Below are 576,716 nucleotides of genomic sequence, written 5' to 3'. Positions count from 1 at the left end.
ATTGTGATGGTGCCACTCAAGTGGCAATTGATATCAGTGCTGCCTTAGGTTTCCACAGCATGATAAATGTGGAGCAGTGCCAACATGTGAGTTGTTTGACGGTAGAATAGCTGATGCAATTCACATAGCTGAGCTATTCCTTGGTGATTATTATGTGTGAAGGATCTATGTTTTGTTGTCAACCTGTGGACACATGTAGTGGTTTGAGCCCAGCTTTTGTATTCAAAGGGACATTGCTCCACCTGTTCGTCATGTAATGTGTCAGTCAGGTAGTGTCAAGGACTTCTAGATGTGGGCATATGTGAGGGTGATGTGCATTGAATGAGATGAAGTGTGACATGTGGCATATGTGTTGTAGTCTATACACCTGTGTTTCCTTGTCCATGTGTGTTTAGTGTGGTGTATATATTGCTTATACTACATGTTTGGTGTGTTGTCTGTGTTTTGATTTGTATGCTGTCTTACCTACAAAGTAGGCCATTGCCAGACTGTCCATCCTGGAATTGTTGGTTGATAGTTGAGTGTCTGAAGTTATAAGCATCATGAACGCTGCCAGGATATTTTGCAAGGATGCTGAAGATTATTCCACAGTGGTCCACAATGGCCTGAACATTGATAGAGTGGGTATGTTTGTGGTTCCTGTAGATGTGTTGGGTTGCAGCAGGAGGGACAAGTTGGACATGGGTGTAGTCTAGTGCACCCAGCACATGCAGGAAGCCAGTTATTGCTTGGTCTCCTGCTGCAGTTGCTGGGTGTGGGGAAACCAGATGTGGTGGGGTGTGAGGGGGTGAGGCTGATGATGGAACCCACGACCTTCAGAAGGAAGGTAGTGAGGGATGGTTGGGTGATACTACCGACTAGAGAAGCAGTGGTCTGGAATGATCCTGAGGCCAGCGTGTGAAGGGCAGCCAGGAGTTTGGTCATGGGTGGAATTGTTGAGTGACTTTCCACTCTTGCTGTGATGTCTGGTGCAATGTGGTGGAACTGATGTACAATGGACTCCCGCTTCAGATGGTAGAGTATGATCACCTCTTCTTCCCTGAGGGCAAAGATGGTTGCGTGCTGGAGAAATATCCTCTCCCGCCTTCTGCACTGCCTTTGGTTTTGCTGCAGTGGTGCTGGTGGCACTTGGCGTTGTCACTGTTGTCTACTCGGGGTGCCGAGCTGCATCAGTAACAGTTCCATGTTGTCCAGTTGCTTGCCATTGTTTCTTCTGTGTGTTTCCTTATGTAGTAGTGAGTCGCCCTCATTTCAACACCAGATCAGACCAGGCGTTAAAATTGTGCTGCTAATCAGACTTAGCATCAGTTGTTTAGACCCGGTCCTTTGCATGTGTCATTTTTCCGTCATGTTGTAAATATGGCGCTAGCGAGCTTGCGTCATTTTTTGGGAGAGAACACCTACCTTGCATATCATTGTCGTAAAACAATGCAAGGTAAGGTGGCGCTTCCAAAAAATGACACAAAGTCTGAAATTTTGTCGCTAGACAGCTTTAGTGACAAAATCTAAATATGGCGCTGGGTTAGCCCTGCTTTTGCATCAAAAAATGGCACAAAGGTGATGCTAACTTTTCCTAAATCTGGGCCTAAATCTTATTTTAAATCTTTATCAAGGTTATGTGTTTTATTTGGGAAATAAGGTGGTTAGTATATATATATATATATATATATATATATATATATATATACGTATATATATATTACCTACTGGGGGTCACCAATAGATAGTTATTGTTAGGATCTAGTTTCTTTTGAAAAAGTGTTTTTTTTTTACTTGCCAATACCTTTGGCTGCGGTTGATGAATCTTCATGAAAGTTTTCCCAGAAAATTGATGCTTACTTCAGCTGCTGTCTGGAAAGTTTTAGAGTGATCTAACAAGCAGGGGCTGAGAAAAAGGGGGGTGTCCCAAAGCACATTTTCCCCATGTTAATTTCAATAGAAATTTTACCATGACTACAGCACGTACAGCTGGATGAATTTACACCGAATTTGGCAGAAAGATAGCACTTGGTCCAGAAAGTGCCTTTTTTTGTGATTTAATGTAAATCTGTTTATTAGTTTTCTAGTTATTAAATGAAAACCAAATTTATGTATTTAGGGACGCGGACCCTCTTCAGATCTTCTGCAGATTCAGAAGAATAGCAAGGCCCTGATTGACTGGCCGCAACCTGACAGAAGAGTTTTGGCCACCATTTTATTTCTTACATTGCCTGGGAGGTGGGAAAAAAACAGTGTGAAAACATATAAGGGGTCAGGATACAGGCATCCTGACCAACTAGGAAATGTGGAGGATGGGCAAAGAAATTGCCTTTTTTTGGCTGATCCGCGGATCCTTGAGTCCTCCTTGAATCCTTCAGGGATCCTCCTCGAATCCAGGAGAAAAACAAGGCCCTGATTGGCTGGCCCCAACCTGACAGAAATATTATTAATGTGTACATTATAAAAAAAACACAGAAATTCACTGAAAAAAACAAAGGTTACAGGGATGTTATAGTTAGGTTAATGTTTTACCCACAAACAAAGCAATAGGAATTCTGCAGTTATAGTTATACTTACAGTTATACTTATCTGAAGTAACTATAACTCATGACAGAAAGTAACTTTGGGCAAAGAGTTATAGTTTCTTAACATAAGTATTACTATAACAGCTGAATTTCTATGGTTTTGTATGTGTAGCTCTTGGTCTGCAGATGAGCTTTCTTCTTATTCGGTTTAAATCTATTCAGTAGTTCAGGAGAAATTAAAAGAAATCCAAATTTGTATATATATATATATATATATATATATATACACATATATATATATATAAATATATATATATATAGGGTTGTGATGACTTCACAAATACCAACGATCTAGTAAGAAACACCCTGCAACACCAGCGACACTTTAGATTTGCTCCCCTCAAATGTCTGCACAATGCATAATGCTACACTTAAAAACTTTGCTAGAAAAATAGACATTTGAGGTGAGCAAATCTAGAGTGTCGCTGGTATTGGATGGTGCTCCTTATTGGAGCTCCTCTCCACCTAAACCTGGGAACTACCTCGAGTTCTCTCTTCTGTTTTGCATAATTTATGCATCATTCTAACCTTGAAAGGGTGTTGTTTTTGGGCATATTGGGCAAACATAGGGGGTCATTACGACCCTGGCGGCCGGCGGTAAGGTGGCGGTAACACTGCTAACAGGCTGGCGGTGTTCCGCCAGCAATTTTGACCGTGGCGGAATTGCCACGGCCATACCACCGGCCCCTCCAATATCCCGCCAGGATTCCGCATGGCGGTCATAATCCCCAGGGGGGATTAGGTATCCCCGACCGCCAGCCTGTCTGTGGCGGTAAACACCGCCATTGAAAGGCCGGCGGGAAGGGGGTGCCCCTGGGGGCCCCTGCACTGCCCATGCACTTGGCATGGGCAGTGCAGGGGCCCCCAGGCATAGCCCCGTCGCGCATTTCACTGCCCGAATTTCAGGCAGTGAAATGCGCGACGGGTGCTACTGCACCCTCTGCACATCAGCATTGCCGCCGGCTCTATTACGAGCCGGCAGCAATGTTGATGTGACATTTCCGCTGGGCCAACGGACGGTAACACTGTTACCGTCCGCTGGCCCAGCGAAAATGTCATAATAGGGAGCCAGGAATACCGTCGGCAATGGCGGTATACTGTCTCCTGCGGCCTCCGCGGTCTTTTTGCAAGACCACTGAGGTCGTAATGACCCCCATAGTATTAGTGGGCTTACATATTAAAAGTCCATACCAATGGAAGGTCGGAGGAAAGCTAGTCGCAGATTAGTCTTTCCCTGGAATTTTTCATGAGGGGGAACAAAGGGAAAGGATTAGAGGGTGGTGGGTGGGGACGTAATCACGATCATAGCGACACTTAAGGAGTCAAGAGAAGATCTGACATCTTATTCTGACTCCACATCGCCACCTGGGGCACTGTCTAAGTTTGGGCGGTGTAGCAGGCCTAGCAAGGCAGATATGACTGGGTGGGGAGAAGCAGACACTGTGTACATGTCCCTGCACACTTTGGATGCAGTGGGGCGTGCCGACATGCTCAGGCCTGGGGTTATAGACCAGGCCTTGGTTGGGATGGTGCAGCCGACATGTGCCACATCGAGTGCCGTTGTGGCCACTGTGGCGGTCTGCGCAGAACAGGAAGGCAAACATAAAGGGAAGGGAGGGGCAGGAGTGCTTCCCCCATGGCGATGACAAAGAAGGTTGCAGCGAGGCGCAAGAGCCTCCCTGTCAGCTGCAGCCTTTAGGCCTCAGGCAGTAGTGTGCCCCTTGTTCAGGAGACAGATGGTGTAGGGCCTAGTATGCAGCAGCCCATTGGGGGTGACTCCTGTGGTGCAGGGGCCCCGGAGACAACCGGGCGCCTTATTCATGATGAACCATTGGACCTTTCTGTGATGCAATGAGTTTTAACAAAGTTGAGTATGGCACCTGGAGGCATTGCACTATTTGGATGACTTCTTGTTTATGGGGAGGGCAGGGTCAGGAGAGTGTTACAAAGTGTTGAGACAATTTGAGGGCATGGCAGATAACCTGGGGGGTTCCCCTGGCACCAGAGAAGACAGAAGGTTCCAGTGAGGTGTTGACCTTTTTGGGTATTGAACTGGGCACGGTTTACATGATTGAAACATTTCTACGAAGGAAGGTGCAAGAGATGCAGAGTTTTGTTTGGAAGAAGAGATGGAGGAAAGATGTTTGGAGCTTCGGAAGGTTTCAAAAATTGTTGGGATTTTTAAATTTTGCTTGCAGAGTAGAGCAAGGAGAATCAAACTTTTTATAGAAGACTGGGCCTGGCTATGTCTGGTGCTACCCTACCCCAACACAGGATAAGGATTTCCATGTCAGTGACGTGTCAATATTGTTTCAGGAGGAAAGAATGGTGTGGCAGGTGCAAATCTTTTCTGATGCTGTCTGTGCTTATGGTTTTGGCTCATTCTGAGACATGCAATGGTGTGCAGAGAACTGGCCTCTCAATGGTTACATCAAGGATTGAGCATAGCATTTTTAGAGTTTTTACCTTTGCTTGTGGCATTGGTGGTGTGTGGAGATGAGTTGACGAACAGGACAGTGAAGTTCTACATGGACAACATGACAGTGGTTGAGTTGGTGAACAGACAGAGGGCACGGGATTTGAGAAAGTTGAGGTTATTACATCAATTTATTTTGTTATGCCTGTGAGAAATAGTGTCTTCAAAACTAATCATGTGATGGAAGTGAACAATGCTGATTCATTGTCTAGTTCACAGTAGCACCACTTTTGCAGTCTGGCACTCGGAGTGGAGTAAGACAACACACTGGTCCCTACAGAATTCTGGGAATGGGGGGCATGAGAGTGCTTAGGCTAGTGGAGATGTCTTTAGCGAAGTATACCAGGAGGAGTTATCTGCTCACCAGGAGTGAAATTCAGGCATTTGAACAGAAAGCCAGGAGGCCTTTGAGTCAGGACCACAGTGATAGGGAAGGAATAGTGATACCTTTTTCTGGCTTTGTTTGATAAAGGGTTGTCATCCACGCCGATTGTAGGCAACCTGGCTGGTTTGTCTTATTATGACAAGCTATATTGCGGGTTGACCCACCGGGGATGAGATTTTGGCCAAGGTGCTCAAGGGTTGGGGTAGGGAAAGAGGCACGAAGGGAAGGGGGCTGCGGGGAGCCATAACTGCTGATTGAGAATTTACGATGCTGTTATGATGTTTTTGAAGTGGCTTTGTTCCATTTGTGCTTGATATGGATGTTTTAGGGCATTTGGGGTGTCTGAGCTAGTGGGGGTAGGACGTGAGGAAGGGGTGAGGCATGATGAACTCCACCTGCAACTGGGGTAGATGGGCATCTGGATGAGAAAACCCAAAACGGATCAAGCCAGGAAGGGAAAATTGGTATGACTGCTAAGTTTAGGGCGTTATCATGCCAATTTTGGACTACTCATTCCGGATTGCAGCAGCGTCTGCATTTATGAGATGGAGTGATTGCCTAGCAGCAGGCACAAGTTGCTATGGTGGGAGAAGAGTGGCATGAGATGGGGCAGTTTATTGCTGTTCCTAGCTACCATGAAACCAAAATGGGGATTCCGGATATGCTGGTGTTACACTTGGGAGAGAATGATCTGGTCCAACTATCAGGACTGACATTACTGCACAACATGCAGAGGGACTTGAAAGTATTGAAACAAAAACTGGTGGGGACCTGTTTCATATGGATGGAATTTGTGCCTTGTATGAAATGGAGAGGAGCGGCCAAGCATGCGGCCATTGACAAGGCCCAGGGAAAGCACAAATGAGCGATGAGGATTTTTTTGTTTGGAGGAAGACATTAAGGTGGTGTTACATGGGGGCATCAATGAAGAAGAAAGGGGGCTTTTCTGTTCTGATGGGGTGCATCTTTCCAATCTAGGCTATGCCTATGATATGGTGGAGCTTAGGGATTTGCTGGGAGTCTTCTGGAATGAACGCATTTGGTGTGGTGGGGCTGATTGCTGAGTGGATGTGTTGCAGTAAACTGGGGGGGGCAGTAAAACATCCTCCAGGTTTTTCTGGGTGGCAGTATTTCAGGAGGTGGAGAGACACATGTGGGTAGATCCACCCTTCTGGAGTTGAATAAAGGAGCACAGGTGAAGGAAGATATTTGTGTAGGATGCCTGGGACAGAAGAAGAAGGCTGTGTTTTGAGGATGTTTAGGAAATGAAGGGGCAGATTTAAGAGCCCCTAGCATGTCCTTGTGCCACATTAGCACCATTTTCTTAATGGCTAATGTGGCTCCAGATTTACAAAGTGGCAAAATGCAGGTATTGCGCCACTTTGTAACCCCTTGACCCACATTATGCCTGCTCCAGGCATAAGGTATGCAAGGAGGATTATCATCAACATTTTTTACACTAATCCTAAAAAGCTTAGAACTAGCGTCACAAATTCTGGCGCAAGTTCCCTTACTACCACCATGATGCGCCCTATCTTAGATACTGCACACACATGGTGGCGTTAGAGGGATGCTAAGGGGGCAAGAAAAGTGCTGCCACTTTTCTTAAATCAGGCCCAAAGTAAGGAAGACATTGGGAATGGAAGGAGGTGATTGGGTGTAAGGTGGAAGAAATGGTTGAAGCATTAACATGAGAGAATGGTGGGGTGGACAAGGGGGGATCACGTTTAATATGTTAAATTTGACCATAAATGTTGATTTGGTTACATGTATCAATGTTTATGCAATTCTGTCCTAATAAATGGCCTTTTGCACAAATCATTGGTGTTCAGAATGTGATTGACTCACGATGCACATGCACTCTCTCCATGGTTTGGGGAGATGTGCAGTCCTAGGTGAAGAAATCCAACCATTTTAGGCTGGAAAAAGCTGTTTATTCCAGAGCAGAGATGCAACAAACGAAATCCAACACATTTCAGAGTGAACATGCCATGATCACAGGTGAGCCAGCAGTATACCTGGCACCATTTAAAATTCAAAAGTGCGAGTGAAAATAGAAGGGGTATTAGGAGCATACCCAATAGTGCATCCACTGTCGGCCATATTGTGACATGTTTTGTGCCACAGTGTTTGTATGTAGGAAAGCTAATGGCATACAATTTAACATGAAATAAGAGCTTGTGCAGGGCCAAATATAAGAATTGTTACATCCTTAGCAATTTAGCTTATTAATATATACATAAGCATACAACAAAATAAAAATATTTTTCAAATCAGTGTGCCAGAATGTGAGCAATTAATGAAAATAAAAATGAATTTAAAACAAAACAAAACAATGTGGTTTTACAGTAGTATCAATATGTACAAAAGGGCTGTGTCAACAGCAGAGCCCACAGATGTTTTTAGCCCAGAGATCTTTTGAGACCAGAGATTTTGCATCATAATAGACACTCTCGACATTGCGCCCAAGTGGGCTTAAAACTCATTAGGAGCTGAGGATACGTATTTGTATGTGTAGGTAGCATCATCTTTCCTGAGTGACATACATTAATTGTGTGGACACACTTTGATTATTGACAAAATCACAAGTTTCATATTCACAAACATTCTCCACATTGAGCCCATGTGGGCTACATACCAATTGACAACAGGGGATATGCATTTGTAGGTGTACATTGCACCATCATTCCCGAATGCTGAAATATTGATTGCATAGACATAGGTTAATTTAACAACCCATTTGTAATTGTGCAACTGCTTCCTTTATCCAAAAGGCAGGTTCCCACAGAGTGATGCAATTTAAATATACTGCAAAATTACTCATGACACAGTCAAATGAAAAGTGCACCGTGTTGAATTAAACAATGCTGGTCAACTGATCAAAAATAGAGTCAATGCACCTAGATACAGTCGACCCTGAAAATTATATTGATTCTCTATCATACTGGTACCAATTTAATGTCGTCATCCCAAGCATGCAATCAGTACTGAAATAAAGTGCTCGGTGTTTGATAAATAATCAATCACTGTAAACTTGAGTTCCTATTTAAGCACCATCTTAAACAGTCAATCAATAACATATCCAATGTCAATGCACTGTGCAAAACCAAATCATCATAAAACAGCCACTATTGAGCAATTTAGAAATGTAACAGTTCATATCAAAATCGCAAATCATGGACATAGAAATCACATTTGAATTCAAGCAAAATGCACCCTACTAATACCATATGACATGGAGAGGATGGTGATCTTTCTAATGGGACTCTGAAGCACACAAAACTGTGAGAGAAATTATCAAAAATTGATTAAAAGCTAAACAAATTGTGTGAAGAAGCCTAGATGTCAAAATTCATTAAATGTTAATATGCGAAAGTATGAATACAGCAGCAAAACATCCTTTGGGAAAAACCTTAATCAAATCCAAGAACCCACACAAGGGACAATACAAAGTCAGAATCAAGATGTTCACAGCTCAATGGCCACATAGGGTCTCATCATCATTAGATTAGCTACATATGAGCGTGCAGTTCTGCATCTAAATTGTGTCCCCATGGCCTTTCTGTCCCCAAAAACAAAATCGTATTGGATTAAATTCTCCCTAACTTTAAGTCACAATTTCCCTGTTTGCTGCCAAAAAAAGGTTAAGCTGCTTAGGTCTACCCCATGAACTTCCCAATAGTGCTTGGCAATCGGATAAGCTCTATTGTGATGTTTAATGACCCTCAAATGTTGTAAAAAGGGGTCCTTGAGCTTTAGGATGGTACTCCCCACAGATATCCTTTTGCACCCACACTGAAGCACGTATATCACAAAGTCAGTTTCACCGGTGAATCTCTCATGAATGGCACATGTTTTACCCTCCAGAGTTTCAAATGTTTGAGTCCTAGTCCCATATTAGCAGGCCTTGCAGTATCCACACCACCAGAGACCCAAACTTTTTTTGGGCCAGCGACATGGACTTATCATCCTTCACGAACATGCTCCTTGTTAAAATATCACTGAGTGATTTGGCCTTATGAAAAATAATCTGAGGGAGTGGGCCAATCTTGCCCTCAATGTGTTCATCTTGTTGTAAAAAGTGTCAGTTGTGGGTGAGGATAGTTCTAATCTGCTGGTGTTCCTGATTATATTCTAGAAAATAATCTAATGAGAGACAACTCAGTAGATTGTTCCCTTTCATCCTTTTTGGCACCCTGTAGTAGGCTATGTCTTCCCCTATTTTTGGCCCTTGTCTATGCATCACTGAGGACTTGAAGGGGATAACCTTGTTCCTGGAATCTATCCATCATCATTGTGACTTCCTTCTCAAACATCACTTTGCTGGAGCAAATCCTGTGCACTTCCAATAATTGGCTATAGGGTATACTCAATTTGGGCGACTTATGGTGTCCACTATTTCCATGTAGAATGGAGAGGCAAGCTGTTGGTTTGTGAAAGATACATGTGGCAAGTTTATCTTGGTTCACTACTAAGTGAACATTGAGAAAGTCAATGTGTTTTTTGCTCCAAGCTGCTGTCAACTGTATGTTGAAGTCATTATAGTTTAGCAGCCAGACAAATTCTTGAAGTTCGTTCTCCTCTCCATCCCATCAAATAAATAAATCATCTATAAAGCACACCCAAATGCTCAATATGCCTGTCAGCCCATGCTATCTCTTTTTCACACCAGCCCCTGTTTAAGTTGGTGTACATGGGCGCGAAGGAAGCCCCCATAGAAATTCCTTGTTTCTGAATGAAAAATGTGTTGTTGAATAGAAATACATTGTGGGTTAAACAAAACCGTATGATGGATATGCATCTCAAGGTGTGTTGCAAATATTTAATGGGCTGAGCTCTCAAAAAGTGTTGGCACGCCTGTAAACCAAAATTGTGTTTAATGAACATATAAAGAGAGGTCACAGCCAGAGTAACCATAATATACAAGTTTTGCTAGGGGATGTCATTGATCTTGCACAAGAAATCATCGGTGTCTTGTAGATAGGAAGGTAATTTGGTTACATATTGGCATATGAATAAGTTGAGAAACTTAGATGTGTTTTCTAATAGTGAGTCCATCATGCTCACTATGGGTCTCCCTGGAGGATTGCACCTGTCTTTATGTATCTTGGGAAGAAAATATATGACAGAGATCTTGGGATGATGAATCTTCAAATATGAATATTCCTCAAATTCCAATAGCCCCTGGTTGAGCCATTCACCCAGCATACTGTGATTCTGCTCAAGATGGTTCCCATTGTTTCTAGCCTTTCATAGTGGTTTCTATTGTCTAACTGTTTGTGGGCTTCCTTAATGTATTGTGCAGTGTCCATAATAACAATATTAACCCCCTTGTCTGAAGGCTTAATAATGATCAGTTTATTATTCCTCAATGCGTTTATCTCACACCAGTCTTTTGTGGTGAAATTGCTCTTTCTATTCCTCCAAGAGGACATCCATAATCTGTTCATATCTTCTACCACCAACTCATGGAAGACATATATCAAATTTCCACTAGGTAGGTGGGGAACCTACTGGTTGGTTTTAGGTTGCTTCACTTGGTATATCAATGGAGAACCCCATCGATATCAATTGGGTGGTGGCCGTGCTTTCCTGTGCAATTGATGGTTCCATTCCTACCTTATTCAGGGCATCCAATTGATTAATAGCTAACAGCTCAGGAACATTATCAATCGTGAGCTCAGAAGGCCTTACATCAATCATCCTCTGCTTCTCCCCCGAACGAGGAGTTTTGGTGGCATAATACTTGCAGAGCTTAAGGTTCCTCATAAAACGTATATGTTTCAATATGTAAATTCACAAAATTTTTATTATTGGTGGGGCAAAAGCTGAGGCCCAGATTGAGAATTTTTTCCTGGTCATGGGTCAGTTTGATTTTAGAGATGTTCACCATTCTAGTGTTTAAAACTGCCCCCACCGAGTAGAATCTACTAGGCCTTGACATCTTTCTCTTTTTCCTTTTCCTTTGCACCTCCTTGTCTTGTGCCGTGACTTACCTGACCTTTCCCTCGTGTTTGCTGTGGTGTGGCCATTCTCATCAACTTAAGTGCTCCCTGAAAATCCAATTTTTCACCTGCGGCTTCACCAGCTGAAGATAATGGATCCGAACTCACCTCAGTATCACTTGGAGCAGTATTAGTTTATATATATATATATATATATATATATATATATATATATATATATATATATATATATATATATCTGCACTGTTTAATCCAAAAATGACATTCACTCAAGGAAGTGGAATTACTAGTTTGTGGCTTTACAAACATGACTCGTTTTGCCCGACATGCGGGCTTGTTCACATAAATTCCACCATGTTGCCACCCCTTTTTAAACAAAGAACTGTGAACATAAACAAAGGACTTTCCCCATTCCCTCTTAATGGCAGACATCTTTGAATATATAGTCACTCCATTCCTAAACATGTAAAGTTATACCATAACCACATGTTTGGCTGCAGAATAACACAATGTAATTGACTATATGCACCATAAATATAATTTCTTAAGTTTTCATTTTCTTATAAATTTGAAAAGATAAATTCAAGTTTCGGCATAGTTAAAATGTCTTGTCGGGCAGAAGGATAGTCCTAAACACAATGGGGGTCATTCTGATCCTGGCGGTAAATACCGCCAGGGCGGAGGTTGGCGGTAGCACCACCAACAGGCTGGCGGTGCTCCGCCGGGCATTCTGACCGCGGCGGTACAGCCGCGGCCAGAAGCGGAAAGCCGGCAGTGTACCGCCGACTTTCCGCTGCCCATGGGAATCCGCCATGGCGGCGCAGCAAGCTGCGCCGCCATGGGGATTCTGACACCCCATACCGCCAGCCTGTTCCTGGCGGTTCGCCCGCCAGGAACAGGATGGCGGTATGGGGTGTCGTGGGGCCCCTGGGGGCCTCTGCAGTGCCCATGCCAATGGCATGGGCACTGCAGGGGCCCCCGTAAGAGGGCCCCACAAAGAATTTCAGTGTCTGCTTTGCAGACACTGAAATTCGCGACGGGTGCAACTGCACCCGTCGCACCTTCCCACTCCGCCGGCTCTATTCTGAGCCGGCTTCCTCGTGGGAAGGGTGTTTCCCGCTGGGCTGGCGGGCGGACTTTCGCCGGTCGCCCGCCAGCCCAGTGGGAAACCCAGAATGACCGCCGCAGTCTTTTGACCGCGGTACGGTCTTCTGGCGGGTCCCGCTTGGCGGGCAGCTACCGCCACCCGCCAAGCTTAGAATCAGGGCCAATGTTCTCTTTTCAAGGTCAGCAAGTGTTCTGTTACTTAAATTTAAATCGTCTAATCTACCATTTCCATGTCCATCTCCGTCATTCTTGATCTGAAGTCAGGATCCTCCTGTTGGTTCCCATGCGCCCTCTTTTTCTTCCTTTTTTCGACCCTTTGTTTGAGTCTCCACCTTTCTGTTGTGTAACATGTTGCAGACTATGCGGCTATTTATGGTGCATTTACTTAATTACATTTAGGAATCATGTTCGCTAGTAGTCTCGATGAGGAACGTGTATAGTAGAAACAGATTACAATGGGTATTATTTATTTATAACTCATTAGTATCAATTGTTTGAAATTCCGCGACTAAATATGTAAATATGGTATAACTTTACATGTTTAGTATGTAATACATTGCGCCCTAGGTGAATATTTATGGTGCTTCTCATCAATTACATTCTGTAATTCTGCGACCAAACATGTAGTTATGGTATAACTTTACATGTTTAGGAATGGAGTGGCTATATATTCACCAAAACGTTTCAGCCTGAGCCTTCATCACAATCAGTGGTCAATAGTTTTACAAACTTTTTAAGTACTCAAATAATAAAATAAAGAAAGCACAACTACTTTACATATAACAACAGCCACTATCTTGAAATATATATTAATAACGTGCAAATGCATCAAACGGGCATTTTATCAGATATTTATCTATATTTTTTTTAGTACTCCAAACCATTTTACTACTCATCATAACAATTTTTACTAATATTAAACCTAATGGATAAATTAATATTTGCTATTAGGATCACAATACAATTCAAATATATACCAACATGGCTGCCAAAATAGTCTATGCACTTCTAGATCGTTGTCCAATAGATCGTTATATTGATACTTTGTCCGAAAGAAGTATATACTGTTATGATTTTTTAAAAGGCATATAAGAAAAGCCATTCCAACATCAATAATATAAATATATATATCAGATATATATGTATATATATATTTATATTCCAAACTTTCTCCAACAATTATTTTGATGAATGCTCGAACACAGAATGAAGTCCAAAAAGATTATAAATTTAAATACAAAATGTCTCCTCAGATACAATGCGTTTCAGCCATAGCCTTGTTCATGTACAGACTGGTGCTTCACTACACATGTTAAATGTCCTTACCAAACGATTAACACAAACAAAGGACTACACAACGCAATACCTGGCAATCCACAGATACCATGGTCGCCATATTTGAACGTCCAAGTATATATCTTATAGTGTGTGTCACTCATATCTAAACAATATCATAATACTATTTCTCTTTGTATTTGACAATGCAATTGATTACATTTATAACACTCTACCCATGATGTAAAATATGGTAAAATGATTTCAATCAAATCTTCACACTATAACTACTGACTTAATCGCCAAATACCAGCACCTAATTTTATGATTCTGTGATGCCTATACAAATATTACTAAACAGACACAACCTTATACTGTGCTACCCATATTCCATATTGACATGTGTGCTGCCCCAGACCCACAAATAAGCATATATAAATACCCAATGTAAAAATCTTGAACAAATACTAAGTACAGAATACAAAATATTGCCAGCACCTAATTTTTATCCCAAATGTACATTCATTTCCTCACTAGAATTGAGGCCCACAGGGCTCAGGGTGTTGAGTCTGATTATCATCCTGGGTTCCAAGATCCTCATTTTTCCTTCTCAATCTCCACCTCGTGCAGTAGGCTTCATCTGGTCAATGACCACGAAACTTAGCAGCCGCTCATCCCCATTGTGTTTCTCATGGAAATGTCTTGCTACCGGATAATTGGGATCGTGATTACGAATGGCTCTAATGTGCTCCAGAACCCTTTTCCTTGCTCTATGTATTGTACTGCCCACATACAATTTCTTGCACGGGCATCTCAAACAATATACACAAAAGTCTGTATTGCAATTATAATGACCTCTAATTTGATATTTCAAATGTCCATTATCACCAATTACTTGAAAACTGTTGTCACTGTATCTGCAAGCTTTAAGCTTTACATTGTTTACAACACAAGACCCATGCATGATTTTTTGTTAACAGTGCACCACAGGTACATTTTGAAGCATTGGATGTTTTCGATAAGGGTATATTAAGGTAATTGAAGAGATTAAGATGTAAGGAACACATTGTAGGCCGGTATAATTTAACTTTAAGAAGCCCTGGCCAAATAAAAAAATTACCCCGTAATTGTTATTAAAGAATCAGATATAGGTGGCAATGTAGTGTTGTCAAAGGATGAATACATAGCAGAGGCCCTTAGACAATTAAATGATGGTTCGTGTTATGAACTATCAGATTTTCAAACAATGCAGCATGCTAACTAACAATATGGAGAGATGTTCTCAGATAGGAGGGGCGGGGTTTCTTAGAATGGGATGAATATAGTTTTCTAAAATGTGATCACCCTAGAACACCTGTGATGTACGTCTTACCCAAGCTAAATTATATAAACTGATACAGGGTGTGGCGATAGGCACTTGCTTCGCCCCCAGCTATGGGAACTTGTTTGTGGGCTTGTGGAATCATGTAATGTTGTGGCCGCACTATATAGATGATATTTTTATCATCTGGAAAGGGGACATAGATTCTACAGAGGATTTCATCAGAGAATTGAATTGTAATCAAGTCAATTTACATTTCACAGGCATGATTAATAAATTAAGAATATAATTTTGGGATGTGGAAGCTTATTGAAGAATGCTAAAATCAACACCAAATTACACCTTAAACCTACTGCCATTAACAGTTTGTTAATTGCCACTAGTGCACATCATAGCTTAGGGCTAGAAGAATTTATAATACCAAGATGGATTTTGAACAAGAGAAACAGATCATGATTGAGAGATTTAGAGAAAGAGGTTACAGCCCAAAAACAATGCATCAGGCCATTAAGTGGGTAGACTCTTTGGACAGAACATGATTACTTTGTCCACAGTCCTCTCCTCCTTTGAAAAAGAGGACACTATCAGATTTATTACTACATTTTGTGGCCAGGCCCCCCCCCCAGATACGTAAAATATGTAACAAATACTGGGAAGTACTTAAGACGGATGATCACATATCCAGATTTGTGCATAATACACCTCAAATCACTTTTCGAAAGACTATATCAATATGTAACAAGCTGAGTAGAAATTGAGTTTCAATTCAGAATAAAAAGAACAATAGATCCCAGGGTTTAGGAGATTTTTACTGCTGCATGAAACGTAAGGCATGTATACAAAATAACAACTGCAATAAGCTGTGGATCTCCATTATTCAGAAATAACATTACATTAACAAGCCATATACATGCAATACGGAATATGTTTTGTATTGTTTAATATACCTGTGTGACAAACAAGATGTGGGAAGTACGATTCACAAGGCCAAAAAGAGAGCAATGCCCAGACGTGGGTCCCGTGCCCACTGTGCCACTGGATTCAAGCTAGCCTGGCTGATGCAGGGTGACACCCTGAAACCGGTCCCAGGATGCTTGTTTCCGGTCCAGGGAGGACCTGGCCTGGCAGATTGGGCTGGAGTGTTTCTCATGAGGAACAGGGTCAAGACTGATTTGCATATGGCTGGGTTCAAACTGGGGTGGCATGGTGAGCAAAAGAACGATGGTTTAAACTCAGATTTGTGACTGAGGGTGAGTATTTGCATTGTTCAGCACTCTGTCCATCATCCTTTTGTGTTGCTATTAAAAACAATAACAGACAATATTTGTTTGCTAGACATTTTGAAGAAACCCATGGTGGTAATGCAAAGCTGTTGAGATTTGTGATAATTGACGATGTGGGACAACATAGAGGAGGCGACAGTGAACACAGATTGCGCATTCTGAAATCTAAATATATCATAGACTTTTATATTTTCCTTTCCTGGGGTTAGAACTCAAGTGGGTAACTATCAGTTTATTTATATTTATATTTCCTACAAATATGTGTTGTATGCTTAGGTACACAGATATTATTTATCCACTCCCTCATTTTTGTTTATCCTTTCCTGTTCCTCTTTTGTTTTCTTCGTACATTTCTTCTTCTTAGTTTTCCTTTGATCTTTTCCTTTAACTTGTTCTTATCATTTACGTTCTCCTCTTTTGTAACGTACATTATATGTTTGAGGTCTAGTTCTAATTAAACTTATTATGTCTGTTTTTATATTTTATCCAGGTACCCTCTCCAAGAAACATAGTAGAATCACAATTTTAGATAATTCAGTGCTAATGGGGTAGGGCCCACATGGGAACTTTTTGTTTCTTTAGGTTAAGTAGGGAGTTGTTTCAGTCCTAGATTAATATTTTGTGATATTTTGGACTTTATTATTGTATTGTAATATCTTGTATCTTATATTGTTCATGTTATTTAGAAATTGTTGAGGGACAAGCATAGGCCCACATGGGCCAGATCCTACTTATGTATTTAGAGAAATGTTCCCCCATATCCACATGTATAAATATCATATACAGTTGGATTGAATTTCCCTACATATTTTAATATTGTATGCTTCCTTTGGGCAGAATACATAGGTTACAATAGGTTTGACAATGATTTGTAACTAACAGGCCTTTAGGATGGCCTATAATGGTAAAAGGGATATAAACTTTGAGGTTATGCGTCAAAAAGTATGAATATGGGCCTTAGTCTATTCAGCATTAATGAGGAAGGCCTCATTTGGGACCTCTTGTTTGCTTATTTAGATCATGTAGGGAGTTGTGAACTGTTTGGGCGATATATATTAGTCCACATGGATAGGAACGTGTGCATATATTTTGAAAAATATTCTCCTATTTTATATACATATTTTGTAAATCTATCTTATATATATTATATATGTTGGAATGGCTTTTCTTATATGCCTTGCAAAAAATCATAACAGTATATGCTTCCTTTGGACAAAGTATCAATACAACGATCTATTGGGCAATGATCTAAAAGTGCATAGTCTATTTTGCCAGCCATGTTGGTATACATTTGAATTGCATTGTGATCCTAATAGCAAACATTAATGTATCCATTAGGTTTAATATGAGTAAAAATTGTATGGATGAGTTGTATAATGGTTTTGAGTAGCAAACAAATATAGATAAATATCCGATAAAGTGCCCATTTGCTGCATTTGCACGTTATTAATAGATATTTCAAGATGGTGCTTGTTGTTATATATAACGTAGTTGTCCTTTCTTTATGTTATTGTTTGAGTACTTAAAAAGTTTGTAAAATTATTGAGCACCAACCGTGACCAAGGCTCAGGCCGAAAGGCGTTAGTGAAGCCACTGTAAATAAACTATTTCCACGTATTTCCCGCACTTTGGAGTTTGTGCTTTCTCTTTTCCCTGGGTGAGGACTTTGTTTTGGATATTTGGGTAGCTAGCACCCAGCACGGACTGCTGCGTTAGTGGCCCTTCCACTTGCTGGTGGTATTTTGTACTATCGATATCTATATATAAGTATCAGCAGAAAGTCTTCATGCAATCCCCAAAAATATGATTTAATTTTTAGTAGTTATAAATGTAATTATATAATAATGTTTTATAAAAATACAAAATGTATAATACAAAAATGTATTCTAACTAAAAAATTGAATTTACAAAGGGTTATTTTTATTACATGAAAATTAATAGATTTTGGACTTTAGTGCTCAACAATATATAATTAAATATTTAAAAATATAATTGTAAAAAAAATCATAAATTTTAGATGTAATACTTTATATAAATACTGAAAAGTGTAATTTATAAAAGTCAGTAGAATGTAATAATTATTGAAATATACATGTTTAGATTTTTTATGTTAAGGAATTACTGAGTATGTGAGAACTAACAATAGTTACATTTGCCTTTATTTTAGTAGAGTATGAGTTGCAGTAGGAAAAAGTTTTCATACCTATTTGCATACATTTAAAAAAATATTTTTATAACTGGAGTTATACTGGAGAATACATTATCTGTCACCTCCTAATTGTATAAGGTACCCCAATTTGGGTGGATTGGTGTTAGAATAGTAAATCTGCCCCACCTACAATTTATACATTGTACAATGGGAATATAGTTGGGATTGTTAATATGGCATTCTCAATTTTTCATATTTGTCCTAATCTTAGCGGAACTGGAGTTAGAAAAATAAACTTAACACCAAAAATGAATGTGTTTACCACAATAGTAGTGGGTTGGGGTTTACAATGGTAAATCTTTCCATCCCAAAGTGGATTTCCACAATTTTTGAGTGTTTGGAATTAGACCTCTCCAATTTTTTGCATTGCCCCTAGATTTTGTGGGGCTGGAGTTAAAATGTAAAATCTTGTTCTGCTCTTTTCTTTTGTATTTTAGGGGTTGAAGTTTGTATATTAAATAAGTCTTCCCAATTTGTATTCACTTTCCCCAGTGTTTGTGGGATTGGAGTTAACATACTAGATTTGAGTCCAGACCGTTTTCAACACTTGCTCGCTAGGTTTAAAAGAGTGGAGGTAGAATAGAAAAACTGTTCAATCCATTACTATGCACTTACCCCAATGTTTGTGGACCTGAAGTTAGAACTGTGAATCCTTTCAGCCATGATCACTCAGAGGTTTGTTGCAGGAAGCCATCCAGCACCTTGGGTGGCCATGGTATGGGCAGTCAACCAGCACTGTGCACTGCCATTGGCTATGAACAGCAGGGATTGGCCACTGGGCTTTGCCTTTGGCCAGGCAATGTGCCTAGCCTGCCAAAAGCAGCCACCACCTTTGTGGTCAAATTTTAGCCATGCACAGCATAGGTTGGCTGCTGGATGTTCCCTCTGTCCAGGCCATTAACAAACCGACTACATGCAGCCCAGTCTCGCCATGGGAAGCCAAACCCCACTGTGCACAGCAGTTGACTGTCAGCAGAAGGGTTTGGCCTCTGGCCATGCCCTGCACCTAACCTGCCAAAGGCAGCCATGTCCAGCTCCTTGTAGGGATTGAACAATAAAGCTTGGGCCTCTAGTTGGGTTCTTTGCTCAAATCTGACATGGGCAGCCTTGGACAGACAACCCCATTGCGAACAGCCCAGCCCTGAGGTGGGTGACCCTGTGCTGAGTGCTGTGTTTGTATGTTACAGGGTTGAGCCTCTGGCTAGGCCCAGCAACTGACCATCCAAGGGTCACTGTCCCTTGATGGCCGTAGGGCTTGGACCACATAGCGTGGCCTTTGGACAGTCAATGCTATTGTTTTACCTTTTTTCGGGACCACGGATCATTATTTGGTTATGCAGATCCAGAACAGATTTAATAGCTTCAAACATCGGTGAGACTTAATTTGGACTTGCTGTACCAGTCCATGATACTTAACCTGGAATTGTGCTTCTTTTTTGGATCCAGATCCGCGGTTCCCCTGCACCTCCACTGATATTTGGGGTATGGTGTACCTTTGCTGATGCTGCTGACCCTGGCCATTATTTTAGGTATAGAGGATCCACAGTTATTAAAAAGATACTCCTCATATGGTGATATGTAAACTTGAAAAGCAATTTAAAGTGTAACCCAGCTTAATAGTTAACAGACACAAATTATTTACAAAGGTACAGGGTCAAGACAAATCTGTAGACAGGTACGTTTCTGATTGCGCATTCTTGCTGCCGAATATGATTTTAATAAGTATACATCTTGATTCATCAGGGATCAAATAGTGGTGGTTGTTGGGATAAAAATGTCCAGGAAAAGTTGTTGACATTGAAGAATCCACTCATTGAAACCATAGTGTTGGACTTGGCCCTTTTTGCAGGTTCATCCCTAAACTTTTTGCCTCCTTTCTCCTATTTGTCATACCTGTTTTTGTTGGCTTTAGGACTCTGGGCACTTTACCACTGCTAACCAGTGCTAAAGTGCACATGCTCTCTCTGTAAATTGTATTGGTGATTGGTTTACCCCTGATTAGCATATCTGATTTACTAATAAGTCCCTAGTAAAGTGCACTAGAGGTGCCCAGGGTTTGTAAATCAAATGCTACTAGTTAGCCTGCAGCACTGGTTGCGCCACCCACATGAGTAGCCCTGTAATCATGGATCAGACCTGCAACTACAGTGTCTGTGTGTGCAGTTCTAAACTGCTAATTCGACTTGGCAATTGTACCCATTTGCCAGGCCTAAACCTTCCCTTATTATAATATGAGGCACCTCTAGGAAGGCCGTAGGTAGCCCCATGGGCAGGGTGCAGTGTATGTCAAAGGTGGGACATGTACTGATGTGTGTTATATGTCCTAACAGTGAAATACTGCTAAATTCAGAATCCACTGTTGCAAGACCTATCTCTCTTACAGGTTAACATGGGGGCTGCCTTTAAATAACTTTAAAGTGCAGATTTCCTTTGAGAACAGATAGAGATTTGGAGTGTGGGGTCTCTGAACTCACAATTCAAAAGTACATCTTTTAGTGAAGTTGGTTTTTAGATTGTTGATTTGAAAAAGCCACTTTTAGAAAGTAGCCATTTTCTTGCTTAAACCATTCTGTGACTCTACCTGTTTGTGGATTGCCTTTCTGGTTCAGTTTGACAGTTGGGCTGTTTGTGAATCCCCTCTAGACAGTGAGACAAAGGGAGCTGGCTTGTAGTCTGCATATCCAGATGAGCCATCTCTGCTAGAGTGGAGGGAGGAGTGCTCACTTGCACCTGAATCGGCTATGCCTGCCCTCTTACAATGCAGTCTCCAACCCCCGGTATGTGTCTGGGGCCTTGCTTGGGCAAGGCAGGACATTGTGAACAACAGAGACTTTCCTTTGATGTTTGCCTACTTCGAAGGCAGAACTGGGTATCAGTAGTGGACTTAAAACCCCAGACTTTAGGTTATTTCTGGAACCAAGAGGAACCTCTGCCAAGGAGAAGAGCTGGAGGAGGATTACTGCCCCATTGCCTGTGACTGTGCTTTGCTGGGTTGACCTGCTATAGCTGCTTCTGCCTGACTTTTGTGTGACTTCCCACTGGTGAAGAATAAGCTTACCTCCTGTTGTTGAAGTCTCAGGGGCATCAAAGGCTTCTCTCTGCCAGCATCTGCACTCTCCACTAAGACTCCTGCTCTGCCAAGTGGTACCCTAACCTGTCTCTGGGCCCTTGAAAGGTGAAGCTGGTAGAAAAGGACAGAAATCCACACAAAGACCGTCGTGTGGGGGACATTTTTAACACACCATCTGCAACGTGGCTGATAAACGACACACTGCCGGCCTCGCGGCTAAAATCGACACTCCACCTGCATTGTGGCTGGGAGATCGACGCATCTCAGCTGGAGAAACAACATGCAACACCCACTTGCTGCTGGTGGGAATGACGCAAGCCCCACGCAGCGTGGTTTCCTGGCACTGTGTGACCGGATTTCAAACGCTACATCACTGGGCATTCAAAAATCAACCCAAAGCCTGTCTGGACCCGAGGTGCCTGTCTAGGAATTGATGCATCGCACTCTTGCGGGAGAGGAAAACAACCCACACTGACCCGACAGGAGAAGGAACGACGCACGGTCTTGCTTGCGAGTGAGAAATCAATGCATCGCTGGCCTTCAACGCACCTATGTGGCTTTCTTTTTGTTGCTAACCAGGTACTTTGTGTAACAACAGCATTCTCACTGTGTTCTATGGATTAAGACTCTTATTCTTTTAAAATTCATATCTTGACTTGTGTATGTTAGATTTTTGTCATTTTGGTCGTGTTTGCTTTAGGTAAATAGTACCTATTTTTCTAAACTGGTGTGGTGTCCATTTTGTAGTGTTTTCACTGTATTACTGTGTGTGTTGGTACAAATACTTTACTCCTTGTAAAGCCTTGTAAAACCTGCCTGCTCATGTCAAGCTAACCAGGGGGTGAGCGGGGGTTAACTGAAAGTGATTCTCCTTTACCCTGACTAGAGTGAGGGTTCTTGCTTGGATGGGGGTAACCTGACTGCCAACCAAAGATCCCATTTCTAACACATTGATATTGATAAAAGTATAGAGTTATCTCACAAGTCATGGAAGGAATTGACATAAAAGGAATGGTACAAGCTGGGTGCAGTTAAAGAAATGAGTACTACTAAATAAATAAATCTAGGTCAAGTGAACACATTCACTAAAAAGAAGGAACTCAAAGAGAGGATTTTCAACCATAAGAATATTTGTTTTAGATGTGGTTACCCCATACATATGAACAACTGTGGTATTTGTCCAGTGAAAAATGTTAAATATAGAACATGTGGGAAAATTGGGCACTTTGCTAAAATATGTCAGTCACAAAAAGATAAGGTAAATGCAATTTCTGATATGCTTCCATGTGATGGACCTGAAGATGAGTTATACAGAAACAGTGATGTGGTACTGGTGGTTCAGGGTGGTGAGTCAAAGTGCTGCTGAATACTATAGTTTATGGTAAAGAGCTGAGGCTTCTGATTGATTCGGGAGATAGGATGAAAATGACTTCAGATGATTTGTATCATCATGTATGGGATGAAAGAAATCTTTTGCCCCCAGACAGAAACCCAGGTACTTATGAAGGCAGAAAAATAGAACTCATAGGTTATTTTGAATGTCCCATTACGCTCAACGTCAGACAAATAGTTGGTAGGCTGTACGTGGCCATGAAGGGTTTGTACATTTTAGGTTGGTATCATCAGGGCCTTTTTGGAATGACGTCAAGACCAGGGAAGAAGGTTCAAGTATCAGCAGTTGCCAACACTGAACACAACGACCAGTTAAAAGACTTCAATTGTGACTGGATCAAATAATACAAAACAGTATTTAGCAATAAACTGGGCAGTGTCAGAAGTTTTAAACACAAGATAAAAGTGCAAACTGAGGTGTCTCCTGTTAACATAAGCTTAGAAACGTGCCTTTCGGTATTCGTGAAGAGTTAGCTGAAACTCAAGAAAATATGTGAAGAGGGTATCATAGAGCCTATAGATTCATCTTTATCATTATTACCCTTAGTAATAGCAAAGAAAAAAATAGTCAACGGAAGGATTGCATAGATTTGAGGGATCTCAATGAAATAATAAGGGGTAGATTCTCACCCACTTCCTTCTATAGACAACATTATCAAAACGATTTCTGGAAAGAAAATATCTAGCTAAATTGACCCAGCGTCTACCTACAATAGGGTAGACTTGGATGAATCAATGAAACATTTGACAGCATTTGTGTCTCCTAAGGGTACAATTTACATTTAGGAGGATGCCATTTGGATTGGCATCCACCACTTCTGAATTCCAACAGGTGTTAGAGGACGTTTTGAAAGACATCAAGGGAGTGGTGATGTTCCAAGACAATATCTTAGTAGCAGGGGAGGATCTCCAAAGTCACAGTAGAATAATGCACAAAGTATTCAAGAGATTGACAAAATACAGAATTGTTGCCATGTTAAAAAATGTGTTTTTGCAAAAGAGAGCATTGAATGTTTAGGGCATGTGATTTCTCACAAAGACCTCAGCCCAGACCATTGCTAGTAGAAGATATCACCAATGCTCCCTGTCCCATGAACAAAGAACAAGTTGCATTGTTTCTGGGTTTGTGTGAAGTTTATGCCAAATTCATACACAATTTCTCAACCAAAACAGCACATTTGAGAGAGCTTTTTAAAACGTTTTTCAGCTTAGTGCCCAAAATAATTTACTGTGTTGAAAAATGACATTGTGTAGGCTAGAGTACTGCCACCATTTGACCCTATTTAAGAAAATATTATTACAGTGGATGCAAGAAATTAGGGTTTAGGGGCATTGTTGGTTCAGAAAGATTACAATGAACATGAATTTACTGTGGGTTTTGCATCCAGATCTTTGAAAGAGAATGAAAAAATGATTTGTGTCATAGAAAAAGAATTGCTGGCTTGGTGTGGGCAGTGGGAAGATTCAAGTGTTTTATATGGGGCAGAAAGTTCATGCTTAAAATGGATCACGAACCATAAGTAGACATACTGAGTGGATCAGTAATTGAGGCTCACATTCCTAGGTTAGCAAGACAGAGTTCACAACTACTATGAAATAATTTCAACATACAATACATTTCCGGGAGGAAGAATATTAGAGCTGACTTTCTATCTCGTTCCGGAGTGTTTGTTTCAAACAGTGTACAGATGAAGATGAAGAGAATGAGGAATGTCTGATTGCAGCCCATGTTTTTGGTCAGGGAAATGCATTCAGGGAGAATGAATGGATGAATGAAATGTTGAAAGATGAACAGTCGAAAACTCTGAAAGAATAGGTAATCCAGGGGTGGCCAAAAGAGAAAGTCCTGCCTGTCGATATTCAGCCGTATGACAAAGTTGCTGGTGAATTGTCTATTGAAAAAATGGAATGTTAATGCGAGGTGAAAAACTAATTCCCCAGAAGTATTGAAAGATAAAATAATTTACTATGGTCATGAAGGACATTTGGGCGAGATGATAACTGAACATAAAATCAGAGAAATATATTGGTGGCCCAGTATGGACACAGAAATGATTGCCAAGGTGAAAGCATGTGTGGTATGTGCTACAAGTGACAAAGGAATGAAAACTAAGGCCCTCATTACAACATTGGCGGTATATCCCGCTTACCGCCGTGCAGAAGACCACCAACACACTGCAGCGGCGGCGGAATTCTGCTACAGCTATTACGACCCACAGCTCAGAATCCGCCAAAATCTAGACACCCACACAAGTCCGCCACACCAAAGGTCAGTGCTAAACTGTTGATAACAAAACCTGCACCGTCACGCCAACAGGAATACGCCCACACTATCATGACCTACGAATCCACGCAGCTGTCTTTCATCCATTGGCGGTACACACCGCCGCGTTCAAAATACACAATTTACAAAACACCACCACATTGGACAAATCGAAATACACACACCTGATACACATACACACACCACTCCCACACACCCAATACAATATAAAACACACACCCACATCACGCACAAACCCCTATGACAAAAATTGAGAACGAAGCACAGAGAGAGACACCACCATCAACAAACTAGCATCCACAGGCACACAACAACATCACTCACACAACATCCATGCACCTCACACAACACACACAAACACATCCCCTCACACATCACAACACACATCACCTCACACATCACCCACACTACCCCATGGCACCACAAAGACACCCCAGGTTCTCTGAGGAGGAGCTCAGGGTCATGGTGGAGGAGATCATCTGGGTAGAGCCACAGCTATTCGGATCACAGGTGCAGCACAGCTTAATTGCTAGGAAGATTGAGCTATGGCGCAGAATCGTGGACAGGGTCAATGCAGTGGGACAGCATCCAAGAACTAGGGATGACATCAGGAAGAGGTGGAACGACCTATGGGGGAAGGTGCATTCCGTGTTCTCAAGACACCAAATTGCTGTTCAGAGGACTGGCGGCGGACCCCCACCTCCTCCCCCACAACTAACAACATGGGAGGAGCAGGTCTTGGCTATACTGCATCCTGAGGGCCTCGCAGGAGTAGCAGAAGGAATGGGCTCTGGTAAGTCAAATCTTAACTATTACATCCCCCACCCTACCTGCATGCTATCACATACCCCCACCCGCACCCTCAGCCCCATCACTCCAGCACCTCACATATGTCCCACTATCACAAACCACCCAACCCAACACCAAGCCCTGCATGCAACACCAAAGCATGGATACCCATCACCAAAGCATGTCCACTACAGATACCCACACAGGTCCCCAAACCAAATATCACACAAGGTCCTAGACAAGAATGTAAGCACTGGTGTACAGGGTCACCCACCCATTGCACACAATGGCACACACAGATGCAATAATCATGCCTTTACACCCCTGCAGGACCCCTACCCAACGTCTCCGGACAGGAGGTTCCAGACATGTCCACCTCCCCACAGAACAGGCCCACAGTGATGACAGCAGCTCTGTCCAACTGGATCTAGATGACCAGCCCGGCCCATCTGGGACCTCGCGACAGTCGGTTCCCCACACACTGGCACATGCCACCACAGAGCCTCCCCCCTCAGGAAACACCAGCACAGCACCCACCCAGCGGGCCCATACCTCTGTCCCCAGGACATGTCAAGCAGCAGTGTGTCCACCACTACAGGGAACCCAGGCAAACCCACAGACCCAAGAACATCAGGGACCTGGGGGCAGTGGGAACACGGTTCAGGGGACAGAGGCACAGGAAAACAGGGGAACTGGGAGGACTGCTGTGCAACAGGGGGAGGACAGGCCCAGGGAACCCACTATCCATGAGGCTCTCTCCAACATCATGAGAGCGTACCATCATTCCCAGGAGATGATGGCAACGGTACTGGCCAAGTTTCAGGAGACCCAGCGGCTGCAGGAGGAACAGTATTTGGGGATCAGGGAGGAACTCAAGTCCATCAACACCACCCTGGTCACCATTGTAGGGGTGCTGAAGGACCTTGTCAACACCAGGAGGGACACTGTGGCACAAAAAGGGGCCCCTGACACTAGCCTCAATGATGAACTGCCCACCACCTCCACCGGCGCTAGTGGGCAGGACCACCGCCACAGGACCACGACACCAGCACCCCACCCCAGGCAGATGGAGAACCACCCCGCAAACGGTCCCTGAAATCCAGGACAAAGACAGAGAACAATGCCAAGACCCCCGCCAAGAAATGAGACCACCCTGAATGTCATCCTTCTGTCCCAATTCGTCACCCTGTCCATCCTTAAACTGCCCTAGCTCCACTTCCTATGCCCCTTTGGACAATGCACCTGTGAGACAAATAACTGGACTCTGCCATGGACATTCCTCCACCATCACTCCTGACCATTTTACAGCCCCCTCCACTAATTTGCACTTAAATAAACACCCTTGAATCACAAAACAATCTGGAGTCAGTCTGTGCTTTCACAAATGTGTATTTGCAATAACTGAGGAAAATAGCAATGTCCACTGTATTGTCAACATACCTATGTCACACAGCTCTAGTCCATGAGGTAACATAGCAGAGGTCACACAGTGGGACCCATATCTGTGAAATGGAAAAGCAAAGAAAAGGTCAGGGTCCATACACTGGGTGAAAGTGACAGACATTTGATAGGTCTAACAATTGTATCAGATGTAGGAGGCAGTGATGTCTTCTTACCTGTGTCTCACTGAAAGTATTGCTGGATCATGTTGTTTCTGTTGTTGATATCCTCTTCTTCTGCCTCCTCTTCTTCACTGTCCACAGGCTCCACAGCTGCCACAAGACCTCCTTCTGGACAATCCGCCTGCAGAAAAGGCACCTGTTGTCGCAAAGCCAAGTTGTGCAGCATACAGCAGGCCATGATGAACTGGCGCACCTTCTTTGGTGAGTAGTACAGAGAACCACCTGTCATATGGAGGCACCAGAACCTGGCCTTCAGGAGGCCGAAGGTTCTTTCTATAATCCTCCTAGTTCGCCCATGTGCCTCATTGTAGCGTTCCTCTGCCGTTGTCCTGGGATTTCTCACTGGGGTCAGTAGCCATGACAGGTTGGGGTACCCAGAGTCACCTGCAAATGTCGAGGGACAACTGTTAGACACACACTAACCCGTAGGGACAACCCCAGACCCAGACAACTATTAAAGGGTATAGGGTCCTTGTCCTCACCTATTAGCCACACACAGTGCCTCTGGAGTTGCCCCATCACATAAGGGATGCTGCTATTCCTCAGAATGTAACCGTCATGCGCTGAGCCAGGAAACTTGTCGTTCACATGGAAGATGTACTGGTCGGCCAAACACACCATCTGCACATTCATTGAATGATAGCTCTTCCGGTTTCTGTACACCTGTTCACTCCTGCGGGGGGTACCAAGGCCACATGTGTCCAATCAATGGCACCTATGATGCTGGGGATATGTCCCAGGGCATAGAAGTCACCTTTCACTGTGGGCAAATCCTCCACCTGAGGGAAAACAATGTATCTGCGCATGTGTTTCAGCAGGGCAGACAACACTCTGGACAACACGATTGAGAACATAGGCTGGGTCATCCCTGGTGCAATGGCCACTGTTGTTTGAAAAGACCCACTTGCCAGGAAATGGAGTACGACAGTACCTGCACTAGAGGGGGGGTTCCTGTGGGATAGCGGATAGCTGACATCAGGTCTGGCTCCAACTGGGCACACAGTTCCTGGATTGTGGCACGATCAAGTCTGTAGGTGACTATTACATGTCTCTCTTCCATTGTCGACAGGTCCACCAGCGGTCTGTACACCGGAGGATGCCGCTATCTCCTCACCTGCCCCAGAGGACGTGTCCTATGGACGAGAACAGCAAGCACAGAGTCAGCCAACACTGAGATAGTAAACAAAGAATTTATTGCACACATTTGTCAATCTGCTATGTGCTTGTCTCTGTGTGCATGCAAGGCCTAGATATGTGTGACGCATTTAAAAATAATGACATGTGGCCCCCTGAAATGGCGGCTGCCTGACCTGTAATGTGGGATAAGGGGATATGAGGTAACTGCGCTGGCGTTGTACACCGTCGCGGTAGGCGGCCGAAGACTGCGGCACAATCCTGCATTGGTTAACATTGGGCCCTATGGGTCCCAGGAGCCAATGACGATGTACGCTGGCGGTGACGGTACGCACCGCCACGGACGTGACCACCATTTTCTGTCTGTTCACTCACTTGATACCTGACCTTCGACAGGAGAGGACCTACACTGCCTGTGTCTGGAAGTAAAGAGACTCATGTGTCTGGGGAAAGGGCCCCTCCCTTCACTTCGGAGGAGTTGGAGAAGTTAGTGGATGGGGTCCTCCCCCAGTACACGCTACTCTATGGTCCTCCAGACAAACAGGTGAGTACACTGTGAGCGTGCTGTATGGGCAATGCCTATTTGGAGTGGTGTGGATGGAAGATACGGGGGGACTGAGACCTGCATGAGCGGACAGTGAGTGTATGTTGCGTCAGGGCAAGGGTGGGAACGTGGGACAATGACTGTCACGGTCCGGACGGTTAAAGTTTTTCCTTTTCCCCTGTACTATTCCTCTAGGTCAGCGCCCACCAGAAGAAGGATATTTGGCGTGCCATCGCCAAGGACGTCCGGACCCTGGGGGTCCACCACAGACGGAACACCCACTGCCGTAAAAGATGGGAGGACATTTGCCGCTGGAGCAAGAAGACAGCGGAGGCCCAGCTGGGGATGGCCTCCCAATGTGGGAGGGGTTCCCGTCGCTCCATGACCCCCCTGATGTTCCACATCCTGGCGGTGGCGTATCCGGAGTTGGATCAGCGCTTGAGGGCATCACAGCAGCCCAAGGGGGTGAGTACCGTCACATCCATCTGACTGCGTGCATTACGAGGTGTCTGGTTGGGGGAGGTGGGCAGTGGCTTACCCTAGGCCAGGGCGAGCTTTGTAGGCAAGGACCCTTTGTGAGGCAGGCTATGTGGCACCCCAACCCCACCAGTGGTAAGAGCCATCTACACCTAGTCAGGCTCCTGTGACTTCCATGTGGGCAGCAATCGGGCATAGGCCTTGTACCCCATGTCCCTGTGATTAATTAGGGAACTCTAAGTGCATGACGTAGTGCAGAGGGCTGCTGTGTCTGTAGTGTCCGCCAACGGTAGTGGTATTGTATGCACTGAACATGTCTCTCAGTGGGGCTGGGGCTTCTAAATGATACTATACAGGGAATTGAGTTGGCTGGAGGACATACATTTTTTTAATTATCTACAGGGATTGATGAACCAGTTAGATTACCACAGAACACAACAGATATGGCTATAATTAAGGGGTCTTGGATAATGTCCCAGCAAAGTAATTAATTTTTATCCTTGATTAGCTGGAACATTGCTGGTCTCCGTTCTAAAGTTGAAAATCTAGAATGATTGGAGTTTGTATCCACTTTTGATATCATCTGTCTTCAAGAAACTTGGCATACTGCACCTTTTTTATTTAGATGGCTATTATTCAGTGTCCCAGCCAGCTCTTCCATCCAGAGCTGGCAGAGCAAGTGGTGGGCTTCTGGTACTTGTGTCATTATTACTTCCAAAAATCAAGGTTTCTTTGATCTGGTCCTCTGCCTTTTTCTTGGTGGTTTTACTATCAATGACCGGGCGGAAAGACATCTTACTTTTAAACTTTTATAACAATATTCCGAGCACTGCCCTCCCAGGACGCCTCGAAGGGCTCACAGATTATTTAGACTCTGCTGGAAAACTCCAGGACAGGGAATTTGACATGATTTGGGTTGGAGATGTTACAATTGTGCAATCATGAATCACCCCACTTGTGCGGCGCTTCCACAGAAGGTAGAGAGCTATTCACCCATTTTATCCACTCTAATTTAGGTAACGCCTTGAACACCCTTATTTTTAAATTTGATCTCACCTTTGCAAGGGATATGACAAATAGCCGGTCAAGGGAAATACCCACCTACACAGGGAGCACGAATGGTAGTACTATTGATTTTATCCTTATTTGTCCTTCACTTTCATGTTCAATGGTGGATTTTAAAATTAAATCTCATTGTGCCAGTGACCATAATCCCTTGACTATAAAATTAGCTCTTAAAACTAGGGAAATTTTACCTAGAATAGTACATAAAGGTAAAGAGGCTCTTAAAAGAAATTCTGGCCCCCGTATGAGATGGGAGAGAGTAAACCCAAACACTCTTCACGAGGCTCTCATAACTCAAAATAAGGACCACATTAATACTTGTTTGTCCTTGCAATCCACCTGTGACCATCTTATAATTGCTTTCGAGTCTTTAAGCTGTGCTATTTCTGAGGCACTGAAGTGTGCCCAACACTCCAAAGGCGTACAACCCCAACGGTGGTTCAATCCGGCCTGTACAGCTGCCCATAGAGACTTAAAGACAGCTATTAAAACTATTCCAGTTAGCCGCGATTTAGTTAAACAGGCTTGGGGCCGATACAAGTTAGTTCTTGAGGAAAGAAAGAATGAAATACGCACTAGCGCCTGGGAAGATCTCATGGCAGCCACAGAATTGCGGGATCCCTCTCAGTTTTGGAAGGTGGTTAATCACCCATATTTTTCAGGGCAGGCAAATAGGGAGGATGACTGTCTGATACCAGAAGGGGTCTGGGTAGCACATTTCTCAGCCGTATTTCAGTCTGTAAATAACCCTATTTATGGTATGGAGGTATGCGTCCTTCCACGCTCGCCCACTTCCATTCCAATTAAGAGTAGTATTTTATTTGAGGCATATGAGATCAGTGCAGCAATAAATAAAATGAAAATAAGGAAGGCCCCCGGCCCTGATGGGATTCCAGTGGACCTATTTAAATCTTTACCTGATTTGTGGGTTCCGCTAATTACAAATGTTTTGAACAGTGCTATTCAAAGCGCTATCCCTTCCTCATGGCTAACGGCAATACTTGTCCCGATATTTAAAAAGGGTAATAGGCTTGACCCCTTCTGCTATAGACCCATTTCCCTCATTGACTCCACGGCTAAGATTATGGGGAGTGTTAGAAAATGGGTTATTGGTAAGGGCAGGTAGGTACCTACACCTAGCAACAAGCCACTAACCTCCACCTAGGTACAGTTAGGTCTCAGTAAATTAATCCCAGCTCAACCCTTGGTAGCTTGGCAACGAGCGCCAAGGCTTATCTTAGGAGACAAAGTGTAAAGCATTCAAATATCACAAAACAGTAATCAAATAAAACACAGGAAACAGTTTAAAAGTCCAAAACCAATTTATAAAAATAGTTTATATTTTTATCTTTAAAATAACACAAAAACGATTAAAATCGGTTCAGGGGAACCGGAGATATGAATTTTTAAAGAATTATTATTTTTCTAGCGCTTAGAAACAAAAAGCGCCAATCGGGTCATCTGGTTGCACCAGGACCGGGGCAAAGTCAAAGTTTCAGGCCGACCGCGATGGAGCCCTGCTCGGCTACAAGTTGCGGGAGGCCTCGGTTAAAAAGTTACCTTCTGACTTAGTCTTTATTTTGAAGTTTTTCTTCACCGGGACGAACCTGCCAGTTGAATCCGACCTCCTGGAGCCCTTGTCCGGATATGCGATGTGGGTTTCCTCGGTGGTGATTTTTACCTTCGGACTTAGTCGTTTTTTCGAGATGAAAATCCTTCGACCGGGGTAAACCTGGATCTTGATCCGACGTCCGTGGAGCCCTTCTCGGATACGATGGCTGGGAGGTCCCGGTCAACTTTTTACATTCGGACTTAGTCTCTTTTTCGGATGTTTTTCTTTACCGGGACGAACCACGAAGTCAGGCCGGGTCGCGGTTGAGGCAAGCAGGCTAGAATTTCCGCGGCTGGTCGGTCCCTCTCTGGAGCTTTTTTACAAAATTTTTCAAATCTTCTCCAAACTTCTGGGGCTTCACCCAGATGTTCTTTTAAGGTTCTTTTGGGGTCCACAGCTCACCCCAAGGGTCCAGAAGTTCTGTGATGGTCCTTGGGGGGTGCGGACTTCAACTCCCAGAATGCACCTGGCGCAAACTCCTTGTTGGCCACTGGACAGTGGTCAGCTGGTCGCTTTCATCAGGAGTTGGTGCAGGGGACTCTGGTTAGCAATTTTTCACCTGTAGCAAACAGGGAGTCCCTCCTTGAACCAGTTAAAGCCAGGCAAAGTCCTTCTTGTGGTGAAGCCCAAGTGTGCAGCTGGTGCAGTCCTTCTGAGTGCAGGTTCCAGGTGCAGGCCAGGGGTCCAGCAGGGCAGTCCTTCTTCTCCTTTAGTTCTTTTCTTGTTGAAATCTGGTAGGGATCTGAGGTGTGGGGGCAGGTCTGCCAGTTTTATCCTTGCTCCTGGGTGAAAAGCAGAGGGGCCCTGGTTCTCCAATCAGGGACAGGGTTGTCCCCCTGTGATGACCACTTCCTGGGAAGTGTGGCAAAAATCCATCCCAGAAGGCAACAGTCTCTAAAAATCCAACATGGATGAATCAGATTTTTGGAGGTTACATCTGGCTGAGCCCACCCACTGGTGTGGCTAAAAATCATAAACACACCCCTCTCCTGCCCTCTCCTAATCTAATCAAGGGGGCACCTAATTGTCTGGGGTTGCAGGATGTGGGGGTGTTGCTGGGTGCTCCAAATGTCCTTCTCTGCCTTTGAAGACCAGTTTGGCAGCCCTCCCCCTTCCTGCCTCACCATCTGCTGAGGGGAGATTCTCTCCCCCAAGCACATTCCTTTGTGTAAAGCCAGGCCACTTCACACCTCATCAAGGCAGCCTGGCAGAAGCTGCTGCAGGCTGGCCAATCAGAGCACAGCAGCAAAAACAATGCAGAGCTGAAATTGGCAACTTTTTAGGTAAAGTCTAAACTTTTTACCTGAACAAGTTATATTAAATCCAACAACTGGAAGTTGTGGGATTTATTACAACAATTAATTTGATACCAAATTCTTGGTATGTAACATTTAAGGAGACTTTAAAATTTAAAATAAAGTCTGCCCATTCTAGCCTATGAAGGCCATTTACTTCAATGAGGGAAAAACGAATTTGGCTGTTTTTACCTCACCAGGGCTTATAAATCTATTTTTATAAAGTCCCTGCTTATAGTTACATGGCACCCAGCCCTAGGGGCACATAGGGCACACCTTAGGGGTGACTTATATGTAAAAATAAGGTAGTTTAAGACTTTGGAAGTACCTTTAATTCCAAAGTCGAATTTGCATATAACTTTAATTTAAAAGCAGCCAGCAAGGCAGGCTTGCTTTTAAAATGACACTGGGCACCTCAGCAGTGCACCTAGGTGTGCACCACCTATGCTGTGGTCCCTAAACCTACATGCCCTACCATATACTAGGGACTTATAGGTAGGTTAACTTAGCCAATTATTATTAGCCTAATTTGCATATCCATTTTACACAGAGCACAGGCCCTGGGACTGGTTAGCAGTACCCAGGGCACCATCAAAGTCAGGAAAACACCAGCAAAAAGAGGAAAATGGGGGCAAAAAGTTATGGGGCCTCTGCAATCAGCCCTGTTTTCTCACACAACCCCCCCTCCAGCCCACACGCCCAGGAGACTCAGCCTAACCCTGGGAGAGTCTTCCTGGCTTGTTAGGCGAGGAAGACAGTGAAGAAAACTGGCTGTCCCTTTGCAGGGCCTACTCTGCCTTATATCCTCCTGTCAGGGTCACTCCCTATGGGTAGTGAAGCCATCCCAACAGTAAATGGACCCAACTCAAACTGAAACTTTCCTCTAGGGGGGTCTTCCTCCTTTCTCTCTGCCAACTTGGGTAGTGAGGTGCCCACCTCCCCTACTCCAAACTTTGCTAGGGCAACACCTAGCTTACCCGAAGAGGTCACCCAACACTTGAGCAACCCCACCATGACCAATAGGGTCAGGGGGCCTACTTTGCTATTGGCCCTGGGGTCTGCCTCCCAGGCCAAGTACATTGCTGCCAGGAAGGCTAGCACCCAGCAGAGGCTACTGACAGCTGTCAGTACCCAGAACCACACCCTAAGCTCTCCACTGACAGGTGGCTGAGCTGCTTTAGGGGCTTCTTTGGGGTCCTGGCACCCCTCTTGCTGTCTAGAGTGGGGGGCTACCACCTCCTGTGGCAGACACCCTCCTTCCACTCTCCCTTCTGTCAGTGCAGGGGCAACACCTTGCATCTGGACAGCTGCCTGACTACTCAGGACTTCCTTGGGGTCAGGTGAGGCCTCACCAGTGCCAACTCTGGGCTCCCCCCTTACTGGGGCAGAAGGCCCTTGGCTCCCTGGAACTCTCTTTAAGAGTGGCCTACCCTTCCTTTTCTTCTTTCCTTTTCTTGGGGACCCCTGTCTCCTAACTGTAGGGACTGACTCCCCAGGACTTTGGGTTGGGGGGGGCGCCCTGGGCGACCACCCCATCTGTGACCAGACTCACCTCTGGGAGGTCATTGCCCAGGATACAATCTAGGGGAAGGTCAGCACTGACTACCACCCTAATCCAGTCAAGGATACCCTCCCTCTCTAGGGGCACTATGGCTACAGGTTTGGAGGTGACCTCCCCTGTGGCTATCCTGACTTTCTTTGTCTTTCCTGGGACATACATGTCTGGGGTCACTAAGCGGTCACTCACTATAGTGTGACTGGCACAGGTGTCTCTCAGGCCAGTGGTAGGGATCCCATTCACCTGAATGGGGTGGAAGTGCCTACTTCCACCCTCAGGGATCACCAGCTTACCATCTGGTCCTGTCTCCCAGCTCAATGCTAGGAGGACATACTCATCTGAGGAATCCTCCTCTATGGCTACACTGGACAGCCCAGTGCTAACCACCTTCTTTGGACAGGCTGCATCTCCTCTGAAGTGACCTGTCTGCTGACAGTCAAAGCAAGCCCTACTGTCCAAGAGCTTTTTTAACCCTGGGTCTAACTGTTTCTGCTGGTCAGAGTGGGATTTACTCTCCTCCTTCTTAGGGTTCTGGGGTACAGAGGGAGTCTCTGTGGTGGGCTTACCACCTCCCTCCTTAGGTTTTTGGGGACCTGTCCCCCCCTTCTTGGAGTCTCCCCCCTGGGACATGACACCCACCCTGGTTCTCAACCACTCATCAGCTGCCTCCCCTAGCTCTCTAGGGTTGGTCTGCTTAGAGTCCACTAGATGCTGGCGTAACCTTTCTTGGGTACAATTGGTCAAGATGTGCTCTCTCATGATCAGATTGTATAACCCCTTATAAGTATCTACTTTGTTACCAATAATCCAGCCCTCTAGTGCCTTTAGTGAAATGTCCACAAAGTCAACCCAAGACTGGTTACTGACCTTTTGGGTGTCACTGAACTTCATTCTATATTGCTCTGGGGTCAGACCAAACTTCTTGGCTAAGCACCTCTTCATACTAGGGTATGAATCTGCCTCCTCCCCCCTTAAGGTCAGAAGCCTATCCCTCCCTGAGTTGGGGACCAACTCCCACAAAAGGGAACCCCAGTATTGAGGCCTAACCCTTCTCATTTGGAGTGCCCTCTCAAAGGCCCCCAGCCACTTATCTATGTCATCCCCCTCTACATAAGCAGGAACCACCCCCTTGGGTAATCTGGGGCAAACTCCCCCACCCATGGACACCTCATCTTCTTTATCACTGCCTCCATCTCTTTTCTCTTTGTATGCCCACTTTTTCTTTTCTAGGGCCAGCTTCTCTGCTTCCAAAGCTATGTATGCTAGCTGGGCCTCCAGCTCTCTTTCTCTGATAGATGGGTTCTCTCCTCCTGAAAGGACCCCCTTCCCACCACTAGCTTTGGATCTGCCCCTAGTGACTGTATTTACTGAGGACCGTTCTTCCTCATCCTCACTTGGGCTCAGATGCCTTCCCTCCCCTGAGTGGTTAGAGCTTGCATCCTCGCTTCTTTCTCCCTCCTCTGGAGCTTCTTCTGACTCTACCTCTTGGGCCTCAGCCCATGCTGTCAGGGATGTGATCAGGATTTGCTTCCTGAGATCAGTGGTTGCAGGCAACCCTCTTTCAATACACAACCCCCTAAGCTGGACTACTGTCAGTGTGGGTAGGCTAGCCAGATCAAGCTCCATGGTTCCCTAGTTTTGTGTCAACAAAAACTTTTTGCAAAAATTGGAAACAAGAAATTAGAAAAATTACAAAAATTCAATAATTGAAATTAATCCAGATTAAAAATTAAAAACAATTTTTGCACTAGGACAATTTAAAGGATTTTTAATTTGTTTTACCTAAAACTGTAACGTGATATTGAACACAAGTACAGGATCCCGTCGCTGCTTCCAATTATGTTGGAAAATGGGTTATTGGTAAGGGCAGGTAGGTACCTACACCTAGCAACAAGCCACTAACCTCCACCTAGGTACAGTTAGGTCTCAGTAAATTAATCCCAGCTCAACCCTTGGTAGCTTGGCAACGAGCGTCAAGGCTTAATTTAGGAGACAAAGTGTAAAGCATTCAAATATCACAAAACAGTAATCAAATAAAACACAGGAAACAGTTTAAAAATCCAAAACCAATTTATAAAAATAGTTTATATTTTTATCTTTAAAATGACACAAAAACGATTAAAATCGGTTCAGGGGAACCGGAGATATGAATTTTTAAAGAATTATTATTTTTCTAGCGCTTAGATACAAAAAGCGCCAATCGGGTCATCTGGTTGCACCAGGACCGGGGCAAAGTCAAAGTTTCAGGCCGACCGCGATGGAGCCCTGCTCGGCTACAAGTCGCGGGAGGCCTCGGTTAAAAAGTTACCTTCTGACTTAGTCTTTATTTTGACGTTTTTCTTCACCGGGACGAACCTGCCAGTTGAATCCGACCTCCTGGAGCCCTTGTCCGGATACGCGATGTGGGTTTCCTCGGTGGTGATTTTTACCTTCGGACTTAGTCGTTTTTTCGAGATGAAAATCCTTCGACCGGGGTAAACCTGGATCTTGATCCGACGTCCGTGGAGCCCTTCTCGGATACGATGGCTGGGAGGTCCCGGTCAACTTTTTACCTTCAGACTTAGGGGGTCATTCTGACCCTGGCGGCCGGTGGCCGCCAGGGCCACCGACCACGGGAGCACCGCCAACAGGCTGGCGGTGCTCCCACGAGCATTCTGACCGCAGCGGTTCAGCCGCGGTCAGAAGCGGCAAGTCGGCGGGCTCCCGCCGACTTACCGCTGCTCGGGGGAATCCTTCATGGCGGCGGAGCGCGCTCCGCCGCCATGAGGATTCTGACCCCCCCTACCGCCATCCTGTTCATGGTGGGAAAGCCGCCATGAACAGGATGGCGGTAGGGGGGGTCGCGGGGCCCCCGTAAGAGGGCCCCGCAAAGTATTTCAGTGTCTGCCTTGCAGACACTGAAATACGCGACGGGTGCCACTGCACCCGTCGCACCTTCCCACTCCGCCGGCTCGATTACGAGCCGGCATCCTCATGGGAAGGGAGTTTTTCCCTGGGCTGGCGGGCGGTCTTTTGGAGACCGCCCGCCAGCCCAGGGAAAAACTCATAATACCCTCCGCGGTCTTCTGACCGCGGAGCGGTATAATGGGGGCGGAATTCTGGCGGGCGGCCTCCGCCGCCCGCCAGAATCAGAATCACCCCCTTAGTCTCTTTTTCGGATGTTTTTCTTTACCGGGACGAACCACGAAGTCAGGCCGGGTCGCGGTTGAGGCAAGCCGGCTAGAATTTCCGCGGCGGGTCGGTCCCTCTCTGGAGCTTTTTTACAAAATTTGTCAAATCTTCTCCAAACTTCTGGGGCTTCACCCAGATGTTCTTTTAAGGTTCTTTTGGGGTCCACAGCTCACCCCAAGGGTCCAGAAGTTCTGTGATGGTCCTTGGGGGGTGCGGACTTCAACTCCCAGAATGCACCTGGCGCAAACTCCTTTTTGGCCACTGGACAGTGGTCAGCTGGTCGCTTTCATCAGGAGTTGGTGCAGGGGACTCTGGTTAGCAATTTTTCACCTGTAGCAAACAGGGAGTCCCTCCTTGAACCAGTTAAAGCCAGGCAAAGTCCTTCTTGTGGTGAAGCCCAAGTGTGCAGCTGGTGCAGTCCTTCTGAGTGCAGGTTCCAGGTGCAGGCCAGGGGTCCAGCAGGGCAGTCCTTCTTCTCCTTTAGTTCTTTTCTTGTTGAAATCTGGTAGGGATCTGAGGTGTGGGGGCAGGTCTGCCAGTTTTATCCTTGCTCCTGGGTGAAAAGCAGGGGGGCCCTGGTTCTCCAATCAGGGACAGGGTCGTCCCCCTGTGATGACCACTTCCTGGGAAGTGTGGCAAAAATCCATCCCAGAAGGCAACAGTCTCTAAAAATCCAACATGGATGAATCTGATTTTTGGAGGTTACATCTGGCTGAGCCCACCCACTGGTGTGGCTAAAAATCATAAACACACCCCTCTCCTGCCCTCTCCTAATCTAATCAAGGGGGCACCTAATTGTCTGGGGTTGCAGGATGTGGGGGTGTTGCTGGGTGCTCCAAATGTCCTTCTCTGCCTTTGAAGACCAGTTTGGCAGCCCTCCCCCTTCCTGCCTCACCATCTGCTGAGGGGAGATTCTCTCCCCCAAGCACATTCCTTTGTGTGAAGCCAGGCCACTTCACACCTCATCAAGGCAGCCTGGCAGAAGCTGCTGCAGGCTGGCCAATCAGAGCACAGCAGCAAAAACAATGCAGAGCTGAAATTGGCAACTTTTTAGGTAAAGTCTAAACTTTTTACCTGAACAAGTTATATTAAATCCAACAACTGGAAGTTGTGGGATTTTTTACAACAATTAATTTGATACCAAATTCTTGGTATGTAACATTTAAGGAGACTTTAAAATTTAAAATAAAGTCTGCCCATTCTAGCCTATGAAGGCCATTTACTTCAATGAGGGAAAAACAAATTTGGCTGTTTTTACCTCACCAGGGCTTATAAATCTATTTTTATAAAGTCCCTGCTTATAGTTACATGGCACCCAGCCCTAGGGGCACATAGGGCACGCCTTAGGGGTGACTTATATGTAAAAATAAGGTAGTTTAAGACTTTGGAAGTACCTTTAATTCCAAAGTCGAATTTGCATATAACTTTAATTTAAAAGCAGCCAGCAAGGCAGGCTTGCTTTTAAAATGACACTGGGCACCTCAGCAGTGCACCTAGGTGTGCACCACCTATGCTGTGGTCCCTAAACCTACATGCCCTACCATATACTAGGGACTTATAGGTAGGTTAACTTAGCCAATTATAATTAGCCTAATTTGCATATCCATTTTACACAGAGCACAGGCCCTGGGACTGGTTAGCAGTACCCAGGGCACCATCAAAGTCAGGAAAACACCAGCAAAAAGAGGAAAATGGGGACAAAAAGTTATGGGGCCTCTGCAATCAGCCCTGTTTTATCACAGGGAGTATCATTTTAACTCGGCTGGAGGAGTGGGCTGCAGGGAAAAACATTCTATCGCCAATTCAATATGGGTTTAGGCCTGGATTAGGCACAGTGGATCAGGCCCTAAATTTACATCTTATTCTTAGCAAATATGTTATTGCAAAAAGGGAATCTATCCACCTAGCCTTTATAGATCTGTCCAGTGCATTTGATATGGTGAACAGAGTAAAACTGTGGGAAATAATGGACACAATGGGGATCGAGCATGATCTGTTGGATTTGATTAAGCGTTTATATTCTGATCTTACTATTATAATTCAGTTTGGACAACATGGCGAAAGATCCCATCCTCTTGCATCCAACCGGGGTGTCAGACAGGGCTGCACTTTGGCACCTTTTTTATTTCTGTTGTATATAAATGGTTTGTATAGTTATTTAGCTCAAAATGGCAAGGATTTCCCAAAGATGAGTTTTAGACAATTGCCGATTTTATTATACGTCGACAATGCCGTTTTAATTGCCCGCACGGCTAATGGCCTACAATCCCTTTTGGACCTTTTTTTAACACACATACAAGAGCTCGATCTGAAAGTTAATTTTAAAAAATCACATGTTATGATTTGCGGCCCTAAAAACACATGCACTAAATGTTTTATAATGGGGGGAAACGTTTTAACAAAGGTAAAAGATTTCTGTTATCTAGGTCTGTATTTAAGTACCACTTTGTCATGGAAATTTCATCTGAATTTTAAGCTCCAACAACTGGAAAGAAATGTTGAAGCAATTTTTCGCTTTGCCCGTAGATTAGGGCATAGACCGGTTCATCAGATCAGTACGCTCTATAAATCTAAATGTGTTTCGGCAGCGATTTATGGGAGTGGCCTCTGGGTATATAGCAGTTCAAGCTTATTACAACTGGTAGAGAATACATTTCTCCATTGGCTACTTATGGTGCCCAAGAACGTGGCAAATATCATATGCCATGAGGAGTTGGGAATCCGTTACATTACAGACCTGATAGATATTGCCTCACTGCTGTTATGGATAAATGTATGGTCAAATCCGGCGGCCATTTTAACACATGACTGCATAAAAGACTGTATTTTGTTAGCAAATTTTTATAAAATTCCATGGTTAAATTCTGTTCGCAATGGTTTTCGAAACTTGGATTTGGAGTATATGTATCTCTAACCAGAGCTTTTGTCTGCCAGTGCGAAAGAAATTGTTAAACTCCGACATAAAGAGCATGCCATGAACCTTAGATATCAAGTGACAGAGAAACTGAGTTCTTTTAATTCGTATGTACAAATTTAATCTTTAGATTCGTTGGAACCCTATTTTGTTTGGTTCCCGATTCCCTCCTTATACTCTTTACTTGTACTTTTTAGATTTAACCTGATTCATTTTAGAGTGGCGTTTCCGACAAAATGTTTGTGGGAAAAAATATTACCACCATGTCCTTGTGATAATTTTTCAAAACAAAGCACTTGCCATTTTATCTTATTTTGTACACTTTTCTCAGTTCCTAGGAAAACATTTTTATTACCTATCTTGCGTAATTTGCATACCCTTTCCTATAAAGAAGGATTGAATGGCATCCAAAGCCTTTCTTCCAAACAAATGTGCAGCTCTATTTTAAGTTTGATCAAATCCGCTACCACCATTAGGAACCGATATGAATCAGTAATGTGATTATTAATTAAGGAAATTTAGATATTGCTTTATTGTTGTAACACGATTTTATAAATATTTTATTTTATATTGATTTGTAGGTTTAAGTGGTAAACCTAGATTTTATAGACTTGCAGATTTAATATATTTGTCTTTGAATTATACAAATAAGTACTGTATACCATGATGATTTTTATGTATGTATGTGAAATTTTATGGTAGTATGCCGAATAAAGTTATTTTGACTGACTGACTGAACATGTCTCTCTTCTTTCTTTCCCCCCCCTTTTTGTGGTCTCCCTGTTCTTGTGTGCATTAGCATCAACAGGCGGAGGAGCAGTGCCACTGGAGCAGGAGGGAGCTAAATCCCACATGGCCCTGGAGGGCGAGACAACGGAGTCTGAAGTCACCAGTCGGACGGAGGGTGAGGGGAGCGCCACGGCGGGGACAGGAGCAGAGACCAGCAACACCGACTCCTCCTCTGATGGGAGCTCCCTTGCGGTGGCGGGCCCCTCTGTGCCCACCGCATCTACAGGTACAGCTGCCACCCCCCTATCAGCACCGCCCTTCCAGCAGCCCCTCAGCATGTGTCCCGTGGCCCGCTCACCCAGGAGGGTGGGCATATCCTTTGCCCCAGGCACCTCAGGCCCTGCCCTAGTCAGCCCTGCTGCTCTCAGTGAGGAGGCCATTGACCTCCTGAGATCCTTCACTGTTGGGCAGTCTACCATTCTGAATGACATCCAGGGTGTAGAGAGGCAGTTGCAGCAAACAAATGCATACCTGGAGGGCATTCATTCTGGCCAGGCAGCCCAACAGCGAGCATTTCAGGCTCTGGCCTCTGCACTGATGGCAGCCATTGTCCCTGTGTCCAGCCTACCCCCCTCCAACTTCCTCCACCCTGACCCAATCCTCTGTACCTCAGCCTATCCCAAGCACACCATCAGACCAGCATGCACACACATCAACACACAAGGGTGGCTCAGGCAAACATAAGCACCACACATCCCACAGGCAATCACACAAGCATCATACCCATGCACACATACCAACATCCACTGCCTCCACTGTGTCCCCCTCCTCCACGTCTCCCTCCGCCCTCCCTGTCACGTCTCCACTCCCACCTGCATGCACAACATCTTCAGCCACTACCTCCCTCACCAGCACGCCCATCACCACACACCGCTCATGTGCACTCACCACCCCCACTACCATTCACACATCCCCTGTGTCCTCTCCCAGTGTGTCTATGAGCCCTCTTCAAAAAGTACACAAACGCAGTCACACACCCACCCAACAGCCATCCACCTCACAACAGTCTACAGCCCATGCACATTCACCCAAAGTCACCAAACAAACACCTCCTACAACCACTACCTCTTCCTGTACTCCATAATCCCCTCCATCTACCCGTCCAAGTATGTCTAAAAAGCTTTTCCTATCTAATGTTGACCTCTTCCCTACACCTCCCCCCCTCGTCTGTTCCCTAGGGCCTGCTTTTCCAGGTCCCAACCTAGCACCTCAGCCACCACATCACCGGGCACAGTGGTGCAAGCAATAGCGGGATTTTGGAGTGCGCCAAGCAACAGGACTGCCAGTGTCCCAAGGAGCGAGGGGAAGGACATTCCGCCACCTTCAAAACTGAAAAAGTTGCCCACATCCTGGAGGGAGAAGGCAAAAACACCTGCCACCAAGGGCTCAGGCAAGACAAAAGTTGAAAGTGGCAAGACAGCTGCTCCACCATCCAAGGTGGGGAAGGGCCTGAAAATCAAAGGCAGGTCCACGTTGATGCCAACCTGCACGGCGGACAAGACCGCCACCGGCACCGCCACCTGCACCGCCGCCACAGACACCGCGGTCAGCACCCCAGACACTAAGCCGTTCACCAGCACCGCAGACACTGTGCCCTTCACCAGCACCACAGTCAGTGAGCCCGCCACCAGCACCGCCGCTACTGACACCGCCGCCAGCACCGCAGTCAGTGAGCCCACCGCAAGCACCGCCGCTACTGACACTGCCGCCAGCACTGCAGTCATTGAGACTGCCACCAGCACCGCAATCAATGAAGCCGCCACCAGCACCGCCATCACAAAGACCGCCGCCAGCGGCCCGCAACATCCTGAGCCAGTGGCACCACCGCAGACAAGGCTGCCATCCCCAGTGGTCAGTCGTACAAGGCTGGTGTTCAGTTCCAGGAGCCTGGGCTGCTTGCATGTTGCACCACCGTCAGTGGAGTGTCACATCCACTACCTCAGTCCTTGGCAGGATGAAGCACTCTGGGCACAAAGCCCACTCCAGAACCAGTGGAGAGATACATCCACTACCTGAGTCCTTGGCAGGATGAAGCACTCTGGGCACAAAGCCCCCTCCAGAACCACTGGAGTATCACATCCACTACCTCAGTCCTTGGCAGGATGAAGCACTCTGGGCACAAAGCCGCCTCCAGAACAAGTGGAGAAAGGCATCCACTACCTGAGTCCTTGGCAGGATGAAGCACTCCGGGCACAAAGCCCCCTCCAGAACCAGTGGAGTATCACAACCACTACCTCAGTCCTTGGCAGGATGAAGCACTCCGGGCACAAAGCCCCCTCCAGAACCAGTGGAGTATCACATCCACTACCTCAGTCCTTGGCAGGATGAAGCACTCCGGGCACAAAGCCCCCTCCAGAACCAGTGGAGTATCACATCCACTCCCTTAGTACTTTGCAGGATGAAGCACTCTGGGCACAAAGCCCCCTCCAGAACCAGTGGAGTATCACATCCACTACCTCAGTCCTTGGCAGGTCGAAGCACTCTGGGCACAAAGCCCCCTCCAGAAACAGTGGAGTATCACATCCACTACCTCAGTCCTTGGCCGGTTGAAGCACTCTGGGCACAATGCTCCCTCCAGAACCAGTGGAGTATGACATCCACTACCTAAGTCCTTGGCAGGATGAAGCACTCTGGGCACCAAGCCCCCTCCAGAAGCAGTGGAGTATCACATCCACTACCTCAGTCCTTGGCAGGATGAAGCACTCTGGGCACAAAGCCCCCTCCAGAACCAGTGGAGACTGTTATCCACTTGAGAGACTGTGGCTTTGCACTCCCCAGGATAAAGCAGTGGGCACCCCACCCACTGAAAAGACTTGAGAGACGGTGGCTTTGCACTCTCCAGGATAAAGCAGTGGGCAACCCACCCACTGAAAAGACTTGAGAGACGGTGGCTTTGCACTCCCTAGGATAAAGCAGTGGGCAACCCACCCACTGAAAAGACTTGAGAGACTGTGGCTTTGCATTCCCCAGGATACATCAATGGGCACGGAGCCCCCTCGTGGAGCTGGTGTCGTGCACTCATCCAGCTGAGATGCCCCCCTTCCCCCTGAGGTGCCTGTTTCATTTCAATCTGATGCCCCAGCAGTGTTCTCTCCGTTTCGAGTCTGGTATCGAGTGTAGGCCTCGCCCATGCATTTTTGGCCCAGTGGTCCACGGACTATGAATGGTGCACTACCCAGACTTGAATAGTTGGTGTAAATAATTGTTTATACTGTATTTAAGGTTTTGACTAATGGATTTTTATTGATTACAATTGTTACAATCATTTCCTTTTGTCATTGTGTTCTTCCAGGGGGGGTTGGGGGGGTGTAAGTGTAATGTTGCAGCATGTATTTGTGTGTATATTGTTGTGGGTGAGGGTGGGGGTGTTGCATGTTGCGTGTGTGTGTCACTCTCTTTTCCCTCCCCCCTCCCCTGTGTTGTAGGTGCAGTACTCACCATGGTCGTCACCGCCGTCTTCCGTGCTCTTGGTAGAGGAGCAGGAATACTATTGCAGGGAGTATTTGGAGTTCTGGCTCCATGGCATCCTGGTTCCTCGTGGGTTGTGTAGAGGTGAGTGTTTCCCCTTCCAAGTCCTGTTTCCGCTGTGTTTTTGTTCGAGTTGAATCCACCCCGGAAAAGGTGGCGGATTGGCCTCTCATAATAGTGTGGGCGGTACATTGACTTCCGCCTGTCTGTTGGCGGTGACCGCCATGCTGTTTGTTTGGACCGCTGTGGCGGTCGGAGTGTTAAAGTGGCTGTCTATGTTGGCGGTTTCCGCCATGGTCGTAATTCCATTTTTTTTAACGCCGGCCTGTTGGCGGTCTTACCGCCGCTTTAAAACCGACCGCCAGGGTTGTATTGAGGGCCTAAGTCAGTACCCTTGCAACCTTGTATGCTACCCAAAGGTCCATGGGTTAAACTTACTATAGATTTCATTGGACCGTTCAAAATCTTACCTCAAAAATGTAAATATGCCATGCTAGTGGTTGACTACTGTAGTAAGTGGTGGGGGGGTAAACTTTATGGAAGGACCCAACACTGATTTGGTCATAAAAGATTTGGAAAGATTGTTTTTGAAGGAAGGTTTTCTTAAAGAAATAGTATCTGACAATGGAGTTCAATTTATTTCCAAAGAAATGAGTGAGTTTTTAGAAAACAATGCCATTGCACATAGGTGTATAACATTATATCAGCCTCAAGCCAATGGTTTGGTAGAGAAGATGAATCGCACTGTGACGGGTTGTATGTAGTGGGCTGTCCAAAATAAATATGACATAGTCAAGGCATTAAACAGTATATTATGGTCTCACCACCCATTTCCTAATGGGACCATGGAGATATTCCCTTTTGAAATTATGAGAGTACTGGTACCATCATCAGCATTAAACCCAAGTTGGTTAAGGAACCATCAGAGTAAAACTAGACATGTGGAGACAGTTGACAGGATCGTATGACCCAAAGTTGAAGCCGCTCAGTGGAAAACTAAAAGTGATTATGACAAAAGACATAGGCCTCATTATGATTTGGCAGTCTGACGGTAAGACCGCTGTGGTGGTGGCCACCAAAAGAATGCCAAGTTGGCAATCAAACAACTCCCGTATTATGAGTCACACTATGAACTCTGCCAAAAAACAGACACATTGCAGAAACAGCCAAGACACTGGAGGACGGAAAAGAGGTGGTCCCACCACCAGCACCGCCAGCCTGACAAAAATTCTCCCATCATATTCCAATCCACAAATCACAACAGCAGTACTTCCACGGCAGAAAACCATTGGCGGTGTGAACCGCGGCAGGCTCAACTCCCTTCAGTCAGAACACAACACTCAATTGGATAGTTTGAGTACTCCACACCTGACACACATCCACACACCCAACACACCTACTCATTGCACTATAAAACATACCTCTACACAACCCGCAATCCTTTGCATCCAGAATGCCATTCACATACACCGAGAAGTAAAAAAAGATAGATTTGCTATTTTATACCGTAGGCACACATATACATTTCACTCCGCACTCACCCCACATCAGTACAACATTTACAGAGCACACATCACTAGCACACAATCCACTATAACTGTTGCCCACTCACATCACAGCACCTATACCTCACCAGTTACCAAACACTGCACCCTTCCATTTACACCACCCCCATACACTCTCTATACAACCACTACCATGTTCCCACAAAAACAGCCACGTTTCATTGATGGTGAGTTGAGAGTCATGGTGGATGAAATTGTAAGGGTTTGAGCCACACCTGGTCGGAACACAGGTCCAACAAACATCTATTGCCCGGAAAATGGAATTGTGACAAAGAATAGTCAACATGGTCAATTCAGTAGGCAGTCATCCATGCACAGGAGAGGACATCAGGAAGAAGTGGAACAACCTCGGGGCAAGGTGTGTTCCATGTCATCCAGGCACCATCTAGCCGTACAGAAGATTGGCAGTGCCCCCCACCCCCTCCTCCCCTTCTTTCACATCATGGGAGGAGGTCTTGAACATCCTGCATCCTGAGGGCCTGACAGGAATATCTAGGTGGATGGAGTCTGGCAAGTCCCCACAACATTCATGTCACACAATTCTCCTGTCCTGCATGCTCCTTCACCACCTAAACCCACTCCAATTAACATACACCCACTACACCTCTGTCCAAATCACCTAATGCCCCTCTCTGGAACCTCACAACCTTTGGAAATGGCATGTGAAGTACTGGCTAATCATCTCATTTCAATTCCCAGATTGCACTATTCCATCATTTGCAAAACCTGGAATATGCACAAAATATCACATGCATGTTCAACTAATTTAGCATCTACACCATCTTGATTGTTAACAGTACATGACAATGACAGCAATGCTATGGCTCACTCACACTTGCATCCCAGGCAATACATAGCTATAGGTAACAGAGATGAACCGTCATGTCTATATTCAGACAATACCAGATGGCATCACCGGTACAATCACTACCAACCTAGTCTAACAACTCTTTGTATGGAGTATGGAAATCAAGTCACAGAGTTGTATGTACAACTAAGGTATGCTGTGCAGCAGCTCTCAATGTCATTGCGGGGAATCATGTTAAGGCACTGTCTGCATCTCACACAAATGCAACAAAATACCGATCTTAACCTGAACTCTGTGTCTCACTCCCTCTACAGGTAACCTTGCAATTGCCACCATGGAGAAGGTACCAGAGACTGTCACTATGCCTCTGGGTGAAGGCCCCAGTGAGAACAACACCCATGGATGTCTGGACACTGACGAACAACCTGGCCCATCTCGGACACCTGGTCATTCAACGACTCTCAGCCTCACCCTGCCCAAATCAACTCCTCCCAGCCATGTTGCATCAACATCACAGGCAACCATTCACCCCCAAACCTGTGTTCCAAGGACTGTTTCATCTAATGTGCGCCCCACAGTGCAGGTATCTGAGTCTAACCTTGTCACCCCTGACAATGATGGGCCTGCAACCACTGGGAGTAGGCACACTGTGCCAGGGGTATAGGCACGTGGGGTAGAGTGTGTGGGAGGGATGCTGTGAGCCAGAGGATGGGGCCTCAAAGGCACACAACTGACCAGGAAACCCCTCTTTCAATTCTTTGGAGCCTACCAAAGTTCCCAAAGCATGATGGGCCAAGTCATCACCTTGTTGGGGGAATTTCAAACGCTGAAGAGGGACCATCACCAGGAAGTCATGGTGCAGTGGCAGGTACAAATGCCCGCCTGGCTTCCATTGCAGGGGTGCTGCGGGACCTGAATATCACCCTGATTAGGTTTTGCATACAACATCTGGCCCCTTCCACTAGCAAATAAATGTTAGCCCCTTCCACATATGCAGCTGCTAGTGGAAGGAGGCCCTCCCAGGGTAAGGGCATGCCTCAGACACCCCTCCCTCTGTAGCTGAAGAATCCCCCGCAAACATGAATGTCCAGCCAGACATCCAGCAGGAGCAGACGCCAAGATCAAACCTACTGCCAGGGAATGCCAGGGAGTGAACCTCCCCTGATTTGTTCCTCTTGTGTGCCGCAGATACACCCTGTTGACTGTTCTGAGACCTAACTCCATTTTCCCATGGTGCAAGGACACTGGGCTTGTGTGTCCAACTGGTGTTGCAGCTACCCTGATAATTTCATCCACCATGACTTCACCCATTACATTGTTTTCATTAATTTCCTTTTATAGTCACAGACAATCTTTTGATTTGCACAATAAATCACACTTAAACACAGGTCCTGTGTATGTGTTTTTTATCATCCATGTACAATAGTTATACATGCCAACTCTGGATTATGTCCCTCTGTATTGTACACCCATGGATATGGGCATCAAATAGGACTCAATCACCAAGAGACTCATTGCAACAAAAATCTAACAGGACAGAATTCCAATAAGTTGAAATCTACTTCTACACTCATTTATAGGTACAATTGCAAACATCACATAGAGCAAGACTGAGAGTAGGTTCAGGATGTATGCTAAGGTGTCACACTAATCAAAAACACAAGATACATAAGTCAGGGTCATGGTATAATCCTACAAGGCAGGAGGCACACTGATAGGTCCTCTTTATCACCTGGTATAACCTTATCGCATACCCATACCATGGCTTCACATTCACACATCCCATGGGACATACAAAGATTATTACTGAAGTACCCAGTCCTTGAACCTTTCACTTGCATTGGTCCCATACTTGTAGGCTTGCCAGTCACCTATGTCAGGCTACAGTGACATGCACCTTCGTGTGCAGAGTATGAACACACTGACAGCTAGGTCCATTGTAGCTCACAAACAACTAAACTTATTGTGATGCGAGAGCCTATGATCCAACATTTACACATCAGACAGACACACCTCCAGACACAAAATACACCATTTGACAACCTCCTGTACCCAATAGGTGAAATATAGGTGAGAATACGTTTCCATTCCAGTGTCCTGTATAACAATCTCAGTTGCACCCCACTTAAACAACACTAATATCACCTGGTTTCAGTATTGTCCACTTCTCATATCTGTCAGCAGTTCCCATCTGCTTCTGACACTGTCTTACATTAGCCAAGATTGTTGATCCACACAGACTCTAGGGCAATCTGTGAGTGAAAAGGGAAAAAGGATACGACATAGCAGAATACAATCCTCACATTAGACAAGGTGTGTCCAGAAGTGTAAGTTTGCATCTGCTGTTACAATACATGATACTGTTGACCACTCTCTCCTGTACACAATGCGAAATTTCAGTCTGCATTTACAAGTCACTCATATGCACTGGAGCTCACTACACCCCCACAGATGATGCAAGTAAGTAGGTGGCATGCTTGCCATCAACAGCTGGTAGCACAATCACATCACAACAATAGGTCAACTTCACATACCTATTAGTCAGTTGAAGTAATGATTGATGAGATCTGCCCTAGAGTCTCCTGCTTCATCTTCCTCTGGCCCTTCATCACTTGGCATTTCTGCATTTCCACCCACAGGTTCTGCTGCCTCCCCGTCATCACGAATTAATGGTATCTGATGTCTCAGGGCAAGATTATGGAGCAGGCACAGGTAACTATTATCTGACATACCTTGGTGGGTGAGTAAAGGAGGGCTCTTCCGTCCAAACACCCAAATCTTACCTTAAGGAGACCAAAGGTCTGCTCAACTACACGCCTTGTCCTCCCATGGGCCTCAATGTAGAGGACTTCCCCTGGTCGTGGTTGGGTACCTCACTGGTGTCAACAGCCAAGGACGGTTTGGATAGCCAGAGTCATCTGTGAACAAAATGGTTGAACAACACAAACATGTATGTAGTCCATGCATCTTTGTGATGGCAGGAGACATACATTGCAAACACACATTTATATTGAAACTTACCAACCAACCAGGCCCTCCATGTGTAGACCGTATGTCTGAATACAATGTCTTTCCTCCATGGTGTGCAGGTCTACTAGTAGTCGGTCCACTGGTGGTCATCTTCCACTCCTCATGGAAGGGTAACTATTTGAAAACATGTAAAGATCGTATGTGACATGCAGCATGTATATACCTCAGGTACACTTAATGAAATTACTCATACATAACAGCTGTTGAGGACAGTTATCACCTTTGACATATACAGCACAGCACATAGCTATGCATTCAATGACACCCACCTTGGTGCACATTGCCTCAACTACATATTCAATTACACTTAATAATTCACCTATTGCTGGACATGTTTGTTAGACTAATCATTTAGACATGTCACACATATTTTAGGACATAATCCATATTATTGAAACACATAGGAGCCTCAGAGTAGTTGTACATTGCAGTCACCACATGTCCTCCAACAACACTGCAATTACATCACAGATGCACAAAATGTCACCTAAATATGAGGGTAGTACTAACAGATGTACAGCACAATATGGGATATAGTTAATGATGCAGATTAATATACACTTCCACACATGAAATGTGTTCAAAATGGCAGCAGCGTGGCCTACTGTACTGGACATGTGGAAGTGACCTAAGTCTGCCGGCGGAAGTTGTCATGGTGGTAGGCGGTCACAACCACTGTGTAATTTGCCATTGGAACACATTGCTGCCTTTGGTGGGCTTGGGCCAATGGCAATGTCTGCCAGCAGTGATGGTTGTGTACGTGGTGGGAGTGACCACCATCTTCTGCAGTATTGCTCACTTGACTCCTGACACTGCTGCCAGCAAGACCTCCATGACCTGAGCTATTGTGTTCTGTTTCTGGGAGCTATCATGCTATGTCCTGCAGGTGATAGGGCCCCTGCCTTCACTCCTGAAGAGCTGGAGAAGCTAGTGGAGGAGGTCCTACCCCTGTATGAACAGCTATATGGTGCACCAGAGGAACAGGTGAATCCAATCTCATGCCAAAGTGTTATAGGTGTGGTGTATGAAGGTGTACCGTTAATGTAAATTAGTGAAGGTGTTGATATATGCACATGGTATGTTGTGATGGAGTGTGAGCTGAAAGGATAGGAATGTGTGTCTATTTGCGGTTACTGATGTGTTCTGTCCACTACTATTGGTGTGGTCCATGTGGACATGACTTTTTCCTTTTGTCTGTGGCATCCATGCAGTTCAACGCCCATCAGAAGAAGGGAATCTGACGTGCCATCAACAAGCAAGTGCAGACCCTGGGAGTCCACAGCCTGCGGAGCACCCACTGCAGGACGTGGTTGGGAGGACCTGAGACGCTGGGCCTGGAAGTCCTCAGTGGCTCAGCTGAGGATGTCCTTTCAATGGGGGAGGGGTGCCTGTGGGACCTTGACCCCCCCAATTGGCCCGCATTTTGGCAGTGGTATACCCAGAGGTGGATGGACATTTGAGGGCAGCACAGCAGCCACAAGGAGGTAAGTACTGACAGAACCCATGTACTTTGGTCTGATAGTTTATTGTATGTTGTCTACGTATTGCAGCTGTGACGATGTTGTAGGTGCTACAGGTATGTTGACTACTGGGAGTTCATGGTAATTGAGTTGCCAATATGCAGACACAGATGTGGCCACTGTAATGTCCATGGAAACATGTTGATTACCTGTATGTAGCAAATAGTATGACTGCATGTGAAGATGCACATGTGACTGAGTCATATGTGTGACTTTACTCAGCCATATATACTTCTTCCCTGCTGCGTCATCCTTCCCACCTAATGTCCCCAAGGACATTCATCCAAATGGTGAGTCATGTAGCTCTAAGGTGTCTGACTAGTCCTATTTCACAGGGTCTGACAGATGAGTTACAGGGCCAAGTAATCCTATGTCCTGAAATATTTGTACACTTCATGTGAGGCTGCCATCCAAATCTGGCTTTTGTTATGGCCAACTTAGTACTGTCCCTATGAGGTTTCAGGAGGTGTCCCCATTTTCATGTCATATTCATACAATGGGAAATATGAAGTTTGATAAGGATGGCCATCCTATAATGTGGAACGCATGTAGTCCATTAGACCTTCACATTTCATGATATTTCAGTGACATGTTTAAAAAAAATAAAAAAAAATAACTTATCTCCCAATGTGTTTGTTGCATAGAAGGCAAGTGGCTTGGCTGCTTAACCCTTAGCCTTTGTGTATTGTCCATTCTAGATAGGACAATGCCATACCTATATGAGTGCAATACATGCTATTTTCTGCCTACATTATGTGTCAATTGGTACTTTTTCTCTGATTATATTTTGCTGCTAAATTTTTCCCAGACTTAGTTTAGCTGATCTGAGGCGTTTTGGACAGTTATGGTTATGCTAATTTCTGCCTGACTTAATGGTGTAGCAGGTGTTCCATATTGCATACAGCTGTTGGTGTTTGTGGGATATGTTGTAAATAAAATAGCTTTCTTCTACGTGCATGTGTCATTCATGGGTACACTGGTAATCGGTTGTGTAAGTGTTAACTCTGTACTTAGGTAGTGAGGATCACGTCAGGACAGTTGTTAGTGATGTAGGTGTTCCTATGTTTTCATGTAGAGGCTTCTATTCAGCATGTCAGGTAGGATGGTATAAGCCCTTCAAGCACAATGTATGGTGTCAATAGTTTTGTTGGTGTAACTATACATGCTGTGGTTGTCTGTGGATGTATCCTGTGTGCTAGGTAGCTCCCAATAGCAGTACATACAGTTGTCGTCTATGTGACATTGCATCTGATTAGTGGGTGTAGAAACTCCTGATGAAACTATAACTAGTATTTAGATAGATGTTTCCCAGACCTGTAATGTGAATTAGTGATGCCCACTGTATGGAAATGGCACATGTAGTGTATTCCTCAGAAATGTATGCCATTGAGTAAGTAATGTACAGAATGATCAGTTAGGCATGTGATTGGAAGGCAAGATGCTGTGTCATATCTGAAGTGTGATGACTTACCTTTCATGGAACATGACTGCTGGTGATGGACTGGGTAGGTGTGGAGTCGGAGTAGGCATGATAATGTGTTATCAGTCTGATTTTATGATGGACTGATTTCATGATTGACAGTGATAAGCTGTATGGGGATACATGTTTTGGTTTAGCCAATCCATATAGTGCATGATACTTTTGAGTAATAGGTGTTTTGATGGGATGGTCAAGTAGTGGTCAGATGGCTGGCTTATGTTGTCGGTGAGACTGTTGTCAAGTGGGAAAGTTGGAAGTATCTTGTTGTGACATGATGTAGGCTATGGAGGGTATTTGACTGGGCCTTTCCTAGTAGGAGATGTATAGTTATTGTTGTGCATGTTGTAATGTTTGTGTGTGTGAAGAATTTGATGATCCTCTCCCTCTCTCTCTGTTTGTGTGCATCAGCATCATCAGGTGAAGGAGACGGGACACAGGTGAGTGGGGAAGCTGACGGCCATGGGACCTGGAGTTCTGAGACCACCGACAGCGAGGGACCCAGTAGCCCGGAGGGCGAAGGGAGTGCCACGGGGGAGACAGGATCAACATCATAATCTTCGGAATCGTCCTCTAGTATACACTTCCTGACGGTGGCAGACCCAACTGGGACCACCCCAACACCATCTGTGTCCACCACCACAGCCCTTCCTATAGCTCCCCACCCAGTTGACTGTGCCCGCTCATCCAAGAGGGTGAGTGTCTCCTTTGCTGCAGGCACCTATGCCCCTGTCAGCCCTGCTGCCCTCAACAAGAAGGCTATTGACCTCATGAGGTCGATCTCTGTCGGTCAGTCCACCATCGTGAATGCCATCCAAGGACTTGCAACTCAAGTCCAACAGAGTAATGTGTTCCTGGTGGAGAATTCACGGCTCACTGGCTGGCCTACAGAGATCCTTTCAGGCTCTGGCCTCCACACTGATGGCAGCTAGTCACCCTTTGTCTTCCATCCCCCCTCCACCTTCCTTTTCCCAATCCCAAGCTCCTCCTCCCCAACCCAGCCGAAGCACACAGACAGACAAGCATGTATCCACTTCAACATCCAAAGGTAGCTCTGACCAACTCAAGCACCACAAGACACACCACCAGCATGCACAAACAACAGACACCTGCAGACACAGCAACAGTTACAACCTGCCCTGACACCCCCACCACCCCAGCATCACAGACAGTACACCAGACACACGTGCAGACACCAAAACAACATTCATAGTTCCACAACACCTATCTTACCCACAGGCAGTACAACAGTGGACCCTCAGACATCTACCCTAGCCACCACATCCACAGACACCACAGACATGCCTTCATGCAGCACATCCACTGTACCTGCAATCACCACCCCAACCGACACTCATCCACCCACCCCGGCATCTCCCAACATCTCCACCCCCTCCTCCCAAAAGACATAAACCCCCACCCTTACCCACCCAACAGACACCCACAAGTATACCTTGCACAAATATGCACCCAAGACATCCACACCAACAACTCTTACAACCACTCCCTCTCCCTCCACACCCAGACCCCCAAGTCCAGCCCTTCCACCTATAAGAGCTCTCCTGCCCCCCTACAAGTACCCATGCCCCTCCCCCACCAAGAAGTCTACCCCTCCCAAGAGTACCCAACCCTCTCCTTTGGCAAGGGCCGCTCCTCAAGGGGCAATTAATTTTTGGGCCTTTCCTCTCAGATTCCAGCACTTTGCAACACCGAAATGTGAGGAAAAGGTGTTGTTTTGCCACATTTTAAGGTTTGCTAAGGATTCTGGGTAACAGAACCTGATGAGAGCACTACAAATTAACCCATCGTGGTTTTCCCTAAGTGTGGTTTGGTAGGTTTTCCTAGGTGCCGGCTGAGCTAGAGACCAAAATCCATAGCAAGGCACTGTACAAAAAACAGGTTGGTTTTCTTTCAGAAAATGTGATGTGTCCACTTTGTGTTTTGGGGGCATTTCCTGTTGCGGGCAGTAAGCCTACCCACACAAATGAGGTTCCATTTTTATTGAGAGACTTGGGGGAATGCTGGGTGGTAGGAAATCTGTGGCTCCTCTCAGATGTCAGAACTTTCTATCACCGAAATGTGAAGAAAAGGTGTTTTTTTGCCAAATTTTGAGGTTTGCAAAGGATTCTGGGTAACAAAGCCCGGTGAGAACCCAACAAGTCACCCCATCTTGGATTCCCCTAGGTGTCTAGTTTTTAAAAACGCAGAGGTTTAATAGGGTTCCCTAGGTGACGGCTGAGCTAGAGGCCAAAATCCACAGCTGGGTACTTTGCAAAAAAACAGGTCTGTTTTCTTTGGGAAAATGTGATGTATCCATGTTGTGTATTGGGGCATTTCCTGTTGTGGGCACTAGGCCTACCCACACAAGTGAGGTACCATTTTTATTGCAAGACTTGGGCTCCCCTAGGTGTCTAGTTTTAAAGAATGCACAGGTTTGGTAGATTTCCCTAGGTGCCGGCTGAGCTAGAGGCCAAAATCCACAACTAGACACTTTCCCAAAAAACACTTCAGATTTCAATGTAAAAATGTGATGTGCGCATGTTGCATTTCCTGTCGCGGGCATTAGGCCTACCCACACAACTGAGGTACTGTTTTTATCGGGAGATTTGGGGGAACACAGAATAGCAGAACAAGTGTTATTGTCCCTTATCTTTCTCTACATTTTTTCCTTCCAAATGTAAGACAGTGGGGGTTATTCTAACTTTGGAGGAGTGTTAATCCGTCCCAAAAGTGACGGTAAAGTGACGGATATACCACCAGCCGTATTACGAGTTCCATAGGATATAATGGACTCGTAATACGGCTGGTGGTAAATGCGTCACTTTTCCGTCACTTTTGGGACGGATTAACACCTCCTCCAAAGTTAGAATAACCCCCAGTGTGTTAAAAAGACGTTTATTTGAGAAATGCCTTGTAATTCACATGCTAGAATGGGGACCCAGGAATTCAGAGATGGCCAAATAACCACTGCTTCTCAACACCTTATCTTGTGCCCATTTTTGAAATACAAATGTTTTCTTGATACCTATTTTTCACTCATTATATTTTACCAAATGAATTGCTGCATACCCGGTATTCAATGAAAACCTGTTGCAAGGTGCAGCTCATTTATTGGCTCTGGGTACCTGGATTTCTTGATGAACCTACAAGCCCTATATAACCCTGCAACCAGAAGAGTCCAGCAGAAGTAACGGTATATTGTTTTTGAAAATCTGACATTGCAGGAAAAAGTTACAGAGTAAAATGTGGAGAAAAATTGCTGTTTTTTCCACCGTGATTTCAATATTTTTTTATTTCAGCTATTATTTTCTGTAGGAAAACCTTATAGGATCTACACAAATGACCCCTTGCTGAATTATGAATTTTGTCTATGTTTTAGAAATGTTTAGCTGTCTGCGATCCAGCATTGGTTTCCCACCCACTTTTGTCACTAACTGGAAGGAGTCTAAAAGCACAAAAATAGTAAAAATGTGGTATGTCCCAGTAAAATGGCAAAATTGTTTGGAAAAAATGTGGTTTTGTGATTCACGTCTTCCTGTTCCTGAAAGCTGTGAAGATGGTGATTTTATCACTGCAAACACTTTATTGATGCCATTTACATGGAAGAAACCACAAGCCTTCTTCTGCAGCCCTTTGTTTCCATTTTTTTTTTTTTTTTTTACATTTTCTCTGTATATTGGCTAATTTCTTGGTGTCCTCCAGGGGAACCCACAAACTCTGGGTACCTCTAGACTCCCTAAGATGTTGGGAAAAAAGGATGCAAATTTGGCGTGGGTAGCTTATATGGACAAAAGGTATGAGGGTCTAAGCGCGAACTGCTCCATATGGACAAAAAAAGGCCTCACTCCTGACAGGGAAAACGCATGGCAGCGAAGGGGTTAAGTGTGGAGTTTTCTGATTATGAATCACGTTATAAAATTCATATGTACAGTAAAGCTAACAATATTTTTTTTTACCCCAATTAGGAAAAGCAATGTTTATGTATAAAGAAATTGTTTTAACTTTGTGAAAGTCAACACATTTGCCATCTGTCAAGAGTTTTATTGTTAGGCTTGATGTATTTGAGAACTGAACTGGAGCACTCACATATTTTCTATATCTGTGATCAAAGCTATATCATGTGATCCATTACGTTGGTCATTCACTTTAAATATGGTTATTTGGGAAGAACAAGGGATCAGATTTAAGAGGGTCTAGCGCCTCCTTGCGCTACATTAGCAGCATTTTTTATTACGCTAATGTGGACCATCAAAGCCAAATTCATAGCGCCATATTAACAAAGTGATGCAATACATGCATTGCACCATTTTGTAACCCCTTGCACCACATTATGCCTGGTGCAGGCATAATGTATGCAAGGTGGACGTCTTCCCATTAGGGAAACTGAAAAGATGGTGCAGTGGAGTCTAAGAGATTCCACTGCGCCATTTTTAGTGGCTTCTTTTAACACTGCATAGGGCAGCCGTTAAAAGGGGGCATGGGCCCCTATGTACTCTGCAAGATTAGCGGCAACATTTTGGCAGTAATCCTGCACAGCACATCTATAACGTCAAACATTTTGACGCTATTGCCCCTACCCTGCACCATGGTGCCTGTTATATTAAATACAGCGCAACCATGCTGGCGCTATTTGACTTAAATCTTGCCCAAGGTTATTGAAGACAAAATGTCGATCTATCTCTTGTTAATAAACACACTTAGGGCAAGTGCTTCCTGTACAGTATAGTAATGAGCAGAGGTTGAAGTGGGCCAGATTCATGGGGAATGATATGCCCACAATTTTCCCAAAACCTTTCCTGTACTATTTGCTAAAAAAACATTCATCCTTGGACTGCTAATGACGACTTTGAGAAGTCTCCAGATCAAAGTGATGGGAAATGGGTCTCCTTTGGTATGAAGTCGACGGAGGGATAGAGAGCTGGAGAAGAAACAAGCAGAGTCTGACTGGACAACCAAAAACAACCCATGCAAAAATACTCACACCAGCCTGGCTCCCTGTATCTTCTCACACACTCACAATCTCTCTTTCCATCTGTTCTTCCACTCACCTCTCTCTCTTTTCTGCCTCTTCACCCTATCTGATTGCATTCTGTTTGCCCTCACTCTCTTTCTCGCTTTCTTGAAGCCCCCACCTGCTGTAATTAACCTCAGTGAGCTGGGAAAAGTCATAGAGACATCAGCAATGGCCCATTTATTTCAAACCCAGCCTCAAAGTGCTTTGAAATAAGCAGTCTCACCAGGGTACCTGCTACTTGAAAGAAATGTAAATGTGTATAATTGGTTAATCAGTGAATGTCTGCTTGGTAGCCAGTATGGTGCTTTTATTAAGGGAGTCACTTGGTGGCAAAGACACATTCGTTTTGAGAGGTAATGTAATGGTCTTACCAGCATAGTTTTAGAGAGCATCTTTTTAGCTGTCACTTGTAGATAGAAATGTTTGCACTAGACACAGTCTGCATGTTTCTAAAATGTATTTTGAAATGACTTGTTTTATCTTAAACACTACAGGGCATACTTACAAGAATATGGAGCATCAGTGCTGATGTGCCAATTTTCTTGCATCGCCTCTGCCCCACCTAACGACACCATAGATGCGCCGTATTTACAATACACTGCACCATGGAGCACGTTAGGTCAATATCATCAAAAGTTTTGATGCTATTGTGGCGCTATGCTACACTAGTGTCAAAAATGTTGACGCTAGTGCCGCAAAGTGCAAGGAAGCCCATTCATTAAAATTGGTGCATCGCTTTATTGACTGCTTTGAGCAGGCTTTAAAAATAATGCCAAAAATGGTGCAGTGAAATCTTGTAACTTTCACTGCGCCATTTTTGCAGGCCTCCTAACCCCGGAACGCTCAATGCACCCCTTTGTAAATATGGTGCGGTGATAATTGCCTCCTTGTGCCACATTAGTGCAAAAAACAATGAGTCTAGTGAGGCGCAAGGAGGTGCAAGGGACTTGTAGTTCTGGCCCTACATCTTTTTCAGATTTTGCAGAAACCTATCTTATACGGTGTGTAATTCAATTTTTAAATAATGACTTACTTGTTCAAAGTGCTGTCACAGACTGGGACCCGGTAGCACAAAATGTATACAAGTTACCGTACCCCACTGCGCCAATGAGAATTCATTTCTATGACTGGTTACATGTACAGACATCTGTGTTGTGTTGCGCTAGTCATGTAACTGGCTCAAGGGGTGAAGACAATTGTCGTAACCCACAGGTGTGGTATAAAATGTTCAGCAGCACAAAAGTATGATGGACGGAGTGCTGAAACTTTTCAAACACTCAACCCCAGTCACAGATCCGTGTTTTATCCATTGTTCTTTTGTTCATCATGCCACCCAGTTTGGACCCAGCCATATGCAAATCAGTCTTGACCTTGTTCCCCATGGGGGTAGCCCAGCCCAAACTGCCAGGCCAGGTCCTCCCCAGACCAGAAACAAGCATCCTGGGACCTGTATCAGGGTATCACCCTTCATCAGTCAGGCTAGCTTGAATCCAGGGGCACAGTGAGCACAGGACCCACATCTGGGCAAACCCTTCCATCATAGAGTGACTTCAGCAGCACAAAAGTATGAGGGACAGAGTGCTGAAACTTTTCAAACACTCACCCCAATCACAGATCTGGGTTTTATTCATAATTCTTTTACTCAGCATGCCACCCCACTTTGGACCCGGCCATACACAAATCAGTCTTGACCCGGGTCTCCATAGGAACAGTCCAGCCTGAACTGCAAAGTCAGTTCCTCCCTCCATCGCAAACAAGCATCATGAGGCCATTTTCAGAGTATCACCCTTGATCAGCTAGGCTAGTTTGAATAAAGTGGCACAGTGAGCACAGAACCCATGTCTGGTCATACCCTTCCCACTTATGGTGACTTCAACAGCACAAAAGTATGCTGGACGGAGTGCTAAAACTTTTCAAACCCTCACTCCCAATCACAGATCTGGCTTTATACATTGTTCTTTTGCTCACCATGCCACCCCAGTTTTGACACACCCATATGCAAATCAGTCTTGACCTTGTTCCCCATGGGAACAGTCCAGCTGGAATTGCCAGGCCAGGTCCTCCCTGGACCAGAAACAAGAATCCTGGTATGGTTTCAGGATATCACCCTTCATCAGCCAGGCTAGCTTGAATCCAGTGGTACACTGAGCACGGGGAAATGTTCCCTGCTTCGAAGGTCCTAATGGCGAGCCCTAGTGATCACATGGGTTAAATAATAAAAGTTCCATCCGAACGGACGTGGTGCAGTTAGACCCACCGTCGGACGGAGTAACCATAATCAAGCGTGGGTGTGTGAGATTACTGAGGGGGGAGGCAGGCCTCATTCAGGGAACATGGCCACCACCTCCGCTAGCAAGTGGTGCAGAGCGCAACACCATGTCCCATCCTCAGTACCGACACTACAATCCGCAGTGATCGCATTAACCATATGAGGTTTCATAATGAAAAAGAGGACATTTTCTACCGATTAGTTTAATTTCCATTTCTCATTTAGGATGTGTGCGTTGTTTTACATGCAGTTACCTGAAGGTAAAAGACTAGCAAAACAGTTACAGAATATTTTCTTTGCTATAGCCACGAGTTCTACTCCGCCTCCACACTCACTCACTCACGTTGCATCCCTGCCTTGAGAGAGGATCACAGATTCCTATACATTTTTAATGCACTTTCACCACTGGTAACGAGGAATGTTTAATCCATTGATGAAAGATAGATAAGTGGTCCCTAGGTAGCTAAGCTACCAGCCCGAAAGTAATTTAAAATAATTTATAACCAAACCATATGTTAAACATGATTTCAGAACCGATTTCCTCTTTATGTTGTGGCTTGATATAACAATTGTAACATATGCTAAAACAAATATGTCAGTCGGTTTCTGTATTTAATTAAGAGCAATAATGTTGGGTGCAGATCCCCCCTTTTTACAAGGGTGCACACGTTCTGTAGCATGGGTCCTGAGGCTAACAATTGCAGTCCCCACAAATTAACAGGCGTGAGCTTCGCAGGTACGACTAGTCAGGACATGTATGTGAGCTGAACTTTCCTTTTCTCTCCCCTCCAGGACCGCTAAGGAGAAAGGCGGCTACGTCACTGAAGACGGTCCTATTAAAATAATATATTGCATCGTAGAGCCAGGTTTTGATAAAACGCTTCCATTAGCTGTTTGCGAAAATCCTGCAAACATGGTCAGAAAAGTTTGCCATTTGAAACATGAGCGTCAAAAACCAGTGCAAATGCACGAGTGTTGTCAGTCTGGTATTTTTGGCTCCGTCTCGGGAGCGAACTAGGGTATCACTCTCCTTGGGCTATTTATACTCCTCAGCATATTTAACCATGCTTTTTTGTTCTTCCTTGTTCGGCGCTGATGTCATTGTAACCAAGATCTTGGATAGAACAAGGCACCACTTCATTATAACACCATCAAAGGATTTGCAAACACAAAACCACAAGTAGTTAATATTACTACAATAAATTCATAGCCCGGGGAGAGCAGGAACTCACGTTAAACACCTCTGCTGCCGTGAATTGTGTGAATTATATGCTGCCTTTTTCTTTTCAAACTGAGACAAATTATTTTCTGAAGAAAGCTCCAAATTCTTCATTTTTTGTCTGACTGCCCACGTCTTAACGTATCATGAACGTTCATCCTGCACGATCGCCCACGGTTTTATGAATGAATGCAAAGCTTTAATCTAAAGCAGAAAACATATTTCATGCAACAAACTAATCATGTTCTTCCTTATTCTACTGAATACATTGAAGTAAAAGAGAAAATTACCAGGGTAAAAATTGTGGTTCAGTGGGTAAGGTGTCCTGCACTGTCAGTAGAACTGAAATAGGGTATTCTTGGTAGTTGCTTTTACAGGCTAAATTGAAGCTATTGACCACATGGTGTCAACAGATTAACAATTTACTGTTCTGCAAAAGGGGTGACTTTTCCTTACCATAGGAAAGTGTTGCAAAATGGAACTGTCAAATTGATCAACTTTATTTTCTACAGGTTGACTCATTTCACCCATCTCTTTATCCTCAAGTGGTCTCCCCTGATGAAACCAGTGTTTTTGATTTCATATTTGTAGGCTATCCTGTTTTAGGTTTCAACCCATAATAAGTGATAAAACCGGACAGAAAGGGAAACAACTCTCATCAGATTAAACATTTAAGCACTGGTAAACACCTGCAAAACCACAATTTAAAATGCCTTTCAAAGAAACGAGAGTAGTGAATACGTTATTTGATTTATTTCAGAAGGGGCCAACACAATGTTACTTTGTTATACAAGGTAGTAGCAAAAACAACTGGTCTAAGATTATTCTGCTTAAGTTTAGGAATGTCACTAAAATATGTTTATTATTCCTTTTGTTTCCTCCAGTAGCCTGCACTTGGATTAAGGTTGCAAGGTTTAGAAGCATGTTTTACGTCTGCACTAACTATGTTATACTCTATAGAGAATCTAGGAATTTTCCAATCTTGTTTCATCTTTTGGCAGTATTTCATTTAGTTCTTTCACTCATTGTGAAAAAGGTTGATTCATAGGAATTTATACAATCACATTTACCAGCAGACACAGACAAGTAAAACTCCATGGTACATCAGCTCCTTGCAAAACATCTCAAGCTTTGAACACTCAATGTAAGGTGTGATGACAGGTTTCTGTGAAAAGAGCGCTGTCACATTGCACATGGAATAGTGGTGCAATCATGACAAAAGATAGTTGATAGTTGGAAGGTGTCCAGTTGTTATGTGTGATACCTTCTGCTAATCCTGGCCTTTGACCCCACTGCACTTTACTGCTGAGATTTTGGAACCCATACTTACATTGTTAACAGCAAACCTTCAAGTCCTATAATACAATGTGAGGTCTGTTAAAATGTCAAGACTGACGTTTGTAATAGAGACACTTAACAGCTATGAAGGTCCACACAATAGCTGCACCACCTTAATTTAGTCAAGCAAATTGCACAGAAAGCCACTGGAGAGCATTCTTAAAGTGTTAGGTTTCGGGTACGTTGGAATACAGCACTACAAATTATTTTGGTGTAATTCAACGTTTTAAAGGTTTCACAAGGTATTATGGGGTTGTCATGGTTGACTGCCCTACAATGTTGTAATGTTCACTAATGAGTAGGTCAGGATTCTGTTTATTAAACTGTTTGAATATAACACTCATGTTTTTTCAATCCATTAATAGTCTCGTAAAACAGACTAAATCCTGACATAGTGCATGTGAGAGATAATGAGATGTGAGAGAGGTTAAATGGGCGTGAGGGCAATACACAGACTTTCTATGCTCAAGATAGTCTACGATAAGTCTATTGGACACACTGCCAGTGGGAAGACACTACTTATCCTACATTAATTCTCCTTTAAATTAAATGTGTGCTTTATTACAATCACTGCAAAAGAGCATGTTTTGTTAACAATTGAAAGCACAGTTTCTGTCTATTTTGGGGGGAAGGCAGCTCAATAAACACTGATAGGCACTGATCTCAAAAGGATTGGAAAACACTGAGAAAACACCACTGAACTACACCAAAAATAAACACTGCAAACAGGACAGCCTACATATATGGAAATCTGCTGGTGCTACAGTAGTGACTTGGTTCCTGATATCTAGGCAATCGGTCTCCTTATCACTAGAAAAGGTATTACATGTGCCCCACACCTGTTGGCCCATGTCCTGTCCTGAAATCAGCTTGTGCCAAGCACCGAGCGCCCCACTTCAGTTGAGATTCTCACTCCATGAGGCCGCACCACACAAAATTGTGCCGATATGGTCTCTAAAAATGCCACCACAGCTGCTATGCATTGGGGCACATGTGGGACTGGCCCAGAATAGACAGAAAACAGAAGACGAGAAGCAGCAACAGTAGAACAAGAGGATGAGGAATATGGTTGTAAATATATATTATGGATGCCCTGCAGGACCACTTGCCAGTTACTAACAGAATACAGTATTGATATTGATGGTAACCACAATTTATAGACATATTTTACGAAGTCTTCTGTCTTGTGACAAAGATAGCAACTTCTGTATCACCACTGCTGAAATTGCTGCATGTTATGCATTATTGTGCCACAGGTGCAATCAGCATATTTCCACTTTGCCTCATGGCATATGGCTTGCAATTAAGTGCTTTACTGGCAAAAAGAAGATATTAATTTGCTACTTTGAATGAATAATTGTTATTTAAACATGCATAACGATGACATTAAATACATAAATTAAATATTTATCCTGTAGCATGAGCATTAACAGCTTTTCGGCCCAACAAGGGCTAAAGGCAGCCTTCCTCAGGACGAACACTTCTGACACTCCAGACACACATACCATAGCATTCAAATGCACATGCTAATGGAGTGAGTGGGGAATCTGTAAATCAGTTCTCGATTGGCTTCAGTAATTTACTCAAAACCACAGGAAAAGTTAGTTGAGTCTCTCACTCAGAACGTTAACGTCTTATCCATTAAGGAACCAACCTTCTCCACTCTCCTGTTTAGTGACTATGGGCCAGATGTAGGTAGGTTTAATTTTGCGAGTTGCAAATTGCGAGTACTAGTGACTCACAATTTGCAACTCGCAAAATGAAATGCAGAAAGGTGTCTCAGACACCTTCTGCGACTCGCTATGGGGTCGCAAAGACCCACCTCATGAATATTAATGAGGTGGGTCGGAGTTTACGACGCCATAGCGAGTCTAGGCACTCACAGGGATGGTGGCCTTCTGGAGACAGCAGACCACCATGTCTGTGACTGCTTTTAAATAAAGCATTTTTTTTTTTTTTTTTTTTGCAGCCCGTTTTCCTTAAAGGAAAACGAGATGAAAAAAGAAAAAATACCGAAACCATTTAGTTTCGTTTTTTTCAGAATAGGCAGTGGTCCATAGGACCTCTGCCTGCTCTGAAAAATACTTTTTTGTGGCATTCACAAAGGGGACAGGGTCCCATGGGGACCCCTTCCCTTTTGCGAATGAGTTACCATCCACTTCAAGTGGACGGTAACTGCGAGTTGGTTTGCGACCGCTTTCGCGGTCACAAAGCAACTCAACATCGCGATGCGGTCGCAAATAGGAAGGGAACACCCCTTCCTATTTGCGAGTCGGAATCACATTTTGCGAGTCGGTACCGGCTCGCAAAATGTGACTCTGCATTGCGTAAGGCCTTTTGCGCCTCGCAAACTGCGTTTTTCGCCATTTGCGAGGCGTAAAAGGCTTCCTACATCTGGCCCTTAATGATTTCACTAACATAAGGGATCAAATCACATTCCTTTCAATTCCAAACTTATGCTGACAAAACTCAGATACATATATTAATCAGAAAGATGTGTCATCAATTTTACATCAGAATCTCAAATGACTGCAGTAGTACACATCATTGAATCCAGAACTCAGCAGCCAGGCTTTGCCTCAGACAAGGCCACGTCATACTTGCACTCAAATCCCTCCATTGGCTCCTGCTGGAGGCAAAGATAAGAACCAATGTGCAATGAAAAAAGCTTATTGGAATAAGGGCATAGGTTATTGTCAGAGCGTAGCTACTCATCATATACCAAAAAGCGCCCTTAAACGTTCAAACTCACACAAGATTACCTATCCCAGATTAAACCCTTTAGTCAAATAAAGGTGTGGTATTCAGAATTAAGGACCACAATACTGGAACACTCAAGATTTGTCTTTAAGAGCTGAATGTAACCTCCTCAAACTCAAAAAATTCTTTAAGGCAAAATTATAAGAGAGTCATTACAATAATATAAGTACAGGCCTCTATATTTCCTATGACAGATGGAGCATCAGCCCACATTCCCATTCACTGTAGAAGACTCCTTGAAAGAAGTCCCACACCTACATGAATCTTAGTGACTGAAAAAGGCCAAAATAAGACTCACTCAGTCTCTGGTCTGAACTCTGTCTCATAGCATTGTCCAAAGAATACTCCACCCGTAAGCTACCTTTGTACCTTCATTAAGGTTCATCTCCCCCAACCAATTTTTCTTACTTCTATCTGAAGACAATACAATAACTACATGATGCATTTTCTATGGGATGAATCACCATGCAGCACTTAGATATAACTTTTGTTCACTGGAGAGCTTAGATGTGCCATAAAGGCAACACAACAGTGTTTTATAAACTACTTTAAATAAACTATTGTATTCGCATTTTAGTTTTTCAGTCAAAGCTTTTACATTGTATGCAAATAGCACAATACCTAACACAATGAATACTTCCTGATGCTGAAATTCTAATTATGGTTGATCAGCATTACTGCTGGATTGAGCATCAGGTTTCAAACATCAAGAGATATAGATCCCTATGATGTCAGAGCAGCAAAAATCATATATTTGAGATATGTGAACCCTGAATTATTTTAAACTGCAGCATGGTAATCCGGAAAACAGCCAAAAAAGTGAACATATTGAGCAGGGAGATGATTTGTTGCAATTCACCGAATATTATCACTGTACACTGATATGATTGCATGAAATATTTGAGCACCAAGTTATTGCTTTTTTTGTGCACAGTATTTCAAACTGGTGTTTTGACTCCAGAATGGAGAACAGTGTTTCAGGTAGGCTCTCCTCCTATGGCCCAGAACGGTTTTCTCTGTGGATCCATTGTTTCAAGCAGGCACATATGAGTGTATGAACGACACATAACCGTACATGTTGTAAAATGGTTTGAAGGCAGGGCTCTGTTCACCAGTCATAATTGTGAAAACTGTTCTTAAAGGTCAATGTTGAACAAACCTCTGTAAATCTGCCCATGGCTGCTTGAGGCACCTGTTGCTCCTGCTATGCCACAGAAGGGACAAACTGGTTATGACCCATTGTTCAATTAGACTACTATTGGTGCTTCAGAGGTCATCAAGCTTTAACCCTGTACTGCTGCCAGATTATAATGATAATAATATTCCTTTTCATGATAACTATGTGTTAGAAATGGGGTCTTTGGTTGACAGTTAGGTTATCCCCTGTTCAAGCAAGGACCCTCACTCTAGTCAGGGTAAAAGAGAATCACCCTCAGCTAACCCCTGCTTACCCCCTTGGTAGCTTGGCAGAGCAGTAGGCTTAACTTCAGAGTGCTAGGTGTAAAGTATTTGTACCAACACACAAAGAAATTCAATGGAAACACTGCAAAATGACAAAATACCAGTTTAGAAAAATAGGAAATCTTTATCTAAACAAAACAAGACCAAAACGACAAAAATCCAACATACACAAGTCAAGTTATGAATTGTTTTAAAGATTAAACTAAAAAATAGCGCTTAGAAACAAAAATGCTTCGATGAGGTGTTAACTCGGCGTCGTGACGGAGTTGTTCCCAACAAGCCGACACCAGCGGCACCGGACACGGAGTCGCGTAGACCCCCAAGTACAGTACCTTTGGTGAAGAGTGTAAACAAGCCGATGCGTGAAGTCGGGGATCGCGGTGTTTGTGCGAAATGTTGAATCCGCGCACTTCGAGCGCGTCGGTCACGACGTGGTGCGGCGACTTCCACGGAGTCGTGGATTTCAGCGAGGCTGCAGCGGCGTCGGGCCTGCGAAGAGCGTCGCGTTCCAGCGAAGGTCACGGCGTCGGGTGCAGGCGGTGTCACCAGATTCAGCAGCGGCGTCGGTCTGAAGTCGTCCGAAGTCGATTTCCTTGGATTTCCACCAGCTTTCCTTTCAATGGCCCAAGGACTGGATAGGGCATTTATCAGAGCAGGAGTCTCTCCAGAGAATCCAGGTTCTGGCAGAGAGAAGTCTTTGCTGTCCCTGAGACTTCAAACAACAGGAGGCAAGCTCTAAATCAAGCCCTTGGAGATTTCTTCACAAGATGGAAGGCACACAAAGTCCAGTCTTTGCCCTCTTACTCTGGCAGAAGCAGCACTGCAGGAAAGCTCCACAAAGCACAGTCATAGGCAGGGCAGCACTTCTTCCTCAGCTATTCAGCTCTTCTCCAGGCAGAGGTTCCTCTTGGTTCCAGAAGTGTTTCTAAATTCTGTGGTTTCTCCTCAATTTCTCCTTTGAAGTAGGCCTACTTCAAAGTAAAGTCTCTTTGGAATGTGAAATACTGCCTTGCCCAGGCCAGGCCCAAGACACTCACCAAGGGGTTGGAGACTGCATTGTGTGAGGGCAGGCACAGCCCTTTCAGGTGTGAATGACCACTCCTCCCCTCCCTTCTAACACAGATGACTCATCAGGATATGCAGGCTACACCCCAGCTCCCTTTGTGTCACTGTCTAGTGAGAGGTGCAACCAGCCCAACTGTCAAACTGACCCAGACCGGGAATCCACAAACAGGCAGAGTCACAGAAATGGTATAAGCAAGAAAATGCTCACTTTCTAAAAGTGGCATTTTCAAACGCACAATCTTAAAATCAACTTTACTAAAAGATGTATTTTTAAATTGTGAGCTCAGAGACCGCAAACTCCACATGTCCATCCGCTCCCAAAGGGAATCTACACTTTAATCAGATTTAAAGGTAGCCCCCATGTTAACCTATGAGAGGGACATGCCTTGCAACAGCGAAAAACGAATTTAGCAATATTTCACTGTCAGGACATATAAAACACATTACTATATGTCCTACCTTAACCATACACTGCACCGTGCCCTTGGGCTACCTAGGGCCTACCTTAGGGGTGTCTTACATGTAAGAAAAGGGAAGGTTTAGGCCTGGCAAGTGGGTACACTTGCCAAGTCGAATTGACAGATAAAACTGCACACACAGACACTGCAGTGGTTGGACTGAGACATGATTACAGAGCTACTTATGTGGGTGGCACAACCAGTGCTGCAGGCCCATTAGTAGCATTCGATTTACAGGCCGTGGGCACCTTTAGTGCACTGTACTAGGGACTCACTAATAAATCAAATATGCCAATCATGGATAAACCAAACACATACACATTTTGTAAAGGAGCACTTGCACTTTAGCACTGGTTAGCAGTGGTAAAGTGCCCAGAGTAACAAAAACTGTAAAATCAGAGTCCAGCACTCATCAACAACCTGGGGAACAGAGGCAAAAAGTTAAGGGAGACCACACCAAGGATGAAAAGTCTAACACTATGTATAATTACAAATAGTTAGAATACCCATATATCAAACAGCATAATAAATGTCTATATTGAAAAACAGTACTATGTTATTAACTATTAATTGAAATCCGGCTAATAAAAACAACACAATTACCTTGTTGCACTTTTGGCTATTGCAGTAGTTGTGGGTCTTTTTCTGCTGTGATCCAATTTACAGCCTTACCTGTTCATGTTATCTAAGACTGTCCAAGCCACTTAGTGTCAGTTCTAGTAGTCAACTTTGGTTTCTTTAGTTAAAGAGTAGCTGATATTTTGTGCTCTCTCGTGATTATATAATGAAGCATGACCAGAAGAGTCTCCAGTCCTGCATCCTTTGATATTAAAGTGAGGCAGACATAGTGTAGGATATGCCTCTGGACCCACTTCTTCACTATCTTCCATAGATTCAGACTTCAAAAGTCTCCTTTAAGCCTGCTTGGTAACAATTGTCCATCATGGCGAAGGTGATTGATTCAATAAAGCTGTAAGTTAGAGGGCTACATTTGAGGTGAAAAGTGAGGCTCTACATACACGTTTGGCAGAGAAAAATTAACACATTTTAATTGTTAATTTTGTGCTGCTTAATTATAACTTGTTAGGTTTTTTAGAAAACCTGATAGGATTTATTTAGGAAGTAATACTTGCTGGAATATTCACCTGAGGCTTTGGCTGCTGCAGCATCCAAATCTCAGTTCACATGTTTTGTCCTTCAGTGAGAACATCTGCTGGAAAAAGATTCTGCTTTTCTATCCTCGACTACTCCACCCATTTCTCCCCACCCACCACCTCTCCTGATATGGCACTGAGTCTTCAACTAAATCTGTTGCCTCTTTATTCTAGTGGGAAAGTCATCTGCCATCAGTGATAATGCTTGAGTTAGCCATGGGTAAGAATGTGAGTTATTAATTGGGGTTACTGTGAGTTCACCCCAAGACATAACACCACAAACCTGTCAGGGTAAAACACAGTTTCAATAATTTAAACTTGGGCTCGCTCCCCTAGTTGATATTACACAGAGTAGACAGGCTTAACTTAGGAAAATGTGAAAGAATATAGCATCAACAAAACAGTTCAAACGTCGAACAACACAAATAAAATCCCACAATCAATTCAGAATGATAGTGAAAAATGCAATGAGCATAATGGCACCAACATGACAAAAATTCCATAAGGGGGAACAAGATCTATGAATTTGAAAAGCTTTAAGACAAATAGTAGCAAGAATAAATGCAGTGCCAATCAGACGTTACTATTTGAGGTTGTCTGGGACCTAGGCACAATTTCAGGCCCACAATAGTTGCAGGATATCCCTGAAAAAGATTTTCCTTTGTCTCTGAACTAGAAGTCACATTTCTCCAATGGGTCAATGTTGCAGGCAGTACCCACCAAAGTCCACTCAAAGTCAGAAACCTATCAAACGAGGTTCCCTTGAAGCAGTTGGTGTTGGCAGGAAAAGCTCTGAGGAAGGCCCTAAAGCTCCTAGTGCAAGGTACATAGTTTTTACAAAGTTGGGCATGTAGGTGTAAGGTCTTTATGTCTTAATAGTGAAAAACTCCTAAAGTAATTTTTCACTATTGTAAGGCCTATCACTCCCTTAGTCTAACATTAGGTTACCTTTTGCACTTTATAAGTATGGGAACAGGTAGGGACATTATGTTTACACTTCAGTGAATTGTAATTTAAAATTGTTGGCATTTTCTGTGCCTAAACCAGTGTGCCTTTCTGTTGGTGTTCTGGGTCACATGAGGGTGAATGGCTCTCCTGATATGGGATGTGCATTCCCCCCAGACATAGGAACAAAACGGGCTGAGTTTTGACAGGATGGGTCATACTGGCAGGACGTCTAGGAGAGCAGTTGTTCACAGTCCAAAATTGCACTTTAAAAGACTTTGACTGCAGCACACACAAAGGACCTGACACTAGCCTTATGTCACACCAGTCATTTGGGAGCTACACACAGGAAGGGCAGGGTAGAAGCCAGCTGTTGCCTTCCACGCAAATGATGGTACTGGTCATAAAAGCTGGCACTCTCAGACCCCAAATCAGATCTCTCATGGACCTGTGAAAGATCCAGAAGAAGTATTGCATTGCTGCCCCCTGCTGATGGAAGGACTGGCCTTCTTCCCTGCTGCTGAAAGGACTGCACTGCTGCCCTGCTGCCTGAGGAAGGATGACTGGACTGCCTCCTTGAACCCAGGGCCACCAGAGTGACTTCAAGAGCTAGGTGGATAGTCTCTTGTGTAAGCTACAGGAATTCAGCAAGCTCCAGAGACATTGAATCCTGCCTGCCTGCTGAAGCTGGTCTCTGCTAAAGTTATTCCTATCACCCCCCATTGGTGCCCACCCCAGGTCCTAGACCTTGGTTTGGTGCTAAAGTGGCCTTCTACCAAAAACGAAAACTTGGGACTTAAAAATGTTTTCCAGACAAAACTACTCTGAGAGGAGACAGTGACCTACCTGCAAGCAGATCCAACAAAGGTGAATCACTGGGGGGATTGACTTCACCACAGTTCCCGTTATGTTCTTCTCACAATAAAAAATTATCTTCAGCTGGACCACTGAACGACAGTATCTGGCCTCATGCAGCCCTCTTTAACTACAGCCGGAAGCTTCGTACTGCTGGAGGAATCTGAGCTAAATCAAACTTCTAAAACCAAAGGGAGGAATCTTCACGAGCGTTGATGAAGAGCAGCTCCCCATTGATGATGCCAACATCCTGGGCATAGATTCTGAACTTCTACTACTCTGACCTTTTCCCACCCACATTTATGGGTTTACTGAGTCCTCGTCCAATGGCTCTCCACCATTGATGACTTCTCCTAGGATACCACTTGGTGCCTTGGCCCTCTGAGACTCTACTTTCTCAAAAAAGTTTCTGAAATGTCATCTAGGTCCAAAGGTAAGCTGATATGGGCCCAATCCTACTGTTGTACCTACACTCCTTCATGGTCAGCCTTAACTTTTGACTTTGACCTGGTCTTGTGCAACCAGATACCCTTGGATGGAGCTTTGTTCTTTTTGACCCTGTATTTCACGAAAAACTTAAAAAATGCATACCTCTGGTTCTACTAATTGCATTTTGTTTATTTTGGTGTCCATTTAATTATTTAAATGTATTCTCTTTTTCTAAATTTGGGTTTTTCTTGTGTTGTGTTTTCACTTTATTGCTGTTTCTGTGCTGCATGATTAATTTACATTTTGCCTCTAAGGTAAGTCTTACTGCTTTTGTGCCAAGTTACAAGAGAGTTATGCACAGCTTAATTTAGCAGTATTTTGAAGGTCACCCTGACGAGAATTATTTTATTTGAGTGTGTATTCCACTCCTCTCAATTTATAATCTAATCTCTTACCACTGGCCATAGAACATAATTTCTCTCCCCTCTTTCTGACAGAGCTGTACACAAATTGGTGGTAAAGAAATGTATCAAATGAAATTATAGTAGGAGCTGTATCATGATGGGCTGCATTATAGTAGAGCCTGTTTTGATGCACCTGGGTGCGTAAGGGGAATTCATTTAGCACTATGGGCCAGATTTACAAGGCCGTAGCACTACCGGAGCATCACTTTTAGTGATGTTCCAGTGGCGAAGTGCAGTGCACCAAATTTACAAAGTGGCGCTAAGCCACTTTTTGTGGCTTAGCGCAGCCTTGTAAATGTGTGGCTTCTGTGGTGCAGAGTTCTGCATCAAGAGTGTGAACAATGGGTGCAATGCTGTCGGCGTTCCAGGGCAACATCCCTTGCTTTTGTCACTGCCACAGATTACTAGAAGGCGTTAATCTCTGGCAGTGCCCAGCCCAGGGATGGCGTTAGCATGGCACAAAGAGGAGGAATACTTGTATTCCTCCATGTTTTTGGCTTTTTTCGTGTGCGCTGCATTGTGCAGCACACATAGAAAGAGCAAAAGGGCATGAATGGTTGTTTATGTGCTGGAAGATCTCCCTTCCTGCACGTAAACAATCATTCAAAAAATGACGATTTGGTACTTCTATGTGTGCTGCAAAATGCAGCACACATAGAAGTGCCAAATCGCTATTGTAGATTGTTGATGTGCAGGAAGGGACACCTTCCTGCATATAAACAATCACTCCTCTCAATGCAGACACCCTTGCGCTATGGTGCAAGAATGCCTGCGTTGGTGCAGGAAGGTTAATTTAGCACCGATGCAGAGGGAAATGCAGGGGTGCGCCATATTCTTGTAAATACAGCACATCCCTGCATTTCAAAACTGGCACAGCGCACTGCTGCTATTTTGTGCATAGCACCGCGCTAGTTTGTTCCAGATCTAGCCTTATACTTCTCCGAGTTAGTGTTTGATTTTCTGACCCTACAATTCAGAAACAGAGAAAGGGATTTGCCATTTTCTGTTTGTGATCTCTGCTATCTAAAATAATGCACTTCCTTGGAGAAATATCGGGGTAAATGATTTACCTTCACACAATGAAGGTACATGAAGTGCTCGGCTCGGCTCTGCGCAGAACCAGAACAGCCGATCATGATACAGCCCCGGGTGTTATAAATGCCTATTCTTTCCTAGAGGTGGGAAGGTGAGCAGGCGGTTCAGGAAAGCGGTTTCCATTGTAAAACAACCGAATTTATGCTGAATTAGAACATGGTTGATCAGTAGTAATCAGTAGTAAATCATACTTTCTCCTTGTCTTTCTGAAAAATATCCACCGAATAGTAACTCCGTTTACAGCTACTGTAAGAAGCGCAAAAGTTGATCCTAAGAAAATTGACCTTATTTGTCTTACTTTTCTAAACGTAACTTTTCAAAATGTGCTAAAAGCCATATCTTCCTAAGACAGGTCATTCTTTTTTCATTTTACTATTGTACAAAGTTTAAAAGCACTACTAATCAGGCTGCCTCTTAAAGCTGTGTTAATTTTTTCCTAATTATGAATTTCAAATATTTATGCATCGCACTGTACCATTGCACTTACATTACAATCCTGGCTTTAACCCAGTCGGTCTTTTACCAAATAGGCTTTTTCCATTAGCATGAAATCAATGGCGTTCTTCGTGTTTCTTTCAGGGCTCCTCCAAGACGACCTTCTCGAGTCATCGTGTTTTAAATGCGCTCATCGTTTGCAGGTTTGTATCTCCTGTCCATTTCTAAAGTCTCCTGCATCTTCGGTGGCACCGTATAGAATAGGTTGGGGTTCATCTTGAAATGTACTTTCCAAAGAAAATAAAGCAAATAATATTCCTATAACATAGTAACAAATCCGCTGCAGCCTTTTGAGCATTGTTGTCTCATATTTACTGCTCAGATTTAGCAACATAACTGACAATGTCATTCAGTCCTTTTCCCTCTGATATGAAAGTGATTGTTCAATAATTAAATTTATATGAATAATTTAAGCAAAAACTGAAAATACAGATATCTTTTTAATACAATTTGTGAGAGGGAATAAGGGGCTCTTGTTAAAAAAGACAGAGTAAAGCATTTGTGGAGTAATGCGTTTGTATAAAAACCAGAAGTGAAGCAGAAAGGAGCTTAGAAGTTTGAAAAAGGGAGTAAAGCAGGAGAGGGAGTAGTAGGTTTATAAAAATGCAGGTGTAGAGCGTGGGGAGAGTGAGTGGTTTCTAAAAAGGGAATAAACAATGAGAGGATGAAGGGGCTTGTAAACATGGAGAGCGTAGGAGAGAGTAAGGGTTTTGAAAATGGGAAGAACTCAGGAACGGTATACCGCGCAAGAAGCCGCGACTGTCAGGAATAAATTGCACTGTTCACACACATAGTTCCCGGTGAAGCCATACATACCATTAGGGTCATGATTTTCCTGTCTTGGGACTTAGATTTTAAAAATTATTGTTTTCTGTTATGTTAGCCCATGTGGTTCAGCTGAAATAAACCTAGACCAAAACTCCCAGAATACATTACATTGTTAAAGTAAAAGCGAGGGCTGGAAAACGGCATTCCTGTTGACATGTCAGCTGGTTATCATAACAGTGATTCAAAGTTTAAAGAACTTCTTCTAAGGGGCTTTAATCTACAGCCCTACTGGGCACCAACTCAATTTTATCAATGTCCTCCTAGAATCACTCCCCCCCCCCCCCCATATACTGAAATACACAGATTTTACTGTCTAGGGTGACATAAATATGCACTTTAATGAGCCCATGCACAAGGACAGTTACCCTCAAAGTCTCTGTATCAGCCACAAGAATCAGTGATTGGCTAACTAACACAATTGATCACATTGCCCCTCCTAAGCCAGTTGGTGGCTACCATGCGCTTCCACCTACCCAGTGGTATAATGAAAAATTAAAGATGGAAAAAGCCATTGCAAAAAATTGGAACAACTCTGGCGCAGTAACTATTCCCCTGAGGATAAATTAAGATAAAATCTAGCCCTAAAAGACATCAGAAACTATTACACACAACTAAGATGTACTTCAAAACGTGTAAAATTGAATCATCATGCAACCCTGCTAGGGATATCTTTTCTGTTGATAAGAGTTTTCTGCATCCGGAGGTGTGGAACAATAGCACACCCCCTTTCCCGGAAATTTGGTCAAACCTGTCATCTTTCTTCACTAAAAAAACGATCACAGTTCTTCAAATAACTGCCCCCCAACCCACCATTGATTTCACTCTTCTCTGCTTCAGCACAGACTAACCCTTCTTGACCTAGTATCCAGGCCAGCCTCTCACTCCTCATTAATGAGGAGCTACATTTAATCATGTCTTCAATCAAATCAGGTTCAGTAAGTGATCAGTGTCCACCTCACATATTTGTATTAGCCACTGAGATCCTCCTGCCACTACTTACTGAGCTGGGCATTTCCTCTGTTACCTTGGCAATTGTACCAGACATATGGAAGCAGGCCTATATTATACTGCTGGTAAAAAAAAACTTCAGCAGACTCCACCATGCTCAGTAACTACTGACCAATCTTTTTGCTCCCTTCCCTCCAAAAGCTGCAGAGAAGGTCATTAATAGGCAGATCTTTTCTTACTTAAAATGCAAGATTGCAGATCCATCACAATCTGGATTCATTCCACTCCACAGCACAGAAATACCCTTGGTGGCAGCCACAGATGATATTAGAATGAAACTCAATCAAGGTCACTTGGCTGCCTTTATCTTACTTGATTTATCATCAGCCTTAGACACTGTTTCTCATTCAACCTTACTACACAGTCTTTTTGGATTCGGTATCTGTAGAAATGCACTCAAATGGTCTTTCTTCTGTTCTCACTTTTAAAAAGGTCTCCCAATCCCAGTTACACCAGAGTGAACAACACATAAATGTGGTGTCCCACAGGGCTCCTCCATAAGCCCTATATTGTTCAACATTTGCCTACTCCAATTACCCTCTCTGGTCTGTTCTTTTGGGTCTGAGTTAATATCATAAGCTGATACACAAATCATTATATAATTTTCTTTAGAACAATCCCAGGCCAAATCTAGTTTCTGTTCTAGTATGAGTGCAGTTACTTCATGGATGAACACAAAGGGGCATATTTATACTCTGTTTGCGCTGGAATTGCGTCGTTTTTTTGACGCAATTCCAACGCAAAACTAACTCCATATTTATACTTTGCCGTTAGACGCGTCTAGCGCCAAAGTCCATGGTGTTTGCGTCATTTTTTAGTGTGGACACCTACTTTGCGTTAATGATATGCAAGGTAGGCGTTCCCGTCTAAAAAAATTGACTCCGAGGCATGTGCGCCGTATTTACACTCCCGGGCAAAATTCACGCTCGGGAGTGGGCGGGTCAAAAAAAATGACGTCCGTCCGCTTTTGCGCCGTTTTTTAGCGCCTGGTCAGGGCAGGCGTTAAGGGACCTGTGGGCTCGGAAGGAGCCCAGATGTGCCCTCCCAAGCCCCCAGGGACACCCCCTGCCACCCTTGCCCACCCCAGGAGGACACCCAAGGCTGGAGGGACCCATCCCAGGGACATTAAGGTAAGTTCAGGTAAGTTTTTTTTTTTTTTTTGTGGCATAGGGGGGCCTGATTTGTGCCCCCCTACATGCCACTATGCCCAATGACCATGCCCAGGGGACATAAGTCCCCTGGGCATGGCCATTGGGCAAGGGGGCATGACTCCTGTCTTTGCTAAGACAGGAGTCATTTCAATGGGGGTGGGGAGTCAAAAAAAATGGCGCAAATCGGGTTGAGGCGAAAAATTTGCCTCAACCTGACTTGCCCCATTTTCTGGCGCCCAAGCTCCATATCCCCCTACGCCGGCGCTGCCTGGTGTACGCCGTTTTTTTTCACGCACACTAGGCAGCGCCGGCGGCTAACGCCGGCTAACGTCATTGAATAAATACGGCGCCCACATGGCGCTTCAGAATGGCGTTAGCCGGCGCTAATTTTTTTTACGCAAAACTGCGTTAGCGCAGTTTTAAGTCAAAAAGTATAAATATGGCCCAAACTGTCTTATGTCAATGGCGAAAAAACTGAGATCTTACTCTTTGATCAGCAAGTCATCCCCTGGTCATCGGAATGGTGGTCAGAAGAGCTTGGATCCACCACAGTCCAGTGATATCAGAAATAAATCTTGGTGCTGTTGAAGCCTACTCATTTTCAGCTCAGGAAACAAAAGCCAAAGACCAGCCTGCTCTCAAGGTAAAGACAAAATAGTTTATTATGTGTACACAGAGACTGACAACTTGAGAAGCCAAGTCCGAGCAGTCTGCCAAAAGGTAGTAATACATAACATTTTATTCCAGAAAACCACAAGGAGTGTTCTCACATTTCATTGGTTCTAGAGAATGAGGTATGGTCATTTCTTGAACACTGAAGGAGATGTCACTGTCAATTCTTCAACACGAACCATATACAATAAGATAAAGCATAGACCAGGAAATTACAGAATATGTCCTACGTGACTAACATTGCGCTCTACAATTTTCCACCGAACTGTGAACTGCACGTAAATAGGATGGTACATTTCTAAAGAAAGATTGCTTCAGCTATTAGGCAATGGTACTTTCATGGAGTCTGGTCTGATAACAAGCCTTGTAACATAAAGCGTTCGAAGCAACTAAGAAAATATCAGTAAACATAATTCACATAGATCATTAGTCGTTCAACAAAACAAGCCTTTCTTGTCATTGGGTATCATAGGGCCTATCAGACCCAAAATGGATTCCAGCAACATGTGATTCCACAATACCTTGCTGGACACAATTCTATCTTCTAAGAACCAGGTGAATTAGGAAGGCAGCACACGCTTTTCAGTACTGTGTATGATTAATAAAAATGTTTCACTTTATTCCCAGACTCAGTGAGGCATCTAGTTGTACACTCTCAAATAATGTCACATTTGAACAACAGCAATTCACTATATTTGGGCTTATCTCATTATCTCACACACTCATTTCAAGTAGTCGAAAATGCAGCAGCATGTCTCATTCTGAAACTCCCTGCCTCCTTTTTTGTTTCTATGCATCTGCAAACTTTCTTTTTGCCCCTATAAAGAAATACACAACTTTTTAAGCTCTTTGCCGTGCACATAGAGCAATCCATAGAAGAGGACCTAACTACCTCACAAATATCTCCAACCTTTACCATCCAGCCTGTAATCTCAGATCAGCATCTCAAAAACCTCTAGAGATGCCAATACGTGGAGTAAAGATGGGTGGCCACTCCTTTTCTTATCTTATAGCCTCACTATGAAACAAGGTCTCCCTGGACCTCAAAGGCTTATCCAGTTATTTCCTATTCAGCAAGAGACTCTAAACCTCGTTCTCCTAACTTCCCTCAAGGCAGCTACCCTCCTCTTACGTGTCTAGTGCCAGAACACCCCTGAGTAATTGTGCGCTCTGCAAAACACAAATAAATACATTTAGTGCCTTGTTTGACAAATCCCTGTGCTGGTTTGTCTAATAGCAGATGCGGTCCTGCTTACATAAGAAAGAGTTGTCCTTGAGAAAAATACAGCAGTCTCGTACCTCAGGGGACGAAGAAACCCATATGAAATTTTGCAAGAGGAATCAAACATTCACTTACGCTGGCCTCCCCATAAATATACACAAATTTTGGACAAATATGGGGAGGATCCTGGCACGGTGGTGGTTATTGAACTTTGAAAGAGGAGAAACATGGGCCTCACCTCACAGAATACTCTCCTGAGAAAGCACAGTCCACATCAACGATGTTTTGCGGGATGTGTGCCAGTCCAGAAAGAGGATAGAAAAAATATAGATCTAGCAGTGCATTTTAAATTACAGTTTTAAAATACGTTGACTATAAAATCCTAAGTTTAATAGCAGTTGCATAGGAGCACTGGTTAAATATTTCAGTCCTTTCATGGCATGCCAAGCAAACTTGACCCTTTCCATGGATATTTGGGGTGCCCTCTCCATCCCTTGAAGCTTTGCAACAATTGAGGATAACAATATAATTTTTAGTATAATATCCCTAGAAGTGGTTTAAAAGCCATATAATTCCAGGTGGTTCATTTAACCTTGATATGTAATTTAAAATCATATTAATTATAAATTGCCATGTTAACAATGAAAAGCGTATTTTAGTGGTATAAATAATAAAGAGCCAGGGGTTCAGATGGGATGTACAATTGCTATCTTTTCATCTAAACAACCAAGTCTTACCTTTAACTGGAAGTCTTAAATGATTTGGTTCAGTATTCTATGGAAACTGCATAGGATTTCACAGTTTTGAGCTCTATACTCTAAACAGCCTCCTACCAAGTTGTTTATGTCTGTATTTCATCTTAGAGACGCATCACAATTTGTCAGAGGGCACATTTTTAGATTATGCGGTTCCCAGAAATGGAGAACATGAGTGATAGAAGATTTAACGTAATAGACAGAGCAGCTTAAAGATGATCCTTTTTTTTTCAAAGCAATCAAAAAAGCTTTCTAAGCTTGGCTAAAATATAGATACATTTACTGTTCCTCAAGAGTGCACATGAAGCTGCATTCTAGATAGTTGAAGTCTTGTAGATTTTTCTGGGATGTCAGTAACCCATAAAGCAGAAGTCATCCATGAATGTACTAAAGCATTCACCATCATCACTGTTTGGGGTGAAAATCAGAAAGGACATGACTGTGTCAAATTCTCAAACCAGAAAAGCAGACATTTGAGACTTAAGCAGTTTTAGTGGAGTAGGAGAACTGAGAGCATGACAAATGTAGACTACACACTTGAATCCCATATTTCAGAAGAAGTACATGTCTGAAAAATCTCATTCTTCCCCGAATGAATTTCAAACAGTTTGACCTCCTTCATCAAGGCACTGCTAGTGAAACGGACAATAGCCTCTGAAGGAACTCTCCACACTTCTAAATGGCCTCCTCTCTCTTACTTCCCCATCCTGCATGATCCAAGAGGAATTTAGTGATAAACCATTGAGTGATAATCTACCAGAAAGGGGACATATGGCACAATTAAAGTTTTCCATCAGGTTATGCATGTTTAAGTCTCTGTAATTAGGGTGTAAATCTCATACCAAAGAAAAAAGTTTCACAATTCACTATGTTTCACAGTCTCATTGGTTTTAATTAATTCTCACAGAGATGTGCCACACTTCTCTGTCAAAAAATTGCTACTGCTCCAAACCCGTTAATTTCCCAGTTGTGGATCTTTGATCCATGTCAGTGAGCATCCTGCTCTCCCTACTCCTTCCTGTAGCCACGCTTCCCTTTAAGCCTTCAAATTATTTAACAATGCTGAACCGTTAGTAATCTTTCTCATGTGTAAGGTGTGAGTAAATGCCACATGTAGCAGGCTCCTTCAGCATTACACAATTATTGCTGTAACGAATTGAGCTGACGTACACTCTGTCAGTGTACATGTTTGTGCCCAAAACCATGCACACATTATTAGATTGGTTGACTTATCTGCATCTGCATCTGTCCTTTGCCAACAGTATGCCTGTTCTATTGACAATCACCTAGGACCCTCTCAAAGAACAGAGTGCACCAGAGTAAATTACAAAAGTATGGTCCTGTCACTCTTGCTTGGATCAGTGCTAATGACTCTGCTAAAAGACTGCCTTTAGCTACAGATAGCCTAAGAATGCATCTCTGTGAAGAGGCTAAGTTTGGCTTTTGACCATATCTCAGTGACCTCCCAGTGGTGCAGGGCAAAATGTCCTCTAACCCTCGGGTTATGAAAATTCTGCACATTTCTCAGGTGGCTCATCTGCTATGATGAATATTCTGTAATTGTATTGCATTGTATCACAACATTTATGTAGTGTTTGGTGTCCCTGTGTGGGTTAGGGAAGCCCCAACTACATTGGCAGCATGTTACGTGATGTGGAATGTGTGGTTGGAAGATGGTTATCTTTGTTTTTGATCATATGTGGGAAGTGTTTGCATGTAACATATGCAGGTATTGTGTTATGGGTTAAAGCACTTATTAGTGCGTCAGATGTATAAATGTGAGCTATTGGTGCACAGTTTATGGTTTTCAGTAAGGTGGCAGGTTTGGGCAGCTTTGAAGGCCCTTTTAAGGTATTTTCTCTTTCTCTTATCATAAACTACTTAGCTGTTTACTGCACATGGTTGTCCATGTTGAGGTTTTGACTTAAAGCTTATGGTCTGAAGCAGGCATGGTTGGAGGGAGAAGTGGTGGATGAGCTCATTAAACATACCTTGTTATGGTCATCTCATACTGGATTGTAATTGTGAGATGAAAAGAAGTGGCTAGAGTATGTAGCTAGTTGTGACCTACAGTGGTGGCCTAGATTAGAGTCCTCCAATTGATCAGCTGTGTGTGGCAGATCTCTTCAGTTATTCTATACCTGTTCAGTTTATGATGGCTCATTTATGGGCTAGTATAGTACAATGTGATGAACAAGACCCGTAGCAGATCTGTCTTATGTGAGTGTTAGAAGATTAGGCAGTATAAGGGAGTTATTATACAGCCTGTATGAACTGCAGCCAGCTGCTGACTGCTGAGTATTATGGTATTAGTATTAGTGTGAGCCAGAAGGGTTATATATGAATTCACATTACAATACATTTCCCAGGCTAGCCATTATTCGGCCCCTCATAGCTCACCTGGATATAGAAAGCAGTGTGCTCACTCATCTCTTCCATATCTATGGGCTATTAGCTGTAGAATGTATTTGAAAGTGCAATTATTATTCTGTGTTTATCCCAGGGTTGTGGGATGAAGTAGTTACCTTGGGAATAGCTATGTTTTCAACCATTTTCTGAAGTATATATCCTCCTGAATACTTTGCATCTTGATTAGTAGTAAGTTCCAGATTATGGTGGCTTCTACTGAGAAAGCAGTGCCGTCTATGGATCCTTTATAGCAAGGTGGTATGATGATCCATTGTTCAAGCCTGGAGTGCAGTGCCTTGTTTTGTATATGTTGCATGAGTTTAACTTGTAGAGATAGTGGTCCAATTCCAGTGCAGACTGTGAGGACAATGCAGAGTCCCTTGAACATTGCTATTCTAGCTGTAGGTAGCCAGTGGAGTAATTACTGGACTGGAGTCATTCATTCTCTTGAGTGAAGGCAGAGATGAAGCCTTGTGTCAGTATTTTAGGATGAGTTGTATTATGTATATGATGAAACTAGGTGCACCACTGTACAGGCTGTTGGCATAATCATACTTGGAGATTATGAGTGTAAGGATAATGTGTAGCTTTGGTTGGTGTCCAATGTATGGGAAAATGCTACTCAGTGTTTGTATTGTGCCGAATAGGTTTACATCCATGGTTACTCCTAGGTTTCTTACTTCTCTGGATAGTGCTGGAGGGGCCTCAAGTTTCGTGGGTATGATGATCATGATATAATCTCTCCCTTGGTGACGTTGAACTTTAGATGTTTACTCATGAATCACATATTTATGGTGAAAATTAATGGATTAAATATGTTATACCCCTGTTGGTCATGAGTGTGAGCATCTGATGTGAAAGGTGGTAGGTTTACCCGCATTGCCCATCTCTGAGGTAAGAACAAATCCATTTTAGAGCATTTCACGTATTCCAAGATGATGGAGACTTTGTAGTAGTATGTGGTAGAGGACAGTGCCAGTCACTGCTGATAGGTCAAGAAGCAAAAGGGCAGCCACTAATTATGTCCACTGTGAGTATTAGGTCATCCCAAAATATGAGTATGATGGTCTGAATCTCTGCTTCTTCCTTGGCTAAAGTAGGATTGTTAGTGTGACATAAAGTAGTTTTCTTTTATACATTTTGAATCTTGAGTAAACACTTTTCTTTCAAATACTATTCGTTCAGATGGGTTGAGGTTTTTCTTTCTGAAGATTGATCATGTATAAGAGGTTTTCAGCAAGGGTGGGAATGAACCTAGTTCCTGTGACGTGTTCCAGCTTCCTCCCCTACACAGGTTGTGCGAAGAATATCTTTAAAGATTTTTGGAGGAGCTGGCTCTGATCCTGATGGTCTATTTGAGATAATGTCTACGATTCTTTCTTTGTGAGGGGGGTGTTAAAAGTATTTAGCAGTAGAAGCTTGTTTTTCTCTCTTCAAATGTTGGTTGGGGATGTTGGGGTGGTGTCTTTGTTCTCCTTATGATAATTTTCATTATTTTTATTTGGACATCAATTCCATGGAGGTTTTTTTCACAGAGGGTACGCAATTGTGTATTCGGTGTTTTAGCACTCAAGACTGCAGAATTCTAATGGAATATTGTGGAGTTATTCAGAAAAACAGTTGACTTCAATTACACATGTAAAATGGTGTTAACATATTGTGGTTTTGATTGCTCTATTTGTCTGGCATAATATGGTTTTGTCTTGTTCATCTCTTCATTATCTTCACTTAGCACATTCGTGTTTCCATGTGGAACCCCTCTAAAGGTATAAATTACCACCACTCAATGGTGCAAAACCTCATCAGCGACTGTAATTAGGTGTTAGAAATTGGGTTTCTGGTAGGCAGAGGTATGCACCCTGTCCAAGCAGGAACTACAATCCTAGTCAGGGTAAGTCACAAACACACCCCAGTTCAACCTGTGCTCACCCTCTGGTAGCTTGGCCCAGAGCAATCAGGCATAACTTAACAGGCAACGTGTTAAGTATTTACGCAACAGTAAGACAGTGAAAACACCATACAAAAAGATACCACACCTGGTTAGAACAATACTGTAGAGCTTAATTTAATAAATAAAAGCAAGACCAAAATGACAAACATCCAATAAGTAGAGGTTGTGATATGAATTTTTAAAAGATAAACTGTGAAATAGCACTTAGAAACCAGAAGCACCAACCAGGATTATCTGGTTCGCCGGACTGGGACAAAGTCAAATGTTCAGACCAATTGCAATAGAGCATGGGTAGCTACAGGGACCTAGTTAGACTCACTGAACAAAAGTACCTTAATCCTGGGTGCGTCGACATTGAGGATGTGGGGAGCAGGATGAAGCCATTCGTCCATGTTGATCCCTGTAGTGAAGGCAATGCGTCGATTCTTCCCATGCAGTAGCAAAGATGCGCCACTTTTCTCCACATAACTGCGGCAATGCTTTGGGTCAGAGAAGCAGTGGTTCACAAAGCAATGCACTGGAATCGAGATGTGCTGGGAAGGCGATGCCTCGACTCCGATCCCCACAATGGGGACCATGTACTGGTTCTGATCCACGCATTCATCCAGGCAAGCTAGCAAGCCCTTGGAGTCGCTTTGATTCTGAGTTGGAAAGATGCATGTCCCGTCCTCCTCACTCCCAGGCAAGGAGGACAGCAGGCAGTAGGTCAGCACAGCAGAGCAGGAGTCCAGCTTAGTAGCAGTCCAACAGAGTGGCAGCCCTTGTAACAGCACAGCAGTTCTGTTTACTGGCAGAGTATCCACAGGTCCAGACGTGCACTGAAGTGGTAGGGTCAGAAGTCCAGTTCTTATACCCACTGGTGCCTTTGAAGTGGGCAGAGGATTAAACAATGCTCTATATTGTATCGACTTATCATTTGTAATTTAGAATTAAAAATGTAAATGCAATCTTATTCCTAAAGAGAACTCCCTACTGTTTTGTTTATAATGTATTATGTCCAGCAGGCTGAAGCGATGTGTCCGTGTTGATCCATGCAGTGAAGGGGATGCATCGATCCTTCCCACGCAGGAGCGAAGATGCACCAATTTTCTCCACATAACGTTGGCAATGCGTTAGATTCAAAATTCTGTAGTTTTGTAGGCAAAGCATCAAGGTTGAGCCGTGCTGGGGAGGCAATGCGTAAATTTAGATCCATGCAATGGGGCCAATGAACCGGTTCTGATCCATTCATCCATCCAGGCAAACCCTAGGAGTCACTTTGGTTCTGGGTTGGAAAGATGCAGGTCCAGGCCTTCTTACTCCCAGGCAAGGAGAGCAGCAGGTCAGCACAACAGAGCAGCAGTCCAGCTGAGTAGCAGTCCAGCAGACCTTGTAGCAGAACAGCAGTCCTACTTTCTGGTAGAGTATCCACAGGTCCAGAAGTGTTCTGAAGTGGTAAGATCAGACATCCAGTTCTTGTACCCAGTGATGCCTTTAAAGTGGCGGAGACTTCAAAGAGATATTTTTGAAGTGCACGGAGTCCCTACCCTTCCTTGTCTGGATCCAGACTCACTACAGGAGGGCATGCAGCCTTTGTATGGGGACAGGACACAGCTTATTTGAGTGTAAGAGTCAGCTCCTCCCTCCCATCCTGCCCAGGATGACCCATCAGGCTGTTGATGGCCCATCAGTCACACATAATTTCCCTTTGTGTATGGCTACCTAGTGGGAATGCACAAAGCCTAGTTGCCATCCACATCAGACATTTATTTTGAGACAGCAAGAAGGCACCAAATGGTTAGAGTAAGAAAATGCCAAATTTCTAAAAGTGGCATTTACAGGATTACAATTTAAAATCCAACTTCACCATAAATTGTGATTTTAAATAATGATTCCTGAGACAATAAACATTGGGGTCCCATCTTTTTCATTTGGAAACTACACTTATAAAATGTATTAGATTAATCCTAATGTTATCCTATTGGAGAGATAGGCCTTGCAGTAGTGAAAAACTACTTTAAGAGTTTTTCACTAGTAGGACATATGAAGCTTAAAAGTACATGTCCTGCCTTTAAGTGCTTTGCATCCTGCCCCCTGGGCTGTCCAGTGTCTAGCCTAGGAGTCACTCATATGTAATTCAAAATGAAGGTTTAGGCCTGGAAAGAGGGTTAACGTTCTCAGGTCGACATGATAGTTCAAAAACTGTACATACAGGCTCTCCACCGGCAGGCCTGAGACATGTTTGAACTGCTACTGAAGATGGGCACAATAATTGCTGCAGGTCCACTAGTAGCATTTATTTTACAGGCCCTGGGCACAAGTAATGCACTTTACAAGGACTTATAAGTAAATTAGGTATGCACTTTAGCACTGGGTAGCAGTGCTAAAGTCTTCAGAGTCATAAAGGCAACAAAAAGTGACTCAGCAAAAAGTGAAGGGAAAAGGACAAATGTTTGGAGGTGACCCTGCAGAGAGGGCCATTTCCAATATTAGGTAATAGAAAATAATTTACCAGGAGTCTTCTGTGATAGAAAAGTGGTCATCACATTAAAAAAATGCTGGTTTCCAGAGGCAATTTGTTTCGTCACTAGCTTTGGAAGCTCATTTGATATAACATGCCCCTGTTTAATAAAGCAAACGTACACAATAATTCCATTGGGCTGAAGCTTTGCAAGTCAGTGGATTCAGTATACATAGATAACGCTTGTTTTGAGTCTGCTTACATTCAACACACAAGCTGGAGCCAGGTCAGGCTATAAGGTGCCTTTAGTGCTCCTATGTTTTCTGTTTCACTATACAGAGGTAACATGTTTCACATTACACACATTTTTGTTGAGAGTGTACCCAACCTCACAATTCTTGAAGCACTTTCATGTATCACATAATTATAAGATATAGGGGGTCATTCCGACCCTGGCGGTCCATGACCGCCAGGGCCGGGGACCGCGGAAGCACCGCCAACAGGCTGGCGGTGCTTCCAGGGCCATTCTGACCGCGGCGGTAAAGCCGCGGTCAGAAAAGGGCAACCGGCGGTTTCCCGCCGGTTTACCCCTGGCCCAAGGAATCCGCCATGGCGGCGCTGCTTGCAGCACCGCCATGGGGATTCAGACCCCCTTCCCGCCATCCTGGTCCTGGCGGTAAATACCGCCAGGAACAGGATGGCGGGAACGGGTGTCGTGGGGCCCCTGGGGGCCCCTGCACTGCCCATGCCACTGGCATGGGCAGTGCAGGGGCCCCCTCACAGGGCCCCATAATGATTTTTAGTGTCTGCAAAGCAGACACTGAAAATCGCGACGGGTGCCACTGCACCCGTCGCACACCAGCAACTCCGCTGGCTCCATTCGGAGCCGGCTTCATCGTTGCTGGGGCTTTCGCCGCTGGGCCGGCGGGCGGCCTTTTGGCGGTCGCCCGCCGGCCCAGCGGGAAAGCCAGAATGGCCGCCGCGGTCTTTTGACCGCGGTGCGGTCATTCGGCGGTAACCGCATGGCGGGCGGCTACTGCTGCCCGCCGCGGTTGGAATGACCGCCATAATGGGAAAACTACCTCAAGACCAAAATAGGTTTCCAATTATTGCTAATAAAGATAAGGAAAGAGTCACAAGAAATGCCTTAGAAGATTGTTTTAAATAATTAAGGTATAGACACCTTTGGGCATTTGATGGATGCTGTGAGGCCGAAGTTTTCAATCATTTTGTCAGATGCAAGGGTGTTTAAGACACACTGCTTTGTGTGTCAGTCATTGATTAAGAAAATACATGTCTGTGCAGAATGTCAGATTTTTGTCAAGGAATCTCTCCATACTCTCTTGCTATTTACATGCTAACCTACTATTTTCATTTATATGCCTCTATGAAATCATCAGTAGTTAAATTACTGTAAAAGTTGTATAACCTGTGCTATGGTGCTCCAGACTAATTTGATTAATTACATTTGCTGCGTGGTGATTAACTTGATTTTAATTTTGGTAATTTCAGAATGCGTCTTAATGAAATTTGTACTGTATGTCGATATTTTATTCAATGCATACTATTTTTACCAATTACTATAAAGTTTCAACTGAACTGAATATTATTCATCTCTCCCTATTTTTCCGTAATTCTTCCTTCTTCTTCCTTACCTCCATCCCAAGAAAATCTCCACTTTTTCCTTATGATATACCAATATAAACAAGGGCCACCATTTTTATTGGTCACAAACGGAGTCCCTTTCCAAACCACTAAAACGGCCTCTGGCATCTACAAACCCTACGGTGCAAGTCAGTAACCTATTACCGACTCGCAAAATAAGGTTTGTGTGTCAGTATTAGGAAGGGGCGTGTCAAGGGTGTTCCTTCCTAACAGCAAGTCGTAGGGGAATTGTTTTGCGACGGAAATGCAGTCTCAAAACAAGTAGGTGGTAAGCCAATCGCAAACTTGAAGTAGTCCCCAGACGACCCCTTCCCTTTTGGGAATGATAGCGAAAATGTTTTTAAGGAGCTGGCATTGGTCTCACAGACCACTGCCTACCCTTAAAAAACAAAACTGAAGGGTTTCATTTTATCTATTTGAAACGCATCCTGTTTTCCTTCAAGGATTTTGAAATAAAAAAGAGTTACTTGATTTAAAAGCAAACACAGACATGGTGGTCTGCTGTCCCCAGCAGGTCACCATCCCTGTATTATTGATCATTCCCAATTGCTCGCAAATTGCGACCTGCCTCATGATTATTGATGAGGAAGGTCATTCACAACCCCATTGGGATTGCTAAATGTCTGTGACACATTAGTACATTTTCTTTCACAACTCGCAAATTGTTAGCGGCAAACATTTTAAATTTGTGAGTCACAAAAGGAAATGGTCATACATCTGGCACCAACATTCCTTGCCTGACTCAGGCTTCTGCTTCTCCTATCTTCCCAACAATTAACGCTATTAAACACTGCTCTGTATTGTATCAATTTATCATTTGTAATTTAGGAATATAAATGTAAATGTAATCTGATTCCTAAAGAGACCTCCATAGTGTTTTATTTATAATGCATTGTTATGCTTCAGAAGGTTTGAAATTGTGAAGTGCTACCTCTAAAAGGAGTCCACGCTATAGGAAAAAAACTCTAAATCAGAAAATACATAGAAAAAAGACTGAGGACAGAAGCAATGCAACATAAACTGTGCTGCCGGATGTGTTAAGATGGCCGAAGAATCCGAGAAAGAAAACATGCTGGTGTTGGTGGTGACCAGACCAGCAGGGTGAGAGCCAAGACATGCACTCTTCGCCTAAAATCTGTAGACAAAAGAATATTCCTGCTTTTCCTAATGAGATGTACCTGAAAGGTGTGTGCCTTAACAAATGCAGAATAAAACAAGAGTAGGCAAAGCCAACTGCTCTCTCTCTCTCTCTCTCTCTCTCTCTCTTAGTATGCAAGGGCTGATATATTGTGCTCACTTAAATTTTGTTTTTATTTTAACACTTTGGGATGGCTGTTAGCCGTATTAAAATATCAATGATCTGGGAGGAGAAATTTGGTAATGTGATTTAAGTCCCAACAATAGGCCTCAAGTATGCCTTAATGAAGAGGGGCGTCCAGCAGTCACATTGACCGTATGCCTCCATGACAGCAGAATTAGAGCAATATACATTTTCATGAGTTGGGTAACATATAATATACACATTCAGGCCCATATTTAGGGGCGTTGTGGTGCAGGGCAAAGCAGCAAGTCACCTTGTTGCGCTGTCCTGCATCACAGGGAAAGGGCAGGAACGTGATGTATTCATGGAACACAGAGCATTCCTTTACTTTCACCTTGTGCTGACAGTCTTTTGGCAGCCTAGGTTTTGTGCAGGAAGCGACACTTTCCTGCACAAAAACAATCCAGAGACCTTTTTTTCTCTTTCTATGTGTGACACAGAATGCAGCACACATTGAAAAAGGAAAAAACCAAGGACAAATAAACATGTTTCTCCTCAATTCATTTCTCATTGAGAGGCTTAGATTTTTGAGGCATTGACAGTTTTACAAGTACTTGTAAATATGGGAATGCATAAAAAGCCATGGATGTTGCTTGGGAACCCCCATGCAACACTCATGGAAATGCCTCCTTTTGCAGAGTAATGTAACACAGTGATTTGCACTGTGTTACATTAATCGAGATTTATGAAGCCACGCAGGGCCCCAAAGGTGGCCTTGTGTGGCTTTATAAATCTCACTCAAGATTTGTGTCGCTCTTGCGCTGCAATGCGTGGGGCAAGAGAGATGAAATCTAGGACATAAATATGGCTCCCAAAGTGAAAAAAGATCTAAGCAGATCCCATATCAAAACATACTTGTGAGTCTGTATTGAATACTGATTTGGCAGAGCAGAACTATGGCAGAAACAGAAAAGAGGACCACTTCCCATTGACTACTAGATCTAGTTAACATGTTTGTGAATGCTCAATGTCACAGGGATACAAAATAAATGTCTGTTATATTAAATGTATGTATGTTTGAATTTCAGAACACATGCCGGCCTAATAAGAAGTCTATATTTTTCAAGAAGTATTAAATGAAGAGACTTTTGCTAATCTTCTTAAACCTCACCCTCATTTTTTGATTGACACATTTATAAGGTACTAGATGGGGATACTTAGTACAACAAAGGGACCATCACACCAGTCTACACATTTACAATAACTCCAACTCATATATCTAAGACATGGTGGTTGACAACTGCAATGAATGCGAAGGGCTTGATAATTTCATGGAAACTTCACTAGATTTACCTCAACCTGAAAGAGTATACATCTATTGGGGATTGTACAATATCCTTATGTAGTGAATGTTGTTTATTTAATCACCATGTGTGCATTGCATCATCTGCAACAGTGAGTCACTTTTGCATACCATGTTTGCATATGTATGGATACAATACATGTATGACGGGAATTCTCTTAGTCCAAAACATTATTCATTATTTGTTTTTTATTATTCATTATTATCCACAGTAATGTTCCAATAGAATTAAGTTTGTAGTAAATGTGATAAAGTGTATTACAGATCTACCCGTGTCAGATGGGCATATTGGGTTGTCCTTGTTATAGGTATTGAGTTCGGAGCAGACAGCAGTCTGCAAGGGCTTATTTAAGCTTCACCTACTAGTTGCAGTGGTCAGCATAGCTAAAGAGACTTTGGTCCTGATATAGAACTTGGCGGAGGGGAATATTCTGTCACAAACATGACGCATATCCTGTCTGCCGTATTACAATCCCAAGATATCCTATAGGGATCGTAATATGGTGGATGGGATATCCATCACATTTTTTATGGATATCCCATCCTCTAAGTTCTAAATCAGGCCCTTTGACTAATGAATACATTGCAAGAATTTTAGAGGGATCTTTTTTGTTAAACAGTACAGTAAATGACTTTGACAACACGTCTGACATTGACAAACTGGACAGACTTAAAAAGAAAGCTGGACAGAATTACACAGCAGGTTACTCACAGAGTATTTGAAGGCAAATTTGATCCATCTATACCCATAATTGTCACACAAAATGAGAGATTTAAAAATAATTTCAGCTTTATTGGTAACAACTGTTCACAACACTGGATGGTGTTAGGGATAGATACAGCCGTGGAAGAATTAAACACACTGAAACATCAGATAAATGACTTAGGAGAGAAGATTAGAAATAGTACTGACATAGAAATGCTAAAGCAGTTCTGGACAACTTACAAAAAAAATGAAAAATTCCATTCAATAAAATTGGGTGAAAATTGACAAGATCCAGAAAGATAATTCACGTTTCAACATGGAACAGGTATACCCATACTTATGGCCAGATTTTTACATCTTCATGGGTCCCCAATCTACCAGCCCTGCTATGTTTCCCCGGTCCATGGGAGATGTGCTGCTCCATTTCAGGTTTTGTCTTTCAATTATGGGACTTGTAGGTATGTTTATTCCATTATAAAACAGGACTACAAGTCCCAGAATTAAATGGAAAAAAATATTGACTGGAGCAGCACATCACGCATGGACCTGAGAAACTTGGCAGCTATGATGTACAAATGAGTAACTTTTTCAGACTCATCGGTTATCTTGAACCACCAACACATTCTGGAACCTAGCACTAGGGAAATACACAGGGCTCCCACATTGGAAGAGACTGAGACATCTGAACATTTTTTAGAGTATGGACAGCAGAGACGAGGGAGACCACTAGAAAGAGGCAAGGGCTGAGGTAGAGCTTGGCAAGACCACAATTACCAATCAGGGGAGAAAGAGACACAACCAGTAATACCAATGGTGAATCCCCATGACACACAGAATGCCCTATTGTAAACATGCCCAAGTACACCCCTACCACACAAGAAAGTAGTGTACTGTGCAAGGGTTTAGAACTTGTCTTGACTGATAGGCCCAACTGTTTCAAGCTAAGGGGATATGGCTTCTTTATAACAATCAGATTCAGACACATTTTTAAAAATAAGCTAGACATGAAGTCAAGTGACAGAGGAAAATTACACTTGCCCTCAAAGTTTGATCCCCCTACCCAACTTGTGAGTGCAGAAATCCTAGCCTTTAAAAGCATTGTTTTGAAACAGGTCAGGGAATTAGAGAATAAGAAAAGATTCATTCCTCACAACAGCTCGAAAAATGAAAAGGATGGATTAGCCAAATTAGTAAAAAATACAAGAATTGCCATTAAACCGGCTGACAAGAGCAGGATACCATTGATTATGACAGTAAGATACATAGGTACATAGATAATTGGGTGATTATGGGCACTACCATAAACTGACCACAGATCGCTTGAGAAGAATTTAAGAAGAGATCAATCACATCACATTTAAGGCTCTTAGTGAAGTTACCATTAATGACAAAGAATATTCTTAGCTGTACAGACCCCATCCACCCAAGGACACCAGGTATTTATACTTTACCCAAGATACATAAAAATGTGTTCAAACTACCTGTTCATCCTATAGTGTCTGGTTGTGGCTCTGTATTGGAAACTTTGTGCAAATTTATTAACCAATATATGAAAGACTGAGTTCCAAAGATACAATCATACATTTGTGAGAGTATGCAATTCATTAACATGATGGATTAATTAGATTTTGACTAGGGCACTGACACACTATTGAATGTGTACAGCAAGCAGACTTGGACAATGCACTCAGTTAACTCATCACAGCACTAGCAGGGGTCGCACAAAAAAAAAACTACTTTTTGTTCAAGAAAGAATTTTACATACAGGAGAAGGGAGTAGCTATAAGAACGTGCTTTGCTCCAAATGTGGCTAACCTTTATTTCAGTGAGTTGAGGATGCAACAGTATATGACAACACCAACCTGTACCATACACACATCTGTATATTAAAACAATATATTGATGAATTTCTCCGCCAGCCTTTTCATGGCGGTGGGCTGGCGGAGAACAAGTGCATGGGGGCCACAGGGAGGGCCCAGCACTGCCCATGCACTTGGCATGGGCAGTTGCAGGAGTTCCCCTGCCCAGCATCTTGCAGATAGCAGCATTGCCGCCGGCTAGATTACGAGCCATCAATAATGCTGCCACCACTTTGCCGCTGGTTTCTGCCCGTCAGCCCAGTGGGAAAGTTGTAATGGTACCTGGCGAGGAGGCACCCAGTGTGGCGGCAGCCTTCCAGTGGAAATTTGAGTCATCCTGTCCTCTGAATTTGAAATCCGGCCCTAAATGTCTGACTATCATCAACAGGGCATTTAACTTATAGTCTTTTTCCAACTGCAACACACAGAATGTGGTTTGTGTAATCCAATGCCCCTCCATGCAATTTTAAGTGGGACAAACTACCAAAATGGTGAAGCAACGTATTTCACAGCATATAAGCCGAATAAGTTGCCAAAAAGAAGGTGCTCCTTTGGTCTGACATTTCACTGAAAAAAGCTACACTGCAGATGACATCTACTGGTAAGTGGTGGAGGTGATCACCTTCTCCAGTAGAGGAGGTGACATCACCAATCAACTAAACATAAGAGAATGTAAATGGATGGACATCTTGGACAGTACAAATACGGGCCTAATGATATCAATGACATGCACAGATTGCCCTTGGTTCAGTTATGATGTACAACAGTCAGCAAACTGATGGAGCAAATTTTGGCTATGCATAGTGGATTACGGTTCTCATGTGACTTTGCACCAGTTAATTGTTGTCAGAGCACCAGCATTCAGCCTAACATGAACATTGATCGTAGGGCAGCGTCTGCTGCATCTTCATTCTGCATGAGTTACACAAGCAGAAACTTTTGAGTGAGGAGCACAGAGGTCTCCTGTCTGTAAGTAATTGGACAATGGGTGGTCCTCATTCACTCAGGAAGTTTTGCTGTGAATAGCAATCATAAGTTTTGGTGAAAACTAGCATACATTGACATTGATCCCGCTTGTTTTCTTGCATAAATATGATGAAACAGTGATACCAATGCAACAGTGGAACACTGGCCATATCACAATAGCCTGGGAATCATGAGTCTTTTTACATATACACTATGCAGCGTCACAGGTATATTGCCAGGTGTTTTAAAAATATAGGGGGTCATTCCAACCCTGGCGGTCAGTGTTAAAGCGGCGGTCAAACCGCCAACAGGCTGGCGGTAAAAAAAATGCAATTCCGACCCTGGTGGAAACCGCCAACAGAGACCGCCACTTTAACACACCGCCCGCCACGGCGGGACAAACAAACAGCGCGGCGGTCACCGGCAACAGACAGGCGGGAGACAATGTACCACCCACCCTATCACAACCCACCAATCCGCCACCTTTTCCGGGGCGGTAGCCCCGCCGATAAAAACACGGCGGAAACAGACATTTCAAACGGAAAACGCTCACCTCCATACACCCCACGAGGAATCTGGACAGCATGGAACCCGAACTACACATCCTACCAGCCATTGTCTTCCTGCTCCTCTACCAGGAGCACGAACGCCGGCGCAGAAGACAACGGTGAGTACTGCACCTACGACACAGGGGAGGGGGAGGCAAAAAATTACGGGGACACACATACGCGACACACCCACCCTCACCCTCAACCACTACAACACACACATCAATACATAGCAACACATCACAGTTACACCCCCAAACCCCCCGGAAGAATGCAAAGGCAAAAGGAAATGATTATAAATATAGAATTATATTGTAAGACTGAGTATAAAATATATCACACATCTATAGCTTAATATACATAAATTGTCCAGTCCGATATGTCTATCAGCCATTGTTCGTGGGCCACTGGGCCAAAACACATGGGCAAAGCCCACACAGGATACCTGCCTCCAACGGAGAGAACACTGCAGGGGCATCAGATAGGAAAACTACAGGCACCTCAGGGGGAAGGGAAGGGGGGGGCACCTCAGCCAGATGTGTCCACGACGCCAGATCCACGAGGGGCCTCCATGGCCACTGTGCCATCCTGGGGAGTGCAAAGCCACAGTCTCACAAGTCTCTACAGTCGGTGGGTTGCCCACTGTGCCATCCTGGGGAGTGCAAAGCCACAGTCTCTCAAGTCTCTACAGTGGGTGGCTTGCCCACTGTTCAATCCTGGGGAGTGCAAAGCCACAGTCTCTCAAGTCTCTACAGTGGGTGGGTTGCCCACTGTGCCATCCTGGGGAGTGCAAAGCCACAGTCTCTCAAGTCTCTACAGTGGGTGGCTTGCCCACTGTTCAATCCTAGGGAGTGCAAAGCCACAGTCTCTCAAGTCTCTACAGTGGGTGGGTTGCCCACTGTGCCATCCTGGGGAATGCAAAGCCACAGTCTCTCAAGTCTCTACAGTGGGTGGCTTGCCCACTGTGCCATCCTGGGGAGTGCAAAGCCACAGTCTCTCAAGTCTCTACAGTGGGTGGTTTGCCCACTGTTCAATCCTGGGGAGTGCAAAGCCACAGTCTCTCAAGTGGATAACAGTCTCCACTGGTACTGGAGGGGGACTAGTGCCCAGAGTGCTTCGTGCAGCCCTGCCCTACACAGATGCGGGCCTGCCCCTTCCGCCAATGGGCCAGCGGTGCTTGAGATGAAGGGCCCAGTTCAGCGGTGCTTGAGATGAAGGGCCCAGTTCAGCGGTGCTTGAGATGAAGGGCCCAGTGGAGCGGTTCTTGAGACAGCGGTGCCCAGCGGAGCGGTGCTTGAGATGAAGGGCCCAGTTCAGCGGTGCTTGAGACGGCGGTGCCCAGAGGAGCGGTGCTTGAGATGAAGGGCCCAGTTCAGCGGTGCTTGAGATGAAGGGCCCAGTTCAGCGGTTCTTGAGACGGCGGTGCCCAGCAGAGCGGTGCTTGAGATGAAGGGCCCAGTTCAGCGGTGCTTGAGATGAAGGGCCCAGTTCAGCGGTGATTGAGACGGCGGTGCCCAGCGGAGCGGTGCTTGAGATGAAGGGCCCAGTGCAGCGGTTCTTGAGACGCCGGTGCCCAGTGGAGCGGTGCATGAGACGGCGGTGCCCAGCGGAGCGGTGCTTGAGATGAAGGGCCCAGTTCAGCGGTGCTTGAGATGAAGGGCCCAGTTCAGCGGTTCTTGAGACGGCGGTGCCCAGCGGAACGGTGCTTGAGATGAAGGGCCCAGTTCAGCGTGCTTGAGACGGCGGTGCCCAGCGGAGTGGTGCTTGAGATGAAGGGCCCAATGCAGCAGTTCTTGAGACGGCGGTGCCCAGCGGAGCGGTGCTTGAGATGAAGGGCCCAGTTCAGCGGTGCTTGAGATGAAGGGCCCAGTTCAGCGGTGCTTGAGACGGCGGTGCCCAGCGGAGCGGTGCTTGAGGTGAAGGGCCCAGTTCAGCGGTGCTTGAGACGGCGGTGCCCAGCGGAGCAGTGCTTGAGATGAAGGGCCCAGTTCAGCGGTGCTTGAGATGAAGGGCCCAGTTCAGCGGTGCTTGAGACGGCGGTGGCCAGTGGAGCGGTGCTTGAGATGAAGGGCCCAGTGCAGCGGTTCTTGAGACGGCGGTGCCCAGCGGAGCGGTGCTTGAGATGAAGGGCCCAGGTCAGGGGTGCTTGAGATGAAGGGCCCAGTTCAGCGGTGCTTGAGATGGCAGTGCCCAGCGGAGCGGTGCTTGAGATGAAGGGCCCAGTGCAGCGGTTCTTGAGACGGCGGTGCCCAGTGGAGCGGTGCTTGAGATGAAGGGCCCAGTGCAGTGGTTCTTGAGACGGCGGTGCCCAGCGGAGCGGTGCTTGAGATGAAGGGCCCAGTTCAGCAGTGCTTGAGATGAAGGGCCCAGTTCAGCGGTGCTTGAGACGGCGGTGCCCAGCGGAGCGGTGCTTGAGATGAAGGGCCCAATGCAGCGGTTCTTGAGACGGCGGTGCCCAGCGGAGCGGTGCTTGAGATGAAGGGCCCAGTTCAGCGGTGCTTGAGACGGCGGTGCCCAGTGGAGCGGTGCTTGAGATGAAGGGCGCAGTTCAACGGTTCTTGAGACGCCGGTGCCCAGCGGAGCGGTGCTTGAGATGAGTGTCCTGGTCAGCGGATCCGGCCCAGGCATGGATGTCACTCGCCACCTGACATGTGGCTGGCGGGGCCTTCCTGCCCATCTGTCTGGTGGCTTGCGGGGCCCTCCCGGGCTGCAGTTCTCGGCCTGTGGGTGTCCTCCTGCCCACCTGGGATGTGGCTTGCGGGGCCCTCCTGGGCTGCAGTACCGGGCCTGTGTGTGTCCTCCTGCACACTTGGGATGGGGCTGGTGGGGCCCTCCTGGCCAGCTGGCCTGCTGCCGGACTTGTCGGGCGTGCTGCCCTTCCCACCCTTCCCTGCACGCTTGTGGCCCTTTCCCACCTTTGGCGGTGTGCTAGGTGGCACCCCACTTCCTGACGGAGCCAATGTAGGGATTTTGGTCCCTGGGGTCTTTGGTCGCTCGCGCCGGGCACTGGCAATCTTAGGATGCTTTTCCGGTGGTGGGCTGGCCGTGCCTTGGCTCCTAGCTGAACTGGATGCCCTTGAGGGTGGGGGACTCCACAGTCCATGGACAACAGTCTTCACTGGTCCCAGTTTTGTGGTGACTGAGGTGCTAATTGGAGTCTTATGAGATGGATGTGGTGGGGGAGTTGTAGGAAAGAGGTCAAGTTTGGAAAGGAAAAGCAATTTGGAAAGAGAGGGACGGGTAGGTGTAGTGGATATGGGAGTGGAGGAAGAGGATGTGGTTGTAGGAGTGTGAAGTCTGGTGTCTTTGGGTGCAGGTGCTTGGGCTGGAGGCTGTCGTGAGGTGGATGGCTGTTGGGTGGGTGGCTGCCTGCGTTTGTGTAGTTTGGAGGAGGGGTGACAGACACACTTGGAGAGGACACAGGGGACGTGTAAATGGTAGTGGGGGTGGTGACTGCACGTGTGCGGAGTGTTCTGGTGGGTGTGCTGGTGATGGACGTAGTGGCTGACCTGAAGATATTGTGCATGCAAGTGTGAGTGGAGACGTCACAGGGAGGGAGGAGGGAGATGAGGAGGAGGGGGACACAGTGGAGGCAGTGGGTGTTGGTATGTCTGCATGTGGATGTTGCTTGTGTGAATGCTTGTGTGATGTGTGGTGCTTTTGTCTGGATGAGCTTCCCTTGGGTGCTGAGGTGTGCAGGCTGGTCTGTAGGTGTGTCTGGGATAGGCAGAGGTACAGGGGATTGGGTCTGGGTGGAGGAAGTTGGAGGGGGGAGGCTAGAGACAGGGACAATTGCTGCCGTCAGTGCTGAGACGAGAGCGTTGAACGATCGCTGATGGGCAGCCTGACCCGAATGAATGCCCTCCAGGTATGCATTACTCTGGTGCACCTCTCTTTGTACACCCTGGATGGCATTCAAAAGGGTAGACTGCCCAACAATGATGGTCCTTAGGAGGTCAATGACCTCCTCACTGAGGGCAGCAGGGGTGACAGGGGCAGGGCCTGAGGTGCCTGGGGCGAAGGAGATGCCCACATTCCTGGGTGAGCGGGCACGGGGCAAACGCTGAGGGGCTGCTGGGAGGGCGGTGCTGGTGCGCTGGGTGGCGGCTGTACCTGTTGTTGCGGGGGGCACGGATGTTGCCGCCACCACAAGGGAGATCCCTTCAGAGGACGAGTAGCTGTCACTGACATCAGCACGAGTCCCCGCTGTGGAGCTCCCCTCGCCCTCCGTCTCACTGGTGAAATCCGAGTCAGTTGCATGGCCCGCCATGGCCATGTGAGATGCAGCTCCCTCGTGCTCCGATGCCACTTCTCCTCCGCCTGATGATGCTAATGCACACATGAACAGGAAGACCACAAAAAAGGGGGGAGGAGAAATAAAGACATGTTGAGTGCATGGATTACCGCTACCGTTGGTGGACAAGACAGACACAGAAGCCCCCTGCACTACGCCGCGCACTTGGGGTCCACTACGCAATCCGTGGGACATGGCCTACAAGCCTATGGATGACAACTGCACACATAGATGACACAGGGCCATGGATACCTGTACTTGGCACCCTACAGAGGTGGGGGGCGGGGACACAGGGCCATGCCTTATGGAGGGGCCTAGCCTACATAAATCGCCCTGGCATAGGGATACACACAGCCCTCCTCCCCCACCCAGACACCTCCACTGCGCGCAAAGTCAGCAGAATGTATTTGTACTCACCCCCTTGTGTCTGCTGTGATGTCCTCACGCGCCCATCCAAATCGGGGTAGGCCACCGCCAGGATCCGGGACATCAGTGGGGTCAATTGACGACTGGCACCCCTCCTACGTTGGGAGGCCATCCCCAGAAGAGCCTCTGCCGTCTTCCTGCTCCCGCGTCGGATGTCCTCCCTTCTCTTCCGGCAGTGGGTGCCCCATCTGTTGTGGACCCCCAGGGTCCGGATGTCCTTGGCGATGGCACGCCAAATCGCGACTTTCTGGTGGGCGCTGACCTATGTGACATGTACAGGGAGAGAAAAATTGTCATCACCTTCTGCATGCTCGATGTGAGTGGCCCCCCATCCCCACCCTTGCCATGTGGCACATGCTCTCATCTGTCGTTTGATGCATGCCTCAATCGCTCCCCTCCCCACTATCTATCATCCACCCGACTCAACCCAGGCATTGCCCACTAAGCATGGTCCCAGTGTACTTACCTGTTGGTCTGGAGGACCGTAGAGTAGCGCATACTGGGGGAGGACCCCATCCACAAGTTTCTCCAACTCCTCTGCAGTGAAGGCAGGGGCCCTTTCCCCAGTCGCATGAGCCATTGTCTCTTCCAGACCGAGGTCACAGAGGCACTTGCAGTGTAGGTCCTCTCCTGTCGAAGATCAGGTATCGAGTGATTAAGCAGATAGAAAATGGCAGTCACGCCTGCGGCGGTGCGTACCGCGGCGGTGCGTACCGCGACCGCCGGCGCACATCGTCATTGGCTCCTGAAACCCACAGGGTTCTATGTTAACCAATGCGGCTTAGCGCCGCGGTCTTCGACCGCCTACCGCCGCAGTGTGCCACGCCAGCGCATTGACCTCACATCCCACTGTCGCACTTCACAGGTCAGGCAGCCGCCATTTCAAGGGCCCACATGGCCTAATTACCAACTGCGTCACACATACCTAGGCCATGCACCAACACTCATACAAGCCATTCAATGCATTGGGAATCGTGCTATGTGCAAGCTGTGGTTACGTACCTGTGGGTTGCTTGACTCTGTGCTCGCTGTTGTCCTTCATAGGCACCGTCCGCTGGGACATGCGAGGAGATAGAGGAATCTTTCCGTGTACAGACCGCTGGTGGACCTGTCGACAATGGAGGAACGACATGTCATACTGACATACAGGCTTGACCGAGCCACTATACAGGAACTGTGTGCCCAGCTGGAGCCAGACCTGATGTCACCCATCTGCCAACCCACAGGGATCCCCCCTCTAGTGCAGGTGCTGTTAGTACTCCATTTCTTAGCAAGTGGGTCATTTCAAACAACAGTGGCCATATCATCAGCCTATGTTTTCCAAGGTGTTGTCCAGAGTGTTGTCTGCCCTGCTGAAACACATGCGGAGCTACATCGTTTTCCCTGAGGTGGGGGATTTGCCTACAGTGAAGGGTGATTTCTATGCCCTTGGACATATCCCCAACATCATAGGTGCCATTGATGGGACACATGTTGCTTTGGTCCCCCCCAGCAGGAGTGAACAGGTGTACAGGAACCGGAAGAGTTATCATTCATAAATGTACAGATGGTGTGTTTGGCTGGCCAGTACATCTCCCATGTTAATGCCAAGTTCCCTGGGTCAGTGCATGACGCCTACATCCTGCGGAATAGCAGCATCCCGTATGTGATGGGTCAACTCCAGAGGCACCGGGTGTGGCTATTAGGGGACTCTGGTTACCCCAACCTGTCCTGGCTACTGACCCCAGTGAGGAATCCCAGGACAAGGGCAGAGGAACGGTACAATGAGGCCCATGGGCGGACTAGGAGGGTGATCGAGCGAACCTTTGGCCTCCTGAAGGCCAGGTTCAGGTGCCTCCATATGACAGGTGGATCCCTAATGTACTCACCAAAGAAGGTGTGCCAGATCATCTTGGCCTGCTGTATGCTTCACAACCTGGCTTTGCGCCGCCAGGTGCCTTTTCTGCAGGAGGATGGTCCAGATGGTGGTGTTGTAGCAGCTGTGGAGCCTGTGGAGAGTGAAGAGGAGGAAGCTGAAGAGGACGACATAGAGAACAGGAACACAGTAATACAGCAGTATTTTCAGTGACACACAGGTAAGAGTAGACACCGGCATATTACATTTACTTAAAGACTCCTACCTCTCTACTGTCTGATTTTTTCGCCAAGTGTATGGTAATTGTGTTGTGACTTTCCCTTCCGTTTTCAGAGCTGTGGGCCCCACTGCATTACATCTGCTTTGTTTCCCCATGGACTACAGCTGTGTGACAGCGGTTTGTTACCATCACAATGTGAATGAACATTTTGGCACGGTCATGTCTAATACATTTGTTCTAAATCACAGCCAGACTCCAGATTGTTTTGTGCAATAAGTGTTTTTATTCAAGTGCTTTAAATTGGATGGGTGATTGCAAATCGGTAAAGGGTGATGGTGGAGGATTGTCCATGTCAGAGTCCAGACTATCAGTTTCACAGGTGCATTGTCCAAATTCCTGTGGGAAGTGGAGCAGGGGCAGTTTAAGGTTGGACAGGGTGACAATGTGGGACAGTGGGTTGACAATGAGGGCGGTATCCTTTGCTTGCGGGGGTCTTGACATCTTACTCTGTCTTCTTCCTGGATCTCAGGGCCCGCTTGCGGGGTGGTTCTCCTTCTGCAGGGGGTGGGGTTCTGGTGGCCTGTTGGTCTTGTGTCTGGGCCTCCTGTCCACTAGCGCCGGCGGAGGTGGTAGGCAGCTCTTGGTGCATGCTAGTGTCAGGGGCCCTTTGAGGTGCCACAGTGTCCCGCAATGTCGTGACTACCTCATTCAGGGCCACTACGATGGTACCCATGGCAGAACTGATGTTTCTTAGTTCCTCCCTGAACCCCATATACTGTTCCTCCTGCAGAAGCTGGATCTCCTGAAACCTGGCCAGGACCGTCGCCATCGTCTCCTGGGAGCGGTGGTATGCTCCCATGATGGAGGAGAGGGCCTCGTGGAGAGTGGGTTCCCTGGGCCTGTCCCCCCCCTGTCGCACAGCAGCCCTCCCAGTTCCCCTGTTTCCCTGGGCCTCTGTCCCCTGGACCGTGTGCCCACTACCACTGCCCCCAGGTCCCTGTTGTTGTTCGGGGTGGTGGGTTAGCCTGCGTTCCCTGTAGTGGTGGACACACCGCTGATTGACGTGTCCTGGGGACAGAGGTATGGGCCCGCTTGGTGGGTGCTGTGCTGGTGTTCCCAGAGGGGGGAAGGTCTACTGTGGCCTGTGGCTGTGTGAGGGGAACCGACTGTCCCGAGGTCCCCGATGGACCGGGCTGGTCATCTAGATCCAGGGAGACAGAGCTGCTGTCCTCACTGTGGGCCTCTTCTGGGGGTGGAGTGGACATCTGTGGACCCTCCTGCGCGGTGACGTGGCATTCGGGTTCTGCAGGGGTATAAAAGCATGGTTATTGCTTCTGTGTGTGTCATAGCGTGCAATGGGTGGGTGCCCGTGTACCCCAGTGCTGGAATTCCTTTGTGGGGGCTGTTGTGACAGTGGTTGGGGGGGAGGGGGGTTTGTATGTGTATGTGCAGTGGGCATGCTTAGGTGATGGGTGTCCATGCTTTGTGGACGCATGCAGGGCTAGGTGTTGGGATGGGTGGGTTGTGATGGTGAGACAGTTGCAAGGAGTAGGATGTGATGGCGGTGAGGGTGAGGGTGGGGGTATGAGTTGGCATGCAGGTGGGGTGGGGGGGAGAAGTAGTTAAGATTTGCCTTACCAGAGTCCATTCCTCCGCCTACTCCTGCGAGGCCCTCAGGATGCAGGATGTTCAAGACTTGCTCCTCCCATGTTGTAAATTCTGGGGGAGGAGGTGGGGGTCCGCCGCCAGTCTTCTGCACCGCAATGTTGTGCCTGGATACCATGGAACGCACCTTCCCCCGTAGGTCGTTCCACCTCTTCCTGATGTCGTCCCGATTTCTTGGGTGCTGTCCCACAGCGTTGACCCTGTCGACTATTCTGCTCCATAGCTCCATCTTCCTGGCAATGGTGGTGTGCTGCACCTGTGCCCCGAACAGCTGTGGCTCTACTCGTACAATTTCCTCCACCATGAACCTGAGTTCATCATCAGACAACCTGGGGTGTCTTTGCGGTGCCATGGGGTGGTGTGGGTGATGTGTAGGGTGGATTGTGTGGTGCTAAGTGTGGTGATGTGTATTGTTGTGTTGTGTGAGGTGCGTGCAAATATTGCTGGGTGACAGTGAATTGGGCGTATGGGTGCTCGGATGTCTTTTCTCGGTGCGTGTTCACGAATCTCTAGGAGTGGAGGTTTGTGGGTGATGTGGGTGTGTGTTTTATATTTAATTGGGTGTGTGGGAGTGGTGTGTGTATGTGTCTCAGGTGTGTGTATTTTGAATTGTCCAATGTGGTTGTATTTTGTAAGTGTGTGTGTATTTTGAGCGCGGCGGTGTGTACCGCCAATGGAAACCGCGGTTGAAAGACTGACGCGTGGATTTGTGTGTCGTGATAGTGTGGGCGTATTTCTGTTGGCGTGACGGTGGAGGTTTGGTCATCGCCAGTTTCTCGCTGCCCTTTGGTGTGGCAGACTTTTGTGGATGTCTGTATTTTGGCGGTTTGCCTGTTGTGGGTCAGAATGACCGTGGCGGTTTACAGCGGCCGCGGCAGTGTTATGGCGGTCTTCTGAATGGTGGTAAGCGCCTTTTACCGCCGAGGTTGGAATGACCCCCATAGTCTTGTTGGGTGTAAAGTACCATGGTTTGAGGAATGTTGTCTGATGCAGGCACAAGTGAATCAAGTTGGGTGAGTATTTGCAAATCAGTACTGATGTACATTGCAGAGTCTTAATACACCTGTGTAGTGGATGTGTGGTTGGGTGTATCAACTCACTGGATTGCAGTCCTGTGAGCAGCATGCACAAGATATGATTCCTGTTAATTGGGTTGAGATTCAGGTGAATTAATTGAGTTGAGACATTTGGTGGGTTACTGTAGCTTAACTTTTTACCTCTTTGATTCTGCCCTAGAATGATTGATGGACAGGTCGTTGGCAATATCTACACCAAGGTGGCGAGTAGCATTTGAAGTAGCAGTCAAAACTCTGTTTGGTTAGTGTTTACCTATTTTTTTTTTACTGTGGACTGTGCTGGCACTGAGGCTCTTGCATTCTCTATTTCCAACTTTTATAGATGTGGTAGTCAAATACATTGAGGTTAAAACATTGACAAAACCCCACCAGTTGGTTGAGATCTGCGAAGAGCACGAAGAGCCTGTTCATGAAAACTTCCCTACATTTACATGAACTTGAAAGAGTATACAACCATTGGGGATTATACTGTGTCTGTGTAGTGAATGTTGTTTATTTAATCACCATGTGTGCACTTCACTGTCTGCACTACTGATTCACTTTTCTACACCATGTTGGTATATGTATGAATACAATACATGTATGATGGAAATTCTCTTTGTCCAGTAGATTATTCATTATTCATTATATACTACTCATATTTGTCCACAGAAATGTTCCTATATGGTTGAGTTGATATTGAATGTGAAAAAATGTATTACAAGGTCTCATACATTTTAATCCGTTCCCCTGGATCTGAATGAGTCCCACATGACTTTTTGTACAGATTGACATACAAAAGAAAACTATGGTCACTCTCATGAAGTCACAGTTGCCTATGAAGTATGAACATCAGAGCTACCGAACAAATAATTAATATCAGATGGAGGAATAATAATAGTGATGAAAGACCTATCTGGAACTCTTACACATGTTTACTTGGAGTTTCTTGTGAAGTTGATTTCATACGTGGTTCTAGCATGCCTTTTATGTAACAGTGTGTGAAAGTGCTGGGCACGCAAAGATACCTTTCAATCATGTACATTAACATGAGGTATTATCATAAAATATGAGATAAATTATTATTTTTGCACTAAGCAGAAAGTGTGTATCAGTTAAAAAAGGAAGCCACAGTTGGGTTGATTGATTGTCCTAGAAAACTTCAGGTGATGTTCTGAGGGACATGTTCCCCAATGTTTGCCTCTTCATTCATATATTGTCAAGTGTTTGGTGATCTCTGTATGTACCCTGACCAGTTTGACTGCAATGCTTTGTTGGCTGGTAAGTGGTAACTGCTTTTGAAAATGTACAGGACAACCAACAACATAATATAGCTTGGCTGTCTTAATGTATTTATTGAACACAATAATTTAAGGATCTCACTATTGAAATGAGTTTCTCGGTCTGATCCAGATAAGCCAGAAAGACCAAATTGAGGTACCAACCCCCTCAATGGCAGTTTTGCAGCTGTTTCCTTGAGTTGGGTAAGACTTTATCCAATGGGAGAGCACACACACCCCATCATAATATAACTCAGCACATTAAACACTGGCAATTCAATTAAATCAAGTTGCATTCTGTTGAACGGTTCTCCTGATCAGCCTATGTGACTCAGTGTAACAGCTTGCATTTCCCTACATTGATCTACTGACAAGTTACACTTCTGTGACACTCTGCTTCTGCAACCAATCTAAATCTCTACCAATATGAGCTTGCCCACTGTAGTACCTTGCCATCAAGGGCAATATGCTATTTGGCAACACTTGAAACCCAAACGTCATCCTCCTTCCTCTGGACACATCCTTCTCTTATCCTTCCCTGCTTCTTTTTCCTACAACCTTTTGACTTCTTCCCAAGTATCAATGGCTATCATAAAGAAATGTTGACTTGTCTCATTGTCATTCCCATTACTCCATATTAAAGGAAGTGCAATGCAATGCACAATACCTTGCGACTTCGTCTGCATAGGTGTTGCCCATGGACAAATAGGTGGTCATTACAACCCTGGTGGGTGGTGTTATAGCGGCGGGAAGACCGCCAACAGGCCGGCGGTAAAAAAATTGCAATTACGACCGTGGCGGAAACCGCCAACAAAGACAGCCACTTTAACACTCAGACCGCCACGGCGGTACAAACAAACAGTGCGGCGGTCACCGCCAACAGACAGGCAGGAGACAATGTACGCCCACACTATTATGACAGGCCAATCCGCCACCTTTTCCGGGGCGGATTCACCGCGGATAAAAACACGGCGGAAACAGGATTCCGAATGGAAAACGCTCACTTCTACACACCCCACGAGGAACCAGGACACCATGGAGCTGGAACTCCAAATTCTCCGTGCAATAGTCTTCCTGCTCCTCTACCAGGAGCACAAACGCCGGCGGTGAAGACCACGGTGAGTATTGCACCTACGACACAGGGGAGGGGGGAGGGAAAAAACAGTGGCACACACACGCAACAACCCCACCCTCACCCACTACAACACACACACTAATACATATTTATACATGATAGTTACACCCCCTATGCCCCCCGGAAGAATGCAAAGACAAAAGAAAATGAGTGTAACCAATGTGATATATTAAAATCAAGTAGGCAAAAATATATATATACACCATAAACAAAATATACACCAAGATCATGAGTCCAGGTAGTGCTCCAATGAAGTCCGTGGAACACTGGGCCCACACGGTATGGGCGAGACCCACACAAGATCCCCGACCATGACGGAGAGAACACTGCAGGGGCATCAGAGAGCAAGAAAACAGGCACCTCAGGGGGAGGGAAAGGGGGAGCACCTCAGCCGGTTGAGTATACGATGCCAAATCCATGAGAGGGCCACATGCCCAGTGTTCCATCCTGGGGAGTGCAAAGCCACAGTCTCACACGTCTATACAGTGGGTGGGTTGCCCACTGTTCAATCCTGGGGAGTGAAAAGCCACAGTCTCACAAGTCTATACAGTGGGTGGGTTGCCCAGTGTTCAATCCTGGGGAGTGCAAAGCCACAGTCTCACAAGTCTATACAGTGGGTGGGTTGCCCACTGTTCAATCCTGGGGAGTGCAAAGCCACAGTCTCTCAAGTGGATAACAGTCTCTACTGGTTCTGGAGGGGGACTTGTGCCCAGAGTGCTTCATCCTGCTAAGGACAGAGGTAGTGGATGTATCTCTCCACTGGTTCTGGAGGGGGCATGGTGCCCAGAGTGCTTCATCCTGCTAAGGACAGAGGTAGTGGATGTATCTCTCCACTGGTTCTGGAGGGGGCATGGTGCCCAGAGTGCTGCATCCTGCTTGTGACGGACTCAGTAGCGTCAGTGCCCTTGGCGCGCATGGGCCAGCAGTGCTTGAGGAGGCGATGCCCTGTTCAGCGGTGCTTGAGGCGGCGGGCTCCTTTGCAGTGACTCAGCTGCTGGCGGTCCTTTCTGTCCCAGCGGGGCTTGTGCTGGCGGTCCTCTCTAGCCCAGCAGGGCTTGTGTTGGCGGTCCTCTCTGTCCCAGCGGGGCTTGTGCTGGCGGTCCTCTCTAGCCCAGCAGGGCTTGTGCTGGCAGTCCTCTCTGTCCCAGCGGGGCTTGTGCTGGCGGTCCTCTCTAGCCCATCGGGGATGATGGCGGTGGCCTCCTGGCCAGCGGGGATGATAGCGGTGGCCTCCTGGGCAATGGGGATGATGGCGGTGGCCTCCGCCGTGTAGCTCTTCCCAGATTTTCCTGGTTTCTTGTGGCCCTTCCCCACCTTGGAAGGTGTCGCAGCTGACTCCACACTCCCAACGGGACCCCTGGGGGCGACTTTGGTGGCTGGAGTCTTCCCCCTCTCCCGCCGGGCACTGGCAAACTTTTGATGCTTCACAGGTGGGGGACTGTCCGTGCTGTGGCTCCGTGCCACACTGGCTGCCCTGGTGGGGGTGCACTCCAGATTCCGGTGACTACAGGCACCACTGGTCCCGGAGATGTTGTGGCTGAGGTGCTAGTTCTGGACCTAGGAGATGGACGGGGTGCGGGAGGTGTGGGAAAGAGGTCAAGGTTGGACATGAAAAGTTTTTTGGAGACACTGGGACGGGTAGCTGGAGGGGGTTTGGGAGTGGAGGAAGAGGCTGTGGTTGTAGGAGGTGCTCGTTTGCTGACTTTGGGTGAAGGTGCATTGTCTGGAGGCTGTCGTGAGGTGGATGGCTGTTGGGTGGGTGTGTGCCTGTGTTTGTGTATCTTGGGAGGTGGTGTCACAGACACACTGGGAGAGGACACAGGGGACGTGTGAATGGTAGTGGGGGTGGTGACTGCACGTGAGCGGGTGTGGTGGTGGGTGTGCTGGTGATGGCAGTAGTGGCTGTAGGTGTAGTGCATGTAGGTGTGAGTGTAGATGAGACTGGGAGGGAGGAGGGAGACGAGGAGGAGGGGGACACAGTGGAGGCAGTGGATGTTGGAGTGTCTGCATGTGTGTGATGTTTGCGTGAGTGCCTGTGGGATGTGTGGTGTTTATGTTTGCCAGAGCTTCCCTTGTGTGTTGGCGTGTGTACATGCTGGTCTGTTGGTGTGCTTGTGATAGGCTGGGGTACAGGGGATTGGGTCTGGGTGGAGGTAGTTGGAGGGGGGAGGCTAGAGACGGGGACAATGGCTGCCATCAGTGCTGAGGCCAGAGTCTGAAAAGCTCGCTGAAGGGCCGCCTGACCAGAATGAATGCCCTCCAGGAATGCATTAGTTTGTTGCAACTGCCTTTCTACACCCTGGATGGCATTCAAAATGGTAGACTGCCCAACGGTGAGGGACCTGAGGAGGTCAATGGCCTCCTTACTGAGGGCAGCAGGGGTGACAGGGGCAGGGCCTGAGGTGCCTGGGGCGAAGGTGATGCCCACCCTCCCGGGTGAGCGGGCACGGGGCAAAGGCTGAGGGGCTGCTGGGAGGGCGGTGCTGTTGGGGGGGTGGCGGCTGTACCTGTAGATGGGGGGGCACAGATGTTGCCGCCACCACAAGGGAGCTCCCATCAGAGGACGAGTCCGTGTCGCTGGTCTCAGCTCCTGTCCCCGCCGTGGAGCTCCCCTCACCCTCCGTCCCACTGGTGAAGTCCGAGTCCGTAGTGTGGCCTTCCATGGCCATGTAGGATGCAGCCCCTCGTGCTCTGGTGCCACTGCTCCTCCGCCTCATGATGCTAATGCACACAAGAACAGGGAGACCACAAAAAGGGGGGACGACAGAAGAAAGATATGTTGAGTGCTTGCATTACCACTACTGTTGGCGGACACGACAGACACAGAAGCCCCCTGCACTACGCCGTGCTCTTGGGCTCCACTGTTCAATGCCTGGGAAATGGCCTACTAGTCTATGGATGACATCTGCACACATGGATCACACAGGGGAATGATTAGGTGTACTTGGCACTCTACAGAGGTGGGCTGTGGTGCCACATGGCCTGCCTTACGGAGGGACCTTGCCTACGAAACTCGACCTGGCCTTGGGAAACCCATAGCCCACCTCCCCCACCCAGACACCTCCACTGCGCGCTAAATCAGCAGGATGAGAGTGTACTCACTCCCTTGTGGCTGCTGTGATGCCCTCAAGCGCCCTTCCAACTCCGGGTACGCCACCTCCAGGATCCTGAACATCAGGGGGGCCATGGTGCGACGGGAAACCCTCCCACATTGGGAGGCCATCCCCAGCTGAGCCTCCGCCGTCTTCTTGCTCCAGCGGCGAATGTCCTTCCATCTTTTTCGGCAGTGGGTGCTCCGTCTGTGGTAGACCCCCAGGGTCCGGACGTCCTTAGTGATGGCACACCAAATATATTTTTTCTATTGGGCGCTGACATACATGAATTGTACAGGGGGAAAGGAAAAGTTATTACCAACTGCACGGTCACAGTCATTGGCCCCCATCCCTACCCTTGCCATGTGGCACATGCACTCACTGTTGTTTCATGCATGCCGCAATCTCCCCCCCTCTTCTTATATCCACCCCACTCCACACAGGCATAGCCCATACAGCATGCTCCCAGTGTACTTACCTGTTTGTCTGGAGGACCGTAGAATAGCGTGTACTGGGGGAGGACCCCATCCACGAGTTTCTCCAACTCCTCTGATGTGAAGGCAGGGGCCCTTTCCCCAGACATTCAAGCCAATGTCTCTTCCAGACCGAGGTCACAGCAGCACTTGCAGTTTAGGTCCTCTCCTGGCGAAGATCAGGTATCGAGTGTTTGAACAGATAGAAAATGGCGGTCACGTCCTCAGCGGTGCGTACCGTCACCGCCGGCGTACATCGTCATTGGCTCCTGGGACCCATAGGGTCCAATGTTAACCAATGCAGCATTGCGCCGCAGTCTTCGACCGCCTACCATGATGGTGTACAACGCCAGCGCAGTTACCTCACATCCCATTGTCCCACTTTAGAGGTCAAGCAGTCGCCATTTCAGGGACCAACATGGCTTCATTTTTAACTGCGTCACACATACCTAGGCCTAGACTCAACACACATACAGGCCACATTTTGGATTATGATTTGTGTTCTGTGTAAGCTGTGGGTACGTACCTCTGAGTTGGTTGACTCTGTGCTCGCTGTTGTCCTTCATAGGCACCGTCCGCTGGGACATGTGAGAAGATGGCGGCATCCTCCAGTGCACCGACCGTTGGTGGACCTGTCGACAATGGAGGAAAGACATGTGATCATCACCTACAGGCTTGACCGTGCCATAATCCAGGAACTGTGTACCCAGCTGGAGCCAGACCTGATGTCAGCTATCCGCCATCCCACAGGAATCCCCCCTCAAGTGCAGGTGCTATCAGTGCTCCATTTCCTGGCAAGTGGGTCATTTCAAACAACAGTGGCCATAGCATCAGGAATGTCCCAGCCTATGTTTTCCAACGTCTTGTCTAGAGTGTTGTCTGCCCTGCTGAAAAACATGCGGAGCCACATCGTTTTCTCTCAGGTGTAGGATTTGCCTACAGTGAAAGGTGATTTCTATGCCCTGGGACATATCCCGAACATCATAGGTGCCATGTGGCTTTGGTCCCCGCCCCGCAGGAGTGAACAGGTGTACAGAAACCAGAAGAGTTACCATTCCATGAATGTACAGATGGTATGTTTGGCAGACCAGTACATCTCCCATGTGAATGCCAAGTTCCCTGGCTCAGTGCATGACGCCTACATCCTGCGGAATAGCAGCATCCCTTATGTGATGGGTCAACTCCAGAGGCACCGTGTGTAACTATTAGGTGAGCACCTGGAAGCAAGACAGTGGGAATGGTTGTCTGGGTCTAGGGATATCCCTACAGGTTAGTGTGTGTCTAACAGTTGTCCCTCGCTATTTGCAGGGGACTCTGGTTACCCCAACCTGTCATGGCTACTGAGCCCAGTGAGGAATCCCAGGACAAGGGCAGTGGAACGCTACAATGAGGCCCATGGGTGAACTAGGCGGATTGTAGAACGGACCTTCAGCCTCCTGAAGGCCAGGTTCCGGTGCCTCCATATGACAGGTGGATCCCTATTCTACTCACCAAAGAAGGTGTGCCAGATCATTGTGGCCTGCTGTATGCTTCACAACTTAGCTTTGCAACGACAGGTGCCTTTTCTGCAGGAGGATGGTCCAGATGGCAGTGTTGTTGCAGCTGTGGAGCCTGTGGACAGTGAAGACGAGGAAGCAGAACCAGAAGACTTGGACAACAGGGACTCAGTGATCGAGCAATATTTCCAGTGAAACACAGGTATGAATACAAACCTGCCCACTACATGTACTTTAACATTACTACCTCTCTACTGTCTGTCGTTTTCACCCAGTGTATGGTCACTGAGTTGTCACTTTCCCTTATGATTTCACAGATGTGGGTCCCACAGCGTGACATCTGCTTTGATTCCTCATAGACTACAGCTGTGTGACATGGGTATGTTGACATTACAATTGAAAGAGCATTTTGTCACTGTCATTGCTAATACACATTTTCGAAATCACAGACAGACTCCAGATTGTTTTGTGCTTTAAGGGTGTTTATTTAAGTGCTCAATATTGGAGGGGGTTGTAAAATGGTGAGAGGGGATGGTGGAGGAATGTTCATGGCAGAGTCCGAGCTATTAGTCTCACAGGTGCATTGTCCAAAGGGGCATAGGAAGTGGAGCTGGGGCAGTTTAAGGATGGACAGGATGACAAAGTGGGACAGAAGGATGACATTCAGGGTGGTCTCATTTCTTTACTGGGGTCTTGGCATCGTTCTCTGTCTTTGTTCTGGATCACAGGGACCATTTGCGGGGTGGTTCTCCCTCTGCAGGGGGTGTGGTGCTGGTGTGGTGGTCCTGTGGTGGTGCCTCCTGTCCACTAGCGCGGGCTGAGGTGGTGGTCAGTTCATCGTCCAGGCTAGTGTCAGGGGCCCCTTGTAGTGCCACAGTGTCCCTCCTGGTGTTGAGTACTTCCTTCAGCACCCCTGCGATGGTGCCCAGGGTGGAATGGATGGCTCTGAGTTCCTCCCTGAACCCCAAATACTGTTCCTCCTGCAGGCGCTGGGTCTCCTGAAACTTGGCCAGTACTGTTGCCATCGTCTCCTGGGATTGGTGGTAGGCTCCCATGATGTTGGAGAGGGCCTCGAGGAGATTGGGTTCCCTTGGCCTGTCCTCCCCCTGTCGCACAGCAGCCCTCCCAGTTCCCCTGCGTTCCTGTGCCTCTGTCCCCTGGACCGTGTGCCCACTGCCACTGCCCCCAGGTCCCTGTTGTTGTTGGGGTGGTGGGTTATTCTGGGTTCCCTGTAGTGGTGGACACATTGCTGATTGACGTGTCCTGGGGACGGAGGTATGGGCCCGCTGGGTGGGTGCTGTGCTGGTGTTTCCAGAGGGGTTAAGCTCTGTAGTGGCCTGTGACTGTTTGATGGGAACCAACTGTCCCGAGGTCCCCGATAGGCCGGGCTGGTCATGTAGATCCAGTTGGACAGGGGTACTGTAATCACACTATGGGCCTCTTCTGTTGGTGGTGTGGACATGTGTGGACCCTCCTGTCCGGTGATGTCGGGTAGGGGTCCTGCAGGGGTATAAAAGGATGTTTTCTACATCTGTGTGTGGCATGGTGTGGAATGGGTGGGTGACTGTGTACCCCAGTGCTTGCATTCCTGTGTGGGACCTTGTGTGATGATGGTTTAGGGGGGTGTATGGGTATGTGCAGTGGACATGCTTTAGTGATGGGTGTCCATGCTTTGTTGTTGCATGCAGGGCTTCGTGTTGGGATGTGTGGTTTGTGATATTGGAACATTTGTGAGGAGTTGGAGTGATGGCGGTGAGGGTGAGGGTGGGGGTATGTGATGGCATGCAGGTAGGATGGGGGATGTAATAGTTAAGCTTTGACTTACCAGAGTCCATTCCTCCATCTAGTCCTGTGAGGCCCTCAGGATGCAGAATCGCCAAGACCTGCTCCTCCCATGTTGTTATTTGTTGGGGAGGCGGTGGGGGTCGGCCGCCAGTCCGCTGAACCGCAAGGTGGTGCCTTGAAACCACGGAAAGCACCTTCCCCCGTAGGTCGTTCCACCTCTTCCTGATGTCATCCCGATTCCTTGGGTAAAATGAAAACAGAAAAAAGAAAAAAACAGAGCACTCCAAATAATAAGTCCACAGTACGCCGAAATCCAGAAATTTTAATTCCTTATGTTGAAAAACATAGACACATCAATGTTCAGAGACAGCCAACACATGTTTCGTCCAGCAGGACTAGGGTTTTTGTTCATTTAAATATTGGGGGACTGTCCTTTTAGTCCTGTTTAAGCATCCTGCCCACATACTCATTTTTATGGTGTGTTTTTTGTGCTTCCCGTTTATTATGGTCAGGCCGTTGCATGTTCTTTATACATATTACTTTAAGTCCTTTGAAAACGTATTATATCTTCGGTGTCAACACAGAAAGGTCCACTCAATTTTCCTCTCCACAAAATTGTTACACATCTGGCTGACATTCTAGGCTCTTATTAATAATTTCACTTTTTCTGACTTTTTACTTACACCACTTTGGGCAACTCTTAGGAGTTTTTTATGTCACACCCAGCATGAGAGTATCTCAATTTCAAAGTTCTTTGAGCTCTCTACGGTTTTGAATTTTTGGCAATGTATTTCTTATAGTTTTGCTTACAAAAAACTCTTTTGTAAACCTTTGTGAGTTTGTGTATGTTATCCACTATGTATGTGTTATTTGTTGTTTGTAAGAGATACCATCTTTCCCTTGTTTCAGCCTTGAAAAAGTCCTGCTGGACGAAACACGTGTTGGCTGTCTCTGAACATTGATGTGTCTATGTTTTTCAACATAAGGAATTAAAATTTCTGGATTTCTGCATACTGTGGACTTATTATTTGGAGTGCCCTGGTATTTTCTGTTTTCATTTTGTCTATACAGCACGGCTCAGAGGAGGCATCTTCGTATTCTTCTTTGTTCTGTGCATTGTAATACCCGTGGTGGTTGGGTATTTATACCAGGTTGGCACCCTTCTCATGACCTTGTTGTATCTACCTGGACATCGTTGTTTCTGTTTCAGATGTGCGATTTGTAAGCATCAACCACTTTTTCAGCAATCTTTATCTGATTCCTTGGGTGCTGTCCCACTGCGTTGACCCTGTCCACTATTCTCCGCCATAGCTCCATCTTCCTTGCAATGGAGGTGTGATGCACCTGTGATCCAAATAGCTGTGGCTCTACCCGGATGATTTCCTCCACTACCAGCCTGAGCTCATCCTCCGAGAACCTGGGGTGTCTTTGCCGTGCCATGGAGTGGTGTGGGTGATGTGTGGGGTGGTGTGTGTGGTGATAAGTGTGCTGATATGTAGTGGGGTGGTATGTGAGGTGCATGGAAGTTATGTGGGTGATGGTGTTGTGTGCCTGTGGATGCTAGTATTGTTGATGGTGGTGTTTCTCTCTGTGCTTCTTTCTCAATTGTGGTCGTAGGGGTTTGTGGGTGATGTGGGTGTGTGTTTTATATTGTATTGGGTGTGTGGGAGTGGTGTGTGTATGTGTATCAGGTGTGTGTATTTCGAATTGTCCAATGTGGCTGTGTTTTGTATGTGTATGTGTATTTTGAGTGCGGCGGTGTGTACCACCAATGGAATAGTTTTGTTTTAAGGATTTATAAAGCGCGTAGTGACCCGAAGGCATCCCAGCGCTAAACCTAACCTGACCAGTGCTAGCAATAGGAGAATTCAGAGAGCTACCTACAGAAAAGAATGGTCTTAAGTTTTTTTCTAAAAAGCAGTTCTGAGTGTTCATGACGGAGTTCAGAGGGAAGATCATTCCAGAGACGAGCGGCCTTGGTGGAGAAGGAGTTGGCCCCCCAGGCTCTCTTAGACCGCAAGATGGTCACAAGTCGAGAGGAGGAGGACCTTAGACTTCGAGAGGGGACATAAAGATATAGCCGCTTTCTGAAGAACATTGGACCCTTATCTTGCAGGGCTCTGTGAACAATGCATAGGGTCTTGAAATAAATACGCTGCTTAATAGGGAGCCAGTGAAGTATGGAAAAAGCAGGCTTAGCGGATAAATGTCTGGGAAGATTGACAAGAAGCCTGGCAGCTGCGTTCTGGACTGTTTGCAGCCTTTTTATGACATAAGCCGGGGCGCTGAGAAAAAGTGAGTTCCCATAGTCCAGACGGGAAAGGATCAGAGTTTGAACAAGGATTCTTCTGGCCATAGGGGGAAGAAGATTAAAGATTTTCCTAAGGACTCTTAAAATGCCAAAGCATGTAGAGGAAACTCTTTTTGCTTGATAATCCATGGTCAGGCGAGAATCCACCCAAAAACCAAGGCTTTTTACCTGGTCCTTGGGAGGAGGAAGATTGTTGAAGGCCTCAGAGTATAGTGAAAGGGGAGGGGCTGGGGGGGCATTGCCTAGTACAATGACTTCTGACTTTCCATCATTAAATTTAAGCTTAGACTGGATCATCCAAACTCCAATGTCTTTCATACAACACGAAAGGTTGGCCGCTGACGAATCGCCAGAACTAGATAGTGACACCACAAGTTGAGTATCGTCGGCATAGGTGACCAAAGACAGATTGTAGGGAGCGATCACTTTAGCCAGCGGGGATAGATAAACATTAAAAAGAGTTGGACTCAGGGAGGAGCCCTGAGGAACTCCACAAGTCAATGGAAAGATATCAGAGAAGTAGGCTCGGTCCAGGACTTGAAAAGATCTACCTTTGACGAAAGCGGACAGCCAGGACAATGCTAGGCCTCCTATCCCTAATTCAGAGAGCCTACAGCAGAGAAGGTTGTGATCCACCGTATCAAAAGCTGCGCTGAGATCAAGTAGAATCATGGCTACATGAGACCCTTGGTCCAGAAATTGCCGGGCTGACTCCGTCACTGTAAGGAGGGCTGACTCCGTGCTATGATGGGCTCTGAAACCCATTTGAGTGGGGTGAAGGAGTTCATGGCTCTCTAAGTAGCTGGTTAATTGGTGGTTAACATGTTTCTCCAGAATTTTTGTTGAAATGGGAAGGAGAGCAATGGGTCTATAATTCTATAATTGAGATGGGTTCAATTTCGGTTTTTTTAAAAGAGGCTTAATGATGGCATGCTTAAAAAGAGGGGGGAGGAAACCTAAGGATAGGGAATGATTCAGTATTTTTGTAAGGGGAGGTACAATAATATCTGAAACTCGCGAGAGGATGGAAGGAGGGGCGGGGTCTAGGGGGGAGCCCGATTTAATTTGAAGAAGAAGGTTGGTAGTAGCGGTGTCAGTGAGAGGTACAAAAGCGGTTAATGTGCTTCCGGAGAGGGAGGGATCCATTGTTTGGTACTCTACTGTACCTGGGGGAGGAGAAGAAGGGAACCCAGAGTATATCTTGATGACTTTGTCATTGAAGTGAGATGCCAGAAGATTACTGTATTCAGTGGAGGGCTCTGTGGGAGGAGAGGGCATAGGGGTTATGGTTAATTCCTTAAAAATCTGAAAAATTTCCTTTTGTGAACAGGAGGAGTTTTCTATTCTTATTCCGTAGTAAGAGGACTGGGCGGCTTTAATGTTTTGGTGGTAGAGTCTGACAGATTGCCTATATATTTCTCTTTCGGTGGGACTGTAATTCTTTCTCCAAGATCTTTCTAACCTTTTGCACTTTTTTCTTAATTCTAACAGACAAGGTGAGAACCAAGGTTTAGCCTTATGGGGGGGCTTGTTAGATCTTAATTTGATGGGCAGAATACTATCCAAAGAGGAGGAGATCCACTCATTAAATAAATCTGCGGAGGTGGAGGGGCTGCTGACCCCAAAGGAGGTCTGGAGAGCAGCGCGCCATTCCCCAAGAGCCAATTTTGACCAAATGTGACCAAAGGTTAAGGAGGTAGACGGCACATCTGGAGTAACCTTATAAGGGAAAGAGAAAGATAAAAGGCAATGATCCGTCCAGGTTAGGGGCTGGGACGGCAGGGTGGTAAGAACAGGGAGATTACTGAATAGGAGGTCCAGCGTATGGCCTTTGGTATGGGTAGGTCCTATTACGTGTTGAGTTAAATCAAGCGCAGAGAGGGACGCAAGTAGAGACCTGGCGTGCAGACAGTTTTCATTATCAAGGTGGATGTTAAAATCCCCAAGAATAGTAAAGTTAGGGGATTTACAGATAAGACTAGCTGCGGCTTCCGGCAAGGAATCTAAAAAACGAGTGCAAGGTCCTGGGGGTCGGTAGAGAAGCATACCGGAAAAGGTAAAAGTGGGGGAGAGATAGAGAGAGAAAATTAAGCTTTCACACTCCGGGATATCAGAGGGGAAGGTGGTACACCGAAAGGTATTTTTGTAGATAATGGCTATACCACCACCTCTTCCATGGAGTCGATCTACATGCGCCATAGAGTAGGTGGAGGGTAGAGAATTGCAGATATCTACTGCTGAGTCATTGCCCAACCAGGTTTCGGTAAGAAACAAGGCGTCAGGGGAAAGATCTTCTATGAGGGTATATATGTGAAGGGAGTGCGCTGGTAAAGAACGACAGTTGAGGAGCAATATGTTGCTCGTTTGGGATGGGGGGAGAAGGGGGGTGAAACAGCCTTAGAGGAACTAGGGCAGGCCGGGCAGAAAGAAGAGGCATAGGACCCAGGGGGTACTGAGAGAGGTGGGCCAGATCCTGCCCCTCTGAGTGCGTAAAGCTGCAAGGGAGAGTAGACTAACCTGTCTGTAGTAAAAAGAGCAGCATTTCTGGGCTCTGGGCGTGGACGGGCGCGGATGGGCGCGGACGGGGCGCGGACGGGCGCGGACGGGCGCGGACGGGCGCGGACGGGCGCGGACGGGCTTGCCTTTGGCGCACCTTCGGCGCGCCAGCGGCGCTCCCACTGCGCGCGTCCGCTGCGCAGCCGGCGTCCTTCCGGCATTAAATGAGCCGGGGGAGCCGAACGAGGCTCAGGAGCCTAAAAACAACTAGACCGCTAACAAAAATGGCGGTCTAGTCGGTCCCAAGTAGGGAGGAGAGAAAAAAACAAGCAACCGGGGACCACTGAACACGGGCCCCGAGGTTGCTATGAGGTAGAAAACCAAGTTATACCCCCAGAGACACACACAGAAACAAGGATGTGCCCCCAATACATGTGAATCCAGCAAAGAAGGAAATATTCGTTTTTTCCAGTCCCTTATATTTTAAAAAGAATTTCCCCCCAAAAAAAGAGTGAAAGCCAAAAAATGACCTTCAGAGGTTAAAATGCCCAACAAACAATTTAAAAACATTTGTTTCTTAAAATTTTAAAAGATGCTTACACGATCAAATCAGGTGCCAGGCCGGCGTCCTTTCGGCATTAAATGAGCCGGGGGAGCCGAACGAGGCTCAGGAGCCTAAAAACAACTAGACCGCTAACAAAAATGGCGGTCTAGTCGGTCCCAACCAGGAAGTAGGGAGGAGAGAAAAAAACAAGCAACCGGGGAAAACTGAACACGGGCCCCGAGTTTGCTATGAGGTAGAAAACCAAGTTATACCCCCAGAGACACACACAGAAACAAGGATGTGCCCCCAATACATGTGAATCCAGCAAGGAAGGAAATATTCGTTTTTTCCAGTCCCTTATATTTTAAAAAGAATTTCCCCCCAAAAAAAGAGTGAAAGCCAAAAAATGACCTTCAGAGGTTAAAATGCCCAACAAACAATTGAAAAACATTTGTTTCTTAAAATTTTTAAAGATGCTTACACGATCAAATCAGGTGCCAGGCCGGCGTCCTTCCGGCATTAAATGAGCCGGGGGAGCCGAACGAGGTTCAGGAGCCTAAAAACAACTAGACCGCTAACAAAAATGGCGGTCTAGTCGGTCCCAACCAGGAAGTAGGGAGGAGAGAAAAAAACAAGCAACCGGGGACCACTGAACACGGGCCCCGAGGTTGCTATGAGGTAGAAAACCAAGTTATACCCCCAGAGACACACACAGAAACAAGGATGTGCCCCCAATACATGTGAATCCAGCAAAGAAGGAAATATTCGTTTTTTCCAGTCCCTTATATTTTAAAAAGAATTTCCCCCCCAAAAAAGAGTGAAAGCCAAAAAATGACCTTCAGAGGTTAAAATGCTCAACAAACAATTTAAAAACATTTGTTTCTTAAAATATGCTTACACGATCAAATCAGGTGCCAGGCCGGCGTCCCTCCGGCATTAAATGAGCCGGGGGAGCCGAACGAGGCTCAGGAGCCTAAAAACAACTAGACCGCTAACAAAAATGGCGGTCTAGTCGGTCCCAACCAGGAAGTAGGGAGGAGAGAAAAAAACAAGCAACCGGGGACCACTGAACACGGGCCCGGAGGTTGCTATGAGGTAGAAAACCAAGTTATACCCCCAGAGACACACACAGAAACAAGGATGTGCCCCCAATACATGTGAATCCAGCAAAGAAGGAAATATTCGTTTTTTCCAGTCCCTTATATTTTAAAAAGAATTTCCCCCCAAAAAAAGAGTGAAAGCCAAAAAATGACCTTCAGAGGTTAAAATGCCCAACAAACAATTTAAAAACATTAGTTTCTTAAAATTTTTAAAGATGCTTATACGATCAAATCAGGTGCCAGGCCGGCGTCCTTCCGGCATTAAATGAGCCGGGGGAGCCGAATGAGGCTCAGGAGCCTAAAAACAACTAGACCGCTAACAAAAATGGCGGTCTAGTCGGTCCCAACCAGGAAGTAGGGAGGAGAGAAAAAAACAAGCAACCGGGGACCACTGAACACGGGCCCCGAGGTTGCTATGAGGTAGAAAACCAAGTTATACCCCCAGAGACACACACAGAAACAAGGATGTGCCCCCAATACATGTGAATCCAGCAAAGAAGGAAATATTCATTTTTTCCAGTCCCTTATAATTTAAAAAAAAATTCCCCCCAAAAAAAGAGTGAAAGCCAAAAAATGACCTTCAGAGGTTAAAATGCCCAACAAACAATTGAAAAACATTTGTTTCTTAAAATTTTAAAAGATGCTTACACGATCAAATCAGGTGCCAGGCCGGCGTCCTTCCGGTATTAAATGAGCCGGGGGAGCCGAACGAGGCTCAGGAGCCTAAAAACAACTAGACCGCTAACAAAAATGGCGGTCTAGTCGGTCCCAACCAGGAAGTAGGGAGGAGAGAAAAAAACAAGCAACCGGGGACCACTGAACACGGGCCCCGAGGTTGTTATGAGGTAGAAAACCAAGTTATACCCCCAGAGACACACACAGAAACAAGGATGTGCCCCCAATACATGTGAATCCAGCAAAGAAGGAAATATTCGTTTTTTCCAGTCCCTTATATTTTAAAAAGAATTTTCCCCCAAAAAAAGAGTGAAAGCCAAAAAATGACCTTCAGAGGTTAAAATGCCCAACAAACAATTTAAAAACATTCGTTTCTTAAAATTTTAAAAGATGCTTACACGATCAAATCAGGTGCCAGGCCGGCGTCCATCCGGCATTAAATGAGCCGGGGGAGCCGAACGAGGCTCAGGAGCCTAAAAACAACTAGACCGCTAACAAAAATGGCGGTCTAGTCGGTCCCAACCAGGAAGTAGGGAGGAGAGAAAAAAACAAGCAACCGGGGACCACTGAACACGGGCCCCGAGGTTGCTATGAGGTAGAAAACCAAGTTATACCCCCAGAGACACACACAGAAACAAGGATGTGCCCCCAATACATGTGAATCCAGCAAAGAAGGAAATATTCGTTTTTTCCAGTCCCTTATATTTTAAAAAGAATTTCCCCCCAAAAAAAGAGTGAAAGCCAAAAAATGACCTTCAGAGGTTAAAATGCCCAACAAACAATTTAAAAACATTTGTTTCTTAAAATTTTTAAAGATGCTTACACGATCAAATCAGGTGCCAGGCCGGCGTCCTTCCGGCATTAAATGAGCCGGGGGAGCCGAACGAGGCTCAGGAGCCTAAAAACAACTAGACCGCTAACAAAAATGGCGGTCTAGTCGGTCCCAACCAGGAAGTAGGGAGGAGAGAAAAAAACAAGCAACCGGGGACCACTGAACACGGGCCCGAGGTTGCTATGAGGTAGAAAACCAAGTTATACCCCCAGAGACACACACAGAAACAAGGATGTGCCCCCAATACATGTGAATCCAGCAAAGAAGGAAATATTCGTTTTTTCCAGTCCCTTATATTTTAAAAAGAATTTCCCCCCAAAAAAAGAGTGAAAGCCAAAAAATGACCTTCAGAGGTTAAAATGCCCAACAAACAATTTAAAAACATTTGTTTCTTAAAATTTTAAAAGATGCTTACACGATCAAATCAGGTGCCAGGCCGGCGTCCTTCCGGCATTAAATGAGCCGGGGGAGCCGAACGAGGCTCAGGAGCCTAAAAACAACTAGACCACTAACAAAAATGGCGGTCTAGTCGGTCCCAACCAGGAAGTAGGCAGGAGATAAAAAAACAAGCAACCGGGGACCACTGAACACGGGCCCCGAGGTTGCTATGAGGTAGAAAACCAAGTTATACCCCCCGAGACACACACAGAAACAAGGATGTGCCCCCAATACATGTGAATCCAGCAAAGAAGGAAATATTCGTTTTTTCCAGTCCCTTATATTTTAAAAAGAATTTCCCCCCAAAAAAAGAGTGAAAGCCAAAAAATGACCTTCAGAGGTTAAAATGCCCAACAAACAACTTAAAAACATTCGTTTCTTAAAATTTTAAAAGATGCTTACACGATCAAATCAGGTGCCAGGCCGGCGTCCCTCCGGCATTAAATGAGCCGGGGGAGCCGAACGAGGCTCAGGAGCCTAAAAACAACTAGACCGCTAACAAAAATGGCGGTCTAGTCGGTCCCAACCAGGAAGTGGGGAGGAGAGAAAAAAACAAGCAACCGGGGACCACTGAACACTGGCCCCGAGGTTGCTATGAGGTAGAAAACCAAGTTATACCCCCAGAGACACACACAGAAACAAGGATGTGCCCCCAATACATGTGAATCCAGCAAAGAAGGAAATATTCGTTTTTTCCAGTCCCTTATATGTTAAAAAGAATTTCCCCCCCAAAAAAGAATGAAAGCCAAAAAATGACCTTCAGAGGTTAAAATGCCCAACAAACAATTGAAAAACATTTGTTTCTTAAAATTTTTAAAGATGCTTACACGATCAAATCAGGTGCCAGGCCGGCGTCTTTCCGGTATTAAATGAGCCGGGGGAGCCGAACGAGGCTCAGGAGCCTAAAAACAACTAGACCGCTAACAAAAATGGCGGTCTAGTCGGTCCCAACCAGGAAGTAGGGAGGAGAGAAAAAAACAAGCAACCGGGGACCACTGAACACGGGCCCCGAGGTTGCTATGAGGTAGAAAACCAAGTTATACCCCCAGAGACACACACAGAAACAAGGATGTGCCCCCAATACATGTGAATCCAGCAAAGAAGGAAATATTCGTTTTTTCCAGTCCCTTATATTTTAAAAAGAATTTCCCCCCAAAAAAAGAGTGAAAGCCAAAAAATGACCTTCAGAGTTTAAAATGCCAAACAAACAATTTAAAAACATTTGTTTCTTAAAATTTTTAAAGATGCTTACACGATCAAATCAGGTGCCAGGCCGGCGTCCTTCCGGCATTAAATGAGCCGGGGAGCCGAACGAGGCTCAGGAGCCTAAAAACAACTAGACCGCTAACAAAAATGGCGGTCTAGTCGGTCCCAACCAGGAAGTAGGGAGGAGAGAAAAAAACAAGCAACCGGGGACCACTGAACACGGGCCCCGAGGTTGCTATGAGGTAGAAAACCAAGTTATACCCCCAGAGACACACACAGAAACAAGGATGTGCCCCCAATACATGTGATTCCAGCAAAGAAGGAAATATTTGTTTTTTCCAGTCCCTTATATTTTAAAAAGAATTTCCCCCCAAAAAAAGAGTGAAGGCCAAAAAAAGACCTTCAGAGGTTAAAATGCCCAACAAACAATTTAAAAACATTTGTTTCTTAAAATTTTAAAAGATGCTTACACGATCAAATCAGGTGCCAGGCCGGCGTCCTTCCGGCATTAAATGAGCCGGGGGAGCCGAACGAGGCTCAGGAGCCTAAAAACAACTAGACCGCTAACAAAAATGGCGGTCTAGTCGGTCCCAACCAGGAAGTAGGAAGGAGAGAAAAAAACAAGCAACCGGGGACCACTGAACACGGGCCCCGAGGTTGCTATGAGGTAGAAAACCAAGTTATACCCCCAGAGACACACACAGAAACAAGGATGTGCCCCCAATACATGTGAATCCAGCAAAGAAGGAAATATTCGTTTTTTCCAGTCCCTTATATTTTAAAAAGAATTTCCCCCCCAAAAAAGAGTGAAAGCCAAAAAATGACCTTCAGAGGTTAAAATGCCCAACAAACAATTTAAAAACATTTGTTTCTTAAAATTTTAAAAGATGCTTACACGATCAAATCAGGTGCCAGGCCGTCGTCCTTCCGGTATTAAATGAGCCGGGGGAGCCGAACGAGGCTCAGGAGCCTAAAAACAACTAGACCGCTAACAAAAATGGCGGTCTAGTCGGTCCCAACCAGGAAGTAGGGAGGAGAGAAAAAAACAAGCAACCGGGGACCACTGAACACGGGCCCCGAGGTTGCTATGAGGTAGAAAACCAAGTTATACCCCCAGAGACACACACAGAAACAAGGATGTGCCCCCAATACATGTGAATCCAGCAAAGAAGGAAATATTCGTTTTTTCCAGTCCCTTATATTTTAAAAAGAATTTCCCCCCAAAAAAAGAGTGAAAGCCAAAAAATGACCTTCAGAGTTTAAAATGCCAAACAAACAATTTAAAAACATTTGTTTCTTAAAATTTTTAAAGATGCTTACACGATCAAATCAGGTGCCAGGCCGGCGTCCTTCCGGCATTAAATGAGCCGGGGAGCCGAACGAGGCTCAGGAGCCTAAAAACAACTAGACCGCTAACAAAAATGGCGGTCTAGTCGGTCCCAACCAGGAAGTAGGGAGGAGAGAAAAAAACAAGCAACCGGGGACCACTGAACACGGGCCCCGAGGTTGCTATGAGGTAGAAAACCAAGTTATACCCCCAGAGACACACACAGAAACAAGGATGTGCCCCCAATACATGTGATTCCAGCAAAGAAGGAAATATTCGTTTTTTCCAGTCCCTTATATTTTAAAAAGAATTTCCCCCCAAAAAAAGAGTGAAGGCCAAAAAATGACCTTCAGAGGTTAAAATGCCCAACAAACAATTTAAAAACATTTGTTTCTTAAAATTTTAAAAGATGCTTACACGATCAAATCAGGTGCCAGGCCGGCGTCCTTCCGGCATTAAATGAGCCGGGGGAGCCGAACGAGGCTCAGGAGCCTAAAAACAACTAGACCGCTAACAAAAATGGCGGTCTAGTCGGTCCCAACCAGGAAGTAGGAAGGAGAGAAAAAAACAAGCAACCGGGGACCACTGAACACGGGCCCCGAGGTTGCTATGAGGTAGAAAACCAAGTTATACCCCCAGAGACACACACAGAAACAAGGATGTGCCCCCAATACATGTGAATCCAGCAAAGAAGGAAATATTCGTTTTTTCCAGTCCCTTATATTTTAAAAAGAATTTCCCCCCCAAAAAAGAGTGAAAGCCAAAAAATGACCTTCAGAGGTTAAAATGCCCAACAAACAATTTAAAAACATTTGTTTCTTAAAATTTTAAAAGATGCTTACACGATCAAATCAGGTGCCAGGCCGTCGTCCTTCCGGTATTAAATGAGCCGGGGGAGCCGAACGAGGCTCAGGAGCCTAAAAACAACTAGACCGCTAACAAAAATGGCGGTCTAGTCGGTCCCAACCAGGAAGTAGGGAGGAGAGAAAAAAACAAGCAACCGGGGACCACTGAACACGGGCCCGAGGTTGCTATGAGGTAGAAAACCAAGTTATACCCCCAGAGACACACACAGAAACAAGGATGTGCCCCCAATACATGTGAATCCAGCAAAGAAGGAAATATTCGTTTTTTCCAGTCCCTTATATTTTAAAAAGAATTTCCCCCCAAAAAAAGAGTGAAAGCCAAAAAATGACCTTCAGAGGTTAAAATGCCCAACAAACAATTTAAAAACATTCGTTTCTTAAAATTTTTAAAGATGCTTTACACGATCAAATCAGGTGCCAGGCCGGCATCCTTCCGGCATTAAATGAGCCGGGGGAGCCGAACGAGGCTCAGGAGCCTAAAAACAACTAGACCGCTAACAAAAATGGCAGTCTAGTCGGTCCCAACCAGGAAGTAGGGAGGAGAGAAAAAAACAAGCAACCGGGGACCACTGAACACGGGCCCCGAGGTTGCTATGAGGTAGAAAACCAAGTTATACCCCCAGAGACACACACAGAAACAAGGATGTGCCCCCAATACATGTGAATCCAGCAAAGAAGGAAATATTCGTTTTTTCCAGTCCCTTATATTTTAAAAAGAATTTCCCCCTAAAAAAAGAGTGAAAGCCAAAAAATGACCTTCAGAGGTTAAAATGCCCAACAAACAATTTAAAAACATTTGTTTCTTACAATTTTAAAAGATGCTTACACGATCAAATCAGGTGCCAGGCCGGCGTCCTTCCGGCATTAAATGAGCCGGGGGAGCCGAACGAGGCTCAGGAGCCTAAAAACAACTAGACCGCTAACAAAAATGGCGGTCTAGTCGGTCCCAACCAGGAAGTAGGGAGGAGAGAAAAAAACAAGCAACCGGGGACCACTGAACACGGGCCCGAGGTTGCTATGAGGTAGAAAACCAAGTTATACCCCCAGAGACACACACAGAAACAAGGATGTGCCCCCAATACATGTGAATCCAGCAAAGAAGGAAATATTCGTTTTTTCCAGTCCCTTATATTTTAAAAAGAATTTCCCCCCAAAAAAAGAGTGAAAGCCAAAAAATGACCTTCAGAGGTTAAAATGCCCAACAAACAATTTAAAAACATTCGTTTCTTAAAATTTTAAAAGATGCTTACACGATCAAATCAGGTGCCAGGCCGGCGTCCTTTCGGCATTAAATGAGCCGGGGGAGCCGAACGAGGCTCAGGAGCCTAAAAACAACTAGACCGCTAACAAAAATGGCGGTCTAGTCGGTCCCAACCAGGAAGTAGGGAGGAGAGAAAAAAACAAGCAACCGGGGAAAACTGAACACGGGCCCGAGTTTGCTATGAGGTAGAAAACCAAGTTATACCCCCAGAGACACACACAGAAACAAGGATGTGCCCCCAATACATGTGAATCCAGCAAGGAAGGAAATATTCGTTTTTTCCAGTCCCTTATATTTTAAAAAGAATTTCCCCCCAAAAAAAGAGTGAAAGCCAAAAAATGACCTTCAGAGGTTAAAATGCCCAACAAACAATTTAAAAACATTTGTTTCTTAAAATTTTAAAAGATGCTTACACGATCAAATCAGGTGCCAGGCCGGCGTCCTTTCGGCATTAAATGAGCCGGGGGAGCCGAACGAGGCTCAGGAGCCTAAAAACAACTAGACCGCTAACAAAAATGGCGGTCTAGTCGGTCCCAACCAGGAAGTAGGGAGGAGAGAAAAAAACAAGCAACCGGGGACCACTGAACACGGGCCCCGAGGTTGCTATGAGGTAGAAAACCAAGTTATACCCCCAGAGACACACACAGAAACAAGGATGTGCCCCCAATACATGTGAATCCAGCGAAGAAGGAAATATTCGTTTTTTCCAGTCCCTTATATTTTAAAAAGAATTTCCCCCCCAAAAAAGAGTGAAAGCCAAAAAATGACCTTCAGAGGTTAAAATGCTCAACAAACAATTTAAAAACATTTGTTTCTTAAAATATGCTTACACGATCAAATCAGGTGCCAGGCCGGCGTCCCTCCGGCATTAAATGAGCCGGGGGAGCCGAACGAGGCTCAGGAGCCTAAAAACAACTAGACCGCTAACAAAAATGGCGGTCTAGTCGGTCCCAACCAGGAAGTAGGGAGGAGAGAAAAAAACAAGCAACCGGGGACCACTGAACAAGGGCCCGGAGGTTGCTATGAGGTAGAAAACCAAGTTATACCCCCAGAGACACACACAGAAACAAGGATGTGCCCCCAATACATGTGAATCCAGCAAAGAAGGAAATATTCGTTTTTTCCAGTCCCTTATATTTTAAAAAGAATTTCCCCCCAAAAAAAGAGTGAAAGCCAAAAAATGACCTTCAGAGGTTAGAATGCCCAACAAACAATTTAAAAACATTTGTTTCTTAAAATTTTTAAAGATGCTTATACGATCAAATCAGGTGCCAGGCCGGCGTCCTTCCGGCATTAAATGAGCCGGGGGAGCCGAATGAGGCTCAGGAGCCTAAAAACAACTAGACCGCTAACAAAAATGGCGGTCTAGTCGGTCCCAACCAGGAAGTAGGGAGGAGAGAAAAAAACAAGCAACCGGGGACCACTGAACACGGGCCCCGAGGTTGCTATGAGGTAGAAAACCAAGTTATACCCCCAGAGACACACACAGAAACAAGGATGTGCCCCCAATACATGTGAATCCAGCAAAGAAGGAAATATTCATTTTTTCCAGTCCCTTATAATTTAAAAAAAAATTCCCCCCAAAAAAAGAGTGAAAGCCAAAAAATGACCTTCAGAGGTTAAAATGCCCAACAAACAATTGAAAAACATTTGTTTCTTAAAATTTTAAAAGATGCTTACACGATCAAATCAGGTGCCAGGCCGGCGTCCTTCCGGTATTAAATGAGCCGGGGGAGCCGAACGAGGCTCAGGAGCCTAAAAACAACTAGACCGCTAACAAAAATGGCGGTCTAGTCGGTCCCAACCAGGAAGTAGGGAGGAGAGAAAAAAACAAGCAACCGGGGACCACTGAACACGGGCCCCGAGGTTGTTATGAGGTAGAAAACCAAGTTATACCCCCAGAGACACACACAGAAACAAGGATGTGCCCCCAATACATGTGAATCCAGCAAAGAAGGAAATATTCGTTTTTTCCAGTCCCTTATATTTTAAAAAGAATTTTCCCCCAAAAAAAGAGTGAAAGCCAAAAAATGACCTTCAGAGGTTAAAATGCCCAACAAACAATTTAAAAACATTCGTTTCTTAAAATTTTAAAAGATGCTTACACGATCAAATCAGGTGCCAGGCCGGCGTCCATCCGGCATTAAATGAGCCGGGGGAGCCGAACGAGGCTCAGGAGCCTAAAAACAACTAGACCGCTAACAAAAATGGCGGTCTAGTCGGTCCCAACCAGGAAGTAGGGAGGAGAGAAAAAAACAAGCAACCGGGGACCACTGAACACGGGCCCCGAGGTTGCTATGAGGTAGAAAACCAAGTTATACCCCCAGAGACACACACAGAAACAAGGATGTGCCCCCAATACATGTGAATCCAGCAAAGAAGGAAATATTCGTTTTTTCCAGTCCCTTATATTTTAAAAAGAATTTCCCCCCAAAAAAAGAGTGAAAGCCAAAAAATGACCTTCAGAGGTTAAAATGCCCAACAAACAATTTAAAAACATTTGTTTCTTAACATTTTTAAAGATGCTTACACGATCAAATCAGGTGCCAGGCCGGCGTCCTTCCGGCATTAAATGAGCCGGGGGAGCCGAACGAGGCTCAGGAGCCTAAAAACAACTAGACCGCTAACAAAAATGGCGGTCTAGTCGGTCCCAACCAGGAAGTAGGGAGGAGAGAAAAAAACAAGCAACCGGGGACCACTGAACACGGGCCCGAGGTTGCTATGAGGTAGAAAACCAAGTTATACCCCCAGAGACACACACAGAAACAAGGATGTGCCCCCAATACATGTGAATCCAGCAAAGAAGGAAATATTCGTTTTTTCCAGTCCCTTATATTTTAAAAAGAATTTCCCCCCAAAAAAAGAGTGAAAGCCAAAAAATGACCTTCAGAGGTTAAAATGCCCAACAAACAATTTAAAAACATTTGTTTCTTAAAATTTTAAAAGATGCTTACACGATCAAATCAGGTGCCAGGCCGGCGTCCTTCCGGCATTAAATGAGCCGGTGGAGCCGAACGAGGCTCAGGAGCCTAAAAACAACTAGACCACTAACAAAAATGGCGGTCTAGTCGGTCCCAACCAGGAAGTAGGCAGGAGAGAAAAAAACAAGCAACCGGGGACCACTGAACACGGGCCCCGAGGTTGCTATGAGGTAGAAAACCAAGTTATACCCCCAGAGACACACACAGAAACAAGGATGTGCCCCCAATACATGTGAATCCAGCAAAGAAGGAAATATTCGTTTTTTCCAGTCCCTTATATTTTAAAAAGAATTTCCCCCCAAAAAAAGAGTGAAAGCCAAAAAATGACCTTCAGAGGTTAAAATGCCCAACAAACAATTTAAAAACATTCGTTTCTTAAAATTTTAAAAGATGCTTACACGTTCAAATCAGGTGCCAGGCCGGCGTCCCTCCGGCATTAAATGAGCCGGGGGAGCCGAACGAGGCTCAGGAGCCTAAAAACAACTAGACCGCTAACAAAAATGGCGGTCTAGTCGGTCCCAACCAGGAAGTGGGGAGGAGAGAAAAAAACAAGCAACCGGGGACCACTGAACACTGGCCCCGAGGTTGCTATGAGGTAGAAAACCAAGTTATACCCCCAGAGACAGACACAGAAACAAGGATGTGCCCCCAATACATGTGAATCCAGCAAAGAAGGAAATATTCGTTTTTTCCAGTCCCTTATATGTTAAAAAGAATTTCCCCCCCAAAAAAGAATGAAAGCCAAAAAATGACCTTCAGAGGTTAAAATGCCCAACAAACAATTGAAAAACATTTGTTTCTTAAAATTTTTAAAGATGCTTACACGATCAAATCAGGTGCCAGGCCGGCGTCCTTCCGGTATTAAATGAGCCGGGGGAGCCGAACGAGGCTCAGGAGCCTAAAAACAACTAGACCGCTAACAAAAATGGCGGTCTAGTCGGTCCCAACCAGGAAGTAGGGAGGAGAGAAAAAAACAAGCAACCGGGGACCACTGAACACGGGCCCCGAGGTTGCTATGAGGTAGAAAACCAAGTTATACCCCCAGAGACACACACAGAAACAAGGATGTGCCCCCAATACATGTGAATCCAGCAAAGAAGGAAATATTCGTTTTTTCCAGTCCCTTATATTTTAAAAAGAATTTCCCCCCAAAAAAAGAGTGAAAGCCAAAAAATGACCTTCAGAGTTTAAAATGCCAAACAAACAATTTAAAAACATTTGTTTCTTAAAATTTTTAAAGATGCTTACACGATCAAATCAGGTGCCAGGCCGGCGTCCTTCCGGCATTAAATGAGCCGGGGAGCCGAACGAGGCTCAGGAGCCTAAAAACAACTAGACCGCTAACAAAAATGGCGGTCTAGTCGGTCCCAACCAGGAAGTAGGGAGGAGAGAAAAAAACAAGCAACCGGGGACCACTGAACACGGGCCCCGAGGTTGCTATGAGGTAGAAAACCAAGTTATACCCCCAGAGACACACACAGAAACAAGGATGTGCCCCCAATACATGTGAATCCAGCAAAGAAGGAAATATTCGTTTTTTCCAGTCCCTTATATTTTAAAAAGAATTTCCCCCCCAAAAAAGAGTGAAAGCCAAAAAATGACCTTCAGAGGTTAAAATGCCCAACAAACAATTTAAAAACATTTGTTTCTTAAAATTTTAAAAGATGCTTACACGATCAAATCAGGTGCCAGGCCGGCGTCCTTCCGGCATTAAATGAGCCGGGGGAGCCGAACGAGGCTCAGGAGCCTAAAAACAACTAGACCGCTAACAAAAATGGCGGTCTAGTCGGTCCCAACCAGGAAGTAGGAAGGAGAGAAAAAAACAAGCAACCGGGGACCACTGAACACGGGCCCCGAGGTTGCTATGAGGTAGAAAACCAAGTTATACCCCCAGAGACACACACAGACACAAGGATGTGCCCCCAATACATGTGAATCCAGCAAAGAAGGAAATATTCGTTTTTTCCAGTCCCTTATATTTTAAAAAGAATTTCCCCCCAAAAAAAGAGTGAAAGCCAAAAAATGACCTTCAGAGGTTAAAATGCCCAACAAACAATTTAAAAACATTCGTTTCTTAAAATTTTTAAAGATGCTTACACGATCAAATCAGGTGCCAGGCCGGCATCCTTCCGGCATTAAATGAGCCGGGGGAGCCGAACGAGGCTCAGGAGCCTAAAAACAACTAGACCGCTAACAAAAATGGCGGTCTAGTCGGTCCCAACCAGGAAGTAGGGAGGAGAGAAAAAAACAAGCAACCGGGGACCACTGAACACGGGCCCCGAGGTTGCTATGAGGTAGAAAACCAAGTTATACCCCCAGAGACACACACAGAAACAAGGATGTGCCCCCAATACATGTGAATCCAGCAAAGAAGGAAATATTCGTTTTTTCCAGTCCCTTATATTTTAAAAAGAATTTCCCCCTAAAAAAAGAGTGAAAGCCAAAAAATGACCTTCAGAGGTTAAAATGCCCAACAATCAATTTAAAAACATTTGTTTCTTACAATTTTAAAAGATGCTTACACGATCAAATCAGGTGCCAGGCCGGCATCCTTCCGGCATTAAATGAGCCGGGGGAGCCGAACGAGGCTCAGGAGCCTAAAAACAACTAGACCGCTAACAAAAATGGCGGTCTAGTCGGTCCCAACCAGGAAGTAGGGAGGAGAGAAAAAAACAAGCAACCGGGGACCACTGAACACGGGCCCCGAGGTTGCTATGAGGTAGAAAACCAAGTTATACCCCCAGAGACACACACAGAAACAAGGATGTGCCCCCAATACATGTGAATCCAGCAAAGAAGGAAATATTTGTTTTTTCTAGTCCCTTATATTTTAAAAAGAATTTCCCCCCAAAAAAAGAGTGAAAGCCAAAAAATGACCTTGAGAGGTTAAAATGCCCAACAAACAATTTAAAAACATTCGTTTCTTAAAATTTTAAAAGATGCTTACACGATCAAATCAGGTGTACAGCGTTGAAAGACCGCAGCGTGGATTAGTGGGTCGTGATAGTGTGGGCGTATTTCTGTTGGCGTGACGGTAGAGGTTTTGTTTTCACCAGTTTATCATTGACCTTTGGTGTGGCGGACTTGTGGGTGTCTGAATTTTGCCGGATTCCGTGCTGTGGGTCACAATAGCTGTGGCAGAATACCGCGGCCGCGGCGGTGTGTTTGTGGTCTTCTGCACGGCGGTAAGCGGGTTTTACCTCCGTTTACCTCCAATGTTGTAATGACCGCCAAAGTTCTTCTTAAAAATCAGAATAAAATTTATGACAATTCTGTATGCCCCTGTGGTGTATGACACCATGGTAAAATATAACTGCCAAATTGAAAAGCAAAGAGGAATTGGCTTTCCTCCTCCCAAGGAATGGAGAAGCACACTTAGCACAGATCAATGACTAAAAAATATGCTGCTTCATATGGGGTCGGAAACAAATTCACTACTGTATTCGGTACCACAGGACAACATGGAATGGCAATTTTGTTCACATTTCTCAAATCCTGAATTATGCTACATTTTCCATTGGGCTTCTACAATCCTAAAATACACAAATGTAAAGGGCTTTCCAAAATGTCCTTCAGAACACCTTGCTCAATCAGACTCTCAATCAACAGTGATATTCCTACAACGATCCTGGGTGTTGTTTTGTAAGGTGGTATCCTCGGATACACTGCATTTGGCTTCACTGTCATTTTGACTGGCTCAACTTCTTTTATAAGTCCTATATTCTTTCCTGAAAAATCTCACACATCAGGAAAAATTCTCCTGCAATTCTTTGGCAAATCATTACATCTCAAGACAAGTAGATACTGCTCTCCAATTTTACTAGCGACATCCTCTACTTCACTTGTTTGTATTTTTATTCCATTGGGTGTGCAGCTAATGGAACAGTTCAGCTTACACATCAGGTCACGTCCTAACAGCATTATTGGACTAGAATTGCAAACCACAAATTGGTGGTTATATTCCCGCCTCCCTGATATACCTCTGTAAAAAAAGTTGTTGTCCAGAGATGTTCATTTTTGATTTGTATTCTTGGATTATTAGAGAAGTAATTTAGGTTGGATGGACATTCCTGGTCCGGGCTGATTTTTTGTGGATGACATTTTTAAAAATGGCGGATGTGCCGCAGTGTTGATGTAATATTTTAGGAATCATGAGACCTATATACTTGATTTTGATGTCAAAACATAGTTATGTGGGTCAAGTAGTCTTATTGAGACACAAAATAACTCCTCAGAGCAACCCTTCTGCCATTTTCCAAAATGGCAGCTCTAGTAGTGGAAGAAGAGACATATATAGAAATGAAACAAATAATAATAATTTTTAATATTTTTATTTATACACCGAACAATGTTTATGCTCTGAATATGAAAAAATTATGTTTAGCACTCCTGTTTTAGGTACATTTTAATAGTTCACTTTATTTATTTGTTTCAGCAATCTCTCATGGTACATTTGCAGAAAGTTGAACATTTGAGAAAAGCATACCAACCGGGACACCTCTTTGTAGCACAAGTTTTGCAAGTACATGTGCATGTAAGTTCTGTGGGTATAGACTTTAGAAATTTTGCAGGTTTTAGCACCCCATTAATATCTTCCAACCAAATTCACAAAGATCTTTCTCTACATATGCATGATCCAAAACATTTACACATCTTCTGATCAAGTAGAATGCTCTTTTAATGTGCTCTTGCACAAAATATGACATCAGTGAAAGGTTACTTAGCGGGACAGATGTCTTGAACACACTGTATCGAAGATCGTCAAATGAGTGACAGTTGGAACTCTGTTTTCACACATGCACAAGATATTTTTCTACGTCTTTATGATTCACAATCCTCTTCTGTCTTAGCCAATCCTTTTATAATATTCACAGGTTCAGCAGTTGAAGCTTTAAGCTTTGTTCCAATTTTGCTCATAGTGTCATACCCTGTAAGAATATGTGCATTGATAAGAACACTGGCATCTCTGGGTCAAGTTTTTTTTTACAGAATATGAAGCAGGATTAAGGTCCTCATTACAACCCTGTTGGTCAAAGACCACCAGGGTTGTTTTGGCGATTGTACCGCCAACAGGCTGGCGGTACAATTTGCCGTATTATGACCGCTGCGGTTTCCCGCCATCGTTGTCCCGGCGGATCTGCCCTGGGGATTATGACTCCCCTTCCCGCCAGCCTGTCCATGGTGGTAGAGACCGCCATGGAAAGGCTGGCGGGAAGGGGAGTCGGGGGGCCCCTGGGGGCCCCTGCACTGCCCGTGCACTTGGCATGGGCAGCGCAGGGGCCCCCTGGCACAGCCCCACCCTGCTTTTCACTGTCTGCACAGCAGACAGTGAAAAGCGCGACGGGTGCAGCTGCACCCGTCGCACAGCCACAACACCGCCGGCTCCATTAGGAGCCGGCTCCAATGTTACAGCCGACATCCCCACTGGGCCGGCGGGCGGAAACTCTGTTTTTGCCCGCTGGCCCAGCGAGTATTTTGTGATGCAGCCAGTGGGATTGCGGCCGCATAGGTGGCTGCTCGGCGGCCCAACCTTGGCGTGCGGCCTCCGCCGCCCGCCAAGGTTTTAATGAGGGCCTAAGTGTCTAATCCCGCCGGTTCCATAACATATCCATAACTCTGAGAATCCTTGAGTTATGAACATTGCAACGATTCTAAGTATCACAATAATAACATCTGTGCCATTTGACACGATGACTCAATTGGACCCAATTTCGAACAGGGCCTCCACAGTCTTCATGTACAGCTCTCAGACTCGTCCCAATCAGCATGTACCAAGTTTTTCACTAGAGTTATAATTTGTAAAACATTTCCCCAGTACCTTCAAAGTTCTGGTTTGACACAACTTGTTTTCCAGCAGCTACTTCCTTGGTCAGTCTTAAAAAAGCACCATGGCAGTATAATGTGCGCTAAATGTTCCAGACAATGAAGAGCTGTCTTCAACATCAAAATTATCAAGATCAGCACTTGTAAATTCTTTCCTGTTAAAGTGACTTGGAAGTGGTGTGCTGTCAGATTAAATCAATCAATCAGTATTTGTAAAGTGTGGTTACTCACCCGTGAGGGTCTCAAGGCACTGGGGGGAGGGCCCTCAACTGAAGAGCCACGTCTTGAGGTTCTTCCTGAAGATGGTGAGTGACGATCTTTGTGTGAGGTACAGGGGAAGGTTGTTCCAGTTCTTTGCTGCAGTGTAGGTAAAAGATCGTCATCCGGCGATGGTTTTGCAGATGTGAGGGATGGTGGGTAGGCCCAACTGGGCGGAGCGGATGGATCTGGTGGGGTATGGAAGGAGACGTGGTGGTTCAGGTAGGCTGGTCCTACATTGTGGATGGCCTTGTACATGTGGGTGAGAAGGTTGAAGGTGATTCGCTTCTCGACCGGTAGCCAGTGGAGGATCCTCAGGTGTTGGGAGATGTGTTATCAGCGAGGAAGGTCCAGAATGAGTCTGGCGGTGGTGCTCTGGATGAGTTGAAGTATTTTGATGTTCCTATTTTAGGTGCCGGCCTAGAGGGCATTGACATAGTCGAGCTTGCTTGTGACTAAGGTGTGGGTGACTGTCTTACAACAGTCTGCTAGGATCCATCGGAAGATCTTCTGGAGTTTGCGGAGTGTGTGCCAGCAGGAGGAGGTGACAGAGTTTACGTGGTGGGTCATGGAAAGGGAGGAGTTGAGGATGATTCCTAAGTTGCGGTTGTGCTCGGTCGCGCAGGGGGGTGCTGAGGGATGTGGGCCACCATGAGTCGTCCCAAGCTGAGATAGCGTTTCCGAAGATGATGAGTTCCATCTTGTTGGAGTTGAACTTGAGGTAGCTTTCTCTCATCCAGGTGACGACGGCTTCCATTCCTGCGTGAAAGTTCCTTTTGACCGTGTCCGGGTCTTCGATGAGGGAAATGATGAGTTGTGTGTCATCAGCATATGACACGATGTTCATACCGGGGCTTCTGATGATGGCAGCAAGAGGGGTCATGTATACGTTGAACAGTATGGGACTCAGTGAGGATCCTTGGGGGACTCCGCAGTTGACTCCTTTGGGTCTGAAGGTGTAGGGTGGGAGTCTGACCCTTTGCGTCCTCCCGGAGAGGAAGGAGTGGATCCATTCCAGGGTCCTTCCGTGGATTCCTATGTTGTGAAGTCTAGTTCACAGTGTGCTGTGGGAGATTGTGTTGAAAGCACCTGAGCGGTCGAGGAGAAGGTGTGCTGCGGTGTGGCCGCAGTCTAGGAGTAATTGGATGTTTTCGGTGGCTGCCAGGAGTGCTGTCTCCATGCTGTGATTGTTGCAGCATGAGCTGCTAACAAGTTACTGCTCGGTACTATGTCAATATAACTTGTTGGTACACCAATCCTATTAATTGAAGTGATTAGCCCTCTACTTTTGCACTTGTCATAGATGGCGTGGGCAGTCACCATTGTGGAGCTTTCTATTTGCTGTGATATAAATCATAAAGACAGTACATTTGCACAGTATATGCCTATCGGTTCATGGGATTGTTTTCCACTTCTTCGCTTATATCTTCCAAGCCATCATCAATGTTGTGGGCTTCTGTTCCGAACTCAAGAACGTTTAGTTTGTAACAGTTTTGCTTTGCTGATCTTAAACAATAATGTAAAAAATGTTAAGACACCATCAGGCATTCTTGTTGACTCCCATAATTTGCGGAGCTCCGGGACATCACACAATTTGTCATTAAGTCCAAATCTAAATCTTTCAGGGCTTTTCTTAAAATGGTTGCTGCTAATTTTACTGCATCCTGTGATCTTATTTTGGCAGCAAGAACTTCAGGAGTCAAATCAACTCAGAACACCATAAGTGGCTCATTCCTTTTGTTAAATGTCAAAATCAATTCTGTCATTGTATATTATCAGCAGAAAAATCTTAATTTCATTATTTTGGATCAATGCAGTTTCATCAATGTTGACCATTATTTCTCTGGTCTCACTGAGCCCAAAGCCAGCACTCAAGAGTGGTTTTAAAACTTAATTGCCTTTTCAAAGACTACAAACTTAACTGAAGGCTGGCAGTTACGTTGCTGCTGGGAGCTCATTGTACATTCATATTTTTTAATGTGTACATACATGCAGTTTAGGTGGACATACAAATCTGCTGCAAATACATTCACCTCACTGTTTAGATCAGCTGATCAGCTGAAGACTTCATCTTGGAAGAAACTAGCAGCAGGTTAAAACATGTTTGCCATTTGAGACTCACATACTCTCTACTTTGTTCTTTCATCAATCCCTTTGGCCCTTGTTCTGGCTAAACCACATATAAGACATTGAAGAAACCCTGCATTCTGTTGGAGGTGGACGAGGGGCAGCCATCGACCTTCTAAATGGATGGGCATTGGGTTTGGTTGGCGTCGCTTTCTCAGAGGACATGGATTCTTTTTGTGATTCACTAGTTTCCTCTATTTTTTCATTATTTTTTTACAGGCTTTTTTCCATTGTATACAACTTGTAGCACTTGCTGTTACAATGATAAAATATTTGATCTTCTTCACCCATCAGTTTCAATCTTTTGTGAACTTCATCTTGCTGTATTTCTGCAGCATCTCAAACTCTCTTCCATCCAGCTACTGTTGATGCTAGCTTTTCTTTTGGATTAGTTAGGCATATGACCCATTTTTCTTTGTTGAAGGAGTCCTCAGATGTTGTAGTTAGCGACACTCTGTGAGGGGGTAAGGATCCTCTGCGACCACCTGCTTCGCTCATGTTTACGAATTTGAATCAACTAAAAACCTGAAACAAAAACAATATTAAAAGAAAATTAACAATATGATGGCTAAAATACGTCATTATGGAGTTGCCATTTTGGAAAATGGTGGCAGGGTTGCTCAGAGGAATTATTTTATGTCTCTATAAGACTACTTAACCTCCAAAACTTATGTTTTGACACAAAATGAAGTATATAGGTCTCATGATTCCTGTTGTACTAGGGACACTTGTTCATTCCGAATTCAGTGTCTTTTGACTCCTGATTGTTAACTTGTTTGAGCAATGCCAGCATTCTGTACCAAATTATTCACATTATTATTCTGCTCCGTTCCACGATCATGACATAGATTCATTTTCTTCAAAGACTGGACATCAACCAAATTTCCACTCTGATCTACCTGAACATCATGTCCTCTACCTCTAGACTGAACTACATTGCTAGCCTGCAGTTGAACACTGCACGTTGCAACGTCCCCCATTTACATACTTTAACTAGACCCTCAGTGGGGATCATTCTCTGAGTAGCTGAAGAATTTCTTAAGCTGCAAAAACAACCACTTAATTGGCAATTTATTTCTCTTAGAGCCAATGAGGAGAGTTCTTAACCCGTACAGTGCGGGCGTCGGCCACTGGCCGACACCAACACTACCCTCCTGGTGCGGGTCATAACCAGTGGCCGACACCAGGGAGGGGGTTAAAAAAATCCAGATTTTTTTTTTCTAAAAATACTCCGGGAGACACAGAAGATCTTCAGTGTTTCCCCCCACCCCTCGCGATGCACTGACATCACTGTTTTGTTTTCTCCATCGGGGCAGGAAGCAGACTTGTGGCCGCTTCCTGCTCTGATGAGGAAAACAGCCTCAAATGGCCTTCCTGACATTCAGGAAGGCCTTGTTTGAAAGGGGAGACTCTCCCCTTTCAAACAAGGCCTTCCTGAACCAGTTTCCTGGCCAGGAATTCCCACTAGACACCATGGATTTGACTTGTGGGGGGTCGGCCCCATCGGCAGAAAGAGTAGTTAATTACGGTATATTTTGGTACAGAGTTCCATGAATAGAACGGAGGATTCATTTCTTGGAAAACAACAAGGTTTTTACAGGTGTGTGAGATGTAAGGCCTGCAAATATAGTAGTAATAGTAAAACATATGATTTACCCACAGGGGAAGAGGTACCTATTCGTAAATTTATCAAATGTAATTCTGATTTCACAATGTATGTGATTATATAGAAAGAAAAATGTGGTATAAGGAACAAACCTGAAAGGGACATATCAATAGATGATGAGGATTTAGCTGTAAAAGAGAGATAATGAGTTAGGTGGCCACTTTTCTTATGATAATTATTTTAGTAAAAATATGAGGAAAGAAAAAAGATTTCAAATGACATATTTCGTATGTAGTAATAAGAACATTTAAGTATTTTCTTTATGTCCATCAAATAACAGAAAGTACTTTTTGGAGGCGATAGGGCTTGTCTGTGAGATCATGGAATTATGGGCTATGACTAAGACCGACAGGTTAAAACCCGTTAGCCGCGAGAGATGTAAGTGAATTTATGAACAATAAAAAACATCATTGTGTTCAAAGGAAATCTGGAGTGCCGGTAATTTCTTTCAAAGACTGTTTACTGTTTGAAAGGACAATCGGTGTGTATATATGTATATATATATATATTGATAGATATATAGATCACTTTTGTCAATGCATGTGTGGGGGCTGCGATCGGCCTCCAGGAAAACCAGACCCACATATAAAAGTGATCTATATATGTATATTCGTCACCAGTTGTCTTGCAGTTGCAGCTTTGCGTCTTCAAAGCAATGCACATACTTCAACTGATGCGCTTCAACTGTAGTTTTAGGCAGCAATAAAAAAGTCAAGTATGTCTTGTTTCTGCTACAAAAGTAACTGACTTTTGTCTAGTGGCAGTTTTGATGCCATAAAGTAGCACAGAAGGTTTATATGCCTATTGCAAAGATCAAATCTGTATTTTATATAAATAGCTGAATACATTAGTAAAGTCAGCCATTACCTGCACTATAGTACAAATGAAATGTATGTGCGGGGGGCTATGGAGAGATGAAGGGCACTTTTTCTAGGTGGTAGTCAGGGAATCCGAGGAGCAGGTCATTGGAGTGGGAGCACCAATAATGATTGTTGGACTGGGTGCTAGAAGTGCTAAAGACTGTGACGATTGGCATGTGACAAGGTGTTTTTGAGTGTCTTGAAAGAACATGCTGATTGAGGGGAAAAAGTGAAGGTAAGGTGACCTCTAGTGTTGCACGTATCTCACACACACACCGACCAGCAACTTTGTGACTGTCTACGTAGGCTAGTTTTTTAGAGCAACAATTTAACCAGTAGCAAAGATGGCATCTCGTTGGATGACTGCTGCTCAAGCCCTCACTTGGGTTAAAGAGGACAGCTCTGATGTAGGATCAGAGACTGAGACAGCAGATACTGAGACAGCATCTGAGGAATAGGACAATGGCGCAGACTTTGGGAGTGATTTTTCGGTCGGAGGAGTCCCATTCGATAACTCCTTTTCCAGTAGATTATGAGGGAGGTGATGAGGACAGTCTTGATGTCCCTTTACAAGCACAGTCTGTTCAAAGGGACAATAGCGGGTTAGCCGAACCCAGAGAGGAGGTGCATGTGGCGGCAAGCACAGTGAGAGAATGCTCTTTTGGGAGCTTCCCAATTTAGTTCAGCCCCAAATTCCACCGCCCAAATCATATTGTGAAGACATCAAAATGATCTGTCACAAAACAAACTAGTTTTGCAAGGCAGGCACCTGTGTTTTTGGTCCTGGGCTCGGCGGCCATATAGGGAAACATACTAAACCCAGATATTTCTGGAAACTAAACATCAGGGGGAGTCCACAGAGGTGTAACTTGTGTGGATTTCCCAAATTGTTCTTACCCAGAATACCAAAGCTGAAACGTTGAATAAAAAATCTATGGTGAGGTACCATTTTTATCGGGAGACTTGGGAGAATGCTGGGTGGAAGGAAATTTGTGGGTCCTCTCAGATTCCAGTTGTGGGTCTTTGTATGACCGAAATGTGAGGAAAAAGTGTTTTTTGTTTGCAAATATTGAGGTTTGCAAAGGATTCTGGGTAACAGAACCTGATGAGAACCCCACAAGTCACCCCATCTTGGATTCCCCTAGTTTTAAAAAAGTAACAGGTGTGGTAGGTTTCCTTGTGTGCTGGCTGAGCTGGAAGCCAAAATCCACAGCAAGGCACTTTGTAAAAACAGCTCTGTTTTCTTTGGGAAAATGTGATGTGTCCATGTTGTGTTTTGGGGCATTTCCTGTTGCGGGCACTAGGCCTACCCACACAAGTGAGGTACCATTTTTATCAGGAGACTTGAGGGAATGCTGGATGGAAGTAAATTTGTGGCTCCTCTCAGATTCCAGAACTTTCTGTCACCGAAATGTGAGGAAAAAGTGTTTTTTTGCCAAATATTGAGGTTTGCAAAGGATTCTGGGTAACACAACCTGCTGAGAGCTCCACAAGTCAGAACCGATCTTGAAGACCCTTAGGTGTCTAGTTTAAAAAAATGTGCAGGTTTGGTAGGTTTCCTTAGGTGCCGGCTGAGCTAGAGGCCAAAATCCACAGCTAGTCACTTTCCAGAAAAACACTTCAGTTTTCAATAAAAAAATGTGATGTGTCCACGTTGCGTTTCCTGTTGCGGGCATTAGGCCTACCCACGCAAGTGAAGTACCATTTTTCTCAGGAGACTTAGGGGAACAATGAATAGCTGAACAAATGTTATTGCCCTTTGTCTTTCTCTATATTTTTTACTTCCAAATATAAGACAGTGTGTAAAAAGACATCTATTTGAGAAATGCCCTGTAATTCAAATGCTAGTATGGGCATCCGGGAATTCACAGATGTGCAAATAACCACTGCTTCTCAACACCTTATCTTGTGCTCATTTTGTAAATACAAAGGTTTTCTTGATACCTATTTTTCACTCTTTACATTTCAGCAAATGAATTGCTTTATACCCGGTATAGAATGAAAACCCATTGCAAGGTGCAGCTCATTCATTAGCTCGGGGCACCTAAGGACCTTGATGAACCTACAAGCCCTATGTATCTCCTCAACTAGAAGAGTCCAGAAGACGTAACGGTATATGGCTTTCAACAATCTGACAGTGCAGGAAAAAGTTACAGAGTAAAACATGGAGAAAAATGGCTGTTTTTTCAGATCAATTTCAACATTGTTTTATTTCAACTATTATTTTCTGTTGGAAAACCTTGTAGGATCTACACAAATGACCCCTTGCTGAATTCAGAATGTTATCTACTTTTCAAAAATGTATAGCTGTCTGGGATCCAGCATTGGTTTCACACCCATTCGTGTCACTACCTGGAAGGAGGCTGAAAGCACAAAAAATAATAAAAATGGGGTACGTCCCAGTAAAATGCAAAAATTGTGTTGAAAAATGTGGTTTTCTGATTCAAGTCTGCCTGTTCCTAAAAGATGGGAAGATTATGATTTTAGCATTGCAAACCCTTTGTTGATGCCATTTTCAGTGAAAAAGTCACAAGCCTGGTGTGGCAGCCCTTTTTTCCACTTTTTTGCAAAAAATGAAATTTTTGCTGTATTTTGGCTAATTTCTTGGTCTCCTCCAGGGGAACCCACAACTTCTGGGTACCTTTAGAATCCCTAGGATGTTGGAAAAAAGGACGCAAGTTTGGCATGGATAGCTTATGTGGACAATAAGGTATCAAGACCTAAGTGTTAACTACCCCATGTAGCCAAAAAAGGCCTCAGCACTGTAGGGGGAAAAGGCCCATCAGCTAAGGGGTCAATAGTTTCCAAATTATTTATTAAATCATTTATATAGTTTTCATTGATCCACATCTCAAGGGACATAAGCACACATGAATAGTGCTCTGAATCTGTCCCTACTCTTATTCTTCATACCACAAATGTAGTACGTCTGAATAATTATGTCTTCTTAGTTTGGGAAAGTCAGAATGTAACATTCAGTCTGCTACATTAACAAAGATTCTCAAGGTTATCTGTCGCATGTACTTACATCTATCCTACTATTCGGAAACAAATTATCAACTCTCTCTAAGACCCAATACAATCCCTGCAGCGCAATGAATAACTTTGTTGTATCTAACAGCTTGGTAATTAGAAAGTTCCCACTATCATTTCTAAGCTTGATCCTACTCCCTCAAACTAATAAGATCAATATGGTCTCTCCAAAACATAATCTTACACCAGCTATACAATTCTGATAATGCTCACTAATTACCTATCCTCTCAGCTCCAACAACAGCAGTAGCAAGAATGTAGTGGTCAGTAACAGTGGTCTCCTCTCAGTCAATCATCTATGATCTCTGGCCTCTGCTCTTGATTCTCAGCTCTCGGGCCTGCACCCGTGGGTTCTGCTCTCTGGGTCCCCCCCTGCTCTTTCCCTAGGACACCTTTTAAAATTAATTTGATTGATACAATTGTTAACAAGGTAATAACGTCTTGAGATGTAGCGGCATTAAACAATGCATCGTCTTGTTGGATCGCGAGGATCGGATAATATGCTTTCTTTTCCACATGATTTCTTCTTCTGTAAGAACAATTTTACATGCATAATATAACTTTCAGTTGTTTCACATCATTTATTTATGTATTATTAATGTTTGAACTTAAGGCAAAAAGGTATTTTCTAAAGACACATCAGTGCTTCCCAAAGCAGTTTCGTATGTGGAGAAGAGTGTAAGTAATACTGGTTCTCTTATTTTAAAGAAAGCTGTGTCATTTCATAAGTCAAGAAGAGGATATAGAAGAAACATTTTTTTAAAAATCTGCAAGCATCACAAGTTTTGCAAGTCATGCAGCACAGGTTAGACAGAGTTCAGAGTATTTTTTTAAACATTCAAGCAACAACAGATTTTAGGCCTAGCGATTCATTCTCATGTTAATGATCAGCATTATGATTCTTAAACTTTATAATTTTCTATTGGAGCCTTATCAAGCCCCCCTGTGATGAATTGAAACCATCATAAAGCTACTTACAAAATTACTCTTCAATTATTCCAGACGCTTGCTTTTTTAATTTTAGTTGTTCTTATTCTTTTATTTTCCTATATTACTCGCTTACTCTTTTACTCATTTCTATGTCCTTTTTCATTCTTCTTTTCAATTTGTTTTTTCTATATTTCTTCATAAGTAATTTTATTATTGCACAGAAGCAATAAAACATAATAATACTATTATCACTACTATAATATGGATTCATATATAACTAAGGGTTCCACCTCCCAGGTCTTTTAACAATGCTCCTGCCTGTGCAAACCCTTTAGAGAAACATTTAGCTTTAGTTGGAGTCTATAACAGTTTAAAATCTAGTTTCCAATCAGTAATATTTCCTGCATATGCTTCTATAATTTTACTTTCATCAGGGATATAACTACAGAAAGTTTTAATTCTAATCATTTTACATAGTCCACCCTATTCAGCTAAAAGAATGTCTAAAGCTTATCTATTTAGTGAAGCCATTGATCTTACAGTAATAAGCTTAGTGTTTTCTCAGAATATAGCTCCAGAAGTACTTGTCGCTAATCTGTCCATAACTTTGGATATTTACTTATCTTCTCATTGTTCAATACCACACCCACAGCCAGAATAATGGCTCCAAATATATCTCCCACCATTTGTGTCTCCTTATTCACACTTCTTGTATATCTCTTAATGGCCGGTGTCACTGCTAGTGCATCTAAAGAATCCACATAATACATTTTGGGAACTATTAGTCCTAATTAACACAAAATTCAGGCAATTTGAAATAAGCATTCTTTCCATATCATAAATGCACTCATGGTATAGTTGGATCATCTGCTTGCAAGATTTGTCATTCACCTCCTGGTAATTCAAAAGTGTGTTCATACTTACTATTTCTCACTAATGTTTTCTTCCCTTGTAGTCATCGTTTATATACACATATGTTTCCAATCATCCTCTCATCCAGCCTTAATTTAGGTACAGTCATCTTTTTCCTATATTCATCTTCTTCTCCTTTCCACACATTCTTCTGTTCATCAGTTTTGTTATTTTCTGCCTTTGTAAGCCTTTCATTCCCTTCTTCTAACATTTGTATCAACACTTTCTCTTGTCAATTCATTTCGCATGTTAAATTTCTCTCATGTGCCTTAACAGTGTTTACTTGAGAATATGGTCTAAAAAGTGCCAAGCTATCTCCAATTCTTTAGCCTGTCGCAGTTTGGACTCTTGCTCTGGGCAAGACTGCTGGTTGAAGGATGACAGTGCTTATGTTTGTAAGAGACTGTGCCTATCCTACAACAAGTCGCAACAGTAATCCCAAACCCTCCGACTCACTAGCAGTACCTCACCAAAAACCCAAACAGTTAAAGGTGATTTGTGGTAGCCGTTACGCATGGACTCAGGAGTATGACATCTCAGGAAGTGTCGTGGTTAAACGGAGATTACCTCTTTCTCACAGATATATCATGTCTCAACCAAACACAGGCAAAAACGAAGATGCAGTAATGTTTCAATAGTTTTTATTTAATACAATGGGGTAAATCGCATGGGCTGCAATGATTAGGATAATGAACAGTGCAAGAAATAGAATTGTAAAGACGAGAGTCATGATTATGAAGACCCCCACCATCTTGCATTAGCATGGAAAGACATAAAGACCCTCATTACAACAGGCCGGTGGTAAAACAAATGGGATCACGACCACGGTGGAAACCGCCAACATCGACAGCCACTTTAACACTCTGACCGCCACGGCGGTAGCAAAAAACACCTCAGCGGTCACCACCAACAGACAGGTGGAAGTCAATGTACTGCCCACAGAATTACAACCCGCCCATCCACCAGCTTTTCCGGCTCGGTACCAATGCCATCAAAAGCACAGCAGAAACAGAACACAGAAGGGACACCACTCACCTTTCAACACTCAACGAAGAACCAGGACGTCATGGAGCCCAAGCTACATGTCCTGCCAATGCTGGTCTACCTCCTCATCTACCAGGAATACGAAAGGCAGCGGCGATGACCACAGTGAGTACTGCACCTAGTACACAGGGGAGGTGGAAGGAAAAAGAGAGTGACACACCCCGAACACGCAACACCCCCACCCCTACACTCACTCACACCACCATACACACAAACACATGCAGCAACATTACATTTACACCACGTAACCCCCTGGAAGAATACAAGGACAAAAGAAATAGAGTCAAATCAGTGATATATTAGAAACATGTAGATAAACGTAATGAATAGCAAAACAGTATTTAAAAAAATATACAATATGTACAGAAGGCCGTACATTGTCCATTAAAAATGTTCGTGGGCCACTGGGCCAATCCCACACTTGACTCCTGCCTCAATACAGAGAGAACACTGCAGGGACATCAGGTCAAAAACACACAGGCACCTCAGGAGGACAGGGAAGCGGGGCACCTCAGCCGGAAGTTGGTACTACGCCACTGCTGCTCGAGGGGGGCTCCATGCCCACTGCTTGGTCCTGCGGAGTGCAAAGTCACAGTCTCTCAAGTGGGTGGTTTGCCCACTGCTTGGTCCTGGGGAGTGCAAAGCCACAGTCTCACAAGTCTCTCAAGTGGGTGGTTTGCCCACTGCTTGGTCAATCAATCAATAAATCAAAACATTTTACATAACGCTCTACTCACCCGTGAGGGTCTCAAGGCGCTTGGTGGGGGGGGCAGGAGGGTCACTGTTTGAACAGCCATGTTTTGAGGTTTTTTCTGAAGAGCAGGAGGTCTTTGGTTTTGCGGAGGTGGGTGGGGAGGGAGTTCCAGGTTTTGGGGGCAAGGTAGGAGAAGGACCTGCCTCCTTTGGTGGTGCATTGGATGCGAGGGACTGTGGCTAGGGTGAGGTTGGCTGATCGGAGGTTGCGGGTGGGAATGTGAAAGTTCACTCTTTGTTGAGGTATGTCGGGCTGGTGTTGTGGAGGGATTTGTGTGCATGGATGAGGATCTTGAATGTGATTCTCTCGTTTATGGGGAGCCAGTGAAGGGTTTTGAGGTGTGGTGAGATTCTTTCATGGCGGGAAAGGCCAAGGACGATGCGTGTGGCTGTGTTCTGGATTCTCTGGAGTTTGCATGTGAGTTTGAGTGTGGTGCCGGTGTAGAGGACGTTACCGTAGTCTAGTCTGCTGCTGATGCGTGCATGGGTGACTGTCTTCCTGGTCTCTGGGGGAATCCATTTGAAGGATTTTTTTAGAGTGCGGAGTGTGAGGAAGCAGGAGGAGGTAAGAGCATTGATTTGCTGTGTCATGGAGAGGGAGGGGGTCCATGATGATGCCGAGGTTGCAGGCGTGGTTTGAGGGGTGGGTGCGAACCTAGGGCGGTGGGCCACCAGGAGTCGTCCCATATGGTTTTGTTGGGGCCGAAGATGATGAGCTCGGTTTTGTTGGAGTTAAGTTTTAGGTGGTTAGTTGTCATCCAGTTGGCGGTGTCGAGGAGAGCTGCGTGTAGGTTTGTTTTGGCGGTGGTGGGGTTGCGGGTGAGGGAGAGGATGAGTTGGGTGTCATCTGCGTAGGAGAGGGTAGTGATTCCGTGTGATCGGAGGATGTTGGCTAGGGGGATCATGTAAATGTTGAAGAGTGTGGGGCTAAGAGAAGACCCTTGGGGGACTCCGCAGATGATCTTGGTGGTGGTGGAGTGGAATGGTGGGAGGCGGACTCTCTGGGTCCGGTCAGTGAGGAAGGAGGTGAGCCAGTCTAAGGCTTTGTGGCGAATTCCTATGTTGTGGAGACGTGTGCGGTGTGTGTGGTGGCAGACAGTGTCAAAGGCTGCGGAGAGGTCTAGAAGGATGAGTGCGATGGTCTTGCCTTTGTCGACTTTGGTCCTAATGTCGTCAGTGCATGCGATGAGGGCAGTTTCCGTGCTGTGGTTCTTGTGGAACCCGGATTGTGAGGGGTCAAGAGTGTTGTTTTCTTCGAGGTAGTGGGATAGGCGGGTGTTGACTAGTTTCTTGGCGAACTTGGCGGGGAAGGGGAGGAGGGAGATGGGGCGATAGTTGGAGAGGATCTCTGGGTCGGCTTTGTTTTTTTTAGGAGAGCGGTGATTTCTGCGTGCTTCCAGGTAGGTGGCGGCATCAAAGGAGGAGTTGATTATATCACGGAGTATGGGGGCGATGGTTGGGCTGGCTTTGTTGTAGATGCGATGTGGGCAGGGGTCGGAGGGGGATCCGGAGTGGAGGAGTTCATGGATTTTTGGTTTCTTTGTGTGTGGTGGGGGCCCAGGTGGTGAGTGTGGAGGGGGGGTCATGAGTGGGGGCTGAGTTGGGTGAGTGAGGGGTGTGTGTGGGGGTGTGTGTGGTATGAAGCTGTTGTGGATGTCCAGAATTTTGTGGTGGAAGTGGTTGGAGAGGGCATCACATAGGGGCTGTGTGTGTGAAGGGTCTATGTTGCTGGCTTTGGGTTTGGCTGGTTCATTAATGATGGTGAAGAGTTCTTTGCTGTTTTGAGAGTTGTTGTCAAGGCGTGTCTTGTAGTGGTCTCTTTTGGCGGTGCGTATGAGTTGGTGATGGGTGCGAATGGTGGCTTTGAGGGTGGAGAAGTTGGTTGTGGAGGGTTCTTGTTGCCATATTTTCTCTGCTTGGCTGCATTTGCGCTTGGAGTTTGGGGGTGAACCATGGGGCGTTCTTGATGTTGCGGGTGGCGGTGTGTTTTCTGAGGGGGGGCTAGTGTGTCTGCGCAGGTGGTGATCCATTTTGAGAGGTTGTGGGCTCCTGCGATGTGGTCGTTGGTGTGGAGGGGGGTTGTGAGCCAGTTGGGAGTTCAGGCGTTCTGTGGGGATCTTGTCCCACATGCGGTAGGGTGTGGTGTGTTGATGGTGGTGTGTGGGGGGTTTGGCAAAGGAGAAGTGGATGCAGTGGTGGTCAGTCCAGAGGAGTTTGGTGGTGTGGGTGTAGGCTATGTGTTGGCTTGATGTGAAAATTGCATCGAGCGTGTGTCCTGCTGAGTGGGTGGGTGCGGTGACTAGTTGTTTCAGCCCGAGGTTGGTGAGGTTGTCTATGAGGGATGATGAGTTGTGGTCTTGTAGGTTCTCCAAGTGAAAGTTGAAATCACCGAGGAGGATGTAGTCTGTGGAGGTGAGGGCGTGCGAGCTGATGGTGTCGGCGATGGTGTTGCAGAAGGCGGGGCGTGGTCCTGGTGGTCTGTAGATTAGTGTACCTCTGAGGGTGAAGTTGTTGTTAATGTGGATTAGGAAGTGCATGTGTTCTGTGTGCCAGTAGTGTCTTGGGAGCTGGTGGTGACTTTGATGGTGTCCCTGTGTAGGATGGCGCTGCCAGCCTCTGGCCTGTTGAGGCGGGCTTTGCGTTGGAGTTTGTATCCCTAGGGGGTGGCGATGGCTATGTCGGGTTCCGAGGAGGGGTTGGTCCAGGGTTCCGTGAGGTAGGCAATGTCGGGTGAGTGTGATGGGATGAGGTCCCAGAGTTCTATGGCATGTTTCTGAAGGGAGCGGGTGTTGAGAAGCAGGCAGTTGAGGCAGTTGTGGTGGGTGGCCTTGGTGTGGTGCATGAGGGTGTTGTTGTGGGGTGTGTTCTGGTTGTGGGGTGGGGTGCTGCAGGGCTGGTTGGTGTGGGTGGGGGCAGAGCCAGTGTGTGTTGCGTTGGGGGTGTTGTGTGAGTAGTCGGGTGGGTCGCTGTGGTTGGTGTGTGGTGTGAGGGAGGAGGACCAGGAAAAATGACAGGTGTGGCAAGTGAAGGGTCCGTGAGTGTATGTGGGGCTGGAAAGGGTGCAGGTGGGGCGAGGGCCTGGGTTGAGTGAGTGGAGGATGAGGGGGGAGTAGGCTTGTCTGAGAGGGCCAAGGGGACTGGCGATGGGCGCGGTCTTGGCACGGACGGGCGCAGATGGGCTTGTCTTTGGCGCGCCTTTGGCACGCCAGTGGCACGCCCACTGTGCGTTTCCGCGCCGCGGCTTCCATAAAAGGGGGGAGGGAGGGAGTGGCAGCTGGGAGGAGGGAGGGATGGACGAATGGGAAGGCTGGGGGTGTGGGGCCGCATGGGAAGGCAGCGGCAGAAAAAAAGAAAGAAACGGAGGAGTGGTGGAGGAGGGAGGTGGGAGGAGACGCAGCTTCTGGGGAAGTGGAATGGAGCAGGGAGAGACAAAGGAACGGAAGGGTGAGGTGGAGGAGGGAGGCGGGAGGGGCCGCAGGGGATGCAGCAGCTGGGGAAGTGGAATGGAGCAGGGAGAGACAAAGGAACAGAACGGTGAGGTGGAGGAGGGAGGCAGGAGGGGCCGCAGCGGCTGGGGAAGTGGAATGGAGCAGGGAGAGACAAAGGAATGGAACGGTGAGGTGGAGGATGGAGGTGTGAGGGGCCGCAGGGGACGCAGTGGCTGGGGAAGTGGAATGGAGCAGGGAGAGACGAAGGAACGGAACGGTGAGGTGGAGCAGGGAGGCGGGAGGAGCCGCAGGGGACCCAGCGGCTTGGGAAGTGGAATGGAGCAGGGAGAGACGAAGGAACGGAACGGTGAGGTGGAGGAGGGAGGCGGGAGGGGCCGCAGCGGCTGGGGAAGTGGAATGGAGCAGGGAGAGACAATAGGAATGCAACGGTGAGGTGGTGGCGCTGGGCGGCGGAGCGGGGAGCGACCTGCCTGCTAGTGCAGGGTCAAGGGTTGCTCCTCGTTACCGCTCCGTGGCTTCCATAAAAGGGGGAGGGAAGGAGTGGCAGCTGGGAGGAGGGAGGAATGGACGAATGGGAAGGCTGGGGGAGTGTGGCCGCAGGGGAAGGCAGCGGTGGGGAAAAAGAAAGAAACAGAGGAGAGGTGGAAGAGGGAGGCGGGAGGGGACGCAGGGGACAGAGCGTCAGGGAAAGTGGAATGGAGCAGGGAGAGACAAAGGAACGTAACGGTGAGGTGGAGGAGGGAGGCGGGAGGGGCCACAGGGGACGCAGCGGCTGGGGAAGTGGAATGGAGCAGGGAGAGAAAAAGGAATGGAACGGTGAGGTGGAGGAGGGAGGCAAGAGGGGACGCAGGGGACGCAGCGGCTGGGGAATTGGAATGGAGCAGGGAGAGACAAAGGAACGGAACAGTGAGGTGGAGGAGATTGGCGGGAGGAGCGGCAGGGGACCCAGTGGCTGGGGAAGTGGATTGGAGCAGGGAGAGACAAATGAATGGAACGGTGAGGTGGAGGAGGGAGGTGGGAGGGGCGCATGGTACGCAGCAGCTGGGGAAGTGGAATGGAGCCGGGAGAGACAATAGGAATGGAACGGTGAGGTGGTGGCGCTGGGCGGCGGAGCGGGGAGCGACCTGCCTGCTAGTGCAGGGTCAAGGGTTGGTCCTGGGGAGTGCAAAGCCACAGTCTCTCAAGTGGGTGGTTTGCCCACTGCTTGGTCCCGGGGAGTGCAAAGCCACAGTCCCTCAAGTGGGTGGTTTCCCCACTGCTTGGTCCTGGGGAGTGCAAAGCTACAGTCTCTAGTGAATGGCTTCTCCACTGGTTCTGGAGGGGGCCTAGTGCCCAGTGTGCTTCACCCTGCCAAGGAGGGGTAAGTGGATGCATATCTCCACTGGTTCTGGAGGGGGCCTTGTGCCCAGTGTGCTTTATCCTGGGAAGGATGAGGTGAATGGATGCATATCTCCACTGGTTCTGGAGGGGGCCTTGTGCCCAGTGTGCTTCATCCTGCCAAGGAGGGGGTAAGTGGATGCATATCTCCACTGGTTCTGGAGGGGGCTTTGTGCCTAGTGTGCTTCATCCTGGGAAGGATGAGGTGAGTGGATGCATATCTCCACTGGATCTGGAGGGGCCCATGTGCCCAGTAATGCAGCACTTGGGGTGTGGCAGTTCACATTCCCTCACCTGGGTGTCTGAGGTACGAGATTTGTAGGGACCAGGTTGCATGATAGTCCATGGAGGCAGGGCTAGCCTCCATCCTGCGGCGGCTAAGGCTGTAAACTGGTGGTAGTGCTGGTGCAGGTGGGGGTGCTGCCAGTGGTGGTGGGAGGCTCCAGCCTGTCTCTTGCAGCCTCGGGCGGCTGCCCACTGGGGCTGCTGGTAGTGGTCCTACTGTCAGCGGTGCAGGTGGCGGTGCTTGCGGGAGTGCTTGAGGCATGGCTTCTGGCTGTGCTGGCTGTGGTGCAGGTGCTGGTGCTGCCAGTGGTGGAGAGAGGCTCCAGCCCTTCTCCTGCAGCCTCGGATGGCTGCCCACTGGGAATGCTGCTTCTGACAGTAGTGGTGCTAGCAGCGGTACAGGTTGCGGTGCAGGTGGCGGTGCAGGTGGCGGTGCTTGCGGCGGGGCTGCTGGCGGTGCTGGCTGCGGTGCAGGTAGCGGGGCTGGCGGTTGTGCTGGTGGGCACCATCGGCTGAAGTGCCTTGTCTGGTGTTTTCTGCCCCTTCCTCATCTTGGCAGATGCTGTTGTGGCCTTGGCTCTGGCAGCTGGAGTTTTGGAGGAGGCCATGCTGGGTGGTTTGTGCTCCTTGCCCTTGCTGCATGCTGTCCCCTTCTTCACCTTGGCAAGTGGCGGAATGGTTTTGTCCTTTGCAGGGGTTGGTGGCACACTGGCTGGGCTGATGGTTGCCCCCTTTGAGCCACTGTGAGTTGCAGGTACCATAGCAGATGCCGACTTGGTGGCTGAGGTGCTGGCCTGGGTTCGGGACACCCTGCCTGAGGGGAAGGATGGGGGCGAGGGCTAGGGAAGAGGTCAATGTTTGCCAGGAAAAGCTTTTTAGACACACTGGGGCGGGATGAGAGAGAGGTTTTGGGAGTGGAGGAAGAGGGAGTGGTTGTAGGAGGTGTCTCTCTGCTGAGTTTGGGTGAAGGTGCATGGGCTGGATGCTGTTGTCAGGTGGATGGCTGTTGGGTGGGTGGGTGCTTGCGTTTGTATACTTTGGGAGGAGGAGTCACAGACACACTGGGAGAGGACACAGGGGACATGTGCATGGATGTGGGGGTGGTGACTGCCAGTGAGGGGTGAGTAGTTATGGGCGTGCTGGTGATGGAGGTAGTGGATGAGGATGTAGTGCATGCAGGTGTGAGTGGAGATGCTACTGGGAGGGAGGAGGAGGAGGGGGACACAGTGGAGACAGTGGATGTTGGTGTGTCTGCAGCATGGGGATGGAGTTTGTGTGAGTGCCTGTGGGATGATGTGTAGTGCTTGTGTTTGCCTGAGCCACTTCTGGGTTTTGATTTAGGTGAATGCTGATCTGAAGGTGTGCTTGGGATAGGCTGGGGTTGAGGGGATTGGGACTGGGTAGAGGAAGTTGGAGGGGGAGGCTTGAGACAGGTACAAGGGCTGCCATTAGTGTTGAGGCCAGAGCCTGAAATGCTCTCTGTTGGGCCGCCACGCCAGAGTGAATGCCCTCCAGATATGCATTTTTTTGTTGTAAATACCTCTCGACACCCTGGATGGCATTCAGAATGGTTGACTGCCCTACAGTGAGGGATCTCAGGAAGTCAATAGCCTCCTCACTGAGGGCAGCAGGGCTGACTGGGGCAGGTCCTGAGGTGCCTGGGGCGAAGGAGATGCCCACCCTCCTGGGTGAGCAGGCACGGGAAACACGCTGAGGGGCTGCTTGGAGGGCAGTGCTGGTAGGGGAGGTGGCGGCTGTACCTGTTGTTGGGGTGGGCACAGAGGTGTCTGCTACAACCAGGAAGCTTCCCTGTCGAGGTGCTCCCCTCACCCTCCGTCCCACTGGTGCCCTCACCCTCGATGGATTTGGCCTCCAGGCCCATGTGGGATGCAGCTCCCTACATGGCCGGGGCCTCTGCTCCTCCGCCAGATGATGCTAATGCACTCAAGGAGAGGGTGACAAAACAAAAAGGGGGGAAGAGACAAAGGATACACTTGTTCAATGCCAGCAACACCACTACCGTTGGCGTACACAACAACAGGGAGCAGCCCTATGCACTAGACCATGCACTACCAGTTACTAAGATAGTCACCAGCCCATGGGGTACAATGCCTTACGCCATTAGCTACGCACCTGAAACCCACAGGACCCTGCCCAGTAGTAGATGCCCACTAAAACAATTGGGGTAGGAGTGCTTCAGAGTCTGCACAACAAAGGACCTACCCTGTCCATCTTCCCCCTGGCCTAGGGGCACCCATAGCCCACATCCCGCACCCAGGTACATCTTAACACGCGCAAAGTCAGGAGTCAGTATTTGTACTCACCCCCTTGTGGCTGCTGTGATGCCTTCAAGTGCCCATCCAACATCAGATAGGCCACCGCCAGGATGCGGAACATCAGGGTGGTCATGGTGCGACGGGGCACCCCTTCCTCGTTGGGAGGCCAGCCCCAGCTGGGCTTCCGCCGTCTTCTTTGCCCAGCAGAGCAGGTCCTCCCATCTTCTGCGGCAGGGTCTTCACCTCCTTGGTGATGGCATGCCAAATATCATTTTTTCTGGTGGATGCTGACCTGTATGGAATAGACAGCACAAAAGTGAATTAGTAAACCGTCCGGACCATTACACTTATGGCCCACCATATCCCTCCCATCCCCTGACGCACATACATTGACCACCTTACTTGCATGTGGTTTACACACACAGCAATCTATACATCCATGGCCCACACATCATGTTCACAGTGTACTCACCTGTTTGTCTGGAGGACCGTAGAGTAACATGCACTGGGGTAGGACCCCATCCACCAGTTTCTCCAACTCCTCCGCAGTAAAGGCATGGCCATTTCCCCAGACACATGAGCCATTGTCGCTTCCAGACACAGGTCACAGCAGCACTTACAGTGTAGGTCCTCTCCTGTTGAAGGTCAGGTAGCAAGTGAGTGAACTGGTAGAAAATGGTGGTGACATCTACAGCGGTGTGTACCGTCACCATCACCATTGGATCCTAGACACCATAGGGCCCAATGATAACCAATGCGAAGTTGCGTGGCAGTCTTCGACCGCCTACCGCAATGGCGCACAATGCCAGCAGAATTACCTCATTTTCACTTGTCCCTCCTCACAAGTCAGGCAGCTGCCATTTCAGGGGTGCACAGGGCATGACACCTAACTGTGTCACAGCAGACATTGGCACAGCAACTGATTGTCGGATTCATATCTTGTTACTGTAAAGTAAACAAATCATCATTAGTGCAATAGATGTGTGAATATGACACTCTGCTCAATGTTTCCCCCCTGTATTACAGGTCCTGTCAGTGCTCCATTTCCTGGCAAGTGGTTCCTTCCAAACAACAGTGGCTATGGCATCAGGGATGTCCCAGCCAATGTTCTCCAACATGTTGACCAGAGTGTTGTCAGCCCTGCTGAAACACATATGCAGCTACATCGTGTTCCCCCAGGTGGAGGATTTGGCCACAGTGAAAGCTGACTTTTAAGCCCTGGGACATATCTCCATCATCATTGGTGCCATTGATGGTACACATGTGGCATTTGTCCCCTCCCCAGAGAAATGAACAAGTTTTCAGGAATAGAAAAAGCTATCACTCTATGAATTTGCAGATGGTGCGTTTGGCAGACCAGTACATCTCCCATTTGAATGCCAAATATCCTGGCTCTGTGCATGAAACCTTTATCTTGAGGAATAGCAGCATCACATATGTGATGGGCCAACTCCAGAGGCACTGGGTGTGGCTAATAGGTGAGCCCAAGGTCCCTGCACAGTATGAATAGGAGTCTGGGTATTGGATGTCCTTAAGGGTTAGTGTGTGTCTAACAGTTGTTCCTCGATATTTGCAGGTGACTCTGGTTACCCCAACCTCTCATGGCTACTGACCCCAGTGAGGAATGGCAGGAAAAGGGCAGAGGAACGTTACAATGAAGCACATGGGCGTACAAGGAGGATTGTTGAAAGGACCTTCGGCCTCCATCTGACAGGTGGCTCCCTGTACTACTCACCCAAGAAGATTTGCAAGATCATAGATGCATGTTGCAGCTGGGCCTCCTGTCCACTAGCGCCAGCCAAGGTGGAAGGCTGTGCATCAGTTTGGCTAGTGTCAGGGGCCCATTGTTGTGCCACTGCCTCCTTCATGCTCTTGCCCATGTCAGCCAGCACCCCTGCAATGGTGACCAGGATGGTGTAGATGTTTTTTTAGGTCATCCCTGATCCCCAGGTACTGTCCTTCCTGCAGCCGCTGGGTCTCCTGCAACTTGGCCAGCATCTGCCCCATCGTCTCCTGGGAATGGTGGTATGCACCCAGGATGTTGGAGAGTGCCTCCTGGAGAGTGGGTTTCCTGGGCCCATCCTCTCCCTGTCGCACAGCAGTCCTCCGAGCTTCCCTGTTGTCCTTTGCCTCTGTCCCCTGAACCATGTGCCCACTGCCACTGACCCCAGGTCCCTGATTGTCCTGTGTTTGTGGGGTTTCCTGGGGTCCCTTTAGTGGTGGACACACTGCTGATTGGCATGTCCTGGGGACAGTGGCATGGGCCCGCTTGGTGGGTGCTGTGCTTGTGTTTCCTGAGGGGGCAGGTTCTATGGTGGGTTGGGACTATGGCAGGGGAAACGACTGTCCAGAGGGCCCTGATGGGCCAGGTTGGTCATCCTGATCCAGGCGTGCAGAGCTGCTGTTGTCACTGTGGGCCTCTTCAGGGGGGGAACTGGATGTAGCTGGCACCTCCTCTCTGGTGACGTTGAGTATGGGTCCTGTGGGGATGCAAATGCAGTGTTAGTGTATCTGCATGTGCCATCTTGCGCATGGGTGTGTTTCCCTGTATGATAGTGATTTCCCTGCCAGTGTGGCCTTGTGTGGGTGGTGATTTTGTGGTCTGGGTGAGTCTCTCTACTGGGCATGCTGTGGTGATGGGTGTCCATGCAGGTCTGTGTTGGGGGTCCATGCATTGGTGTTACATGCAGGGCTTGGTATTGGGATGGGTGGATTGTGATGGTGGGGTATGTGTGAGGTGGTGGAGTGATGGGGTGAGGGTAGGGGTAGGAGTTTGTGATGGCATGCAGTAAGGGGGGGTTAAAGTAGTAAAGATTTGACTTACCAGAGTCCAGTCCTCCTGCTACTCCTGCGAGGCCCTCAGGATGCATTATTGCCAAGACTTGCTCCTCCCATGTTGTTAGTTGTGGGAGAGGAGGTGGGAGACCACCAGCAGTCCTCTGTACAGCTACCTGGAGTCTTGCAACCACAGAACGCACCTTCCCCCGTAGGTTATTTGACCTCTTCCTGATGTCATCCTTTGTTCTTGGTTGCTGTCCCACGGCGTTGACCCTGTCTATGATCCCCCACCATAGCTCCATCTTCCTTGCAATGGACGTCTGCTGCACGTGTGATCCGAATAGCTGTGGCTCTACCCGGATGACTTCCTCCACCATGACTCTTTGCTCCTTCTCTTAAAACCAGGGGTGTCTTTGGGGTGCCATGGATGTGGTGTGAGTGATATGTGTGAGGATGGTGGGGTGATGTGTTGGGGTGTATGCTGTGAGGTGCGTGGATGGTGTATGGGTGATGGAGTTCTGTGGCAAAGATTGAGTGGGTGCCCTTAGCTTGTGTCTCTCTCTGTTGGCACTCTTTTTTTCATTGGAAAGGTTGTGGGTGTGTGTTTTATAGTGGTGTGAGTGTGTGGGTGTGGTGTGTATACGTGTCAGGTGTGTGTAGTTTGAATTGTCCAGTGTGGTGGTGTTTTGTAAATGTGTGTGTATTTTGAGCGTGGCGGTGTGTACCACCAATGGTTTACCACGGTTGAAAGACCGCCGCGGTGATTCGTGATAATGTGGGCGTATTCCTGTTGGCGTAATGGTGTGGGTTCTGCTATCGCCAGTTTATCACTGACCTTTGCTCTGGCGGACTTGTGTGGGTTTCAGTATAGTGGCGGTTTTCTCAGTGTGGGTCATAATACCCGTAGCGGAATACCGCTGCGGTCACGGTATGTTGGCGGCAGTCAGCACGGCGGTAGAAGGCATTTACTGCCAGGGTTGTAATGAGGGCCAAAGTGTATAATATGTTCTAGTACCCTATCGTAATAGGCCTAACCTTCTACTTATAGGAAAGCTGGGTATGTTAAACCTAATCTGCCAATGCCATGTCCCAGGAAGGAACCCCCAACCCTTGTTACCTTGAAATGAGGTCTTGAGCTCAGACTTCGGAAGAACACGAAGTCCCGGTCAGCGTGAAGGGGACATGCAGCATCAATAGGAGCGATGGTATCTGGTCAGAATCCCTCTGATTATCTGTCTAAAGTGTGATGTATTTATATAGATCTACTTGGACCCCATGTAGTGTGGTTAGTTTTACGTATACTTTGCGCATTAGCTTCAGGCTCTAGGCCTTTGTGCACTTTGCCCTGAATGTATTTTATTCATTTGCTGACAGCTTAGAGCCTCTGTGCACTTTGCTCTAAATGCTTTTTATTAGGCTTCGTACTGTTATTTTTCAAATAGCCAGTTCTACGGTGTTGTTTTTTATTCATATCACACTGTTTTGCCTACTTCAGCACTGGAGTTCTTCATAACATATTCACTCTGTGCTTCAGTCAAGGATACAGTCTGGTACATTGCCGATAGACGTGGTAGGAGTTTAGATTTGGCATTCCTGCGTAGGGACATTTTGTGATCACGATGACATGTTAGTTATAAAATCACTTCCTTGTCCCAATACATGCAAGAGGGAGATTCCGACCAGAGACCCACAGCTAGACACTGACTGCCTCGTTGCAGATGCTGAACCAGATCACAGGCCTTTGCTCAGGTATGAGGGCTTATGTCTCCCCAGTGATTCAGAAAGGCAAGCTAGAAGCTTAACATGCTGTGCTCTAAATAGAACAAGCAGAGGGAGAGTAGAAACTGTTAGGCAATATGATAGCTTTGTTCTTATGTTTTACTCTCCTGGTGACTATTTCAATCCTACTATGTTGTATTGTTCTGGTTATTGCGGCTCACGCCTTATTATCTAAAATACAGTCGTTTTATTAAAACATTATATATTATTTGGAGTAATCTCAAGGGAGAGGCAGTAGCACTAGCAGTGCAAATGCGTCTTCGGGATGTTCCGCAGATTGATCAAGAGCGGGAACTTCCGAGAATAATAGCTGAGACATATTCAAGTATTGGTCGCGATAGCCTAGGGGCTAGACCGCAGAAACCCCAATTGCAGGGTAAAAATAATAAAGATAATGCTAAGCAACAGCAACTTGAGGGTACAAAAAAGCACTGGGAAAAGAAACAGCAAACACCTAAAAAAGATGGGGGACAGTCTCCGCAACCGGAGACCCCGCAGAATAGGTATAATCTCAGGAATAGGGATAATTTGAAGACGCCTGATAGATATCAAAATACTGATACACGCCAATCTCGTTCCTTTCAGGACTCCTCAGAGAAGAGAAGTGAGAGAGGTGGGCGGTCAGAGCGGAGGACGGAGTACGTGAAACCGAGACAGGATTCACAACGCTCAGCGGAAGTTTCCGTTAAACAAGAAGAGAAACCGCTGCAACAAAAACAGCAATTTAAAAAGAAGAAAGTGGCAGCAGTCTCAGTTAGACATGCCGCTCAAGAAGAGAGTTCTCTTGACGAGCAAGACATGGGCATTAGCACTGTTAGACAGCGCGGCAGAGGTCACAATAGATCGCCGGAGTCTTCTAGAGCATCTGGAGGTGAAAGCAACTGATGACTTCATCCAAGTCGAAACGGTGGATATGCGAGTCTCTGATCCTGATAGAGTATATCAGGTGACTCTACGATTAGAAGGGGACATTGACCGCATTGTACACGCCATCTTTTGGGACCATGTGGTCTGTTGGGCGAACAGGATTGGCCACCTGACTTTGTTCGCGACTGTCCGGTTGGGGAGGATGTTATTGTACCTTCCTTCTCACCACTTGTTCCGAGAGAGCTAGCGGAATCCTATGGTAAAACATGGGCCCTAGCACAGGCTCCCGCCCTATATAGAAATAACGTGGGGTGGGATAGACAATCACCTTATCATGTAATTCCAATAAAGGGCACACCTCAGCCACAGCCGCAGTATCCTATTAAATTTGAGGCAAGGGCATCGGTTTGGAAAATTCTTACACAATTGGAGTACCAGGGTGTAATTGAGCCCTGTGTCTCGCAGATGAATAATCCCTTATTTCCGGTTGCTAAACCGGACCATTCATATAGGATAGTGGTGGATTACAGACATTTGAATAGTCACACACGCACATATGCAATACAGAATTCACATAGCGCAGCGCTTATGAACAATATAGTGCGTAAAAAATACAAGACAACGTTGGATATCTCAAATTGATTTTTCTGCCAAAATATAGCGCCCGAAAGTCGGGACTATACCAGTTTCAGTGCGTTTGGCTCTCAGAATTTTTTTTGTCGTTTGCCTCAGGGGTATAAAATAGCCCAGGACTGTTTTCGGCTCGTGTGACTTAAATGCTGCACGAGTTGGACCCTGAAGCGTTATCATATGTTGATGACATATATTTGACAGACAATGAGATTCTGCAACATCTAAGGCGCGTATCGCGCATTGTTGTGGGATTTGCTGATATTGGCTATAAGTTTAATTTTAAGAAATTAAAGATTGCCTTCCTCAGTGTCATTTTCCTGGTATATGAGTTATTGAGTGAGGGCAAGAGCCTAGCGCCACATTTTTTGGAGAAATGTGCTTTATTGCAGCCTCCTAATACGGTTCGGAAGCTCCAGTCATTGTTGGGGTTTCTGAATTTTGGCAGAACTTACATTCCTGATTATGCTACGCATATAAAACCCTTATACGAACTGATTCGCCCAAATTTTTCGAGTAAATTTTGGACGATTCAGCATACACACATACTGCGAGAGTTACAGACTGATCTCTTAGCAGTTAAGCACTTACACACACGGGACAATAAGACACATTTAGTCATCAGGGTGATACCTTGGGCTGTTGGATTTACGTATGTCACCTTTAATGAGGGTGAGACAGTCCCGATTGCATACAAGTCCCACTTGTATTCTGCTGCTGAACAACGATTTGCACAGACTGAGAAAATACTCACTGCAGTACAGATGGCTGTGATTAAAGAAAGACCGCTTGCCCAGGGCCAACGCATCATTGTCGTTTCCCTGATTCCGGCTTTAGAGGCTGTTACAAAAGCGAGTGTTCCTAATTCAAAAGCTTTACACCCGCGATGGATACAATGGGCTACGTCTTTGACAGCCACTGATGTAGATTATATATTTGACCCTAAACTGCAGACTCAAGAATTTCTTCAATATGAAATAGAGTACCCAGTTCCTGCTGGCACATTGCCTATGGACCAATATCAAGTGGTCATGTATACCGATGGCTCTGCGCAACCAGCGGTTGGGACTAAACATCAGTATTCTGCTGCATGTGCGGTGGTGAGTGGCACTATGCAGGGGGAGGTGTTCTGCCCCCGACATACTTATACTAAAATCTTGGGAGATTGCACGGCGCAGCTGGCAGAGCTCAAAGCTCTTTTGTTAGCGTTGGAGCACGCGGATCCGGCAATTTTGACCTTGCTGGTCTGTGACTCCTACTACTGTGTTCAGTCTTTCAATGAATATCTGAACTATTGGAAGTTGAATGGGTTCAGAGATTCTAAAGGCAACACCATTAAACATAAATTGTTGTGGGGTAAGGTTGCGGATCTGAAAGAAACGCTTCCTAAGGTCCATGTTGTGCATACACTTGGACACCAGCGCGTTGGAATACACGTTGCTGGGAATACTTTGGCTGATGAAGCCGCAAAGTCGGCAGTGGCTGTCGCCACTGTGGCCGCAGTGACTCATTCGAGTTCCAAACCAGACACAGAGATTTCGGCTGCCATAAAAGCTATGGCTGATGGCACGCCGTTTCCTAAAGGATTTCCTTCTAAATATGGTTACTGCTAGAGTAGTGCGCTAAATGCTGTTGTTAATATTCCAGGCATTGGTGTACGTGAACTACCCAATAGAATTGAGAGACCTCGATTAATTTCTGCAGCACATGAGGGGGTGACATCTGCACATGCTGGTGTGGCTGCCACGATTTCACTTTTACAGGCTCGTTACTGGTGGCCTGGTCTCTATAAAGAGACAAAGCAGTATGTCCTTTGTTGTGACGTCTGTCAACAAATTAAAGCTTCGTCGGATAGACGCCCACAGCAGACGCCCCTTCTGATTTCAAACAAACCTTTACAGTGTGTGTACTTGGATCATTGTGGTCCGCTGACACCAGATAGTGCAAACAAATATATATTGGTTGCTGTAGATTCGTGCTCCAGATTTGTGTGGGTATGGCCACAACGCTCGGCTGACGCTCGGACTGTTATTAAAGATTTGCGCATCTTTGTCGATACATTTGCAGTTGCGGCTTTTCATTCGGACCAGGGCCCTGCTTTCGCCTCTAAGGCATTCAGGGACACCATGGCTTCGTTGGGGGTCCAACTCCAATTCTCGTCTCCATTTCATCCCGAGGGAAATTCTGTCGTGGAGCGTTTAATTCCGTGAAGATAACTCTTCTGCAAGTGCTGCCTCCTCAGGAATTAAGGATGAGCCAGTAACACCTACTGGTTGGATACCCAGGATTGGGGATCTAGTGCGTGAAAAGGTCGCAGTAAAGAAAGAATTTGGTCCTTCTTATCGAGCACCTGTCCCTGTGTTAGGGGTGAGCGTCACGAGAACTGTGATTTTACCGCCGCTGCAAGGGGCCAAAGGAAATCGCTTTGTTTTCATTGATAATGTCAAGTTACAACATGTGGCCGATTCTGCACAGCAGACCAAGAGGGACACCCAGTAGTTCCGGCATCCCTCTCACTACTGGGGAAGAAGTCCCGCTGCAGGTGATTTACACCGACACTGTTTCCTCTCCGAGCTTGGGGAGGGTGGAAGATGATCTTGCGATTGTTCCACAGACAACGATTAATATGGAATCTTTTGATCAAGTTGCTGTACGTTCTACTGATGTTTCTGAACATGTGGTTTATAGCGTGCCTAGGAGAGAGCCTCCATCTGCTTCTTTGTTCACAATTGCACCTTTTGCAAGAACTGCCTCTGGCTGCTTCAACGATGCTGATGTAGCAGTGTCCAGCTCTTCGTCCTCGATGTCTTCTGTCCGAGGTCAACGTAAGCTGCTGAGTTGGCTTAAACGTACATATTTTGTTTTTCCTTGGAACTATTTGTGGCTTTTTTTGGATGTAATGACTCTTTTTTTATGGTTGGGATTTGTAGTTACTTTTTTTCTAGTAATACATGGTCATTTTCTTCCTGATCGATCTGACATTGAGCACGTGGAGACTGTGTTGAGACCACATTTTTCGTCTCATATGGTTCGAAGAGACTTGTCCAATGTGAACATTTCTGCAATACCGATTCCGGATGGGATTGTGTGGGATAAAGTAATGTTTGATATATATGGTCCCACTGAATTGATTCAAATACCGTATGTCCTCAAGTTATCAATGAATGATATTGTTATACCAGGCATTGTTTCTGATGATTGGGATGTGAAGACAGTAGATTCTATGCTAACAGATTTGCAATATTATACTGTCTATGACGATGAAGATGCTTACCAGTTTAGAGATAATCATGGCGACATGTTTTGCTACAACTATTATGGACACCACTTTATTCATAAAGCTAGTAGCCCTAAGTCCATTTTTAATTATGTGCAATGGGAACATTGCTCGACTCCTCCACAAAGGAGTTCGAAAACGTATTATGATAAATTTGCATATTTTTCTGGGCATGATCAGCGGAATGCTAAGTCTTACTATTTTAAAGTTGCACCGTATTCTAATAAGCACATATTATTGACCGATACTAAATTACTGTATTCAAATTTGTTTGTATCTAAACTTTCGGTCGAGGGGTATGAATACTGGTTAAAGACTGTTGACTTGAAAAGTGTTTGGTGTACGAAAAATTGGCAGATGCAAGGCAGGGATACATTATTTAGAGCATGTCTTATCCCTGTGCAGATGATTTTCCTCAATGACACGGTACAACAAACTAGCTGTTTGGGCTTGGCGACAATTAGAGAGTTGAATTTGCCTAGTATACCTGTCCCTTCCAAATTAAACAACTGGCAGCACTATGTGAATGCTACTTTTAGTGAATTTACGCATTGGGTCCAGAATGGTACGCTTAACACTTCATCGTTACATCCGGGCGGGTGGTTATTATGGCCTGTAGACACTAATGAGTGTCATCAACATTTTGTCACCTCTTCAGCGGGGTTCAGGACTAGTAGGGCAGACCCTCGTTGCATTTCACCAGAACATGCTGATATTATAACTACGTACAGCGTGGGAAAGCTTTGTCAACAATGGTTGAAGTCATCCACGCTGGATGCAGTTAAGTCACATCTCAAGTTACTGTCTAATGGTACTGATTTACAAGATTTTTTGTCAGGTCCCAAGGTACCACGGAAGAAAAGGTTTTTATACAAAGTTTATAATGAGATTTGGAAACTTTCACAACAGGAGGCTGCAGCCCGGTTGAGGAAGATTGATCAGGAAAATCTGCTGCAGACTTTGGGGGTCATTCCGACCCCGGCGGGCGGCGGAAGCCACCCGCCTGGCGGGAACCGCCAGAAGTCCGTACCGCGGTCAATTGACCGTGGCGGTCATTCTGACTTTCCGGCTGGGCCGGCGGGCGACCGGCAAAAGGCCGCCCGCCGGCCCAGCGGGAAAGCCCCTTCAACAATGAAGCCGGCTCCGAGTTGAAGGGGTGCGACGGGTGCAGTGGCACCCGTCGCGATTTTCAGTGTCTGCAAAGCAGACACTGAAAATCTTTATGGGGCCCTGTTAGGTAAGAACCGCCAGGACCAGGATGCCGGGAAGGGGGTCGTCATGCAGCGCCGCCATGGAGGATTCCTTTGGCCAGGGGAAAACCGGCGGGAAACTATTGGCGGTGCTTCCGCGGTCGTTGGCCCTGGCGGTCGATGACCGCCAGGGTCAGAATGACCCCCTTTGTCTGTTGTTGATAATGGCATGCAAACCCTTTCTGACCGTGTTTACACGATTGACAGCATTGTTTCCTCTGCTATTGACATTATTAAATCGGACATGTCTTCTTTATATCATGGGCAGAGTCAGACGCGGTCCATCATGCAGCTGGGTTGGACTCTTCAAACCTTGAAGGCGGGTCGCGTTCCATGGCAGCACATTCGTGCCAGAGAGATCTTTATCTCCTTCAATTTGACTCGTCAACAACAGTTGATGGCTAAAAAGGAAGCAACATATGTTATGTTGAATATTGAGAAATTGGAGAAACTGCCTTTCACGGTGGCTGAGATTCCGTCAGCTGAGTGGTTGATTCATGGGGTTATTAATTTTCCTATCTCCACTCTGCAATTTACTTCTTGTTTGAAGCACATTCCGGTGGGTAGATATGAACTATTGGGAGACAGTTACATACACGAGGTGTGGGAGCTTCCCTTTCAATACTGATGTGTTAATGGTTTGAGAGAGGTTTTTCTTAGCGGTAGCGAATGCGAAGCTTCTGTCAGCCATTCCATGGTTTGTAAACAGCTGTCCTTGCACGGAGCGTGTAACGCTTCGATTGCTAACTTAGCTTGTTATTTGAAAGGTGTTCCAGTCCCGGTTATTAAAAACACTTTCCAGGTGCTTTCTAACGGCAGTTACATTGTTCTTAACAGCGAACGCTGCTGTGGCATGCGTGCCGGAATAGTTTACGTTGTCGTTGTCAACAAGGCTGTTACGTGCTGCGGGAATGTGTTGTTTCCCCCCACTCAAATTAGGGAGGTAGCGGACATCTGGCCTCATATTGCTACTTCCAAGGTTCATTTCGACAAGTTGAGTCGGCTGAAAGCTTTATTGTTTCAAAAGCATGTGGCCCTTACATCTGCTAGCGAGACCTACGCACTTCAGGTGGCAAGGTCATCGGTGGAGATACAGTCCCTTTTGAATACTAACTTTCCAAGTCACTTCGGTGAACTTGTGGGATGTATATTTAATGCACCCAGCACTGCTGGTATTGCTCATTTTTTCAAAGCCGTTGGTGTTGGTTTCGCTCACACCTTCTCTTCCATATTCGGTTTGATATCTTCGGCTATACACTCCATTTTTGGAAGCATTTTTGGGGGTTTCCCAATTACTTTAGCTTTGTTGGCTGGAGTCTTGCTATTGTTGCTATTTTTTCGCAATGGCTGTCCCGCCACGACGAGATCCTATATTGCTGGTCCCGTCAGCGCAGCTGTGTCGTGAAAACATGATGCAGCATTTTGGAGCTACACTCCTGGGCCATTTGGAGTGTGACTGGTCTCTGTCATTCAGACCGGTTTTGGATTGTGTGCAACCCGTGTTTCGGTGCCTTTGGTGCTCGTTTGAACATGCACTGGCTTTCTGTCTCTCACTGCAGAGCCCTCCGGTGGTTGATCCTGATCTGTTGATGTTCCCGATTAGGGTTCATTCCCAGACTTGTGTACTACGGTTGCGTTTGCTTCGTGAGGCGGTTTATGAGATTCCCTTCCTGGAGGAAGATGGTATTGTCTCTTTCATAGGTCCTGCACGGGGTGCCGCCCTGAATGGTTTTGGGGCTTTGGAACACGCCTGCTCCATGGTACTTTGTGGCGTGGATCTTCCGATATTAACATATATCGAAGTGGAGGAGCTCCTACGTTCTATTGCTTCTGTCTGACAATTGGACTTTTTTCTTCGGCAAAATTGACAATATATTGAATTTGGCTTTATAGTCACATGTTTCCTAAATTTATGACTTTGTTGTCTTCTTACCTTGTCGAAATATATATTGTTTATATTTGGGGCATGCTTTTATATTATTGGAACCACTTGCTACCGACAAGGGGAGTGTGTAGTGTGGTTAGTTTTACGTATACTTTGCGCATTAGCTTCAGGCTTTAGGCCTTTGTGCACTTTGCCCTGAATGTATTTTATTCATTTGCTGACAGCTTAGAGCCTCTGTGCACTTTGCTCTAAATGCTTTTTATTAGGCTTCGTACTGTTATTTTTCAAATAGCCAGTTCTACGGTGATGTTTTTTATTCATATCACACTGTTTTGCCTACTTCAGCACTGGAGTTCTTCATAACATATTCACTCTGTGCTTCAGTCAAGGATACAGTCTGGTACATTGCCGATAGACGTGGTAGGAGTTTAGATTTGGCATTCCTGCGTAGGAACATTTTGTGATCACGATGACATGTTAGTTATAACATCACTTCCTTGTCCCAATACATGCAAGAGGGAGATTCCGACCAGAGACCCACAGCTAGACGCTGACTGCCTCGTTGTAGATGCTGAACCAGATCACAGGCCTTTCCCGCCAGAAGGCCGCCCGCCGGGCCAGCGGGAAAGCCCCTTCAACAATGAAGCCGGCTCCGAATTGAACTGGCGGAGTTGAAGGGGTGCGACGGGTGCAGTGGCACCCGTCATGATTTTCAGTGTCTGCAAAGCAGACACTGAAAATCTTTATGGGGCCCTGTTAGGGGGCCCCACGACACCCGTTCCCGCCATCCTGTTCCTGGCGGTAAGAACCACCAGGACCAGGATGCCGGGAAGGGGGTCGTAATCCCCATGGCGGCGCTGCTAGCAGCGCCGCCATGGAGGATTCCTTTAGCCAGGGGAAAACCGGCGGGAAACCGCTGGTTTCCCTTTCCTGACCGCGGCTTTACCGCCGCGGTCAGAATTGGCCAGGAAGCACCGCCAGCCTGTTGGCAGTGCTTCCGCGGTCGTTGGCCCTGGCGGTCGATGACCGCCAGGGTCAGAATGACCCCCTTTGTCTGTTGTTGATAATGGCATGCATACCCTTTCTGACCGTGTTTACACGATTGACAGCATTGTTTCCTCTGCTATTGACATTATTAAATCGGACATGTCTTCTTTATATTATGGGCAGAGTCAGACGCGGGCCATCATGCAGCTGGGTTGGACTCTTCAAACCTTGAAGGCGGGTCGCGTTCCATGGCAGCACATTCGTGCCAGAGAGATCTTTATCTCCTTCAATTTGACTCGTCAACAACAGTTGATGGCTAAAAAGGAAGCGACATATGTTATGTTGAATATTGAGAAATTGGAGAAACTGCCTTTCACGGTGGCTGAGATTCCGTCAGCTGAGTGGTTGATTCATGGGGTTATTAATTTGCCTATCTCCACTCTGCAATCTACTTCTTGTTTGAAGCACATTCCGGTGGGTAGATATGAACTATTGGGAGACAGTTACATACACGAGGTGTGGGAGCTTCCCTTTCAATACAGATGTGTTAATGGTTTGAGAGAGGTTTTTCTTAGCGGTAGCCAATGCGAAGCTTCTGTCAGCCATTCCATGGTTTGTAAACAGCTGTCCTTGCACGGAGTGTGTAACGCTTCGATTGCTAACTTAGCTTGTTATTTGAAAGGTGTTCTAGTCCCGGTTATTAAAAACACTTTCCAGGTGCTTTCTAACGGCAGTTACATTGTTCTTAACAGCGAACGCTGCTGTGGCATGCGTGCCGGAATAGTTTACGTTGTCGTTGTCAACAAGGCCGTTACGTGCTACGGGAATGTGTTGTTTCCCCCCACTCAAATTAGGGAGGTAGCGGACATCTGGCCTCATATTGCTACTTCCAAGGTTGATTTCGACAAGTTGAGTCGGCTGAAAGCTTTATTGTTTCAAAAGCATGTGGCCCTTACATCTGCTAGCGAGACCTACGCACTTCAGGTGGCAAGGTCATCGGCGGAGATACAGTCCCTTTTGAATACTAACTTTCCAAGTCACTTCGGTGAACTTGTGGGACGTATATTTAATGCATCCAGCACTGCTGGTATTGCTCATTTTTTTAAAGCCGTTGGTGTTGGTTTCGCTCACACCTTCTCTTCCATATCCGGTTTGATACCTTCGGCTATACACTCTATTTTTGGAAGCATTTTTGGGGGTTTCCCAATTACTTTAGCTTTGTTGGCTGGAGTCTTGCTATTGTTGCTATTTCTTCGCAATGACTGTCCCACCACGACGAGATCCTATATTGCTGCTCCCGTCAGCGCAGCTGTGTCGTGAAAGCATGATGCAGCATTTTGGAGCTACACTTCTGGGCCATTTGGAGTGTGACTGGTCTCGGTCATTCAGACCGGTTTTGGATTGTGTGCAACTCGTGTTTCGGTGCCTTTGGTGCTCGTTTGAACATGCACTGGCTTTCTGTCTCTCACTGCAGAGCCCTCCGGTGGTCGATCCTGATCTGTTGATGTTCCCGATTAGGGTTCATTCCCAGACTTGTGCACTACGGTTGCGTTTGCTTTGTGAGGCGGTTTATGAGATTCCCTTCCTGGAGGAAGATGGTATTGTCTCTTTCATAGGCCCTGCACGGGGTGCCGCCCTCAATGGTTTTGGGGCTTTGGAACACGCCTGCTCCATGGTACTTTGTGGCGTGGATCTTCCGATATTAACATATATCGAAGTGGAGGAGCTCCTACGTTCTATTGCTTCTGTCTGACAATTGGATTTTTTTCTTCGGCAAAATTGACACTATTTTGAATTTGGCTTTATAGTCACATGTTTCCTAAATTTATGACTTTGTTGTCTTCTTACCTTGTCGAAATATATATTGTTTATATTTGGGGCATGCTTTTATATTATTGGAACCACTTGCTACCGACAAGGGGAGGGTGTAGTGTGGTTAGTTTTACGTATACTTTGCGCATTAGCTTCAGGCTTTAGGCCTTTGTGCACTTTGCCCTGAATGTATTTTATTCATTTGCTGACAGCTTAGAGCCTCTGTGCACTTTGCTCTAAATGCTTTTAATTAGGCTTCGTACTGTTATTTTTCAAATAGCCAGTTCTACGGTGCTTTTTTTTATTCATATCACACTGTATTGCCTACTTCAGCACTGGAGTTCTTCATAACATATTCACTCTGTGCTTCAGTCAAGGATACAGTCTGGTACATTGCCGATAGACGTGGTAGGAGTTTAGATTTGGCATTCCTGCGTAGGAACATTTTGTGATCACGATGACATGTTAGTTATAAAATCACTTCCTTGTCCCAATACATGCAAGAGGGAGATTCCGACCAGAGACCCACAGCTAGACGCTGACTGCCTCGTTGCAGATGCTGAACCAGATCACAGGCCTTTGCTCAGGTATGAGGGCTTATGTCTCCCCAGTGATTCAGAAAGGCAAGCTAGAAGCTTAACATGCTGTGCTCTAAATAGAACAAGCAGAGGGAGAGTAGAAACTGTTAGGCAATATGATAGCTTTTTTCTTATGTTTTACTCTCCTGGTGACTATTTCAATCCTACTATGTTGTATTGTTCTGGTTATTGCGGCTCACGCCTTATTATCTAAAATACAGTCGTTTTATTAAAACATTATATAAAACTTATACTGTCTTTGTCATTTTTATATGAGACCATATTGTAAATGAGAGAGTTGGTTTGGATCTGAGTGACCACGACTTCCCTGAGAAGTTCCAAAGATGTCATGCGCTCGGGTGCCTAATCATTTCTTCCCCCTGGGAGAAATGAGGCACTGCTAGTTAGCCGGAGCAAAAAACGGATTTAGGGTGACAGAGTTCTTTACAAGTGGGTCAGACTCAGTCCCCCACACCATTATCGATCCTGCTGCCTAGAAATCCAGTAGTCTCATTTAGGATAATGAGAGCCCACGCGACACCCTGACATAGGTTGTTCCAAAACAATAGATAACACTGCATGCTTGGGACTGTAATTGTGTTTTTCGCATGAGTTGACACCTTAGCGCGTTGACACTGATAACATAACTCTAAACAAAAGGGCCTAACTATAAACAAGGCAGCCATCTTAGAAGAATTAATTAAATAAATGGTCTAAGACAGAGCAAGCTAAGTAGGTTAAAAGTCACTAGGCGACGGGGCACAAGTCTGCAAGCGAAAGGCTAAGCTAACTCCTGTTTTCCCATTAAAACAAACTAGGATTCACTACAAGCCTTTGGATGTAAATTCATATCTTTCACTAAAGGCACCTTTGAAAGTACCATTTCATGATTCAAAAAATAATATTCAAAATGTTGTAAACTATAAACTAAACTAAGAAATGTACTTCAAGAAGTAGCATAAGTGAGTGGTATGTGATGATATGAAACTTGTTCATCTGCTGAAGAAGGCATGTGTGCTCATACATAACAATCCTTAACATCTAAAGCTCTAGTGTATTCCTATAGTAATCTTAAATAAACATTGATTGCATAATCATCATTCATATAGTCTAGAAAGGATGTTTTAAGTCTATCTTCATCTATTGTGGGATGATGTATTGCATTCTGTAATAAAGATATCGGGCCAGATGTATCAAGCCTTTTTGCATTTGTAAACGGTGAGAATGCCCATTTGCGAATGCAAAAATTCCTTTCAGTATATATGAAAGGCATTTGCAATGCAAATTTAAGGAACCGCTAAAATAGCGATTCCTTAAATTTGCGTGCCTGTTTAGAGAATCGCAAATTGTGATTCTCTAAATAAGTAATCGCAAATAAGGAATCCTTATTTGCAATTTCTAAACTACATGTATCAAGCAATTCCTTAATATGAATTTGGCATTAAGAAATCGCAATTACCACCAAGAAAAACTTGGTGGTAACCATGTGCAAATTTTGAAAATGCATTAAAAATGCATTTTTAAAATTGATATGTAACGCACACATGCCCCATTGGCATGTTTGCGCCTTACATGTCCAAAAAACCTTTGTGGGGTGCATCAGAGGGGGCTTAGGCCCCCAGCACCCTGGGGTTTTGCATTTCTAAAATTGTGAATTCTAGTTAGGAATTTGCTATTTGGGAAATGCAACAAAATCACAAGTATGGGCCTACAGGCCAATAGGTGCGAATTGGGGCTGTATCGCTATTTGCGATTTGGTAATAGCATTTGCGATTTTTAAGAAATCGCTGTTACCAAATCGCAAATATGATACATAGCATTTTGCGAATCAGAAATAGCGTTTTCTTCAAATTGGCTATTGCCGATTCGCAAAAGGCTTTTTTGATACATCTAGCCCATTGTTTCTTGTTTTCTGGTGGAAAATGGAGCACTAGGAACATTATTATACATATTAGTGTAAGGAGTGTCTCTAGGAATATCTTAACTCTGTTTCTAATTACAGTACACATTTTCTCTACAATCAGATCTACTACCAATGTAATCTGTTAGTAACAGCAATGAGAGAAAGAACATTTAAAAAAAGATTTTTTTTTGTTGGACAATCCCCTAATCCTACCCAGTGTTCTTTTCAATTGTTATCCATAAATGTATTCTTTTTAATCACAGCTCTAGGTAAGTTTCTTCTTAAATGTCTCTCTTTCTTTGTGTAGTTTATTTTCCTTTCAAGGTGTTTAAAGCTATTCTGTGCTCTATTGAATTATGTCAGAGATTGGTATGTTCAGTACTTGTCCCAGATAGTATGTCCATTCAGGTCATGAATATCTTCAACAAAGTACTCGTGCTCTTTTTGGCCTTCTGAGTGTGCCTGATAATTCTTCTGTTTCTCTAACAACACTTGATTCTTCTTCTTTGATTATTTTCAGTGGTGGTAGATGATTATCCATACTCAATATTTCTTTCTTTTTGGCACTCTTCTGCCAGATTTCAGTTATGGTCCTTTTATTAATATGACTACTACTGCAACTTGCATCTTCTCCTGGGTCCTCATGCTTTCTTGGTGCTTCTGCATTTCTTTCTGAACCTGAACTTCTGACAATTACAGTTCATACATAATGGTTATCTCCACATTGAGAGATGTCCGGCAATTGGACCACTTCACCTGTTAGAGTTTCTTCCCCCCAATTTTCTCTCTGCTGATTCTGACTACTGATTTCTTCTCGTGCAACATCCAGTGGTATGTACACCAAATTATTAGGCTCTATTTTTTCTTCTGGACTCCTTCACTTTGGAATCCATTTTGGAATTCAAGTACACTTCACTGCAGTGTTGGTGATCAGAATTACCTGAAAAGGGCCTTTCGAACAAGGATCTAAATAGGACTTTCTCACATGGTCCTCAACGCAAATCCAGTCTCCAGGATTAAGATTTTGGGAGTGTCCTTGATGTGGGTTCTCAGTTGCAGCTTCAACCTGTCGAGACACAGAACATACCATATCAGCCAAACCTTTGTAGTAATTGAGTTCCATGCCTTCTGTTATGTTCACAAGCGAATTTGCTGGGACTGCAGGCAATCGCATAGCTTTCCCCATTAACATCTTGTGGGTAGACAACACGTTTTTATCTGGTGTGTTTCTTAAACACATCAGGGCTAAGGGTAAGGCATCAGCCACTTTAATGATGTTGATGCACAGACTTTAGCCATTCTTGACTTAATAGTCCCAATGATTTACTAAACAATTCCAGAAGCTTCTGGATGGTAACTGCAATTAAGTTTCTCATCAGTTCTCAATGCTGCACACAACATTTTTATAATCTCACTATCAAAATGAGTATTTCGACCTGATTCCAGAGAAAGAAAGACACCGTATCTTGATATCAGCTCTCTCAGAAGTATTTTAGCTACTGTTAGGCTGTCATTTCTTCTTGTTGGATAAGCTTCCACCCACCAGGAAAATTTACCTTAGCCCATTGGAAGGTAACATTTGAATTAAATCCATCTGCATCCTGTTGAAGGGCTTTCCTGATTTGCCTACATGACCCAGTGTAATATCTGTTTTTTTGCCCACATTCATTTGTGGACATTCAATGCATCTATTGTAGTCTTCTTCTGCTTGTGTTCTGAATCATGGGTTGTACTAATACTGCTTGAATGGTCTAATCATAGCATTCCTACCCAAATGTGCCTGACCATGTAGATATTGCATAGTTGGAATCAGTAAGCTGTCTGGTAATGTCGGCTGTCCTTATAATGAAACCCACACATTATTGTCATCAATTCCATGTCCTGCCTTGATCCAACCTTGCTGCCCCTCAATTAGTGCATTCTCTTGCATTTGCCGCAATGTAACCCAATTGTCAACAGTTCTTAAAATGATTGCAAGAAGGCTCTTTCCTGGTTTGCAATCATGTACAATCTGTTATAAGTGCATGACATAGTTGCACAGTAACGTGCCACTTCATCAACATACCTGTTGCTGATTGTGACACAGCTACAGTCATTCCTATGTGCACACATTTCACAGCAGTTATTTCAATGGGTTCTTGTAAAGCTTCCAATAGGTCTTTCACCTGTTACCCATTTCTAATAGACGTTCCAGCATAGGTCCTGAAACCTCGCAGTGACCACAATTGCTCATAGCCATGGACAACACCAAACCCGTTCTGACTGTATGTGAAAAGTGTCACTCAGTCCATTATTTCATTTATAGGCTGTAGTAAGAGCAATCAATTCTGCAACTTGAGCAGATGAAATTTCCTGCAATATAGTACAAACTGTATATGCTGCTCTCAAGCCTCCCTCAGTTGTTCTTAAACATGAGCCATCCACAAAGAATAAATATTCTGGATTAATCAAGGGCTCATTGGACGGTTTGATAAGGGTAGAAGATGGGTTATTGGGAGACTGACGATGTATGATAAGTCGTTTACGCTCGTAGGATATTATGGCCCCAATAAGGATGACATTGCCCCATTAGTAGACTTATTTCAGCTGTTATGTCCTGATCCTATCATCTGACTGGGGGATTTTAATGTGGTTTTAAACTGTAACTTAGACAGATCCTCGGGTAGCAGGTCAGATTTAATGTGAAAATGCGTCATCAACTTTTGTTTATAAGTCCCAGCTTGGTCCATCTGATATATGGTGTGATAGGAATGGTTCATCCAGAGGTTATACATTTAATAATAAAAAATGTAGGCATCAATCTAGGATAGATTTTATTGTGACAGACAGGGCGTTAAGGAAATTTTCCATGTAGGAGCTCACTTATCAGATCATTTAGCCATCTATTAGTATGGGTTTAACTGGGAGGGTAGCCCAAGGGAGATGGACATTAGATAGGTCACTTCTGTTAGAAAGTGAGATAGTGGCAAAGTTACAAGAGGACGTAAGGGAATTATTTGCTCTAACTGTGGGTTCTGCCTCATTGGCCATGGTTTGGGACTCCTTTAAGACATTTCTCCGAGGAAGGCTAATTAGTATGGCTTCCTATAGAAGATGAAAATATAAAGAAGAGAAATACCAGTTGGAGGAGGGGGTATGACAGTTAGAGACCACGTTGGCTAGTCCACGACTTGAAGAAGAGGAAGTGGATAGTCTATGCAGGGCTCGTTCAAGGTTGCAAGCGGAGATAGAGGGGGTGATTCAGGGCAGGGTGAGGAAGAGGAGTGAGGCATATAGGATGGAGCATTTTGAATATGGGGAGAACTGTGGAAAGATATTATCATGGAAATTGAAAGCGGAGAGAGGAAAAAGCAGGGTGACAGAGGTTAGAGAGAATAATACAGGCAGGATAAAAAAGGGTGATAAGGAGATTAGTGAACTCTTTCGAGATTTTGTTTCTGAATTATACGATGAGGAGTTGGATGTACAGATGGATGATGTGATAGGATGGTTGGAGGGCTTGGACCTGGGCTCCTTGTGCGAGGAGGATAGTAGAACCTTGAATGAACAAATCAAGTTGGAAGAGTTATTGTCTGTTCTAAAAACAGGTAAAGTGGGTAAATCCCCAGGCCCAGATGGCTTGCCATTAGAAGTCTATAGGCGATTGGGAGACAGCATTAAGGCTCTCATTACAACCCTGGCGGTCGGTGTTAAAGCGCCTGTAATACCGCCAACAGGCCGGCGGTAAAAAAATGGGATCACGAGCATGGCGGAAAATGCCAACACAGCCAGCCACTTTAACACTCCAACTGCCATGGCGGTAGCAACAAACATCACAGCGGTCACTGCCAACAGACAGGCGGAAGACAATGTACCGCCCACCCCATCACAACCCGCCAATCCGCCAGATTTTCTGGGGCGGTACCAACGCTATCAAAAGCACGGTGGAAACAGTGTTTGGAAGGGAAAACACTCACCACTCGGCACTCAACGAAGAACCAGGACGCCATGGAGCCTGAGTTACAGGTCCTGCCCATGATGGTCTACCTCCTCATCTACCAAGAATACGAAAGACGGCGGCGACAACCTAGGTGAGAACTGGCCCTAGTACACAGAGGAGGGAAGCAGGAAAACGAGAGTGATACACACACGCAACATGCAACAACCCACCCTCACCTACAACACCATACACACAAACACATGCAGTAACAATACATTTGCACCCCGTTACTCCCTGGAAGAACTCAAGGACAAAAGGAATAGAGTTAAATCAGTGTAATTTTAGAAATAGGCAGATCTAAGTAACAATAATTAAAACAGTATCTACAAAAATATACAATATGTACATAAGGCAGTACATTGTCCCTTCCAAATGTCCGTGGGCCACTGGGCCAAAAATCATGGGCCAGGCCCACACTTGACTTCTGCCTCAATACGGAGACAACACTTCAGGGGCATCAGGTCGAAAAGACACAGGGACCTCAGGGGGACGGTGAAGGGGGGCACCTCAGCCAGAAGATGCAATATCTCAACTGCTCCTTGAGGGGGCTCCATGCCTTGGTCCTTGAGAGTGCAAAGCTACAGTCTCTCAAGTGGGTGGTTTGCCCACTGCTTGGTCCTGGGGAGTGCAAAGCCACAGTCTCTCAAGTGGGTGGTTTGCCCACTGCTCGGTCCTGGGGAGTGCAAAGCTACAGTCTCTCAAGTGGATGCATATCTCCGCTGGTTCAGGAGAGGGCCTTGTGCCCAGTCTGCTTCATCCTGCCAAGGATTGAGTGAGTGCATTCCTTTCTCCACTGGTTCTGGAGGGGGCTTTGTGCCAAGTCTGCTTCAACCTGCCAAGGATTGCATGAGTTGATGCCTTTCTCCACTGGTTCTGGAGGGGGCCTTGTGCCCAGTCTGCTTCATCCTGCCAGGGATTGGGTGAGTGGATGCCTTTCTCCACTGGTTCTGGAGGGGGCCTTGTGCCAAGTGATGCAGCACTTGGGTTGTGGCAGTTCACATTCCCTCACCGGGGTGTCTGAGGCACGGGATTTCCAGGGACCAAGTTGCATGATAGTCCATGGAGGCAGGGCTAGACTCCATGCTGTGGCGCCTAAGGCTGCAAACTGGTGGTGCTGCCGGTGCTCGTGGGGGTGCTACCAGTGGTGGTGGGAGGCTCCAGCCCGTCTCCTGCAGCCTCAGACAGCTGCCCACTGGGGATGCTGCTGCTGGTAGTGGTCCTACTGTCAGTGGTGCAGGTGGTGGTGCTTGGGGCAGGGCTGCTGGTGGTGCTGGCCGTGGTGCAGGTACCGGTGCTGCCAGTGGTGGAGATAGACCACTGCCCTTCTCCTGCAGCCTCGGACGGCTGTCCACTGGGGATCCTGCTGCTGACAGTAGTGGTGGCATCGGCAGAGCAGGTGGCGGTGCTTGAGGTGGTGCTTGCGGCGGTGCCTGCGGTGGGGCTGCTGGCGGTGCTGCCCGCGGTGCAAGTGGCGGGGTTGGCGGTTCTGCTGGTAACCACCAGGCCTTCACCTGCAGCCTCCGACAGCTGAATTGCCTTGCCTTGGGTTTTCTGCCCCTTCCTCACCTTGGCAGATGCTGCTTTGACGTTGGTGTGCTGGCGATGGAGGTAGTGGATGAGGGTGTAGTGCATGCAGGTGTGAGTGGACACGATAGTGGGAGGGAGGTGGACAACGAGGAGGATGGGGACACAGTGGAGGCAGTGGATGTTGGTGTGTCTTCATGGGTATGGTGCTTGTGTGAGTGCCTGTGGGATGATGTGTGGTGCTTGTGTTTGCCTGAACCACTTCTGTGTGTTGATTTGGGTGAATGCTTGTATGAAGGTGTGCTTGGGATAGGCTGCGAATGAGGGTATTGGACTTGGTAGAGGAAGTTGGAGGGGAGAGGCTAGACACAGGGACAAGTGCTGCCATCAGTACGGAGACCAGAGCCTGAAATGCTCTCTGTTGGGCCACCAAGCCAGAGTGAATGACCTCCAGGTATGCATTTGTTTGTTGCAAATGCCACTCGACACCCTGGATAGCATTCAGAATGGTTGACTGCCCAACAGTGAGGGATCTCAGGAGGTAAATAGCCTCCTCACGGAGGGCAGTAGGGCTGACTGGGGCAGGGCCTGAGGTGCTTGGGGCGAAGGAGATGCCCACCCTCCTGGGTGAGCGAGCACGGGAAACACGCTGAGGGGCTGCTGGGAGGGCGTGCTGGTAGGGGGATTGGCGGCTGTACCTGTTGTTCAGGTGGGTACAGAGGTGTCCGCCACCGCCAAGGAGCTTTCATCAGAGGAGGAGTCGCTATCTGTGATCTCCCCTCCTGTCCCCGTCGTTTTGCTCCCCTCGCCCTCCATCCTACTGGTGCCCTCATGATCTGTGGATTCTGCTTCCAGGACCATGTGGGATGCAGCTCCCTCCATCGCCGGTGCCTCTGCTCCTCCGCCAGATGATGTTAATGCACACAAGGACAGGGTGACAAAACAAAAAGGGGGGGAAGAGACAGAGGATACATTTGGTCAATGCCAGCAACACCACTACCGTTGGCGGACACAACACACAGGGAGCAGCCCTATGCACTAGGCTATGCCCAACCATAAACTAAGATAGTCACCAGCCCATGGGGTACAATGCCTAACGCCATCAGCTGCACATCAGAAACCCACTGGACCCTGCCCAGTAGTAGATGCCCACTAACACTATTAGGGTAGGAGTGCTTCAGAGCCTGCCCAACAAGCGACCTACCCTGCCATTTTCGCCCTGGCCTAGGGGCATCCATATCCCACATCCCCCACCCAAGTACCTCTTAACGTGTGCAAAATCAGGAGTCAGTATTTGTACTCACCCCCTTGTCGCTGCTGCGATGCCTTCAAGCACCCATCCAACTCAGGATAGGCCACCGCCAGGATGCAGAACATCAGGGGGTCATGGTGCGACAGGCACCCCTTCCTCGTTGGGAGGCCATCCCCAGCTGGGCCTCTGCCGTCTTCTTTGCCCAGCGGTGCAGGTCCTCCCACCTTTTGTGGCAGTGGGTGCTCCGCCTGTCAAAGACCCCCAGGGTCCACACCTCCTTGGTGATGGCACGCCAAATGCCCTTTTTCTGGTGGGTGCTGACCTGCAGGGAAAAGACAGCAGATAAGGGAATTAGTCAACCGTTCGGAACGTCAGACTCATGGCCCACCAGATCTCTCCCATCCCCTGACGCACATATATTGTCCACCTTACATGCTGCACTCTGGCCAGGACGCCTCTGCCCCCATCTACATGGGGCTTACATACACACCACTCCATCCATTCCTGGCCCATGCATCATGCTCACAGTGTACTCACCTGTTTGTCTGGAGGATCGTAAAGTAACGTGTACTGGGGTAGGACCCCATCCACCAGTTTCTCCAACTCCTCTGCAGTGAAGGCAGGGCCCTTTCCCCAGACACATGAGCCATTGTCACTTCCAGACACAGGTCACAGCAGCACTTGCAGTGTAGGTCCTCTCCTGTTGAAGGTCAGGTAGCCAGTGGATAGATACAAAATGGCGGTTACGTCCGCAGCAGTGCGTACTGTCACTGCCGGCGTACATCACCATTGGCTCCTGGAACCCTTAGGGCCCAATGATAACCAATGTGAATTTACACCATGGTCTTCGACTGCCTACCGCGACGGTGCACAACGCCAGCGCAATTACCTCATTTCCACTCGTCCCTCCTCACAGGTCAGGCATCCGCCTATTTAGGGGGGCACAGGGCATAGCACCTAACTGCATCATAGCAGTCATTGGCACGGCAACTGACAGTCGGGTTCAAATTTTGGTTCTGTAAAGTAAACAAATCATCATTAGTGCAATAGATGAGGAAATATGACCCTCTGCTCACCGGTTTGTTCCATAGGCTTCAACCGCTGAGACTGAATATGAGATGGCGGCATCCCCCGATATACAGACCCATGGTGGACCTTGCGACAATGGAGGACAGACACATTATCATTGCATACAGACTTGATCGGGCAACAATCCAAGAACTGTGTGCCCAATTGAAGCCAGACCTGATGTCAACTATCCGCCAGGCCCACAGGTATCCCCCCAGTGCAGGTCCTGTCAGTGCTCTATTTCCTGGCAAGTGGTTCCTTCCAAATAACAGTGGCCGTGGTATCAGGGATGTCTCAGCCAATGTTCTTAAACGTGTTGACCAGAGTGTTGTCTGCCCTGCTGAAACACATACGCAGCTACATAGTGTTCCCCTAGATGGAGGATTTGGCATCAATGAAAGCTGACTTTTATGCCCTGGGTCAGATCCCCATCATCATTGGTGCCATTGATGGTACACATGTGGCATCTGTCCCCCACCCCCGGAGAAATGCACAAGTTTTCAGGAATAGAAAAAGCTCTATGAATGTGCAGATGGTGTGTTTGGCGGACCAGTACATCTCCCATGTGAATGCCAAATATCCTGGCTCTATGCATGACGCCTTTATCTTGAGGAATAGCAGCATCCCATATGTGATGGGCCAACTCCAGATGCACCAGGTGTGGCTAATAAGTGAGCCCAAGGTCCCCACACAGTATGAGTAGGTGCCTGGGTATTGGGTTGCCCCTAAGGGTCAGTGTGTGTGCCTAACGGTTGTCCCTCGATATTTGCAGGTGACTCTGGTTACCCCAACCTCTCATGGCTACTGACCCCAGTGAGGAATGCCAGTACAAGGGCAGAGGAACGTTACAATGAGGCACATGGCCATACAAGGAGGTTTATTGAAAGGACTTTCGGCCTCCTGAAGGCCAGGTTCCGGTGCCTCCATCTGACAGGTGGCTCCCTGTACTACTCACCCAAGAAGGTGTGCCAGATCATCGTTGCATGTTGTATACTGAACAACCTGGCCTTGAGACTCCAGGTGCCTTTTCTGCAGGAGGATGTGCCTGGAGATATTCTTGTGGCAGCGGTGGAGCCTGTAGACAGTGATGAAGAGGAGGCAGAGGAAGAAGATGTTGACAACAGAATCAATATTATTCAGCAGTACTTCGAATGACACACAGGTAAGACACTGTAGGTTCACTTTACATTTCAGTTTTCTGTTAGACATTGTACTGGCAGCCTGATTTCCCTATGTGTATGGCCACTGACTATACCCTCTGGCATCTCTATTTTCAGACCTCTGTGCCCCACTCTGGCTCCTGCTACGTGTACTGCTGCCCACCAAAGGTCATTCCAAGTATATTTCACTGTGCATTTGAGTTGCAATGCTTTGAACATGTTGTACCAATACATTTGTGAATCATTTGACAGACTCCAGATTAGTATTTGTTCCAAGGTTGTTTATTTAAGTACTCATAAGTAGAGGCGGATGTGCAATGGGCTGGGGTGATGGTGGAGGAAAGTCCATGGTAGAGTCCAGTCTCTTGGTATCACAGGTGCATTGTCCAAGGGGCCAGTGGAAGTGGAGCAATGGCAGTTCAAAGTGGACAGGGTGACAGAGTGGGACAGAAGGGTGACAATCAGGAGAGTGTTATTTCCTGGCGGGGGTCTTGGCAATGTTCTCTGGCTTAAGCCTGGATCGCAGGGACCGTTTGCGGTGGTTCTCCTTCTGCAGGGGGTGGGGTGCTGGTGGCCTGTTGGTCCTGTGGCGGGGCCTCCTGTCCACTAGCACCGGCGGAGGTGGAAAGTTTTTCATCGGTTTAGCTAGTGTCAGGGGCCCATTGTTGTGCCACTGCCACACTCATGGTCTTGCCCATGTCAGCCAGCACCCCTGCAATGGTGACCAGGATGGTGTAGATGTTAGTTAGGTCATCCCTGATCCCCAGGTACTGTTACTCCTATAGCCGCTGGGTCTCCTGCAACTTGGCCAGTATCTGGCCCATCGTCTCCTGGGAATGGTGGTATGCTCCCAGGATGTTGAAGAGTGCCTCATGGAGAGTGGGTTCCCTGGCCCTGTCCTCCCCCTATCGCACAGCAGTCCTCCCAGCTTCCCTGTTGTTCTGTGCCTCTGTCCCCTGAACCGTGTGCCCACTGCCACTGACCCCAGTTGACTGGGTTTGTGGGGTTGCCTGGGGTCCCTGTAGTGGTGGACACACTGCTGATTGATGTGTCCTGGGGACAGTGGCATGGGCTCGCTGGGTGGGTTCTGTGTTGGTGTTTCCTGAGGGGGAAGGCTCGGTGGTGGGTTGGGACTGTGGCTGGGTACCTGACTGTTCAGGGGTCCCTGATGGGCCAGGTTGGTCATCCTGATCCAGGCGTGCAGAGCTGCTGTCATCACTGTGGGCCTCTTCAGGGGGGACTGGATGTAGCTGGCACCTCCTCTCCGGTGACGTTGAGTAGGGGCCCTGTGGGAATGAAAATGCAGTGCTATTGTGTCTGCGTGTGCCATCTTGTGCATGGGTGTGTTTCCCTGTATGGTTGTGATTTCCATGTCAGCTTTGTCTTGTGTGAGTGGTGATTCTGTGGGCTGGGTGAGTCTCTCTACTGGGCATGCTGTGGTGATGGGTGTCCATGCAGGTCTGTGTTGGGGGTTCATGCTTTGGTGTTGCATTCAGGGCTTGGCATTGGGATGGGTAGGTTATGATAGTGCGGTATATGTGAGGTGGTGGAGTGATGGGGTGAGGGCAGGGGTAGGAGTTTGTGATGACATGCAGGTAGGGTGGGGGATAAAGTAGTAAAGATTTCACTTACCAGAGTCCAGTCCTCCTGCTACTCCTACGAGGCCCTCAGGATACATTATTGCCAAGACTTGCTCCTCCCATGTTGTTAGTTGTGGGGGAGGAGGTGGGGGTTCACCACCAGTCCTCTGTACTGCTACCTGGTGTCTTGCAACCACGGAACGCACCTTCCCCCGAAGGCAGTTCCACCTCTTCCAGATGTCATCCCTTGTTCTTGGGTGCTGTCCCACGGCATTGTTCCTGTCCACGATTCTCCGCCATAGCTCCATCTTCCTTGCAGTGGACGTCTGCTGCACCTGTGGTCCGAAGAGCTGTGGCTCTACCCGGATGGTTTCCTCCACCATGACCCGTAGCTCCTCCTCAAAAAACCTGGGGTGTCTTTGGGGTGCCATGGATGTGGTGTGTGTGATATGTGTAAGGATGTGTGGGGTGATGTGTTGGGGACTATCCTGTGGGGTGCGTGGATGGTGTATGGGTGCTGGTGTTCTGTGGCTTTGATTTAGTGGGTGCTCCTGGCTCATGACTCTCTGTGTAGGCAATTTTATTTTTCATTGAAAGGGTTGTGGGTAATGTGGGTGTGTTTTATAGCAGTATAAGTGTGTCGGTGTGGTGTGTGTATGTGTGTCAGGTGTGAGTAGTTTGAATTGTCCAATGTGGTGTCTGTGTGTATTTTGAGCGCGGCGGTATGTACAGCCATTAAAAGAACGCTGCGTTGATTCGTTGGTCATGATACTGTGGGTGTATTCCTGTTGGCGTAACGGTGTGGGTTTGGCTATCGCCAGTTTATCCATGGCCTTTGGCCTGGCGGACCTGTGAAGGTATCTGTATTGTGGAGTATTTCTCTGTGTGGGTCATAATACCCGTAGCGGAATACCACCGTGGTCACAGTATGTTGGCATCTGTCAGCACGGCGGTACACGGAATTTACCGCCAGGGTTGTAATGAAGACCTAAGTCTTTTTTCTGGTCCTGTGTAATGACATCTTAGAATGGAGAAGAAAAATGCCCCCGTCATGGAAGGAAGCAAATATCAAAGTGATTCCAAAGCCTGTTAAGGATTTGAGATTATGTGATGCATATAGACCTATCTCACTGCTAAATAATGATTACAAGAACTTTGTGAAAATGATGGCAGATAGGTTAAGTGGGGTCCTGGGTAAAATTATTCATCAGGATCAAAAAGGTTTTATGAAGGGGAGATCGATGCAGGATTTGATACATATTCTGATAGGCTTAATTGATTTAATGATTACTCATGGGGATCCCTTGGCTATAGTTTTGGTGGATGTCACTAAGGCTTTTGATGGGGTGAACTGGGTTTATTTGAGGAAGGATTGTAAGATTTTTAATTTAGGAAAGACATTTACGGTGTTTTGGAGGGGATTAATCAGGTCCTGGAGGCTAGGATTTTGGTAAATGGAATTTTATCTTCATCTTTTAAAATAAAAAGGGTTAGGAGACAGGGATGCCCGTAATCAGCACTACTTTTTAACATATATTTAGAGCCTTTTGTCTGTAAATTTAGGAGGGACCATAGGGTACTCCCGTTTTGTTGTGGGTACTGGAACAAGAAGATTTCTCTTCATGCAGATGATGTATTAATATTCACATCTCACTTGATCCAGACTTTAGAGGTTTTGAAAGAGACGGCGGGGGGTTTTGGGAAGATTAGTGGCTTCGCTGTTAATGATGAGAAGTCAGAAGTAATGGTGTGGGATATGAAGGTAACCGGAGTCCCAGTTAAAAAGAGGTGAAATATTTAGGAGTTAATACAACGGAAGGAGTAGATACAATTGCGGAAGTCAACTTTAAAAAGACCCTGAGGGAATCAACACAATTGATGAAGAAGTGGGCCAGTCTCTCCCTTACAATTATAGGACGCATGAATCTAGTAAAGATGTTAATTCTCCCAAAATTGTTATTTATCTTTAATGCAGTCCCGCTGATGTTTGAGAAACAGTGGTTGAGTAAGCTTCAGGGAGAAATAGGTAGCTTTATTTGGGCTTCAAAAGGTGTGCATATTGCCTGGCAGAAGCTGAGGAGGAACCAAGAGAAAGGAGGACTAGCTTCACCTGACGTGCAACACTATGCATGGGCTATTTTTCTGAAGAATTCTAAGGAATTAAGGGAGGAACCAGGGGATACTACATATGGAGGTGTTGTACAAGTTTGGTGATCCCAATTTCTTTAAAGAAATCAGTTTGAAGTTAATTAAGGACTAGGTAAAACTTTGGTGGGGTCTGAGAAGAGCTGTAAAACTCCCATATTACAGCAGGTATTCCCCAATTTGGGACTCGCCAGGTTCCCCGGAGTGGACTAGAGATAAGTTGGCTGTCCCTTTGAAAGAGGCAAACCTTTTGGTTTGGGGACAACCGGTCAAAGAAGGGAGGCTGGCATCCTTTGAGATACCGAACAGTGACGTTGGAGGTCGCTTATCTAGGTTCAAATATCTTCAAATTTCCATTTGGTTGAAGAATGTGAAGGAGGAAGTAGGGGCCTCAAATGAGTTGGAAGAATTTCTACACTCTAACCCCCCTATAAGACCTGGGACAACAAAGCTTTATTGGTTGATCATGGAGACAGTGGAAGGAGCTTTCCATTATCAGGGGAATGTGTGGGGGAAAGACTTGCTGTGCCAGCAGCTCATGGATTTATGGCAAGCTTCTAATGCCCTCCTATATGACACAGTTTGACCGGCGTCGTTGAGAAAGAATCATCTTTATACTGTTCACAGGGCCTACTGCCCGCCTGCAAAATTATCTAAGATTGGGCAAGAAGGGGTTTAGGCTCGTAAAAAGTGCGGTCTGGATAGTGCAGCTGACCTCCATATGTTTGTGAGCTGTCCCCAGCTGTCTAAGTTTTGGGGTAAGGTAGAGGAGGTAATAAGGGAGGTACTTTCGATCAACTGTCAATTTGGCCCCTCCCTGGTTATTTTCGGTCTACTTCAGGAACAAGTTAAGTCAACAATTAAGAGGGGGAAGTAGAAACTGCTGTTTTATATGATCTTGTTGGCTAGAAAAGAAATTTATGGAAAATGGGTGTCAGTCTTCCCCACGACATTTCTGTAGTGGATGGAGGCATTACTATACAACTCCACGTTGGATTCCGAGAGGAGGAGGAAGGAGCAAGAGCACTGGGCTCCTTTCAGGGTCTGTCTGGAAGGTTCGGATTTCAGATTTTCCTCCTCTGGGCCTCGACTGTCGATGATTACACTGCTTCTGATCCTAAGTACACTTAGGGGGTCATTCTGACCCCGGCGGTCAGAGGCCAGGGTCGGCGGGAGGACCGCCGACAGGCCGACGGTGCCCCGCAGGGCATTCTGACCACGGCGGTTCGGCCGCGGTCAGATGCGGAAAACCGGTGGTCTCCCGCCGGTTTTCCGCTGCCCTTGTGAATCCTCCACGGCGGCGGAGCGCGCTCCGCCGCCATGGGGATTCTGACACCCCCTACCGCCATCCTGTTCCTGGCGGGTCTCCCGCCAGGAACAGGATGGCGGTAGGGGGTGCCGCGGGGTCCCTGGGGGCCCCTGCAGTGCCCATGCCATTTTTCTTTACTACTACATGCGATCAGTAGATCATTGATGTACTGAATTAAGACTCAATTACATGGCAACTTCAAAGGTTCCAAATTTTTCTTTAAAATCTGGCTAAAAAGTGACAGACTCTCAGTATATCCCTTAGTGTCTCTTGGAACATGAAGGAAAATAGGATTTGTCTGTCTTCATATAAAGGAATCAAGAGTAAAGCATTAAGTTGTGCAGGGTATCTGGTAAAATATTGTGGCTGGATTTTGTACCACAGGACACATGGGATTACGATTTAACAGATTTTTCTCAAATTCTGTACTATTCTGTGTTTGCCATTTGGTTTACGCATTCCCATGATTGGTAAGTTGCATGGACTCCCAATCAGTTCTTTCAATAATCCCTTCTCCAGAATCTCGTTTATAAGAGTGTAATTCTTGCTATTGTTTCCGGTGTCATCAGATAAGAGTTATTCTTGGGTAAATCACATTTGGCTTAACTTTTATTTGCACTCACTCAACTCCCTTTATTATTCCAGTGCCTGAACCGGTAACGACCCGGACATCTGCCTTCACCTTTTTAATCAGCTCCTTGGGCAAATTATTGAATACCAACATTGAAAAGAACTCTGCAGTTTCTCTCAAACCTGGTCTGATTCCCACATTTTCATCCTCATCATGAATCTTTAAAATGACTCTATCCAGAAGACAACTGATTCGTCTAAAATTAGATTAGTAGCCAGTTTACTTGCAGGTACCTATCACTTGTATTATTTTTCTTGAGAGGGGTAGGTCTGGTACTTCTGCTGTTCTCACAGTGGAACGGGTCGCCCCGGTGTCTATTAAAAACACCACTGAATGACCATTTACATTTCCATCTAAATATGAACCACTCTGGTCTACTGATAAGATTGCACCAAGCATGCAATCTTCCTCCCCTCTCAGGCACTGCCATTGCGATGTTCTAAGATCCAGTAGCTCAGTTTCATCAAAGAGTTGGAATTGTGATATTTAGGGATTCTGGGTTACATTTCAGGACATTTGAGGTAGTTGATTTTGATTGAATCGGGGTTGATTAACATTAGACTGAACCACATGGGGTTGTGGCATGGGCATTAATTGGTTCTGATTCTGCATAGAGGCTTGAATTTATCTTATAGGGATATTTGGTTGTTGGACGTGTTTCACCTCTTGCATCTGATTACCATGGTTCTTATCAGTATTAAATCTATATTCCTACTTTCAAGGCCCCACCTTATTGCACATGTGATGGGCAGTTGGTTTCTTTAGCATCCCAATATCAACACCTGATCCGGAATCCATAGGAACTCTCCTCTCTTCCAGGTAATGAGTGAATTCCTTTCTGCATCACCCCTTTCATCCCCTTAATGGCTGTCGCATTGCCAACACCTGTGGAATTCTGAAACTCTCACTTTGATAATTTAGTTTGCGCAAGCATGAATTTCTGCTTAATCATTTGCTGCTTCATTTCCTGTTCATCACTACAGTATAGTGCATGCTCAAAAAATGCTGACAAATTTCAGGCCGTAAATCCAGCACAAAAGTTGTAATAAAGAAACCCATATCTCCGGAATCTGAATGCATTTGTGTGCTTCTGAAAAGATTTCATCAACCATTCATAAAGTTCATGTATAGTTTCCTTAACGTCTTGCTGCATTCTATTTATTTTCAAATAATTCAGATCCTTGGGAGGAATCTTCCTCTTCAAGAATTCAATCACTTCAGTGTACTTTGTTATCACTACAGGAGATGGCACATTTGTAACAGCTTTAATCTGAGGCTCTGAGGTTGGCCATTGAACAACTGCTTTACATTCAGCCCAAAAATCACTTGGCACCACTATGTCAAGAAAGTACCTAAATCAACCCACAAGACCTTTGACAGTTCCACAAACCTTTCAGCCTGAGCATTCCATTGCATTGGACTGTCTCTCAATCTCAGGAAATTGTTAGTAAATGACTGAGAGAGCGTAGTATAAATATCATATATTATAGACGTGAAACACTTACATTTGGCAAAGCAATATTAATAAATAATAATTAAAATGCATTAATAAACGTGAAGATTTGCTCATTTATGAACACTAATGTTGAATAATAATAATAATAATAATAATAAGATATATGCATTATTACAATCAAAACTGTATTCATTAAAACGTGTATGTCTTAAGTTAGCATGAGTTGCGAACTAGTCGTGTAACTCTCATTTAAAGCTTATTTTTTTCTGTGTGCGGACTCGCAAATGACTATGACCCAGCTATTGTTCTTTCTCTATTAATTTGAAACATGAAGAAATCTTCCCATCCGCATGCTAGCAGTTTTTAGTATAAAAGATATGTGCTTCGAAACAGTAATGGACACTCTCAAGGACGATGAGACGAGGGGAAAAGAACTCCTGACCCGAGACGTGTGCCAAGATGGTGAAGTAACCTCCGACGTACCACCTACGGAAAAAATGCTGATTATGAAGACCAATTGAAAGACAATTCAATATCAAGAAATAACAAATGCATTACTTAATGAATAATTTGATTGGTTACCAATGATGGGGTGTAGTTAATAACCAATAGAATTTTAGGGGAATGTATTATGGAAAAAGGGATAAAAACTCATGACACAAGAGACGAAGTTCAGTTAGGAAGGGATGACATCAATTGCATCCAGAAACTCTGTCACTCTATTTGGTGATTTGAGACTTAAACAAAATTAGCATAGCCCATAACCCGCCCTATTATACTTTCCTCCAAATGAGGAGAGTGTCCCTTGATTCCATTTAGATAGATTGACGGTGAACCATCTGATGTCCTGAAGACGAAGACTGCTCTTGTATGCTGACTTAACTCGAGGAGGGTAATTATAAATGCTAACAGAATCTATATGCCTTTCTTTCTAGGTACCAACAGCTGTATGTTTAATTAGGGATCTTAGTTAGATGTTTTCCAAATTGATGTTCTAAATTGTTTTGCATGAAGCCCAACATGCTAATGCTAATCTGAGGTTAGATGAGGTATTCATTTGACGGACGGAACTGACGTGACTGACATGTAGCTATGCTGAACTGATATTCTGTTGTTTATCATGCACTATGGTCTATTCTCTTCTAACATATCTATTCTATGATTCTGATTATCGCATTGTTGAAAGTTCATCATGATTGCCATTTTGTGATTATGCTTTTATGCTTCTTGGTTTTAAGAATAATCAGTTTATTATTAGATTGTAATCAATAGGGAACAAATTCACAAATTCTTCTTCCGAGGTGTGGTTATTTGAGTCAGAAAACAAATGAATGCGTCGAAGATTCTTTAATGGATTTTGTGAAATCTATGTTGATGGTTGGTAATTTCGTCTTACGGAGACTCACCACTGGGTCAAAAGGTTCATCGACCTAAAACGAGTCCTGATGTGTACAATTTAACATAGACGGACGCGTTAACAGTTCTGGTAGCAGAGCGACGGTTTGGCTCTTGGGGGCCCTAGGACGGAGTTTTCATTGTTAATTTTGTTTTCTGTGATAATGAAATTTGGCAAAACGATAAGTGGCTAGGTTCACCATGGGCTTTCCTGGGATCTCAGAGCCTGCCTAAGATGAGTTGGGAATGTTCTTGGCGCCATAGTATGTGTGGTTAGGGTCTTTGCGCTTGCTCAAAGCTTATGCCTCTTGCAGGAGATTGTGAAGAGTGTGTGTATTTAGGCCGAAATAAGTGTCGTTTAGCAGGAGTGGGCGTACTCCACAGTATGAGAGTATGGAAGTCGGCGTACTTCATGTGAATACAGCGCTTATTGTTCAAAATTATCCACGTGGTTGGTAAAGGTACAGGCCTATTGAGGTCTAAGACTCCGGAGTAGGATGAAAAATATGGTTTATGTTGTAATCTGTGCGATTTAATAGGTCAATCGGGTGTGGTTGACAAGTCAAGTTTGAGTCACAACGTATGTGTGAAACCTTCGATGGAGATTTGACAAGTTCTAAAGTGCACTAGAAGGAGTCATTGACAAGTCGAGAGTAGGATTTGCGGGTCGAATTCTGCTTGCGTATGAGGGAACTGAGAAGGAGAGAGTAGCGGCCGAAGCTTCAACTGAAATCTCTGTAAAGTTCTGAAGCGAATGTGTTACCCTTCCTGTAGTAAATTGGCAGATTTGTGTTGTCATTTAAGGCGTCTGCAATAAATCGCATTAGTTTGTATGAGTTATAAGAAGTTAGTGAGGTGTGGACAAGCCGCAAGACTTTGTCAGCTGCAGTGTGTATGAGTGTGACGTCAGTGGTGCCGAGCTGGGATAGGTCAGATGTTGAGAGGGGTCGCGCACGGATTGGCTGCCGTTCGTGAGAGGCAATAGGGTGAGCAAAGGGCAGGTGAAGAGTGTCCTGGGAACTAAGCCGTTTCCTGATTAAATCTAAAATAAAATGAATTTTGTTAAGGCATTCAAAAGCGCTTTGAGGGGAGATGTGTACATTGTTGCAACAGATGGGGAATCTACACCGCCCAAGGGTACTCCAGCTTATACAGTAATGGAGGAAAAAGGTGTTGCACCTTGTTTGTGGTTAAAACAATGGCGCAAGTTGACAGAAAAAGAAGGGTGTCTAGCGTTTCTGGAACATGGGACGTTCAATAAAAAGGTATTAGAAAACTTAAGGTGGATGTTAAGTACACAGAAACCACCTCCGAGACCGGCACAATACGAGGCTCTAGCGATCTGGGATCTGATGGCTCTTAAACATAGGCAGGAAAGGTTTCACAGGAGATTGACAAGAGCAGAGAAATCGTATACAGAAGCAAGATGGGATAACGAGAATAAGATGTGGGGACGGGGAATCGTAGATGGGTTAAAGCTGTTTCCAGCGATAACACAGGGAGAAGAGACACAGGGAAAGAAAGCTTCTTGCAAAACTAACAAAGACTCAGACAAAGTTAAAGAACAAAAAAGGACCTGGGAAGAAGAGGGTGATTCAGAGGATGAGGAGTTTATGGATAGGTTACTCCATGACCGACCACCACCTTATGCGGTGAGTGACAATGTTCCGAGCACTAGCTTGGATCCTGGGAACCAGACACAGGAGAAGGGAGTTACTGATACGGTGCAGACTAGCGATACAGCTTTGATACAGAATGGTGACAGTGTACCTACTGCACCAGACGTACCGATACAGTTACAACTTCCACCACAGATAAAAAGAATTTATCCCGATGTTCCAGTACTCGAGACTACTACGAACTTGGTGGTGCCTCCAGACCCGATATATACAAAACCAAGATTGGTTCAGATCGAGTCAACCCCACAGTTAGTGTCACAACCACCACAACTGATACCGGGGTATAACCCAGTAGCGGGTCCTTTGAAAGAACCTGCACCGGGATTATTAGAGCAGACCTATGGTGTTGAAGCTCCTAGAAGCCTGGGATCAGGTCAGACACCTGCTGCAATATCACTACCTATCACTGTTGGTCCCCCAGTACCGTTATATGCCCAAGAGAGAACAAGGACATGTGAACAGGGAGTCATGACCCATGAAGCCATAAGAGGAGGGTCTATTAGAACTCCTCAAATAATGGCCCAGGGAGGTCAGATTTCTGAGCGATCAAGACCCTTAATGGACCTCAGTCCAATAGGGGCACCTCTTGAGGCAATGCGACAAGCAGGTTTGGGAGTCTTGACTCCTCAAACCATGAGTACAAATACCTCATATACTCCAATGATACATACAGGGAACATTTCACTGCAGGGTTTTACAGTACAACAGTTAAATGAGTGGTTAGAGAAAACTTGTACATCACAAAAGACTACAGCAACTACAGTAACCAAAGTCAATCCTGAAAAAGAAAAACAAGATGAATACCTGAATCTGGTACGGCTAAGTGCAGAAGCTGCTGAGTTGGTGGAAGGAACAATGGGGGTGAACAGGTTAGAATCTTACACTGAGGCAGAACTGAGATACTTATGCCCTAAGATTACCAAAGAAGTGGGAAAAATACACCAGAGATTAACGAATCTGGCAGACAAATACAACATCGATATTGGGAACACGAAACATTTGAAACGAAGCTACAGATTAGACTTCGACACAAAAGATTTTGAACACATGAGATCCGCAGGCATGAAGACACACCTAAAAGAATTGCTGCAGAGTGCGCAAATCTGGGGAGCATTAAAAAATGGGAAAACCGATGGGCAAAGAAAAAAGACAAAGGGAAGAGGGATAGCCCAGGGTCTATTGAAACAGCGACCACACCCAATCTGGATTCAGTAAAAATCCTGCCCATGAGAGAAACAGCTGGTGGTGTTTTAGTCCATGTGCCATGGTCAAGGGGAGATATTTTGTCCTTTACAAACGATAACCCGAGGTTGAGAGAAAAACCGATCGAGTGGTATCAGCAGACAGATAGATTTGTGAAGCTCGCAAAATGTCTTTGGGAAGACTTGAATACTTTATTTGAGATTATTGTTCCACCAGATTTGTGGCTTGAGTGCAAAAGAGGGGTGGATTGGCCCACAAAGGAACCGGCAAGGGATAAGGCGACAGGAGCACCTTCTGAAGAGGTGATGAAATATTATCATAAAGTGATTGAGTTTTTGAAACAAAAGGTGTCACCGAAGGTGACCGATAGGCAGAAAATTGACCGGACTTCGCAAGAGGTTAAGGAGTCAATACATGCCTATTATGAGAGATTGTTAAAAGCATTTAAACATTACAGTGGTACTGAAACGATCGAGCCGAAGGACATGAATCATCTTGTGTTCAGATTTGTTGAAGGGCTGAGACCAGAGGTTGGTCAGATGATTAAGAACCATTTGATTTGTTGGCAAGCTAAATCGATTGACGAGGTGTTGCAGTATGCGAAATACTGTAGTGATGAAATTGAGTTAAAACAGAAAAAGTTGAAAGAAAAGGTGATGGTGATGCAGATAAGAGCTGCACAGGCTGGAATTCAGGGAAATGGTGTTCAGCAAATGATGCAACAGCAACCGCAAATGAACGGTGGGTTTCAGGTACAGCCGAGAGGTAGAGGTCGAGGCTTTGTGAATCGTAATTTAGACATGAATAATGTTGCCATTCAAAATGATGGGCAAGTAGTGAAGAGGATGTCACCATGTCACGCGTGCGGGGGCATGGGACATTGGAAGCGGGATTGTCCAAATATGGTGCATGATGGTACAGTTCAGCAGAGCATGAATGTTGGGGCACAACAGAATCCACGAGGTCCAAAAATGAGACAACAAAATCAGAATTATCAAAATAATTTGACGCAGATGTCAGGGGTACAACCCATGCAGCAAATGCAGACGCCACGGTTCCAAACTGTGTCAGTACAACCAATGCAACAGCAGATTCCTATGGTGCCTAGACAGCAAATGCAGCTACCTCTAGCCCCGATGGGTCAGCAACAGGTGATGCTTCCTCAGCAGGTCACAGGTCAGGTGTCGAGTCAAAACAACACTGTACAGCAATTCCCATTGCGAGGTGAAAATGAGACGAATGACGAATGGTCAGATGACAGTTCAGACAGTGAAGAGTGTGGGCTCGCAGCCTCATTAGAAGTAGATCAGAGAGGCCCATATGTAGAAGGAAAAGTAATGGGCTATAAGGTTTCATTTTTGGTTGACACTGGAGCTACACGCTCTACAGTCCGCAGTGTGGAAGTACCAAGGGTACCTTTATCAGGACGCACTATACGAGTGGTTGGTGTGGCTAATCAGTATTTGACAAATCCAATTACCGATCCAGTACAGGTTGAAATTGGAAATTTCCAAGGCCTGCATAGGTTTGTCGTATGCGACTCAAGTCCAGTATCCCTGCTGGGAAGGGACTTACTATGTAAAACTAAATGTTCAATTACCTGTTCCAACGATGGAATAGAAGTTCAGACAAACAGTGATGATGAAGGTGATGAGGACCAGCTCATAGGAGGAGGGGAGACGAGCGAAGATTACCCACTAATTACCTTATTCCCAGTGTTCACACTAATCGACTTACCTGCTGACCTACAAGGGTCAGTAACAGAGAGAGTGTGGGATTTGACAGGAAAGGAGGTTGGATTAATTAAAGGAGTTAAACCAGTCAAGGTGCAGATAAAACCAAATGCAGTATTCCCACAAGTACCACAATATCACATGACTCAAGACGTGCTCATCGAAGTGACACAGATTATTGCAGATTTTCTAAGGCAAGGAGTTTTGAAAGAAGTTTTGAGCAGTCCATGTAACTCACCTATTATGGGTTTGAAAAAGCCCTGTGGGAAAATTCGGATTGTGCAGGATTTGAGAAAAATAAATGAAATTGTGATAAAATGCTGCCCTGTGGTTCCTAACCCAGCGGTAATAATGTTCCAAGTTCCTTGCAATGCTGAATGGTTTACCGTAGTAGACCTATCACAAGCATTTTTCTCAATACCACTGCATGAGGAAAGCCAATTTTAGTTCAGTTTCAAATTCCTAGATAAGGTGTACAGTTGGTGCAGAATCCCTCAAGGGTTTTCTGAATCGCCATCTATCTTTAATCAGATCTTAAAAAAGGATTTGGAACCTCTTGTACTACCTTTTAATTCAACTTTTGTGCAGTACATTGATGACTTGTTGATTGCATCCAAAACCAGAGACAGTTGCAAATATGATACCATTGCATTATTGAACCATTTGGGAAGAAACGGGCATAAGGTGTCACCTAAGAAGCTGCAGTACTGTCAGAAAGAAGTAAAATATTTGGGGCATCTAATTGAGAAAGGATCCCGAAGAATATCAAAGGAGAGAATAACAGCTGTCATACAAATGAATCCCCCAACAACAAAAAGAGATGTCAGGATGTTTTTGGGAATGGTGGGTTATTGCCGCCAATGGATACCCAATTTCTCAATCATTGCAAAACCCTTAATAAAACTGACAGGAAAAGATGTCAAAGATGAGCCATATACAATCACTTTGACAAAAGAAGAACTTGAGTCATTCCTTGAGCTGAAAGAATGCATGTGCAGGGCCCCAGTATTAGGGATGCCTGATTATGAAAAACCTTTTCTGTTGTTTTGTCATGAACGTGATGCTTGTTCTTTGTCTGTTTTAACACAGGTCCACGGAGATGCAAACCTCCCTGTAGCATATTTTTCAGCTACTTTGGACCCTGTCGCAGCAGCCCTACCGGGTTGTTTGCGAGCAGTTGCAGCAGTTGGTCAAAGCCTTTCCCAATGTGAGGGCATAGTAATGGGATACCCTTTGACAGTTTTGGTTCCACATTCTGTTGAAATCTTGTTGACAAGAACGAAAACACAGCACATGACAAATGCACGACTTACCAAATATGAGACAATTATTTTAGGATCACCAAATGTTACACTGAAAAGATGCACAGTACTGAACCCGGCAACTCTGCTTCCCAATGAAAATACAGATATCAAAGAGGGGGAAGAATTTGAGCATGATTGTCTCGAGGTGACTGACCTCTGTACCAAACCTCGCCCAGACATACAGGACACCCAATTAAAAGAAAATGATTGCATTATGTTTGTGGATGGGTCCTGTTTAAGAGATTCAACTGGAACATTAAGAGCTGGCTATGCAGTGTGTACAATGTCTGGCATAGTCCAAGCCTCCTTGCTTGAAAAGGTATTTTCAGCACAAGTGGCAGAATTAATAGCTCTTACAAAGGCCTGCAATGCTGCTGTAAATTTGAAAGTTACAATTTATACTGACAGTAGGTATGGATTTGGAATTGTACATGATTTTGGTCAGATCTGGTCACAAAGGGGTTTCATGACCTCTTCCGGATCACCTGTGAAAAATGGAGAACAGATAAGAGATTTGTTACATGCAATTCAGTTACCTCTTGAAGTTGCCGTGGTAAAGTGCAGTGCTCACACCAGATCACAAAACTTTGTGTCAATGGGGAATGATTATGCAGATCAGGTAGCAAGATTTTGTGCATTAAATTGTATATCATTCAAAGAACAGTGGGAATTGCTACCTCAGCCTGAAAATGACACAACTTTGAATCTAGCATTACAAGTGGTTGATACTTTAGATGAGTTAAAGACACTACAAAACCGTGCTAGCAAAGAAGAAAAACGCTCCTGGCAGAAAATGCAATGTACACAAAGAGCAGATGATATATGGGTCTCAGATGATGGAAAATTGGTCTTACCTAATAGTCTACTGTCACAATTTGCCCGAATATATCATGGGCAAGCACATTTAGGAAGAGACGCCATGATCAGATCTTTTAAAGTTGATTGGTTTAATCCAAAATTCAGACATGCCGCAGAAATTACTTGTCACAGGTGCATTATCTGTCAACAGATGAATGCTGGAAAAGGAACAGTGGTAAATTTGAGCCACATTGGAAGAGCTGGAGGTCCATTTAATAGAATACAAATGGATTTCATTGAAATGCCTGTTTGTGGAGGATTGAAGTACGTGTTGGTGATTGTGTGTGTTTTCAGTCATTGGATTGAGGCATATCCTACACGTAGAAATGACAGTCTCACAGTTGCAAAACTATTACTGAGGGAATTAATACCACGATTCGGGTTCCCGGTTTCTATAGGATCAGATAGGGGAAGACACTTTGACAATGAGGTGATCAAGCTTCTGTGTGCAGCACTCAACATCGAGCAGAAGTTACACTGTAGCTATCGCCCTGAAGCATCAGGACTAGTTGAACAGATGAATGGTACCTTAAAATCAAGAATAGCGAAAATATGTGCAGCAACAAACATGAAGTGGCCAGATGCATTACCGCTAGTACTGATGTCCATGAGAAACACACCAGATAAGAAAACAGGATTGTCCCCCCATGAAATCCTCATGGGTAGAGCAATGAGGCTACCAGCGATACCTGCAAATGCACTAGTGAATATTACAGATGATATGGTGTTAGATTACTGCAAAAATTTAGCTGACGTGATACGCTCTTTCTCTCACCAGGTAGAAGCTAACACGTTACCACCAATCGGCGAACCAGGACACTCTCTGCAAGCTGGAGATTGGGTGGTCGTCAAGAAACACGTAAGAAAATCGTGTCTTGAGCCGCGTTGGAAAGGGCCATATCAAGTGATATTGACAACCACTACTGCTGTGAAGTGTGCCGGGGTTCCCAACTGGATACATGCCAGCCACACAAAGAAGGTAACGTGTCCTGTTGAAGAGGAACTTGAAAATTCCAGTACAGCAACTTCGAGAGAAGAAGTCTCAGAATCAGAGATCAGTCAAGAAAGATCTCAGACTACAGGAGAGCCCGCTGAGAACAGCCGCGTCCCTCACACTATCAGAGAGTTCGAGAGAGGTGACGGAGTGCCAATCTCAGTGGAGGCAGCAGGAGAACAAAGACAAGGAGAGGTTCTCCCAGAAGCAGACGAATACAATTCAGAACCAGAATACAGTATTGAACAAGAAGGAGAGAGAGACGGAATAGTGACAAATCCAAATCAAAACGAATCAGACTCTTCTGATCGAAGAATTCCAAGCCTATCGAGAGAAAACACCATATCACAAGAGGAGGGTGCTGTCCAACGTCCTGAAGGAAATCACCGAAACAAGACACATAGAGGCGATACATGGCCAGAAAAGTCGCCTTTTAGAATAAGAAAATTAACGAACGAGACAATAATAGAAGAAAGCGATACTTCACAGGTGGATGATCTGAGTGAAGGGGAACAGCAAGGTGAACGAAGGTTAAAAAGAAAGAGAATAGCAAACCGAAGGTACACAGGTCCTGAATGGGCATATGCTACAACCTCTGAATGGCAACAAGAATTCTTGGCATTCTGTTTTGATCGAGAAGTACCTGGCCAATACTACGGTACCTGAAGGAAAACAACAGGAAAACTCTGCAGAAAATATATCAAAAGAAAAGAGACTTTATAAACCTACCGGAAAGAGACAATTAAACCTGGATTTGACTTATAAGAAACCTGATTACGACAAGCTGCTAACCTGAATTGACAAAAAGGGTCCTGGAATGAGAGAAGACGCTGTAAATACGCAGAAAGAGTTTGCCATCTTAAGTTGATTGTTGATCTGCTATTCTGATTCTATACAAACATGGCTTATAGCAACAAGGGAAGTAAAGTGTGTGGTTGGTTAGGACTTATGATAGGTGTTGTATGTGCAATAATGATTGTAGGAGTGATTGTGGGAATGCCGTGGAGAGAGAGTGAAACTATTAATGCAACTTCAAAACCTGAGACTACCACTACAACTAATAAATTAGCACCGTGGGAGAAATTCGAACAAGATACTAAACATCTTCATGAGGGAACTAATACGAAGAGGGAACTTTCTACTAATGTCTTCTATCGCTTATTAAATGAGTATGTGGAAACTATGGATACGAGAGATTGTTATGTGTGTACTAAAATTCCTTCATCTGTGCAGGAGGGGGTTACTTATCATAGTCTCCCTCTTACTTATGGAATTAGCTGCAGCCTGTTACTAACGAGATTCTATAATCAAGAGCATGTACAATACTTCTATTCGAATCTGGATGTTGTGTTTTCTTTTGTGCCTGTAATTGAATTCCTAAATAAGCTAGCTAAAGAGCATGATCTAAAATTAGTCAGAGGATTCTTCGAGCCAACACTAACATTTGGAACTGCTTATGCACACCGCAACAATTTAACATGCTTACTGTCTTCTGTAGAGAAGAGCTTTTTAGATCACACAGATGATAGACGCAAAGCACTAAAAGAGAAATTAGAAAAAGGTTTAGAAAAACGTACTTATGCAAATGATTATGCTTTCACTGCCATTAAAACACAAGGCAAGTTAGCTATAGATGCATTACACGTAGGTAGGCTATGTATATACAGACCAAAATCTGATCAAGACAATTTGTTTGTGGGTACGAGTGAATGTAGGCATGTGTTTTTGTTTCAGAGTAAATGGACCTTCATGTTAAATGGATAAGACCCAGCGATTCCTGGAATCTATTACATCTGTGGGTTAAATGCATATTATCGTCTCCCAAAGGGATGGTATGGGACATGTTATTTGGGAATAGTTTCCCCAAAGATATACCAGATTGATGACTTAAAACAGATACCTAAATCTTCTGAAATACAACATTCTAGACAAAAACGAGAATCAGTGGCTGCTGTCATTGGTGACATATTTGGAGCAATAATCCCATCAGTTGGGGTTATCTTAAATTCTATGAAAATCCAAAAGTTGTCTACTATTGTGGATAACATGCTGACAAACTTTACAGGAGCAATATTATTAATGGATACTGAACTCGCTGCAGAAAGAGCTATGACTCTTCAAAATCGGCTTGCTTTAGACATTCTTTTAGCAAAGAATGGTGGTGTGTGCAAAATGCTTAATGAACGTCACTGCTGCTCTTACATACCTGATAATAGTAAGAAAATTAGAAACATGCTTACTAACCTGACTAGAGATAGTACAGATTTGAAGGAACTGAAAGAACCTGGAGTTTGGGAAAAGTTTGGAAAAGGAATTGCCCGGGTAGGAAACTGGTTTATCAATATTTGGAATGGTATTCTTGCAAAAATTATGTTGGGCCTACAAATTGTTTTAATTTGTCTATTAGGATTATGGGGAGCATGCAAAATTAACGACAAAATTAGAAGAAACTTGTCAAAAAGAGTCAAACAGAATGAAGAAAGTGAAAGAGAGAAAATGTTCAATGAAATATGGGAAAGTTCACATAAAGGGCAAGATGTTGAAATGCGCATTATGCGCAAGGTGAAAAACTGAAAATCAAGAATTGTGTGATGACGTGCGTCATCAGAGGAGGGACTGAGAGAGCGTAGTATAAATATCATATATTATAGACGTGAAACACTTACATTTGGCAAAGCAATATTAATAAATAATAATTAAAATGCATTAATAAACCTGAAGATTTACTCATTTATGAACACTAATGTTGAATAATAATAATAATAATAATAATAATAAGATATATGCATTATTACAATCAAAACTGTATTCATTAAAACGTGTATGTCTTAAGTTAGCATGAGTTGCGAACTAGTCGTGTAACTCTCATTTAAAGCTTATTTTTTTCTGCTTTTTCTGTGTGCGGACTCGCAAATGACTATGACCCAGCTATTGTTCTTTCTGTATTAATTTGAAACATGAAGAAATCTTCCCATCTGCATGCTAGCAGTTTTTAGTATAAAAGATATGTGCTTCGAAACAGTAATGGAGACTCTCAAGGACGATGAGACGAGGGGAAAAGAACTCCTGACCCGAGACGTGTGCCAAGATGGTGAAGTAACCTCCGACGTACCACCTACGGAAAAAATGCTGATTATGAAGACCAATTGAAAGACAATTCAATATCAAGAAATAACAAATGCATTACTTAATGAATAATTTGATTGGTTAACAATGATGGGGTGTAGCTAATAACCAATAGAATTTTAGGGGAATGTATTATGGAAAAAGGGATAAAAACTCATGACACAAGAGACGAAGTTCAGTTAGGAAGGGATGACATCAATTGCATCCAGAAACTCTGTCACTCTATTTGGTGATTTGAGACTTGGACAAAATTATCATAGCCCATAACCCGCCCTATTATACTTTCCTCCATATGAGGAGAGTGTCCCTTGATTCCATTTAGATAGATTGACGGTGAACCATCTGATGTCCTGAAGACGAAGACTGATCTTGTATGCTGACTTAACTCGAGGAGGGTAATTATAAATGCTAACAGAATCTATATGCCTTTCTTTCTAGGTACCAACTGCTGTATGTTTAATTAGGTATCTTAGTTAGATGTTTTCCAAATTGATGTTCTAAATTGTTTTGCATGAAGCCCAACATGCTAATGCTAATCTGAGGTTAGATGAGGTATTCATTAGACGGATGGAACTGACGTGACTGACATGTAGCTATGCTGAACTGATATTCTGTTGTTTATCATGCACTATGGTCTATTCTCTTCTAACATATCTATTCTATGATTCTGATTATCGCATTGTTGAAAGTTCATCATGATTGCCATTTTGTGATTATGCTTTTATGCTTCTTGGTTTTAAGAATAATCCGTTTATTATTAGATTGTAATCAATAGGGAATAAATTCACAAATTCTTCTTCCGAGGTGTGGTTATTTGAGTCAGAAAACAAATGAATGCGTTGAAGATTCTTTAATGGATTTTGTGAAATCTATGTTGATGGTTGGTAATTTCGTTTTACGGAGACTCACCACTGGGTCAAAAGGTTCATCGACCTAAAACAAGTCCTGATGTGTACAATTTAACATAGACGGACGCGTTAACATGACAAAAGATCACCTCTGCTCCATGGCACATGCACATAAGGCCCACTTGGTGTTTCTCTCGAGGGATATGTGGTAGTGGTCTTTTTCCCTTATGGCTGCTCTTTGTCTCCTCAGCTTCCTCAACTTGCTTCCTTTTCTTTGCCTGTTTTTGTGCCCACTTAATTTGAACTTTTTTCATATCATTCCACTTGCGTACACCATACACCAATTCGGTAAGATGTATTTGCAACCCTGGTGCATGTTTTCCATAAAATTGATATCTAGCTGCACCCTAAATCTCCTCTAAAGGGGAACACTTTTTGAGATGTCTATATCATATTTATTTGCTAGTTCTGTCAACTGGTCGTGCACTTGTGCTGCTCTTCTGGTAATCTCCTTAAATGAATAATCCAGTTTTATTTTCTTAGTATTGTTCTATACGTTCAATGTTTAAACACCCTTTCAAGATTTCTTCCACTTCTATCTTTAACTGAGGAATCTTTATTGTTCTCTCTTTTTGGGTTTCTGGATTTGACTCATCACTGACTATGCTGGTGCTTGGTTTCTCTGCTTCTTCTGTCTTTCCGTACTTTCTAATAACTTCCTGTATTCATTCTGGAACTCATCCTTCCGTTGTTACTTCTTCTGCCTTTTTAGGTTGTGTCATAAAGACAAATCGAGTTCCCTCCCCTAAGGTCATAACATCCTGTGGTGGTGTCCAAACCATAATTTGCGAATTCTGTAACATCTGGATAAACATGTCCTCTAGGTTATCCCCTAAATTCTGCTGGGTCTCTACAGTTGGTGTAACATGTATAAGTCCTATTTGCTGTGACACTAGTCCAGTTGTCTTAGTAACCTGTCCAACTGACACCTCGGATGGAGATCTCAACTGGGAAGTTCTGATTTGAGCAGGAGTACTAATCATAGCTTGCTGTGTCAAGTATTGCATGACAGCAGGCTGTGGAGTAATTGGTTGGGCTATTATTACTGATGACGGTATCTGCTGTTCCACTATGGATGGTGTTTTTGCAGGCATTAGTGTTTCCATTTGGCTAGTAAGCTGCTAAACTGCAGGGTCTACAGGAACATTTGAATTTTTCAAACTATTTCAATCACTTCCTACAGAGGATTATGGCAAACATATGGCGGAGGACACGCTGATAACATTTTCTCCAATTTAGCATCCCCTGAATCCGAGTCAGTATTTACCTTTGGTTCTTCCTCTGTTTAGCTTTCTCCCTTAAACTTTTTTTTTAGGAGGTCTTTCCTCTTCCCTTGTTTTTTCTGTTTTTCCTTTATACACATAGGGTAAAATCTCATCCTTTCAGCTATAGTCTTTTTCCAAATCTGTGCTTGCCAGTCCCAGACTGCATCCTCATAATTTGTCACTTCTCTTTTCGTTCTTCTAATAATTCTTTCCCTTTCATGCTTTAGCGATATTTTCTCCCATTCACATAATGATTCAAACTAAGGTCTGTCAGAGGGTTTAGATCACACAGCATCTCTCTCCAAAGTCTTATTATTGTTCCTAAATTAAAAGTCCCCATCCTGGGAAACTCAATTCACCCTTCTTTTCGGTAGTTCTATTCCATTCTCAATGCAGAAACATATATGTAATTTCCCCCTCTACCAGAATATGATGATCTGGTGTTCTTTCGGGAGGATTGTCTTCACCTTCTCTAACCAGAATCAGCGCATCTCCTCTTACCAATCATCTTATTGCTTTTAGAATCTTAATTATTCTCAAACTTTAGGTTAATTTCAATGATCAAGAAACAGAGTATCATCTCCATCGAACTCACGCCAATCCCAACGTGAACCTTCACCAACCCACCAATAACAGTGCAGCACCCTCACCTATACTCACAGCTTACTCTCTGCAGCAGCAATCCTGCCTTTACAATTTTATTAGTTCCCAACAGAAATCCACTAAATATACAAGGTTTATAAAATCTTTGTTGGCTTTTTAAAAGAAATTAGAGCCCACCAATCTATCTGAGTAAGACTCTTTTTAAAAAGGAGTTTACCAACTTAATCCACAATTCATTCAATTAGTTCTCAACCTGTGAGAATTTACCCAATTAGCAATGAGTCACCTTTTGAACAACAGGCTCCCCAATCACCAATTCTTGTTAGTACATTCACATAAAAGACATTAATTCCCTAACTTTGTGTAATCAACAACGTCTCCCGATTTACACTTTACCTTTTCAGACAAATAGCTCTGTTTTCTACCTTATCTATCCCGGGATCTTAAACTATTTCTTAGTCCGATAACCTCTTTTCTGATTTAAAACAATCACTCAAAGAATTCTATACTCATCGACTCAACAGCCATTTTGGTACTCATGTCCATTAAAAGTATTTTTCGATTCAGCAATTGCCACTTGTGACCACTTGGTCATCTGCTCACTAAAATCAGGCTTCAGACATTATTCTATTCTATTTTTCATCTATCCCTTAACATCTTTTTAATCTTTTTGCAGCTTAATTTTTCTCCCTAGAACTTAACCTTACCTTGACTACCAGAAATTACTGCTGGTGCACTGCTCCCCCATACTTACTTTACCTAGACCCTCAATATGGATCTTTATCTGAGAGTGGCTGAAGAATTTCTTAAGCTGTGAAAACAACCACTTAATTGACAATACAGTTATTTAAGAGTCAATGAGGAGAGTTCTCAATAGTTTCCAAATTATTTATAAAGGAATTTATATAGTTTTTATTGATCAAAATCTCAAGTTACAGAAATACACATGAAGAGAGTCCTGAATCTGTCCCTACTCTATTCGTCTTTGTAGGAGGCTGGCCTGGCTTCTAGTGGGTATCAGAGGTACTTACATCTTGTGCCAGGTCCAGTTATCCCTTATTAGTGTAGAAGAGGTGTTTCTAGCAGCTTAGGCTGATAGAAGGTAGCTATGGCAAAGCAGCTTAGGCTGAACTAGGAGACATGTAAAGCTCCTACTATACCACTGGTGTCATATGCACAATATCATAAGAAAACACAATACACAGAGTTACTAAAAATAAAGGTACTTTATTTTTATGACAATATGCCAAAAGTATCCGTGAGTACCCTCAGTATGAGGATAAGATATATACACAAGATATATGTACACAAACCAAAATTAGGTAAGTAATAGCAAGAAAAGTGATGCAAACAGTGTAGAATTACAATAGATTGCAATAGGAGCACATAGGTATAGGGGCAACACAAACCATATACTCCAAAAGTGGAATGCGAACCACAAATGGACCTCAATCCTATGTGAGCTTGTAGAGGGTCGCTGGGACTGTAAGAAAAACAGTGAGGGTTAGAAAAATAGCCCACCCCAAGACCCTGAAAGGTAGGTGTAAAGTGCACCTACTACCCCCAGAGAGCACAGCAGTTGTGATAGGGGGATTCTGCAGGAAGAACAAACACCAGCAATGCAACAACAGTGGATTTCTGGACCTGAGTACCTGTAAGACAAGGGGACCAAGTCCAATAGTCGCGACAGTGTCGAGAGTGGGCAGGAGCCCAGGAAATGCCAGCTGAGGGTGCAAGGAAGCTGCCACTGGTTGGATGAAGCTTGGAGTTCTGCAAGAAAGAAGAAGACTAGGAACTTCTCCTTTGGAGGATGGATGTCCCACGTCGCGATGAAGCTTGTAGAGGTGCTCCCATGCAGAAAGACCACAAAAAAGCCTTGCTAGCTGCAAGAGTTGCGCTAAAGGTTTTTGGGTGCTGCTGTGGCCCAGGAGGCACCAGGATGTCGCCGCTGCAAGGAGGAGACAGAGGAAGAGCCCAGCAACTCAGGGAGCCCTCACAGAAGCAGGCAGCACCTACAAAAGTACCTGAACAGGCACTTGGAAGGAAAGTGAACTGGAGTCCATGCAAAGTCACAAAAGGGAGTCCCACGACGCCAGAGGGCAACTCAGAAGGTTGTGCACTGCAGAAAGGAGTGCCGGGGACCCAGGCTTGGCTGTGCATGAAGGAAATCCTGGAAGAGTGCACAGGAGCCGGAGCAGCTGCAAATCACGCAGTACCCAGCAATGCAGTCTAGCGTGGGGAGGTAAGGACTTACCTCCACCAAACTTGGACTGAAGAGTCACTGGACTGTGGGAGTCACTTGGACAGAGTTGCTGAGTTCCAGGGACCACGCTCGTAAGGATGAGAGGGGACCCAGAGGACCAGTGATGCAGCCTTTTGGGACCTGCATTAGCAGGGGGAAGATTCTGTCGACCCACAGGAGATTTCTTCTGAGCTTCTGGTGCAGGGTGAAGGCAGGCTACCCCCAGAGCATGCACCACCTGGAAACAGTCGAGAAAGCCGGCAGGATGAGGCGCTACAATGTTGCTGACATTCGTTTGCTACTTTGTTGCGGTTTTGCAGGCGTCCTGAGCAGTCAGCGGTCAATCCTTTGGTAGAAGGTGAAAAGAGAGATGCAGAGAAACTCTGATGAGCTCTTGCATTCGTTATCTGAAGATTCCCCATAGCAGAGACCCTAAATAGCCAGAAAAGGAGGTTTGGCTACCAAGGAAGGAGGATTGGCTACCAAGAGAGGTAAGATCCTATCAGAAGGAGCCTCTGACGTCACCTGCTGGCACTGGCCACTCAGAGCAGTCCAGTGTGCCCCCCACACCTCTGTTTCCAAGATGGCAGGGGTCTGGGACACACTGGAGGAGCTCTGGGCACCTCCCCTGGGAGGTGCAGGTCAGGGGAGTGGTCACTCCCCTTTCCTTTGTCCAGTTTCGCACCAGAGCAGGGCTGTGGGATCCCTGAACCGGTGTAGACTGGCTTACGCAGAGATGGGCACCATCTGTGCCCATCAAAGCATTTCCAGAGGCTGGGGGAGGCTACTCCTCCCCAGCCTTCACACCTATTTCCAAAGGGAGAGGGTGTAACACCCTCTCTCAGAGGAAATCCTTTGTTCTGCCTTCCTGGGCCAGGGCTGCCTGGAGCTCAGGAGGGTAGAAACCTGTCTGAGGGGTTGGCAGCAGCAGCAGCTGCAGTGGAGACCCCGGAAAGGCAGTTTGGCAGTACCCGGGTACTTTGCTAGAGACCCGGGGGATCATGGAATTTTCCCCCAATACCAGAATGGTATTGGGGTGACAATTCCATGATCTTAGACATGTTACATGGCCATGTTCGGAGTTACCATTGTGACGCTATACATAGGTAGTGACCTATGTATAGTGCACACGTGTAATGGTGTCCCGTACTCGCAAAGTCCGGGGAATTTGCCCTGAACAATGTGGGGGCACCTTGGCTAGTGCCAGGGTGCCCACACACTAGGTAACTTTGTACCCAACCTTCACCAGGTGAAGGTTAGACATATAGGTGACTTATAAGTTACTTAAGTGCAGTGGTAAATGGCTGTGAAATAACGTGGACGTTATTTCACGCAGGCTGCACTGGCAGGCCTGTGTAAGAATTGTCAGATCTCCCTATGGGTGGCAAAAGAAATGCTGCAACCCATAGGGATCTCCTGGAACCCCAATACCATGGTTACCTCAGTACCATATACTAGGGAATTATATGGGTGTACCAGTATGCAATGTGAATTGGTAAATTTAGTTACTAGCCTGTTAGTGACAAATCTGGAAAGCAGAGAGAGCATAACCACTGAGGTTCTGGTTAGCAGAGCCTCAGTGAGACAGTTAGGCATCACACAGGGAACACATACAGGGCACATACTCATGAGCACTGGGGCCCTGCCTGGCAGGGTTCCAGTGACACATAAACTAAAACAACATATATACAGTGAAATATGGGGGTAACATGCCAGGCAAGATGGTACTTTCCTACAGTCTTTATCCCACAACTGTAGTACATCTGAATAACTCTGTCTTCCTTGTCTGGGAAAATTAGAATGAAACATTCAGGCTCTCATTACGACAACCCGCCATTCGACTGCCAGTGCTGGCAGTCAGATGACCACCATATTACAAGTGGTGGCTGCTCACCACCATTTTTGAGGTGGAGAGCAGCCATCATTTGTTCTGGCGGTCGGCGGTGAGGAGACTATTCCCTCGCTGGCACCGACATGCCAGCATGACTCCACCCTCCGTATTACAAGCCGTAATATGGCTCGGTGGTGTTCTGCTGGTGTGGTGGTGGTGGAGAGGGAGATCCGCAAGGACCATCCCCTCCCAGACGCCCTCCTCGACGGAAAAGGTAAGTGGGAGTCCGAAAGAGGGGCGAGGGGGTCTGAGGTGTGTTTGGGTGCATGTTTGTGTGTGTTTGGGGAGTGGGGAGGCGGAGCTGAACGCATGCATGTCTGAGAGTGTATGTGTATCTGTGTGTGTGTATGTGCGCATGTATGGAGGTGCCTGTATGGATGAATGCGAGTGAGTGGGTGTGTCTGAGTTCATGTATGCGTATGCTGAATGGGTTTGTATGTGAATGCATGCATGCATGAAGGGCTATGGGGGGTGCCTGTGAGTGTATGGACAGGTGGGGGGGATGTGTGCATGTGTGGTGACGTGTGTGCATGTGTCTGTGCTGGTGACTGAAATTTAGATTACTGTCGCCGGGTGCGTGACCGTCAGGCTTTTTGTGGTGGGGTGACCGCCACGGAAAGCCTGGCGGTGTGCAACCTGGTAATCCAGACAGCAGCCTGCCGCCAGATTGGAGGAGGTCACCACCTGCTGCGGTGGTGCAACCGCACCGGCGGGCCAGGCAGAGTTGTGGACGTTTGGCTTCAGCCAAACCCCACAACTCGTAATATGGCAGTCTTCGCAGCTGCCTCCGTGGCCTAAGTCTGGTACATTAACCAAGATTCTCACGGTTACCTGGTCCATGTGCTTACAGCTATCATACTCTATCTAACAGCTCGCAACTAGAATGTTCCCACGAGCCTTTTCAAGCTTGATTCTACTCCCTCAAACTAATAAGCTCAGTATGGTCTCTCTAAAACGTCATGTTACACACGCAATATCAGTGGTGCCAACCTGTGGATCGGGAACACTTGGGGGTACGCAAAGCCTCCTCAGGTAGGTCCGTGACTGCTTAAAAAATGTAATAATATTAAAAGATTAGGCCACCAGATTTCAATAAGGACTCAGTAGGCGGCCCCCATATTCCACTAATGAGTCACTATGGGTCTTTGGGTTCCAGTACTGATAAAGAAGGGGTCCACAGAAGTCAAAAGGTTGGGAACCACTGCTCTATATCATTCTGATAATGCTCACTAATTACCTATCCTCTCAGCTCCTACAGCAGCAGTAGCAAGAAGTAATTGTCAGTCACAGTGGTCTCCTCTGAGTCAATCATCTATCATCTCTGGCCTCTGCTCTGGATTCTCAGCTTTCGGGTCTGCCTCCTGGGGTTCTGTTCTCTGGAGTTCTTGTTGAATGACGAGGATCAAATACATATGCTTCCTTTCCCACATGATTTCTTCTTCTATAAGAATAATTTTACACGCATAGTATCATTCTCACCTGTTTCACGTCATTTATGTGAAGTTAATGTTTTAACTTAAGGCAAAAAGTTATTTTAAATACACATCAGTGCATTCCAAAGTGGTTTAGTATGTGGGTAAGAGTGTAAGTAATACTGGTTCTCATGTCTCATAGAAAACTGTGTCATTTCCAAAGTGAAGAAGAGGTCCACTGGATCTCATCCTTCCTCTCCGACAGAACGCAGAGAGTCCGTCTCTCCCCTTTCCACTCCAAAGCCACCAACCTCATCTGCGGCGTCCCCCAAGGATCCTCCCTCAGCCCCACGTTGTTCAACGTCTACATGGCCCCCCTCGCTCTACTGGCCCGCCAACATCATCTCAGCATCATCTCCTACGCCGACGATACCCAGCTCGTCCTCTCCCTGACCAAAGACCCGCTCACCGCCAAAACAAACCTCCACGAGGGACTAAAATCTATCGCCGATTGGATGAACAACAGTCGCCTGAAACTCAACTCCGACAAGACGGAAGTCCTCATCCTCGGACGCACCCCCTCGGCCTGGAACGACTCATGGTGGCCCTCCGTCCTCGGACCCCCACCCACCCCTGCCAGCCACGCAAGAAACCTCAGCTTCATCCTGGACTCCGCCCTCACCATGTCCAAACAGGTCAGCGCCGTCTCCTCCTCCTGTTTCAACACCCTCCGAATGCTCCGCAGAATTTTCAAGTGGATTCCAACAGAAACCAGAAAGACGGTGACCCAGGCCCTCGTCAGCAGCAGACTTGACTACGGCAACGCACTCTACACAGGCATCCCAACCAAAGACATCAAACGCCTCCAACGTATCCAAAATGCCTCCGCCCGACTGATCCTCAACATACCCCGCCGAAGTCACATCTCCCCTCACCTAAAGGAACTCCACTGGCTCCCGGTAGACAAGAGGATCACCTTCAAACTCCTGACCCACGCTCACAAGGCACTTCACAACACCGGACCCTCCTACCTCAACACCAGACTTCACTTCTACACCCCAACACGTCAACTCCGATCCGCCAACCTCGCCCTCGCCATCGTACCCCGCATCCAGCGCAAGACATCCGGCGGCAGATCCTTCTCCTTCCTCGCCGCCAAGACCTGGAACTCTCTCCCCACATCCCTTCGCCAGACCCAGGACCTCCTCGCATTCAGAAGGCTCCTCAAGACCTGGCTCTTCGACCGATAAACCAGCAGCGCTCCCCTCCCCCCCCCCCCCCTCAGCGCCTCGAAACCCTGACGGGTACATAGCGCGCTTTATAAATTCTATGATTGATTGATTGATTGATTATAGAAGAAACGTTTTTTTTTTTTTAATGGTGCCATCAACTCATGCAGCACAGGTTAGAACATTTTCTTTAAACATTCAAGCAACAACAGATTTTAGGCCTAGTGTTTCGGTCTCATGTTAATGATCAGCATATTGATTCTTAAATTTTATAATTTTCTATTGGAAAATCCTCTCTCTGATGTTCTGAAATCATAATAAAGCTACTTCAAAATTATTCTTCTATTATTCCAAACTCTTGCTTTTTTCATTTTAGTTGATTTTTTTTCTTTTATTTTCCTATTTTACTCACTCACTCTTTCACTCATTTCTATGTCCTTTTTCATTCTTCTTTTAATTTGTTTTCTCTATGTTTCTTCATTAGTAAGTTTATTATTGCACAGAAGCAATGCAATAATAATAATACTATTATCACTACTGTAATAGGGATTCATATTTAACTAAGGATTCAACCTCCCAGGTCTTTCAACCATGCTCCTGCCATTGCAAACCCTTTAGAGATACTTTCAGCTTTATTTGGAGTCTACAACAGTTTTAAATCTAGTTTCAAATCAGTAATATTTCCTGCATATGCTTCTATCATTTTACTTTCATCAGGGATATAACATTGATCTAACAGCAATAAGCTCAGTGGATCAAAATATAGCTCCAGATGTACTTGTCGCTAATCTGTCCACAACTGTGGACATTTTTCTTATCTTCTCATTGTTCAATACCACACCAACAGCCAGAATAATGACTCCAAATATATTTCCCACCATTTGTTTCTCCTTATTCACACTTCTTGTAAATCTCTGAATAGCTGGTGTCATTGCTAGCGCATCTAAAGAATCCACATGATACATTTTGGGAACTATTAGTCCTAAATAACACAAAATGCAGGCATTTTGAAATAAGGATTCTTTTCATGACCAAACTATACTCCTGGTATAGTTGGATCATCCACTTGCAAGATTTGCCATTCACCTCCTGGTAATTCAAAAGTCTGTTCACACATACTATTTCCCGCTAATGTATATTTCCCTTGTAGTCGTCGTTTATATACACACATATGTTTCCAAACATCCTCTCATCCAGCCTTAAATTAGGTACATTCATCTTTTTCCTGTATTCATCTTCTTCTCCTTTCCACACATTCAACTGGACATCAGTTTTGTTATTTTCAGCCTTTATAAGCCTTTCATTCCCTTCTTCTAACATGAGTATAAAAACTTTCTCTTGTCTATTCATTTTGCATGCTAAATTTCTCTCATGTGCCTTAACAGTGTGTACATGAAACTAAGGTCTAATATAGTGCCAAGCTATCTCCAATCCTTTAGCCTTTGGGTGTAAATTAATATCTTTCAGTAAAGGCACCTTTGAAAGTACCATTTCATGATTCAAAAAATAATATTCAAAATGTTGTAATCTATCAACTAAACTACGCAATATACTGCAAGAAGTAACAAAAATGAGTGGTATGTGATGATATGAAACGTGTTCATCTGCTGAAGAAGGCATGTGTGCACATACATAAAATCCTTAACATCTAAAGCTCTAGTGTATTCCTGCACTAATCTTGAATAAACATTAATTGTATAATCATCTTCCATATAGTCTACAGAGGATGTTTTATGTCTATCTTCATCTATTGTAGGATGACGTATTGCATTTTGTAAGAAAGATATTGTTTTCTTGGTTCCTGGTGGAAAATGGAGCACTGGGAAAATTATTAGACCCATTAGTGTAAGGAGTGTCTCCATGAATATCTTAACTCGGGTTCTAGTTACAGTACACATTTTATCTACAATCGGATCTACTACCAATGTAATCTATTAGTAACAGCAATGAGAGAAATAAAATAAAATATAGGACCGTCCCCTAATCCTACTCAGTGTTCTTCTCCATTGAATTATGTCAGAGATTGGTATGTTCAGTATTTGTCCCAGTTAGTATGTCCATTCAGGTCATGAATATCTTCAATGAGGTGCTCTTTTTGGCCTTCTGAGTGTGTCTGATAATTCTTCAGTTTCACTAACACCACTTGATTCTTCTTCTTTGATTGTTTTCAGTGGTGGTAGATGACTATGACTATCCACACTCAAAATGTGTTTCTTTTTGGCACTCCTCTGCCAGACTTCCGTTGTAGTCCTTTCATTAATATGACTACTACTGCAACTTGCACCTTCTCCTGGGTCCTCATGTTCCCTTGGTGCTTCTGCGTTTCTTTCTGAACCTTGACTTCCAACAATTACAGTTTGTACATCATGGTTATCTCCACTCTGTGAGATGTCCGGCAATTAGACCACTTCACCTTTTAGAGTTTCTTCACCCCAATTTTCTCTCTGCTGATTCTGATTACTAATTTCTTCTCGTGCAACGTCTGGTGGCACGTACACCAAAGAACTAGGCTCTATTTCTTCTTCTGGATTTCTTGACTTTGGAGTGTGAGAGGCATGAATCCATTTTGGAATTCAAGCACACTTCACTGCAGTGTTGGTGATCAGAATTACCTGGAAGGGGCCCTTCCAACAATGCTCTAAATAGGATTTTTTCACATGCTCCTAATGTAAATCCAGTATCCAGGATTAAGATTGTGGCACTATCTGTGACTTGGGATCTCAGTTGCAGCTTCAACCTGTTGACTCATAGAACATACTCTATCAGCCTGACCTTTGTAGTAATTGAATCCCATGCCTTCTGTTATGTTCACTAGGGAATTTGCTGGGACTGCAGGCAATCTCTTAGCTCTCTCCATTAATATTTTGTGGGGAGACAACATGTTTTGATCTGGTGTGTTTCTCAAACTCATCAGGACTAGGAGTAAGGCATCTGACCAATTTCATGATGTTCATACACAGACTTTAGCCAATCTTGACTGAATAGTCCCATTGATTTGCTCAATGTCACTAAACATCACCTCACACCCTCTATATCCTTCTGATAATGCTCACTTATTACCTATCCTCTCAGCTCCAAACACAGCAGTAGCAACAATTAGTGGTCAGTCACAGGGGTTGCCTCTCAGTCAATCATCTGTCATCTCTGGTCTCTGCTCTCAATTCTCAGGTCTTGGGTCTGCCTGTTTGGGATTCTGTCCTGCTCTTTTCCTAGGACAGCTTTTAAAATGAATTTGATTGGTACAATTGTTAACAAAGTAATAACTTCTTGAGATGTAGCAACAGTAAGCAATGCATTGTCTTGTTGGATGGCAAGGATCGGATACATATGCTTCTTTTCCCACACAATTTCTTCTTCTGCAAGAACAATTTTACATGCACAAGTATAACACCCACACATTTCACATTATTCATGTAATGTTAATGTTTCAAGTGAAGAGTTAAGGCAATAAGTTATTCTCTAAATACACGTTAGCGCATTCCAAAGTGGTTTAGTAGGTGGGGGAGAGTATAAGTAATACTGGTTGCCTTATTGTAAAGAAACTTGTGTCATTTCACAAGTCAAGAAGGGGTTAAGGAAGAATTTTTTTTTTTAAACTGTGCCGGCGTAGCAAGTTTCACAAGTCATTTAGCACAGGTTAGACAGAGTTCAGAGCATGCTTTTAAACTTTCAAGCAACAACAGATTTTAGGCCTAGCGATTCATGCTCAAGTGGGTGATCAGTATTATGATTCTTAAATTTTCTAATTTTCTATTGGAGCCTTATTAACACCCTGCATTCTGCTTGTGGCCACACTCATTGGTTGGTTCTGACTTCCTCTATGAGCAGACTTCAATTATCACCATCAACTTTCCCCCCAACTTTTTGTGCTTCAATTCCATTTCATCGCTACAGTACCTTGCATACCGCAGGATCTCATTAGTGGGTTTGTTCTGCCAACAAATTAAATGCTGCTGAAACATTTCACTTATGTCTGGCTTCAGACCTTGCACAAACCTAAACACAAAATGACCCATGTCTTTTGGTTTTATGTTCTCTGCACCACTATACTATTTGAAAGCTTTCAGCAATCTCTCATAATAAGCATGGATAGACTCTTTAGTTTCTAGTGCTGTTCTGTCAATTTTCTGCCAGTAAATGTCTTTTGGGAACACTTTGTTCTTGAAGAATTCAGTTACCTTATAATACTTTTCATCACCTCTTCAGACAGTGTACCTGTTACTAGATCTCTTGGAGGATCACGCTCAGGTCAACCAGCAACTCTTTTGCACTCAGTTCACCAGTCAACTGGAAACACAATGTTAAAAAACTTATTCAAATCTTCCCACAGGCATTTTGAAAGTTTCACAAACTTCCCTGTCTCCTGGTACCACTCCACTGGCTTCTCTCTTATTCTCGGGTAATCATTAATGAATACAGCACATAACTCTAATCCAGGGCACATGCATATAAGCTCCACCTTGTATTCTTCTCTTAGGCATCATTTTTACATTATTCTTAGCTTGATTTGCTCCAGCCGGAGACAAGTTCTGCTTTGCTTTCTTCTGATCTCTGTTCTTTGTCCATCTGCCTTCCCATTAATCTAATGCTCCCCATGTTTGAATGTTTGCATTCAATTCCTTAATGTTCATTCTCATTCTGGGTTCTCATGTTAAGAATCTTTTTGTTACTGAACTCTAACCTGCAACTTCTCTCTAGAGGTTTTGTTTTTTCTAAGTCAACTTCATATTTCTCAGCCAATTCTTCTGACTTCTCAAAAGTGTGTTCTGCATGTTGGGTAACATCCTTACACATGATTCGCAATTCATATTCTGTGCACGTTTCCAATTGCTACACATGTAGTGTTCCCATAATTACAACTTTTAATTCTAATTTTAATTTGGGTACAATCACTGTCCTGTCTCTCTCTAGTGTCTCTTCGCATCTAACATTACCATTTGTTGCACTTGTAGCACCCTGTGGGCTCAGATTGTTTCACCATCAATTGTTGTGCTAAAAGACCTTTGTAAACTAATATTATTTGTTTGGGACACATCTTTGCGGGGTACTGCAATATACACTGGTGTGATCATGTAAGAAAGTGGGGTTCCCATTGGAAACCTTGCATCAAGAACGGGTCCTTTTAGCATCTGGTTACGTTCTGCAGTTCTTGTAACAGCAATGCTTAATTTGTGCTTGTTGTGCCCGGTGCTGAGCACCAGCACTTATTTTTGAGGGCCGGGGCTTATTCTTCTGCCTCAAGCATTTGCTGTGAGCAAAAGACACATATGGGAAAGATGGATAAAGGGAAAAATGAAAAAGCATCACAAAGGGCGAAAGTAGAAAGCTGCAAGAGTGAGCTGAAGGGGCAGGGAGTGGCTTTATATGGATTGAAGAGGCCGAGATGGCTTCAGGATTACGCCACCTCAATGTTCCATGTTCACACATTTAATTGCAGCAGTCGCATGTTTAAGAGGAGGGCTTTAAGCACCGGAGCCTTTTTATTTACAAATTAAGCACTGTATAACAGTCAAGGGTAGACCAAAAGAAGCTGATCTTGCCATCTCTGAGTTATTTCAATGAATTGATCTCTACATGCCAACTGGTGATATCCCAGCAGATGTAGCTGGTGCGTCAGGAACTGCTGAAACATTCATGGAATGGGCATTACTTCTAGGGTTACCTGAAGTATACAAGGGAACAACTGGACCTATAGTCACAGGACCTGTTAGTGCACCGTGACCCATCAAATTTGTCTGACTCTGTGGAATTGTCATTCCAGTACTTTGACCTGTTAAAACAGAACTGGAAGTCTGTCCTGGATGATTCAAGGTAATATTTGACATTGTCTGTGCTGGTGTATACATAGGCATTGACTGATTCTAATTAAAATTCTGCACAGGTGTAGTCATATGAGGAGTCTGCACTATTTGATTCACATTAGGCCTGTCATTACCTGATTCATAACTGGGCTTGGTACTGTTGATTTACAACTGGACTTGAAATGGACTGTGCTGTATTAACAGTATGAACTGGTAGATAATCCATTGGCACTTGTGGCACTGAATTAGCAAGTGTACCTGAACTATTTGTTTCAGGATCAGTGCAACTGGAGCAGCTGGTTCATTCAGGGCTATATTCCATACTGCTTCACTACTCTTTTCTGCCTCTACTGAATGATACAGTGGTGGACGATTCATCAAAAGCTGATTTATGAACTTATCCTCTGAATCGCTCTCAAATGTGATCATCTTTTTACCCTCATCTTCTGCCGTCTGCTCTGCCTTTGCAGTCTGTTTCTTCCAAACTTTAGGTTTTGTACTCCCATCACCTTCTTCTGTGATAGCTGCAAACATTCTCACTCCATCTAAAATGTCTGCTCTCCACAATGTTTTTTATTTATCCCATCTAGCTTCTGCTGATGTCTTAATTGCTTTCTGCATTCGATTCTCAACTGTTGTTGTTGATCTTTATCTTGCAATAATTTACCAAATTCTAAGGACTTAAAATTGTGTTGGTCTTGGAGGAGGCTTTGATTTGCATAATAATTTACTCAAATTGTCTAACACTTTCAAATTAAGGGGGTCATTACAACATTGGCGGTAAGAGCCGCTTACCGCCGTGCAGAAGACTGCCAACACACCACCGCGGTGGCGGAAGTCTGCCACAGTCATTATGACCCAAAGCCTGGAATTCACCAAAATCTAGACACCCACACAAGCCCGCCACACCAAAGGTCAGTGATAAACTGGCGATAACAAAACCTCCACCGTCACGCCAGCAGGAATACGCCCACACTATCATGACCCATGAATCCACGCGGCAGTATTTTAACCACGGTATTCCATTGGTGGTACACACTGCTGCGCTCAAAATACACAAACATTTACAAAGCACAGCCACATTGGACAATTCGAAATACACACATCTGATACACATACACACACCACTCCCACACATCCAATATAATATAAAACACAAACCCACATCAATCACAAACCCCTACGACAACAATTGAGAAAGAAGCACACAGAGAGACACCACCATCTACAAACGAGCATCCACAGGCACTCAACAACATCACTCACATAACATCCACACACCTCACACAACACACCTCTAAATATCACCCCACACATCACAACACACACTACCCCACACATCACCCACACAACCCATGGCACCGCAAAGACACCCCAAGTTCTCTGAGGAGGAGCTCAGGGTCATGGTGGAGGAAATCATCCGGGTAGAGCCACAGCTATTCGAATCACAGGTGCAGCACACCTCCATAGCTAGGAAGATGGAGCTATGGCGAAGAATCGTGTACAGGGTCAACGCAGTGGGACAGCACCCAAGAACTAAGGATGACATCAGGAAGAGGTGCAACGACCTACGTGGGAAGGTGCGTTCCGTGTCTCAAAACACCACATCGCGGTACAGAGGGCTGGTGGCAGACCCACACCTCCTCCCCCACAACTAACAACGTGGGAGGAGCAGGTCTTGGCTATTCTGCATCATGAGGGCCTCGCAGGAGTAGCTGGAGGAATGGACTCTGGTAAGTCAATTCTTTCATTACTTCATCCCCCACACACCTACATGCTATCACATACCCCCACCCTCGCCCTCACCCCATCACTCCAACTCCTCACACATGTCCCAATATCACAAACCACACATCCCAAGCCCTGCATGTAACACCAAAGCATGGACACCCATCACCAAAGCATGGCCACTGCACATACCCATACACCCCCCTAAACCATCATCACACAAGGTCCTACACAGGAATGCAAGCACTGGGGTACACGCTCACCCACCCATTGCACACCATGGCACACACAGATGCAATAATCATGCTTTTACACCCCTGCAGGACCCCTACCCAACGTCACCGGACAGGAGGGTCCAGATATGTCCACTCCACCCACAGAAGAGACCCACAGTGATGACAGCAGCTCTGTCCAACTGGATCTAGATGACCAGCCCGGCCCATCTGGGACCTCGGGACAGGTGGTTCCCCTCACACTGCCACAAGCCACTACAGAGCTTCTCCCCTCTGGAAACACCAGCACAGCACCCACCCATCCAGCCCATACCTCTGTCCCCAGGACACATCAAGCAGCAGTGTGTCCACCACTACAGGGACCCAGGCTCACCCATCTTCCCAACAACACCAGGGACCTTGGGGCAGTGGCAGTGGGAACACGGTTCAGGGGACAGAGGCTAAGGAACACAGGGGAACTGGGAGGGCTGCTGTGCGACAGGGGGAAGACTGACCCAGGGAACCCACTCTCCACGAGGCCCTCTCCAACATCATGAGAGCCTACCACCATTCCCAGGAGACGATGGCAACGGTACTGGCCAAGTTTCAGGAGACCCAGTGGCAGCAGGAGGAGCAGTATTTGGCCTTCAGGGAGGAACTCAAATCCATCAATTCCACCCTGAGCACCATTGTAGGGGTGCTGAAGGAACTCGTGATCACCAGGAGGGACACTGTGGCACAACAAGGGGCCCCTGACACTAGCCTGGATGATGAACTGCCCACCACCTCCGCCGGCGCTAGTGGACAGGAGGCACTGCCACAGGACCACCACACCAGCACCCAACCCCCTGCAGAGGGAGAACCACCTGGCAAATGGTCCCTGAGATCCAGGACAAAGACAGAGAACGATGCCAAGACCCCCGCCAAGATATGTGACCACCCTGATTGACATCCTTTTGTCCCACCTTGTCACCCTGTCCATCCTTAAACTGCTCCAGCTCCACTTTCTATGCCCCTTTGTACAATGCACAATGTGAGACTAATAGACTGGACTCTGCCATGGACATTCCTCCACCATCACCCCTCACCATTTTACAACACCCTCCAATATTGAGCACTTAAATAAACACCCTTAATGCACAAAACAATCTGTCTGTGATTTCAAAATAGTGTATTAGCAATTACAGTGGCAAAATGCTCTTTCAAATGTAATGTCAACATACCTATGTCACATAGCTCTAGTCCATGAGGAAACAAAGCAGATGTCACACAGTGGGACCCACATCTGTGAAATCCTAAGGGAAAGTGACAACTCAGTGACCATGCACTGGGTGAAAATGACAGACAGTAGAGAGGTAGTAGATGTAAATCAGATGTAGCAGGCAGTGTTGTCTTCTTACCTGTGTCTCACTGGAAGTATTGCAGGATCACCGTGTTCCTGTTGTCGATGCCCTCTTCTTCTGCTTCCTCGTCTTCACTGTCCACAGACTCCACAGCTGCTACAACACCTCCATCTCGACCATCCTCCTGCAGAAAAGGCACCTGTCGTCGCAAAGCCAAGTTGTGAAGCATACAGCATGCCACCATGATCTGGCATACCTTCTTTGGTGAGTAGAATAGGGAACCACTGGTCATATGGAGGCACGGGAACCTGGCCTTCAGGAGGCCAAAGGTCCGCTCTATAATCCTCCTAGTTCACCCATGGGCCTCATTGTAGCATTCCTCTGCCCTTGTCCTGGGATTCATCACTGGGGTCAGTAGCCATGACAGGTTGGGATAACCAGAGTCACCTGCAAATGGCAAAGGACAACTGTTAGTCACACACTAACTCATAGGGACATCCACAGACCCAGACAACTATTCCCACTGTATTGGGTCCATGTCCTCATCTAATAGCTACACCTGGTGCCTCTGGAGTTGCCCCATCACATAAGGGATGATGCTATTCCGCAGGATGTAAGCGTTATGCACTGAGCCGGGGAATTTTGCAATTACATGGGAGATGTACTGGTCTGCCAAACACACCATCTGCACATTCATGGAATGGTAACTCTTCCGTTTTCGGTACACCTGTTCACTCCTGCGGGGGGTACCAAGGCCACATGTGTCCCATCAATGGCACCTATGATGTTGGGGATATGTCCCAGGGCATAGAAATCACATTTTACTGTAGGCAAATCCTCCACCTGAGGGAAAACTATGTAGCTCCGCATTTGTTTCAGTAGGGCAGACAACACTCTGAACAACACGTTGGAAAACATAGGCTGGGACATCCCTGATGCTATGGCCACTGTTGTTTGAAAAGACCGACTTGCTAGGAAATGGAGTACTGATAGCACCTTCACTTGAGGGGGGATTCCTGTGGGATGGCGGATAGCTTACATCAGGTCTGGATCCAACTGGGCACACTGTTCCTGGATTGTGGCACGATCAAGCCTGTAGGTGATGATCACATGTCGCTCCTCCATTGTTGACGGGTCCACCAGTGGTCTGTACACCGGAGGATGCCCTCATCTCTTCACATGCCCCACCGGACGGTGCCTATGGAGGAGAACAGCGAGCAGAGAGTCAACCAACTCTGAGGTACGTAAACACAGCTTACTCAGAAAATATTACCAAAATCGAAATATGCCTGTATGAGTGTTTAGGCAAGGCCTAGATATGTGTGACGCAGTCCAAAATATTGCCATGTGGGCCCCTGAAATGGCGGCTGCCTGACCTGTAAAGTGGGACAGGGGAACGTGAGGTAACTGCGCTGGCGGTGTACACCGTCGCGGTAGGTGGTCGAAGACCATGGCGCAATCCTGCATTGGTTAACATTGGACCCTATGGGTCTCAGGAGCCAATGACGATGTACGCCGGTGGTGACGGTACGCACCGCAGCGGACGTGACCGCCATTTTCTCTCTGTTCAATCACTTGATAACTGATCTGCGACACCAGAGGACCTACACTGCAAGTGCTGCTGTGACCTCAGTCTGGAAGAGACAATGGCTCATGTGTCTGGGGAAAGGGCCCCTGCCTTCAGCACGGTGGAGTTGGAGAAACTCGTGGATGGGGTCCTCCCCCAGTACACACTACTCTACGGTCCACCAGACAAACAGGTAAGTACACTGTGAGCATGCTGTATGGGCAATGCCTGTGTGGAATTGGGTGGATGAAAGATAGGGGGCGTGAGAATGAGGCGTGCATGAAACAACAGTGAGTGCATGTATGTCATGGCAAGGCTAGGGATACGGGCCAATGACCGTGACGGTGCAGATGGTAATTACTTCTCTTTTTCCCCTGTACAATTCCTGTAGGTCAGCGCCCACCAGAAGAAGGACATTTGGTGTGCCATCGCCAAGGAAGTCCGGACCCTAGGGGGTCTACCACAGACAGGGCACCCACTGCTGGAAAAGATGGGAGGACATTCACCGCTGGAGCAAGAAGACGGCGGAGACCCAGCTGGGGATGGCCTCCCAACGTGGGAGGGGTGCCCGTCGCACCATGACCCCTCTGATGTTCAGGAACCTGGCGGTAGCATACCCGGAGTTGGATGGGTGCTTGAGGGCATCACAGCAGACACAAGGGGATGAGTACACTCTCATTCTGCTGATTCAGCGCACATTGTAGGTGTCTGGGTGGGGAAGGTGGGCTGTGGGTTCCCCTAGGCCAGGGCAAGTTTAGTAGGCAAGGACCCTTCTTGAGGCAGGCCCTGTGGCACCCCACCCCATCTGTGTACAGTGCCAACTACACCTAGTCAGGCTCCTGTGACATCCATGTGTGCAGAAATCGGGCATAGCCTTGTATCCCATGCCCCTGGGAGTGAATAGTGGACTCCAAGTGTGCAGCGTAGTGCAGGGGGCTTCTGTGTCTGTCGTGTCTGCCAACGGTAGTGGTATTGCATGCACTCAACATGCCTTTCTTCTGTCTTCCCCCCCCTTTTTGTGATCTCCCTGTTCTTGTGTGCATTAGCATCATCAGGCAGAGGAGCAGTGGCAGTGGAGCAGGCTGGAGCTGCATCCCAAAAGGCCCTGGAGGGCGACACTACAGAGTCTGAATTCACCAGTGGGACGGAGGGCGAGGGGAGGTCCACGACGGGGACAGGAGCTGACACCCGCTATACGGACTCCTCCTCTGATGGGAGCTCCCTTGCAGTGACGGGCCCATCTGTGCCCATCGCATCTACAGGTACAGCCACCACCCCCCCTACCAGCACCGCCCTCCCAGCAGCCCCTCACCGTTTGCCCCGTGCCCTCTCACCCAGGAGGGTGGGCATCACCTTCGCCCCAGGCACCTCAGCCCTGCCCCAGTCACCCCTGCTGCCCTCAGTGAGGAGGCCATTGACCTCCTCAGGTCCCTCACTGTTGGGCAGTCTACCATTTTGAATGCCATCCAGGGTGTAGAGAGGCAGTTGCAACAAACCAATGCATACCTGGAGGGCATTCATTCTGGTCAGGCAGCCCTTCAGCGAGTTTTTCAGACTCTGGCCTCAGCACTGATGGCAGCCATTGTCCCTGTCTCTAGCCTCCCCCATCCAACTTCCTCCACCCAGACCAACACGCCTGTACCTCAACCTATCCAAAGAACACCATCAGACAAGCATGCACACACCTCAACACACAAGGGAAGCTCAGGCAAACATAAGCACCACACATCCCACAGGCACTCACGCAAGCCTCACACACATGCAGACACACCAACATCCACTGCCTCCACTGTGTCCCCCTCGTCGTCGTCTCCCTCCTCCCTCCCAGTCTTGTCTACACTCTCACCTGCATGCACTACCACTACAGCCACTACGTCCCGTACCAGCACACCCACCACCACACCCCTCTCACGTGCAGTCACCACCCCCACTACCATTTACACGTCCCCTGTGTCCTCTCCCAGTGTGTCTGTGACGCCCCCTCCCAAAGTACACAAACGCAGGCACACGCCCACCCAACAGCCATCCACCTCACGACAGCCTCCAGCGCATGCACCTTCACCCAAAGTCACCAAACGTACACCTCCTACAACCACTACCTCTTCCTCCACTCCCAAACCCCCTCCGCTACCCGTCCCAGTGTTCCTAAGAAACTTTTCCTGACCAAGCTTGACCTCTTTCCCACCCCCCCTCCAATTCATATGTCCCATACTAGCACCTCAGCCAAAAAATCTCCGGGACCAGAGGTGTCTGTTGTTACAGGTATGTGGAGTGCACCGGGCACCAGGGCAGCCAGTGTGACACGGAACCACAGCACAGCCAGTCCCCCCCCTGTGAAGCACCAGAAGTTGGACAGTGCCCGGCAGGAGAGGGTGAAAACTCCAGCCAGCAAAGCCCCTCCTCCTCGTCTCCATCCTCCCTACCTGTCTCGTTTCCACTCACACCTACATGCACTACATCCTCAGCCACTACGTCCATCACCAGCATACCCACCACCATACCCCGCTCACGTGCAGTCACCACTCCCACTACCATTCACACATCCCCTGTGTCCTCTCCCAGTGTGTCTGTGAGGCCACCTCCCAAGGTGCACAAATGCAGCCACACACCCACCCAACAGCCATCCACCTCACAGCCTCCAGCCCATGCACCTTAACCCAAATTCAGCAAACTTACACCTCCCACAACCACTACCTCTTCCTCCACTCCCAAACCCCCTCCAGCTACCCGTCCCAGTGTTCCTAAGAAACCTTTCCTGGCCAACCTTGACCTCTTTCCCTCACCTCCCCCACCCCTTCAGTCTCCTAGGGCCCGACTCTCCAGGTCCCAACCTAGCACCTCAGCCACCTCATCAGCGGGACCAGTGGTTCCAGTAGTCACCGGATTCTGTAGTGCACCAGGCAGCAGGGCTGCCAGTGTGGCAAGGAGCCAGAGCACGGACAGTCCCCCACCAAAAGTTGGCCAGTGCCAGGCGGGAGAGGGGAAAGAAATCAGCCACCAAAGCCGCTCCCAGGGGTACAGTTGGGAGTATGGAGACAGCTGCGACAGCATTCAAGGTGGGGAAGGGGCACAGTAAAACCGCCAAGTCTGGGAAGATCAGCACGGCAGACAAGACCGCCAGCAGCCCTGCTGCGCAGGACAAGACCGCCAGCAGCAGCCTCGCTGCCCAGGAAAAGACCGCCAGCAGCAGCCCCCCTGCCCAGGACAAGACCGCCAGCAGCAGCCCGCTGCCCAGGACAAGACCATCAGCAGCCCCGTTGCCCAGGACAAGACCGCCAGCAGCAGCCCCGCTGCCCAGGACAAGACCACCAGCAGCAGCCTCACTGCCCAGGACAAGACCGCCAGCAGCCCCGCTGCCCAGGACAAGACCTCCAGCACCACCGCAGGACAGTGAGCGCCAAAGATTACAACGCTACTGAGGCCGCCATGGGCAGGATGAAGCACTCTGGGCACCAAGCCCCCTCCAGAACCAGTGGAGATTCACATCCACTTCCTCTGTCCTTGGCAGGATGAAGCACTCCGGGCACCAAGCCCCCTCCAGAACCAGTGGAGATTCACATCCAATACCTCTGTCCTTGGCAGGATGAAGCACTCCGGGCACCAAGCCCCCTCCAGAACCAGTGGAGACTGTTATCCACTTGAGAGACTGTGGCTTTGCACTCCCCAGGATTGAACAGTGGGCAACCTACCCACTGTAGAGACTTTAGAGACTGTGGCTTTGCACTCCCCAGGACTGAACAGTGGGCATTGAGCCCACTTGTGGATCTGGCGTCATGCACTCATCCCGCTGAGGTGCCCCCCCTTCCCTTCCCCCTGAGGTGCCTGTTTTATTTCTATTTGATGCCCCAGCAGTGTTCTCTCCATTTTGTTCCTGTATTGAGTGTTGGCCTCGACCATGCCTTTTGGGCCCAGTGGTCCACGGACTATGATGGTGGAATCCCTTGGACTTGTGTTCTTGGTGTATATAATTGTTTATAGTGTAAATGTATATATATGTAAATATTTTTTATTAATGTAATTGAATATATAACAATTATTCGACTCATTTCCTTTTGTCCTTGCATTCATCCAGGGGGTTTGGAGGGTGTAACTGTAATGTATCATGCTGTATTAGTGTGTGTGTTGGTGAGGGTGGGGGTGGGGGTGTTGCGTGTGTGTGTCACTCTCTTTTCCCTCCCCCCTCCCCTGTGTTGTAGGTGCAGTACTCACTGTGGTTCTTCGCCGCCGGCGTTCGTGCTCCTGGTAGAGGATCAGGAAGATAAAGGCTGGGAGTATCTGAAGTTCCGGTTCCATGGTGCCCTGATTCCTCGTGGGGTGTGTAGAGGTGAGCGTTTTCCCTTTCAAGTCCTGTTTCCGCCGTGTTTTTGTTTGCGGGGAATCCGCCCCAGAAAAGGTGGCAGATTGGACTGTTGTAATAGTGTGGGTGGTACATTGTCTTCCGTCTGTCTGTTTGCGGTTACTGCCCCGGTGTTAGTTTGTACCGCCGTGGCTGTTGGAGTGTTAAAGTGGCTGTCTATGTTGGCGGTCTCCGCCACGGTCGTAATTCCATTTTTTTTACTGCCGGCTTGTTGGCAGTTTTACCGCCGTTTTGACACCGACCGCCAGGGTTGTAATGACCACCTAAATGTTCTATTATGAGGAAAAGCTAATGAACCCTCTTTCGCTATTTTACATCATTGTTTAAGCCATATGCATGCTGAAAATCTTTTTATTGATGCCACCTCATGAGCTGTGGTTCCCTCAGTAATACTTCTTCATCCTCTCTAACTGAAATAAACACATCTCCCCCTAACACACTTCTCAATGTCTTGAAAATTTTCATTTTTGCTCCAATTGTAGTAACCACAAAGATTTTCAATCAAATCAGGAAGTAATTTCAATCCCACAATCCTTTTCGCAAGCTGTTCTCAACCAATAGCAACACCGTCACACTCCCTTCTTTCAGCAGTTACAATCGCTTCACAATTGTCTTTCACACAATCACTCACTCACACCAAAAGCTATATTTTGCAAGCAACAACTAACAACCTGTCTGCACACTACGGGTAGGAACTTAAACACTTTGAAAGCTGTATGGGTTACACTTCCGACTGTGGTTTTCACAGTTACACAATGAGTGAAACTGACCAGCAATTCTCACCCTGGTTGATATAGATCCTCCCTGTGAACTGTGAATTCACTAACTTCCAAACAACAACTCACACTCACTCAAGGAAAAATACTGGCAATGTCAACGGCGTCTCATGACAAGTACCTTACTGCAGACCTTAAATTAACCAAGTGTCTTCTACACTTGTGCATTACCCGGTGACCTTAGGCCACAAAGGACCCGTCAACAACAACCACAGATTTTTTTTTGCATAAAGCTCCACAATTAGCTAGAGTACGATGACTCCACCAAACACTTCACAACATCACACTTCACTACAATCTTCAAGCAAAAAGCATCACAAGCGCAAAAGCCTATTTATACTCATGCAACACGTCGTTTGTAGTCACAATGCTGGAACTTCATCAATCTCTGGAACGGACCATGGGACAAATGATGGGGTGGGCAAATTTTTTACTGGGCAATGGCATTGGATCAATCCTAACTACCTAACACTAAACAAAAATATGGTTCCCCCTCTTATGGGATGAAACCATCTGTCCGCTAATACATCGGTGGACGCATTTTTCATAGTTTGAAGGAATTAAATGTGCAGTGAGGATGATGGACCTTTGGACCCAGAAAGATGTGTGGTGAACCATCAACAATATTTCAACACCACCCAACAATTTAGACACCATGACTAAGGTGGCCACTGAAAGAAAACTCCAATCAGGAATAAAGTTAAAAGATTTATTTCGAGCACAAGTTCCAAGTCATGTAGACATTGCGCAAATCAACTTATAAAGATACATAATCACCAAGGATTGCCAAAAGCAACAAAATAGATTCAGGCAAACTAACATTAGTAACACAAAGCATTCAAGAAGGCTAATACATAAACTCAATAAGAATATCTGTGGTACAGTTATCACAAGTTGTTCAGAATTTACAATTATTAGTCAATTCAAATTTAGCAGAATCAATAATCTTTAGGTGGGCACAGGCCAACCTTACAGCTAACCAAATTAGGAAAATACATGTGTGGGAAGGCATAAACAGTGCCGTACAAGAAGAGTCTGCCCGGCGATGCGACAGGGCTCAGGCCAGGTGGTAAGCGGAACTCAAAACAGAATTGACAGATGCCATCTGGTTGGCATGTGTGCGCACACTGGTGAGGTGGCCTTCAGTAGCTGACTCCTCATAAAACGCTACAAGTATCTACACAGGGACTACTATACCCCACACAGATTATACAGATATGGGCTCAGAGACCATGACAGATGTCATTGCTGGAATGTGGGGGCTGACTTTCTCCACTTGGCATGGGGGTGTGATTGTATTCGGGAGTTTAGGAAATGACATAGAGAAAGCATTGAGTGAGATGACAGATCCGGTGCTCACGCTCACCCCCCTGCTTACCCTACTGGGATACACACAACAAATTGAGCCCTGTTACAGGAGGTTTGTGGCACTGACATTACTGCTAGTGAAGCGAAGACCTGCATGTAGATGGGGAAGAGGGCAAGTGCCTAAATTTAAGGAATTGCTGACTGATCTTGTCTACTGTAATTATCAAATGGCATTGTTTGTGTTGTCACACTGCCTCTGAAATCTAGGCCCAGCGTTATCTGGGTACCCTTGCACACCTATCTGCTGGTGCATCTGGATGCCCACTAGTCTGACTGACCGGTCATCCACTGACTTGGGGAAAATCGTCCAAGGGACATCCCCACAGGCAGAGGACGTGATGCGGTTGGGTTGATCCCAGAAATGTTGCAGAGACCAAGTAAACAGAAGCTGCTGCAGGTCTTCATCTGACTGTTGCATGTATGGTTAAATGAATGATAATCATTGATGTCGCAGAGCATATAGTGAGCAATACATTGTACACCAGGGTGAGCTCTATAATTGAATGTGTCTGTTGAATTATTAGAACATAGATGTTCTATTACACTGTTCAGCAATTAACGGTAAAATTATAATATGTACTTGTGACCAAAGTCTGACTATTGTATGCAGGCTGTTACTGTTGCCCTCCTAGTGTAGGGCTTTAATTTGATGTACCTGTTATTGCTCTGTTCTCTTTTTCTGAAAATCAATAAATAAATACATAATAAATAAAGAAATTAAATAAAAATAATGATCAAAGTTTTTTTTTCAATTGCATCTTGCAAATGAAAAGCAACTAATCAATGCCTCTGAGCAGAAGGACGGGCATCCTCATTAATATGTAGTTTTACTTTCATAGTCCTTAGCTTTCTTAAACCATGAAACAACAAAGGGAATCAACTATTTTGTGATGAGCATTCACGTTGTAATTCCCTGAAATCAGTCCCATGTCAGCAGCTGTGTTGAAACTGAGCAAGCGGGCACTTGCTGCTGTACCTTGAATCACAGGGATTGGTGCTTGTACCTTCATTTTCTTAAGTTTCACAGACAGCATAAACAAACTTTTACTTTTCATGGGTGTTGATGCAGCCCAAGAGTACACTTTAGTCTCTGACGGTGTAAGCCATGGTAACAGAGACAGTTCATTGCACTTTCCTTCAGGCAATATATTTATCAAAGCACCACTATCAATGATGAAAGGTACTGAACATCCATTTATTTTTAATGTAATCTTTGGACAGTGTTTGTATGATTTTGTTACTTTAGCATGTCGACTTTTTTTTACTGACTTTTCTTCGCACAGGCGACAAGTCTGACATGTGCATGTTTTCTGAGGTAAGCATTGACATGGCACAATCACTTTCTTCACTTTAACTTATTGTTGCGACTAAAGAATGGTTTAATGATGATTTAGATGATGATCTACTTCGTTTAGTATCTATTTACCTCAACTAATGCTGCAGCTTGGCCTTGTGGGTGTGTGGCCATTTTGTCTTCACATCGTGTCACACTTACTTTTTCCTTTGCTCCGCACATCATCCAAAAATGGTTCTTTTTACCACAGCCTATGTATATCTGCCAATTGGTGGGACACTTTCCTTCGTATGGAAATGTAAATCCACACCTAGAACACAACCTCTTTTTGCATGTAGACATCACTTTCTGTCCTTCAGTCTTTTGTTTCAAATTACTTTTCACACTCATGATTGACTGGCTCTGGGCACCTCCGGCCTCCATGTCAGCAGCTTATCTCTCAGCATGTTCCTCAGCTCTGGCAGCCATCAATGCTCACTCCAGACTAACAGTTTCTTTCAGCATCCATTGTCTGAATGATTGTTATGCCATTAATTGTGTTGGACCACTGACTTTGTGTTTCACCAGTGCGCATATTAGTTGTTTAATGTTCACCAGTAGCACATTACATTCTGTATTCAGTTTAGCTGCCTATTGGCTTCAACGTGGCATTAGACATTACATTTGGTATTTAGGTTAGCTGCCTATTGGCTTTAACGTGGCATTAGACATTACATTCTGTATTCAGTTTAGCTGCCTATTGGCTTTATTGTGGGCTTAGACATTGCAGTTGAGACATTGCAGATGAGCTGTGTTTTTCCACATGGTAGACCAAGCTATGTTTTTTGTATTGTGTTCACACGAACCCTAGCGTGATAAGAGATCTTATATTTTATGTTTTCCTCTCTACTCAGCCTTGGGAAGGAGCAAGGTTTAGGAGATCTGGCCAATCTCCAATGGCTTGTTTTCTTCCCAACTCTGCATGTTTTGACTATTAGAGGAAAGGGCATGTTAGCAGGCTTTTTAATTATAAGGGGTGTCCCTGGCCAGCAGCAAGGGGGAATTTTCCAAGACTTCAGTCAGGAGCGAACGTCAGCTGCCTGACCTCCCGCTTGGGTGGAAAATCTCTTTCTCGCAGTTGAACAGGAGTCATCAACTTGCAGGCATGAGAAAGATGACAAGCAGTGATAGGCCCTACGGTGATGAATTTTGACTTTTATTCTTTGCTTTGAAGTTATGCTATAATATAATCAGATGTATTTGCTGTGTAGATTGCAATTGAGAAGTACTTTGATATATTTTCCTTTCATTGCTGTGACTACTTTTAAACATGTGCTTCCAACCTACTAATCTTGTTTCTCAAGAACCTCGTGGTGAAGTAGTGATAATAAATGTCTTCTTTAAACTAAAAAGTGCATTCTAGAGAAGTTTTGTCAGCTCGGTCATAAGATAAGGAAAGCAAAACAATGATTTGGACAAGCATCCATCAATAACTCGCTTCGCTTCTTCATCATTAAATTCACTGAAATTACAGTGCCTGATGAGTGTGTCGAGTCTTTCCACAAACTCATCAGTTTTTTCACCAACTCTTTGACGTTATTCACTGAAAACATAGGGGCATATTTATACTCTGTTTGCGCCGAATGTGCGTCAAAATTTTTGACGCACAATCGGCGCAAACCCTACCCCATGTTTATACTTTGACGTCCGACGCAGCGGGCGTCTAAGTTCCACCATGTGTGCCATTTTTTGGAAGGGGGAACCAGCCTTGCGTTAATTATATGCAAGGTAGGCGTTCCCTTCCAAAAAATGACTTTAAGGCCTGATGGGCGCCGTTTTTTAACGCCTGGGTCAGGGCAGGCGTTAAGGGACCTGTGGGCTCGGAAGGAGCCCAGAGGTGCCCTCCCATGCCCCAAGGGACACCCCCTGCCACCCTTGCCCACCCCAGGAGGACACCCAAGGATGGAGGGACCCATCCCAGGGAAAGAAAGGTAAGTTCAGGTAGGTATTTTTTTTCGTATTTTTTTTGTGGCATAGGGGGGCCTGATTTGTGCCCCCCTACATGCCACTATGCCCAATGACCATGCCCAGGGGACATAAGTCAAGGGGGCATGACTCCTGTCTTTGCTAAGACAGGAGTCATTTCAATGGGGGTTGGGCGTCGAATAAAATGGCGTAAATCGGGTTGAGGCCAAAATTTTGCCTCAGACCTGACTTGCCCCATTTTTTGACGCCCAATCTCCATTTTCCCCTACGCCTGCGCTGCCTGGTGTGAGTCATTTTTTTTTACGCACACCAGTCCGCAGCGCCAGCTAACGTCATTCAATAAATACGGCGCCCGCATGGCGCTTTGGAATGGCGTTAGCCGGCGGTAACATTTTTGACGCACAACTGTGTTGGCGCAGTTGTGCGTCAAAAAGTATAAATATGGGCCATATTGTTCAATGTTTGGTACTGGATGATACTTGAGATTCAAATCACTCTTAATCCAACTGTATGTGACTTCTTTTCAGCTCTTGCCATTTTCTTTATGACTTTTTGCACACCATCACCAGCAAGATTTTTGAGATATTTGCTAATCTTCCTGTCATTAGTCTCCGCAATTTCATATATGAACTCGTCAAATGTCTATTTACATGCAGTCCATCCATTCCAAATATTTAGCTTTTTGGCAGAGTCAAATGGTAGTGGTGGTTTTAGGAAGGCAACAGCATTATAGACAAGTGTTGAACTTACTGACTTTGGGATTGGAGCTTCCCCATCATCTCTGCCTGGAAATCAGAATCAGTTCCATTCATGCCCCAGCTCTGGCCCTGGGTTGGGCCAGCCTCAGGGTTGTCCTTGATGGGCTCCATCAGCAGATTGCCTTTTGGTAAGTTTCTGGCTGCTGTAAGTATGAACAGCTCCTTTAGCACAGCCCCATGCACTGTGCATGGGGCCAGCGTCAGTCGTGATGCAACAGCTTTCTTTGGCGGATTCAGTAAGTCATTTACTTTATTCTTTTTCTTCAGTTTGCGTTATCTTACAACTGGTTGATCTCTGTCTTGCAGCACTATTCCGTCTCTGATAACTGTCTTTAGTTGTGATTTGTAAACCTGGTCGAATCCACCTTCAGCGTAAACACTCTGTATAGTGTATAACTTAATTTTGCATCGTGCAGCAGTATCTTTTCGTAGGATTTTGGTCATAGTTCCTTGACCAACAATGCGTAGACTTTTTCGTGAAGCTCTCTTTTCATTCACATGCCTCAAACCAGCTGGAGTTGTGCTGTGACTCCACATATGCCAGCCGTAAATTCAGCACTTTGACAAAGGCAGATTTGGTATGCACAAGCAGTTTTCTTGGACCAAGGCAAACTCTCCAGGAGAGCATTTCTTCTTCGGGGTATTTATCCTCTATCTCATCGTCAGTTGTAGCATCTTCCCCAGCGTGGTAGCCATCAATAACTAGGCCACACATGGACCTGTAAATGACATGTCTTTATTCCTCTGTGTGTACCTGTGAACTCCAACATTCGAAACCAAGATTTCATTACATTCTATTCAAGCAACTACCTCACACCGATACCGAGTCCTCTGAGAGAGGCTCCATTCTAAATCATGCAAGACACTACAACTAAGAAATCAGAACATTTTAGCTCATATTGGTGGGAAATGTGCAATTATTGTGACTTGGAAGACAGAATACTGTATCAATACAAACATTCAATAGATGATATCTTGTGTAGATGACATGCTACTTTGGTAAATTGCAAATTTTACTATGTGGTAGCCAATGATACAGCATACATTTTAGTGTTGTCCCTCCTGTCTGAATAGTCATCAGATTATGACAAGTTTAGGTGTATGAACACAAACATTGCTAATGTAGAAACTGCACTGTCAAGCTTCTTAAATGTACATTTATTTCAAAGTTCGACTTAGGTGCCTTTTTTCTTAAATCACATGCTAGAAGTTTAAAATTTATGTCAAAATGTAATTTAGACACTAAATTATTAACAGTCTATATAGAAACAATATTGAATTTCTTGTGCATAATGAAAGATTAATTACTTCAAAATTTGTGCAAATGAGAAAAATGCAGTTCTCTCTTATACTTAATGCAATGCATCAACAGTGTTTCCATTAATATGAAATGTTTTACTTATTAATGTTGATTTTTTTAATTTGGCATATTATATGTAGTTTACTAAAATGTATTAATTCATTACTTTTTATATGTTCCTTGTGTTAGCATAATTGTGGCCTAAAGAGCTTGCATTTTGCAGTCATGTAAAAGTATTGATTTGTTTATCATAACTCTGTCTTCTTTCAGATTTCGTTCTCATGAGAAGCAAAGTCCTTTTGCAATAAATTAATTTTTTAACTATGGAGAACCGCACCCATTAAATGCTGGAAAATTTATAATGCAGGAACATGAGTGGAGATAATATACATTTGTTTCAAGCCTATTTGGAATCACACGGAAACAAGATGTTCCCATGACAGACTTGGGAGATTGTCAAACTGTTTCAACTTGGAGTCTGGAGATAATTTATGATTTGATGAAGCCTATTTTGTCTAATTTGAACCAACACCTTTGACAAATCAGAATACTTCATGTGAATTGATATATCAATGGGCATTCGAAATTTGGTCAGTTGTGCTGTGTCTTGGTCAGCCCCAGGCGATTTCCTGGTGCTCTGCTGACCAGATGCTTTGCTGATGAAGATTCCCTGAAAGCTGTATCCCTTTGAGAGGTATCTTCATCGCTGCCATTGTCAATGGCCCTTGATATGGCCTTTTAGGTTAGAAACTTCATTATCGTGACGCTTATTTTCTTTTTCTTTTTAGTTTGTGATGTGTAGCTGAGTGATTCGTTTTCCAAATTATTTTTGTCTTTGATACTTCTTCTTCTGTAACGTATTCAGTGTTCATGGCTCCACTGGGAAGTCAGGGATGATTGCTTTAGTGTTGTCCTTGATCCTAATGTACAGGAATGGAATGTATCTGGTGAAGTTGGGTCATCCTCCAGAAATAATTGCTCCTTTGTTCTAAATGTGCCTTGTTTGCACAAGTCGGCCCAGTATGCACAGCCCGCCATTTTCAGGAGCGCCCTGCAGGCTGCCTCGTGAGAAACCGGCAGCATAGTATTGTAAGTTAGTGGAACTAGTGGAGAATATAATGTCGGTGCCTCAGCATGTCACACCAGGCTATGCTACGCTGCCGTAGTGCATGCCACTGTTGAATTGGCTGAATCAGGAAACCGTGGTGTGGGCCCAGATACGTTGTTGAAGGATGTGGGCTCATGCATTTCTTTTCCATGGCCAGGTGTAGAAAGTAAGGGTGGGCTTAAATCAGTGTATATCAAAATGGGCTTGTGCACAGCTATAGTTTGGGGCCTCAAATCCACCCCGGCTGAAAGGAAGGGTAAGAACATCCCAGCCAATTTGAGCCTGCCAGTCCTGCCCACACCAAGCTTATCATTTGAGCACAGAGCATCTGAAAAAATATTTGCCTGGGCCGGTATGGTATGTTTAAAAAGAGTAATTTGGTAAGCATGACCATCTTCATTAGACCTATCTGGCCCACCAGGGACAGCGGTAAGGATATCCATCTAGTGACGCTATCCGTAATATATAAGATTGCCACCCCAAAGTTAGCCCTAACGGTCTCCTCCTTATCTGGCATTATCTTTACTCCCAGATACCTGAATTCCGTGTCGCACCACTGTAGGGAGTAGTCAGGGGTAAAGTGCTGCGTATGATGTGTCTGTGGGAAGATCTACAACTTTCCCCAGGTAATCTGTATGCCCGAGAAAACCTGAGATGAACAAACTCCCGAAGCATTCCATTCAGGCTAAGCCCATGTTCTTTCGATATAAGGTCATATCGTCCGCATAGAGCGACATCAAGGGATCCCTTGACAGGTAGCAGAGAGCCTAGTCTTGGTGATTTTGCCACAGTTTAGCAGCCAGAGACTCCACCACCAGTGTAAAGAGGAGCGGTGACAGTGGACACCCCTGCCTGGTTCCCCTATAGATATGTATTGGGTTCAACAGCGCACCATTTGTAGGCACTTTCGCTGTTGGCTTAGTATATATGAGGCCTATGCATGTTATGCATGTTACAAAGCCATCCGGAAACCCCATGTGGTGCAGTATCGTGAACAGGTAATCCATTCCAGGGAGTTGAAGGACTAGGTTGCGTCCAAAAAGATGACGACCCCATCAAGTCAGGATGTGCAAGGCGGATCTCTCTGGAACAATTCCAAACTGGTCTGGTCTGACCAGGAATGTGAGAAGCAAGGAGAGGCAATTGGCAAGCATTTTTGCCAATATTATGGTATCACAACTGACCAGAGAGTGCGGTGTATAAGATTCACCTGTGTCCGGGGCTTGCCGGGCTTCAGTAGGGCAAGGATCAGGGCTTCTCGCATGGTAGGAAGCAACTCACCTAGTTCTTTAGATTTATTGAATACCTCATTTGAGATGGGTAGCAATAACTCTGCATATGCCTTATAGAAGTCAGCAAGTAGGCCATCAGGCCCCGGAGCATTCCCCGTATTCAGCTGTGTCATCGCCTCTTGAATTTCATTCACTGCGAGGTCTGCAGCTAAGAATTCATGCTGTGTGTCACTTATTGAACCTAACACTACATTTTCAAAGCACTGTGTAAGTTCTAGTTGTGACACCCTGAACATATCATAAAGCTCTGCATAAAAATATGCAAACACAGAATGTATATTCACAGTGTCTCTGTGTATAACCCCCTATGCTGTCTTAATTTCTAGATTATCATTTGCTGCTGGATTTTTGTGTGTAATAGTAGCCAGGGCATGTCCTAGTCTTCACCTTCCCCATAGGCTTGAGCCCTGGCATATTTATCCCGATAGAGGCGCTCTCTCTCTGCCACCTCCTTATACTTAGAGAGTCTCTCTGAAGGTTGCCAGGGCCACGAGATCCGTCAGAGCATCCCGGTGAGGCTCCAGGCTCTTAAGCTTTGCCTCCAGATTTCAGAGGTCAGTGTGAAGAGTGTGCTGAACCCCACAGCTCTTCGCAAGACAGACACCTCTAATAGTAGACTTTAAAGCAAACCAAGTTAATACTGGGGAAAGAATTAACATTTCTACTTAGAAAGTCTGCAATTTCTTGTTTAGTTCCTCTCAGAATGGTACATCCAGTATCTCTGGATTAAATCTCCATGTATACGCGCTTCCTGCATTAGTGGGCATATCTAAGACCAGCAATATAGGCGAGTGATCAGAATATGTTCTTGCGAGATGGCGGGTCTCCTGAATCCAAGTCCCACCCCTTTTTAGATCAGCCAGTAATCGATGGGGGACCAGCTATTATGCACACTTTAATAGACTGTGCTTCTTGGGTTTCAGGGTTAGTCGGTCTCCACGCATCTATTAAATAATTTTCTTCCATAATCTATACAATATGTTTAGCCGCCATCTTAAGTGCAGACTGAGTCAGCCCTGATCTGTCCACAGTTGTATTTAGTGCCAGATTAAAGTCACCTCTCCACAGTTTAAGGGACGGACCAATGTTTGCAATCAGCTCCCATAGTCTATCATAAAATGTATGATCATCGCTATCGGGACCCTAACAAATGGCTATTATAACTGTTTGGAATCTCAGTCTGTCCCATGCTATAGTGTATCAGCCTTGATCATCACTTAGCGATCTCTGGACCCAGAAGGGCACCCCTCTATGGATAATAATGGCCATTCCTCTCGCATAAGAGAAGTATGAAGAGAACTGCCGACAAATGGCCTATCGTGCTGTAAATGCCCCTTCTTTCTTTGGTGCAAAGTGCGTCTCCTTTAATAAGGCAATGTGGATATCATGTCTGGCAAGGTAGACTGAGACATGTCTGTGCTTGCACGGGTCTCCCAGTACCCGTACACTCCATGTGAGACACCTCAAGGGCTCTTGAGCGGTGAACCCTTGTGCTTCCATGATGTGTACCATAGCCTGGCCAGGAATGAGCATATGCTACTATAGTGTAATGTCTGGAATAGGGTCTTGCTAGTTGAAATGTTAACTGTTGTGACCTCTGCAGATCAGGCTGAGAAGAAAAGAGCTGTACAACGTCCCCAGAAGCCACCACCCTTCCACTATGACAGCCCAATCTCGTCATGTATGCACCACCCTTCATGCTTACACTGAAACTACCCAACAGCAGCTAGTAGATTAAGAATTTAGTTCAATACAATAGGATTAACCAGTGGGGGTCTCTCCAGGAGCCAGGCAAGATCTTCTCTTCGTATTTGAGGGTGCCTGGGAAGGGAGATATATCAAAAGCATTCTGTAATATATCTCTCTAGGGTATTTTCGATCTATCTGGGCAGCAGGCCAGAGTTCAAACTTAGACTCAGGAGGCTACTGCAATGACAGCAGCCCAACGCAGCTCAAGTGTAATTGACCACCCTCAGCAGGGAGACAAACCGACTCCGGGCATGCAGGCTCGAGTCAGATATAGGAGCCCCAGAGCTCCTCTTTGATAGATTAATATTGTTTTTGTGCAGATATTCCTGGACCTGCAGGGGACCTGCAAACACCTGTTCTCTCCCCTTGTAGGTGATGCGCAGTCTAGCTGGGTAGAGTATTGCATATTGAATTTGTGCCTGGCAAATGTTTTGCTTCATAGAAAGGCATTATTTCCCAACCTCCTGCACTGCAGTGGTAAAATCAGGATAGACTGACACTGTATTGCCCTTGAAGTTCAGAGTTTGTTTCTCTCTTGCCAACTTGAGTGCTCTATCCTGATCTTGTAGTTTAACAGTCTGGCTATGATTGGGTGAGGGGGCACCAGACAGGGGTTGAGTCGCAAGGGAACTGTGGGCTCTCTCAACAATGAATACTTTGGAAAAGGATTCTGCACCAAATAATGTGTGGAGTAGTTTTTCTATGTAGGTCTCAATCTTCCCGGTGGTTGTCATTTCTGGCACTCCCAGTTTGTTGCGCCGGGATCTCACCTCTAGGTCTTCATTTTTCATAGCTATTAGTTGGATACCACTGATGCCTATATCTCCTATTGTTGTAGCCCGAGTGTCCAATGGCATGCCAGTCCATCTAGCCAAGTATTGATCACCTCCCACCGAGGCTCCAGGCTTCTGCACTCGCGGGCAGTGATCTGAAGTGCAGCCCAATCACAGTCAGACTGGTAGACGCCTGAGCCCAGGGCAGCTTCTCCTCTCCCGTGCCCCTCGCCAATGCGATTTTGCGTGGTGGTCATTGACCGCCTACCGCGACGGCACACAACGTGAGCACAATTACCTCATTTCCACTTGTCCCTCCTCACAGGTCAGGCAGCCGCCATTTCAGGGGGGCACAGGGCATGGCACCTAACTGCGTAACAGCAGACATTGGCACATCAACTGACTCTTGAGTTCTCATACTGTTTCTGTAAAGTCAACAAATCATCATTAGTGAAATAGATGTGTGAATATGACCCTCTGCTCACCATTCTCTTCCATAGGCATCAATGGCTGAGGCAGAATATGAGATGGCGGCATCCTCCGGTGTAGAGACCCCTGGTGGACCTTGCAACAATGGAGGACAGACACATTATCATTACCTACAGACTTGATTGTGCCACAATCCAAGAACTGTGTGCTCAATTGGATCCAGAACTGATGTCAGCTATCCACCAGCCCACAGGAATCCCCCTTCTAGTGCAGGTCCTGTCAGTGCTCCATTTCCTGGCAAGTGGTTCCTCCAAACAACAGTGGCCATGGCATCAGGGATGTCTCAGCCAATGTTCTCTAACGTGTTGACCAGAGTCTTGTCTGTCCTGCGGAAATACATGTGCAGCTACATCGTGTTCCCCCAGGTGGAGGATTTGGCCACAGTGAAGGCTGACTTTTATTCCCTGGGACATATCCCCAACTTTATTGGTGCCATTGATGGTACAAATGTGGCATTTGTCCCCCCCGCAGAAATGAACAGGTTTACACAAATGGAAAAAGCTATCACTCTTTGAAGGTGCAGATGATGTGTTTGGCGGACCAGTACATCTCCCATGTGAATGCCAAATATCCTGGCTCTGTGCATGACGCCTTTATCTTGAGGAATAGCAGCATCCCATATGTGATGGGCCAACTCCAGAGGCACCGGGTGTGGCTAATGGGTGAGCCAAAGGTCCCTACCCAGTATAAATTGGTGTATGGGGTTGTCCCTAAGGCTGAGTGTATAGCTAACCGGTATCCCTCGATATTTGCAGGTAACTCTGGTTACCTCAACCTCCCATGGCTCCTGACCCCAGTGAGGAGTGCCAGGACAAGGGCAGAGGAAAGTTACAATGAGGCACATGGGCATACAAGGAGGATTATAGAAAGGACCTTCGGCCTCCTGAAGGCCAGGTTCCGGTACCTCCATCTGACAGGCGGCTCCATGTACTACTCACCCAAGAAGGTGTGCCAGATCATCGTTGCATGTTGCAGGTTGCACAACCTGGCCTTGAGACGCTACATGCCTTTTCTGCAGGAGGATGTGCCTGGAGATGGTCTTGTGGAAGCGGTGGAACCTGTGGACAGTGAGGAAGAAGAGGCAGAGGAAAACGTTGTTGACAACAGAACCAATATACTTCTGCAGTATTTCCAGTGACACACAGGTAAGACACTGTAAGTTCACTTTACATTTCAGTTATCTGTTGGACATTGTGCAAGGCAGCCTCTTTCCCTATGTCTATGGCCACTGACTGTACCCTTTGGCATCTCTATTTTCAGATCTCTGTGCCCCACTCTGGCTCCTGCTATGTGTACTACTGCCCACCAAAGGTCATTCCAAAGTATATTTCACTGTACATTTGAGTTGCAATGCTTTGATAATGTTGTACTAATACATTTGTGAATCATTTGACAGACTCCAGATGTGTGTTTGTTCCAAGGGTGTTTATTTCGGTACTCATAAGTAGAGGGGGATGTGCAATGGGCTGGGGTGATGGTGGGGGAAAGTCCATGGTAGAGTCCAATCTCTTGGTATCACAGGTGCATTGTCCTAGGGGGCATAGGAAGTGGAGCAATGGCAGTTCAAGGTGGACAGGATGACAGAGTGGGACAGAAGGGTGACAATCAGGAGAGTATTATTTCCTGGCGGGGGTCTTGGCAATGTTCTCTGGCTTCTGCCTGGATCACAGGGACAGTTTGCAGGTGGTTCTCCTTCTGCAGGGGGTGAGGTGCTAATGGCCTGTTGGTCCTGTAGCGGGGCCTCCTGTCCACTAGCGCCGTAGGAGGTGGAAGGCTGTTCCTCGGTTTGGCTAGTGTCAGTCACCCATTGTGCCACTGCTTCCCTCATGGTCTTGCCCATGTCAGCCAGCACCCCTGCAATGGTGACAAGGATGGTGTATATTTTTGTTAGGTCAGGTACTGTCCCTTCAGCAGCCGATTGGTCTCCTGCAACTTGGCCAGTATCTGGCCCATCATCTCCTGGGAATGGTGGTATGTTCCCAGGATTTTGGAGAGTGCCTTGTGGAGAGTGGGCTCCCTGGGCCTGTCCTCCCCCATCGCACAGCAGTCCTCCCAGCTTCCCTGTTGTCCTGTGCCTCTGTCCCCTGAACCGTGTGCCTACTGCCACTGACCCTAGGTCCCTGATCGCCCGATGTTTTGGGGATTGCCTGGGTTCCCTGTAATGGTGGACACACTGCTGATTGACGTGTCCTCGGGACAGTGGCATGGGCCTGCTGGGTGGGTGCTGTGCTGGTGTTTCCTGAGGGGGAGGCTCTGTGGTGGGGTGGGTTGGGACTATGGCAGGGGAACCGACTGTCCAGAGGTTCCGGATGGGCCAGGTTGGTCATCCTGTTCCAGGTGTGCGGAGCTGCTGTCATCACTGTGGGCCTCTTCAGGGGGGGACTGGATGTGGCTGGCAACTCCTCTTCGGTGATGTGGAGTATGGGTCCTGTGGGGATGCAAATGCATTGTTAATGTGTCTGCGTGTGCCATCTTGTGCATGGGTGTGTTTCCCTGTATGATTGTGATTTCCCTGTCAGCTTGGCCTTGTGTGAGTGGTGTTTTTGTGGGCTGGGTGAGTCTCTCTACTGGACATGCTGTGGTGATGGGTGTCCATGCAGGTCTGTGATGGGTGTCCATGCATTGGTATTGCATGCAGGGCTTGGTATTGGGATGGGTGGGTTGTGTTAGTGGGGTATATGTGAGGTGGTGGAGTGATGGGGGTGAGGGTAAGGGTAGGAGTTTGTGATGCCATGCAGGTAGGGTGAGGGGATAAAGTAGTTAAGATATGACTTACCAGAATCCAGTCCTCCTGCTACTCATGCGAGGCCCTCAGGATACATGATCGCCAAGACTTGCTCCTCCCATGTTGTTAGTTCTGGGGGAGGAGGTAGGGGTCACCGCCAGTCCTCTGTACTGCTACCTGGTGTCTTGCTTCCACAGAACGCACCTTTCCCCCGTAGGTCATTCCACCTCTCCCTGGTATCATCCCTGATTCTTGGGTGCTGTCCCACGGCATTGACCATGTCCATGATTCTCTGCCATAGCTCCATCTTCCTTGCAATGGACGTCTGCTGCACCTGTGATCCGAATAGCTGTGGCTATACCTGGATGATTTCCTCCACCATGACCCTTAGCTCCTCCTCAGAAAACCTGGATTGTCTTTGGGGTGCCATGGATGTGGTGCATGTGATATGCGTGAGGATGTCTGGGGTGATGTGTGAGGTAATGTATTGGGGTGTATGCTGTGGTGTGTGAATGTAGTATGGGTGATGGTGTTCTGTGCGTCTGATTGAGTGGGTGCTCCTGCCTTGTCTCTCTCTGCATGCTATCTTTTTTTTCGCTGTAAGGGGTTGTGGGTAATGTGGGTGTGTGTTTCATAGTGTTGTGGGTGTGTGGGTGTAGTGTATGTATGTGTGTAAGGTGTGTGTATTTTGAATTGTCCAATGTGGTGTAGTTTTGTATTTGAGCACGGCGGTGTGTACCGCCAATGGTTTACCATGTTTGAAAGACCGCTGCGTTGATTCTTGGGTCGTGATACTGTGGGCGTATTCCTGGTGGCATAACGGTGTGGGTTTTGCTATCACCAGTTTATCACTGACCTTTGGTTTAGTGTACTTGTGTGGGTGTCGGTATAGTGGCAGAATTTTCAGTGTGGGTCATAATACCCATGGCGGAATACCGCCGCAGGCATGGTATGTTGGCAGCCGTCAGAACAGCGGTAGGTGGCATTTACCGCCACGGTTGTAATGAGGGCCTTACTTTTGGTGTGTCATTGGCTGCAGAACTTTTCCAAGATGTCATACGGTACATCACACAACCTGTTGTGAATGGCATACTGTTTTCTGGAGCCACACAAAAGGAGCATGATAGAGCCCTCACACAAGTATGTCAATTACTCACTAATGCCACTTTGACTTCAAATGTTGACAACCGAAATTCTTTGCCTTATCTTTTTTGATGGAGGCATGACACCTGATCCTGCAAAGGTCCAAGCCTTGACAAATACTGAACCCTTTCAAGATATTTCAAAGGTATGCTTTTTTCTTGGAAAGGCCAGCCACTGTTCACAATACATAGAGAACTTTGCCACTGTCAGTGCTCTATTATGAGAGTTAACAAAGAAAAGTGTTTCTTTTCAATGGTCAAGGGAATGTAAAAAGACTTTAAAGAACATCAAACACACCATCGAAAATGCTACAGAAATGGCATACTTCAATCAAAAGCTACACACCGAGATTGTGGTTGGTGCCAACCCTGTTGGATAGGCGCTCTACTTGCACAGCATGGTGGACACTCAAATGCAAGACAACATATTATGGCCAATGCTAGTAAACCTTTGTCTCAAACAGGACTGGCTTACTCACAGCCTGAAAATGAAAGTTTGGCTGTGTTATGGGCTTGTGAATTCCTGTATGGAAAGTCTTTTACGCTGGTGATTTATCGTAAAGCTTTGCTGACCTTTTTTGGAATTCCAAAAACCAATATGCCTCCTCAAATTGAATGATGGGGACTACATGCAGGAATACAGTTATACAATTGTACATAGTCCAGGAAAGGATCAAAATCCTGCTGACTTCTTTTTGAGAGTGCCTATTCAAGGTCATGGTACACCATCGAAAATTACTGAGGCCTACATCAATTTCAGTGTCAAATCAAGTACACCAGCGACTGTATTATTAGTCCAGATTGTCAATGATACAAATCATGATATCAATCTGCTAAAGTTAAAAGACATAATTACACATTAGTTGTGGAACAAACATATTCGATCTGTCAGTAATGAAGGTGAATATCAAAAGTACAAGAATGATAAAGATGAATTGTCCATAACTCATGAAGGAGTTATACTGCTATGGTCCTGTTTCCAGAGAGTCTGTGAGAAATGGTGATAGAAGTAGCTCACGAAGGACATTCAGGTGTTATTGCTACAAAGAGGGCTTTCCAAGACCGAGCTTGGTTTCCAGGTGAGAGAGTTGAAAAGGAACTCAAGGTCTGTCACATATGCAACTGCCTCTCAACCAACGTTAATCAACATACACTAAACATGTCTGAACCCCCTAATCATGCCTTGAAGAAGATAGCCATTGCTTTATCTGGTCCTCTTGACAGTAGACATCATTTAATTGTGATTATAGAGGAACATTCACATGTTCCTTTGGTCCAAGATCTCTCATCCATGGCACATGAGTGAGTAATCAAAAAACTTGATAACATCTTTGCAAAGTGAGGCTTACCAGACACTGTGAAGTCTGAAAATGGTCCATCCTTCAGCAAATAATTGAAAGAATTTGTTGTGCATCTGAACATAAAGCCTCAAAAGATCACACCTTTATGGCCACATGCCAATGAACTTGTTGGGCGTTTTACGAGCATGCTAAAGAAAGCAGTGCAGCGTGCAACTCTTGAGAAGCTCAGTCTAAAAACAGTACTGAACACTACTCTAGGAGCTTATCGTTCAATACCCCACTCAACCACAAGTAAAAGTCATGTGACTTTGATGTCACACATCATTTCCTATTCCTAGTTCAGTGGCGGTGCTATATGTAGGCAGATAAATGAACCTGGCCTATCATGGCTGTGGGCTCCAGGTACTAGGAACAAACATCTCTCATCGATTCTTCTTCTACCTGAGGTATACTTGCACTGTCTTCAAGAAGACAAAGACACATTCTCCCTATGATTATTAAAACACCTTAGGTCAAAATGTCTGAATGAGCATTTAGGAACCCAAGTGTAAGCACTTTAAATGGTCCTTCAAATATGCATGACCAAACTCGGACTCTAAATACTCTCAATAGTCGTCAAGTTCTATGATTAAAACATTATCTAAGCATCTTCACGTAATGAGATTGAGCTGTTCACTCATTCTTCACTTGCTCAGGTCAAAATCTCCCTAGAACATTTCTAGTATCCAGAAACAACACTCATTGCCTTCAACTACATGCAATTATTGACTTCCAAGTATTCTTCAGATATCAAGGGACAGCAAATCTTCAAGGAGTCCTCTAACCATCAAGGGCTAACTCTTCCAGACATGATTTAATTGTTTACAAACATTTATTCACATAACAAACAGCAAACATTTCAAATAATTCCTCAAAAAAACAACAATGACTTTACTTCCTCAACTAACACAGATCACAAACTTCTAAGTATTCTCCAAACATATTATGCATTGTTCAATTAATGTCAAAAGAATCCTTACATAACTAAAGATACACTCTGTAAACAATTCATTAAATATCTGCTATCAAACATGATGAAGGATTCTTCTAGCACCTAGGTTGAAACAATTCCAAAATATTTTTGAATACTGATCTTGTTCCCCAATAATTTTAAAATATCTTTGTTCCACTGCCCTAAGCACAGGAGCTGAGCGAAGACATATCACATGAGATTTTTTATGAGACGAGAAAGATATCACTAATGGCTTCAGATAGTAAGAACAGTTAGCCTAATCTAATATCAAGGGCCCTTGTTATGCACTAAGAGTTTGTCTAAAGTTCCAGTGACAATGTCAATACCTTTATTGAGTAGGAAGAAGGAGTGCTGGGGCGACCTACCTCCTTTAATCAACTGCAATAGTCAATGAGGACTGATGCAGTTGTGAATGTCTTAGGTGTGTGTGAGGGAATGATGAAGCTGAATTGATACTCAACACAATACCATGTTCCCACGGCAGTAATAATTATGACGTACTCCATCATCTCGGTAGATCAGAACAAACTAAAATTTTGAGTGATGATGCCAGTGTGAGAATGTCATTGTGGACGTAGATTGGGTTGGTTATGGTGTCAGGTACAAAAGAGGAAGGAAAATACTTTTAGATAAGTTGAGAGGGCAGAGGGCAGACTGGATTGGATAGCTGTGAGGCTGTTAGTAATCTGTGACTGGACACGAGGGGTGCAAATTTGAAATTGGCAGAATATGCGAATAGCATGAAGCAGAGATGATTGCAGCAGCAGTCAGCCTTGTAGGATGCTAACAGAATATAAGCCAATTTGAAGGGTGAACAGCTCCAAGAGATGGAAAAGTAACCTCTCAATATAGGAAGGTTACTAGGTCAGGGCTAACCAGTGTTGAGCAAAGTTATAAGGATTTATAGCAAAGTGGAGAGGTTGCTGGTATTAATGGTTGCAGGAAGGTCAGGCATCATACCAATAGATGAAATGTGGTTGTGGTGTGCAGAGGTCATGAAGGTAGCCATGTGAGAGAGTTGACCTGAATAGCTAAAAAGCTGAATTGAATGGGATTGTGCAGAGTGAGAATGATGGTGAGGCTATTGAATATTAGACAGTCGAGAATTGTAGAGACTAAAAGGGAACCAAGAGGAAGTGTGATAGTTGAAGGATGAGAAGAAGGCAGACATGTTTTATTTAGCAGAGGCAAGGCCACTGAATACTTCAATCATTGCTTTTAAAGGCTCATTTGAGAGTGCAATTAAAGAGCCAGATCAGAGACAACAGGTGAAGGAAGTCAGAACCAGTATAGTAATGGCTTAGTGACCGAATGACTGAAAAGGAGTACATGATGGCAGTTCTCACTATTTGGATTAATCATGTTTGAGATGTTTGATGTTTGAGTGAAGACAGATAATTGGACAAACTTGGTAAAAGGGCATGGGAAGAAAGTGAAGCACTGAGTAGAACACTGAGGTTGACTCCTAAAATTGCAATCTTTGATAAGAAAAAAAGGATATTAACATAGCAGCTCAAAAAGAGAAATGTGCAAAAGGCATGCATAGAGGAAATGGTGTGATGCTGATGGTTCTGGCCAGTCACTGAGTAAATGAATGTAATAGGATGATTAAGTCTTCAAAGTAGAATTCTTTAGCAGTTGATGGCATTCAACCCTTCTTTGCAGTCTTTGCACAGTTGTTTGAGTTATATGCCATTTTTGGAGGATTGCTTACATTTTGACTTGTAGTGAGTTGAAGGTGGTTGTGATATAGGCCTGTTGGCAGGGAGTCAAATGTTGTTATTAAAATAATACTGAATTGGTCAAAGAAGGTGGAGATTAGCTTGGGTGCCATGACATAGTGGAATTGGTCCATCAACACCTGAATTTATTTTTGGGAGTGCTTCTGCTGAGGCCTTCATTACAATTGACTCATAAACTTACCACATCTCTGCAATCCCACTGTTTGAACGGATGTTAGAGAAATGAGTTTGCCCATAAACCCAACAGTGTAATTTTTTCCTGATACATTTTGGAATGCTATTTGTCCAGGAATTTAGCTGAAAAAATACTGGGACATGAAGATTTGGTGTGGTAAGCATCAAAACCTCCCTGCTAATCCTAATTTCTATGAAGAAGCTCATAATGGATGTTATTTACCACATCCAGTATATAATGACTCCTAGGGTATCTATATTAATTGTGTGCAATAAACAACAATCAATCATTGAGGCACGTGTAATCAAGTCTTTGTGTTTGAGGCCCTTAATGAGTGACATAAGTATGGTAGTATAGTCAGAGGGGCAGCTGGTAATAGTGAGTGGTGAATGAATTAGTGATTGAGGAGTAAGTATCAAGACCATGAGAGTCCTTGTGTTTCTGTGCACATGTGTGTTTTGTTTGCACATGAGAGTGTGTATGCGTGGGTGTGTACGTGTGTATATATTTTTGTGGAAGTTGAACGGGTATGGAACAGTGAGTCTTTACATAGAAGGTGACAATATAGGATATTTTACTGGTATTTGTGGTTAGATTTATCAAAAACAGTGCTGGTGATAACAATATTAAGGGTATTCACAGGATGAGCTGATGTGTCCCAGTTCGCAGTAGAGAGCCTAAAGGTGGGAATTAAATGGGGCAATGAGAGGGGTAAAGTAGCACTCAAAGGATAAGAGAGTGGAGTTCAGTGCAGTGGTGAATGTAGTCTTCCGTTCTTATCCAAGGAGGAGACCCACTCTTTTGCTTTTACAGTTCGTAAATTCCACCCTCAGACAGCTCTCTGCCAGTAACATACATTCGGAAATCTTCTCTTGCCACAACATAGCAAAGAAAACACCATCATAATTTGAAAACCAGTTGTCTAAATGTAAAAAAAATGCTCTCGCATTAAGCTTGGAAAGCCAACAGAGTTTATAGTGGTACAGCAGATAAGGGAAGGGAGATATTTTTGAAGGTTTATTAGGAGTTCCTGGGAACACGGGAAGCCAGTAACTAAGTTTTGGACCCCAGTGGCAATTACAAGTTCTGCAGAAGCACCAGGCCTCTATATTTCCTTCAAGGATTTAGAATGAGGAATTACCAGGGGCAATCAACATCTGAAATGCTGATTCCCGCTGTAACTCCTCACTATGCAGGGGATTCTAAGGGTTCAACCCATATTCCCCGCTAGTTTCAATTAACGGGACGGCCGTGGAATTACCATCCTCCACACAGGGGCATTCGTAATGTGCCCTGAGGTTCTTTTGTGCCTTTATGCCTTTATAATACAAAAAGTCAACATAGACTGGTTTTGAATTTAAAAAGCATGACTCCTCTTACCGCAGCAGAGAAAGTTGTTTTGTACTTTGTTGCTTTATATAAAAGTTAACATGCATGAAACCTGGCCACGCACACCTTTAATTTACGATTCAGAAGCACTTGCACACAGCTTTGTGCCGGTTTCAAAGGGCAGACCGTCTGCCAAAAATATATTGGAATTGTATACTTTTATAAACCTTCTTTTATATCTTACCTGCAGAACAAATTGCTAATGGGAGAAGAAGTGCCTTAAAAGTCATGATTTCAGTCGTCGCAGCAATTTATAAGGCTAGCCTCCAAATGACCCTAAAATTCTGAAAGCTGAGTAAAACGTTTATATAGCTTTGTGTTAAAAAATAAATTAACAAAGAGTAAGCAAAAGACAGAAAGACAGAACTCAAGGAGATTAAAATTTAATGCTGAATTTTCTTTGTTGGGTGACCTATAACTAGCACAGTCACTGATCTGAACGAACTTATTGCACATATGTACCATGCATCTGTTAGTTCAAATAATGTATATTTTTACAACAATATCGTTACTGCAGGCACCAAGGCAAAAACAACGGAAAGACTCGAGATATATGTGAAAGCGTTTGATCCCATAAAATGAGCAGGTGCAGCTCCACCATGAGGGTGAAGGAGCATCGCCCGCCCCCCCAACGCCAATAGCTGCAGCTGCAAATCTTTTCCCCAATAATTATAATAATAAACTATGTTTATTATAGTTTTTGGTGAAAAGAGGTGGGGCCACGGGGGTGACGAGCAAACAGGCGGAGTGCCCAGCACTCCCCCTCACAGCGCATCTATGTTTGGTCGGCCGTCTCGGGCCGGCCAAACACACATGTGCAGAAGGGTCTTGCCGGGCTGGAGAAAGCCTGCACAGGCTCCCAGTCTGCCTGGGAGTACCCTGGCTGGGTGCTCCAAGCCAGTCCTGATGCTGCTCTGAGCAGCGTCAGGATTGGCCGCAGGGTAGGCTGGGAGCCTGTGCAGGAGCGAGACGGAAGAGGAGAGGAACGGTGCAGGGCATCGCGGGAGCAGAGGTATGTTTTTTAATGTTGTGTCGACCCCCCCGTGCCCGACCCCGCCAGACACCCACGAGCTGCAAGTGAAAATGAGGTGACTCATACAGGTGTGACAATGCAGATATAACATAGGGATTGTATCACTGGAGTACCTATTCAGCTTTTAGATCTATGCTAAATGTAAGGTACCTAGGGTAGCCTTCGTAAAGCACAATGTAAAAATGTAGATATCTTCTTCAATTTAGTTACCTCTATGTTTGATGCAAATTTCTGACTTTTTGAAGATTCACAACGAGTCCAAAGAAACAGTTGTAGATTTCCCAGAATAAAATGCAAACATTTATGCATTCTTTGTTGATTCTCAAATACATTTGTATCAGTGGTGTAATGAAACTTGAGCCCCCCCTGCAAAGTACATGGAGGCCCCCCCCAAACTCACTCAGGAGCTCTCAGGCGGGTTTACTCTGCTGAGGGGACAGCCTGGAGCTGAGGGCGCAAGCTCCGAAGGAGGTGTGGGTGCTTTTGTTATGCCATTGTTTTGAGTGACCTACCTGCTTATGGCAATGGCTTATTTTATGATAACATATCCAAGTTTGGTATTTACAAAACATAGGTGGCCATTATGACAATGGCGGTGAGTGTTGAAGTGGCGGTAATACCGCCAACAGGCTGGTGGTATCTACTGCCAAATTATGACCATGGCGGTGATAACTCCCATAGACAGCCATTTTACCACACCAACCACCAGGGTGTTAACTCTACTGACCACGGCAGCAGCCATCAACAGCAGGCGGAAGACAAGGTACCGCCAACCATATTATGACATATTAAACCACCACGATTTCTGGGGAAGTACCAATGCCATCAAAAGCCTCGTGGAAACAGAACACAGAAGACGAAAGACTCACCATCAGAGACACAGAGAAGATCAACGCCGCCATGGAACTGAAACTTCAAGTTTTCACGATGCTCCTCTACGCCATGCTCCACCTGGAACACCAACGCCAATGATGACAACGAAGGTGAGTACAGCTGCCTAGCACACAAGGGAGGGAGGGAGGAGAAGGAGAGTAACACACACATGCACAACACACACCATACACACAACCAGCCGCAGAGGAAAACCAATCTCACAAGACCCACGTCATAATAGTGCAAGGACAACATTTAGCCATAACTGATATTGTAATTTGATGCCAACAGCTACCACATTGTCCATGTGATAAGAGAAATTAGAGTAAATGTTCAGAAAGGTTCAATGGCCAGTACAAAGTACAAAAGGCCCACATGGTCACAGGGCACAGTCCAAGCCCCAACTTGTTCCCTGACGAAATCAGCACTACACTGTACAGGGACAACATTTTGGAAATGGCCAGGCACCTCAGGGGGAAGGAGAGTTGGGGGCACCTCAGCTGAAGTGGGGTACATGCGCACTGGTTCTGGAGGGGGCTCCATGGCTATTATCCTTTGCTGGGTAGTGCAAGGTCACAGTCTCTGAAGTGGAGAACTTGCCCACTGGTTCTGGGGGGGGCTCCATGCCCATTATCCTTTGTTGGGGAGTGCGTGGTTACAGTCTCTGAGGTGGGGAACTTGCCCACTGGTTCTGGACGGGGCTTCATGCTCATTATTCTTTGCTGGGGAGTGCAAAGTCACAGTCTCTGAGGTTGAGAACTCGCCCACTGGTTCTGGAGGGGGCTCCTTGTACAACAGTCCCTGGGTTACATGCCCTCTGTTGGCAGTAAGGGCTGCTGTGTCCTAGCTGGAGGTGAGGGCTGCTGTGTCCCAGCTGGAGGTGAGGGCTGCTGTGTCCCAGCTGCAGGTGAGGGCTCCTTGCCCACTGCTGTTGGAGGGGACACCCTACCAGCCTCTGCCTCCATGACTAGGAGGTGCCACAACTGTCCCCTGGACTGTTTGGCTGAGGTGCTGGGCTGGTCGTTATGACCCTACTCTTATGGGTAGGACGGGGGTGGAGGGAGAGGAAAGAGGTCAAGTAGGGCAAGGAAAAGCTTCTCGCGGACAGTGGGGTGGGATGAGGGAGGAGGGATGGGACTGGAGGTTGAGGGAGTGGTCGATGGAGGTGTATGTCTGCTGGACTTGGGTGCAGGTGAATGGGCAGTGTGCTAATGTGAGGTGGATGGCTGTTGGGAATCTGAGTGCATGCGTTTGTGTCTTTTAAGAGGAGGGCAGACAGGGTGGGAGAGGACACAGGGGACGCGGGATGGATGTTGTGGAGGTGTCTGCAAGTGAGGTGTGTGTGCTGCTTAGTGTGGTGATAGTGATGGTGGCTGTTGATGCAGTGCATGCAGGTGAGAGTGCGGATGTGACTGTGAGGGAAGAGGAGGGGGAGGAGGGGGAGACAGTGGAGGCAGTGGATGTTGTTGTGTGTGCAACTGTCTGTTGTTTGTGTGAGTGCTTGTGGCCTGAAGTGTGCTGCCTGTGTTTGTCTATGCCTCTCTTGTGTAACGTTTTGTGTGTATGCTTGTCTGTATGTGTGCATGGGATGGGTTGGGGTTGAGGAGACTGGGACTGGGAATGGGTAGTTGGAGGGGGGCGGTAGGAACAGGGACAATGGCTGCCATCAGAGAGGAGGACAGGGAGTGGAACGATCTCTGTTAGGCCGCCAATCTACCGTGAATGACCTCCAGGAATGTACTGCATTGCTGCATCTGGGATGCCATCCCCTAGATGGCATTCACAATGGTTGACTGCCCTACAGAGATGGATCTCAGGAGCTCAATAGCCTCCTCACTGAGGGCAGAAGGGCTGAAGGGCTGACTTGGACAGGGAATGAGGTGCCTCCTGGGTGAGCGTCACAGGCAACTCAGTGAGGGGCTACTGGGAGGGCCATGCTGGTGCTGGGGGTGGTGGCTGTACCCGTAGCTGGGGTGGTCCCAGAGTTGTTGGCCACCACCAGGGAGCTTCCATCGGAGGAGGAATCAGAGTCAGTGTTGTCATCTCCTTTCTCCACCATGGTGTCCCATCGCCCTGTGTCCCACTGGTTCCCTCAGAGTCGTGGACTCTGCATCCTGGGTCTTGTGGGATGCAGCTCCCTCTGTCACTGGTGCCCCTGCTCCTCTGCCAGATCATGCTAATGCACACAAGGACAGGATGACAGAAGAAAAAAGGGGGGAGAGAGAGAAAGGGAGCACTGGGTCAATTACAGCACCAACACCACAGATGGCAAGCATATTACTCTCACACACAGGGATCAGGATTGAGTACCATGCATCGCGCTGGCATTCCATTGGCTAGGTACTACAGCAAGATGAGAGCCAACCACCGCCAACTGCACCCCTTCTGGGAGCCACTAAGCCCTGTCTGACATGGAATGCAAACTAGCTAGGTTACCATATTTTGCAATAAGCCCATTATCCTTGAGCTAGATCACGCTGCAATGTCTGAGCTGACATTAAGGGGCACCCACTAAATGACACCCACCACCAGGATCCCATGCCACCAACCAATTATAGTTGTAACGCCCACTGTACTCACCCCCTTGTGGCTGCTGTGATGCCCTCAAGCGCCCATCCAGCTCTGGGTAGGCCACCGCCAGTATATGGACCATCAGGGGGGTCAGGTTCCAACAGGCACCACGGCCTCGCTGGGAGGCCATCCGTGGCTGGGCCTCCATGGTCTTCTGGGTCCAGGGTCTCAGGTCCTTCCACTTTTTCCTACAGTGGGTGCTCTGCCTGCTGTAGACCGCCAGGGTTCGCACATCCTTGGCGATGGCAGGCCACAATCCCTTCTTCTGATGAGCGCTGACCTGCAGAGGACGCACAGACAGGAGGACACGTTTACACATACAATCCAGCCTGTCACACATATGGCCCACCACTCCCATTTCATTCTCCATTGGCACATACATCACCCAGCGCCCACCATGTACACTACCACCAAGCATACCACCCCCCCAAATGACACAATGCTTGCACACACTTCTCCATGAAAACTTGTCACATACATCGTGCCCAAGGTGTACTCACCTGTTGATCTGGAGGCCCATACAGCTGTCCACACTGGGGTAGGACCCCATCCACCAAGTGCTCCAACTCCTCCAAAGTGAAGGCAGGGGCACTTTCCCCAGTCACACGGACCATGGCAAGATCCAGACACAGGTCATAGCAGCACACGCAGTGTAGGTGTTGTCCTGTGGAAAGTCAGGATTTAGGTAGAAAATGGTGGTCAGGTCCATAGCGGTGTACACTGTGACCACTCCCACTGATCCCCATTGGCCACTGTACTCCATAGAGCTCCATATTAGCCAATGAGGAATTGCACGGGGTGCAAGACCACCTACCGCCATGACGCCCAACATCAGCAGAGTTACCTCACTTCCACCTGTCCCTAGACACAGGACAGGTGGTCACCATTTAATGGTGGTGGACTTCATTCAGATAATCCGTAACTGCGTCATTGCTACAATTTGCACATACATTGACATTCCCATAGTCCCATCACATCAATGCTCAAAGTACACTGAGGTGGTGGTTCCATTGTTCAAATTGTGACAGCCCACTCACTCTTGTGTCCCTTAGATACTTACCACTGAGGATGAATAGGAGGAGGAGACAAGCCCCCGCTTACAGACCCCTTGTGGACTTGGATACACTGGAGGACAGGCACATAATTCTCACCTATAGACTGGACAGGGCCACAATCACAGAGCTGTGTGCCCAATTGGAGCCTGATCTGAAATCAGCTATCCATCATGCCACTGGGATCCCCCTCTTGTGCAGGTTCTGTCAGTGCTCCATTTGCTGGCAACTGGTTCTTTCCAAGTGACAGTGGGATTGGCAGCAGGAATGTCACAGCCAATGTTCTCAATCGTGCTGGCAAGGGTTTTGGCTGCCTTGGTCAAACACATGTGTAGCTACTGTACTTTCCCCCCATGTGGAAGATTTGGCCACTGTGAAGGCAGGATTCTATGCAATGGGACATATACCCAATATTATTGGGGAGATTGAAAGGTACACATATTGCGCTTGTCCCCCCTGCCAGAATGAACAGGTGTTCAGGAATCAGAAGAGTTTCCACTCACTCAATGTGCAAATGGTGTGCCTGGTGTACAAGTACATCGCCCACGTCACTGCCAAGTATACTGGATCAGTGCATGACGCCTTCGTCCTGAGGAATAGCAGCATCCCAAATGTGATGGCACAACTACAGAGGCAAAGGGTGTGGCTAATTGGTGGGCCTGGCTCCCCACCCAATGTATGTCAGTGTATGCCTTCTTGTGTTAACACTATACCATTGTGTAAGGCTAATATTTGTCGATCAATACTTGCAGGTGACCCTGGCTACCCAAACCTACTGTGGCTCCTGACAACTGTGAGGAATGCCAGGACGGTGGCTGAGTATTGTAATAATGATGCAGTTGGGCAAACTAGGAGAATTATGGAAAGAACCTTCGGCCTCCTGAAGGCCTGGTTCAGATGCCTCCATCTGACAGGTGGATCCCTGTGCTACTCACCTGAGAAGGTCTGCCAGGTAGTAGTGGTATGCTGCATGTTGCACAATCTGACCCTGACAACATGTGCCTTATCTGCAGGAGGAGGAGACTGGAAATGCCCCTGTGGCAGCAGTGGACCCTGAGGACAGTGAGGATGAGGAGGCAGAGGATGGGGATGTGGACAACAGAACATCAGTTATATGTCCATACTTCCAATGACACACAGGTGAGACAGTGGAACTGACCATTCCTCTGAATATTTATGTTTTCTGTGTTACTGTAGCATGATGGCATTCATTTCCTTACATCTCAACTTACTGTCACCTATGGCTTCTCATTTTGCAGATGTTGGTGATATAACAACTGTGTACTGATGTGATGCTACAGGTCATTAATTGAATGCTATTACGGTGTTCAGATCATTTGCACAAGATGTGACTGTTTCCATAAATGCACATTTTTTTCACATAAAACACTATCATTCAAGTTGTGTTCAAGGGTGTTTATTGTAGTGAAAATAATTGATGGAAAAGTGCAATGGAATGGGCTAATGGTAGAGGAAAAACCAGGGTTTTGTTCCAGTCTATTTGTAGCACAGGTCCAGTGTCCAAGTGGCCAAAGGAAGAGGAGCAAAGGCAGTTCAAAGTGGACAAGGTGACAGGGTGGGACACAAGGGGGACATTCAGGAGGGTGTCATTTCCTGGTGGTGGTCTTGGTCTTGGCAAGTGTCTCTGGCTTCTGTCTGGATCACAGGGAACATTTGCGGGGTGTTTCACCTTCTGCAGGGGGAGGGGTGTTGGTGGCCTGTGGGGCCTGTGGCAGGGCCTCCTGCACACTAGCTGCAGCTGAAGTGGAGGGCTGGTCAGTAAACTAGCTAGTGGTAGGGGCCCGCTGGTGTGCTGTCTATTCCCTCATAATGTTGGCCATATCTTCCAGCACCCCTTCTATGGATACCATAGTGGTGCTGAGGGCCTGCAAATCCTCTCTGATCTCCTGATGGTGTTCCTCCTTCAGCATGTTGGTAAGGATCTGGCCCATCTCGTCCTGGGATTGTTTGTAAGCCCCCAGGACATTAGTGAGTGCCTCCTGGAGAGTCAGTTCCCTGGGCCTGTCCTCCCCTTGGCGCACAGCAGTCCTCCAAGTGTCCCTGTTCCCCTGTACCTCATTCGGGAACGGAGCCTGAGGGTAGGTGCTGCGCCTGACACCGATACGCACACAAATTGTTTGTGTATTGGGCATCAGGCCTACGTGATCCCATGAAGCCCTTTCTCTAGTGGAGATGGGTGACTGATAGGAAAAAGCCAGTCTTGTTCTATCCTAGTAAGTGACTGACTACGTTTTGACTGTAAACGATAGATTGCAGGAGTCTATGTATAATTTTTTCTTTTTTTCACTTGGGTTTCGATTGAAGAAGTCCAATTATTTAATAGGTCCTGAAGAAGCGTCGTAGGATCCTGCTGAGACCATATCAAGACGCGAAACATGTCGACCACATATTAAGGAATTTCGGATAATTACCGACTTCCTGCTTTGAATTTTCTTGTGTGAGTGTCTGAGCATTATCTCAATTTTCACTCCCTTGCCATTCTTTTAATCTTGGCCATTTCCCAACATCAAAGAATAAATCACTTAGTGAGGGTCCTGAGCCAATCTTATCCTTTATTCCTGTACTTTCCTTCCCCACGGACCCATACTTGGCTCCGCGGCATCATCGGCAAAAACAAAAGATCTCCGGCAAAGAGCCCCCCCTTTTTAGGGGGGAGCCCGTCAGACATTGCAGCGCCGGTCTGACGAGGAGCTGTCCGATGATGAAGCATGACACCAAGTACGGTGTGTGAGGACTCTTGCTCCTGATGATCAGGACTCCTTTACTTCCTCTCCCTATTCTTTTGGAACAGTGTATCATATTTTATTATCAACCCCTGTGCCTCTGTCCACTGAACAGTGTGCCCATTGCCACTGACCCCAGGTCCCTAATTGTCTTGGAGTGATGTCTGGACTGCGGTCCCTGTACAGGTGGGCACACTGCTGATTGATGTTTCCTGGGGACAGAGGTGTGGGGACGTTGGGTGGCTGCTGTGGTGTTGGATACTGATGCGGGAGGCTCTGTGGTGGGCTGTGCGTGGGCTTGGGTGGCCAACTGACCAGTAGTCCCTGATGGGACAGGTAGTTCATCCAAATCCTGAAGTCCAGAGTTACTGTCATCACTGGAGGCATCTTCTGTTGGGGGACTGGATAGTCATGGCACCTCCTTGCCGCTGACATTGGCTGGGGCACCTGTGAGGATGTAAGTGATGTATTGTGCTTCATGTCTGTGACATATTGTACATCCCTAGCTTCCCCTCTATTGTTGCTGTTGCCCTGCCACCTTTGTTTGTGTATCGTGATGTATTGTGGGATTATTAGTTCTCCATGCTGTGAATGCTTTGGTGATGGGTATACATGTAGGGCTGGGAGGGCTGTCCATGCACTGGCATGGCATGCAGGGCTTGACATTGGGGTTAGTCAAATGTGTATGTGTAGTGTGTGGGATGGGGAGGAGTGACGGGAGTGTGGGTGAGAGGGTGTGATGGCAGGCAGGTATGCGGGGTGATAAGTAGTAAATATTGACTCACCAATGTCCAGTCCTCCGGCTACTCCAGTGAGTTCTTCAGGATGCAGTATTGCCAAGATTTGCTCCTACCATGCTGTGAGCTGTGAGGGAGGAGGTGAGGTGCACCACCAGTCCTCTGGATGGCGAGCTGGTGCCTTGCTGCTTTAGAACGTACTTTCCACCGTAGGTAGTTCCACCTCTTCCTGATGTCATCCCTTGTTCTTGAATGCTGTCCCACGGCGTTCACACTGTCCACGATTCTCTGCGATAGCTCCATCTTCCTGGCAATGGATGTTTGCTGTACCTGTGGTCCAAACAGCTGTGGCTCTATCCTGACTATTTCCTCCACCATGACCTGCAACTCCTCATCAGTGAAACAGGGGTGCCTTAATGGGGACATGGGTGTTGTGTGTTGTGCAGAGGGTGTTGAGTGATGTGGTGGGGTGTGGGATGTGGGGTGCATGAAGGATGAATGGGTGTTTGTGGTGTGTGTGTGTATAGTTGTCTCCGTGGTCTTCGTTGTTAGTGTTGTGGTGATTATTGGTGTTCATGAAGGGTTGTGGGTAATGTGGGTAATGTGCGTGTGTGTCTTATAGTGCTCTGGGTGGGTGTGTGTATCAGTGTCAGGTGTGTGGTTTTTGTTTAGGCCAATGTTGTGTTGTTTTGTATTTGGGTGGCCATTCTGAGTGCGCCAGTGGGTACCACCAATGGTTTACCGCCATTGAATGTCCGCTGTGGTGATTTGTTGGTCATAACATGGTGGGCATAGTTTTGTTGGCATAACCATATGGGTGTTCGTACCGACACTTTAACACTAACCTTTGGGCTGGCACATTTGTGTATGTGGCAGTTTTCTTTTAGTTTGGTGTGTGTGTATCATAATATGGCGAATGGATATTTGCCACTGTGGCGTTATGTTGGTGGCCGTCACCGCAGCGGTAAGCGGCATTTACCGCCAATGTCATAAAGAGGGACATCATTTTTGCCCATAAGGGAGTAATATTTGGAAATTTACATCCTACTGAAGAGGGATAATAAGTGTTCCATAGCATGCTATATCACAGAATCGCTATCATCTTCAAAGAAGCCACCCAATGCTCCACCACCTCGAAAAGCACCACTACTAACATGGAACACTTTTTATGTCTTTTATGTTTGTTTGTAAACTGCATTATTACCCGCAGAAGTATTCTGGCGCTGAACAGATGTGTGTGTCCAGCACAGCTTACGGTATGTTCGCTAATATAAAAGCCAGCTCTTCTTGTGGAAGACAGGAGGAGCCTCTGATGTGGAGTGGGAGGTCGTTCCACACTTTAGGAGCAATTTGAGGGAACACATCTCCTCCTGCTTTGCTTCTTTATTGGCATGGTATGTGTGTAAGTATGAGTCCTCTAGCAAGGAGGTGTCTGAATGGTTGGTGGAAGGAGATGAGACTGTATCTGATAAGTGGGTCTGAGTTTTGTAGTGCTTTGAACATGTGTGTGAGGAGTTTGAATTGACCATGCTTCTGTATTAGAGCCAGTGTAGATCGCTGCAGTGTGGTGTGATATGAGTTCTGTGTGGGAGGTTGAGGATGAGTCCGGTTGCTAAGATCCGAATGGTTTGTTCTCTTCTAGTGAGTTGCTTGATGATCCTAGTACAGAGGGTGTTCCCATAGTTTAACTTGCTGGTGACTCGGGGGTGAGTGACTCTTTCTTTTTACTAGAAAAAACGTCACTAGAATACTTTGGGGGTCATTCAGACCCCGGCGGGCGGCGGGAGCCGCCCGCCTGGAGGGAACCGCCATATGGCTGCTCCGCGGTCGAAAGACCGCGGTGGCCATTCTGGCTTTCCCGCTGGGCTGGCGGGCGACCGCCAGCAGGCCGCCCGCCAGCCCAGCGGGAAACCCCTTCCCACGAGGAAGCCGGCTCCGAATGGAGCCGGCGGAGTGGGAAGGTGCGACGGGTGCAGTTGCACCCGTCGCGAATTCCAGTGTCTGCTGAGCAGACACTGGAATTCAAAGTGGGGCCCTCTTACGGGGGCCCCTGCAGTGCCCATGCCATTGGCATGGGCACTGCAGGGGCCCCCAGGGGCCCCACGACACCCCTCACCGCAATCCTGTTCCTGGCGGTCGGAACCGCCAGGAACAGGATGGCGGTGAGGGGGTCGGAATCCCCCATGGCAGCTCAGCAAGCTGCGCCGCCATGGGGGATTCCCAGGGCAGCAGAAAACCGTCGGGAGACCGCCGGTTTTCCTGGTCTGACCGCGGCCAAACCGCCACGGTCAGAATGCCCTGCGGGGCACCGCCAGCCTGTTGGCGGTGCTCCCGCATCCCCGGCCCGCCGGGGTCGGAATGAGCCCCTTTATCTTCAAGCTCCTCATCACTGTTAGTGTACATATTCACTGAATGGCCTACTCAACTACCAAATCCCTGGAGCAAGTGCCAACTTTGGCAGCAGCATAGCAGATTTTGTTGTTCTCTTGATCCTGAAATCTAGCACCTTCTTCTCCTCTGTGACCTCAACACCAGCTGGAGAACTTCACAATCCCAACACGAACAACCTCCTGGAGGAACTGTTCAACCTGAGACTCACCTAGTGAGTGGAAGACCACATACATGCCTCTGGACAATTACTGGACCTCATTATCACCAGATCAGTGAGATCACAGTAGATACGTTTACACTGATCAACTGGTTCGACCACGCCCTTGTCAACTTCAGCATATCCATCCCACACCACTTCTGAAACACCATTGCCAAAGCTTTACAATGGGACTGGAACTAGTGCTCAAAAGAATCCTTGTCCTCCCAACTTCTCAGCCACCAGCCTTAACACAACAGCAATCTCCATGAAACCATCTCCAGTTTCAACACCTTTATCACCACCTTCACTAACACCCAGGCTCTTCTCAAATAGCAGAAGAAAACCGGAACCAGACCACAAGCAATACATGGAAGAGCTCAGGCTAACCATAGGCCACTGCAAGCAACTTCACTGCAGATGGAGACTAAGCCAGGATGACACTGAAATGAAAACCTGCAAATCCGTCTTCAGATGCTACCATCAGCAAATCAGAGGCACCAAAAGCTCAACACTCAGTGACTGCATCACAAGCAGCACCAACAAAATCTTTGCCATTGTGAAAGAATGTACACCTCCACGAGCAAGCTCATCAGCATAGCCCCGTTCTCAGGATCTTTGCACCCAATAGCCCCCTTTCTTCAACAACAAGGTCACCAGTATCTACAACAACTTTGAGCCCCAAATATACCCTTTCACCCATGCATCCCTCTGGCCCATCTCAACCTGCACCTAGAGGATCACTCTGACCACTTGGCCCATGTCACTACTGAAGAAATTGCAACAATCATGCAGATCATATACTTTGGGGCACTCAGTCCCTGCCTGCACTATGTTTTCATCAAAGGACTAGACCCAATCATCACAGCCCTCAACCCGATCTTGAATGACTCAATCATCACAGCTGCTTTCCCAGATGCCTGGAAGTATGCCAACGTAGCAAAACCCTCAGCAAACCTCAAGACACTAGCCAACTACCAACATTTCTCCTTGCTATCCTACCCACCATAAGTCATGGAAAATATGATAAACAAATGTCTAGTCACCCACCTTAATGCCAGCTACCTCTTCACCACTACTTAATCTGGATTCATTCCCAACCACTGTACAGAGAGCACCCTCATCAGCACCATGGACAACATTTGGATGATAAAGAACAGAGGTGACACCGCAACCCTAATTCTGCTAGACCTTGGTGCAGCCTTTGCACATTCTTATCCAACAACTGCATGAAGCCAATATCTTAGGACCACACTTTGCGTGATTTGATCCTGCCTGACAGCCCACACCCAGTCAGTCAGCCTGTCCCGCTTCACCTTGGACACCATCCACATCATCTGTGGAGATCCACAAGGATTATCATTCAGTCCCACTTTGTTCAAATCCTATGTGTCCCCACTTGTCAACATCATCTATGCCCATTGAATCAACATCATATACCTCTCTGATGACATACAGCCCATACTCAAACAAGACATCAAACACCCAGACACATTTCTCAGCCTACATGGCTAAAGTTGCCCACTGTATGAAAAACAGTTTCCTCAAGTTCAACGTAGACAAGATGAAAGTAGTAATCTTTGGCAAAGACATCTCACTCGGGGATTCTGCCTGGTGACCTGTCAAACTCAGATCCACACCCCGCCAAGCAACCCGTGCAAAGAACCTCACAATAGTCATCAACAAGAAGGTCACCATAACCAACCAAAAAAACACAGTCTCCTTCTAATTCCACACACTCCAGAAGATCTTCAGATGGCTCCCCACCAACACCCTCAGAGCTGTCACCTAAACACTCATCACCAGCAAGCTGGCCTACATCAACATTCTCTATGACAGAATCAGCACTCAACTGATCAGAAGACTCCAGATTATACAAGCCCCAGCTGCTGGGCTCAACCTACCCCCCCCCACAGTCACATCACTTGATACCTTAAAGAGATACGAAGACTCCCAATCCACACTGAGCAGTCTTTGAACACCTAACACACATTTACAAAGCCTTACACAGCACTGGCCACACATACCTCAACAACCAAATAAACCTCCAGAAACCTACCATACGCCTCCTCTCAGCCAGACTCCTACTTGCACCCCACATATGCAGAACCAGGTCGTGTATTCTCCTAACTCGCTCCTAAAGTCTGGAGCAACTTGCTTCTGCACATCAGAGCCATCTTCTCAGTTCTAAAATTTCTCAAGAAACTGAAGACCTAGCTCTTCACCTAGCACTGGCTCAGACATTCAGCTCCTTCTTTAGCTTGTTAACGTAAACATATTTATAAGAATGTATTAATGAATGTTTATGTATTTTCAATAACTAAAAATGTAGAAAATGACTGATATAGGAAAATAATGTGCACGTTTGAAATTGTGACCTCCGAGAGAGACTACCAAGATTCACAAATTATATTAAAAGAATGACTAGCATATGTAAAATATTGAAAATATATTAGAATAACATAGTAGTATGTCATATTGAGAGATATAACTTATGTTTTGCATTATATTGTAGAGCTTAACTCAGCCAAAGTCGTGGCCTAGTTTTGCCAGGCCTCATGGAGAAGCTGAATATTAATGTTCAATGTAGAGACGCTGATGTGCTGAACTAACCGTGAACTCCTCATTGTTAAATAAAATCTGCTTCACTAGAAACCTTTGCGTGAACCAACGGAAAGGAGAAGATGGAATGAAATTGTAGCAAAAACTGTGTAAAGCATTCAGAGTATACTTTCCCAGGACACGAACAGTAGAGACAATGACTGGAGAAGAAGATGCAACATTTTTTATACCTGACGAGCCGGATGATGAGGACATCTCAAAGTGAACCAATCAACAATCAGAGAACAGTGTAATATTAGAATTCAGAAATTTGAATTGTAAAAACTATTGGTTGGAGTAAAATTGTGTCATTAATTGACCAATTAGGAATTGGGGGATAGTCTGGGTGACTTTGATTTAATAATGTGACAGAGGGGCTAGATCTCAGACCTTATTCCAAAATTGATGCAAGATCGAAGAAGATTTGAAATTCTGTCATTGGTCTCATGCTCTCGAGAGCCTGATGCGATGCTGATCGATTGATGACCTGAGGACGAAGACTGACTTGTTGCTGATCTATAATGAGGATAGGTAGATATGACAATGTGACTGAATGAACTTTTGTGCCTTTTCTTTTTAGGTACCGACTGTGCTGTTTAAATATGTTTTCTCTTAGCTAGATGTTTTTCCAAATTCATGTTCTTAACTGTTTTCGCATGAAGACCCACATACTGATGCTAATCTGGGTTAAGTGATGTCCCTACCCTATGACATTGACAAATACAGAGGCAAATGATTGACAAACTGAGTTGCTGATCTCTGCTACTCATGTTGACTTATTCATGCCTGATTCAATTATTGACTTATGCTGCTGCTTTAGAATGTACTCTGATGCAAGTTTTGATTAGGATATATTTTTGGTGCCTTCTAATGAATTAATACGGATTGGTTGACTCAAATAAAATTAAATTAATTTTTATGAATTAGAATTGTAACTAATAGGGAATAAAACTACTAAAACGTATAGTGAGTTGTGGTTATTCATGACTGGAGGATGATCGGGTGTTATGCTTCTGATTCATTGATGATAATAACTAATGTTTATTGAATTACGCATTAATCATTAGTATGACTGCCATTAGCCTAGCTAGGATACTCCATGTGAATCAAAAGGTTCATCGACCTCTACGTGTCCCCTTGTAAGTTTACTTACTAAGGACAAGGTGCACTAACAAGCGCCAGGATACCCTATACTATAAGCTATGTGCTACACAAATACATATTACATAAAATAACATAGCATCGCAAAGATACTATGAAAAGTTTGGGAAACCACCAAAACAAATGAGATTGTGGTCTTCACATACGTTTCCCCAACCTATTTCCACCTCTCAAAACAGTTTATATTTACTGTTATCAAATGCAAGAGTACATTTCTTTCCAGGATGGGAATGAAATGGAACACTTCCATAGTTAGTGCTGATATAGAGAGAAGAATTTTCAGCTAGGAAAAAATATTTTGTCTATGAAACAAAATAAAAAAATGCAATTGGAAAGCTGAGCATGTAGAAAACCGTTTGCATTACCCCAACTAGGAATTCTGAATAATTTCCTGAAACTATTCCTGGAAATATTTTGCTGTCTCAAGTTTCACAGTGCTCTCTTTGAAACCTTTGTCAGTTTCTAAAATTTAAAAATTCTCTATCTATGTAAGACAGTAAACCTGTAGATTTCAGTGTTCTGTTTTGTGAAGTGGGTTCACAGAATTCTAAGTAGACGGAAAATTCCACATGATTACAGATGGAAAATTTATAATATACCAATAATAGTAACAATTTCATTTGCATACTTTTTTCTCCTAGAGAGCAATATTTTTTACGTGTTTAGAAATTCCTATGTTATAGCCCCACTGATAGAACAGATCCCTCCTCTTCTACACCGTGGAGAGGCTCTTGCTCCTGACACTTGCATGTTTTTCAATAGTGGGACACTACCTGCAACATGAATGGGACTTCCCACAATATTATGAGTTTCAGTGTTCATGATCATAAGTATATACGGGTATAAGTATGCTATTCTTGACATCTATGTACTTTGACAATATATGTAACTGCAAGATAAGTAGATGTGTAGTTAAGAATTGCTATCCTATACTTGCCTTTATATACATACCTTCCCCAAATTGTGATAATAGATACACTCTATACAGTATTATTGCAGGGTGATATTTTATCAGTCCATATTGTGATATAAATCCATGGATTTGTAGGTGTCCACCTATATCTGCTGGTTGCCCCAGTCATAAAGGATCACAATCCCACCCTAAACCACAAATGTATGTATTTGCCATTTGCACCATACTGGTGATGATTCATTGAATCAGGATGTGCTACAATCCCTTGATGTGTGTGCTTGTGGAAACAGAGAATGCCTTCGACTTGACATAAAGATAATCATCAAAATGGACATCCCAATTCTGAAAAAAGAAAGTATAAAAAGACAAAAAATGATAGTGCACATATTATATGAAACACATTATAAAGAGCATTGTGCTGGCTACCCTAATATTCAATGGATGTGACATTGCAAATCAAAACACCTTTTGCATTGAATATTCTTATCCAGATCCTTCTTATAAGAGTAACAACATGGGTTTTATAATTGTGAAATATGTTAAGAAGGACTGGATCTTAAACAACAGTAAACATTCTAGCTACTCAAATTGGACACTTTTTTTCAGCTTCCATTGTCTTTATGTGGGTTAGGTCAGCCCTTTTGAAATGGTAATACCATCATGAGATGCAGACCATCCATAATATCTGTGAAGCAACAGTTGTATGACTTCTGATTTAATATTAGAAATGTGGTTTGATATGCACAATAGAGTAGTGTGTATTATACATGCACTTTTGGGTTTTGCTTAAGAAATGAAACTTTGCAAAAAAAAACATGAATCATTGAAAACAAAATTCTATGAAAAACGAGGCAGCAGATGGTGACCATTTGAGGATACATACTTTTAGGCTTCTAAACCCATCTTTACTTTTCTGAGAAGAAGTTCAGATATAGTTTGAGTCACAGAAATGTTGGTGGGAAGAAGATGGTGGATAACCTTAAGTTATGAATAAAAAAGGAATGTGAGAATTAAGAGGTATTTAAACTCAGAAAACAGAGTCCTTTTGGCTAAAGTAAGTATTGTATGTAATACTTGCTTTACCTTCATATGTCATTAACCAGGCCCCAGAGGCATTTTGCAGGGTCACACATTTGATGAATGAATGCTTGGTGATAGTCCTCAGTGGTGTCCCTCAAAGATTTATGGGGTCATGTGGTTCCCTATATCAAATTGAGGATGTGTGGTTTAGCCCCTCTGTCAGGGGACAACAAACTGTATTGTTTTAAAGAGTATGGGGAGGATCAGTGCTATTGGGATGGGGTTTTGAGTATTTCCATGCTCTTGTTTTGAAAAGAGTGAAGCTCATTCTCTGTAAAGAAGAAAGTGACCCAACATCTAGATATGTTGATTTGAAAGAGGCAGTTTTTGAAGGATCCAGGCTGACCTGTGCTTAAACTCAAAGAGTTGAGTAGAATTTTAACCATGCTCACAGCATTTGATTTGGAACTTTCAATGGTTTGGCACTAATCACAGAATGCCAGTACAAATCCTACAGAAGATGTTTTAGGGAGGGACAGAACCACATTTCAACACATTTTTATTTTCAAACTGCACTTATAACTCTACTACATCCTAAGATGTCTCAAAACAGTAGTTAATGTACTCCAACTGAGACAAGCAGTAGGTCCAGCACCACACATGCCCACCCATAGGAAATAATGAAGACAGGGACTTAAAATTAAACCACAGAGGAAATAATGTTAGATAAATTAAATACATTAGATAGATAGATAGATAGATAGATAGATAGATAGATAGATAGATAGATAGATAGATAGATAGATAGATAGAAAAATTGAGTTGAAAGTTATATAGATTCTAAATAATTTTACAAGTAATATTTTAATTATATAACTGTTTATATTACAAATATATGTAATTTTAAAATATAGGTTAAGTAATCAAAATATCCACCTTACATTTTATTTATTTAAAATTTTTCACGTTACTGCAGCACTCCTGCAGTACCACCCACAAGCTTTATCTGAATGAAGTTTCACTGCCCCTTGGTACCATGAGGGTGAAACTTGAGCAGCTAGTCCCACAGGAGAGTTGTGAGGTTTTTTTAGTGTCATTTTATGGGCACAGTTTCTTTTTGCCACAGGCCTGCAGCTTGTGCCCATTAGCTTAGTAGTAATTCATTTTAATTAATTTTATTATTTTACCAGACGCCTCATTTTGCAGTGTTTTTTATATCTTTATCTGTTGTTTGCCCTGCCTAGGAATTATTTTCATTTCTTGGCACAACATCTTTACTCTGTGCTTGCTCCAAGCTGTACATGATCTTGTTGTCTGTACAAAGTAGAACATAACAACCTCTGCCACTTCACAGAAATAAATGTGCTCTGATGTTAGGGCAGCTTTCTTAGAACACCAGTTGTTTTATTATAAAACATCTCTCTGTCCCCTATACCTTAGAGGGAAGTTCCAGCCAGAAATTACCACCACATGTTGTTGCTTCATTGCAGCAGTCTGCTGAGTTATTCTGTAGACCAACAGCCCTCTTCCCTACTACCATATTCAGGTTTGGGGGCTGGTGTCTTCCCAGGGGTCCTGAAGGGCGGATTAGGGCTAACACTGCTGTGCTCTATTTTAGAACCCTAGTGGTGTAGGTAGGGATTCTAATACTTAACATTCTGACAGTATGGTGGGACTTTTCTTGTGCATCACTTTCTTTGTCACTGCTCTGCTGTTATTATGTTTCATTATCCTAATCATTGAAGTACATGCCATTCTATCTAGAATGTAGTTGATTTAATAAAATACATTGAACCAGTCTGCTGCTTCTGTTTATCTTTGCATGTGTGAAACAAATGTAACTGAGAGAAAAGGATGAGGTCTGTTTTGCCACGATTTCCCTGAGAAATCAGAATGTCATGCACACGGCTGCTACAAATCACTGCGACTTGCAAGGTTCCCTGTATCATAGCACAAATGGCTTGAACAGTGCAAATTCCAGCAAGCATATATTCACTTGTGACTCGCATTCCCTAAATCATCTTGTGTGGAGAAGAAAACAACCTTGGGAAAATTTGTGTGCAGGCATTTGTATATGTGAAGGACAACATGGTATTGCTACAGCTGAACACCAGAAGCTTTATGTTTGATTTCCACAAAAGTTGCCTGAGTTTATATTGGTGAAGTGGACAACAGTTATGTCTTACAGGAAGTAGCTACCCACCCTCAATCTTTGTTTTGACTACCTGGGTCAGTAGACAGCAATATGTGTTGCCTTTTGCATTTCAAAATGAGTAATGCAATGAAGAGGCACACTAACTTGACTTGCTTAACTTAACACATCTCACCTTTGTAAATGGGCAAATGACAACCCCAGTTGCATGATGAAGCAACAGCAACAAAATATCCATATCTGAACTATGTGTCCTGTTCCATGTGGAAACATCATCTTGCTTGCGACTCAGTGTCAGGAATGATATGATTATAAGTACTTTTGTGATTACATTTCCATATTGTATACCTACAATGCCAGCACTTGAGTCAGTTTGTCTTGTTTGATTAGGAGGCATATTTGTACAGAAGGAACATTGTTTGTATCTCTTTCTCAATATTTCGTCCTGGCTAGCCTGTCACATGTAACAGTATGACAATGTAAGCCTAATATTGCAGACATCATGGACATTTCCAACTTTAGCTGATATGCTATTCCTTTACCTACCTAGACAACATGACAAATGAAAAGACCAAACAATTTACATCTGTTTGGAGCACTACCACCACATATGTCATGTCGCTAAGGACTAAAGGAAGATGGAATCATGTATGAAGGAGGGAAGGCTGTAGGAACTTGGAATGCAGGCAGGAAAGCAGGAACAACAAGGACAGTCCAAGGACAAAAAAAGACAGGAGGGTGCCCAAGAGCAGCTGGATGTTCCTCAGACCATTCCAGGACCATCTCATGCACATCGAGTGCCAACCACACAGGCCATACAACCATCCCCTGACACAGGATTGTTATTTGAGGCCCAGGCCCTGAAAGTCCTTCAGGAACTTAAAATCCTAGCAGCAGGCATTGTGAGTGAGCTGGCAAGCCTCCATGCCCTTATACTCACACTGCAGGAGGCCATGAAGTGCATTAGTGTGCAAATTTGGCTCCCCCTTGAAAATGTCCTTTCCCCCATTTTTTTATACATTAATAATGGTTATACTTATTCAAGCATGGTGTAGGTTAGGATTTCGTACAGGAATAGTGTAGGTTAGTGTTAGGTTTTACATGTTTAATTAGGTACTCATTTTTAGGAATGTTTTTAGACTGGTAGATTTTTAGATGGGTGGAGGAGTTGATGTTTAGTGTGTGTTATAAAAAAGAAAAATATATAAAAAAGAAAAATCCCCAAAAATGTATATTTGTTTAGACTTACTTGTATAGGTAGTGTATGTTTAAGGTGTGTTTGTTTTCTGTATTGTGCTGTATATGTATTAAGGGGATGTGGTAAATGTTTTATTTGTCATTTGTGTACAGTAGCTAAGATAAATTAGGATAAGTTAAGATAGTGTAGGCTAGAGTTAAAGTTAGGTAGGATAGGCTAGGCAGCGGTAGGAAGTTTTAGATAAGGTAGGATAGTGTAAGGTAGTGTTAAGGTTATTTAGGTAAGACTAGTTAGGCATAGGTAGGTTAAATAGTTTTCATAAATGAAATGTATTTATACTTTCACTAATTTGTCATCATTTGATATTTCTGAGTTGCTAGCATGGAGTAAGTTGAGTTGGGTACATGATGTGGCTATTGACAAAATCTGTGCTTTAGCCTGTACTGAATGTATAATCCTTAGCAGGGAAATAACAACAAGAGGGGTCACCCTTTCCTTGTGGATTGACCATTGATTATTTCATTTTGATTCTGGACAGGACATTCATAATGATTTTGGAATATTGCTGTTTGAATTGAAGCAGTCTACTCATTGATGTGTTCTTAATCTTTTGTTTCTATATTTTCATGAGCACTTCTTTTCAGTACTCTGCTTGAGCACTATAGAACAACCATCACATTTCAAATGTTAGCTATGGACTACTGATTTTTAATGTGATTTGAAAGTGTTTTTGTCTCTTTTATTTTATCTCCTTTTCATTTTTGATTCATTCTTTGACTGTTTTTTAGGGTCTTAGTATGCAAAATGATATGTACATTTGTGGGACCACTTTGTTGCATGTACCAGGAAATCTTACTCATTGCACAACACAGGTAGCATAGTACTGTTGCACTTTGTGTGAAGGTGATTGTGCAAGTATAGTTGATATTGTTTTGGGACAACATATTATAGATTCCAGGCAACGCTGGGACTGGTGCCTGCGAGTACCACATACACCCTTCCACAGTTGTGCAAGTGGGTCATTGTAGTTGGCTAGATACAAATCATGAATGTATCCACACCTGCTTGAATTACCTCCATCATCATTGACATTGCCTACTTGCTAAGCTTGGAACTTCATGGATGTCACTATGTTTGACTACTTGCATAGTTTCAAAGACATGAGTCTCCCATATCCTTTTCTCCTGTGGAAGTGTTCCTTTGTTCCCAGTTCTGTTGTCTGGCTCATATTCACTAATATGTGTATACTTTGGTCAATAGCTGTCATGTGTGGTTATACTCTCCCTCAAAACATATAAGGCCTCTCAGGGGCAGAGGAACACAAATACCCTACGTATCCCAGTGTAGCCTTTTACACCATTCATCAGTTGATAAAGAACCCCCAACAATAACCCCTTGCATCTCTTGCATACTCACATCCAAGGTATAGGACTGCCCTAGTACATCTTAGTGTGGCACAGGTAGGATGCAAATTCAGAAGGAGTCGGAGCATGAGAATATGCATATTATCAGTGCAAGAATGATAATGTATGTACTATGGATCTCTTCAGTGTCATCATTGAGACTATCATATGTGTTTGATCATGTTGACATGGTCACTGAGCTAGATATATGTGGATGAGAGAAACAATGTTATTGGCTCACATGCCTCACAGCCCTCATTTGTAGCAAGATAGGCATTTGTGTGTTTAGTAAGGACATTTTACTGTGTGCCATTTATATAATTGTACCTTATTGTCACAACCTGACTTCCCAATGGTAGACAACACCTTCCTAATTATTCCACTGCAGTGTATATACTTGTTGTTGGTACATGTGCAAGGAGAGCTACTGAGTTTAGCTCTTTCTCCCTGAGAAGCGTGGTAGTGGTTTCCGAGAATACACCACTATCATGGTATAGTTAGTTTTTTCTACACTCGGGTTTATAGGAGTGAGTTTTTTTTACAAATGCGGATGCCTCAGCATGAGCATTTTAGCAGTGTTTGGGGCAACAACACAAACACTGATAGTGTGCAAAGGATGTCCAGACAGAGTCCATTTGGGAGACATGCAATGTGACGTAGAGTTGAGGAGAATTTCATTGAGGTGGTACAAGTTGTCATTAGGGAAGGTAGGCATTGTCACAGTCTCCAAGTGGATACGATTAACAGGTGCACAAACAAAAAGGTGGAGTACTAGGGGACAAAGGAGGTGGCATGATGATAGACACAGGACCACTGGGACACTGGTCAGGGGACACAGAGAAATGTTTACCTGTTAGTTCTCCTATGGAAATTGGAAAAGTCCACATCTTCCTCTTCTGATGGGCGTTGTGCCTTCCCAGCAGTGGGTGGTGTTTGTGTAGGAAGAATCTGAACAACACACACATCGGGGACCAAAGATCGTGCCAACGTCGGTGCCACCAAGGAAAGCGGCACAGCACTGATGAGGGTCTGATGGCTTTTCAGCAATGAAACAACGTATGTATGGAGTGCACCCATTGCTGCGATGTAGGAGTCCAACTCACGCTCCATAGATGCTGTGATATTAATGATGCTCCCCAGCTTAGTGGCAACCTCATTGGTGTCAGATGTTGAGGCCTGTTGCTCTTGTCACTCCCTCATAACACCAGTAATGACAGCTAGGGACTCAGCCATACTATGGAGGCAAATATAGATGTCTTTAATTGCCCAAGCAATTACTAGGACTGAGGCACCTACGGACTACCTCTAGGGTGCTGGCTATGGTCTCTATCCCTGCCCGCACCTCATCAACCATCCGGTGCTGGACTCCTACCACTTGCCGTTGCAAGACAGCACGGGGGCCCTGGAGTCAGCACCTGGGCTTGGCAGATGGGGCATGTCCTGTGGGTGGGGAATTCTCAAGAGAACCTGTGACCCTTTCATCCCTTGCCATGTGCAGAGAGGGAGAATCTGTGGAGTCCGGACTCATCCCCCATGGGGGAGGGTGTTGTCACAACAGATCGGTTATTCAGGACAGGCTGCTAGACTGGAGGATCTTGATTCACAAAGGTAAACATAGACTAAAAGTCTAAGTTTATGACTTTCAGTATTCACAGAGGTAAGTTACAAGTAGTATTATTATCGCCACACTTGGGGTGGAATATCTGCACTGGGAGCGAAATCTCTACTCCTGGAGTAAAATCTTCACATTTGGGGTAGAATCTTTGGCCCCAAGTGCGGAGATTCTGTCTGAATGCAGATGTAAAGATACTACTCATAGCTTACCTTTGTGAATACCGAAAATTAGTAAAGTTAGACTTTTGGTCTAAATTTAGACTAAACATCTAACTTTACCTTTGTGAAACAGGCCCAATGTGTTGCTTGTTTCTCTGCAATTCAACTGTAATGCTCTAAAGATGATTTATGATAGGTGTTGACATTAGTAATTTTGGTGACAGACTTTAGTTTTATTCATTTTATGTTACACATACATGTGTTGAATATGTGTTGCTAACAGTATATGAGGGCAAGTTACTCTGATGATGCCTTTCACATGTCAAAATCTGTACATTGTTCACACAACCACTGTGTGACAAGGGGGCCATTTTGTGTCTTACCACACACTGCAAGGCAGTTATGCAGCTTGCTGATATGCAGTGGCTGAAAGGGTGATTGTAGGTAACGTCCCTATTTACCAAGTCGCTTTGTTTATTTTCATATAATGGCTGTATTGTTGTAAGGTTCACTTATTGACACTACTACTGAGAACATTGCACCCTGTCACTAAGGTGCCCGCATTCCCTCTAGCAATGTCTCAGCCCACAGCTCCTGACAAGTTGGTCATCTGCAGAGTACCACAAATCTTTTCACTCAGCCCTGCTCATTTGTACCTGTACATAACTCCTCTGGTAATCATCATTTGGGCCCTGGGCCAGAATTTACTCTTACACACTGATGACACCCAGATCATACATTGGCTCTCAAGAGACATCTACACCATCCAACATTTGTTACAATATGCAACAGACCAACATGCCTACTTGTACATGAGAGCTATGGCTCATGCTGAAACTCACAAGATAGTAGTGATGATATTCTGTACAATGTACATATCCTGGTTGCTCACACGACTAGGCCCAGGCACCTCACCCTCCAACCATCCCCAAAACCTGCCCATCATCCTGGACGCCTAGCTCAACATGTCACTTCACAATTCCCTGCTTCACATCCTCCAGCTTTGACATATGAAGCATAGCAAGACTTATCTTCTTACGCCTCCCTCCTGACACCTGCTGCACCTTCAGCCATGCCCACATCACATGTGGGGTGTGGTGCACTAATGCCCTCCTCTACGCCATCCCTGCTGCTATACAAGTGTAACACTATCAAACACAGCAGTGTATGACTATCACTCAGGCTACCTTGAGGCAACACATCACCTCCTTGAGATATAATGGCTCTCCATTCAGACACACTGACGGTTCAATTTGCTCAGCCACACCTACATGGCACTAGTCTACCATGGTCCTAACAAGCTCACACAAAAGCTGTGCTTTAGACAAGCACTCCAAGACCTCTGACGTGCATCACTTGTATTCACCCCCACCATCAATATTCAGTTGTGCAAGACAGGAGGTAGTGTGGTTTCTAACATGGCAGGCAACATGTGAGATCTGACCCATGCACGTCATGACAGCTGGGTGCAATGTTGTTTAATGTTAGTGACTGTACAAATGGCTCTTCACAGGATCCACTTGGAGATACTCCACACTTGGATCCACTCAGGTGAGAAGTTAATCCTCTGGCAGTCCCATTCCATTACTTTACACTAAACCTTTGGTTGCATAGCCCCATGTCAAGCACATTTGCTTCACGGTGCAAGGGGCCTGCATTGTCACAGTCAGATTGGGCAGGTTTCCAAGGTCCATGCACAATGTGCTGCTCAAGTCCATGTTTTTTTGTTTATTGTATTCAAAGGACAACCTGGACTGGGGCATCATGTTACGCATGGACATGACAAACTTGCCAGGACTGGACTGGATGGACAAATGGTCACTGGGCAATAAACGAACATGTATGTGATGTATGAGTTAACATGTGAGACATTCCTGCCCTTTCCCTTGCACATCGGCGCAGAGCAGCAACGTCTCTTGCTGCACTGCATTGCATGACATATTTCACCATATTGTCCCTTGTTTACACTTACCCTGTAGATCATCCTGGTCATCAACTGCAGCACTGTCCTGTTCTTCTACTCCTGCCACCAACTCTGTTGGGATGGCTCCTCCAAGGCGTCTAACTCCTCCTAGTCGTCAGGTTCTCCTCTTCATTCTCATGCCTGCCCTCAAGTTCTTTGCCAGTTTCTCTTTGGTTCTGCGCTTGTAGTCATGTTGCCTACTCAACTTCGGCACTGTCCTTTTTGTTTGACCTAAACTGGTGATCCTATCCTCTATGGTCTACCAAATGACTTCCTTCTTCCCTAATGACAATTTGGAGGTGAAAGAGAAGGTGTTCATTTTTGTCACCTCAACTATTTGGTTCTCCTCCTCATTGAAATTAATCTTCCTCTTGCTCTGGACTTCTGTCTGGACATCTTGGCTGGTATTGGGGCTGTTGCCCTCCCAAACCAGGCTAGCTGCTCCCTCCTTTTTCAGATTTTTATTTATTGCAAAACTTTTTTTGTTTGTAATGCGTTGTTTTTTTATGTTTTCTGATACACGACTCACTCCTATGTGATGCAAATCTGAATTGCGACTTGAAAATATTGCTTTACATCCTACAGATCAGCTTTGTTCACATTTGAAACAGATGTGTTACAACACTTTGCACCATCCTTCCAACTGATGTATCTAGAATGTTGACACACCCTGGGACCTTACAGTATGGATTGCTGTACTGTAAATATAGCGCTTCTATGTTGCATCAAACTGTTGTACCGCAGTACAACTTTTTCTCATGCATCGCTGTATTGCTGCATCAATGCGTCAGTTTTCATAAATATGGCCCAAAGTCTACATTGGACTGACTGATTGAACTACTTCTACAGACCACAATTCTGGTTTCTAAAATCACACACAAACCACAATTAAAGCAATTCTAACCTATAGCTACACACTCCACCCACTCCTTTTGTCCGCAGTACCCCAAAACCTTGACCATTTTCATGTACCCTATCATTTCACCTTACCGTCTATTTACCATGTTCAAAGCCTTGAACATTGATCAGTACTCCTTGCACCACTGCCAGATGTGAACCACAGCCTTTGGTCCTGTACAGCAAGGACAGAGTGAACACTTTCATCTTAAAGATATTAGTGGCCCAGGGCATACCTTGAAGGCCACTCTTCAGAACATCTCTTTATTTTATTTCATATTGTCTGCTAATTCAAACCCCATGATGCGAAACAATATTGAATAATGTGTTAAAGGTTGAGATGGAGAAATAGACAGATGGGAGATAAATAGACAGTTCATTTTTCTAGGGTCCCATGAAAGGTAGAGGCACTGGGCAATTGCCTTCTCGCCTATGCCTTAAACATCTCTAAGAGTGCAGGAAGCAGCCTTCAGCCGTGCCCAATGCCACTGTGCAATCCTCTAGTTTCACTGCCCACAGGATACTGTCTATTGTGCCTGGACCACTGCTGGATATACATGTCTGGCAGTCAAGCCCAGTGACCACATAGCCAAAATGTGACCATATGGCATGTCCTTCAGGCACATCCTACACCGAGTATGCTTGTGTTGGATGACCTGACCTATGGCCTTCCCTGATGGTCACCAGATGCAGGATACAGCCATCAACCAGGCATGCCCTGCTGACTGTCCTCCACCCCGTTCTAATGCTCATGTTTTTCCACCCATCCCTAAACTTACGATGAAGGAAAAGATGTCATAGTAGCGGATTTTCTTCCACTCTAAGTGGCAATTATTATCATAAAATTCAGTTTAGCCCAGCAGAATCAGAATGTGGAATTTCGAACTCTAGTAGTTATTTTGTTAGTGCCTAAGTTCTATTTAGGTACTCAAAGGAGGTTGTGAATTGAGTCCTAATTATATGAAAGGATGTGGCCTGGGTAGGAAAATTATTGGATATTATGGGGGTGATTCTAACCCTGGCGGTCGGCGATAAAGCGGCGGCCAACCCGCCAACAGGGCGGCGGTCGAAAAAATGGAATTCTGACCCTGGCGGGAACCGCCAACACAGCCCGCCACATTAACACTCCGACCGCCGCAGCGGTGCAGACAAACAGCGTGGCGGTCACCGCCAACAGGCAGGCGGCAGACAATGTACCGCCCACACTATCACAACTCACCAATCCGCCACCTTTTCTGGGGCGGGAGCCCCGCCGATAAAAACTCGGCGGAAACAGACTACGAACGGGAAAACGCGCACCAAAACACACTCCACGAGGAAGGAGGACAGCATGGAACCCGAATTAAACATCCTACCTGCTCTCGTCTACCTTCTCATCTACCACGAGTACGAACTCCGGCGCAGACGACAACGGTGAGTACTGCACCTACGACACACGGGAGGGGGGAGGAGGGAAGCTTACGGCACACACATATGCGACCCCCCCCCAAACTATGTACACACTAATGCAGAGCAACAATGCACAGTGACACCACCCAAACCCCCCTTTAGAATGCAAAGACAGAAATAATTTGGGACTAAAATTTTTATAAAAAATAGACTCTGATATGGAGCGAACAACTGTGCAAAATATCCATAACAAAATGATACTATGTACACTGCCATGGAGAACCGAGGCAATTAGTCCTGTACATGAAAGTTAAATGGAACAGTCCGTGGGCTACAGTGAAGCGACACAAGGGCAAAGCCCACACAGGAGACCTGAGTCCTTTGGAGAGAACACTGCAGGGGCATCTGATGAAAAAATTACAGGCACCTCAGGGGGAAGGGAAGGGGGAGGCACCACAGCCACATGAGTCCACGACGCCAGATCCACGAAGGGGCCACCATGCCCATTGATGTATCCTGGGGAGTGCAAAGCCACAGTCTCTCAAGTTCCTACAGTGGGTGGGTTGCCCACTGCTTCATCCTGGGGAGTGCAAAGCCACAGTCTCTCAAGTCTCTACAGTGGGTGGGTTGCCCACTTCACCATCCTGGGGAGTGCAAAGCCACAGTCTCTCAAGTCTCTACAGTGGGTGGCTTGCCCACTTCACCATCCTGGGGAGTGCAAAGCCACAGTCTCTCAAGTCTCTACAGTGGGTGGCTTGCCCACTTCACCATCCTGGGGAGTGCAAAGCCACAGTCTCTCAAGTCTCTACAGTGGGTGGGTTGCCCACTTCACCATCCTGGGGAGTGCAAAGCCACAGTCTCTCAAGTCTCTACAGTGGGTGGCTTGCCCACTTCACCATCCTGGGGAGTGCAAAGCCACAGTCCATCTGGTGGATGACAGTGTCCACTGCTCAAGGAGGAGGCATGGTGGGCACAGTGAACCATAAACAGTGCTTGAGAGGAAGGGCTCAGCGGAGCGGTGCTTGAGACGGCGGGGCCCAGCGGAGCGGTGCTTGAGACGGCGGGGCCCAGCGGAGCGGTGCTTGAGACGGCGGGGCCCAGCGGAGCTGTGCTTGAGAGGAAGGGCCCAGCGGAGCGGTGCTTGAGACGGCGGGGCCCAGCGGAGCGGTGCTTGAGACGGCGGGGCCCAGCGGAGCGGTGCTTGAGACGGCGGGGCCCAGCGGAGCGGTGCTTGAGAGGAAGGGCCCAGCGGAGCGGTGCTTGAGAAGAAGGGCCCAGCGGAGCGGTGCTTGAGACGGCGGGGCCCAGCGGTGCGGTGCTTGAGACGGCGGGGCCCAGCGGAGCGGTGCTTCAGTCGGCAGGGCCCAGCGGAGCGGTGCTTGAGACGGCGGGGCCCAGCGGAGCGGTGCTTGAGAGGAAGGGCCCAGCGGAGCTGTGCTTGAGACGGGGGGCCCAGCGGAGCGGTGCATGAGACGGCGGGGCCCAGCGGAGCGGTGCTTGAGACGGCATGGCCCAGCGGAGCGGTGCTTGAGACGGCGGGGCCCAGCGGAGCGGTGCTTGAGAGGAAGGGCCCAGCGGAGCGGTGCTTGAGACGGCGGGGACCAGCGGAGCGGTGCTTGAGACGGCGGGGCCCAGCGGAGCAGTGCTTGAGACGGCGGGCCCAGCGGAGCGGTGCTTGAGACAGCGGGGCCCAGCGGAGCGGTGCTTGAGACGGCGGGGCCCAGCAGAGCGGTGCTTGAGAGGAAGGGCCCAGCGGAGCGGTGCTTGAGACGGCGGGGCCCAGCGGAGCGGTGCTTGAGAGGAAGGGCCCAGCGGAGCAGTGCTTGAGACGGCGGGGCCCAGCGGAGCGGTGCTTGAGACGGCGGGGCGCAGCGGAGCGGTGCTTGAGACGGCGGGGCCCAGCGGAGCGGTGCTTGAGACGGCGGGGCCCAGCGGAGCGGTGCTTGAGACGGCGGGGCCCGGCGGAGCGGTGCTTGAGACGGCGGGGCCCAGTGGAGCGGTGCTCTTCTGCACGGCGGGGCCCTGTTCAGCGGTGCTCTTCTCCACGGCGGGCCCTGTTCAGCGGTGCTCTTCTCCACGGCGGGCCCTGTTCAGCGGTGCTCTTCTGCACGGCGGGCCCCTGTTCAGCGGTGCTCTTCTCCACGGCGGGCCCTGTTCAGCTGTGCTCTTCTGCACGGCGTGGCCCTGTTCAGCGGTGCTCTTCTGCACGGCGGGCCCTGTTCAGCGGTGCTCTTCTCCACGGCGGGCTCTGTTCAGCGGTGCTCTTCTCCACGGCGGGGCCCTGTTCAGCGGTGCTCTTCTGAACGGCGGGCCCTGTTCAGCGGTGCTCTTCTCCACGGCGGGCCCTGTTCAGCGGTGCTCTTCTGCACGGCGGGGCCCTGTTCAGCGGTGCTCTTCTGCACGGCGGGGCCCTGTTCAGCGATGCTCTTCTCCACGGCGGGCCCTGTTCAGCGGTGCTCTTCTCCACGGCGGGCCCTGTTCAGCGGTGCTCTTCTCCACGGCGGGCCCTGTTCAGCGGTGCTCTTCTGCACGGCGGGGCCCTGTTCAGCGGTGCTCTTCTCCACGGCGGGCCCTGTTCAGCGGTGCTCTTCTCCACGGCGGGCCCTGTTCAGCGGTGCACATCCAGTAGGTCAAGGGAGCCAGACCTGGCCTGGACTCCCTGCTCAGTCGCCCTCCGAACGTGATGCTTCTGGACCCTTCGCGGACGGAGTCCTGGGCCCTTTGGTGTCCTCCTTTCCAGCTGGGATGTGGCATGTGGGGCCCACCTGCTCCGCGCTCCTGCTGCCTGACTTCTCCGCCCTGCTGCCCTTACACTCCTTAGATGGGGCTCTCGGGCCCTTGCCTCCCCTAGATGATGTGGCTGGTGAAATGGGCGAAGTTTGCTCCTTGGGGGCAGCCGTGTCAGTCCTCGCACGGCGGCCCTTGTGTTTCCTAGTCCTCTTGCCGGGGGGGGGGCTGGATGTGTCCTTGCTGCTGATTGAGGTGTCACTGCTGGCAAAGGGTGGACTCCAGAACCCATGCACAACAGTGACACCCGAAGCTGGGCTGGTGGTGGCTGTGGTGCTCTTGGGACACTTTGCAGATGGAGGGGGTAAGTCATCGGAGGGAAAGAGGTCAAGATTAGCCAGGAAAAGTTTTTTAGGGCCAAGGTAAAGGGTAGGAGAAGTGGTGATGGGAGTGGAGGAAGAGGATGTGGTTGTAGGAGAGTCAGGTGTGCTGTCATTGGTTGAAGGTGTTGGTGCTGTAGGCTGTCGTGAGGTGGATGGCTGTTGGGTGGGTGGCTGCCTGCGTTTGTGTGTCTTGGAAGAGGGGGTGACAGACACAGTGGGAGAGGACACAGGGGACGTGTAAATGGCAGTGGGGGTGGTGACTGCACGCGTGCGGACTGTACAGGAGGGTGTGGTGGTGATGGAAGCACTGGCTGATGTTGGTGTGCATGCAGGTGTGAGTGTAGACGTCACAGGGAGGGAGGAGGGAGACGAGGAGGAGGGGGACACAGGGGTGGCAGTGACTGTTGGAATGTCTGCATCTGGGTGTTGCTTGGGTGAGTGTTTGTGGGATCTGTGGTGCTTGTGTCTGGATGAGCTGCCCTTGGGTGTTGAGGTGTGTGCAGGCTGGTCAGATGGTGTGGATGGGATAGGCTGAGGAACAGGAGACAGAGACAGGCTGGAGGCAGTCAGAAGAGGGAGGCTGGAAACAGGGACAATGGCTGCCGTCAGTGCTGAGGCCAGAGCAGTGAACGATCGTTGATGGGCAGCCTGACCCGAATGAATGCCCTCCAGGTAGACATTGCTCCGATGCACCTCCCTTTCTACCCCCTGGATGGCATTCAAAAGGGTAGTCTGCCCAACAATGAGCGTCCTCACAAGGTCAATGAGCTCCGCACTGAGGGCAGCAGGGGTGACAGGGGCAGGGGCTGAGGTGCCTGGGGCGAAGGAGACGCCCGCCTTCCTGGGCGAGCGGGCACGGAGCGTAGGCTGAGGGGCTGCAGGGAGGGCGGGGCTGGTGCGCTGGGTGGCGGCTGTACCTGTAGAGGCGAGGGTCCCGGATGTTTCCGCCACCGCTAGGGAGCACCCATCCGAGGACGTGTCTGTGTCGCTGCTCTCACCACCGGTCCCCGTTGTGGTGCTCCCCTCGCCCTCCGGATCACTGGTGCCCTCGGTGTCTGTTCCTGGGCCCACCGGGGCCTTGTGACTTGCAGCTCCCTCGTGCTCCGCTGCCAAATCTCCTCCGCCTGATGATGCTAATGCACACATGCACAAGAAGATGAAGAAGAAGGGTGGGGGGAGAAAAAAGAAGACCAGGTTGAGTGCATGCAATGTCAACACCGTTGGCGGAGAGGACAGACACAGGAGCCTCATGCACTAAGCCGCGCATTCGGGGTACACTACTCAGTACTTCTGACTAAGACAACAGGTCAAGAAAGGACAAACGCGCTGATGTGTGAGGCTGGACCATCAATAGCTGTACTTGTCACCCTACAGAGGCGGGGGCCGGGAGCACAGGGCCATGCCTAAGGGAGAGGACTACACTGCAGAAAGCGCCCTGGCCTAATGTCACCCACAACCCTCCTCCCCCACCCAGACGCCTCCACTGCACAGAAAGATAGCAGAATGTGCTGATACTCACCCCCTTGTGTCTGCTGTGATGCTCTCAAGCGCCCATCCAAATCAGGGTAGGCCACCGCCAGGATCCGGGACATCAGGGGGGTCAGGGTACGACTGGCACCCCTCCTAGGTTGGGAGGCCATCCCCAGCAGTGACTCTGCGGTCTTCCTGGTTCCGCGGCGGATGTCCTCCCACCTCTTGCGGCAGTGGGTGCCCCGTCTGACGTGGACCCCCAGGGCCCGGACTTCCTTGGCGATGGCACGCCAAATCTCGACTTTCTGATGGGCACTGACCTATGTGACATGTACAGGGTGGGAAGGAAACATTCATCAACTTACTGCATGTTAGATGTGATTGGCCCCCCCTCCCCAACCTTGCCATATGGCACATGCTCTCATCTGTCGTGCGTTGCACTCCTCATTCGCCCCCCACCCCACCAACTTACATCCACCCCACTCCACACAGGCATCGCCCATTCCATGTGCACCCGGTGTACTTGCCTGTTGGTCTGGAGGACCGTAGAGTAACGCATACTGGGGGAGGACCCCATCCACGAGCTTCTCCAACTCTTCAGACGTGAAGGCAGGGGCCCTTTCCCCAGTCTCAGCAGCCATTGTCACTTCCAGACCGAGGTCACAGCAGCACTTGCAGTATAGGTCCTCTCCTGTGGATGATCAGGTCTCGAGTGATTAGGCAGATAGAAAATGGCGGTCACGCCCGCGGCGGTGCGTACAGCGGCGGTGCGTACCGCTACCGCCTGCGCACCTCGTCATTGGCTCCTGAAACCCATAGGCTTCAATGTTAACCAATGCGGCTCCGTGTAGCGTTCTTCGACCGCCTACCGCCACGGTGTGCTCCGCCAGCACATTGACCTCACATCCCATTGTCCCACTTCACAGGTCGGGCAGCCGCCATTTCAAGGGCCCACATGGCATAATTTCTACTGCGACACACAGGCCTAGGCCTTGCATTGCCACACATACACGCCTTTCAAAACATAGATAACCGTGTGCTATGCAAGCTGTGGTGACGTACCAGTGATTGGCTTGACTCTGTGCTCCATGTCGTCATTCCTAGGCACCGTCCGCTGGGACTTGCGAGGAGAAGCATGAATCCTCGCGTGTACCGACCGCTGGTGGACCTGTCGACAATGGAAGAACGCCACATCATACTACGATACCGACTTGACCGTGCCACTATCCATGAACTGTGTGCCCAGCTGGAGCCAGCCCTGATGTCCCCCATCCGCCAACCCACAGGAATTCCCCCTCTGGTGCAGGTTCTGTCAGTCCTCCATTTTCTTGCAAGTGGCTCATTCCAGACAACAGTGGCCATGTCATCTGGAATGTCTCAGCCTATGTTTTCCAAAGTTTTGTCTAGAGTGTTGTCTGCCCTGACGAAACACATGCGGAGTTACATTATATTCCCTGAGGAGGTTGATTTGGCCACTGTGAAGGGTGATTTTTATGCCCTTGGACATATTCCCAACATCATTGGTGCCATTGATGGGACCCATGTAGCCTTAGTCCCCCCAAAAGACGATGAGCAGGTGTACAGAAACAGGAAAAGTTACCATTCTATGAACGTCCAGGTGGTCTGTTTGGCTGACCAGTACATCTCCCATGTGAATGCCATGTTCCCTGGGTCAGTGCATGACGCGTATGTGATGCGTAATAGCAGCATCCCTTATGTGATGGAACAGCTACAGAGACACCGTGTGTGGCTAATTGGTGACTCTGGTTACCCCAACCTGCCTTGGCTATTGACCCCAGTGAGGAATCCCCGGACCAGGGCTGAGGAACGGTACAATGAGGCCCATGGGCGAACTAGGAGGATCATAGAAAGGACCTTTGGGCTCCTGAAGGCCAGATTTAGGTGCCTGCATATGACAGGGGGATCCCTGATGTACTCACCAAAGAAGGTGTGCCAGATCATCGTGGCCTGCTGTATGCTTCACAATCTGGCATTGCGACGTCAGGTGCCTTTCCTGCAGGAGGATGGTCCAGATGGTGGTGTTGAAGCAGCTGTGGAGCCTGCGGAGAGTGAAGAGGAGGAAGACTCAGAGGACGACACAGACAACAGGGACAGAGTTATTCAACAGTATTTTCAGTAGCACACAGGTAAGAATCACCCACGCCATTTTACTTTTCTTGCAAGCCTCCTGCTTCTCAACTTTGTCTATGACCCCCCAGTTCTTTAAAACTGATGTTTGATTTTCCCTTCCCTTTTCAGTGCTGTATGACCCACTCCGTGACTACTGCTTGGTTAGCCCATGGACTAATGCTTATTGATCTCGGTATGTGTTCAGCACAAAGTTAACAGAACATAATTGATCGGTAATGTGTTATACATTTGTAAATAATACAGCCTGACTCCTGTTTGATTTCAGTGCATTGAGTGATTTATTTTTTGTGCTAGATAATGGTACATGATATAAACACGGTGATGGGTGGGGGTGGAGTAATGGCCATGGCAGAGTCCAGTTCTCAGTCTCACAGGTGCATTGTCCATATGCCTGTGGAAGGATGGAGCAGGGGCAGTTCAAGGTTGGACAGGGTGGCAATGTGGGACAGTGGGATGACTTCAGGGGGTGTCTCATGCTGGCGGGGGTCTTGACATCCTACTCTGTCGATTTTCTTGATCTCAGGCTCCTCTTGCGGGGTGGTTGTTCTTCAGCAGGAGGTGGGGTTCTGTTGGCCTGTCGTTGTGGTGGGGCCTCCTGTCCACTAGCGCCGGCGGAGGTGGTAGGCTGTTCCTGGCTAGTGACAGGGGCCCTGTGTGGTGCCACATGGTCCCGCAACGTGTCTTCTATCCGGTTGAGGGCCTGGACTATGCTCCCCATAGCGGTAGAGATGTTGGTGAGTTGATTGCTGAACCCCATGTAGCGTTCCTCCTGCTGTGCCTGGATCTCCTGGAACCTGGCCAGTACCGTCGCCATCGTCTCTTGGGAGTGGTGGTAGGCTGCCATGATGGTAGTGAGGGCCTCTTGGAGAGTGGGTTCCCTGGGCCTCTCCTCCCCCCCTGTCGCACAGCAGCCCTCCGAGTTGCCCTGTTTCCCTGGGCCTCTCTCCCCTGGACGGTGTGCCCACTACCACTGCCCCCAGGTCCCTGTTGTTGTTGGGGTGGTGGGTTAGCCTGGGTGCCCTGTAGTGGCAGACACACCGCTGATTGACCTGTCCTAGAGACAGAGGCATGGGCCCACTGGGTGGGAGCTGTGCTGTTGGTCCCAGAGGGGGTTGGGTCTGCTGTGGCCTGTGTGTGGGGAACCGACTGTCCAGAGGTCCCCGATGGTCCGGGCTGGTCATCAGGTTCCAGGTCGACAGAGCTGCTGTCATCACTGGGGGCCTCTTCCGGGGGGGGGATGGACATTTCTGGACCCTCCTGACTGGTGTGTTGTCGTTCGGGTCCTGCATGGGGTAAGAGAGTATGGTTATTGTTTCTGTGTGTGCTATTGCGTCCCATTGATTGGTGCCCTTGTCCCCCAGTGCTGCCATTCCCTTGGGGGAGGTGTTGTGGGGGTGTTTTGGGGGGGGGGGGGTATGTGCAGTGGTCATGCTTGGGTGATGGGTGTCCATAGTTTGTGGTGGCATGCAGGGGTTGGTGTTGGGTGGGTTGTGCTGGAGAGACATTCTCAGAGAGGATGTGTGATGGGGGGTTGGGGGTGAGGGTGGTGGTGGGGGATAGCATGCTGGGGGGGGTGGTGAAGTAGTTGAGATTGTACTTACCAGAGTCCATTCCTCCGTGTACTCCAGCGAGGCCATCAGGATGCAGGATGTTTAGTACCTCTTGCTCCCATGCTGTGAATTCGGGTGGAGTGGGTGGGGGTCCCCCGCCAGTCTTCTGCACTGCGATGTTGTGTCGCGAGACCATCGAGCGCACCTTTCCCCTTAAGTCGTTCCAGCGTTTGCGGATGTCGTCTCGATTTCTGGGATGCTGTCCCACTGCGTTGACCCTGTCCACGATCCGCTGCCATAGCTCCGCCTTCCTGGCTATAGTGGTGTGCTGCACCTGTGAGCCGAAGAGCTGGGGTTCAACTCTTATGATTTCCTCCACCAAGACCCGGAGTTCTTGGTCCGAAAAGCGTGGGTGCCTTTGGGGTGCCATGGGGTGGTGTTGATGAGGTGTGGGGTGGTGTATATGGTGATGAGTGTGTTGGTGTGTGGTGCTTTCTGCTTCTATGTGGTGTGTGGGATGGTGTAGTGTGCCTCTGTGTGATGTAGCTCTCTATTCTGTGATGTGTCTCTCTCTCCTTCGTCTCTGATCTTCGGTCGTAGGGGTTTGTGGGTGATGTGGGTGTGTGTTTTATAGTTGTATGGATGTGTGGGAGTGTTGTTGGTATGTGTGTCAGGTGTGTGTATTTCAAATTGCCCAATGTGGCAGTGTTTTGTATGTGTGTGTGTATTTTGAGCGCGGCGGTGTGTACCGCCAATGGAATACCGCGGTTGAAAGACCGCCGCGTGGATTGGTGGGTCAGAATGGCATGGGCGTGTTTGTGTTGGCGTGGCGGTGGAGGTTTGGTCATCTCCAGTTTTTCGCGGCCCGCTGATGAGGCGGCCTTCCTTGGATGTCGGGTTTTTGGCGGATTCACAGTTGGTGGTCAGAATGACCGTGGCGGTTTACCGCGGCTGCGGCGGTAGTATGGCAGAGTTCTGACCGGCGGTATGGGCCTTTTACCGCCAAGGTCAGAATGACCCCCTATGTTCTTAGCTCGTAAGCGATCCTTTTACATTTCTGCCTTTGTGCAATTTTACAGCTAGTTGGGCTTATGGAAACTCTAAATATGTTAAACTTTCCTGCGACTTTTGTAGAGGATGAAATACATTTCTTATTAATCTTTTTTTCTCTAAGAGTCTTCGAAATTATTGACTGAAAACTACTTGAATGCTGTATACCATATAGGACAGATGCTTTAAGCATTTTTAAAAGTACAAAATGTCCAGAAATTCAATGCAGCATATCAAATTACATCTCACAACTTGGGTACAAGAAATTCCATAGTTGATTGTGCTAGTACATGGGTACTCGCAAAAATGTTCCCAGGGGCCACAAAGTTCGGTTTGTGATGTGACCGGGGCTGCATTGATGGTAGGCGGGGGCGGAGGGTGCAGTATGGTGGGTGAACTTCATAATGTGAAAATAGAAAACCTGGTGTGAATCCTGGATTCCCCACTTTAGCAAAATGTGTGATCCTAGACAATTCTTTTATTTCACTTTCCCTCCTTTTTCTTCATTAGTGCATTAGTGCATATAAGAGAACTTCAAAATACTTGACTTCAGGATGTGCGCTGTGCACTGTGCAAAAACTTCTCCTGTGTTTAAATTAATAAACTACACTGTTCACGTGTAATAAAAACCCAGACCACCCAAAGAGTGCCCATAACAACTGACCTGCCTCTTAGTTCACTATTGACATTGTTTTCAGGGCGGGTGTGTTGAATGTTTCAGGATTTATGTTTGAAAACCATCATTTAAAAAGCAAATACTTCTCAATACACTGATATAATCTGATGTACTAAGTTGAAACAACTCTGTATGTTAATTGAATACAGTTTTGATTTTTGAAGAAACCTTATTATATTTATACAATTTTGCTGCAGTATGTCTTTAAAAATGAAAGGCTTTCCTAAAGTTTCAGGACAACCTAGTTACTTCCTTTTTTTGCCTTTAATTTTTCCTTTAATTTAACATATTTGTAATCACTGTGCCGAGTTGAGTAAACAGCAGCCCAGTCCTGCTGTTAAGCAAGGGCCCAGTCCTGCTGTTAAGCAAGGGGCCGCATCTAAAGGTCAGGAGGGCCACACGCGGCCCCGGGCCTTATCTAATATATATATATATATATTTTTTTTTAATTTTTATTTGCCACTGAGAGAGCGTAGTTTATGTAATCTATATTAACATGAAATGTTTATGAATTAATGTGTGAGAATACTGCATAAAAACTGTAATAATAATTTTGCTTAAACGTGCACCTGAAATGTGACCACGGGGAGTGGCCGTCAATGTATACGTCGACTAATAATGATGACTAAACGTTTATGTATTACTATTATATTAAATAGGTTTATACTGATCATTAATAATTCTATCATTGAATTTGTGCTGAAATCCTTATAGGCCTTAAGTTAGCATGAGCCGAGGTTTAGCTGCCTGGCTCTCATATTAAATGTATTTTTCATATCTTGCAGTGTGCTGACTCACAAAAGGACATGAACTTTGATTTTTTCCTTCAAACCAGAAGACAAATGTAACCATGCTGGATCCGTTCCCATGAATTCTTCCATTGCTTGTAGGATGATATTAAAACAAAATGAAACAGTGTAGATTAATGTAATGTACAAGGTCATTCAAACCGGTGAAGACAATGGAGCTACTGACCAAAGATGTGCAAAGAATTACAGAAAGATGAAATCATACTGGACGTACCACCTCTGAAGATATCGAATAAGGGAACCAATCAAAGACTTGTAAAATAATATGGGGTAAAGAGTTAGGTGACATAATGTATTTTCTGATAGGTTAAAGATAGTGGGGTATAACAAACGTCCAATAGAATTTTGGGGGAATGTACAACAAAAAAGGGATAAAAACCCATGATACGGGAAGCCATTTAGGCGGGTTAGGGAATGCTATTGATTTTATCCAGAAACTTTGTCACTCTGTTTGGTGACTGGTTGCTTTATTAAAACCATCCTCGTCCTTAGATTTGCCCATATTACACTTTACCTCCTTATGAAGAAAGTACCCATTTTTGCCCCGGAGCTGAGTCCTGACTGATGGCGATTTGACTGATGTCCTGAAGACGAAGACTGAACCTGTGCGCTGACATAAACTTTGAAGGGTAATTATGACAATGCAATTGTGATTTGTCTGTTTGCTTTTCCTTTCTAGGTACCAACTGCTTACTTTTGACAGAGACCATAGCTAGATGTTTTCCAAATTGGTGTTCTAAACTGTTTTGCATGAAGCCCAACATGCCAATGCTAATTAGTGGTTAGGACAGGTGTTCACTAAACTGACGCAAATAGACAAACGACCGAATCTATGCTTTGTTGAACTGACGCATTATTGGCACTTTGCTAAATTGATCTGTGTTCACGCCGTGTTATATTCTGATGTTTGTGATTCTCGCCTTAATGAAATCTTATCAAAGTTGCCATATCGTGACTATGCTATTATGTTTCTTGGAGTTGAGATTAACGCATTTGCTCTTAGATATGTAACCAATAGGGAATAAAACTTATACAATTCTACTAAACTGGTGTGGTTATTCCTGGCTGTAAGGTAATGTTAGAGTTTGGAATTGACTAATGACTTTGAAATGTATTGTTATGATAAATGTTGATGACATTATTGACGTATTGATTGACATATTGATTAGCTATCTCATCCTAAGGTGTCTCTTAACTGGGTCAAAAGATTCATTGGCCTAAAACGAGTCCTGATGTGTAATAAATTATCATAAAGGGACGTGTTAACAGTTCTGGTAGCAGAGCGACGGTTTGGCGCTTTGGGGCCCTAGGACGGAGAATTATTGTTTAGACTGTTTTTCTGAGATAATGAAAATTGGAGGTATGATGTGCTTCTAAATTCACCATCACTTTCCGGGGATCTCGAGCCTGCCTAAGTGAGTTGGGGATGTTCTCGGCGTTTTAGTATGTGTAGTGTAGGATTTGCGCTTGCTCAGCTTATGCATTTTGCAGGTGATTTGTGAAGTGTGTGTGTATTTAGGTCAGGTAATGTTGTTTTAGTAGGACTGGGTGTACTCCGCAGTATGAGAGTAGGGAAGTCGGCGTACTTCATATGAGTATGTCGCTTTGTGCTCCAAATTATCCACGTGGTTGGTTGTTCATGTACGGACTCGTTGCGGTCTAAGACTCCGGAGTATATTGACAAGTGTAGGAGACACGAGGTTTATGTTGTAATTTGTGCGGTTTAAATAGGTCAATCGGGTGTGGTTGACAAGTCGAGTTTGAGTCAAATTGTATGTGTGAGACCTTCGATGGAGATTTGGCAAGTTCTAAAGTGCACTAAAATGAACCATTGACAAGTCGAGAGTAGGATTTGCGGGTCGAATTCTGCTTGCGGGTGCGGGAACTGAGAAGGAGAGAGTAGCAGCCGAGGCTTCAAATTAAATCTCTGTAAAGTTCTGAAGCGAATGTGTACCCTTCCTGTAGTAAATCGACAAATTTGTGTTGTTGTTGTTGTTAAAGGTGCTCGCAATAATTTTTACATTAGTTTGGTGTGAATCCAGTGAGGGGCGGACAAGCCGCAAGACTTTGTCAGCTGCAGTGTATGAGTGTGACGTCAGTGGTGCCGCGCTGAGATAGGTCAGTTGTCAAGAGGGGTTGCGCACAGATTGTCTGCCGTCCGTGAGAGGCAATAGGTTGAGAAAGGTGGGTGAAGAGTGTCCTGGGAATTAAAGTCACTTCTTGATTAAATACAAACAAAAGAAAAGACGCAAAGATGAATTTTGTCAAAGCTTTTAAGAGTGCTCTAAAAGGAGACACATACATTATGGCGAGTGAAGGGGACCCTACACCGCCTGAGGATACTCCAGCTTATATAGTCATGGAGGAAAAAGGTGTTGCGCCTTGTTTATGGATGAAACAGTGGCACAAATTGACAGAAAAAGAGGGATGTTTGGCGTTCCCGGAGCATGGAACGTTCAATACGAGAGTTCTAGAGAATTTAAGGTGAATGTTAAGTGTACAGAAGCCACCTCCGAGGCCAGCTCAGTATGAGGCTTTAGCAAATTTGGGATTTAATTGCTCTTAAACATAGACAAGAGAAGTTCCAAAGAAGAATGAAAAGGGCAGAAAAGACTCTAGTGGAAGCTAGGTGGGATAATGAGAGCAAAATGTGGGGACGGGGAATAGTTGACCGACTAAAATTGTTCCCAGCAATAACACAGGGAGATGAGGCGCAGGGGACGAAAGCCACATGTAAAACAGACAACGACTCTAGTAAGCCTAAAGAAACTAAGAGATCTTGGGAAGAAGAGGATGATTCAGATAACGAAGAGTTTCTAAATCAGTTATTGCATGATCGCCCGCCACCTTACGCAGTAAGCGACAATATCCCGAGCACTACTGCGGGTCCTGGGAACCAGACGCAGGAGAAGGGAGTTACTGATACAGCACAGACTAGTGATACGGGTTCGATACAGAATAGTGTCAGTGTACCCACTGCTCCAGACATGCAGATACAGTTGCAACCTCTACCGCAGATACAGAGAATCTATCCAGACGTCCCAGTACTTGAGACTACTACAAATCTGACAGTGCCACCAGACCCGATATATACAAAATCGAGGTTAGTGCAGATTGAGCCAACTCCACAATTGCTGCCCCAGCCGCAGCCACAACTGATACTGGGATATAACCCAGCAGCAGGACCTCCATTAATACCTGCCCCAGCTTCAGAGATTCAGACTTTTTGAGTCGCTGCTCCATGAGGTTTGGGACCAGGCCAGACACCATCTGCCATATCATTGCCAATTACTGTTGGTCCACCGGTGCCATTGTATGCACAAGGTAAGCCTGGTATATGTGATCAGGGAGTAATGACCCAAGATGTAATAAGAGGAGAGTCCATAGGAACTCCCCAGTTAATGGCCCCAGGAGAGCAAGCGGTCGAAAGACCAAGGTCTTTATTAGACTTTAAGCCGGTTGAAGCACCGTTGGAGGCAATGAGACAGGCAGGGCTAGGAGTGCTAACACCACAGACAATAAGTACGAATGCTTCACAGTCGCCAATGATGCATGCAGGGAATATCTCACTGCAAGGTTTTATGGTACAACAGTTAAGCGAGTGGTTAGAGGAGACCTATGCTTAACAAAAGACTACAGTAACTGCAGTGGAAACAGAAAGGTTAGGGAGAAATGAGTACCTGAACTTTTTAAGACTTGGTGTGGAAGCTGCTGAATTAGTGGAAGGAACAATGGGGGTAAACAGATTAGAGTCATACACCGAAGCAGAATTGAGATATCTGTGCCCTAAGATCACTAAAGAAGTAGGTAAGGTACATCAGAAATTAGCGAACCTGGCAGACAAATACAATATTGATATTGAGAATACTAAACATTTGAAAAGAAGTTACAGGTTAGACTTTGATTCAAAAGACTTCAAGCATATGAGGTCTGCCGGAATGCAAGCACATCTAAAGGAAATATTGCAAAGTGCACAAATCTGGGGAGCTTTAGAAAAGAGGGAAGGCAGATGGGCAAAGAAAAGAGACAAGGAGAAAAGTGACAGTCCGGGATCGAGTAAAGCTAAAACTTCACCAGATACGGAATCAGTAAAGATGTTACCCATGAGAGAAACAGCTGGTGGGGTTCTAATTCATGTACTGTGGTCCAGGGGAGACATCCTATCTTTTACAAATGATTATCCCAGGTTGAGGGAGAAGCCGATAGAGTGGTATCAGCAAACAGATGCAAAGTGTCTCTGGTAAGATCTGAATACCTTGTTTGAGATCATTGTTCCGCCCGACTGAGTGCAAGAGAGGGGTAAACTGGCCAACGCAGGAGCCGGCAAAGGATAAGGTGACCGGAGCACCCTCTGAGGAGGTGATGAAGTACTATCATAAAGTGATTGAGTTTTTGAAGCAGAAGGTATCACCGAAAGTGACTGATTGGCAGAAAATCGACCAGACCTCACAGGAAGTTAAAGAATCGATACATGCTTACTATGAGGGATTGTTGAAGGCATTCAAACATTACAGTGGTACTGAAACTATTGAGCCAAAAGACATGAACCATCTTGTGTTCAGATTTGCTGAAGGGCTGAGGCCAGAGGTTAGCCAGATGATTAAGAATCATTTGATCTGTTGGCAAGCAAAGCCGATTGATGAGGTGTTGCAGTACGCGAAGTACTGTAGTCACGGAATTGAGCTGAAGCAGAAAAAGCTGAAGGAGAAAGTGATGGTGATGCAGATAAGTGCAGCACAGGCAGGTATGCAGGGAAATGGAATTCAGCAGATGATACAGCAGTAACCGCAAGGGAATGGTGTGTTTCAGGGACAACCGAGAGGTCGAGGTTTTGTGAATCGCGGTCCAGACTTGAACACTGGGGTGATTAAAAATGATGCACAAGGAATGAAAAATATGTCTCCATGTCATGCGCGTGGGGGCGTGGGGCATTGGATGCGGGAATGCCCAAATGTGGTGCAGGATGGTGTCGTTCAACAAAGTACTAATGTCGGTACACTACAAAATGTGAGAGGTCCAAAATTGAGAAGTCAAAATCCGAACTTTCAAAATAACATGGTTCAGATGCGAGGGCTACAGCCCAGGCAGCAAAGGCAAATGCTGCGTGTTCAACCAGCGCAAGTGCAGCAAGTGCAACAGCAGGTTCCCATGGTACCTAGACAGCAAATGCAATTACCATAGGCTCCAATGGGTCAACAGCAGGTGATGCTTCCTCAGCAGGTCACAGGTCAACTGATGAACCAGAATAATACAGTACAGCAATTCCCATTGCGTGGTGAAGATGGAATGAATGAGGAATGGTCGGATGACAGTTCAGACAGTGAAGAGTGCAGACTTGCAGAGTCTCTAGAAGTAGATCAGAGAGGACCCTATGTAGAGGGAAAGGTGACGGGACACAAGGTTTCATTCTTGGTTGATACCCGTAGCTACACGCTCTACAGTCAGAAGTGCAGAGGTTCCAAGATTACTACTTTCAGGACATACCATAAGGGTGGTTGGAGTAGCAAACCAGTACTTGACAAATCCGATTACAGATCCAGTGCAAGTTGAGATTGGCAACTTCCAGGGACCGCATAAGTTTGTAGTCTGCAATTCAAGTCCTGTGTCCCTACTGGGAAGACACTTACTGTGCAAAACGAAATGCTCGATTACCTGTTCCAATGATGGAATTGAGGTGCAGACAAACAGTGATGATGAAGGGGATGATGGTCAGTTCTCAGAGTTAGAAGCAGAAACTGTGAATTAAGATTACCCTTTGATAACCTTATTCCCGATGCTTACAGTGACTGACTTATCAGCTGAGTTACAGGGAACGGTGAGAGAGAAAGTGTGGGATTTGACAGGAAAGGAAGTGGGACTGATAAAAGGAGTGGAACCAGTTAAAGTACAAGTAAAGCCAAATGCAGTGTTTCCCCAGGTGCTGCAGTACCACATGGCACAAGATGTCCTTATTCAGGTGTCGCAAATAATTGCAGACTTTGTAAAACAGGGAGTCCTGAAGGAAGTATTGAGCAGCCCATGTAATTCACCGATAATGGGTCTGAAAAAGCCTTGTGGGAAGGTTCGAATTGTGCAGGACTTGAGGAAAATAAATGAGATTGTGGTAAAATGTTGCCCCATAGTGGCAAATCCAGCAGTGATCATGTTTCAGGTTCCGTGCGATGCTGAATGGTTCACTGTTGTAGACATGTCACAAGCTTTCTTTTCGATACCTCTTCATGAGGACAGACAGTTTTTATTCAGTTTTAAATTCCTGGACAAGGTGTATAGTTGGAGCAGAATTCCTCAAGGGTTTTCTGAGTCACCGTCCAGCTTCAATCAGATATTGAAAAAGGACTTAGGGCCGTATTTATACTCTGGTTGCGCCGAATTTGCGTCGTTTTTTTCGATGCAAATTCGACGCTAAACTAACGCCAACTAACGCCATATTTATACTATGGCGTTAGACGCTTCGGGCGCCAAAGTGCCCGGAGTGTGTGTCATTTTTTTGCGTGAACCCCTTCCTTGCGTTAATGATATGCAAGGGAGGCGTTCCTGTCTTAAAAAATGACTCCCAGGCCTTTACGTGGTATTTATACTCCCGGGCAAAAATGACGCCCGGGAGTGGGCGTGGCCAAAAACGGCGCATTTGCGCCGCTTTTTAACACCTGGGTCAAGCATGGCGTTAAGGGACAAGTGGGCTCAAAATGAGCCCAGAGTGCCCTCCCCTGCCCCCAGGGACCCCCCCTGCCACCCTTGCCCACCCCAGGAGGACACCCAAGGACAGAGGGACCCATCCCATGGACATTAAGGTAAGTTCAGGTAAGTGTTTTTTTTTTTTTTTTGTGGCATAGGGGGGCCTGATTTGTGCCCCCCTACATGCCACTATGCCCAATGACCATGCCCAGGGGACAGAAGTCCCCTGGGCATGGCCATTGGGCAAGGGGGCATGACTCCTATCTTTACAATGATAGGAGTCATGTTGATGGGGGATGGGCGTCGTTAAAAAATGGCGCAAGTCGGGTTAAGACGATTTTTTCGACGCAACCTGACTTGCCCCATTTTAAGACGCCCATACGCCATTTTCCCCCTACGCCGGCGCTGTCTGGTGTACGTGGTTTTTTTCCACGCACACCAGGCAGCGCCGGTCTGGTAGCGCCGGCTAACGCCATTCAATAAATACGGCGCCCGCATGGCGCTTCAGAATGGCGTTAGATGGCGCTAAATTTTTTGACGCTAAACTGCGTTAGCGCAGTTTTGCGTCAAAAAGTATAAATATGGCCCTTAGAATCCCTAGTACTGCTTTTCAGTTTGACTCTAGTACAGTACATTGACGACTTGCTCATTGCGTCCAGGACAAAAGATGACTGTAAGTATGACACAATTGCCTTACTGAATCATTTGGGAAAGAACAGACATAAAGTGTCACCAAAGAATCTCCAGTACTGTCAGAAAGAGGTGAAATACTTAGGACATTTGTTTGAGAGAGGGTCCAGGAGAATATCGAAAGAAAAAGTAACAGCTATTTTGCAAATGAACCCACCGATAACAAAGAGAGACGTCAGGATGTTTTGGGGAATGGTGGGCTACTGTCGCCAGTGGATACCCAACTTCTTAATTATCTCTAAACCATTGATAAAGCTGACAGGCAAAGAGATTAAGGATGAACCGTATACCATAACCCTATCCAAAGAAGAGCTTGAGTCATTTATGGAAATGAGAGAGTGCATGTGCAGGGCACCAGCTTTGGGTATGTCTGATTACACAAAACCTTTTCTATTGTTTTGTCATGAACGTGATGCTTGTTCTTTGTCTATCTTGACACAGGTGCATGGAGGTGCAAACCGCCCTGTAGCATATTTTTCAGCTACCTTGGACCCCTTCGCAGCAGCCATACCGGGTTGTTTGCACGCAGTTGCAGCAGTTGGTCAAAGCCTCACGCAGTGTGAAGGCATAGTGATGGGACATCCCTTGCAAGTAATGGTTCCACATTCAGTTGAAATTCTGTTAACTCGAACTAAAACCCAGCACATGACAAATGCCCGACTTACCCGATATGAGACAATCATTTTGGGGTCGCCTAATGTCTCACTTAAGCGATGTACTGTATTAAACCCGGCAACTCTACTTCCTGTTGAAAGTACCGAGGTTAATAATGAAGAGGAAGTGGAGCATGATTGTCTTGAGGTAACAGAACTATGTACCAAGCCCCGACCTGATATTCAAGATACGCAGTTAAAAGAAAATGACAGCATTATGTTTGTTGATGGATCCTGTTTGAGAGACTCAATCGGAATGTTGAGAGATGGTTACGCTGTGTGTACCATAGCTGGTATCATTGAAGCTTCCTGGTTCGAGAGAGTGTATTCTGCACAAGTTGCAGAGCTAATTGCCCTTAGTAAGGCATGCCACGCAGCTGAAAATCTGAGAGTCACTATCTATACTGACAGCAGATACGGATTTGGAATTGTACATGATTTTGGCCAATTATGGTCACAGAGAGGTTTTATGACCTCTTCTGGTTCTCCTGTGAAAAATGGTGAACAAATTAAGGATTTGTTACATGCGATTCAGTTACCTCTTGAGATTGCTGTGGTGAAATGCAATACTCATGTTGAGTCACAAGATTTCGTATCCATGGGAAACGGCTATGCAGATCAAGTCGCAAGGTTTTGCGCATTGAACTTTATATCATTCAAGGATCAATGGGAATTGTTGCCACAAACTGAAAATGACACATGTTTGAACTTTGCATTAAGGGTCGTTGATACACTAGATGAGCTAAAAACACTACAGGGTCGTGCTAGTAAAGAGGAGAAACGCTCCTGGCAGAGAATGCAATGTGTACAAAGGGCTAATGATTTATGGGTCTCAGAGGAGGGAAAATTGGTTTTGCCAAACAGTCTTCTGCCACAATTTGCGTGGCTTTATCATGGACAGGCACATCTTGGGAGAGATGCAATGATCAGGTCATTCAAGATTGACTGGTTTAACCCAAAATTCAGACATGCCGCAGAGGTTACTTGTCACAGGTGCATCATCTGTCAACAGATGAATGCCAGAAAAGGGACTGTGGTAACTTTGAGCCACATAGGGAGAGCTGCCGGTCGATTTACCAAGATGCAAATGGATTTCATTGAAATGCCTATTTGTGGAGGATTGAAATACGTGTTGGTGATTGTGTGTGCCTTTAGCCATTGGTTTGAAGCTTACCCCACACGTAGAAATGACAGACTCACAGTTGCAAAGCTGCTGCTTAGGGAACTAATACCCAGGTTCGGGTTTCCAGTCTCTATAGAATCAGATAGGGGCAGACACTTCGACAATGAGGTGATTAAGCTCTTGTGTGCTACGTTAGACATCGAACAGAAGCTGCATTGTAGCTACCGTCCTGAAGCATCAGGATTAGTGGAACAGATGAATGTTACCTTGAAGTCGAGAATGGCAAAAATTTGCACAGCTACCAATATGAAATGGCCAGATGCATTGCCCTTAGTGCTGATGTCGATGAGGAACACCCCTGATAAGAAGACAGGACTATCACCCCATGAGATCCTTATGGGTAGAGTTATGAGGCTGCCCGCAGTGCCTGCAAATGCTCTTGTGAATATCACGGATGATATGGTGTTGGACTACTGCAAAGGTTTGGCTGATGTGGTTCCCTCTTTTTCCCACCAGGTGGAGGCCAACTCATTGCCACCGATCAGTGATCCAGGTCACAATCTGCAAGCCGGTGACTGGGTGGTTGTCAAGAAGCATGTAAGAAAGTTGTGTTTGGAAACGCGCTGGAAGGGGCCATATCAAGTAATACTGACAACAACCACTGCTGTGAAATGTGCGGGCGTTCCAAACTGGATACATGCCAGTCACACAAAGAAGGTAACGTGTCCAACTGATGAGGAACTTGAAGTTTCCGACTCAACAGTTCCAGAGAAGGAAGTCTCAGGGCCTGCAAATAGCCAAAGGGGAACTGAGACTGTATGAGAGCCCACTGAGAACAGCCTAGTCCCTCAAACAGTAAAAGAGTTTGAGAGAGATGACAATGTGCCTATCTCAGTAGAGGCAGTCGGAGAACTAAATCAAGGAGAGGTTCTCCCAGAAGTAGACGGATACGGGCTAGAGCTTGAACCTGTTACAGATCCAGAAGAAGAAGAAGGAGAAATAGTAGAGAGAGATCAAAGCACACCGGCATCCCCTCAGCCAGTTGCAGGTCCATCAAGAGAAAACACCATAGCACAACAGGAGGGTGCTGTTCAGCGTCCTAAAAGAACAAGCAGGAAAAAGACACATAATGGAGATAACTGGCCAAAGAAGCAGGCTGCGAATGAAAGGGTCATACCAGATAAAACAATAACAGAAGAAACTGATACATCCCGAATAGAGGATCTAAGTGAAGGAGAATTGCAAGGCGAACGCAGATTGAAAAGGAAAAGAACCGCAAATAGAAAGTACTCAGGTCCTGAATGGGCATATGCAACAACATCTGAATGGCTACAATAATTTCTTAGTGTTCTGTTTTGATCGAGAAGTACCAGGCCAATACTACGGTACCTGAAATCAATTAAAAGAAAGAGACTTTGTTAAAACTAAAATTTGAAATTGAAAGCTGAAAAGCTGAAAAGCTGAGAAAGAGACTTATAAACTACCGGATGTGACGCTGATAACCTGAACTGACTTTGAAAACCCAATTATGACAAGCTGCTAACCTGATTGACAAAAGGGGTCCTGGAGTGAGTGAAACGCTGTAAATACACGCAGAGAGAAAGAGACTTTTTGCATCAAGAAAAAAACAAAAGTTTTATATCGTCCTAAGTTGATTTTTGAAGTTATACTGCTATCTGATTCTTTACAGACATGGCTTATAATAGAGGTAGTAACAAAAAGGGTAAGGTGTGTGGTTGGTTAAGTCTTATATTAGGTATTGTGTGTGCAATAATAATTGTAGGTGTGATTGTGGGAATGCGTTGGTTGGATAAGAAAGCAACTAACAATGCTTTTCAACCTGAGACTACAACACTATCACCATGGGAAAAGTTTGAGCAGGATGCAAGACACTTGCATGAGGGAACTAACTCAAAAGGGGAACTTTCCACTAATGTCTTCTATCGCTTGCTGAATGAGTATGTTGAAACCATGGATGCGAAAAACTGCTATGTGTGCACAAAGATTCCTTCATCAGTGCAAGAAGAGGTCACCTATCATAGCTTGCCACCAACATATGGGATAAGTTATAGTTTGCTACTAACAAGATTCTATAATCAAGAGCATTTGCAATATTTGTATTCAAATTTGGATGTAGTGTTTTCCTTTCTGCCTGTGATTGAGTTTCTGAACAAGTTAGCTAAGGAGCATAGTATAAAATTAGTTAGAGGTTTCTTTGAACCAACGCTTACATTTGGGACAGCTTATGCACACCGCAACAATCTGACTTGCTTATTGACACCTGTAGAGAAAAGCTTTTTAGATCACACTGATGATAGATGCAAAGCGTTGAAGGAAAGATTAGAAAAGGGGTTAGAAAAACGCACATATGCAAATGATTATGCTTACACTGCAATAAAGACGCAAGGCAAATTAGCTATAGATGCATTACATGTAGGAAGGCTTTGCATATATAGGCCGAAATCTGAACATGACACTTTATTTGTGGGAACGAGTGAATGCAGGCATGTGTTTTTGTTTTAGAGTAAATGGACATTCATGTTAAATGGACAGGATCCAGCGATCCCTGGGATCTATTATATCTGTGGACTTAATGCTTATTACCATCTCCCTAAGGGATGGTATGGGACATGTTATTTGGGAATAGTTTCCCAAAGATTTACCAGATTGATGACTTAAAGCAAATACCTAAAATGTCTGAATTACAACATGCTAGACAAAAACGAGAGACAGCGGCTGCTGTCGTTGGTGACATATTTGGAGCCATAATTCCTTCAGTAGGGGTTATCTTAAACTCCATAAAGATTCAAAAGTCGTCTACTATTGTGGATAACATGCTGACAAATTTTACAGGGGCTATACTCCTGATGGATACTGAACTTGCTGCGGAAAGAGCTATGACTCTTCAAAATCGGCTTGCTTTAGACATTCTTTTAGCAAAGAGCGGCGGAGTCTGCAAGATGCTCAACGAGCGTCATTGTTGCTCATATATACCTGATAATAGTAAAAAAGATTAGAGGTATGCCTACTAACCTAACTAAAGATAGTGCAGATTTGAAGGATTTGAAGGAACCTGGAGTGTGGGAGAAAGTGGGAAAAGGAATTGCCAGAGTAGGGAGTTGGTTTAGCAATATTTGGAATGGGGTACTTGCAAAAATACTAGGGGGTCTATTAATTGTTCTGGCCTGTTTATTAGGTTTATGGGGGGCATGCAAAATCAATGACAAAATTTAAAGAAATTGGACGAAGAAGAATAAAAAGAATGAAGAAAGTGAAAGGGAGAAAATGTTTAATGAAATTTGGGAAAGTTCACACAAGGGACAAGATGTTGAAATGCGCATTATGCGCAAGGCGAAACATTAAGTGAAAGGTCAAAAGGGAAAGGTTTGTGTGATGACGAACGTCATCAGAGGAGGGACTGAGAGAGCATAGTTTATATAATCTATATTAACATGAAATGTTTATGAATTAATGTGTGATAATACCGCATAGAAACTGTAATAATAATTTTGCTTAAATGTGCAGCTGAAATGCGACCATGGGGAGTGGCCGCCAATGTATACGTGGACTAATAATGATCACTAAAAGTTTACGTATTACTATTATATTAAATACGTTTATACTAATCATTAATAATTCTATCTTTGAATTTGTGCCTAATCCTTATAGGCCTTAAGTTAGCATGAGCCGAGGTTTAGCTGCCTGGCTCTCATATTAAATGTATTTTTCCTATCTTGCAGTGTGCTGACTCACAAAAGGACATGAACTTTGATTTTTTTCCTTCAAACCAGAAGACGAATGCAACCATGCTAGATCCGTTCCCATGAATTCTTCCATTGCTTGTAGGATGATATTAAAACAAAATGAAACAGTGTAGATTAATGTAATGTACAAGGTCATTCAAACTGGTGAAGACAATGGAGCTACTCACCAAAGATGTGCAAAGAATTACAGAAAGATGAAATCATACCGGACGTACCACCTCTGAAGATATCGATTAAGGGAACCCATCGAAGACTTGTAAAATAATATGGGGTGAAGAGTTAGGTGACCTAATGTGTTTTCTGATAGGTTAAAGATAGTGGGATATAACAAATGTCCAATAGAATCTTGGGGGAATGTACAACAAAAAAGGGATAAAAACCCATGACACAGGGAGCCATTTAGACGGGTTAGGGAATGCTATTGATTTTATCCAGAAACTTTGTCACTCTGTTTGGTGACTGGTTGCTTTACTAAAACCATCCTGGCCCTTAGATTTGCCCATATTACACTTCACCTCCTTATGAGGAAAGTACCCACTTTTGCCCCGGAGCTGAGTCCTGACTGATGGCAATTTGACTGATGTCCTGAAGACGAAGACTGAACCTGTGCGCTGACATAAACTTTGGAGGGTAATTATGACAATGCAATTGTGATTTGTCTGTTTGCTTTTCCTTTCTAGGTACCAACTGCTTACGTTTGACAGAGACCATAGCTAGATGTTTTCCAAATTGGTGTTCTAAACTGCTTTGCATGAAGCCCAACATGCCAATGCTAATTAGTGGTTAGGACAGGTGTTCACTAAACTGACGCAAATAGACAAACGACCGAATCTATGCTTTGTTGAACTGACGCATTATTGACACTTTGCTAAATTGATCTATGTTCAAGCTGTGTTATATTCTGATGTTTGTGATTCTCGCCTTAATGAAATGTTATCAAAGTTGCCATATCGTGACTATGCTATTATGTTTCTTGGCGTTGAGATTAACGCATTTGCTCTTAGATTTGTAACCAATAGGGAATAAAATGTATAAAATTCTACTAAACTGGTGTGGTTATTCATGGCTGTAAGGTCATGGTAGAGTTTGGAATTGACTAATGACTTTGAAATGTATTGTTACGATAAATGTTGATGACATTATTGATGTATTGATTGACATATTGATTAGTTATCTCGTCCTAAGGTGTCTCTTAACTGGGTCAAAAGATTCATTGGCCTAAAACGAGTCCTGATGTGTAATAAATTATCATAAAGGGACGCGTTAACACCACGAAAAAAGGAATTATGAAGATGATGGTGTACCGGGTCAGAACTGTGACAAACATATTAAGAAGAAGGTTATTGGTCCAATACGAATGGATATTTTAGCTGCAGTAGATGGTGGTGGTGGTAGTACTTTGTTTCGGTCAAAAAGGCCATAAAAGTAACATAAAACAGCAAAATACATTATGAAAAATGATCACTTAGGGCCAGATGCATCAAGCTCCTGGTTTGCATTTCTTAAATAGCTATTTTAGAAATGCAAAATGGGATGTATGAAAATTGCGAGTCGGTAATAGCAACTTCTTAAAATTTGCAATTGCAATTTGCGAGTTGCAAATCGCAAATTGCAAAAACAGCAATCTGGAACAGCCTGATGACATCACAACTAGGAAGTGAGTCAGTCCATGCCGTTTACAGAAGCCCCACCCACAGGAGCAGGCAGAGAGGCCCAGACAAGCACCAGGGAGGCAGTCTTGAGAGCCAGCCAGGACCAAACAGGATTATGGCTACTGATGGGAATGTGAAGGAGAAAGGAGACAGGAAGCGCAAACTCAAATTCAGTGAGTAGGAATTGGAGGTGCTCACCGAGGAGGTGGTCAGGAACCACGGCAAACTTTTTGGGAAAAAATTCACTACAGGTACCAGAAAGTGAGAAGAGGAAACTGTGGTCAGACAGCGAGACCAAAATATGCGCAGTGGGTGTTGCGCAGCGCTCCGTCAAGGAGATACGCAAGTGATGGTACGACTTGCGTTCATGTGCCATAAAGAGGGTAGCAAGCAGGCTGAAGGAGGCAAGGAACACCAGAGGAGGACCACCCACCCAATGGAAGACATAGTGGAGTCGACACTGCTTCCTGAAGCTCTCAGTGGTGTCACTGACATTGACACCTCAGGCACACCCAACACTAGCAAAGGTAAGGGCAGTAATGATGTGTTTCCCCAGGTGTGCATGTACAAATGCCCCTTAGAAAATAGCAATGGCACTATGCAGTGTGATAAGTAGTCAGTGCCACATCTTACATATAACACAACAATGCCTTATGGGAGTGGTAGTCCACACCCCTAAAGTGCAACTACCACATAAATAACAAGATAAAGATAGTGTAAAACCAAACAGAGAAACAACACAAAAGACTCTCAGTGATACTATGCCAGTGTAAATTTAATACTCTTACGCATTTATTTGAGTACTAATCCAAGAATGGCATGCTGCACATTGTTGTTTCAGATGTTCCTTGCCCTGATGCATCTGAAGGTGGAAACGTGGGGGATAGCGAAACTCAGCCACAGTCCGACTCAAACACGAGTGAGTCCTTCATACAAGCACCAACTAGACACAGGGCAAGAGTGCTGCCTCTCCCTTAGTATAACCTTGACTCTGATGAAATGCTGAATGAAGTACCCACACCACCCCCAGAGGCTAGAAGCACTGACAGACAGCAGTCCCTGCCCCAGCATCAGTACACTCCCCTAAGGAGGCGTCATGAAGCAGGCAGACATTGCACAGAGGAAGGTGAGGGCCCATCACTGTTTGGTGGCCTTAAGGCTTCCATGCTGAAAGCGCAGCGCCTGCAATGTAAACACATGAGGTCAATGCACAGACAGTTGGTGTCAATCGATCATGACAATAGCACAATGCACAGACAGTTTGAGTCTTACAATGACAACATGGGATCAATGCACAAGGAGGTGGATGCACTCGATAAAAACATGGGATCAATGCACAAGCAGTTCCAGTCTCTCAATAAAAACATGGGATCAATGCACAAGCAGTTCGAGTCTCTGAAGGAAAACAAGTGCAAGCTTCATGAGGGGCAGCAAACAGCAGCAGAAAACGCAAAGGAGATGACAAACGCCATTAGGGAACTCTGCACGGTGATGCAGCAGGAGCATGTCAGCCACCGTAGGTGCCATCACCAATTGATGGGCCGTTTGGATGGGTTCTGCAGATCTGTCAATCAGCTCACGACCACAACTGCTTTGGTATCACGACGTGCTGTAGGCATACAAGTGGAGATGGCACATTTCATTCAGGACGTTGCACAAGGATTGGTGCAAATCGCCAATGTTTTGGAGACAATGCAGACAGCACAGAGTGCTACAAACAGTGAACTGGGTGGTGTGGATAGTGAGGAGCTCTCTAGCCTCAACAGTCTCACAGTCCCTGTAATGGATCCTACGCATCGCAGTACCAGACAAAGTACTGTCTTGGAACCCGCAGCAAGAGGTGCCACAGAGACCACTGAGCACTCAAGTGGAGTGCGTGGACATAGAAAGTAATGTTGAGAGGTACAGGGGACTTGCATATCATGTAGCAAAGCAGTGATACTATGATGCTAATAGTGTGACACTGTAACTAGCACCTTTGATACATCTGGCCCTTTGACTCTAAATCACAGAATAAAACACACATTATTATAAAAATTAAAAATATAAAAATAATTCCCCCCTAGAGCAGCATGCATCAGGCATACTAGTGACATAATACAGTATACACATACATGGCTACCACGGTTACACTGAACGACCAAAATGGATAGCGTGCAAATGCTACAGGCAAACCTATGTTAACAATTTAAGAAGGGGAAAAGGACTTCTATCAACCAGGTGTAATAACCTCTATCCACATTTTGTAACCTGTGGTGATATAACATAACAGGGCCATTGAAGATGGAAGAATACCAGATAGGGTCACAACAATAAACACTATTCAAGGGACAAAATAAGCAAAAAAAGGCTATCATACAAGCTGAAAATGTGGCTAGTGGCGGATGGTACAAAAACAGCTTATGATATAACATAAGCCCCAATCGTTTCTTGGTAACTCTTACTGTGAGTATGGATCTTCTCATACAGAAAACCGTTACTCTTGTATGAGAGCTGAAAATACAAAGAGGATGAAGTAATGCAGAACCCCAGATTCCACCAGAAAGGTTTCAGTCATTTAGTTCTAGCACGGTTTATGCAGCGGGCTGCTGAACAGAAAATGTTTGGTGGTTTCCACCTGGTCCGGGCATAAAATAAATGTTTTTTTGGTTGGGGGAGCCTTATTCCAGTTACAGATGTAGCTTTTCAATGCCAAGGAAAAAAAACCTGTACTTAATACAAAGTGTTTCGGTCCAATGTGAATTGACTTCATCTAAGTAAACTTCAAAGTTTGGAGAGGCTTTTTGGTCATGAACCTGCCAGTAAGGCTTTTACTATTTGAGGTTCTTGTATATTCGCCATTTATATGCCCCCAGAAAAATTTCTTCAAGAAAGGTTTTGAGGAAGATTTATATAGAAATGGTTGAGGCACATAGCTTCTAAGCCCAAGATATAGAGTCATTTTTAACAAAGATAAACCACGGGGTGATCAAGTTGCTATCCAGCAACTCAAGTTCCCAGAGGCCTTGTCTATAGGTTTCCAATTCCAGAGTAGACCAGATCCTTACCCAATAGACCAAGGGTAATAACGCTGCCAGGTCATCAATCCGATTTATGGCCATATCAAAATATAAAGGTATAAGTGAAGTAGACCGGAGTAAGCAAAGTAATGATCTTATAAAACGTTTTTCTCTAACAGTAAGGGAATATAAAGAAGCCATACCCAAAAGCTCTTCCCTATGCAGTGCAGCCAGCTGAACAGCAGCCCTATACACTTCACTCCTGGGATGACATTCCGCTGGAAGGTGACCCTAAGCATCCTTTCAATAATGGCTGATTTGTGCAAAATGATGGTCTTACTCTTTTCAATGTGGGGGGACCACAACAAGGTTCTACTTGTTCTGACACCCCGATAATAAAAAAGCTTAACTTTCTCAAAGAACACCCCCCCCCCTCAAGTCTGTGTGGTCTTAAGGTTTTGTTTTTCTGAACATTCATCTCTAGCCCCCTAAGATTACATAAATCTTGGAATTTATTTAATAATTTCAGAATTTCCATGGAGTTCAGTGAACAACAATCTGGGGGTAGAAATACCACTGAATTTGGGGGCATCATGGATACAATCATTTAGATGGTTAAATACATCATTCATATACAGGGAGAAGACTGTATGCGCGAGGATGCATCTTTACTGAACACCTGGGGTGACACTAAACCTCGCAATTAGCTCATCATCCTTGCCACACCTTCCTTGAGCATAATAGTTCTCATGAAGTTGTTCCAAAATCCCTACCTAGGCGGGAGGTCCCCTAATTGATCTGAGAGAGTCCCAGAGACAAGATCTAGGAACTAGATCAAAATCAGCCCTCAGGTTGATGAAGGTGACATAGAGATGGTCCTCTGAAACGTAATATATTTCCAAAGATTCAAGATGAACATGAAGACTTGGTCCACTGTTCCTACCTTGGATCTGAAACCGACCTGAAAGGGGAAAAGAACATGTTGTCAAGAATCCACTCCTGAAGTTTGGCTAAGTCCTGATGGGAGAACACCTTTTGAAAGATGTCAATTAAACTTATAGGCCTATAGTTGCCATTGTCAGATCTGGTACCCTTCTCAAAGATTGGTATAATAACAGCTTCCCTCCAAGCGTAAGGGAGAGAGGCTCCTGCCATGATAGCATTGGACAAGATGTTTATGTAGAGGGCCCATACGCCTAACTCTGAATGGTACAAATCACATGAAATAAAATCAAGGACAGAGGCTTTCCCTGGCTTCAGGGACACTTTTGCCTTTTTGATGTCAGCCAGGGACAAAATTCTTCGCCAAACACAGTTTGATTACTAATAACCTGTGTTTGTGACTCAAAACTGACAGGGATCCAATCCAAGGAAGAGGAAGAATATAGCTTAGCTAAATGTTGGACCAATACTTGTTGTTGGATGTGATGTACAGTCTGGGTACGAGCATCCAAGCTGACATGAGGTATTATGTGCCAGAAGAAGAGGCATCTTTCCTATTGGAAGCTTCTGGCAAGCCTTGCCAGTTTCGATCATCCCACCTCCTTTTGCAAGCTGAGGCTACATCTTATAATGGTACCTGGCCTCACAAATCAATGCAGGGCTTAGAGATTTAATAGCTATTAACAACCAGGTTTTGGCCTGTCTACAACCCTTAGAAAACCAAGGGACTGACTTGGTGGCACCTCTCTTCAAATTGAAAGTACCCCTCCTCAACCACAGAAAGATGATTTAGGGAGCTAAAGAGTTGGTTGTGGATGGTAGTAATAGGAATCACATGTGGATCAATATCCTCATATTGTGAAAGAATTGAGGCAAAAAGATTGTAAATGAAAGCAAGACACATAGGGCAAGCAAACATTCTTGAGCACTTAACAGATGTGGCTCGCGGCTATTGCAGGGGGCGGGGCGGCACGTGGGGGGGTGGGGTGCACGGGGAGTTGGAAATATTAATAGAATCTAAAAAATAAATAAACTTACCTGCATGCCGTTCTCTGCCGCTCGTCCGTCTTCTCTGCAGGCTGCAGGTACAGGCTCCCAACCTGCCTTGTGGCCAATCCTGGCACTGCTCAGAGCAGCATCAGGATTAGCTGGGAACACCGCTCCAGGGTGCTCCCAAGAAAACTGGGAACCTGTGTAGGCTGTCTCCAGCCCAGCAACTGTGTTGCTGGGCTGGAGAGAGCCTACTGTGCATGTGTATTTGGATGGCCCTAGATGGCCGGCCAAACATACATGTGCAGTGAGGGGGAGTGCTATGTACTCGCCCTCCCTGCTCGTCACCCCATCCCCCCTCCCTTTAAAATAAATGATAATAAACAAAGTTTATTATCGTTTTCTTTTAAAGGTTTTGCAGCTGCTGCTGCTGGTGGCAGGGCAAGGCTCCTCTGCCCTAACAGAAGAGCTGTCCCTGCCCACAATAGCGTTCTCACATGCTCTGTTCTGATTGGTGGAATCAAACAACCCCACTTTTAGCATTAAATACAGATAATTATGGTCACTCTCAACTCTGTCAGTTATACAGAAGTCCTCCACCCTATCTCATAGATTGAGAGACAACATTATATAATCAATTCTACTTTTCAATGTATCTCTATGAAAAGTTTAGGCTCTTCCCATGTCAGAAGTTGCCTTACCATTCCATGCCCACACCCTGTGAGCAATCCCACGGCAGAGTAGTATTTCAAAGGGGTTGCAATCAGTTCTGTGATAGCCAGAGCTTCACCTTTGTGTTTGGTGACTAACGTGATAAAATCCAGTGGCTCATAAGTAGTACTAAAGTCACTAGCAAGAATAAGTCTGGGTTTGTAGGGCAGAGACTCCAAGTGGTTGTCTAGAATACTTAGTGTACAGAACCCACTATTATAAGGCACACTGTGCTTATAGATGTTAATTATGGACCTGTTACTTGCCCTTACAGGCACCCCTAAGACATTGAGCAACTCAATGGTCAGCTGCTCGATGGCCCAATTAAGCAAGATTTTTACCCATTTCAAGAAGCTCTCATTGGGGCTGCCAGACACAGAGGGAAGCACATTCACTGAATAGGTGACATACCCCAACCTACGGATCAGCTCTAAAGCCCAGGTTTCCTGAGAGAGACAGAGATTGAAGGAATCAGTATAGTCACCCCAATGAGGATCAGCCAGCTTGCTGCACATCCCTGCAAGATTCCAAGAAAGAATCTGCAGCAGGGCGGGGATTCCGGGGTTCTCAGTCACAGTACCCAACAGGTGAACATTACCCCTTGGAGCAGCATGTGCCTCTAGCTGGGATACCTGAGCTACAATGCCAACTTCGTTTGGGACAGACATGGAAGGGTCAAAAGCGGCTATGGGCTAGATTTAATGAGTACCACTTAAAAGGCTGTTCCTTCTTAGAACCATGTTCCCCCAGACATGGTCAGCCAGCAGTCCCAGAGCTGTTGCAGAGTCTTGAACGACCAGTACACCCTGTGCAGTTACTGAAGATGAGTTGGATCCCTGTATTCGTAGCACAAATGTCTTGTACTTCAGTTGCTAACAGGCCATCTACAATCTCTTTAGAATGCGCCGCAACCTTGATAGTATCTTACGATCCTTCCTCAGGAGTGCTTCTGCAGGCAGTCACAATTTCCTGCATTATAATGAAATTGTATCTGTACTTCTTAGCCAATGTAATACTTTTTTACATAAAGACTCTGGCGGTCATTCTGACCTTGGCGGGCGGCGGAGGCTGCCCGCCAAAGTCCCGCCGTCAGGTTACCGTTCCGCGGTCGAAAGACCGCGGCGGTAATTCTGACTTTCCCGCTGGGCTGGCGGGCGGTCGCCTTCAGACCGCCCGCCAGCCCAGCGGGAAAGAGGCTTCCACGATGAAGCCGGCTCGGAATCGAGCCGGCGGAGTGGAAGCTGTGCGACGGGTGCAGTTGCACCCGTCGCGTATTTCACTGTCTGCGCAGCAGACAGTGAAATACATGTAGGGGCCCTCTTACGGGGGCCCCTGCAATGCCCATGCCAGTGGCATGGGCACTGCAGAGGCCCCCAGGGGCCCCGCGACCCCCCCTACCGCCATCCGGATCCCGGCGGTCGGACCGCCGGGATCTGGATGGCGGTAGGGGGGGTCGGAATCCCCGCGGCGGTGCAGCAAGCTGCGCCGCCGTGGAGGATTCAATGGGGCGGCGGTACACTGGCGGGAGCCCGCCAGTGGTGCCGGTCCGACCGCGGCTTTACCGCCGCCGTCGGAATCCCCATTGGAGCACCGCCGGCCTGTCGGCGGTGCTCCCGCGGTCCTCCGCCCTGGCGGTCTTTGACCGCCAGGGTCAGAATGACCGCCTCTGTTCTCAAGGCATTCTTTCCCCAGTTTTGGTACATTATTGTGAAATTTGGATACCCTGCACTCTAGTCTAAATATGACTCCCAACTTAGGTAGATCTACAAGCATCACTTGTCAGTAGGCCGCCCTGTACACCCCCTATAAGAAATGGGTCACAAAATACAGGAGCTGCAATTCTACTGGGGTGCAATGCACAATTAAGAAAAAAAGTATTGAAATTGCTTAGTGAAAACTTGCCCATCACCCTCCCCCCCTTTGTCTACCCTGGTACCCGGAGGTTTGAGGGGAGGTTCGGGGCAATTTGGTAATGTCCCACAGTGTCCAATGTTTTTCTTGGTCTACTCCAGCGAGGAATACCAGGAATTGGGGGATGACGGGCAAGGGAGGGCAGAGCTGGCTCCATTGCCCTGTGACTCATTGGCTTGTATTAGTAGTTTGGTAACTGTATTCAATTTCAATTCTATAATTCAATCACTACTTTTAGTCCAGCTACTTCAATGCATTGTGCAAGGACAGTTTCATATAAGTTAGTTGTTGCATCATGGGACCAGGGTATAGTAATAGCCTCTTCTTCCCTACAGGCAGGCAGTAATGTTTCTCCCTCTACAGTATCCAGTAACAGAGAAAACCTATTGAAGCAAACCACCTCAGGTTCGGGGTGAGGGGGGTGAAATGGCAAGAAAGCACTGTCAATTTGTCATCCTTAGCTAAAATTGCAGACCCCTGACCCAGACTTACAGGAGACTTGCTTTAACTGATTAAGACAGGGCTGTAGCAGGCATCGGGCATTTCCCCGGGAGGCTGGAGGGGTGGGGTCCGATTTTGTTACTGGTGGCTTGTTTTGCCAGGGTGCTGCAATATTAGCCCCCAGTAACAAAAGCAGCAATCTGGCATAATCCACTCATTATTGTTTCCAACCTCCGCGAGGCGGCTAGTCTGACAAAATTGCCAGGGCTGCTTTGGGTTCCCAGTCCAGCCATGGGTCCAGACTCTGTCAGCCTTCTTCCCAAAGATATCAGGTATTGTGTTTTTTACACTCTTTGAGGAGTCCCTACTTAAGTGGGCAAGGAAAGGATTCAATATCTTCTCTACCTCCACAATTAGATCAATAATTTGACTGAGAGCACTCAAATTCCTTACATTCCTAGCACACTTATTGGGTTTAGTGAGTGTGGGGGCAGCATCGGCAGCCTTTCGTTTACCCATGCTGTCAAAATTGAATAAAATTCTAATATGTAAACAAATCCTCCAATACCATAGGGGGTGTCCAAAAGGGCTCTGCAATCTCTTGATTCCGCCTCTGCAGCCTAGGGAAAAGACAGGCAACCAGTAAGATCCCAGCAGTAAGTATAAAACAAGCATGCACCCCACAGAATATGATGCTTAGATGACAGTACATCCAAATTAATCAAAATACAGCAGCCAATCAATAGCAATCAAATCCTTAGTCTGTGAGTTGAAGCACAAATTAAGAGGTTAGCAGCCCCTGAATTGGGCTGAAACAACAACAAAGTTAGCCATTCTTTGATCACAGGGCAGCTGGAGTAAAAGATCTACCCCGACAAATAGTGTGTAACTGTCAGAGACTGACGTGGAGTACTTAACAACACTTTTCCCTCCAGGTGGGTGGAACTGGGGACCTCAATGTAACATATGGCTTCAGCCCACAGACCAAGGGGACCTAACTCAGCCTCTTCCAGCAGCTGATGGACAAATATGGGCCAGGTCTTAGCCCGGGAACGTGCCCCAGCACAACCAATAGCTGTGGGTCTCAAAGTGCCCTTGGAGCCCAGGAGCAGCAAGTGACATGTCAGCCCCTCCTCCAGGACACAAGGCTCAGGAAATTATGGGGAATGTAGTGCTCTTCCAATATTTTGCCATTCCGCACCTGATGGTCTCAAGGCTTCCTTGTAGTGCAAGGGTGGTTGTTCAGCCTCTCCTCCAGGCACAATGCGAAAAGAGTTGTGGCAAATAGAGTCCCCAATCAATATTTCAATGCCCCGCACCAACGAGTCCTAAGGTGCTCTACTAGTGCACAGGCAGCAGGTCAACAGGTCAGCCCCTCTTCCAGGGCACAAGGCACATAGAGGAATGGGGAATGGAGTCCCCTTTCAATATTTCGGCATCCTTTGCCCACAGGTCACAAGGCGCTCTTGTATTGCAAAGGCAGCAAGTCAACAGGTCGGCCCCTGCTCCAGGGCACAAGGCGCAGAGACCAATCGGGAATGGAGTCCCCTTCCAATATTTTGGCTGCCTGTGCCTGCGGGTCTCAAGGTGCTCTTGTAGTGTAAGAGCAGCAACTCAGCCCCTCCTCCAGGGCCCAAGGCACACCGAGTATATGGAATGGAGCGCCCTTCCAGTATTTTGGCATTCTGTGCCTTCGGGTCTCAAGGCGCTCTTGTAGCATGAGGGGCAAAAGGACAGCAGGGCACAAGGTGTAGAGAGTTATGGGGAACGGAGTCCCTTTCCAATATTTGGACATCCTGAAACAGTTTGTTCAGGAGTAGATAAGTTGCATGGGCGAGCAGGGAGGAGTAAACCATCAATTAGAAAACTAGGCAACGCAGTAAATGCATTATAGTTTAGGTACAGGTAGAGTTCAGACAGAAACACAGTGATGGGGATCGAGGAACGAGCTGATCACATCATTTGTCAATCATTTCACATACAGTGTGTGAGGGCAATGAATGAAACATCACTTACAACGCAGCTAATGCAATGAAATGCATTTACCACAATACCTTTCCCATGCACATATGTGTTTACCATACATGCCTTTACCACGTAACTACCTTTACCACACATTCCTTTACAACAAATGGCATTGTAAAGGCATGAATGGTAAAGGTGTGTGTGTGGTAAAGGTTATAAAGGTAAATACAGGTAGGTATAAAGTGGGTTTTGGGGTGGAAGGGCATTTTTTGGTTTTAGGGAGGGCTTTTTGGGTGGTAAGGGCATTTTTAGGTTTAAGGGTGGGTATGGCTTTTTGGGTGGTAAGGTGTTAAGAGCATGTTCAGGTTTTAGTGTGGGTATGGGTTTTGGGCTGGTAAGGACATTTTTAGGTTTTTAGTGTGGATATGGCTTTTTGGGTGAAGTAGACATTTTTAGGTTTTAGAATGGGTATGGGATTTGGGTGGAAATTATATTTTTAGGTTTAAGGGTAGGGGTGGGTTTTGGGGTAATGAGGGTATTTTAAGGTTTTAGGGTGGGTATGGGGTTTGGGGTGGTAAGGGCATTTTTAGTTTTTAGGGTGGGTATGGGTTTTAGGGTGGTAAGGGCATTTTTAGGTTTTAGGATGGATATGGGTGTTGAGATGGCAAGGGTATTTTTACATTTTAGGGTGGGTATGGGATTTGGGGTGGTAATGGGCATTTAGGTTTTAGGGAGGGTATGGGTTTTGAGGTGGTAAGGTACATTTTAGGATTTAAAGTATGTAGGGTTTTTGGGTGTAAATATATGTATATATATATATATATATAATGTATGTTATAGTTACCTCTACTTTTTACCATGCATATGCCTTGAAACTAGACTCTTTCTAGCATGGTTACCCCCACTTGTGGCCTGTTTGCCAGTGTGTTTTTACTGTCTCACTGGGATCCTGCTAGTCAGGACCCCAGCGCTCATAGTTTGTGGCCTACAGGTCAGTGTGATTTACTGTTTTGTCAGTATGCTTGACTGTGTCACTGGAGTCCTGCTATCCAGAACTCCAGTGCTTATGCTCTCTCTGATTCCAAATCTGTACTTACATATGGGTAACCCAGTATTCCACTCCAAATTGGCATACTGGACCCCCCCTTATAGGAACCCTAGTATATGGTACCTAGGTACCCAGGACATTGGGGTCCCAGGAGATCCCTATGGGCTGCAGCATTTTTTTGCCACCCATAAGGAGCTCATACAAACACTTCTTCAGGACTGCCATTGCAGCCTAAGTGAAGCAGTGTAAGCACTATTTCACAGCCATTTTCACGGCACCAGGTCACTTATAAGTCACCTATATATCTAACCTTCAGATCCAGAATGCTAGGTGCATAGTACCTGCGTGTGAGGGCACCCCTTCACTAGCAAAGGTGCCCCTACGTCATCCAGGCCCATTTTCCCGGACTTCATGAGTGCAGGGACACCATTATAAGTGTGCACTACATATAGGTCAACACATATATGTAGCTTCACAATTGTAACTCCGAATACGGCCATGTGAGGTGTCTAGAATTGAGAAATTGTACCCCCAAACTGATTCAGGTATTGGGGGGGGCAATTCCATGCACCCTAGGGGCTCCACCATGGACCCCCAGTACTGCCATTTGAGTCTTCTGAGCTTTTCACTGCAGCCACAGCTGCTGCCACCTCATAGACCGGCTTCTGTCCTCCTGGGGCTTGAGCAGCTCAATCCCAGGAAGGCAGAACAAAGCATTTCCTTTAGGAGAGGGATGTTACACCCTCTCCCATTAGAAATAGGTGTTGCAGGTGTGGGATGGGTTTCCTCCCAGAGCCTCTGGAAGTGCTTTGAAGGGCACAGATGGTGCCCTCCTTGCATAATCCAGTCTACACCAGTTCAGGGACCCCCAGTCCCTGCTCTGGGACAAAACTAGACAAAGGAAAGGGAAGTGACCACTCCCCTGGTTATCACCACCACAGGGGTGATGCCCAGAGCTCCTCCAGACTGTCCATGAGTTCTTCCATCTTGTCTTCAGGATGTTCAGGGAACTCTGGGAGCATCTGAGTGGCCAGTGCCAGCAGGTGACGTCAGAGACCCCTCCTGATAGGTCCATACCTGGTTAGGTGACCAATCCCCCTCTGAGGGCTATTTAGGGACTCTCCTGTGGGTGTTTCCTCAGATTTGGATCGCAAGACTCAGCAGGGATCCTCTGCATCCTTTACCTCATCTTCTACTGTCGGATCAACAGCAGAACTGCTCCAGAAACTCTACAACTGCAACAAAGTATCCAAGAAGGCTACTGCAACTCTGTAACATCAGCTGCTGCCAGCAACTGCAACAGTTTCCAGGTTGTGCACACTCCAAGGGCTTCCTGTCTTTATCCTGCACCAGAAGAACCAAAGGAATCTCCCGTGGAGTGACAGAGTCACTTCCCTGCTTCAGCAGGCACCTCTCTACATCAACGATCGGTACTCTGGGTCCCTTTTCCCGACGATGAGCGTAGCTCCTGGAACACAGGTGGTAGACTAAATTGACCCTGACTGTTCAAAGGTCCCGCTCCAAATTTGGTGGAGGTAAGAGCTTGCCTCCCTGTGCCAGACAGTAACCCTGTGCCAGACAGTAACCCTGTGCAGCAAGTCTTTTGCAACTCCTAGGGCTTCTGTGCACTCCTCCAAGAAATTCTTCATGGATAGCGTAGCCCAGGTCCCCAGCACTCTATCCTGCAATGCTCAGCTCTCTGAGTTGTTCGCCAGCGGCGTGGGATCCCTTTGTGTAGTGCTACGACAATCGCCATTTGCAACTCCTCTGTCCCCGTGCTGTGGGAATCCTGTGTATGCTACCTGGTCTTCTGAGAGCTCTCTGAGTTGCTGAGAGCCCTCTCTGTCTCTCCCTCCTGGGTAAAGTCGACCTGGTCCTTCCTGGGCCCGGGCATTGCCATTTTTTATGTAACGTGAGATTTGCATTTACCAAGGCTTGTTGGCAGAATCCAGTGACGCAAATCAGACTGCATTAATTCATCCGGTGTGGGGCATCTTCTGCACCAACCAGGAACCCACATCTATCTTCTTTGGTGCAATACTGACTTTGGGCCTGATTCTAACTTTGGAGGACGGTGTTAAACCGTCCCAAAGGTGGCGGATATACCACCTACCGTATTACGAGTTCCATAGGATATAATGGACTCGTAATACGGTAGGTGGTATATCCGCCACTTTTGGGACGGTTTAACACCGTCCTCCAAAGTTAGAATCAGGCCCTTTGTCTTCTCACCGGTGGTTCTCCTTTTGCAACTTCATCCGGGTTAGCAGGGGCTCCTGTTCTTCCTGGACTCTTCAGTGCTTCTTGGACGTGGTCCCTGTTAGAAATTAGGTCTTTGGTTAACCATGCAGCGCGGGTAGCGATCTCACCAGCCTCCATCAGCTATGCTATGCGTCGTTTCTCCAGCCCCGGGTGTCGATCTTCAGGTCGCATTGCAGGCGAATGTCGATTTTCAGCCGCAGATGAGAGTCGCGTTGATCTTTTCTCCCTACTGCGGTCTGTGCTTGGATTTCCCACTCTTGGGCTGACAGCTTCTTCTTTCAGGAACCCAGGAACTGGATGGGCACCACTTGACAGGGTAGGAGTCTCTCCAGAGGCTCCAGGTGCTGGCACAGAGAAGTCTTTGCTGTCCCTGAGACTTCAAATAACAGGAGGCAAGCTCTAAATCAAGCCCTTGGAGATCTTCACCAGAAGGAAGGCAACACAAAGTCCAGTTTTTGTCCTCTAGCACAGGCAGAAGCAGCAACTGCAGGATTGCTCCACAAAGCACAGTCACAGGCAGGGCAGCTCTTCGTCCTCAGCTCTTCAGCTCTTCTCCAGGCAGAGGTTCCTCTTGGTTTCCAGAAGTGTTCTAAAGTCTGTGATTTTAGGTGCCCTTCTTATACCCATTTTGCGGGTTGGGGGTTGGAGACTGCATTGTGTGAGGGCAGGCACAGCCCTTTCAGGTGTGAGTGGCCACTCCTCCCCTTCCTCCTAGCACAGATGGCTCATCAGGAGATGCAGACTACACCCAGCACCCTTTGTGTCACTGTCTAGTGAGAGGTGCAACCAGCCCAATTGTCAAACTGACCCAGACAGGGAATCAACAAACAGGCAGACTCACTGAAGCGGGTTAAGCAAGAACATGCACACTTTCTAAAAGTGCCATTTTCAAACACACAATCTTAAAATCAACTTTATTAAAATATGTATTTTTAAATTGTGAGCTCAGAGACCCCAAACTCCACATGTCTATCCACCCAAAGGGAATCTGCCACTCCCAAAGGGAATCTACACTTTAATCTGATTTAAAGGTAGCCCCCATGTTAACCTATGAGAGGGACAGGCCTTGCAACAGTGAAAAAACAAATTTTGAAATATTCCACTGTCAGGACATATAAAACACATTACTATGTGGGGTCATTATGACCCTGGCGGCCGGCGGTAACACCGCCAACAGGCTGGCGGTGTTCCACCAGCAATTATGCCCGTGGCAGAATTGCCACGGCCATACCGCCGGCCCCTCCATTTTCCCGCTAGGATTCCACCTGGCCTGTCCATGGCGGTACACACCGCCATGGAAAGGCCGGCAGTAAGGGGACTGGGGGTGCCCCTGGGCCCCCATGCACCCCCCAGGCATAGCCCCGTTCTGGCAGTGAAATGTGCGACGGGTGCTACTGCACCCGCTGCACATCAGCATTGCCGCCGGCTCTATTACGAGCCGGCTGCAATGTTGATGTGACATTTCCGCTGGGCCAGCGGACGGTAACAGTGTTACCGTCCGCTGGCCCAGCGGAAATGTCATAATAGGGAGACAGAAATACCGCCGGCAATGGTAGTATTCTGTCTCCCGCGGCCTCGGCAGTCTTTTGAAAACACTTCAAGAAGGCCTCGTTTGAAAGGGGAGACTCTCCCCTTTCAAATGAGGCCTTCTTGAAACAGTTTCCTGAGGGCCTGGAAACCCTCACTAGACACCAGGGATTTCACTTGGGGGGGTCAGCCCCCTTGGCAAACTGGCCGCCCCCTCCCCCCACCCCAGGAGGCATTTTTTTTTTTTTTAAAGGTAGGTTTACCCCTGGGGGGCATGATCATGCCCAATCCCGCCACCCAGGGTTTTAATTTTTTTTTAAACAAACAAATAAAATAAAAAAAGAAATTGAAAGGTGGTCGCCCATGAGCATGGGGACGCCCTGTGGGGACAATATTTTTTTTTACTAGTTGTATGGTTTCCCTGGGGGCCACTATGGCCCCCAAGGAAACCATAAAGCTATTAAAAAAATATATAGATCTATATGTATATATTTGGATTCCCCAAAGTGTTCTTACCCAGAATAGTGAAATGTTGAATAAAACCACAATTTTTGTCTTGCATTTCTGTCACACAAACTACAGGAATATGCTGGGATCCACAAACTTCCTACCATCCAGTGTTTCCCCACCTGTCCTGATAAAAACGCCACCCCACATGAGTGCCTGTACCTAGTGTCTGCGTCAGGAATGGATAACCCCAGGGTCAACAGTTGGCCTCATGTAAGGACCAACATTGACCGTTATGTGATCTATTTCTGTTGTGGGCACTAGGCCTACCCACACAAGTGAGGTACCATTTTTATTGGGAGACTTTGGGGAATGCTGGATGGAAGGAACTTTGTGGCTCCTCTCAGCTTCCAGAACTTTCTATCACCGAAATGTGAGGAAAAAGTATTTTTTTGGCCAAATATTGAGGTTTGCAAAGGATTCTGGGTAACAGAACCTGGCCAGAGCGCCACAAGTTACCCCATCCTGGGTTCAAAAATGCATTGGTTTAGTATGTTTCCCTAGGTACCGGCTGAGCTAGAAACCAAAATTCACAGCCAGGGACTTTTCAAATAACACGTCAGATTTCATTGTAAAAATGTGATGTTTCCATGTTGCATTTCCTGTCAAGGGCATTAGGCCTACCCAGACAAGTGAGGCACCATTTTTATCAGAAGACTTGGGGGAACAAACAATAGCAGAACAAGTGTTATTACCCATTGTCCTTCTCTACATTGTTTCCTTCCAAATGTAAGACAGTGTAAAAAGACATCTATTTGAGAAATGTCCTGTAATTCACATGCTAGTATGGGCACCCCGGAATTCAGAGGTGTGCAAATAAGGTGTGCACCTTATCTTGTGACCATTTGGGAAATACAAAGGTTTCCTTGATACCTATTTTTCACTCTTTATATTTCACCAAATAAATTGCTGTACACCCGGTATACAATGAAAACCCATTGCAAGGTGCAGCTCTTTTATTGGCTCTGGGTACCTAGGGTTCTTGATGAACCTATAAGCCCTATATATCCCCACAACCAGAAGAGTCCAGCAGACTTAACGGTATATTACTTTAGAAAATATGACATTGCAGGAAAAAGTTAAAGAGTAAAACGTGGAGAAAAATTGCAGTTTTTTAACCTCAATTTCAATATTTTTTTATTTCAGCAGTTATTTTATGTAGGAAAACCTTGTAGGATTTAAACAAATGATCCCTTACTGAATTCAGAATTTTGTCTACTTTTCGGAAATGTTTAGCTGTCCTGGATCCAGCGTTTGTTTCACACCCATTTCTGTCACTAACTGGAAGGAGGCTAAAAGCACAAATTTTTTTTAAAAATGGGGTATGTCCCAGTAAAATGCCAAAATTGTATTGAAAAATTTGGTTTTCTGATTCAAGTCAACCTGTTCCTGAAATCTGGGAAGATGGTGATTTTAGCACCGCAAACCCTTTGTTGATGCCATTTTCAGGGGAAAAAAGCCACATGCTTTATTATGCAGCCCTTTTTCCACTTTTTCTGAAAAAAACATACTTTTAGCAGTATTTTGGCTAATTTCTTGGTCTCCTTCAGAGGAATCCACAAACTCGGGGTACCTTTAGAATACCTAGGATGTTGGGGAAAAAAGGATGCAAATTTGGCATGGATATCTTATGTGGACAAAAAGTTATGAAGTCCTAAGAGCAAACTACCTCAAATAGCCAAAAAAGGCTCATCCCGGTGGGGAGGGTGGTGGGGGGAGGAGGCACAGCAGCTTAGGGGTTAAGGGAAACACCACTTTGTAGAACCTAGCACTCCTTAACAGCACCGGAATTTGATATCCAGTCCTACAAATAGAGGAGACAAATTGTCCCTCTCATTTTTCTACTCCACACACCATTTGTGATTGTTGAGTAATGTAGGCTGCCAACCTTCTTCTTGAATAACAGAGCAACTTGTGTTTTTTTCGATTTAACACCAGAATTACTGGTCACATCAGGGCATAGCATGTGCTCTACCTCCTCTGTAAGATTATCAATGTCTTCAAATTATTAATGTGGGAGGAACAATATAGAGCTTTCTTCTCCTTTGCTTCACTAACAACTTTACCAGAACATTTCCTTTTCCTCATGGTTGTATACATCATATATTCAACAATTATTATCAGCCAAATTTTTGTTGCCGCTTGTTGGAAGTATATCAACAGCAAAACTATTTGGTAATGACAACTTCCCCACCCAAAGGCTGCTCATTCTGAAAACCGGGCAACAAGGTAGCAGAAATATAGCAGTATTGTAAAACACTGTTGAAAAAGTCACAAACATGCAAGTCCCTGCCGTAGGAGTAACTGTGTGAGTATCCACATCAAGAAAATGTCAATGGGGAGTCAATTAAATATGTTTTACCCCCAGAGTCCCAAGATTTAAATACAGGACCAGGGGGGTGGCCCCGCCCCAGCTCTTCCTGGCACTGATGGGTGCAGGACAGGCTCACCCTTGGCCTAGGCTTTACCCCGCCCCAGAGGACTTCAAATTGCACTTTACAGCACTTGGTTGCATCCTCAGATGTGGGGGATGAAGTGGTAGTGCAAAATGCCACCTCCAGGGACTTGTGGGTTGATGGGACACGCAGTCCTGCTGATTGCCTCCAGCACTGCAGGACCTTGAATTGTGCTTTATAGAGATTGGCAGCGTCCTTAGGTGCAGGGGATGATGCAACAATGCAGAAGGTCGCCTTCAGGGGCCTGTGGTATGATAGGACAAGTAGTCCCCAGATTGCCTTCCGCAGGACAGGACCTCAAATTGCACCTTATAGTGCTTGCCGGCATCCTCTGGTGGAAAGGATGATGTCGCAGGGCAGAAGGTCACCTCCAGAGGCCTGTGCAATGATGGGGCACGCAGTCCTGCTAATTACCTCCCATTACAATTTCATACATAGCAATCATGGCAACTTATTAAATGTAATAAGGAATCTCTAATGTTATCCTATTCGAGGGCTAGGCCTCATAGTAGTGAAAAACAAATTTAGGAGTTTTTCATTACCAGGATATGTAAAAACTTAAAAAAACATGTTAATCATTTTAATTACATAGCATCCTGCCCCAAGGGCTACTTAGAGCCTATCTTAGGGGTGACTTATAAGTAATGAAAAGCGAGTTTAAGGCTTGGGAAGAGAGTTTCAAAGGCAAGTCGATATGACAGTTTAAAACTGGAGTCAAGCTGCAGTGGCAGGCCTGGTACATGTTTTAAGATGCTACTCAAGTGGGTGGCACAATAAGTGCTGCAGCCCCATTAGAAACATTTAATTTACAGGCCTGGATATATGGTATACCCCTTTACAATGGATGTATGAGTACATTAAATATGCCAATAGCGCATAAGTCAATTAATCCATGTTACAGGGAGAGAGAGAACACAAGTACGTTAGCACTGGTTGACAGCGGTAAAGTGTACAGAGTCCTTAAGTCAACAAAAAGGAATTCAAAAAACAGAAAAGGCTTGCATAAGGGCAAAACGTTTGGGGATGACCTTGCAGAGATTGCCAGGTGCAACACCATGTGTCCATCCACCTCTTTTAGAATGGACAAACACATGGACAGTTTTCATTGTCCATCACCGATAGGTAAAAACTGGCAGTAAGAGTGCAGTGTAAACGACAAAATGCCCACTCCCTCGCAATGACAGAAAAGTCCCATGGAAAGATTACATTGTTTTTTTTTTTTTTTGTTTTTTAAATAAAATTCCACTTTGGGTATTTGTTTTGAAAAATAAAAATACAAAATTGCTGCGCGGCTCCATAATGTTGAAGGAGCCCTTCATCAAATTTACTTTATTATTGGGGTACTAAGGGTGAAAGTAACCGCACTCCTAGGGAAGTGAACACAGTTGTAGAAATATTGTACAATAGAATGTGGTGCAGGTGATCAAAGTGCCCTACCACCCATGGGCACAGACAATGTGTAAATCTTTACACAAGTAATGATAAACAAAAACAGACCACTGCACACAGTAGACAACAATACGACACAAATCTTTACACTCTGTAATGTATGGTTTCTGTCGGATAGATGAAGAGAACAGGCATGTCGATGTTCACATCTTGTCTTGAGATATTAATTCTTTATTGTAGACGAAGTTACATTCAGTAAAAAGAGAACATCACTCCAAACACAGCCTAAGCCTGAATGTAACTTAATCTACAATAAAGAAATCATATCTCAAGAAAAGATGTGAACATCGACATGCCTGTTCTCTTCATCTATCCGACAGAAATCATACATTACGGAGTGTAAATATTTGTGTTGTATAAATATTTGTGTCTACTGTGTGCGGTGGTCTGTTTTTGTTTATCAAATTTACTTTATTCAGTCACCCTGATGGAATGGAAACCCAATGTATACTCCAAACCAGGCCTTAAGACCTTTTGCCCCAAACAACAAAGCTTGCTTAGTGCCTGATCATCTTTCCAAAGGAAGTGCTGTATGATAAAGTTACACCACCCAAACTTCTAGAAGTTTTTCCATCTTGTAATTCTGAAGTGGTAATTCATGATTCTATTTTCAAGCTTTATTTGTGCAACCCTCATCTTGTTTGCTGTGTCTTTAATCATTTGTCCCCTTAACTATGCCTAGCTGCTGTTCCCTCAGAGATAACTGTTTAAGTTTGAGGCATTCTTGTACAGATGTTTGTATTTTTCTTTTTCCAATTGCTTCTTACAAACATCTCTCAGCTGCTTTAAGTACAAAAAACTTACCTGGATATTATCTGATTTTAGCACTGAAAGCAGTCATGGCTCACAGGGGTTACAAGGTGCGGGGCGGCGCGCGGAGTTGGGCCTGGGAGGGAATATTAATAATTTAAAAAACGTACCTGTGGGCCACTTCTCCTCTTTCCTCTTAGCTGGCACAGACGCCCAGTCTGCCCTGTGGCCAATCGTGACGCTGCTCAGAGCAGCATATGGATTGGCTGGGAGCGCCCAGCCAGAGCACTCCCAGGCAGACTGGGAGCCTGTGCCTGCTATTTCCAGCCCAGCAACACAGTGCCGGGCTGGAGAGGGCACCGTGCGCATGTGTGTTTGGCCGGCCCGAGACAGCCGGCCAAACACACATGCACACTGAAGGGAGTGCACAGTGCACTCCCCTCATCTCTGTCATCCCACATGGTCCTGTTCCTTTCACAACGAAAGGATAATGAACATAGTTTTTCATTCTTTCATTGTCAAAGGTTTGAGGTTTCAGCTGCTGGCAGGGGGTGACGATCCTCCTCCATAGCAGAGGAGGTGCCACTGACTGAAAACACTTATGCACTTCATTGATTACAAACTTAGAAAATGATGCAGCTTCAAACATTAACTTCTGCACAAAAATCTATAAGACTAGCGTTTGCAATGCAATGGGTCTCACATATTTAAAAGAAGTTTATTGTCATCTTTTGACAACGGCGCCCACAAGCAAAAATAAAAAAATACATGAGTGGAAACTGAGAACAGACAGCTTAAAATAAAATAAAGTTAGCTTTAAAAAATAAAACTTGCAATTGTGTTTCTCCTGCTGGACACGTTTTTTCCAGTCACAAGCCTGCTGTTTGTGGTGCACTGAAAGTTAGAACAAAATAGTACCTCATTCACGTCTGGAGCAGTGGACGGGAACTAATTTAGTTAGAATCAATTAGTGCTTGATTCCTGCTCCACCCAAAGGAACGGAAATGATGCCAGACATGCCTTGACAAATTATGAGGCTTTAACGAAGAGTGCCATGCAAACCAACAAATAGTGAACGACAGGCGAGCTCCAAGCCCTCTACTGAACACAACAGAGTCTTGCATGCGAGACGCATGTGCTATTTGCAACATTGTAAAAGAATATTGCAAACTATAGTAATGAAAAATCTGTTCACTTTTCCAAGATGAGTGTTTGGTGGAAACGTTTTACCAATATTAACATAGACGGGGACGCATGGGTAAGCCGAAAATTGGACCTGCTGTAATGAATTTATATTTATTGAGAGGGTATCATTGGTTTGGAGCAAACACATGCAGCAGAATCTTCAGCATACATCATTGGGAGAGGAGTACTATTTGGAGCCATTACCAACAGTCGGAGACCTTGCTTACAGAAAAAGGGACAAGAACCATTTCATACTAGACTGTCAACAATAATCGGGGTGAGGTGGGAGGAGATACAACTAAACACGTTAGTCGTGCTCAATTTGTTATCGCATGTGCTGAATAAAATGGAAGGACATGTTCTCCAGCAAGGGTACTGATGTGCTCATACAACATAATATGATGGATTTTAAAAAGTGACTGAATTTGCTTAAATAATACATAACCAGATTTAAACACGTTTTTTAAGAGAAGACTGTATTAGAAAGAAATACTCTGGAGTTTTGCGAATCATTCACGTTTTATCAATTGATAAGCTTCATACCTCATGATTTCGACTCTATGAAAAGTTTTTTTTTACATATCTTCAAGATATTGAGAAATTCGAAAGGCAGTTGCATTGAGCTGCATACACACGGTGTCGTTATACAGGATCCAATGCATCATGTCTCTGCTTCGAATAAAGTGACCCTAGGTATTGAATTTATGATGTTGGAAAGTGAAGCATCAGATGACATTGGTGAAAGACGATTGGGTACCAAGCCCATCATCTGTGCCCACATCTTTATCAGTCACCTGTATGTTTGTGCTTTTTGGCTAAGGGGATCATGCTTTTGGTTTTGTACAGTGGCTGTTATTTATTCGCTGATGACCAGACTCTTAGCAGGTGTTGCAATGAGCTGTGAGATGTTTTTAACTCTTCAGGGTGAGCACATTGCAGATTCATTCATGTTATCAGTCCAAGTAAAGTATAATGGGCACCATATCAGGTAACTCGCATGTTAGAGGGTGTGCTGCATTTTTCAATTTACCTTGATTGGCTAATCTTTGCATGGTCAAGGTTGGATGGTCACTGATTGGCAGTGGTTTGCTGTCCAGCTACCAGAACTCCCACGAATAAGATGGAAATTCCATTTAGCTCTTTGGGGTGTACAGGCCCTACTACTGTTGATGCTTCCAGAACTTGGAGCTGAGTACTGCCCATTTCTTCTCTGCTGGGAACAAGACTGAAGCACCTGGTGAAACTTTGTGGGCCTGATTTGCTGCTGCTGACCATGCTGCATTGATGCACACAGCCAGACCAATGAGTCCATGGACATTGACATGGTGCCTTGAAGTCCTCTTTACCCCTCACCAGATATCAGAGGACTGACTGTGGAAGCTGATACTGCAAAAGTTAGTAAGCCGAGTTGTTAGTTTGTTTGACCCGAACAACCCATCCTTGAACCACCTTCTGTTGTTCATTTAACCCCAGCCTTTGGAAGGCTGGCCAGCACCCACTTGATCTGCATGCTTGCCAGAGCGAGGTGGGCCTGCTTGATAAGGTGGGAACTCATTGCATAGGTGAGCTAGTGCAACCTTACTTGTGACTGCACTCCACTCCCTTTCATTATGAAGTTTACCCCCCCTCCCCCCAAACCTCGAGAGAGAAGCTGATGACCCAGAACCTTTAGATACCCCAGGTCATAAGCTATCCCCATTTTAAGACACCGAAACAACCCTACACTAAATTTGGGTACAGACGTATCTTTCTTGCATTCTGACACACTTAACAGTTCACTTGCACACTTGTGTTATATTGCGGTTTTATTGCCACTCTAGTTCTCCTTGTTTCAGCTTGTCTTTGGAGTTTGCAATCAATAGAAGCACGAAAAGTAAATGTGACCTAGCTTCCAGAGATCCCATTGTTTATTAAGTTATTGAGTATGGTTGAGACTCTCTGTTTGAAAAATTACGAAAGTTCTATTTGCATTGACAATGGCAGCTCTATTCTGTTCTGAACTGTTGGAGTTGACACACGGTCCAGGATCTGTCACTCCCCATAATAATAGGATATATACTTCAGGAAACTACGATAAAGTGCATAGAAGCAGATGTGATTGCCATGTACACGAAAAACGTATGTTCCAGTGGTTAAAGAATGTCAATGTATTTAGTTACTACCTTTGTCCTCATAATTCCTTAAAGTATGTATGTATTGTACAGGCTGTGCACCAGAGGATGTTCTGAAATAAAGTGGACACTTCTATGTTGATTAAGAATGGATGACCAATAATTTGTTAAAACTGCCAATGCAAGTATTTGGGAAAAACAAACCCTACACTACCTCCACTGAGATAAGGAGGCCAACTTCTATTTCTACGCCAAGTACCTATTTTCCTGACTAGAGGGGTACATTGAAACAATCACCCTTGGCTGTCCTTACAACTACATACAGCAGGGGAAACGACTCACATTGCCCTGGAAGTAACCTTAAGGTCACTTACATGTTCTCATGCGTTGCCCTTTTGACCCTGACAATAAAATAACATAATCACTGAAGCTCCTCAGTTAATCATAGAAATAATTGGAATGCTCTTTAGTTCCATCTTTCTAAACACGATCTCCCTCTTATCTCCTGCCAGAACAGGTCACTTCTAAATCTTCACAGGCATCAAGAATGCATAGCTTATGAAACAACAAATTCTCCTTTTTGAACACTGCTATTAACAGCAAAGTAGGTTGTGAGAATATTTTCTTTGTAATAAGTTATCCATTAAATACCACTTAAGCCTCTTCTGTTTTAAAACTTATGTCAACCTAATCGCAAAGGCTTTAAGAAATGACTGCGAGTAAGTCATTAAAACGATAAAAATGTCTTTAATCTGTGGACATGTTTTTATCAGTCGATGTACCTGTACATCAAAACACAAGTAGCTCAGTCCAGCCAAAGACAAGCTAATCTACTCCCTGACTGTCTGGTAATGTTCAGATACAGTACGAGCAACGTTTAGTGATCAGCACACACACACAGTGGCATGCAATGAATCGTTTTATCATGTTTTATTGTATATACGTTTTAATACTGATTACTAGAGATCGAATTACGTGGGATTTCGCTATCCCTGTTTGGAACGTGAATTCCCAGCAATTTAATCATAACGTGTGCAAAGTTGTCTTTTCTCCCACAGTGTTGCAGTTTTCAGTGTTGTTGTGGTAAAGTTAGCGCTGTATAAGGGTTCCCTTGCCCATGCACCGCTACTTCTCAGCAATGCCAGATAATGTCTATACAAACTGGATCCAGCAAAACCAAAATCATCCTGCCAAGCTGAATTATAACACTTGCATATTTGGTTTAGAGCTCCGTGCTGGAAAATATGTGCAGATTGTTTCCTCGACCTATATCATTGACAAACCCATTTTATCCCATTAAACAAAGATGTCTGCAAAATGACTCTTCTAAAGTTCAAATTAGTACTGGAAAGTCCTGCAGCTATAAAGTTTATAAACAACGAAGTTGTGGCATTCTCTTTAGGTTTTCGTAAAAAAAAAAAACATTGCAACTTTGCACATATAAATGTCTATCTTTATCCGAACATTGGGTTTCCCAGTGCTTAATTTGAGCCGGTGATTGGATGTGGGATCGAACTTACTTTTCCTCATCAGACTGTTCCCGGAAAGCAAGAGAGAAAACAACTCAAAGGGAGGAGAAGGAGAAAGAGGAATTAAAGTGACAAAGGCGAGAAGCGGACGAAAAAGAGCCTGCATGTGTGAAATAAACGGACATGTCGTGTATGACCCTGAAAGTGAGCAATAAAGGGTTGATTCGAGGCCACGCGTCACCACCAGTTGCAAACATCTGAGAAAAACTTTAGGCATCAGCACTTGTCATTTTGCCAATTAAGTATATGGCCTTTCTACCTTCCTGATATTCCATCACTTTCAATCAAATCGAAATGAGAATCATCAACAAATTGCCAGGAAACATTATAGTTATATGACATTTTTAATATTTAGTGATATTATTTATAGTTATTATTATTAGTAGTACCCTAATTATTTCTTATGTTGCTAGAATAGCCTTGATGCAAGTACAGTTGCTCAGGGCACCTTGCACATGTCCTGTTTCCACAACTGGATGTTTGCTGTGATCATAATTTAAACTTATTTAGTTTGAGCAATGTCTTCTGAAGATATCTAAGTGGCCATTAAAAAAAGAGTTCTTAGCACACGTATTTGTTAGATTCATTTTTAGGCTTGCTAACTCAATAATAACCATTCATTTATTCAGTACTTGCTGCCACAGCCCTGTATCTTTCTTGTGCTGTTATAATCAGGTCTGACTTCTACTAAACCTAAATACCCTAGTTTTATCAACCATAGATGAGAGCTAACACTGGCTTAAAAGACTGAGTATTCCTTTCCCCTTTTTCCTTTCAATATATATATATATATATGTATATATATATATATATATATATATACATTTTAACCTAGTACTATTTCTGTTACGTCAATACAAGGAAAATGCAAAGTGTAACATGGCACATTCACCAGCAAAACATTAGTAAACAGTGACCGAAGGGGCCCAGTCTTTTAGTGAACGTGTTTTCTTGAGATCACATACCCACTGAGCACAAATTTTCAAATAGCCCAAAAGTCACTTTACATTCTCTGTACACAGTATGCAAGGCACAGCCTTGCCATCAACCTTTGGATGGTGAAGAAAGCTTCATTTTTTTTTGTGTGAAATATCTCATTTATTGCGAGAATTCCATCCCAACTTTTGGGAAGTACACAAAGGAGAATGTGGCACTTTAGCTTTCTATGGCATCAAACACATTAAAAACAACTCCAGAGGTGGCAATAGAATACTCGAGCTCAGACAAATGGAATCCAAGATGATTTTATTATTGGGATCTGAGTCCCCATTGGGGCACAATCTTGATGCTGAGCTCTATGTCCATCTTAGATGAAAACACACTGTTCATTGCTTTTTAGATGGAGACTCCCCCTGTGTTTCAATTCCTAAAAATAGTAGTGCTAATTTGGCAGTATGTTATCTATATTTCCTTTTTAGGAAGATGGGTGATAAGATCTTATCTACTTAAATGATCGTGCCATGATGTAATCTGTAAAATAGACATGACTTAATAACTTTCCCTAGTTTGAATTCATATCACAAACTGATGAAACATAGATGGAATTAGTGCGTATACAGATTTGTACTGTACCATTGATGATGATGTTTGATTCCATTTTATTCTTCTATAACTTGGCGACTGAAGAATATTAAATATCATATATAGAGTTATATATGTACATCTAGATTATAACATGGACCAAAAGATCAACAGATCTGACTGTTTTTAATTGGAGTTTTTGTAACACTTCTATGCACTTTATATGCTCTTTTGCACTTATTATTAGTTTAGTTTTTCAGCACATTGCACTTTACGCCAAGGCCTCATTTTAATACAACATATTTATATGTATGTGTATGGAATTACCTAGTATACAGATAAGGACAGTGAGGAACTAGATTTGATTATACGGGCATCCGATAAAAACTATGGTATTAAAACATAACTATTGTCACTACCTAAACATGATTTTAATACAAGACACTAATTAATTATAAATAATTATATGTATATATAACGAATGATAATTTAAACATTGTAAAATTGAAAAAATTGATATTACCGTTTCTTCGTTTATATTTATACTATTATTGTTCTTGTTATTTAATTAATGTTTTTATATGATCAAACATTATGAATTATTGGAAGCAATTGCCTTTTTTCCTAATATATTTATTATTCAATATTTATTCCTTATGACTGTCCAATTTTAACTTTGATGTTATCTGTAAATATTGGCATCAATGTAGGTTTATTCCTCTATTAATTGTTGTATCTATAATAATTATAATTACACACTTCAAAATGGCCGCCGCGTTTGCAGTACATCACAGTGTTATAGAAATAAATGTAGGACGTAATAGCTATATGTAAATGATGCCGGCTGATTAGCCAAACTGTCCAGTAGAAGGCGTTTTGCCGAAACACATTGACAGACATCTCATTCGGGACTCTGAATTACCTATATAAGCTAAATAAATAAATTTATCAACTAAATACGAGCGCTTTGGACTCAATTGACCTCGACACTTGGGAGATACGTGATGGGATCGGTGCAGCCGTCAGATGGCTATCAGTCCATCTGTTGAAGAAATAATATATATATATATATATATATACATTTTAACCTAGTACTATTTCTGTTACGTCAATACAAGGAAAATGCAAAGTGTAACATGGCACATTCACCAGCAAAACATTAGTAAACAGTGACCGAAGGGGCCCAGTCTTTTAGTGAACGTGTTTTCTTGAGATCACATACCCACTGAGCACAAATTTTCAAATAGCCCAAAAGTCACTTTACATTCTCTGTACACAGTATGCAAGGCACAGCCTTGCCATCAACCTTTGGATGGTGAAGAAAGCTTCATTTTTTTTTGTGTGAAATATCTCATTTATTGCGAGAATTCCATCCCAACTCCCACAATGGCCCTTTTCATTGAATGTTCTGTCCATTTTGTAGCTCTCTTTCAGTCCCTGGGCGGCATTGTGTAATCAAGCCCTTGAGAGACCTCAAGGTTTGGTCTAAACCTTTTCATCTAACGAAGTGCACTTTTGAAAAACCAATACAATTGCGTGCAGTTCTCACCTTTGAGGAGCCAGCATTCAAAGTATCTGTCTTTTTTTTCTCCCCATAAATCCTTCATTACTCCTCGGCCTCTAATTTGATTACAAATTAGCCATGAAGAAATCCTTAAAAGTATGGTTGCCCTTTGACAGCCCTTCCTGCTCTATTTTAAGAAGCAGCAATGGGAACAGGGCTCTTGGTCGCAGCAGGAATGCATTTATGATCATGTATTGCTGAAGTCTGTTTGTATTTCTCATTTTATAGAAAATGCTGCTGTAATCCCTTTAGAATTCACCCCAGCTTAGACCTCAGCGGCTGCTCAAGGCTGCCTCTTAATGTCTGGAGAGCACTTCAGCTTGTATAAGCCTTCATATTCAACAGGTAAAGCCTACTTTGTTCCATAGAGGTGGCTAGAAATAATGTAAAATTAAAGATTTAATCTGGTCTAGCAATTTAGCTTGTCTGCGATTTAGTACAGAGGGCCCCGAAGTCTGTTACCGGAAACAATGGAATTCATTTATAGACTGTTGCATTAGTCTGAAGCGACTGAAGACTTTTAACAGCTGGTCAACATGTTTGACTTCATAGATGTTATATCACTGATGGTTTTTCACTTTTCTTTGAACCAGATACAGACTGGTGCTTTTTCAATACTTTCATTTTTTTGTGGTATTAACAACGTATATTTCATGATGCTAAAAACACCCCAAATTAAACCAACGAGGTAAGAATAGGAGTGAATTAAGAAGACTATCTCCACATGTTTAAAATAATCCCTGAAGCAGTTATGTATGTTACAATAATTAAGGATTCCTAAAGTGTGACCGCATTCAGAGTGTTTTGAAAAGTTTCCTATTTGTGAGCTGCTTGCAACAATTATGTTGTTTACACTAGGGCACGTGAATGCAAAGGCGCAAAAGAAAATGATCCCGAGTATTACAAACTGGTGATAGAAATTCATTTAATAGTGCTCCTACACAAACAAATTGCCACATCAGTGTGCATTGTCATTCTGAAGTGAATGCTCATGATTTGATTTAATCTGAATTTCATGTTCTGATTCATGAATCTCAAGTTACAGCAAGCATTACAAAAATGCCGAGTCATAGTAAAGAATTGCTTGATTTAGCATCATTTGCAAACAAAAAGTTGTTAGTACCCCTCTCTTAAAATGGTATACCCTATCGGTGGGTAGCTGCAAAGTTGCTGCGCCACATTACCTTCGTCAGACCAATATGGCGATGCCCACATTTGTTCTTTTTTTCAAATAATGTTTTAAAGACATTTTGTGAAAAATATTGCACTCGCAGGGCATTTTATCTTTTAAATTTGCAGTGTCCTCCCCGACCTTATCTCGATGGCTTAAAATTTGCTGAGTCCGAATTTCAGAGGCAATAGCCTGCCAGAAAGTTTCCGATGTAATTTTTCTCCAAGCCAAAGGTTTTGTGTCGAGTTACTTTTTTAATGCAGACCCGACGTAAAATCCTGTTTGCAACTTACAGACCAATGCAAATGGTGATTTGCTCTGGTTTGTAACACAAGCTGCCTTGCATTACTTTGCATCAGGGAGGAGTTCCATGGGTGGTGCATGGGCATTCCTCTGCATCCACCCATGGATTTTGACCCAACTTCATATCTAAAGACTTGTGTAAATGGTTTTATTTCAAAATCCTGCCCCTATATGAAACTGGCGCAGGAGGAGAAATATCTTTATTTCTTTTTGTTTTTCCTCTTTGCATGTGCTGCATTTGGAGGAAATAGCTCTAAAGCACAGTTTCAGTTCAGGAAGGGTCGCCTTCAGGTGACTACACAGGCACCCAGCCTTGCACTATGGGCAGGGGTGCCTGCATTCGCACATGGATGCACAAAGTGAGCCATGGCATGGAGAGACCAGAACTGTGACAATTCTTTGTAATGGAGCAGTTCAGCTCTCTTTAATTCACACAACACAATAACTTTGTTTGCTGCCCTGATTGCTTGAATTTGTGGTAAATCCGGGCCTCATTTTTTTTCCTGAAAGCGAGGTTGTCAATGCTGTTGGTACGTTTCGATTGTTATGCGTGTGTGTAAGGTGCAGGCCACAAGCTTGAATACCAGTAAAGGCGCTCATTGCATTATATGTACCTGCTGAAAATATTAAAAATGACTGCAGATGGTAGGATCTAGTTCAAGTAAAAGTTCTTAGTCTATTATTATTATTGCTGCTAAATTCACTATCTAAACTGTTGATTACTTACACTACAATACCAGCAAGTTAACTCATCTAGGCCCGTATTTATACTTTTTGACGCTAAACTGCGCTAACGCAGGTTAGCGTCAAAAATTTTTGCGCCGGCTAACGCCATTCTGAAGCGCTATGCGGGCGCCGTATTTATTGAGTGGCGTTAGCCGGCGCTAGCAGACCGGCGCTGCCTGGTGTGCGTGGAAAAAAACCACGTACACCAGGCAGCGCCGGTGTAGGGAAAAATGGCGTTAGGGTGTCTTAAAAATGGTGCAAGTCAGGTTGACGCAAAAAAATCGCCTCCACCCGATTTGTGCCATTTTTAACGACGCCCAGACGCCATTTACATGACTCCTGTCTTAGTAAAGACAGGAGTCATGCCCCCTTGCCCAATGGCCATGCCCAGGGGACTTATGTCCCCTGGGCATGGTCATTGGGCATTGTGGCATGTAGGGGGGCACAAATCAGGCCCCCCTATGCCAAAAAATAAAATACAAAATAAAAAAATTATACTTACCTGAACTTACCTGAATGTCCCTGGGGTGGGTCCCTCCATCCTTGGGTGTCCTCCTGGGGTGGGCAAGGGTGGCAGGGGGGGTCCCTGGGGGCATGGGAGGGCAGCTGTGGGCTCATTTTGAGCCCACAGGTCCCTTAACGCCTGCCCTGACCCAGGCGTTAAAAAGAGGCGCAAATGCGGGGTTTTTTGCCCCGCCCACTCCCGGGCGTGATTTTTGCCCGGGAGTATAAATACGACGCATTTGCGTCGCAGTAATTTTTTTGGACGGGAACGCCTACCTTGCATCTCATTAACGCAAGGAAGGCGTTCACGCAAAAAAATGACGCTCTTTACTCATACTTTGGCACTAGACGCGTCTAACGCCAAAGTATAAATATGGCGTTAGTTTTGCGCCGAATTTGCGTTGAAAAAAACGACGCAAATTTGGCCCAAACGGAGTATAAATATGCCCCCTAGGCCCGTATTTATACTTTTTGACGCTAAACTGCGCTAACGCAGTTTAGCGTAAAAAAATGTTGCGCCGGCTAACGCCATTCTGAAGCGCCATGCGGGCGCCGTATTTATTGAGTGGCGTTAGCCAGCGCTAGCAGACCGGCGCTGCCTGGTGTGCGTGGAAAAAAACCACGTACACCAGGCAGCGCCGGTGTAGGGAAAAATGGCGTTAGGGTGTCTTAAAAATGGTGCAAGTCAGGTTGACGCAAAAAAATCGCCTCCACCCGATTTGCGCCATTTTTAACGACGCCCAGATGCCATTTACATGACTCCTGTCTTAGTAAAGACAGGAGTCATACCCCCTTGCCCAATGGCCATGCCCAGGGGACTTATGTCCCCTGGGCATGGTCATTGGGCATTGTGGCATGTAGGGGGGCACAAATCAGGCCCCCCTATGGCAAAAAAAAATATTTAAAAAAAATGTTTTATACTTACCTGAACTTACCTGAATGTCCCTGGGGTGGGTCCCTCCATCCTTGGGTGTCCTCCTGGGGTGGGCAAGGGTGGCAGGGGGATCCCTGGGGGCATGGGAGGGCAGCTGTAGGCTCATTTTGAGCCCACAGGCCCTTAACGCCTGCCCTGACCCACGCGTTAAAAAGAGGCGGAAATGCAGGGTTTTTTGCCCCGCCCACTCCCGGGCGTGATTTTTGCCCGGGAGTATAAATACGACGCATTTGCTTCGCAGTCATTTTTTTGGACGGGAACGCCTACCTTGCATCTCATTAACGCAAGGAAGGCGTTCACGCAAAAAAATGACGCTCTTTACTCATACTTTGGCGCTAGACGCGTCTAACGCCAAAGTATAAATATGGCGTTAGTTTTGCGCCGAATTTGCGTTGAAAAAAACGACGCAAATTTGGCGCAAACGGAGTATAAATATGCCCCCTAATGTCCACCTACCGCCGTGTGTTTTCTGGGCTTGTGAATTGCTGCTAGCGGTACTAATCCCTACTGAGGTGCTAGATTTTTCTGGATTCTAGTATGATGTTTATAATCACCTGTTTGATTTTAATTCAAAAGCTTTTACTGGCAGGAAAAAAAATCAGTTCAGTTAATCTATCTTTTTTGATTTGTATTTCACTCTGTTTTTATATCTCACGTTCAGAAAATGACTTCAGTAAGAAAGTGCCAGGATGTTGCGTTACCTTGAACTCCTTAATTCTTCCAATCAAAGCCTTATATATATCATTGTCCTGGTTCCTATATTTACAGTGGCATGTATCTCGATTACAGTGCAATCAGGGCCAGATATATCAAAAACTGGTTGCATAAAATGGCTGCAAATTGTACACCAGTGTTTAGGTTAATACTAATAGTTTGTACCGCAACTGTACGGGGTCACAGAACAAGATGGCTAATAAAGATAATTAGATACGCCATTATTTGTGACCCCCTGTGATTAACTACAAACACAGGAATGGTGGCCTGCAAGGAACAGCAGACGACCATCTGCTTGCATTCCCAAACAGTAAGCTTTTAAAAAATAAATAAAAAAAAGCAGCCCGTGGTCCTCAAACGGAATGGTGCTGATTTAAAAGAAGTTTTACTTTTGGAAGAAAAGATCAGGGGGCAGCGAGGGACTCCCAGAACCCCTTCCTGTTCCCTGCAGCGGTGCTGACACAATTCAAACAAGCATTTGCAATGCAATTGGTCCCGCTTTTGCTCGAGTTAGAGCTATTAGTGTTGTAAATTCCTAACCGGCCTTTTCTTGCTAAATAAATTGAAAATGAAAAGTAAAACAGTTGACAGAAGCAAGTCAAGTCAAAAGCACCACCGCCGCCATGAGTGTGAGCGCACAAGTTATTGGCTCCCTGCATGAATGTCTAGAAAGGAACACGGCTGGGATGAAAGGCAAACCAAAACCGGAGGAGGGACCATCACTCGCCGTGACAGGAGGAAACGTGACGTAGTGTGATGGCCAACAAAAATGTTCACTTAGTGAAATCGCCTGGGAGGGAACTCAGCACATGAAGGAGGGACATGTCACAAAATGCACCAATAAAAATGAAGCATTTAGGACAAGCCCAACAAAGAATGGATAGCAAGAGCAGGCATCGTTAAAAGCCCACACAAAGATTACAAGAGGCCAGAGGGCTTGCGTGCTCGGCCCTAAAATGGTAAGGTGTACACCTCCTCTTAAATGTCTGTAAAGGTTGAATGGTTATAGTCACACCCAGTTCACACATACCATTGTGACTTGCAATTAACAGAGGACACCTCTTTCATGCTCCATCAAAAATGTGATTACATATCAATTGCACAAGCCATTTTTAGTAACCAGACAGGCTTTTCTGAGTTGCAAAATGGGTCTAGCACATGCAAAAAAAAACTTTAGCGACCACAAAAGGGCTTTGCACATCTGACCCTCTTTTCTCTAACATCGTGAGTACTTTAGTGCTGAACTGAAATCTAAATTCAAGGTATGCAAACGTTTTTGATGCAGCACCATACTGCAAAAAAGGGAGTGAGCGTACAAAGCAAGTCAGAACCTCTTCCTGAGGATAGTTTTAAATGGTACCAAATGTTTTTTCCAAGACATAATTTTTCAAAGAGATTCAATAAAAACCTAGGTTCTTCATACAGTTCAGAGTAGAAAAAGAGAAACTGTTTCAGTACTTCAGAATTGGCAGCACAAAAGGCAATATTTATCTGCAAAAGCAAATCATGTAATTTTCTATAAGCAAACAGTGCTGCTCCTAAGGAGTGACTCCTGGGGCTCAGGCTCCCTCAACCCCTAAAGCCCTAAAATATTTCACCTGTCAACTTGTCTTAGCAAAGAATAGAATTTCCCCCTTGTCCCATGTTATAATATAATTATTTTCCTTTTTGCTGGTTACCTTCGGCTCAGCCCTGTCAAGTGGCTATTTGCCACGACCTAGTGCTTTACAACATAAATAAATATATAAATACATTTTATCATCTACAGCGTTCCATGTTATCATGTTTCTGCAGTACCGTTTGTCAGTATGGGTAGTCCTCAAGTGCAGCAGTGCAACGAGTCTTTGACCAGTCAGCATTACTAGCTGAATAAAGTTCATCAGGTCATTGTATTATATTCATGGGAGTAAGATTTACCTTTTTTGAAGCTGTACAGAAAATGCCAGCTTGCAAATGTTTTAACAATTGCAGTATTGTGCTTGCTCGCGTAATGTGTTCCATGGCAGCTTCTCGCTCATTGAACCACAAGCCTGCTGGATAGCACGCTCCCTAAACGATTTGCCTAAGAGCAGCGATCAGCTATTACCTATGCAAAAGACTTGAGCTGGAATAATTCACAATTAACTTTCGTAAAACCTGTTTCACATGAACATGTCTTCTTTTCTTTAACTTTCTGATTACCATTAGACTACTCCTTTTTTTTGTTTCAGAAGAATGCCTGGTGGGCACTTCTTTACATGTTTTGGGGTACTGGATACACTTACAAAATTGTGAGCTGAGTGTTACTCACATTTCAATAAGTTGTCTATAAAAAGCTCGCACACGTTTGTTGAGTCCTTAAGATGATGCTCAACTCTCATTTCCACTCAGTCCTCCTTCCTTATCAAAGCCCTTAGGTGCATAGGGTAAGTCTCCCTCCAGAGAGATAATCCTATTATATTTATCTGAATTCCATGGCAGCAGATAGATCTCCCCCTCAACTGCTTCTATGTTAATTTTACCTGAAAGACGGGAGATAATGAGTATAGATTCGAAGTTAGGCCTGGTGTGAGGCAGGAATGCAAGTTGTCAATGTTGCTTTTCAACCTAGTTATCAATTGAGTGATGCACAACAGAAGACTAAGCTAGAGGCTTCAGATAGATCTTGTTCTCTAGCAAGTGAGCGTGAAGATCAACACAAACAAATCAGACATCATGCCTCTCAACATCCCAAAACCTTGAATGCCTTAAGGATGCTGAACAATGTGTGGAGGTGATATCATTAAAGCACTAACACCAAGCTGAGTCTTTAACATAGCTGAGTACTGTACACACTTTTGCATGGATCAGAATGCTGGTGGATGACAAAAAGTGTCAGCACTAAACTTTCAGTCCACACAAGTAACCTGAGAAGAATCTTGCATATTTTCTGGCTGCCATCAGGAACTGCTCTGCAGAGCAAAGCAGGAGAGCAGGAGCACTATCAACAGGGGGAAAGGACGGGTATGTATAGGACACACCATTAGGAAACAACAATATTTTTTCCACAAGAGCAGATCTCCACTTGACCCCAAGAGGCAAATGAAAGAAAGGCACGCCAAAGATCTGCTGGAGGTGAACTTTGGAAACAGAAATTAAGGCCTGAACCACATCTGAGGCATTGTACAAAACTTGCTCAAGATAAACAGTTGTGAAGGTCCTTTCTTGCTGCCTTACATGCCAGCCAGAATAACGGGCAATAGATAGATCTTTAGCTGAAAAGACTATTCCTTTTCTCAACCTTACAGATAAAACTTTGATTTTTAGCCTTGACAGCTCTCCCAAAATCAAAACAGCGCTTGCTTAGGGGTAACACATTTACAGAAATTGCATTGGCTTGTGTTTATTGTAAGCATTTAATTTTTTTATATTTCTCCTGCCAGGTGTTTGTTTACCTGCTGGGCTCCCCTGCTATGCTTAGCTGGGGGGTTTAGGTGCAGGCTGGGGCCACTTCTGTCAGCATGAGGTGATTCAGCTGAAACCCGATGGGTGGCAGTGTGGGCCCACATACCTGTGGAGTGATTTTACTCTTCCCATCCTCAACCATTGGTGCTATGTGTTGGGAAAAATGATGGGAGAACCATTTTGCCTGACCCTTGTATGGTGTTACATCACAAGACTGCCACATTTGGTTGAGAGACACTGTTTTAAAGAGGAAGTCCCTGCTCTATCGAGTGGTGTTTGAGGCAAAAAGAACCAAAAAAGATGTTATGGGAATTGGCATTGAAATCTCTCTGCCAACGATCTTTCATGCAAGGGTGATGAAGATGGTGATGATCTTTTCTACCTGTCCTGGCTTACCATTAGGGTGTGATTGATGCTATTGGTAGGGGTGCAATGAGGGCTCACGTTCTTCCTGCCATGTGCTTGGTGGTGGAGGTTGACATTGATGATGGCCAGTCTTATTGAAGTCCTGGTGCATGTGAGGGACATACTATAATTTTAGGTGCTATTGTGTAAGGCAGCTTGAAAATTCTGCAGCCAATGCAAGTCCCCACCTTTAATTCCCTTCCTTTCCATTGTAACAATTAGCTAAGTGCAATTTGTGAATGAATGCTTTCAAATTCTGAATCATTACACCTGTCTTTCATACACCAGGACCCAAGAGATAGTCTTATACTAATTGTATTCACACACCCATAAAGTATGGTGGGGCATTTTCGTCCTTCACAAGAATCAATGCTCTTCAAAGTGGATGAATTTTTGGACCCAGTAAGTAGTATGTTAGAACTACTAACACATTTTCAAATCAAACCCAATTAATGGAAACACCATGACCAATGTGGCCATTGGAGGAGAACTCCAGATGAAAATAAAGTTAAGGGATTAATTACAAACTTAAGCTCAGAGTCATGTAGAAAATTGGCAAATCTAAACTATAAAAATACATAATCACCAAAGGTTGTCCAAGGTGTCAAAATAAATTCAGGTGAAATAGCATTAGTAAAACTAAGCATTCAAGAAGAAGAATTAATATCATCAAAATAAATATCCGAGATACAGAAATTAAGTGTTGCTCAGGATTGTCAATCATCAATTAAATCAGTTTAGCAGAGTCATACATTTTAATAAGCATGGGAAAACCCTAAATTGATCAAATTAAGGAAATATATGTGTGGGGTGGAACACTTGTGGACAAAAGACAAAAAGCACAATAAGTGCAAAAATAACTTGGAAAAATATAATCTCGGACTACAGGCTACTAGCTTAGGTGAACAAAAGATAAGTAAAAAGGAAAAGCATCAGCATGTCAGAAACTCAATCAAAGGTTGTCTAAGGGGAACTGGAAATGGTTAGTAAGTTTCAAAAGGACATTTCAAAGGGTAAAACAGAGAGGGAGATACCTCCCCAATGGGCTCAGGATAGAGGATTCTTCATCAGCAAAAGTCTCATCACAGGGCATCTGAACATCTGAAAACATTAGGAGATTCTGAAGAACTGCCCTAAATTTACCTAATCAATGATAAATTAAAGTTCATAAAACAATTTGATTTCCCCCAAGATGCAGTCGATATTACGTTGACGGGGAATCATCCAATAGAAATTGATCACACAACGTCAATCTGCACTATCCACATCTTTTCCCAAGTCTGACATATGAAACATCTACCTTCCGTGTGACTCCATGCAAGTTTTGAAACAATTGTACACAATGGCGGTCCATGTTCCAATACGTTCCGTTATCAAAGACAATAAGGTACATTCTCTCTATGGCTAAACAGTAGTGCCTATTACCAAATCTAGACTTCTCATTGGAACGAAATCTGAAAGAAAATTCATGTAAGGAAATAAATCAGCATTTCCTGCACAGTTACAACATACCACTTGTTAGACTTTCCATCCTTGGCGTGGTCTCCCTTAACTTTTTGCTTCTGTTCCCCAGGTTGTTGATGTGTGCTGGACTCTGATTGTACTGTTTTTGTTACTCTGGGCACTTTACCACTGCTAACCAGTGCTAAAGTGCAAGTGATCCTTTACAAAATGTGTATGTAATAGGCTTATCCATGATTGGCATATTTGATTTACTAGTAAGTCCCTAGTAAAGTGCACTAGAGGTGCCAGGGCCTGTAAATCAAATGCTACTAGTGGGCCTGCAGCACTGGTTGTGCCACCCACATAAGTAGCTCTGTAATCATGTCTCAGACCTGCCATTGCAGTGTCTGTGTGTGCAGTTTTAACTGTAAATTCGACTTGGCAAGTGTACCCACTTGCCAGGCCTAAACCTTCCATTTTCTTACATGTCAGTCACCCCTAAGGTAGGCCCTAGGTAGCCCCAAGGGCAAGGGCAGTGTATGGTTACTGTTGCAAGGCCTGTCTCTCTTATAGGTTAACATGGAAGCTACCTTTCAATCTGATTAAAGTGTAGATTCCCTTTGGGAGCGGATAGACATGTGGAGTTTGGGGTCCCTGAGCTCACAATTTAAAAATACATCTTTTAGTAAAGTTGATTTTAAGATTGTGTGTTTAAAAATGCCACTTTTAGAAAGTGAGCATTTTCTTGCTTATATCATTTCTGTGACTCTGCCTGTTTGTGGATTCCCTGTCTAGGTCAGTTTGACAGTTGGGCTGGTCGCACCTCACACTAGACAGTGACACAAAGGGAGCTGGGGTGTAGTCTGCATTTCCTGATGAGCCATCTGTGATAGGAGGGAGGGGAGGAGTGGTCACTCACACCTGAAAGGGCTGTGCCTGTCCTCACACAATGTAGTCTCCAACCCCCTGGTGTGTTTCTGAGGTCTTGCCTTCACAAACAAGTGAGACTTTCATTTGGTATAAGAAGAGCACCCAAAACCACAGGCTTTAGACACTTCTTGAGGTAGGCACTCCACCTCACAGACACTTCTGGACAAGAAACCTGCTGGTGAAGAATCCCTTAACCAGAACACACTGGGACTGTTTTTCTGAGAAGGACTGCTGCCTTGCTGTTGCCCTGCAGCATTGCTGCTCTCTGGCTGTGCTGAGAAGTGCTCTCCAAGGGCTTGGCTAGAGCTTGCCTCCTGTTCCCTGAAGTCTCAGGACCAAAAAGACTTCACTCCTGCAACTGGGCTCCTTGTGCGGCAACAATTCGATGCACAGCCTGCTAAAAACGATGCACAGCCTGCCCCGCGATGGGAAATTTACTGCATGTCGAACCGGAATGATGCAGCCCGACTTTGCAAGGAGAAGATTGCCTGCGTTGGGACCGTAACTTTGACGCACGGCCCACCGGATCGACACACAGCTGACCCGGGACGACACAGCCGACTTCCAGATAGGAATCCATGCAGCGCCTGCCATGCGGGAGAAATTTCCACGTAACGCCCACTGGATCGATGCAGCGCTTGTGACTTCGTTCCGCAAGCCCAGGATTCCACGCACTGCCCCTGGGCGCCAGAAAAACCTGCAACCCGAAGAGGAACAAAGTCCGCGTGCAGGAAATTGACGCAAAGTCTTTCCCTGCGTGGAAAATAATGACGCAAGTCGGTGTGCGAAGGGGCGAAACCTACGCACACCTCCCAGTTTTCCACGCATCGCCTCCTCTGCGGTCCATTGCAGAGATTTTGAATGCAAACCAGGTACTTTGTGCTTGCAAGAGACCTTAATTGTTTTTAAGAGACATTAATTTGTTTTTAAAAGTCTTAAGACACTTTATATCACTTTTGCAGTGATATCTCAAAATGTACCTATTGTATTTGAATCGTTTTGACCTGCATCTTATCAGATAAATATTACATACTTTTCTAAACACTTTGTGTGTAGTTTTCTAGTGCAACATGGTGTTATGGTATGCTTTATTGCACAAATACTTTACACATTGTCTTCTAAGTTAAGCCTGACTGCTCAGTGCCAAGCTATCAGAGGGTGGGCACAGGATAATTTGGACTGTGTGTGACTTAACCTGACTAGAGTGAGGGCCCTTGCTTGGACAGGGGGTAACCTGACTGCCAATCAAATACCCCATTTCTAACAATTCCTATTTCTTTTCCTGAAAAATCCCACACCTCAGGGGTCACTGTTTCTTTTAAATCTTTGGGCAATTCATTACATGTCATCATTGGGTACAATGTGACATTCGGGTACTGTTCTACAATTCTGCAGGGCACATCTTCTTCATTTGTCTGAATCGCTATTTCTCGGGGTGTGCAGCTAATGGGACAATTTGGTTTACAAAAAAGATCATGACCAAGTAGGCTCACAGAACTTGAATCTTAAGCCCCAAATTGGTGCTCATCTTCAAATGAACCTATTTTTAAGGGGATATATTTTGTTACAGGGTTTGTCAGTTGCTTATTTGCAACTCCTATCACCTGGATTTTCTTTCCTGAAAGGGGCAAATTGGGTATTTCAGCTGTTCTGACAATGGAACATGTAGCTCTTTTGTCAACCAAAAATGAAACATCATGGCGCATAATGTTGGCATTTACATAGGGATCACATTGATCTATTTGTAAGGATGCACATAGAATGCAATCCTCATCACCAGAGCTACCAGTTTGAAGAATTTCTGTAAATTCCTCATCGCTCAGGTCAATTAGGGCAAATTGTGATGCTATCTGATTCATATTTGCATTTGCGATTTGATTCATGTTTCGTTGGTGAACAATCATTTGCCGTTGTGTCATCAGGCTTGTGGTACCTGCATCTGATCCCCTGGTGACACATTTACATTTTTACTCGGGGTCTTTGAACTCTATGAACTTGCACCTGATTTTTGCCTTGTATCTGAGCAACTCCAGCAATCTGCACTTGATAATTCACATTATTTTATGGACATTCACATCGCCAATTACCTAAATTTCCACAAGCATGACATGGATTAGTTTGCTTCAAAGCCTGGACATCAATAACACCTCTACTTTGATTCATCTGAACCCCACGTCCTCTCCCTCTAGGCTGAACCATATTCGCCACCTGCTGTGGCACTCTTTGCATACCGCTAGTGCTGACTATCATCTGCGGATTCTGATTTGTTTTCTGTGTTGCTTTCACTTGCAAAACTACAATGTTTTCTTTAAGCTTCTTCTGCTTCAATTCCAGTTTGTCACTACAATATTTTGCATAAAGCCGAATCTCATTAATCGGTATATTTTGCCAACAAATCAGGTGCTGCTGAATCATCTCACTTATTTCTGGCTTCAATCCCTGAACAAATCTGAATACAAAATGACCCATATCTTTAGCTTCTATAGTCTCAGTACGGCTGTGATGCTTCAAAGCCTGCAATAGTCTCTTGTAGTAAGCATGAATTGACTCTTTCGGTTCCTGAGCTGTTCTGTCAATTTTCTACCAATCGATATCTTTTGGGGACACTTTATTTTTCAAAAATTCAATCACATTGTGATACTTTTTCATCCCCTCTTCAGATGGTGCTACTGTTACTGGATCTTTTTTGAGGTTCACTATCAGGACAATCGATATGCACTTTATACGCCGTCCACAAATCAGTTGCAACCACAATATCAAAGAATGTATTCCGATCTTCCCACAGGCATTTTGAAAGGTTCACATATTTCTCTGTGTGATTGTACCATTCCAGATGTTTTCCCCTCAATCTCAGGTAATCATTAGTAAATACAAATATATCACTCCTACTCCAAGGCACATGAGCATGACCTCCACCTGGTACTTCTCTCTTGTGCGTCATTTTTTCATTGTCCTCGACTTGATTTTCTCTTGCTGGAAGCACATTTGATTTAGCTTTTTTCTGGTCTCTTATCTTCACCCATCTACCTTCCTACTTGTCTAAAGCTCCCCATGTTCATATGTATGCAATCAATTCCTTAATATGCCATTTCATTCCAGGAGATGTCATGTTAACTATATCTTTTGAACTGAACTCTAATCTGTAAACTTTTCTTTCAGGGTTTAGATTTTTCTAAATCCTCATCATGTTTGTCGGCCACTTCAGTTAGTCTCTCATAAGTCTGTTTGCAAGTTGTTTAACATCTTTGCACATAAACCCTAGTTCTTCTTTTGTGTAAATTTCCAATTATTCTGTGCCTAACATTCCTAAAATCAGTCAATTTAATTAGAATTTCAGTCCGGGCACATTTACTTCTTTATCTCTTTCTGGTGTTTCATCCTTTCTGCCATTGCAGTTTGTCACACCGGCTGCATCATGAGGACTCAAATAATTAAATGTTGTACTGTAAAACCTTGTAAACTGATCCAATTTCTTTTGGGTACTTCTCCTTACGGAGTGCTATAATGTTCATTCGGGATCTGATCAGGTCTTAACATGAAATGAGGTAGGGTTCCCTGTGGAAACCTTGCATCAGGAATAAGCCCCCCTTGATTTAACATTGGGTTAGGTTTTGCAATTTGTATAGGGGGTCAAAGATGGTACAAGAGAAGATGTTTTCTCCATCTCTAAATTATTTGAATATACTGATCTCTGCGTACCAATTGGTGATATCCCTGCAGAATTAACTGATGTTTCAGGAACAGTCAGAACATTTATTGAATGGGTATTACTTCCAGAGTTGCCTGAAGAATACAATAGAACAACTGGACCTATAGTCACGGGAGCTGTAAATGCTTGGGGTCCCATAAGTTGTGTCTGATTCTGAGGAATTGTCATTTCAGCACTTGTTAAAACAGTACTGAAACTTTGTCCTGTTTGTCATAGGGTAATATTTGACAGTAGGAACTGGTGGTAACACCACAGGCACTTGTGTCTCGGAATTTGAAGGTGTACCTGGTACTTTCTGATATGGGGTCTGTACAACTGGAGCAGTTGGCACATTTGGAATTATGTTTTGGGCTGCTTCATTCCCCACTCCTACATCATCTGAATCACTGTCATATGTTACTGCCTTTTTATTCTCAGCTTCTGTTGTGTGTTCTGCCTTTTCTGTCTGTTTCTTTCTTGGCTTAGGTTTTGTGCTTTCACCTTCTTCATTGGAAATAGCTGAAAACATTCTGACTCCCTCTAATATGTGTGTTCTCTACATTTTCTGCTCTGTATCCCATTTGGCTTCAGAAAGAGCCTTTATTGCTTTCTGCATTCTATTCTCATATTTGTCTGACTTTCTTTCACGGGCATGAGTTCCCAAATACTAAGGGCTTTGAATTGTACAGGTCTTGGAGGCGGTTTTTGTTTCATACATTATTCACCTCAAATCACCTAAAAGTTTCAAATTAAATGTTCCATAATGGGGAAAAGCTAAAGCACCTTCTTTCTCAGTGATCTTTCACCATTGTTCAAGCCAGGTACATGCATGAAGGCCTTTAACAGGTGCCACAATATAACCTTGTGTTCCTTCTAGTGGTGTTTCTATACCCTCCCTAACTGGAATAAATATATTGCCTATCAACACACTTTTAGAAAGCTTGAAATACTTCATTTTTTTAGCCAAATTCAATAAACTACAATAATCTTTCAATCAAATCAGGAAGTAACTTCGATCCAACAATACTTTGCTCTTGATGTTATCAACCAACAGCAATGCAGCAATAATACTAGCGTGGCTTCATACTAACGGACTTTTAACAGCATGGCACAGAATGGTGTCACACTCACTACTTTCAGCAGCTGCAGTCGCTTTGCAATTGTTTACTACACAATCACTCACACACCTAATGTAAAATATTGCGAGAAAAAATAACAACCTGTCTGCACACTATGGGTAGGACCTCAAACCCTCCAAGCTGTACCGGCTTACACCTTCTGACTATAGCTTTCACAATTATACAATGAGTAAAACTTGACCAGCAATTCTCAATCCAGTTGAAAACAGATCCTCCATGTGCATTCAGCATTCACTTACTACCAACCACTAACTCACACTCACCGAAGGAAACTATTGGCACTGTCAACGATGTCTCATGAGGATGTCTCTGCATTCAATGCAGCGCCACTTTTCTTGCACCTCCTAGCACCCCCTACACCACCATGTGTGCACCGTATTTCATGTACGGTGAACCATGGCAGTAATTCAGGAGTTAGCGTCAACATTTTTGATGCTAGTTTGGTGCTTTGCAGGATTAGCATACATTTTTTTGACGCTAATCCTAAAAATCACATTGAGGCCCATTAAAAATAATGGTGTGCCTCCTTTTAATGCCTGCTCTCTGCAGTCATTAAAAAAGCCGCAAAAAATGGCAGAAGGAAATTTGATTTCTTTGCACCTTTTTTCAGGCCCCATAATGGGGAAACGCCCCCCTTGCATACATTATTCCTAGCACAGGCATAATGTGGGGCAAGGGGTCACAAAGTGGTGCCACCACTTTGTAAATATGGTGTGAAGAAAAGACCACCTTAGTGTCAAACAAAATGATTCTAAGGCAGCGCTAATGTGGTGCAAGGGGCTCTTTAATCTGCCCCCAAGTCTCTTCTACACTTGTGCGCTATTCCAGGATCTTAGGCCGTGGAGGACTCTTCAACAACAATAGCAAAAAACACATACATTTTTAGGCAAAAGGCACCACAGTCACTTCGAGTACGACGACTTCACAAAACATTTCACAACATCACACTTCACCTCAAGCCTCAAAGCCAAAGCAGTGCAAGTGCAAAACCCGATTAATACTCACACATCCATCACTTGTAGGCACAACTTGGAACTTAATCAATCCTCACGACAAACCATGGGACAGAATTCGTAGTGTACAAGTTTTGGGCTGGCAATTGAATGCAATCAATCCTATCTTACTGACACTGCACAGGAATGGTTCTCCCTTATTATAGAACAAACCATACCTCTGCTATCATATCTAATGGAGTATTTTCATCCTTCACAACAGAATCTTCAAGGTGGATGGATCTTTGGACTCAGTAAGTAGTGTGATAGAACTACTAACACATTTTCAATACAAACCCAATTAATTTAAACACCATGACCAATGTGGCCACAGAAGAAAAACTCCACTATAAAATAAAGTGAAGGGATTGATTAAAAAGTTAAGCTCAAAGTCATGTTGACAATTCGCCAAACTAAATTATAAAAATACATAATCACCAAAGGTTCCCCAAGGTGATGAAATAAACTGAGTCAAACTTTCATCAGTAAAATTAGCATGCAAGAAGATTAACACTTATCATCCAAAGAAATATCTGAGATACAGAAATTAAGCATTGCTCATGATTAGCAAAGGTTAGTTGATTCAGTTTTGCAGAGTCATACATTTTATTAGGCATGGAAAGACCTTACAGTTAACTAAATTAGGGAAATATATGTGTGGGGCAAGACACAAGCGGGCAAAAGGCATAAAAAGGACAAAAATAATTTGGAAAAAGATAATCTTGGACTGCAGACTACTAGCTAAGGTGAACCAAAGATAAGTAAAAAAGGAACGCATCAGTATGTCAGAAGCTCGATCAGGAGTCTTCTGAAGGGAATTGGAAAAGGTTAGTAAGTCTCAAAGGGGCATTTCAAAAGGGCAAACAGAATAGGAGATGCCTCTCCAATGGGCTTAGCATACAGGATTCTTCATCAGCAAAGGTCTGGTCACCAGGCATCTCAACATCTGCATGCATTGGGGGAATCTAAAGAACTGCCCAAAATCCAACTAATTAATGATGATTTAAAGTTCATAAAACCATTTGATTCACTCCATGAAGCAGTCCATATTACATTGAAGGGGCAACATGCAATAGAAATTGATCACACAACTTCAGTCTGCAACATCCACATCTTTCCCCAAGTCTGACATAGGAAATATCTTCCTTCTGTGTGACTCCATGCAAGTTTGAAACAATTGTATACAATGGCAGTCCATGTTCCATTACGTTCCCCTCTCAAGGATGATAAGATGCATTCTCTCTATGTCTAAGCAATAGGTCCATAACCAAATCTAGTCTACTCATGGGAAAGAAATCTGAAAGAAAATTCATGTTAGGGAATAAATCAGCATTTCCTGCACAGTCACAAAATACAATGTTAACAGGCCTCCCTTCCGCTAACACATGTGAATTAAAGCAATGCATTTCATTAAAATGTTTTAATAAACACACTTTAATATGAAAAAGTATGAATGCCCACCAAGGCAATGAAGAAGGCAGGAGAGGGTCTTCAGGAACAGGACAACCCTCCATGGCCTCAGGGAACAGGATGTCATCTGGAGGTATTGACTGAACTGGCAAGCCACACAGCAGCTGCTGTGCCATATTGAGTCACAACTAACAGCTAACCTGCAGACACCACACAACATACCATCGGTGTCCAAGCTGCTAGCTGTCCTGCATATGGTGGCAAGTGTCTCCTTCCAGACAATGGGTGCCCTGGTCGCTGGGGTATCACAGCCCTCATTCTCGGCCTTCCAGCCCAAGGTATTAGATGCCATAATCTCCCTCACACCCCGCCACATCAGCTCCCCAGGAGATAAAACAGGGCTTCTACCAAATCCATGGCTTCCGCATGTGCTTGGTGCAATTGACTGCACCCATGTCTGGATGGACCCACCAGCAGCAACAGAGCACCTATTGCAGAACAGAAAGCACACGCATTCCATCAATGTGCAGGACATAGTTGACCACCAAGGATTGTTCACTAACATCTTGGCCAAGTATCCTTGGAGTGTCCTTGATTCATTCATATTCCACAACAGCAGGATCAATTAGCACTTCCAGGACAGACAATATGGCGATGGTCTTCCTATTGGTAAGTCAATAAACCTAGAAATATACACACAACACAACAACCCTGTAGGACACACAAAACGTACACCACTACATTGACACATGGACAGGATGACAGTGAGATGTGACACTGGTAGTTATGTTGTACACCTTGATACAATGGGATACACACCTCTGGACAAATGACGGCTGCCACAAACATTAGCTGCCACTCTAGAGGAACAAGGGACCAATGTCAAAGCCCACAGTGACAATGAGATGGCCTGTCCTGGAAGTACAACTTGGAAGATGAACCATTTAGAATTACATTAGGCCACATAGTCAATCTGACTCCCTCCCAAGCAGTATGTAGTGTGGAAGGGGTGTGCAATGCATGTTGCAGCAGGACTAACACCATCAGACACATAGCATGATGATGCTGACTTACATTTAGGTGACACAGAAATACTAAGGCAGTCCCAACATCATACATCACTCCTGGGGTGCTGTTGCCAGGTAGCAATAAGGAAGTGGACTGTGCTACGAACACATATTGATGTGGCATGAATGCAAACTGCACACTGCTGCACACACTGAAAGAGCCAATTGTCCATCAAAATAGCATATTTACAGGGAGATGGCCCTTCCTGCACAGATATATCCACCTCCACAAGACAGTCAGTCAGGATCCCTGGAGCAAGTTCGGTAGTGAAGGTGCATGGTTGCACATGAGCTACTGGCAGAGGGAACAACAAAGGTTTGCTAGAACCAAGTCACACATGGGAAAATTGTGCATTTTCAATACTGTACATCTCAGTGCTGCCAACTTAAGGAGATGTGTTATGCATTGTCACCTAGCCAAATCAAAGGGCCTCACTGTTGCATTTCATCTGTAATTACATATGTCTAAATGGATGGGAGGTCCAGGCCGTGTAGTGCAAACATGTTACCACCACATCGGAATCTATTGTGTGTGTGGAAGTATCATGGGCCCTCCAATGAAAGCACACTAAAACATGTTGGACAATACACAACACATGGTACATACATACTGACCAACAGTTTGATAAAAAATCATAGATTCCAGGTCATTGATCCAACACACAATTTGTCAAGTCAAACAACCAACAGAGGAAAACACCTCACAGAAGCCCAGTATCTCACCCAATGCCACAAACACATACAAGTCACAGACGACACAAGATATCAACCGCCATGCTACATGACATTCCTGTTGCAAGCACTAACAAAATACCCACTTCTATTATCTTTTGCAGCGGATCAGGCTTATGGGATCCAGCCATGGATGATGACCCAATTCCCCAACCCAAGCACAGCAGCAGAGCGTGCCTATAATGAGGCACATCGGAGGACAAGCACTATTGTGGAAAGGACCTTTGGCATCCTGAAGTCCAGATTCAGATGCCTGAATATCACAGGAGGCAGCCTCCTATATGCCCCACCCATTGTGTGTAAAATTGTACTTACCTGTGCTATCCTACACAACATCTGTGTGAGGAGGAACATCCCTCTATATGAGGGAGAGCAAGAACTGCCTGAGGAGGAGGAAGAGGATGGTGCCATGGAAAATGAGGGGGAACAGCAGAACACAGCTGCAGGAATGCACCACAGACAATAAATTGTACAAAACCTTTTAACTTAATAGTACTCTACACACCAAGATAAGTAAATAGACACTTTACTTGATCACACAATCCTGCTCTGGTTTCTTCATTCTCCATCACATGCTCCTAAGAAATGTGAGTATTACCTCAGGGAGCATGTTGCAAAGACACATCTGAGTACTTTTGATGCAACATCACATGTGATGCGTATGATAGCACAACAAACATCACACACATATAAACAATACACATCTCTCGAATTTCACATATAAAGGACAAGATCAATGGACCACAGCATATGACTCACCCAACCCAACATGGTCTACTGTAGGACATGTCACACAACTATGACATCTCCAATCATAATATAAATAAGCGCCCCATAAATGAGGTAGTGGATGTGAAATATCAGTGGAAACAGGAATGTATGAACAGACCCCTGACATTAGTAAGTGTGACATTTGGAATCTCTGCAAGGAGCCTGTATGACAAGGGGGGCATCATTTGTGAAAATGGATAGCATGAGTGTGCCAGGTATGACAAGCAATGTTCACAACACATGCCCTGCGCAGTCTATCCCTGGAAATAAGAACTGCCACTGCCATGTGTTACGTCTCTGTCCTCCCATCTCTAGGGGGTGCTGTAAACGGACTATCTGTACCCTGGGAATCATCATTAACACTCACCCAGAGTCCCTTTCTGACTCCTGTTTGCTTCTCTTTTCCATATGGCATACTATAGAAGAACTACATTAGCTTGCATGGACTTCAGGTCCCAGAATGCACTGCCTGGTAGTCAGTAAGAACTGAAATCTTCTGTCTATTGCTTCCTATGGGAAAACTCAGGTTGTCCCTTTATACTGGATTCTCTTCCTCAAGGACTTGTGAGAGACTGAAGCTGCACACACCTGTGACCTCTCTTGTGCAGCCCAGCCATGTAACTCTGCCCTGGCCTTGCTGCTGCCTGGAACTGCTTATAAGCTGCCATTATCTGATGCTCCAAGTCGTGCATTGGTATATGATTCCTTTGTTGTCCAGACCCCTTGTTGGATTGTGTTACAGACCTGATTCAGCCTGATTCTGCTCTCTGTTTACCCAGTCCTGTTCCTGCTTGTTCCAGTCAGAGTCTGCTCCCTGTTTCTCAGCCTTTTCCATGTTTGTTTTTGCCAGAGCCTGCTTTCTGTTCCCAAGACATGTTCCAGCCTTTGCATCAGCCTGAGCCTGTTCCCTGTTCCTGGCTTTGCCTCCTAGTCGATTCCTTTGCTTTCTGTATCCTCTTGGGTTATCATGTCTGGTAAGTGTCTTCTCAGTCCTCACCTGTATAGAAGTGTTTTCCTTTGTATTTGGGTTGGACCTGGTTTCCAGGAGGCAAATCCAGCCCCATCCTATGTCTAATGTGGCATGTAGTCTTTAGTGCCTAACAGTGACAGTGTGCTATGTCTATATTCAAGGAATTCCCCCTGTGTCTCTAGCCAGACCCCAAGGGCTAGTCTTGTGTATGTAAGTACAATCCTTGTTTGTGCCCTAAGGGTCCAGACACAGAATCACGTCTGCTGCCTCCTTTCTATGGGGCTTGCGTGGTGACTTTCTGTAAGATTAATCTGCACAGAGGCGCTGATGTTCCCTGTTGCTATGGAAAGTTCTGAGCCCTACCCTGTGTACAAACTTAGTGACAATCCCAGCGTTTGTCCATTACTGACCCATTCCATAGTTGTTCACACTAAGGTTGCTCTGTCTTCACCTTTCTGTTTTCTCTGCCTTACCATAGCTGTCCTTTCCCCTTGTATACCTTAGCTGTTCTTCTGCTTTGGTATACTACCTCCTTGTGAGATAATCTGTGAACTCAAGGGATGCCCCTAATCGAGTCCTGACTAAACCAGCCAGAAAAATTGACACCATGGAGCCCAATCCTGACACAGGGCACACATGCCCACACACTTGAACTGGACACTTCTGTGGAATGCACATCTGAAATTATGTGAACACATGCAGCCAGAGCAGCAGGTACACCACAGTAACACAAGTAACATAGGTAATTGTAATGAGTCAAATTGACGTGTACCAAATATTTTATGGGTTTAATTTAGGCACAGTGTCTCAAACATAGTGAGTACCAAACATGTACACATGTCAGACATTTGTGTAGTCCACACACAAGTCGCCATGAAGTTGTAACCAACAATTAATGACATATGAGGGGTAACATATCCTTCATAGCACCCATCAGCCATCCTCAATCATACCATAGTTTTGTTTGTTGTGTGAAATGTAATGTCCCCAAAGTCAAATAACTATGCACATCACATGAGTCAACACATATTACAAACACATATCATGACTGTTGTAGATCACTGATTGCCATCAAATGTAGTTGCGGACCGGTTTAGCAATTGCATGCAAAGTGTAAGCAATTGGATGAAGACAAACTGGCTGAAAATGAATGCCACTAAAATGGAAATTCTTTGCTTTGGGCCGGCAAAAGAACTATGGAACTCACTCTGGTGGCCAGTAGACTGTGGAATTCCACCAGCACTGACCACAGTCAGTAGGAATCTGGGTGTCTTCTTTGACGACCACTTGTCTTTCAGAAATCACATAAACCATACTTTGAAGACATGCCTCTGGCTGATCAAAATGCTTTGCAAAATCTTCCCTTACCTTCCGCAGGAATGGAGAGTCTCGGCGGTCTTAGCTTTAGTAATGTCGAAAGTTGATTACTGTAATGCCCTACTCCTTAATGTGGAAAAGACATCAATCAATAAGCTGCAAATGGTCCAAAATGCAACAGCCAGAGCAATTTTAAATCTTCCAAGGTGGAAATCAGTCAGCGGGAGTCTTAAGAAATTACACTGGCTTCCAGTGTCCCAGCGGATCATTTTCAAAGCACTCTGTCTAACCCACAAAGCAATTCATGGAATAGGTCCCAGGTATCTCACTACCAGGCTTTGCTGGTATGCTCCCAAAAGAAACCTGAGATCTGCTAAAGAATTTAGAATTAGACAAAGCTTTCACGGTGGCTGCTGCCAAAGGTTGGAATTCCTTAGCACTGAATATTAGGCAAGAACCAGCCTATTTAAGGTTTAGGAAAATGGTCAAGACCTAGCTCTTTCCTCGTTAGTCTGTGGTTTTTCTGGTTCACTCTTCTCCTAGTAGCATTTTGGCAGGATTGAAGGGGGTGGGATGAGGGTTGGGTTTGCTAGTCTGTTTATCTTCCTCACCTTCTATTCTTTTTAGCACTTCAATGCTCCTGGTGAGTCAGAATTTGCTCTACAAATACCACATACATACATACATACACATTTGGAACACATTCATACATTTGCATGACATCCAGTGTATAGCATGCCGTTCCTTCAAAAACACACATATTGTTGTTACAGATCATTCACACCCAAAACACACAGTTGCATGCTCTAACACATGTGGCCAACCACTATACCACACACTGCAGGTCGTACCATCCTATCTTCATGTTGGTACAGGGTGCATGCATGTTGAATATTAGAAAATCACGCAATCAGATTGAGTCAAAAATCACATGAACGCAAACTAACCATATGTGGGCCCTTAGCGTGAATTCCACCTGCGCACCACATGTATGCGGATATCCATTGATATTGAAGTCTACAGGTAATGCATGGTATTTTGCTGAAAATGTAGGTTATGCATCGAAAATATTCACGCAAACATCGTATGCATCTAAAAAATACACGCACGGCGAAAAACGGGCCGCAAAGGGGACAGTAAGTGATGTAATAGGAAATCCTGTTTACAGGCATGGTACAGTGGATGTACTCTCACTTTCACTTTACAGTCTGTGCATTTTCTTGACTATGTGGCTGTGTCTTGGTGTTGCTGGTGTCTCAATGGTGTTGTTGTATCTTGTGGTGTCTCTCCTATGTCTTTTGTGAATTCTGTTTGTTTATTGTACCTGTGCATGTGATTTTGTGCAGTTTAGTGACTTTCAGATTGTATTTATACTGTTGGATGTCTGTCTGGTGGTTAGATTAGTTGGGTTAGTTGGGGTTCTTAAGTTTGGGCTGTAAGTTTCCTTTTTTTTCATTTATTTTCATTTTTTTATACATCCTCAGTTTTGATTTGTTGTTCAGGGACATGTTGGGTAGGGTGAGGCTGACCCGCATGGGGGAGGAGGAGCTTGGGGGCTTTGTGTGGCTGGTGTGCCACTTCCTACCCTTGATGTTGGAGATGGGTAGGCATGTGATACAGGGGTATCAAACAGAGGCGAGGCGGCTGCAGTGGGGCAAGGTGCTCTACCACCTCAAAAGAGTCTACCATACGAACAGTAATGAGCACCAGCTGAAGCATCGCTGGGCTGATCTGGCAGCCAGAGAGCAGGATCTACTCGACCACCTGGGTATGGTGATCGGTGGCCCTGTTGGTGAGTATCACATGGGCAAATGTGTACAGTAGAATGCTCCTGAGTGACAGTAGCAGATGTCTTGACGTGCTGCATGCAATGTTTGTGGCCATGTTGAATGCGAGCACAACAAAGTGTTAGTGTCCAAGTACTGAGATGGAGTCCACATGTCTATACATGTTAACAATGCAGGCCTGAGGTTTGTTGAGTCATTTACCACTATCACTTAGGGCCACATGTAAAAAGCTATTTTTAAATGTCACAAACAGCCTAGTTTTCAGAATGTGTTTGTTTACGTCAAGAAAAAATGTTTATTCCAATGCACATACCCTACTTTGCCATTCTGCAATCACATTGCCGAAACACAAAACAGGGTTTGCTAGTGGCATTTAGGAAGGGGCGTTCCCTTCCTATTTGCGAGTGGCAGTCCACTGATTGTTTGGTGACTACGAATGCCGTCACAAAACAATTGCAGGTACCACCAGTGTCAAGTTGGTGCTAACTGATTCGCACAGGGAAGGGGTCCCCCATGGAATCCCTTCCCCTTTGTAAATGCATGCCAAAAAATGTTTCAGAGCAGGCAGTGGTCCCACGGACTACTGTCTGCTTTAAAAAATAAAAAATAAGTTATAATATTTGTTTTTGACATGCTTTCTGTTTACCCTTAATGAAATAAGACTGCATTTAAAAAAAGAAAATAGATCTTTAATTGAAAGCAGTCACAGACATAGTGGTCTGCTGAGCCCAGCAGGCCAGCATCTCTGTGAGTGCTGCCATTCCCAAGGGGTTTGCAAAATGAGACCTACCTCATTGACATTCACGAGGTAGGTCATTTGCTACCCCATTTATGATTTGCAAACAGTGTCATTGACAGTGTTGTACATCAGACTATCCTACTCGCAAATTGCGAGTTGCTAAGTCTCGCAATGTGTGACTCACAAAACCTGATCTTTGTACATGTGGCCCTTAGTCACACATTTCAGGTGAAATGGCAACACCTGTGCTCATGAATTCTGTCAAAGATGATCAGGTAAGACACTGTCAGCATACTACATTTCACTGTACCAGGACAGCAAAGTGGGCAATCCATGTTTAAGCTACATTGTCTTCATTACACACACATGATCCCTGCCATTATGTTGGCAAAGGGGGAATACACGGCTTAGAAGACAATGCCAATGGGGCATTTGTTACCTACATACAACTATGCCACATCTGTCATGGACCACTGAATGCATGATAATTGCATACTGAAAATTGAGCCACATGTCCATCACACAGTAACTCAGTGTCCCTTGATGCACAAGCCACAATACCTGAGTCACTTGTATTGCAGTGCACCAGGGAAGTGCCATTTAAATTGTCACCAAAATACTAATCATGCCATGGAGTACCATCTGAAATGGATTAGCCACAAATGGTTGTAGTCAGGTTTAGCACCACATGATTGTTAGGCCCTGTGCATGTGTACAGATGTGAGGCTATCACTCAATGTCAGTTTGCATTGGGATGGCTGTTGTACTGTCTACATGCAGGATCACCAGCTCACTCATGTAAAATGTTACACTGTGATATGTTGTCCACACGTTTGTACAGTGATCTGACATTGATCACGTATTTCCTTTCCATATCTTATAGGTGGACCTGCCCCCTATACCATCGGGGAACTGGTACGATTTCAGGACCCAGACGTATCCAGTAAGTGTGATAATGTCTGTCCTGTGTAGTGATTGCAGCTGTTGTGTGAGTGACTCTTGTGTGTTGCGCTCATTGCAAGAAATTATGAGCTGGCATGTGATCTGATATCGTACTCGGTTGGATGTTGACATAGTGTTCCGTGCAATGGTTAGACATTCACAGGCAGAGAGCGATATCTTGGGAGAGTTGTGCAGCACAATAGGCAGCAGTGTGTAAACAAGGTGATTACTAGCCACATGTAGGCCCACATGTGACTTGGAAGTGCTCCAGTATCAGTATATTGGCACTGGGTCATACCCTCATTCTCACATCACAGTGATGCATCAGTTTTTCACACAAATTTGCGCTCCCTGTATTGTAATGTGCATATAGGACTGTATTGGTAACTGTTCCCCCCAACATCAAGCCCCATAAGTTGTACTCCATTTACGGGACATTAATGTGGTATGTAATAGGCGTATATGCAGGTCAAGGCCAGACGTGTGCTGGCATCAATGTGGGTGTTTTGGGAATTGTGTTGGCAGATCAGGTATTGATGGTAGTCCACAACCGGACACATGAATGTAGGTGTGAATGACCTATGGATACCGTATTCCTAGTTGGCAGCCCTCCTCACATGTGTTCCACTTACTAAATCGATGTACAAGTGGACATGCCTTCGTGGTTGACCTCGACAGTTGTGATGATGCATTGCATGCCCATCCCCCCTGAGGCACAGGGTAGGGGAACAACATATATGTAGGTAGATGTGATGGCCACAGTGTAGATGACAGTCATGTCATTCAAGCATGCATGTGTCCCAAACAACACAGACCTCTTATGATTAGCAACTGCATACCATCCTGACAATTACATCTACAAGTCACTAGTCTTGGGTGCATTGAAGTTGACTCAGATGATAAAGATTTATTGGCCTGGCCCATGTGAAGTAGTTGCTGCCCTTGTATTGTGACACATTGCACTACATCAAAGCACAGATCACTTTATTTGGTCCAACTCTTGTGCTTTGCTGTGCTGTAAAAGACACAATGGGTAGGCAGCATTGCCATTACATTCATCAGGGACATTGTATTATCTGGAGTGTGATTGGGACTGCATGTGCAAATCGAGGCAGAGTGTGGGATAATCATCTGTACATGCATCACACAATGATGACACTGATGGTTGACTAATTTTTACAGCTGCCAACATGGATGATGCGGAAATCAGGGCTTTCCAGAAGCGGGCAATGCGATAACGACACATCTTGGATGTGGAGTCTGGGTACTGAAAAATGGGACAACGCTATCAAAGAGAGTGAGCCACAGGGGAATAGCGGACTTTCAACCAAGGGGGACTGGCATTGGTCACAAAGGTTGTAGCCACCACCCCAACTACACACAGTACCACAGCCGCCACCATCGTATCTGAACCACCTGCTGCACCATCAACGTCTGCAGCACAGACCACCACACCTGCTACATCATCAACCTCTGCAACACATACCACCACACCTGCTGAAATCAACATGGCCGCAATTGTTGAGCTCCAGAGGGACCTGAAGAAGGTGTTAAAAAAGCAGGACAGCATTCAGAAGGATGTGGACAAAAACACACGGAGACTGAAGGCAATTAAAAAGACACAAAGGAGGGCTTACCTGTGAACTCTTGCCTCCCCTCACCTCTACTTCAGTCCCCTCCCTCCTCATTCCTCATCCTGTTTTGTAGTGGGTTTAAGGGGTTTAGTGATAGGTTAGAGCGGGGTAGTTGTTTAGATTAGATAAGTAGGTTTGGGGTGTTGGTTCATATTATTACATGTTAGTTTGTGGGTGGGTGGGTGGGGGTTAATGTTGGGGCTTTTGTGTGTTTAAAAAAAATTAAATAAAAAACAATAAAAAAATATATTTATTTAGTATTAGGTAGTATATGTATAGGTTAGTATATGTTGTCCTGCATGTGTCAAGTCGTAAAAAGGGGGATGGGGGGGGCAAATGTTTAGAGTGTGTTGTTAGGGCCAGTTGTGGGTAATGTATAGTTAGTATAGATTAGGTTAGTATAGGTGTGTTACATAGTTTTAAGTTCTGTTCCGTAAATAGTTATTAGAAATGTAGGTACTCCCTTGCTGCATGTGTCATATGCTTGGGGTTCAGGGTCTTTGCATGAGTGGACAATGTCAATTGTCTGTTGGCATGTGAATTCCGTCTTGCATCCACATCCCTCTCTTGACTTGGTAATTCCCACTTCTAACTGAGCTGTCACATTGGCACCTACAACAACTCAAAATCTCAGTGCATCTGTCATCCATTGTACCCACCACTCAATGTGACTATAGTTCCCATGTATTGGACAGGTAGGTGTGCTTTTTAAACTGTGATTGTTTGGATCCTGTGTCGAGATCTTGGGCACTATTTCAGATGAGGTCAAGTATATAAATTTCACGCCACTGTGTTTTACTTGTACTCCCAGCTGACCTTATTGGCCGAGCACTCTTACACAGCCATTCCTGCTGCATGTTGTGGGTGAGGAATGTATGTTTTAAAGCAAATGACACATACACAGTGACTTGCTTGTAGGGGATGTGGCCAGCATTGACGTTCATCCTGTAGATACCTTGTGCGTCTGCCCACATTATTTCTGCACACTGGTATTGACACTCTGTGACCATAGACATGTTACACGCTTCACAAATCTCCAGCAAAGTAGATATGTCACATTACACAGAGACAAAGTAGGTGTGTAGTTGCTGTTTATTTTAAAGTGCTGTAGTGCAATATTTACATAGTTCAGGTCTGTGACCCCATAAGTGTAAAGCATTCTATTGTGACGCAACACAAGTGCAAGGTTGAAGGACCTGTCATTGGACATGCTGAGATGAAGTGTCATTCAGTGCAGGGGAACATGAATTGCCAATGGAGTAGTGAGAGACAATTGCAGTCCATAGTGGAAAGGTTTACAGTGTGTCGGTGAAGAGTGCACGTCACCAACTGTAGCAATGCTGGCATTTTGTCAAGCACAGGACAAAGGGAAATCACTGCCAAGGTGGCATGGGCTGGTGCTACCGGGTACTCCTACGGGTGAAGATGATCTGTTCAACATCTTTATCCGCTGTGTGTGTCGTCTCCTCTGCCCTTGATGGTGGTGGTGGTGAGTTTGAGGGGGCCACACACACTTCATATTAGCCATATATTCCCGGCAGCTGCCATCTGTGGAACTACATATGGCATCACTGCAGCAAAGAGGAGCTGCTGATTACTGAGTATTGCAGCAACATCCCTGTGGTAGGCATCCATGTCTGCCCATGTCTGCCCTGAGGGAGGCCAGTTACTGGTCATTGGAGTCATGCTTGTTGCTGTGCATACAGCAGCATGATTGGGAGGGCAGGTGTTGGGGCAACTCCCTCACGGCAGTGGTTAGGTCCCTCACACACTGTTGGACTCCATGCAGTAGGTATTGTGTGACTTGTTTGGCTGCTGTCTGTTCTGCAGACGTCATCATGCACATGCTCATCCCCTCAAGGCTGGCTGCCATAGTTTGCATCCCCACCCGCACCTCCTTGGCCAGCTCCCGCTGTACTCCCACTATTGTCTTCTCAAAGGTGGTCCCTATGTCACCAGAGTCCTCAGCTGTGTTTGACCTAGCAGGTCTTAATATTGGGGTGGTGGGTGGGTCCTCTGGGATGGCTGCTACATGAATTCTCCTCCTTGCAACTGTAGGTGGTGTCTGGATGGTTCCCAGGACATCTTGGAGGGTTTCCTGGCTGATGGTTGTCCCCTGGTCATCCAAGTCATCAGAGTAGTTCAGGACAGGCAGATCTAAAGGAGAGCCATCGTCCTCTGCAATGAGATATTGTACAATTAGTGTATCTGTGTTGTGCCAGTTGTAATGTGATGTCACTGACTTCCTATTGGTGGTACATTATCATCTTTGTTTCCATGCATTGTTCCTGTCATTAATGTTTGCAGTCTCTTAGCCCTATGCTCCACCTGCATGTCACATGTAGTGTGGGCAGATTTGGCAATTGTCTGTGTCATATTTTCTAGGTTGGGTTCTGTCCAAATTGTGGCTTGCCTCCTTCTTGTCCTCATCAACCCTCCTTCGGCTTCCATTTGCATGGTGAGGCCTTGCAATGATTGTTGGTGTGCTGATGCCACAGCACCACACAGAACAATATGGCCCTGTCCCACTCTATCATTTTTCCCATACACCTATGCAATGCTGAGACCTAGCACCACACCATGGATGGCATTTCCATGAGACAATGCACCTGTTACCATTGGTAGTTACTCATGTTGATGTTTGCTTATATCAGAGTCACCAGATCCTCGGGTCTGTGCACGTTCCCAACATGTCCACCACTGAACAGCTCCAAGACTCTGATAGATAAATCACAGAGACTGAGAGAGTTCAAGAGGGTAAGAGGAGATTAGGAAGGGAACAGCTAGGAAGGAGACCTGTAGTAAGAAAAAGGTTAGAACACACAATATGAAAATTATATCTCCTGAAATCAATACTAGACTATGATTCTAAGCCTAGTCACTCTGAAAACATGAACAATCTAGGAGTTACGTTTAAAATGACTAAGCTTCAAGATGGCCAGATAACAGTAGGGTAATCAAGATGAATTAAATGAAAACTTACTTATTCAAGTACTTTCCTTTACATGAGAATCAGAAAAAACATTCTGACTAAATTTTAAACCAGTCATATAAATCCTGTTTTGAGAATGTATACTGGGACCATAGAATATTGCAACTAGAAACTCTGGCCTTCTGTGTACTCTTAAAATGTTTCAACACAAATTGCTCATATTGCAGATATATATATATATATATATATATATATATATATATATAGTAAATACCATAAAAGGATTGTGCACCATGAATTACATAATATGGATTCAGGAAACAAATCACATAACTTGCCAACTCGAATATTACATAATAAATATCTTAGAATAGTGGCATACAATAAACAACATGAATTAAACTCGAGGAGAGAATCGTGCGTCTTGCCGATTCGAGTGTCACCATGTAAAATAACAAGAAATGGTAGCATGCCATGAATATCAAAGTCAAATCATCATTAATCGAATCACGCGTCTTGCCGATTCATAAAACACGATGTAAATGTCAAGAAATAACAGTTCACAATAAATATCAAGATCAAAGTACAATGAAACAAATCACGCTTCTTTTGCCGATTCTTAAGCCACCATGTAAATGTCAAGAAATTGTAGCGCGTGATGAACAACAAAGTTAAATCCTCATGAATCGAGTTGTGCGTCTTGCCAATTCGTAAAACATCATGTAAATGTCAAGAAATAGTAGCGCGCAATGGACAACAATGTTTAAACACCGTAAAACGAATCCGTAAAACGAATCGTGCGTCTTGCCGATTCTTAAGCCACCATGCTTAATAGTATTGAACCACAAAAGTCAATACTAATGCCCTTTAGTAAGCCCAGGCTTAACTTTGAGGCAATTTATAAAGTAGTTATGCAGCAAACAAACAGTAATAGGATGAAAACACAACACAAGAATAACCCCAAACTAATAAAAAAAAAAAGTAAATTTGTATAGATAATTACATCAAAACAAATAAAATCCAGTCAGAAGAATAGGACTAATACATTTTGAACGTTTTAGTGAAATTTAGGGCATAAAAGATCAAAGCACCAACATGGGCATCAGGTTACGAGAGACCAGGTCAAAGTCAAACAATGAGGCCAACCGTGATCAAGCACAGGTTGTATACAAGAGGTGGATTGAGCCTGGTCCGACTTAAAAAACCTTCAGCACTAAGGGGCATTTTTTGAGTTTGGTGTATGGGAACACCCGTCTGCCAAACTCCTGATGGGGTGGTCGCCACCATGCTGTTGACCTCACCGCTGGCCCAATGACGACTTTCCCATTGTCTGATTGGCAAAAACCAAGCTTTCCACTGGTCAGACTAATGGGAAAGTGGTGGCAGCAATGTCGTCGGCTCATAATTGAGCCAGTGGAAATGCTGCTGCACGCAGGGGGCACCAGCACCCTCAAAATGTGAACTGTCTACACAGCAGACAGTCCACATTTCGAGGTGCTGGGGAGGGGCACCCCAGTACTGCCCATGCCATGATCAAGGGCAGTGCAGGGGCCCCCTGTGAGCCTCTGCACCTGTTCTCTGCCTGCCTTTTCAAATAGGGTGGCAGGGAGCAAGTTTGTAATCAGCAGGGTGGCGTGACTTCAGCGCTGCCCTGACTGATTACAACCTGCACCTGCCGTCAGCCCTTCATGATCAAAGATCCTGGTGGGGACAGCGGTAGGTTGGCAGGTCTGCCCTCCAACCTCATAATATCGAGGTCGGACCGCTACAACCACGGCAGTCTGATTGCCACCGTGGCATTGGCGGGCCTCGGACAGTCAATTTTGTAATCAGTCTTGGGCGAAAATAATGTCTTCAGTGGGGTGAGGCAGCAGGCGGTGTCCCAGGAGGAGGCCTCATCATCGGAGACCCACTGCACGAGGTTGTGGTGAAGGTGTTTATCTTTGACAACTTTTTGGAGGTCAAAATTCTCCAGCGGGATGAAGCTGCAAGCTGCAGCTGAAGAGGGCTCCACAAGGCCAGATACAGTCACAAGACGTCTCAGTGAAAATAATTATCTGCTGCCGAGAAGAACGCAGCTGGAGTTACGGACAAGTCAGGCCAACCAGAAGTGCACCTTGGGCGGATTGGCTGGCAGGTAGGTCCCAGTCTTCTGTCAGCTCTTCAGAAAGTTTTACTTGAAAGTTCCAGCTTTTGAAGAAGTACCACCAACACCACTACCATAGGTCCAGGATCTGGGGCATACCCCTGGGGGGGTGGGGTTCGGACTCACTTCAGCAGAGACCATCAGCAGTGTTCAAGGTCTCAGGAGCTTGTTATGTCTCTGTAGCTCACACAGGAAGCCAGCCAACTAGCTCTTGGAGTCCCTCTGTTGGTCTTGGGCTCAAGGAGTGGGTTCAGTTCTCCTTCAATCAACAAGGTAGTCCTTCAAGCAGCAAGGCAATCCTGCAAGCAGAAAAGCAGCCCTTCTGGCAGCAAGGCAGTCCTTCTGAATCTTCCACAGGTCCAGTAGCATACTAAAGAGTTGCTCTGAGGGTTAACTATTTATACCTGGTACCAGCCTTTGTGTGGGGGCTTACATCCTGTCCTATCCCCACAGTTGGTTCTTGAAAGTTTTTTGCTTCCCCTGCTAAGACTCCAAGACAACTGAAGTTACATAAGGCTGGTGTCCGTGTCCTTTCTGTGTGCTGGAGGCAAGCCCTTTGAAAAGTAAGTGGGGCAGGGAACAGATCTGCCCCAGCCACCATGGAAGCATGCCCATCCTGCCCACACATAGGGGGCCATTACAACTTGTAAAAAGACCGCTGAGGGACCGCCGATGCAGGCGGTTTTCCACTCAGCGCATTATGACTGCTGACAGCCCTCTTTCCTTTTCCGGACAGAGAGCTGCCAGCAGCCATACTGGCAGACGGAGGGGAAGTGGAGGTTGCTCCACCTCCCCCGCCACGTCAACAGAACACCGCCCACCGAATCACGTTCTGTGATTCGGCGTGGTGGTGTTCTGTTGATGGGGTGCTGGCGGCGGAGCAGCCCCCGTGGATCCCATCCCCTCCCGGAGGATCAATGGACCAGGTAAGTTGATCGTCCATTAGGGGAGGGAGGGTGGGGGGGGGTGTTGTGTGATGTGTGCGTGCATGGGGGTGTGAGTATGTAGAGGGGGTGTGTGATTGCGTGTATACATGCAGGGGGTGTAGTGTGAATGGAAATGTGTGCGTGTCTGCCTCTATGTATGTCTGTACGGATGTGTGTGTGTATGTCTGAATGTGGGTGTGCGTGTATGACTGTGTGTGTGTCTGTTGGCATGTTTGTTCATATGTGTGCGGGAATGTGTGTTGGTGGTGTCTGCATGCGTGTCGGGTGTGTGTCTGTGTTGTGATGTTGGGGTAGGGGTGGGGAGGGTGGACCTGCCACCTTTGGGGGGTGGCAGGGGGTGTCAGGGACGGACTCGGGGGTTGGTGTGGGGGGTGGGGGAGACCCCTATCAGTGCCAGGGAAGGAATTCCCTGGCACTGATAGTGCTTACCACCATGGATTTCATGGCGGTTCCAAACCCCATGAAATCCATGGCGGTGAGCCGGGTCATGATACCGCTGGCGGTCTTGTGACGGCCGCCGGGCTGGAGACCCAAGTCTCCAGCCCAGCGGTTGTCTCCGCTACGGTGGTCTGATCGGAGAAGTGGCGGATGACCATGGCGGTAACCGCCATGCTCATAATTCCACATTTTTTACTGCCAGCCTGTTGCCGGTAAAACCTCCACTTCTCCATCAACCACCAGGGTCCTAATGACCCCCATAGTCCCCTTTTTGTCACTGCCTGGAGGAGTACACAAAATCCAACAACAGTGTCATTCACAGTCATGTGACTCAGGGCTCTTGTGGGAGGCACAACAATTTTAGGGCAGTACAATGCCAATTTTCTAAAAGTGGCATTTTGAGAATTTTGCCTTAAAACTGAATTATACCATGAACAAGGATGTTCAATTACAATTCATTTGAGTCCAAACAACATATCCTTATCTGCCCCAATCAAAAGTGAATACCTATTAAATGTAATAAGGTAACTCGGTGTTAGCCAGTGGAAAAGCTAGGCCTTACAGTGGTGAAGAATGACTTTAAGAGTTTTTCACTACCAGGACATGCAAAACCTTAACCTGCATTTCCTACTTTCTAAATACAGTGCACCCTGTCCTATAAGCCTTTAATGCCTACCCTAAGAGTGACTTACATATAACAAAAAGGAAGGTTTAGGCATGGCAAAAGGTTTATTTTGGCAGGATGAAATGGCTGTTTAACGCTGCACTGCAGGCTACAGTGACAGGCCGGAGTCATGTTCTGAAAGGCCACTTCATTGAGTGGCACAATCAGTGTTGCAGGGCCACTAGAGGCATTTAGCTTAGAGGCCCTGGGTACATGTTTTATCATATAAAACGTACAAGTAAATAAAATGTGTCAGTCAGACGGGAGATAGCACAAGCACTTTAGCACTGGTTAGTAGTTGTAAAGCACACAGAGTCCTAATGTCAACAAAAGCAAATTCAGAAACCAGAAAGGGTAAAGGCAAAAAGTGTGGGGAAATACCATGGCAATGACTTAAGGTATAACACTATGGTTTGAATCTAAGAGGGATTGTTATTCCAAATAAACTTTGATACATCACTCTCTATTGATTTAAAAAAAAAGTGAAAGTAAATTGGAATGAAAGCATAGGCAATAAAAATTATATTTGCAGATTTATTACCATTTTAACAGCCTCAATTTTTCCTCATCAGGTCAAATATAGTGAGGACCATCTATCCAGTCTTCTTTGAGTTTAGTGAGGGTGTAATGACAGTTGAGTCTCATGGCATCTTTCAGGGTATTAGAGAAAAGAACACCAATATATATAATTTTGTCCTTAAAACACATAATTGTTGGAGTGATGACTACTATCTAAGGATCAGAAAATATTCAGTGGAAATAAAGCAGTTTTCTAAATGTTAAGAGCATAACCTGAGACATTATCATAGTCATTTCTAATATTTAGCATTATAGGAATGAAAGAAAAAGGATCTTTGAGGCACAATGGGGTGTCATCAACATATGCTGAAGTTTTAAGAGTAGCATCTTTTAAATTGATACCTCAATATGCATCTGCCTGTTTTAAAAGATAGAGGAGGGGTTCAATGGCTGTCAGAAATAGTAAAGGTGATAATGGGAAATCTTGCCTAGTACCTCTGTAAAGCTGAAAGGATGATGAAACATTACCAACGCCTTTTCCACATTTAATGCAAGGAGGTCTATGGGATCCTGCATAGATGGAATATTGCCTCTGAGATGACATATTAGCCTGGTATTATGAGATGAATCTCTACTCTTCGTAAAAACAGCCTGATCAACATCAGTGATTGTGTGCCGGATTCTAGCCAATCTGTTGGCCAATATCTTGTATAGTTGCAGTCTTGGTTTATTAAAGAAAGAGTCGATAATTAGAGACTATAGTGGGGCCTTTATCAGGTTTAGTTAATACAATTAAGTCAAAGCTTCTTTAAAAGAACCAGAGACTTGACCCTTCTTACGAAATTCGAAAAAAGTAAGTAAATGAGAAGTTAACTGAGACTTGAAGGCTTAGTAAAATTCTGCAGGTATTCCAACAGGACCATGTGCTTTTGTAGGTTTAAGAGACTTCACCACCATACTGAGTTCTTCAAGGGGGATAGAATACTGTAAATGTAATTTGTCAGAATTGGAAATAAATGGCAAATGACAATGCCATAATAAGAAGTCAATATCTACTGAAGTTTAGGTTAACTTTATAGGTTGGAGTAGAACTTTTAAATTCATAAATTATATTTGAGTGTGCGGTGATTATGGGACCTGTATTGGTTCTTATGACATGTTTCTGAGTTTTATATTTTTTAATGCACAGAATAATTAGCGAGAAGTCTACCTGCTTTATTAGAATTAAAACAAAGGTTAGATTTGGCATCAGAATATTGAAGGACCACTTGATTGCTTAGTTGTAGTATCCATAAAGTTTCTGTAAAGCAATGTTGTATACGTTATTAACAAAAGTAATGAAAAGCTGTTCAGTTTCGAATTTCATTTCTAACATAGTTATTTTAGTAAATACTTGTTTGTTATTAAATGCCATCACTGAAATTGATAAACCTCTAATGTAGGTTTTTAATGCACCTCAACAGGTTAGAAAATATACATATTCTGCCTTGTTACAGAAGAAGTAATCTTCAATAGATAATAACATATTTGGCTTATTAGCATTGTTCAAGAGGTTCTCAGGGTTCATTCTCCATCTAGAAAATAAGGCTGTAAACTTGTCAATAGTCAGAGTTACAGAGATTAGAGCATGATCTGAGATACAAATTAGTCCCATATGTGGTTGTGAATTGAAAGAATAGAGGTTTCTGGACAACAAGAAATAATCAATTCTACAGTGAGGACAGTGCGATTTGGAAAAGAATGTGAAGTCTTTATGGGTAGAAAAGTGGAACCTCCATTGGTCACTGAGATTTGCACTTTTGAAAAAGGCGTTAAACATCTGGGAAGATTTTGGTGGTTTGTAATTAACACTAGACAGTCTATCTAGTAAAGGGTAACAGATTAGATTACAATCCCCTGCAACAATTAGAGGGGCCATACCTAGATTTTATATTTCTGTAGTTATGTTTTCCAGAAGGGACCATCATTTGTATATTACCTATGTAAAGAACATAATCCCCAATTTTTACTTTAGCATAAATGGAATGACTTATCCCAGCTGAACATTTGTCCAATATTTGGAGGCCTATCTTTTTGGAGAATAAAAGAGCAACACCATTTTTCCACTCCATGAAGGAGAGGAGACTAGATTGACCACCCTTCCTTTTTCATGTATGTCAACATGTTATCATCAATATGAGCTTTCATGCCATTGTCAACGTTCTCTATATATAAATAGTCTACAATCTGTTTCTGTTTGACAGGATGTTGTAAACCATTGACATTTAGAGATACAAGTTTTAAATGATAAGACTGAGTCACAGAACCTAATGGAACAAGAGAGGAGGGATATAGATATCGGAGAAAGAGAGAGAGTATATAGAAGTAGTAGGAAAAATTTAATAAACAGAAGTAGTTTTTCCTAGAAAATAAAAAAGTAAGTAAGAAACAAAGAAATACAAGAAAAAGTAGACTAACAAATAAGGAATCAAGAAACCTGTGAGAGAACAGGGCTGATTGCAGAGGCCCTTAACTTTTTGCCCCCATTTTCCACTTTTTGCTGGTGTTTTCCTGACTCTGGTGGTGCCCTGGGTACTGCTAACAGTCCCAGGGCCTGTGCTCTGTGTTAAATCAATATGCACATTAGGCTAATTATAATTGGCTAAGTCAACCTACCTATAAGTCCCTAATATATGGTAGGGCATGTAGGTTTAGGGACCACAGCATAGGTAGTGCACCCATAGGTGCACTACCATAGGTGCACTGCTGAGGTGCCCAGTGTCATTTTAAAGGCAGGCCTACCTTGCTGGCTGCTTTTAAATTAAAGTTCTATGCAAATTCGACTTTGGAATTAAAAGTAGTTCCAAAGTCTTAAACTACCTTATTTTTAGATATAAGTAACCCCTAAGGTGTGCCCTATGTGCCCCTAGGGCTGGGTGCCATGTAACTATAAGCAGGGACCTTATAAAAATAGTTTTATAAGCCCTGGTGAGGTAAAAACAGCCACATTCGTTTTTCCCTCATTGTAGTGAATAGCCTTCATAGGCTAAAATGGGGAAACTTTGTTCTAATTTTAAAAGTCCCCTCAAATGACAGATACAAAGAGTTTGGTATCAAATTAATTGTTATAATAAATCCCACAACTTCCAGTTGTGGGATTTAATATTACTTGTTCAGGTAAAGAGTTTTAAACTTTACCGGAAAAGTTGCCAATTTCAGCCCTGCATTGTTTTTGCTGCTGTGCTCTGATTGGCCAGCCTGCCTTGATGATGTGTGAAGTGGCCTGGCGTCACACAAAGAGATGTGTCTGTGGGAGGGAATCTCCCCTCAGCAGATGGTGAGGCAGGAAGGGTAAGGGCTGCCAAACTGGTCTTCAAAGGCAGAGAAGGACATTTGGAGCAACCCAGTAACACCCCCACATCCTGCAACCCCAGACAACTAGGTGCCCCCTTGATTAGATTAGGAGAGGACAGGAGAGGGGTGTGTTTATAATTTTTAGCCACATCAGTGGGTGGGCTCAGCGGATGTAACCTCCAAAAATCATTTTCAGCCATGATGGATTTTTGAAGAATGTTGCCTTGTGGGACTGATTTTTGCCACACTTCTCAGGAAGTGGTCATCACAGGGGGAAGGACCCTGCACCTGAATGGAGAATCGGGCCCCCCTGTTTTTCACCCAGGAGCAAGGATAAAACTGGCACACCAGCACCCACGCCTCAGTTCCCTACCACATCCCTACCAGGAAGAACTACAGAAGAAGAAGGACTGCCCTGCTGGACCCCTGGCCTGCACCTGGAACCTGCACTCTGAAGGACTGCACCAGCTGCACACTTGGGCTTCACCACAAGAAGGACTTTGCCTGGCTTCAACTGGTTCAAGGAGGGACTCCCTATTTGCTACATGTGAAACATTGCTAACCAGAGTATACTGCACCAACTCCTGAAGAAATCAACCAGCTGACCACTGCCCAGTGGCCAAAAAGGAGTATGCACCAGGTGCATTCTGGGAGCTGTAGTCCACACCCCAAAGGATCATCACAGAGCTTCTGAAACCTTGGGGTGAGCTGTGGACCCCAAAAGAACCTTCAAGGAACATCTGGGAGAAGACCCAGAAGTTTGGAGAACTTTTGAAAAAAAGCTCCATAGAGGGACTGACCTGCCGCAGCAACTCTAGCCGGCTTGCCTCAACCGCGACCTGCCCTTATTTGCGGGTTTGTCCCAGTGAAGAAGATCACCAAAAAAGAGACTAAGGCCCTCATTACAACATTGGTGGTTAAAGCTGCTTACCGTTGTGCAGAAGACCGCCAACACACCGCTGCGGCCGCGGAATACCGCCACAGCTATTATGACCCACAGTTCGTAATCTGCCAAAATCTAGACACCCACACAAGTCCGCCACACCAAAGGTCAGTGATAAACTGGAGATAACAAAACCTCCACCGTCACTCCAAAAGAAATACGCCCACACTATCACGACACACGAATCCACGTGGCGGTCTTTCAACCGCGGTATTCCATTGGCGGTACACACCACCGCGCTCAAAATACACACACTCTTACAAAACACAGCCACATTGGACAATTCAAAATACATACACCTGATACACATACACACACCACTCCTACACACCCATTACAATATAAAACACACACCCACATCACCCACAAACCCCTACTATCAAAAATTCAGAAAGAAGGCCAGAGAGAGACAGCACCAGCAAGAACAACAGCATCCACAGGCACACAACACCATCACCCACAGAATCTCCACTCACCTCACACAACACCCCACTACATATCAGCACACTTATCACCACACACTCCACCCCACACATCACCTACACCACCCCATGGCACGGCAAAGACACCCCAGGTTCTCGGAGGAGGAGCTCAGGGTCATGGTGAAGGAAATCGTCCGGGTAGAGCCACAGCTATTCGGATCACAGGTGCAGCACACCTCAATTGCAAGGAAGATGGAGCTATGGCGAAGAACAGTGGACAGGGTCAACGCAGTGGGACAGCACCCAGAAATCAGGAGGACATCAGGAAGAGGTGGAACGACCTACGGGGGAAGGTGCATTCCGTGGTCTCAAGACACCACCTGGCGGTTCAGCAGACTGGCGGGGGACCCACTCCTCCTCCCCCACAACTAACAACATGGGAGGAGCAAGTCTTGGTGATACTGCATCCTGAGGGCCTCGCAGGAGTAGGTGGAGGAATGGACTCTGGTAAGACAAATCTTAACTATTACATCCCCCACCCTGCCTGCATTCCAGCACATACCCCCACCCTCACCCTCACCCCCAGCACTCCAACTCCTCACATATGTCCCAACATCACAAACCACCCATCCCAACACCAAGCCCTGCATGCAGCAACAAAGCATGGACACCCATCACTAAAGCATGCCCATTGCACATACCCATACAACCCCCTAAACCATCATCACACAAGGTCCCACACAGGAATGCTAGCACTGGGGTACATGGTCACCCACCCATTGCACACCATGACATACACAGATGTAATAACTATCCTTTTATACCCTTACAGGACCCCTACCCAACGTCACCAGACAAGACGGTCCACACATGTCCACATCACCAACGGAAGAGGCCCACAGTGATGACAGCAGCTCTGTCCAACTGGATCTAGATGACCAGTCCGGCCCATCGGGGACCTCGGGACAGTCGGTTCCCCTCACACAGTCACAGGCCACTACAGAGCTTCCCTCCTCTGGAAACACCAGCACAGCACCCACCCAGCGGGCCCATACCTCCGTCCCCAGGACACGTCAATCAGCTGTGTGACCACTACTACAGGGAACCCAGGCTAACCCACCACCCCAACAACAGGGACCTGGGGGCAGTGGTAGTGGGCACAGGGTCCAGGGGACGGAGGCCCAGGAACACAGGGGAACTGGGAGGGCTGCTGTGTGACAGGGGGCGGACAGGCCAAGGGAACCCACTCTCCACGAGGCCCTCTCCTCCATCATGGGAGCCCACCACCACTCCCGGGAGACGATGGCAACGGTACTGGCCAAGTTTCAGGAGACCCAGCGCCTGCAGGAGGAACAGCATATGGGCTTCAGGGAGGAACTCAGAACCATCAGCTCCACCCTGGGCACCATCGTAGGGGTGCTGAAGGAACTTGTGAACACCAGGAGGGACACTGTGGCACTACAAGGGGCGCCTGACTCTAGCATGGATGATGAACTGCCCACCACCTCCACCGGTGCTAGTGGACAGGATGCCCCACCACACGGCCACCACACCAGCACCCAATCCCCTGGAGAGGGAGAACCACCCCGCAATCGGTCCCTGAGATCCAGGAACAAGATAGAGCACAATGCTAAGACCCCACCGAGAAATGAGACCACCCTGATTGTCATCCTACTGTCCCACTTTGTCAGCCTGTCCATACTTAAACTGCCCCAGCTCCACTTCCTATGCCCATATGGGCAATGCACCTGTGAGACCAATGAACTGGACTCTGCCATGGACATTCCTCCGCCATGACCCCTCACCATTTTACTACCCCCGCCAATATTGAGCACTTAAATAAACACACCTAAAGCACAAAACAATCTGGAGTCTGTCAGTGATTTCGAAATAGTATATTAGCAATTACAGTGACAAAATGCTCTTTCAATTGTAATGTCAACATACCTATGTCACACAGCTCTAGTCCATGAGGAATCTAAGCCAATGTCACACAGTGGGACCCACACCTGTGAAATCGTAAGGGAAAGTGACAACTCAGTGACCATACACTGGGTGAAAATGACAGACAGTAGAGAGGTAGTAGTGTTAAAGTACATGTAGTAGTCAGGTCTGTACTCTTACCTGTGTCTCACTGGAAATATTGCTTGATCAATGAGTCCCTGTTCTTCATGTCTTCCTTCTCTGCTTCCTCGTCTTCACTGTCCACAGGCTCCACAGCTGCCAGAACACCGCCATCTGGACCATCCTCCTGCAGAAAAGGCACCTGTCTTCGCAAAGCCAAGTTGTGAAGCATACAGCAGGCCACGATGATCTGGCACACCTTCTTTGGTGAGTAGAATAGGGATCCACCTGTCATATGAAGGCTCTGGAACCTGGCCTTCAGGAGGCCGAAGGTCCGCTCGATCACACTCCTAGTTCGCCCATGGGCCTCATTGTAGCGTTCCTCTGCCGTTGTCCTGGGATTCCTCACTGGGGTCAGTAACCATGACAGGTTGGGGTAACCAGAGTCACCTGCAAATGGCGAGGGACAACTGTTAGGCACGCACTAACCTGTAGGGATGTCCCCAGACCCAGACAACCATTCCCACTGTCTTGCTGCCAGGTGCTCTCCTGATGGCCACACACGGTGCCCCTGGAGTTGACCCATCACATAAGGGATGCTGCTATTCCGCAGGATGTAGGCGTCATGCACTGAGCCAGGGAACATGGCATTCACATGGGAGATGTACTGGTCTGCCAAACATACCATCTGTACATTCATCGAATGATAACTCTTCCCGTTTCTGTACACCTGTTCACTTCTGTGGGGGGGGACCAAAGCCACATGGGTCCCATCAATGGCACCTATGATGTTGGGGATGTGTCCCAGAATATAGAAATCACCTTTCACTGTAGGCAAATCCTCCACCTGAGGGAATACGATGTAGCTCCGCATGTGTTTCAGAAGGGCAGACAACACTCTGGACAATACGTTGGAAAACATCGGCTGGGACATCCCTGATGCTATGGCCACTGTTGTTTGAAAAGACCCACTTGCAAGGAAATGAGGCACTGACCGCACCTGCACTTGAGGGGTGATTCCTGTGGGATGGCGGATTGCTGACATCAGGTCTGGCTCCAACTGGGTACACAGTTCCTGGATTGTGGCACGGTCAAACCTGTATGTGATAATCACATGTCGCTCCTTCATTGTCGACAGGTCCACCAACGGTCGGTACACCGGAGGATGCCGCCATCTCCTCAGATGTCCCAGCGGACGGTGCCTATGAAGGACAACAGCGAGCACAGAGTCAAACAACTCAGAGGTACGTACCCACAGTTTACACAGAACACCATTCATACACCAAAGGTGGCCTGTATATGTGTTGAGTCTAGGCCTAGGTAAGTGTGACGCAGTTGAAAATTAAGCCATGTGGGCCCCCGAAATGGCGGATGCCTGACCTCTAAAGTGGTACAATGGGATGTGAGGTGACTGCGCTGGCGTTGTACACTGTCGCGGTAGGCGGTCGAAGACCAAGGCGCAATGCTGCATTGGTTAACATTGGACCCTATGGGTCCCAGGAGCCAATGACGATGTACGCCGGCGGTGACGGTACGCACCGCCACGGACGTGACCGCCATTTTCTATCTGTTCAATCACTAGATACCTGATCTTCGACAGGAGAGGACCTACACTTCAAGTGCTGCTGTGACCTCGGTCTGGAAGAGACAATGGCTCGAGTGTCTGGGGAAAGGGCCCCTGCCTTCACATCGGAGGAGTTGGAGAAACTCATGGATGGGGTCCTCCCCCAGTACACGCTACTTTACGGTCCTCCGGACAAACAGGTAAGTACACAGGGAGCATGTTGTATGGGCTATGCCTGTGTGGAGAGGGCTGGATGTAAGAAGGAAGGGGGGAGAGTGCGGCGTGCATGAAACGACGGTGAATACATGAGCCACATGGCAAGGGTAGGGATGGGGGCCAATCACTTTGACGGTGCAGTTGGTAATTACTTACTCTTCCCCCTGTACATTTCATGTAGGTCAGCGCCCACCAGAAAAAACATATTTGGCGTGCCATTGCCAAGGACTTCCGGACCCTGGGGGTTCTACCACAGACGGAGCACCCACTGCCGGAAAAGATGGGAGGACATTCGCCGCTGGAGCAAGAAGATGGCGGAGGCTCAGCTGGGGATGGCCTCCCAACGTGGGAGGGGTGCCCGTCGCACCATGAACCCCCTGATGTTCAGGATCCTGGCGGTGGCCTACCCGGAGTTGGATGGGTGCTTGAGGGCATCACAGCAGCCGCAAGGGGGTGAGTACACTCTCATTCTGCTGACTTTGCGCGCAGTGAAGGGGTCTGGGTGGGGGAGGTGGGCTGTGGGTTTCCCTAGGCCAGGGCGAGTTCCATAGGCAAGATCCCTCCGTAAGGCAGGCCATGTGGCACCCCACCCCACCTCTATAGAGTGCCAAGTACACCTAGTAATGCCCCTGTGTGATCTATGTGTGCAGATGTCGTCCATAGCCTTGTTGGCCATTTCCCAGGAATTGAACAGCGGAGCCCAAGAGCGTGGCATAGTGCAGGGTGCTTCTGTGTCTGTCGTGTCCGCCAATGGTATCGGTAATGCATGCACTCAACATGTCTTTCTTCTGTCGCCCCCCCTTTTTGTGGTCTCCCTGTTCTTGTGTGCATTAGCATCATCAGGCGGAGGAGCAGTGGCACCGGAGCACCAGGGGGCTGCATCCCACATGGCCATGGAGGGCCACATTACGGACTCGGACTTCACCAGTGGGATGGAGGGCGAGGGGAGCTCCACAGCGGGGACAGGAGCTGACACCAGTGACATGGACTCGTCCTCTGATGGGAGCTCCCTTGTGGTGGCGGCAACATCTGTGCCACCCCCATCTACAGGTACAGCCGCCACCCCCCCTTCCAGCACCGCCCTCCCAGCAGCCCCTCAGCCTTTGCCCCGTGCCCGCTCACCCGGGAGGGTGGGCATCACCTTCGGCCCAGGCACCTCAGGCCCTGCCCCAGACACCCCTGCTGCCCTCAGTGAGGAGGCCATTGACCTCCTCAGGTCCCTCACTGTTGGGCAGTCTACCATTCTGAATGCCATCCAGGCTGTAGAAAGGCAGTTGCAACAAACAAATGCATTCCTGGAGGGCATTCATTCTGGTCATGCGGCCCCTCAGCGAGCTTTTCAGACTCAGGCCTCAGCACTGATGGCAGCTATTGTCCCTGTCTCTAGCCTCCCCCCTCCAATTTCCTCCAACCAGACCCAATCCCCTGTACCTCCTCCTATCCCAAGCACACCATCAGACCAGCATGCACATACGTCAACACACAAGGGAAGCTCAGGCAAACATAAGCACCACACATCCCACAGGCACTCAAGCAAGCATCACACACATGCAGACACACCAACATCCACTGCCTCCACTGTGTCCCCCTCCTCCTCGTCTCTCTCCTCCCTCCCAGTATCATCTACACTCACACCTGCATGCACTACCTCCACAGCCACTACGTCCCTCTCCAGCACACCCATCACCACACCTCCTCACGTGCAGTCACCACCCCCGCTACCATTCACACGTCCCCTGTCTCCTCTCCCAGTGTGTCTGTGACGCCCCCTCCCAAGATACACAAACGCAGGCACACACCCACCCAACAGCCATCCACCTCACAACAGCCTCCAGCGCATGCACCTTCACCCAAAGTCAGCAAACGAACACCTCCTACAATCACCACCTCTTCCTCCACTCCCAAACCCCCGTCCAGCTACCTATCCCAGTGTCTCCCAAAAACTTTTCCTGTCCAACCTTGACCTCTTTCCCACACCTCCCCAACCCCGTCCGTCTCCTAGGTCCCGAACTAGCACCTCAGCCACAACATCTCCGGGACCAGTGGTGCCTGTAGTCACCGGAATCTGGAGTGCACCGGCCACCAGGGAAGCCAGTGTGGCACGGAGCCACAGCACAGATAGTCCCCCACCTGTGAAGCATCAGAAGTTGGCCAGTGCCCGACGGGAGAGGGGGAAGACTCCAGCCACCAAAGCCGCTCCCAGGGGTCCCGGTGGAAGTGTGGAGTCAGCTGTGACACCTTCCAAGTTGGGTAAGGGCCACAAGAAACCCGGCAAGTCTGGGAAGAGCAGCACGGTGGAGAAGACCGCCATCATCCCCGCTGCCCAGGAGGCCACTGCCAGCACCAGCCCAGCTGCCCAGGACTGGACCACCAGCACAAGCCCAGCTTCCCAGGAGGCCACCAGCACCAGCCCAGCTGCCCAGGAGGCCACCAGCACCAGCCCAGCTGCCCAGGACAGGACCGCCAGCACAAGCCCATCTGCCCAGGACAGGACCGCCAGCACCAGCCCAGCTGCCCAGGATAGGACCGCCAGCACCAGCCCAGCTGCCCAGGACAGGACCGCCAGCACCAGCCCAGATGCCCAGGACAAGACCATCAGCACCAGCCCACCTGCCCAGGAGGCCACCGCCAGCACAAGCCCCGCTGGGCCATGAAGGACCGCCAGCACAAGCCCGCTGGGCCATGAAGGACCTCCAGCAAAAGCCCCGCTGGGTCATGAAGGACCGCCAGCAGCTGAGTCCCTGCAATGGAGACCGCCGCCTCAGGCACCGCTGAACAGGGCATCGCCATCTGAAGCACCGCTGCACAGGGCACCGCCATCTCAAGCACTGCTGCACAGGGCACCGCCATCTCAAGCACCGCTGAACAGGGCACCGCCGTCTCAAGCACCGCTGAACAGGGCACCGCCGTCTCAAGCACCGCTGAACAGGGCACCGCCGTCTCAAACACCGCTGAACAGGGCACCGCCGTCTCAAGCACCGCTGCACTGGGCATCGCCGTCTCAAGCACCGCTGCACAGGACACCGCCATCTCAAGCACCACTGAACAGGGCACCGCCGTCTCAAGCACCGCTGAACTGGGCACCACCGTCTCAAGCACCGCTGAACAGGGCACTGCCGTCTCAAGCACTGCTGCACAGGGCACTACCCTCTCAAGCACCGCTGAACAGGACACCGCCGTCTCAAGCACCGCTGAACAGGACACCACTGTCTCAAGCACCCCTGAACAGGGCACCGCCATCTCAAGCACCGCTGAACAGGGCACTGCCATCTCAAACGCCGCTGAACAGGGCACCGCTGTCTCAAGCACCGCTGGCCCATTAGCGGCAAGGGCACTGACGCAACTGAGTCCGTCATGGGGTGAATGATGCACTCTGGGCACAAAGCACCCTCCAGAACCAGTGGAGACTGTCATCCACTCACCCAATCCTTGGCAGGATGAAGCACTCTGGGCACAAAGCCCCCTCCAGAACCAGTGGAGACTGTCATCCACTCACCCAATCCTTGGCAGGATGAAGCACTCTGGGCACAAAGCCCCCTACAGAACCAGTGGAGACTGTCATCCACTCACCCAATCCTTAGCAGGATGAAGCACTCTGGGCACAAAGCCCCCTCCAGTACCAGTGGAGACTGTCATCCACTACGTCTGTCCTTAGCAGGATGAAGCACTCTGGGCACCAGCCCCCTCCGAAACCAGTAGAGACTGTCATCCACTACCTCTGTCCTTAGCAGGATGAAGCACTCTGGGCACCAGTCCCCCTCCAGAACCAGTGGAGACTGTCATCCACTACCTCTGTCTTTAACAGGATGAAGCACTCTGGGCACCAGTCCCCCTCCAGAACCAGTGGAGACCACTTGAGAGACTGTGGCTTTGCACTCCCCAGGATAAAGCAGTGGGCAACCCACCCACTATATAGACTTGTGAGACTGTGGCTTTGCACTCCCCAGGATTGAACAGTCGGCAACCCACCCACTGTAGAGACTTGTGGGACTGTGGCTTTGCACTCCCCAGGATTGAACAGTGGGCAACCCACCCACTGTAGAGACTGTGGCTTTGCTCTCCCCAGGATAAGGCAGTGGGCAACCCACCCACTGTAGAGACTTGTGAGACTGTGGCTTTACACTCCCCAGGATTGAACAGTGGGCAACCCACCCACTGTAGAGACTTGTGAGATTGTGGCTTTGCACTCCCCAGGATGGTACAGTGGGCAACCCACCCACTGTAGAGACTTGAGAGACTGTGGCTTTGTACTCCCCAGAATGTAACAGTGGGCATGTGGCCCCCTCGTGGATTTGGCATCATGCACTCAACCGGCTGAGGTGCCCCCCCTTTCCCTCCCCCTGAGGTGCCTGTTTAGTTGCTCTCTGATGCCCCTGCAGTGTTCTCTCCGTCATGGTTAGGGATCTTGTGTGGGCCTTGCCCATACCGTGTGGTCCCAGTGTTCCACAGACTTTATTAGAGCACTACCTGGACTACTATGCTTGGTATATATTTTGTACATGGTGTATATATATATATTTCTGCCTACTTGCTTTTAATATATTACAATGGTTACACTCATTTTCTATTGTCTTTGCATTCTTCTGGGGGGTTTGGGGGGTGTAACTGTGATGTATTGATATGCATTAGTGTGTGTGTTGTAGTGGGTGAGGGTGGGGGTGGGGGTGTTTCGTGTGTGTGTCACTCTCTTTTCCCTCCCCCCTCCCCTGTGTTGTAGGTGCATTACTCACCGTGGTCTTGGCCGCCGGCGTTCGTGCTCCTGGTAGAGGAGCAGGAAGACTATTACAGGTAGAATTTGGAGTTCCGGATCCATGGCGTCCTCGTTCCTCGTGGGGTGTGTAGAGGTGAGCGTTTTTCCTTTGGAATTCCTGTTTCCGCTGTGTTTTTATCCATGGTGAATCCGCCCCGGAAAAGGTGGCGGATTGGCCTGTCATAATAGTGTGGGCGGTACTTTGTCTCCCGCCTGTCTGTTGGCGGTGACCGCCGCGTTGTTTGTTTGTACCGCTGTGGCGGTCTGAGTGTTAATTTGGCTATCTTTGTTGGCGGTTTCTGCCACGGTCGTAATTGCTAATTTTTTACCGCCGGCCTGTTGGGGGTCCTACCGCTGCTCTAACACCGTCCGCCAGGGTTGTAATTATCACCTAAGTCCGAATGTACAAAGTTGACTGGGACCTCCCATCCAGCGTATCCGAGGAGGGCTCCAAGGACATCGGACGAAGATCCAGGTTTACCCCGGTCGAAGGATTTTCACCTCAAAAAAACGACTAAGTCTGGAGGTAAAAATCTCCACCGAGGATTCCCGCGAAGCGTATCCGGAGAAGGGTTCCAGGAGGTCGGATTGGACTCGCAGGTTCGTCCTGCTGAAGAAAATCTTCAGAAAAGCTACTAAGTGCGGAGGTAAACCTTTGACCGAGGCGTCCCGCGGCCTATAACCGAGCCGGGCTCCATCGCGGTCGGCCTTAAACTTTGACTTTGCCCAGGTCGAGGTGCAACCAGATGACCCGATTGGCGCTTTTTGTTTCGAGGTGGTAAAAAATCAATAATTCTTTAAAAATTCATATCTCCGGTTCCCCTTATCCGATTTTATTTGCTTTTGTGTCATTTTAAAGATAAAAATATAATCTATTGTTATAAATTGGTTTTGGATTTTTAAACTGTTTCCTGTGTTTTATTTAATTACTGTTTTGTGATATTTAAATGCTTTACACTCTGTCTCCTTAGTTAAGCCTTGTCACTCGTTGCCAAGCTACCAAGGGTTGAGCTGGGTTTAATTTACTGAGACCTAATGGACCTAAGCAGAGGTTAGTGGCCTATTGCTAAGTGTAGGTACCTAACTGCCCTTACCAATACCCCATTTTCCAACAAAACCAAAGAAACAATCATAGTATAACATCATCTTACACTGAGCATATATAAAATGAGAGAGACAGAAAGGTGCACAAGTAGGACAGCAGCACTACACCTAAATAATATGTAGGATATTAGGTGCATTATACTGAAATAAATAGGTGCAGAAAAAGAGGGAGTATACAGGGCTTCTCTGAATCATAAGCTTCCCATACCATGAGATGTTCAAGATTCAATTAATTAATAAGAAATTTTATGACAAGATTTTGAAAAATAATTTTTCCAAATTCTTATAGCAGATAGATTGAACAGGGTATATTTATATCTACTTTTCTTTAGTCTGGGTTTTAGAGCCACAAATTATTTTCAGATCGATACACTTTCCTTTGTAAAATCTTGATGGTAAAATATTTTGCTACTCTCAAACATAATAGACAAAAGATTTCTAACAGCTCTCTTGATCAGCAGTAAATGGCTATATTGAAGAACCTTGAAAATAAGTTGTCTCTGTTTAATGCGAACAGGCTTGTAATGAGATGGCCCATGTTAGCCTTATTAATTTCAAATTTTCCTGTAAAATTCAGGTTGAGGAGCTTAGGAGGCAAATTTTTCTAGAAATAATCTGCAATAAGATTACTCAATATTTTCTGGTAGAGCAGTCATCAAAACCTCAATAAAATTATGCCTAACATTCCATTCCCTAATGACAACAAAATTGTCCCTAATTTGGCTTTTTAATATAATTGGAAATGGCAGTAGTAGAGCTTAGCAGAACGCTGCCTTTCCCACACATCCTAAACCTCCCTTTTAATACATATGTCATCCTTAAAGTAGGCCATAAAGCGTTCACTGTATTTAAAAATTAGAACATGTGGGTTTAAGTTTTACATATCCTGGTGGTGAATAACTCCTCAATTCCTTTTTCACTACTGTTAGGCCTATCTTTCTTATTGGATAACATTGTGTTTCCTTATCTCATTTAATAAGTGGTAACGTTTGATTGGGATCATATAGAAATATAATGTTTGGACTCAAATCAGTTGTAATTTACAATCCTCTTTAATGGTAAAGTCTCATGTTAAACCACAATACTGAAAATGCTACTTTTGTAAAGTTCAAAAACAACAAAGTAATGAATGAAGAGCTTGAAATAATCTCAGCTACTGGCAATCAGGTGGAGCCCCGCCCCAATCCATCATTTTTTGCCCACCAAGCTACTTCAGTTTGGACCTAGGGAGGACCTGACTTGGCAGTTCGGGGATGTGTTGTTCCTATTGGAGCAGGGTTAAGACTGATTTGCATATAGCTGGATCCAAACTGAGGTGGCATGGTGTGCAAAATGACAATGGTTTTGGGTTGCGGCCCAAGTGATTATCAGTGGCTGAGACTGATTCAAGCATTCCATCTCTCACTGTTTTGTATAGTTACTGTGTTACCCAAAGTGGGATGGGTATTCCCAGGCATGGATCCTGTGCTCACTGTGTGACTGAACCAAACTGGATTGGGCTGATGAGTCCATAACTAGGGTGAAACTGGGCATAGATTGCTTGTGTTCTGGAGCAGGGAGGACTTGACTTGGCAGTTCGGGCTAGACTGTTCCTATTGCAGCAGTGTCAAAAGTGGTTTGCACATAGCTGGGTCCAAATTGAGGTGGCATGGTGTACAAAGTAACAATGGTTTGGGATGCAGCCCCTAGTGGTTACCATGGCTGAGATTCATTAAAGTACTCCATCCCTCGCTGTTTTGGATACTTATAGTTTAATCCTAAGTGGGATGGATATGCCCAAACGTTGGTCCCTGCACACTGTGTCACTGGAACCAAGCTGCACCTGTCTGATGAAAATATAAATAGGACTAAACCAGTCCTGGTTGCTTGTGTTTCAGTTCAGGAAGGACCTGGCTTAGGAGCTTGGGCAGGACTGTTCCTATTGAAGCAGGGTCAAGACTGATTTACATACAGCTGGGTGCAAACTGAAGTAGCATCGTATGCAAAATAACAATGTCTTGAGATGCGTCCTGAGTTATTACCACTGGCTGAGATTAATTCAAGCAATCCATCCATCATTGTTTTGTATAATTACTGTGTCGCCCTAAGTGGGATGGATATGCACATGCATAGTTCTCGTGCACACTGTGTCACTGGAACAAAGACATATCCGGCTGATGAGACCAGAACTAGGTTGAAACGGGTCCTGGGTTGCTTGTTTTCCGGTCAGGGAGGACCTGGCTTGGGAGTTTGGGCAGGACTGTTCCTATTGGAAGAGGGTCAAATCTGATTTGCATATAGCTTGATCCAAACTGAGTGATTACCAGTGGCTGAATTCAATTCAGGCATTCCATCCATCACTGTTTTGTATACTTAATGTGTCACCCTCAGTGTGACGGGACTGCCAAGACGTGGGTCCCGTGCACACTGTGTCACTGGAACCAAGCTGTACATGGCTGATGGGATTATAATTAGGGCAAAACTGGCCCCGGGTTGCTTGTGTTTCATTTCAGGGAGGACCTTGCTTGGGATTTTGGGCCGGACTATTCCTATTGGAGCTGGGTCAAGACTGATTTGCATATACCTGGGTCCAAACTGAGCATGGTGTGCAAAAAAATCAATGGTTTGGGATGCGGCTGCCAGTGATTACCAGTGGCTAAAATTAATGTAAGGATTCCATCCATCACTGTTTTCTATACTTATTATACCACCCTCAGTGGAACCAGTATGCCCAGACATGGGTCCGTGTACACTGTATTAATGGAACCAAGCTTTACCTGGCTGAAGAGCTCATACCTAAGGCAAAACCTGTCTTAAGTTGCCTGTGTTCTGGTGCAGGGAGGACCTGGCAGTTTGGGCTGGACTGTTCCTAGTAGAGCAGGGTTAGAAATTGGGTTATTAGTTGACCGGGGTGTGCGCCCTGGTCAACCAGAAAGCTGAAACCACAATCCTCATCAGGGCAAGGCATAAGCACACCCCAAATTAACCTTTGCTCAACTCCTAATAGCTTGACTCAGGGCAGTCAGGCTCATCCTAGAGGCAATATGTAAAGTATTTTTGCAACACTTCATACAGTAAAACAGTGACAACACCATGCAAAAAGATCATATACCAGGTTACAAAAATAGAGCCTAATGCAATGAATTAAACAAGAACAAAATGACAAAAATCCAATTAGTAGAATGAGAGATTTTACATTTGTTTTACATTTGTTTTAGAGAAAATAGCATCAAAACGTGTGAGGCACCAACTGTGGATATCTGGCCACATTGGACTGGGACAAAGAAAGAAGTTCAGGCCAATAGGGATGAACCATGGGCTGGCTACAGGGACCTAGCTAAGCCCACTGAACAGAGTACCTTAAATCCTGGTTTGCAAAGGGTTGTGTGGATCCGTGTCGAAGATGTGTTGTACAGCCTAGGGGATCCATTGGTTCTGAGATGCAGCTAGGCTGTGGTGTGAGGTCCTATTGTGTTATCACAGAGGATTCCATAGACGAGCTTGCAATGCAAAGTGTGGCATCTGGGATGTGGCGTGCATTTGGGGAGATGCATCAGTTCCAAAGAGCTGTGTGGCTGCAATGCGGAGTCTGGTGCCATCATCAGTGTCAAGAGGTGTAAAGGACTGAGCAGAGGATGCATCACATTGTGGCTGTTCTGAAGGCAATGCAGGTTGTGGTGGTGATGCAAGACTATGAAACAGGTCTAATCCATGCAGCAGCAGTGATGCATCGATTCTGCTTGGAGATAGGTGATAGGCTGATTGCCCTGGTACCACAGTCTGGAAGAGTACCTTTGGCCCACTTCAAAGGGTCCAGGACTGAAGTAGCACCACTTGGCAGGATAGATTTATGGATGTCAGAGTCCAGATGTAAAGTTGATGGAAGCCTATTATGTCCCTGAGGCTTCAGATCAGGAGGTCAGCCAACTAATACTTAGAGTCACGCTGTGTTCTGGGTTCAAAAGATGCAGGTCCTTCTCACCCATGCAAGAGGGCAGCAGGCTGCAGGTAAGCACAGAAGTGCTGCAATTTCTAAAGAACAGCAGTCCAGCAGAGTGGCAATCCTTGTAGTAGCACACCAGTCCTTTTTCCTGTCAGATTATCCAGAGGTCCAGAAGTGTACTGACGTGGTGGTGTCTGAGGTCCTTCTTTTTTACACAGTTGTGCCTTTGAAGTGGGAAGAAGCTTGTAGAGGCCTGTCTTTGGTGTCTTCCCTGACCTGCCTTCAGTCTAACCACAGGGGTATGCAGCCCTTTGTGTGGAGACAGGATGCAGCCTATTCAGGTGTAAGCGAGGAGGGGCCCAGCTCCTCCCTCTCAGACTGCCAGTGATGGTCCATCCTGTCACACCTATGCTCCCATTGTGTGTGTCTGTTTAGGAGGAATATACTAATCCCAATTGCCAACTACACCCAGTCGTGTGGCCAGAGACAGGTTGCAAGCACCAAATAGCTAATGTAAGAAAATGCTAGCTTTCTAAAAGTAGCATTTTCAAAATTATAATTTAAAATGTGACTTAACCATATTTTAGGATTTTAAGTAAGGATTCAAGAGACACCAAACTATTATCTCTTCCCATTGGGAAATGGCAGGATATAAAATGAAATAAGGAAACTCTCATGTTATCCTACGGGAGAGATAGGCCTGGCAATATTGAAATATGAATTTAAGAGTTTTTCACTACCAGGACATGTAAAAATTAAAAGTGCATGTCCAGCTTTTTAAATACACTCCATCCTGCCTTTGGGGCTTCTGAAGGTCTATGTTAGGGGTGACATAGGTATTAAAAAGGAATGTTTAGGCCTGGCAAAAGGTTTATTTTGTGAGGTCGAAATGGCAGCTTAAAATTGTACACACAGACTCTGCAGTGGTAGCCCTGGGGCATGTTTAAAGGGCTACTTATGTGGGTGACACAATCAGTGCTGCAGGCCCACTAGTAGCATTTAATTTAAAACCCTGGACACATGTAGTACACTTCACTAGAGACTTATAAGTAAATTGAATATGGCGGTTGGATATGAGTCAACGTTTCCATGTTTTGAGCAGAGATCATGTGGAGATTATCTAATTAAGATTTTTCAAGGTAATCACCATTTTCTACAATTGCCCTGGGATCGATACCACTTGACAATCTTCATTTAGCTTTCTGGATTTGTCCACAAATCACCATGTCATCTGCAGACACCTTCATTTCTAAGAAACCCTCAGTCAATGTAAGGGTTCTCTTATGTGGTTTTGGTTGGGCACTAAGCTGGTCCGGAGAGCACTAATTTGTATCCATATCACTCAAATAGCATGTAGAAAGCTGTAAGTAATTGTCATCATGCTTTCTGCACTATAATCAATAACTGACATCAACAGTGAATACTACAAAAAAACATTTTTAAAAGTATAGCAAGATCTTCTGTAGTTGATAATCAATAGGCCACTGCCATCACAAGGTCCAAATATCTACACACCAGTTAATGCTTCTGTAGAGTGTGAACCTCTATGGGTGCCCTGGTTAATAAGTAGACAAAGAGACAGATACATAAATATGGCAAGGCAAGAAAATGGTTTGGGACAGGGCTTGCATCGTTAAGGAAATAATGTGGGTGTAGGTTAATAAAACTCAGTAGCTGTTGTTAAGGAAAAAGCATGATTTAGGATTTGTACCAGCAGCCACTTCATGTCCTTCTGCTTCCACCTGATAATCTTGTGTTGCTCCTTAAAAAATGTCACTGATTTCTAGTATCATTGTCAATCACAGTAAACACATGTAAGAAAGGGTAATATCTAAAAAAAAAAAAAAAATTGCTTCTTACTCCAGTACCATTTTGAAAGTTTTACTTTAAAAAATTTCAGATGGAAATAATCATTGTGAAAAAGGCAAGAAAAGTATCCAGAAGAATAGAGAATTTTCATTTGGTTTTATTTGATTTTGCATAAGAACCAATACAAACAAAGTACATGAGGTACATTTGATATACATTCAAAACATGCTCATCGACTTCTGTCAATAAAACATGATTCACAGGGTCCAGTGAGCAGGCTGTTAACCTTGTATCGTTATCTCTGTAGCTACTAGTTCGGACCTGGCTGTTGCATACCTATCATTTATCAATTTCTTAAGGATGGGCAGTATGCAAGTTTGAGGATAGTGTTCCTTAGCTTTAGGTATTGCAAGTGGGGTTGGTGATTGACGTTGTACGCTCAGATGGCCATCTCACTGTTGATGAGGTGGCGGCAGCTCTCTGAGAAGTGTGGGATTGGGGTATGTCGTGATCATGTAGGTGTGAACGGAACTCCCAAAAGTGGGAGGGTTCAGCCAGAGTCAATCAATCCCCCCATAGCAGGATCTTGCAAAAGTCCAGCAGGATGCTCACCTCCCACCCCCGTCACCGATCGCTCCCCCTCATGTACAGGGCACACCGCACTCATTGTGTCATCTCCCGTCCCCGGTCCCTCACCTCCCAGCGGCCCCGCATCCTCCAAGGGGGACCCCGCAGAGACCTCATCATCAATCGGATCCAGCCGCCCTAGCAGATATGTATCCAATGGGGCCCAGATATCTCTAGGGCGGGATGTGGGCGGTAGCAATTCGGCATATGCTTCCAGCTGCATTCTACCATATACTAAATCAGAAAGCCAATCCTTAAATTTAGGAGTCCTGCCTCTGCCCCAGCGGCATGCCACCCTCCGCTTAGCCAATAAAAGAGCAAAACCCAGATATCTACGGTGGACTGGGGCAATCTCCTCAGTGTATCCTCAGTGTATCCCAAGAGTGCAATTAGCAGTGTGAGCGTCAGCGGCGCAGCTATCATAGCAAACAGCGCCCCCTCCACCCTTCTCTAATACAGGTGGAAAAAGTCACCCCCCCAACCCACATCTGTCACACCTGTCATCAGCTCGGATGCCTTGGCGGTGAAGCCGTGGCGGTGAACCTGGTGTTGCAGGTGTGCGACGGGTGCAGTTGCACCCGTCGCACTTTTCACTGTCTGCTAGGCAGACAGTGAAAAGCAGGCTGGGGCCCTGTTAGGGGGCCCCTGCACTGCCCATGCCAGTGGCATGGGCAGTGCAGGGGCCCCCAGGGGCCCCAGGTCACCCGTTCCCGCCAGCCTCTTCCTGGCGGTGTAAACCGCCAGAAACAGGCTGGCGGGAAGGGGGTCAGAATCCCCTGGGCAGCGCTGCTTGCAGCGCTGCCCTGGAGGATTCTCCCAGCCGTGAGAAATCCGTCGGGAAACCGCCGGACCCAGCTGGGCAACCGTGGCTGTACTGCCGCGGTCGGAATGAAGAATGAAGCACCGCCAGCCTGTTGGCGGTCCTTCCGTCATTCGCCACCCTGGCAGGCTATGACCGCCAGGGTCGGAATGAGGGCCTAAGTGTCTCGGTGTGCTGGAGCACAGAAGAGCATCAAACGCCTGCATGCAAGGCGGCTCCGCAGGAAAAGGGGGCAAAAGGGTCCTGATGGAGCGCGAAGGCGGATGTACAGAAAGGTTTCCATCGGGGAGAAGGCGTCCTCTGCGCAGCCTGCCCCTCACTCTCGAAAGCGGGAGGCCGCATATAGATCTCCCCATGTGTGGACATTTAAGCTAGCGAGCAACCACAGCCCCGCCGCCTCACCCGCCACCTAGACCACCTCCTGTCCTACAGGTGGCATCTTCGGTGAATATAATAGGTCCCTACCCACTCTGGCGGCCAGTTTTTTACAGGCTAGCTGTGTACACCTCACCATCGAGTCTCGGGGGCCAGTGATCATCAGGTCAGGCCTCAGTTAGGCGGTACTGGGCACTGGCGCAACATAACCCTGCTCAACCGCTATATGCGCCATATGAGGGAGGGGATGATACCAGTAATGTGCGAACTGTGGCTGCGTGCAATGATAGTATAATTCAAAATCAGGGGCCTCAAAGCCCCCATGGTCAAAGGGCTGCATAATAATTTCCCACTTGAGACGCGGTTGTTCGCCGGCCCAGGCTAATCTAATCATCGGTGTTCTTAATGCTTTAAAAAAGGGGCGAGCCGGGGGATACAGCATGTTTAGAAACAGATAGAGGAGCTTAGAGAGTATAATCATTTTCATCAATGATACGCGTCCCGCAAGGGAGAGGGGTAAAGCAATCCAGCGTGTGACCATCTCCTGTATGTTATCTAGTAATACCCCATAATTCAATTGCATCAATTCACGGCTATCACGGGTAACCTCGATTCCCAGATATCTAAGCGAGACATCAGTCCACTGAAGAGGGAAATCAGGGCAGCACTGCACCGTGCCATCAGTCAGGGGATAAATCTGTGACTTCTCCCAGTTTACTCGGATCCCAGACATAAGACCAAATTTGATGAATTCTCGCAGTATAGGATTTAAAAGGTCTTCTGGGTTTCTTAAATATAGTGTAACATCAACTGCATATAGGGAGATCAGGACATGTCTGGAAGGGGCGCGAAATTCTGGGCTGTATGTGACGTCACGTATCCAAGCAGTAACAATGGGAGCGGGCTGCCTTCCCCAGTGCATGGCCACTTTCCGCTTTGCTAGAAGAAGTAGCATAGCTATAAGACGTCATTTCTTGTGTATTTCTCAAACCCTTCCCCCAGAATGTCATAATTTGGGGACATAGACAAGCCAGATGCAGAAAGGAGGCTTCCGCATCACCGCATCTGATGCAGTAGAGGCAGTGCAGATAATTGAAGTAGATGAGGTGGAGTCTGTAGCTGGGGGAAAGGTATTCCAGTTGACTGCAGAAATAGCCCCATTGTTCATCAGTGAGTGTGGTAGAGAGTTCCTCATCCCACCCAGCTCTAGCTCTGGATGCCAAGGGCGAAGCAAAAGCTTGTGGGGATGTATAGAGGCGGGTGATCAGTCGCCTCAGTAATGGGGATGTAAGCAGAATTTCTAGGAATGTCATTGTGGGTGGTGCAGGCGGGAAAGTGGGGTGAAGGGTTCGACATGCTGCTCGAATTTGGTAATATGTCAGTATGTCCAGTGGGGTGTTGCATATGCTCTCTACCTTGGGTAATTGTGCAATGAAATGGCCGCTAGGACATAAATCTGCAAAGTGCGAAAAACTGCACTTGAGAGTACGTGCTCTGATGCCGGGTTTCTGAAGGAGTGGGAGTGTTGGGTTATTTAACATGGACATGGATGGTGTGTACAGTAGAGGCAGTCCAGCCCGTTTGTGCAGCCTTTCCCATGCCCAGCAAACACAAGCGACGGTGTCAATATCAGCTCTGGGCGACTTATAAGGACTGAATAGCACCATCTTGAGAGAGCATTGCACACCCAAAAGTGCAAGTACTGAGCTTGTGTGCAGTATGCATATAGGGTCAAGTCTGGTGCACCCAGCCCCCCCCCCTTCCAGCGGTAAAGCAAGGAGTTCCCAGGATGCCCAAGGTTGTTTGCCTGCCCAAACCATGGTACTCAGGTTGGATTTTGAACATTTGAAGAAGGCAGTGGTCAAGGGAATAGAGATATTAAGAAAAAGGTATGGGAATCAGGGGAGGACTACCATCTTTGCTATTTCAATACGGCCTGTAAGGGAGAGCGGCAGGCGGGTCCATAGTGGTATCCTATCCTCCAGTCAGTTCATAGCCCTTCCATAGTTTGCTTGCCCCAGAGTGGCACCATCAAGGCTAAGCGAAATGCCAAGATATCAAATTGGCTCTACAGCCCACTGAAGGGGAAACTCAGAGGTGAAGGGCAGGGTCTCATCCGTGAGGGGAAATAGCATTGATTTTCCACAGTTTAACTGGATCCCCGAATAGCACCTGAATCGAATCACCTCCCGTATTAGAAAATCCAGATTTCCAGGAACCACCCAATCTATCACATTGGTCCTCCAATACAACGTTGAAGTCTCCACCCCAAATGATGGCCTGCAGACCAATCCCCTGTATTCTAGACCATAGTGTGAAGTAGAATTCAAGATCATCCACTTTTGGTACATATACGGCCACCAGTGTAACAGGATGACCACCCAACGATTCTGTATAGAGTACGTATCAGCCCTAGGGGTCATGTACTGTATGAGTCACTTGCCAGGCAAGACGTCTGCGAAGGAGTATCGCAACCCCCCTGGCATAGTTTGAGTATGTGGAAGAGTACGCAGCATCCCAGCCCCTGGTCTGTAGGTTGGGGCGCTTAGGCTCATTCAGGTGTGTTTCTTGCAGGAAACAAATGATAATTTTGTGTTTATTAAGATAAGAGTGCACAAGGTGACCCTTTAAGGCCTCATTAAAGCTGTGTACATTCCAGATTAGACATTTAGGTTTGGCCATAGCATTCTAGCCCGTGTCATCTGGAGGGCCCTGAGTCTCCAGGACCTGTGTTGTTGTGTGGTGTTGCAAGTCATGTGTGGACAAATTCTAATTGTGTACCTCTGCGAAAAAGACAATAACAAGCAAACAAAATCAAAACTATACAAACTTCATAGCCAACCTGGCATCTGTGAAAAAGTATGATTTGCCCTCTGCAGAAATTCTGAGCCTGGCGGGGTATAGTAATGCACACAAAATTTCAGCCTTCTGAAAGAGTTTTTTCACAGGTATGAACTTGCGGTTAGCGGCCTGTACTGCTCTGGGTAAAGTCAGGGAAGAAGGACATGGTACTGCTGTGGTGCTGTAGTAGACCTTTTTCACATGCCAACTGCAAGACCATGTCCCTATAACTCAGGAGTTTAGCGATTATCGGTCTGGCCGGCGGCCCAGGAGGTAGTCGGGGGCACAGCGAGCGGTGGGCCCGTTCCACAATGAACACTAGTAACAGGTCCACGCTAAATAGGTTGCGGGTCGGAGTCTCAGCAAATTCCTCCATTTTGTATATTGAGCTGGACTCCGGAACACATATGATGCGAAGGTTGCAATGTCAGGATCTAGCTTCCAGATCTTCATTCTTGGCCGTGATGATGTCTAGTATTTTGTCAATTTTTAAAAGTTGGTCCTTGGATTCGGACTGTTGGTTGTCAATGTCCGATATTCTATTCTACAGGCCAATCAACCTGGACTCATGAGTGTCCACACCCTGCTTGACTTGGTCGAGATGAGGGGTGAGGAGGTCCAACTTGCCATCAATGGTCTTAAAACTGGTTTTCACATCCAGGAGTATTTCCTTGATGTGACGCTCATCTGAGTCGTCCTCCACCTGCGGGTTAATAGTTGCACCAAAGGACTACTTGACCTCCATATGCCAGTTGTGTTTTTTGCCCTGAAATGTGAGCTTTGCCTGCTTGGTGTTTGTCTTACCCATGATCTCAGTCAGCCAATGCCGGCCAGGCAGAAGGTCCCGTGCTCTCCGGCTACCCCATTTAACAGCAACTCTCTGCTCTATGGGATATTCTGCCCACTCAGCACAGGTTCCAGTCCAGAGGCCCAAATGCTGCAGCCGCGAGGGCCGTGCCTCTCCCCTTCACCACGTCCTCAACAGGGGGCACGAGCAGGCTTCTGCAGCCACCCCTGATAGCTAGTGAACCCCATCACCGCAGGGGGTACCAACCAAAGCATGTGCTTAGCCGACTCCCCCACAGCACCCATCATTGTAGGCCACCCAACAGGCCAATCAGCTGGGGCATCCATCTGGGGAGCGCTGCTCAGCCCAGGTGCCCTTGGGCTCTCCCCCTGCAGGCAGCAGGGGCCCCCACACAAATCTGAGAATGGGGGCAGTATTAGTCTAACTGCTCCCATCGGGCCCTGTCTCTAGTGGCCCAGAGCCCCCCCAGCACATACCAGATTTTGTCTCCTCCATCTAGGCACATCAAATCCGCTGGGTTCATGCCCGCCGTGTCCCCTAGCTCCGAGGACTGCAGGCCTCATGGGTCACCGCCAGTCCGATCTCTGGTGCAATTGTATTCTGGGCTGCTTTGTGCAGCCGGTCTCTGTTCGTCCGATGCTGGAGACTAATCGAGCACCGTCCAGCCACGCAAGGGGGGATATCTGCTGACGTGGCCCTCCCCAGTTCATAGGGGGATGCGGAACTCCAGCCGAGTTCCTCATTAGTTTGCCTCACCTAGCCCAAGCTTGGTCCAGCAGTCCGCAGCTCGTTAGCGGCCCCTCTAACTAGCAGTCTTAGCTTCAGGGCACTGTTTCACGCACGTTGTGGACCCGATGTCCTTTGTGTGTGCAGATTTAGCAGGATTACTTCTGACGGCCTGCAGAGCCTGATAAAGAGCGGCCATCTTGCGGCACGGTGAGACCATACCTAGAGAGAGGAGGAGTTTGACGTTGTTAGAAGAAACAAAAAGAAGTAAGGAAAAACAGGAGACAGTGGGAAACATGGTTAAAAAAACAGATGGAAGAGAATGGCAAAGTAATAGAAAGAAGGTTATGTTGGATTGACAGCAAAAAAATTAAAGGGGAAGTGAAAAATACAATGAAAATAATAAAATAGTTGGCAAAATGATGCAGCTGAACAAATATTAAAAATGCAAAGATTCTGAAAATGAAAGTACAATTAAGAAAAACACTTGGTTCTTATTAACAGTGGACTAGGGGAGTAGCCACAACTCCAGCCAATTTCGAGTGGCCTGGCATTCCACATCTGGGATTAACAGGTGGAAGAAAACTTGGTCCACTTTTACTGAGTGTAATAATGCACTTGGCAAAAACACTGGGGCCAGCAGTGAGCAGAAGCCCAGACTACCTCATCCCCAGTCTCATCAGCAAGGGGAGCATGCAACGGTTGGCAGTTCACTCCCCCACACAACAAGTTCCTCCCCAAAAGCCCCTTTCCCAAATACCACCTGCTCCTAGTTCCTAACTAGGAACAAAAGCCGACTATCATGTCACTTTTGCACAGCTCACAATTTCCTCAGAAAACTTGTTTTTAAAAGAACAGTACTTTTTAAAAGTCCCCATACCCCTAGACTAACAGTGGAAGAAATTCATTTTTTTAATCCATGATAAGCAAATGTGAAACTTGAGGCATTTCTGCTGTTTCCACACGTCTATGACCCAGACTGAAAAAAGCATGTTATGCTTTAGAAATGTCTTGTAAAACAAGAATTCTTCTGTGCAGTGAGGCATCTGCTAGAGTGCTAGGAAAACCCTAAAGGCAGATGTGGCACACAGGCTTCGCTGCTGGTGAAATTGCTCTGAAGTACACTATCAGGGTTCCCAAACAACGTAGTTACCTGTAATGCACTTAGGGTGAAGGTAAATACATTGCCTGGCCCTTCACAATGCTTCTAAAAGCAACTGTGATTTTATTATTTTTCCACCCTTAGAGCAGCTGATTAACACTAATGCCTCTGTGGGGGCATACAAAATGACAACATTTCTTCACTTTGCTTGCAGAGCTGAAATTGTGCTCACCTCTAATCCTAATCAGTGGTGGCTCGTCCTAACTGGTGGAGGGGCCACACCAGACCACCTTTTTCCCAACAAGAAGAGTGTCTGCCCGGATAAGAAAAGGTCAACCTGACAGATACTATTCTTGTTCAGGTCAGGGAGCCAGGTGCCAGACATGTTAAATGCACATGCTCCTTGCTGCCTCCGATGAACTTTTTTGGGCTGAAGATATCACATCTCCTGTGGGCCTGACCTCTTCAGCCTGACAAAGTACCTTACTGTCCTCACCTCTCATGAACAGGAGGGTCGCCATTTGATAGCCTTGGGCCTGGGCACTTCATTTTTAACCCCGAACTGCTCAGGGCTAAGTGCCTATCACTGATTCCTCATCACATAGTGGGGTGGTGTCAGCAACTCTCACTGACCCTATCCCTCTCTGTGACGAGTTAGGGACTGCTGCCTCCCCTCAGGTCAGCCATTGAGAGGAGATGGCAGTCATAACTCTCCTGGGACCTCCAAGGCTTCCATCACCTAGAACTGCATGTTTTTTTTTAAATGTTTGATGCATTCATGCATGCATGTAGGAATATTTAGGAGTGAGTGTAGTGAATGGATGTGTGCATGTGTGCGCGTGAGAATGCATGGGTGTGAGTGAGTGTGCTCACTTCTCTTTCTACTATATTTACCAACTGACACTAATCCTGACACCCACCCATATGACACTTTGGCACATGACTCTGATCAAATTAACTGCTTTGCTCTCAAGTCTCTTATTATTATTATATATATATTACTAGCATCCATGTTGACAGTGATTCAGTCATGCTCTCCTTTCAGAACAGAACAGAAGGAGGAAAACAAAAACAAAATAAGGTACACAGAAGACAAAACAGGTGGGAGTTGGTCTGGGACCGGCTGAGGTAAGAAGACAGGGCCAGGTATTGCCACTCCCAAGTTCAAAGTGGTTGACTGTTGGACATCAGTTTATGCACCCGATCACTGAAGATTTTTGTGTCAAAATGTGCAAATACATCCATTTTTAATAAGATGTTCTGGGAGTTGAATTTTCCATAAATTTACTTAATTTCACATCATAGTTAAAACTTTTTGGGAAAATCACAAAACATATTCACAACCCTAGTTCGGAAGCTTGCTTATATTCCTGTGTTGATATGCACATGTGTCTCTGGATATCCATGAGCCAGTGTATTAAACAGTCGTGTGGTATTTGAGAAGCAGATCCATCAGAACTGCCACTGACTGAATGTCAGTGTGATCAAGTTTTGAGTTTAATTTGTTGGTCAAAAAACATTTTTATATTTTTAAGGTATGAAGATTTTTTAGATCAACAGTCATGAGTAAGCCCATGGTAAAAAAAGATTCTGATGCCAAATTAACTATTAATCACACAACACACTGCAGAAAAATGCACCTGCCCAATGAGAAAAAATATCACAGTGGCATATTTGTAAAGTTTTGAGGGTTGATCATATAATTGGTGATGCAAAAACTTTTGTGCAACACTAAGGCCAATACATTGCACCAGGACCGACATGTACTGGCTGAGTACTATCATGCATGACTTTTGTCCTCAAGGAAAATGATCACTCACTCAGTCACCGCTCATACATTTGCCCAAGGCTTAATATGCTTAACTTTCATAAAAGTTGAACACTTTACGCGTGTAAAAAAAACGTAATGTTGCCCTTCCGATTCATTGCTTCTTTTAATTTTTTGCATTCAGAATTCACAGTGCATTAGACTTCACTGCTTTGCATGACTTTCAGGGTCAGCCCCTCCGCAATGGCGGAGGAGCATTGCCCCCCTGGCCAAGAGCCAGGAGATGAAAAATGAAAGATAGTTCCAATATCGTTTTATTTTTTATCTGCTGGCTCAGCCAGCAGTACAGGAAGATGGGAGGTGGGATGAGGAGAGAGTGCACCTAAGTGCACATGTGTGTTTGGCCGGCCTCTTTTATTTTTTTCATCTTCTCCTGTCCTCGTTGTTTCCCACGCCCTTCCCCGACATTTGCGGTGGCCACCACTGATGACGTTAGCAGATAAGAGTTACTGCAAATTCATATGAGTTTTGTACTGTTCCAATCCAGTAACACTCATGTTGTATACATTAGCCATGTCATCCCAAATGCTCTTTCTATACCTAGTCTGGGCCCTGTTTTTTTTTTATCCTCCAATTTTGTGATGTGACTGCTATGGGGCACTGTAAGCACAGTCATGACAAAATTAGTCTTCACATGTGCCTTTGTTTGTATATGTTAGAATATTACAAATATTAAAGTCAGAGGCCTTGTCAATGTTTCTTTCATCAGCTACTACATAGTGCAGAAGCAGATTTGAATTTGTGAATAGTCACCACGTTGACCCACCAGTGGAGGGTTACATTTATAGCACTGTCAGCATGATGTTATCCTCAGTATTTTCAGCCCAAGGTCTGACCCAAAGGTGAAATGGGGAAGACCATAATTTCTCTAGACCCTGGATACTCATACATCATGAGAGCAAGTGAACGGGAAGGGCATGATGTCAGGAACGGTCATATCATTGCCTGGGGAGGGTCGCAGCTCAGGGAGGGACCCTCTGTGCCCAGGTGGAGGTGTGAGTCTCTCTGTCTTAGGTATGTCAGCAGTGGTTCCCTGATGAGCTCCCAGTAGGTGTAGAGTTGTTCTTGGTAGTAGGCCGCGTCTTGCAGCCATTCCTCCTTTGTGGCAGCCAGATGTCTTCCCCAGTACATGACCACTCGGCGCTGGGCCAGGAGTAGGAGCATAGTGGTGATGCAGCAGATCTCAGGCAGAGGGTCCTTGTCATATCCTAGGGGGCAAATCAAGGGGGTCTAGGAAGGAATGGCATGTGCTAACGAGTAGAGTGGAGAAAACCCCACTCCAGTTGTCTGCATCCGCGGGAACTCCCAGGCAAGATGGAGGCCTGAGGGGCTGTGCAACCCAGGCAGTGTGTGTCCGCCACTAGCTCCATAAGATGAAACTGCATCGAGATGCTATAGATCCAGTCAAGAAACTTGAAGTGTATGAGTCACAATCTATAGTTGGGTTAGAGGGCTGCCTTAGCAGCATGACCACTGGGCATCAGTGATAAAGGGGCTAGTGTCTAGTTCCCAGGCAGTGCGGTCTGTCAGGACTTGTGCTGGTGCCATTTCTTGCATAGCATAGTCGGTGACCAGTCTGCAGGGTGATGGGTTGATTAGCATATGTTTGAGGACATTCAGTGTTGGGGAGTGGGAAATGTGTCATGTATTGCATGGCATGTGGGTTGGAGTTGATGATAAAGGAGGACTTTGAGTATTGTAGGATGGGGGCCAGGTGGACACAAATGAGGTTAGGAAGTGGTTATCAGGGTATAGATCCATCAAGTTAGTGAGGTCACATCTGCTCGCACTCACCCCAATACCTTTGTCCTGCAGCTTTGGCAGTAAGCAATTGTGTGCAATGGGGATGGAAGGAGCGTACAGACAGGGGAGTTTGGCACACCATCACATGCCGTCCCACATCCACTGCAAGCACGCCACCATATCAATTTCAGTCTTCTGCAGTTTGTATGGTTTGTTGAGTGCTGTGGTAAGCAGGCAGGGCACTGCTTGGTCCACTTCGACAGCAGTGTGTGATTGAAATGGCATGGGGTAAAGTGCATAGTGCATACAGGGGTATGCCAGGGGTGCATAAGCCCCACTGCTGGAACAGTAGGGTGAATGCCTCCCATGTGATCCTTGTTTGCTTGCCAGCCCAACCAGGGCAATGAAATTGGAGCACAGTCGACGGAGGAAGTGTGCAGTGAACAGGATCCGCATATTTATGTAGAGGTACAGGTTAGGCAAATACGATTATTTTCACAATAGCTATCCGACCTGTCAAAGATAGTGGCAGGCGAGTCCCCACCAGGATTCTCTTCTCCAGCTACGCAATAGCATAGCCATAGTTGACCTTCCAGAGTTTGTCAATGTCACAGCTGAGCCAAATGTCCAAATAGCAGACGGGTTTAGAGCTCCATTGCAGCGGGTACTCCTAGGCGAACGGCTTATGTACACTCAATGAGGGGGTTTAGTGTAGAGGGGCTCAATTAACATGGATACCCAGGTATCCGCCAAAGCTTTTGACCTTGTGAATAACTGGGGTAGGTTCTCTTGGGGTTTGCGCATGTAGAGCATCACATCATCTGTGTATGTAAATACAGCTAGGCTCCTGGCTGTGAAGCCAAGGCCCCTGTGGCTGTGGTGCTGGTCGTCCGCAAGGGGTTCCATCATCATGGTGAATAGGATCAGAGACAGTGGGCACCCCTGGGAGTCCCGCAGGCAACTGGGAGTAGCTCCCAAAGTATGCCATTGAGGCGAAGGTGGCCATTGGGGAGGCATATAGAAGGAGGATCAGATAGATAAAGTGCAGGCTGAGGCCTAGTCATGTGAGTAGCTGGAATGATACAGACAATTTAGGAAATTTTTACTAGAAAGCGGTGCATCTCGGTGCTGTGCCAAACATGCAGCGCCACATGGCATCACTTTAGAAATACAGGGATGTGCCATATTTTCAAAAATATGGTGCACCCCTGTGTTTTCTGTAGCAGTGGTGCTAAATTTAGGTGACAGGGCCAACATAGGCATCCTTGCACCATAGTGCAAGGGTGTCTGCATTGAAGGGAATGATTGTTTATGTGCACAGAGGGACACCTTCCTGCACTTAAACAATCAGTGCTCTTTCTATGTGTGCTGCAGAATGCCACATGCGTGAGCCCCCAGACATTGTTTAAGTAATTGTCACACATAAGTGTATGGAACTGTGGCGCTGCTTTGGGACTAGGGTGTCTGGGAGAGCCCAAGCAGTCCACCCCACCATCAAGGACCACATTGCCCAGGCTAGTGATCGGTCACCAGATCCCGGAGAAGACTTCTTGGCTATCTATTTTGGGTCCGAATATCGAAGCTAGGATGTTGGGGTGTATGTGCAGTGTACCAGCAAGGGGGACATACCTCCGATTGGCATTCAATATGGCGTCTAACAGCTGCCAGGGCACACCTTTGTGCAGGAGTATGGCCAACCCTCTAGAGTAGTTAGAGTATAGGATATTTGAGTTTCAGCGCACCATCCCACGTACAATCAGGGTGCAGTGGATGGGTGAGGTGGAGTTCTTAGAGAAAGCAGATATCTACATGGTGCCTGTTGATGTAGGCGTGTACCAGGCAGTCTTTCCTATGGTCATTCAGCCCATAAATGTTCCAGGTCAAGCATCTGGTGGTGGTCACTGCACTGTGGAGAGAGGGCAACAGGGCAGGAGGAGGTAGGGCCAGGCAAAGTTTACATATCAAAATGGTTGGGAATGGTTAGGGCAGTGCAGGGGATGAAACACTGGAATGTAGATTCAACAAAATTCTGAAGCGAAACCCATCCCCACCCATTCCAAACCCCAAACATGGTTGAGTACTTCAATCCTTTCCCCTCCCAATACACATCCCAAGAAAAAGGCTATAACATGGGAATCATCCCTCAGGGTGACCGAAAGCCATGCAGACATCCCAGTCAAGGTCAAACTGGGTCGCCAATGAGGTGCGTAAGCACCAACCACACAGCTAGAGGGCCCTCAATGCGAGCTGTCAGAATTGGAGTAAATGGCACCCACAAGAATGTGAAGTCTATTCGATTTCCTAGGTGGGCCTCCAGGGGAATCAAAAACAGTGGTAGTGTGTTGAGAGCAGTGAAGTGCTATCTTTGAGGTCAGAGCACACATGCAGCTGCGTGGGGATTCAGTCATTGTCACTGAGGTGGTTCGCCTCAGAATGCTGCAGGGATGCCTGAGGCAATGCCTACTTGATGGTTGTGTGTTTTGCAAATTTTAGGGCAACCTTACCTTACGTAAAGTAATGAGGTTCATGATGGATGCACAGTTTGTCGGGGTAGAGAAGTGCATGTGGGATGTCAGCTTTCTGTGGGAGGTGCTTGGCTAATAGGAATTCCCGGCAGGCACTTGCACCATCAGCATGAAATCAGGATAAAAAGAAACTGTAGTGCCCTGGTATTGGACAGAGCAGCACTCACAGGTAAGCAGGAAGACTGCATATTGGTCCCTGTAGTAAAGGAGTCTAGTGCCTATGGGTTGGGCCGAGGTCCCTGGGGAGGCGCATTCCAATGGATTATGTTTGCCCTCTTCAGTGAAAACCAGGGGTGGAGCGTCTGCAAAAAGTGTATGGATCATTGTCTCTACGCAGTCTTCGATTTTATCAATGGCCGTGGTCTCCGGGATTCCTGTTATACAGAGATTGTTGTGTTGGGACCGTGCTTCCATGTCTACATTTTTGAGTTTCATGAGCTTGAGAACTTTATTCATGCTTAGAAGGTGCCTGCCAGTGGCAGTCTGGGCATCATCCGCATCTGACACTCAGGGTTCAAGGTGATCCAGTCGGTCTCCATTCTTGTCAATGCTGCTAGTTAGGAGGTCAATTTTTATGTCTATGGCATGCATGCTGTTTTTAACGTCCACTAGTATCTCCTTCAGGTCATTGTCCTGTATCAAGTCCCCACTGGACCAATGAGAGGGGGTCCTTGGCAGGCATTTACTGGACAGAATGGTGAATTTGTCTCTTGCCCTCAAAGGTCAGTTTGGATTGTCGCTCACCATGTTTCCCCAAGGCTTCTCAAATTGTAAAGCAAGCAAGTGGCTGACATTGGAGGTGGATGGCAGGTAGGTAGATACAATGAGCTAAGTGATGAGGTGGGTATGGGCCACAGTCTTTGCCAACAGTAGCATAAAATTTCAGGAATGCATCCAGGGGTCCCAGCCATGGGGCTGACACAAGAGAGCAAACTGGGTGGAGTGGTACTAATAAGTGCCTAGTGGCCCACTCTAGGCCCTCCTCTCCTGAGTATTGACAACTTCCAGTGGGAGCATGAGTAGACTGCTGGAGAGTCAGGGAGGCTGCAGTGTTGGGCATCTATTATAGAGGTAACAGCCCTGGCTAAGTGAGAGCACACTTCGTGCTGTTGAGTAGAGCAGGGGTGTTGTGCTGAGCCCAGGTGTGACATGCTCCAAGTAGGGAGGTATACAGAGTGGCCCTCCGCAGCACAGCAGATTAGGCAATGTCACTGGATCTGGATGATGCAGAAAAGAGGACCCCATCTGTGAGCTGTAATGTCCGGGGGGGCACGAGCACAGGGCAACTCACTTACCACAACTCCGTGTGGCTGCAATGTCCTCAGCAGCACTGCTGCTCCTGGAGGCTGCAGGCACTCCCCCAGGTGCTGGCAGGCCTGTGCATGTCAATTTGGCACCTTGCACCAGTTGCCCCTACATGAACAGGCATCCCGTGGTCAGCGGGCAGTGGTGGTCCCTTGGGGTCTCCTGTTTTGCCCCCCCAGTGCCTGGTGTCACACAGCCCAGAGGGGAAGGGCCCTCCTAGTGGTCATGAGCGATGGCTGTTGCACAGGCCGCAAGGCAGGTAGGCCGCGCTGGCTCCCCAAGACCACATTCTGTTGAGTCCCAAAGTAGGTGACTTGGCCGTCCCAGGGTTCAGCATGCCACTCGGGGGCCGCAGGGCCAACCCATGTCATCCCACCACCCAGCTCCCCGAGGGAGTCCAGGTAAGTGGGGGAGAGCCCCTGAGGCTGTTCCAGGAAGCAGGCCATGCCTAAGGCCCATTGCGGGCCATGACAGGAGCTGGTGCTGAAAGGATGCCTAGGGCATCCAAGTGGCTCATCGATGGCACAAGCAGCATTGGCTTAGTCCTCCATGGGATGCCATTGTAGTTTTGGCCTTGTATGAGCCAGCTGGTCTTGGATGCCTGGCGGAATCTGGCATCGGACGTCTGGGCCCTGTAAAGAGCGGCCATCTTGCTGCCAGGCTTAGCTCCACAACCCCGGCGAGCCATATTTAAGGACATCATCTGCGTTAGTACTACCTCAGCAAATGTTAATACACTGAAAGCTCACATTAAAGATTTCAAAGGAAGCACCATCAAACGAAATTACAATGAAATGAGTTGAAAAGACTTCTCTGCGTGTAGGGTAAATTATAAATTTAATTTAGCCATGGATGCAAGGAAGAGATGTTCTAATCCTCTCTGAGGTGGAGAAAGGACGCATAAGAGGGCATGTAAATAAAGGGTCATGTATTCATTTATTATGTGTTGCTCTGTGTGCCAGTGATCAATCTTGCATCAGCAGAAACAGAAATGTGTGCTTACAGTTGTTCATGCACCAGTCCAGTGTCCTAAGAAAGCTGTTTATAACTCTGTAGTCTGAAATACTTTATCAAGCATAGTCGTATGAATAATTACCCTAGACTACATTTTCACAGCTGTTACTTCGAGCCTCTCCATCAGATATGTTGACATGGGAGGGGAAGTGCACCAAGTCTGAAGAGGTTTTGGTGGGGAGACTTGGGTGACTTTTGCTCAGAGCAGTGCCTAATTTGAGCCGGTGATTGCAGGTGGAGCTCGCAAGCACTCATTTTTGCAGTCCAGAATTTGTTTTTCCTCATCAGACTTTCACTCAGAGCTACAGAGAGAAAAGCATAAAAGGGTGAACAAGGAAGAGAAAAATGGAAAGTGGCAAGAAAGGGAGATTGCAGGGATGATAAAGAACCAGCAATAATCTGATAAAGAGACACTGAGGTGGTCATTCCGAGTTTGGCGGTAACCTGACTGCCACCTTGGCAGCGGTATTGTGACCACCGCCAGGGTGGCAGTGCAGACTGGCATGGAATGAATAAGGCAGTGAACCCAACGCAACACAGACAACTTACGGCCAGTACCGCAACCACTGATGAGCAGCCTCCGGCAGCGGTAGCCAACTTCAGGCTGGTGGAAAGTAATGTCCCGCCGACTATATTCCGAGTCACCACACCGCCAGGATATTCGGGGCAGGCTTGCCGTGATTGAAAACCTGGCAGAAACAGAAAGTAAAAAAGGAGACACCCACCTCCAGGCACAGAGACACGCCCGCAGCCGCCATGGCAAATGAATTGCTAGTTTTCCCAGCATTGTATCTCACCATACACCTTCAGGCCCACCGACAACGATGAAGACGACAACCATAAGTACACCTAGCACAGAGTGGAGGAAATGGCAGTGATACACTACCACATATAATGCACATTCCCCGCACAGAGAGCAAAGGCCACACACAGGCACACACAAAATATGTCAAAGCCAAGTACCCAATACACACACAAAGTCAAGCAGACATATGCCAAACATACAGCATAAGCACACAAACATCACCAACACACCCCATAACCATACAACGACAACTAGACCACAAACACCTTAACGCAGGCATTGACAGGCACGTTGTGCAACACCACACATACACGCACCATAAACTGTATGTAGCAATGACACACAATCAATACCAGTGAACACACATCCAAAGAACGACACAGGTGACACATCACGTACAAGGAAATCCACAGATGCAGCACCATAAACACAGATGCACAAAACACCCCATACAATCTCACAAGCAAGCAGTCAGACACATAACAACATGCACATGGGACAACCCATCTACCCAGTGCATGCAACAACACAGACACAATCCATACACAAACCTCACACACTGTTGCACACAGAAGTCACACCACCAAGTAGAAGAATACCAGGACAAGCATCTCGTCCTGCCAACCACAGCAATGTGGGCACCATCAAAAATATATTTAAAATATACAAAATCTGCCAAATGGCAAGTCCAATTTGCAGAAATGCAGAAACACATACATTTCATATAACATGGCCCCAACTTGACTCCTGACAGCAAATATGCCTCCATAGCATAGGGGCAACAATGAGACAGGCACACACCACAGGGGCTTGGGGGTGGTGGGGGTGGATTTGATTTGGAAGGGGCATATCTTGGTTTGGGCTTGGGAAGGGGGGGACTTTGGCTTTAGGAGGGGTGGATTCCTTGCTGCGTGGAGGAGCAGGGGAAACACCAGAGGGGGTACCAGAGGAATGGGAGGTGGAAGGGCCTGGAAGAAGCAGGGGACACAATGTTTAGGGGTATACAGGGGGGGAGGGGAGTAGGGAAGAGGTCAAGGGTGGCAAGTAGGACTTTTTTTTAGGTACACTTGGCAGTCACATGATTGAGGGTTGGGAGTGGAGGCAGAGGGAGTGCTCGTACAGTTGGTGTGCTGTATGTGGATGCTAGTGTGTGCAATATGTGCATGTCTGTGGAGTGCGAATGTTGGGTGGGTGAGTGGGAGTGTGTGCATTTATTAAGAGGAGGGGGTAGAGATGCAGGGAGAGGAAAGAGGGATGTGTGAGTGAATGTTGGGGTGGTGTGTACAAGTGAGGTGGATGTGATGCAGATGGCACAGAAGGTACTCATGGTGAGTGCGGACGTGGTGTGTGGGGTGGGTGTCTGTGAGTCTGCTGTTGTGGTGATTGAGGGTATGACAGGAATGCTAGCAGGACCAGTGTGTGATGATGCAGTGCTGGCAGGTGTGAGTGGAGATGTGAGGAGGTGGTGGGGGATTGTGTATGCAGATGTGTGTTGTGTTTGTTTGTGTCTGTGGGTTCGTTTGTGATGCTCATGTCTGTCTTTGTGCACCTTGTCTGTTGTAGTGGGTGTATGCTGGTCTGTATATGTGCCCTGGACGAGTGTAGGGAGAGGGGCTGGGGGAAGCTGGAAGGGGGATGGCAGATTAAGGGACACTGGCTGCCATCAACCAGGAGGCCAGAGCCTGGAACGATCACTGTAGGCCAGACAAGGCACTGTGAATGCCTTCCTGGAACACATTGAACCGCTTCCTCTGGGATGCCAGTCCCTGGATGGCATCAACAATGGTTGTCTGCCCCACAGAGATGGACCTCTGGAGGTCAATAGCCTCCTCATAGAGGGCGGCAGGGCTGCCTGGGGCAGGGGCAGAGGTGCCTGCAGTGAAGAAGATGCCCACCCTCCTGGGTGAGCGGGCATGGGCAACTGGGTAGGGAGCTACAGGGAGGGTGGTGCTGGTAAGGGGGAGGCAGACAATGATGGTGCTGGGATGGACCCAGAGGAGTACGCCCCACCAGGGAGCATCCATCAGAGGAGGAATCCAAAGATGTTGTCATTGATCCTGCCTCCCCCACTCGCCAGTGCCCCTTCTCCTTTGCCTGATGACACTGATGCACACAAAGACAGAGGAGGAGAGGGAGGAAATTGCCAGAAAAAGACAGGGTGCAATGGGTCAATACCTACACATTCACACACAGTAACAACATCATTATCTGCTGCTAGGCCATGGCAGACCATGCCCTCACCTATACATGCTACAACAGTATGACACCATTGGGTAAACTATAGGAAGGCTGATTTAAACTGCTGATGGTGGAACAATAGCACTCATGTACTTGATGAGGGTTATACTAGTCATACTTGCCCAGTGCTTGGCACATTCTCATGGTCGTTTATGGAGACATATCCTGTACCCCTTACTCAACAGTATCCTGCATGGGTAGGTAGCATGCCCAATTACTCATTGACAAATAGCACAGTGGCATCTCTGTCCACAGTGCCTATCTACACATACAGCTGATTGAGGACTCACCAATTACCTCTGTCACAGTGGTAGGCTGATACTGAGGTGTACTGATGCTGATGGCAGGGGCTGGACTCTTAACCCCTTCGCTGCCGGGCCTTTTCCCCCTCAGGTGCCGAGCCGTTTTTTTGCTATTTGGGGCAGTTCTCGCTTAGGCCCTCATAACGTTTTGTTCACATAAGCTATCCACGCCAAATTTGCATCCTTCTTTTCCAACATCCTAGGGATTCTAGAGGTACCCAAACATTGTGGGTTCTCCCGAAGGAGACCAAGAAATTAGCCAAAATACAGTGAAAATTTCGGTTTTTTTATAAAAAAATGGGAAAAAAGGGCTGCAGAAGGCGGCTCGTGGTTTTTTGCCTGAAAATGGCATCAACAAAGGGTTCATGGTGGTAAGATCACCACCTTCCCAGCTTTCAGGAACAGGCAGACTTGAATTAGAAAACCCAATTTTTCCACACAATTTTGACATTTTACTGGGACATACCCCATTTTTACTATTGTTTGTGCCGAAATGGGTGAGAACCAATGCTGGATCCCAGAAAACGAAATATTCCTGAAAAGTAGACAAAATTCTGAATTCAGCAAGGGGTCATTTGTGTAGATCCTACAAGAGTTTCCTACAGAAAATAACAGCTGAAATAAAAAAAAAAATGAAATTGAGGTAAAAAAACAGCAATTTTTCTCCACGTTTTACTCTGTAACTTTTTCCTGTGATGTCAGATTTTTGAAAGCAATATACTGTTACGTCTGCTGGACTCTTCTGGTTGCAGGGATATATAGAGCTTGTAGGTTCATCAATAACCCTAGGTAACCAGAGCCAATAAATGAGCTGCACCTTGCAATGGATTTTCCTTCTATACCGGGTTTACAGCAATTCATTTGCTGAAATATAAAAAGTGAAAAATATGTTTCAAGAAAACCTTTTTATTCAAAATGGCCACAAGATAAGGTGTTGAGAAGCAGTGGTTATTTGCACATCTCTGAATTTAAGGATGCCCATGCTAGCATGTGAATTACAGGGCATTTCTCAAATAGACGTCTTTTTTACACACTGTCTTACATTTGGAAGGATAAAATGTGGAGAAAGACAAGGGGCAATAACACTTATTTTGCTATTCTGTGTTACCCTATGTCCCCCGATAAAAATGGTACCTCACTTGTGTGGGTAGGCCTAGTGCCCCCGAAAGGAAATGCCCCAAAACACAACGTGGACACATCACATTTTTTTTAAAGAAAACAGAGCTGTTTTTTAGAAAGTGCCTAGCTGTGGATTTTGGCCTGTAGCTCAGCCGGCACCTAGGGAAACCTAGCAAACCTGCACAGTTTTGAAAACTAGACACCTAGGGGAATCCATGATGGGGTGACTTGTGGGGCTCTGACCAGGTTCTGTTACCCAGAATCCTATGCAAACGTCAAAATTTGGCCAAAAAAAACACGTTTTTTCTCATTTCGGTGACAGAAATCTGGAATCAGGGAGGTGCCACAAATTTCCTTCCACCCAGCGTTCCCCCAAGTCTCCCGATAAAAACGGTACCTCACTTTTGTGGGTAGGCCTACTGCCCGTGAAAGAAAATGCCCCAAAACACTATCTGGACCCTTAAAAATTATTAAAAACAAAACTACCTGTTTTTGCGGGGGGCACCTGCGTTTTTGGTCCTGGGCTCAGCAGCCATCTAGGGAAACCTACCAAACCCAGACATTTCTGAAAACTAGACAACCGAGGGAGTCCAGGGAGGTGTGACTTGCTTGGATCCCCCAATGTTTTCTTACCCAGAATACTCAGCAAACTCAAAGTTAGCTAAAAAATCGAATTTTTCCAACATTTCTGTGTGGGATTACTGCACTGGGACAAATTTCATACCACTCAACATTCCCCTCAGTCTCCCGGTAAAAATGATACCTCATTTGTGTAGGTGGGCCAAGTGCTTGTGAAAGGGAAGAGCCAAAAACATGTCAATATTGAGGGGGAACCAAAAGGGGCCCAAAAGGGCCGTTTGCAAAAAGAAAATGTTTAGGCTGACGAGTGCAGCAGAATTTTTAGCGGTATAGATGAGACAATGCTGGGTGGTAGGAATTTTGTGCATTCGTGCAGATTCCGGAAGGTTCCATCACAAAAACGTGGGAAAAATGTGTGATTTTCAGTGAAGCTGGAGGTTTGCAGGGCATTGTGGGTACGAAAATGGTGCGGTGCATGTGAAACATACCACCCTGGAATCACCCAGATGCTTAGTTTTCAGATGTGTCTAGGTCTTGTGGATTTTTCTACATGGCAGCGTCCCAAAGTCCATAAAGTGTAGCCCTCACCATTCCAAGTGGGACGATTTTGAGAGTTAGCCAAGCTCTCATTGGCCAAATGTAAAACCAAAATCCAAAATAATCAAATGTCTTCTTGCTTGCTGTGGGAAACAATGTTTTAGCGTGCGGGGAGAGCTGAAAGACTGTTACTCCCTTCAGTTGGGGTGGGGGCATAACCAGGCCCATACTTGGTTGGTAGCCACCACCCCAAGTAGACTTTCTGCCCCCCTGGGGTGTGGATCAGGGGTAATTGCCCCATCTCCCCACTGCTGGGCAGAACAACTTTGACCCCATTTATTTGGGGTTGGGGTATGGCCATACCCAGAATGGAATGGAAAAAAAACTTCCCTGGTCTCTGGTGGGCTTTCTGTCCCCCCTTGGGGACAGATGGGCCTCCCAAAAATAGGCCCATCTGCCCCCAAGGGGGGCAGATATGGCCAGCAGTAATATGCCCCCATGGGGAGCGACCCTTACCCAAGGGGCTGCCCCCTAAAGAAAACACATGCATACACACTAACCAATCCCTTGTGCCTAAGTGGTTTCTGCCACCCTTGGGGGCAGATTGGCCTAACAAAAATCGGCCGATCTGCCCCCAAGGATGGCCAAAATGGTCTAAATACAATTTGCCCATCAGGGAACAACCCTTGCCTAAGGGGTCGCTCCCCTTGTGTGAAATTCGCATTAAAAAAAAAATCACAACAAAAATGTCCCTGGGGCCAAGACGTTTCTGCCCTCACCGGGGGCAGATCGGCCTAATAACAATAGGCTGATCTGCCCCCATAGGGAGCAGAAATGGTCTAAAATAAATCCCCCCCCCCGGGAGCGACCCTTGCCTAAGGGGTCACTCCCCATCTCTAAAAAAAAAAAAAAAAAAATATATATATCCCTGGCGCCTAGAGGTTTCTGCCCCCCTTGGGGGCAGATTGACCTAACAAAAAATGGCCAATCTGCCCTCAAGGGGGGCAGAAATGGTCTAAATACAATTTGCCCCCCAGGGGAGCGACCCTTGCTAACGGGTCGCTCCCCATCTCTAAATGAAACACACAAAAAAAGATAAATAAATTATCCCTGGCGCCTAGAGGTTTCTGCCCCCCTGGGGGCAGTTCCGCCTATCAACAACAGGCCGATCTGCCCCCGGGGGGGAAGAAATGGGCTAAAAAAAAAATCCCCCCCCGGAGTGACCCATGCCTAAGGGGTTGCTCCCCTTGCGTGAAATTTGCGTTAAAAAAAATAACTCCCTGGTGTCTAGTGGTTTCTGCCCCCCTTGGGGGCAGATTGGCCTCATAAAAATAGGCTAATCTGCCCCCAATGGGGGCAGAAATGGCCTAAATATAATTTGCCCCCTAGGGGAGTGACCCTTGCCTAAGGGGTCGCTCCTCACCTCTAAAAAACAAACCCCCCCCCCAAAAAAAATTATCCCTGGCACCTAGAGGTTTCTGTTCCCCCCGGGGGCAGATCGGCTTAATAATAGGCTGATCTGCCCCCGGGGGGGCAGGAAAGGCCTTGAAAAAAAATGCCCCACCAGGAAGCGTCCATTGCCTAAGGGGTCGCTCATCCTAGCATGAAATTGGCGCAAAAAAAGATCCCCGGTGCCTAGTGGTTTCTGTCCCCCTTGGGGGCAGATTGACCTAACAAAAATCGGCCAGTCTGGGGGGCAGAAATGGTATAAATACAATTTGCCCCCTAGGGGAGCAACCCTTGCCTAACGGGTCGCTCCCCATCACTAAAAAAACACACAAAAAAGATAAATAAATTATCCCTTGCTCCTAGAGGTTTCTGCCCCCCTGGGGGCAGTTCCGCCTATCAACAACAGGCTGATCTGCCCCCGGGGGGGCAGAAATGGCCTAAAATACATTTGCCCCCCACCCCAGAGTGACCCATGCCTAAGGGGTTGCTCCCCTTGCGTGAAATTTGCGTTTTAAAAAAACCTCCCTGGTAAAAAAAAACAAAAACAAAAATAATTATCCCTGGCGTCTAGAGGTTTCTGCCCCCGGGGGGCAGAAATGGCATAAAATAAATTTGCCTCCCCCTGGAGTGACCCTTGCCTAAGGGGTCGCTCCCCTTGTGTGAAATTCGCATTAAAAAAAAATCACAACAGGTATGTGTGATTTGTATGTATTCTGCACTTTGAACATGTATTGTTAAAGCCAGTCTGTACCCAGATTTTGCATGCATCAAGGTGTGTGTGGGGACAAATGCCTTCCATCTTGGTTTCCGACCCTGAAAGGTAGTTGACTTACCATGAGGGGTAGTGAAAATGCATTGCTGCTAAGGTCATGTGTGGAATGCTGGTGCTATTACAGTACATCCTTATGGTTCTATCAAAGGTTCTGAGTCCTCAGTCTGCCTGTTTGGGTAACTGTAAGGGGGTCTTAACAATCGTCTTGTCCTGCTTTGTAGGCATGTCTTGCTGCATTATCAGCTGCTATGTGGCAACTACCTGTTCCTGACTACTCAGGGAGGTGAACAATAGAAGCTGTTACCTATGTGACATCTTTCCTGTCTACACATGTGTGTGGGTGACAAGGCAGGCCATTACATATGTGGTATCATCGCTGTTGGGGCAGTCATCCTGTGTTTGTGTTCAAATACTGTGGATGTATGACTGTGGATCACATGCCTCACAACATTGTGCCTAATTCCATTTCATTTTCCCTCTTCAGGTCAAATCTCTGTCTGCAAGCTGATTACTGAATTGCCTGCTGGCATTGTTGACACTGGATGTCACTACAATATGGATGTACTTACACACCTGTTGGAGTGTCCCACTACATCTGTCACTTTAACATTATTGTTGTACTGACATGTGCATATATTTGTTGCTTGAAACCAGAATTGCCACTACAGACAATGAAGAGACATACACCATGACATGATAATTTGTGTTTTTTTTATGTATAACATCGTAGTCCAGAGGAGTGGGGTAATAGTCTAGGTGATGATCAGAGTGAGTGGTACAGCTGTTTGTTTCACAAGTCCTGTATCCATTTGCCTCAGAATGATGTGGACAGAGAAGATAGTCAGCCAACAAGGTGTAACAGTGGGACACAAGGGTGACAGTTCAGAAGAGGGATCCCTTCCTGGTGGGGGGATTGGTCTTTGTCTCAGGTCCTGCAGGATGTCTGGGTGGGTGACCTCTTTTAGGGGGGGTCCCTCAGATGCAGAGGTATGGGTGCTGGTGGCCTGTGGGTACTCCTGCTGGGCCTCCATTCAAGTAGCAGGTACTGATGTTGAGGGCAGTGATGTTGACTGACTACTGGAATGGGCCTGCTTTTGGGTGGAGGATGTTTGCAGGATATTGTTCAGTTCCTTGAACTCCAATAATATGGAGACCATGCTGGCATTGAGTGCCTGCCACTGCTGCATGGCCTCCTGGTGGTATTCCCCCTGCAGCCTTTGGGTGTCCTGCAAGGTGGTCAGTATCTGGCCCATCTTATCCTGGGATTGCTGGTACAGTCCAAGGACTCTGGAGACAGTCTCCTGGCTAGTTGTGTCCTGTACCTGCCTCGTCCCCTGGCCCACGATTGCTCTCACGCTGGCCCTTGCCCCCTGTGCCTGTGCCCTTGGTGCAGAGTGCCCCCTCCCACTGACACCAGGACCGTCATTGTCTTTGGTTTGCACCATTGACTCCTGCCCCCGTCTTGTGTGACACACTGATGATTGATATGGCCTTGGGACACATTTGGGTAGGTGGGCTCTGCTGTGCAATGGATGGCACAGGGAAAGTTGTTTCAGTTGTGGGCAGGGTGAGGCTGGTGGTGGTGGACTGACCATTCATGCCTGATGGGCCATGTTTGTCATCCATATCCAAACATCCAGAAGAGTCCTCCACTATTGGACCTGCTTCCAGGCCTGGGCTTTCTCTCACTGGCCTACTCTGCTGTGTGGCAGTACTTGGCAGACCTGTGGAATGAAAGGTATTGTGTCACATGATGGTATTGTAGAAGTGAAAAACATGGTTGTATGCCATTCTCGACTGGATTTGCAGGGCAGTAATGGCATTGACAGTTACTAGACCACTGCTTGTGTTTCCATCAGTGGAATGTTGCAATGGGCCTATTTTGGGAGCTAGTTAATATATGTCTTGCTACTGGCATTGCCATGTACTACTGTGCATTCTAAATAATTATTGGTGAAGGGAATGACATGGTTTAATGTGCAAGTGCAGAGATGTGAAGTGGATGTAGCAGTCATGCAAGGGTAGAGAGTGTTGCATTGTGGTAGTTGTAGTACGTGATACAGTGTTGGATATCCATGCACTAGGTGGGTCTGTGAGGAAATTGTGTCAGTAGGGGGCTGTGGCATGCAAGGGAGGGTATTGGGTCCATAGTGGGTTTGTGCACTTTGGGTGATGTGAGTGGGTGAGAGGGTGGTGGGGGATGCTGTGCACGGGGACATGTTGGCCGGGGTGTGTAGTTGACTTACCAGTGTCCAGTCCACTAGGTATTCCCGTCAGCCCTTCTGGGTGTAGGATGGCCAAGACCTTCTCCTCCCACTATGACAATTCTTGGGGAGGCGGTGGGGGCCCACCACCAGTCCTCATCATGGTCATTTGGTGCCTGGAAGCTATGGTCTGTACCTTCACCCATAGGTCGTTTCACCTCTTCCCAATGTTCTCTCTTGTGCATGGATGGTTTCCCACAGCATTCATCCTGACGACTATCCTCTGCCATGAGTTGTTTTTCCAGGCAATGGATGTCTGCTGGACCTGTGCTCCAAACAGTTGCGGCTCCACTCTGACGATCAACAATTACCCTCAGCTCCTTGTCTGTGAATCTGGGGATTTTTTGTGGTGCCATGGTGGATGTGTTGTCGGTGGGGGGGGGGGTGTTGTGCAGGGATTCTAGATGTGCAGTTTGTTGGTGTGAGTTTGGGAAATGGTGTGTGTGTGTGTGATTTATGGTGTTTGTATGCAGTGGTGTGTTGTGTGATGCATGTTCAGTCTGATGGTGCCTGTGATATCTAGGTGCAGTGCCTTCTTTCAGTGTGCTCTTGCCTCGCTCTCACAAAGGTTCTGTTTGCAAAGGGTTCTGGGTGTGTGGGGGGGTATGTTTTGTAGTGCTGTGGTCAGGTGTGTGTATGTGTCTCAGGCTTGGGGTAATGGTATTGTCCAATGTGGTGCAGTGTTCTGGTGAAGGTGCCTTTTTTCCTGCAGCGGTTCAGACCGCCGATGGAATAGCGCTGTGTTAAGTCCGCAGTGCAGATTTGTGATTCGCTGTTTGGCAGGTGGGATGTTCTCGGCAGTGCTGATACTGCAGCCGCCTCCATTACCCAATATTTTGGGTGTATTTTTTGGCAGAGTTGTGTTGGTGACTCGTAATGCAGCAATTTTCAGACTTCCATCACTGGTGGTCTTTCTGTGGCCGCATACACAGCAGTCTTTGATAAACACCACCAAAGTCGGAATAACCACCTGAGATTCTGGCGATGGATTAAAGAGCCATAAAGTGGAATTAACACTGCACAGGCTTGCTATTTGGCACTGTGTGCAAGACGAAGGAATATGACTAGATCATTGGGCCCCGCACTTACTCTTTTACAAATTAAGCACTGGCTCACTACATCCTCACACACAAGATCTCTTATGCATACCTGTTATTGGTGTTCCTATACCATGACTATCTTCCCTGTCACCAGTGACTTAACATTAGTCCCGAACCACCGTTGTATTTGGTGCCTCGAGCTCCAGGGGGCCCCTTCAGCACTGCCGCCACTGTGCACGGAGCAGGCCCTTGGCCTGAGAACTCCTGTCTGGATCCAGTGGGCCCTCCGTGTACTTTGCAAGGGGACCCCCTCAAGTTTTGTTACACCACTGCCTGTTACTATGACTCTCCTGTGGTTGTGCCTTCCTCCTGTGACTCTGAGGTTCTTTCATTCTGTGTCTGCTGTCTCTGTGGCCACCTCCTTCAAATGTCTCCACATGTTCTGCAAAACAGATGCAACGCATGGATGGTCGCATGTCGGCCCACTGGATCTATGCTTGACAGCTCTCTAAGAAGACAAAACTGCATGAAAGAAAGACATGCAAGTGTCATGTGAGGCAACACATACTTAACCTAATGTGAAGAAATGTGAAAAAGATGACAAGTCACATGACTGGGACATTCACAGGACTTGTTGGTAAGAACATGTTAATTGCAAGTATTTATTTTCGAACGTCCATTCTGGTGTTGTAAATCGCATGTATTTAATAAAATGAGATTACCACCACTCACTAAGCGGTTGAAATATTTTTTGAGGAAATATGCAGCTCAAAAGAGCGATAGAAGATAATATTTATTGGCTGGCGGCCATTGAAGGTAAAAAAATGCAGCCATTTCTTCTGCCTTTCTAGTTCTGTGGGGTAGCAGGTGTTATTGTTCTCTTGGTTGCTAGTGCAGGTTTTTAAATATAAATATTAATGAGTATTCATGTATTATGAGTAATGGATTTGCATAGAAAAATATAAGAACATAGAGAAAATAATGCATGCATTTGAAAATGTGATCACGATGAGTGGCTACCAATGTTCATGAAGTATACTTTTCAATGGCATATTAATATGAAATATGGAGCTTTTGGTTGATTAACCCCTTCGCTGCCAGGCCTTTTCCCCCTCAGGTGCCAAGCCTTTTTTTGGCTATTTGGGGCAGTTCACGCTTAGGCCCTCATAACTTTTTGTTCACATAAGCTACCCACGCCAAATTTGCGTCCTTTTTTTCCAACATCCTAGGGATTCTAGAGGTACCCAGACTTTGTGGGTTCCCCAGAAGGAGGCCAAGAAATTAGCCAAAATACAGTGAAAATTTTGTTTTTTCAAAAAAATGGGAAAAAGGGGCTGCAGAAGAAGGCTTGTGGTTTATTCCCTGAAAATGGCATCAACAAAGGGTTTGCGGTGCTAAAATCACCAGCTTCCCAGCTTTCAGGAACAGGCAGACTTGAATCAGAAAATCCAATTTTTCAACACAATTTGGCATTTTACTGGGACATACCCCATATTTATGATTTTTTGTGCTTTCAGCCTCCTTCCAGTCAGTGACAGAAATGGGCATGAAACCAATGCTGGATCCCAGAAACCGCAACATTTCTTAAAAGTAGACATAATTCTGAATTCAGCAAGGGTTCATTTGTGTAGATCCTACAAGGGTTTCCTACAGAAAATAACAACTGAATAAGAAATATTTTGAAATTGAGGTGAAAAAAACATCAATTTTTCTCTACGTTTTACTCTGTAACTTCTTCCTGCAATGTTAGATTTTCGAAAGCAATATACCGTTACGTCTGCTGGACTCCTCTGGTTGTGGGGATATATAGGGCTTGTAGGTTCATCAAGAACCCTAGGTACCCAGAGCCAATAAATGAGCTGCACCCTGCAGTACATTTTCATTCTATAACGGGTATACAGCAATTCATTTGCTGAAATATAAAGAGTGAAAAATAGCTATCACGAAAACCTTTGTATTTCCAAAAAGGGCACAAGATAAGGTGTTGAGGAGCAGTGGTTATTTGCACATCTCTGAATTCCGGGGAGACCATACTAGCATGTGAATTACAGGGCATTTCTCAAATAGATGTCTTTTTTACACACTCTCTTATATTTGGAAGGAAAAAATGTAGAGAAAGACAAGGGGCAATAACACTTGTTTTGCTAATCTATGTTCCCCCAAGTCACCCGATAAAAATGATACCTCACTTGTGTGGGTAGGCCTAGCGCTCGCGACAGTAAATGCCCCAAAACGCAATGTGGACACATCACATTTTTTTTAAGAAAATAGAGGTGTTTTTTGCAAAGTGACTACCTGTAGATTTTGGCCTCGAGCTCAGCCGGCACCTAGGGAAACCTACCAAACCTGTGCATTTTTGAAAACTAGAGACCTAGGGGAATCCAAGATGGGGTGACTTGTGGGGCTCTGACCATGTTCTGTTACCCAGAATCCTTTGCAAACCTCAAAATTTGGCTAAAAAAACACGTGTTCCTCACATTTCGGTGACAGAAAGTTCTGGAATCTGAGAGGAGCCACAAATTTCCTTCCACCCAGTGTTCCCCCAAGTCTCCCGATAAAAATGATACCTCACTTGTGTGGGTAGGCCTAGCGCCCGTGACAGGAAATGCCCCAAAACACAACGTGGACACATCACATTTTTTGAAAGAAAACAGAGGTGTTTTTTGCAAAGTGCCTACCTGTAGATTTTGGCCTCTAGCTCAGCCGGCACTTAGGAAAACCTACCAAACCTGTGCATTTTTTAAAACTAGAGACCTAGGGGAATCCAAGATGGGGTGACTTGTGGGGCTCTGACCATGTTCTGTTACCCAGAATCCTTTGCAAACCTCAACATTTGGCTAAAAAAACACGTGTTCCTCACATTTCGGTGACAGAAAGTTCTGGAATCTGAGAGGAGCCACAAATTTCCTTCCACCCAGTGTTCCCCCAAGTCTCCCGATAAAAATGATACCTCACTTGTGTGGGTAGGCCTAGCGCCCGTGACAGGAAATGCCCCAAAACACAACGTGGACACATCACATTTTTTGAAAGAAAACAGAGGTGTTTTTTGCAAAGTGCCTACCTGTAGATTTTGGCCTCTAGCTCAGCCGGCACCTAGGAAAACCTACCAAACCTGTGCATTTTTGAAAACTAGAGACCTAGGGGAATCCAAGATGGGGTGACTTGTGGGGCTCTGACCAGGTTCTGTTACCCAAAATCCTTTGCAAACCTCAAAATTTGGCTAAACAAACACATTTTCTTCACATTTCGGTGACAGAAAGTTCTGGAATCTGAGAGGAGCCACAAATTTCCTTCCACCCAGCGTTCCCCCAAGTCTCCCTATAAAAATGATACCTCACTTGTGTGGGTAGGCTTAGCGCCCGTGACAGGAAATGGCCCAAAACACAACATGGACACATCCCATTTTTTTTACAGAAAACAGAGGTGCTTTTTGCAAAGTGCCTACCTGTAGATTTTGGCCCCTAGCTCAGCCGGCACCTAGGGAAACCTACCAAACCTGTGCATTTCTGAAAACTAGAGACCTAGGGGAATGCAAGATGGGGTGACTTGTGGGGCTCTGACCAGGTTCTGTTACCCAGAATCCTTTGCAAACCTCAAAATGTGGCAAAAAAAAACAAATTTTCCTCACATCTCGGTGACAGAAAGTTCTGGAATCTGAGAGGAGCCACAAATTTCCTTCCACCCAGCGTTCCCCCAAGTCTCCCGATAAAAATGGTACCTCAATTGTGCAGGTAGGCCTAGCGCCCACGAAAGGAAATGGCCCAAAACACAACATGGACACATCACATTTTTCCACAGAAAACAGTGCCTAGCTCTGGATTTTGGCCTCTAGCTCAGCCGGCACCTGAGGAAACCTAGCAAACCAGCGCATTTCTGAAAACTAGAGACCTAGGGAAATCCAAGATGGGGTGACTTGTGGGGCTCTGACCATTTTCTGTATCCACCCAGCGTTTCCCCAAGTCTCCCGATAAAAATGGTACCTCACTTGTGTGGGTGGGCCTAGCGCCCACGAAAGGAAAGGGCCCAAAACACAACTAATAACAATAGGCTGATCTGCCCCCAGGGGGGGCAGAAATGGCCTAAAATAAATTTGTCCCCCACCCTCAACCCCCCTCGGGAGCGACCCTTGCCTACGGGTTCGATCCCCCTGCGTGACATTGGCGCCAAAAATAAATCCCTGTGCCTGGTGGTTTGGGGCAGATTGACCTAAAATCGGCCAATCTGCCCCCAAGGGGGGCAGAAATGGTCTAAATACAATTTGCCCCCCAGGGGAGCGACCCTTGCCTAATGGGTCGCTCCCCATCTCTAAAAAAACAAACAAACAAAAAAAAAAACACAACAAAAAAAATTTGCCCTGGCGCCTAGAGGTCTCTGCCCCCCCTGGGGGCAGATCGGCCTAATAACAATAGGCCGATCTGCCCCCAGGGTGGGCAGAAATGGCCTAAAATAAATTTGCTCCTCTACCCCCCTGGGGAGCGACCCTTGCCTACAAGGTCGCTCCCCTTGCGTGACAGCGCAAAAAAAAGATCCCTGGTGCCTAGTGGTTTCTGCCCCCCTTGGGGGCAGATTGACCTATAATCGGCCGATCTGCCCCCAAAGTGGGCAGAAATGGCCTAAATACAATTTGCCCCTCCAGGGGAGCGACCCTTGCCTAAGGGGACGCTCCCCATATGTAAAACAACAACAACAAAATCCCCGGTGCCTAGTGGTTTCTGCCCTCCTTGGGGGCAGATCGGCCTAATTACAATAGGCTGATCTGCCCCCCAGGGGAACGACCCTTGCCTAAGGGGTCGCTCCCCTTACGTGAAAAACAAACAAAAAAAAAATCCCTGGTGTCTAGTGGTTTCTACCCCCCTTGGGGGCAGATTGGCCTCATAAAAATAGGCCAATCTGCCCCCAAGGGGGGCAGAAATGGCCTAAATATAATTTGCCCCCTATGGGAGCGACCCTTGCCTAAGGGGTCGCTCCCCACACCTAAAAAACAAAAGAAAACATTAAAAAAAACACAACAAAAATGTATCCCTGGTGTCTAGAGGTTTCTGCCCCCCCCGGGGGCAGAAAAGGCCTTAAAAAAAAAGCCCCCCTGGGAGCGATCATTGCCCAAGGGGTCGCTCCCTTTATGTCACTTTCCCAAAAAAACAAAAAACATGCCTGGTGTCTAGTGGGGTTTCAAAAGCCGGATTGCAAGCAATCCGGCTTTTGAAACCCTGGGAGAGACTTCAAAGGGAAGGAAATACATTTCCTTCCCTTTGAAGCCTCTCCTTGCCTCCCCCACGTGATCGAAAGAGAAATGCTGAGCATTTCGCGATGGGGAAGGCTCTGTGATTGTCAGCGCGCGCTCGCACGCTGACGTCACGGGGGGGTTGAAGGGGAAGGGATTCCCCTTTCAGCCCTGACCTGGGGGGTGGGGGGGCTGCCCTCGGAGGGGGGGGCTAGCGCTTCTCCCGAGGGCAGCATGCAGGATGTAATGGTTACGTCCATGTCGCCACACGGGCGCTGCCATGGACGTAACCATTACGTCCATCGCGGGGAAGGGGTTAAAGTAGTAATGCATCGTATTGTGGGTTATGTATTATGCATTAGCTTTAATAATTATAGGCCTTAACTTAACAGAGGTCTTGGCCTAGTTGCACGTCATCGTGTCGAACTGTATTTCTAAACCCAATAATAAAACGTTGGCTTAGAGAATTCAATTGTGATTTTCCACTGTGCTGACCAAATGTGCTCGTAGCTAAAAGGCTTTTCTCATGAGAACCGATTGCTAGAAGATGCTGTTCTTGCTAAATGTAACAATATGAGTCCAATGTGTGTAAGACTGACTTTCTCAGGAGGAGAACAATGGAGACACTGATTGGAGTATAAGCTGCAACAATATTGTTACCTGACGAGCCAGATGATGGGGACATCACAAGAGGAGCCAATCAGTGACATGTGAACCGAGTACTAGTAGAAGGTATAGATTTGATGTTTTAGTTTTATTGGACAAGGTGTGAACATGCGATCCCTTAACCAATAGGGACTTAGGAAGTAGTTTTGGGAGATCTAACTTAGTGGGACTGCACTGATGGAAGATAGCCATTTACCCATTTTTTTTCTTGCGAAAGGCCGTTACTTTCTTGAGTGTCATGACAAGAGACGTGCTTAACATTACTGCTTAAAGACTTTGCGTTTTCTGAACTTTGATGCTAAATCCTGATGCCTTGCTGACTGAACTGATGGCCTGATGACAAAGACTATTTTAGCATGCCAATCCATTTGAAGAGAGGTATATTACTACTGATGTGTTTCTTAAGACTATTTGTTATTTCTTTCTATGTACCAACCGCACTATTTTGATAGAGCCATAGTGAGTTGTTTTCCAAATTTGTGTCTACAAAACTATTTTGCATGAAGCCCAACATGCTTATACTAATTTGGTGCTAGATAAGGATTCCTCACTAATGAATTTCACTATATGGAGAACATTTTGATGTCTTTTCTTTGCTGAAAATAAATGTATGTGATATTGTTTGTGCAAAAGTTCTTGTTAATCAAATTGCACTATAACTTTAGAATGTGAAGTGACTCAAGCTTTGATTAGATTAGGCTTCTTTTACTGCTTTGGACAGCCAGTGATGTTTCTGTATGTGTACTATTCGAATTGAGATAATCTTAAATGACATTAGTATTGTTGACATAGGGGAATACGTATTAAAGGTGTGGCTATTTGTGACTGAAAGGTCATAGTGTGTGACAATTACTGACTCCATTGATTAATAATGCTTTTGATTATCATTGATAATTGATTTTATTGATTAAATATTGATTATTGATAAGCATGTACTGAAGTTATGGTGGGAACATCTTAATTGAGAGTCAAAAGGTTCATCAACCTATTTGCGTCCCCTTGTAAGTTTACTTATTAAGGTCTGACACGTTAACACGGTTGAAGGGCAGACATTTCATAGCCAATAAACCTTTGCCACAACTGTAAATAAAAAACTGTTGGTCCACATCCATCCAGGCCACAGTGTAAGAATATGCTGCATACCTGTTCGAATTCTTGGCCTGGAATAAGGAATTCCAACATTACAGCTTACTTTGTGTATTGCAAACGCAAGTGATCTTAGCATAACTGCAGATGATTTAACCATTCCTTTAATATTTAAAAAGCATAAAGCCACATTATGCTTTAATGATACTTTTTCTAATATCCTCGCTTCTCTGATAACTAGTTTATGTATTAAAACATCTCTGTTAGGTACGTGAAGCAGTTGCTCCGGTTAAAAAAATCTAGCACGATACACCTAAAGGCAGACAATTATGTCATTTTGAACAGCTGCCATCTTAGGAATGTAGTCACCGTTCTAAGAACCTTGTGAAAATGAGAAGTGCATGTAAATCACAATGGATTTTTCTTTGACATGGAATTTACGGAGCTCAAAAATCACTACTTTATTGGCAGCAGTCACAAAGCTGAGTCAACATCACCTCTACTCTTTAGTGCCTTTTTTCAATAGTGCTGAAACACTGCAATAGTCTGATCCAAATTGGCGCAGTAGCCAGAGCGGGATGCCAGGTTAGTTAATCAGCGACCGATTCCTCCTAAGGGTATGTATGACTAGTGGGAAATCAGCATACATTTTCCAGGTTGCTTTCGTAATTACTTATCTGGGCACCATAATAAGAGAGTGCCTGCCAATGGTGTGGCAGGACACCAAGTGTAATTATTAATGCATATATGCTAGGTGTTAAGAATGCTTTGTTGATTTGCTCCTGTCCATAAGATAACATGATAGTTCTTTATATGATATGTTTTGTTAATGCACCATTAGGCAGCCATTGCCAAGCATAAAGTTCAAAAGCGACATTGACTAAAAGTATCAAAGCGGAAAAATAAACTAGAATAAAGTTTGTTTAAAAAAAGACTTATTTGGGCACCACATAATGTAGGTACTGAAACGAGGAGCCGTTTCGTTGTGACGTATTCTAATATGGTTTCATGAACACCATCCCTTCTATAATACATTTAAACACAGTCAATCAAATAAAGTAAAATGAAGAGTCATACGTTGTCTGAGTGTGATTCATATTCTAAGCGCTTCTTTGCAATATGATTACTTCAACATGAAGGAATTGAAAGCACTGTTGTTGTATACATCAAGCTGCCCTGCTACTGCTGTCACTGAACTACAGCTGATCCATGAGATGGTGACTGGGAAAGAATTAGTACTCTCTGACACGGTCATCCCACTGGATTGACTGCCTACTGTCTCAATCGTGGCTTCTTGAGGTCAAAACAGTTTCCTTAGTTTGATAAGGGCCAAGCAACTTCCCCAAATATAAAATTTGCCCAAATCTATAACAAAGCAAGCTTGACAAAGCCAAAAGTCTGGAAGAGAATTCCAGACCTGTTGGCTTTGTCAGTGCTTGTTTTTGTCCATTGTGGATAAAAAGCGTAGGCTGCAGTGTAGCTAGTGTTGTTGACTTACTGCTGATTTCCTGAGTAATAACAGCAGAGGATTTATGATGGGGTTTTTCCAAGCAAAGTGGGGAGGAATTGACAGTTTTTTTGTTTTGCTGGATTGGCTGCTCATTCACTGGTTATCTTCAGCAATGCTGAGATCTCGTTGAGTTGACATTCACAGAAGGCTGATAATTGGTAGGCAGGTGTTATAACCACAGACACAACAAGAAGCAGCACAATAATGTGAAAACCTCGAAGGAGAAGAGCTCAGGTGGAGACCATGGCTTGGGGGGAGTAAAGGCTTGCCCGATCTTCCCCTGGTCTTATCGGGTGTCGGTGGTGCAATACACGACGCGTATCCCCTGGATTGGTGGATGGTCCTTAGAGGTGGGTCTAGTGACAGGCCTTATAAAGGTAAGGCGTGGCGCGGGCAGCCTTTTTGGCCGCTGTCACAATCCAGGTAGCCAGGGTGTGGTTTTGTCATTGGTTTCGGTTCAGCATGAGGTAGGCCGAAAATAGTTGCCGTTTCAGTTTTGATGGTGGTAATTCACTACGGTATTAGAGGATAATGACTCTATCTAACAACGTAGTGGAGGCATTAACATTTTTTGTATGAGAAGGGTATGGAGGATTTGTTGCAAGAAGGTGTTTTAGAGCAGGCTTGGGTGGGTATCAAACACCTTAAGAGGGCGTCTGCTTAAAGGGTTGCTGCAGCAGTTTTAGCATCCAGTCGCCTGTGCAAAGAGGGAGAAAATACCATCAGAAGAGCATGTGAGGTAGACAAGCCCATTCCTCACCTGAGCTGGCAGTTGTCGGCAATAATTTGGTATTGGCTGCTGTTGTTCCAGTTTTAGAAGAGTGTGTTGTTATTCCACATAGGGGGCTCTGTTTGCCTTGCCGCATGGTAATGTCAGGAAGGCAGCGCAAAGCACATTTTAGCAAGAAGGATCCTCCTGATGACCAAATGGTGCATAGGTTGGTGAGCCCTATGATTTATAAGGTGCAGAGTGGACAGTACAGTTGTCATTTGATTGTGATCAGCATAATGTAGTACATTTAGATTTCCATGCAGGGGAGTCGAATTTTGTAGACAGTTTTCAGAGGTAAGGACATCATTTTCATGTTGGTCAGTTTTTTGGTCAGGCACAGCCCAGGGCAGCTGATGGTAATTTGCAGTGTAACAGCTTATTTTGGCTTAGCGGACGAGTGGATAGAGCCATGCCAACTTGTTCCATGGTGAGTACAGAGAGAGTTATATTTACCGGGGAGCGTTGGGCCACCCTTAAAATGCCAGTCAGAAGTGAAGTATGTTTATGGAGTAAATAGCCTGACTCCAAGTGTGTAGCCTGGTGAATCTTTGGATTCCGGACGCAGCCAGATTCTGGAGCAACCATCTACCAGCCTGCACCCTGATGTTCTTGATACTGTTTTTAATTTGCAGGATGATTTGCTTGACTATGAGGATGACCAAGATATGGAGGATGGTACAATTCAGGAGGAACTGGGAGAAAGCAATGTGTGGGAGAAGCCTAAATGAAATGTGGAGATGTTATATAATGAAGGAAGGTGTTTTGATGTTTTACAGGATTTGCCTCCCAGGATGGTCCAGCGTGATCAAATGGGCGAAAGAGAGTGGTAGGTAGCTTCAGGTGGTGTGGTTTCTAAATGTGAGAAACAGGGTGTATTGAATATGAGTGGGGATGGGGAGGCAAAACAAATAATTAGTTGGTCTGTGTAGCCCTGGGGAACAGCCCTCGTGCGCCAGTGTCAAAAGGTTTGGTGAGTTTGGGTGGCAAAGATATTTTCATTCAGACAAATAATGAAGGGGTCACAGGAGTATCGGATGACAACCTGGCATTAGTGAGTAATAAAGCTGGAGTAACTGATGGTAAGTCAGTTTCGGGCAGCAAGGACACTTTTTTATCAGAGTCATCAGTTAAAGGAGAAGGGACTTTGTCAGTATTAGAAGGAAAAAAATAGTGTATATGGGGGTGTTGATGCTGTTGGGGGCACATCTCACCCAGGCAATGAAGAATAACATTTGTTATGGTGAGTTTGTTGATGTCTTTCATTTGCGACACAGAGAAGTTCAGACTAAGTAAGGATCAAAAGAGGAAGAGTGGGAGTTAGCCAGGAGGCCCAAGATACCTACTACCATCGAGAAATGAATTTTTGAAAGTGTATTCTGTGAGTGACACCCTGAGTGATGTGTTGATTTATTTAAATATATGGATGTGGTACATAGGATCAAATGGATTATGGTGCATTTAGGTGGTTTTGATATGATGAAGAATTTAGATGAGAAGATGGCTTTATTTCCAAATAAGGAATGGGGAGATATTGACAATGAACTATGGATGCAATGGTTATGTAATTCCAAGAATGTCCCAGCTCTACAAACAGCTAGTGGACTTTTTTTTACCATGCAATCCCTTTCGGGGGTGTTCCACCCAATTTGACGTGGGTGGTTTTGCAAGAGGTCAATTTCCATAAAATGGATCTTGTTGGTCCTTCAACAGGGATCTGTATATAGGTCTTCAACTGGGGTTTGTGTACCGGCCTCCTGTGTAAATTTGACAAAACTGTGGGGATAAACATCCCTTGGTGCAGTGTTTTGGAGGGATGCAACAGGTATGGCGGTCCAACTCTTGGGGAGGTGGAGACAGGGGCAGGGGTCAGGTGCACCCAGTGGTGGAAAAAGGGCCCTACTCCTATTATGTTGGAAATTTTGGTTTACTGGTTACAGTTTAATCCACTTCAGGAGGAAGCTAAACTGCTATACCCGGGGTTCTTAGAAAGTTTTAAGCTATGTTATCAAGGTCCTAGAGTGTATAGATGGCCAAAGAATTTGAAGTCTGCAGTTGATAATCCAGAAGTAGAGGGAAGCAAATTGAAGAAATTGGAATGTGGCAGAGTGGTAGGCACCTTTGATTTTTGGCCCTTGGCTAACCTAACTATTTCACCCCTTGGAGTTGTACCTAAGAAGCAACAAGGTGAGTTTAGGCTTATCCACCATTTATCCTGGCCTTTTGGGGAGCCAGTAAATGATTGAATTGCACAGGAAGACTCTGTTGTGCATTACACATCTGTTGACGAGGCAATTGGGCTGGTGAGGGCTTGTGGAAGAGGGTCAGAAATGATGAGGTCAGACATTCAATCAGCATTTCTATTATTGCCCGAGCACCCTGATGATTTTTCTCTGTTAGGACTACTGTGTGACAACTTTATATTTGTTGAGAGGATGTTGTCAATGGGTTGTTCAGTTTCTTGTTCCTTTAGTGAAACATTTAGTTGTTTTCTGCAGTGTTTTTTCAGCAGAAGAGTGGTTTCACCTATGCAACAAACTACCTGGATGGCTTTTTTCTGATAGGTAAGGATGGGTCCAATGAATGTTAGAGTGGTTTGCAGAATTTCTAGGTTGGTATGGAAGGGCTGGGAGTTCCTCTAGCATTGGATAAGACTGAGGGCCCTGCTACGTGCATTTCCTTTTTGGGAATAGAATTGGACTCTGTAAAAATGGAGGTAAGATTGCCACTTTATAAAGTCAAGAAGTTGATTTTCTTGTTGGAGGAGGCAGTTAGCAAGGAGAAGTTGGAACTACAGCAGTTGCAAACCTTATTGGGACATTTGAATTTTGCATGTGGAGTGGTGAAAATTGGAAGAGCCCTTTGTAGACTGCTTGGTTTTGCACACCACAGGATTAGGCTTAAAGCATGTATGAAGGCTGATTTGCAGACGTGTATTGCCTTTCTTGAAGAGTTTAATGGTTTCACGATGTATGCAGGTGACGAGGAATGGTTATGACAAGTTAACATTTTTTCTGATGCTTCTGGTGCGCATGGTTATGGAGTTTTCTGGGATGGTCAGTGGGCTGCCGAAAGTTGGCCTGATTCTTACAGAGCGGCACACCATAGTATTGCGTTTCTTGCGTTTTTTCCTCTGTTGGTCACTCCGGTTTTGTGGGGGAGCTTTGGGGGAGTAGGGGCTTGCACGGGCTCTCCCCAGTCTTATCATGCGTCGATGGTGCAGTCCACGACGTGGATCCCCGGGATTGGTGAATGGTCCTTATGGGTGGGTCTAGTGACAGGCCTTATAAAGGGCGTGGCGTGGGTGGCCTTTTTGGCTGCTGTCACACCCAAGGTAGCAAGGGCGTGGTTTTGTCATCCCACCCACCCTTCCTCTGAACCATTTAGTTATCTGGTCTGTCTGTCTTATTGTTTTTAGGATGATTTGTTATTAAGTAGTACTTATGGTTCTTAGTTGGATATTTTTAGGAGAGTCTTCTCTTTATATTGTTCTTTAACAATGTTTTAATAGTGCGGAGTCTCTGCACATGAAAAAATTAGGCAATCTTAGCTTTTTATGTAGAGACACTCAGCACTTGTAAATATACTACTTTTAAATCCCTTTTGAATAGCAAACAATCGTAAACTTACAAAAAAGCGTACGTTTCCCATTGTGAATCACGCACAATATAATTATCAAATACATTGGGCACCTGTGAACCAGTTCTTCAGTAGTCCCACTTAAACGGACCATTTGTTGTAAATTAATAATATTATTTTGCAGAATCTCTAATTGATGTACCCAAAGGTATATTAGGAGTTACAGACCAATACACCTCAATCAAAAAAGGCTGTTTAAGTTCCCCCTTTCAAAGGTGATTCAGTGGCAATGACTTTAATTCCCATTCAAGAAGGTGTGCTGCTCTAGGTTTCATAGGCCACAAAGTTGTGAGTAAGTAGAAATGAATTCCTTGTAGGAAGCAGGTTAACATTTACAATTTACAAACTGAGCTGGTCTTATGAGGTGAGCTCAAAGAGTCAGAGTCCTTTCCTAAGCTGTGAAACGCCTATTGATCCAAAGCAGACACACTACAACCTGGCAACTATGGTGTGTAAAAGTATAGGGAGAGGAAAGGGAACACAAAGGCATTTAGGGTGAGGTTGTTGCTGGGTAACCTGCTAATCCCCTTTTTGAATTGACTCATAAACTTGGGGATCTCAGACTTGGGCATCCAAACATTTGAGTACTCAAATTCTAGTATAATATAATATAATACACAACATTACATACATTTAACAGACTGTACTATCGAATATCAACACCAACAATATTGTGGCATGCTGATATCAAGGAAAGAACATTGAAGGACAAAATATCAAAATGTAAGTGCAAATAGGGAAATATAGATTTACCATTCCTAAATCCACAATTACATGCCTTGAAGATATATGTTTCAGGTAGGTACATATATGTTGAGCTATGCATAGAAAATCTAGACTAACTCAACTATCAGTATTTTGTTTTTGATATTCTGTCCTTCATTTTATGTCCCATCAATATTCTTGATTTGAGGTTCGGATGGTGCACTAACTTCACTCTCTGGGAAATCTGAGGAGCCTCTGTCGTAACACAATATAAAAATGTACCCTAATCAACCTGGGGTGCAGGAAAAAGGCTCTCTGACATGACTATTATTTATACGTCACCAACAACTAGTGATGTTACCTTTTGAACCTGGGACCTTGGTCACCCATTTTGGGTACGTTACGTTTCTAGCACAGTTAGATACTCTAATGGTGAGCAACCTGTTCCACAACATATGTAGCACCTGCCCAGGGAACTGATAATGAGTCGGTACAGGGTTACTGCACGGGGGCTTTTAATCCTGTATGTGACAAGAACAATTTTAACACAATAGAATAGATTATTCAGACTTGGGAAGCACACTGACCCATAACATATGTTTATAGAGACCTTCAAAACGTAAAATCTCTGTCACAAAATGGAAGAAAAACTTCAAAATCTATTTTTTGACGTGCATGTACCCGACACTGGTACTGTCATTGCGAAACTAACTGGAGAAAGACTAAATTGTCCATAAAACAATGATCGTGAATCCTCAAATAGGGCAATAAAATTTAGAGTAGCTAGTTTGCCATGTTTGTTTATTTCAACTGCTTAATCAGTAATCCTTTTAAGATTCCGTTTGGTATTTTAGCACCCATTGACTAGTGTGTTTGTCAGCCATTCAAAGACAAAAGAACATTTAAAAAAAGCTGCTGTGAAATCGATGTTGCTTCTCAATTAATTGCAAGGACTTCTTTTTTTGACTTGGTAATGTTTTAATCTGGCATAAGGAAAGGCGCCTAACAGTGGTTTTAGAATATTATGTGATAAATTGTGGTCTGCATCAAAATCTCTGGTTAAACAGGCAACAAAGTGGATTGAAAGTAACAACAAACAACAGAAGCAGTACTATCTGTCGCTTATAGGACTCCATCGGTATTATAACTGGCAAACTGTCTTCTCTCTGCAGTAATGGTAACCTACAAGCAGTTGCAGGAATCAGGACAAGACTTTAATAAGATACAATACATACAATGTTCTGCTGCAAAAGCGATAGCCACAAGGGTCAGCAGTAGACATGGTATACGTAATATGTCTTGGTGTAGTGCCGTTTAACTAAGTGTACGTCAATGTGGTGCCATTGATGTAGAGAGCTTAGTTGAGCTGGTAATTCCTTAAGGAAAGACTGCAACATGAAGAGAAAAAAACAACCGGTACAAAATTATCGTCCTGAGAAAAAGTGAAAGACCTAAGGCAGCACCTGAACCATAAACATATCCAAACTAAATGCTCACAACTGAAGCTAATATTTAATTCTGTCATGTGTGTATCTTTTGTTTTCTACACAGTGTAAACATAGCTCCAGAGCAAAAAAGGACTGTACAGGGAAAGAAAATGGAGGCAATTACAAATTCAGTACAGCAATCGGGAAGGAGAGAGAGAAAAGGCGGACATCTTTTGCTTTTCACAATGGTGTGGAGTGAGAGGTTTGAAAGACTCTTGATGAACGCTGTGTTGATTAAAAAGAATGGTCTCCAGCTCTTTCATGTGATGCAGGAGACAAAGATGGAACCTGATTTGTGAAAGAGTTTTGTTAAAGATTCTGGGTGCAAAGCTGGGGAAGGTTGGAAAGTTTGCATGTTAGTATTCACTTCCCTTCTATCCTAAAATTGCAGTTATTTGTGAGATGATGTTTTAATCAAGTCCTGGATAAAAAGCAGGTATAGCACAAACCCTCAGCAACGCCAAAGAATGATGGACACAGTGTTGAAAGCTTTTAACCACTCACTCCCAGTCACACATCTGAGTTGAATCCATCAATTTTTTTCTCACCATGCCAACCGAGTTTGGATCCAGAAGCATGCAAATCAGTCTTGACCCTGTTCCCCATGGGAACATTCCATCCCAAACTGTCAGGCCAGGTCATTCCTGGACTAGAAACAATCATCCTGGGTCTGGTTTAAGGGTATCACTCCTTATCAGCCAGGCTAACTTGAATCCAGTGGCACAGCGGGCAAGGGACCCACGTCTGGGCATACCTTAGCCACTTAGGATGACTTTAGCAATACAAAAGTATGATGGATGGAATGTTAAAGCTTTTCAAACACTCACCCCCAACCACATAGCTGGATTGAATCCATCATTATTTTGCTCACTATGTCACCCTAGTGTATTCCCAGCCATATGAAAATCAGTCTTGTCCAGAAGTGCCAGGCTAGATCCTCCCTGGACAGGAAATAAGCATCTTGGGACCGGTTTTGGGGTATCACCCCTCAACAGCCAGGCTAGCTTGAATCCAGTGGCACAGCGAGCGATAGTCCCACATCTGGGCATACCCTGGCCACTAAGGCTGACTTTAGCAACACACAATGAAGAAGGATAGTTGTTTCTGGTCCAGGGAGGACCGGGCTTGCCTGTTCGTGTTGGACTGTTCCCATGGGGAGCGAGGTCAACTGATTTACATATGGCTGGGTCAAAACTGGGGTGACGTAGTGTGCAAAATAACAATGGATTAAACCTAGATCTGTGACTGATGGTGAGTGTGTGAAAAGTTTGGCGATGTTGCTATGTGTGCCCTAAGTGTGTGAGGGTCGGCCCAGACCTGGATCACTTGCCTGCTGCGCCACTGGATACAAGCTACCCTGGCTGATGAAGGGTGATATCATGTAACCAGTCCAAGGATTGCTTGTTTTCAGTCAAGGAAGGACCTGGTTGATAGTTCGGGCTGGATTGTTCCTATAGAGAGCAAGATCATTTGCATATGGCTGGGTCCGAAACGGGGCGATGTGGCGAGCAAAATAACAATGGATTAATTCCTGATCTGCGCCTGGGGGTGTCTGCTTGAAAAGTTTCAACAGTCCGTCCATCATTTTACTTTGTGAAGTTGCATAGCACAAACCCTCAACCAACACAACTCTAATTTCTATTTATCTATTTCCAAACTTCTCCTTTTAATTAATCATGGTGTAGCATATCTATCATCTGCTAGTGCTCACCTCATGATTCTTACAGAAATGCATGACACTTTTGCCTTTCAACTCATGCAGTCACTGCCCTAAAACTAAGTACCCCAACACCGAAAAAAGAGCCCTCGCCCTTTAAATAGCTTCACAAAAATAATACACACCCCACCGAGACCCCTTGTAACCTCTGCATCAACTCCCCGGGACGTAAATCCCATTGGTACCCCTAAACCTAATACATCCCTGAGCCCTAAAAACTCCTTCCAACCCCTAAACCTAAAGCCAACCTGAGCCCTAAAAAAGCTAATAACCCTAAATCCAACCCATCCCTGAACCGTAAAAAAGAACCCTTGCTTCCCCTAAAGCCAACTCATCCCTGAGCCTTAAAACGCTTAAAAACCCGAAAAACTCAGCCATCTCTGATACCTAAAAAACCCTTACTATCCCTATTCCCCTGCTTACCTTTTACTTACCAGTACTTATCATCACAATGTAACAACTTATGAAGAGTCCTGTTAAAAAAGTTACTTTGCAGTAAAACATCATGGTAATGGTACCACAGTGTATTGACAGCGAAGTAATGGTAGCACCCTCTTGGTTCCTGGCAATGACAGTGCATCGTGCATGTCAGATGACACTCCCTGCATTTTGCATTTCTGTGTTATCCCGTGGCTAGTATTGTGGGGGCATGCCCACTACATACTTTGAAACACCTGTAAAAATATTAACCACCCAATCGGACAACGCAAATCTACTGCTAAAATAGTATGAAAGCTACAAGTTGCATGCTGCTGCTGTATGTGAAACTCATATCTGCTTCTACAGGTAATGATCCCATTTGCCTTTATTAGGTGAAACAAGCAAATGTATTTTATGTAAAAGTGTAAAATTTGACTCCACTATTTTGCATTCATTATAACAAACTGCCAGATACCGTTTATAAGTGTGTGTCTGTTGGTGGGCAGTGCCATCATGTTCATAAGTATGACCTCTTTTTCTATTACCAAATTTATGGTATAACTCCCAGTCCCTCGTGCCACACTGCATTTTACCGGTGGGCTGCAGGACAGGAGGCAGCTTTCAGGGAATGATGGGCTACCATGACCCGACTTTACTCTCCTCCGGCGTGGGGCTGGTTTTCACATCTTTGCCTAGGTTGATATTGTTTTCCATTCTGACCCTCTATGCATTTCTACAGGTTCAAACATCATCATAGTGGACTAATGTGATTGTGCCTTATGTATCAGCTGGCGTTCAATTAGTCTGGATGAATAAACAAGTATGCACTCTACAAACTATCAAGTGCCTCGGCACACCTAAGCGCAAACTCCTTTTGTACAAAAATACGCACAGGACAAAGTAAATTGCACAATGAAGAATTATTTAAAAGTTTCGGGAGCGGGAAAGTCAAATTACCAAGTGAGGAAATTCAGTCAAAACGTCTTATGTGCCTATCCAAAATGCAGCAAATAAGACAATCATCTCTACTTGGGTATGCCGCAAGAAACAACTGTCATTTCAGAGAACATTTAGCGAATGACTGTGAATGAGCATTTGGAAAACAAACATGATCACAGGGGCGTAGCTTCGGGTGGTGGGGAGGCGTTGCTGGGGGGGGGGGGGGGGGGGTGGGGGTGCAGCCCCCTAATAAAATAATTTTCTGATGAATAGTTGGGTATTGGGAGATGTCTGTCGGATTTCACCAGGAATTTTTACATTCATTCAGACAAAGACGCACACATTCTCTCTCTCTCTCTGTTTTAAAATCATCAAAAATATTGGTAATTTTACAAAATATTGTGCTTCCCTCTCTTAGTACCATTACCAACCCACATTCCTCTCCCTTCCAGCTGCCCCGTAGGCCCCTCCAATGAACCCTGCTTCCGTATAATGCGTTTTGACATTATATGCCGGTCTGATGGTCGGAAAATCGGAATCTCAGCCCCCCCCAACCCCCCCCCCCCAATCTTACTGACCAAGCTACGTTATGATCAGTCAACTTCAGCCAGTCAATGCCAGTGTTGGGGTTGTATCCGTAAACTGCCGACCTTACACATCAAACCTGAGATTTGATATAATTGCTCAATTTTGTGAATCAGTATTTCCGTTGTTGACGTCAGAGCAGTTGCCAAGAAGCAGTACTGTCTCTAGGATAAAACGAAGGATTCTCTGAGCCTTTGAAGTTCGCTCTAATTCTGGCTAGTGCATAAAGCAGATTCTTTTTCGTTCACAGTAAATGCCAATGCCCTTCTAACTACATATTATTCCAACAACATATCTTACCGTTGCAGAAAATCAGGATGTAGTAATTAGGACTGACGTTAATTACCCAGACATTTGCTTCAGAACCCACACAAGTAGAAGCAAGGCATCTGAAAAAAGCAAAAGGTAACCCAGGATGTGATGAAGGTTGTTTAATTCTCTATTTCACAATGGAAAGCCCAAACATGTAGATTGCCAGCAGTATACATATCATTGGCTTTACCGTATTGCCATGAATTGTTAGCTATGGACTAGTTATCTGCAAAGTTCTGGATTCTGGACGCAGGATATCCATGGACCTCATTTACTGGCCCCTTTCGACCTCTGGCACTGCCTTTACTACACCCTGGCCCCAGAAGAAGAAAAATCAGTTCCAGGAACACAGGCGCAGCTCCACTTTCTTTGTTTTCTGGCAATTTTTTATTAGTCTAATAGTGAATAACATGTTATTATTCTACGTTAGTGTATTAAATAATGAATTGAGGTTTACTGGAATATGACCTCCCTGGCAGCTTTAGTAAGAAAAAATGATTTCAAAGGAATATTAGGTGCCTGTTTGTGGGTGGGAGTGTGTTTAAGTGAGAACGATTGTGTGAATGTGTAAATGTGTGTGTATGTGAAAGCATGCTGGTGTGAGTGGAAGTAAAGGTAAAATGGCGTGTGACGTCACATCAGCTACCCCTGACATTTTGGTGAACTGACATTCATAGGGATTTCTGGGTTTAATCCAAAACGCTACCCTACTTGATTCATTATGTGGCAAATAATGTTAGCGCTCTGTGCTTTAGTTCCTTCCCTTGCCAAATTTGGCAGAGCAAAGGAATAGGTAGCATGCTAATAGTGCATCTTATTTAAATTGACACATTTATTTACATATACCTTTGATATGACCGAGCGCTTCATAATTCTTTCTGAAAGGAAAAAAACAAATTTGAGGAGCAGTATTTTGGGACTGGATTTGGTAGACGCGTTAATTTAACTTGTTTCTAAAGCCTAACCATGCCTCGCACTTCAGCTTTTCTTCTAACAGACACAGTTGCATTTATGTGTAAACTAGCTTCCCAGGAAAATACGCTTTCAGGCCATTCAGATATTCAGCACTGTATAGTAATATCTGAACCTGAATACCAGAAAAGTAAAAACAATCATAATCTCCAAATGATTATTAGGCTTCCTAAATCAAATCTATGAGAATATGTTGGTGCGACTCAACACCACAATGACATTCACCACTGTCACCTATCAATGTTTGACCGCTGGAACTCTTCTTTAAGCAAACTACAAAACTGCCAGCCCACAATCCTCTATGCAGCCAAGGCATTGTCAGCCAAGCTTTATGAAAACCCAGACGTCGAAAATAACATTGATTCCAACTGCTTTGCCCCTACATAGCCTGTATATTCACTGCAAAAAATCAAAAAGGAGGTATGAATGTGAAGTTCTGAATTACTTGTCCATCAGTAACAGTTCCTTTGCAACAACAATACACCTATTAACTGCACATGTGCTGTTAACTAAACAACACTTTGCATGAGCATCAATTTGAGCTTCAAAGGTGATGACAAACACTGTGTACAAGTAAAGGCATAGCTATAATACTACAGTTAAACACAATGACCTTCCAGATTAACTTGGACTCTACAAGGGAGAAACTGCTAATCTCCACAAATATATTTGTTGCTGTCTCCCAGGAAAGATCAGAAGCCATTCAACCAAAATTAGTTTAGACTAGAAGGTCCAACATTAGTCTAGGAGGTCCAGGAGGACTGATCCGTGTCCCAATGTCAGGATAGTAACTTGCAATGTAAATGTTTTCCAGTTTCATGTATTGTATGTAAACCTATCTCAAATGGATATACTGAAAAATTGACATGTATCCAGGCCTCATGAAGCAAGACACCAAAGACAGGAAATATACCAATGCCATGCTATGTTTCCAAGGGTCTAAGCAGTTGCCCTTTTGTTTTTCAATGCACATTGGGCCCTCATTACGACTTCGGCGGTCTTTTTTGAAGACTGCTGAAGCCGCTGCAGCCAGCATACCACCAGTGCTGGTGGTATGCTGGCTGCCCTAACAGTGTTTCCATCTGCTGGCCCAGCAGAAAACTCACCACAACAATGACACTGGGTCGGAATCGAGCCGGCATCAATGTTGTAGTGTGTCGGGTGAGATAGCACCCTCTGTGCATTTCACTGCGCGTAATTCGATTGCCGAAACCACCAGGCTGATGGCAGGTGGCAACCTGGCAGTTCAGGTGGTCATACCGTGGCACATCTGCCACGGTCATAATAGGATGGTCTTGAGACTGCCACCCTCGTGATGAGGAACTTTGTCTCTATAGCATAGAACATAAACTTCTCAACCTGAAACTGACAATGTATGTGAAAAGCACCTTAAGTTAAGAGAGGCTTTTTTATCACCTGACCAACAAAATGTTGCATAATTCCTCTCACATACACCTCTGGATGACTGAAATATGTATTTGTCTAAAGAAATTTGTAAATCACAAGGGGCCGGATGTATCAAAGTACCATTTCCTAAATAGCAAATTTTAAGAAATCGTTATTTGAGAAATGCAAAATGGTATGTAAGAAAATAGCGAATCCCTAATAATGATTTCTTAAAATTCGCAATCGCAATTAGGGAATCGCTATTAGGGAATGGGACTCCATTCATCCCTATGGGCCTGAAGGCCTAGAGATGCAAATGGTTTTGCATTTCGTAATTTGCCAATTTTTTTTTGGGTAATGCAAACCCAAGGGTACTGGGGGCCTAAGCCCCTCTTTGATGCAACCCCCCCAAAAATGTGTGCAGATGTAAAACGCATATATGCCCTAGGGGTATGTGTGCGCTACATGGTACTTTTAAAAAAGCACTTTTAATGCATTTTTAAACTTGATCATGGTTACCACCAAATTGGATTTGGTGGTACTTGCATTTCCTTAATGTCCAGTTTGCATTTAGTAAATGCATGATACATGTGCATAGGAAATCGCAAATAGGAATTCCCTATTTGCGATTCCCTATTTGGAGTCGCAATTTTAGGGAATAGCTAAAAATTGTGATTCCCTAAAATTGCACTGCAATGCCTTTCGTACATCGTGAAAGGGGATTTTGCATTCGCAAAGAGTGGAATCTTGTGATTTGCACCATTTGCAAACACAAAATATCTTGATACATCTGGCCCAAGGTGCCCAATCCTTCATTTTGTGTATACTCTCTTGCAAAGAGTGGGCTCAGTAAATCATGTGTTCTGCAAGGGGCAAGCAATGATTGTGGTTAAAGATCAGGGAAGTGTTTTTATATCCAAAAGGACACACAGAGATGGGAACAAAGTTGGAGAATTGTGTTTTATGTCTGAAAATGTGTGCTAGTAATTTACTTTAATTGTCCTAGTCCACTATCACTAGAGTTTTAGATTGATTTCTTGCTATTAATGAGGGTACAACATTGCAATTTGACCTAACTGAAATGTGCCCTATAAAAAGGGCCAGTGGAATTAGGCAGCAGGAAAGGACCAAATTATGCATCAGGGTTGTGTAAATTATGCGGAAAGAAAGTCCAAATTATGTGGCATAATGCAGCACATTTTGAAGTAGCATAACTTAATTATTTCATCATGTGTACACGTAGTAACACTGTATGGACATTGGTTACACCCCATGAGTACCAGGTTTACAAACAAATATAGCAATAGGCAACAGAAAGGGACCAGTCCAGCTTTGCAAAGGGTCTTCTACTGCGCAGCAACACGTGTCTGATTTTTTAGTAACTTGTGAACCGTTAAAGCTAGAAACTATTTTAACTATAACTTAAAATCAGCGGATTATGTGGCACATGATGAATTATGTGGCAAATGCGGCAAATCTATAATTATGTGAAAATCGAAACAGTTCACAATCACATAATTCCAGTGGCCCTGACTATAAACATAAAGCAACGTCATGGTAAGAAAGCACTACTGAAATAACAATAAATCCTTCTGCTAGGAAATATATAGTATAGGCATAGAAATAATTTTTCTGTTCTCTTTGGTAGGATGTGAGTAGACGTATGCGATACATAGCAGTTGTATGAGTTTGAGGAATGTAAATAGGTGAGTGTGAGGATGGCTTGCGTTTAATTTTGTGTGAGTACAAAACTTAAAAATAAAAGTTGTGGCATAAGGACTTTGAATATTGGTGCAAACAGCCCTGATTGTTTTATGGCCATATTTGAATAATAATTCATATTTTTTTAAAAACACAAGTCAAATAATTTAAGTAGAAATTAATCAATGACGAGAGCCCTGCTTCAGCTCCCCTGTCCTTCCTCTCATCTGTGTTTGGCCTCCATAGCTTACTGACTGTAAGCATTCTCTAGGGGCTGACCTCATGTAGAATGGTGGCCTGCGGGACCATCACAGACAGCTGTCGGGCTGGGGTCAAAATATTTAGTGGTGCCACAAAGCTAATTTTATGCACAATTTGGGTGTATTTAAAAAAAAATATATCTTAAATTATTTTATCCTTAAGCTTTTACCTGTCCTGGATTTGCTTCCAGTGAACATACCCTTTCAAATTCCATTCTTCATCCTCTCCAACACCCTTTCTTCCTGCTTCACACTTCTTGGTCTTTCCCATGGGAACTGGGTACCCAGTGGCGGCTCCCCCGTGTGGGCGGAGGAGCATGGCCCCCTTGCCTGCAGCAACAGCAGCAAAACCTTTTAAAGCAAACAATAATAAACTATGTTTATTATCGTTTTCTTTGAAAGGGGTGGGGCCACAGGGGTGACGTGCACTGTGGGGGAGTGCTCAGCAATCCCCCTTCACAGCGCATATGTGTTTGGCCGGCTACCTCGGGCTCCTCACACACACATGCGCTGTAGACTCTCTCCAGCCCAGCAACACAGTTGCTGGGCTGGAGAGAGCCTGCACAGGCTCCCAGTCTACTTTGAGCAGCGTCAGGATTGGCCCAGGACAGGCCGGGAGCCTGTGCCTTCAGAGGCAGAGGAGCGTCGAGGGACAAGGAGCGGCAGAGGAGGTAAGTAATTTCTTTTTTTTTTTTATTAAATTTACCATTTATTCCCTCTCTCCTGCCCTCCACCTGCACCTCCCCGCCCCACCCCTTCAGCGACCCGTGAGCCACTACTGTGGGTACCTAGTCAGAACCACAAAGAGCAAAGTAGAAAAGAGACTCCCTCTTCTCCCCAGGTGATATGGGGCCAGATGTACAAAGCCCTTTTGTATTTCTTAACGGTCCGGATTGGTACTTCGGGCCATTAAGAAATGCAAAACGGCCTTTTCTTATGTATAAGGGCCTTTTTTAAGGAATCACAAATAATTTGTAATTCCCAGAATAGGAAATCTCTAGTAGGGATTTCCTATTTGCGATTCCCATTCTGATGTCAAAGCAATTCCTAAATGTGACTTAGGCATTTAGGAGATGCAATTACCACCCACTTGAAGTTGGTGATCGGAGGTGCAATTTAAAGAAAGCACCCCAAAGTGCTTTTTTTCAATTGCAATAGAGCACACATATGCGCCTTAGGCATATGTGTGCTCTACACGTGCACCCCTATTTTGGGGTGCACCAAGGAGGGCCTTTACCCCTTGGCCATCCCTGGTTTTGCATTTCCGAAGTAACAATCTCTTAATAAGAAATTGTTATTTAGGAAATGCAAAACCTGCCCTTTGACTAAAATGCAATGGTATTTCTTAATACCGATTTCCCAATAGCGATTCCTGCTTTGTACTTTGTAGGAATCGCTATTAGGAAATCGGTATCTGTATATATAGCGTTTTGCATTTCTTAAATAGCGATTTCTATGAAGACACTATTTAAGAAATGCAAAATCTGGCCCAACTTGTTTAGGGTATTACAAGAAAGTTTACCAAGCTAAAGGCCCAATAACAGTCACACTCTTGATAGGTTATGTGCTACCGGCAGGGATGGGTTATAGAGAGGGCCCAGTGGCATGCATTCTCGTCTCTATGGACATCTGGGCAAGAGATTAATATGCTAAGAAGTATGTTCACTCAAGCACCTTGGGGAGTTAGACACAAATGGGAGGAAGGTTCCTGCCTAAAATGTACTTGAGCCTACAGGACTATCTCTAAAAGAAAATATTTTAATCCTGTGGAGTTCTCCCTGGTACAACTGACAATGGCCTGGTAGCCAGTGTAGGTGACATAAAGTGCAAGCTCGTCAGGTTTGAGGTAAAAGTCAATGACAAGATGGGCATGGGTGACATAGGACATTCAGGAGAAGCAGGTTGCCATGCTACTATTTGGCAATGACCTGACTGCACCCAAACTAGTACCAGGACTAGTGGTCTCACTTCCCTGGACTATGTCAGCTGTTATAACCAGTGCAAAAGCTGCAGAACCACAGCCTCCGTAAGTGTCTGCAGTCACTCCTTGAGCAGGGGGATGTGGAGAGAGTAGGATAGTATTGATTAGGGCAGGCTCTAGGAAGGCACCAGCAGTGCCCATTGCCCCTGCTCTAATTGGATAGGAAAATAAGGCCCCAGAGATGAACCATGTTTTACAGTGTGGGTCACTGGCAGAGATGCATAAGTTGTCAGCTGCTGGAGGACGGTTCTTTGAGGAGCTCTGTAACTCACAGGAAGAATGTCTTACTGTGGTGGGCCAAAAAAAAGTGGGCCCAGAACAAGGTGCCGTCAGAGTGCTTCTCAAACACAGGGTGGCGTGGGAGGCAGAACTTCTGTATAGTGAGCCAGTGGACCCAAAACCAGGAGCCAAAGGCTGGCAATTCTGCTGGTGAACAGAAACCTTTTGTTGTTGCTGGCTCATGAGGTATGCTTGGCTGGGCACCTGGGCATCAAGATAACCAAGAACAGGTTAGAACCTTTGTTCTACTGGCCAGGATAGGCTGAGTTATGCATACATTCTGTAGAAACTGCCTGTTGTATCAAGTGAGTGACAAGTCTGGAGACCAAATCAAGGCATTCTGATGTCCTTACACATGCTTGGTGAGCTGTTAGAGAGCTTTGGTATGGACATAGTTTGTGTTAGATGCCCTCTCTGCTTCAGGCAAGTAAATCTTTGTTCTGGTGGACCATGTTTCCAGGTTCCTTGCAGTAGTACTTCTGAGGAGCAGATCTGCCACATTGGTGAGAACTTCCTTATGATCTTTTCCTAAGTTAGATTTCCCAGGACTGTGGTCTCCAACAGCAGAAGATATGTAATCTTCTCATACATAAGGTAGATAAGGAAGCAAACTGTAGTAATTTAGCACTTCTTCACCAAAGTACTACACTTTAGACCAATGCTTTAACAGGCCCCCGAAAAGCATGATGGGAACTGTGTCTGAGAACCTAAAAAGAGGATAGGATCTCCTTCAATCATGTCTTTTTATCACCTTGAGTGAAATCCCACAGATAAGGGTACAATTTAGCCCCTTCAAGCATCTGTTTGGTCTGTGGTAAACTGGTGTTGTGAAGAACATTCTGGGACAGATGAAGTTAATGGCTCAACTGAATATGGCAAATCCAAGTAGCTGATGGACTGGTATGGCCGGAAGGTAGCTTTAACTGGGTACTGGGTATCTAGAGGATTAGGAGGTATTCGTGCTGAAGCCAGTTTGCCTTTCAGTTTTGAAGTGCAAATGAAGTTGACCCAACAAGGTGATCAAGTTGATCACAAATATCAACTAATTGATTCACATAGGTGCCACTTGTAAACCTCAGATGGTGTTCCACATCAACCAGCTTAATTATGCTTCAGGAAAGACTACAATTTTTAACATCCTGACAATGGCAGACAACGTTGATAAGGAGAATGACCCCCTACCAGACCTGTTGCACAGTGATGAAAAGAATGACTCAGTAGATGGGGGCAAGGCTTGAGACTGACCTGGCTCTCAAGCAACAGATGGAGAATAAAGAGGTGTTCTGGTTTGTTCACTCTTTTTACTTCCCATGGTTGATTCCAGTTAGTGTCAATAATGAGAATAGAGATAGTGTATCTGTGAAAAGCAAACTACACATGATGTCAGAACAGTTCCAGGCGTACATTATGGCAGAGGTGTTCATGATTTTGAACCTATATTTGATTGAGCACGTCCATAGCCAATGGCCATTCTGGTGGCATCAATATTCAAGAAGGGGTTGACAGACATGAGCTTCTGCATGGACTATCGTTCTCTCAATACCATTATGAAGACAAATGCCCATCATATCCCCTGTGCTGATAGATGGGTAGGCTAGACACGACCAAGTACCTCAATACTTCTGATCTGACCAGTAGCTACTGGCATATTACATTGACAACTGGTGCCAAGGAGACGACCACATTCTGTAGCCCATGCAGTGTCTATCAATTCAAAGTTAGGTATTTTGGATTAAAGAATGTTCCCAGAACATTCTAGCATCTGTTCAACTATGGGCTGTCTGGCCTTAAAGTGTTGTGTGTGGCTTACTTTAACAACATTGCTATCTTCAAGAGTTCATGCAAAGGGCACATGAATGCCTGGAACCGGTGTTAATGAGGATGGAGGTTGACCAGACTAACTATTAATTCTATGAAGTGTCAGGCACCATACTACATTCATTGATATATTCGATCTTGAGTGTTGAGTTTCTAACCACATACCATTTTCCAGAATACGTCATGGACTGTTCAGCTTCACTACTACGATGACCAAGTACTAAAGAGATGTATTTGGTGCTCAGTTTTGTTCTCAGTGTTGTAATAAGATGAGGTACCAGAACACTAGTGGTAAAATACTTTGATTGTCACAATCTGAGCCCAGTGACCCCTTTCTGGCCTGGGATTCCCGAAAACGTACCAACAGCTATTTAACTCTGTGTCTTTTGGAAAACTGCCATCTGGAGAAGCAATTGTCAAGGAATGTCATTAGTTCTAGTTTTGTTGTCTTCTAGCCAGAGGTTTAAACATTCTAGCTGAAATCATCTGCAAGCCTCTGCTAGCCTCTGCCATGGTGTTGAGACACTCAACTTTATCTTGCCAACCTGCTGGATTATAATTGTCTCTAACTGAAAGACACACATTTCAGTGGACAATCTTCCAAATTCGTTTTTATGGACATGTTTGCATTTTTTATTCAATGGTTACACCCATTGAACCATCTATATTATCCCTTAAATTTGAATTATTATCTTTGTATATTTTCACTTAATATCAAATATAAGTTTCTTTTCTTTGATTCGTAGTCTTGTTGGCGTGAGCTTTTGTGCATAACTCCTTACACACTTTCGCTGGGATTACTTTTCTACCAAATATGAGGCAATGCACCTTTAGGGCAATCTGCTTATTTGGGTGGAGTGAGCTTTTGAAACATGCTCAGTTTCTCCAAGGACTGGGGAACCTTATTAAATATGTGGGTATCTGGTTATGAGATCTTGCTGCTGTTGGTTTTGAAAGGACATGGCTTCGTGATCATTCTGACAAGTTATATTAAAATAAAGATTCTTTTGTTGAACTTTGTGATTCCCTGATTTCTTGCAGAGGTCATCTTTTGCTGCCGCGGCAACGTTTCTAAGCATAAACCTTACAAGGGCAGTATATTCCAAACAGAGTTTGGTAAACAAGACAAAGGGATGTGTATCATGGGCAAGATCCAGTGTTTTGGAGAAAGAAGGAGGAGCCCACCATGAAACATGATGATAATGATTCCCTTCAAAGTTGGGAAAACATATCTGAACGGGAAGATACTTTGGTAGATGTTGCTGAGTTTTAAAGAAAATGAGCAGGCAGCAACAAACTTAGACATTTGATGGTAGGCACACTCACATTTAGTTATAGGAGGGGAATTCAAACAAGCCAATCGCCACAGATGCCTCTGCCACTACTCTAAAATGAACTGTTGTTGTTCATTATGCTGACCTGCCATCATGTAAAAATGTATTTTCTATGTTAAGCCACTGTGTTTTCACACTAATTCTATGCCATTGGCCTTCCTTTCCATACTCTCTTGTCTATCCCATAATCTCTTTTCTTTTTCTGCAGAGCTAGGTCTAATCTTATACTCAATTATTTCAAGAAGTTCTGACTAGGTTTAGGTATATCTAAGCAAGATCAACTGCTGGGAGTATGAATGCATATGTCAAGTAAATCCTGCAGATTAGAAAGGGAAGTGTTGCACTTGGCCCTTTCTTCAGGGTCATCCAGAGACTTCTTTTCCGTCCTCCTCCAATTTTTTGTGAATTTGTTTTTATTGACATTAGTACTTGCTTCACTTTATCACTGCTACCCAGTGCTAAAGTGCTTGCCTTCTCTCCTTAAAACACTAAACATGGCAAAAATTAATTTATACAAAAAAATAATATTGAATTTACTTTTATGTTCCTAATAAAGTATCACATGTTTCAAGGACCTGCAAATTAATAGCTATTAGTGGGCCTGCAGCACTGATTGTGCCAACCAATTAAGTAGCTTCTTAAACATGTCTCAGGCCTGGTATTGCAACCTGTGTGTGCAGTTTTAAACTGCCATTTCAACCTGACAAAATAAACCTTTTGCCGGTCAAACCTTCCATTAAATCACCACTAGGGCAGGCCCTGAATGGCACAGAGGGCAGTGTACAATGTAAATAAAAGGTTGGACATGTACCACTGTGTCCTGGCAGTGAAAAACTCTTAAGTTCATTTTTCATAACTACAAAGCCTATCTCTCCCATAGGGTAACACTGATACTACGTTATTACATTTAATAAGCTGTAAGTTCTAAATGGGAACAGGTGACCAGTTCATGTTTGTGTCTTTGGGATTGGAATGAAAAATCATCTCTTATGGTAAAGTCAGATATTAAATGACAATTTTGAAAATGCTACGTTTAGAAAATTGGCCTTTCCCTGCTTTCGCCATTTAGTACCTGCAGACTGTCTATGATTCACATGACTAGGTGAGCTACAAGTGACGGATATAGGGGGTCATTCTGACCTCGGCGGTAAAAGTCGCTTACCGCCGGCCAGAAGGCCGCCATAACACCAGCGAGGCCGCGGTAAACCGCCACGGTCATTCTGACCCGCAACTGGCAAACCGCCAAAAATCCGACATCCACAAAAATCCGCCACACCAAAGGTCAGCGAAAAAATGGCGCTGACCAACCCTCCACCGTCACGCCAACAGAAAAACGCCCATACCATTCCGACCCACAAATCCACGCGGCGGTCTTTCAAACGCGGTATTCCATTGGCAGTACACACCGCCGCGGTCAAAATACACACACACATAGAAAACTCAGCAACATTGGTCAGTTCGAAATACATACACCTGATACACATACTAACACCACTCCCACACACCCAACACAATATAAAACACACACCCACATCACCCACAAGCCCCTACGACCTGAAATCATTGATGAAGGCTAGAGACAGAGCACAGAATAGAGAATCCCACAACACAGAGGCACACAACACCATCACCCACACAGAATCCACGCACCAAACACCACACACCACCACACGCACCACACTCATCACCACAAACGCCACCCCACACCTCAACCACACCACCCCATGGCACCCCAAAGACGCCCCAGGTTCAGTGACGCCGAACTCAGGGTCATGGTGGAGGAAATAGTCCGTGTAGAGCCCCAGCTCTTCGGGGCACAGGTGCAGCACACCACAATTGCCAGGAAGATGGAGCTATGGCAAAGGATAGTGGACAGGGTTAGCGCGGTGGGAGGACATCAGGAAGAGATGGAACGACCTACGGGGGAAGGTGCGTTCCATGGTATCAAGGCACAACATTGCGGTGCAGAAGACTGGCGGCGGAACCCCACCTACTCCCCCAGAATTTACCGCGTGGGAGGAGGAAGTCTTGCACATCCTGCATCCTGAGGGCCTCGCAGGAGTAGGCGGAGGAATGGACTCTGGTAAGGCAAATCTTCACTACTGCTTCCCACCCCCACCCCACCTGCATGCCAAATCATACCCCCACCCTCACCCCCTCCCCCATCACACCAACCCCTAGCAAAAGGCTCACCATCACAACCCACCCATCCCAACACCAAGCCCTGCATGCGACCACAAAGCATGAACACCCATCACCAAAGCATGCCCACTGCACACACACATCACCCCCACAAGCCACCCTCACAAAAGCCCCCACAAGGAAATGCCTGCACATGGGTACACGGACACCCACCCATCACACGAAATGCCACACACAGAAGCAATAACCATACCTTTATACCCCTGCAGGACCCGAACGCCACCACACCGCCACGGAGGGTCCAGAGATGTCCATCCCACCCCCAGAAGAGGCCCCCAGCGATGACAGCAGCTCTGTCTCCCTGGAGCCAGACGACCAGCCTGGCCCATCGGGGACCTCTGGACAGTCGGTTCCCCACAGACAGCCACAGGCTACACCAGACCCAACCCCCTCTGGGAACACCAGCACAGCTCCCACCCACCGGGCCCATGCCTCTGTCTCCAGGACACGTAAATCAGCGGTGTGTCCACCACTACAGGGCACCCAGGTTGACCCACCACCCCAACAACAACAGGGACCTGGGGGCAGTGGTAGTGGGCACACCATCCAGGGGACAGAGGCCCAGGAACACAGGGGTACTGGGATGGCTGCTCTGCGACAGGGGGGGACAGGCCCGGGGAACCGACTCTCCAAGAGGCCCTCTCCACCATCATGGGAGCATACCACCGCTCCCAGGAGACGATGGCGACGGTACTGGCCCGGTTCCAGGAGATCCAGGAACTGCAGGAGGAATGGTACATGGGGTTCAGGGAGGAACTGAGGAACATCGGTTCCGCAATGGGGACCATCGTCCTGGCCCTTAACCAGATCGTCACCACATTGCGGGACCATGTGGCACCCCAAAGGGCCCCTGTCACTAGCCCAGGCCAGGAACAGCCTACCACCTCCGCCGGTGCTAGTGGACAGGAGGCCCCCACACAACGACAGGCCACCAGAACCCCACCTCCTGCAGAAGAAGAACCACCCCGCAAGCGGAACCTGAGATCTCACAAGAAGGCAGAGTAGGATTGCAAGACCCCCGCCAGCCTAAGATACCCCCTGATGTCATCCCACTGTCCCACATTGTCACCCTGTCCAACCTTGAACTGCCCTTGCTCCATCCTTCCACAGGCATATGGACAATGCACCTGTGCGACTGAGAACTGGACTCTGCCATGGACATTACTCCACCCCCACCCATCCCCGCTTCCCAATCATTTACCTATATGTAGCACTTAAAATAAATCACTAATTCCACTTAAAAAAACAGGGGTCTGCTTGTATTTTTAACAAATGTATTACACATAACAGTGCAATAATGTCCAGTTACTTTGTGATGACAACATACCAATTTCAATAAGCTTTAGTCCATGGGCAAACAAAGCTGAAGTCAGGCAGTGGGTCAGACAGCTCTGAAAAGGGAAGGGAAAGTCACAAATCAGTTAACAGGAACTGGGGTGAAACACAGACAGTGGAGACGCATGAGGCCTCAAGTAAATGTAAATTGGGGTGGCTGTTTCTTACCTGTGTGCTACTGAAAGTATTGTTGTATGACTGTATCCCTGTTGTCCGTGTCGTCCCCGTCATCTTCCTCCTCTTCACTCTCCACAGGCTCCACAGCTGCAACAACACCACCATCTGGACCATCCTCCTGCAGAAAAGGCACCTGGCGTCGCAATGCAAGATTGTGAAGCATACAGCAGGCCACGATGATCTGGCACACCTTCTTTGGTGAGTACATGAGGGATCCCCCTGTCATATGCAGGCACCTAAACCTGGCCTTCAGGACCCCGAAGGTCCTTTCTATGATCCTCCTAGATCGCCCATGGGCCTCATTGTACCGTTCCTCTGCCCTGGTCCGGGGATTCCTCACTGGGGTCAGTAGCCACGACAGGTTGGGGTAACCAGAGTCACCAATTAGCCACACACGGTGTCTCTGTGGCTGTTCCATCACATAAGGGATGCTGCTATTTCGCATGACATATGCGTCATGCACTGAGCCAGGGAACTTGGCATTTACATGGGAGATGTACTGGTCAGCCAAACAGACCACCTGGACATTCATCGAATGATAACTTTTTCTGTTTCTGTACACCTGCTCACTGTCTTTGGGGGGAACCAAAGCCACATGGGTCCCATCAATGGCACCAATGATGTTGGGGATATGTCCAAGGGCATAGAAATCACCCTTCACTGTAGCCAATTCGCCCACCTCAGGGAAAATAATGTAGCTCCGCATGTATTTCATCAGGGCAGACAACACTCTGGATAAAACCTTAGAAAACATAGGCTGAGACATCCCAGATGACATGGCCACTGTTGTCTGAAAAGACCCACTTGCCAAAAAATGGAGTACTGACAGAACCTGCACCAGAGGGGGAATCCCCGTGGGTTGGCGGATGGGGGACATCAGGTCTGGCTCCAGCTGGGCACATAGTTCATGTATAGTTGCTCTGTCAAGCCGGTATGTAAGTATGATATGTTGTTCTTCCATTGTCGACAGGTCCACCAGCGGTCGGTACACGGGAGGATTCATCCTTCTCCTCGCAAGTCCCAGCGGACGGTGCCTAGGAAGGACAACATGGAGCACAGAGTCAAGCAACCCACAGGTTAGTTCACACAGCTTGCACAGTACACGAATCGCTATGCATGGAACGGCTTGTATGAGTGGCTATGCAAGGCCTAGGCCTGTGTGACGCAGTAGAAATCATGCCATGTGGGCCCTTGAAATGGCAGCTGCCTGACCTGTGAAGTGTGACAGTGGGATGTGAGGTCACTGCGCTGGCGTGGCACACCGTGGCGGTAGGCGGTCGAAGACCGCGGCGCAAATCACCATTGGTTAACATTGAACCCTATGGGTCTCAGGAGCCAATGACGATGTGCGCCGGCTTGCGCGGTACGCACCGCCGCGGGCGTGACTGCCATTTTCTATCAGATTAATCACTCGAGACCTGATCATCCACAGGAGAGGACCTATACTGCAAGTGCTGCTGTGACCTCGGTCTGGGAGATACAATGGCTGCTGCGACTGGGGAAAGGGCCCCTGCCTTCACTGCCGAAGAATTGGAGAAACTTGTTGATGGGGTCCTCCCCCAGTATGCGCTACTCTACGGTCCTCCAGACCAACAGGTTAGTACACAGGGTGCACGTTGAATGGGCTATGCCTGTGTTGAGTGGGGTGTATGTAAGATGGTGGGGAGGGGAGCGAATGAGGAGTGCAACGCACGAAAGATGAGAGCATGTGCCACATGGCAAGGTTGGGGAGGGGGGGGCCACTCACATTGACCAGGCAGAAAACTGATGCGATTTCCTTTACCACCCTGTACATGTCACATAGGTCAGCGCCCATCAGAAGATCGACATTTGGCGTGCCATCGCCAAGGATGTCCGGGCCCTGGGGGTCCACAACAGACTGGGCACCCACTGCCGAAAGAGGTGGGAGGACATCCGCCGCGGGACCAGAAAGACCGCCGAGTCTCTGCTGGGGATGGCCTCCCAACGTAGGAGGGGTGCCAGCCGCCAATTGACCCCCCTGATGTCCCGAATCCTGGCGGTGGCCTACCACGATTTGGATGGGCGCGTGAGGACATCACAGCAGACACAAGGGGGTGAGTATCAGCACATTCTGCTATCTTTGCGCGCAGTGAAGGTGTCTGGGTGGGGGAGGAGGGCTGTGGCTATCTCCAGGCCAGGGCGCATTCTGTAGGCTAGGCCCCTCCGTTAGACACGGCCCTGTGCCCCCGCCCCCCACCTCTGTAGGCTGCCAAGTACAGCTATCCATGGTCCGGCCTCACCCATGTGTGCATTTGTCGTCCATAGACCCGTAGGACTAGTCACAATAACTGAGTAGTGTACCCCCATTGCGCGGCCTAGTTCAGGGGGCTTCTGTGTCTGTCCTCTCCGACAACGGTGTTGCCAATGCATGCACTCAACCTGTCTTCATTTCTCCCCCCCCCCCATTTTCTTTGTCTTCCTGTTCATGTGTGCATTAGCATCATCATGCGGAGGAGAAGTGGCATCGGCGCACGAGGGAGCTGCATCTCACATGGCCCCGGAGGGCCATACAACAGACTCCGAGTACACCAGTGAGACGGAGGGCGAGTGGAGCTCCACAACGGGGACCCGTGGAGACGTCAGCGACACCAACACGTCCTCGGAAGGGAGCTCCCTAGCGGTGGCGGCAACATCCGTGCCCACCGCCACAACAGGTACAGCCGCCACCCAGCTCTCCAGCCCCGCCCTCCCACCAGCCCCTCAGCCTTCGCTACGTCCCCGCTCGCCCAGGAAGGCGGGCATCTCCTTCGCCCCAGGCTCCTCAGGCCCTGCCCCAGTTACCCCTGCTGCCCTCAGTGAGGAGGTCATTAACCTCTTCAGGACACTCATTGTTGGGCAGTCTACCCTTTTGAATGCCATCCAGGGTGTAGAAAGGGAGGTGCATCGGAGCAATGCATACCTGGAGGGCATTCATTCGGGTCAGGCTGCCCATCAGCGATCGTTCAACTCTCTGGCCTCAGCACTGACGGCAGCCATTGTCCCTGTCTCCAGCCTCCCTCTTCTGACTCCCTCCACCCAGTCCCAGTCTCCTGTTCCTCTGCCTATCCCATCCACACCATCAGACCAGCCTGCACACACTTCTACACCCAAGGGCAGCTCATCCAGACATAAGCACCACAGATCCCACAAGCATTCACACAAGCAACATCCAGATGCAGACATGCCAACAGTCACTACCACCTCTGTGTCCCCCACCTCCTCATCTCCCTCCTCCCTCCCTGTGACGTCTCCACTCACACCTGCATGCACACCACCATCAGCCAGTACTTCCATCACCAGCACACCCTCCATTACAGTCCGCACACGTGCAGTCACCACCCCCACTGCCATTTACACGTCCCCTGTGCCCTCTCCCAGTGTGTCTGTCACCCCCTCTTCCAAAGCACACAAACGCAGGCAGCCACCCAACCTACAGCCATCCACCTCACGACAGCCTCCGTCACAAGCACCTGCACCCAAAGACAGCACACTTGACTCTCCTACAACCACATCCTCTTCCTCCACTCCCAAACCCACTACACCTACCCGTCCCTGTCCTCCCAAAGTCCTTTTCCTTTCCAACCTTGAGCTCGTTCCAATCACTGACCCACCCCCTCCATCTGGTAAGACTAAAAAAGCACCTCAGCCACCACCAGCCCTCCATCTACTGTGACCATAGTGCAGGGCTATTGGAGTCCACCAGATCCTAGGGCAGGAACATCGGCCAGCAGCAAGGGGACAGCCAGCCCCCCCCCTGGGAAGAGGACAAAAAAGAAAAAGGCACGGCGCGACAAGCCTGAGACGGCTGCCACCAAGGACAGTAGCCTTGCCCCGTCACCTGCCACATCATCCAAGGGAGGAAAGGGCCACAGAGCTCCAGCGAAGGAGGGCAAGGGCAGCAGGGCAGAGAAGTCAGGCAGTAGGCGAGCTGCCCAGGAGGGCCCCACCTGCCCCATTACGGGTGTGACGGACGACACCCACGGGCCCAGGACTCCATCACAGGAGGGCACCGCGACCGCAAGTTCGGGTGGTGAATGAGCGGAAAGTCTTGCCCAGGTCTGGCTCCCTAGACACACAGGACAAGCACCGCTGAACGGGCCCCGCCGGGAGGAGCCCCGCTGAACAGGGCCCCGCCGGGACAAGAACCGCTGAACGGGCCCCGCCGGGCCAAGAACCGCTGAACAGGGCCCCGCCGGGAGGAGCACCGCTGAACAGGGCCCCGCCGGGACAAGAACCGCTGAACAGGGCCCCGCCGGGAGGAGCCCCGCTGAACAGGGCCCCGCCGGGACAAGAACCGCTGAACGGGCCCCGCTGGGACAAGAACCGCTGAACAGGGCCCCGCCGGGAGGAGCACCACTGAACAGGGCCCCGCCGGGACAAGAACCGCTGAACAGGGCCCGCCGGGAGGAGCACCGCTGAACAGGGCCCCGCCGGGACAAGAACCGCTGAACGGGCCCCGCCGGGAGGAGCACCGCTGAACAGGGCCCCGCCGGGACAAGAACCGATGAACAGGGCCCCGCCGGGAGGAGCACCGCTGAACAGGGCCCCGCCGGGACAAGAACCGCTGAACGGGCCCCGCCGGGAGGCGCACCACTGAACAGGGCCCCGCCGGGAGGAGCACCGCTGAACAGGGCCCCGCCGGGACAAGAACCGCTGAACAGGGCCCCGCCGGGAGGAGCCCCGCTGAACAGGGCCCCACCGGGACAAGAACCGCTGAACGGGCCCCGCCGGGAGGAGCACCGCTGAACAGGGCCCCGCCGGGACAAGAACCGCTGAACGGGCCCCGCCGGGACAAGAACCGCTGAACAGGGCCCCGCCGGGAGGAGCACCGCAGAACAGGGCCCCGCCGGGACAAGAACCGCTGAACAGGGCCCCGCCGGGACAAGAACCGCTGAACAGGGCCCGCCGGGACATGAGCCGCACCGCTGGGCCCTTCATCTCAAGCACCGCTCTGCTTGGCCCTTCATCTCAAGCACCGCTCCGCTGGGCCCTTCATCTCAAGCACCGCTCCGCTGGGCCCTTCATCTCAAGCACCGCTCCGCTGGGCCCTTCCAGTCAAGCACCGCTCCGCTGGGCCCTTCATCTCAAGCACCGCTCCGCTGGGCCCTTCATCTCAAGCACCGCTCCGCTGGGCCCTTCATCTCAAGCACCGCTCCGCTGGGCCCTTCATCTCAAGCACTGTACCGCTGGGCCCTTCATCTCAAGCACCGCTCCGCTGGGCCCCGCCGTCTCAAGCCCCGCTCCGCTGGGCCCTTCATCTCAAGCACCGCTCCGCTGGGCCCTTCATCTCAAGCACCCCTCCGCTGGGCCCTTCATCTCAAGCACCGCTCCGCTGGGCCCCGCCGTCTCAAGCACCGCTCCGCTGGGCCCTTCATCTCAAGCACCGCTCCGCTGGGCCCCACCGTCTCAAGCACCGCTCCGCTGGGCCCTTCATCTCAAGCACCGCTCCGCTGGGCCCTTCATCTCAAGCACCGCTCCGCTGGGCCCTTCCTCTCAAGCACCGCTCCGCTGGGCCCTTCATCTCAAGCACCGCTGGCCCATTGACAGTGCCGGTTCTGTGTCGAGCAGGGCTTCAGGAAGCACTCTGGGCACCATGCCTCCTCCAATAACAGTGGAGTCGGTAATCCATCTGATGGACTGTGGCTTTGCACTCCCCAGGATGGTCCAGTGGGCAAGCCTCCCACTGTAGGGACTTGTGAGACTGTGGCTTTGCACTCCCCAGGATGGGACAGTGGGCATGGAGGCCCCTTGTGGATCTGGCGTTGTGGACTCATGTGGCTGAGGTGCCCCTCCTTCCCTTCCCCCTGAGGTGCCTGTAGTTTTATCATCTGATGCCCCTGCAGTGTTCTCTCCAATGGTATCTGGTCTCCTGTGTGGACTTTGCCCATGTGTTTGTGCACATTGGCCCACGGACTATGGAACTTTGACGGAATGTGCAGGACTTTTTGCTTATGGATATATTGTTGACTATGTTCATTCCTTATTTTTGTATCTTTTATATGGCATATTTGCCATTCCTTCAATGGAGCTATTTATACATATATTTTATAGATAATTAAAATTGTGTCTTTGCATTATTCCGGGGGGTTTGTGTGGTGTCACTCTGACTTGTTGCTCGGCATTGGGGTGTAGGTATTTGTGGTGGGGGGGTGGGTGTATGGCGCATGTGTGTGCCCGTAAGCTTTTCTCCTACCCCCTCCCCTGTGTCGTAGGTGCAGTACTCACCGTTGTCGTCTGCGCCGGCGTTCGTACTCCAGGTAGATGAGCAGGTAGACAATAGCTGGTAGGATGTGTAATTCGGGCTCCATGCTGTCCTCCGTCCTCGTGGAGTGTGTATAGTTGAGCGTTTTCCCGTTCGTAGTCTGTTTCCACCGTGTTTTTATCGGCGGGGCTCCCGCCCCGGAAAAGGTGGCGGATTGGTGAGTTGTGATAGGGTGGGCGGTACATTGTCTGCCGCCTGCCTGTTGGCGGTGACCGCTGCGCTGTTTGTCGGTCCCGCCGTGGCGGTCGGAGTGTTAAAGTGGCGGCCTGCGTTGGCGGTTCCCGCCAGGGTTAGAATTCAATATTTTTGACCGCCGGCCTGTTTGTGGGTTGGCCGCCGCTTTATAACCGACCGCCAGGGTCAGAATGACCCCCATAATTCTTACCTCTGAGGTAGAAATGTAATATGTTATGTTCTGCCTTTATGTATGGCACACTAATCAACTGTGGGGGTAACCAGGCGCTTAGCATGTAGGATGGCTGTGAACTCCAGAGGGAGATTACTCATAAAGCAAGGTCTTTAGCTTCTTGCTGAAGTCAGGAAGTGATAAGGTGGTTCTGATGTGCTGTGGCAGGTCATTCCAGGCTTTGAGGGAGATGTGAGAAAAAGTGCAACCTCCAGTTCTGTTCTTGTGTATGTAGGATACCTATGCTAGCAAGAGTCAGGCAGATCAGGGTTTATAGAGGGGTGGTGGAAGTGTATGTGGCTAGTGAGTTATGTGGGGCCTATGCTGTGTGTTTTTTGTGTGTGTGAGTAATTCGATTCAAGTGTAGTTGTGTATGGGAAGCTTGTGATGTTTTTTGAGGTGTGGCGAGATGTGCTTGCGGCATGGTAGGTTGTGGACAAGTTTCACTGTAGTGTTTTGGGTGCTGATTTGTAATTCCTGAGAAGAGTTTGTTGCTGTAGTTGTGTCTGCAGGTAATCAGGGATTGTGCTCTGGTAGCTACTAAGATTGTCCATAGCATCCTCATGATGTGGAAGAAGGTGGAGATCACCACGTTTACCTGGGCTAACATGTCAAGTTTGTCATTAAGAATGATTCCTCTTTCCAATTAGTGCATATTCTGCACACATTCCCTTTCTAAATTAACACATGCACATAATATACTTTTTCATAAAAGATCAATGAATATTGACTCAATTTTTTCTCTGTGCCTTCTTGCTTACCTGAATAATTGTTTAATGCTGTGGTCTTGTTTGAAAAAGCTTTCTGCCATGAGTAGATGCCACCAACTCATAGAAAGTCATCAGAAATTCAAGATGAAGTTAAGACTATGTCACATTTACTCACAAAAAGATATTTTTAACTGCCACCATAGCCACCTGAGTACTTTACATAGCAGAAGCTAGGTGCAAATTGGATGGCGAACCCCTGGAGCATGTGTGACTATGAAGCTTACCTTCCTCGACCAACCTCATGAGACAGAAATAGCTGATTATACCAATACCTTACTGAGACAAGACTAAGGAGACTTTATACATGTAGGTATGCTAAAAAAAATGTGTGGCATGTCTGTGTTTGGTAGAAACAACAATTTGTGGCAGGAGCGGTACAAAATAATATACAACTGATGTTTTTTCAGAAATGGTTTGAGGGTAAGTGGATATCTAGAGATCTGCGTGAGGTTGTGATGATTGCCACATAAAATAGATAAGAATGAAAGTGGCTCAAACATATTGACCAAAGGACATTCTCTCAGTGGGCAACCGCATCTTGTTTTAACTTTGCAAAGGTGTCATTAAATGAATAGGTGATAAGGAGACCTTATACAATTGTAATCAGTTTTAGGATCCCACAAAAAATACATCAAATAGCTCCCTTTGCTTGGCAAAGCAGAGCCTGTGCAGAAAAAATAGGTCCTTTCAGGAGAACTTGATGATGAAGCATGCAACTGGTAATACCAGGGGGTGAGAGTTCTAATTAGGCCACTCTTTAAATAGGTGGTTATAAGAGAGTTTATAGATTGTGTCAGACCTGACATCCTTGGCATGGTGTTCCCCCAACATTTGACCTTCGAGCCTCCTGTTTTTGCTGACTTCATTTTTGCTGGCTTTGGGACGCTGCACACTTTACCACTGCTAACCAGTGATAAAGTGCTTGTGCTCTTTCCTTTAAATATGGTAACATTGGCTTACAACCAACTGGCACATTTAATTGACTTGCAAGTCCCTAGTAATGTGGAACTACTTGTACCCAGGGTCTGTAAATTAAATGCTACTAGTGGGCCTGTAGTACTCATTGTGCCACCCACTTAAGTAGCCCACTAAATATGGCTGAGGCCTGCCACTGCATCCTGTATGTTCAGTTTAACTTGCCATTTTGACCTGGGAAAATAAACCTATTGCCAGGCCTAAACCTTTCATTTCAATATAAGACACCCCTAGGCTAGGCCCTAAACAGCCCAGAGGGCAGTTTACTTAAAATGTAGGACATGTAGCTTTAACCTTTACATTCTCTGGTAGTGAAAAAAACGTAAATTTGTTTTTCGCGAATGCAAGGCCTTTGTTCTCCATAGAATAACATTGAGTTAACTTATTTTATTTACTAAGTGATAATTTTCAATTGGGAGAAGGTAGGGATACCGAGATTGGGGTCTAAAGAATTGTAATTTAAAGCTCTCTTTAGTGGTAATTTGGATTTGAAGTCACAATTCTGAAAATCCCTCTTTTGGAAAGTTAGCATTTTGAGAAATTATAATTTTCTTGTCCTAACCATTTGGTGCCTGCAGCCTGCTTACTGGGTCACATGACTAGACATAGGTTTTGGCAAGAGGGGCCATCTCTAACTTGAAGAAGGGAGGAACTATCACCTGCCACACTTGCACATCACAAAGGCTCTGTCTGAGCACACTCACAAAGGGTTTCAAACCAGTCTATTGTGACTGTAGACAATCCAGGGCCAGGGAAGGGAAAACCTCTGGGATTGGAAAAGTCCAGAACCTTCTCCTGCTTTTAAGTGGGTGCCAGGTATTATTATTGCACCCTCAGACCCAACTCTTCAGTACACCTCTGGACTTGTGGGAGACTCAGAAGGGCTGCTGTGCTGTTCTGCAAAAAGGTCTGCTACTCTGTTGTCCTGATACCCTGCTGCCTAAGTAAAGGACTAAACTGGCATCTTGAACCTAGTGATTCTAAGGGATGGCTGGCAGGTATTCTGATCAGAGCATCACGGACAGAACTGACTCCAACAACCTTCACCCTAGCACCCTGCCAGATGTGAGTCCTGCCTCCCCAAGTGGTGCCATCCCAGTCCTGGACCTTGGATGTTGGCCTGATGATGCCCTGCCAGCCCATCAGTGGTCCCAGTAGAACTGACATAGTGCAATGCATCACCTCACAAGACTGCATTGGAACCATTGCACAACGCATCATCAATGCCAGACTCCTCATTGCAGCTCGCACCCTTCTCAGAACCACTGTTGTACGACTAGTATATTACTATTATCTGGCTTTAAAGGTTCTTAACATACATTTCCTGCTTTCAAACTAGGCCTGAGACATTATTTTGTTATATAGGCAGGACAAAATTCATTAAAAGTATTCCTCATTTTATTGCATACTATGTGCAAATGGCCAGTGAACTCCTTGCTTTTGCTAAAGCCACCTCCTCTAGCACATAGCCTAAGAAGGTGAACGATGATCCTCCTCCAACTATTATGTTTTCTCATAGACCAGTTCTAGGCACCATCCATGTGGGGTGAGGTGTTTAAAACCTTTTATGTGTGCCACCAATGAAAAGAAAAACTTCAACAAAGTGAGGACCGCTGGATTATTATGGAAGGTAAAATCATTGAAATGAAGCAACGTGTTAGTTCTCTGCAAGATGTGGCTACTAAGATTCCTTAACTTGAGCAGGATAGTCTAAAACTCAAACTACATACAGAAGATCTTGAAAACAGTAATTGGCATAATAATATTTGCTTGCACCGTCTACCGGAGGCTCTTGAGGGTCCTGATCTACTTGAATTCCTGAAAAGATTTTTCCCAGAACATCTTGGACTTCCTGTTACTCCTCCTCTTAACATTCAATGAGCCCATCATCTGGGTCGACCTCACCTTTATTCTTCTAAACCTTCTACTCGTCTTGAAAGCCACTATGGACAAACTTCATCTTGCTTGGTCTGGCCACAATATAATCATTTCTCAAGACATCTCCAAGGCAACTGTTGCATTCTATGCAAAGGAATCTTAGTGGGCTGCTTAGCAACTGGGAGGAAACTGGAATGTTATGATTAGATTGTAAGGCAGGCAGTTGTTGATAAGACCTGCCAGGGTTGGATGTGTATTTCTTATCTGAAGAATAAAGAAGAAAAAGAAGCATCTGTGGTGCAGCGATTTCTTTACAGCAACGAAAGCCAAATGAAAGGATTTCCTTCTTTGTTAACTCAACTGAGACTGCTGAACATATGCCATGGCATCCTTCACTACAGCATGTGCAAGATTACTTATGAGGGCGTCTCAAGAACTTTTGATGATCCTGCTTCTTCAAACTATTACATCTCATGCAATGAATATTGCAGTCCATAATTCTTAAGAATTTTGAGTTGCTCCTCTTTTTCTCTCTCCCAATTTCTAGAATACATGTCTCTTCTTCTCCATTTCATTTACTTTCTCTCTGCTGTTGTTTATGCTGTGGTGTCAACATGTCACACATTACTTTTAAATGCCTCTCTTTACAGAGCTGGATTTCTATCCTTTATCTGCTTCTTCTACATTTTGGTATCTCTTTTCTCCTTCCTGTTCTTCTTTTTACATTTACTACATGAGTGCTTAGATGTCATTCCCTATCAATATGTCCTTACGATCATGCCCTATGTTGTTTTTAATAAATTGTGTCATTTTGTCTCCATTTCTGTTTTTGTATTTTGCCACTCATGTTCCTATACCCTTATCCTCGTGTATCTAGTATGGTTAACATTGTCTCAAGGAGTGTCCACAGACTTGTGCATCTGGTTAAAAGACAAAAGTTACTTTCTCATTTGTCTAAGCTTAACTCCAAAATTGCCTTTTTACAGGAAACTCATTGTAATGATGTGTAATTGGTTAATTTAAAAGGACAATGTGTTGGTCAAATTCTTTCCTCCAGCTACTCATCACAAAGGTAGTGTTGCTATTCTCTTTTATAAAGCATTGAATATACAAGTTATATCTACTGAATGTTTACCGAAGAATGTTTGCTCGGTTAATATATATGGACCAGTTAAACATGATCCTGATTTTTGGTGTAATATTAAAGTAAAATTTGCTAATATTTATAATCCGAGTATTATTCTAACAGGTGACTTAAACCAATGGTTGGACCCCTTTACAGATGAAAAATATAAATGTTAATTTACCCTAGACAAATATCAGAAGGCATTCCAATCAAGAAATGCATCTCAACTAATATTTGATGTTTGGAAAACTTGCACTCCTGATAAATTTGAATTTACTTTTATCTCCAATATCCATCATACAATGCGCAGAACTTATTTTTTAGTAATAAAATCCTTACTCCCTTCGATACAATCATCTGAAATTAGGTCCATTTTTATCTCCGATCATGCACAAGTACTGTCCTCATTTGATTTCTCTCATACGGACTCCAAAACTGGAAAATGGAGATTTAATAACTCCCTAGTATTTGATACACATTTTATATCTGCAGCGACTGCTTTAATTTGAGAATTTTCTTTCAAATCAACAAATCTACTGACACATCTGTTATTAATAATTGGGATGCTTCAAAGCATCATTTAGAGCTTTCACCATACCTTATTCTGCAAAAGGAAAAAAGGTTAAATTCTCAATATCTCACTTTAATTCAACAAAATAAATCACTTGAACTTACTTTACATCCAAATCTTCCTCGGTTTTACATGAAATTGATCAAATCCAAATCTAATCTCAAAACATTTGCCATGGTTGATGCATTTAATATCTTGCTTAAAGTTAAATCTAAATTCCATAAAGGTCAACATAGAGTCTGTAAAATGCAGACTATTTAAAAATAAAAACAGAACATAAAACTATAGGGCCCATTCTTAATGTATCCACTGATATTACTTTGATCTCTGACTCTGATATTTCAATGCCTTGCAATCCTTTCACAAAACATTATATACAGAAGATACCACCTCATCAGAACCTAATATACAACTTGATTAAGGGTCTCCCTAAACCTCATTCCCTTTTACATTTATTTCAGGGATCAGAAACAACATTATGCTCTGTTATACCTAGCTGCTTTTTGGCATGTCTCCCCTGTCTTTTTGCCTTCTGACCTCCTGTTTGTATGGTATACCGGACTCTGGGCCTGATTACAACTACCACCAGCCATATTACGAGCCCATTATATCCTATGGAACTTGTAATATGGCGGGCAGGATAGCCGTCACATTTGGGACGGATTAACACCCTCCTCCAAAGTTGTAATCAGGCCCTCTGTTTTTCCTGGTTTGTTGTCTCTGCACACTTTACCACTGCTAATCAGTGCTAAACTGCAAGTGCTTCCTATATAAAATGTATTGTTGATTGGTTCATCCATGATTGGCATATTTGATTTACTTGCAAGTCCCTAATAAAGTACACTAGAGGTGCCCAGGGTCTGTAAATCAAATGCTACTAGCAAGCCTGCCGCACTGACTGTGCCACCCACATAAGTAGTCCTGTAAACAGGTCCCAGACCTGCCACTGCATTGTCTGTGTGTGCAGTTTTTAACTGCCAATCCGACTTGGCAAGTGTACCCACTTGCCAGGCCTAAATCTTCCCTTTTACTACATGTAAGGCACCCATAAGGTAGGCCATAGGTAGTCCCATGGGCAGGGTGTAGTGCATTTAAAAGGTAGGAAATGTACTGGTCTGTTTTACATGTCCTAACAGTGAAACACTGAGAAATTTCGTTTTCACTGTTGCAAGGCCTATGTCTCTTAGGTTAACATGGGGCTGTCTTTAAATAACTTTAAAGTGCCAATTCCATTTGAGAGCAGATGGAAATATGGAGTTTGGGGTCTCTGAACTCAAAATTTTAAAATACATCTTTTAGTGGTCAGTTTTTAAATTGTTAGTTTGAAAATGCCACTTTGAGAAAGTTGGCATTTTCTTGCTTTAACCATTCTGTGAATCTGCCTGTTTGTGGATTCCCTGTCTGGGTCAGTTTGACAGTTGGGCTGTTTGTACCTCTCCTCTAGATATTGACACAAAGGGAGCTGGGGTGTAGCCTGCATATCTTGATGAGCCACCTGAGATAGAGTGGAGGGAAGAGTGTTCACTTACACCTGAAAGGACTGTGCCTGCCCTCACACAATGCAGTCTCCAATCATGCTTCTTCGCACCACAGCCCCAACGCCATCCACGCCAGCGCTCCTGACTTCATCAGCCCAGAGTTCGATCCCCAATGCATGTGACTTCAAGGGCCTGCCAACTCCCACCCTGACTCCGGAACTGACACCACAACACCAGCAATGCTGCTCTCCGGATCTTATCACGAGAATCACGATGCCCTGCAATTCCAAAGGTACTGTTTATGGGTCTTCCAGACACCATAGCTGGCCAGCGATGCTGTGGTGGGCCTGAACTGTTGGTTTTATTGATCATGATGCCGTGATAGCCCCAGGTGGAGCTTTTGACATCAAGGAACTGTATTTTTAAGTCAAATTCTTGCAAAATGTATATCTTTATTGCTGTATGTTGGATTTTTGTTGGATTTGGTCTTGTTTTAAATAGATTATTATTGGCAATTTTTCTAAAACTGGTGTGGTATCTTTTTGTAGTGTAGACCCCATCTCTAACATGCACCAAGAGACTTTGTACGCATTCTTATCCTCGAAAAGACCTGAGGCACCTGGTAAAGAGGGATTCTCTATCTAACTAATTTTATTCCTTTCTGCATTTTTTCTCCCAAATTGTTAAAGCTTTTTAATTCCTTCCTTTTAGTATGAGGATAGTGGCTCCTTCTAAGAAGCCTTGATTGTTATTATCCCCAAACCAGAAAAAGACCTCTCCCTCTGCAAAAAACTATAGGCCCACTTCATTGATCAATTATGATTGCAAAATGTTTGCCAAGATCCCAGCATCCTGCCTAGAAACTGTTGTGCCCCTTCTTGTTGAACCTGATCAAACTGACTTCAATAAAGGCAGGGTTGCTGCAGACAATTCCATGATGTTTTCTAAGATTCTTGTTTTGGCTAGGAAAAGCAATATTCCTTTTATTGACCTGTCTCTATACTTTGACTACATTAATTGTCAATTTTTGTTCATTACTCTTCAGTGGTTTGGGTTTGGCCCAAAATGTATTTCATTTATAAAATTACTATACTCCAACCCACATGCTAGTGTTTTTATTAATGTTTTATTTTACTTTGCACAGAGGTACTAGACAAGCTTTTCCCCTTACTGTTTGTTCTTTGCTTAGAACCAGTCCTTGAATGTATATGTTGTAATAAACCTATCTCCAGCTTTTGTTCCCTCCCTAGTGGATATGATATCTGCTTATGTAGACAATATTCTAATCCATATGTTAATCCTTTGACCTCCCTGGACCCTTTCATACACAAGCTCACATTATACTCTACAATTTCAAGATATAAACTTGATTTCTCCAAAATTGAAGGTTTACTATTTAACTCCTTTTGTTATCAATCTATGTTTGCCAATACTAATTTTGAAATACTTTGATGTTTAATTTGTTCCTACTATGTCTAACACACTTAGCCAAAACTTTGCATCATTAAAATCTAAAATACAAACATTACTTTTAACTTAGAATCCTCTTCATTTATCATGATTGTGTAGACTTGATACCATTAAACTGATGAATATACCACATGTTATTTATAAAATCTCTATGTTGCCCCTAAGATCCCTAATGATTACTTTGCACACATTAACTCTATTTGTACAAAATTCCTACGGGATAATAAACATCTACGTATTGCCTTCTCTAAATTTAAGCCCCCAAAAATGAAAGGGGGTACAATTTCCTGATTTTAAGCTTTATTGCTCCACTTTTTTGGTTCCACAACTTTATGCCCTGATTAATAATTCTCACTCCATGATGGATTACATTTGAACAATCCTTACTGAATGGTTTTTCCTTTCAAAATGTCATTCGTTTGTCTAATTTTACTTTTATATCTGAGAACCCTATTTTAAAATACTCACATCATTCACTACATACATTATTTTCTGCAACTCTTGAATTTCAATGTGTTTTGTTTTCTTCACTTTGGTACAATACATTTCTTAAATGTCATAATTGTTTTACTTTAAACTCTGGAAAGAGAAGGGTATTATGTTTGTTAACCAATTTGTAAAAAACAATTGTATTGTATCTTTTCATCACTTACAATTACAATATCACTTACCTAACTCCTTTTTAAAAGAATATGAGTTTATTTCCTCCACTCTCCTTTCTTTTTTCTCACTCATCTGTTTCATCCTCCCCCAGTCACACCTACATCTTTGTCACATTTAACTATTGTTTACTTTGACTATTCCTAAAGCAGCTTGAATAAATTAAACATTAATGTCACCTTCTAATCTTCAAACTATAAGCTCTCTTGAATTATTATGAGAAGCTGATCTATCCTTTTTATTTCTGCACAATTCTTGAATCAAATTTGTCTTAAAATATTCAATATCTCCAAAGCCACTCGTTTTATGCAGTCTTCAATCTTCCTTTTTCATTTGTGTATAAAATTATGAAACGTATGTCTTTCTATCATAATTGCAATATATTTAATGTAAAATCTGATCACAAACGTTAGTTCTTTTGTTTTTGCTATTTGAATCGTCAATAAAAATCATTTAATAAAAAACAGTTAAGGTTAGGGAAGGGATGAACTAGAATAATTATCTCTAGCATAATTACTCATAATTACAAAAAAATACTCATAATTATGTGTAATTATGTGAGAAGCATAATCCAGCATTTAGTGCTATTTGCACCCTTGTGCCCACAATGAGCCAGAAAATGCATTTTGCACTATGAAAATAACACTAAATGCTGCATGAACAGTGGTAGTCTGCAGCCACTCGCTCTCTCTTACTTTGTTGTTCCTGTGTTCCTGCGATACAATTTTCCCCAAAATTACTCTTCGTTACTGAAACTGGAGTAATAGTGTAATTTTGCATCCCAAGCATAATGCGTAGTTGCTGAAATTCCACCAATTCCAACAGCGTATCTAAAATTTCAGCCAGGGCAAGGATGCATTCCCCTCCTCTCAAAGATCTCACAGCAGATAGATGAAAGTTTTGCAATTAAGCATTTAAATTTTAAATCATCAATTTAGTTCACTAACAGAGCAAGCATTGGGAAAGCCAATAGGTCTTGCCTATGCAAGAGCTAATGGCTATGCAATGCATTTAAGCCAAGTTGTACACCAGAGTGGCTGCTGCTTCACATGGCTAAACATTAGTTGCACAGAGGAGAGCTGCATGGAGTTTCATAGACTAGAATGGCAGAGAGTAGATTAGGATTTTGCATAGTGGAGTGGAAGAAAGTGTTGTGTATTGGAGTGGCATAATGTGGAGTCGCATAGAGTGGCATACCCTGGAGTGGCATTGAGTATAGTGGACTAGCGTAGATTGCATTGACGCAGAGTGTTGCAGAGTATAGTGGTGTAAAGTACAGTGGCATTGAGTGCAGTGGCATTGTATCCAGTGGTGTAGATTGCAGTGACATTGAGTGCAGTGGCATTGAATTCAATGGCATACAATGCAGCATCATAGAATGCTTGGCATAGGGTAGAGTGGTGCATAGTAGAGTGCAGTGGTGTAGAATGGAGTGGCACAGTGTGGAGTGGCCCAGAGTGGAGTGGCACAGAGTAGAGTAGTGCAGAGCAGAGTGGCACAGAGTATAATGGTGCGCTGTAGAGTCCAGTGGCATAGAGTAGAGTGGCGTACAGTGGTGCAAAGTGGAGTGGCATAGAGTTGAGTGCTGCAGATGGCAGTGGCACAGAGTAGAGTTGTGTGACAGAGAGTGCAGTGGCATAGAGTGGTGCAAAGAAGAGTAGCATAAGGTGGTGCAGAGTAGGGTATAGTGCAGTACAGTGCAGTGTCATTGAGTGGAGTAGCATATAATGGAGTAGTGCAGAGTAAAGTGGCGTAGAGTTCAGTGGCAGAGAGTGCAGTGTTGCAGAGTAGATTGTCAGAGTGCATTTTCAGAGTAGAGTGTCAGAGTGCCGTGGTGTAGAGTAGAGTAGAGTGGCACAGAGAACAGTGGCATAGAGTACAGTGATGCAGAGTAAAGTTCAGTGTCATAGAGAGCAGTGACAGAGAGCGCAGTTTTGTAGAGTGCATTGGCATAGAGTGCAGTGGTTAAAAGTAGAGTGGCTTGGAGTGCAGTGACATTAAGTGGAGGGGTGCAGCGTGGAGTAGAGTGGCATAGAGTGAAGTGACATGGAGTAGATTGTTTCAGAATAGAGTGAAGTGGCATAAAGTAGAAAGATGCAGGGTAGAGTGCGGTTACATAAAGTGTCATAAAGTGTAATGGCATTGAGTAAAGTGGTTTAGAGTGCAGTGGTGCAGAGTAGATTAGAGTGGAGTACAGTGGATTGGCATAAAGTGCAAAGGCATAGGGTTGAGTGACACAGAGTAAAGTGCATTGGCATTGAGTGTATTGGCATAGAGTGCAGTGGCATTGAGTGCAGTGATGAAGAGTGCAGTGTTAAAGCATGACATAGTGCACAGTGCCATAGAGTGGAGTTGTGCAGAGTAGATTGATGTGCCCTAGACTGGAGTGGTGTAGATTGGCACAGATTGGAGTGGCACAGAGTAGAGTGGGGCAGAGTAGTGTGGTGCAGAGCAGAGTGGCATAGAGCTGCACTGTCTTGTAGGCTGTGACCTGAAAAGTGCTCTTAGGCTTGCAGGCACCTCTTATCTTTGGTGTTCATGGAACAGACAAAGGAAAACAATGTATTAGACCATATACACCAAGTAAATTGTGTGCAACATGACTGGTGCTTTGTTTGGTTTGATGGCCCATATTGTGGAGAATCGTTAGTCTCTTGGAACATATATGTTTTATGTTTTGGCAGAGTTGCCCTCTTGGTAATTGTTTTCACATACATGAAATTGCACTTCATTTTATTGATTCTACTTGCGCTGAATTTGGACTTAATTTGTACATTGCATTGTTAGATTTTCTATTTTGCTTATCATAAATGATGGTTTGCACTTATAGAGTACACATGCTTTGATTGCTGCTTTATTTGAGCTGAATGTATGTCTATACTGCATAATTTAGGTTATGGTTAGTTATTTAGATTTAATTGTTGTTGCTTTATGTTTGTTAGGATATTTCTTCTATCTGAAATAAACACTGTTGATTGATTGATTTGATCAATATTCAGGCACAATAGGCATGTTTCCTGAACCAGGTAATAGAAGAAATCATGTCCGTCTCCATTAGGCACATTCACCCCATCTTTTAGCTGTTGCCTCATAATTTTTCTAGGTGAATCCATCATCTCTATTCCCTAAAAGCCACATTTCATGCATGTGGGAATGTTGTTGATGACGCCTCAGATTATCATGTTTGTCAGTTTTCAGTGGCTCCTGTGCACATCAGGTTTCAAATGATTTATTAATTTTCACCATAGGTTGCTGATATCGCAAACATCTAATGCAGCTTCAACCAAACACTTGGTAAATTTGATGCTACATCTCCTCAATCCTTCTGTCATGTGAATGTTTACTTTATCTATATGAAAGTCCAGAGTGCAATGTTTAAAAACCCTAAATCTAGATAGCACTATATTTGATGCTTGCAATCCGCTCTCTGTATAAATGAAGCTCTTACCAGCAGTCTACATACCCCTCCTTTCATTTCTTTGATTACTGAGGAGCAAATTTACTAATATTTTGTCACCAGGTTTGATGCCCCACCAAGTTTGGTTGTAGATAGGCATAAGTTTTGTAGGAGAGAACAGAGGAGCAGAGAAGACATCAATACTCACACATCTGCCTTAAGGAAACTTTCTTCAGAGTGTTGCTTTGAATCTTTTGCTGATCAGTTGATACGTGATCAGTTCATTTGTCACTGTTCAGATAAATCCATCAAACAAAAGTTATTGTCCATGGGAGATCCATCTTTATCGGAGTCTATCAGGATTGCCAAAAGTATTGAAACAGCGACTAAGTCAGCTAAAGAGTTGGAACATTCACAGGTGGAACAGATTAATGTGGTACAGAGAACAGACGACAGATGTAAAGTGAACAATTCTTCATCCAGCAAAGGAGTTATTCAAAAAAGCTTTTTCAAACAAACTGACATATGTTTCCGGTGTGGTTATACACCACATCTGAAAGGAGGGAAGAGTTGTCCAGCGAAGAATGTACAGTGTAGATCTTGTGGAAAATCCGGTCATTTTGCAAAAGTTTGTCAAAGTGTCTAACGTATTAACACCAATGTCAATGCTATCGCTGATGAGTGATGACGGAATTGATGAATTGATGTGTGAAATACAGGAAATGATTCTGGCGGTGGGTGAACACGACATAAGAAGTGGTAATCCTGATCACTGTATTGACCCATACGTTTTGAGTCAAGTAGGAGATAAACACTTAAGATTGTTGGCTGATTTAGGTGCCAGGATCACGATGATTACTCAGGAGTTATTTGAACAAAATTGGGGTACACAGAAGTTGGACCCACCAGACAGGTCAGCAGTATCGTATGAAGGGAGGAGAATTGACTTAGTTGGTTTCTTGTTTTTAAAGGGCAAGGGATTTTTGGAAAGGTGTACATGGCAGTCAAAGGTTTGAACATTTTAGGTTGGTTTCACCAAGGGTTGTTTGGTATGGTATTGCGTGCAGGCACAGGAGACCAGGTAACGGTTATAAGGGATTCCTCTGACATGGAAGATTTGCTTAATGAGTTTCCCAAAGTTTTTTCTGGAGAGCTTGGCAAGATAAAAGGATTTAAACATAAAATTAAAGTCAAAGCCAATGCCATTCCTATAAAGCATAGATTGAGAAGTGTACCATTTAGTGTCAGAGGTGAGTTAGAAAGAGAATTGGAGAGTTTACGATTGAAGGGGATCATTGAACCTGTTGATTCTTCTTTATGGTTGTCGCCTCCAGTCGTAGCTAAGAAAAATAATGGTGAGCTGAGAGTATGCATTGACTTGAGGGCCCTCAACAGAGAAATTTTGGTGGACTCTCTCCCTCTACCAAAGATTAGTGAGATGCTTTCTTGCATAACTGGAGCAAAACTGTTCACGAAACTCGATTTGGCTGCTGCTTACCACCAGGTAGAATTGACACCAGATTCTCGCCATTTCACTGCTTTTGTTTCTCCGTGGTGTACTTTTCAATATTGCTGAATGCCATTTAGTCTGGCATCGGCAGCGTCAGTATTTCAATGAATAATGTCTACTCTACTTAAAGGCATAAAAAAAATATGTTTTTTTCAAGATGACGTGTTACTTCATGCATGTGATCATCATGAACATGATGAGATTTTGAGACAGGTGTTGAAAGAGTTTGATAGTGCGGGTGTTGTATTGAAGAGAGAAAAGTGTCAGTTTTTACAAACGTCTGTAGAGTATTTGGGGCATGTCATGTCAGCAGAGGGTGTGTATCCCAAAACTGGTCTTGTAGAAGCGATTGTAGAGGCACCTGCACCTCGGACAAAGTAGGGGTCAAATCATTTTTAGGACTGTGTGAGTTCTATTCCAGGTTTATTGAAACTTTTGCTACGTTACCGAGACCTATTTTGAATTTACTGAAAACAAAAGCAGACTTTGTGTGAGATGTTGAGTGTGCGGAAGCTTTCAATGCTATCAAACAAAAGTTGGGAAGTGTAAGTGTCCTACGATCTTATGATCCTAATCTAAAGTGTTGTTTGACCGTTGATGCAAGCAAATTTGGTGTTGGGGCTGTGTTGACGAAGATCAATGGGAAACAGGAGTATACTATTGGCTTTGCGTCAAGGGTTCTAAGACTAAATGAAGTACACTATTCTGTTATAGAAAAATAATTGTTAGCTTGTTGGTGGGCAATTGAGAAATTCAAGGCTCATCTGTGGGGAAGACATTTTTACTCCAAATAGACCATAAACCATTGGTTGCTATTTTAAATGGTAATATTGTCAAGAGTAGTACACCTAGGATCGCAAGGTTTGCAGCCAGGTTATTGCAATTTGATTTTTCTGTTGTGCACATTTCTGGGGTTAAAAATGTGAGGGCAGATTATCTTTCTAGGAATCCGGTTGCTGAAGAGTTTGGTGAAAAGGTGACATTTCAAGATGAAAATTGTTTTATTGCCACAATTGAATTGGAACGTATGGGGCCTTTTTCTGAAGTAGATTGAAAGAAAGCATCTACGAATGATCACTTACTCACTAAAGTCGTAAGGTACGTTGAGGATGGTTGGCCTCATGAGAAAAGTGTGGAACTGTCTGCTCAACTTTATTTCAAGGTGTCAGATGAGCTATCTATTGAAGATGAAGTTCTTTTGAGGAATGACAAAATTGTGCCTCCTGAAGGTATCAGATCTGTTATTTTGAAAAAAGCTCACGAGGGTCACTTGGGCTCCACACTTACCAAGAAAAGGGTGAGAAAATACTATTGGTGGCCGCAGATGGACAAAGACATTGAAACTTTAGTCAAATGTTGTCATATCTGTTCAACCAGTGATAAAACACTGAAGACTTCAACATCTCAGCTAAAACCCATTGAGTGTCCATCGGGTCCATGGGAAACAATTGGTATTAATCTAATAGGGCCTTTCAATTCGCTTCCAACAAATGTGCGATATGCTTACATAGTAGTTGATTACTTTTCTAAGTGGCCTCATGTGAAATTTGCAGGTGATGTTAGTTCTAAATCGGTGGTGTCTTTCCTACGAGATATTTTTCTTGATGAAGGTTTTCCTAAGGAGCTGGTCTCTGATAATGGTGTGCAATTTGTGTCAACTGAAGTTGAAAGCTTTCTGAATGAATGTGCTATCAAACACTTAAAGAGTTCTCTATACCAACCACAAACTAATGGTTTGGTTGAGCATTTTAACCATGTGGTTGGTGAATGTGTGCAATGGGCTTTGGCTAATGGGTGTGTGGTTGATGCAGCTGTGAAAAGTATGCTCTGGTTCTGCAGAAAAAACTCCCCAATCAAGCATGGGTATATCTCCTTTTGAAGCACTTAGAGGGAGGAAACCTGCCACTCTATTTAGACCAGCATGGATATCCAAATTTGTGAAACATACTACAAGCAAAGATGACATTGGCCTTAAGGTTCATTTTAATATGGGGAAAACTCAGGCTAAACAAAAAATATTTTATGACAAAAGTATTAAAAAAAATCAATTCACAATTAGTTTTGTCAAGAAGGGTGACTCTAAGTTCTCTGATCCGTTAAGGGTTGATAAAGTCTGTGGTAATGCTGTTCGTGTGAATGGACGTTTTTGGTGGAACATGGGAAAAGTTGTGAAAGTCTCAGCAGATGATAATGTCGTGCCACCTGGTGACAAGCTGATTGGAGTAGAACAGAACACTAAAGCGAAGAAGTCTTCCAGTGTACACAGTTCCGGCGAGGTTGTTGACACGAAGTCAAATCTTTTGCCTATTAGGAAAAGTCTTAGAACTCATAACTTACCTCTGAGGTACTGTTAATGAGAATATTTGTTATGGTAGTGGTTTGGTAAGAAAAAGACATAATGCAAACCATGTGCTTTTAGTTACCATTTTTGTGTTGTATAGCAAAATGTTTGATGTTTCTGGTTAAAAAAAAAAAGAAAACTAAATGTAATATCTTGCACTCCTCCAAGGCGTGTGCGCACACACAGTGGAGCATAAAGCCTCGAGGCTCTTTCTCCTCTTTTTTATGTCGGTTGAGGCGGGGAGCAACAGGAGGCTCAACGCTGCGCTGCGCTGATGCCGGGGTGATTTTGTTGACACCTTTACTTGATGTTAAATAAACCTCTTAAATTGTGCAAGGCTGCCGTCAGGTTTTTCCAGGCACTACATATTTCCCGCAAAGTAACTCAACAAGGCAACTTGCTGTGCTGTGTGAAAGGGAGAGAGGAGAAATGTGCCATATCTATTAAGAAATTGCTAACTTCTGCTCTCTCCCAGTTCTGGTGTGCTGTGTTCTGCCCAGCACCAGAGCAGGCACCTTTTCTCCATGCGGCAAGGGTACCTGTGTTATCAATCCTAAGAGGCAATTTCCTCTATGCATAATGCAGACTGCATCAGAAATAGAAAGAAGAAATAACAAGAAGAAATAAAATACTTCTTGTCATTTTGCCTCTGTTGGTTAGGCTTACCATTTTGGGGTAAAACCAGACTTACAGAAATCAGTAAACCTGGTTTGCATCAAATACATTGAGTACAAGAACACTCATGCACCACCAATGTAATTCCTATCGACACAGAGTAACACTGTTACTTCGGATTTATGAAACCACTCAAAGCCATGCAAATCAACTTTGTGTGGCCTAGTAAATACCAAAATGCATTTTGTGTTGGTTCACACAATCCTGACACATAAACTTAGTAAATCCGAGGCAGAATATTTATTGACAGGAGCTTTCTCTAGATCATCCGCATGTGTAAGAGAGAGAGAGAGAGAGAGAGAGAGAATGTGTGTGTGTGTGTGTATGTATGTGTGCGCAAATGCACCAGCAACATGGAGGAGAACCGAGAAGAAGACTTCTCTGCCAAAGAGCCAAAGATTATCACTTCTTATAGAACTTACAAATCAAGTAGCATGGGTGGCGGCTTGTAGGCATTTTGGCCCAGATTTATACTTTTTTTGCGCCTCATTTGAGTCATTTTTTTATGCATAAGCGGCACAAACTTACAAAATACAATTATATTTTGTAAATTTGCGCTGCTTTGGTGTCACAAAAATGGCGCAAATGCAGCACAAAAAAAGTATAAATACAGGCCTTGGTTTCCCTAAACTATTGGAAATATTTTGTAATGTCTCAAGCAAACTATATCGTAGGGAAGCAGTATTTCTGGATTGCAGAGTACACATTACCTTAAAAAGAGAAGGGTCACATTTGATAGTTAATAGCATTCCTCAAAATGTAAGCTACTTTGAGCTCATTTTCATTTATCGTTTTGTGAAATTAGAATAGTTATTAACGAGCAATTTAGCATTCATTCTTAAGACCCTCATAAAACTCAGCTTTACACCTTAGAGAGCCATTCTACACCTCACTGCAACAAAGAAACCAAAACATTACCTTTGCATATGCCTCCAACAAAGAAATAAAATAACAAATTAAAGGAAGATTAGAGCTGATTTATGAGAAAATTGGAACACTTGTTGAAAAAGGGTACCATGCTAGTCCTATTCCATTGGTACATGCCTGTTAATGAAGGTTACGTTCTTTATTGTAGTGAATTGCTACAGTTCTGATATAGCTAAGCCAATAACTTTTTGTTTTTATTGTTTCTTTATTTTGGTAGTTTCTTAATGCGTATACAAATTCTCTTTGGATTGGAAGTGTCTGCTCATCATTTACAGGTTCACCAAACACTCTTGTAGACCGGAGGTGCTCATTGACACCGATAGGGTGTGCTTTAGAACGGATCTTCAGTTTGCTTTGAGATCAAAAGAAAAACATGCGAAATGTACAAAACCTGCTAAAGCTTAAAGTGTGACACAAAGATGAATATGTATGACTCGGATAGTTCCAGCAAGGCTCACGGCAGTTCAACAGTACTAGGCCCTGGCAAATATTTTGCACACAATTGTCATTTTGTATAAATCCTGCTGATCAGTTTTGCAAATTTTTAAGAACATTAGACTATTATTAGTGGAAAAATATCAAATTTTACCTGTAGAGAATACATTAGACCTCTTGCGTGAAATTAGATCTGCTACTAAATTACAACAATACATTGAAATACCATACATAATATGACTGAATTGAGAACAAATGGGGCAAAAAATACTGATAGAATACTGTTTCTGTATGTTTCAGGCAACTCGTTTTCTCTTAAAAACATTGCATGTTTTTGCTTTGTATATTTAGTTACAAAATTCCGTTTTTTTCAAGAAAATCCCTGCAGAAATGCGTATGCGCTTGAAATATATTTTTTCAGAAGTAACATTTTGAAGGTAATCCTTTTCATTGAGATTAGAACGGTGTTACAATTCAGAACACAAAGAGTTAACCATAACTGAAATTAGATTTTCATAACTGCCCTACCACGACTATGGCCCTTCTGATTGGTTTCCACAACTGATGACAGATGCGACTGCTCAAATGTTTGTCCAGGTGTCAGCTTCACAAATTGGCAAAATGAAGGGTGCGTCCTCCTGTTTAAACGACATTTCTATGCATTTCTGAGTAGATATTTGCAAGGAAAATAGAGCGCAGAAGCCATCCCAGACAAATCAGAGTAAACATTTGTCTGAACATCCAGGTCGGCTGTATTGTCAGCAGCATCCTGCGAATACACAGTGAGCCATATTTTTGGCACGACATGCTTCCTGTTACACTTATAGACTTTCTATAACGCTGCTCAACTGCAGTTAAGCCTCTGTTTATTTCTTTATGAGGGCATTATCCGTCTGTCTTATATTTCAATGAAGTTAGATCCGAGACATCAGGTGGGTAGAGCTTTATGTATATAGGGCCAGATGTATGAAAACGTTTTGCACTCGCAGACGGTGCGAATCGGTAAATTCGGCCGTTTGCGAGTGCAAAACAGTGGTCTGCGATGCATGAAATGCATTCGCAGACCATAAATAAGAAATCGCTAAAATTGCGATTTCTTGCGTTGCGACCTGGAAATTGTGAGTCGCAATTTGCGATTCGCAAATTCCAGGTCGCAATGCTATGCTGGAAAAAATCGCAAATTGCGATTTTCCCAAAAATTGCATTTTGCACTTGCAAAATACCATGATATGCAACCAGGTGGTAATCTGGTGCAAAATTTAAAAATGCAGTAAAACTGCATTTTTAAATTGAACATGTAAAGCACACATGCCCTTTCGGCATGTGTGTACCTTTCATGTTTAAAAAAATGATTTTGGGGTGCAGGAGAGGGGGCCTTAGGCCCCCAGCACCCTGGCCTTTTCAAAATTGCGATTTCTGGTTCATAGCTGCGAATGGGGCCGGTATCGCAATTTGCGATTCGGTAATAGCATTTGCGATTTTTAAGAAATCGCTATTACCGATTCGCAAATGTGATACATGGCCCTTTGCGAGTCGGTAATAGCGATTTCTTAAAAATCGCTATTACCGAATCGCAATGGGCCGTGATGATACATCTGGCCCATAGTTCTTTGCTTGCCCAAAAAGACTTAAGGAATATAGGTGGCAATTTTGACATTGGCAGTAAAAACCGGCTACTGCCGTGGTGATGCTGTCAAAATATCATCACTGCATCTGCCGTATTATGATCATTGCCGGACGTCCGCCACAAGAAGGGTGGAAATCCAGCAGTGTTCATGCTGGTGGACGGTGGTAAGCAAGTGCTGCTACCAACAGCACCAACACGCCAGTAGAACGCCGCCAGCCGTATTATGACAATTCATATGGCCTGGCGGTGTTCTTCTGGTATGGCGCTGATGGTGGTAGAAGTGCTCCTTACCATTCCCTGCCAGACGACCTCCTCGCCGGACAAGGTAAGTTGGGCATCCATCAGGGGAGGTGGGTTGGAGGGTGTGGGGGTGTTGTGTGTGTGTCTGAGTGTGTGTGTGAATGCATCTGTGCGTGTTGTGGAGTTTGCATGTTTGTATGCGTGTGAGTGAATGCGTGTAAGAATGGTGAAGTGAGTGCATGTCTGCATGTCAGTGTGATTGTGTAAGAATGTGTGTCAGTATGTCTGTAAGTATGCGTGTATGAATGCGTGTATGTAGTGTGTGTATCAATGCATGTATGGCAGTGTTAGTGAATGGGTGTATGCATACTTCGTGTGAGTGTCTGTGTGAGTGTATGCAGGGATGGGGGTGTAGGGTGAGGGGTGCTGTGACTGGTGGGGGTGGGGGTGATGTGTGAGTTTTTGGCTGTGGGGTCAGTTGTGTGGTGTGTGCGGGTGTGTGCATGTATGGGGGTGGGGGTGTTTGTCGATTGAAGGGGTTGAAGGGGTTGGGGAGGTATGTGTTGATTGGCGGCAGTGGGGGGGTGTGTGTGTTGATCAGAGGGGGTGGGGGAGCTTGGATGGAGGGGTGTGCGGGCGTCTGGTGAGTGTTAGGAGGGTGGGGGAGCCGACTACTGGTGACAGGGAAGGAATTCCCTGTCACCGGTAGGGCCTACCACCATGGTTTTTATTGTGTTGCTAATGCCAAGAATACCATGGTGGTAGGCAAGCTCATAATGCTGACGACGGTACTGTGCCAGCTGCCGGGCTGGAGAAAGGCATCTCCTGCCCGGAGGCTGATACCACCATGGCGGTATGAGTGGAGAAGTGGCGGGTTGGCTGCAGCCAGCCGGCCATTCTCATAATGTGGTGGTATGTACCGCCAGCCTGTTGGCGGTACTACCGCCAGATTAACACTCACTGCCGGGGTCATAATGACCCCCATAGTGTGCAAAAAAATGAATTAAACAAATATCTCTATAGCGTTTTATTAATTGATCTTTCCTTCTTACACTCGCTCTACAATAGTTATATGTTTGTAAATATCTTGGACCTAAGTAAATATATTTCTTCTTGCAAAAATGAGTCTCTGGGTTGTTATCTTGCTGGTGAGGTGGCATTGCAGCACTAAGTACCTGCAATGCAACCTGTTATCAGTGCTCAACTTGTAAAATAATGAGTGGGGTGCGGCCTTGCAGATGGCCATGGTCATATAATTGAAGAGTTCTATGGTTATTTCCCTGTCTAACTAATTCATTTTATAAATATATATATATATATATATATATATATATATATATATATATATACCTCTCTCCTGCTTGATTCCCTCTATGGGATCATTGGGGATGGCTGGGGGTCTGTGCACGATCACTCACACGGTACAGGAGGCCACAAAAGGTGCTGCACACAACAGCAGGCTTGTATGGTCTAACATCATGCCGTGACACAACACTGGAGTAACGAGGCAGCACCAATGGAGGAGCTTCTGCAGCGGATCAAGGATCTGATGCCTGACGCTACCAGGGTTGGAAGTAAAGTTGGAGCAAAACAGCTCACACCCACAGTGTTGAGCGGACAATCCTTTCTCCCCTGCAGCCTGCAATCAGTGACAGCCACAAAGGGCGTGTCCATGTGGCATGGAAGAGCTGTTGTCATGTGAATTCAGCTGGCAAGAGGCAACTAGGGCAGCTTACAATTCTTTCTCCCTCTAAAGTTGCACCGCCATTTCTGTCTCTACTTAGCTCAGTAATATGGGGAAATGGTAGCAGGTACTAGCGATTTCTGAGATATATAGTCCCCATGACTGAAGGAGGGCTGCGGGCTCCTAATTATGATTTGAATTATGCAGAGGCCCATCTCCAGTGGCTAAGTTGATGGGTCGTTAAAACCCACAGATCCTGAAATGAAAGATGCTGTTAGTCAACATGGGAAAACACCAATGATAGAAAGGCTTTATCGCCCAACAGTGGGCTGGTGAAAGAAAATGTCTAAGCATGAGTGGTGCATTGGTGCTGGCGCAAGTAAGTACACAAACTTTCCAGAGCGCCCCCATGTGCTACAGTTCTTCTGTTGTGGTCGCTCCCCAGCTGTGTTAATCTAGCCAAGATGTTTGAGGTCCGCTCATGGGTGGAGGAAGACCTACAGACGTGGAAGGATATATATGGGGAGTAGATGTTACAGTCCTTCGACAAATTAAGCCAAACATATGGGGTGGTCCCTGATCAGTTCCTAATTTACAATGCCTTTGTGCAGCAAGCCCTTGACATGACAAGGTGGAACCCAGCATATTATAACTACTACAGGTAATGCTAACCCATGGGGCACAAAGACGGACAGTCACGTGCCTTTATGCCGCACTGTTGCAGTCATTAGGACTGAACATGAGGGTACTAAATGAATTGTGGTAGCAGCGCTTGAGTGCTGTATTCAATGGCAAACAATGAACTGCATGTCTGGAATATGTTAAAAAGGTTTCCAGGAATTCTAGATTTAAATACACACAATGTAATTATTTTCACCACACATACTTAACTCTGAAGGGCCTAGGACACATGTATTCTGAGGCACCTGGCAAATGCCCCAAATGTAATAAGCATGAGGCAGATTTTCTGAACATAGTGTGGTGATGCTTGGTTGTCTCTTTGTTCTAGGATGAGGAGCCATATGGACTGACAGAAGTGACAGGAGGGGTCATGCAGAATGAACCCAAGGCATGCCTGCTAGGACTGATGGCTTATCCGAAGCAGTTCAAATATATTTGTTCTTTCATAGACTTGGCTATGCTGTTGGTGAAACACCATATTGCCATGGCCTGGAAGGCGGGAAGCACGCTGTCCCTTAACGACTGGTGGAAAGATGTGTTAAAATGGTTGCAGGCGGAGATCACTAGAATGTCACATCCCTCTGGTTGGGGGAGGGAGCATTCTCACAGTGGGCCACTTATCTGGAAGGAGGGGAGGCAAAGTCTGACACTAGACCACCCTAAACATATTTACTTAATAAATGAATAATCTCCACATGTGAGTAGGTATGCTGCATTCGCAAGTGTCACAGCCTTACAGTGCATTTGTAATTTGCGGGGGTGCTGATATTCCTGGTCATAGTTCGTGCTCCATCCTCACCTCACATGCGAAGTTAGGATGTCAGTGAGGTTTGTCAGTATTTACATAGGAGCAATGTAGTAACCAGTATTGTTTAGATATTTAACTACTCATGTCATATGTTACCCCCTTTCTTTCACTTTTTTCTTTTTCTTTATATATTCAGGTGACCTATTGTCTTCCATTTTTGCTCCGGTGTCTTATTTATGCTCTTCCCTTACCAGCAGTTGATGGTATTGAATCTGCATACACAGCGCTTTAAATGTTTTATATGTGCTCATTGCTGAAAGCCATGCACTTATAACAGTTTTGATCCTAATCGGGGTAAACTCCCCTATCCTTTAAGTGATATATGACAATTAATTGTTTACACGATCATATGTACTTGCATTTACATGCTTTCCATTGTCTAACACAACAAATAATGAGTGCTGTTACCCAGGACTCTGATAAGAAGCCTGAAGCCGGTGCATGTCAATGCCAGTGCACCAGATGGCAAGGCTGCATAGTGCTAAATCCATCTCATTCCTCTGTAATCCACTTTGATTGATCTATAGTCTTGAATACTTCTGAAAGGTCCAAATGAACCAAAGAAACTTCTCCCACATTGTCCACCAGCATCACAATGGTCACAACAATCATGCTGTGGCATAGTCCAAAGCCTGTCCAGAAAGAGTGTGGAAGATGGTTAGATTTTACAAATGATTGTAACTAAATAAATGCTAGTCTTTTAAAAACGTTGCCAAGAAAAGGTAACATTCAGATGAGTTGAAAGTTGTTAGGGACATCTTGAGGAAGTAAAGGCTTTTTAAGCAAATGTTTCACCATAGCAGATTTCATTAGACTAGGTACCACATCTTGGTTGAAGGACTGATTGAACAAAGTAATGAGCTCAGAGGACAAGAGAGAGGCATAATGCTGCATAGTTATTGCAGGACCAGTGTTAGACCTGGCCACTCTTTGAGGTGAAGCAGCCATATCTATCTGGCCCACTGCATAGAAGCTGTTCACATGGATTTGCTCAATGTGCACTAGACATGATTCATTCTGTGAATCCTTGCACCAGCTGCAAAGGCTGAGGTGGAGACCTGGAAGGGACTGCTGTCCCTCATTTCTGCAATTGCTTTCACAGAGTGCCAGCATTTCAACCTTGTCCCTATGGACAGACTAGAAGCCTAAAGCAGACTTATCACATATACAACAGGGTCATACACCACACATACCCTGAAGCACCAGAAGACCAAGTGAAGACTGTAGTGACACTTTTTATGTTTACCAACTGGGCTACAGCACATACAATATATTGCTTGGGATAGGTGTGGTAGTCTACTGTCAATCACCAGCAGTTTGAAAATGCAAATAGATAGGAAACCAGAATAGGACCACCAAGGGTTTTGTGCTCTTTTTCCACATGGTGCCTAGCATCCTGGGAAGAACTCAGATTAGAAGGGTCTGCCAGTCCTGATGAAAGCCCCCAGATGATTGACTACACTACAGTTAGGGCTCAAACATGTTAACACATGATAGCGAGGAGGTTCTTTTCTTACTCCTTGTTTAGATTTTAATCATTTATGGGTAGTTTAGTGTTCAAAATAAAGTACTCATTATGAAAGCTATCCCAATTCAGTTTTAACAGAAACTTGCTTGATCGTGTCGAAATTGGACCTATATTCCTTAGCATAGAAGCTGTCATGGGAAGGTGCATTTTTCATAATGTGACAATGTAAGAACTTGCATGGAAACTGTAAAACGTTCATGACAATGTATGTTTTGCATGCAAGTGAAAATAATTGAAGCAATGAATTTGCAGAATTCATACATTCAAATAAAGCCTATGGAGACATAGTTACTGGGATTATCCTGTTATCCAAAATGTCACTTGTGGGGCAACCTGCCTGCAATTCTTGCCACCCCTTATCCCTGTATGACACAAAGGGCTCAGGGCTTTCTAAAATTTACAGTTGTATTCAGACCAGGAGATTTCAGAGAAAAAGAGTAACCTAAAGATATATAACCATCCTTTTCCTGACATTGCTGATGGAATGTCCTTCTTCTTTTGAATATTGGTCAAGGAACTGTTGGCACATATGAGATTTCCAATAATCCCTTTCTTCAAAAGGTAATGAACTCCTCCCAGCTAGGTGTTTAATTCTTCCCTCAAAACCTAATTAGGAGCTAGGCTATCACCCTTAAAGGGCTGTACAACCAGATGTACTAAACATTTTAGCAAATACAAGCTCTTTGATTCACTAAATCAGAGAGTGTGCGCCCTCTAAAAGGTTTTTTTCTTATGTTCCAAACCCATTTTAGGTGTCAGTAACATTTTGATGACTCCTAAAATGAATATAGAAATTGTTGCTGAGTTCTAATGGGCATATATTGGAGTAATTTCCAATCTGTAATTTGGTACCATAAGTATCAGTGGTCTGCAACTGTACATCCAGTTATAAACCATTGGTAAGTTAGAGACTCCTAAATTGGGAGTGTTAATTAGTTTGGAAATGGCAAGGGGTCTCCTTTGGAACCCTTTTTTTTTAAAAAAAGGATGGCAGCTTTAGGAGGTGTACGCAATGATCTCCACCCTCACCAAGGTTTTTCTAAATTGAAAATGTTTATGTTTTTTTTAACTAGCCTTGTTTTCTTCAAAGACATTTGTCTGCTTTGAAAACAAAGTTTTCAATTTTTAAATGCAGTCACATGGATGGTGGTCTGCTGATTGCAATTGTAGCCAATTAGAGGGAGTCACAATTTGTAACCTGCCTAATTAACATTCAGGCCCTCATTACGAGTTTGGCGGTCTTTTGGCAAGACCGCCATGCTGGCGGTACAGTGACAGCCGTATTATGAGTCACAAACTGAAGTCTGCCCAAATACAGGCACAAATCCAGGCTGACCGAGGGTGGGAGATAGATGGTCCATCCAACAGCACCACCACGCCGACAACATACCACCCCCCATATTACTACCCACAAATCAGCATGGTGGTCATTGCAAGGCAGAAAACCATTGGTGGTGCAAATTGCCACGGTCTAAAAATCACCTCCACCAGAACTCTGCACAACGTTGTACACACATACACACACCACACACACCTGCTGACTGCACTATACAACACAACCTCACACACCTCCACAATCCTTTGCTACAACAACTATTGACAGAGACATCGAGGAGCACACGAACGGAGGACACTGCACATCAATACCATAGGTACCAACACACTTCCCACACATCACACACCACACAACTGCACCGCCAACACAATACACACATCGCCACTGCACACAAACAACAGATACCACCAGCACACACAACCAAACACCCCCACCACACCACACACCCTACATCGCACCATTCACACAAAACACCCACCCCACAGACAACACAACGACCCTGTCCCATCAGAAGCACCCACGTTTCACAGATGATGAGTTCAGAGTCATGGTAGATGAAATCGTCAGGGTAGAGCCACAACTATTTGGAGCTCAGGTCCAGCAAACTCCGATAGCCAAGAGTTATGGCAGAGGATCATTGACAGGTTCAGCTCAGTGGGCACCCATCTACGCACAAGGGAGGACATCAGGAATAGATGGAATGACCTATGAGGGAAGGTGCGTTCCATGGCATCCAGGCACCAGATTGCCATCAACAAGACTGGTGGTGGGCCACCACATCCTCCCCGAGTTCACATCGTGGGAGGAGAAGGTGATGGATACCATGCATCCTGAGAGCCTGACTGGAATTATCGGAGGACTTGACTCTAGTAAGTGAACAACACTCCCCAGGCACCTGCCAGTCCTGTGCGGCATGCGTCCCCACCACCCATCACTCCCTAATCCACCAAAATGCATACTTCTGCATCCCCCCAATCACCCCACACCCCTTCCCTGCATGGTAGACCTCCCCACTGCCACTATCCCCACACAATCCCTCCCTAATGCACAGATACCAATCACAATGCCAAACATCATAACTCCCACAATGCATCACTTCCTACACATAAAAAGATCTCAGTCCCACTTCACAGTAGAACACCTACACGGAAAACCATAGTACATGCCACTCCAACTGGATGTTTCCACTGCTTTTCAACACATGGCAATGACAGCAATGCTATCTACTATCCTCAACCCTCAATGGAAAATTGCAACAATGGCACAATCTGTCACCCGCAAGCAATGTCGGCAGTGCTGCACCTGTCATTGCCATCACTGGGAAGCAAGTCAAGCTACTCCATGCATCAGACAATGACGCGAACATGTACATCTCCACAATGTAACTCCCTCCCTTTCCATCCACAGGTCCCACTGCTACTGCTGCCCAGCTGCGGATGCCAAAGACAGACATCCCTCCCTCCCGAGGATGAAGGCCCCAGTGGATGTCTGGATATTGATTACTTGCCTGGCCCATTTGGGACAACGCGTTAGTCTACCACCACCAGCCCCACCCTGGACACATCAGAGTCCCCCAACCATGTGGCTACTACAGCACAGCCCACCCTTCATCTACAAACCTGTGCCCAAGGACAGTTCTATCAGCAGTGTCCCCGCAGCACATGGACTAGAGTCAAGGCCACACACCCAAGACAATGAAGGTTCTGGTTCAACTGAAGTGGGCACACTGTGCCAGGGGCATAGGCATAGGGGGCCAGGGGAAGAGGGATGGCACCTGCGGCCCAAGGGATGGGGCACCCACACTAAACGACTGTCCAGGAGGCCATCTCCCAAGTCCAGGGAGCACATCATCATTCACAGAACACCATTGGCCAGATCACCGCAACCGTGCAGGCAGGAGAACCAGAGGCTGCAGGGGGAATACCACCAGGAGGCCATGCAGCAGTGGCAGACCCTCAATGCCACCAAGGCCTCTATTGCAGGGGTGCGCAAGGAACTGACCACCACTCAGCATGCGTCCTCCAACGACCAGCAGGCCCCTTCTATTAGCCACCTTCCAACAAAGCCCTCCACTTCCCTGGCAGCTAGTGGAATGGAGGCCCTGCCAGAGGACATGTAGACCACCAGCACCCTTCCCGCTGTAGCTGAGGAACCCCCATGCAAGCGAGGATGTCCATCCAGACATCCTTCAGGACCTGATGCCAAGACCAACACCACTGCCAGGAAGTGACCCGCTCCTGAACATTCTCCCTTGTCTGCCACTGACACACCCTGTTGACTGTCCACTATCATGTCTCCATTTTCCCATGGCCACTTGGATACTGGACCTGGACTACCTAATGTTGGGCCAACTACTCTCTTGATTTCACCCACCACGACCCCACTCATCACCCTTTGCACTTGTGAATCACATTAAACACCTTAATAGCTACTACCTATGTGTCATTATTGTAAGAATAAGATTCACTGTTGTAAAACATGTCATAACAGTCAACCCATTGTCCTGTAAAGGTCCGTGAGATAGACAGAAGGGGGATCAATATGCAGCAAGGATGATAGTAGAGCAGACATTTTCAGGATACATGTGTCAAGGGAGGCAACAGGCAAGGCAGGAACCAGAGTTGCACCACACAAATGCCCTGCAAATAGACCATGACAGGGACAACTGTCACAATAGGAGTCAATGCTGGCCACTCAACATACATGCAGTACAATGTGCTGTAGTTGTCAGCTGCATCTTCATCATCTTCCTCCTCATCACTCACTATGTCCCCTTCATCAGCCACTGGTCCAGCTGCCACCTCCTCTACATCCTGAAATGGAATGGGACAACTCAGAGCCAGACTGTGTAGCATGCAGCAGGCAACAGCGATCTGGCAGACTTTAAGTGGTTTATAGAGAAGGGCACCTCCGGAGACGTGTAGACACTGGAATCTGGCCTTCAGTGGTCCAAAGGTTCTCTCGATGACACGCCTTGTCCTGCCATAGGCCTCATTGGAATGGTTTTCAGTATCTGTAGTCGGATATCTCACGGGTGTCAGCAGTCAGGGAAGGTTAGGGTAGCCAGAGTCACCTGTGTGCACAAAGGTTAGACCCACCTAAATAACGGGGGAGAAACAGGGCAGATTGTGAAGAGAGGTGAGATTACAGGAGCACATATCCTATTGAATACATACCGATGAGCCAGGCCCTGTCCCTCTGTAGTTGTGCCATCATGTGTGGGATGTTGTTGTTTCGCAGAATGAATGAGTCATGCACAGAACCAGGGAACTTGGCCGTAACCTGGGAGATATATTGGTCAGCGAGACACACTACCTGGACATTAATGGAATAAGTGTTTTTCCGGTTCCTGCACACTTGTTCATTTATCCTGGGTGTAATCAAGGCATATGGGTGCCATCTATGCCCCCATCACATGAGGGACATGTCTCAAATTGTAGAAGGCAGCTTTAACAGTGGCCAAACCCGCACGTTGGCGGAACCTGATATAGCAGGGCAGATGTATGAGCAAAGCACACAGTACATCTTTAAACACATTACTGAACATCGGCTGTGACATCCCTGCTGCCAAGTCCACTGTACTGCAAAATAACTCTGAGGCAGAGTAGAGTAATGACAACACCTGTACTGTGGAAGAGATTGCATAATGATGATATATGGCAGGCAACATTTCCAGCTCCAACTGGGTACACAGCACCATGATGGTCTGACAGTTCAGACGATACGTCTGTATGACGTGACTCTTTTCCAGGATAGCACGGTCGACTAGAGACCAGTACACAGGGGCATGTCTCTTTAGCAACATTGCACCATATCTGGGAATAGGAGAGAGGTGAAGTCACAAGTTGATGTATCCGATGTGTGGATATAGTCAATATATTTAGCACACACTAAATTTCTCCCATGCCGCACCTAAAATCCAACTACTCAGTACTATTTACATGTGCATGCACAGGACACATGGAAGTGACCTAATTCTGCCAGCATTAGTCGTCGTGGCGAAAGGCGGTCTCAACCACTATGCAACCCCTCATTGGATAACACTGTTGCCTATGGGAGACTGGGGACAATGGTGATCACGCTAGCGGTGATGGTCATATACATGGCGGGCATGACCGCCATTTACAGTAGCATAGTTCACTTGACTCCTGATACTCATGCAAGCAAGACCTCCACTGCGTGTTCTGCTGGGTTATGACTGTGGAAGCCAATATGCCACGTCATGCAGGGGATAGGGCCCCAGCCTTCACCCAGCAGGAGCTGGAGAAACTTGTGGATAGGCCCCGACTGCTATATGGACAGTGGTATGGGACACTAGAGCAGCAGATGAATGTTATGTCACTGTCCTGTCTGATAGTGATGTGTGTGAGTATGAAAGGCATTGGGACAGGGCAGATGGAGAGGATGTATGGAGAAGGGTGAGGACTCTGAGCGTTAGTGGCGTGATGACATGGGAGTGTGGTCATGAGATGTGTCTGATGTGTGATGTTCACTGCTGTCCCTGTGATGCCACTCTACATGACTTTGTCCTTATGTCTGTGTCACCCATTCAGGTCAGCGCCCATCAGAAACAGAGGATTTGGCTTACCATTGCCAAGCAAGTGCAGACCCTGGGGGTTTATAGCCAGTGGAGCACCCAATGCAGAAAGCGGTGGGAGGACCTGAGACACTGGGCACCTAAGGCTGCAGAGGCCCAGCTGAGGATATCCTCCCAATGAAGGTGGGGTGCCCGTTGGATCGTGACCCCCCTAATGGCCCGCATTTTGGTGGTGGCCTACCCTGAGGTGGATGGGAGCTTGAGGGCAGCACAGCAGCCACAAGGGGTTAAGTACACAGTCACACCTCAATAATGTAATGCTTGTATGGCTTTGGGTTGACTACTAGTGGGAAGATGTAGCATAGATAATTGGTAGATGCAGGTCGACTATGGGTATCAGCCACCCTGGCAGGATTGGTTTCAAAGATGTGTGCCCATACCATGCAGACACTGACTTATGAGGGCATTTAGTTCCAATTTGGGATTTGTGTGGACACCCTTAACAAAGTTTAAGAGCCCAGCTCCTGCCATCAGCATCAGTACACCTGAGGTGTCAGGTCATTGACATCAGTATCAGCCTACCACTGTGACAGAGGTAATTGGTGAGTCCTCAATCAGCTGTATGTGTAGATAGGCACCGTGGACCGAGATGCCACTGTGCTATTTGTCAATGGATAATTGGCATGCTACCTACCCATGCAGGATACTGTTGAGTAAGGGGTACTGGATATGTCTCCATAAACAACCATGAAAATGTGCCAAGCACTGGGCAAGTGTGCCTATTATGACCCTTATCGAGTACATGAGTGCTATTGTTCGACCGTCAACAGTTTATATCAGCATTGCTGTGGTTCACCCATGTTGTCCTACTGTTGTAGCATGTATAGGTGAGGGCATGACCTGCCACGGCCTAGCAGCAGATAATGATGTTGTTACTCTGTGTGAATGTTGTGTAGGTATTGACCCATTGCATCCTGTCTTTCTCTGGCACCCTCCCTCTCCTCCTCTGTCTTTGTGTGCATCAGCATCATCAGGCAAAGGAGAAGGGGCACTGGCAAGTGGGGAGGCTGCAGCCCATAGGACCCAGGAGACTGACACCAGCAGAGCTGAGGGGACCAGTGGGACGGAGGGTGATGGGAGTTCCATGGGCCAGATAGGATCAATGACAACATCTTTGGATTCCTCCTCAGATGGAAGGTCCCAGGTGGGGCTGAGCCATCTGGGCCACCCCAGCATCATCCTTCTCCGCCACCCCCTTACTAGCACCACCCTCCCTGTAGCTCCCCACCCAGTTGCCTGTGCCCGCTCACCCAAGAGGGTGGGCATCTTCTTCACTGCAGGCACCTCTGCCCCTGCCCCAGTCAGCCCTGCTGTCCTCAATGAGGAGGCTATTGACCTCCTGAGGACCATCTCTATGGGAAAGTCAACCACTGTGAATGCTATCCAGGGACTGGCATCAGGGATGCAGCAGTCCAATGCCTACCTGGAAGGCATTCACGGTGGCTGGCTGCCCTGCAGAGACCCTTTCAGGTTCTGGCCTCCTCATTGACGGCAGCCAGTGTCCCTTCTTCTTCCATCCCCCCTCCAACTACCTGTTCCCAATTCCCACAACCCTCTCTCCGCACCCATCCAAGGCACACTTTCATTCCAACATGCATCCACATCAAAAGACATGGATCGCAAGGACAAACACATGCACCACAAAAGACACCACTGCCTTGCACACACACAACAGACACATGCAGACACAACATCCCCTCCCTACACTTACTCCCCCACCACCTCCCCCTCACAGACAACACACCACTCATACCTGCATGCACCACATTATCACTCCCGGATCCTGCCACAAGTGCACTCATTCTCACCGTCACCACAATAGCAGACCCCCATAAATGCACCCCATACACCACATGAGCACTCAGCACACCTGTAAACACCCCCACTTGTAGCACATCCACCCTACCTGCAGACACCACCACAACATACATTCACACATTCACCCTTCCATCTCCCCGCATCTCCTCCCACTCCTCCCACCACACCTAAACACCCCCACTCACCCACCCAACAGTCACACAGCACACACATGGCATCCACACTCGCACCTGCCCCCAAGGCACCTCACAGTACACACCTCACAACCACCACTTCTCCCTCCACTCCCAAACGTTTATCCCATGACCAACCTTGTGCCCCTAGGAAACAATTCCTCCAAGAGTTTCCCCTGTTCTCTCCCACTGTCCCAGTCCATGTTCCCCCCAAGCGCCCTGTTACCCTCCAACCCCCTGCCTTCCACTTCCCAGTCCTCCCATGGTCCCCCTGGTACAGGCCATGCCCCTCCGCACCTAAGACTTCTAACCCCACAAAGGCCAGGGTAACCCCTCCCAAACCCAGACACAAACCCCTTCCCCAAAATCAAAATTAAACCTTAAACCCCCTCTCCAACCCAAAACAAAGGACCCCCCTGCAAACCCCCAAGGACCCCGCTCAACACCCAAACCCCTACCTCGGACCTCACCCCTGAGGTGCCTGCATGCTCCATTGATGCCCCTGCCATGTGGAGGCCACTTTGTAGTGAGGAGTAAACTTGGGGCCATGGAAATTGCCCTGTGTGCCTGGGGCACACTATATAGTTGGACTGGCCAATAGGCCTATTTGTACAAAGTTATTTATGTCCTGCATTTGGCAATGTAATATATCTGCACCATAGACCCGTTGGTGTCGAAAGTAACAAACTTGTCCTGGCTGTCCTTCTACATGTATGTGTTACATTTGTGTGATTTGTTGTGTGTTGTATGTGTGTGAGTGCGTGTATGTGTGTGTGTGGGTGTGGGTGTGTTGCTACGGGTGTTTGTTTGCATGTGTGTGTGGGAGTGACTAGTAATGCTGGGTGTGTGTGTTGTGTGTGGGTGTGTACTAATGTCTTTCCCTCCAGTGTGTGCTAGATGGGTGTACTTACGGTTGGTGTCTTCGCTGCTGGTTTTGGAGTTGCATGGCCAACAGGAGCATTGGGAAGACTTCCAGTTTGGGTTCCATTGTGGCTGCAGACGTGCCTGTGTTCCTGAAGGTGAGTGTCCCCTTTTATATTGTCCGTTTCTGCCAGACATTTCATGGCGGGGCAACTGCAGCAGAAATCCAGGTGGTGTGCGACCTTGTAATATGGTTGGTGGAAACATGCTCCCCACCAGCCTGGAGATGCCTACCCCCAGTCTCGGTAGACTGTCCGCACTGGTGGTGACTTGGCTGTGTTCCAGTTGGAACACCGTCATGGTCATGATATGGTGGTATGCTCTGCCGGGCCTGCAGTGGTGTAACTGCCACCTCCACCACGGTGGTCCTTGGACCGCCAAACTCGCAATGAAGGCCTCAGTGAGCAGATCATTCTGAAACTTTATCGGATTCAGTATTTTGAGAATGAACCTAATAGGAACTCTTCTAATGTGGGTGAAAGTGGGTTCTCTTAGCAAAACTCCCATTGACACACATCTTCTTATGCATACAAGGCATTTGTGATCCAGTCTGAAAATCGTACAGAAGCCTTGCATGCATCGTAGATCCCATGTGCAATCTTTTCTAGAGAAATAAAACAAGAACATCAACATATAGGGGGTCATTCTGACCCTGGCGGCCGGTGACCGCCAGGGTCACCGACCACGGGAGCACCGCCAACAGGCTGGCGGTGCTCCCGAGGGCATTCTGACCGCGGCGGTTCAGCCGCGGTCAGAAAGGGTAAACCGGCGGTCTCCCGCCGGTTTACCCCTGCCCCATTGAATCCTCCATGGCGGCGGAGCGCGCTCCGCCGCCATGGGGATTCAGACACCCCCTCAATGGCATGGGCACTGCAGGGGCCCCCGTAAGAGGGCCCCGCAAAGTATTTCAGTGTCTGCTTTGCAGACACTGAAATACGTGACGGGTGCAACTGCACCCGTCGCACCTTCCCACTCCGCCGGCTCCATTCGGAGCCGGCATCCTAGTGGGAAGGTTGATTTGCCCTGGGCTGGCGGGCGGCCTTTTGGCGGCCGCCCGCCAGCCCAGGGCAAATCTCAGAATCACCGCAGCGGTCTTTAGACCGCGGTGCGGTGTTCTGACGGGGTTACTTTGGCGGGCGGCCTCCGCCGCCCGCCAAAGTAAGAATCACCTCCATAATGTGAATGTCCATCGTGTTTCTCTTTGGAAACATGGTTTATCAAAGCTAAGCCTTGGTCATTTCCTGTCCTTTACAAAAGTTTTGATAAAGTAAACTTTTTGGGAATGATTGATAAATGACAATGAAGTCTACGTGTGTGTGTGTTACCATTTCTACTTTGGATATAAGACTGCGTAGTTTATGGTGGCAGCACACCGACTGTAGGCAAATGAGTCAGTTCCACACCATCTGGAGGCTGTCAGCCTGACTTTTGGCCAGCTCGTAGTGCCTCACACAACTAGATGGTGAAGGTGATTTGTGGCAACCTAAACACGACACTCTGACTCATCAGAGAAGTCATGGTGACCAGATCATACCCTTTCTCTCAGTTATACAAAGACTCACACATGCCAAGGTAAATGAAGTGATGTGAAATAAGATTCAATATTTTTATTGATGCAAATGCCTACGATTATAATAATATGGGGTGAGATAATTAGGCAGATGAAACATAAAACAGTGAAGAAGATGAAAACCCCCACCATCTTGGTATGATCCTACACCTAGAGATTCCTACCTACACCTTCATGTCTAAAACCTGAGAGCATAGAGGTGGTAACCCTTCCGCCTGTCCTGGTCTATGGGAAGGACCCCTGCCCCATACCTGAAAGGTGGGCAAGGGTCTGCCTGTTGTCTGATGGCAATCCTCTCTGTTCACTGAAGAGTCAGTGCCATGATGAGCAGAGCTGTCAATGGAATTATGTTTGTCGCAGGACAGCCACAACTGGAATGCCCTCCCTAGGCCTATGTGGTGTTTATAAAACAAATGTGACAGTGTTTTAAGAACAAGCCTGACATGATAATATGTTTGAAATATGAGGGCTAGCTCTCTAACTCCTTCAGCAATAATACTAGTTAGAATATCTTGTACTGAATATGACAGCCTTAAGCAGGACACAAAGTGAAATGCATGCGGGGGCAGATAAAATGCGTAAAGCGTATAACTATGTCTTCTCAGAAAAGGCAACTGATTAAAATATAAAAACAATGAGCTAATGGCTGACTGAGCTAAAATATATGAAATAAATAAAACGTGTATGTATGTGAAAGGTCTCAGGCTATGGGCCTAAAGCTAATATGGGGATGCCCAGCCTAGATACTAAGGGGAACCCACAACACCATCCTCTTTGTCGGTACAGGAGTGTAGGGTCCAGGACTTCAAATGAAAAAAGCCTAAAAAAAATGTATGTAAAAGAGATTAAAATGTCTAAATTGACAAGCATACCAGCCAAAACATAAGGCAGAATGAAAAAGTCACTTGAAAACATAACAATTTAAGAATCATTGGGATCCAATAGGAGGTCACCAAGTACATCAGTGGAGATGGAATCCAAAATAGACCCCACTTCTGCAGACAATAAAACCTCCAGCTCGTCAGTCAAAAGGTGAAAGATGCACATGTGATCTGACATCTCAGCCAGATATTGAGGCACCAGGAGCAAGTAGATCCACAAGGAGCAACTCAAGGAAGGTGTCACATAACAACCTCAATCCCAAGGGACATGCCTGGCAATGAGCCCTCACTGAGAACATCATCAGTATTATGGTCACTAAAAGCAAATGTTGCAAGGCAAGACACACTTCCAGTGCACATTCGAAAGGACACCATAAGCAAAGAAAGACGGGCAGCACATAGTTGAGAACTGGTTGAAATAACAGTGACCAATTCTTGTGAAGTTCCTCGTATAGCGATGCTCCAAAATACTGCATCATGCATTCACAACTCAGTTGGGATGGTGGAAGCTCCTTCACTCCTTCTGGTTGAGATGGGGCAGCCATTTCAATAAAAATTGCAACAGCAGGATACCACCAATTAATGCCAAAACAATCCCAGAAGTGTTAGATGTACTGAAGATGGGACACACCAATTAAACAAAGGGTTTTGGAAAGTTGATGCTTAAAAGGGACTATGGCCCTCATTATGACATTGGCGCGGAATGTAAAAGTGGTGGTAATACCGCCAACAGGCTGACAGTAATTACTGCCAAATTATTACCATGGGGTGATCAGTCCCATAGACAGCCAATGTACCACACCAACCACCAGGGTGTTAACAACACTCACCACAGCGGTAGCTGTCAATAGCCAGGCGGAAGACAAAGTACCACCCACCATATCATGACACAGGAAACCGCCACGATTTCCAGGGTGGTACCAACGCCATCAAAAGCCTTGCAGAAACACATCACAGAAGACGAAAGACTCACCATCGGAGACACAGAGAAGGACAAAGCCGCCATGGAACCAGAACTGCAAGTCTTCCTCATGCTCATCTACGCCATGTTCCACCTGGAACACCAACACCAACAAAGACGATGACGGTGAGTACAGTCGCCTAGCACACAATAGAGGGAGGGAAGAAAAAGATAATAGCACATACACACACCACACACACCATACACACAACCAGCTGCAGACGAAAAACAATGGCACACGGCATAATAATGCAAGTACAACAAGAAGGCAGTAATGAGAATGTATTTAATGTGAACAGCTACCAAATGAATGAATTGTATGAAAAACAGATATGTACAAATGTACACAAAGGGTCAATGTCCAGTCCAAATTACTATGGGCCCACATGGTCACAGGGCACAGTCCAAGGCCCAGCTCGAATCCTGACATCATATGGAGAGAACTCTGCAGTGGCATCAGTATGCAAGTGGGCAGGCACCTCAGGGGGATGGGGGTGGAAGGCACCTCAGCCGGTTACGGGAACATGTCCACTGGTTCTGGAGGGGGCTCCATGCCCATTTCTTTCTGCTGTGGAGTGCAAGGTCACAGTCTCTCAAGTGGGTGACTTGCCCACTGGTTCTGGAGGGGGCTCCATGCCCATTTCTCACTGCTGGGAGTGCAAGGTCACAGTTTCTCAGGTGGGTGACTTGCCCACTGGTTCTGGAGGGGGCTCCATGCCCATATCTCACTGCTGGGGAGTGCAAGGGCACAGTCTCTCACGTGGGTGACTTGTCCACTGCTTCTGGAGGGGGCCCCTTGTACAGCAGTCCCTGGAGTATGGCCTACTTGTCCTCCGCTGGTGGTGAGGGCAGCGTGGATGAATGTAGTGGAGGTGTCTGCTAGTGAGGTGTGTGTGCTGCTTGGTGTGGTGATGCTGGTGGTGGATGTTGATGCAGTGTATGCAGGAGTGAGTGTGGACGTGACTGTGAGGGAGGTGGAGGAGGAGGAGGAGAGACAGTGGAGGCAGTGGATGTGGTTGTGTCTGCAACTGTCTGGTGTTTGTGTGAGTGCTTGTGGGATGAAGTGTGGTGCATGTGTTTGACTGTGCCACTCATGTGTATTGTCTGGTGTGCATGCTCTTCTGTATGTGTACCTGGTATGGGTTGGGGTTGAGGAGACTGGGACTGGGAAGTGGTAGTTGGAGGGGAGACAGGTGGAACAGGGACAATGGCTGCCATCAGAGAGGAGGCCAGAGCCTGAATCGATCTCTGTTGGGCCGCCAATCCACAGTGGATGCCCTCCAGGAATGCATTGCATTGCTGCATCTGGGATGCCAGCTCCTGGATGGCACTCAGAATGGTTGACTGCCCTACAGAGATGGATCTCAGGAGGTCAATAGCCTCCTCACTCAGGGCAGCAGGGCTGACTGGGGCAGTGCCTGAGGTGCCTGGGGTGAAGAAGATGCCCACCCTCCTGGGGGAACGGGCACGGGCATTTCGCTGAGGGGCTGCTGGAAGGGCGGTGCTGGTACGGGGCTGGTGGCTGTACCTGCAGCTGGGGTCGTCACAGAGGTGTCCACCACCACCAGGGAGCTTCCATCTGAGAAGGTATCTGAGTCTGTGTTGCCACCTCCTGTCTCCGCCGTGGTGCTCCCCTCTCCCTCCATCCCACTGGTTTCCTCAATGTCGGTGGACTCTGCCTCCAGCGTCCTGTGGGATGCAGCTGCTTCTGTTGCTGGTGCCCCTCGTCCTCCACCAGATGATGCTAATGCACACATGGACAGGATGACAGAAGAAAAGAGGGGGGAGAGAGAGAAAAGAAACACTGGGTCAATTACTGCACCAACACTACAGTTGGCATACACAGCACCACCACACACAGGGATCAGGATTGAGCACTATGCCTTGCACTGCTAGTGATTTGGCTAGATGCCATGGCAAGATGAGGGCTACTCACTGCAAAATGCATCCCTCCTGGGACCCACAAAGCGCTGACTGACATGGAATGCTAACAAGCTAGGTTACCTGCATTTGCCATACACCCGTTACCCTTGAGCTGGGTTACGCTGCAATGTCTGACCTGGCATTATGGGGCACCCATTAACTCACACCCACCAACCGGATCCCATGCCACCTACCAATTATAGTTCTGACGCCCACTGTACTCAACCCCTTCTAGCTGCTGTGATCCCCTCAAGTGCCCATCCAGCTCTTGGTGGGCCACCGCCAGAATGCGGGCCATCAGGGGGGGCAGTTTCCGACGGGCACCCCTTCCTCGTTGGGAGGCCATCCCCAGCTGGGCCTCCATGGTCTTCTGTGCCCAGCGTCTCAGGTCCTCCTATAGTTTCTGACATTGGGTGCTCCACCTGCCATAGACCGCCAGGGTCCGCACGTCCTTGGCGATGACACACCATAATCCCTTCTTTTGATGGGCGCTGACCTGCAGAAGTAATACAGACAGGAGGACACCATTACACATACAATCAAGCCTGTCACACATATGTCCCACCAATCCTGTTTCCATCACCATTGGCACACATCGCCCAGCGCACACCATGTACACCACCACAAGACACCCCCGATGACATGATGCTTGCACACACATCTCCATGTATCCTTCACACATGCATTGTGCCCAAGGTGTACTCACCAGTTGGTCTGGAGGCCCATACAGCAGTCTGTACTGGGGTAGGACCCATCCACTATTCGCTCCAACTCCTCTGCAGTGAAAGCAGGGGCGCTTTCCCCAGTCACACGGGCTATGGTAGGTTCCAGACATAGGTCACAGCAGCACACACAGTGTCTGTGATCTCCTGTTGAAGGTCAGGAAACAAGCGAGGAATCTGATGGAAAATGGCAGTCACGTCCCCGGCGGTGTACATCGTCACCGCCAGCTCTGATCCCCATTAGCCACTATACTCCATAGAGCCCCAGATTATCCAATGAGGAATTGCACAGCCTTGCAAGACCACCTTCTGCCACAACGCCCAGCATCGGCGGAGTTACCTCACTTCCACCTGTCCCTACATACAGGACAGGCGGTCACCATTTCATGGTGGTGGACAACGATCATATCGACCTTAACTGTGTCACAGCTAGGATTAACAGATACCTCGCCATTCCCACTGTCCATCACATAAATGCACTATGTACACTGAGGTGGTGGTTTCATTGTTCAAATTGTGACAGTCTACTCACTCTTGTGTCCCTTAGATACCTACCGCTGTGGATGAATAGGAGGAGGAGACAACCCCGTGTACAGGCCCCTTGTGGATGTGGCTACACTGGAGTACAGGTACCTTATACTCACCTACAGACTGGATAGGGCCACAATCACAGAGATGTGTGCCCAGTTGGAGCCTGACCTGATCTCAGCTATCCGACATCCAACTTGGATCCCCCCTCTTGTGCAAGTGCTATCCGTGCTTCATTTCCTAGCAACTGGTTCTTTCTAAGTGACAGTGGGCTTGGCTGTAGGAATATCACAGCCAATGTTTTCAATTGTGCTGGCAAGCGTTTTGTCTGCCCTGGTGAAACACATGTGCAGCTACATAGCTTTCCCCCAGGTGGAAGATTTGGCCACTGTGAAGGCCAGATTCTATGCAATGGGACACATCCCCAATATTGTTGGGGTGATTGATGGGACACATATAGCATTTGTACACCTGCCAGAATGAACAGGTGCTCAGGAATCGTAAGAGTTTCCACTCAATTAATGTGCAAATGTTGTGCCAGGCTGACCAGTACATCTTCCACGTCACTGCCAAGTATTCTGGGTCGGTGCATGATGCATTTGTCCTGAGGAATACCAGCATCCCAAATCTGAGAGCCCAACTACAGAGGCACAGGGTGTGGATAATAGGTGAGCCAGGGTCCCTACCCTCTGTATGTTAGTGTATGCCTTCAGGTGTCATCCCCATAGCATTGTGTGAGGCTAAATGTTGTCCCTCAATACTTGCAGGTGACTCTGGCTACCCAAACCTCTAGTGGCTCCTGACCCCTGTGAGGAATGCCAGAACAGGGGCTGAGAATCGTTACAATGAGGTACATGAGAAAACCAGAAGGATAATCTAGAGGACCTCTGGGCTCCTGAAGGCCAGGTTCAGGTGTCTCCATCTGACAGGCAGATCCCTGTGCTACTCACCAGGGAAGGTTTGCCAGAGAGATGTGGCATGCTGCATGTTGCACAACCTGGCCCTCAGACAGCATGTACCTTTTCTGCAGGAGAAGGAGACTGGAGATGCTCCTGTGGCAGTTGTGGATCCTGATGACAGTGAGGATGAGGAGGCAGAGGATGAGAAATAGGACAGCAGAGCATCAGTTATACGTCAATACTTCCAATGAAACACAGGAGTATCAGTGCAACTGACCATTCCTCTGACTATTGATGTTTTCTGTATGGCTGTAGCATGATGGCATTAACTTCCTTTACATCTCAACTTACTTTCACCTATGGTTTGTCATTTTACAGATGTTGGTAATATAACAACTGTGTACTGATGCGATGACTACAGACAGCTACAGGTCATTATTTCTTTGCTCTCACAGTGTTCAGATCATTTGCACTAGATGTGACTGTTTCCATAAATGCACATAAAATACTAGTAGTCAAGTTGTGTTGAAGGGTGTTTATTGTAGTGCTATTAAATTGAGGGAAAAGTGCAATGGAATGGGGTGATGGTGGAGGAAAGTCCATGGTATTATTCCAGTATGTTTGTAGCACAAGTCCAGTGTCCAACGGCCATAGGTAGGAGAGCAAAGGCAGTCCAAAGTGGACAAGGTGACTGTGTAGGACACAAGGGGAGAATCAGGAGAGTCTCATTTCCTAGCAGTGGTCTTAGCAAGTGTCTCTGGCTTCTGTCTGAGTCACAGGGAACGTTTGTGGGGTGGTTCACCTTCTGCAGAGGGAGGGGTGCTGGTGGCCTGTGGGTCTTGTGGCAGGGCCTCCTGTCCACTAGCTGCAGCGGAAGTGGAGGGCTGATCAATGGTATGGCTAGTGGTAGGGGCCCGCTGCTTTGCTGTTGCTTCCCTCATTATGTTGGCCATGTCTGCCAGCACCCTTGCTATGGAGATGAAGGTGGTTTGGATGGCCTGCAAGTCCTCCATGATCCCCTGATATTGTCCCTCCTGTAGCGGCCTGTTCTCCTGTACGTTGTCAAGGATCTGGCCCATCATGTCCTGGTAATGTTGGTAGGCTCCCAGGATCTCGGTGAGTGCCTCCTGGAGAGTCGGTTTCCTGGGCCTGTCCTCCCCCTGGCGAACAGAGATCCTCCCAGTTTCCCTGTTGCCCTGTGCCTCTGTCCCCTGAATGGTGTGCCCACTGCCACTGTGCCCAGGTCCCTGATTGTCTTTGGGGCAAGGTGTGGACTAGGGTCCCTGTACCAGTAGACATGGGTATTGTGTGGTGTGTCTTGGTGAGAGTGTGTTGAGTAATGTGGTGTGGTGTGTTGTGTGATGCGGGGTGCATTAGGGATGTATGGGTGAATGTGGTGTGTGTGTCTATTTGTCTCTGTGCTGTCCGTGTCAATCTCCTGGCAGTAATTGTTGTCTGTAAAAGGTTGTGGGTAATGTGGGTGTGTGTTTTATGGTGCTGTGGGTGGGTGGGTGTGGTGTGGTGAGTGTCAGGTGTGTGTTTTTTGTATTGGCCAATGTAGTGTTGTTTTGTATTTGGGTGTCAATTCTGAGCACGGGGTATGTACCGCCAATGGTTTACCACCACTGAATGTCCGCTGTGGTGATTCGTGGGTCATGATGTGGTGGGTGTTGTTTTGTTGGTGTAACGGTATGGGTGTTGGTACTGACAGTTTAACACTGATCTTTGGGCTGGCAGATTTGTGTATGTGGCAGTATTTTGTCAGCTTGGTGTGTTTGTCATAATATGAGGAAGGGATATTTGCCACAGTGTCGGTATGTTGCCAGCCGTCACTGTGGCGGTAAGTGGGATTTACTGCCAATGTCACAATGAGGGCCTCTATCTCCGCAGATGACCTCCCCGCTTGTAGGTCATAGACTTCACAAGCTGATGTGAGGGCCATGTGTTTTTGAAACAAAAGTGCTTTCAGTCTGCTCAGCTTGTCAAACTTTACATTATAAGTAGCAATGTCAGGCCACAAGTCCGCTACTTTTAACTTATGCATCGGATGGGTAAGTATATGTCCGCAGCAAGTCACTGTTTGTGAAACAGAAATTCCATAAGTGACCCCTCCTCTTATCCCAGAGCATCCTTGATCATTCAGCATCAAGTACCTCCCATTCAAAAGTAAATGAAACACTGGGCGAATCGAAGCGATGGGCATACCCACCCAGTAACAAGCTAAATTTGCGACAGATTCGTTATATGTGCCATGCAAGGCAACCTATTTACAAACCAGATAATGGCTCACAGTAGATTCACAATTGCTTCTGCTGAGAAAAACCTCCTTGTCACCATTCAGGCATTTGAAATCAAAGGGCAACTCCCACACCTCATGGATGTAACTATCTCCTAACTGCTCGAATCTGCCAACAGGACAATGTTTCAAACATGAAGTGAACTGAAAAGTTGATATTGGCAGTGAGATCACTCTATATATTAGTTACGATGATGATGGTATTTCAGCTACAGTAAAAGGCAGCTTTTCCAATTTCTCAGTATTAAGCATGATGTAACTAGCTTCTTTTTTAGCCATCATCTGTTGTTTGCATGTAAGGTTGAATGCAGCAAACAACTCCTTAGAGTTAATTTGCTTCCATGGCACGCTGCCACTTTACAGAACTTGTAAAGTCCAACTCAACTGCATAATGTACCAAAGCAAACTTTTTCATGGCATAACAATGACATAACATTTTGAATAATGTCAATTACAGAAGACACAATGTTTTTAAGGTGTAAATGTGAGTGGACAATGTGTTCATACCATCATCGACAATGGCTAAAGCTTTCTCTAAATTGTCCTTATCTAGCTGCCTCAAACATGCAGTGGCTACCATTTGCGAAAGCTTCCAAATTGTATTATATATTGCATACAAGAAATGTTTTGAGTGTGGCTTTCTAGGACCTAATAATACATTTTGTAATTTAATATCTTCAGAGAAGAGACTAAGGTGTTCTTTTACAGCTGTGAATGTGGAAGACTGTAACTATTGCTGGCAAAGTTTACCCACATTGTATGTGGTGACGATACCTGAGTGATGTGAGATAACGTAACAAGGGCCGGATCTGCTTGCTCTAAAATCCTGTGTAGAGTTGGTAAACATGCATGACAACCATTTGTGTCCACTGGCCACAATAGCCACCTGCTGGGACCTGAAAGTGATGAACTAAAGGTAATGTTCTGGACCCAATGATAGAGCTGTTCTTCTGTGACATTTAGAATATTTTGCCAATTTTCTCAAATGTAGCCATAAAGGCTACTTTTGCTAACCCAAACAAGTTGTTTGCTGTATAGTATTGTTTAGAAATATAATTTGGAAATGAATTGAACATGCTCTAAATAAAGACTACGGGCCTTGTATTTGCCAATCGTTCGTTCCCCAAACACTTTTCAAATCACTCAATAGCGTCCAATATTCATAATCTTCTATGGCCAACTGGGAAACAAAGGAGTCCGAATAAATCAATTTAGTGTTGGTTAGGAATATTTTTCTTGCTTTTGAATTTGATAATTTGAAGTACTAGGACTCAGCATTTTTAACATCAAGCCCAGAAAAATAAGCAAACATTTCTACATATGCTTTGGAACTCCCCACTGGTGGAGTCGGACACGTTCCCACTGTGTATAAGTAAAGACAATTCTTGGAGTACTAGCTTGAAATAAAAAATGTTGTCCATGATGATGATAACAGAACCTTTCCCCACAATATGGGATATTCATATATACATCTTCACTTTCAAATACTGTGTAATATTCAAGCTCAAGAAGCATGAAATCAACTGTTTTTGCAATCTAGCCATCAGAAACAACCCCAGATACTTTAAATACATATACAAATTTTAATCATTTTTGTAGGACCAAAGTTATCAAAGGGTACTTTATCCTAAACAATCCCATCAGGAACTGGAACAGCTGAAATGTTCAACAGTGACAAGCCCCTTCACACTTTATGTTAGGACAAATAAGGCTTTGGAACCTCATCCACCAGTTCAACAGCAGAGTGTTCAGGAAGATAATGACAATGTATCAGCAAAAAGACAATAACAAATCTGATCTGTAGAAAAAGGGCAAGCAATGTCAGAATTATCCACAGATAGTACCTTGGACAAACCCAATTTTTGTTTTTAACCAATTAAAAAGCTTATGTGTGTTGATGCTGAAGAGTTTGAAGAAAAGTTATCAATGTTGGCAAAATAACCAGAAGCAGTTTGTGCAAAGACTGGAGCTGGTGCTGGTGCAAGGGAACTGGTAGATGTATCCTTCGGTGGTTCATCATAAACGATTCCCTCCATTTGTGTTGCATTTGAAAATTGCAGATTAGAATTTTTGACATCTCTTGTCAATGTAGTGGTAATAGGAATCAATAAAAGTTCATTCTCCACCCTCCCCATCCTTGGGGGAATACTTTGATGTTTAAGGCTTGAAGAAGTATATCCTGTACAGTAGTCAGAGGAAAAAAGCATCTACCAAGGAATCCTCATAGTATGCTGTGCAGGATCGGCTACATGATACACCTTGATGTGGTCAATGAAGACAAAATGATTGTCTTTAGAAGCAGGCAGTGGTGGTAGGATGAAAGTTCTGGCACCTTGTATTCCAAAAACTGGAACCGGTGCTCGGTATGATGGGCCAAACTCCTTTTTCACAAGCATCTTTTCCCGAACTAGATCCCCAACTTTTGGTATCCAGCCTGTGGAAGTTGTAAAATCCCTCATTCCCAAGGTAGTGTCATGTGCTGATGAATTCTTATCACAGAATTGTTGTATTTCCTGCAATAGAGTGACATGTTCATTTATGTCAAAGGATTTTTCTGTCACCGCCGGGTCAGGACCATCAAGATCTGGTACGTAAATAGGAATGTCAAACTGGACTTTTAAAGGGATAGGCCCTCACAAAAACCCTCCTCTCCACTACCAAATTTTCTCATGAATGGTACTGTGAGGAAAAATACACCCCAGCACCCATCATTACCATTGTATCACTGTATGCCCTGGAAAAAAAAGGCAGACCCTAGGTCCAAGTAGAATGCTGTGGCTGCATATGTTCCGATGAGGACTTGCATATCTTTAATAACAGTTTGAGTGTCAGCCAATCTTGGTGGCCACACTGATAGGAATCTTGAGTAAACATCTACAGCATGGCAAGTAGAATATACTTGTATGTACCATCTGGTTGCAAAGGACCACATGGTCCAGGTACACACACTAAAGAGGCTAGTTGGAAATTAAGAGGGGTGTCTGTGGTGGGCATTTGACTGTGTTTGTTGGCAAATGTCACAACTGAGGCCACACTGCTTGTCCTGCTTGTATACATCAGGCCACTAATAACATTTCTTTAGTAATGACATAGTAGTCACCAAAACAGCATGGTCAGAAGCAACACCCTCATGAGCTGCTTTAATCAAATGTAGCCTGTGATCCTGGTTGGGGATCACACAATCACCCACCCCTGGTATTGTAGCAAAGGCAATGTTGAGCGTGCTCACTGTTAGGAATATTGGGTAAGGTATGCTTTTGGTAAAGGATTGCCATCAAGTGAAGCGTTCACATCAGCCAAGATTTCATCATCCACCATGGTATGAGAATGAGTTATCGCAGCAACAGAAGCCATAGCAACTGTAAATTTGGCTGCATCATCAGCCAAAGAGGTTCCTACAGCGTGTATTCCAATACGTTGGTGACCCAATGTATGTACTACATGAGCCCATGGCACCTTGTCTTTAGGATCTGCCTCTTTTCCTCTCGAGAATTTGTGGTTAATGGTGTTTCCTTTTGAATCTCTAAACCCATTTAGGTGCCAGTAGTGTTTGTATTCATTAAAGGCCTGGACACAATAATAGGAATCACACACAATTAGTTTAGACAGTTCAGGATCCATATGTTCCAGTGCCAAAAATCAAATCTTTGAGCCTTGCAGGTTGTGCTGTGTAATCCTCTAGGGTCTGCATGTAGGTTTGTTAAGCGTGGAATTTACCACCCCTCATTACTCTCCAATTGGCTGCCTAAGCCACAGCGTACTGATTTTTGGTTCCTACAGCTGGTTGACCTGAACCCTTGGTGTAGATGATGATTCTGTACTGGTCAAGTGGCATGATGGTAGTAGGAATGGGGTATTCAAATTCCTACTGAAGATATTCTTGGTTCTGTAATTTGGATCAAACACATAATCAACATCATTAGCTGACAAGGAAGCAGCCCATTGTATCCAACATGGATGTAGTGCTTTTGCGTTTGGGATGCTAGCTTTTGTGACTGCCTCATGGGCTGGTATTGCGGTAACTACAATAATGTGTTTCCCTTTGGCTAGTGGCCTCTCCTTTATGACTGCCATCTGATCTGCAGTCAGTATTTTTTCAGTTGGTGAAAAACACATTTCTTCATTCGAGTATAGATGTGATTTGTACACTATGGGTACAGTGTTACCTTCTTTGAGTGTGATACATGTGAATCCAGAGGCACCCGGAATGAACCGGATTACCTCATTTGTTTTGTTCGCTCTTGTGTGTAAGTGTTTTGCATCAAGCATGTCAATCTGTCATTATATGAGAATCTTTGTATGTTGTGGTGTCAAATGTTTACTTGAAAAATCAGAATGTATTAAATCATAAAGTGGTTTGATGCATTGTGCATAATCTGTATTGTAAATTCTGCCAAAGTTAAAGAAACCAAGCAATAATTGTAGTTTCTTGAGATCATTTGGTTGTTGTAACTGCGCTCATTTCTCTAGGAACTGAGATGCTAGGCTCTTCCCGTCATTTGATAATTCGTACCCTAGGAATAGGGGGCTAAGAAAAGCAATCTTTGTTTTCTTGAATTTGGAATTGTAGCCATGCTCATCACATCCCAAAACACTGCGATCTACCCTGGCTAGGTGAGTGATGAGATCATCATCCAACAGATAATTATCATCTACATAGGATAATACCTCAGAATCAGTTTCATGCAATATTAATTAAACACAAGCTGAGAACAATCCTGGACTTTTCTTATATCCTTGAGTGAGATAACAAAAATTGGTTTTGGTAACCCAATGCACTTAGATTCCAGCTTTCATGTGCTAGATATTGGCAGAAAAAACAGTTGGATATACCCCTGGTTGTATCGTATTTTTTATGCACTATTTTATTAATCAGCACTGTACTGTATGAATCTTGGATATCAAATGTGTGACTATGTCTGCAATCTAAGACTAATCTATATGAATGGTCCATCTTAGCCACGTGACGGGTTTTTCATACTCAGGGCTCAATTACTCCCTGGTATTCATGTTGTGAGATGATTTCCCTCACTGGAACTTTGGCCTCATGTTTTATGGGATATTGAGGTTGTATTTGTCGATTGGATCCTATTGGTATGACATAATAAGGAGAATCCCTATCTCAACCCACATGGTTGTGGTACAGCGCTGGTGCCTTTGCCAGTGCTCAATCTGAGCTACAGGCTTCTTTTACTGGATCAGGAACAAGGAATGAGAAAGAAGGCAAAATTACTTCTGCCTTTTGTGTGAGCGAATGGGCAAATTCTGGTGGGCAATCTTTTCCTGACAATAGAATTTCATAGCTTGGTGTTAATCTTCCCCAGAATATTACTTTAATGGTGCATTCAATGTCACCCTCAGTTTGGAGTTTTAGCTTGTATACCATGTCAGGTGGTGCGACATACCTGTCTGCTGTTTCAACTTCAAGGTAGTCATTAGGTGCATCACATCCAGAAGTTCTCGAAGATTCTTTTGAACTATTGTGACCTCCGACCGCACCGTTTAGCAAGTCACTGCCCATGTCCTGGTCTTCAATAACGGTCTCAATATGTGTGGCATATTTAGCCAAAACTGCTACACCTTTTTCTTTTTGAACTGAAGTTTCTGCTGCAGAAGTTTTTCTTCCTTTTTTGTCTTGATTTCCGAAGAGCATTGTGAGTCCTTTTTTGGTTTCACATGGTCGTTTCAGTGTGCTAACCACCCTCCTCTCTCGTTTTGTTTCTCGGGTGAGTCTTGGAAGGAACGAGAAGAACGTTTATCAGTTTACTGCTATCTGCCAGGAGTTTTAAGAGTGTCACGATTTCTTAAGTTGTAGCATTTTTCTGGGGCCTCTAAATGCATAGATTCTACTCTTTGCTTTACTTTATCTTTATTATTTTTCTGTTTATTCTGGCATTTTTTAAAGCCCTCTTGTACCTATTTGGTATTATACTTACCAGAATTACCTTATAACTGTGGTTTATTAGGTCTGGCCCCCAGACTATTCTTGCCTATACTAGTATACATCTTGGCGATAATCTTCAGTAGCCCTCGTTCCTGGTCTTGTTGAGGAACATTGCAGAGCCACTGGAGTACTGCCAAAGCTGCTGCTTTCCCTTTAATGTTACTTAGTAAGATTGAGGAGACTGTATTACATTTTCCCATTAATTGCATCCCCAAATCTAGGGCAGAGGCTGCCCCATGTCCATTTTGAATTTGTTTTAACACTTCCTGTAAAGTCCCAAGTGTTGGAGTACTGTGTTTAGTAGTGTAGATTGCAGCAAATACTCTGCCCCAAGTGGCACAGTCATCTAATAAGGGAACTATTTCAAATGCAAGCACATCGTGAGAATTCTATGTTATCTTGGGGTCCCATATGAGGGAACACTGCTTCCATCAGATATGCTTTTGGTGCTATCCAAAACAGCATTTCATTGCATTTGGAGGGAATTTTACCCAATATTGAATGTCCGGTTGCCAGATTTATCCCTGGTGCAGCTAAATGTGGTACAGTTGGAGCAACCCTTCCGGGGGCAGTATGTAAGATCTGCATTATGAATTGTATTAAGTGTTTATATATATCTATCAAATTATTACATAGGCAATGTAAATCTGTTACTTGCATATTTTGTACTTTGGGATGTGGTATGCATGTGGCTAATTCTGGCCATGTAGGTCTGTCATTACTTAGGGGACCTAATCTAACATTTTGAATAACAAGTGGAAGGGTGCCTTGAAACCACTTCTAGTATTTTGGATAAGGAAGTAGTATTTCTAAATATGAATACACTCTGGATTGTTCAGGTGTGTTTGGTACAGTATATTTATGGAAATGGTGTGTATTTGCATCTGCTACAGGGAAGGTGAACCATGAATAAAATGTTTCTGTCCCTTATGCATCATGTGCCTCTACAATGAATGTACTATCTCCACTCCCAATAGAGAGCCCATGAGCCAATAAACGTGTGAGATATGGTCTCGTTTTTAGGGTCGAGTGCATAAAGCGCTCTGTACCTGTTGTAATCTCTCTGTGGGCTTTTAACCTTGCCCATGTCATGGACATCAGTTTGGTTGGTTCATGGGCTTGTCTTTTAAAAAAATTACTTGATTTCATTAGTGAAAGGCATGTATACGTCATGCCTTTTCCGGTGTTTAGCCCTCCTCGAGCACACTGGCCAACTTCTGAAAACATATGAGGCTCCATGTTTTCCGTATGGTTTCTGAACTACTTTTTCTCTTTATTTCATAGGCAGCACAATCTCGCTGCACAGTAGTTAAGCGCTTTGCATGACATCGACCCTGTTACATGGACATTTGCACTTTTGTGGTTACATGGATAATTGCACTTTTACCTGTTACATGGATAATTGCACTTTTGTCGATACATTTCACTGCAAGCAAACTTCCATTTCCTTTTGTGTGTCTGCTTTGCACTCATGGTGGCCATCGGCTCGCATCTGTGAAACTGTTTTACTTTTCATTTTCAGTTTATTTGGCAAGAAAAGTCTGGTTAGGAGTTTACAACGCTAATAGATTTAACTTGAGCAAACGCGAGACTCATTGCATTGCTAATTCTTGTTACTGGAATTACCGCCAGTTGTGCTTGCACCATATTTAAAAGGCAGGAAATCCATATATAGGAACACCAAATTGGGAATCATTTTTAAGTTCAAGGTTGAACAACCTACAGACCAAGATAGGTACTACCTACTTAACTAAGGAAGATATTTCCCTAAAACAATGGATATCTCCATATAAAGGTGATTAGAGTACCTTTGGCATGTGATAGAGAGATGTTCAGGCTATCCGTTAACATTTGTGCCATGTGGTACAGTTCCTACTTTGGGAATAGGACTGCGTAGTTTAAGGCGGCAGCACCACCGATTGTAGGTGACTGAGTCGGTCCCACACTGTCTGGAGGCTGTCCATCTTACTTCTGGCTAGCTCTCAGTGCCTTCCATACCAAGGAAAGTTAAAGTGATTTGTGGTGGCCTAAACACGACACTCTGACTCCTCAGGGAAGTCATGGTGAACAGATCACACCCCTTTCTCTCACTTACACAAAGACTCACACATGTCAAGGCAAACAAAGACATGCAAAATAAATGTCAATAGTTTTATTGAAGCAAGTGTATTCAATTATAAAAAGCGTGGGATGTGATAATTAGGGTGAAAATTAGGCAGATGGAACCTAATACAGTGATCATTGCTACCATCAGTGTGAAGAAGATGAAAATCCCCAACCATCTTGGTATGATCAAAGCCTAGAGATTTGTACCTTCACCGTGATGTCGAAAACCTGAGAACATAGAGGTGAGAACCCTTCTGCCTGTTCTGGTCTACGAGAAGGAACCCAACCCCATACCTGAAAGGGAGGCAAGGATCTGCCTGTTGTCTGCTCACAATCCTCTTGGTTGACTGAACAGTCATTGCCAGGATCAGTGAAGCTGTCAATGGTATGGTGTATGTTGCAGGGTGGACATGACTGGAATGCCCCCTACCCTCCTTAGGTCTACGTGGTGTTTATATAGCAAACGTGACATTGTCCTAAGAACAGGCCTGATGTAATAACATGCCTGAAGTACGAGAGCTGGCTCCTTCACTCCTAGAGGGACAATACTAGAGAGGATATCATGTTCCAAACATGACAGCCTTGAGTAGGGCACAAAGTGAAATGCATGCGAGGGTCTGATAAAATGTGCATTTTACCACTACCACTGCCAGTCAGACATTTTGTATTATACCACCAAACTACAATTATGAGTTAAACCCCAGGAAATGGGTAATATCCCCATGAGAACGGCTTTCAGGCATTTAATTTAAACTAGTTGGAATTCATCTGTGCGTGGAGTGGGGAGAGAGGGAGAATGGTGATGGGAGAAGGGGAGTGAAGGTGATGATTTTTTCTAGCAAGTGAACCATGATATGCTCTCTCTGTTAGAAAACAAAATGTGGACTGAGGCATTGCTGCTGCTGAAACTAAACCTTCATGCAAATTTACAGTCTAGCATTATCAGTTAGAAAAATCAGGTATGGTACATTAAGACCCTGTAAAACCGGGTGTAGAAAAAAAACCTTCCAACTCAATCGGGCAGAATCACTTTTGGTTTTACTAATACCCCAGTAGCAGATTGGACAACAAGGGGACAGCAATAAAATGGAAGGAGTGGCAAGATTTTGTGGAAGAGTCACATCACAAGAAAGCAGGTAAAAGACAACTTTTTTAGATTGTGAAGTGAGCAAAAGATTTGCACCCAGAGATACTCCTAGGTTCCGAACAGCCAAAGATGCTGCAGGAACAGGATTGCTGGCAGTGGACAAAAAGCAAATGGAAATGAAGTAAGAGGACTACATGTGGAGCAACAGTGAATCTCTGTTATTTGGAGGAAGATGAATTGCTTATGTACAGTGTTCCAGATACAGAGTACATCAATCAAATGTTACACCTTGAATACCAATTTGAGACAGCCTTGAAATCAAGATGTTATGGTGTACAGTATCAAAGGGAGAGGACTGATCAAGTATAGTCACTACTACAAACTGCCCCTTATTCACTGCCATTTTTAGGTTGTTGGGCTTGGCCTTTTCTACAGCATCACCCCAAAACTTTTTGCCTTCACCCCTCCTATATTCTGAACCCACTTATGTTGGCCTTTAAAACTCTGGACCCTTCACCACTGCTAACCAGTGCTAAAGGCCTTGTGGTCTCTCCTTTAAACACAGTAAAATTGGCTTACACCCCATTGGTACATTCAATTTACTTGTAAGTCCTGAAGTAAAATGGTAGTACAGATACCCAGGGCCTGTAAGTTAAATGCTACTAGTGAGCCTGTAGCACCGATTGTGCCACCCATTTAAGTAGGCTTTTTAACAAGTTTCAGGCCTGGCATTGCAGCATGTGAGTGCAGCATTCAACTGCCATTTCGACCTGGAAAAATATGTCTTTTGCTAGAGCTAAACCCTTTTTAATACACATAAGTTACCCCTAAGGCAGGCCCTAAACATCCCACAGGACAGGGTGTGTTGTATTTAAAAAGTTGGACATGTGCCTTAAATTGTACAAGACTGATTTTAAGTCACAATTTTGAAAATGCCACTTTTCTTGACCTAATCATTTGGTGCCTGCAGCTTGCTCCTGGGTCACATGACTAGGTGTAGTTGGCAGTTGACATTTGTGTATTCCTCCCAGGCAGCATCACAATAGAGGATATGGATGTTTGCAGGATAGGCTGACTTTATGGGAGGCTAGAGATGTCACCTACCACACTTGCACTTCAAAGGTAGTGGTTCATCTCACACACAAATGATTTCACCCTAGCCTATTGTTCTCCCAGACAGAATGTAATCAGGGCAGGGAGACAGGAGATACTGGACCTCTCTGTAGGGGTAAACCCCAGAAACTTCTCCCACTTCAATGTGGGCATCAGGTATAAAAAAGGGACCCACAGACCAACTCTTCAGTACACTACGGGACCTGTGCATAATATAGAAAAATGACTGCCCTGCTGCTTGTGGACTGTCCTGCTGTCTGAGAAGGAAGACTGAACCTGCACTCTTCATCCTAGGCTGAAGTGACTCCAAGGATCAGCTGACTGATCTCCTGTTCTGAGCTACAAGGACACAACAAGCTCCAGAGGCCCCCGCTGCAACTACCCAGCTGACCTGCTGCAGCTGGACCTGCCTGGACATGCAACTGGACCTGCCTGAGCCCTGATGGTCTCTGCTTTAGTGAATTCCTGATCCCTAAGAAGTGTTTCTCAGGTCCTGGATCCTTAGTGTTGCATCACTTGAGCTACTCCTTGAAGAAAAGGTGAAGTCCTGAAGTTCTGGGCTCTTCACTACCGTGAAAGGGTCCTGTCATACCCTAATGTTGCCGTCCACACTGTCTGCCAAAGTGAAGCGCTGGTGAACCCATCTTTTCATTGCAGCAACCACCAGCGACATCAGACAATGTGAGATCTGCACTTTGCACTACAGCATCGACAGCCCACGTGACTGCCAACACAAATCTCCAGCACTGGCCCTCCACGACACCCAATCAGGATTTTTGAGCTACAGCAACAACTGTACACGACACACAGCCTGCTCTTTGTGCTACAGTGACTACCATCAGCAACACATTGCCTGCTCCTCGCAGGCACCTCCACCACAAACGGAACTCTTCCTGCGGGACTGTAGGAAGTAACTTTTTCAGCAGAACTAACCTGGTTCCTGTAACAAACTCTTGCTCCATTGCAGTCAGACTGAACTTGTGACTTTCTCCCTGTACCCTGCGACCAGTTGGCCGTGAGTGGTGCTTTGTTCTTTTAGGCTCTACACTTACCTTAATCATTTGATATTGCATATCTCTGGTTCTACGGATTGGAATTTTGTTGGCAAATCGTTTATTAAATTTTACTCTATTCTTCTAAATTGGTGTGAGATTTGTCTTGTGTTTTCACTTTATTACTGTTTGTGTGCTGCATAAAAGCTTTATACAGTGCCTATAGTTAAGCGTGACTACTTTTAAGTGTAATTACTTTTGTGCCGAGCTAATTTAGTGCTTTGGTGATTCACTCTGGCAAGGACTGTGGCTGTTGCTTGAGAAGGACTCATACTTCGCCCCTCAACCAACAACCCAGTTTCTCACAAAGGTCATGTAATAAGCTGATTCAGTGCCATGAGCAGGATGGATCCCTGATTGAGCTGGGTCCAAAAGATCATGACCTTAATGAAAGTCAGAGAGAAGGTTATTCAGATTTTTCTCCAAGATTTCTAGGGGGAAAGGTAAGAGGGAGATAGTACTAAAATTACTCAAAATTGTATGGTCTGCAGATGATTTTTAACACTGGAACCACCAATGCACTTTCCAGTTGCAGAAACTTTGCCTCTCATTAGTGAGTAACTACTTAGGGTTTAAAGAGGGACAGCTAAGGAATCTGATGCTTCTTTCCAGACCTTACGGGGAAGAGGATGAAGAGGTGACACTGAGAAAACAGAATTGGTAATGGTGTGAAAAGAGTCAAGGGTTAGCTGGTTCAAGTTGTTAAGAATGGGCCAAGAGCCATCGGTAGCTTTCAATGTTGCCCCCAGTTGACAACCCAACTAGTGTGGACTGGTGCTCTGAAGGCTCAGACTCCCAAGAATGTAATCAACTTTTCCACAAAATACAGGGCGAGATGATCACAAAGTTTTTGAGAGTGCTCTAATGGGTGTACAGGGTTTGCTAAGGGCTGTACAATGGAAAAAGCTTTTTTTGATGCATTCAAAGAACTCAAGAATTATCTTGGCGTAATATCCAGATTTTGTTACAACAATGAGCTCTTGTAAGTTGTTAAAGTGTCTTTTAAGTCTTGTGTTAAATCTTAGGTGTAGGTCAGGAGCGGCTTGTAGTGCTAACACTGAGCAGAGCAGCGTGCAAGGGACCTTCATCATTGTCGCCGTCACCGCTGTGCAGCTCCTCCAATGAAGGCAGGCTGCAGGCACAGGCTCCCAACCTGCCCTGTGGCCAATCCTGACGCTGCTCAGAGTAGCGTCAGGATTGGCTGGGAGTGTCTAGCCAGGTCGCTCCCAGCAGACTGGGAGCCTGTGCAGGCACTCTCCAGCCTGGCAACTGTGTTGGCGGGCTGGAGAGAACCCACTATGCATCTCTGTTTGGCCGGTCCGAGACAGCTGGCCAAACACACATGCGCTCTGTGGGGGAGTGCTGTGTACTCCCTCTCACTGCTCCTCACAGTCCGTTGTCCCACCCCTTTTATTAAAAAACGATAATAAACGTAGTTCATTATCGTTTTTTAGTAGGAGGCTTGCAGCAGCTGCTGCTGGCCGGGGTGGGGGAGGGGTAGGGGGGGCGACGCTCCTCTGCCCTAGCAGAGGAGCCGTGGCTGGTGTAGGTACGCCACCAACGTTTTTTCATTTTCTTGGACTCTAGCTTAGCTGTTATCAGTGAATCGCTATACCTAGATTCCAAAGGGTGTGCATGTAGGAGTTTATTCTTGGCAACAACTACGCCGTCTAATGCCGGCGTGATCCATTTATGATAGAAAGAGTATCTAGGTTATATGAAATGGAGAGAGCGTCCACCAATGAAAGAACAAGAAAACAGTTGGGGACTTTTGGGGTAATCAGGACATCCACTGCATGGCTTGCATCTGTTAAAAATAAGTGTAGGTTTAAAGGTGGAATAAGCACGGATAAAACGACATTAAAACGCCTTGTGAATACCGGTAACGTTATAAAGCTGTGGGTGTTCAACTCTCATGACACACCCATTAGAACAGTAATATTTCCATACCCACCTTGTATTTTTGCCTGCAGAATATCCAGCCACCTTGACTATTGTCTCCTCTAGTAAGTGCTACAAACCTAAAATTCTGGTCCGTGAATCAAGATGTAAAATGCCTGGTCGCCGATGATTTTTTTTTTAGTTATAGGTGCAGAAAATGTGGTAAATCAACTCTCAGACAAATGTAAGTACGATGTACACGTCAGTCACGGTGTACTTGAATTATCGTTAGAGTGGTGTAGCAACGAAATAGCTCTGTCTTCTTTTTGATAGAATGTTGCTTTTCCTAAAATAATTTGTTTCATATTCTGTAATTACCTGTAATCTCAAAAGTACCACCTGTCTAACTTTAGTGTGTGTCGTGCATTGTCAATATAATTGTTGTTTTTATTGCAGATTAGTAAATTTGAGTCTCCATCCGGTTGTTTGCGTCTCCTCATTTGAGAGGTTATTTACTAATGTTTTATGTAGGCGCTCGCGTGGCGTAAAGTAGCATACAGCGTTGTGTTGATTTACTTACCAATATAAAAGCTTGTTGAGAGCGAAAAAATCCGCAGCACCACAGAAGTACCGGCGCATTCCTTACTTAGTAAATGACCTCTTTATTATTGCTCTGATTGAAAACTCTGAGCAGGACCTCTGCAGGAATGTGTGGCCCTGCTGGCAAAATAGCGTGTTTCTTCCGCAGTGCTCCCTCTTCACCCTTAAAATATCCTTTTTGGGTCTCTTGGAATTTGGCATCACTTAGCCATATGGATGTTCTAGCCCTGATTGAGAGACAGTCTTGTGACCACTAGTTCTGATATGGCTAACTAGATGTGGGTCGTTGGAGGTATTCAGCACACTGGTATATTCAGGAACTAGCACAAAATGGAGGCAAGGACACAGATCTTGCTGTCAAAGAGACTGCCACCCCACACTCCCTAGAACACATTGTTACTTTAAAAAACTAGAGCACAGGAAGCAAGTAGAGAGCTTTTTACAGAACGTTTAAAGTGATCACAAAAAAGTTCCACAGAAATGTGCAACTTGTATGTTTATACATAGTTTTCTTTTCACCATGGCCTTGGATGCTAATCCTACTCAAAGGTCAGACACCAGTAATAACAAAAGAAAAAGTAAATATTTAACCCAGCTCATGCCTTTCAATTCGAAAAAAATATACTTTTTAATCCTCTATTCCTGGTGTGAAATTGCTCATGTGCAATGCAGCTTCAGACAATTATACAGAAAGCGACGTCCTCGCATCCTCCTCTTTGCTGAGACTTCTTTCAGCACTCAGGCTGCGCTTGTGAGTCGCAGACTTCATAGTGCGGGGCATTAATCTCTCAAAGTCTGCTTGTCAATCAGGGGTTGTTTTGTCTGCCGCGCGGTGAAGGGGTGGGTGGAGCGTGGAGGTGTAAGTTAGAGGTGAAATTTGACAGAAGAATAAAGGACGCTCACTTTTCAGCCGCAGCCTATTTGGTACAATGCTGTGGTTCATTAAGACTGAAATGCTTTTTTAAAGGAAAGCCTTGAGGTATGTGGTAAATACACCGTCGATGCCCCTACTTGCAAAGAAATGCTGCAGGACAATTTTAAGGTGTATATCCATTTTTTGAGCCTTTAGAGGCTAGGGGCCAATTAGACAGTTTGTACTAGTATTGGTGATATACTCTACCCATTTATGGAATACACAGATTATACTCGTTCCAGTGCAATTTTGCACCAGTATTTCACACTTCCCAAGCACGACACATGCCAAAAAAAGATCCTGCAATTGTGTAATTTATATAGTTCAGAAATAACTTATCTATGTAAAACGGCACTGGATTTTGAAGCTCACCAAGGACTACTAGAACTGATATAAAAAAAAACAGAACCGTTCACATAAGGTTTCAAATAACTTGGAATGGCGGCAATCAGGAACGCTTGAAAGGCGGCCTTTGACTCACCACTGCCTCAGCACAAAAGCTGTATTTGTCACTTCATTATGGTGCTTCACACTGTCCCCTCGTGGTGGTGTTTTATGGGCATTCCAGCCGAGCTACAACAGTTATCATAACTACTGTTATCATAATAGCATACTGCAAGAATGTGCCTTTTGTGTACATGTATTTATTTATCAATGTATTCGAGGGAATAAAGTTGCAAATGCTAGGCTAAATTCCAAATTTAGTTTAGTTAAATTCGATATGATGTATGTACATAAGTATTTTAGCAATTGGGCTGTGGAGATAAACAATTTGCCAGTGTAGGTGTGTAAAGCCAGTAAACTTTGACGTGGAGAAGGTACGAAAGCTTCATGATTATGCCAAACTTTGTTGGCGGTTACTGTAGGGAGCTGGGTTCTGATTTCAGTACCCCTGCCCCACATTTTGCCAGTAACATGCGGTTTTGAACTGTAAGTTCCCTGGGACCCTGCTAAACAGATTCCCAGGGCCAGATCTCTTTCCCCAAAACTGCACTGTGATCGGCAACTCCAGCTACCCTTATAAATCCTTAGTACATGGTACCCCTGGTACCTAGGACATGGGTACTGAAGCAGACACCCCAGAGCTACAACACCAGTTGTGCCACTCTGAGAGGCCCCACACCAGCCTCATGCAAACTGCCATTGCAAGTTGCATGACAAGGTGTCCCCTAAATTGCAAACTGGACATGGCACTCACCATGGATGCCGTGTTTACCGACACTGCATGCAATATAGATAAGCCACCCCTCTAGCAGTCCATACAGCCCAAAGGCAGGGTGCACTATAATAATGTGAGGCCTTATGTGCATGATCAGATATCACCATGCTGTGTCTCCGCCAATTCTTAGACATAGTAAGTGTATAGGGAAGCCATAGTAAATGCATGTGCTGGACACTGGTCACTATGAGTTCCCCAGGTACATGATGGTCTCTCTGAACCTTGGGTTGTCTGGTGTCAAACAACTCAGAATAATAAATCTGCGCTGATGCCATTGTGGGATTTGTTATAATGTGTACCCAGAGATGCCCCCTGAAAAACCTAATTGCCCTGGCTTAGTTGCTGACTGGTCTTAGCCAGCCTGCCACCACCAGACACAATTGTGGACTGCTGGGGTGAGAGCCTTTGCTCTCAGGAGCCAGAAGACAAAGCCTTTCCTGGGTGGAGGTGTCACAGCTCCTCCACCAGGCAGGCACCCTGCTCCAGCAGTCAGCTTCAAAGGCCTTGTTGCCTCTGAAATCTGACCCCAGCCTTCACTGCTACCAACAGAAGGAAGCCAACTGGTTCTGAACCCACTTTAGGTGGGAAAACCAATGGGAAATCTAGAAACAATGGGGGAGTGGCCACCCTCAGCCTGCACCACCCCTCAGGTGTGGCAGGCAAGGTGACCACTCAATTTCATTTTCCTCCATCTTGGATGGTAGAAAAAATAGCCAATTAGGTTCAGGATTTTGCCCCCCTCCCACAGGAGGTGGACACTTAGGGGGTCATTCCGACCCTGGCGGTCACCAGGGACCACGGAAGCACCGCCAACAGGCTGGCGGTGCTTCCAGGGCCATTCTGACCGCGGCGGTAAAGCCGCGGTCAGAAAAGGGGAACCGGCGGTTTCCCGCCGGTTTTCCCCTGGCCCAGGGAATCCTCCATGGCGGCATGGGGATTTCGACCCCCTTCCCGCAAGCCAGTTTCGGGCGGTTTACACCGCCAGAACCAGGATGGCGGGAACGGGTGTCGTGGGGCCTGGGCAGTGCAGGGGCCCCCTAACAGGGCCCCATGAAGATTTTCACTGTCTGCTTTGCAGACAGTGAAAATCGCGACGGGTGCTACTGCACCCGTCGCACCCCTGCAACACCGCCGGCTCCATTCGGAGTCGGCTTCTATGTTGCAGGGGCTTTCCCGCTGGGCCGGCGGGCGGCCTTTTGGCGGTCGCCCGCCGGCCCAGCGGGAAAGCCAGAATGGCATCCGCGGTCTCCTGACCGCAGAGCGGCCATTTGGCGGTGACCGCATGGCAGGCGGCGACCGCCGCCCGCCGCGGTCAGAATGACCGCCTTAATCAGTGTAGTCACCCTAAGGTAGGAAGCCAATTGGCTACTACCACGTTCCCCTCTAACACCCCATAAATACAGTATTTAGTAGACATCCTCTGACCAAGACCTCAGATTTGAAGGAAACAAGACGACCATGACAAAGAAGACCCAAGGCACGAGAACTGAACTGAAGCCCTGCTGCACAAAACAAAAGGTGCCAAACTCTGCCTGCTGCTCCAAACACTCGACAATCGTTGCCACAGTGTTACCTGAAAACCTGAAGGACTCTACAAAGCCCCAGAGCACCTCCAGACTACTAAAAATCACCTAGAACCTACCTGAAGTTATCACTCTCCTGCATCCTCCAGGCAAGGCACCCATGAAGTCTGCTTACTGACCAGTTGCTGACCAACAACTCTGACACAGCCGCCCATCAAAAAACCATACAACAGCTCAGAAGACTAGACCTGCCTCCCTGCCAAGTTTGGTGGCACTAGGACTCACGTGGGCAGCGGCGTACCCGTACCTGGGGTGCCGGACTCCCATGGCAAACACCCAGAAGTAGAGTTTATTTTGGACTCCTAAAAGAACAGAAGCAAGCACCTGTTGAGGGTCATTAGGACACTTGAGATCCACCCCCTGAGTGGCCCAGCTGACCTGCAATCTACCCTCAAAACAGCCTGCTCCTGACCGTGAGGACTCAAAGAAGCACAACGCCTGGCTGACTTATCTGCACTGCACCGACCAGCCAGCTGTGCTTCCATGGTCCCCAAGCCCTTGCGACCTCCTCCCTCCAAGAAGACCCTCTGGCCTAACTTCTAAGTTCCCCTGTGCAGTGTGGTTCCAATTGGCCCCCTTCTCCTTTGCACGCCAGCTCCAAGATCTTCAGCCGCTGCTCCTGCTCGAACTGGGAACTTCTCCTTCTGAACCATTGGACCTGTCCATGACCTCAACCTAAAAATAGAAGGTGACATTTGTGAGAACATTGCTGATTTTATATGCACTTTTCTAGTTTTTCCTATTGATTCCTGTGGTGCCTAATTATGCATGAAAGCAGTACATTTTCCAAACTTTAAAAACTCATAACTGAAAAAGTACTCACCTTGTAATGAAGGTCTTGGTCTTAAACATTTTATAAAAATCTGTACTATTTTTGTAAGTTGGCCCCAAATTATTCTTCTGAGTGTGTGTCTTCATTTATTCATACTGTGAGAACAACAAATGCTTAACATGACTCCTGGATTAGCCTTATTGCTCGGCCACACTACCAAAAAAGTAAAGCACTAGGGGCCAGATGTAGCAAGATATGCTTTTGTGATTCTGAAATTGCCAGTCGTGCAACTTGCAATTTCAGAATCACAAAAGCATATGCAGAATGGTGTCTCAGACACCTTCTGCGACTCGCTATGGGGTCGCAAAGACCCACCTCATCAATATTCATGAGGTGGGTCGCATTTTGAGACCCCATAGCGAGTCCTTGCACTCACAGGGATGGTGGCCTGCTGAAGTCAGCAGACCTCCATGTCTGTGACTGCTTTTTAAATAAAGCAGTTTTTTTTTTCATTTTGCTGCCCGTTTTCCTTAAAGGAAAACAAGTTGCAAAATGAAAAAAATACCGAAACCTTTTTTTTTTTTTTTTACAGAGTAGGCAGTGGTCCATAGGACCACTGCCTGCTCTGAAAAAATGTTTTTGTCGACATTCACAAAGGGGAAGGGGTCCCATAGGGACCCCTTCCCTTTTGCGAATGAGTTACCACCAGTGTGACACCGGTGGTAACTGCGAGTTGCTTTGCGACCGCATTCGCGGTCATAAAGCAATTCTGAATTGTGATGCGAGTCGCAAATAGGAAGGGAACACCCCTTCCTATTTGTGAGACGCAGTCACAAATTGCGAGTCGGTACCGACTCGCAATTTGTGAATGTGCATCGCGGGAGGCCGTTTGATTTGGCGCAAACTGCGATTTTCGAAGTTTGCGACATGCAAACGGCTTGCTACATCTGGCCCTAGGTGATTTATTTTTACCTTTGGATACCAAGGTGAGGTTGCTTAGACTCTCTGCATAGTGCATGTCATTTTGATACACTATATAGAGAGCAAGCCTTGTACAATTACCCACCCACACCAACACACCTGAGCTATTTTCCAGCCACAGAATGGCATGGCAGTGAACGGCAGGGCATTCTGTCATTGGGAAATAGCATAAAAGGTATGATGGAGGACCCTCATGAGGTGGGGTGACAGAAGTGTCACGTGGGACCTGGAGCTCTATTGATGGTGTGATTGTTGGAAGGAACGAGCAACCAGGGCTAGGTGTCAATCTGAGAGTTTTATTTGAACAGTGGGCAGTGCTAAGAGTGGGGATCTTCCTTGGGAATTGCTGGGAGGGTGGCTCTGACTGGGAAGCTACCTAGCAGCGACAGTTCACTCAATTCTCCTTGAGGCACCTCGCACAACAAGCTGACATTGTGTTTAAATATATCAAGCTTCAAGTGTGATGAAGCTTGGAGTGTTCAAAAATTATATAAAGTTGTGTGTCAACCGACTTCACATCTGTGCACGCTCTTAGCTACTGAATAAGCATTCTAAAGACCACACCCACCCATCATAAATTCTAATGACATTATCGCGGAGCAGATATATTATAGATGTAGGTCAAAGCACAATGGTGGACAATAAATCTTTTCGCCTCCTTTCCATTCTTGGCATAATACTCCAGTGACGGCTAGTGGTTTTTAAAACCGGTGAGGCAGAAATTGTTGACCCTAATGAGACTTGCGTACAAACTCAGTATATGTATTCCATATATGCATATCCATATACTTCCATATATATTGAGTCTATGAAAAACTGTAAAACAAAACTAGTAACCATGCATAGAAAGCTCTCTCTTTTTTTATAAATACCAAGCCCTGTGCACACTTATTATATAGACATCCAGCACAGGCAGAGGATTGCTCTGCTACTTGAGGCCTGCCTTGTTTCCCAGATGACTGCCCTGCTGCTTGAGGCCTCCCCTCCTTTCTTAGACGGAAAACTGGACCTGCTCCTTCATCCCAGGCTACCCTGAGAGGCTCCAGAGATTTTGTTGTTCTGGTATATTATTGATTAAAATGTACTCTAGTTTCTAAATTAGTTCGGGATTTTTAAGCAAAGGTTAGTTTGGTGACTTTTGTGGTTCACCCTGACTAGGGCTGTGGTTGCTGCCTGAGTTTGACTTCCACTCTCCTCGTCCAAAAACCTGATTTCTTTCAATATCTGTCACTTTATATTTGCCAGAAACATAAATAGCACCCTGAGACTTATTGGTAATCCTTGTATAACAATAAAGCCAGCAGGTCTATTTACTTTAAAGCTTTTACACTATGAATACTACCCATCCTTTAAACATTAGATAAGTATAACGTGAAATTGGTAATTATTGAAAATACATTGACAAAAGTGGAACCATTTTCTTTCATTTTTAGCCGAATGGTTTTGAAAAACAATTCATTTACATCAACAATGCTGTTGAATAACAGCAGCAGTTTTAGGACCAATATCGGACTGTGGTACTTAAATACTAGCCCCGCGGTATGTACTAAATCTGGTAAATATTCCCAATCAGAGTTTTCAATAAGAAATGAGTTATGCCACGCAGAGTTCAGTACCTACCGCACCAAAGCCGCATGAGTCTTCAGTTATCAATCTGGTTTGACCTGGCAAAATAACATAGGGAAATTATGGGTGTGTAATACGAATATCACCTGGTAATTACCCACTGTAAACTGGAGTTTTCCAAGGCATCAGAATTTTGCCCCCTATTCGTCCATTTTTTGTCATCAAGGACTTAGTGAAACAAGCACAGTGGGTATTTTGGCAAATTTACATAAGCGAGAATAATTACTGAGAAGACGTAGATATCACTTTGCATGCCTTAGCGTTATTAGCAATTAGACATTCTCGCCACTCCCCTCCAAACTAAATCCAATTCACTGAACTCTTGTTTTCTGAGCTCTAAACATAACAAACCACACCGTGCCATCAGCACCCGAAGCAAGTAAAATGTATTCTTGTATTCTTTTATGAGCTCCTGCAAGATATTTGCTTTGCGAGTCTCCTGGAAAAAAAGCCAATGACTAAGGTAAAGGCGGGTATTCTACAAAAAACCACCAGACATAAAAGAAATGGAGAAATGAATTGAATGTTGTTTTTAACTCAGATGAGAAAAGCAGACTGGATGGGAGCCCTTTTAAAAACCTGAGCACAGGTGATCATCATCTGTTCTGTCAAAAATGCATTTTCCAAATCGAGGCTTGAACAATGAACCTATGATTGCAAGGCTCAGCTCTGACTGAAAGATATCTCGGATATTAATCAAACGACCAACCGCGACTTCTTACGCATTCATTTATCTATCCTATGTGAAGGGGTGAGACAGGTTTAAAAACCAATTACTCTCTGTGTGATAGGTATGGGGTAACAGCTAAGCCAGGGTCACAAAAAGAATGAATTGGGAAGAATTGGGAGTGGTTAGAGCCCGCTGATTAGTACATTGTCCCTTTCTTCGAAGAAAAGTTCACACCAGAGTTTAGTAAGTGCTCACTTTAAATTCTGTACGAAGGGTGTGTTGGAGTGTAGTTATTATAATCAAAATTAACATGAAATGTTTGCAAATTAATGGCTAAGGATGCTGCACAGAAATTGTATTGCTGGGTTTTATTAAACGCATGTTTGAAATGTGCCCACGGGGAGTGGCCACCAGTGTATACGATGGTAAATGAAATTGACTAACGATGAATTATTAATGTACTAATGTATGATTTTGTACTAAGCATCAAGAGTTAACATGTAGCTGAAAATTAATAACTAGGCCTTAGTTAGCATGAGTCGGAGCCTCCTAGCTGCCGATCTCATATTAAATGTGTTTTTCTAACGTGCACTGTGCTGACTTGCTGAAGGACATGTAGCTGTATTTTTCCGGAAGCTAGAAGATGTGTGTGATCGTAGTAAATTCTTTCTCATGAGACTCGACTTGCTCAAGGAGACATTCTTGCTGAATGCAACAGTGTAAATTTGCAACAGGTACAAGGTCGCCTGAACTGGTAAAGACAATGGAACTACTGACTGATCCTGAGGGAATAAGAATTTGTACCTGACATTCTACCCGTTGGAGACGTCAATTACAGGAGCCAATAAACTACGTGAGAACTGTTCTGAAGTGACAATTCTAATGAGGTGATTACCTGATTATTGGATGGAGATAATGATGCACCAAATTTTGCCCAATTGGAAATTAGGGGACTGTACAACAAGTTGTGAATAATCCAGTGACATGAGGGGAAATCAGCCATTACGTGCCTTTGCTATTACCTAGACACTTCGTCACTCTGTCTGAAAGACTTTGCTGTTTAATTCTTCGAACCATCCTGATCTTTGTCTTGCACGATTCATACTTTTCCTCCTTATGAGGGAAGTGTCCCGTATTGCCTGTCTTGCTGAAATTTGCTGTGTTCCCTGGCTGATGGCGAATCAACTGATGTCCTGAGGACGAAGACTGACTCTGTATGCTGACCCATTACGGAGGGTAACTATATGATAATGAAATTGTAATTGTCTGTTTGCCTTTCCTTTCTAGGTACCAACTGCTACCTTTTGATAGAGACCATAGTTAGATGTTTTCTAAATTTGTGTTGCTAAATTGTTTTGCATGAAGCCCAACATGCGAATTCTAATTCGAGGTTAGTTAAGGAGTTCACTAAAACGGACGCAAATAGACAAATGACTGTATCAATGCTTTGTTGAATAATGCGCTAATGATGTTCTGCTAAAATGAATCCATATTGACGTCGTGTTTTGTTCTGTTGTTTATGATCTTTGCTTTGATGAAATCTTATTCTAGTTGCCATATTGTGACATTGCTGATGTGTCTTCTGGTTTTGAGACTAATAAACTTACTAGTAGAGTGTAACCAATAGGGAATGAAATAACGTAAATCTTACTAATTTTTGTGTGCTCATGCATGGTTGAAAGGTCATGGTGTGATCAGACTTTATTGATGCATTCATCTAGATTGGTTTACTTTGACATATTGAATATTGAGAAAATTATTGACCTAGTGATTTATATGCTGATAGTTATCTCGTCCTAAGGTGTCTTCAATCAGGATCAAAAGATTCATTGGCCTAAAACGAGTCCCAGACAAATTAAATTATCTAAGACGGGACTCGTTATCAGGTGTCACTGTTTGTAAGGTACAGTCATCCCTCTAATTCAGCATTTAATACCCATGCTACATCCTGGTTATTTACACATTTTAGACATTGATTTGATTTGATTTACACAGGATTGAAAAAAGGCTTACTTTTCAAAAACATTAGTTAAGAAAAATTTATTTTGTGTCATTAAATATGAAGGCCAGAGAGCAAATATGTCTGAAATGGTTCTCTCACTGAATATTGGCTATGTTTGCACTGGTAGAAGCCATTGAGATTGGAAGCATCTTAAGGCCTCTGGGGTGAATATGTCTCTATTGCCAAACCTCAAAATGGCCACTAAGATATTCTGTAACTAGCTCTGGGTTTAGGATAGAAGACAATTCATGACTGTATTTATGGCCTGGTGTGCATCGCTCCTGCCCCACACAATGTGGTGCAACAGCAGTGCAAACCTTAAGTGAGGCAGCTATATATATATATATGTATATATATATATATACACACACACATATACATATATATATATATATCCAATATCAACAATTGTCAAAATTGATTTGTTGCACTCCAGAAGAGTTTTATTGCTTTTATCCAGAGAAGTGTAAAAAGACACCACCAACGTGTTTCAACCTCTCGGTCTTGTTCACAGTTTACGAGGAAAACCTTCCCATCAGTCTCCATTTATAGTTCATTTTCCTATAACCACCCAAGTGCATTATGGGACATATAGTCACCCTTAACGCTCTAATACCAACCAAAGAGTGTCAAAAACCCAACTCAAAATTTTTGTTATTTTTAAAACACTCAAACTTTGATTACTTAATAAAAAAATGCCAACAGAGATTAATAATAATAATAATTTACACATATAGAAATATAGAAAAACGGAAAGTGTGTTTTCAATTACTGGGATGAGAGTTACAGTGTCTATGGAGTGTGGAGGATATTAGATGATGATTATGTCTGATACATTATTATGAGGTACTATCATTCTGAGAGTAATGATGTTAACCAAATTCCCAGGGCACTTATCTTCCTTATATATACTAGTCTATTATATATGGTTGGTATAGTTATCAGAGTCAGGTCTTAATTATCATGCATATGTCTATTTCCCTCTATACATTTGAGGACCTATATAAGCATAATTGTTAGAAATGGGGTCTTTGGTTGGCAGTCTGGTTACCCCCTGTCCAAGCAAGCACCCTCACATTGTAAGGCACACTAAGATTTAAGTGCAAAGAAATGCTCACTTTCTAAAAGTGGCATTTCTAGAATAGTAATATTAAATCCAACTTCACCAGTCAGCAGGATTTTGTATTACCATCCTGGCCATACTAAGTATGACCTTCCTACTCCTTAAAGATCAGCAGCTACCACTTCAATAATGTATGAGGGCAGCCACAATGTTAGCCTATGAAGGGAGACGGCCTCACAGTAGTGTAAAAACGAATTTAGGAGTTTTACCCTACCAGGACATGTAAACTACACAGGTACATGTCCTGCCTTTTACCCACACAGCACCCTGCTCCAGGGGTTACCTAGGGCACACATTAGGGGTGACTTATATGTAGAAAAAGGGGAGTTCTAGGCTTGGCAAGTACTTTTAAATGCCAAGTCGAAGTGGCAGTGAAAGTGCACACACAGGCCTTGCAATGGCAGGCCGGGGACAAGGTAAAGGGGCTACTTGAGTGGATGGCACAACCAGTGCTGCAGGCCCACTAGTAGCATTTAATCTACAGGCCATAGGCACATACAGTGCACTTTACTAGAGACTTACAAGTACATTAAATAGTCCAATTGGGTATGATCCAAGGTTACCATGTTTAAAGGAAGAGAGCATATGCACTTTAGCAGTGGTTAGCAGTGGTAAAGTGCGCAGAGTCTAAAAGCCAGCAAAAACAGTGTCCAAAAAGTGGAGGGAGGCATGCAAAAAGTTAGGGGTGACCACCCTAAGGCTGTCAGGTCTAACAATAATGCTCACCTTACTCCATGTAGGTACATTCCGTATCTATACCTTCAACCTTATTTGAATAATTAGATTGACCTAATGTCAATAACTCATAATCATTCAGTACCTATTCCCCCTTGATATTACCACTCTCTATACCTTTTTACTTTTATAACCACAACTGTCCTCCTAATATCTTTTATTTGTCCCTCATAAATGCTAATGAAGTTCTCCGTCGCCATTGAGTCCCCTCAGAATCTTCATTTTGAGTTGTACTATTAATTGGGATTCCAGACGTCTCAACCTGAGCTCACGATTCCCTCCTCTTTCATTATGCTCAATAGTCGCGATACCAAAGAACTTCATATTTGTACAATTTTTGTCTTTGTGTGTATGTAAATGTTTTGCCATGGCATAATTTACATCCTTACTTTGTATGGCTCTTATGTGTTCGGGTATACGTTTCTTTAAAGGACAGATTGTACTCCCCATGTAACGTAGCCCACAGTCACATTAAATTATATATACTATGTGGGTGGTATTACATGTGATTCTCCTTGTAATTCTTCTTAGATTGCCTTTAAAGTCTGAGTATTCTCTTGTATTCACACCTATCGACAGGACTTACATTTGCCACAGCATGTGAAACCTATTGTCTGAGTCTGTAGCCATTTTGAAGGCTTGGTTAGCTGGAAGTGACTGTTCACCAGGAGACCTTGTAGAGATGATACCTTCCTATATGTCACCATAGGTCTTTCTCCAACAAGTTTTCCAATGTTGGGATCTTTTCTTATAATATCCCAATACTTATTAAGTATCTTCAAAATCAGATGGTTTTCTTTGCTAAATGTCATGATCATTCTTATGATGGAATCTTTGTTGTCCTTATCGGATTTGGGTTTATTCAATATTTCTTCTCTCGTTTTAGATCTTGCTTTACATTCTCCCAAGTTTATATCTTTTGGTTTATATTTCCTTTGTATAAATCTTTGCCGGGTTTTTCTAAATTTCGATTCCATTTCCATTTCATATTCTCTGTGGAGCAATTGCGTTTGATCCTGATGAACTCTTCATATGGTACGCTTTTCTTCAAAGATGTATATATATATATATATATATATATATATATATATATATGCACATCGACACACAACACTCAAAAGAATACACGCAATACACGCTCACTCAGAAGGCAGTGAAGCAGGTCTACTCCTGACACAGATGCGTTTTGGCCGTCACAGAGGCGTTGATCACTTGAATATATAAAGACATCGACATCAACAAAGGAACAAAACTCCGTGAAAACGCACCATTTACATGGGGTCCAGCTTGAAGCACATTCTAAAGACACTAATAATTTGTATCACACAGATATGAATCAAAATAAATTATACAAGCATTAAGCATAGCATGATAGGCTGGTGATGTCTGCAGGAACATAGAAAAGATAATTGATAAATAAAAACAGGATGAATAAACAAATGTTGTAAATAGATAACTCCATATAGCGACAATACTTTTGAACCAATGAGCAATGTGACTGGCTGTATCACATTCAATTGAGCCCAAGTGGGCAAATATGTTCTGACAAAAAGACTTAGGGCCTTATTACAACTTTGACGGAGGGGTTTCCTCCATCACAAATGTGATGGATATCCCGTCTGCTGTATTATAATCCCATTATATTCTATGGAGATTGTAATACTGCGGTCGGGATATCCATCACATTTGTGATGGAGGAAACCCATCCGTCAAGCATGTAATAAGGACTTTAATGTTCCTGTTGTGTCGAAAAGATCCTATCAGCCCCCCCTTAAACCTCTCCTCTGGCACACACTCCACCCCACAAGGGCCAGGGCCATGTTTGGAGCAACATTGTGTGGATATATACATATAAAAATGAATACCTATATATATATTTATATAATACTTACTGGCGGTCGCCAGTAGGTAGTTATACTTAGAACCTAGTTTCATAGAAAAAGCATTTTTTGACTTGCCAATATCTTTGACACCGTTTCACAAATCTTCACAAAATTTTCCAAAAGGCTCTAGGGTCATGTTGTGCAAAGAAAGTTTCAGGATGATCCATCAACCCAGGGCCGAGAAAAAAAGGGGGGTAAAAAAAAGTGTGTTTCTCATGTTGATTCCGATAGACTCTTTAGACATGCCTGCAGCTTGAACACCAAATTAGGCAAAACATTACTTTTAGTTCTGCAAATTCCCCTTTCCTTCATTTGGTGTAAATCCGTTCTGTAGTTTTTGAGTTATTAAATTGAATTTGTATAACTAGGGCCGTGGATCCAAGGAAATCTCCTGCTGAGATCTGATTGGCTGCCAACACTTCAAACAATAACAGATGGCAGTCATTTTGGGAATCGGCTTCAGCTGACTCCTGAAAAAAAGTTAAAGAAAAAGGAAAGGGGCAGGGTATGTTTACCCTACCCCCTTAGCCTTGGCCCAGGGCTCCCCCTGAGGCACCCCCCAGGCCTGAAAAGCAGCCCCTACCTGCGTGTGTTGGACTTGGCCCTTTTTGCAGGGTTATCCCCATTCTTTTTGCCTCCTTCTTCCTATTTTTTCTGGCCCATTTTTTGTTGGGTTTAGGACTCAGAGCACTTTACCACTGCTTACCAGTGCTAAAGTGCCTATGCTCTCTGTGTAAATTGTATTGTTGATTGGCTTATTCCTGATTGGCATGTTTGATTCACTAGTAAGTCCCTAGTAAAGTGCACTAGAGGTACCCAGGGCCTGTAAATCAAATACTAGTACAGGTTGTGCCACCCACATTAGTAGTTCTGTAAACATGTCTCAGACCTGCCACCACAGTGTCTGTGTGTGCAGTTTTAAACTATCAATTTGACTTGGCAATTATACCCACTTGCCAGGCCTAAACCTTCCCTTTTTATACATGTAAGGTACCTGTAAGGTAGCCCCTACGTATCCCCATGGGCAGGGTGCAGTGTATGTTAAAGGTAAAACATATACTTTTATGTTTTACATGACCTGACAGTGAAATACTTCCAAATTCGGTTTTCACTGTTACAAGACCCATCTCTCTCATGGGCTAACATGGGGCTGCCTTTAAATATCCTTAAAATGCAGATTCCCTTTGGGAGTAGATAGAAATATGAAGTTCAGGGTCTCTGAACACACAATTTAAAAATACATCTTTTAGTGACGTTGGTTGTTAGATTGTGTGTTTGAAACTGCCACTTTTAGAAAGTAGGCATTTTCTTGTTTAAACCATTATGTGACTCCGCCTGCTTCTGGATTCCCTGCCTTGTTCAGTTCGACAGTTGGGCTGCTTGCACTGCTACTCTAGACAGTAACACATAAGGAGCTGGGGTGTAGCGTGCATATCCTGATGGGCCATTAGGGCTGAGGGGAGGGGAGGAGTGGTCACTTACACGTGAAATGGCTGTGCCTGGCCTCACACAATGCAGTCTCCAACCCCCAGGTGTGTGTCTGGGGCCTGGCCTGGGCAAGGCAGGATCTTGAAAACAACAGAGACTTCTCTCTGAAGCAGGCCTTCTTTAAAGGCAGAAAGGTGTATAACAAGAGCACCCAAAACCCCTGAAGAGCAGATTACTTCTGGAACCAAGAGGAACCTCTGCCCAGGAGAAGAGCTGGAGAAGCTGGAGAAGGTGTACTGCCCCTTTGTCTGTGACTGTGCTTTGCTAGGTTGACCTGCAGTAGCCCCTTCAACCTGAGAGAGGACAAAGACTGACTTATGTGTGAGCTTGCCTCTTGTTGTTGAAGTCTCAGGGACAACAAAGACTTCTCTCTGCCAGCACTTGGGCTTTCTGCTGAGAGTCCTGCCTGCCAAGTGGTGCCCTAACCCTTCTCTGGGCCCTTGAAAGGTTCAGCTGGTGGAAAAGGACAGAAATCCACACAAAAATCGCAGTGCAGGGAAACTTTTGATGGGCCGCTGGCCTTGCGGCTAAAATCAGCACTCCGCCTTCATCGCGACTGGGAGATCGATTCAAGGCGGCTGGAGACACGACACGCAACACCCGCATTGGCTGCTGTTAAGGACACAGGTCCCACGCAGCATGGTTTCTTGACACCGTGTAACCAGATTTCAGAGCAACATCACTGGGTGCAGAAAATCAAAGCAAAGCTTACCCGGACCCAAGGTGCCTGTCCGGAATGGATACATAGTTCTATGCCGGAGAGAAGAAACAACGCACGCTGACCAGACTGGAGGAGGAACGACGCGCAGTCTCGCTTGCGAGTGAGAAATCGACGCAACACTGGCTTTTTCCGATGCACACTCACCCCTGCGGCTTTATTTTGATACGACCCAGGTGTCGCGCAATGCGCGCGGCACAAGCCGAACATTTGGCTCGGGCTGCGGCATGCGGTCTGAAGACACGCCGCATCCCCAGCCTACTCTGCAAATTACGAGGCCCCAAATTGGGCATGGGGCCTCGTTCTTTTTTAGCGCGACACGCTTCCAGGCAGGTCTGACCTCTCCCACTCACCTGTTCTTCTTTTCTTCTTCTTTTTTGTTGTTGTTTTGTTGTGCCTTCCTTTATGTTTTTTCCCTTTCCCATAATACCCCTCTCTTCCCAGCATTCCTTGTTCACTACTCTCTATGGTTCCTAGTCCATTATGTTCTATGTGTTTTTCCCTATCTAAGATGGTGTCCTTGTACTTCCTGTTGGTCGCTTCCTGTTTGTTGGTATTTAAGGGCTGTGATTCTTTCTCTCCTTGCGCTGAAACACTTTCTGTTTGGATAGTGTCTTCGCTCCTGCTTCCTTGTATTCTATACTGGTTCTCGTTTGTTCCAGTGTTTTTTCCTCTACTTTTGCTCCTGTTTTTACCTATTCATTTTTGTTCCTGTTGCAGGAACCTATCCTTTTGGAGGTTTTTTCCCCTTTCAGGGTTTTTTTCCCTCTGGCACTGCTTCTGAGGGACACGGCCTGCTCTTGGCGTGTCCATTGCCTGCAGCATCGTGGCTACCAGAAAGAATCGCCCCTACCTGGGCCAAGGCCGAATATTCAGGAACAAGATCCTCGCCACTCGTTCTGTGGACTCCAGGTTAAAGCAGCACGTAAGTCGTGACAGATTGCAGCGCCCAATACTCCCGACGTGGTCTAACACCATGGATGATACAGTGGCGGCTGCTGCAGATCCTGATCAATCTCTTCTGGCAACCATTCAGCAAAAAGCTCAGGAACTGCAACAATTACGCAATGAGAATGCTGCTTTACGACAGGCTTTGACTTTCCGCAGTGCAGATGTTCCGGCTGTCTCCACCTCTACTCCTCGTTTCTCCAGTGAACCAACTAAACTGCGAGAACTCCTTGATGCATTGACTGTGTATTTCACTTTCCGACTTACTCAATTCTCCCACGACAAGACAAAGGTGGGATACCTTATAATTTCACTATCCAGTCCTGCCTTGGCCTCGGCAACCCCAATGGTATCATACAATGACCCAGTATTGTCGGACTAGCATGCTTTTGTGAATCAGTTTAAACAAATGTTTAGTCGTCTACGATTGGAGGCCTCTGCTGAAGAAGCATTATGTGACATCCAACAAGGCTCACAAGACGTCCTCCAATATATTTCCCGCTTTCGACAGCTAGCGGCTGAGACCACCTGGGTGGAACAAACTCTGGTGACTTTATTCCATAGAGGACTTAAAGAGGAGATTAAAGATGAGTTAGTACACTCCACCCGAGTTGAAGATCTTTGTGGTCTGATGGATCTAGCTCTTTCCATCGAATACCATCCTCAAGAACGACGTATGGAGAAGAGATAGAGTAGAGGATCTTCCCAGCCAAGCACTTCACGTGTGTTTTTGCATCGTCCTGAGGAACCTCGTCCTCCCGTCAGAGACACAGAAGGTGAACCTATTCAGGTGGATACCACTCGCGGCCCACTTTCCGTTAGCGAGCGGGAAGAAAGACGGAAGAAAGGATTATGCCTGTATTGTGGTGCTGCCGGTCACATGCTTCGTACCTGCCCCGTTGGTCCTCTAAGGCCATCGGGAAACGCCACTTCCCGCCCTCTGTAAGAAGGGAGGGGACTGCATCATCTGCTATACCTTCCTTCAGTTCATTCAAGGACAATGCCACAAATTTGTTTATTTTACCTGTGACATTACAGTTACCGGACGGTTGTGAGGAAAGAACAATGGCTTTACTTGATTGTGGTGCTAGTGGCATATATCTGGATAAGACTTGGGCCACAACTCAACAAATACCAACACGACCCAAAGAAGTCCCGGAACAAGTTCACACAGTGGATGGATCCTTAATATCCTCTGGTCCAGTTGATACTACCACCCTGACACGAAGTTTACAATTTGGGAACCACCAAGAACACATCTCATTTGATCTAATATCATCCCCCAATCATACTATCATTTTAGGAATTCCGTGGTTCATAAGACATAACCCTTATGTAAATTGGGAAACCCGGACTATTTCATTGTCCTCACAGTTTTGTCAAGAGAACTGCTTTGCTTCAGACACATATTGGTCACCCAAGAGGTTGATGCCTACTGAAATTGCTACTGGATGTTCCATCAATACAGTCCAAGAAGTCCCCAATCACTATCTAGAATTTCAGGATGTATTCCAAAAACCATCCAGACCTGTGTTACCCCCTCATCGACATTACGATTGTGCTATTCCCATGGAGCCTGGGGCGGTCGTTCCCTTTGGGAGAATGTATTCACTCACGGAACCCGAAAGGGAAGTTTTCAAGGAGTATCTGCAAGAAAACTTACATAGCAGTCTTATTGTACCTTCATCCTTTCCGGCAGGGGCTCCCCTCTTTTTTGTACCCAAGAAGACAAAGGATCTTCGTCCCTGCCTGGATTTTCGGGGTCTAAATAAGATAACTATAAAAGACGGTTATCCTTTGCCCCTCACCCAGGATATACTAGAGGCAGTCAGAGGGGCTCAACGATTTACCAAACTAGATCTTTGTGGAGCCTACCACCTTTTGCGTATTAAAGAAGGAGACGAGTGGAAGACTGCTTTCCGAACCCCGTTTGGTCATTATGAGTACAGAGTTATGCCTTTTGGTCTCACTAATGCCCCCTCCATTTTCCAAAGATTTATGGACTCTGTGTTCACTGATCTCTTGAACCATACGGTCGTCATCTACTTAGACGATATCCTTATTTACTCTAGACGTCCTGAACTTCATTCTTCTCACGTGAAACAAGTCCTCCAAAGACTCCGGGAACATCAACTGTCCTGTAAACCAGAAAAGTGTGAGTTTGACAAGACCGAAGTCAAATATTTGGGATATCACCTTAGTCCCACTGGAATAGCAATGGACCAGGAAAAGGTACAAGCCATCCTAGACTGGCCTTCCCCTTCCTCTATTAAGGAAACACAATGTTTTCTAGGATTGGCTAATTTTTATCGGCAGTTTATCTTAGACTTTGCAGAACAAACCAGCCACATAACTCAAACATTAAAGAAGGAGAATTTAAAGAAAGGCTCTGTCTGGACAAGGGTGGCTGAAATAGCTTTTCAGAGTCTAAAAAAGGCCTTCACTCAAGGCACTGATATTAAGACACCCAGATACCAACAAACAATTTATTGTTGTTACTGATGCTTCCGAAAGAGCCATCGGAGCTGCTTTACTCCAACAACAAGAAGATGACGGTCTTGAACATCCTGTTTTCTATTTGTCCCGTGTACTCTCTGCGTCGGAACAACATTACTCAGTACTAGAAAGGGAGTTATTAGCCCTGAAAACAGCCTGCCTAGAGTGGAGAAAGTTTCTTATGGGTTCCAAAGAGCCCTTTGAGGTGAGAACAGACCATTGTAATCTACAATGTTTACATAATTTTTTATGCCAGAACAGTCGTCAGGCTGGTTGGGCCTTTTTCTTCAGTCAGTATGACTTTTATGTCACCTATATTCCTGGATCCCAAAACATTCTGGCCGATGCTCTGTCTTGCCGTTATCCAGATTGTACTCCTACCCCATCACAATATCCACTTGAGCCCAGTAAAATCATCGGAGTAGCTCAATCTTTCCTGCATGAGGTACAACTGGAAAATTCCAACCTGTCTGAACAAGAGTTAAATAAACTAAACCCCCTAGTATATAAACTGAAGGGGTATTGTTATTATAGGAAACTGTTGTTCCTCCCTACTCACAGTGTAAGAGAAAAGGCACTACAAATGTGCCATGATTCTCCGGTTGCTGGTCATAGAGGCATCAAGGCCACACAGGAACTACTCTCGCAGTCTTTCTGGTGGCCTACCTGGAAATTGGATGTCGAAAGATACGTTCAGGCTTGTCCCATATGTGGTCAAGTAAAAATACCCTGTACCAGACCTGCGGGATTACTACAAGCATTACCTGTTCAATCGGCTCCCTGGCACACAATTTCTACTGATTTTATGTGTTCACTGTCTCCATCAGCAGGAGACTGGGTTATCATGGTTACCATAGATTCCTTTACAAAGATGGCTCACTTCACTGCCCTGAAAAAATTACCTACTTCCCAAGAACTAAGTCAGATATTTATCCATCATATCTTCCGTCTTCATGGACTCCCACACAGCACTGTATCTGACAGGGGACCTCAGTACATCTCCCAGTTTTGGAAACATTTCTGTAAGACACTGAATATCAATATAGCACTAACATCGGGTTTCCATCCCCAAACCAATGGACAGACTGAACGTCTCAACCAAGGATTGGAACAGTACCTTTGCTGCTTTTGTAATTCTACCCAGAGCAACTGGAACACTTACCTTCCTATCGCTGAATTCTCTTACAATAACACTGTCCGTAGTGCCTCCAACGTCACTCCTTTTTTCTGTTCTTATGGCTGTCATCCTACCTCTTTTCCTACTACTTCTCAGTCTACCTCTTCTCTTCCTGCTGTCACTTCATTTTCCAGACGACTTTTACAGATCCATAGATTGATTTGATCTAACTTGTTGAACACCAAGAGATACATGAACAGAATAGCAGATAAGAAGCGTAGGGATGCTCCAGTATATCACCTTCAGGATAAAGTCTGGCTTTCTTCAAAATGTTTGCCTTTACGCCTTTCTCAGAATAAGTTCACACCTCGTTACTACGGTCCTTTCCGTATCCTTCAGCTGATTAATCCTGTCACTGTCTGTCTTCACTTGCCTCGTACCTGGAGGATTCCTCCGGTTTTCATGTTTCCCAGCTCAAACCCTAGGTACCTGCTCCTTACTCTCAACATTTTCCTTGTCCTCCTCACTTGTTAGTGGATGATGTACCTGAATATGAGGTACAAGAGATTTGTGACTCTCGTATCTTTCACAAACGTCTTCAGGATCTGATTCATTGGAAGGGTTACCCTCTCAGTGAATGCTCTTGGGAAGATGCATCTTCTGTTCATGCACCTCTTCTGATTCGTCATTTTCACTGCTTGTTTCTGCACAAACCTGGACCTTCGGGGGGGGACCTCCTGTCGTGCCGCTGCGCACGGCACAAGCCGAACATTCGGCTCGGGCCGTGGCATGCGGTCTGAAGACGCGCCATGTCCCCAGCCTGCTCTGCAAATTACGAGGCCCCAAATTGGGCATGGGGCCTTGTTCTTTTTTAGCGCGACACGCTTCCAGGCAGGTCTGACCTCCCCCACTCACCTGTTCTTCTTTTCTTCTTCTTTTTTTGCTGTTTTGTTGTGCCTTCCTTTATGTTTTTTCCCTTTCCCATATTACCCCTCTCTTCCCAGCATTCCTTGTTCCCTACTCTCTGGCTCCTAGTCCATTATGTTCTATGTGTTTTTCCCTATCTAAGATGGTGTCCTTGTACTTCCTGTTGGTCGCGTCCTGTTTGTTGGTATTTAAGGGCTGTGATTCTTTCTCTCCTTGCGCTGCAACACTTTCTGTTTGGATGATGTCTTCGCTCCTGCTTCCTTGTATTCTATACTGGTTCTTGTTTGTTCCAGTGTTTTTTCCTGTACTTTTGCTCCTGTTATTACCTATTCATTTTTGTTCCTGTTGCAGGAACCTATCCTTTTGGAGGTTTTTTCCCCTTTCACAGGTTTTTTCGCTCTGGCACTACTTCTGAGGGACACGGCCTGCTCTTGGCGTATCCATTGCCTGCAGCACCATGGCTACCAGAAAGAGTCACCCCTACCTGGGCCAAGGCCGAACATTCAGGAACAAGATCCTCGCCACTCGTTCTGCGGACTCCAGGTTAAAGCAGCACGTAAGTCGTGACACCAGGTACTTTTGTTCTCTAACAGCGTTCTCACTGTTTTCGATTCTTTTTAAAATTCATATCTTGACTTGTGTATGTTGGATTTTTGTCATTTTGGTCATGTTTTGTTTAGATAACTATTACCTATTTGTCTAAACCTGTGTTGTGTCATTTTGTAGTGTTTCACTGACTGTGTTACTGTGTGTGTTGGTATAAATACTTTATACATTGCTTCAGAAGTTAAGCCTGCCTGCTCATGCCAAGCTACCAATGGGTTGAGTGGGGGTTAACTGAGGGTGATTTTCCTTTACCCTGTTATCGGCCTGGGTCCCTGTTCTATCCCCCCCAATCAGGGAAGTCCATCAAGGTATTGATTGGTCTCCCCTGGCTTAAGGCTGGTACGGGGTTGTGTTGGACTTGGCCCTTTTTGCATGGTTACCCCCTTCTTTTTGCCTCTTTCCTCCTATTTTTTCTGACCTGTTTTTATTGGCTTTAGTACTCTAGGCACTTTACCACTGCTAACCAGTGCTTAAGTGCATATGCTTTCTGTGTAAATTGTATTGTTGATTGGTTTATTCCTGATTGGCATATTTTATTTACTAGTAAGTCCCTAGTAAAGTGCACTAGAGGTACCCAGGGCCTGTAATTCAAATGCTACTAATGGGACTGTAGCACTGGATGTGCCACTCACATTAGTAGTCCTGTAAAAATATTTCAGACCTGCCACCGCAGTGTCTGTGTGTGCAGTTTTAAACTACCAATTTGACTTGGCAAGTGTACCCACTTGCCAGGCCTAAACCTTTACTTTTTATACATGTCAGGCACCCCTAAGTTAGGCCCTAGGTAGCCCCATGGGCAGGGTGCAGTGTATGTTAAAGGTGGGACATGAACTTATGTGTTTTGCATGTCCTGACAGTGAAATACTGCCAAATTCGGTTTTCACTGTTGCAAGGCCTATCTCTCTCATAGCTTAAAATGGGGGCTGCCTTTAAATATACTTAAAGAGTAGATTCTCTTTAGGATTAGATAGAAAAATGGAGTTCAGGGTCTCCCAACTCACAATTTAAAAATACATCTTTTAGTGAAGTTGGTTGTTAGATTGTGTGTTTGAAAATGCCACTTTTAGAAAGTATCTTACCAATCACAGAGGGTAACCCAAGAAAAACCCGCAGGGGTCTGGGTAGAAACGTATCACAAAACAACATAAACCCCCTTGGAAATAATTATAATCACAATCATCTCCCCCCTCACACCAAAATATGCAGCATTACCCTTCACTACTTCCGGAGAACATCCTTTATTACATATAGAAAATATATTCTTTCTTTATATATATACAAAATATACAATCCCCCATCGTATCATCAAAACAAAAGAAGAAGGACAGAACAGAGTGCAAATAGATCAAGTGCTCGTGATTCAAAGAAAAACAAAGAATAATTAATTTCCCATTTAACCAATCGAACAAATACACTTAAAAAGATATATAACAGCCTTTTGGTTGTTCCTTTTACCACATTGAATCAAAATATTATTTCACAAGCGGAATTAAATCCCCAATTGAGTCCTTCTCAGGAATAAACCAAATCCAGGCTAAAGCATCATCGTAGAAGTTTCAACCCCGCTCTCGCTCTTGGGCCAGCTCCCGGCTCCACAAACATGATCTATTTGCACTCTGTTCTGTCCTTCTTCTTCTTTTGTTTTGATGATACGATGGGGGATTGTATATTGTGTATATATATATATGAAGAAGTAATATATTTTGTAATAAAGGATGTTCTCCAGAAGAAGTGAAGGGTAATGCTGCATATTTTGGTATGAGGGGGGAGCTGACGTTTAGAAAGTAGGCATTTTCTTGCTTAAACCATTCTGTCACTCTGCCTGTTTGTGGATTCCCTGTCTGGGTCAGTTTGACAGTTGGGCTGTTTGCACCTCTCCTCTAGACAGTAAAAAAAGGGTGCTGGGGTGTATTGTGCATATTCTGATGGGCCATCTGGGCTGAGGGAGGGGGAGGAGTGGTCACTTACACCTGAAAGGGCTGTGCCTGGCCTCACTCAATGCAGTCTCCAACCCCCTTGTGTGTTTCTGGGGCCTGGCCTGGGCAAGGCAGGATTTTGACAGAGACTTCTCTTTGAAGTAGGCCTACTTCAAAGGCAGAAAAGGGCATAACAAGAGCACCCAAAACCCCTGACGAGCAGATTACTTCAGGAACTAAGAGGAACCTCAGCCTGGGAGAAGAGCTGAGAAGCTGGAGGAGAAGTAGTGCCTCTTTGCCTGTGACTGTGCTTTGCTGGGTTGCCTGCAGTAGCTGCTTCTACCTGAGAGGACAAAGACTGACTTTTGTGTAACTTCCCACTGGTGAGGAATCTCCAAGAGCTTGAACTGAGCTTGCCTCCTGGTATTGAAGTCTCAGTGACAACAAAGACTTCCCTCTGCCAGCACTTGGGCTTTCTGCTGAGAGACCTGCCTGCCAAGTGATGCCCTAACCTGTCTCTGGGCCCTTGAAAGGTGCAGCTGGAAGAAAAGGACAGATATCCATGAAAATACCACCGTACAGGGAAACTTTCAACGCACCACTTGCCTCACGGCTGATAAACGACGCGCTGCCAGCCTTGTGGCTAAAATGTATGCTCCACCTGCATCGTGGCTGGAAGATCGACACAACATGGCTGGAGAAACGACGTGCAACACCCACAGCGGCTGCTGTTAATGACGCAAGTCCCTGTGCAGCGTGGTTTCTTGACTCTGTGCAACCGGATTTCAATGCAACATCACTGGGCGCGGATAATCAATGCAGAACCTGCCAGGATCCGAGGTGCCAATCTGGAATCGACGCATCGTTCTCTTGCGGGAGAGAAGAAATGACACACGTAGACCCGACCAGAGGAGGAACGATGCATGGTCTGGCTTGCGAGTGAGAAATCGACGCATCGCTGACCTTTTCCGACTTACGCTTTATTTTGAAACTACCCAGGTACTTTTGTTTGCTAACATTGTTCTCACTGTTTTCTAAGGATTTAAGACTCTTAGGGGGTCATTCCAACCCTGGCGGTCGGTGTAAAAGCGGCGGCCAACCCGCAAACAGGCAGGCAGCCAAAAAAATGGAATTCCGACCCTGGCGGGAACCGCCATCACAGCCCGCCACTTTAACACTCCAACCCCACGGCGGTACAGACAAGCAGCGCGGCGGTCACCGCCAACAGACAGGCGGCAGACAATGTACCGCCCACCCTATCGCAACTCACCAATCCGCCACCTTTTCCGGGGCGGGAGCCCCGCTGATAAAAACACGGCGGAAACAGACTACGAACGGGAAAACGCTCACCTCTACACACTCCACGAGGAATCTGGACAGGATGGAACCAGAACTACACATCCTACCAGCTATTGTCTACCTGCTCCTCTACCAGGAGCACGAACGCCGGCGCAGAAGACAACGGTGAGTACTGCACCTACGACACAGGGGAGGGGGGAGGCAAACAATTACGGGGACACACATACACCACACACCCACCCCCACCCTCACCCACTACAACACACACATCAATGCAGAGCAACAAGTCAGAGTGACACCCCCCAACCCCCCCCAGAAGAATGCAAAGACAAAATAAAATGATCATTAAAAATGAAGTATATTATAGCATAATTGAAGTTAAGTGAAATATGAAATCTATAAATAAAATATATTACATCATGAACAATATATACATAGGTCAAAAGTCCGGCCCATATTGGCTATCATCCATTGTTCATGGGCCAATGGGCCTAAACACATGGGCAAAGCCCACACACGAGACCCGATTCCATTGGAGAGAACACTGCAGGGGCATCAGATAGTAAAACTACAGGCTCCTCAGGGGGAAGGGAAGGGGGGCACCTCAGCCAGTTGAGTCCACGACGCCAGATCCACGAGGGGCCTCCATGCCCACTGTACCATCCTGGGGAGTGCAAAGCCACAGTCCATCAAGTGGATTACAGACTCCACTGGTTCTGGAGGAGGCATGGTGCCCAGAGTGCTTCGTGAAGCCCTGGCCGACACAGATCCGGCCCTGCCAATGGGCCAGCGGTGCTTGAGATGAAGGGCCCAGCGGAGCGGTGCTTGAGATGAAGGGCCCAGCGGAGTGGTGCTTGACAGGAAGGGCCCAGCGGAGCGGTGCTTGACAGGAAGGGCACAGCGGAGCGGTGCTTGAGATGAAGGGCCCAGCGGAGCGGTGCTTGACAGGAAGGGCCCAGCAGAGCGGTGCTTGAGATGAAGGGCCCAGCGGAGCGGTGCTTGAGATGAAGGGCCCAGCGGAGCGGTGCTTGAGATGAAGGGCCCAGCGGAGCGGTGCTTGACAGGAAGGGCCCAGCGGAGCGGTGCTTGAGAGGAAGGGCCCAGCGGAGCGGTGCTTGAGATGAAGGGCCCAGCGGAGTGGTGCTTGACAGGAAGGGACCAGCGGAGTGGTGCTTGAGATGAAGGGCCCAGCGGAGCGGTGCTTGAGATGAGGGGCCCAGCGGAGCGGTGCTTGAGATGAAGGACCCAGAGGAGCGGTGCTTGACAGGAAGGGCCCAGCGGAGCGGTGCTTGACAGGAAGGGCCCAGCGGAGCGGTGCTTGAGATGAAGGGCCCAGCGGAGCGGTGCTTGACAGGAAGGGCCCAGCAGAGCGGTGCTTGAGATGAAGGGCCCAGCGGAGCAGTGCTTGAGATGAAGGGCCCTGTTCAGCGGTGCTTGTCACGGCGGGGCCCTGTTCGGCGGTGCTTGTCACGGCGGGGCCCTGTTCGGCGGTGCTTGTCACGGCGGGGCCCTGTTCGGCGGTGCTTGTCACGGCGGGGACCTGTTCGGCGGTGCTTGTCACGGCTGGGCCCTGTTCGGCGGTGCTTGTCACGGCGGGGCTCTGTTCGGCGGTGCTTGTCACGGCGGGGCCCAGTTTGGCGGTGCTTGTCACGGCGGGGCCCTGTTCAGCGGTGCTTGTCACGGCGGGGCCCTGTTCAGCAGTGCTTGTCACGGCGGGGCCCTGTTCAGCGGTGCTTGTCACGGCGGAGCCCTGTTCAGCGGTGCTTGACATGTGTTCCCTGGGAACCAGATCGGGCCAATATTTTCCGCTCAGTCGCCATCCGACCTTTCGCTTCTGGGGCCCTCCTGTGCTGGAGTCCTGGGCCCGTGGGTGTCCTCCTTCAAACCCGAAATGGGGCTGGTGGGGCCCTCCTGGGCAGCTCGCCTGCTGCCGGACTTGTCCGCCCTGCTGCCCTTGCCCTCCTTCGCCAATTCTCTGGGGCCCTTGCCTCCCTTTGTGGATGTGCCAGGTGACGGTGCCAGGGTAGTGCCTTTAGGGGCTGCCGTCTCTGGCCTCTCGCGCCGGCCCTTCCCTTTTTTAGTTTTTTTCTCAGGGGGTGGGCTGGCTGTCCCCTTGCTGCTGGCCGATGTTGCTGCCCTAGAAGCTGGTGGACTCCAATAGCCCTGGACTATGGTCCTTGTAGGTGCAGGGCTTGTGGTGGCTGAGGTGCTATTTGGACTCTTACGAGATGGAGGGGTTGGTCAGGTGATGCAAAGAGGTTAATTTTGGAGAGGAAAAACTTTTTAGGAGCAGTGGGAAGGGTAGGTGCAGTGGGTATGGGAGTGGAGGAAGGGGATGTGGTTGTAGGAGAGTAAAGTGTGCTGTCTTTGGGTGCAGGTGCTTGTGACGGAGGCTGTCGTGAGGTGGATGGCTGTTGGGTGAGTGGCTGCCTGCGTTTGTTTGGTTTGGAAGAGGGGGGGACAGACACACTGGGAGAGGACACAGGGGACGTGTAAATGGCAGTGGGGGTGGTGACTGCACGTGTGCGGAGTGTTCTGGTGGGTGTGCTGGTGATGGACGTACTGGCTGATGGTGGTGTGCATGCAGGTGTGAGTGGAGACGTCACAGGGAGGGAGGAGGGAGACGAGGAGGAGAGGGACACAGAGGAGGCAGTGGCTGTTGGCATGTCTGCATGTGGATGTTGCATGTGTGAATGCTTGTGTGATCTGTGGTGCTTATGTCTGGATGAGCTGCCTTTGGGTGTTGATGTGTGTGCAGGCTGGTCTGTAGGTGTGGCTGGGATAGGCAGAGGAACAGGGGAGTGGGACTGGGATGAGGAAATTGGAGGGGGGAGGCAGGAGACAGGGACAATGGCTGCCGTCAGTGCTGAGACCAGAGCGTTGAACGATCGCTGATGGGCAGCCTGACCCGAATGAATGCCCTCCAGGTATGCATTGCTCCGGTGCACCTCCCTTTCTACACCCTGGATGGCATTCAAAAGGGTAGACTGCCCAACAATGAGCGTCTGGAGGAGGTCAATGATCTCCTCACTGAGGGCAGCAGGGGTAACTGGGGCAGGGCCTGAGGTGCCTGGGGCGAAGGAGATGCCCGCCTTCCTGGCCGAGCGGGCTAGGGGCGAACGCTGAGGGGCTGCTTGGTGGGCGGAGCTGGTGCGCTGGGTGGCGGCTGTACCTGTTGTAGCGGTGGGCACGGATGTTGGCGCCACCACAAGGGAGCTCCCTTCCGAGGACGTGTCTGTGTCGCTGACGTCTCCACGGGTCCCCATTGTGGAGCTCCTCTTGCCCTCCGTCTCACTGGTGAACTCGGAGTCGGTTGCATGGCCCTCCGGGGCCATGTGAGATGCAGCTCCCTCGTGCTCCGATGCCACTTCTCCTCCGCCTGATGATCCTAATGCACACATGAACAGGAAGACCAAAAAAAAGGGGGGGGGAAGAAAAAATGACATGTTGAGTGCATGCATTGGCGACACCGTTGGCGGAGAGGACAGACACAGAAGCCCCCTGCACTACGCCGCGCACTCGGTGTACACTACTCAATTATTGTGACTTGGCCGACAGGCCTATGGACGACAACTGCACACATAGGTGACCCAGGGCCATGGATAGCTGTACTTAGCACCCTACATAGGTGGGGGGTGGGGGCACAGGGCCATGCCTTATGGAGGGGCCCAGCCTACAGAAATCGCCCTGGCCTAGAGATACCCACAGCCCTCCTCCCCCACCCAGACACCTCCACTGTGCGCTAACCTAGCAGAATGCGTTGGTACTCACCCCCTTGTGTCTGCTGTGATGTCCTCACGCGCCCATCCAAATCGGGGTAGGCCACTGCCAGGATCCGGGACATCAGGGGGGTCAATTGAGGGGAGCCACCCCTCCTACGTTGGGAGGCCATCCCCAGCAGAGCCTCCGCGGTCTTCCTGCTCCCGCGGCGGATGTCCTCCCACCTCTTGCGGCAGTGGGTGCCCCGTCTGTTGTGGACCCCCAGGGTCCGGACGTCCTTGGCGATGGCACGCCAAATGTCGATCTTTCAATGGGCGCTGACCTATGTGACATGGACAGGGTGGGAAAATAAATATCATCATTTTCTGCATGGTCGATGTGAGTGGCCCCCCCTCCCCAACCTTGCCATATGGCACATGCTCTCATCTGTCATGCGATGCATGCCTCATTCGCTCCCCTCCCCACCATCTTTCATCCACCCCACTCAACACAGGCATTGCCCACAAAGCATGGTCCCAGTGTACTTACCTGTTGGTCTGGAGGGCCGTAGAGTAGCGCATACTGGGGGAGGACCCCATCAACAAGTCTCTCCAATTCCTCAGATGTGAAGGCAGGGGCCCTTTCCCCAGTGGCAGCAGCCATTGTATCTTCCAGACCGAGGTCACAGCAGCACTTGCAGTATAGGTCCTCTCCTGTGGATGATCAGGTCTCGAGTGATTAAGCAGATAGAAAATGGCGGTCACGCCCGCGGTGGTGCGTACCGCGGCGGTGCGTACCGCGACCGCCGGCGAACATCGTCATTGGCTCCTGAGACCCATAGGGTTCAATGTTAACCAATGCTGCTTTGCGCCGCGGTCTTCGACCGCCTACCGCCAATGGTGTGCCACACCAGCGCATTGACCTCACATCCCATTGTCACACTTCACAGGTCAGGCAGCCGCCATTTCAAGGGCCCACATGGCTTAATTTCTACTGTGTCACACAGGCCTAGGCGTTGCATTGCCACTCATACAAGCCATTCAATGCATAGCGAATCGTGTTCTGTGCAAGCTGTGGTTACGTACCTGTGGGTTGCTTGACTCTGTGCTCCATGTTGTCCTTCCTAGGCACCGTCCGCTGGGACTTGCGAGGAGATGGAGGAATGTTCCCGTGTACAGACCGCTGGTGGACCTGTCGACAATGGAAGAAAGACATGTCATACTGACATACAGACTTGACCGAGCCACTATACAGGAACTGTGTGCCCAGCTGGAGCCAGACCTGATGTCCCCCATTCGCCAACCCACAGGGATTCCCCCTCTGGTGCAGGTTCTGTCAGTACTCCATTTTTTGGCAAGTGGATCATTCCAAACAACAGTGGCCATATCATCAGGGATGTCTCAGCCTATGTTTTCTAAGGTTTTGTCCAGAGTGTTGTCTGCCCTGATGAAATACATGCGGAGCTACATTGTTTTCCCTGAGGTGGGCGATTTGGCTACAGTGAAGAGTGATTTCTATGCCCTTGGACATATCCCCAACATCATTGGTGCCATTGATGGGACCCATGTGGCTTTGGTTCCCCCCAGTGAAAGTGAGCATGTGTACAGGAACAGAAAAAGTTATCATTCAATGAATGTCCAGGTGGTCTGTTTGGCTGACCAGTACATCTCCCAGTTCCCTGGGTCAGTGCATGACACGTACATCATGCGAAATAGCAGCATCCCTTATGTGATGGAACAGCTACAGAGACACCGTGTGTGGCTAATTGGTGACTCTGGTTACTCCAACCTGTCGTGGCTACTGACTCCAGTGAGGAATCCCAGGACAAGGGCAGAGGAATGGTACAATGAGGCCCATGGGCGTACTAGGAGGGTGATCGAGCGGACCTTCGGCCTCCTGAAGGCCAGGTTTAGGTGCCTGCATATGACAGGTGGATCCCTAATGTACTCACCAAAGAAGGTGTGCCATATCATCGTGGCCTGCTGTATGCTTCACAACCTGGCTTTGCGACGCCAGGTGCCTTTCCTGCAGGAGGATGGTCCAGATGGTGGTGTTGTAGCAGCTGTGGAGCCTGTGGAGAGTGAAGAGGAGGAAGACGACGGGGACGACACAGACAACAGGGACACAGTGATACAACAGTATTTTCAGTAGCACACAGGTACAAATCAACCCCGCCATTTTACATTTACTTTAAGTCTCCTGCCTCTCTACTGTCTGTGTTTCCCCCCAGTTCCTGTTAACTGAGTTGTGACTTTCCCTTCCGTTTTCAGAGCTGTGGGCCCCACTGCGTGACCTCTGTTTTGTTTGCCCATGGACTACAGCTGTGTGACAGTGGTATGTTGTCATCACAATGTAACTGAACATTTTGGCACCGTTATGTCTAATACATTTGTTCAAAATACAAGCAGACTCCAGATTTTTTAAGTGCAATAAGTGATTTTATTAAAGTGCTAAATTTAGGGACATGATTGTAAAACGGTGATGGGTGATGGTGGAGTAATGTCCATGGCAGAGTCCAGTTTTCAGTCTCACAGGTGCATTGTCCATATACCTGTGGAAGGATGGAGCAGGGGCAGTTTAAGTTTGGACAGGGTGACAATGTGGGACAGTGGGATGACATCAGGGGGTATCGTTTGCTGGCGGGGGTCTTGGCATCCTACTCTTCTTGTGAGATCTCAGGTACCGCTTGTGGGGTGGTTCTTCTTCTGCAGGAGGTGGGGTTCTTGTGGCCTGTCGTTGTGTGGGGGCCTCCTGTCCACTAGCGGCGGCGGAGGTGGTAGCCTAGTCTGGGTCCATGCTAGTGACAGGGGCCCTTTGTGGTGCCACATGGTCCCGCAATGTGGTGACTATCTGGTTAAGGGCCACGACGATGGTCCCCATTGCGGAACTAATGTTTCTCAGTTCCTCTCTGAACCCCATGTACTGTTCCTCCTGCAGTACCTGGATCTCCTGGAACCTGGCCAGTACCGTAGCCATCGTCTCCTGGGAGCGGTGGTATGCTCCCATGATGGAGGAGAGGGCCTCTTGGAGAGTCGGTTCCCTGGGCCTGTCCCCCCCGTCGCACAGCAGCCCTCCCAGTTCCCCTGTTTCCCTGGGCCTCTGTCCCCTGGACCGTGTGCCCACTGCCACTGCCCCCAGGTCCCTGTTGTTGTTGGGGTGGTGGGTCAACCTGGGTGCCCTGTAGTGGTGGACACACCGCTGATTGATGTGTCCTGGAGACAGAGGCATGGGCCCGCTGGGTTGGAGCTGTGCTGGTGTTCCCAGAGGGGATTAGGTCGGCTGTAGCCTGTGGCTGTCTGTGGGGAACCGACTATCCCGAGGTCCCCGATGGGCCGGGCTGGTCATCTGGGTCCAGGGAGACAGAGCTGCTGTCATCACTGGGGGCCTCTTCTGGGGGTGGGATGGACATCTCTGGACCCTCCTGGGCGGTGTGGTGGCGTTCAGGTTCTGCAGGGGTATAAGAGTATGGTTATTGCTTCTGTGTGTGCCATTTTGTGTAATGGGTGGGTGGCCGTGTACCCCAGTGCTGGCATTCCCTTGTGGGGGCTTTTGTGACGGTGGCTTGTGGGGGAGATGGGTATGTGCAGTGGGCATGCTTTGGTGATGGGTGTCCATGCTTTGGGGACGCATGCAGGGCTAGGTTTTGGGATGGGTGGGTTGTGATGGTGAGCCATTTGCAAGGAGTTGGTGTGATGGGGGTGGGGGTGAGGGTGGGGGTATGATTTGGCATGCAGGTGGGGTGGGGGAATGAAGTAGTGAAGATTTGACTTACCAGAGTCCATTCCTCCGCCTACTCCTGCGAGGCCCTCAGGATGCAGGATGTGCAAGACTTCCTCCTCCCATGCTGTGAATTCTGGGGGAGTAGGTGGGGGTCCGCCGCCAGTCCTCTGTACCGCGATGTTGTGCCTTGATACCATGGAACGCACCTTCCCCCGTAGGTCGTTCCACCGCTTCCTGATGTCGTCCCGATTTCGTGGATGCTGTCCCACAGCGTTGACCCTGTCCACTATTCTTTGCCATAGCTCCATCTTCCTGGCAATGGTGGTGTGCTGCACCTGTGTCCCGAAGAGCTGGGGCTCTACCCGAACTATTTCCTCCACCATGACCCTGAGTTCTGCGTCAGAGAACCTGGGGTGTCTTTGGGGTGCCATGGGGTGGTGTGGATGAGGTGAGGGGTGGTGTATGTGTTGTAGAGTGTGGTGAGTGTGGTGGTGTATGGTGTTTTGTGCGTGGATATTGTGTGGGTGATGTGGTGATTTGCCTCTGTGTGATGGTCTACTCTATTCTGTGCTGTCTCTCTCTGTCCTTCAGTCGCAGTTGTAGTCGTAAGGGTTTGTGGGTGATGTGGGTGTGTGTTTTATATTGTATTGGGTGTGTGGGAGTGGTGTGTGTATGTGTCTCAGGTGTGTGTATTTTGAATTGTCCAATGTGGTAGTGTTTTGTAAAGGTGTGTGTATTTTGACTCGGCGGTGTGTACCGCCAATGGAATACCGCGGTTGAAAGACCGCTGCGGGGATTTGTGGGTCGGAATGGCATGGGCGTATTTCTGTTGGCGGGACGGTGGAGGTTTGGTCATCGCCAGTTTTTCGCTGGCCGTTGCTGTGGCGGAATTTTGTTGATGTCGGGTTTTTGGTGGTTTGCCAGTTGCGGGTCAGAATGACCGCGGCGGTTTACCGCGACCGCGGCGGTGTTTTGGCGGTCTTATGACCGGCGGTAAGCGCCTTTTACCGCCGATGTCAGAATGACCCCCTTATTCTTTTTAAAATTCATGCCTTGACTTGCGTATGTTGGATTTTTGTCATTTTGGTCTTGGTTTGTTTAGATAAATATTATCTATTTTTCTAAGCCTGTGTTGTGTTATTTTGTAGTGTTTTCACTGTGTGTTGGTACAAATACTTGCTTCTGAAGTTAAGTCTGCCTGCTCGTGCCAAGCTACCAAGGAGGTGAGTGGGGGTTAACTGAGGGTAATTCTCCTTTACCCTAACTAGAGTGAGGGTCCTTGCTTGGACAGGGGTTAACCTGTATGCCAACCAAAGACCCCATTTCTAACATCGTGACACAGGGTTTGGTGCTTTATAGGAGGGTGGGCCACAGGCTATCCACTGTCACATACAGCCATAGACCATGCATGACACGGGGTTGGGTGAGTATAGAAGGTTTACCATACAGTAATTAAAATTACTTTAAAAATAGAAATTCACTGAAAAAAACAAAGGTTGCACGATCTTTATAGTTGGAAAATAGAATACAAAACATAGAAATTCTCTCAAAAAAAAAGGTTATGGGGACATTATAGTTAGGCTCATATTTTAAACATACAAAACTAAAGAAATTCACCTGGTATAGTTAGAGTTTTTAAAGTAACTATTACTTGTGCCCTAAGGTAAGTATAACTCATGCACTCACCATGCACTGCTAATTACTCAGATATTACAGCGCTCATGACATATTTTATAACATCATTGATAGTATCACTTTAACAATTGCTGTAAAATTATTCATAAAAAGAAATGTGAATGGCGGGGGCACGAGTTTAGTTACCTTAGGCACAAATAAACTTGTAACCCTGTAACCTTTGTTTGTTTAAGTGAATATATATATATATATATATATATATATATATATATATATATATATATTAGTATTCACTAAAAACAGGCGTTACAGGGATTGTATAGTAAGGTTCACATTTTCATGCACAAAACCATAGAACTTCAACAATTATAGGTATGCTTATATCAAGAAACTATCACTCGTGCCCTATGATATCTATAACTCGCACCCCCACAATGCACAGTTTTCTCATCAATAATTTTATTGCAAATGTTGCAGGGATATTATAAATGATGTTATAGGATATGTTATTACTGATATAATATATGGGGAAAGTAGCAGTGCATGGCGTGAGTTATAGTTACCTTAGGGCACGAGTTATAGTTTTTTGACATACGTGTAACTTTAACTGTTGAATCTCTATGGTGTTGTGCATGTAAAACGTTACCCTAACTATAATGTCCCTGTAACCTTTGCTTTTTCCAGTAAATTTCTAGGATTTCTAAGATTTTTTAATTCCATTTCCTAACTATGACATCCTTGTGACCTTTGTTTTTTTTTTCACTGAATTTCTAGTTTTTTTTTAAACATTAAGTAAAATGTATTACTTTATGTTAATCCAACTCCTTTTGCACAGCCACCCCTATATGTAGGCAATCCGGGAGGGGGGCATGCAGCTCTGGGGACCCATCCTCTGGGGCCCAGGTCAATTCCTGAAAGAGGAGGCCCCCTTCCGTATGCCGATTTTGGCCCCTGAAGCCCCATCACCCATGACCTGGGCAATTACTAAAAGCTGAGTGTGGCCACACTGCCGCCCTCTATTGGCTGATTTTGGTCCCGGGGAACCTATCCCCGGTCCATTATTGAAAAGGAGGGGGGCCATGTGGCCCTCCTACCCAGCCCGATTTTGGCCCTGGGGCACAATCCCCTGGGGCCCAGGCACTTGGTGATGGGTGCCCTGGCCCCACCTAGGGCACCCAATGTGCAATTTAAGAAACCGCAGGAGAAGGCCAAATCCCTTGTGGCTCCGCTCTGCTTCCAGCCTCCAACAGGAGCCTGCTTGCTCCCATACGTAGGAAGCAGCAAAAAATACTGCTCCCTGCGTAATGGAGCAATTATTTCATCTGTTTTCCTGCCCATTTGACAGCGAGCAAGAAAGCAGATGAAAAGTATGCTCCCAGAAAGTGGGAGCAGTTTTTCTGCCTCCACTTGCTAGGAGCGTGCTTACTGTTTGCCCTCTAATGGCAGGAGCTGTCAAAGCTCCAGCAAGTGACAGCAAACAACTATGTCCCGAGGGTGGGCACCTCAGGACATAGGAAGCAGGCCCAGGAAAGCGGTGGCAGTGACGAGGGCCATTAATAGCTCTAGGTGGGGGCTATGCAGCCCCCTCCTTTGTTTTACAGAGCCTGCCTGGGAGGTGGTGGTCCTCAAGGCTGAAAACGACCCTGAAGGGGTACCACATTGCCCCCCCCCCTTTGAGCATTTGGTCAAGGCACGGTGAGGTGGTGGTCCCCGGGGCCGTAAATGGCCCAGAAGGGAAGGCTTTGGAGCCCCTCCCTCTTTTTCATGAATCGGCCTGGCCACGGGAATGTGGTGGTCCTAGGGTCTATAAAGGGCCCTGAAGGGGGACCAGCGCGCCTCCCACCCATGATTTTTATTTTATTGACCTTACCCCAGGGAGGTAGTTATCGCCAGGGCTTTAACTTGTCTACAGAGGGTGGCCGCAAGGCCCCCTCCTCTGCATTTAGCATTGGTAGGTAGTTATAGTTAGAAAAATGGGGGGTCCCAAAACTTTTTTCCTCATGAAATTTCCATAGGGATTTTTAGACACAACTATATCCCAAACCGCTGGACAGAATCGCACAAAATTTGTCAGAAAGGTAGCATTTGGGTAAGAAAGTGCCCGTTTTGTGATTTTGTGATCTTGTGTAAATCCGTTTGGTAGTTTTGGAAATATTAAAGGAAAAAGAAAATAGGTATCTAGGGACTCAGATCCTCTGCGGATCCGACAGTCCCTGTGTGGATATCTGATTGGCTGCCCACACTTCAACCATGGAGTGTTGGCAGCCATTTTGGGACTCAGACTCAACCAAGTCTCCAAAAAAGTAAAAATAAAGAGAATGTGGTAGGGTAGAAATACCCTGACCCCCTAGCCCTGGTGCTGGAGCCACCCTGGGACACTGCAGGACCAGAATTACTTTTTTTCAGTTTTGTTGCAAAATCACAGAGAATCCGTGAGTTCACAGCAAAATGAAAAAATAAAAAAACAAGCACAGTCTCCAATGCTTGCTTTTTATTCAGCACACGGGTAGGCCTGATCCCTGGAGCAAGCGGTTTTGTAAGTAACGAAGGGGTGAATACGGCCCACCTCAATGCACTTTAGAGTGCCCAAGGTACCACTACCTCCCCAGGGCTTTGATTAAAAATATGAGGGGGGTGCAGGGACCCCCCCCCCTCTTTGGCTCAGAAGAGACCTTGGGACCACCACTTTCCTGAGGCTTTAACAGAAGGCATTATATAGAAGGGGAGCCACACAAACCTCTTTCCACAGGCTCTAAAGAGCCCTGGGGGCAATCACCTCCCCAGGGCTTTTACATCAAATTGGGGTGGGGCAGACGGATGCCACTCCTTGGCCGTTGAGGGCCCCAGGGACCACCACCTCCCCTGGGCTGGCCCTGAAGAAGAATGGAGGGGGCACACAGCCTCCCTCCTACAGCCACAAATGGCCCTGGGGACTGCCACCCCCTAGGGCCAGCTCCCTATCTCCCAAGGATCCCACCCTCAAGAGATAGCAGTTTGCTTGGCAGGAGCTTTGACAGCTCCTTTCAAGTGACAGCAAACTGTAAGTCTGCTCCCAGAGGGCAGGAGCAGAAAAACTGCTCACAGTTACTGGGAGAAGACTTTTCATTTGTCTTCTTGCTCACTGTCAAAGGGACTGGAAAACAGATGAAAGGATTGCTCCTGCATGCAAGGAGCAGCATTTCTAGCTGATCCCAGTGCACACGAGCAATGCTGCTCCTGCTAGAGGTAGGGAGCCAACAAGGACCATGGGGAACTTGAGACTCCTGCCCCCCCAATCTCCAGGAGACTTTGGGGACTTGCCCAACAGAAAGCATGTATGTTTTCTCTTTAGTGTCACCTTGAAAAATTATTTGAATACTTAATGGAGGTGTTTGCATCGTTACTGTTTCAAGCGCAATATCTGATGTAATGACTATGATGACTGGGTTCTTTCTTGTCATTTCCTGCTGAGACCAGAGCTTGTAATTCTCTGCTTTAACCACTTTAAGTATGCTAAATGACCTAGAAGCCCACCCGTTTGGCCCCGCCACATATGCATTGATGTTATGCATCTTCTTCTCACCTTTTTTCCAGGATGATGGACAGCTTACCAAAAAGCCCCCTCAACACGTTTCTCGCCGATTTTGAAGATGCGTTCTTCATGCAGAGGAATATGAGAAGATCTCTACCATACAAAGAAGCACTTAAAACATATAATTATGAGGAATTACCATTGTTTGGTAGAGATTCAACTCTTTGTAGTCTCATCAGCTTCTCTAAACAAGGATTCATGTTATTGCAGATTTCTGTATGAAGACGTTCGAGGAACAATCACATTGCCAAACTTTCAGACACCCAAGGTCACTGGAGACATTACCTTGGGGTCCTTTACACATCCCTAGTGGAATATGCACTATACATGTATCCAATGAGGTAGCACTTACTAATTAGCCAGTAGAAAGTATTCCAGTTGAGTAGACATTTGGTGTAGAACTGTGGCCTCTGCTTGGATAAATAAGCAGGTCAGGATGCATTCTGGCACATATGCTCATTTTACAGAACTTAAATCTCATTCCCCCCAGGGTGCCTAGGGGACTTGACTACAGGGCCTGCCTGTAGTCCTTCAGCTGTGCACAGCAGGGGGCTGGATGCATGAGGACGAATCCCCTGCTGTGTTAAAAGAAACATGGAAATTCACTGAACAATCCAAAGGTTACAGGGAGGTTATTAGAATTTTAAAAAACCTTAGAAATTCACTGAAAAAAACAAAGGTTGCAAGCACGTTATAGGTAGGTCCTGAATTTACATGCACAAAACCATAGAAATTATATATATATATATATATATATATATATATATATATATATATATATATATATATATATATATATATATATATATATATATATATATGTACATGCATGCATATATACACACACACACACTCAGATATTTAACTCAGAGAAAATCGTTCTGTTCCAAGTGTCTAAGTGACTCAGCCACCAAAGGAGTTCTTCTTTGGACTCTGGATCTAACCCTACTGGGTCCAAATAAGCCAATCGTTTGTGGAGATGGAGAATCTTCAATCTCTGAAGTGCTCTGTAATGAAGTAAACCCAGGAAGATGGCCTGAATGGAGGAAGAAAGAAGGCCTACCAGATGAGGAACCGAGAGGAAGGGACAAAGTCTGATGAATCTCTTTCTTTATTAGATCCACCTTCTGTTGTAATTTTAGAATAGCCCAGAAACCAGATTCTTTGAGAAGGAACTAGGGAAGGTTTTTGAATATTTATTAGAAAACCTAGCCTTGCTAACAGATCTTGACAAAGATAGAGGTGAGCAAGGAGAAAAGATTTGTCCTGAACCATGATCAGAAAATCATCAAGGTAAACTACGAGTCTCACACCTTGAACCCTGAGGAAGGATACCCCAGGTTTTTGTATCTTGGTGAAACATCAAGGGGCAGAGGACAGTCGGAATGGAAGGGCTTTGAAGCAGAAAAAGGAATCTCTCTATTGAAACTGTAGAAACTTCCTTCAAGAGTGGTGGACTGGAACTGTCAGGTAAGCATCTCGAAGGTCCAGATGAACAAGCCGGTTGGTTTGAAGAAGAATGTCCTGAAGATTAAGGATAGTTTCCATTTTGAAATGATGGTATACCACAAAATTGTAAAAAATTCTGAGATTTATAACCAGACGAGGTTTTATGGTTGTCTTTCGAACTAGAAAGATGTTGATTTGGAAACCTGAAGGATCAAAGGAAGTTCGTTCCATGGCTTGTTTTGTCAACAAGGCTTGAACTTCCTCTTGTATCAGGAGAAATTGTTCCTGGTAAAAATGGAGTGGTTGAGGAAAAATTTCTGAGTAGGAGTTTGATACAGGTATATGTAATATCCGTGTACAGCTTGAATTACCCAAGGATCTGAAGTTAGAGACAACCAAGCCTTGAGAAAATTTCCCAACCTGCCCCCTATGGGAGGAGAGCCAAAACATGAAGTTCTTACCTGAGAACTGCTTCCTTGTGGATCTGTAGCCCCTGTTGCAGAATCAACAGGATCTTCAGGGATAGAACTGGGGTTTGTACCCCTGGTAATAATTTTTCTGGAACTTTTGGTGAAAGGAGTCTCTGTTGAGGGATTGTCCCCTTGATGCATAACGGCTGGTAAATCGAATCCTACTTTTGTCGGCCCTGCCAAAAACCCGTAAAAAAAAAAAGAAAATTCATGGAAATGTGTGGCTTGTCAATATAGGCGAAGGTGGAAACATATTTACTCATTTCTTTAATAAAGGAATCCCCAAAGAGTCTTTCAGTCTTGGGACCCTCCTCTTTGGTTGCCAAGCTGCTTAACTTGGGATCAATCTTTTAACAGCAGAGTTTTATGTCTTTCTTTGGAAATGTAGGAGTTGGCATTTCCCAACATACATATTGCCCGCTGAGCTCAACTGGAGAGTATGTCACCTGAACTCCTTCTATTCTGACCTCCTCAGCCAGATCCAAAACTCTGGTTAAGGGACCAACCATGTCCAAAAGCCTATCTTGGCAGTTTGACCGGGCTCTATCCACTCCTTTTTTGGGATCCTTCCCAAATGTTGTAAAAAACATCATATTGGGATCAATCGAGTGGGTATCAGCCACCTTAGAAGGGAAGGAAGGGCGAGGACACTTTTTTCTAGTTGTTTTACCAAGGGGTTGCCTTAAATAAAAAGAAACGTAATTTGAAACATGATCAGATGGCAACCATTCAGATGAATTGGGATGATAAATCAAAATGGGGTCTGTTGGTAAGTAGATTATTGGTACAGGCAGGTAAGTACCTACACTTAGAAATTGGCTACTAACCCCTACTAGGTCCAGTCACGTCTCAATAAATTAATCCCCGCCCAATCCTTGGTAGCTTGGCAACGGGCGAGACAGGTGTGTGAAGCATTCAATATCAACAAAACAGCAAGTAAGTAAAACACAATACCCAATACAAAATAAAAATGGAATATATTTTTATCTTTAAAATGACACCAAAATCATTAAAGTCGGAAGAAGGGAACCAGAGATTTGAATTTATAATTAATGTTGTCTAGTGCATAGAAGCAACTAGCCCTCAAATTGTTAAAAAATAGGGTCACACTGGACAGGGACAAAATCCAGAGTTCAGGCCACCCATGCAGCAACACTGTTACATTTACTTTCAGAAGTGTTTCTTGATTCAGGAAGGTGGTCCACAGCACCAGCCAAGGATTAAGAGGCTCTCGTTTGCCTCTTGGGGTCTGGGACTACAGCTCCCACAATGCACCTCTTCAACTTATGAAGTTGCTCCAAACGTCCCCAAATTTCTGGATGTTCTTTCAGAGGTCCCTTTTGGGTCCTTGAAGTGTCCACAACTTGACCCAAGGTTCCAGAAGCTCTGAGTTGCTCCTTAGGAGTTGAGACTACAATTCCCAGAATGCATCTGGTCAGAATCCTCAAATGGCCACTGGACACTGGTCAGCTGGGCTCTGCTTGCAGGACTTAATGCAGGGGACTCTGGAAAGCTCCTTTAGACCTATAGCAAACAGGCAGTCCCTTCTTGAAGCAGTATAAAACAGGCAAATTCCTTTCAGTGTAAAGCCCAAGGGTGCAGCTGTTTCAGTCCTTCAGAGTGCACTGTCTAGGTGCAGGTCAGTGGTCCATCAGGGCAGTTGTTGTTCTTCTTTGTCTTGTTCCTTGAAGGGATCTGAGGTGTGGGTGCAGATCTGCCATATGTATCCTTGCTCCTGGTGTGGAAAGCAGGGGGGTGACTGTCCAATCAGAGGCAGGTTCCTTCCCCCTTTGATCTCCACTTTCTGGGAAGTGTAGCAAAAATCAATCCCAGGGACCAACATTCTTCAAAAATCCAACATGGCTGAAACTGATTTTTGGAGGTTAGATCTGGTTGAGCCAACCCACTGTTATGGCTAAAAACTATTTTGGCTATTTTACCTCTCCATGGCTTATAAAACAATTTCTATAAGGTCCATGTTTATAGTAAAATGGCACCCAACCTTAGGGGGACTCAGGGGAAACCTTAGGGGTGAATTATATGTAAAAATAAGGTAGTTTAAAACTTTGGAAGTACTTTTAATTCCAAATTCGATTTTGCATATAACTTTAATTTAAAAGCAGCCAACAAGTCAGGCCTGCCTTTAAAATGAGACTGGGCACCTCAGCAGTGCTCCTATTGGTGCACCACCTATGCTGGGGTCCCTAAACCTACATGCCTTACCAGATACTGGTGACTTATAGGTAGGTTGTCATAGCCAATTATAATTAGCCTAACTTGCATACTCATTTTACATAGAGCACAGGCCCTGGGGCTGGTTAGCAGTGCCCAGGGCACTATCAGATTCAGGAAAACACCAGCAAAAAGTGAAAACTGGGGGCAAACGTTAGAGGGCTTCTGCAATTAGCCCAGTTTTGTTACAGGGTCAAACATTAGCTATCCTCATAGTCCACCAGGCCATTATACACTGTCAGAGTTGCAGTGTCTGTAGGAGAAATCTTACGCCTTTTCCCCATAGGCCCATCATGAAAAGAAAAAATTTACCTGATATCCAAAACATCATCCCCATCATTGTCAGTATCATGTAAGAAAACAACATTAAGGGGGGAAGAGGGAAGCCCTGAAACATTCGCCTCACGGTTGGGAGGCCCACTTTTTACAGAAACGCCTTTAGAAGGGCCAGAAATAGTTGCCACACATTTCCTTCCTTTTTTAACAGGAACATCTTTAGAGCCTACTAAGTTAGATATAGAGGCCTTTGAATTTTTTGAAGCGTTTAACATGGAGACGGACACAGCGTGCTGCACTGACCATTCCATAAACAATTTTAAACTATCTTTAGTGGGCAGACATTATGCCACAATATATAAAAAAACAATTTAAGTTAAATTAAGTAGCTGTATATAAAATAGCAATGGTAATATTAAATAAACTATGGGTTTAAAAATAGTGAAATAGTGTTTAAATTAAAGGCAAACTGAAAAACCCAGCCCTGAAGGGTTAACCAGAAGAAAAAGGCTTGGAGGGAGTGTCCGACCGGCCTAGCCTACTATGGGCTTGTTCGAGGGCAGGCCAGAGATCCCCAGGGACTGAAGATGAAGCGAGGAGCACTCAGGCAAGCTGCCTCTCTCAGAAACAGCAAGGAAAGGAGTTTTTCTTTGGACTTTGAAGCGTTCTCAGATGGAAACGAGAACAAGAGAAGTGGGTGAGAAGCGATGATGAAACACAATGCTGTAATGGTTTCTGGGAGGAAAAAATAACCGCTAACACTGTTATCGGTGCAAAAGCACGAAAACGTTCCAATTCACGGAGTGCGAGACAAGAGCACGACAACTAATAACAGTAGGCAAAATACCATATGAAATACACATTTCATGTAAATATGAAAACGGTTAATGAATACATTTATATAATGAGCAAAGTACTTATCTTGATTGCAAGCAGCAAGAAAAGAGGACTTGTTGCTCTTAGTGAAGATAGTTATTGGCATACTCAACGTGTGATTGGTTCATCCATTATGATGTAATATTGTAGTTCTGTTCCCAGGATTATCTGGGGTTTGTTGTTTCTTGGCAGCTGTTTAATTAAAGGAGGAAAAGAAAGCATTATATGAGCCTCCAGTCTTGTAATAAAATGTACATCTGCATGTTCAAAATGAAATATGCCTACAGTTTGAGCACATTGCAAACTAAATTGACCAACTTTATATCCACAAGGGCAGACCTAGGCTTGTAGGATGACATAAACATACAAATTGTCCCTTAATAACACACAATGCCCCCAAGCATTATGCCTACAAGGGCAAACAGAGGCTCACAGGATGGGACAAACATAGGAATGGTCCCTTGATAACATGCAGCGGCCACAATACAGAAATGTACAAATGACGGATAATGTACATGATTCAAATATAAACTACATATAAAAGAGATATCAGATATCATATGCATGGTTCACTGTATGTGCTTGTCAGAAATATGAAACCAGCAGTTTACTGAGCGCAGCAACTTTCTTTAGCTGAAGGGATATTGAGAAACTTGGTCTGTTTCCTGTGCATGCACCAGCTGACAGATATATATATATATATATATATATATATATATATATATATATATATTTGCGGAAAAAACGAAAGGTTACAGAAACTTTATAGTTAGGTTCTGAATTTACCCGTACAGCACCATAGAAATGTAGCAGTTATAGTTAACTCTAGATAACTATAACTCATGCCCTCGCAAAGCACAGTTTCCTCATCAATAATTTTACTGCAAATATTACAGTGATATTATCAATGAAGTCAAAGAAGATGTCATGAGTGAAGTAATATCTCAAATAATCAGCAGTGCATGGTGAGGGCGAGAGTTATAGTTACCGTAGGGCACGAGTTATATTACTTGTAAAACTCTAACTATATCAGTTGCATTTCTATGGTTTGTGTGTGTAAAATCTGAACTTGACTGTAATGTATTTGTAACGTTTGTTTTTTGTTGTTGAATTTCTAAGGTATTTTTAAATTCTATTTCCTAACTGTAACGTTCCTGTAGCCTTTGATTTTTTCAGTGAATTTCTAGGGTTTTTTAATATTAAGTAAGATGCCGATCGCAATGCACGGTGGAGGGTTTTACTTAGGGCCTGGCTCCCTAATTTCCTTACTTTCTACAATATCCTCAGTAGAAAATGCTTTCAGTGTTACGCTTTGATTGCACCAAGATGGCATTCAGATGTGCCACACTTTTCAAATATATTCAAAATGAAAACACTCTAGATGCTCATTGGAACCCTGTGAGCTTTTTATTACCAAGTAGTTAACTGGCAGTCTGCTGCTGGTTTGAAAGTGCATGTTTCAGTTTGTGTGTCAGAATGTTTAAATGAAGTAGAAGAGAAAGATATTTGAGAACTCATTCAAAATATGTGCTCATTTTTCTTTCTACAGCACTAACCATAATTTCTATGACAAAATGAACCACCTCATTTTGTTCCTTTCTAAATTGAATGTTTTAAGTTTTGTCACTTCGACCAGTTTAATTCAATCAAGATGGCTTCAGGTGTGCAATACGTTCATCATAAGTAGACTTTTAGCGCTCTAGTTGTTCTTTAGAACACTCTGGGAGGCTGCAGTAGAACTCAAGGGAATCATCTGACAGACTGCTCCTGTTGGAAGTACAACAGGAAGATACTCACTTAAAAAGTGTTCTATTTTTTCTTTCTACAGCACTAACCCTTTTTTCTGTGACAAAATTTAACCCTCATTTTGTTCCTTTCTAAATGAAGGCCCTCATTACAACCTTGGCTATAAATCCCGCTTACCATCGTGCCGACCGCCACCAACATACCGTTACCGCGGCGGTAATCACCCAAGGGTATTATGACCCACACAGAGAATGCCGCCACAATACAGACACCCACACAAGTCTGCCAGACTAAAGGTCAGTGATAAACTGGTGATAGCAAAACCCACACCGTCACAGCAACAGGAATACGCCCACAGTATCACAACCCACGAATCAACGCAGCGGTCTTTTAACCGCGGTAAACCATTGGCGGTACACACCGCCGCGCTCAAAATACACACACATTTACAAAACACCACCACATTGGACAATTAAAAATACACACACCTGACACACATACACATACCACACACTCACACCACTATAAAACACCCACCCACACTACCTACAACCCCTTACAACCAAAAAAAGAGAGCAAGCACAGAGCGACAAGCAAAGAGTACACACCCAATCAGAGGCACAGAACACCATCACTCATACACCATCTACGCACATCACATTATAAATCCTAACACATCACCCTACACATCACCTCACACATATGACTCACACCACATCATGGCACCTCAAAGACACCCCAGGTTTTCTGAGGAAGAGCTAAGGGTCATGGTGGAGGAAATCATCCACAGCTATTCGGATCACAGGTGCAGCAGACGTCCATAGTGAGGAAGATGGACCTATGGCGGAGAATCGTCGACAGGGTCAACGCCGTGGGGCAGCATCCAAGAACCAGGGATGACATCAGGAAGAGGTGGAACGACCTAAGGGGGAAGGTGCATTCCGTGGTATCAAGCTGTACAGAGGACTGGTGGTGGACCCCGACCTCCTCCCCCACAACTAACAACATGGGAGGAGCAAGTCTTGGCAATCATGCATCCTGATGGCCTTGCAGGAGTAGCAGGAGGACTGGACTCTGGTAAGGCAAATATTTTACTACTTATTGCCCCCAACCTGCATGCCAACACATACCCCCACCCGTACCCTCACGGCCATCACTCCATCATCTCACATCCACCCCACCATCACAACCTACACATCCCAGTAACAAGCCCTGCATGCAACCACAATGCACGGACACCCATCACTACAGCATGCCCAGTAGAAAGACTCACCCAGCCCACACAATCAGCAATCACATAAGGCCAATGCGACAGGGAAACCACAATTGTATATGGGAAACACACCCATTGCACAAGATGGCACACACAGATACAATAACAATGCATTTGCATCCCAACAGGACCCCTACCCAATGTCACCGGACAAGAGGTGCCAGCTACATCCACTCCCCCCACAGAAGAAGCCCACAGTGATGACAGTAGCTCTGCACGCCTGGATCAGGATGACCAGCCTGGCCCATCATGGACCTCTGGACAGTCGGTTACCCTGCCACATTCCCAAACTACCACAGAGTCTCCCCCCTCAGGAAACACCAGCACAGCACCCACCCAGCGGGCCCATGACACTGTCCTCAGGACACATCAATCAGCAGTGTGTCCACCACTACAGGACCCCCAGGCAACCCCACAAACCCAGGGTGATCAGGGAACAGGGATCAGTGGAACTGGGCAAACGGTTCAGGGGACAGAGGCATAGGACAACAGGGAAGCTGGGAGGACTGCTGTGCAACAGGGGGAGGACAGGCCAAGGGAACCGACCCTCAACGAGGCACACTCAAACATCATGGAAGCATACCACCCTTCCCAGGAGACCATGGGCACTGTACTGGCCAAGTTTCAGGAAACCAAGCAGCTGCAGGAGGGGCAGTACCTGGGGATCAGGGAGAACCTCACAAAAATCTACACAATACTGGTCACCATAGCAGGGGTGCTGGCTGATATGGGCAAGACCATGAGGGAGACAGTGGCAGAACATAGGGCCCCTGACACTAGCCAAACTGAGGAACATCCTCCCACCACCGCCGGCACTAGTGGACAGGAGGCCCCGCCACAGGAGCAACAGGCCATCAGCACCCCAACTCCTGCAGAAGGAGAACCACCCCACAAATGGTCCCTGCGATCCAGGCATAAGACAGAGAACATTGCCAAGACCCCCACCAGGAAATAGGACTCTCCTGATAGTCACCCTTCTATCCCACTCTGTTACCCTGTCCACCTTGAACTGCCATTGCTCCCCTTCCTATGCCCCCTTGGTCAATGCACCTGTGATACCAAGAGACTGGACTCTACCATGGAACTTCCTCCATCATCACCCCATTCCCCCTTGCATGTACTCCCACACTATTTAGAACAAACAATAAACACCATTGAAATATAAATCATACTGGAGTCAGTGTAATGATTGGAGAAATGTATTCTTACTCCATCCACAAAACATTGTAATGTAGATGTTCATTTACTCATACCAATGTATGAGAGTTGGTGGGCAGCAGTACACATAGCAGAAGCCAGACTGGGGTACACAGATGTGAAAAAAGGAAACCCAAAGGGAACAGTAAGTAGCCATACACAGAGGGTATGAGGCTGCCATGTACAATGTCCTAAAGTATACTGAAAAGGGAAGAGGAGTTACAGTCTCTTACCTGTGTGTCACTGGAAGTACTGCTGGATAATGTTTGTTTTGTTGTCTACATCTTCTTCATCTGCCTCCTGTTCCTCACTGTCCACAGGCTCCACTCCTGCCACAAGACCATCACCAGGCTCATCCGCCTGCAGAAAGGGCACCTGGTGTCTCAATGCCAGGTTGTGCAACATACAGCATGCCACGATAATCTGGCACACCTTCTTGGGTGAGTAGTACAGGGAGCAACCTGTCAGATGGAGGGACCGAAATCTGGCCTTCAGGAGGCCGAATGTCCTCCCAATAATCCTGCTAGTTCACCCATGTGCCTCATTGTAACATTCCTCTGCCCTTGTCCAGGGATTCCTCACTGAGGTCAGTAGCCATGAGAGGTTGGGGTAACCAGAGTCACCTGCAAATATTGAGGGACAATTGTGAGACACACACTAATCCTTAGGGACAACCCCATACCCCGACACCTACATATACTGTGTGGGGACCTTGGGCTCACCTAGTAGCCACACCCGGTGCCTCTGGAGTTGGCCCATCACATAAGGGATGCTGCTTTTCTCAAGATAAAGGTGTCATGCACAGAGCCAGGATATTTGGCATTCACATGGGAGATGTACTGGTCCGCCAAACACACCATTTGCACATTCATCAAATGATAGCTTTTTCTATTCCTGTACACCTGTTCATTTCTGCGGGGGAACAAATGCCACATGTGTCCCATCAATTGCACCAATGATGTTGGGGATATGTCCCCGGGCGTAGAAGTCAACTTTCACTGTGACCAAACACCTGGGGGAACACGATGTAGCTTCGCATATGTTTCAGCAAGGCAGACAACACCCTGGTCAACACGTTTGAGAACATTGGCTGAGACATCCATGATGCCATGGCCACTGTTGTTTGAAAGGAGCCACATGCCAGGAAATGGAGCACTGACAGGACCTGCACTAGAGGGGGGATTCCTGTGGGCTTGTGGATAGCTGACATCAGGTCTGGCTCCAATTGAGCACACAGTTCTTGGATTGTGGCACGATCAAGTCTGTATGTTATTATAATGTGTCATTGTCGACAGGTCCACCAGTGGTCTGTACACCGGAGGATGCCGCCATCTTATATGCTGCCTCAGCGGTTGTAGCCTATGGAGGAGAACGGTGACCAGAAGGTCATTCCCCACATAGTTAGCACAACAGTGTTTTAATTAATGTTACAGAAGCAGTGTGTGAAATCGAGAGTCAGTAGATGTGTCAATATGTGCTGTGACGCAGTTAGGTGCCATGCCATGTGCCCCCCTGAAATGGCGGCTGCCTGACCTGTGAGGAGGGACAAGGGGAAATCAGGTAACTGCGCTGGCATTGTGCAGCGTCTCAGTAGGCGGTCGAAGACCCCCACTCAACTCCGCATTGGTTATCATTGGGCCCTATGGGTTCCAGGAGCCACTGACGATGTACGCCTGTGGTGACGGTACGCACTGCCGCGGACATCACCTCTATTTTCTACCCATTCACTCACTTGAAACCTGACCATCAACAGGAGAGGACCTACACTGCAAGTGCTGCTGTGACCTGCGTCTGGAAGCGACAATGGCTCATGTGTCTGGGGAAAGGGCCCCTGCCTTCACTGCGGAGGAGTTGGAGAAACTGGTGGATGGGGTCCTCCCCCAGTACACGCTACTCTATGGTCCTCCAGGCAAACAGGTGAGTACACTGTGAGCATGATGCATGAGCAATGCCTGTTTGGGGTGGTGTGGTTGTAAGCGACATGTTGGGGAGTGCTAAGGCATCCTGGCCTGACTGCTGCATGAGAGGTCATCAGTGTTTATGCATCAGGGCATGGGTGGGAACTGGTGGGCAATGAGCATGATGGTCCGGATGGGTGAGTAATTACATTTTACACTGTCTTTACCCTCTAGGTCAGCCCCACCAGAAGAAGGGTATTTGGCATGCCATCGCCAAGGAGGTGCGGACCCTGAGGGTCTATCACAGACGGTGCACCCACTGCCGCAAGAGATGGGAGGACCTGCGCATCTGGACCAAGAACACAGCGGAGGCCCAGCTGGGGCTGGCCTCCCAAGGTGGAAGGGGTGCCCATCGCACCATGACCCCCCTGATGTTCCGCATCCTGGCGATCGCCTATCCGGAGTTGGATAGGTGCTTGAGGGCAACACAGCAGCCACAAGGGGGTGAGTACAGTTTCAGAAAGCTGACTTTGCGTGCTTTAGGAACTAACTGGGTGGGGGATGTGGGCTGTGGGTGCCCGTAGGCCAGGGCGATCATGGCAGGATAGGTCTCTTGTTTACAGGCTCTGAAGCACCCCTACCCCAATGGTACAAGTGGCCAACTACTACTGGGCAGGGTCCTGTGGGTGTCAGGTGTGCAGGTGCTGACGTTAGGCATTGTACCCCATGGGCTGGTGACTACCTTAGTGAGTGGTTAGGCATGGCCTAGTGCATAGGGCAGCTCAGTGTGTGTTGTGTACGCCAACGGTAGTGGAGTTGCTGGCATTGACCATGTGTGTCCTCTGTCTATCTGCCCCTTCTTGTTTTGTCACCCTGTCCTTGTGTGCATTAGCATCATCTGGCGGAGGAGTAGAGGCACCGGCGATGGAGGGAGCTGCATCCCACATGGCCCATGAGGGTGAATCCACTGATGGTGAAGCCACCAGTGGGACGGAGGGAGAGGGGCGCTCCATGACGGGGACACGAGGGGATACCAGTGACAGCGACTCCTCCTCTGAAGGAAGCTCCTTGGAGGTGGCAGACACCTCTGTGCCCACCCCAACAACAGGTACAGCTGCCAGCCCCCCTACCAGCACCGCCCTCCCAGCAACCCCTCAGCGTGTTTCCCGTGCCCACTCACTCAGGGCGGTGGGCATCTCCTTCACCCCAGGCACCTCAGGCCATGCCCCAGTCAGCCCTGCTGCCCTCAGTGAGGAGCTATTGACCTCCTGAGAATCCTCACTGTTGGGCAGTCAACCATTCTAAATGCCATCCAGGGTGTCAAGAGGCATTTGCAACAAACAAATGCATACCTGGAGGAGATTCATTCTGGCGTGACAGCCCAACAGAGAGCATTTCAGGCTCTGGCCTCTGCACTGATGGCAGCCATTGTCCCTGTGTCCAGCCTCCACCCTCCAACTTCCACTACCCAGACCCAATCCCCTCTACCTCAGCCTATCCCAAGCATACCTTCAAGCTAGCATGCACACACATCAACATACAAAAGTGGCTCAGGAAAACATGAGCACCACACATCATCACACAGGCACTCACACAAGCACTGTACCCATGCACACATACCAACATCCACTGCCTCCACTGGGTCCCCCTCCTCCTCTTTGTCCACCTCCCTCCCAGTAGCATCTCCACTCACACCTGCATGCACTACATCATCAGCCTCTACCTCCATCACCAGCACGGCCATCACAACACACCCGTCACGAGCAATCACCACCCCCACAACCATGCACACATCCCCTGTGTCCTCTCCCAGTGTGTCTGTGAGCCCTCCTCCCAAAGTACACAAATGCAGGCACACACCCACTCAACAGCCATCCACATCACAACAGCCTCCAGCCCATGCACCTTCACCAAAACTCAGCAGACGTACACCTCCTACAACCACTACCTCTTCCTCTTCCTCCACTCCCACCCCCCTCCATCTTCCCGTCCTAGTGTGTCAAAAAAACTTTTCCTGGCTAACGTTGACCTCTTCCCTACACCCCTTCCCCATCCTTCCCCTAGGGCCAGGATGTCTGGACCCCAGGCCACCTCAGCCACCAAATCAGCATCCGCTGTGGTCCCTGCAAGTCCGAGCGGATCGAAGGGGGCACCCATCAGGGCTGCCAGTGTGCCACCTATAAATGCTAAGGACCACCCGATTCCGCCACTTGCCAAGGTTAAGAAGGGGCTGGCATACAGCAGGGAAAAGACGCATCACCCACCAAGCAAGGCCTCATCCAAAACCAAAGAGGACAGTGCCAAGGTCCCAGCAGTGACTACCAAGGTGGGGAAGGGACACAAAAGCAAGGGCAAGTCACCTCAGGGCACGAAGCCTCCTGATAAGGGACTGGTAACCACCATTTCTCTAGACAGGCCAGCAACCTGTGCCACGGTCAACACCGCTGCAATGACCACGACCTGCACCGCCACCTGCACTGCCACCTGCCCGCCATCTGCACCACCCTCTGCACCACCGCTGCCACAACGACAGTCACCAGCATCCTCCCCAGTGATCAGCCATTCGAGGCGGCTGGAGACGGCCTGGTGTCTCCCTCCACTACTACAGACCCCTGCACCACGGGCAGCACCGCCAACATCTCCACCGCAGACACTGCCGCAGCCACGGCCACCTGCACCACCATATGCACCGCCATGTGCCCAGCCTGTGCCACTACATCGGACATCAGCAGCATCCCCAGTGGGAAGCCGTCCGAGGCTGCAGGAGACATCTTGGACCCTGCACACACCACATGAGGCACCACCACCAGCACTGGCACTACCAGCAGTTTGCAGCCTAAGTCGCTGCAGGATGGAGTGGGGCTCTGGCTCCATGGAGTATCATGCTACCTGTTCCCTGCACATCTCGTGCCTCAGACACCCAGGTGAGGGAATGGGAACTGCCACACCCCAGGTGCAGCATCACTGGGCACAAAGCCCCCTCCAGAACCTGTGGAGAGATGCATCCACTCCCACAATCCTTGGCAGGAAGAAGCACACTGGGCACAATGCCCCTTCCAGAACCAGTGGAGAGATGCACCCACTTACCCAATCCTTGGCAGGATGAAGCACACTGGACACAAGGCCCCCTCCAGAACCAGTGGAAGAAGGCATCCCCTGGAGAGACAGTGGCTTTGCACTCCCCAGGACCAAGCAGTGGGCAAACCTCCCACTTGAAAGACTGTGGCTTTGCACTCCATAGGACCAAAGAGTGGGCATGGAGCCCCCTCGAGGAGCAGTGGCGTAGTACCATCTTCCGGCTGAGGTGCCTCCCTCCCCTTCCCCCTGAGGTGCCTGTGTTTTTTCGACATGATGCCCCTGCAGTGTTCTCTCCGTTTTGAGGCAGGTGTCAAGTGTGGGCTTTGCCCATGATTTTTGGGACCACTGGTCCACGGTCATTTACAAGGGACAGTGTACGGCCTTCTGTACATAATATAAATATTTTTATATACTGATTTTTTTTCATTCGATTGCCATTACTGAATGTTCCAAAATATCACTGGTTGAACTAATTTCCTTTTGTCCTTGCGTTCTACCACGGGGTAACGGGGTGTATCTGTAATGTTGTTGGATGTGTTAGTGTGTATGGTGTTGTGGGTGAGGGTGGGGGGTGGGGGTGTTGCGTGCTGCGTGTGTTTGTCACTCTCTTTCACCTCCCCCCTCCCCTGTGTGCTAGGTGCAGTACTCACCATCATCGTCACCGCCACCTTCTTTCCAATTCCTGGTGTATTAGTGGATACACCAACATGGGGAGGACCTGCAGTTCGGGCTCCATGGCGTACTGGTTCTTCGTGGAGTGTCAGAAGATGAGTGGTTCCCCTTCAGTGTACTGTTTCCGCCATGCTTTTGATGTCATTGGTACTGCCCTGGAAAAGGTGGCGGATTGGCCTCTCATAATAGGGTGGGCATTACATTGTCTTCTGTCTGTCTGTTGGCGGTGACTGCCGCGGTGTTTGTTGCTACCGCCCTGGCGGTCGGAGTGTTAAAGTGGCTGTCTATGTTGGCGGTTTCCGCCGTGGTCGTAATCCCATTTTTTACCGCCAGCCTGTTGGCGGTGTTATCGCCGCTTTAACACTGACCGCCATGGTTGTAATGAGGGCCTAAATGTTTTAAGTGTTAACATTTTGATTCAATCAAGATGACTTCAGGTGTGCCATACTTTATCATAAGTAAGACTGTTAGCGCTCTAGTTGTTCTTTAGAACACTCTGGAGGCTGCAGTAAAACAGAGGGGAATCAACTGACAGGCTGCTCCTGTTCGAAGTACATGCTTACTGAGAATGTCTGACTTCATTCTCATATGGCTGAGAAGATAGTGTGAAGTTACAGAACATATGTTCTCATTTTAGCTTTTGGAGCACCTGCCATTACCTCTATGGGAAAATCATGATAAAACAGTCTCCTCTCAAACATGAGTCATGAAATTGCAGCAGGGTAAAATCATCTTAGAACATACCATAAGTCCTAAAATTAGTATGGTACCATCAACAAATGATATATATTGTAACTAAAATGTGTTATCACCCTTTATGGGTTCTCTTTTTTGTGACCCTCTATACCTGCCATTCACTACAATGCATTTCAATGACGGCTGTCATGAATATTGGTCCCAAGATGGCTGCAGGCACTTCATGGTTGAAATGATGACAACCAATCAAATCTTACCATGAGAGCTGTGATTAGGCTCCGCTCAGGTATACAAATGTGTTTTTCCTTTCATATTTCAAAAATTACATAACAGATTTACACCAATTAAGTAAAAGCGTGATCTGAGCTACCTATTTGCCAAATGTAGTGTAATTCCATCCAGAAGTTCAGGCTGTAGTCATGTCTAAAGGTCCTATGGGAATTAACCTAGGATACACTACTTTTTTGACCCCCCCCCTTTTTCTTATCCCCTGATTGACTGATTACCCCAAAAGCTTCCAAATGCAACAAGAATCACCAAGGCATGTTATTGGGAACATTTTGTGAAGATTCGTCAAACAGTCGTATAGGCAAGTAAAAAATGTGTTTTCTATGGATACATGGCCTTAACTATAACTACCTATTGGCAACCGCTGGTAGGTAATATATACAGGAGATATGATAGTGAGAACAGTGAGAATGATGCATCAGTGCAATCTGAAGTGGCGGGGTAAAAATCTGAATTGATCTGTTGGCTCAAGGGACATTAACAACAGAACAAGGAAGAGAAACAACTTGCCGTGGTTGAGGAGGGAGAGGCGCATACAGAAAAGGAGGAGAAAGAAGTTACGCAAAAAGCCCAGTGGTAATGGAAACGGGGGGTTGAAGTACAGCAAAATGATGGTTAAAAAAATGGTAGTGAATCTATCAGAACTATCTTTTACAGAGTCAGAAATGGAAGTGCTATCTTTAGGATTATCATTTTGCTCTTCGGCTGGATTCAATTACATTCAAAGTAGGATTGATTTTTTTCAGCTTATTAGAAAGTTGAAAAATTGGTATGCGACAAGCAATGTTAAATGTCAAGTAAAAGATGAGAGTAATCCCTCTAACTTGAGGATCAGCAATCTTGAAATGTTACATACAACTTGTGAGCTAGATGAAAATGTTGAAACTAACCCTGACCCGACAATTGTAAATGATGCTATTCATGTTTTTGAGAAGGAAATGCTTAAAAGTTTATAAAAACTGATGTTTAGCTGCCAAAGAATGGGGAGTAATTTAGAATCTAGACACAGGGACGCAATAGCCTCATTGAAGGCAAATAAGGATATAATAATTAAAAAAATTGATAAAGTTGGCAATTTAATTATTTGGCCAGGACAGATGTATTTAATTGGAGGGCATAAACAGCTGGCTGACATTACGAAATATGAGAAATCTAGTAGACAACTGGTGATTAAGGCAAATCATGAATATTGTGATCAGTTGCTCAATTGGAAGGATCAGGATTTAATAGAGTGGGATGAATACCAGTATTTTAAATGTGAGTTTTCTAAGATACCTGCATTGTATTTCCTACCTAAATTACATAAAAGCCCAGATGTACCTCCAGGCAGACCAATTGTATCATCACAATAGAGTTTATTAGAGAATGCCTCCAAATATGTGAACCTTTTCATTTGTCCATCTGTTGAGACATTGCATTCTGATATTTGTGAAACTGGGGATATCCTATTTCGTATTAATGATATAACATGGGTAGAAGATTTTCTGTTAATGTGTCTTGTTGTTAACAGCTTATACACATATATCCCTCACAAATTAGGAATAAGAGTGGCAAGACATTTTTTAAGAGCCAGGTCTCTATCACATTTGTTTCATACAGAAAATATTTTGGAAATGATAAGGACTTGTTTGACAAAGAACTTCTTTATTTTTAATAAAGAGCGATGGGCACCTCCTTCGCCCCCATCTATGCAGGATTATTCCTGGGCTGGTGGGAGGAGCAGGTGGTCGGGAACATCAACCTGGTGGAAAGGCATGTAGGTTTGTTTTATTCAATACCTTATTTTGTATCTATAATGCAAGTGACTGTTTTTACACACTTACACAGACTAGATGATGCCATCAATGATGTCATCAGTGGTTTCATTTGGGATATCTTCAGTGATGTCATGAGTGATGTCACCGGCCATGTCATGAGTGATGTAATATGTGAGGTCATAAGCAGTGCATTGAAGGGGTGTAATTTATAATTAGGTGTGATAACTGCTGAATTTGAATGGTTGTGTATGAATAAAAAAGGAGCCTAACTATAACGTCACTGTAACCTTTGTTTTTTTCATTGAATGTCAAAGGTTTGTTTGTTCTATTCCCTAACTATAAAGTCCCTGTAACCTTTAGCTTTTTAAGTGAATTTCTATTGTTTTTTTTGTATGCAAATTGCTAAACATTCCCATAACCGTTCACTTTTTTTGTGAATTCCTATGATTTTTTTAAGGAGACGCGGGTTGCTCATATAGGGTGGCCTGCATCCATACCCTTTGCCCAACCCACCACTTTCATTTAACCATGTGCATCTCATGGCTTAAGATCCAGTATAATAAATGAATAAGATATACACCTTCATTGACTATAGAAGATTGTTTATCAGTGCGCAAAGGCGAAATACTTTATCTCAATTGTAGTTTACAGAAGTGAATGTGCACTTGTCAGCGTAACTAAAATTAACAGCAATATCATTTTAAGTTTGTAATATAAAAAGGAGATGTGTAGCATTATTATTCTTTTTTTTAATTCAGGAACCTGATGTTACTTTTAAATACGTGTTGACATCATAAAGTATTACAGTAAGCATGAAGGGAAATGTATATATTTTTTATCGTTCACCACAACAGGTTTTCTAGTTTTTATTGGCAGATATGGGTACATTTGCAGAATTGTCTTTTTTTTAAAAACTTTTTTTTCAAAATCGTAAATCCTTCTCAAACTGTCCTGTCATGTAGAGTCTGGTTTTGCAGGAGATTCCATGTCCATGTGACACAGGAATAAAGAGATTTGATGGGTAAAGCAGATTTGATGTCTAAAGAGAGGAAGTTGCATCCCACGTTTTTCCTTTTCTTCTTTAGCTACTAGGTTTGACACCTTGTTTTAGACCTGTTAACTGTATTTTCTTTTGGGTGTTTTTCTCTTGTTCAAATGCAGCCTCAACTTCAACTCAGGCACCAGATCCTCCAGGGTATTCATCCTCTTCTTCAGAAGATGAACAAACGAAACAAAAAGATAGTTTAGCATGGAAGACCTTCTCAATAGCATCTGAGGAGGAAAAGGGGATGGCACAGCAGGTACAATGCTATATTTGCTCAAAAGTCCTGTCAAGAGGAACTTTGAAGAAATACAGCCACAGGACCACCTCCATTTTGAAGCATTTGCAAACAATAGACTCTAGGCATTTGTTTGATGCAAGAAGGTGCCAGAGGCAGCATCTCAGCCGGAAGCTGGAGAATTACAGATGGGAGACACCATTGCAGTCCCTGGCACAGAAGTTTTTTGTGCCATAACTTCTGATTTCAAGGACATGGGCACTTTTTGCAGGAAGTGCAGCTAAGTGCTTTCAGTTGGAGAGCAATCATTTCCTGCCATCTTAGCAGCTAAACTCTGCCGCTGGTGTTATTTATTTTTGTTATGTTTCATCTACATGCACAAATTGTGTGCATGTTGTTTTTGTATTTTTTGTAGCAGTTTCTGCATTTTGAAATAGAAAAAAAACTAAAATATAAAATAATTAGAAAAAAGGAAAAAATAGCTCCAGAAAAGAAAAAAAAGTATCTTTTTAGAACTAACTTCTCTGGTAAAAGAAAGATTAAGCACATTTTTTTTGTTTATATTTCTTTGTATGCAACTGTTAGTATGTGTCTTTAAATATGTTTGTTGTATCAATGTTAGAGTAATTGTACATGTGTGCCTAAAAGTTATGTAAGAGTTTGTATGTCTGATTGAGTGGATATATCTGAGTATGCATGAGCGTTTACTTGGGTGTGTTACTGTTTGTATAAGTATGTGTTTGGGTGTGTTAATATATGTATGAGTGTGTGCATGGGTGTGTTACCGTAAATGTTAGTTTGTGGCTGGGTGTTAGTGTATTCATCAGAGGGTGCCTGGGTATGTCAGTGTATGCACCAGTATGTGCCTGGGTGTGTCAGTGTATGCATAGGTGTGTGTGCCTGGTCTGTTAGTGTATGCATCTGTGGGTGTCTGGTGTGTTAGTGTTTGGATCAGTGTGTGCTGGGTGTGGTAGTGTTTGTATTAGAGTGTGCCTGGGTGTCTTAAAGTATACAATAGTATGGGGCTGGGTATGTCAGTCAATTCATGAGTGTGTGCCTGCTTGTGGTAGTGTATGCATCAGTGGGTGCCTGGGTATGTTACTGTATGTATCAGTGCGTGCCTGGGTGTGTTAGTGTATGTATCAGTGTGTGCCTCAGTATATCAGTGTATACATTTCTGTGTTCCTGTTTTTTTTAGTGTATGTGTCAGTGTGTGCCTGGGTGTGCCTGTGTATACGTCAGTGTGCACCTGGGTGTGAGAGTGTATGCATAAGTGTGTGCTTGGATACGTCATTCTATGTATGAGTGTGTCTCTGGGTGTGTCAGTGTGTGCATTAGTGTGGGCCTGGGTGTGTTAGTGTATGCATTAGTGTGTGCCTGTGTATGTCAATCTATGCATATGTGTCTGCCTGGATCTGTTAGTTTGTGCATCTGTGGGTGCCTGAGTATGTTACTGTATGTGTCTGTGTGTGCTGGGTGTGTTAGTGTATGTATTGGCGTGTGCCTGGGTCTGTCAATGTATGCAATGGTGTGTGTCTGTGTGTTTCAGTATATGCATGAGTGTGTACCTGGGTGTGTTATTCTATGCTTCAGTGTCTGCTTGGGTATGTGAGTGCATGCATCAGCGTGTGCCTGGGTGTGTCAGCATAAATGTCAGTGTGTGCCTGAGTGTGTCAGTGTATGTATTTGTGTGCCTGGGTATGTCAGTCTATGCATGAGTGTGCACCTGGGTGTGTCAGTGTGTGAGTTTGCATGTGCTTGGTTGTTTAAGTGTATGCATCAGTATGTGCCTGGCTCTGTCAGTGTATACACATGTGATTGTCTGGATGTGTTAGTTCATACATCAGTGGGTACCTTGGTGTGTTGGTGTATGAGTCAGTGTCTGCCTGGATGTTTTAGTGTATGCATCAGTGTGCGCCTGGGTGTGTAAGTGTATAGATTGGTGTACGCCTGGGTATGTCAGTCTATGCATTAGCGTGTCCCTGGGTATATCAATCTATGGATGAGGATGTGCCTTGGTGTGTTAGTGTATACATTAGTGGGTGCCTGGGCATGTCAGTGTATTCATCAGTGACTGCCTGGGTGTGTCAGTGTGTTCATCAGTGTGTGCTTGGGTTTGTTAGTGTATGCATCTGTGGGTGCCTCGGTGTGTCAGTGTATGTGTCAGTGTCTGCCTGGGTGTGTGAGCGTATGCATCAATGTGTGCTTGGGTATGTAAGAGTACACATTAGTGCGTGCCTGGGTGTATCATCATATGCATTAGTGGGCGCATGGGTGTGTCAGTGTATGAATGAATGTATATCTGAGTAGGTTAGCCTATGCATTAGTGTATGCCTTAGTGTCTCAGCATATATGTCAATGTGTGACTGGATATGTCAGCATATGTATTAGTTTGTGCCTCAGTCACTGTATGCATTTGTGGGTATCTGCGAGTGTTAATGTATGTGTCAGTGTGTGTTGGGTGTGTTAATGTATATATTAGTCTGTTCCTGGGTGTGTCAGTGTATACATTAGTGTGTATCTGGGTGTTTCAGCATATGCATTAGTGTGTGCCTGGTTATGTCAGTCTATGCATGATTGTGTGCCTGTGTGTGGGAGTATATGCATCTGTGGGTGCTGGAGTATGTTACTGTATGCATCAGTGTATGCCTGGGTGTGTCAGTGTATGCATCAATGTGTGTCTGGGCATGTCAGTGTATACATTATTGTGTGCTGGGTGTGTCAGCATATGTATCAGTGTGTGCCTGGGTTTGTCAGTGTCTGCCTGAGTGTGTGCCTGGGTGTATTACTGTATGCATTACTGTGTGCCTGTGTGGGTCAACGTATGCATGAATGCCTGCCTGGATGTGTTAGTGTATGCATCAGTGTGTGCCTGTGTGTATCAGTGGATACATTATTGTTTGGCTGGGTATATCAGTCTATGCATGAGTGTGTGCATCAGTATTTTAGTCTATGCATCAGTGGTTGCCTGTGTATGTCAGTGTATATATCAGTGTCTGTCTGAGTGTTTTAGTGTATGTGTCAGTGTGTGCCAGGGTGTGGCATCGTATGCATCAGTGTGTGCCTAGCTGTGTCAGTGTAGGCATTAGTGTGTGCCTGGGTATATCAGCGTATGCATGAGCGTGTATGGGTGTGCCAGTATGTCAATGTGTGACTGGCCGTTTAAGTGTATGACACTGACTGTGTCAGTGTAGGTATCAATGTGTACTTGGGTGTCTCAAAGTATGCACCAGTGCGTGTCTCAGCAAAGTGGCAATAAATCACATGGGAGTTGTTAACTATGCTCTCTAGAGAGCATTAAATTTGGCAAAACATGTAAAGGGCTCTGTCTGCAAGAAGCCCCTCTCCTGGAGTACCACAAATAAACACCTATATGGCACTACAAGTATGTTGACACATCCGAACAGACATAACTTTAACCACTGTTGAAATAGAGAGTAAATATAAATTAATATTAAATTTACAACATTCTAGAAACTGTGCACATTATTCAAGCTGTAACAGTCTATAACATTATACTAAAACATTTTATTTACCCTTTTTCTTTTTTCTGTTCTAAGCTTTTATACTTGTATAACTGAAATGTTTCTTTGCATGAAGAATCATCATTGAACAGTGGGGAGAAAACATTGGCATAGATTGTTGAAACCCCCCAAAATTGCGCAGTATATCACTACAAATAGGTGACACTATTCATTGCCCTAACTACAAACACCTAATGAATTGTCTTCCGTATAATTCTACACTCATTTACACAAAGACATTCCCCAAAAATTATCTTGCTATTGTATCTGGTGCAATAGTACTAATCCACTTAAAGGAGATTTGTATTTTGGAGAGCTTTGTGAAGACAACACCTCTGGTAGGCCTAATGATGTCTAAAACCCTAGTGATCCTTGTAGATGAAATCCCATACATTAACTTTTTTCCAGAAATATTTCATAGATGTTTGGTTGAAGAAAGAAAAGGTCACAATTTTGTAGTTTGAATGGCAGTTTTTGAATCAATTTAAAGTTGCAATGATTGCATTGTGTTTGTCCAAGTTCACTCGTTAATTAAAGAGTGTAGTGTCCAGATGTTCTATTAACTTGTTTGTGGAAGAAAAAATGTGTCTTCGATTACCGGGGCAGGCCAAATGATGTCTAAAATCCTGAGGTTATACACATAGAAGAAACATTGTATGTTATTTTTTTTCCAGAAATATGCCTTAGAACTTTGGTGAAAGAAACAGAAGGTAAGAATTTCATAGTTTGAAAGGTAATTTGGAGTTACATACAAGGTTGCTGTCATTGCATTCTGTTCATTCAGTTTCACTCTTTAAATAGACAGTTAAGTGTCCAGATGTTATATTAACTCCTTCGTGAAAAATGATAGGTATAGTTGTATATGTTTTTCCTGATATTGAAATTTGCCCAGCTTTGAAGTTTGTAATTGTGGTTTCCAATTTAGATCCATCTGCTCTGCATCGTTGTAACATTTGTATGAGGTATTTTCCAGTTCTTTGTAGATTCAATGTAGATACAAAATCTGATGTACAATTTGGGCAGGTCATATTTTGGTTTGCATTTTTAATTAATCTGTCAAAAGGCACAGTTTTGCAGTCTGGTGGTGTTAAGTAGAGAAATCGCTCAGAATGTATTTGAGTACTGGATGTAAAAGCGCAATCTTCACAGTCATGATTCCATTTGTAGGTCTGTCCAAATAACTCATAAATATTTACTTCTTCTTTTTCTAATACTACAAGCATGCCCATTATAAATTCTTGTGCATCTTGTTGACTGTTGAAAGTAAATACAATAGATCACCTACATGTATCCACAAAGTCTTGAATGCTGAAGCACAATGTATTACAGTTCTATCTTTTGAGTAAACTTTTGAGCAAATGATATAGTGCAGAACACAATCTGTTATCTGGTTTTTGTTGAATTGGATTTACTAGGTATGATAAGTTAACAAGTACATTGAGAACAACATTTGCATTACAGTTGACACCTGCACTGTTTTCCAACTGGTAATCTACAATATCTCCCTAATTTTCGACATTTTTCTTCTTAATACATTGCTGCTTGTCCTTATTCTCTTTCTTTTCTTGAACATCTGCCAACTCTGTTGTAAGCTTCCCCTTCGGACAGATTATACATTTCTCATAAATAGGATATTCTCTTAAGTGAGGAGTGTATGAATTTCTTAACCGAACATACTCTCTCACACAGGGCACATCATCACTAGCTTTGCTGTCATCAAATTCAACCAAAAACAAACCGGACAATGTTCTAAAACGAGATAATGCTATATACATCATACCGTTTTTAAATACTGTACTTCCAATAATAATAAAAGCTGTGTCTATATTTTTTAAATACTGTACTTCCAATAATAATAAAAGCTGTGTCTATATTTAAACCTTGTGATTTTACAGCAGGTGCTAGAGACACTTGGAATTGTTGTTGCCAAAAATATAAGTAGTTTGCAAACAAAAAACATACAATACATCAACCAAATTTTCTTTGCACAATCAATCTGATAACATTTTATAGACAAATATTCAACCTTGCCTGTGTATGGAAAATGAATGAAGTCAATAACCTTACCCATTGCTCTATTACTAACCCTTCTTCAACATTTAAATTATGCCTTAAGATTACTCAACAGTTTTTACACATGTGTAAACACTTTTCTAATCCCACAATCCTAGATACAGACTTACCCAAAAAATCCAATGTTGCTTGTAGTTTTTCTGTTAGCAGTATTGTCACTCCCTGATGTTCCATTTTATCAATAGCTGTAATTTCCAAAATATCCATGCTTTTCCAGTTTCAACAATTGTTGGGTGAACACTCTTGAAGAGTAGGCATTAAACAGAGTATGATTTTCTCTTATTGAATGATTGTACATTAGTTGTTCTGTTGTACAAGACTGATGAAAATAATTTTGGGACAAGAACAATTTCTAAAGCAAGAATTTCATCCTTTGTCAAAAGCCCTCTAATGTCTTTCAGAATATTTTCATATTCCATATCGCATGCTTGACATATATTCTTCACTAGTTGCTTGTATTTGAAGACTAACCAAATATTTACATTGCCGATACTTTCCAAAGAATTCCTTTGTTTTATTATGGAGAATTGTCTTGGGAACAAGTTGTCATTTCACAGGTGTAAGTTGCAGTAGGTCACCAAACACAATTAAATATTTTCCTACAAAGAGTACGTCAACATTTGCTGCATTCTTAAATGTATGAAGGAAAGCATTAAATTTGATACCATGCTCACCTCATTAATGTTTAAAAGACTCAGGGGGTGATTACAACTTTGGCGGGCGGCGGAGTTCCCCCAACAGAATACCGCTACGCGGTCAGAAGACCGCCGCGGTTATTCTGTGTTTCCCGCTGGGCTGGCGGGCGACCGCCAGAAGGCCGCCCGCCAGCCCAGCGGGAAACCCCTTCCCACGAGGAAGCCGGCTCCGAATGGAGCCGGCGGAGTGGGAAGGGTGCGACGGGTGCAGTAGCACCCGTCGCGATTTTCAGTGTCTGCATGGCAGACACTGAAAATCTTTTAGGGGCCCTCTTACGGGGGCCTATGCAGTGCCCATGCCATTGGCATGGGCACTGCAGGGGCCCCCAGGGGCCCCACGACACCCCTCACCGCCATCCTGTTCCTGGCAGTCAAAACCGCCAGGAACAGGATGGCGGTGAGGGGGTCGGAATCCCCATGGCGGTGCAGCTTGATTCCTCAGGGCAGCGGAAAACCGGCGGGAAACCGCCGGTTTTCCATTTCTGACCGCGGCCATACCGCCGCGGTCAGAATGCCATTGGGAGCACCGCCAGTCTGTTGCCGGTGCTCCCGCGGTCCCCAACCCTGGCGGTCTCGGACCGCCAGGGTTGGAATCACCCCCTCAGTTTCTTCAATACTCTTGATACCTCATGACAAGCTTCACCAGATAACTTCTGGTATCCCAGTTATTTTCAAGTTCAACAGGAAGCATAAGTAACCGATGTGAAGGAATTACTCTAATCTGATGGGAAGCTAATCTTGTTGGTGTTGTTACTACACATGATTGATTTGATTCTGTAATCTTATGTAGAGAAGCAGTGAAAACTTTAGTTAGAAAGCTTTTCCCAGTGCCGACTTGACCCCCTGATGTAGAGTAGTAGTGGCTTTAATGAAGAGCACCCACATTGTTTCTTTTTGTGCAGAAATCTGTGCTCTATTTTATCTTTTATTTCAACATACATTTGTTTCTGTTCTTCGTTCAGCTGTTCCACTAACTGTTTGAAATCAACAGTTTCCTCTCTTACTTGCTGCATTGCAGTCGCCACCTCATTCATAGCTATGGCTACTTCATTTTGAATAACTGGTTGTCCAAGAGGATCTTGACTCAGTGTTCTGGACCTTTGGCTGCTTTGTGTACTCTTCTTAGCTATCTTATCAGTAATAGTTTCTTCCTATTGAATCTCATCTTTCAACATTCGCAAGTAGTATGGAAACACTGAACACTGAATGCTGTCTTTCAGTGTTGAAAGAGTCTTTGTACTAGTCATATTCTCCAAGTAGTTCTGATTCAGCATGCCAAAGCTTGAACAGTTGTAAAAGTGCCAAGTAGAAAAACCCTCTATGTTCTGCAGTTTGGCAACTAAATTCCCTGTGGTTAATTAGATTTCCTTTTTTATGTCTGACCAAAACAACCTTCACATCCAATATTTTCCTTCTTCTTTGTTGACTACTACATTGTATCTAAATCTGGAGAATTGAAGTTTTCATAAAGGCACGTTTCTACATGTGGGGTCCTTTTTGGATAGTATGTATCCCATATACTCTGTTAGATACTGAATTTCCAGGAAACACTTTAACACTCTAGTTCACGTGTTTGCAAGCCTAAACTTACCCAAACAATTCCCCTTGACTTTGAGAGCAAACTAGCTGATCTCAACCTATCTGAGCTCTCATAGGATCCTATTTCTCTGTGGGAAAGCATTTTTAAACTGAAACTGTGTGATTTCCTAGTAAGACTCTTTTCTGTAGATATCTCCTCCCACATCTCTGACACCTCTGTCTTCTCAGATTTTGTGATATATGATGAGACATATCGAGCTACACTGATATAGTTGTCTGCAACAAACTGTATACCCATGTTCACATTCACATCTTCAAAATGACTGGATTACAGTCATTAATGTACTTTGATGTCTCTGTTGTTCTCAGGTTCTAAGTGTTTTTGGGTGATTTTGTGTCCGTGTATGTCTGACTGCTGATAGAAAGCTGTTTAATCTTTCCTGTGAAATGACATGTCAAGGGAATCCAAAACTAAATCTTGTTTAAAACATTCCTTTGCATCTATATTTTCTATGACAGTACTTTCCAGATCCATGGGTTTGAATTCATAGAAACTGTTGTATCAGGCCTTTCTCACCACTATCTTTTGTGAAGACACATGCTGTTGTATGAAAGAAAGGACAGACTCATTACTGTGTGTTCCAAATTGTGGTCGATCTTTTAAGTATAACATGTGAATACGAGGAGCGCTTCTTGCTTGGCACTCTTTACGCCAAAACAAATCAGATACTTCACCAAGAGGTGGATTCGATTTGTGCAGATGAAAGATATCATGGCATGAAACCTATGTTTAAAATATCTGAATACATTTGCATGATCCAAGGACCAAAGTTATTCAGCTGTCTTCACTTTTATGTCCCTAATGTTTGAGTATGCTTCTCACATAAATTCAAGCATCTCACGCATACTTAGCACAACCTAGTGTTAGAAACCAAGTAGCTGCACATAAGTTTCTCAGCATGCATTTCAGTTCATCATGACGACGACATCAATACTCGTTGGTGCCGCGTTGGCACGCCTTCAAAACAATCCAGTTGTATTCCAGCTTTTCATCCTATCCTTTAACTTTGTCAACAAATTCACTTGCAGAGAGATACTGCATATTCACTCCTGTCTTTAGAATATGGTTTATTGCATAAGACAGTCCTGACAAGTCACTCTCAAATAAAAGATGGAATATATAGGGAATACACTGGCGAAATCTGGGGTCCTCTGAATTTAATATGGTTGACCACTATTCAGCTGCTAGTACCTGCATAGGATGTCATCATAGCGTCCACTTTCTCCAGTGGGAAAAAGTTGGAGAAAACATCGAGCTTCTAAACTTTCCTCCCACACACTCATGGGAGTACCCTTTGCTTGCTTCATTTGAAAAAGATCAATAGCATCACCAATTACCTCTTTAGAATGCAGAGGACAGATGCTGTAGAGTTCATAATTTTCTCCTGATCTCAATCAATCTGCCTTTTCAATCTGACCACTTGATGGTAATGTTTCATCCTCCAATCCTTTTATATGTTGAACAACATCAGCGTTTTTTATAATAATTGTTATTTTGTACCAGGTATAACATTGCTTTTTTACGTTTATTAACAGCCAATAACTTTTGCCATTTTTTTGTTCTTTGTAGGGACATAATTTGCTAAAATAATAAGTAGAACTTCAAGATGTTTCCGTACCCCTATAAGTTTCAATATTCTTTTTAGAATCTAATGGCAAGTGCACAACTCTACCTTTAAGGCTTTTCTATATATGTTAGAGGTAATTTACTTGTTTGTGGTTCCATACAAACTATAGCTTGGAAAGGATGTAAGGATTGTATGAGAATTGATTCATAAATATTTCGATCTCAAAGTTCTTGTGGAATTGAAACTATTCTAACCTGTTATGTACTGCTCTAGATGGCATTTTACTGTCCTCTAAGTTATCATAGCAGCACTTGCATAAAATTAGCCTTATGGGCAAATCAAACCGTTACTGAAAATAAATAAACAACACATTCTTGGTACTTATGTCTGTTTTCTTCTTAAGTTTTTGGGTACAGAACAACATTATGAGTTTGACATTTGTAATAAGTGCATCGACAATATCTACAAACCCAATTTGGTTTCTCTGAAGAAACTGTGTTAAACCTACTAATCTCTGTTGCAAAGTTATCACCCCTAATACCTGTCTACTGCTCCTCTATATCTGCACATCCCACCTCATCATTTTTCCTACACCTCTGAATGAAATTGAATATTCTCACAAACATTTTCTACCTCTGACACTGTACCACAGAAAAGAGCTATATTCATTTCTCCTAAATATAGGGCAAGAGTGTCTGAGTGGGTCTGTGAGGGAGTGCATGAGTATCTTAGTGGGTCTGTGAGTGGATGTGTCGGTGTCTGTGTGGGTCTGTGAGTGGGTATATGAGGGTCTGAGTGGGTCTGTGAGTTGGTGTATGAGGGTCTGAGTGGGTCAGTGAATGGGTGCATCAGTGCCCTAGTGGGCCTCTGAGTGGGTGCATCAGAATATCAGTGGGTCTGTAAGTGGGTGCATCACTATCTGAGTGGATGACTGTATTTTTTTTTGTTGCCGATATTTGTGAAGGTGTCACAACGTTATACAGGGGCACCAGTGAGCATCGCAATTTGTTCATGATTATCACAAAACCCGATGAAAAAATATTTTAAGGTCTTAATTAGACCATTATAGTCTCCTAAATAACAGCTCTGGGGTCAGGGTAACTTTCAATGTCAAATTTCAGCCCCGGGGACCGTAACCCATTCCCTAAGATGGTGGCCACAACTTTCTAGACATCTCAACTCCAGCGAATCACAGCATCTCTGTTGTTGCATGCATTCGTGAATGTGTAACAATAATCTTGAATTCATTGCAATCCCTTATAAACATATTTGGTTTCCCTTTAATATCTCCTAAAGTACTGCATGGATTTTCCCCAAATAAGTGAAAGCATAATCTGCTTACCAAAACCTAGGTTTTTGCCAGCATACTTGTAATTCTGTCCAGTAGTTCGGGCTGTAGTCATGTCTAGAGGTCCTATGGGAATTAACATGCGAAACATAACTTTTTTGACCCCCTCTTTTCTTGGCCCTCGCTTGACGGATCACCCCGAAAATTTCCATGAGCAACATGAATCATCAGGGCATTTTTTTGGCGAAAAGTTTGTGATGATTCGTTAAACGGTGCTAAAGACACAGTCAAGTCAAAAAACACTTAGGCCCTCATTTCGACATTGGCGGTCTTTTTTAAAGACCTCTGAGGTACCGCCGTGCTGAAGACCGCCAGTGCAGGCGGTTTTCCGTGCAGCGTAGTATTATGACTGCTGGCAGCCCTCCGTCCTTTTTCGGATGGAGAGCTGCCAGCACCCATAATGGCGGTCGGCGGGG

The sequence above is a fragment of the Pleurodeles waltl genome, chromosome 10, assembly GCF_031143425.1.
Source record: "Pleurodeles waltl isolate 20211129_DDA chromosome 10, aPleWal1.hap1.20221129, whole genome shotgun sequence".
In the NCBI taxonomy this organism is placed as follows: Eukaryota; Metazoa; Chordata; class Amphibia; order Caudata; family Salamandridae; genus Pleurodeles; species Pleurodeles waltl.
This window is presented reverse-complemented; position numbering follows the sequence as displayed.